Source organism: Anolis sagrei, chromosome 6 (genome assembly GCF_037176765.1).
Source record: "Anolis sagrei isolate rAnoSag1 chromosome 6, rAnoSag1.mat, whole genome shotgun sequence".
NCBI lineage: Eukaryota > Metazoa > Chordata > Lepidosauria > Squamata > Dactyloidae > Anolis > Anolis sagrei.
In genome coordinates, this window is record NC_090026.1 from 72,721,307 (window position 1) to 73,257,563 (window position 536,257).

The window sequence follows — 536,257 nt, forward strand, 5'->3', positions numbered from 1 at the left end:
CATCCTTTCCATGTGCTGATGCAATCTAAGGGAAAACACTTACAGAAAATCCAGTCTTCAATAACTCACACAAACAGGTTTATTGAGGTGTAAACCCTCTGGAGGAAACACAATCCCTGGCTCATGGTTGCCCCAGAAAAAAAAGGGATGGAGAAAGAAGCATCCGAGACGGTCAAAGAGAGGTCAGGTTCTTATGCCAGACAATAAGGAAACCCCATACATAAGCACAAGGCATTAGAAGGCAATGATTTACAAAGAAATACAATGGCCAAAATTCAGTAGAGCTACACTGGGATTTCTCTAAACTGATTCCAGGCATTTAGTAACTGCTGTTAATCTTAAATCTCCTTGACTAGAAAACACTGGAATCGTCATGGTGGATTTCATGGCTTCACTTCCAGAGGGGGGCACTGGGGAATGTATTACATTGGACATGCCCTGGCAATATAATGCCAATTAAAGACAACAATTTGTTGAAAGGAGATTAGCAGAAAATGAGGGGGGGACGGACCTTGCTTGCTGGGTTGTCCGTTTGTATTATAAGGTTACCTTAGCCACTGCTATGGAAAGAGAAATGCTGAGTTAACTGACGAGCACAGAGTGTTTCAAAATGATGAACCCAATTTCAAAGCATGATACTTCACTATGGCAATAGATTACTATTACAAGGAAATTTGCAAAGCTTAATGAGGTATCAAGTTGTCAAATTTTACCAACAATTTTGAGCCAGAAACAACTTTTAAAAACAACTCCACAAATGAGTCTTGGGGGGTCACCATTTTGTGACTGACTAAAGATAGGGGCTATTTGTGCACCAAGAGGGGCATTTAACAGTAATAGTTTGCATCTCTGTGCTCCACCCTTTCAAGTGGTAAAGGTTTTATGGTTGCAGAGATAAAATGATTTCAAATCGGGTCCATCTTTTTGAAACACTCTGTATAATGGATTGTAAATCATAGCTTTTCTGGATCTCACTGTGAGTAACAGAATATAGGTTTCAATTTTGTAGCTTTTCACCTAAAGAAGTTGAAATCTGCATTCAAAGGAAGTAGTTTTTAATCTTGACAGAAGGAACAGAGTTAGCAGCCTTATACTAAATTACACCATTACTCCATCTTGCCTAATATTGCTTATTCTGATTGACAGCAGTATGCCAATGTTTTATATTTTTCCTGGAGAGTATGACAAAACAGCAAATTGAGAACTGCATGATTGAATACTCTCCAAAGTAAAAGAAGAGTACCCCAAAGGAAAGTTAAAGAGAGAGCATCCTTGTTCCATTGGTGCTTGTGGCCTTGAGATCAACTGGGTAGCAACAGGGAGTAGTAAAGGAGCTCCCTGATGTTCTGAAACTGTTTGGAGACAAGGTTCATCATCTTGGATATCCAATTTTTCAAGGGCTTGTCTACACAAACTAAAAAAGATCAAACTCGCTTTGTAGGTATTGCAATCAATTGATCTGGAATGCAGCTCTATTGAATTTAGTCTGATACAAAAATCTTGCCTTCAATCTTGTTGTTTTCCAGAAAAAAAATGGATATTTTTGGCATGTGGCAGACTCTATATTGCATTGCTTTGGAGTTGAGGGGAAGAGTTAGCGGTAGAGGGAACAAGTTGGTGGGAAGTGATCTGGGTAAGGCTGTAACCTCATAATTCTCAACAGAAATTAGTTCTTTCCTTATTTCGAATTTAAGTTTGATGGGCTGGTCAATTTTCTATGTGATTTCAGCTTCACAAGACTGTGGGTTCAGGAGCCCAGCATGCCAAAGTTCCAAAGAATGAATAAGACACAGATTGAAAGCAAAGAACAAAGGATTCACCTTGGCCAAAACAGATTTCACAGAGTCTGTATTACAGAGACTGACATAAAAGCAATTGCAAACATACAGGTTTATTTATAGTACTTCGAAAGATATTCAAAAACAAAGGACTTTGCTGCTCTGAATACTGATTGGTCCTGATGAGGGCCAGCTAGTTTCACTTGCTGGTTGGTTGAGGAGTGCCATCCTGTTTAGTGGTAATTTTAATAAACTGTCATTGTTCAGTTTCAAATCTTGTGGCTGTTTTCTTGGTCTGCCCATGGAGGAATATGGAAAGAAAGGATTGCGGGTAGGGTCTGTGTTACTGGAGTGGATAGTTCAATTCTTGCCTATCTGGAACAAGATCATGGGTTTTGACTGGCCACACAGTGGGTGGCAGGGGTGTTGGCACAGCCTTAATGAATTCTCAGGTAGGGTGTCTGATCACATGGTTGGGAACAGGAAGTGATCCCAGGGATAAAGTTTGATAATGTCTTGGAAAACTCATGTGACTCTTCCTAAGCCCAGCATGAGACTCTCGGGGTGTTGTGAATGAATTATGTTTTTCTTGGATTAAATGGTGAGATATTCCCTGAGTATAATGCTTGTGCAACTTTGGTAAATTCATTTGGAAGTCACCTGGAACTGGGAGAAAGATTATTTGTGGACTCTGTTTCTAGGTGCCCTTTGAGCCACATGCTTTGGGGTCCATCTTGGGGCTCTGATGTTTCAATAACAAATCTTTTTATTTGTCTGAGAACATACTTGTGTGCAGAAACTTTCTATCAGTATATCAGTATTTGCATGCCCTCGCTTTATAGGAAATGTGTATATATGCATGCATAGCTGTGGCGAAATGTGATATAGCTGGGGAAACTACAAGAAAGGAGATTCCATCTGCACATTAGGAAGAACTTCCTGACTGTGAGAGCCATTCAGCAGTGGAACTCTCTGCCCCGGAGTGTGGTGGAGGCTCCTTCTTTGGAAGCTTTTAAACAGAGGCTGGATGGCCATCTGTCGGGGGTGCTTTGAATGCAATTTTCCTGCTTCTTGGCAGGGGGTTGGACTGGATGGCCCATGAGGTCTCTTCCAGCTCTATGATTCTGTGATTCTATGATGCAAAGTAGATTCTTTTCCACAGCATAAATGATCCCCATGTTTGGACTAAAACCCAGAGCGGCATCCAAATGACACTGAAGCCACCAGCTGCTACTAACCTTTTTTTTGACGTTTTCCCCCATTATCAGGAAAGTTGCTTGTTAAAATGAGAAATTATTCAATCATGCAGTACCTCATCACAGTGGGATATGAAATAGTGAAGGAGACATTTTACCTTGTGTTTGCTATTCTGGACCAACTATGGAATAGTCCCATGTGGTCTGTAAACCACATCAGGATCTTGCTTTTGTTACTATGAGAAGTGATGACAACCATAGCAAACTCAAAACACGCACGGACAGAGAGAAAAACTTAAATATTTATTTTAATAGAAGAGGTTTACAATTGCAAGAGGAAAACAGCCATCAGGCTGCCTGGGACCTAATTTGCATTCTTTGGATGGTTAATTAGGTCACATGGGTTAATATGTTAAAGAATGGCCTGCCTATTGTTGGTTGTCAGAACCTATCTCAATCAAGGATAGCTACAGACGATCAGACATCTGTTATTGATCAAAATGGAAGTCTTCATTTTGTCTTAGAAGAATGAATGGGAAACAAAACAACAAAGAATGTGTATACATGCCAAGCTAGTAAAATACATTTAAGATCCACTGAAATGCTAGTCTAAGAGTACTGATAACCTCCAAAATAAATATTTCCAAACTGTATTTCTTCTCCATGGCAACCATGCTGTGAGCATGACATTTTCCCCTTCCTTCCTATCATTCCCTAAGAACCCAGCCTAAGCTAACCTTTACACCGTCTGGTATTATGTCATGTTTTAGATTTTGTCCCGGTTGTGTAGGAGTCACTTCTCTCCATCAGCTCTGATGCAGTTTAAAGAATGTTTTAAATGTCCTTATTATTCAATTGGCTCAGGGACCAACTGTGTATGTTAGCTGCATTGAATCAGCACTGCACTGCTTACTCATGTGGAACTTGTTCAGGACTGGAATAATGATGAAATATTTATTTCAGTATTTCTTTCATTATTTATTTGGTTTTTTATTCGTAAAATTATAAGATTTTTTATTAGTATAACTCTCCCAAGAAAGCAGAGATCAAAATTAAGCACTGAGTATATAAAACAATAACAATTATTAAAATATTGCACTAATAGAATAATTTAAAAATGGTTTTATAGATTTCAAATTCATTTGTAGACCTAGGTAGATAGGTGAATGTAAGTTCTTTGGGACCTGTTTAAAGGCCTGTGATGAGGAAGTAGGCAGACGTCAATAGGTAGCGTTTTCCAGAGTTGAGGACCCATTAACAGGAAGATGTCAATTGGCTGGATGATTTAAACAGGCAAACACACAATAAAGTCCCCCATTGGTGATTCCAGAGAATGTATTTACAAGGAATAATCACATCAAAATAGATTTTCTGCCATGTAAATATCACTTTGGGTTAAGCTTTTGCATCTGCTCTCTATTCTTTTCCTGCATTCCACAGGAAAACGAGGAGGAAGAATAGTTGTAGTTGTAGCTATGATTCACATGGAAACATATATGCTTCAGTCAGAGGCGGCCCTAGGTAATTTTCAACGGTAAGCAAACAATATTTCCGCCCGCCCCTCAACCAATCACTGATATATATTTTCCGTTCGTCGTGGGAGTTCTGTGTGCCATATTTGGTTCAATTCCATCATTGGTGGAGTTCAGAATGCTCTTTGATTGTAGGTGAACTATACATCTCAGTAACTACAACTTGCATATGTCAAAGTCTATTTTTTCCCAAGAGCACCTCAAGAGCGTCCCTGGGCAAAATCAACTATAGTGCAAATGCTTACTTTGCATAATGGGTTGAGCCGCCCATCTGTGTGCCATATTTGGTTCAATTCCATCATTGGTGGAGTTCAGAATGTTCCTTGATTGTAGGTGAACTATACATCCCAGTAACTACAACTCACATATGTCAAGGTCTATTTTCCCCCAAGAGCGCCTCAAGAGTGCCCCTGGGCAAAATCAATTATACTGCAAATGCTTACTTTGCATAATGGGTTGAGCCACCCTTGGCTTCAGTCAACCCATAGCATTCCATCTATGGAATGGAACAAATATGAGTCAATTATCAACCTTACTTTCTGATATTTCCCACATTACAATATTTTTTCTAGACTGCAAAGTCAATTGGATTTAATTACTTCAACAAAAACTATGGTTTGCCAATATACAGGGTGAGGCAGCATAACTTCCTTTTTCCAAAACTTAATAAAACCCATTGTATGAATCAGAAATTTTTATTTTTATAATGTAGGCACATACCTAAAGTTTTGTTTTACGTAGTTTTGAAGATCAAATTAGGTAGGTGATGTCGCCCATTCTCCATACACTGAGTAAACCGATTTCTGGCATTTGTCATGACTCTTGCAAGTATAGCAGGCATTATGTTGACAATTTCTTCCTGGATGTTGGTCTTCAAATCTTGTAGGGTCCTTGGACGGTTCACATAAACATGGGATTTCAAAAAATCCCATAGAAAAAAATCACAAGGGGCCAAATCTGGAGAGCGGGCCGGCCACTCCAAATCCGCTCAAAAAGTAGGCCTCAACAGCAAAAGCACACTCCTCATTGTTCCAACGCATTATGGCAACTGAACTGTGTCAGGACAAAACTTTATACGCCCGCCTCTTGAACGAGACCACTACGTCTTCAACCGACTGAATGGCATGCATTCTTAAAAAGAAAGTTATGCTGCCTCACCCTGTAGCTTTCAAGATATCAATGCTAACAATCAACTTGATGGTAGGATGTAATCTGGTACCAACCTATTTACTTTTAAAAAAAAATCTTTAAAAGAATAATCCAATAGTTAATTGGCCTGAAATTTTCTCTGCCATGGAATAAAGTTTGAAAGCCTTCTGGGAAATAAAGATGACATTTCATAAGCTTAAATTTGTCTGTGAAGCAGGAATGGCCCAAGGCATGTTGCTACTAAGGCAAAGAACAAAATGGTATGCTATACAAGTTACATGGAAGCTGACCTCAGTCATTAAATCTTACTTCCCCTTGAGTCTCAAGTAACAGTCTAGTTTAGGATTATTGGACAGGATAGGGGATAGGACCGCCTTCCATCTGGAAACTGATGCCCTCACTGCGAGAGAATAGGTGGGTCAAGAATAGGGCTCCACGGTCACCTACGTACCCACCACCAGGACACCACACTTGGAGAACAATCTTACTCAAACAATGAGGGATCGCCTAAGTAAGTAAATACAGCTCTATCCTCTCACAATAGTAGGACCAGCCTTTCTTTCCAATTAATCATTTGTCTATGCTTTCTTTAGGCCTAAGGATGCTTATAACATAGATTAAAACAGAGTAGAATTGCCATCCATCATAACAGTAAAACACAATTTAAATGACTAAATATATGATCATTTTGAGAGCCATAATGAATTAAAAACTGTTTAAAAACATTTAAAATATATGAAAGAAAAGATTACAAAGCACACTGTCCTGATGTAAAAAAATTAAAATCCTTTCTAGAACAACCAGCTAATGGACAATCCTGTCTAAGAAAGAAATCTTCTCTGGCTGGTAGGATAAAAAGAGGCCAATCTAGCATCTCAAACTTTTTCAGCCACAGAGCCCTTTTAAAAGGAAAAATATATCAGGCATAGGGGATGTGGGGAACCTAGCACCCAATGCCTCGCATTGCCTGGCTTAAGTTGAGGGCAATCACATGGGGAAAGTGTGAGACATGCGTGGAGCACGTGTCTTCCCTCCATGGATTCCAGTGGCAACACAGGAAGCCTCCCATGTTGCTGTGATAGCAGCATGCACCAGTTCCACCCTCCTTCACCCATGGAACCACACCAGTGTCATTTGATGAGAGACAGCGGGTTCTGTGGGTGACCTCGGCTAAACCGGTGCATGCCGACGATTTTAGTCCCATATGAAGACGTTCTATGTTTAGCTACACGTGAAATACAGATATAAAGGGAATTATAATTGATTTCATCTTCTTAAAATATTTGCATCTCATGTGGTCCAAACACCTTAAGCAGGAATGAGGCTAATGAATGTCAGATTTTTATACAGAGCATATTGGTTCCTCCATATTTTCATGGGATGCTCCAGGATTTCAAGACTTAACATATGAACATAACTGAGTATCACATCTTGTGTACAATTGATTATATCTTTTCTCGCCACTTTCTGACAATTAAATAACAATTCCCATATTTGGCATCATCCTGCAAATTGTTTGTTATCTTACTATTTGATTTATTTTTATGATTTCTATTAATGTGTCACCAAAGGAATTAATATTAATGAATATTGGGATGCTGGCATTCTTTATTAGCTTGCAGCATAATTCTCTGTGGAACTTTTATTTGATTTGATATTAAATTGTATTTGTTGAAATAAAATTGAATTTTGTTTTATCACTAGCCTATTTTGATTGTTGATAACAACCTTCAACATTTGCAGGAAACTTTATATATATTTGTGCAAGAAATCATGTTCAACATGTGGAACACTATCATACCACCTGATATCAGCTCTCACACAAAACTGGACAGTGGAGAAAATATGTATGCACACATTTATCTCAAAGTCATGAAGGAATGAGGAATCATCTGATATACATGATTTATGCACTATTTCATGCTTCATCTTGAGACACCAATGTAAAGGCATCTGTATACAATGCTCTTGGAGCTGCCTAGTTTACCACAGGTTATTTATTTATTTATTTTCAACGTTTGTACCCCGTCTTTCTCAACCCCCAAAGGGGGACTCAGGGCGGCTTACAATGGCAACAATTCAATGCCAACACATACAGAATACATACACAATATATCACAACATTACACATTAAATAAAATAATTAAATTAAAATCCATTTTAAAACATTATTAACAACCATGAAGCCAAATCTAATCCAATTCAGCATCCCAAAACTTTGTCAGAGCCTGTTCATTGGCAGTTGATGTAAACATTGCAACTGCTATCAAGCCTGCTCCACAAATGCCTGGCCCAAGAACCATGATTTAAGCTTCTTCCTGAAGGGGAATAGGGATGGAGCTGACCTAATCTCACTGGGGAGAGTGTTCCAGTGGTGGGGGGCCACCACCGAGAAGGCCCTGTGTCTTGTCCCCACCAAACGTGTTTGTGAAGAAGGTGGGACTGAGAGCAGGGCCTCCCTGGATGATCTTCAAGTCTGAGGCGGGACGTAAAGGGAGATACGTTCAAACAAGTAATCTGGGCTGGAACCATTATCCAAACATGTATCAGCATCTTCTACTCTAGGAAGCTCATTAAAAGCCCCTAAAAATCACCATATTGCTAGGCTATGATAACTCTCTAGTCTTTGCAATACTTCTCAAGCTGAAATAGCCTAATTTTTTTTGACATTTTTTCCTCTCAGCTCTGTTGTCTGCATCCACCTCCTGCTTTGCTGTAGTAAGTAGGATCTGTAAATGTTGCATCTCAGGGTAGTTTCACCTTGCTCCCAAACACAACCACACCAGAGCTGTAGATTTTGTAGTTTATTGAGAAAAAAGCAAAGTCAAAACATAGAATAAGAAATGCAAAAGTTCCACAAGCAGGACAGAGGTTTAAATGCAAAAACACAGCTCCCAAGATCCAAAGGCAAAAACATGAAGCATAATCCTTTAAGCAATGGTCAAACAAGAGTCCATGGTAAAACAGTGAAACACAAGACCCAGAATCCCAGATTCAGGAAGCCAAAAGCATGCTGCTTAAAGCCAAGGTTAATCCATAGAACTTTGCATGGAAAGAGCCACATTGAACTGACAACTCCCGTTTGTCAGCCAGAAGGCTAAAAAATACCCTTTGTAATCATGAATGCATTGCAATGATCCTTGGCCAACTTGGCTTCTCGCTTACCAGCTAAGCAAGAGCTCCTTCGGACCCTTAATTCTAAGTGTTCTTGTCTGCTCACTATTTCACTATCTTCAAGGCTTTCTTTATCTTGGTCCAGCTGGACTAGATCACCGTGGGAAGGCTGGGCAAGCAAAGACAACTCCACCTGGCCGTTATCTATCCCACTGACATTCTTTTCCCTTGAAAACTGACTTGATGTTTCCCCCGCTGCACTGTCTGAAGCAGGCACAACAGAAATCTGAATCCCATCTTCTTCTTCATTTGGGAACTCTGGTTCACAAGACCCACAGGGTTCAGTTTCAGACTCAGAATCAAACTGAGTCACAACAGTAAATGCTATTGGTACAGAATACTGCCCCCATATATTCTTATGACACTTAGCTATTGCTTCAACCAGTGCATGATGGCAGGTCTGATATTATTAATCAGACTTTCAAATAGAACAGCTAAAGATTTGATTATATAAGACAGTTCTCTTGATCAATATCATAATAGAGAATGGTAGTTCTAAGAAATCCAGCTTGCTGTAGTAAGAGTGGATCCTTCAAAAAGGAAAAGGCAAGCTATCAACTTTGTTCAGAAACAACTTTACCATTAAATTGAGCAAGATAGCCATGTTAAGTGGAAACTGGTGGGTGATATGAAGGGAAGGGGAGTGACAATTCAGCTATTTTATCTATAAAAGCACACAGATATGCATTATGTATGGTCTGCCCTCTCAACCTGCCTGCAGCCCTAGAGTGAGGTGAATATTGCTGTCCAACCCCTTGTGTTGAATAAGATTTAACAGCCAGTTTCTCTCCCCCCCCCCCCCCCAGATTTGTAAATCTAATTGTTGCAGGGGAAGGCATAATTTTGCTTATCAAATCAAATAGTCCCAAATTGTGGGTCTCCCCTGGATGTATTGCATATTTTCACAGTTATGCATTTCTATTTACTATGGCATTTTTAACAGACACCAAACATAACATCTCCAATGATAGGACAACATCATTACAGTGAATAGGACAACCATACATTACAATAAAGAGTAGAGTATTGCTTTTTCACCATGTGTTGAAAACACTATATAGTCATCTGTGATTGTGTTGCTTGTAAATCAGATGTCTATAAGGTTAATTAGGAGGGCAAGTGTTAACAAGCGCAAACTTAATTGGTATAACTGTGTAGTTTGAGAGTTCATGTTATTTATTTGCATTTTCCAATTGATCCTTCTGCTTAAGTTTAGAAATGATACCATTCTCTTGGTCAAGGGTTATCTTGGTTCATAATCCAGTGGACTCCTACTAATGGGTTAGAGAAGCATAAGACTTGACTGAAGCTTCAAACTACAAGTCTCGGTAAATCATTGCTGGGCATATTTAATAGAGACTGACATACACTCTGGTCCTTAAAAGTTTAAACAACTTTCCAAATTGGCTCTTGGGTCCAACAAAGAAAATGATCCTCAAAACCTCTCCCCATCACATGGTGTAATTTGCTTAGACAAGCATTTATATATTTATTAATTTCAAACTTTTATATCACGTTCTTCTCTAGCTCCGTGGAGGGACTCAGAATGGTTAACAGCAAAAATTCAATGCTAGACAATGAATAACAGTTTAAAAAACATACAAATACAATAAGTTAAAAATACATATACGTTAAAATACATATAAACCAATTTACCATGTTAAAACATCATCCAACTCAGTCCGCACATTGTGGTCCAATAGCTCTTAGCTTGTACCAGTACCAGCCATCACTCTTCAAATGCCTGATTCCAAAGCCAAGATTTCACTTGCTTCCCACAATGCCCAAGACTGATTTTGAAAGAGAAAGAATCCTAATATCAACATAGAATTTACATCTGCCCATTAGGCCTGGGCAGTTTCGTTCGTTAATTTTGTAATTCGTTAAATATTCGTTATTTTTAACAATTACAAAACGATTACAAAACATATTTTCAAACCCGGAAGTGTTTTTAAATATCGAAACGGCATCCTCCATCTTTTTTACGGGCTTCCGCCCGTTTCGGAAATGACATTTTAGGGATGGAGGATGCTGGGTGCGCCGGGAGCCAATCCGGCGCTCCCAAGCACTGTGGCTCATTGTTATTGGGTGGGCTGCCCTTTAAAAGCGGCTCCGCGTGGCCGCATTGCTCATTGCGAAGGAGACGGGAGGTGCGGGAGGGAGGCTTGATGGTTGGCTCTTGGCTGCTTGCTTGCATTCATTCATTCATTCATTCATTCATTGCTTGTGCTTGCATTCATTCATTCATTCATTGCTGGGAGCAGCGGGGAGGCTTTGCCCTGTTTTCCCCCCACAACAGGGTAGGGCAAGCATTTTGTTAATTTTCCATTTTTAAATATTTCTGAAAAATATCTTTCTTTTATTCTTCAAAAAATTCAAAAAATATTCTAAAAAAAGAAAAGACCCTTGTGTGCCTGTGTGTGTGAGTTTGTCCCTGTCCTGTGGCTGTGTTCGCTCCACAACAGGGCAAGCATTGTTAATTTTCCATTTTTAAATATTTCAAAAAATATTTATAAATAAATATTTCAAAAAAATTCAAAAAATATTCTAAAAACGAAATTAACGAAATTAACGAAATTTCGTAAATACTGAAGTTTTTCAAAGGAAAATTTTGTAATTATTTTAAATATCGAAACGCAAAAACCCCCCAAATACAAATCGATTTTAGAAACAAATTTTTGCGTTGTTACCCAGGCCTACTGCCCATCCTTGGACAGCAGCAAAATAAATACATATAGTCTTCATAGCTATGGTGGTGTATCTTGCATTTATGTTTTATAATAATCATTTCAACATTCTTACCTATATATGAGGGTTATTGGAAAACAAGGTTACAAAGCACATCGCTCTCACAGGGAATTTTCACAGGGGAAGTTGGTATCACTGCCATGTAGTGGGAAGCCAGCGGAAGCAAAGAAGCAATGCCAGTCGTCAGTAGCTCATCAACTGGCATTGTGGTGAAGGTTAGAGATGAGTGTCCTCATTCCGTTTCCCTCCAAGTGCAAAGTTTGTGCTGTAATACACTGCATGAAATCATTTCAGTTTTAGGAGGTGACGTAATATCAAGACAGCATGTGACAAAATGGGTATGGAATATATTGTGAGACCATGAAGAAACTTCACCAAGCCATCCAAAACAAATGTTGTGGGATGCTGATGGCAGGAGTCTGTCTCCTTCATGACAATGTGTGTCCGCACACTGCTCATGCAACACAAGAGCTGTTGACTTCATTTGGTTGGGATGTTTTAAGCCACCCCTCTCACAGCCCCAATCTCACACCCAGTAACTATCATCTATTCGCTAAAATGAAGGAACACATTGGTGGAAAATACTTTTCTGATGATGACGAGGTGAAAATCAAAGTGACAAACTGGCAGAAAAAGGCGGAGGGAAACTTCTATGACACAGGCATCAAAAACTCATCCTACAGATGACAAAATGTATTGAACTGAATGGTGATAAGTGGGAAAATAATGTAATGCCTATGCTACAACCTGAGAGTGCCTTGGACTGTGAGAAGATCCAACCAGTCCATCCTCCAGGAAATAAAGCCCGACTGCTCATTGGAGGGAAGGATAATAGAGACAAAGTTGAAGTACTTTGGCCACATCATGAGGAAACAGCAAAGCCTAGAGAAGACAATTATGCTGGGGAAAGTGGAAGGTAAAAGGAAGAGGGGCCGATCAACGGCAAGATGGATGGATGGCATTCTTGAAGTGACTGGACTGACCTTGAGGGAGCTGGGGGTGGTGACGGCCGACAGGGAGCTCTGGCGTGGGCTGGTCCATGAGGTCACGAAGGGTCGGAGACGACTGAACGAATGAACAACAAATGCTACAATCCATGTAAGTTTTATTAAAATATATTCATTCTTTGTATTTAAAAAAATATTGTAACCTTATTTCCGGATAACCCTCATACATATATTAACATGTGATAATTATGCACAACTGGCTCTCCATCTTTTGTCCTCTTTTCTGTAGATCAATGTTCATGTATAATATGTAAGTAGCCGGCTTATGTATTCTAGGGCAGTGTATAAGTGGCCAGTTCATATCTTTTAGTGTCTAACATACACGCTTTAATAGTAAAATAACTAACTATTAATAGAACACTATTAAAATATCATTTCACCTATAGAGAGAGAATGCTACCAACCATGCCACTCCCAGCACTCCCTATATCGCTTCAGGATACAAGATCAAGATACCTGCTGGGGACTTAATTGCAAGCTTCAGCAGTCAAGGAAGCAAAGCAAGGATTTTGTGCCGAGATATAAAATGCCTGCAGATTTTACATCCAGACAGAGTCTGCAGGACGTTACAGTATTCTGAGGAATATTCATTTATCCATTGGTCCTGTTCCAGGAAGGATTTATTTAAATTAAACAAACTGAATCACAGTGACCTCTAGGGGTAGTTTCGACATTTGCAATTAGTCTCCTTCCTAAAGAAAATGAGCAGCCAACTATTAAAAGGCTCATACAAGTATCATGGTTAAGACTACACTCGGTATAAAGAACTCTCTCTAATGCAGCTGTTGAAATGTCACATCGCTGGCAAGGTATGTGCAGCTCAATTTCCAGAAGGATTGTCAGATCCAACCCACAAACCTTTTCCTGTGAGCTGGGCTTAACAGGAAATGGGATGGATATGAACAACTCCCTTTTCTGCATCACACTGACATGTTTATGAGCAACAAACTGTCCTGATTCTAGTGTGTGGCCTTCCCTAAGAAACTGCCCTCCAAAAGTATTGGGTTACAACTTCAATTAATCTTGATGACTAAGAAGGAGGGGAATTGTAGTCCAGCACATCTGGAGGATATCATGTTGGAGAAAGATGGCATGGTGACAGCAAGAGATATCCTATAAAGAGAAAGAATGTGCTTTATAGTAGGGCTGGCCAAAGACATTTTGCTGCATGGGTTTGAAGAAAAAAGAAAGCAATCTAATAGGCTTGGGCGGTTTCATTCATTAATTTCGTAATTCGTTATTAATTCATATTTAAATTAGCTTACGATCCAATATTGAGCCATGCAGGAATAGTGTGAGGAGTAAATTAGATTCAAAACATTTTTTTCAATTTATTTCGTAATTATTTTGTAATTATTTTGTAATTATTTCGTAATTATTTCGTAATTATTTCGTAATTATTTCGTAATTATTTTTGCATGTCTGGTGCAAGTTTTATAGTTGTTGTTTGTTTTATCACACCAACAGTCAACAACAGAGGGAGAGGGAAGCTTCAGAAGTTCCCCCTGTCCCATGTGGAGGTTTTTTTAGCATATTGGCAATCGCGTCCGCCATTAACGAATCGATTCGTAATTATACAAAATTTCATATATTTCGAAATTTTTAAAAGGAAAATTTTGGAATTATTAAAAAAAACAAAACGCAAGGGCCCCCTAAAAACAAAACGAGTTTAGAACCAAATTTTTCCGTGGTTACCCAAGCCTACAATCTAACCATTCAATTCCATAAACTGACTGGATTGGCAACTGAATATTATTTTACCCTGGTGATGGAATGACATTGCCTACATCATCTGTCTGAAGGCTAGGGAATGTTGTGTTTAAAAAGAGCAACATGATGAGTGGCCACTACTTCTCTGTCATGTGCTACCTGAGGCTACTACTTCAGTTTACCTAACAGAAGGATGGGCCCTGATTTTGTGGGCATATTGTATACCTTTTTTGCATCTAATTCTCTGAATAGGAATCCTTTTGTAGCCTTAAAGGCACTAGCTGCATGCATTTGCAATTTACTGCCATTCCTGTGTGTGTGTGTGTGTGTGTATACACGAGGGTTGAATGAAAAGTAATGCCTCCACTTTCGTAACTCCTCAACAGATGGCAGTACTGGTATGCAACAGATACTGGCTTGTTCAGTAGACTCTCCTCTACAGTTCCATTTTGGCGGAAAGCTTTGCATTGAATGGTTGTGTTGTTAAAGTGCAAAGTTTGGAACCCTGCACAGATGGTTGGTCAATGCGACTTAAGCAATGTGCAGTCATTAAATTTGACAGCAGAAGTTGTCACCCCAAAGGAGATTCATCAGAGAATGCATGTTGTTTATGGTGATTGTGTTGATGTGTGTACTGTGCGTATGGACGAGTAAGTTTAAAGATGTTGAGGTGGGAAAATCTGACTTGCGTGACAAACAAAGAATTGGACGTCCTGTGACACAAGCAAAAAGTTGATAGATTAATTCAGGACAATCGTCGTATCACTCAGAGAAATTTGAAGCATAATAGGCATTTCACAAGAACATGTGTGTCACATTATTGCTTTGCTTGGCTATTGGAAGATCTGTGCACGATGGGAAACAGAGTGTCAACTTCTTCTGTGACGGCTTATGAAAACTTGTGTGTATGTATGTATGTATGTGTGTATGATGAGAGAGAATAATATAAAGGCAAAGCTATCCAAATATCATAATAAGGTTCAAGTATTTACCTAGAACTCTGTGTGTGTGTGTGTGTGTGTGTGTGTGTAGGTAAAGCCCCATAATTTAAATGTGCTCTTAGCTATGTTTTGTTTTTCTTTACTTTTAAAACTTTGAATGCCACTGTCAGTATTTACATTGTAGCACAGATATTGGTTATTTTTGTACCATGAAGTGACTACCACATTTCATATCATCATCATCATCATTTGTGACACCCTGACTTTAGAAAATGTTCATTTCATCAGTTCATGCCCATGACATGTTAGCATTGCAATGGAAGCTTCAGTACTACCAGAGGAATGTAATCTATTTGAGATGGTCATGCTAGAGATGAACACTCCACTGTTTTCTCATTTTATAGTTTCCAAGCCCCCCCCCCCCAAAAAAAACACTGAAAGTACATCTTATTCATTAGATCAGGGGTCCTCAAACTAAGGCCCGAGGGCCCTCCAAGGTCATTTACCTGGCCCTTGCTCAGAGTCAACCAAAGTCTGAAATGACTTGAAAGCACACAACAACAACAACAATCCTATCTCATCAGTCAAAAGCAGGCCCACACTTCCCACTGAAATACTAATAAGTTTATATCTGTTAAAATTGTTCTTAATTTTACTTATTGTATCATTTTTAAGTGGATTTTTTTTTTGCACTACAAAAAAGATATGTGCAGTGTGCATAAGAATTCATTCATTTTTTTTCAAATTATAATCCGGCCCTCCAACAATTTGAGGGACTGTAACCAGACTCTTTGTTTTAAAAGTTTGAAGACCTTCATTAGATAATACTATAGTTGTCTCTAGAAGCATTACTTGATTGCAGTAGTTTGCAAAATGACCTTGTATTTCTGGTCACCAGACTGAGATGAGTACAAAAAAATCCCCTTGTTTATTGAAGCAGCAGAGAAACAAGGTTGAACAGCTTTACAAAATCAGCCACCCATCGCAAACCAGAACATATTGGAAACCTGGCCCTTGGTTTCTTCTGGGTCACGGGAGCAGCACCCAATTGCTCCAGGCCTTTTGAGGCATCTGGTCACTATTCTCCTTAAAAACACACATGAATTCACATTAAAATTAATTTGCAAGGGAAATCTTATTAGTGCTGTAGTGGGTTAGTTTTAAAAGGGCATGCAGATTACTATTCACACTTCTGGAAAGTGGGGGAGGGGAATTGCAGCTCATATCAACGAATATTCTACTTAGATTGAGTTTCAATATCTTAAGTCTTTCTAAAATACTCCAATGGCCCGATCAGATGGGCTGATTTGCCTGTCGTACGCCACTTGCCCAGGGGGGAGTCTCTCATCTGGTATCACCCATGGATTGAGGTGCTGGGTTTGGGCCTGCCACTTTTGGACTCTCGCTTGCTGGGGTGTTCCAGTGAGTGTCTCTGTAGATCTAAGAAAACTATGTCTTGATTTAAGTTGTTGATGTGTTGGCTGATACCCAAACAGGGGATGAGCTGGAGATGTCTCTGCCTTGGTCCTTTCACTATTGGCTGCTACTTCCCGGCGGATGTCAGGTGGTACAATACCGGCTAAGCAGTGTAATTTCTCCAGTGGTGTGGGGCGCAGGCACCCTGTGATAATGCGGCATGTCTCATTAAGAGCCACATCTACTGTTTTAGTGTGGTGAGATGTGTTCCACACTGGGCATGCATACTCAGCAGCAAAGTATAGCATAGCGCAAGGGCAGATGTCTTCACTGTGTCTGGTTGTGATCCCCAGCCCATTAGATGACACACAGGGACTTCCAGCTAGGTTCCATGCTGAAAAGGGAGAGCAAGCAGCATATGCCAGCATCATGGCAACATGGGAGACTTCCCGTGTTGCCTTAGGAGCAATGGGGTGAAGCCAGGCAGCTATGTTTCCTCCTGTGGGATTGTGGTCAAGGTAATGTGGGTGATGCAAGCCATAGAGTGATGGGTTGTCCACACCACCCGCCGGGACACCATATATTAGCCATGATGTGTGGCGAATCCATGGGCCTTTGTGATGAGGTCCTAAGTACAAGAAAGACTGGCTGTAACCAATGATTTGGATTAGAAAATGGTAGGCCCCTTCCACACTACCCCTATATCCCGGGATCTGATACCAAATTATTTTCTTATACCGAATTATCTGTCAGTGGAGACCCATATAATCCAGTTTAAAACAAATAATCTGGGATCAAATTCTGGGATATAAGGCAATGTAGAAGGGGCCATAGTTGTGATGTTGTAAGAGTTTAGTCATTGGAATTCCCTTCCCTGGGTTTTTGCTTTGCTCCATCTTTCAAGCGTTAGTAGTGGAGACATGTGTACTTGTTCACTGTCTACAGTGGTACTACAATCAGACTTCCACATTCACTGGGGTTAGAGGCACAGAAACACCAAAAAAATTCAGGAACTGCACGTTTTTTTAAAAAAAACATATTTTTTACTGGGAGGGGAGCATCTTTCTAGGAACAAGTAGATCATCCAGCAAGACTGGGGGACCTAGAAATGAGTGAAGAGAACATTTTAAAGAAAGTCGTGAATAATCAAATCAAAATCAAAATGAGGAGAGTCAAATGATGAGAAAGAACTAGGAATGCAAATCATCACTTACGAGACTTATATCATTACATATCTGCAGTTTCAGCGACCTGTGATAAATAGAAGTGGGTCAGGGGAAATCTTTAATGAACTCCCCTCGTATTTTCTGGGAGTGGCGATGGTAATGACAAAGGCATGCTTAATCCCCCTTTTCCTGCACTCATCAGCTCAGAGGAAAGGGTTTGGCAGCCATGTCCACATGTGGACAGCAGATTGGTCCCAATCAGACCTATCCTCCTGTTTGCTGTGTCCCAAAGTTGAGGAAATACTCTGGAGTTTCAAGCAAACTCTAGAAAATCCCCCAACTTTTACTAATACAGAGCTAAAACAGATTAACCCAGTGGTTCTCAAAATGTGCTCCATAGAACCCTTGGGGCTCCACAAAGCATACTGAGGGGTTCCATGTTTTCCTTTTCCCCTACCACTCCAAGCTTTCTCTCCTCTTTCCTGCTCCTTCCCCTCCTGCCTCCTTCACCACCTACGTCCCTTGCTGTCAAACATTGATGTTGGTCAAAAAGGTTTGCCCATGCCTGATATATATACATTATATATAAAATAATAATATATCTATATAAATAAAAATGTAATATTTGTTTGTGGGATTAACATAACTCAAAAACCACTGGATGAATTGCTGCCAAATTTGGCCACAAGACACCTACTAACCCAAGGAGTGACCATCACTCAAAAAATTTTGGTGTTGTCATTTGGGAGTTGTAGTTGCTGGGATTTATAGTTAACCTACAATCAAAGAACATTCTGAACTCCACCAATAATGGAATTGAACCAAACGTGGCACACAGAACTCCCATGACCAGCAGAAAACACTAGAAGGGTTTGGTGTGCATTGACCTTGAGTTTGGGAGTTGTAGTTCACTTATATCCAGAGATCACTGAGGACTCAAACTATGATGGAACTTGGCATGAATATCCCATATGCCCAAATATGAACACAGATGGAGTTTGGGGGAAATAGACCTTGAAAATTGGGAGTAGCAGTTACTGTGATTTATAGTTCACATACAATCAAAGAGCATTCCGAACCCCACCAATGACAGAATTGTGGCAGACTTCCCACACAGAACCCCCATGACCAACAGAAAATACTTAAGGCCATCCAGTCCAACTCCCTTCATCAGGGCAAGAAAATGTAATCAAAGCCCTCCTGACAAAGAGCCATCCAGCCATAGATATAGATATAGATATATATGATTCACACACAGAGAGATATAGTATCATAGATTTGAAAGGGACCCCTAAAGAAGGACAATAATATCTTGCATGTTCCAGGGTAAGCAAACCAGACAATCTCCACATCAACACTGACAAAGAAACACCAAGAAATGCTGCTTATCCACAAGCATAAAGAAATTACATATATCAGAAGCCAACAATTTCTCATTACTTTATTTTCCAGATCACCAGAATAGGCCACAGCAACGCGTGGCAGGGGACAGCTAATATAATATATAAACATTTCTTGGGGCTCGACATGAAACTTTTGCTTCAAAAATGGTTCTGCAGCTGAAAAAGTTTGAGAACCCCCGGCTTTACAAAACTGGAAAAATTTCATGGGGACAGCTCAGAGTGATTTCAAGTTTTAATGCCCTGGTTGACTAGCCCTTTGAAATATTTTCTCCCTTCTGGGAGAAATTGTGATCTTGTGCAGATTCTCCTATAATTTTCACATTTTTGTGAATGTCTATTTACAAGGTGAATGTTATTCTAGATAGAAAGCTTGTTAATTCTTAACAGAATTTCAGTACTAGGATAATCTTACAAGTGAGGGTAGACATCTCTCCCTTTCATGTGTTTTTTTTTTTTTTCAGGAAGAAAGTTAACAAATCTTGCTTTAAAGACTCACTGGTTGCTCTTTAAATACGATGACCTACGGTAGCATCATATTTCACTGAAAGCCATCACCATGTCCCTAAAACCTTTCACAGTGATATTGTTGCTAATCCTATTGGGGAAAACACACACACATACGCAGGTAGTAATTTTCATTGGGAACACTAGAGGTCACTTTAGAACAGTATTGGCAACATGAAGTTTTCTTTTTAAACGGTGTAACCATTAGCCTCATTTTAAACCAGGATGTGAAACTGTCCTGGATGCATCTGTATGTGAAACTATAGAGATGTCGTTACAGGGGGAAGGGTAAAATACGTTTGTTTTCCCATAACAAGAATACTGCTTCCAAGTTTCCCCTTAAACCTTGAAAATAATCCGCAATTAGAATTCTTATATTTGCTTTTTTTTTTTTTACACCCTCTTCAATAACTTTATTTGTCTCTTTTCTTTGGGTGTCTAAACTGTGTTTTTCACTGTTCAACTGAAGATTTAAGTTATACTAGAAATCTGAAAATAAAGTAAAATTTCATTGTTGGGGGGTAGAGATTTCTTATTTGGGGTGGAAATGCCCACCCCACCCCATATACATAGGGCAGTTCTATACTAAGAAATGCTTGGCTTAGGGGATCCCTCGTTGTCTGAATAGGATAGTCTTCCAAAATCAGTGTACTGGTGATGGGTCCGTAGGTGACTGTGGAGCCCTGTTCTTGATCTGCATCTTCTCCCACGGTGAGGGCATTGGTTTCCAGTTGGAAGGCGGTCCCAGTCGGGGTTGGCTTGATGTGACTTCTTCTTGGCATGTTTCTCTCTTTTTCCCTCCATACATGCCTCTTCGAATTCTACAGCACTGCTGGTCACAGCTGACCTCCAGCTGGAGCGCTCAGGGGCCAGGGCTTCCCAGTTCTCAGTGTCTATGCCAGAGTTTTTAAGGTTGGCTTTGGGCCCATCTTTAAATCTCTTTTCCTGCCCACCAACTTTCTGTTTTCCGTTCTTGAGTTCGGAGTAGAGCAACTGCTTTGGGAGATGGTGGTCGGGCATCCGGACAACATGGCCGGTTCAGCGGAGTTGATGGCAGAGGACCATCACTTCCATGCTGGTGGTCTTTACTTCTTCCAGCACACTGACATTTGTCCACTTGTCTTCCCAAGAGATTTGCAGGATTTTCTGGAGGCAGCACTGAGAAATAAAGCAGACTGGAACTGGCATTCAATATGCCAGCTCCAACCTGCTTTGTAGGCTGACAGGAACTCCCTGAGCTGCCTCATTGGCCAGAGGAATCCCCACTGCCCAGCCATGAAGAAATGGTTCTCCATCGCTGGGCAACTGTCACCCCCTTTCCCCATGTCAGTGTCCTAGCTCGGGGGAGGGGAGGAGAGAAACAGGACCCTAGTTCAAGATTTGGGTCCCCATCCTCGAGTTAGATTGACTCAAGGTAAAGCCATATTAAGTGGCTTTGCCTCTGATTAATTCAGAACAACCCTGTATTGTGTTTAGCCATCATGAGGCTTATATGACCCCACACCAACCTAAGTGTTCAGTGTAGACATGACTATAGAGAGAGACACAAGGACAGTTACAGGCCTGTGAAACTCCCCCATCACTGAAATAATGAGACCAGACAACTATATGGAAATAACTATGGTCAACTTTATTAAATTTGAATTTTCTTTATGAACTGCACTAAACTTGGTATGGGGAATGAACTTGATGTGAGATAAGCCAAGGCAGGAGGACCTCCCAGACCTCTTCCTTGGCTAACTTGGGTGAGACACCTGAGTCCTATGAATGCAACTCTACTTAACTTAAGTTGTTCCCAGGGTGACCCCTTGGATAGCTGCATTGAGGATTCCAACTCCAAGCCTTAAGGCTTCAATGGGATTCAAATTCTCAAACAGATCCCATTTTCCCCTACCTTGGTTGCCTCAAACACAGAAGTGAAGGTTCCTGTTCCTGACTTTCACCAAAACAAGGTACCTTAGATGCACACCAAGATGTAAACTCCATCCCAGTTTCTTGCAGGACAGCTTATTTATGACTTATTTATGATTCCACCTGAGACAATTACTTGACCATGAACAGTGTAAAGAAGATGGGGGAAAAACCCATAAAGAGGAGCAGAAATTCCTATCCAGTCCTGAAGTAACCTCTAGGTACATTGTTTTAGAGTGGGAGTGATTAGCTCCGAATGTGGAGTTGCAGGAGCTTTTAGCCTTTAATAGGCTATCCCTGCCCCCACCCAAGTAGTCCTGGCTGGTACTATTTACCACACAGCCTCATTTCAGTGGGGGCCAGCAAATAGCCTTTGCCAGCCTCCTAGGCTGGCAAGGAGGGAAAACCTACTTCTCAGACTTGCAGCTGCTCTCCAAGAGCATAAGATGAGATGGCAAAATATGCTGCTGGCGGTGGGTGTCACAGGCTATTTTTTACAAACCCCCATCCCTCTGGAATTATTGCACCATGTGTTTTTGGGCCAAAAAGAAGGTAGTAAGGAGGATAAGATAAGATGAGATAAGATAAAAGTAAATTGCTTTTCCTAGAATCCAATTTACCTTTTAATTAAAGTAACTATAGGGCTCCCTGTATGGCTCAAAATCTAAAAATACCTGTTATTCAAAACCAGTAGTAGATCTTTGCCCACTTCAGTGGGTTGGGGTGGAGAGGTCTTTTTGTTTGTTAGGAATCTTAACAACCTCAAAGAGTTTGTGATTCATGGGCAGAAAATTGGCCCCAAACCCACCATGCTTGCTCTCCACTTATTTAAGACTTCCCCAATTCTTACTATCTGAAATTCTTTGTGGTTACAGGGAACGAAACAGCTCTTTTCCAGGCAAAGCATATACCCTACCATTGAGCTATATGCTTGTTCTCTGTATTTGTATTTTACATTCACATTTTACCATTGCTAAAAATCAAAAGCAAGTGAAGTCAGTACTTCAAATACAGATTATGAATTACAACTGAAATACATTGTGCCATGGCTAGCACAACCATCCAATTTCTTTTACAAACCACATTAAATAACTGGTATGCTCAGTGATGTGAGTAATGCCAAATAGTTTCCATCTTGTCATTGTACTCTTCAGTCAACCTTTTTTTTCCTAATCTGTTCAGACTTTGCCCATCTTCAGCTTTTGATTTCCTTTATGGGTTGGGCACCAAAGACGAATGGAAAGTGTGGTTGTATGGAACATAAATTTTAAGCAAACACAATTGTTTTGGCATTTTTCTGTTCATAGACATTTTTAAGGTGTCAACCTTACTTCCACTCTCTTGGGTTTATGGAGTTTGAATCAACATGAAATTGTGTGCATGCATTTGCTTCAAATCATCTGTTGACATATGGTGAATTTTATAGAGTTTTCTTAGGCAAGAAATAGTCGGAGGGATTTTACCAGGTACTTCCTTTGATGGGCTTAATTATTGCTTGGATGTAAACTGGTTTAGCTCCTGTACAGAAATAAAGATGCAATAAATGTAACTTAAAGAAACAAACGATAGTCTTAACCAAGCCTCCTCCTCATCTTATATATTTTTTCCCAGTCTGGGACTCTATTTATTTATTTCTTTATTTATAAGTTTTATATACCAGTCTTCTCACCTCTGAGGAGGGACTCAGGCCGATTCACAACATGTGTTCATATACAGTAATATACAAAACAGCACAATGCATCATCATTATACATTAAAATATAAGTACAATAAAAACATCATCATCACATTACATAAGCCAAGTCGTCAATACAGTCACAGTTCATCGCCACCTTTCCATGTGGACAAGGGTTATTGACTCAATCAAATGCCATGTTCCAAAGCCAGGTTTTTATTAGTTTTCTAAAGGTCAGGAGGGAGGGAGCAGATCTAATCTCTGGTTTGAGGTATTTGGCCAGCCTAAGCTTCACACGAGAGAAGATTAAGACAGTTTTTAAGCAACAACTTATAATCCTTCACTTTGCATCAGAGGCAGAAGATTCCAGAAAGATGACTGCAACCCACAAAATCTCCTTTTGTAATATATTGTTTTAAGTTACCTTATGATAGTCCCAGGTGGAGTTAATCCTTTATTCATCTTGTTTCAGTAAACTCATTGGTTATCTTTTCACCTTGCTTAAAGTACCTCTGTCTGCTAAGAGTCTCAATCTTAACAGAAGATATACAGACAGCCCCCGAGTAAAGCCAGACAATATTGTTTCCCCAAAGGCTTGGGCGTGCCATCACAAAATAGAAACATATTGGTATTGGTATTGAAATAATCATTATCACATTTCTCTGCGCTTTGGTACTGCTTTGAGATGCATGGTCCTGTGATCACTCTTCTGCACTGCCTTGCAAATCCTTCCCAGTGCATGCAAGTTTCTTGATTATTTAAATTTATTTTTGTTGTAACTGCACCATTATGGGAAAATAAAAGGAAAAGGAAAAGGAAAAATTGTAACTGAAGTGAGAGACCTGTCGCACAAGAGGCACCCTATTGTCTGGTTATAATTGCAATTTACCAGCCTTGTGTGATAACATCCATAGTTCACAAGAAGTATGTGATTGCTACAGCATCTTCAAACTCATTCTCCCCAGATATTGTTATACTAAGGCATACTATCTCTGATACTAGAAAGATTATATGTTTCTAATAACTGGGAGCTATTGGTAGCTCATACTCCTTGAATCTATTCCCTTTTTAATGCTGCTCCTTTTTAAATCCTTCCAATTTAACCAACTCTTCATTTCAACTGAAATTTGTTCCACATATAGTGAGTGGAAGACACACGTTAGACCTGCAATAACAATGCTCTACATTTATGGAAAGTATCCTGAAGTAAACTTTTTAAAAAATGGTTCTGTAAATGCTGCATATCTTCATGGATACTCTGACAGGAAACTGGACTGCAGTCAAAATATATATTTCTTAGTAGCATATGAACACATCAGACATTTAGGGAATACAATTTCCTGTGGAAGAATCCTGATAAGCATCAGAAAAAAGAAAACAGAGAACTTCAGCTGTGCTAGATCTTTCTCATGAAGTATTTAATGCCTTGCAGAATCAATCCATGAAATTTTTCTTTTGGGCCAAAGGTCTTTCTACTTCCAGCTGAATTTTTCCAGTTCTGCTTCTGTTTTCTAGTATTAATGCAAACCAACATTTTGAATAAAAATTGCCACAAATTAACCTGGAAAATTCCATTAAGATTATTTGAGGTTAGAATATTAGCAGGGTAAACTAGCACAAATGGGTACAAAATCTTGAATGGGTACAATCTAGCAAGGACTTATTTTATGTGCAACTAGCGGTCTCCTGCCACGTGTTGCTGTGGCCCAATCTGGTGATCTGGAAAATAAAGTAATTAGAAAGTGTTTGTTTCTAATATATGTAATGTCTTTATGCTTGTGGGTAAACAGTAAATCTATGATACTATATCTCTGTGTGTGTGAATCATATATATCTATCTATATCTATGGCTGGACGGCTCTTTGTCAGGAGGGTTTTGATTGTGTTTCCTTGTCCTGGGGAAGGGAGTTGGACTGGATGGCCTTAAGTATGGGGGTTCTGTGTGCAAAGTTTTCCCCAATTCTGTTGTTCGTGGGGTTCAGAATGCTCTTTAATTGTAAGTGAACTATAAATCCCAGTAACTACAACTCCCAAATGACAAAATCAATTTTTTGAGTGAAGGACACACATTGGGTTAGTAGGTGTCTTGTGTCCAAATTTGGCGGCAATTCGTCCAGTGGTTTTTGAGTCCTGTTAATCCCACAAATGAACATTACATTTTTATTTATATAGATTCATATTGAAATTCATATTCTATAGAAAACAAATGTCTGGATTTGATATCGAGCTCTTTTTGGGGGGCTTTCCCAGCGAGGAAGGCCCCAGAAGACCGCAAAGGGGGTCTTTGACCTTGGCGAGCGGCCAGCGGATGCCAATTCAAGAAGACGCAAAGTTACTGAAGATCAATCTCGCCAGAGGCTGAAGAGAAGTCTACGACCGAGGCGTTTATTTTGCGATTCAGCTGAAAAGGATGCGTTACAGGGATGAATCCTCTAGTAAGCATGCAGTACAGTGAATTTCAGGCATATTTATACAGGCAGAACAAAGAAATCCTGGTTTGAATCCCCCGCCCGCCTCCTGTCAGTTCCCTCTGTCCTGATTGGCCGGCTCCGGAACAGCTGGGAGGAGGCTTGGCCGCTGGTCCCACCCTCCCTCCAATCGCCGGCCGCTGTTGCCTCCAGAGGGCCAATCAGAGCCCTCGGAGCGCCTCCAGAGATTGTCCAATCAGCGGCCAGGAGGCGGGCTCTAGTTTGACAGCGCAGAGGGGCGGAATGCCTGGGAGGCGTCTGCCAGCTGATGGAACACCTTTTGTCTCTTCACGGCAGGGAGGCGGATGGGGAGAACAAGGGATTTCCTGGGTCTTGATAAAAGATGTGTATGAGCAAAAAAGGGTGGCTATGGGTGGTGTCTGGATCTTCAACCTTGCGGGCAAAGGGGTCCTTTGTCACAAGGGAGCATGCACAAACACCATAATTGATGCAATCAGTCTGTTTTTCCGGGCTTTTGGCTGACAAAATCTCTGACTTTTGTTTGTCTGACTCTGAAAAACAAAGCCATAGATTTGCCAGTATTTATCCATGCAATGTCAATATGAATGGAGTTTCTTCCAAGGAAATTGGATTTCCTTAACTGTAATCCCCAGGTCACATACTTTAGTAGGGTAAAGTTCAAAGGGGAAGAGTAGGGAAAGAGGGTGAGGGTACATTTCATTTCATATCATATAGTTCATATACATTCTCCATAAACCTTCATAAGCTCATAGATTTCATAAAAAGGGTCCCCATCCCATCCCCATCCCAGTAAAGTTTATTAGAAAACCACAGCAATTGATAGAGATAAGCAGCAGAGTTCCCGAGGTTTGATCCTTTTCAACAAGGGCATGCACCCACAGGCAGGGGCCATGCTTCCCAAGCGGCTTGGCTTTTGGAGTGCAGGGAGGAAGTCCGTGATGCTAGGGCACCAAGTCAATCAGAGAAGGCAGAAAGGTCCGCAAAGAATCTGCAAGTAGTGGAGAGTGGAGCAATGTCCTTTGGAGAACTACATTTCCCTGATCAGGGGCCAGGGTCCAGTGCACAAGCCAGAGAATTCACAGAGAGGAAACAGGAACCCAGCCATGTGTGCTGGGTCAGGAAGCAGCAGAATCCATTGTCCGGCCCTTGGCGAACTACAAATACTTGGGGGGGGTAGATGCTCTGCATCAAATCCTCCCTTCGAGGCTGGGAAATGGTTACACTCATTTCCTCAAGCCTCGACAATCCCCTCCCCCAAGCACCCAGGGCCTCTTTCTAGACTGATTAGATTGTATTCTGTTGATTTTTTTCGGGGCCCAACTCAAGCAACAACAGCAGGACCCAGCAGGGTGGGAGAGACCAGTGGCAGAATGTCCTTTGGGTTGGAGGAAAAAAAAAAGACTGAAGTAAGAAGGCGAAGATGGTGGAGGCAGGGGATGATGGAGTCTGTGATGGCAGTCAGCATGGAGCACTCAGGAGTCCCGAGTGAGTTCCCAATGAAGAAGGATAGCACACGGTGGAATTCTCCCATCTGGCAGTGGTCCTCAGGCCTCCTGGGGGCGCTGGCTCCTCCCTTGGCGCTTGGGGGAGGGAGAAGATGGGGCACAGTCTGGCTACTCCTTCTGGCGTGGCGCCTCCTGGTGACCGCAGACAGGTCCGGCTCTCCATCATCACAGAGACTCAGGGGTAGAGTCTAGGACAGTCAGAAAGAAGGTTTACAGCCCCCTCCCACCCCCCCTTCCCAGCCCAAGGGTAGTTAGTGGGGAAACAAAGGGAAAAACTTTCATACCTAGTGGGGACGTCAGTGGTCTCCTTTGGGCCCCTCCTCTGCACAGCTTCTGGAACGGGCAGGGCCTCCTTCCTTCATGGCAGTTGCTGTGGGATCCTGGTTGCTCCTCCTGCGATGGCATTCCCCCGTGGGGGCTCAGATCAGCCTCTAGGAGGGGCTGTCTCTTCTGGGCGGCATGGGGTCTGGTCCTGCTCTCTGTGGGATCCTCCTGTGCCATCTGGGTTCCACACAGGAAAGTCCACAGACCTCCCATTGTTCACCTCACCCAGGTAGTTGTCCTCAGCGGCAGGAGTGGATTATGGGTCCCACAGTTCGATCTGGGCCTCTTCACTGTGCAGAGGGGACCCCGGGACCTCGACGCCCCCCCCCTCATATTTAAGGCAGTTAACGGGATAATTTAGACATACACATACATGCGCTCAGGGAAAGGGGAGGGAGGAAGGGCCAGGAAGGAAAAAAGCATCCGAGGGACTGCGTGTGTGTGAGAGAGAGACTTAACCATAGATGTGGGTGAAATGTCAGGAGGGAATGCTTCTGGAACATCCCTTCCTTAGGTTTTTTGGAGAAGGAGGTAAGAGGGAGCAGCAGGATTTCTCTGGGGGATAGAGGAAAAAAAATTCACAGAATGCTGGCTTCTTAGAAGATGGGAGGGGAGGGAGAAGAGAGAGAGAGAGAGAGAGAAACCCAGCAAACTTTACTTGGCAAAAGGAAACAGGAGCAGGAAAAAGGTCCCCCCCCCTACACCTCCCTTTGTTTGCAAGAGGAGAGAGGGAGGAGGGGTTTGAAAGCAAAAAGGGGGAGTTGGGGAGTGAAGGGAAAAACAAAGGAAAGGCAGGGACATTGGTGACTGCCCCTGAAAAATGGGTTTTGTAGTTGCACAGAAGAGAAGGGAAGAAGAGAGCTGAAGATTCACGGGGGGCACAAAAAGGAGTCTAGGGTCAGGGAAACTAGGGAGAGAGAGAGACAGACTTTTTGCAAGGCAGCTGAGTCACATCAGTGGCAGGGTCTCTCCTGGTGGGGAGAAACACACAAGGCCCTGAAGATTTAGCTTTAGAAAGAAAGGGATGTAGTAGCTTGGTGAAGGAGGGAATGAGCGATGCCTCCCTTTTCCATCTGAAGGAAGGAAAAAAGGTGGCACAGGAGGAAGCAGGAGAGGAGGAGAGCAAAGAATTTCCCTGATCATTTCCTCAAGGAGCAGTGAAAAAAAACAAACAAACAGAGGGGCATATAAATGCATCATAAATAGGGAATAGGGAAATGGAGGGGTTGGGAAGGGAAGGAAGGAGTCAGGGAGATTGGGTAAAGGGAAATGGGAATGGGATGGTAGGGGAACAAGCAATTTCTTCCAAAGGGAGAAGGTGAAGGGGTCTGGAGGGGGTTTCCTGGGGGGTTGGGGCTTTGTTACCTTCCCCTTGCATGGTAGGAGTTGGCCACAACTACCCCCCCCCTTCCACCTCCCTCCGGCACATGGCAAAAAGCATGAGGCAGAGGCGGTTTCGGTCCTCTTGGCCCCCTCACAGCGATCCGACTGCCATGAGGGGCCACGAAACTCCACCTGCTGAGGGCCTGGAGGGCCACCTCTCCATGCGATTTTTACCCTACTGGCCTGCGTCGGCAACGCAACCCTGCCCCATTCCGCCAGTATCTTCCAAAAGATGTTTCTGATGAAGCAGGACGTTTGACCCTGAAATAACATGCGCCCATCTCTCCTGGTAGCCCCACACTGAAGTGGCTAATCAGGGTAGCCCCCCCAACCGCTGGCAGGCTAGAGCCTGAACGGTCCCCTAGCAGGAGAGCCCGAGGCGATCAGCACTTGGACAGCTAGGCAGTCCGAAAGGGGAGGGCTCCCTTTCCAGCGTAGCTCCAGCCAAGTCCGCAAAAGCGAGCTGAGTTGCTATTCCAGGCCTCAAACGTGGATGTTCGCTACCCCCCCCCCCCCCGCCAGGAATTTGTTACCGAGACCTAGAGAATCCCTCCCCAGTGGGCCGACTCCGAAGCTGGTTCAGAAAACCTAGAATCCCCTCCCACCTGGCAGCCAAGGCAGCCCGCGGTTGGCTTCTTACCCGTCCGGACGTTTTCTTCCCCCCTTTCCGCGTCGGTCGCTCCTCTTCCTGGAAGTCCTTAGATCAAGGCTTCCCTGGCGCTCCTTTGTGCTGAAACCCTAGGTCAGAGCTTGGGAGGAAGTGGCTGCGGGAGAATTTGTAGTTTTGGTTAGCTGGTCAAATGAAAGTCCGAATTGGGAGAGGCGCCTCTTTTCCCAAGCCGTTCCTCCTTTGCTGCTGGCCCAAAGAATCAGACCAAGGCGCCTGCTTGAGAATTTAGGCTATAATTTAGTCTGGAACCTCAAGCAGCAGTCCCTTCGTGGTAAAGCCAAATGATATCGAGCTCTTTTTGGGGGGCTTTCCCAGCGAGGAAGGCCCCAGAAGACCGCAAAGGGGGTCTTTGACCTTGGCGAGCGGCCAGCGGATGCCAATTCAAGAAGACGCAAAGTTACTGAAGATCAATCTCGCCAGAGGCTGAAGAGAAGTCTACGACCGAGGCGTTTATTTTGCGATTCAGCTGAAAAGGATGCGTTACAGGGATGAATCCTCTAGTAAGCATGCAGTACAGTGAATTTCAGGCATATTTATACAGGCAGAACAAAGAAATCCTGGTTTGAATCCCCCGCCCGCCTCCTGTCAGTTCCCTCTGTCCTGATTGGCCGGCTCCGGAACAGCTGGGAGGAGGCTTGGCCGCTGGTCCCACCCTCCCTCCAATCGCCGGCCGCTGTTGCCTCCAGAGGGCCAATCAGAGCCCTCGGAGCGCCTCCAGAGATTGTCCAATCAGCGGCCAGTAGGCGGGCTCTAGTTTGACAGCGCAGAGGGGCGGAATGCCTGGGAGGCGTCTGCCAGCTGATGGAACACCTTTTGTCTCTTCACGGCAGGGAGGCGGATGGGGAGAACAAGGGATTTCCTGGGTCTTGATAAAAGATGTGTATGAGCAAAAAAGGGTGGCTATGGGTGGTGTCTGGATCTTCAACCTTGCGGGCAAAGGGGTCCTTTGTCACAAGGGAGCATGCACAAACACCATAATTGATGCAATCAGTCTGTTTTTCCGGGCTTTTGGCTGACAAAATCTCTGACTTTTGTTTGTCTGACTCTGAAAAACAAAGCCATAGATTTGCCAGTATTTATCCATGCAATGTCAATATGAATGGAGTTTCTTCCAAGGAAATTGGATTTCCTTAACTGTAATCCCCAGGTCACATACTTTAGTAGGGTAAAGTTCAAAGGGGAAGAGTAGGGAAAGAGGGTGAGGGTACATTTCATTTCATATCATATAGTTCATATACATTCTCCATAAACCTTCATAAGCTCATAGATTTCATAAAAAGGGTCCCCATCCCATCCCCATCCCAGTAAAGTTTATTAGAAAACCACAGCAATTGATAGAGATAAGCAGCAGAGTTCCTGAGGTTTGATCCTTTTCAACAAGGGCATGCACCCACAGGCAGGGGCCATGCTTCCCAAGCGGCTTGGCTTTTGGAGTGCAGGGAGGAAGTCCGTGATGCTAGGGCACCAAGTCAATCAGAGAAGGCAGAAAGGTCCGCAAAGAATCTGCAAGTAGTGGAGAGTGGAGCAATGTCCTTTGGAGAACTACATTTCCCTGATCAGGGGCCAGGGTCCAGTGCACAAGCCAGAGAATTCACAGAGAGGAAACAGGAACCCAGCCATGTGTGCTGGGTCAGGAAGCAGCAGAATCCATTGTCCGGCCCTTGGCGAACTACAAATACTTGGGGGGGGTAGATGCTCTGCATCAAATCCTCCCTTCGAGGCTGGGAAATGGTTACACTCATTTCCTCAAGCCTCGACAATCCCCTCCCCCAAGCACCCAGGGCCTCTTTCTAGACTGATTAGATTGTATTCTGTTGATTTTTTTCGGGGCCCAACTCAAGCAACAACAGCAGGACCCAGCAGGGTGGGAGAGACCAGTGGCAGAATGTCCTTTGGGTTGGAGGAAAAAAAAAAGACTGAAGTAAGAAGGCGAAGATGGTGGAGGCAGGGGATGATGGAGTCTGTGATGGCAGTCAGCATGGAGCACTCAGGAGTCCCGAGTGAGTTCCCAATGAAGAAGGATAGCACACGGTGGAATTCTCCCATCTGGCAGTGGTCCTCAGGCCTCCTGGGGGCGCTGGCTCCTCCCTTGGCGCTTGGGGGAGGGAGAAGATGGGGCACAGTCTGGCTACTCCTTCTGGCGTGGCGCCTCCTGGTGACCGCAGACAGGTCCGGCTCTCCATCATCACAGAGACTCAGGGGTAGAGTCTAGGACAGTCAGAAAGAAGGTTTACAGCCCCCTCCCACCCCCCCCTTCCCAGCCCAAGGGTAGTTAGTGGGGAAACAAAGGGAAAAACTTTCATACCTAGTGGGGACGTCAGTGGTCTCCTTTGGGCCCCTCCTCTGCACAGCTTCTGGAACGGGCAGGGCCTCCTTCCTTCATGGCAGTTGCTGTGGGATCCTGGTTGCTCCTCCTGCGATGGCATTCCCCCGTGGGGGCTCAGATCAGCCTCTAGGAGGGGCTGTCTCTTCTGGGCGGCATGGGGTCTGGTCCTGCTCTCTGTGGGATCCTCCTGTGCCATCTGGGTTCCACACAGGAAAGTCCACAGACCTCCCATTGTTCACCTCACCCAGGTAGTTGTCCTCAGCGGCAGGAGTGGATTATGGGTCCCACAGTTCGATCTGGGCCTCTTCACTGTGCAGAGGGGACCCCGGGACCTCGACGCCCCCCCCCCTCATATTTAAGGCAGTTAACGGGATAATTTAGACATACACATACATGCGCTCAGGGAAAGGGGAGGGAGGGAGGGCCAGGAAGGAAAAAAGCATCCGAGGGACTGCGTGTGTGTGAGAGAGAGACTTAACCATAGATGTGGGTGAAATGTCAGGAGGGAATGCTTCTGGAACATCCCTTCCTTAGGTTTTTTGGAGAAGGAGGTAAGAGGGAGCAGCAGGATTTCTCTGGGGGATAGAGGAAAAAAAATTCACAGAATGCTGGCTTCTTAGAAGATGGGAGGGGAGGGAGAAGAGAGAGAGAGAGAGAGAGAAACCCAGCAAACTTTACTTGGCAAAAGGAAACAGGAGCAGGAAAAAGGTCCCCCCCCCCCTACACCTCCCTTTGTTTGCAAGAGGAGAGAGGGAGGAGGGGTTTGAAAGCAAAAAGGGGGAGTTGGGGAGTGAAGGGAAAAACAAAGGAAAGGCAGGGACATTGGTGACTGCCCCTGAAAAATGGGTTTTGTAGTTGCACAGAAGAGAAGGGAAGAAGAGAGCTGAAGATTCACGGGGGGCACAAAAAGGAGTCTAGGGTCAGGGAAACTAGGGAGAGAGAGAGACAGACTTTTTGCAAGGCAGCTGAGTCACATCAGTGGCAGGGTCTCTCCTGGTGGGGAGAAACACACAAGGCCCTGAAGATTTAGCTTTAGAAAGAAAGGGATGTAGTAGCTTGGTGAAGGAGGGAATGAGCGATGCCTCCCTTTTCCATCTGAAGGAAGGAAAAAAGGTGGCACAGGAGGAAGCAGGAGAGGAGGAGAGCAAAGAATTTCCCTGATCATTTCCTCAAGGAGCAGTGAAAAAAAACAAACAAACAGAGGGGCATATAAATGCATCATAAATAGGGAATAGGGAAATGGAGGGGTTGGGAAGGGAAGGAAGGAGTCAGGGAGATTGGGTAAAGGGAAATGGGAATGGGATGGTAGGGGAACAAGCAATTTCTTCCAAAGGGAGAAGGTGAAGGGGTCTGGAGGGGGTTTCCTGGGGGGTTGGGGCTTTGTTACCTTCCCCTTGCATGGTAGGAGTTGGCCACAACTACCCCCCCCCCTTCCACCTCCCTCCGGCACATGGCAAAAAGCATGAGGCAGAGGCGGTTTCGGTCCTCTTGGCCCCCTCACAGCGATCCGACTGCCATGAGGGGCCACGAAACTCCACCTGCTGAGGGCCTGGAGGGCCACCTCTCCATGCGATTTTTACCCTACTGGCCTGCGTCGGCAACGCAACCCTGCCCCATTCCGCCAGTATCTTCCAAAAGATGTTTCTGATGAAGCAGGACGTTTGACCCTGAAATAACATGCGCCCATCTCTCCTGGTAGCCCCACACTGAAGTGGCTAATCAGGGTAGCCCCCCCAACCGCTGGCAGGCTAGAGCCTGAACGGTCCCCTAGCAGGAGAGCCCGAGGCGATCAGCACTTGGACAGCTAGGCAGTCCGAAAGGGGAGGGCTCCCTTTCCAGCGTAGCTCCAGCCAAGTCCGCAAAAGCGAGCTGAGTTGCTATTCCAGGCCTCAAACGTGGATGTTCGCTACCCCCCCCCCCCCGCCAGGAATTTGTTACCGAGACCTAGAGAATCCCTCCCCAGTGGGCCGACTCCGAAGCTGGTTCAGAAAACCTAGAATCCCCTCCCACCTGGCAGCCAAGGCAGCCCGCGGTTGGCTTCTTACCCGTCCGGACGTTTTCTTCCCCCCTTTCCGCGTCGGTCGCTCCTCTTCCTGGAAGTCCTTAGATCAAGGCTTCCCTGGCGCTCCTTTGTGCTGAAACCCTAGGTCAGAGCTTGGGAGGAAGTGGCTGCGGGAGAATTTGTAGTTTTGGTTAGCTGGTCAAATGAAAGTCCGAATTGGGAGAGGCGCCTCTTTTCCCAAGCCGTTCCTCCTTTGCTGCTGGCCCAAAGAATCAGACCAAGGCGCCTGCTTGAGAATTTAGGCTATAATTTAGTCTGGAACCTCAAGCAGCAGTCCCTTCGTGGTAAAGCCAAATGATATCGAGCTCTTTTTGGGGGGCTTTCCCAGCGAGGAAGGCCCCAGAAGACCGCAAAGGGGGTCTTTGACCTTGGCGAGCGGCCAGCGGATGCCAATTCAAGAAGACGCAAAGTTACTGAAGATCAATCTCGCCAGAGGCTGAAGAGAAGTCTACGACCGAGGCGTTTATTTTGCGATTCAGCTGAAAAGGATGCGTTACAGGGATGAATCCTCTAGTAAGCATGCAGTACAGTGAATTTCAGGCATATTTATACAGGCAGAACAAAGAAATCCTGGTTTGAATCCCCCGCCCGCCTCCTGTCAGTTCCCTCTGTCCTGATTGGCCGGCTCCGGAACAGCTGGGAGGAGGCTTGGCCGCTGGTCCCACCCTCCCTCCAATCGCCGGCCGCTGTTGCCTCCAGAGGGCCAATCAGAGCCCTCGGAGCGCCTCCAGAGATTGTCCAATCAGCGGCCAGTAGGCGGGCTCTAGTTTGACAGCGCAGAGGGGCGGAATGCCTGGGAGGCGTCTGCCAGCTGATGGAACACCTTTTGTCTCTTCACGGCAGGGAGGCGGATGGGGAGAACAAGGGATTTCCTGGGTCTTGATAAAAGATGTGTATGAGCAAAAAAGGGTGGCTATGGGTGGTGTCTGGATCTTCAACCTTGCGGGCAAAGGGGTCCTTTGTCACAAGGGAGCATGCACAAACACCATAATTGATGCAATCAGTCTGTTTTTCCGGGCTTTTGGCTGACAAAATCTCTGACTTTTGTTTGTCTGACTCTGAAAAACAAAGCCATAGATTTGCCAGTATTTATCCATGCAATGTCAATATGAATGGAGTTTCTTCCAAGGAAATTGGATTTCCTTAACTGTAATCCCCAGGTCACATACTTTAGTAGGGTAAAGTTCAAAGGGGAAGAGTAGGGAAAGAGGGTGAGGGTACATTTCATTTCATATCATATAGTTCATATACATTCTCCATAAACCTTCATAAGCTCATAGATTTCATAAAAAGGGTCCCCATCCCATCCCCATCCCAGTAAAGTTTATTAGAAAACCACAGCAATTGATAGAGATAAGCAGCAGAGTTCCTGAGGTTTGATCCTTTTCAACAAGGGCATGCACCCACAGGCAGGGGCCATGCTTCCCAAGCGGCTTGGCTTTTGGAGTGCAGGGAGGAAGTCCGTGATGCTAGGGCACCAAGTCAATCAGAGAAGGCAGAAAGGTCCGCAAAGAATCTGCAAGTAGTGGAGAGTGGAGCAATGTCCTTTGGAGAACTACATTTCCCTGATCAGGGGCCAGGGTCCAGTGCACAAGCCAGAGAATTCACAGAGAGGAAACAGGAACCCAGCCATGTGTGCTGGGTCAGGAAGCAGCAGAATCCATTGTCCGGCCCTTGGCGAACTACAAATACTTGGGGGGGGTAGATGCTCTGCATCAAATCCTCCCTTCGAGGCTGGGAAATGGTTACACTCATTTCCTCAAGCCTCGACAATCCCCTCCCCCAAGCACCCAGGGCCTCTTTCTAGACTGATTAGATTGTATTCTGTTGATTTTTTTCGGGGCCCAACTCAAGCAACAACAGCAGGACCCAGCAGGGTGGGAGAGACCAGTGGCAGAATGTCCTTTGGGTTGGAGGAAAAAAAAAAGACTGAAGTAAGAAGGCGAAGATGGTGGAGGCAGGGGATGATGGAGTCTGTGATGGCAGTCAGCATGGAGCACTCAGGAGTCCCGAGTGAGTTCCCAATGAAGAAGGATAGCACACGGTGGAATTCTCCCATCTGGCAGTGGTCCTCAGGCCTCCTGGGGGCGCTGGCTCCTCCCTTGGCGCTTGGGGGAGGGAGAAGATGGGGCACAGTCTGGCTACTCCTTCTGGCGTGGCGCCTCCTGGTGACCGCAGACAGGTCCGGCTCTCCATCATCACAGAGACTCAGGGGTAGAGTCTAGGACAGTCAGAAAGAAGGTTTACAGCCCCCTCCCACCCCCCCCTTCCCAGCCCAAGGGTAGTTAGTGGGGAAACAAAGGGAAAAACTTTCATACCTAGTGGGGACGTCAGTGGTCTCCTTTGGGCCCCTCCTCTGCACAGCTTCTGGAACGGGCAGGGCCTCCTTCCTTCATGGCAGTTGCTGTGGGATCCTGGTTGCTCCTCCTGCGATGGCATTCCCCCGTGGGGGCTCAGATCAGCCTCTAGGAGGGGCTGTCTCTTCTGGGCGGCATGGGGTCTGGTCCTGCTCTCTGTGGGATCCTCCTGTGCCATCTGGGTTCCACACAGGAAAGTCCACAGACCTCCCATTGTTCACCTCACCCAGGTAGTTGTCCTCAGCGGCAGGAGTGGATTATGGGTCCCACAGTTCGATCTGGGCCTCTTCACTGTGCAGAGGGGACCCCGGGACCTCGACGCCCCCCCCCCTCATATTTAAGGCAGTTAACGGGATAATTTAGACATACACATACATGCGCTCAGGGAAAGGGGAGGGAGGGAGGGCCAGGAAGGAAAAAAGCATCCGAGGGACTGCGTGTGTGTGAGAGAGAGACTTAACCATAGATGTGGGTGAAATGTCAGGAGGGAATGCTTCTGGAACATCCCTTCCTTAGGTTTTTTGGAGAAGGAGGTAAGAGGGAGCAGCAGGATTTCTCTGGGGGATAGAGGAAAAAAAATTCACAGAATGCTGGCTTCTTAGAAGATGGGAGGGGAGGGAGAAGAGAGAGAGAGAGAGAGAGAAACCCAGCAAACTTTACTTGGCAAAAGGAAACAGGAGCAGGAAAAAGGTCCCCCCCCCCCTACACCTCCCTTTGTTTGCAAGAGGAGAGAGGGAGGAGGGGTTTGAAAGCAAAAAGGGGGAGTTGGGGAGTGAAGGGAAAAACAAAGGAAAGGCAGGGACATTGGTGACTGCCCCTGAAAAATGGGTTTTGTAGTTGCACAGAAGAGAAGGGAAGAAGAGAGCTGAAGATTCACGGGGGGCACAAAAAGGAGTCTAGGGTCAGGGAAACTAGGGAGAGAGAGAGACAGACTTTTTGCAAGGCAGCTGAGTCACATCAGTGGCAGGGTCTCTCCTGGTGGGGAGAAACACACAAGGCCCTGAAGATTTAGCTTTAGAAAGAAAGGGATGTAGTAGCTTGGTGAAGGAGGGAATGAGCGATGCCTCCCTTTTCCATCTGAAGGAAGGAAAAAAGGTGGCACAGGAGGAAGCAGGAGAGGAGGAGAGCAAAGAATTTCCCTGATCATTTCCTCAAGGAGCAGTGAAAAAAAACAAACAAACAGAGGGGCATATAAATGCATCATAAATAGGGAATAGGGAAATGGAGGGGTTGGGAAGGGAAGGAAGGAGTCAGGGAGATTGGGTAAAGGGAAATGGGAATGGGATGGTAGGGGAACAAGCAATTTCTTCCAAAGGGAGAAGGTGAAGGGGTCTGGAGGGGGTTTCCTGGGGGGTTGGGGCTTTGTTACCTTCCCCTTGCATGGTAGGAGTTGGCCACAACTACCCCCCCCCCTTCCACCTCCCTCCGGCACATGGCAAAAAGCATGAGGCAGAGGCGGTTTCGGTCCTCTTGGCCCCCTCACAGCGATCCGACTGCCATGAGGGGCCACGAAACTCCACCTGCTGAGGGCCTGGAGGGCCACCTCTCCATGCGATTTTTACCCTACTGGCCTGCGTCGGCAACGCAACCCTGCCCCATTCCGCCAGTATCTTCCAAAAGATGTTTCTGATGAAGCAGGACGTTTGACCCTGAAATAACATGCGCCCATCTCTCCTGGTAGCCCCACACTGAAGTGGCTAATCAGGGTAGCCCCCCCAACCGCTGGCAGGCTAGAGCCTGAACGGTCCCCTAGCAGGAGAGCCCGAGGCGATCAGCACTTGGACAGCTAGGCAGTCCGAAAGGGGAGGGCTCCCTTTCCAGCGTAGCTCCAGCCAAGTCCGCAAAAGCGAGCTGAGTTGCTATTCCAGGCCTCAAACGTGGATGTTCGCTACCCCCCCCCCCCCCGCCAGGAATTTGTTACCGAGACCTAGAGAATCCCTCCCCAGTGGGCCGACTCCGAAGCTGGTTCAGAAAACCTAGAATCCCCTCCCACCTGGCAGCCAAGGCAGCCCGCGGTTGGCTTCTTACCCGTCCGGACGTTTTCTTCCCCCCTTTCCGCGTCGGTCGCTCCTCTTCCTGGAAGTCCTTAGATCAAGGCTTCCCTGGCGCTCCTTTGTGCTGAAACCCTAGGTCAGAGCTTGGGAGGAAGTGGCTGCGGGAGAATTTGTAGTTTTGGTTAGCTGGTCAAATGAAAGTCCGAATTGGGAGAGGCGCCTCTTTTCCCAAGCCGTTCCTCCTTTGCTGCTGGCCCAAAGAATCAGACCAAGGCGCCTGCTTGAGAATTTAGGCTATAATTTAGTCTGGAACCTCAAGCAGCAGTCCCTTCGTGGTAAAGCCAAATGATATCGAGCTCTTTTTGGGGGGCTTTCCCAGCGAGGAAGGCCCCAGAAGACCGCAAAGGGGGTCTTTGACCTTGGCGAGCGGCCAGCGGATGCCAATTCAAGAAGACGCAAAGTTACTGAAGATCAATCTCGCCAGAGGCTGAAGAGAAGTCTACGACCGAGGCGTTTATTTTGCGATTCAGCTGAAAAGGATGCGTTACAGGGATGAATCCTCTAGTAAGCATGCAGTACAGTGAATTTCAGGCATATTTATACAGGCAGAACAAAGAAATCCTGGTTTGAATCCCCCGCCCGCCTCCTGTCAGTTCCCTCTGTCCTGATTGGCCGGCTCCGGAACAGCTGGGAGGAGGCTTGGCCGCTGGTCCCACCCTCCCTCCAATCGCCGGCCGCTGTTGCCTCCAGAGGGCCAATCAGAGCCCTCGGAGCGCCTCCAGAGATTGTCCAATCAGCGGCCAGTAGGCGGGCTCTAGTTTGACAGCGCAGAGGGGCGGAATGCCTGGGAGGCGTCTGCCAGCTGATGGAACACCTTTTGTCTCTTCACGGCAGGGAGGCGGATGGGGAGAACAAGGGATTTCCTGGGTCTTGATAAAAGATGTGTATGAGCAAAAAAGGGTGGCTATGGGTGGTGTCTGGATCTTCAACCTTGCGGGCAAAGGGGTCCTTTGTCACAAGGGAGCATGCACAAACACCATAATTGATGCAATCAGTCTGTTTTTCCGGGCTTTTGGCTGACAAAATCTCTGACTTTTGTTTGTCTGACTCTGAAAAACAAAGCCATAGATTTGCCAGTATTTATCCATGCAATGTCAATATGAATGGAGTTTCTTCCAAGGAAATTGGATTTCCTTAACTGTAATCCCCAGGTCACATACTTTAGTAGGGTAAAGTTCAAAGGGGAAGAGTAGGGAAAGAGGGTGAGGGTACATTTCATTTCATATCATATAGTTCATATACATTCTCCATAAACCTTCATAAGCTCATAGATTTCATAAAAAGGGTCCCCATCCCATCCCCATCCCAGTAAAGTTTATTAGAAAACCACAGCAATTGATAGAGATAAGCAGCAGAGTTCCTGAGGTTTGATCCTTTTCAACAAGGGCATGCACCCACAGGCAGGGGCCATGCTTCCCAAGCGGCTTGGCTTTTGGAGTGCAGGGAGGAAGTCCGTGATGCTAGGGCACCAAGTCAATCAGAGAAGGCAGAAAGGTCCGCAAAGAATCTGCAAGTAGTGGAGAGTGGAGCAATGTCCTTTGGAGAACTACATTTCCCTGATCAGGGGCCAGGGTCCAGTGCACAAGCCAGAGAATTCACAGAGAGGAAACAGGAACCCAGCCATGTGTGCTGGGTCAGGAAGCAGCAGAATCCATTGTCCGGCCCTTGGCGAACTACAAATACTTGGGGGGGGGTAGATGCTCTGCATCAAATCCTCCCTTCGAGGCTGGGAAATGGTTACACTCATTTCCTCAAGCCTCGACAATCCCCTCCCCCAAGCACCCAGGGCCTCTTTCTAGACTGATTAGATTGTATTCTGTTGATTTTTTTCGGGGCCCAACTCAAGCAACAACAGCAGGACCCAGCAGGGTGGGAGAGACCAGTGGCAGAATGTCCTTTGGGTTGGAGGAAAAAAAAAAGACTGAAGTAAGAAGGCGAAGATGGTGGAGGCAGGGGATGATGGAGTCTGTGATGGCAGTCAGCATGGAGCACTCAGGAGTCCCGAGTGAGTTCCCAATGAAGAAGGATAGCACACGGTGGAATTCTCCCATCTGGCAGTGGTCCTCAGGCCTCCTGGGGGCGCTGGCTCCTCCCTTGGCGCTTGGGGGAGGGAGAAGATGGGGCACAGTCTGGCTACTCCTTCTGGCGTGGCGCCTCCTGGTGACCGCAGACAGGTCCGGCTCTCCATCATCACAGAGACTCAGGGGTAGAGTCTAGGACAGTCAGAAAGAAGGTTTACAGCCCCCTCCCACCCCCCCTTCCCAGCCCAAGGGTAGTTAGTGGGGAAACAAAGGGAAAAACTTTCATACCTAGTGGGGACGTCAGTGGTCTCCTTTGGGCCCCTCCTCTGCACAGCTTCTGGAACGGGCAGGGCCTCCTTCCTTCATGGCAGTTGCTGTGGGATCCTGGTTGCTCCTCCTGCGATGGCATTCCCCCGTGGGGGCTCAGATCAGCCTCTAGGAGGGGCTGTCTCTTCTGGGCGGCATGGGGTCTGGTCCTGCTCTCTGTGGGATCCTCCTGTGCCATCTGGGTTCCACACAGGAAAGTCCACAGACCTCCCATTGTTCACCTCACCCAGGTAGTTGTCCTCAGCGGCAGGAGTGGATTATGGGTCCCACAGTTCGATCTGGGCCTCTTCACTGTGCAGAGGGGACCCCGGGACCTCGACGCCCCCCCCCCTCATATTTAAGGCAGTTAACGGGATAATTTAGACATACACATACATGCGCTCAGGGAAAGGGGAGGGAGGAAGGGCCAGGAAGGAAAAAAGCATCCGAGGGACTGCGTGTGTGAGAGAGAGAGACTTAACCATAGATGTGGGTGAAATGTCAGGAGGGAATGCTTCTGGAACATCCCTTCCTTAGGTTTTTTGGAGAAGGAGGTAAGAGGGAGCAGCAGGATTTCTCTGGGGGATAGAGGAAAAAAAATTCACAGAATGCTGGCTTCTTAGAAGATGGGAGGGGAGGGAGAAGAGAGAGAGAGAGAGAGAGAAACCCAGCAAACTTTACTTGGCAAAAGGAAACAGGAGCAGGAAAAAGGTCCCCCCCCCCTACACCTCCCTTTGTTTGCAAGAGGAGAGAGGGAGGAGGGGTTTGAAAGCAAAAAGGGGGAGTTGGGGAGTGAAGGGAAAAACAAAGGAAAGGCAGGGACATTGGTGACTGCCCCTGAAAAATGGGTTTTGTAGTTGCACAGAAGAGAAGGGAAGAAGAGAGCTGAAGATTCACGGGGGGCACAAAAAGGGGTCTAGGGTCAGGGAAACTAGGGAGAGAGAGAGACAGACTTTTTGCAAGGCAGCTGAGTCACATCAGTGGCAGGGTCTCTCCTGGTGGGGAGAAACACACAAGGCCCTGAAGATTTAGCTTTAGAAAGAAAGGGATGTAGTAGCTTGGTGAAGGAGGGAATGAGCGATGCCTCCCTTTTCCATCTGAAGGAAGGAAAAAAGGTGGCACAGGAGGAAGCAGGAGAGGAGGAGAGCAAAGAATTTCCCTGATCATTTCCTCAAGGAGCAGTGAAAAAAAACAAACAAACAGAGGGGCATATAAATGCATCATAAATAGGGAATAGGGAAATGGAGGGGTTGGGAAGGGAAGGAAGGAGTCAGGGAGATTGGGTAAAGGGAAATGGGAATGGGATGGTAGGGGAACAAGCAATTTCTTCCAAAGGGAGAAGGTGAAGGGGTCTGGAGGGGGTTTCCTGGGGGGTTGGGGCTTTGTTACCTTCCCCTTGCATGGTAGGAGTTGGCCACAACTACCCCCCCCCCCTTCCACCTCCCTCCGGCACATGGCAAAAAGCATGAGGCAGAGGCGGTTTCGGTCCTCTTGGCCCCCTCACAGCGATCCGACTGCCATGAGGGGCCACGAAACTCCACCTGCTGAGGGCCTGGAGGGCCACCTCTCCATGCGATTTTTACCCTACTGGCCTGCGTCGGCGACGCAACCCTGCCCCATTCCGCCAGTATCTTCCAAAAGATGTTTCTGATGAAGCAGGACGTTTGACCCTGAAATAACATGCGCCCATCTCTCCTGGTAGCCCCACACTGAAGTGGCTAATCAGGGTAGCCCCCCCAACCGCTGGCAGGCTAGAGCCTGAACGGTCCCCTAGCAGGAGAGCCCGAGGCGATCAGCACTTGGACAGCTAGGCAGTCCGAAAGGGGAGGGCTCCCTTTCCAGCGTAGCTCCAGCCAAGTCCGCAAAAGCGAGCTGAGTTGCTATTCCAGGCCTCAAACGTGGATGTTCGCTACCCCCCCCCCCCCGCCAGGAATTTGTTACCGAGACCTAGAGAATCCCTCCCCAGTGGACCGACTCCGAAGCTGGTTCAGAAAACCTAGAATCCCCTCCCACCTGGCAGCCAAGGCAGCCCGCGGTTGGCTTCTTACCCGTCCGGACGTTTTCTTCCCCCCTTTCCGCGTCGGTCGCTCCTCTTCCTGGAAGTCCTTAGATCAAGGCTTCCCTGGCGCTCCTTTGTGCTGAAACCCTAGGTCAGAGCTTGGGAGGAAGTGGCTGCGGGAGAATTTGTAGTTTTGGTTAGCTGGTCAAATGAAAGTCCGAATTGGGAGAGGCGCCTCTTTTCCCAAGCCGTTCCTCCTTTGCTGCTGGCCCAAAGAATCAGACCAAGGCGCCTGCTTGAGAATTTAGGCTATAATTTAGTCTGGAACCTCAAGCAGCAGTCCCTTCGTGGTAAAGCCAAATGATATCGAGCTCTTTTTGGGGGGCTTTCCCAGCGAGGAAGGCCCCAGAAGACCGCAAAGGGGGTCTTTGACCTTGGCGAGCGGCCAGCGGATGCCAATTCAAGAAGACGCAAAGTTACTGAAGATCAATCTCGCCAGAGGCTGAAGAGAAGTCTACGACCGAGGCGTTTATTTTGCGATTCAGCTGAAAAGGATGCGTTACAGGGATGAATCCTCTAGTAAGCATGCAGTACAGTGAATTTCAGGCATATTTATACAGGCAGAACAAAGAAATCCTGGTTTGAATCCCCCGCCCGCCTCCTGTCAGTTCCCTCTGTCCTGATTGGCCGGCTCCGGAACAGCTGGGAGGAGGCTTGGCCGCTGGTCCCACCCTCCCTCCAATCGCCGGCCGCTGTTGCCTCCAGAGGGCCAATCAGAGCCCTCGGAGCGCCTCCAGAGATTGTCCAATCAGCGGCCAGTAGGCGGGCTCTAGTTTGACAGCGCAGAGGGGCGGAATGCCTGGGAGGCGTCTGCCAGCTGATGGAACACCTTTTGTCTCTTCACGGCAGGGAGGCGGATGGGGAGAACAAGGGATTTCCTGGGTCTTGATAAAAGATGTGTATGAGCAAAAAAGGGTGGCTATGGGTGGTGTCTGGATCTTCAACCTTGCGGGCAAAGGGGTCCTTTGTCACAAGGGAGCATGCACAAACACCATAATTGATGCAATCAGTCTGTTTTTCCGGGCTTTTGGCTGACAAAATCTCTGACTTTTGTTTGTCTGACTCTGAAAAACAAAGCCATAGATTTGCCAGTATTTATCCATGCAATGTCAATATGAATGGAGTTTCTTCCAAGGAAATTGGATTTCCTTAATTGTAATCCCCAGGTCACATACTTTAGTAGGGTAAAGTTCAAAGGGGAAGAGTAGGGAAAGAGGGTGAGGGTACATTTCATTTCATATCATATAGTTCATATACATTCTCCATAAACCTTCATAAGCTCATAGATTTCATAAAAAGGGTCCCCATCCCATCCCCATCCCAGTAAAGTTTATTAGAAAACCACAGCAATTGATAGAGATAAGCAGCAGAGTTCCTGAGGTTTGATCCTTTTCAACAAGGGCATGCACCCACAGGCAGGGGCCATGCTTCCCAAGCGGCTTGGCTTTTGGAGTGCAGGGAGGAAGTCCGTGATGCTAGGGCACCAAGTCAATCAGAGAAGGCAGAAAGGTCCGCAAAGAATCTGCAAGTAGTGGAGAGTGGAGCAATGTCCTTTGGAGAACTACATTTCCCTGATCAGGGGCCAGGGTCCAGTGCACAAGCCAGAGAATTCACAGAGAGGAAACAGGAACCCAGCCATGTGTGCTGGGTCAGGAAGCAGCAGAATCCATTGTCCGGCCCTTGGCGAACTACAAATACTTGGGGGGGGGGGTAGATGCTCTGCATCAGATTCAGGTGGACAATTGCAATCTCTGTGGCCTGAATTCCAATTCACCAAGCCCTGTTTTCTTCTGTTATCCCTGTTAAAATGATGGCAAGACTATGGCCCCTTCCACATGGCTGTATAAAATCCACATTGAACTAGATTATATAGCAGTGTGGACTCAGTTAACCCAGTTCAAAGCAGATATTGTGGATTATCTGCCTTGATATTCTGGGTTATAGGGCTGTGTGGAAGAGCCCTATGTCACTCTTTCTCACCATTTTGAGAGGCACTGCAGAAGAAAATGGAGGTATTTGGGGTTGTGTATGATGCTCGTGGAGGTGGGTTTAAAGGGGGGGTTTCACACATTTTGTCTTATTTGGAGACTAACATTTCCTGAAAAGCATGCCAAAATATGGGGGGGGGGGGGGGGGACCAGCCACATTTTGACTTTCCCAATTTAGATAATAAACGAACATACATTTCTGTATGGCTTGTGCAAAAATGGCTTCTGATCATTAATTAATTAATTAACTGCATTTGCATACCGCCTTTCTTAGCCAAAGGTGAATCAAGGCAGTTCACAATCGGCAGCGATTCGATACTATAACAAATATCAGAGTACAGTTAAAAACAATTATAAAAACAATTCAACATTAAAATGCAATATATAAAAATCAATAATATCTATAAAAACAAATCCTCATCATCTCCTTACTGAGATTGTAGTCCAATTGCCTTGACATCAGTCATTCCATATTCCATTTTCATCTAATTATGCTCCAGTAATATAAGTTTCTTGAAAAGCCAGGTCTTAACCAACTTGTGGAATGTTAGAAGGGAGGAAGCCGATCTTATATCTCTGGGGAGGGCATTCCATAGTCAAGGGGCCGCCACTGAGAAGGTCCTGTCTCCACAAACACATCTGTGAGGAAGGCGGGATCGAGAGGAGGGCCTTCCCAAACAATCTTAAAGTCCTAGATGGTTCATAAGGAGAGATACGTCCAGATAGGTAAGCAGACCAGAACCGTTTGATATTCATTTATTGTTTGATTTTCCAGGAAATCCATTGTAAGATTTTAGATTGGTAGGGTTAAAAATGGAAATGCAAGTTGTATTTTTTTTTAAAAAAAAATCAGTCATAAACCAGAATTAAATGCAATTAAAACGAAGAACAAAGAATTTTAAAACTCCAAAGGGCATACACTCATAACAGAAAAAAATTTGCATGCATGACAGGAAAACAAGTGACCACATCTACAAGGGTTGAATGAAAAGTAATGCCTCTACCTTAGTTACTTGGGTTTGGATGGAAATATTTTAATAAATCAAACACAGAAATAATCCTTAGGATGTGTTCTTTAACTTCCACTATTCACTTTTCCACATAATTACCAGACAATTGGATACAGTTCTGCCAATGATGAACAAATTTTCTGAAGCCATCACGGAACAAGTCGACACTCTGTTTCCGCAACCAGTGTCTCACCATTCTCTCAATGTCTTCATCAGAAGCATAATGATGTCCCTGCAGATCTTCTTTCATTATCAGGAGCAGATGGAAGTCAGATGGTGCTAAATCTGGACTATATGGAGGATGTCGTACGGTGGTGAGATCCAGACTCTGAAGTTTCAAGTTTGTGCACTTTCATTTCAGGCGTCAGTATCCTGGGTACCCATTGTGCACAGATGTTCCAATAGTCAAGTAAAGCAATAATGTGACGCACGCATTCTTGTGAAATGCTGATTATGCTTGAAATTTCTTTCTGAGTGATACAACAATCGTCCTGAATCAATCTGTCAACTTGGTGGTTGCTGTCACAGGACATCCAACTTGTAGTTTGTCACGCAAGTCAGATGTTCCCACCTCAACATCTTTAAACTTTCTCACACAACGACGCACAATACTCACATCAACTCAATCACCATAAACAGCATGCATTCTCTGATGAATCTCCTTTGGGGTGACACCTTCTGCTGTCAAGAATTCAATGACTGCACATTGCTTAAGTCGCATTGACCGTCTGCACAGGGTCTCATACTTTGCACTTTAACAACACAACTGTTCACTGCTAAGGCTTCCTACCAAAATGGAACTGTAGAGGAGAGTCTACTGAACAAGACAGTACCTGCCACATATCAGTACTGCCATCTGTTGAGGAGTTACGAAGGTGGAGGCACTATTTTTCATTCAACCCTCATATGTGACTGAAAATAATGTGAAGGAATTGAACTGTTGACCACCCTGTAACAGTAAGGTGAGTTTGCCAGGGATGAATGTATCACCAACAATGGTAATCTTACCAGGAAAATGTAGTGCCAAGAAAAATTTTCTTCCTTAAAAAAAGAATATAATTTTGTCGGGGGGGGGGGGGGGGGCATTCAGATGGAAATGCAAATTGCTGGATCTCAGCACAGATCAAGTTACCAACTAACGGCTAACAAGTACTTTTTTGGAGCCAAGCACACCTGTATTTTAAGCTTTTAACCTAATTCTTTCTACAATACATGGATGTGCTGCTTTCCAAAAATACCTCTGGTGGACAAATGGAAAACAGATGTTAAGCATCCAAGAAAAATGTGCTTATTAACACATAATATGTACCTCTCAAAGCCTACTAGGACATTTACTTTCTTATAAATTTATATCAAAGCACCTCTCTTCTCTATACACATTCAAGGTGTGAGAGACAGCTCAGTTCTGGAACTGATCTCTAAAATGTCACAATAGATAAATATGAGTTGTTGTTTTGCCTTGTCACAAGGCTTTCAGAAACGATAGCATCTGCTTGGAATATCAAGTGGTTTAAATTACAAAATAAATGGATGTGAGGAGGTTTATTGGATCTCAAATATTCTTAGATATCTGTGTGAGTGCATATATGTGTGTATGAGATCCTTCATGTATATGAAAAAATTCTTTAGATTTGTATCTGTTGCGGCATTTCGCACTACTGGGTGAATCAATGTTATTATTCACGGATTAATAATAATAATAATAATAATAATAATAATAATAATAATAATAATCTTTATTCATACCCCACCAACATGTTTTATTATTATTATTATTAAACTTTATTTGTACCCCGCTAGCATCTCCCGGAGGACTCGATGCGGCTTACACAGGCCGAGGTCTCAACACACAACATAACAATACAATCTAAGCAAATCAAACAATTAAAAACAGAATAAAGCAAAATGAACAACAGGCAATAAACAATACACTAAAACACAATGAAACTGGGCCGGGCCGGAGTAATGGGTACAAGAATTAAAAGTGCTGATGTGACAGGAGGTGTATATGAGGCTTCTAGGGCAAGTGCGATGTGCGATGTGCAGCAATAATTGGTTCTAGTAAAGTGCTTATGGGACTTGGTAGTGGAGGTTTCCTAATCTGGGAAGGTGCATCGGAAAAGCCAGGTCTTCAAGTTCTTTCTGAAGACTGCCAATGTAGGGGCCTGTCTAAGATCTTTGGGGAGGGTGTTCCAGAGTCGGGGGGGCCACCACGGAAAAGGCCCTGTCCCGCGTCCCCACCAAGCGCGCTTGTGATGCAGGTGGGATCACGAGCAGGGCCTCTCCAGATGACCAAAGTGAACGAGTGGGTTCGTAGGTAGGCTGTTCAGGGCTTTGTAGGTAAGCACCTGCACCTTAAATTGGGCTCGGAATATAAATGGCAGCCAGTGGAGCTCCTTGAACAGGAGGGTTGACCTCTCTCTGTAAGGGGCCCCAGTTAGCATCCTGGCCACCGTTCGTTGGACCAGTTGGAACTTCCGAGCCATCTTCAAGGGCAGCCCCACATAGAGTGCATTGCAGTAGTCCAATCTGGAGGTGACCAAGGCATGGACCACTCCGGCCAGATCCGCCTTTGCGAGATACGGTCTCCCCAACAGAGACTTGGGGCGGCTTACATGAGGCCAAGCCCAATCAACAAATTACAACAAAATAAAACCAAAAAGACATGCAACAAACAACAATATCATAATTACATAAAACATATGAATTCATTAACGATATAAGATTACAATAAACACAGTCACAGTGACAATGGGTGGCTACATGTGTGAGAAAATGATTAAAAAACTGATTAAAAACTGATTAAAAACATGGGTGAGATAAAAGGAGAAGCAGGTTATTTGCGGAGGGGGGTTCATTAAAATGAGGATTGTGGAATCGAGCTTTCCCACAAAGGGGGGGGGGACGGGACGTATACTCCAATGACAAAAAGGTTGAGGCTGAGCAATAGTATGAGGTTGTATACCTACTCACCAATCCGTAACCTTGATATTTTTGTGATATAAACCTGAATACCCATTGGAGGTTCAAACTAAAACATCATTCCCCCAACCCAATAGCCTTTCAATTGTGGCGGATTGCAATTCCCATCCATTTCAGCCTGCATGACCAACATTCTGTAGTTATCAATAATTGTGAAAATGCCAAACTTAGCTATTTTCTATCTAAAAACTCTGAATTAATCAAGAGTGATTCCATAAATATGTCTTGAAAATAATTTGTAAAGCAATTTTAACAACACCCAAACATTTCTCCTCAATTTTAAACAAAAACAATTGTTTGTATATTCTACTAAGAGGATACTTTGGCTTTCAAAGATGTGTTGGCAATGAGCTGTGGCACAGAAAAAGAGATCACAGCATTCTCTTTGTCATCTACGTTTTAAAATCTATTCAGTCACTGAGCATTGTTTTATATGCATTAAAAATATTGGTTTTTCAATGTTTACATGGTTTTGATTGTTCTTCCAGTGTTTCATTTGGCATGAAGCACTTGATGGCACTCGCTCTGGATTGTAAGGCAGACAAATAAAGTTTTGTGGGAATAAAATGTTCACTCAGAGATTCCATGGCTGACTCCTGCGAAAAACATGGAAAGGAATCTCAAAAGCAAGCCAATAAGCAATGCTTATTCTTCTTCATTCCAAGCATCATTCCAATTTATATTTTATACTCAGTCCTTTTTATTTGCATGGTCAAATAAAATTAGTGAACTCCTTGGAAGAAAAGAGGACTTAAACAGTAACTAATAATTAATAAATATCAATAACTGACAATGTCCAAATATATTCCATAGAAAAATGTGGCCAAGTTCCCTATAATCTCAGTAAACTAAGCCAGCCCAGTGGATAAAAACAACTTAATATAGTTTGGCTCTGAAACAAGTTTGTTTCTCCAAAGGTTTATATGCTTTCTAAAATATAAAACTCTGCTGGGTATTGTAATATGGAACAATATTCACAACAGTTGTACCCCCAGCAATTTTCATCACTATCTACTCTGGCCCCATCTACACTTGTTACCAAAATCAGTTGTCTGGCACCAGTGTGGGTCCATTGCCTGGCATGCTGTAAAGATTAGGCCTGGGTAACAACGGAAAAATTTGTTTCTAAAATCGATTCGTTTTTTGGGGTTTTTTGCGTTTGATATTTAAAAGAATTCCGAAATTTTTCTTTTAAAAAGTTCGATATTTACGAAATTTCGTAAATGTTAAAAAAATTACAAAACATTAATGAAACAAATACGAAACAATAACAAATCGATTCGTTAATGGCAGACGCGACCGCGCAATACGCTAAAAAACCTCCAAATGGGACAGGGGGAACTTCTGAAGCTTCCCTCTCCCTCTGTTGTTGACTGTTGGTGTGATATTATAATTTTTTTTCACTAATTAAACAAAAAACAACTATAAAACTTGCCCCAGACATGCGGAAATAATAACGAAACGACCTCAAACCGATAACGAAATGAATACAATAAAAAATCCGAAGCATTTACGAAACGAATTTAAAAATTCGTTTAGTTTTTAAGTTGCTCCAGAATGGTTTGTTATCGCTTTGTTATCAAAAAAATAACAAATGTTTAACGAATTACGAATTAACGAAACGAAACCGCCCAGCCCTAGTAAAGATGTATGTACAATATAAATCACACCGCTTGCCACCACTGTAATAAAGTACGTATAATATATCCCGCCACTGGCACCAATTATAATGTAAATACTATAATATATCCCACAGCTGAACACCACTGTAAAGGATTATATATAATATCACACCACTGGACACCAGTATAAAGGATTATATCGCACAACCGGTGACGCGAAGCTGGAGGCTTAATGATAATATGTCTGGGCAGGATGGATCTTCCCCAAAGATTTTCTTTCCTTCAAAAAAATCCCACCCCTGTGCCTCCAATATGGTAGCGAGATGATGTTGTATATGTGCTACAGCGAAGTTAACACTGCATTTCTTTGGGTCTTCTTTTGGAATAAAGCTGCCACCAACCTAAGTAATTTTAGGATTTCTAAAAAGTATTTGAGGTAAACTTTTCCCACTTCTGCCAACACAGTTTTTCCCCCTGGCTTCCAAAATGACTGTTTGATGAGAGGCTTTTCTGTAGTGACAAGATGTTAAAAATGCTGGAACCATCACAAAGCTTGTTGATGGAAAGATGCACAGTAGAGACCTTTTTGAAAGTTAAATAGAAAAAGATTTATTTATAAAAACAGACAACTAACTGTATTGTCGAAGGCTTTCATGGCTGGGATCACTGGGCTGTTGTAGGTTTTTCTGGGCTATATGGCCATGTTCTGGAGGCAATTTTTCTCCTGACATTTCGCCTGCATCTATGGCAAGCATCCTCAGAGGTAGTGAGGTCTGTTGGAAGTAGGAAAAATGGGTTTATATATCTGTGGAATGACCAGGGTAATGTTTCAGCTGATCACCTTGATTTGCATTCAATGGCCTGGAAGCGCCTGGGGGGAATCTCTTGTTGAGACTGATTTTATGTGCCTGTTTGTTTCCCCTCTGTTGTTTTGCTGTTGTAATTTTTGAGTTTTTTAATACTGGTAGCCAGATTTTGTTCATTTTCATGGTTTCCTCCTTTGCTTGCTGTCTGGAGTCCACCTGCTTTTAAATGGCGTTGACTATTTACTGTCTTGATTCTGGTGTTATTTTCAATACTGGTATCAAGATTTTGCTCATTTTCATGGTTTCTCTTTTCTGTTGAAATTGTTCACATGCTTGTGGATTTCAATGGCTTCTCTGTGTAGTCTGACATGGTGGTTGTGAGAGTGGTCCAGCACTTCTGTGTTCTCAAATAATATGCTGTGTCCAGGTTGGTTCATCAGGTGCTCTGCTATGGCTGATTTCTCTGGTTGGAGTAGTCTGCAGTGCCTTTCATGTTCCTTGATGCGTGTCTGGGCGCTGCATTTGTTGGTCCCTATGTAGACTTGTCCACAGCTGCATGGTACATGGTAGACTCCTGCAGAGGTGAGAGGATCCCTCTTGTCCTTTGCTGAACATAGCATTTGTTGGATTTTCTTGGTGGGTCTGTAAGTGGTTTGTATGTTGTGTTTCCTCATCAGTTTTCCTATGCAGTCAGTGGTTCCCTTGATGTATGGCAAGAACACTTTTCCTCTGGGTGGATCTTCATCTTTACTCTCGTGGCTTGTTCTCGGTTTTGCAGCTCTTCTGATGTACTGAAGATGAATTGAACCACCTAAACTGGGCTCTACAGGCCAATGGATACTCCACCTCAGACATCAGAAGAGCTGCAAAACCTAGAAGCCACACTCCCAAAATGGAGGATTGCCATACTGTTATCCAGGCTTCCTTTCCGACCTACAAGATAAGATTCACTACACATGCCATGCTACTTTTAAAGCCAGGCAAAACATGACCAGGTTTGAAGGCAATAACAAAGGTTTATTCACCTGATCAGATGGATAACAGAATAGTGTAATCGAATCACCCAAAGAACTGACATAACCCATTCAAAAAAGTGTGGCACATTTTATAAAGTTTGGTAGCTATTCAAGCCTCCCGCTCTCTCCCCTGGTTGGTCAGGAGACATGTCTCCTAGGATATGCCTTATCAGTGAGTGAGACTTCCTCCTGATATCACAGACCTAGGTAGAGATGAAGAGAAAACAGCTGGGATTGTTGGGGTTCAAAATTAAAGGTTTGTTGTTGTGACTGCCTCTGAGGTTGCGAGCCCCCATTATCCACACTGGAAAGAATGGATATTTAGCACAAATGGACTTTGGAAGCTAGGAATAATCTCCACACAAAAAGTGAGGCTTGGGAAACTGGAAAGTCAATCAAATGGGTAAACAAAGTCCTTGATTTATTTATTGTATCAGAAGCAAACCAAGAGAACAATTGTAATGTATTTTTAAAAAACACAAATGTAAAAAAACTTGGCATAGAACTAAAAGTCCTTTGACCAGTAGCTGGCTACTTAGAGTGCCTCTGGTGTTGCTGTCTGATGATTCCTGGAGGTTGCTAGCAGCCAGTCTCTCAACAGGGAGTCCACTGGAAGAATCTGTGAAGTTTCTCAAGACCGGCCAGATAGTGCAAAGTCACATAAACACTATTTAATATAAGTTATGATATTTGATAACCTTGGGTCACTGGTACGATTTCATATATGTGTGTGTAGGTGTTTCTCGGGGCAACAGGATTAAGGGATTTTCTCTCTCTTGAGGCTGAGAGGTTGGGGCTCAGGAGGTGAGAGAAAGGTCAATCTTGAGATGTTGGGGTCTTAATATGGAAGAGGGGAAAAGAGGGAGAGGAAGCAGATAATGGCATGAGGGGTTTCCCCAGAATTACAAAAGGATAATTGATCAGATTAGCTAAGGGGTTTGGCGACCAGTAACTCTCTGGAACTCCATAGACATCTGCCACAATGAGAGAAGGGCAGCATGGACCCATTCCATCTCCTTCTTCCCTGTACCACCCAAGACAGGGAATTAAAACCAGTCCAGCTATCCAAACTCAGATTAGAGCTGGTCCAGGTATCCACTCTTATCTCAAGGCACATGGCTACTCTAGAGTTTTGTCAAATCGCCAGAGCATTCCCCAACTTTGCATAACATGGATAAATATTGAGTCATCCTTTGTTCTTTGCTTTATGGACTGGAAGTCCTGGAACATCTTCTGGAAATCCAGGTTGAGTGCAAAGTTTTAGGCCAGTGTAGACAAGTCTACTGTTACTTTGCATACATTATTTCTAAGCTTTGCTCTAGGCCAGTTGTCAACTTTTGTTCCTCCAGGTGTTTTGGACTTCAGCACCCACAATTCCTAACAGCTGGTAAGCTGGCTGGGATTTCTAGGAGTTGAAGTCCAAAACACCTGGAGGACCAAAGGTTGAGAACCACATAAGATCCAGTATGTGTTTACTTAGAAGTAAGGCCCCACTAAATTACTTATAAACTGATAAGCATGGATAAACATATGTGTATCAACTTAAAGGCTTAGCTCCAAAATATAGTTCTCTAGAAGCATCTCTCTAAATCAGCCATATTGCAAAGTATATTCCAATTTCTTCCTAAACTGCTATTTATTTCACTCCTATTTTTAAGATGGATGAAGTGGAGCAACTATCCATCTCTCTTTCCCTCCCTGTTTGTCACTGTTGTTATTGTTGATTGTCAACCAAAGGACAGGTATCCTCCAGGGGTGCTTGAGAGGCTTTGCCACAATAACATATGTTCAACGAGGAGCAAAAATGTGTTATGTGTTACAAGATGGGAGAATAGTTGACAGTAAAACAAAGAACTATGAGATATGCCAGAAGGAACAGAAAATTATGAAAACAAACATTCAAGTATCAAACGGTAGGGAATACCTGGAGGAAAACAGACGATTTCAAGGAGAATGTTAAGAAGTAATTTTAAAGGAACAGCAAATATCATAGTTTCTTTACAAATGAGACCTACAGCAAAATATTGTGGCCCATATTGCTTCCTTTCAGTGGTGAATTATTTATTTAGATATGGGGAGGAGAGTTGGGGGAAGAATGGCTAGAGATGTGCTGCCAATGTGAAAGTCTAAAAGGTCTTCTACACTGATCACTTAAGTCAGTTCAGAACTGGTTTGGCAGAAACCAGTTTCACTATACAGATGATTAGATGACAATTTCTGGAATAGGGTTGATTCCAGGATGGTGATTACATTAACCATGGAAGGTGGTCTCGAAACGGTTCCAGAATCCACTGTATTTGCAGCTTGACAGCCATGGAGAATGCTTCCATTCCTTTTGCTGGGAAATGTTCTGGAAGCATATGAAGTGGGAAAAAGAAGCAGAAAGTAACAGCAGTGAAGATATTCAATGTCCCAGAGGCTCAATTGGCACCAGCTGCCTAGCCATGTCCTTGGGTGTTTTTTAGCAGCACCACCCCCAAATTTTACAAAATGCATCACTGTAATGGGTGTCTACAATGCTCTTCCTATTCTGCAAAGTCAATTTCGCCATGCAATGTAGTTTCGATTGCGCCTTCACTGTAATGCATTTAGGGGTTTATTCCAGACTTTCCCATTATTTTGTTTGTTGTGCTTCAGTCTCTTTAATATTCACTGAAATTTGTACTGGTAGTGTGCATTATCTAATCTACCACCCTACATTTAATTTAAGGTCCATAAACCTTAAATTAAATGAAATCAGATTGTTTTGTTGTTTATTCGTTCCATTGCTTCCGACTCTTTGTGATCTCATGGACCAGCCCACGGCAGTTGTCCCTGTCAGCCAGATCAGCGTACAATCAATTAAAAGATTAAAAATGTATCAGATCAATTATCAGTTAACAACAGAAAATTAAAACCATGCTAAAACAAGTTTGAATAGCACCAACCATAGCACACGTGTAACTGAATAAAATCAACTAGGCCTGAAGACTCCAATTTAACACCTTGGTGAAGAAATTGTACCAATATAGGAGCCAATTTGATCTCCTGGGGCAGAGTATTCCACAACTCTGCTCCGGGAAAATATTTGCCTCATTCTGAGTCTGAATTAATTAATGTATTAGAATCATAGAGTCAACTGAAAGATTTATTTAATTAATTGTGTTTTCTCTTCCTTCTCCTTAGCAGTGGTGGGAGGTTATCCCACTGCTTGGAGCATGGACCATTAATGCAGAGGCCATTATTATTTTCCCAGATTCTACAAATACTTGTCGGGGGGTTTTTTTTTAATATTGCTTAATTTATCCTCTTTTATTTTCTTGCACTGCTGTTGTATTTTATCATTTAAAAATATCTCACGCTTTTAGCTGCTCTATGGTATTAACCGAAGGGTGAGACAGAAATTTCTAAAATAAATACAAGAATTGAAATTATTCAGCAATGCTAAGTACTAATGTGAATAGTGTAAACTCACTAATCAAAAAAGGCTTTATAGAAATAAACTCTCCTCTTCTTATATCTCAAAGGAACTGTGATGAAGCAGAATGCTTCAGCTATTAGCTTAAACAGCTGAATTCCAACTATTGGTATAAAATCTTCAGATTTTCTCATCTGCTGTGATGAGCTGGAACTTTCTGATGTGTCAATTAAATTTCAATTGAAGAAGGATGTTGATAAATTGGAATGTATTCATATGAATGTGACCGAAATAGTGAAAAGATAAAAATGGAAGCCATGCCCTATGAGGAGGGGCTTAGGAAGCAGGGTACATTTATCTTGGAGAAGGTCAAAAAGTGACATATTAAACTAGTTTAAATATCTGAAAGGGTGTGCAAAATTCCTAAAAATCATTAGATGAACGAATCTTTCTGAAACCTTGCAGGATTGATGCCCTGAAACTTGGCAGGCGCAAAGTGGTAAATGTTGCCTACAAGTGTGACAAGTTTCATCCTGATAGCTGTAAAAATATTTTAAATTTTCAAGCCTCTGAGGCTGAGAGAATGTGACACACCCAAGGTGTTTAAATGGAAGAAATTTCTTAAAAGTCAAAGGACGACTGAATATTTCTGAAACTTTGCAGGAATTATGTCCTGTTTATATTTGGTCACTCAACAACAAAACTTTATTACGGTCACAGACCAGCACAAAGCGGGGCACAAGCGCCCTGGGAGGGGAAGGACAACTCCCCAATAAAGCAGTTATTTGAAAGTAGATTAGAAAACAGTTTAAAAACACATTTTAAAACATGGGATATTGTAACAGGTATGGAATTGAAGGGGGGAAGGGGAGAAATCTGGGGTCGGTCCAGACCATCGCTCCAGACTGTCACCCTTCCCTGTCCTGTTGCTCCTGGCATCACCGTAGATGGCAGAAATCTCCACTGAAACTCCAGAGCATTCCTTGACTTCATTTAATACAGTGTTAAACTGATTCAACCCAGTTTTCTCTACATTAAGGATGGGAAGTCCTTGGTTTTGCATTCTGGTCTGTTTTGGCATAAAATGCTGGTGTAAACAGGACCAGTGTCTTCATGGCAGCAGCTATCCCAGGCTTTGAAACTCCCCCCTTAAAGAAAGTTTGATTGACTTCCAGCTAACTGAACATAATTGTCTTTTCCTAAAGGTTTTTGATCTTTTCAGCTCCTTTCCTTCCTATAATAAGATACAATTTGCCATATTGTTCTTATGGCTGTTGTTTTACTGCTTCATTATTTTTTATCTTTGTGTTTTTCATGTTTTTTATTACTTAGGTTTGTTTTTGAAGATAAACCAATAAATATATTCCATCAAAATCTAAAAGCAATGTAGAGTAACTATGAAAACAACATAAAAATGGGTAGTGCCGTTCTGTTACATAGTGCTACCAACTCTTTCCATGCAATGTTGAAATTATAGATACAAGTTTTGTGAACTCTCTGCAAATGTTTACCACCAAAAGTCACAGGAAATGGAAAGTGATTTGGAATCGGCTGTCCCACAAGGTCTCTTCTGTGAATTTAATGTCATGGATGTTTGGTTTTTTGTGCAACATGGTTGTACCGTTGACAAGTTAGTGTACTGCCTGAAAACCTTCTAACCTACGTGATTATGAACCACCAAAAACACAACATCTGGGCAGATATTTATCTTGTTAAATTAAACATGCACCTGGCCTCTTAATTATCAACTGTAATTGACAACTTCATCATCTCAGAACACTATTCTGTCCATACCGCACTGGTAGATGTAATTAGGTAATAATTAATGGCTCTTTAAGTACATCTTTTCCTGGGAGTTGGGTGTGCTGTAGTCGTGTAAGGAAATAAGGCTGGTTTATCAAACATCAAGGCTTGTACTGAACAATTAAGATGCATGCGAGGCAACAAGGTCATTACTTCTGTTTAGCTGAATATCAGATCCATTTATATCTGCAGCTGTGTCTACACCAGTGGTTCTCAACCTGGGATCCCCAGATCTTTTTGGCCTACAACTCCCAGAAATCCCAGTTTACCAGCTGTTAGGATTTCTGGGAGTTGAAGGCCAAAAACATCTGGGGACCCCAGGTTGAGAACCACCGGTCTACACTATAGAATTCATGCAGTCTGACATCACTTTAACTGCCATGGCTCGATGCTGTGTGTTGTAGTTTGGCAAGGCACCAACCCTCATTGTCAGAGAAGACTAAAGATCTTGTGAATGTACTACTCCCATGATTCAATAGATCAAAGGCATGTAAATTAAAGTGGTGTCAAATGCCTTAATTCAACAGAATAGATGCACCCTGTGAGATTTGTTTCTGCTTAAACCAGCACAATGTTGCAATGCAAATGTTTTCCCGAAGAAGAAGAAATACCTTAGTTTTTCTTAATTATTATATTATGCATGGATGGATTGCTCTTCAGTGGAATTGAGCTAACAGATAACATTATGTAACAAAATTTGAAAAAAAATCTGTTCCTGGTTTCAAAGTATTATTTCCTGTTTTGTCGTGAGGTACTTACTTTGAAAGTAGTTGTTATACTCCAGAAACGTTATTTTTGTGGCTGCCACAAACTATGTTGAATTGTTTGAGACTTTATGAGATATTTGTTGAAAAACTGCAGAAAATGTGATGCAGTTTAATAAACCTTTTCCATGTTTTTATGATAAAACCAATGAGGAAATGACATTTATAACCCAGAAACAAAAATGATGTTACATAGTGGAATGTATGTGCTCAGCAAGTGCATTAATCCACTAAGTGGCTTTCTATAGGCATATTGGTTCATATTACTACTATTATAGCTACCATCCCAGATGATATCCAATGACATGAGAGGTCTGTGGGGCCGATGGGCAAAGAGGTCCTTACAACAGATTATAATGTATCATAACTGGCATAAGGTATTTTGCTGGTGATGGCAAAGCAATGATTTTTCTCCTCAAGGAGCATGGCAACCAAGGTCGGTTATTATTTTGACAATTTTATATCTCACAAGCAACTGTACCCACCCTATTAGTAGAAAAAATAGTAGTAATAGGAAGGAGGCAAATGAGGACAAGATGTATTTCTTCCTTTCCTGGATCAAGTAGGGAGCAATAACTAAAAACACATAAAACATAACTAGTTAAATCATCCGTTTAAACAGCATTTCTCAACCCGGGGATAGGGACCCCTGGGAGGTTGTGAGGGGGGTGTCAGAGGGTTGCCAAAGACCATCAGAAAACACAGTATTTTTCTGTTGGTCATGGGGGATCTGTGTGGGAAGTTTGGCCCAATTCTATCATTGGTGGAGTTCAGAATACTCTTGGATTGTTGGTGAACTATAAATCCCAACAACTACCAAATGTCAAGGTTTATTTTCCCCAAATTCCACCAGTGTTCACATTTGGGCACATTAAGTATTTGTGCCAAATTTGGTCCAGTAAACTACAACTCCAAAACTCAAAGTCAATGTCCACCAAACCATTCCAGTATTTTCTGTTGGTCGTGGGAGTTCTGTGTGCCAAGTTTGGTTCAATTTCATCGTTTGTGGAGTTCAGAATTCTCTTTGATTTTAGCTTAACTATAAATCCCAGCAACTACAACTCCCAAATGACAAAATCAATTCCCCCCCCCCCCCAAAAAAAACACCCTGCCAGTATTCTAATTTGGGCATATTGGGTATTTGTACCAAATTTAGTCCAGTGAATTAAAATACATCCCACATATCAGATATTTACACTATGACTCATAACAGTAGCAAAATTCCAGGTATGAAGTAGCAACGAAAATAATGTTATGGTTGGGGGGACATCACAATATGAGGAACTGTCTTAAGAAGTCATGGCTTTAGGAAGGTCAAGGACCACTGGTTTAAAAGAACATATACAAGCAGTACATATTAACACAACCAGTGCATAATTTATAATTTGAAATCATAATTTATAAATCAACTGGATAGTAGACAGGAATGGTGTTTCTTTTAGGTTCTCCCTGGACAGAGCAAACTTTTACCTTTTGCCATTCCCCCCTTTTTGATAAGAGTTAAGGTATAGTACTTACATTGATCCATGCATAAGCTGACGTAGGTTTTTTGGATTTTTTTGGTTGTGACTAAAATTTCTAGACTTAAACATGAGTATATATTGTTGTGTCCATCGGTGAGAAAGACACCCTAATAAGGCATCTGCAATGAAGGGTGTATGTTTGTGTGAGGCTTCAATTTATACCAGTATTGCAATAGTTAAGGAACGGAAGGCAAAAACTGGGAACAGATGTTAGCTTTTAAGTTATCTTGTATGCCTCAGAACAAGGTACAGCTTTTGAATAACAAGTACTGTATGATAAAGTCTAGAGAGGGTAACAAACAGGGCAGAAAGCATAAGAGTGAAGTATAGACTGGTGAGTTGAAACATTCAAAATACAATAGTCCCATTATAGTTGATAAATTTCATTGCAACCACTTAATTATTTATTTCAACAAGCAGATAGCACACAACCTGTTTTATCTGAACGGTACAGGGTGCAACCAAAACCACAGCTAGAGATGCAAGCTCTTATGTGAGAGAGGTAGCGAGTTGACTCTTGTTGACCAGGTCTAGGGAAATAGAGCAGAAGTCCATCTGTCCTGTTCAAGTATAATGCCCGAAAAGGGGTGGGGAGGGATACTAAGTAACATGTTTTTAATGCCACTGAAAAGGTTTGTCAAAGACTGGATGAGTTTTCATTTTCAGCTTCGTAACCCATTTACATGCCATCCTTTGTTCAAGTAATGTGCCTGGGAAGAATAACAAAGAACCGCTGGAACCAGTATGGTTTTACCTAGCCTTCTGTTTCAAAAAAGCAACTCTGTCTTGAGCATAACCAATAACATATTTTTCACAGTGTTGAATGCTCCTGTTCAGCTGAAACTTTTCTTAATCCGAATTACTCTAATGGAGGGGAAATCTTATTCTTTAGTTGGGAAGGTTTTAGAGAGCATTGGAGACAATATTGTTTTCGCATTGTTGGTAATCCAGAAAAAGCCATTGGGAAGAATATGGAAAAATTGGCCTCAATGTTTCAATTTCAAAGCTATTTTAGAGCTCTGGGTGCAGAACATACCCTTCAACTGCCCCCAGGCCCGTAGCCAGGATTTTGGTTTGGAGGGGGGCTGAGTTTGTTTCGGGGGGGGGGGGGCTGAGTCTGAGTGAAAGAGGGTCTAGCCTAGCAAACCTTCTGTATCGTTACCCCAATACCCCCATGCATATGGGATATATTGAGTATGGTGATCAGATCATGATATGAATAAACATAATAGTTTAAATAATGCACCAGTAAGGGCTTTTCGCGTACCAGCATGAGAATTTCGGGGGGGGGGGTTAAGCCCCTCAAGCCCCCCCCCCCCCCCCCCCGGCTACATGCCTGACTGCCCCAGTTTGGCATGAGTGGCCCTGTTTAATCTCCCGCCATCCCACATTTTCAGCTGCTTTTTTCTCTCCATCTCTAACTCCACTTCCATTTGTCATTAGCTAACTTCAGATTACTGAGTAAATTAAGTCTTTTGAACTGCAACAGGGTTAATTTAGTGGGAGGAAGATGAGGGAAAGAAGTCAAAGCTTGCCCTTCCTAAACTCAATACATAAATTTCAAAATTGTTCTTTATAAAATAGTTGTTTATGTTGTTTTTGATTAACACTCTGACTCATGACCTCATCACACAGGCAAAATTGCCCATCCTATAACAGTTTCATCTCACTTCAGTTACTGAGCCCACCAAATCCCATCACATGATGTAGATATACTTCCGGAAGGGCTCTGTGCCTGAAGCAAGGTGAAACTGCTGTAAGAGGCACCGGCAAGAACATGGGAGGCTTCCCGTGTTTCATAGGGAAGAATGAGAGGAAGCTGGGTAGTGGCACTTCCCGCGAGATGAGGTAAAGGACAATGTGGGTGTGGAGTAACAGGTTCCCCATGCCAGATTCAATACAATCCATGGCGAATCCATCCACTATCACTTGCAAGTTTGGCCTCAATGTGATGAGGTCCTCAGTCACATGTATCCCTGTTTCCATATGTGAAATATCAGAAAATATTATATAATACCTTGGATGTTTAATTGTTTAATTGTTGGATGTTTAATTGTTTCATATACTCAGGCCTGGGTTTCAGGATCAAAGTAGCATATGTTAGTGTCTTTGGGGCCTGTTTTGGGGGTACAGATACAGAAAGGGAGAGCATAGCATATGGCACTTTGCCCTAACCAAATCAAAATAAAACTTGTTTGAGCATGAGCCTTTTTTTGGATTTGGCAATGCATTTCTTCAGTCAAAACACATGACAAGTATACATGTTAGGAGTGCAAGATAAACAGTATTACCCCCTTATCCACAGACTCAAATTTCACTTACCCATACTGCAAAAAGAAAAGAAAAGAAAAAAGAAAGAAAGAAAGAAAAAGAAACCCTTCCTCCAGAAGTGTTTTTGGGCTTCTCTGGATCCTGCTGTGTAATTCTATCTATGGTAGACTTCCCACCAAATTGAGAGTTTGCTATTATCCACAGGTAATTGTGGTATATATCCTCCATGGATATGGGGGGGGGGGGGGTGTCATACTGTATACTCAAAATATTGCACAAAATGCATAGATCTAGTGGAACAAAACCTGTGGCAAGCAGAGCTCTGCCCATCCTTGTCTCCCCATATACACAGTCTACCTCCATTTAGTGGTCAGGAAAATGGTGGAAGGTGGCCAGATAGAAACAACTGTTTGCAAAGCTGGACGCACAAATATTATATCATTATTTAGGAGGATCTGGTTGGTCTAGAAGGATACTTTCCTTATGCATCTACCAGCCCAAACACAGCTGCATGCTGGCTGCCTCCCCACCACCACCTTGACCACTAAATCATCCAATATTAATTAAAATCATTTTAATTAGTCACACTGTTTTAAATGTGCTAATTCATTTTATTGTATGCCACCCTGAGATGTTTGAACAGATGGTGGGCTATAAATATTTTAATTAATAAATATAAAAATAAATAAAATTTCTAGAGGGGTGGGGGTAATAGGTTGGGCTGGTAGGTATTATTTCAGATAGAGGTGCTGGGTTAACAATTGTACCGGTATATCATAGCATTGTGCCTGCATAAGTCGCTAATAGCATTCTGACCATGAATTGAAGAAAATGGCTTGCCAAAATAACAAATCTTATGGAACATATATTAGGAGAAAAGCACATGTGAATGACTAGATTTTTTCATGCTGACTTCTTCCAAAAAATCTGCAATATGAACTTGGACAAATTAAAACAGGGCCAAACTGAAAGAAATTGATTCCCCAAGGCACTGCTTCTTAAACTGTGGGTTCTGACCTCAAATGGGGTGCTGCTTTATTACCAGTAAAGGTTTAGTTTTATATCTATTTCAAACATCTAACTACCCAGAATCATGTCAAAATTTCTCAGGTAGAAAGGGACCATGAGTGGAAAAGGTTTGAGAAGCATGATGGCATGATGCATTCTATTTAAATTGTAAGAGTGAGAACGCACTAGTAAATCTACTTTTCCTATTTGCTTTCTACACAAAGGTTGCTAAAATACAGTCATTTGATATGGAGGCATTCCTTGTAACTAAACTAAAATATTTAATATATATTTCTTTTGTGTTTTGGGTTTTATTACATTTTATAGATCATTTTTATTTTTTATTTTAGAAGTTGTTGGTTTAAGTGTGGTTTTACAAGAGCGGTCTAAGGGCAGTTCCAGGCAACGGAAAAGTCCACGCTGACCCGGGTTTAAAAAACCCAGGTCAGGGCGGACTGTAACAAGGGCTTACTCACCACCCTTTCCCAAGCAAAGCTGCTGTTTTGGCTACATATTTATGTATTTATTACTTACAGCTTTTATATTCCGCCCTTCTCACCCCGCAGGGGACTCAGGGTGGATTACAGTGTACACATATATGGCAAACATTCAATGCCAATTTTGACATACAAACATATACAGACATAGGCAGAGGCTATTTAACTTTTTTTATGGCTGCCAGGGGAGCTGTCGCTTTCATCGTCCATCTGCGACACTGATTAAGCACTTCCGCATTCTTCCCCTCTGGAATGCTTTGCTGGAGTCTTCTTTATGGCCTCATAAATTGGTTAATTTAGCTTCCCCACACTTTAAGGTCATACCTTATTTTCCTAATTGACAGATGCAACTGCCTTTCGGGTTGCAAAGGTCGACAGCAGGCTAGACACAATTGGTTGGAAACCCACTCCAACCCGGGCTGGCTTCAAACTCATGACCTTTTTGGTCAGAGTGATCTTAATGCAGCTGACACGCAGCCAGCTGCGCCACAATCCTGGTGCAATAAAGGTGGAATAGCGCCTACACAGTAGGTCTTAAAAGAAGTTGGCCCAAAGGGCTTGTGAACATAGAACATATTTTTTCTACTGAGCCAGGATATGCTGGGCTGTACTAGGTGAGGGTGACATTTGGATATAATCCTGAAGTTTCAGAGAATAGGGAACAGATGACAAAATGTCATTATTTCTCTTGCTGTTTATGGTACACTGGCTGAAAAATATGAAGAATATTATCAAAAGAGATAGTTATATGAATCCAAATAATCAAAAACACATTGGTAAGGCAATGAGTAAGATCACACAAGGGTAAAATTTGTCACAACTTTATATTCTTACATTCAACAATACAAATAAAAGACTATTCCATAATTTAGCCACTGAATTTTGGACTCATTAAAAATAGAAGTGAGCAACAGTTTGTTACTGAATGATATGGTTGTTTTTTTCAAAAGTGTGCTGAGTTGTCACTTTCTCAACAGTGAAACCATCTTTATTTTATGGATCACTTAGTGGAAAGGCAGTTTCGGTTCTTTCCCGAGCTGGCAGATTTTGAATCAGTAGTTTAGCCTACATTTAAAACTACATTGGTAATCTAGTCAGACATTCAAATAGCAATTGTTGGGTAAACTTTCAGACTGTATCAAAATAAAATCATTACCACCACTGCAGCAGCAGCAAAAAAAAAATCTCTCTCTGCATCAATAACTGCCAACTCAGGATAATATTCCATACATCTGATGACTCACAAAGTGTGCACTTTTCAGTCTTTGAGGCACCATAAGGATATTATAAACTTTTGTGTACATTTGTGTCCATAAACCAGGAACTTATCATGGTTTGGAAGACTATTTATTGCTTAGTACATGAGAACCTTCAGTCAGAGAGATAACATAAATTTAACATTGGCAGGGCTTCTTATGTTTTAAAGCTCTTTGCTCCAAAGATACTGAGTTTCTGCTCCTTCACATTATTTGTCTTCCTTCTTAATGAGATAGCATGGTGCAATAGTTTGAGTGTTGGACTAGGACACTGAAACCACTCATCCAGGGATCTTCACTAGGAGAGCTTTCAGCCTCAGAAGAAAGCAAAGGCAAACTATCTCTGACTAAATCTTGAGATAGTTTTGCTTTTGAATCACTCTATGTCAGAAATAATGTGAAGATGAATAACAATTTATCAATAACATAAAATGAAGGTAATGTCAAGTCCAAAATGACAATGCTGGAGTTCTGGAAAATCAGCAACAATAGTAAGCAAGATCCCAAATATTTCCTGTAAGTGGACAGAAGAGCTGACATATAACAGTTTCAGTCACACTGGTTTTCCTTCATGCCAACAAACCCAAGATGTCTTGGAGCAGTTTTTTAATGTTTGAAAGTTATGGCTTTTCTTTAATGCCGAGAGATGGGTAAATAGTTTATTTAAGAATAACAATTTCTGAATAACATAAAATGAAGGAAATGTCAAGTCCAAAATGACAATGATGGAGTTCTGGAGTTCTCATCAGAAAGGCCCATGGATTTGCTCCACATTGGGGTGAATCCATGAACTCCTGCTGGGGGGTTCTGAGAGAAGCCGCCACTCCATGCCCTTCATCGTCTGCCTTACATTCCTCCCCATTCCATGAGGGGAAGCACCACCTGCCCCCCCTCCCCCCCACACACACACTATTGAAGGGAAAGCTCCCATGTTGCCGTGGCGGTTGTGTGCTCTGCTTCTCTTCCCTTTTTGTGTGAAGATCTCCGTGCTGAAAAGGGAGGTGAAGCAACATACGACCGGCAAATCCACCCAAATCCAAGTGGTAAGTGAATGACAAACCTGTCAGTCACAAGGCAGGTTCACATTGCAAGCCAAAATGTAATGTCCATATTTACCCAACTACAATGCACACCTCAATTTTGAAACTGCACATTACAAAATAAAAGATTTGCAGTCCAATATAAGGCACAGGTATAGTGCATCACAAAGTGGGCACCATGAATGAGGCCAGTTGAAAGCCATGAACCTCTGTCACGCCAAGGTTGGCAAATTCATCAGCCTCGTATGGTGCTCAATTGGCTTAATTCATTAGGACTTCAAAACCAAGGAGAAGGTTTTGAAAGACTCATGAATGAGGTGAGTTGGAAACCGTATAGTCCTCAGCCTTGGGGTGGTGGTGGTGGAGAGTATTGCATCTAGGTGGCATCTAGGTGGCAGAAAGTATTGCAGAGCTCAGACCCAGAGAGAGGTAGTGAGGGTGATGCTTTTTGACCCATATGTAAGAGAGGCCTGAAGGGTTCACAGCCCCTCTGCACCTAAGTGGCAGGCATGTCTGGGTCACCAGGGGGGTGTTCCTCCTCCTGTTCTGGGTGCCATGGATCCCTGAGGCCACTGCCGCCACCAGGAACACTCTCTTCACCCCTGCCTCCTTGTTCTGCCTCTGGGGCTCTGGGTTCCTCCAGGACTTTTCACATAGGTGGGTTTGCATGCATTATTCTAACATATCATCGAATCTATGGTGCACGTAAATTTTGGCAATGTAATTTAGCCCAAAAGGTGTGTAATAGACTCGACTGAATATGGTAATTCTAGATTGCTGGAGATTAGCCTGTATGTCAGCACAGACTGCTAGATTACTCCCATAAACCCTTGTTTAGTATAAGATCAAAACCTGGGAAAAGCCACCACATTTGTTTGTTTTTCTCTCCAAAATGAGAGACAAAAGTCCCCCCCCCCTAAAGGTTGTGGGAGAGAGTAACAGCTTTTCTCAAGTTTTAATATCATACTTAATTAACCATACATCAAAAGTCTAGGCAATGCCCTGGCAAAGAGACTTTCCAACAATAAACTAGGTCCTAGTAGAACTTCAACTTAACATGATATCCAAACATGTCCTTCAAATCTTTTAAGAATTATGAAGAAATCCCCAGAACATCGTAAAACTCTGAGCAGTTTTTTATATGAAAAAGCCCCATAGTTGAGCATGCAGCCAGCTGTGGCTACTTGTAACATCAGGTCAGGTCAGGAAACCATGGAGAAGCTGTAGATCAGACCTGCATAGCTTGCAGCCCTCCAGATGTTTTGAACATCTGCTCCTAGGTTTCCTGGCCTGGACAGACAAGCTGGACAAGGCTTCTGGGAGTTGGAGGCTAAAACACCTGGTTGTGCAGGCCTGCTATAGATGTGTGTGTGTGTGTATATATATATATATATATATATATATATATATATAATGTACATGCACTGCATTTGTACACACCCACATAGCCTACACACGTTTTCCTCTTGACATTACAAAGAAGCACCATGTGAGCACACAATTGGTATGCAGCACCAGATTATGATCTCAATTTATACATACATTTTAAAGTGGTACAGTCCTCAGAATGATTTGAAAGGGACCCATGTCATATATGGAGAAATTATGTATGGTATGTAGTTGGTCTTTGATCCCCTAAGTCCCAGCGGGGATCTCTATCTCAAAGTGCCTAAAGTAACAAGGCTCAAAGAAGATACTTACTGGTGTAGATGAGCCAGTGTTCTGACAATATTTGAAGGCAGTTTCATGTGCTTAACTTTATCATCTTGACGTCACAATAGGATTTTCTAGAAATTGTTCCCACAGAAAAGCATGACATTCCTTGAAAGCTGGCCTGTTCTTTGATCTACTTCTGCAAGACCTTTCCATTGTAGAGAGCTTAAAACCCCTGATTCTACCTCCGTGAACACGACAGTACCACCCTGAACAGTCGCACAAAAACTAAACATACTTGTAACTACTGTGATGGAACTACAAATAAACTAATTGTAGTACTATATGAAAGGTTTGCATTTTATAGTAAAATAGCCCGCTGTTGTTAGTGCCTACGCCATATGAATGTAATGTGTGATTGTTGTAAAAATCATTTAGAGATACATTTAGTACATGAACCCATAATACCTGAATACTCCCACATTCATAACATTTTCTTGCACTGTGTATTGATATCTGTTAACATAATCTGTGTACAAATCCTGCATAATTTTTGATTGCCAGTGTATGCCCCAATTATAATAAAACCATATTTACACAGAACAAGCATGCAGTGAATTCTATTAACAAAATCTTGCTAATAACTAAGAAAGCCCAAACTGCAAACTTCTGGACTTTGATATAAATCTCAACTGAAACACAGATTTATTGGTTACCCCCCACCCCACCGCATGAACACCAGCATCTCTAATTATAGGTTTCCAGTCTCCTAAACAAGACTGTCCTACCTTGGAGGATAATTCAAAAGTAGAATTACAATGAGGAAGCTGACAGATAAATAATCATAAAATAATCACACATTAGGATAATGGGAGTTTCCTCTGTTTATATTTATGAGATCTTGACTCCCCAACTCCTTCTCATTGCCAAAGGACTACATGCCAGTGAACTTTGGGTTGGCTAAAGGAAAACATTCATTGCTGCTTTTTTCAGTGCAATACACTCTTTGAACAAGGATACATAAAAGCCCAAGTGAGTTATAGATCCTGGCATTGGTTGCAAAGAATGGTTTGTAATTCATCAAGTATGCCACACAAAGAGAGGAAACAAAGTTTGACAAGAACTGAAATGTTGAAATGCAGTAAGTACATGTTCTTGGCCCCTGCATCCCTTTTTCTAGGTTTCTTGAAAGAAGATACAACAGTAAGAAATAGGCCCCTTCTATGCTGGTCTATATTCCAGGATCTCATCCCAGATTATCTGATTCAAACTGGATTATATGAGGGTGCATCCAGGCAGTTCCATAAAAGCGGGAGCTCCCGCATTTTAAAATGGAGCATCCAGATGATGTCCCACAAAAATGTGATTGCATTCACAACAAAGCAGGAAAATTCAGCTTTGTAGTGAATTAATTTGATAGTGGGTTTTATCCACGCCTTCTTGAAGATGTGGGTCGAACCCACGATTTCTGCTGTCTGGACTGCTCCCTCAGAAGTCCCAGTCTCATGTTTTTCGGGCTAAATCAGCACAGAAAACTGGGAGGGCACAAACTCCCTCTCCAAACCCCTTTAAAATCCTTTAAACAAGAAAATTACCTACAGGGCTGACATTTCCCTTCTGCTGGCCCCCTCCTGGCACTAAGGAATGATGCACCAGGACAGGAGGGGGGAATCATTCCCACCCGCCCTTCTTCTGGCACGTCATTCCTAAGCATCAGGAGAGGGCTGGCAGAAGGGAAATGTCATCCCTGTAACTAATTTTCTTGTTTAACGGGTTTTTAAAGGGGTTCGGGGAGGGGTGGGGGTTGTCTCCCTTTTCTCCTGGGAGGTACTGAGGGAACATGTAGACAATGCCCACAGAAAGTGCAGAATTATTTGGTGGTGTGCGGACTACAGTCCAACCCGACCCGGGATTTTTAAGCTCGGGTCAAAACGGACTTTACCCCTGCCTGGAACCAACCTGAGTTTTCACAGTCAGATTATCTGAGAAAAGAATATTATTATAATCAGATCCTGGAATACAGGGGCAGTGTGGAATGGGCCTTAGAAACACTGCATGTAGATAGTTTTGGGAATAAAAAAAACAGGTTTTTCATTCTCAATTTCTTTCTATATTTGAATGAAGTTGCCTTTTTATATATATATATTTACAACTAGACAGTTGTAAAAAGTTTCACAGAGGATTGAACAGAGAAGAGCGGCCTTGCTCCAAAGGCCCCCGCCTGCTCCGCACCTCTGCCTGCCGGCGGTAGAGCAGAGCAGGCGAGAGGCGCCCAAGGAGCCACTCGCCCATCCCTCACCTCCTTCTGCCATCAGAAAGAGATGAGGGACAGGTGGATGGCTTCGTGTGTGGGAGTGCCAGTGGCTCAGGGGTCAGCCGCCATTTTGGAGGGGGTGTGGCCAGCCCCCTCCAAACCCCCAGAAACCCCCCAAACCCTTCACGACCCCCAGAAAATGGCCAAACGACCCCCAGGTTGAGAACCGCTGCTCTAGATACTACTGGATTGCAATTCTCATCAATCCTAACTAGCATAGTCATGAGCTGTTGTAGAGCTGTTGTCCAGCAACATATAGGAGGCCACAGGTTGTGATGACTACTTTGTGGGACAGTCCCTGAATAGATGAACCAAGACATTTTCTTTTCTAAATTCAATACAAGCAGCACTTACACTTCTTTAGCTCACAACTTTTTTAAACTTCTGTCTTTTTTATCATGTGAATATTTAGAAACCATCACCAAGAATTGTGGATTTACTACAGTATAGCTTTTCATTGAGTTTCATCCGTTTTTTCTTCTGCACTGAAATTCAAAAGTACAGTATGATTGATATATACACATATGCAAGTCCAGAATTTCAGCTGGATATCAGTGCTTTACAGCACAATCCTATGAATCTTAACTGAGAAGTAAGTCTCACTGTACCCAATGGGACTTGCTTCTATATAAGTACACACAGGATTGCAGCCTTAGTGAGCTATATATATAGATAGATATTCAATAGAAAACATAAAACATTGGTACAAATATATAACAGGACATAATCAGTATAAAAAGCTTATATTTATAAAAAATACTTTGTTTTAGGCAACAGTCTTCCCCTGAGGGTATACCACATATGTTGGATTCATAAATATTGCTCTGCGCTGCAGCTCAAAGTTCATCTCTTCCAGGAAGTCGACATTGCTCCAGTCACCTGACGTGCCTGCAGTGGTTGCTTCGGGGTATGTTCCCTAACTTAAGATGATGATGATGAAGAACAACAGCATCAACAGGGTCTCCGAAAAATCTGGAGAAGATTCCTTCTTCCACATATGGAAGATACAAGAGCAGGACCAATAGGGGAGTAATGATGAATCACATGACCGGGCTTTCAGTGTTTTCCCTCTTGCAACAGTTCATTGGCTTTTCTGGACCCAGTCCCAGCTATCTTCATTCTCTTGTCTGTTCTTCTCGGCCTCGATGATTTCTTTATATTTTCTCCGAAAGAAGCCCATCTGAAAAAGAAGATTAGGTTGATGAGGATGAAAGTGGACAACATGTGTTACATTTCTGATGCAGAGCCAACCTTAAGAAATGGGGCTATAAAGTGGAGTTCATGACATGCAATTGTTGAGAAGAGCAAACCACAGACCATGACCTCCAATGCAGTCTGAGCCCTGCCACATGCACAATGGAGGACCTTCTTACAGCAACACCAGAGGCACTCCAAGTGGCCAGTTTCTGGTCAAAGGAAATTTAGTATAATGCCAAGTTTTTGTGGTTTTCCCATACATTATAACTGTATTCTTGAAAATGGTGGTCCATGCCTTAGTTATCTCAAGATTGGTCTACTGTAATGCACCCTATGTGGGGCTGTCCTTGAAGACGGTTCAGAAACTTCAGTTGGTACAAAGGTTGGAGGCCAGATTGTTAACTGGAGCGAGTTACAGGCAGCACTCAACCCCCCTGTTTAAACAGCTCCACTGGCTGCAGATAAGTTTCCGGTCCCAATTCAAGGTGCAGGTTATTACCGATAAAGCTCTAAATGGTTCAGGTCCTGCCTATATTCGTGACTGCATCCTCCCCTATGAGCCCAAACAGTCCTTAAGATCTTCCAGGGATGCTCTCCTCTCACTCCCACCCCCGTCTCAGGCGCGGTTGGTGGGGACGAGAGAAAGAGCATTCTCGGTGGTGGCCCCTCGTCTCCGGAACTCCCTCCCCAGGGAGATCAGGCTGGCACCCTCCTTATCCACATTCCATAAGGAATTGAAGACATGGATGTTTTGTCACGTTTTTGATTGACGATTCCTGATAGATGGCTCCTAGTCATGACCTGAACTCAGTTCCTATATTTGATTACTATATTTTTAAGCAAAGCTGGTTCTGTTATAATTGTTCTATTCCTATTCTACTATTCATTCTGTCCACCTTTTTGATCAACCTATCCTTTAACTCGTTTTGCATATTGATCCCCTCCCTCCAAAACTGAGATTAGAGGAACCTATGTTGTTGCTTATGATGCCTGCTTTTATTGTTTATGATGTTGTTGTTTTTATGCTGTTTTATATTTTGCTGTTCTGTTTTTAACTGTATGTTGTCTGGGCATGGCCCCATGTAAGCTGCCCAGAGTCCCTTCGGGGAGATGGAGGCGGGGTAGAAAAATAAAGTTTATTATTATTATTATTATTATTATTATTATTATTATTATTACTACTATTCTCAATTCGCTTCTGACATGATAAATATAAATAAATATATATAAAAATAAATAAATATACGTTCATCTCACAACAGCATGTCCTTGGAGCAAAATGTCAATAACTTAAAAGGAATTAGAATTGGGGTGTGAAAATGCAACTCACAGAATCATAGAATCATAGAATCAAAGAGTTGGAAGAGACCTCATGGGCCATCCAGTCCAACCCCCTGCCAAGAAGCAGGAATGTTGCATTCAAATCACCCCTGTCAGATGGCCATCCAGCCTCTGTTTAAAAGCTTCCAAAGAAGAAGCCTCCACCACACTCCGGGGCAGAGAGTTCCACTGCTGAACGGCTCTCACAGTCAGGAAGTTCTTCCTCGTGTTCAGATGGAATCTCCTCTCTTGTAGTTTGAAGCAATTGTTCCACATCCTAGTCTCTCAAGGAAGATCCTCTCCGCAGGCTGGATGACAGCAGAGGACAGGAAATTTCGATTCAAGCTAAAGTTGGCGGGGGAAAGCTAGGAGACTTTTGCTGCTCTTAAACATCCCTCAACCAATATTACTAATGTTTTATTTAAACAGATAAATCACTCTCAAATGATCTCAAATTTCATTTTAGGAAAAATTCAAGGACAATGTTCAGTTAAAACCATTATACTGGAATTATTACAGAGAACAAAGCGTTTACTCCTTAAAAAAATTCTTTTGCATTAGCAACTTTGGGATGTGTTGTCCAAGAGGATGTCACAATGGTATAATCAGAATCTTGGCAAGCAAACATTGAAAATTTCCCCTGCTTGTGCCATTATAAAACAACAAGAATATTACCATCCTGGACAGACTGTGCACATTTCTAATGAGAGATCATATTTATTGCCTCTTAGAAATTTCAACCCTTCTGTTCAGTTCAGAAGTTTTAGAGTTTCTTTTTTTTTTCTTGTTGGACACTTAATATTAATCTATGTTTTTACAAGTCCCCCATCTTGACTAAAATCATTTGGTTGTGTAAACAGTTGGATCTTCTGTTCCTTACTGGGATTTTTATGCCCTACCCATAAACAAAAAAATGATTGTAATAAAGTGGTTTGGGTAACTGTTCAAGAGTAATTGCTTAAATGTAGCAGCATGCCATTGAGATCATTAAGTCAATATTTTGTTCATTGTAATTAAACATTTATGTAACTCCTACTGTTTTAAACCTGTTTTCACCCTCCTGCAGGGTGTGATGTTTTAGTCTATTTCCATCAGTCAGATGTTATTACCCTCCTTCCCAACACGGAAGCTTATTGAACGCTTTGTACATTAGCACTGATCCTGCTAGGCTTCTCTTAAACATGACTTTTTAATTGAAAATCTTTTATCTAATTAAATATCCTATACAACTCTAGAACTTTGGGGCCTATTTAGGCTCCATTTAAACATGATGTTGGCCATACAAGAAAAAGTTATTATCCATATGGGGTTGCATGCCCAAGCCTCTAATTTAAACACATATATGCTGCATTAGACCACCAGCAATGTGTGTCCAGCAAAATGGTTATACAAATGCATTGCCCAACTTACCGGGCAAGGCCTGTTGTGGCGGGGGGCGCTCTCCTGCCGGCCACATGGGAAGCAGGGGGCTTCTCCTTCCCAGAAGCCCCCTGTGCGGCGGGAAGCTTTCCCGCCGCCGGGAAAGCAGTCCAATCAGCGGCCAGCCCCACCCAGGACCTTTAAGGGGCCAAGGGCCGGCCTCTCCCTCGCCCAGCAGCCTTATATAGGCTGTGCTGGGTCAGGCAGGCCCAGAACTGCATCGAGTTGTCCTCCCACCCACCCTGCACGTTTCATGTTGTATAGTGTTGCAGTTTTTTGGTTATTATCTGTTCGACACAACTTGTGTTGGCATGTGGCATGGGCCCTGGATCTGGTTTCTGCCCCTCCCCTACTGGCTGGGGAAGGAATATACGGCGGTTCCCGGGGTACCGTGTTTTGTTGCCTGGTATTGTGCCGGTCAGCCCCCTGTTGGTCTCATTATGTATCGGTCAGCAGCGGGCTGATCGTTCTTGATCCAGAACCCATGCCTGGCAGCCAACCCCTTGTTCCTGTAAACAATAAATTAAGTTGTGGCCATGTTTTATTCCATCTATGTGTCAGTGTCATCTCTGGTTCTTATGGCGGGAGGAGTGTCGCCCATCCACACGCAAAGCCTTATTTCTTGTTCTGAAATAATAAAACTATAATAAAACTTGATTTATATTCCACCCTATCTCCCTGAGTGGACTCAGGGCAGATTCCAACGAACAAAAAGGCAAACATTCAATGCCTCAATAACAATAAGTACAAGTGTAATAACCCCAAATAACACCACATAAAAAGACAACTAAACATGAACTTAGATAAACACACAATCTATCAAAAAGATAAGACATCCAAATACTTTACAAAAGCCAATGAAGGTTCAAAGATGTATGCATTGATTGTGTGGCCAATGATGGCAAATGGGATAATATGGTCTAACAAGACCCAAATACATTGATAATTTCCAATCAGCAGTCTGGTAGCAGTCTCTCTTCATTTAATCATCCTTCTCTCCATATGCTAGTGAGCAAAAATAGGTTTCCAGTTGTTGTTTTTTTGAAGGAGAGGAGTGAGGGGGGCAGCTTTATTTCATTAAGCAGAGGGCCCAATTCAAAGTGTTGGCTTTAGCCTATAAAGCCCTAAACGATTTCGGTCCAACTTACCTATCCAAACATATCTCTCCTTATGAACCATCTAGGATGTTAAGATCTTCTGGGGAGGCCCTGCTCTCAGTCCCGCCTCCTTCGCAGATGCGTTTAGCGGGGACGAGAGACAGGGCCTTCTCAGCGGTGGCCCCTCGACTATGGAATGCCCTTCCCAGGGATATAAGATCGGCCTCCTCCTTCCTGATTTTTCGAAGAAAGGTAAAAGCCTGGCTTTTTAGCAGGCCTTCCCAAATACGGCATAGTTATAAGGAATCATGGAACTACTTGATAACGCAATGGAATAATGACTTGACATGGAGACACTCACGATAATGTTTAAAGGCTTTGTATGGTTTTTATATCTTTATATCATATGCTATTGTTTTTAACATAATTTTATGATTGGTTTACTTGTTATAATTTTTGAGGCATCAAATTGTTGCCAATCTGTGAACCGCTCCGAGTTGCCTCTGGGCTAAGAGGGGCGGTATAATAATATGGCAAATAAATAAATAATTCCAGAGCTGGGGGGTGATCACGGAGAAGGCTCTCTCATTTCCATCAGCCATACTTGACTGCAGTGCCCAAGTTGGTTTGTAGGAGGAAATAGAAAGGTAAAGGTCTTCCCCTGACATGAAGTCCAGTCGTGTCCCACTCTGGGTGCTCATCTCCATTTCTCAGCTGAAGAGCCAGTGTTGTCCATAGGCACCTCCAAGGTCATGTGGCTGGCATGACTGCATGGAGCGCCGTTACCTTTCCGAAGGAGCTGTTCCTACTGATCTACTCATATTTGCAAGGTTTTGAAATGCTAGGTTCACAGAAGCTCAGGCTGGCAGCGGAAGCTCACGCCGCTCTCCAGATTCGAACCTGTGACCTTTCAATCAACAAGTTACGCATATTATCTGTGCCCCAATTCAGATCGAAAAGTCACAGAAAGTGTCCAAAGAGAGAGGCATTCTCAGGAGCCACACTTGTGCTTTAGGCATTCGTTTCCCACGGAGACTTTCTCAGCCTCCATTTCAGTGGATTGTGGAGATCTGTATTGAACAGCCATTTTCCAAAGTAATTCAACAAGTACAAAAGAACACAACTACCACATGACTTGCATTCTCTAAAATATGCACAGATCTTTGATTGATATCCCTTTAAAATGGCTTGCTGAGCCCTAAAAGTGCCTGTTTTTCACACAAACCACAGCCTTTGAACATTAAAATCTACACTTGAAGTTATGATCAAAATTACAGAAATGCTTTTTAATTTCCTCCAGGGCCAAACAAGCAAGAGCAAACTATTTCCTACTGTTCGTTTAATAAAAACTGTGTGCTTGCAAAACATCTGCTTCAGGAATTATCTCTGAAAGTTTGTTGTAACCATTTCAGGCATTTGTGTTATTTCACAACTGGATAAAGAACACATTCATAGGGCCTCTTGCAAGCAGTAAAATGAGTTGGCAAAGTTAATAAATATTAATGAGGCATGAAACCCAGAACCTACAGGTGATCCTGCTAGGAAAACAGAGTTGGAATTGGCTAAAATTTGAATGAAGTGCCCTGAAAGCAGGCCAGAAAAGTGAGAATTCCGGGGATATGACAATACACATACCACCACAGCTAGCCATGTTATTACTAGGCTGAAGGGGATTATTGACTCAGGCCCTTTCACACAGCTATATAATCCAGAATATCAAGGCAGATAATTCACATTATCTGCTTTGAACTTGATGATCTGAGTCCACGCTGCCATATAATCCAGTTCAAAGCAGATAATGCGGATTTTATACAGATCTGTGGAAGAGGCCTCGGGTATTAGATATTGGGGGCAACTGGATCCCTGGATTCCACCATCCACAATTTGAAAATATTCACCCCAAAATTTAAAAACAAAAAACAAACCTAAACCTTGATTTTTCCACTTAATATGAGAGAGGCCACTTGACTATACCACTTTATATAATGAGAATTTATCATGCGCCAATCCACTGACGTTTCCAGACAGCAGTTTAATGTGGGCAAAACGGGTTAAAGTAACACATTTTTATTTATTTATCTATTTATTTATGACATTTATATGCCGCCCTTCTCACCCTGACGGGGACTCAGAGCAACTTACAAGATATATATACATACAATATATTAAACTATTAGCATAGTACAATATCAGTATTATATATTACTATATTGTATTACACCATTATATTGTAATATTATTAGTAAAATTACATGTAATATAAAATATAATTATAATATTGTATTATTAGTAGTATTATATTGTATTATATTATAATATTATCACTCTGGCCAGAGCAGCAGTTAGTGCCGGGAAGGGAGGCCTCCCGTTTTTGGTTTTTTGGGGGGTTTTTTTGCCCACATTGCTGTCCCTACACCCTCCCCAAAAACCCAGGCTTTCTCTGTTGGTGCTTCCATGTCCTTCCAGGAACTTCCAAGAGGGCATCGGGCCACTGAAGCGCACACCCCAGACCCTTAAAATAAAAAGAAACTTACCGGACACCATTAGGCCTCTCTGGCAAGCCTTCTGGCATGTAGAAAAGATGAGTGAGGAGGTGGGGGAAGGGGACAAGAGCAATTTGATCCCCTCCTCCTGCCTCCTGGCACATCATTTTTACATGCCAGGAGGCCTGCTGGGGAGGCCTAACGGTGCCTGGCAAGTTTCTTCTTATTTTAAGAGCTTGGGTGAGGGACTGGGGGGGCTGCCCTCTCCACTTCTCTGGGCTCATGGAGCCCCAAGAATCATATTGGGCCATGGGAACTGACCCCAGGGCTGCAGAAACAGTCCTATGGGTCATTCCCCACAGGGCCCGTACCCCAATGGACCTGGGCCTTTCAGAAAGGCCCAGGCCTAATGAGGTATTAAATTAATTTGGAACAAAACAATGTTTTCATGCTTTGTCCTGAATTAATCCTCTTTTACCTGAGGCATCGTTTGGTAACAGTCCGACAGCGCCAGTATTTTGGGCCCTGTCTGGAAGAGCCCCATGAGAGCTCCAGGAACCAAATCTCAGTGAATTTTGAGAGCTCATTATACTCTACTGCCTTGCTTATTTCTACAGTGTCCACATCCGCTGTCCTCCTAGTACTGCTGTCTACACAATACAGTGCATTCACAGGATTCCATCCACAGTGTGCAGTGCTTTCCTGTTCTATGCAATAAACTGCACAAGTCAGTCCCTCTGTTCCTTAGCTTGTACAAGGGAGATATTTTCTCCCTGATGTGGAGATTTGTTTTCCCAATATTACATTGTTTTATTAGTAATAGGAACACAACTGAGTCTCAGTGAAGCTGGCATGAATGCAAAACTTGATGGCCAAGACCAATTTCAGGATCCTTAAGCTCAGTGTTTCTCAACCTGTGGGTCGGGACCCCTGGGGGGGTTGCAAGGGGGTGTCAGAGAGGTCACCAAAGACCATCAGAAAACACAGTATTTTGTGCTGGTCATGGGGGTTCTGTACGGGAAGTTTGGTCCAATTCTATCGTTGGTAGAGTTCAGAATGCTCTTTGATTGTGAATGAACTATAAATCCCAGCAACTCCTACTTCCAGATATCAAGTCTACTTTCCCCAAGCTCCACCAGTGTTCACATTTGGGCATATCGAGTATTCGTGTCAAGTTTGATCTCGATCGATCATTGCTTGAGTCCACAGTGCTCTCTGGATATAGGTGAACTACAACTCCAAAACTCAAGGTCAATGCCCAGCAAACCCTTCCAATATTTTCTGTTGGTCATGGGAGTTCTGTGTTCCAAGTTTGGTTCATAATGTTCTTTGATTATAGGTCAACTATAAATCCCAGCAACTATAACTCCCAAATGACAAAATCAATCCCCCCAACCCCACCAGTATTCAAATTTGGGCATATCACGTATTTGTGCCAAATTTGGTCCAGTGAATGAAAATACACCCTGCATATCAGATATTCACATTATGATTCCTAACGGTAGCAAACTTATAGAGTAGCAACAAAAATAATTTTATGGTTGGGGGTCACCACAACATGAAGAACTGTATTAAGGGGTCGTGGCATTAGGAAGCTTGAGAACCACTGCTTTAGCTAAACAAACTCATTACCCTTAGCCGCAACATAAAAGTTGTCATCTAGCATAGCTATACTGCCATCTGCTGTATTTTCTGGAATAGAAGATTTAAATTGGAAATTTCATTTCTATTTGGAGGCAACAAAAGATAACATAAGGATTAATTCAAGAAAACGTCAAAAGCAAAGGCACTCAACCCACCCACCCACCCCCCAGCTATTAAAAAAAATCTTTTCTACCTCCTGACTAAAATAGGCTGCTAAAAACAAAAATAAGACAGCTGGAACGAAACAGTAATTAATCACCACAACAAGAAGAGACAACCAAAGGCTCAGATGTCTAGTGAACTGCCAATAGAAACAACTCGGGAAAGGTTAGATAGAAGGCATGAATAGGGAAAAAAGTTATTTCTGTTTCATCACAGTGACAAGCAATGCAATGGAAAGATTACAACTGGATTTGAATTGCCAGTCCTGAGGCACAGACAGCAAGTGTTCTAAGCAAATGCAACTTTCCAGGTTCGAATGGTAAGGAATGGAGAAGAACCATACTAGGGATGTAAATATTGACTTATTCTAGTCTTAAACATTAAATTGAGCAGTTCCAAAAGGTCCCCTCCATCTTCCTTCGTGCAACTGAAAGTTTTGTACATTTTTGTGTGGGGTTTTTTTTTGTTTCATTTTATGTGTGTGTGTTTTGCATTTTGGCACTTTTTGTGAAAAAATTGAAAAGTCACACATTTCCACATAAGACAAAAACAGTAGCTTGTTGACTAAGGAGTTATTTTGAGGGGAAAAACCTGCAGTCTTTAAGACAGAATATTGGATTTTCTATAATTTTTTGCAGACAATTCAGAAAATGTGCCCAAATGCAATAGCATTCACAGCAATTGACCTTTTTTTTCTGTGGGGGTCATTTGGTCAATTCGGAGAGGTTGCGAGGCTGCCTCCTTTGGCACCGTCTCCTTCACCTGCTCAAAATGGCTGGGCGAAGCTTTCCTTGCCTGCTGTCTGGCAAGGCCTAAAACCAAGCAATGGGGGCTCCACTTGAGGCCTCCCTCGCCTGGCTCACAACCCCGCTAGCCGGCGAGGGCAAGAGTGAGGTGAGGGGGGCTCCGGTGAGGTTGTGAGGCAGGCGAGGGAGGCTTCGCCCTAGGCCGGGCTCCATATGAGGCTCCATGGAAGGCTGAGCTGCGCAGTGGAGCCTCCCTCACCCGGCTATCACCGCCTGACGGGTTCGGTGGAGGCATGAGCCTCGCTGTTGGATCTGGGCTCAGACTCCTCCAGAATGTGCCAAGCAAGGGCAACTGCCAAATGTCAAGGTATGTATATTTTCCCCAAACTACTCCAGTATTTTATGTTGGTCATGGAAGTTCTGTATGCCAAGTTTGGATCAATTCCATGGTTGTTGGAGTTCAGAATACTCTTTAATGGCAGGGGAACTATAACTCCAAGCAACGGCAAATCCCAAATGTTAGGGTCTATTTTCCCCAAACCTCTGCAGTATTTTCTGCTGGTCATGGGAGTCCTGCATGCCAAGTTTGGTTCAATTCCATTGTTGGTGGAGTTCAGAATACTCTTTGATGGCAGGAGAACTATACATTTAAGCAATTGCAACTCCCAAATGTCAGGGTCTATTTTCCGCAAACTCCATCAGTGTTCAAATTTGGGCATATCAAGTATTCGTGCCACATTTGGTCCAGATCCATCATTGTTTGGGTTCACAGTGCTCTCCAGATGTAGGTGAACTACACCTCCCCTAAATCATTGTCAATTCCTCCCAATCCCCTCCAGTATTTTCTGTTTGACATGGGAGTTTTGTGTGCCAGGTTTGGTCCAGGTCTGTAATTTGTGAAGGTCTCAGTGGTCTGTGGAAGTCAGAGCTGAATCGGTTGAAGGTACTACAAATCTCATCATCTGTTTTCCATATTCCTCCAAACATATTTTTTTCTGATTAATCACTAAGAACATTCAGAAAGGCTACGTTCTGCAAATGATAAGAGGGATCCTCTAACCACTGCAGGAGCCTACCATATACCATGCAGCTGTGGACAAGTCTACATAGGGACCACCAAACGCAGTATTGCCCAAACATGAATCAAAGAACATGAAAGGCACTGCAGACTAATTCAACCAGAGAAGTCAGCCATAGCAGAGCACTTGATGAACCAATCTGGACACAGCATATTATTTGAGAACACAGAAATGCTGGACCACTCTGACAACCACCATGTCAGATAACACAGAGAAGCTGTTGAAATCCACAAGCAGGTGAACAATTTCAACAGAAAGGAAAAACCATGAAAATGAGCAAAATCTTGATACCAGTATTGAAAATAACACCAGAATCAAGATAGCAAATAGTCAACACCATTTAAAAGCAGGTGGACTCCAGACAGCAAGCAATCAGGTGCCAGTTAACACCTCCCAAACAGAGGATGCCTCTAGGCAACAAAGGCCAGGCTACCTCTATGCAGGTACCTTCACTGATTGACTTTGAAGCCTCATGGCTGCTCCATGCTAATTTAAGGTTGCTAATTGCAACATTCACACTTGCTTTAAACAGACAAGGGTTATCTCTCCCACCCTGGACATACCACAAATATATATACACTTCATTTGCCTCACTGCCAACAGAACCTCTGACGATGTCAGCCACAGATGTAGGTGAAACATCAGGAGAGGATGCTCCATGGTCCTACAGCCCGAAAAACTCGAGCAACCCAACCATTTTACTGTCAGACAATTTTTACTGTTCTTCTAATCATAGTCTCCTTTTTGTAATTTGAATCCACCGGTTTGCATCCTATACTCTGAAGCCAACAAAAAAAAATCATTATCTACATGACAGTTGCTGAGCATATCATCACTCAATTTTCTCTCCTTCTGGTTAAGCATACTCAAGTCACATTTAATTGTAAGCCAGATCTGAACAACCGTTTGTGGGTTCACAAGCCATAATGGGGGCAATCATAGGTTGACATGCTACTTCGCCTCCACTTCTTCCATAGTACTCTGACTAGGCATGGGGATATTGCCTTGCATTGTGCCACAGTCAGCATAGCTCTGTTATATGGAGGGATTGCATGGCCACATTTTGTCTAGTTTATGAAACTGATAATCTTCCAAACACAGCCAAATGTTGTTTTTCATCTTTGTGACCAATCCTGTAAATCTAAAAATAGTTGACTTGTCCATACTTTATTGTAAATTATTTTAGGACAATGATAACACTGAATGTTTTAATTTTTTTACACACTTAGGCATGACCTCTTCAAGCTCAAACCCTTTTGAAGAGCTTGGAGCATAGTGGGGAAAACATAAGGAAGATAGTTAATCTCCACTGAAACTAATGAGAATAAAATGACTTTAACTTTGAATGGATATTCTCCATTTCTTAAAACAGTTATGGTTAGTTTGTTAACAAAATCCTGTACTGCAGCAAAAATAGTAAACAATATCAAGAGTTCCATCAATTTATTTACTCTTCAGAAACAAAGACAATATAATGTTTACTATGAAAATATTTTTTAAATGATGCAAATACTTTTATGTTTCACAAATCCCAGCTGGAAGACAGTAGTAGCTCCATGTCACATCACTCTCAGGGAAATGTTTTACTGTGATGCTCCCTTTTAAGTTTACATTTAGATCTAACTTAAAACACTACTGCTGAGGTCAATAAAACAGTAATGTAAGTAAATTATGGTCCATTTGGTCTGCCAAAAATACAGGATATTTGACAGAAAAATACTATCTTTCCCATAACTATTTCCATAAACAACCATTATGTCTTTAGTTCAACCAGTGGTAAAACAGATCAAGGAATTGATATTTCCAGTTCTTTGAGCTACAGAGCTATGAAAAGTCTTTTGTAAAAGTTCACCTCCTGTTGTAATTTGCATCTGAGAATTATTTTAATTGTACGTATTTATTTGCAATTTTAAAGTTGACAACTATAGCATCTCTTGGCTTGGGTTCTTAGGAAAACAAATTGTGTAGAAAAGTTCACTAAAAAAAGGGGCGTCTTGCCTTGCAGCAAATTAAATATGTTTATACGGTGCCAAAATAAAAGCTAGAATGTCTCACTGGTTCTGATGTACACATCGACCCCATTGGCTAGACTGTAAACTCAGATAGACTGTTTACTCGCATGATGACAGAGGATGTATTGCTTTTGCAAGCCCACCAACAAAGCCCAAATTATATGTGGAGAACAAACTGAAATACTATGAAGAGTGAACCAAGTTTGATCAAGCTCCTATTTATATGAAGTGGTAAATTTTGCATGATGCATTTCATTTCACCAAAGCAATTGCCAGTGCACTGCATAAGCGGTGGCATTTCCATTGCTCATTTTTAGCTCATGTGTTGAGTCAAAGAAACTCATCAGGCATTCCCCACTATAACAAAAGTTAAGAACTTCATGGCTTTGTATGCTGAGGTTAGTTTTGGACCTGGTTTATTTTAGTGGAGAGTGTCTGGTTGCCTCTAATGGGAAAGGCATTCCCATTTTATTCTCTTTGGAAACTCCATGGCTGCAGCATATGGCAGTGAGTTCCATTTGTGAACGAGCCATCTTGTAGGTCATGCTTTCCAGTGGAGTCAGTTTTCACATCCAGTTTTCATATCCACACTCTCCAAAGCTAAGCATCAAGGGACATTGCTGGATGTGAAAACCGATCCTCTGGAGTTACAGATGTTCCTTATTTATGCAATCATTCCATCTATGTTCTAAGCTTTCTTCTAAGGATCTCAAGTTGGTATATATGATTCTCCACCAATCAGAGAACACAATTCTTCACAGCATGTTTTAGTCCCTCAACAATGTGACAAGATAAGATTAGCCTGAGAGGGAAAGACAATTCTGGGTCATCTTGTATGTATCATAACCAAATGGGAAGCCCTCAGTCTTGCTATTACAGATCTGTCATTTTAACTATTATAACACATAGCTGTCAGCTTGAAATCTCTTAATACAAACAGAAAGTCTGTGCCTGCTTGAAAAATATCACTTTTCTTGAGCTTTAGGGCACTTCAAGACAGCACCAAATTGCAGGATTTCCACGAGGGGCCAAAGCCCCCGCAAAGACCCGGAACCTCAGAGTAGGTCCACACACAGACCTGATGGTTTTGGGATTTTTGCCTGCAATGTCCAGACTTGCTGCTTTGTTATGGGATTTCAAAGCCCACAAGATGACCGCCATGGGATGTCTGCTGGAAATTCTGCACAGATGCAAATTTGCACATAGTTCATACGAGTTTTGTTCCTGGGTTATACATATCTGTTCCTCATTATTTTTACTCTGAAAAGATGGCAAAAGTTTACTAGAGGGCAAAAGTTAAAGATCAGCAGGTTTACGTGACAAGGTATGGTCCTTGATATTGCCTAGGTAGATACAGCCCATCAGTCTACATAACCACTTGTACCTACTTAATGTATAAAGAATTGCTTCAACAGTTTATACACTGAAATCCTGGAGACAATTATTACAGTGTATTCATTTGACTAAAATAAATTACCCCATGAAGTTCTAAGGCCCCATCTACACTGCCACCTAATCCAGTTTCTGAATCCAGATTATTTGCTTCCAACTGGATTATATGGCAGTGTAGACTCATATAATCTGGTTGAAAGCAGATAATATGGATTCAGAAACTGGATCATAGGGCAGTTTAGATTTGAGTATGTCTGAACATGCCCAGGTTCACCTTAGAGTTTATCTGGAAATGTCTTGAAGGTATTCAAAAATGTCAACATCTATCTTATAAAGACTTTCAATGTTATTTTCTAAATTTGCACAGAAAATAAATAAAAGTGATGTCTAATACATTAGAAAAAAAGGCATGTCTAGTACTACTACTGTGATGCGGAAACCACAGCTGGGATTAGGAGGGCATAAGTGATCCTAAAGTACTTGTGTCTGGCTTCAAACAAGAGTCAACACAAACTTACAAAAGATTAATCACACAGCTGTAAAGTATCAGCTGTTTATAAAACATATATTTCTTCTTGACTTGGAGCTGTAATTTCCTCTTTGTTTCATTTCGGAATAGGAAATATTGATATTAACCTTTAAAGCTAGGAACAGGCTAAAACCTGGTACTCTAGAGCATTGGTTCTCAATCATATGCTTTTGATTTCAGCTCTCAGAAGCCTTAGCCAAGTGTGGTCAATGGTCAGGCATTGAGCACGGAAGTCTCAAACATATGGAGAGCCAAAGATGGAAAAGCAATGAATTAAAGAGCCATCTCCAAGTTGAATAATACTGTAAGTTGAATAATAGTGCTGTAAGATCAACCTCGGAGTTATTGTTCTTGTGGTGGTTGGAAAGAACAATTAAATCGATGACCATAAGACAGAACTTTCTCAGCCATGACCTTACAGCATGTAAACATCTTCTCATTGACTTACGTTTTGCTCTTGCAAAAAAGCCAGTTAAGCAAGCAATATAAACATAAAAATGTGCAACACAGGCAGTCCCCAAGTTATGAACAAGATAGGTTCTGTGATTTGGAAAATGTGTGTTGTTGCAGAAACAAGGATTGGTGATAAAGCTTCAGTGAAAACATCTTTTTTCAATGATAATTCTTTCAGGAGTGGATTTCTCTTCCTAGAGGTAGATTTCTCTCACTTCCTGTTATCTCACCCCTGTCCTTAACTATGTAAGTTGGATGTTTCTAACTTGGGTTAAACCCTTGTGCTGGCAGGACTGCTGATCAATAGGTCAGCAGTTCGAATCCAGTGAGAGCAATTGAGCTCCCTCTGTTAGCTCCAACTCCCCATGCAGGGACATGGGAGAAACCTCCCACAAGGATGGTAAAACATCAAACATCCGGGCATTCCCTGGGCAACATCCTTGCAGATAGCCAATTCTCACACACCAGAAGCAACTTGCAGTTTCTCAAGTTGCCCCTGACACACACACAAAAACTCCTAAAACTTGGGGACTGCCTGTATTTTGTATTTTCTTCTTTAATAGACTTTGTGAGCGCATGAATGACATTAAGGGGAAGACAAAAAAGAACTGGTGGGATAACACAAGTTCCTGATGAAAGATGTGTTTAAAAAACTGTAAAATTAAAGGAGTAAATAAAGATGACTTGATCACTGTGAGTCATTTCACAATAGTGTCCTTATCTTGATTGTTATGAGATGATGTTAAAATTTCTTGCAGTATATCAGACCTACTGAAATATGTTCTTAAAATAACTATTTTCTAATGTATTAGACATGCCTTTTTTATCCAAGTGATGCATCACTATGTTGGCTTTGGAAAACTTGGAAAAACATAACCCTGGGAAAATACAAAAACAACAGCTTCTTTAAAAGATCGGTATGACTGTATGAGTCTATTCCATGCTTACTTGGCTGGAAATGTCACTGTGTTTAATAGAAAAAAAATCCCTGGTAAACCTGTACAGGATTAGACATGTTTTTTTCTGAATTATAATTTGTCTGGATTACACAGTCCATACTAGTTTTTTTAGGCTATGATCCTACACTCCCAAAATAGGAACTAGGTTCTACTGAACCTAGGGAGCTTACTTATGAACACATTGTTGCACTAACAGTAAAAGTCCTATGAACACACTTGATTGCTGCGAAATAAAAACTGTCAAGTGACAGGCTGAGCAATCCTGTTTAGAGCCAGTCAATCATAACCTTCGGAATACTATGAAGGAATACCTATGGGGGAAAGGATACAACTCAGAAGCTGCATTGCTAAAGAGAGAGACCAGCAGGATGAAATAGAATTAGGACAGAGACATTGTGAAGACCAATTAGACAGAAAGACATTGATAGCACCTGAATAGGGTTTTGGGAGCAGAGAATGAATAAAGAGTTTGGGGAGTTTACATTTAACCTAACACAACTTTACTTGATTTTGTTTCTAAAACTTAAGAACTGAAAAACGAGATTGGTCACACTTTAATATACTTACCCCCTGATCAACACAAATACTACCTTAAGAAATGAGGCTACAAAGTGGAAAGAGCAAACCACTGACCACCTGCTGCAATGCACCCTGAGCCCTGCCACATGCACAATGGAGGACCTTCTTGCAGCAACATCAGAGGCACTCCAAGTGGCCAGCTACTGGTCAAAGGACATTTAATCAACTACCAAGTTTGCAAACTTTGTGTTTTGTTTGTTTGTTTGTTAAAAATGCAATACAACTGTTTGGTTTGCTCCTGACATGATAAATAAAATAAATAAACACAAATACTTGTACAAAATAGAGGTCACTTCCGAAAAAGAGTAAACACTTGGCTTTTTGAACAAGCGTTTGGAAGTGCAGTGGAATAGGTAATTATGAAATAGAAAGAATGAACATGGCATGGCTGGACAACGCTGCTGGATAATGATTTTAACAGGATGACATCGGTGATTATATGTTTTTGAATGGTTTATATATGCTTTTTAAATATTGAGTCAAATGTTTTTAACTTTTTTTTTATGAATGTATGGCACTAAAATTGCTATTTCTGTGTGCTGCCTTGAGTTGCTACAAGGCTACAAATGCCATTAATAAATAAATAAATAAATTTGAATACCAGATCTACAGAGGGATGTGATGGTAAAGGGGAAGGCAAATGAAAGGAGCATTTGGGTTAGAACTGCAGGACTAACCTATACAGGAACAACTAAAGGGTAACTAAGTGTATTATTTATTTATTTATTTTGTGACATTTATATGCCACCCTTCTCACCCCGAAGGGGACTCAGAGCGGCTTACAAGATATATATACATATAATATATATATTATTAGCATAGTACAATATCAGTATTATATATTACTATATTGTACTATACCATTATATTGTAATATTATTAGTAATATAAAATATATAATTATAATATTGTATTATTATTTTTAGTATTATCTTGTATTACACTATAATGTTATAAATATTATAATGTAAATACAATATATTATATTATATGTAAAGCACAGGAGACAAGATGGAACTTATATATGTATCCTTATAAAATTGTGGTTCCAAAAGACAGCAAAGAGCACCTCCTTTCCTTTGCCATCAGTCTTCAGGATTGGTAAGAATGAAGGATTTTCTGACTTAAATGAAAGGCTGTGTAGAAAATCACTGGAAAGATCTTTCCTGTTAGAAAGCGTTTACCTATAGATTTATGGTATAAAGACAAGTAACACGATGCGAGGCCACAAAGAGGAGAATATGGATAGAGAGTATTGTAACAAATCTCTGCCGTCAAGTTCAATTTTAAGTTGGCTGTTCTTTCACCACATTTAAAGTATTTTGCAACTGCACGAATAAGACATGGGGTATTTATAGGAGGATTTTTGAGCATTCCCATAACCATTGTGGCCAACACTTCTCCAAGCAATCCTCTTACAAACATTGTGAAATATACTGTTTATTGAATTTTGTCAAAGGGAATTTCAGGTATTCAAGTTGCATTATTAAAAAGGGGACTAAAAAGCTACTGTAATCTAAAGCATATGACTGTGCAATTAGCTCCCTCATGGCAGCCATGAATTTATCCCTAGGCTATTATATTTCGTAACATGTTTCTGAAACATGGAGGTAAGTGAGAAATTTCTAAAGTGACAATGTTGATCTTTTAATTAGACTGAGGTAGCTATCCCAAGCAACTACTTCAATATGTCATGAAAGCACAGCTAACCTCTTCAATCTTTCGGAGAGGCCCTTCTCTCACTCCCGCCCGCATTGCAAGTGTGACTTGTGGGGACGAGAGAGAGGGCCTTCTCTGTAGTGGCCCCCTGGCTCTGGAATTCACTCCCCAGAGATATTAGGCAAGTCCCCACGCTGGCAATCTTTAGGAGGAACCTGAAAACCTGGTTATTCCAATGTGCCTTCAGTGATTGAATGTAAGACACTCCCTGACCAAACTTTGCATAAAATGATCTCAGAAGCACTTTATTTTATGGTTTGTGCAATTAAATCCTTCCTCATCCCTGGATCCCCCTTCCTGACATTTTTACATTGCCCTATCTCCCAGTGTTTTAAAATTTTATCTTTGAATCTGGTCCTGTCCTATGTAATTTCTTTTGTGTTTTAATGTTTGATTTTATATTGCTGTGTCATCTATTATATTGGTTTTGAATTTTATGTATTTTATTTTCTGGTTTTGTTATGCTTTTGTGTAATATTGTGTTTTTTGTACTTGCAACTGATTTCAAAGATAAATTGTTGTAACTTGCACCTTCTGGGAGGGGCTGCAAGTCGCTTTTCATGTGAGAGAATCAGTTGTCTACAAAGACGTTGCCCAGGGGATGGCTGGATGTGTTACTATCCTGCGGGAAGGCTTGCATTGACATCTTTGGCTCATCCTCTGTTCAGATATCAGCCAGCAAGCCAACACCTTAAATCAAGAAATAGCTTCCTAAGAGATACTCACAAGAATATCTCAGCAAGCGAGAGTCCAAAGGTGGCAGTTAAAACTTGGAACCTCAATCAGTGGCTATACCAGATGAGAAACTCTGTCCTGAGCACACAAAAACTGGGCAACTTTCAAGTTACTGAACGGACTGCACTCTGGCGCCACGAGATGCAGAGCTAACTACAAACAATTTACTACAGAGCAGTCTGAACCCTGCCACATGCACAATGGGGGACCTTATTACAGAGACACCAGAGGCACTCAAAGTGGCCAGCTTCTGGTCAAAGGAAATTTAGTATAATGCCAAATATTTAACTTTGTTTGTGGTTTTTCTATACATTATAATTGTATTCTCAATTTGCTTCTGACACAATAAATAAATAAATCTGGGAGGGGTAATTCATTCTTGAAAAAGGTTGATCTGGAAATTCTGGAAGAGTCGAGGTCTACAGGACTCCTTGTGGGGCTGGAATCCCTAGGCCACATTTTTCTGTAAGAGTTATTATGGGAAAAAGTGTCTCTAATGCTTTCTCAGCATTTTTTTCCACGAAAAACCAAAATTTTCAAAATTCAATTGTCACAGGGACAGAAAATAAAGATGAAAATCTTCTGAACAGGGGCACATGTAGCAAAACAAGCATTACATGAATGTTAACCCTTCCTGATGCTATCCATAATAATCATCATCATCACCGTTGTCGTCGTCATCATCATCACTGAAGTTACACTTAAAAATGTACCTATTCTGACTTACATACAAATGTAACTTTAGAATAAACATAGAAAACCTATCTTGTTCATAACCCAGGTTCATAACTACCTGTACTTGCAATATTTACTTGAATACATCACATGACAAATTCATTTGTGTGGAAGTAGCTGCTGGGTCTTTCTCATTAAGAATTCAGTATCTCTGTATGAATGGTCCTTGTATACATTTTTCCCTTCCATTTAATAGTTTCAAATAAAAGATGGATTACTCTTTAATGTTAATGGATGCTAAATACTTACCAGAGACTGCACAGATTGAAAGAAAGACAGATAGAGAAAGTGGGGTGTGCTCAGCCAAGGCCATGGCTTATCCTTGTGTCTATAGTGTGTCTGACAGATAGCTCACCTTCCATAGCAGCACCGCCAGCAGCAGGAAGATGAGAATTCCCACAAGTAAACTGATAGCAATGATCCAGCCGACCACATAACCGCGAGGCTCCAGATTATGCAAGGCCTCAAAGACCACCTACAAAGCAATTAGGAAAAACAAGGAGCTTTTACACAACTAGGATTCATTATTTCATAGGACAGAAATGTTGTTGTATTTTCTCTGAATATCTTTAAAGCATTGCAGCACAGAACTGTCAACCACATTTGTACAGTTTATGCATTAGGTTTGTTTTTCCTCAAGGGTTTCAAAAATAATCTGATATAAGTGCAGATACCAAGACATGTCTCATCCTTGGAAATCCCATCCTATTGATGCCCCCTCCCCAAACCACAAAATATATAAAGCTCCATTCTGTGCCAGCCACTGTTAGGGTGCAGCTGCTGGTGTCGCAATGCCAACTGTCTCTGATCTCCATGAAATCTTTTAGAAGCTTGCTTAAAAAGAAGACAATCCACCATGAAAGAGAAACAATTTTTTACTAAAATAGAACATTAAGTTGACAAAGTTTTGCTTTGTATGTTACATTTCTGCAAATGTTGCATATCCATAAGACAATACAAGTCTATTTGAGGCCCCATCTACACTACTAAATAATGCAGTTTTATAATGCAGTTTAACTGCATTCAACTATATTATATGGCAGTGTAGACTCATATACTGCAGTTTAATATTCTTAAACTGCATTATAAACCTGCATTATACGGCAGTGTAGAGTTTTGTGAAATTATTATTTTGGATAACAATTCCCCAAATGCACCAGTGAGCAGGGCCAATAGTTTGAAGATTGCTGCCATTTCTTCTCCTAATATTCTTTTATCTGGGGGAAAAAACTCAACAATTCTTCCTATTCCTTGGTTTTCAGATGACTCACTGAAATTTGTCTGTATTTCCTTGATATGGAAAAATTCAGTTCTGACTCCATTATACCAAATGTAGCCTGAACAATGCAAATATTGGGGGATTCATGGTATTATTATTACTATTATTATTATATTTATATTTATTTATACCCTGCTTTATCACTCCCGAAGAAGACTCACTCCCGAATTTACTCTTAGTTGTACTTAGAGTAGATCCATTGAAACTAATAGAATTTAGCTTATTAGAGGGATGTCATGGTGTCTCTCTATTCTGCTTTGGTTAGACCTCATCTGGAATACTGTGTCCAATTCTGGGCACCACAGTTCAAAAGAGATATTGACAAGCTGGAAGGTGTCCAGAGGAGGACAACTAAAATTATCAAAGGTCTGGAGACCATGAATCCCTATGAGGAGTGTCTTTAAAAGCTGGGTATGTTTAGTCTGCGGAAGAGAAGGTTGAGAGGAGACATGATAGCCATATATAAATATGAGAAATGATGTCATAAGGAAGAGGGAACAGACTTGTTTTCTGCTGCCCTGCAAACTAAGACTAGGAGTAATGGGTTCAAATTACAGGAAAGGAGATTCCACCTGAACATTAGGAAGAACTTAATGACTACAAGAGCTGTTCAGCAGTGGAACTCTCTGACTCATAGTGTGGTGGAAGCTCCTTCCTTGGAAGCTTTTAAATAGAGATGAAAGGCCATCTGTCAGGGGTACTTTGTTATGCTTTTCCTAAATGGCGTTTCCAACTAAAGGCAAAGGCAAAGGAAACTGTTCAGCCAGAGGCTACCATGGGGTCAGATGAGGTCATATTTTTATTATTCAAAAAGGAGTATCAACTCTTCAAACCCACTCTCCCTGCAGATTGACCCTCAACCTATCCATGAGTCGTATCAAAATTCATAGTTTTGGCCTCAAAACCCACACTCAGCTTATACATGAGTTCAACTTTTACATTATTATATACAGTATTATTATTTTTTGCAAAAATGTAGAAGGATGTAGATGGAATGATAGTCAAATTGAAATAATCTTGAGGCTGGTCTTTATTCCTCATGATAACAATAAGAGTATCTTACAGAAAATTAGCTCATCCCTCTTCTTTGTGATATTCAAGCTTCCTACTGGCAGAAGCTGTGGGAGGACAATCAGTCAGACATCTCAGCATCTGCATTTTGAAGAATGACTGTCCCACAAGGGCTGTATCACATCCATTTATTTCTCTTTTAAAAAGCTGAAGATCAGTCTTGTGACTGATATTTACATTTGAAAGAGTGACAAGAAAGAAATAGTGCTTGGAGTTAACCTATGGTTGGTAACATATCTCTACAATTTATGCTGCGGCAATCTACTGCATTTTTTAGATACATTTTCTCTGGGCAGTTTATAATATTACGAACGCATAAGAAAACTTACTAAACATGAGCAACTATGAACAATTTATACTATCTTCAAATAATGTTAAAGGTTATAGAAATAGTATCTTTTTTTATAAAAAGGGGGGGGGTCTAAACTGCTTGATGTTAAATGAAAAATCTAATTATCAGATAGAAAAAGATGGAAGAATCAAATCTTTAAAACAGATTTTTATACTATGCAGCCTAAATACATTTCTTGTGAGATGGAGCTCCAGGGGTTGGGGAGACCACTAAAATGGTCAAACATTATCTACATTGTAATTGTGAAATTTGCAATAAATTATGGGTTGGCCTATGTACACACCCCTGGGAGTAAGTCCCATTTACCTTATTTGTGTAGCTATGTATAGGACTCAGTTCTCAGAAGTAGGCTAGTATTGGTTGAACACCATTCTTTTTCTGAAAATGGTTTTTAAAAGAAAGGTAATTCTGATCTTATTATATCATTCCAATTTTTAACCAAGGACTACTATGATATTTGAGTTTCTATCTTCCAGCAATCTGCTCAAGCTCAGCTGACCGATTATACCAGGGAGTAATTATAACTACACTTCCTAGGAAGAAACATATGCATTTAACTGTGCCCAACATGTAGGTTCCTCTGAAATTCATAGTGTAATTAGATCACTCAGAATAATCCAGTATTTCTGCATATTAGTTTCTTGATGGAAAACAACATCTGGATGCACTATTATCACACAGCTTCTTGCTTGGATGACATCACGAAGAAGTTGCTCAGCTTGTGTTTCTCCATAGTAATGGGTTTAAACCTTCTGCCAAGAAAAGAGGAACAAAGGCCTATACTATTAAAATATAGTATTCACAAACCCGGTTGGCACTGGCAATACTGATTATGAAGTGCTGATCTTGAGCAAAGCAGCAGCTCCAGGAATTCAAAAAAGTAGGCTGTAGATGGACTTGAAACATGAGGTGGTTGTTTTTAGTAATGTAGTAACTATGGTTTGCTTGCTTCCTCAGCTACCCCAAAATCAAAGTTTTCAGCCACCCAAAGATAGTTATCAAACGTTTGCTAGTAATCTATTAGAAATTATGGTTAATATTGTTTGTTTTGTATATATTTTATACTTATTTTATCAGATTCTGCCACTTTGCACCCATGCCAGCTGGACAGTGAAAAACAAACCAGACTAGTTTTAAAGGCACTCTTCAATCTGCTCCACCTATTTATGTAGGAATATGGTTCAGCACCTTGGAGAGTATTTTTCAAACCTGGGTTAAAACCTGGGGTTCTTTCCTGCTACACTTGATTATACTTTAATTACCATGGCTGCATACTGTAGAATTGGTGAGGCACTGGACCACTCTGGTTGAAAATTCTAAATACCCTTCGCTAAACTGCAAATCCTAATACTCCTCAAGGCAGTCATAATGGAATCATTGTGCTATATTTGTGTCATGTGAAATGGCCCTGGGAGTAGATTAACTGATACAGGTGCCACTAGGCCCCACTGTCTCCAAATCACCTTAAACTCATGGTCCTTCATATCGAAAATTAGCATTCCTTTGGTCTCAGTATTTGTGCCAGACAAGTTGATAATTACAGTGCCCAAGTTCCAGAGATCATGGCTCTCCAGACATAATATCTCCTCCATGGGCTGCAGCTAGGCTTTGGGTTACCAGTACTGGTCTACATTCAACTATAGAGGTCTGGGGATCTGAGCTTCAGGTTCTCTAGTGGTTTGAGGACTTATTTCCTCTTCTGTTGACACTGTTCGTTTCTTGACCTCTGTATCTGTGTCCAAACCATTGTTGGACTTTTGGATCACAACATATTTACTCTTAGTTGTTGCTCTAGACTTCCTTGGAGGTGAAATCACACTCTCTTTTAGCCTAGTGAACCTGATGAGGATTGTTTCAGCACAAGAACTGCAATTATTCCTCTGTTACCAAGCAAAAGGATGAGGAAATTTGACTGCACAGGCTGTGTATAGTAGGCTTGATTATGTGTGCATTGGAGCAATTATTGTAAATTACTGTATTATAAATTATTATTTTAGAATTATTAAGATAAAGTATGGGAATTGGGAGGTGCAAGTAAGGCAGGTAGTAAACCATTGGAAGTATTCTGGATTATGATTGGGTGGAGAGGGAATATAGAAGGATGAAAAATGATGCTTGGATTTGAAGATGGGGTAGTTCTGATGCACAGGAAATGAGTACAGAATTGAAATGCCAAGGAAATAGATAGCATACCAAAATAACTTTTTAGTCTTATTTATTTTAATATTATTCAGTAAAATCTACTGAATAATGTTAAACTACATTGTTCATTTGCCCTACATATCAATTTTGTCAAAGCAGCAAAGTAAGAAATAACCTAAAAAATGTTGGCAACAGATTATAACTAAGTGATAGAAAGTAAATTTTGTTATTTCTCCAAATCCACAAAGCAGTAATATATTTACTGGCCAACCAAAATGTATTGAGTGCATTTTGGTTGGCCTATAAAGCTATCAGTGTTTTATGGATTTGGAAGTTTATTATATTTTGCCAACACAGCTACCTCTGTGTTATTCATGTTATGCTCTTGAGGATTGGGACCAAGGTGCAGAAAGAATTACACTGCCCTCCTGTGATTATCTAGAAAAATAAAAATACAGAAAGGATCTTGATCTAATAACTTGCCTTTACTAACATGAAATCCAGAACCAGCCAGTGAAAGCTATGAAAAAGTGGGAATTATTCATCTTTTCCAGGTGTTGGCAAAGAGGTTGCTGAAAAGGAAGCATGCCAGCCAGGCTCCACACTTTTGAAGCACTTACATCTTTGTTGCAATTGAACAATCTGTTAAAAAGCAAAACTTGGTCTCTCCTTTCTTGGCCTCCCTAATTGTAACATCTCCTTTAGGGCAGTTATTACAAAACACATGCCATACTGCCTTAGATCTGACGGATTTCCAGCAGTGAAACATACATTATGGTTGATACAGGAGAAAGAAGAAATAGACTGCGAGAAGACTATAAGCCTAAATAAAATTAAATGGCTATAAAAATGTGGAGTGAATTAGAGACTTGTATTCATGCTTTGAACCAATGCCCAAGAATCTGAATACAAAATGGGATTCATTCTAGGATGCCAAGGAAAGAGAACGCCACCTTATAATGCAACTTGAGTTCCTTTTATGTTTCTGACCACAATGAAAAGATCTTATAACAGCTTCATTTAGTTTTAACATTTCATGATACACTGAACAGCCCTTTCTAGAAAACCTACAGGATCGAATTAACCATTTTAACCTCAACTAGAATTTATTTAGAAATAAATTTACAATGAGGTTTGGCAGATGATTGTGACGGGGAGAAGTCAGTGCTCATTGCAAGCCTAATTTGCCCAGGAACTTATATATAAAAAGCTGACAAAAATAGTCACACAGATGCTAAAAGGCCACCCTGACTTCAGTATCTTATGTAAAAGAAATGGAGATAAATGTGTGTTGTTCCCTGACTATTGCATAATGACTAATTAGTTATAACAAGCTAATGTCCAACTGATTTCAATAGGTCTTTCAGAAGTATTACAGCCAACATGGTGTCGTGAGTGTTGGACTAAGATACTGGAAAGCTACGGCTTGCGTCCCTGCTCAGTCATGGAAACCCACTGGTTGACCTTAGAAAAACCACACTCTCTCGGCCTAAGAATAGGGCAAAGGCAAAAACCCCTTTGAACAAATCCTGCCAAGAAACACCATGATAGGATCACCTCAAGTTAGAAACAACTTGAAGGCGTACAGTAATAATATCAGAAGTATCCCATCCATTTCAGTGTTAAATCTCACTAGCTGTTTCGTGTACATGAAACAAGAGAAGAAAAAGAGATGGAGGAGAAGGAAAGTTAGTCACTTTTGATGTTCAAAGCTGATACTACTATTCCACAGCAATTAGCTACAGTTATATTTACAATTTTAGTAACATTTCATCACTTTATCCTTTCTTAAAAGTGTAAATATACATACTTTTAGGTACTTTAAAGATCAAGATGCATCAGCACAAAGCAAAGAACAAGCTAGCATGTAAAGCAATTGATATTCACCAACTTTAGAATCATAGAATCATAGAATCAAAGAGTTGGAAGAGACCTCATGGGCCATCCAGTCCAACCCCTTTATTTTAAGATGAATTTACTATAGCTACAAAGACAACTTAAGATTTACCATTACATGACAAAATTGGTGAAAATATTTCTCATTAAGTCACACTTTGGCTATACCTGACTTACTGCAAAAACTAAAATTACTGTACTTTCAGATTCTGGGATGGAAGATAAATTTACATGATAAAATGGTGAAAAAAATCTCTGAAATGGAGAAAACTTCAAAAAGAAAGGGAACAGGACATTTGACAAAACTTTGGCAATTCTTGTTGCAAAATCTGAACACTTCCTTTCTGGAAAGGGGGAATGGTTTGACTACCTGGAGCCAAACCACATGTCTTACTTTTCACTTTCCTGAGTATGACCCAAAATAAAGTGTACCAGGCCAAGGGAAGCCAAGAGATGGATGGAAATTCAGTGGCTGAAGATTAAAAACTAACATTCACATTAGAAATGAAAAAAATTACACACTGATGTTTCAAAACTATATAATGTCCAGCATGCTCTTTTGCAGCTTGTACTTCCCCAAAACCACAGCAGGTTGCGTTTCGTTTTTACAATGCAAAAACCAACAACAATTCTTCTGACACAGAACTATTTCAGGAAATTCAATCTGGCAGTAATAATAATAATTTTAAAACCAATAAATAATAAAGAGAAATACCGCATTCCATGTTGACCTATACTGTGTAAATCATTCTTTCTCGGTCATTTTACTGTAAGTAATAGATATTAAATGTATGACTCTAATGCACCCTGTCTGAAAGATCATGATCTAAAAGGACTGCATGTGCAATGACTACCCAAAAAGGTTGAGACTTCTGCAGTACATAAATCTGGGATCTAGAAATTTCAAAGAGTCCCAGTCTCTGTATGAGAAACACACCACCAGCTAGGAAGTTTATTAGGCACAGCTCTCCTTGCATTTCTTTGACACAAGAAAATTAGGTTTATACATGTACCCAAAAGTCATCTTTGTGATACTGTCAGAAGAGTGTTGTTGTTGGGCTGATGGAAATGATTTCGTGACATGATCTGAGAAGGCTAAACATGCAGGTTGCTGTGTAATCATAAAGCTGTCAAGTCACACATAGTTTCATGTAGTTTGAGAACTGCCTTCAATTATCCCTTGCAAACCTCTGGTTCAATATCTTTGATCATATATGCTTTTACTGCCACTCTTGCAGGGAGTTTGGCTGACAGTGGCATAGAAAGGGTTAATTTGTAAGCAGTAGTTTTGATAAGAGTTTTACCTTAAGCTTGACGGTCCAGGGCTGAGGAAAAATATAAAGTCTGGAAATCAAATAGGGGAGTAAATGTTTCTACAAGAAGCCCGCTGTATGGTCTTAACTATTAGGCCACCTGCACACTTCAATTTCCTTTATTTCTGGGCTATATAACCTTTGGGACTTAAGGGAAGTGCACCCTGTCTGAGGATGCCCATTTAGAAGCTATGGGGAACTAGAGAGCCAATTAAAGGATAGTCTGGATAGTTGGTTGTTTAGGGACCCAATGTGATCACCTACTATCTCAGTGGTTCTCAGCCTGTGGGTCCCCTGGTGTTTTGGCCTACAACTCCCAGAAATCCCAGCCAGTTTACCAACTGTTAGGCTTTCTTGGAGTTGAAGGCCAAAACATCTGGGGACCCACAGGTTGAGAACCACTGTACTATCTCATCACATTGATAAGGTCACATGGGGCGATTTGCCAGCCTCTGTGGTGAATTGGTGGGACAGCGGGGCAATCTCACTGCCCCACGTCCTACCTCATCCAAAGAGCTACTTTCCCATTCCACACGGGGAAGCATCACCGCACGGCTACCCCACATGCTAGCCCTGTTGTTCCTTACAGAACACAGGAAGCTTCGCATGTTCTGGGCACAGGGTCATAAGATGTTTGTACCCACCAGAAGTCAGGGTGTATTGTGTGATGGGCAGCATGGGGCAACATGGATCAACTGGGGTGCAAGCATCCTACAGCGTTTGCAGCTCCCTTCGTGATGAAGTCCTTACTGTGAAGAGATGCTGGATCCTAGTTTAAATGCTTCTCTGCTCTACACCACATGCTGCATCATTTGCCAAGAATGCCTATCTTATAATAGTAATGTGTATCCCTTTTGGTACCCTTTGGGAGATCTGGGTCCAGCTCCATACACCTCCTACAGACAGTACTCTGCAAGCAACCAAATGCCTTGCTTGCTCAGTTGAGCTTGGCTTGATCATTCATAATGAAAGCATTTCAAGCCCACCTTAAATCTAAGTATCTCTAATGACATTTGAGGCAGTTAAATCTCTGGGAAGACTTCTAATTCCTGGTTTCATCAAGTGTAATTGGAATTGTGGCTCTAAGCCCCTAGAATGCATTTAAAATGGTAGCCAAATTGTTTTAGGCTGTAATCCCAACCACATTTGCTTGGAAGCGTGTTCAATTGAAAACACTTCCAAACAATGCATTTCGGATTGCTGTGCCAGCCACTATTAGGAAACTTGGAAATTATTTTAAACAACATCTAGCAGGGATATCTTGATACCTAAATCCAATGAAGTGCGATAAGCAATATGATTTTCCACACAACCACCACACCCATGACACACACAGGAAACAGGCTGCTTTTTATATTTTGCAGATTTTAAAATGGAGTATTTGGATTATGCTCAAGCTTTTTAGATGAACAATACTAAAAGGGAGACTGTGGGATGGAGAGGCACACTTTGGGCTCACACATTTTAAGTAAATGTACACTGAAAATGGCAGTATGTTCCAAAAGTGCTTTTATAAAGGGATGATTTTGAGAAACACTTGTTGACTGTGTGAACTTTGTGGAAACTCCCACACTAAATGCTCACTCTGCACATACTTTACAACAGTTTAGAGATGCAAACTATCATAAATGTAGCCGAGATGGCTAAATACTTCCACGAGGAAGAACAGAAACGCTAGAAGAGTCAATTTCCTTTCACTTTTGCCTTAGTCTAGTGCAGTGGTTCCCAACTTGTGGTTCGTGGACCACCAGTGGTCCCCAAGAACTAAAATATGGTCCGCAACCTCACTGTCACTACACCATTGCAACGAGAGTGACTGGTCTTGTGAAACCCTCTTATAGGCAACAAGGATGTCGGGAGGGGAAAGGCTGACTACCCATGAAAGGCACAACAACAAGCCTCCTAGCTGCTGCTTCTCCTCTTCCTCCCTCCCTATGTGGCACCTGGAAGCAGGGGAGTCTTGGTGTTTTTGTTTTTAGGCCTGTTCCTGGGCTTATTTGGGATGCAGATTCAGAAAATTGCATTGGATAGACCATATCAGCTCAGGATGATTAAATATAGTTTTCTGTGGGCGAGAAGATGGTGACTACTGGATGGCATATGTTCTGTATCAGAAACTAAAGCTGACATGGTTTATCCAATGCAATTTTCTCAATCAGTACCCCAAATAATCAAACCGAATCTAAAGTTGACCAAAACTGATTCGTAAAGCTTTTGATTCTGCTCTATTGCCTCCTTGCCAAGTTTATTGGATACAAACTATTTTTTTGCACTTTGAACCCAGTTTGTAGCAAATAAAGTAACCTGAGGACAAAAGTAGGAGAAGTAGAGAGATTCTGGGACACTTTAAAAGCAGATTAAATATCAAGATGACAAAGGGTTAATTGGTAATATCCTTGTCAAGCCTGGTTCACCAGCAAAGTCCAATATATTAAAAACAACATAGATCTACTTTTCCCACTACAATGAAAATCACAAAAAAGTGGAAACTAGTGGAAGGAAAAAATCTTTCCTGGATATATTTTGGAGGAAGCTTTGAAATGAGCTCTAAACAGTTTTACTGGAAATTGTTCTTTCATTTCACATGGGCAGAGTGTTCGCTCTGAATGAAAAGTTTGATGAAAACTGTTGAAGCATTCTTTGCTTTGGTGGTGTAAAAACCTATCACTATCTTTTCATCTTTCTTCTGTCTGTATTAGAAAACTAAAAAAGAAGTTCCCAGGAAGACATCTGCTTCATTAACTGAGGTATGCCTGTACTTAAATTAATTTGCAGGTCAGAAGTAAGAGAATTATTTAAAATCCTCCAAAGCTTATTCATGATTTCATAAAATGGTTATATCAATATTAAATATTTATTTTTACAATGTTTTGGAAAGATTGAAAATTTGAAAGGTAGCTAGGAAATGCACTAATTAGTTAACCAACTAATGTGTGTGTGAGGAGACACAGCAACATCTGAAGCTAAAAGGACAGTTGGCTTTTACTCCAAATCTTCATTCACCTGATTGTTGTTTTTGATCCTCAAAAGTTAATGAAACAATTAAAGTTGCATTAATTGACTTGTTACTTGGAAGCATGTCTGTCCTGTGGGTCTTAATTCCTAGGAAATGTGCATAGGATTGCACTGCAACTGTTTTATAATATGAATTGATCTTCCAGAAGGGGATAACTCTCAGGGATTTCCAAAAACCTGTGTTCGATTATAGCCGGTTTCAGCTTTACCCTGGGAAACTGAACTCATTGCTTAAGGTGCGGTTGAAGCCTTTACAATTGTGGGTAGCAACAACACAACGTGCATTAAAGTATTCTGAATAACATTATTTGTAAAAGGGACCTGGCTTATCACAGCAAGTGAAACCACAAGAGGATTGTAAGACAGCAGCACTGCTGGGGAATTCAAAGAAAGGCACGTTCATTCGTTTTTGCCGGCTAAGCCTAAGCCTGGCCACAAATTCCTCACTCTGGGTAGGCTAATCTAATGCATTCCATATGCGCAACACAAGCCATCTTCCAAATTCATCCACTCACCGTTGCATCTTCTGAATTCCCGTTGGATACTTCTACTGCCCGGATGGTTGTGTCCACCCTCACCTTTGCTCTTGTTATAAACTGAATGACAGATGAACTGTCCTAAGGATTGAAAAACAGTCAGAGTTGAGGAGCGCTGTCAAGCACACTGCCTTGAAAAACCTTTTATCCGCTGGCACTCTCATGGCTTTAAAATAGAGACAAACTCTACAAAGCACTATTGCAGATCTAAATCCAACCCATCCCATTAAATGTGATATGCCGGAGTACTGTTTTCTTCATTTTCAAACTTGGTTCTGAGCTGGATGGAAAATGCTCCCATCGAGATATATTTCCCAATAAAAAGACTGGCACAGGCTGCCAAACACCACCAGCAAAGAGCATCTTAACCCAAGAGATTTTCACATAATTAGGAATAGATATTGAAATGCAATTACTAAAATGAACTTGCAAACAGTATCAGATAAAATATTTTACTATTAAAACAAATCCTGATGTGGCACATTGGAAAAAGCTCGCTTATGTATGCTTTTATCCTTTTTGCAAGAGTGAGTTCCTTTCATATTTCTTACAAAGGTTTCAAATATAAATGATCCAGCTGGTTAAGTTGTTGAATTGCATGCCCTCTGCTGGTTTCAGATCAGCATTTTAGTATCTTCTTCCCAGAAGTTTATATGATAGTGAAGTTTTCTGATGTGATGGACCAGGCAGGGTTTCCCACCACTCTGCCACAATCTGGAAACATATTTGTGTGCATTTGACTACAAACAGAATTTTAATGCAGACTAAATAACTAATAATTCACTAACCGACAGTAGTTCAAGGACTACCATTTTGAGTAGCATTGACTTAGGGCCATAAACAGCAATATCCAAGAGATATTGCAGCTTTATGTTAAGGAAAAATGGTAACCTTCTCAACACCAGAAGCTACCCTGATGTCACTTGAGCCTTTTTTGGTGATGGGATAACATTTTCGACCACACTGGAGAAAAACAGACTAGTTTAGAGGATGATGTTAAGATGTGTGATGGACATAGTTTTGTCCTCCAAGGGAGACAAATGGCTAAAAGGGTCAGGAAAACAACTAAGAACTCGCTGCTGCCCAGAAATGTAGTTATTGGGGGAAAATTAAAGTCTTGTAGCCAATGAAATTTCCCGTCAATAACCACTTTTCTAGCATTTCAGTAACTTTACATTTAAATTTCATCTGAGTACTTAGGCCCCTCCTACACTGCCATATAAATTCCAGATTATATGACCTGAACTGGATTATATGGCAGTGTAGACTCATATAATCCAGTTCAAAGCAGATAATATGGATTATCTGATTAGATAATCTGGACTGTATGGAAGTATACAGTTCCATTCAAAACGTTTCTGTTTCTAAGAGCTGCTCAAACACAATCATGCAAATATCTCTAGTTTAGTTCTCGCCATGTGCCAGATTATGCAAAGAGCATGTAAAATTATAATTCAGGCAGTAACACTCACCTTTTTTAGTATTTCGGTGTTCAATAACATCTGGATATCTATGTTGCGGGATTCTGCTTTTGCTAGTGAGCTTAAGTTGCAATGTATAATTAAACAAGGTCTGCCTGGTCTGTCACAATCCTAAGGGAGGCAAGCAGAAGGCTGTCAAGCAAATGAAGATTGGGGTTGGGAGATAAAATGTAAGCACTGTTGAGTTTTGGATTAAGGACAACATTCACTGTGTTGTTGTTTTTGTTCATTCTTGTTCACTGTTCATTCTTGTTCATTCTTGATTATCTGACAATGTAGACTTCAAATCAGATCTGGGATCAGATCCGGGGATATAGGGTAGTGTAGATCTAGCTCAAACTAACCAATTTGAGACCTAATGAGGGCATGGTTCAACACCAAATTCTCACTGTGAATTTTACAACTTAAGAATAACAACAAAATCCATATACCTTTGGAATCACTTCATCCATATAAACAGGAGCCACATAGAACAGTATGGCATCCTATCTACAAACTCAATATTCATGTTTTCACTTACTCATGCTTGAAAAATATTCCCTTGGACACGTTGGTGGGCCTTTTTGGTGTGCTTCTTGTGCAAGCATCATCCAAATATATGGTCTATCTACAGTTCAAGTATTCATACACGGTCTTGGAATGTATCTCCCATGAATACAGGGGTCATACTACATAGGCGTTTAATACTGACTCTATGCAGCAGGCTAAAATGGAGTATCCTGGTAGCTTCACATCCCCTTTCAGGTTGTAATTCTACAACTTAGTGAAAGCTGCTGCCTGCTAGCAAAAAAGATGGAAGAGTGGTTGAAATTAGGATAAGGCCTGGTGATACTTGTTTTTGAGCACATCGAAACAGGGTTGTGCGTAAGGGTGAATGAGTGTGAAACTAACCTCATTTATATACTTTTCTGTCATTGCCAAACACAGACATAAAGTGCCACATGTATTCACTTGACTTCTAATGGTTGTAGTTGCAATTAAGAACCTCTAAAGCAGTGGTTCTCAACCTGGGGTCCCCAGATGTTTTTGGCCTTCAACTCCCAGAAATCCTAACAGCTGGTAAACTGGCTGGAATTTCTGGGAGTTGTAGGCCAAAAACATCTGGGGACCCCAGGTTGAGAACCACTGCTCTAAACTAACTGGGCTTCAGCATCTATATAAATAAGAATGTAATGTTCGTTTGTGGGATTAACATAACTCAAAAACCACTGGACGAATTGCCACCAAATTTGGCCACAAGACATCTACTACCCCAAGGAGTGACCATAACTAAAAAAATGATTTTGTCATTTGGGAGTTGAATTTGCTGGGATTTATAGTAAACCTACAATCAAAGAGCATTCTAAACTCCACCAATGATAGAATTGAACCAAACATGGCACACAGGACTCCCATGACCAACAGAAAACACTAGAAGGGTTTGGTGGGCATTGACCTTGAATTTGGGAGTTGTAGCTCACCTACATCCAGAGAGCACTGTGGACTCAAATGATGGATCTGGACCAAACTTGGCATGAATATTCCATATGCCCAAATATGAACACAGATGGTGTTTGGAGGAAATAGACCTTGACATTTGGGATTTGTAGTTACTGGGATTTATAGTTCACTACAATTAAAGAGCATTCTGAAACCCACAAATGACAGAAATGGGGCAAACTTCCCACACAGAAACCCCATGACCAACAGAAAATACTTAAGGCCATCCAGTCCAACTCCCTTCACCAGGGCAAGGAAACATAATCAAAGCCCTCCTGGCAAAAAGCCATCCAGCCATAGATATAGATAGATATATATGATTCACAAACAGAGGGATATAGTATCATAGCTTTGAAAGGGACCCCTAAAGAAGGACAATTATATGTTGCATGTTCTAGAGTAGGCAAACCAGACAATCTCCACATCAACAGTGACAAAGAAACAGCAAGAAATACTGTTTACCCACAAGCATAAAGAAATTACATATATTAGAAACCAACACTTCCTAATTACTTCATTTTCCAGATCACCAGACTGGGCCACAGCAACATGTGGCAGGGGATGGCAACTTGAGCAATATATTATTTTTACAAAAAAAAGATAAAGAGTAGAGATTCTTACCAGGACTCTTCTACCGGACTTGGTAAAAAAAGCAAATATTGTATGAAAAATATTCTCCTTTTCTTGAGGAATGACACATGGGGTTGGGTTTCTCTGAAAAGAGCAGTTTCCTTTGTCCTGTGCAACCTAAAGGAAGACCAAAATAAAACACATATAATTTACTTGTACGCCAATCTTAACTGCATAAAGGGCTTGTTGTTAGGTTATGGGAGCAGTAGAGTTCCCATTCTCCCATGCTTCCATCAATGTTAATAACAACATTCTGACAGTACTGGAACGGTACAGGTAGGTTTTAAAGACATTTGACAGAATCAAATGACTGTGCCTTATTAAATTACCCAATAAACTTAATTTAGGGCATAAATTTGCTTCCTTCATCTCATATATCTGATCATTTGAAAGTTTTTGTGCACACAGGATATCCATTATTTTTCATCGCTGATTACTTTATTCTTATACATTAACTCATTGGATCTTTGACTTGTGTTTTTTTTTTTTTACTCACTGGTTCTGCTGTTCAGGCAATACTGATTAGATGGAAGAAAAGGGCACCTACACTGCACAAATTGAAAAAATATACCTTTCAATAGATTTGGTATTGCAAGTCACCATACCTTGAAATACACCCGAAAACTGATATGGACGAACACAGAATAAAATACAGCACAGAGCTAAATGAACAGCTCATAGTATTGGTTAAAATGTTAATGTATAAACTAGCTGACTGAAAGGCATTAATAACTGTCATGTAAATTATGTCATGAATGACTTTTCAATGATTATAAAGCATAGGTTCTTTTTATTGCCATTTCCAGTGTGAGAAGGTATATCAGATTACAGAAAACATTTAGACAAAGAATTGACATTGAACATACAGACATACAGATTCTATGCAACTACATTGGACTTACAATTACATTGGTTGACAAACAAACAAAGGGAGGTTACATTTTTACTCAACATTCACACACACATACATGCATTCATCCACATGCATTTAAATGTTACCATATCATTTCTCCCTCCTTGAAGAAACACCTGTTAGGCCAGACCTGATTTCCTGCAGCCTGCCAATGCATAGTTCCATAACTTCCATAACGCCAAAACTTCAAAACGCTGAAATGTCAAAATTTCTTTCCTTAAAAACAATGCCAAGGACCAGATCTCTGTTTTCCATACAGCAGAACCTAATTCCCTGTACAAAATCCAAGACTCCAAAAGCACACTTCTTCCTCTTTCCTTGAAACCAGACTGCTCCCTTGCAAATTTGCCACTCTCCAAATACACCATCTCTGTCCTTCCCATGGAGCAGAGCATGGCGGGAGGAACAGATTCCTCGTTCTGCCACGGTTTGAGCATTATTAGTCTGAGTCTTTTATAGGAATATTCTGTTGACGTAGTCCCAAAGTTGTAAATTAATGATAGTCATCTTCCATCCTGGATCCATCTCAGTTTCCTGGCCAGATGTTGATCTTCTTGATTGGTTTTGATCTTATGTTGACTTCCTTCTTAACATAAGGAAGGTTGTAAACATTTCCTTTATCACTGTCCCAGTTCTGCCCCAGGAGCTGAGAAGCCTTCTAATCAAGGTGAAAGAAGAAAGTGCAAACGCTGGGTTGCAATTAAACATTTAAAAAAAACCAAATTCATGGCAACCAGACTGATTGATAACTGGCAAATAGAGGAAGAAAATGTGGAGGCAGTGACAGACTTTGTATTTCTAGATGTCAAGATTACTGCAGATGCAGACTGCAGCCAGGAAATCAGATGATGCTTTCTTCTTGGAAGGAGAGCAAGGACCAATCTCGATAAAATAGTGACGAGTAGAGACATCACACTGGCAATGAAGATCCAGATAGTAAAAGCAATGGTATTCCCCGTAGTAACCTACGGATGTGAGAGCTGGACCATAGGGAAGGCTGAGCGAAGGAAGATAGGGGCTTTTGAACTTTGGTGTTGGAGGAAAGTTCTGAAGTGCCTTGGACCACAAGAAGATCCAACCAGTCCATACTTCAGGAAATAATGCCTGATTGCTCATTGGAGGGAAGGATATTAGAGGTCAAGATGAAGTATTTTGGTCACATAATGAGAAGACAGGGAAGCTTAGAGAAGACAATTATGCTGGGGGAAATGGAAGGAAAAAGGAAAAGGGGCTGACCAAGGGCAAGATGGATGGATGGTACCCTTGAAATGACTGGCTTGACCTTGAAGGAGCTGAGGGTGGTGACAACCAACAGGGAGCTCTGGCGTAGGCTTGTCCATGAGGTCACAAAGAGTCGGAAGCGACTGAACGAATGAACAGCAACAACCATGAACCCTTTGCACATTTGTGAAATGTCTTACAGTGTATAGGGACAACATATGCAAAGTGACATACAACTGTTCTGTAGTTTTCTCAATGCATATACACATCAAAAATATGGATGTGGTCATTTATATAAATACCCATAAACTCTTTTGCAGTCTATATCGATGAGCACATGCGCTACCAGTAATGGCAAGGGGGTGGCAGCACACCAATGAATGTAAATGATGTAAAGCTACTCCAATCTTTATTTGCATAGAACTCAGTGCAAAGTTCATGAATTAAAAACAGATCAACACAGAATTCTTAATGTAATAACCTCACTACAGAAACATGACCAGATAGTCCAGAAACCCTGACAGATTCTTACTGTTTGTGATTCCTGCATCTCTTAATAATGCCTCATCTACTGTTACAATTCCACAACCATCCCAGGACTCATTTTTTTTGTATTTTGTTTTTGTATCTTGAATGTTCACATGCTACATTCATGTATCTCTTTTGGCTGCTAACACTGCTAAGCAAACAGATGTATTTGAGAAGTCCTGGATGACAAGTGATCACTATTGGTGAAACACCCTTCTGAAATGAATAGGGATGAACTGACTCATGTTATCTATGAGCTCCAGGGTATGCTGACTTGAGTGGCATGTCAAACAATTTATTTTGTGATTATTTTCAGAGTAGGTCTTATTTTTCAGGATGTTATTTTTAAAACATAACCTGATGTGCTCAGAGTACATATTTACAACTTGGATAATTTCTAACAACTTTCCTTTCTGTAGTAGTTCCAAATTTGATCAAGAGTAAATTACTATACTGAATAAATATCAGAAAGTTCTCAAAGTGGGAAAGTCTGATTGTTCTCCTGAAGATACTCACAACTTAAAACAAGCAGATGAGGAATACTACCCACATGACAAGATGTTGCAAAAGAACAGATGTGCTAGTGTTCTTGCATATTCGCACTGCACTGTTTCCTGTCAAATACACAGAGCATTCTTGTGAATTAGGACCACAAGCTTATGGCAGGATGCACATGTTGTTGGCAGAAGAGCCTATATTTAGTCTTTAGTATATCCACATGCATAAGGGGAACGTGTATCTAAAAGCTTGGGTAGCATACCATGCTGAGATTGATTGGAAAAAGTCTAATGCAAGTTCTTCCTTGTTTCCTATTGCAGTGTCAAAGCATGAACACTTTTTTCCTTATCAGAAACCACATTATGTGAATCCCTTCAGGCTTTTCCTCTGAACCTACTACCTCATCGGATGGGCAAAATTGCCCATCATATGTCGCTCCATCTTCACTTGCGACACAGAGCTCACTGGCTCCCATTCCACAACATAGATCTACTTCCAGCAGGGCTCTGTGGCACTAGTGAAGAGGCACAAGTGAAGCCCCTGCGGTGGCAACATGAAAGGCTTCCTGTGTTGCATAGGCAACAGTGGAGGAAAGTGGGGCAGCAAATGCTTCACCCCGTGGGGTGAAGTAAGGAGGAAGTCGGGCGATGCGGGGTACACAGTGACAGGTTTCCTATGACCAATGCTAGGCCCTGCCAGCTTCGCCATGATGCTTGGTGAACCCCACCATTAATGTGATGAGGTCCCTAGTTACAATGCTCACAGTAGCTGGGTTGTGTGTGTTTCCACAAAAAATGATTTATTATTGTGAGCTATCTGTTGCACTCTAGCACTGGAACCCCCTTTCACCCAGCACCTACACCAGAGTCCAGTAGTTCAATATAATACTGTTTATTTTTAAAAGTATATAAAAAGGGGAAAGGGGGCAAAATCCAAGAGGGTTAGTAGAATAGCAAATACAGAATAGCAGTAATTCAAAATACCAAGGAATATAAAGCCAAGGAATAAAAAAAACCACAGAATTAGTCCAAAGGTACATGAAAACAGGAACTTTCCCAATGTGAATGCTTCAAGGAAACACAGGCATAACGGGAACAGGAAACTTAAAAATACTTGAATCAGAAACTTGAAATTCGAAACAGGAGACTGATCTCCTTTAGCAACATTGTCTCCTATGAAAGCAAGCCACTTAATTTAAGCCCTCCAAGTCACCCATAACATCATGCCTCACACACCTGGATCTCTGAACCTTTTCTCGGAGCCTCAGACTAAATCTAGTTTGCCGACTTTTCACACCCTGCATTCCCAGGTCTAATCTGTGTTCCCTTGAAAACTGCCCGACTTCCCAAGACCGTTTCTCAAGGGAACTGGTACTTTCATTTCCCCATGTTGTCTGGAAACAAGCTGAAGAATCCATAACATCAGCCTTATCTGCCTGCAATTTCCTCTGATCTCTCACAGACTCTTCACTTGAAACCCATCCTCTGCGGCCGACCCATCCTCTAAACAGTCAGAAAAATCCTCTGATGCTTGCCAGTCTAAACACTTTCCCATTTGTAATGCAAATTATTTGGAGTGTCTTGCTTTTCAAAACTCAATTATGGGCAACTAAAGTTACGAAAGGCCTGTTCCTGGTTTGTTGATTTGAAATATAGTTAGCTTTCCACATGTGTGGAAACTGTAATAACTGTAACTTTTCCACATTTTATTTAGAGATGTGAGCAGATTGTCAAGTTGTGGGTATCGAAGTTGTCAAAATGTATTACTGTTTCAGCATGAGCTTCGCAAGCATATATTTGTCCTTTTAGTCATTAATTGCTTATGACAGTACTGCTTATCCTACAAATAGTCCTATGGCTGCCTTGACTTCTCATATGAAGAGATACCAGAACCATTGTCTAGCTCCACTCCTTCTTTGATCTTTGTCTTTATTTCTAGAAAGATTCAAAATGGATGCCATGTTGGCAATCAATGCTTAATGGATTCAAGGAAAATATAAGGTGCATGACATTATATTAAATAACATTGTAAACATTCTCTGAAAAATGGTGGAAACATTTAAAGACCGTCCATTTGTTTATGAAAACTTGCTATAATAGGTCAATAGCAAAGAATGGTTTATACTCACATTAAGCCTATACAAGCTGGCACAACACCTAAGAATAGACATAATTAGCACTGTTTGGCAAGAACAACAAAGGCATTTAAGTCTTTGTGAACAGGAATGATGGGCAGTATCCAATATATCAACAGGGAAAAGAAACATTTGTGTTATTTTATTTTAGTGCTCCCAAACGGTCCAAACCTACAGCTTAACACCACCATAGATGGCATCTGAAAGGAATGTTTACGTGTAACATTCCCATACTTAAGTGCTCAACAGCTGAAATCTAAGACAGTGCTTACATTCTGCCTTTCTCTGGTGGCAAAGCAGGACAATTTATGCATTATAAGGATGCCAGCTGTGACTTGATATGGCAAAGTGTCATGTAGAACTGCTATAAACAGCTGTTACAAGATACCAGGAGAGCTGGTAGACACAAAGGTGAATACAGCTCACCCACCATGGCTTAGCGACCAGGAGGGGTTGAATACCTCTCCTGTTTTTGCTTCATGACTAGAACAGTCAATAACTGGTTGGTGAGTGAGTGGTTTTCAAGCCCTTTCAAGCTTGCAGAATATTTCCAGTTATTTGTGGATTGCAGATTGTTTAGAGTTTGGTGTTCAATTTGATCCTCCAGAACCCTTTCATTTATTTATTTTAAAACCCAAGAGTTGTGTATATCTGCCAAGTTTCACCCCACCTCAGTAACTGTGTCACTAGGTTGGTGTCACCTGTTGTGATAACTCATAGTGTTATCTCTATGGACCTCCTCCTATAGCAGATCAGACCACAATATTGTAAATTGAAATACAAGAAAATTTAACAAAATTATCATTATAAAAAATAGCACCAAAAAAAAAAAAACAACAACACTTGCTTGCGCTTCATGTACATGATTTCAGGCATCATTGCAACTGAGAAAGCTCTGACCAGAATGCACATTGTATCAGAAATTTCAAACAGTAAATCAGCATAGGGTTTTAAGCCTTATTGATTACAGTACATATAAACTAAGCTAAAACAGAACGCAAAATGTTTTTGTGCTTACGGTATAATTATAGGGATATTTTTACATAAAATTATAAATTTCTGCTGCAACACTGTGCAAATGTTTTACTGTGTTATCACCTCTAACAGTGTTGCCAGATACACTTGGCACTTCTTGCATCCACACAGGGGCGGCTCAACCCATTACGCAAAGTAAGCATTTGCAATATAGTTGAATTTGCCCAGGGGCGCTCTTAAGGCGCTCTGGAGGGGGGGGGGGGGAATAGACGACATATGCGAGTTGTAGTTACTGGGATGTATAGTTCACCTACAATCAAAGAGCTTTCTGAACTCCACCAATGATGGAATTGAACCAAATATGGCACACAGAACTCCCACGACAAACAGAAAATATATATCAGTGATTGGTTCGCGGGGGGGGGGGGGGGGCAAAATACTGTTTGCTTACCGTTGAAAATTACCTAGAGCCACCTCTGCATCCACATGATGCTTCTGCACATGTCACTTTCAGAACTTTTCCCTGTATGTTCTTCTCATTGCTCATTTTAATATGAAAAGCTCAAGGTTTTTGTTATTAAAACATCATATAATATGTTAAGAAGGCCACAAGTGGATGACAATGGAGACACGTGCATGTTTTATTACATATCGACTTAAATACCATATTTACTCAAAGCTAATGTTCACCTTTTTTTAGCTAAATTACATGGCTAAAACTGAGGTGCACGTTAGATTCAATGGTGCTTTAGAACTACACACATAAATCCATCTGTGCACCTCCATCAAGCTGGGTCTGGCAAATCTGCCAACCTTGGCCAGATGGAGAGGTTCAGCATCTTAACTGGCCTCATTCATGAGACCTTCAAGGCCTCCCCCTCATGTCTGAACACCCTAGGAAAGAAGCTTTAGCTTTAGAAGCCACCACTCGTCCACCTGTTGGGAAGTTCATCAGCCTCAGCTTGATGTGAGGCAGGCAGAAGAACAGTCAATAGGCAAGGATACACTGCACATTACATTTGACAACAAAACTTTTTTTTGCAACGTGGTGCATATGTTTTTTAAGGTGCTTCAAAATTGAGGTATGCATTACAATGAATGACACAGTTACTTGAGTAAATACAGGGTTTTTTTTTCATAAATGCTATTTTCCAATCATTATTTCCAACACTTGAACTGGCCTTACAAGATTTGATTAGGGCTCAAAATAATTGCATTTTGTTTAAAGAAGAAACCATTTATGTAATATTTGCTTAGGATTTTATGTCCATTTTTGTAATGTATTGTGACGGACGTAAAAAGAAAGATCAGAGTTTCTGAGTTCTGCTTTTGGTTTTTATGAAGTTAGTCCAATCGCAAAATCTGAGTCATGTAAACAAGAGTTTGGGTGCAAACACACACACTTACAGTAGTATTAATTAAATCTGAGTCAGGAACCCATCTTTACACAGAAACAAAACACTCTTCTAGAGTGTTGTGCGGATTCAAGGATGTATGGCGGTATTAGTATTTTCTCCTAACGTTTTGTCTGCATCTGTGGCTGGTATTTTTAGGGAATCCTCTGAAGACACTAGTCACAGATGCAGGTGAAACATCAGGAGAAAATGCTAGAACATGGCCATACAGCCTGGAAACCACACAACACTCCAGTGGTTCCAGCCATGAACGTCTTCAACAATACATTAAAACACACATCATTACCATTTTTTAAAAAATTAAGTCATTGTATTGAGAGAAGGAGGGGTGTCATTTTATAACTTTGACTATTTAAATCAAATTAAGAATTTAAAGAAAGAATCCTTGCTATCTGTTTTTATATTAATTGTCAATTTATAATATTCCCATGATTTTCAGAAAGTTTTCTTAGGCAAGGAACTGAGAGGAGGTTCTTCCAGCTCCTTTCTCTGAAATACTACCTACAGTACCTTATATTCATTGGTGGTCTTTTCCAAGTACTAACCAGGAATGACTCTGCTTAGCTTTGAAGCTATCACATTCTCCTATGGATGAGTTCCATGAAACTGTGTCTATTTTTGATGTATCCCTCTGACCTAAACTGGCTATTAAAACATTCTTTGAAACAATAGAAAGGTTGACAATTGAATAATAGTTTACTAGAAATATATTTATTTTAAAAAGCAGTAATCAATCATTTTCAACTTCCTTTTCACTGCTCCTGACAAAGTTAATGTTACATCAACAGCAGAACAGGGAAATTATCTTACTTTGCTGTATCCCTGAGGAAAATTATGCTGTTCTTCTCTTTCACAAATTCAGAGCCTCTCAAAAAAAGAATTCCCAGTCAGGAAACTTAAAAGGACCTCTCATTTGTAGTTGTTCCAGCAGATATATCCTACCAAGCCTTCTGTTTCCTTGCTTCACATGATGAAAGGTAATTCATATATTCAGCTTACTTGACAAGTCTACCTAAATGGTAACTGAAAAACATAACTGTGCCACAAAACTATTTTTATCCAAGTTTCTCCTTATGCATATTTGTTTTTAAATGGCATTGTTGCACACTCAGCTGGTCCTAAAGTGTCTCTAGTCTTTAAAGTGTCTCTAGTCTAGTATCAGATGCTGAAACAAAGGAGCAAGTGTTGCAAAGTGCAGCTTTGTCTATTGACCTCATCAGATGAGGCTTACTTTGGCTGCGTACGCTGGTTCAGTCCTAGTTGACTCATGGGACCCACCAGATCCCATCTCACAATGCAAAGGAACTTCTAGTGGGGCTCCGTCAGACAACTAGTGTGGAACTGGTGTATGTCGCCATTGCGGCAACATGGGAGGCTTCCTGTGTTGCACCAGGATGAATGGGGGGAAGCTGAACATGCTTCCCCCCCCCCCATGGGATTGGCTTAAAGGGAAGCTGGGCAATGCAGAGCATGGGGCAACGGGTTACCCATGTCCTCTGGCAGTGGTCTCCGGATTGACCACGAAACATGGTGATTCCAGTGGCCTGTGTGAAGTGGTCAACATACTGCTGTGCATTCTTTTTCTTAGTAGGAAACATATATGTTCAGTACAGAGGTGGGAATCATAAAGATGTTTTGTTCGACTTTTCCTCTCAGCATTTCTCACCACTGGCTATGCTGGTTAGAGCTGCTGGGATGTGCAGCCCAATAATTTGTGGTCGACTGCATGATCTCCACCCCTGGTTTAGTGATTGCGTGACATAGATTAACAAAATGTTTATTACAGAACTGAATAGGAGCAGTTAAGTTCAGGCAGAATGCCTATGTGCATAAATGGTCCAAATTTACCTTCTGATTTACTTTTAAATACCATATGCAGAATGATGTGACATGACAGCAAGGACTTGGAGTATAACCAGTTGTTACTATGGCAATGGGTTTAAAAAGCATTAACCATTGAGTATTTAAATGTAATCCCAAATTCTTGCTGTGCGGCTTTTGTCAGAGCCAAATCCTCAAACTTCAAAGGAACAAAATTTAGTAGTGAAAACAAGCTGCCACCACATGCCCACATACACACATATACAATCTACATCAGATGAAGTCAAGAACTTTATCCAGACCATAACCAAATATACTTCAGTAAATGAAAATGAAAGAATAACAGATCCTGTGTAATACATCAGCTTTCTAACTCAGAGTTGGTTGGTATTAGTTGGTATTCCACTTAAGGTCAACTTTTAAAAACTGTTGAGGTGATATAACTAAGACCTTGAGTACAAATTTTCCATTTCCCCCCTCAAAACCACAACACATTACAAAGAGAGTTATCTCTCTAGATCAGTGGTTCTCAACCTGGGGTCCCCAGACGTTTTTGGCCTACAATTCCCAGAAATCCCAGACAGATTACCAGCTGTTAGGATTTCTGGGAGGTGAAGGCCAAAAACATCTGGGGACCCCAGGTTGAGAACCACTGCTCTAGATACTACAACAAATCAATGGCCAAAAATCACTAAGGGAAAATATTAAAATTCTGCAACATTGAGGTGAAGGTTTTGTAGTATAGGGAGTCCACAAGTTATCTCTACAATTTCAATTCTACATACTAGTGTTTCTCAATCGCTTCTCCTACAGGTGTTTTGGACTTCAGTTCCCAGAAATCCCAGTCATCTTCCCAACTGTTAGGAATTTTGTACGCTGAAGTCCAAAACACCTGGAGAAGAAAAGCTTGAGAAACACTGTTTGTGGAGGCGGGAGGCTATCTGTGTAAGTGGACACCTCTGCCACATACCCGCATACACTCTTTTCACTTTTATTATGTGTACAGATAGATAGATGATGTTATAGTAATCTCAACATAACCTCTGCTTCAACACCAAATTACAATTAAAGATTAGCTTATTTACAGATATATTTGATAGACCCTAACGAGAGCTTGCCAAAGCAAAACGAAGATTCCCAGCTGTTATGGACCAAAAGGTCAAGCCGTTTCAGAGAAACAAAATCTGTCTGATGGGAACTTTTTCAGCTCCCAGCCTATGACCCAGCCATAATCCACCTCCTCTTTTGAAAACTCTTAAAACATGAGGGGTTTAGGAAGTAAGAGCAACTTTAAAAGAAATGATCTTTGACTGGCTCAATCCCTTTGAGGATAAACTACTCTTCCTTCATCCTGCATGCATCTTTCTCTTTTCCATGAGATATTTCGGAAGAGCGGCTAGTACCTGGAGATACTGACTGATCAAATGGAGCAGGAATTAATCCTAAAACCAGAACTTGGGGAAGTTCATAAATTCCAGAATCTCCAGCAATGTACTAGAGCTGGGGAATTCTACTTTTCTGTAGTTTTCACAAGCTATACCGACAATCATGGAACAAGAGAATGGACACTTATAAAGGGAAATGGTTCAGCTTACGCTCTTTCCATGTGAACTGGATCTTCTTATGTGTTTTCAGTGCTACACAAAAGAGTAGCACAGCAACAACTTAAGCAACACAAGGGTGGCATACTTACCTTGTCTGAGACATATAAACCTTCAATATTAATTGATTGTGCAGAAAGTCCTTTTTAAAACTGGATGTGAGGATGTTTGCTTTTTAAGCTTTAAATGGGTTTTACATTTATGATATTTACATTAATTTTAAGAATTTTTTGGCATTTTAATGATATTTTAATGGTTTTAAAATGTTTTATGTTATACATTGTTTTAGTTGTATTTTGTTTTAACCTATAGTGCACACTGCCTTGAATTGGAACAGTGTGATATAATATAGTGTAACAGAACATAAAATTTGCTTCTCTGTATTTTCTTTAAAAAACACTATACTAGGAGTTGTAAGGGACTAAAATTACCAAGTCATTCATAGTCACAGCATAGAGAAGCTTAGTTACTGTAGTATAAATACATAAAAGAATAACAAAAACAGAAGTCCTTATTATTACTAATTTAATATGGCTATTTTATATTTCTAGCTTGCCAGAAGCACTCTGATGTTTTGTCCAAACTTTGCACTCGAAAGAAGTCCCATTGCTGAGATGTCAATGTTTTGGATTATTTTTCAAAGAGCAAGCTTGAGCCTATAATGGTGAGCAAATTCTCCAAGAAGATTCTCATTTGTGAATAACTTGGTATTCTGTATCCTAGAATTATAGAGTTGGAAGACACCATAAGAGCCATCCAGTTGTACTCCCTACCATGCAAGAATACACAATCAAAGCACATTTGACAGATGGCCATTCAGTCTCTGTTTAAACCTGGCCAAACATCTACAATGTGTGGTAAGAACTAACCTCTATATAATCTTTGCCTTGCCCTCAATTACACACTTACATATTTGTTATGCAGATATTATTTTAGCCAATATGAGCCAATGAAAAGAGAACTCCCATTTATTAGTCACTGATTATCTGAATGCGTCAATGGGGAAAAAATAACATTGCATTATAGCACAGACAAACCATGATAGATGATTGCTGGGGTTAAAGTTTTTCAAAACAGTTGGCACATTAAAGGAGACAAGCAGGGCCAATGTCTTTCATAGAGCCAGGAGAGGAAAATATTGGACAGTAATGGATTCATAATTGAATAGGTACTTAACTTTATCAGGCAGAATCAGGCTCGATTCCCACAGATAAATAAGATCAAAGCCAAATTTTACACTCTCAAACTACCATGCCGTGAATCATAGCTTCATTCCTTGAAATGGCAAGCCTGTGGAACACACTTTTGCTTTGCTGCACACGTTCTTTTAAGAGCACCTTTCAACATATTTTACTCACCATCATCTGTCGAATATGAAACATTTCAGCTCCTGTAGCCGAGAGACGGTTTGGAAATGAAATGTCGACAAAAGATCCAGGGAGTGTGCTTGGGCCAGCATTATACACCTTAAGAAAAGAAGAAGTAAAAAATGAAGACACACACACAAATGTCAGAAAATGTGTTTCTAGTAAGGCTGCAATTGGCTTTCAGGAACTCTAAATGGCACAACACTTTCATTGGGAACTACTGTAAGCCTCTTCTTTATTTATTTATAATGTCAGAAGCAAATTGACAATACAGTTATAATGTATAAAAAAACTACGAAGTTGAAAACTTGGCAATATGCTAAATTTCCTTTGATCAGAAACTGGCCACTTCAAGTTCCTCTGGTGTTGCTGTGAGAAGGTCCTCCATTGTGCATGTATTACTATCCTGCAGGGAGGTTCTCTCATGTCCCCGGCCTCTTCTTAATCCATTCTAACATGGGCACAAACATTGCCAACAAAAAGAAATGTGGAAAACAAGGGAAATCAGTGTAGCTGTGGGGATGGTAAATCCATCCTTGGTTTTTTGACTTCTCATTACAGAAGTGTTCTGTGTTGCATGGGACCTCTTCCGGTGGTAAACCTTTTCTGGGATAGTGTTCAGCATTGGGGAGCTCTTGGGGAACTTGGAACAATAGTAAAATCATAACCAGATTAAACACGTGTATGGCAATGGGCCCATTGGGTATGAATCATTAAGCTGAAGGAAGGGCTTCAGTAGTCAATTTCATGAGTTCAAGCTTTAACCAAGGTCATCATATTCCTGAGCATACCAAGATGGAAACAGTGCCATATATTTTATAATACACTTACTCTCAGGAAAGCAAAATACATGATACCTGTAGATGTTTATACCTTCCTTCAACAATTAAAGTGGACTGTTTTGTGATACAGCTTTCTGTAAGACTGAAGAATTTTTGATAACGACTAATGGAAATTTGTAAATGAATTGAGATGGACAAATGTATTAGGTTGATAGAGGAGACAATATTTGTCTGTTTTAAGAGAGACTTCAGATTTACTGAATAATATGTTCCACTACTTTGGGGGGGGGGGTCCATTACTTGTGGGATATATGAGCTTTTAGTATGTTATTGAATGTAGACATGTGACTGCCTAATATTTCTTAAAGAGAATAGACTAGTTAGGATAAAAAACATCAGAAGAATGAGAGGGATAGGTCTGTAGACATGTCTTTATGCTTATTAGTTAGTCTTGTTTTAGTATAAATGTTGTGTACATACCTGTGTGTTGGTGTGTTTTATTTTTATATGGGGTTTTGTGGTGTCAGGTGTGAAAAATGTGGCACTAATTAGAAAGGAAATTAGTAGGGTGTTGTTTTTTTAAAAAATGTACAGCTATAATGTATTTGTTCTACTATAGTTGTATTATAGTTTTTCTTTTCCATCAATAAAAATTAACCCCCAGTGGTGAAGTGGGTTAAAGCCTTGTGCTGGCAGGACTGAAGGCCAACAGGTTGCAGGTTTGAATCTGAGAGAGAGCAGATGAGCTCCATCTGTCAGCTCCAGCTCCCCATGCGGGGACATGAGAAAAGCCTCCCAAAAGGATGGTAAAACATAAAAAAAACATCCAGGCGTCCCCTGATCAATGTCCTTGCAGACGGCCAATTCTCTCACACCAGAGTGACTTGCAGTTTCTCAAGTCGCTCCTGACACAAAAAGTAATAATAATAGCAAAAAGAAAAAAACCAATTAAAGTTGATTTCTAGATGTAAAGAATTAAAACACAGATGTTAGAACTGGAATTTAGCTAGGTTGCTTCTAACTCGTTAGAATCAACTCAGCTAATGAATATATATGGAAAGAGTTTGATTAAGTGGTTTCGTTTGGATCCTGCACTTAATGATCTTAGCGAGTTTGTGTTTGTATGTATCCTTATATGGCAATCTATACAATTTAACTTTCTGTGTATTTGGGAGCTTCTCTGCTAATTCTCCTGCATGAAGGCCTGGGCATTTGTTCAGAGCCTTCCTTTGAATGGACCATTGCTTCACAGTAAGCCTGTGGGACAGAACCTCTGCTTTCAGAACTGTTTAATCTGTTTGGGGGTCTCTCTCTCTCTTGAGAACACTTAGCCTTACAGTTAATTCAGCCCCGCATGCCTATACATAGATGCATTTGCCTAAACATTTACATGCTGAAAAATAAACAGTTTCAATTAGACACGGCTAGCAATGTTTAGAATTTAGTCTCGGAATATGCCGTGGTCTATACATGGCGCTATTCAGAATCCAACTGACTCAAAATATCCAAACATCTAGATTTCATTCTCCAAACATTGGTCATGTTTTGAAGAATGTATGAATGATAAAGAGAAGTGGTGCACAATGCCAAAACCTTACAAAAACCAGAGGCACTTAAAAGGGGAAAGAATCCAACTCCAACTACAATAAGCTCTAACTACTTCATAAAGTGCAAGCATAATAAAACAAACTAGAAAACAAATGATCTAGCAATTATATTGTGAAGAGCTAATGATTTGGAGGAAAGGTTGAATCTCCACTATAAAGGAAATGAAAGGGTTTTCTTTTAAAAGATCATCATCTGCTCAGTCTATAGTTTGTTTCAATATACTTTTCACTGTTTTTATTTTTTTAATTAGTTGCTTTTTGTTCAATATCAACTTTTATTGTACAACGTAAAACTGATTTATACCATGCTGCTATGGACAAGTCTACATGGGGACCACCAAACGCAGCATTGCCCAAACACGAATCAAGGAACATGAAAGGCACTGCAGACTTATTCAACCTGAGAAGTCAGCCATAGCACAGCACTTGATGAACCAACCTGGACATAGTATATTATTTGGGAACACAGAAATGCTGGGTCACTCTAACAACTACTATTTCAGACTACACAGAGAAGCCATTGAAATCCACAAGCATATGGACAATTTCAAAAACTCCAAAATCATAGCAGTAAATAACGAACAACACTCAAAAACAATCAGAGCCAACTAATCTTCTCCCAACAACCCTTGAAAACTGCTAGGCCATTAAATGCTAATCAAGGTGGCCAACTGAAACATTCACGCCTACCTCAAACAGACAAGAGTTCTTTCTTCAACCCTGGACATTCCACAGAGATATAAACCCAATTTTACTCACAACCTCTGAGGATGCCTGCCATCCTCTGAGGGGGTTGGACTGGATGGCCCATGAGGTCTCTTCCAACTCTATGATTCTATCAGGAGAGAATGCTTCTGGAACATGGCCATGCATCCCAGAAAACACACAACAACCCAGTAAAACTGATTTACTTCTACACTATTTAGCTAACTTTTATGATTTGATCAATTTAAGACTGAAAATGTTAGTAATTTGTAATTTTAAAAAACAAAACAAAATCAGGACTTATGCAAACTATATCCCATAAATCCAGTCCTGACCACACTTCTACAACTCCTCTATTAGTTGCTGTGAACTATTACCTTCCATGGTGGGAGACATGTGCTATTAATTAGTCACAAAATAACATCATGTTTGGGAGAAAACACATTTTTTAAAACACTTATTACAATCTTACAAAACACATTCACTGAGCAATCTATCATTCTGGAGTTCCATCTAGTGGCCAGAAAGACGTTCATGACGTATGGATTCAGGAATAGTACAGATGAGAAACTGATGGAGAGAACGATGTCTTTTTAAAATGCCATTATGAATATTTATATACACACATAAACCTCTTCCACACTGCCATATAAAAATCCAGAATATCTTCTTCAAACTGGAATATATTGTACTCCTATATCCACTCCTTCTTCTTCTCCTACTACTAGTAGTAGGTATGGTGCCAGAATGCTGAGTCTCAACAGAAGGAGCCTTTAATTTCTTTGTAATTTAAAAATATCCAGTTTTGATTAAACCATGTCCTCCTCAAAGTTAAATGAGAAACAGTGCAAACTACAATGAGTTCAATATGGCATATGTTTACGTATGCCTAGATAGGATTAGAGCCAAACAGCAAATGCTTCCCCACCCCCTGCTGGATATCAACCAGCATGCCAATGCCTTAAATCAAGAAATTATTTTCTAAGATCTACAGAGATACCCGCAGGAACACCTCAGCAAGTGAGAGTCCAAAAGTGGCAGGCTAAAACCCGGAACCTCAATCAGTGACTGATACCAAATGAGAGACTCCCCCCTGGGCACACAGGAGACTAAATGACTGGGAAGGTGCTGAACATACTGTGGTCTGGCACCATAAGATGCAGAGCCAACCTTAAGAAATGGAGCCACAAAGTGGAGTCCACGACATGCAAGTGTAGAGAAAAGCAAACCACAGACCATCTATTACAATCTGAGTCTGAGCCCTGCCACATGCACAATGGAAGACCTTCTTATTGTAACACCAAAGGCCAGCTACTTGTCAAAGGACATTTAGTATAATACCAAATTTTTAAACTTTGTTTGTGTTTTTAAATACATTACAACTGTAACCTTGGTTCGCTTCTGACATGATAAATAAATAAATAGCAAATGTTTGAATGGTAAATAGCTGAAAGAAAGGACAAATGACAAAGCAAACAACTAATGGCAGTTGTATGAACTGAGGGACTAAGAACTGAGACTAGTCCATTCCAGACATTGAGTCTTGTATCTAAGGATCATATATTTACAACATAAACACTTGTTTTTGCTTTGCAAGCATGACGTAGACTGTGCTGTAAGAGAGTGGTAGATCTAATGCCATCCGGTGAGCCCAGTGTCAGAATGGCCACTTGAAAATGGTGCTCCTCCGTTCCAGACCAGCACCCTAACCTTAACACGACATTGGCCTCATAGTTTGTTTTGGTAGAACTGAATGAATATATTGATGTATTGCTGATATAAATTGCTGCATGAACCAAAGTAGGGATTTTATTCATTTTATTCATTTTTGTATTTTTTTCTGCCAAGTCACACTATGTCCTGAGAATTTGCTGAGAATGAAAGAAGGATCATACAGTGGTAAAAGTGGCACCAGGGTAACTATGTTTAAGGAAAACTTAATACTAGAGAAAAAGCATGTGGCCAAAATCCAAAGAGCAGCCACTTTCACATCTCAAATGAGATTTTTTTATTACCTTCTCATTACTCTAATGCAGTGATTTTCAACCTGTGGGTGCCCAGATGTCTTCAACCCCTAGAAATCCTAACAGGTGGTAAACTGTCTGGGATTTCTGAGAATTGTAGGCCAAAACACTTGGGGACTCACAGGTTGAGAACCACTGCTCTAATGGATATATATTTACTGTACCATGCCATTTCATATAAAAACACATCAGCAGTAACATATAGTTGTTGTGTGCCTTCAACACATTTCCAAGTTATGTCAACCCCAAGGTAAACCTATCATGGGGTGGGCTTATTTTTGTTTTGTAAGATTTGTTCAGAAGAGTGTTGTTTTTGCCTTCCTCTGATGCTGAATCTGTACTGCCATATAATCCAGTTGAATGCAGTTAACCTGCATTCTGAAACTGGATTAGATGGCAGTGTAGACCCAACCTAAGTGTGACTTGCCAAGGCTACCACAAACTCCAGAGTCATAGTACCGTACAATGCTAAAACACTTTATCATGCAAGAACAGTACCATAAATCCATATTTTCACTAAAAAGAAAAACCAGAAAAATAACTTTCTTGCCTATGTATTTTTTACAAAACAATCCTATACATTTCTACTCTAAAGTAAATGACCCAGCCTTCAATTGTGCTTTCTCCCAGGTAAAATTAAAGTATAGTTAGTACAAGAGACTGTTATGCATGATTTTTACCTGAAGAGTGAAGTTGAGGTCCTGAAAATGACATTCAAAATCTTCCAGCTGAATAAACTGAGAAGCTGCCACAGACTCACCATAAATGAAAGAACTTGGGGATACCACACTGAATGAGAGAAAGTAGGAATAATATGAGATTGCAAAAGGAGAAAAAAGGAGCTTTGTTTTCTGTTGGATAAATAGCTTCCCCTTTTGATACCCTTTCAAAATTATCTATTTCTCCTTACATACTTTTATCCTACAAACGAAGGAAAACATAAACAGAGCCCTGACTGTGAAATTAAACAGAACGGTACACAGCCAGACCTTCATGTGACCTGTACTATCCCAGAACATTTGGCCGCAACCTTTGGTCTGCCAGATCTGAACCAAAACATCTGACTTGACCTCAGAAATGATGTTTCCTTAAAATGTTAGATCATAATGCTGTACTTAATGCCTAATGTTTTTGTGCTTTAAAAAGTAATAAGGAAATGAAACATTTTTATCATGTCCTAAGAGCTGAAAGTCTGGAAATTTTAGTGAAAATAAGGAAACATTATCTTCATGTAAACAAAGGAAACATGTTGGTTTGCAACTAACTTAGAAGACATGCTTAAAATAACTGTCAGAATTGCACAATGATAAATGCCTTACCCTGTGATAGAGGAGTCCACTTCATGCATCAGAGGAACAGAGAGGGTGAGAGAGTTGTCATGGAGGTTGTGTTCTAAGTTCCCACTGTACAAAATGAATGAGAATTAAGATTATTGAATAAATGCCCTTACACTGACAACAACAGTTGAATGTAATTTGTTGAATTGGTGGTGCTTCTGCTCTACCTAATTATAGCAGTTTGATTCTATTTAATATTCAGAATGCCATTCTATGGAAATCATTTATATAAATAAAAATGTAATGTTCGTTTGTGGAATTAACATAACTCAAAAACCACTGGGTGAATTGACACCACATTTGGACACAATACACCTATCAGGCCAACAAGTGACCATCACTTCTAAAAACACTGAAAAATACAGCAGAGGGGACTTAAAAAGCCCAAAAACAAAAATTACAATGAATGTGCAAAACCATATATATATATATATATATATATATATATATATACACACACACACACACACACACACACACACACACACACACACACACATATACACATATATACACACACTAAACACATTTACACAGACTGGGCCACAGCAATGCGTGGCAGGGGATGGCTAATAGTAACAATAACAACAACAACAACAACAACAACAACAACAACAACAACAACAACAACAAGCATTGCATGGGAAGTTCCTTGACAAAACTGAAGGAAAAGTTGACAGGGAGAAGACCTGGTTATGGCTCACGAATGGAACACTGAAGAAGGAGAAAGAAGGCCTGATTCTTGCATCCCAGGAGCAAGCCATCAGAACCAATGCAAACTAAGGCCAGGATTTCTCAAAAACACATAATCAGCTGATGACCCAAAATACAGAATGTGCAAGGAAGCTGATGAAACCATGGATCATATCCCCAGCTGTTGCAAGAAAAATCTCACAGACGGACTACAAACAAAGACACAACTCTGTGGCCCAGATGATTCACTGGAACTTATGTGACAAGTACCACCTGCCAGCAGAATTGGTGGGATCATAAACCCACAAAGGTCATGGAAAATGAGCACGCAAAAATACTGTGGGACTTTCAGATCCAGACTGACAAAGTTTTGGAACACAATACACCAGACATCACAATTGTGGAAAAGAAAAAGTCTGGATTATTGATGTCGCCATATCAGGTGAAAGTCGTATTGAGGAAAAACAACAGGAAAAACTCAGCCACTATCAAGACTTCAAAATCGAACTGCAAAGGCTCTGGCATAAACCAGTACAGGTGGTCCCAGTGGTCATTGGCGCACTGGGTGCCGTGCCAAAGGATCTCAGCCAGCATTTGGAAACAATAAACATCGACAAAATCACAATCTGTCAACTGTAAAAGGCCACCTTACTTGGATCTGAGCACATCATTCGAAAATACATCACACAATCCTAGACGCTTGGGAAGTGTTCGACTTGTGATTTTGTGATACGAAATCCAGCATATAGATCTCGTTTGCTGTGACATACTATGTTTTTGTGTCAGTAAAATAAATAAATAAATAATAATAATAATAATAATAATAATATATTTGTATTCTACCCTATCTCCCTGAGGGGACTCAGGGCGGATTCCAGCGTACACAAACACAAAGCAAACATTCAATGCCTAGAAACAACGAAACACAGCTAAAGGTAAAAGCTTCTGGCTCTGAGGAGTGGTGGTCATCTCTGGCTCGGAGGGATGGTGCTCATCTCCATTTCTAAGATGAAGAGCCTGCATTGTCTGTAGATGAAGAGCCTGCATTCCTACTTTATGTGACATGCATAACTGTATGGAGTGCCGTTTATCTTCCCACAGTGGCAGTGCCTATTGATCTACTCATATTTGCATGTTTTTGAACTGCTAGGCTGGCAGAATCTGGGGCTAACAGTGGGAGCACACCCTGTCCTGCAGATTCAAACTGCCAACCATCCAATCTGCAAGTTCAGCAGCTCAGAGGTTTAACCCATTGTGCCATCGCTGCCCCGTTGGACCATCACAGGATTTGTATTTGTATATATTCGTATTTGTATTTTGAATTCTCATCCAGAGAACTCTGGTGCCTTCCCAAACTACAAACACCAGGATTGCATAGGATGTATGCACAACAGTCAAAGAGAATCACAGTGCTATAATTGTGTTGCATGGAAGAGCCATTTATTCTTTCCCTCTGGATGACTTTTCTCTTTCAAAGCTATCCTTACATGTAAATATTTACTCCATTCTGATGCTAAAATGAGATGGCTAGCTTTTAAGTGAAATATGAAAACTATGTGCACGTACAAAAGCCAACACCAGATTTAGCCTAATTGTGTTGTTCTTTGGCCAGGTTTCCGATTGCTTCAGTATCTGTGTTTTCCCTTTCAGGAACAGCAGTCAGACATCCTAATCCTCCATTCAAGCAACATGGGATACAAAGGGGAAATTTATTTGCCAAAAGTCCTGAATTGTTGGATGGTTGTTTGGCTCGTGATACGCCTAGTTCGTTTCATGGTTATGTCCTCAAAACGGGTCATCCGAATAACTGATAAAGGGCCAACTATGCCACTCAATGGCACACGATTCAATTTATCATTGGTGTGCTCTACAACAAATATTGAGAAGAGCATAAGATGCATGTTTGAAACAAGTATCACAAATTTGAAAACATACATCTGAGAAGCCACCTGAACCTCTCTATTGTACAGTGCCACTATGATATGATGGATGCAAGAAATATTAGATATATTTTTGTTCTCTAGCACAATATATCAGTATACATTTCAGAATCACGGGCCAAAATTTTCTATGGTCAGTTATCACTTCAATGTAAGTATGCATCACTATGCCCAAAATTCCTTTAAAAATGGAAAAGAACCTTAACTATTTAAATATCTGAAAGGCTATTACCTACATCTCCCTAGGTCACATCTTTTCATATGTTAGAACCCAACATGCTTTTATGATGTTGAATAAGCTTCTTCATGAGAGAAAGTTCCAATATGAATTCTCCCATACAGATACACATACTTAAGTTGATTACATTCTAGCCTGAACTAAATGGTTATTCCCAGTTAGATCAAAAGTGTGGAATCAACAGCAACTCAGTATGTTAATATCAAATATATGTTTCTCTGGTAGTTGGGTCTAACAATTTGATTTCGGCCCTAGGGAACCTAAGTCACATAATTGTTTCCGGTGCATAAACTGGTCCTAATTCTACAGTCTGAAAAGATAGAAGACATACTATTCAATTTCAATTGATGTGTAACAAATAGGCAAATGAGTATTTTTAGTGGTGGTTTAGAAACTGTGGCAACTATTCTATACCAACAGAGAAGCATTGTCCATCCATAGATCCTTATGTCATCTAAATGACAACTTCCAAACATACCACATTTGGAGGGACTACAAAGTTTACAGTCACTAAAAAAAAGCAAGTTAAATGGGAAGGATGGCCCAAAAGATGAAAAACTGTTTTCTCATCCTGTGGCTTCTGTCACTCAATCGTGTGGCTGATCTGGTACATCAGTTCCACACCTTAAACTGACCACTAATGTCTACATGAGAAATGAGCAAATAATCAGAGTGGTGAGAATATTCACAGCCAGATCACCAGAAAATGGATGCTTTGTTTAAGTTTTTGGCAAGTAAAACAATACCAGAGGTAACAGAATTTAAGCCAAAAGCCAAAGTCTAAAATGAGATTACTGCAGCCAACAGGAAATTGCAAAATCACAGAGATGGCATGAGTCAGCTCAGCTTTTATTCCTTCCACAAATATGTCCCTTTATAAATACAGGGTGGAACATTATTTAAAAGCCTGTTTTAACATCCTTGTACATCACATAAACATTTGACATTAGAAATATATAACTGCCTTTTTCAATATATGTTAAGGTATTTTCTACACTACGGAATACAGTGATACCTTGATTTAAGAGTTTATTTCATCCCACAATGGAGGTCTTAATTCAAATGACTCTTATCTCAAAGCAAACCCCAATGAAATGCTAGTATTCATTCTGTCCCACTAAACACCCCCCCCCCTATTTTGTTATGTGTTATAAGTAAGAAAATGCATTGCATATTCACATAGAACAGTGGTTCTCAACCTGTGGGTCCTCAGATCCCAGAAATCCTAACCACTGATAAACCGGCTGGGATTTCTGGAAGCTGTAGGCCAAAACACCTGGGGAAGCCAAGGTTGAGAACCACTGACATAGAACAATAAAAAAGAAAGTTCACACAAAGTGAAGAGGCAAATGTATCATTTTGTGTGCATTTGCATGGTTGCAGTCCTAACAACAACAACAATAGCAATATTGTCTTCTGTACTGCAGATGAAGAGACTGCAGATCTAAATGAGTGGCTTATTTAAGGCAGATGTGAAAATATCAATCCAGTAGGTAGGTAGATACTTTGATATACTGAGGTCATTTGGAGTTTTGGATGGATAGGGTGGGGGTTATTCCTACTACCTACTATAGACAGTCCCACTGGAGACTACAGCTTTTTTAAACCATCAATTAGGTCAAATGGGGGTTTCTGTCCAGCAGCATCTAGAAGGCCACTGTTGACCACCCCAGATCTAAGAAATATCTCATGATTTAGAAATGTTAATACTACTACCTTTATCTATTAAATGACTGGTTCACTGCCTCCAATATTGCCTACAATGACCAGTACCTGGCCTCCAGGCTTTCAGAAGAGTGGACTGCCCCAATCCTACACAAAGATGCCAGGTAGTGAATTTCAACACACTACATGAAAATTCAACTATAGATGTTTAAGGCTCGGGTAATATTTGAATTATGGACTTTCTGGTTCACAACTCAGGTTGCATCTACACTGCCTTATTTTCCAGGATCCGATCCCAGATTCTCTGTTTTGAACTGGATTATATGAGTCTACAGTGCCAGATAATCTGGGATAAGTGGATAATCTGGGATCAGAACCTGGGATATAGGGCAATGTAGATCCAGATGGAGTCCCCTTGGCTGCCCTGAGTTCCCTCAGGGAGATAGGGTGAGTTATAAATAAAAGAAGAAGAAGAAGAAGAAGAAGAAGAAGAAGAAGAAGAAGAAGAAGAAGAAGAAGAAGTGCCTAAAGACCTCGGCGCTGACAAAATTACCATCTGCCAGCTGCAGAAGTCCACCTTACTGGGATCTGCACACATTATTCGCCACTACATCACATAGTCCTAAATACTTGGGAAGTGTCCGGTATTTGATCCAATACAACAGCCAGCAGAGTGTCTGCTGTGGACTCGCCTTGTTTCAAATTATAATAATAATTCTCTTTGACACTATCCTTAGTATTTCGCCTCATGTAATAAGAGAGAAGAACAACAAACATTTCATGTAACTGTTTAGCACATACTTATTTCTCTTCAAATAAAAACTGGTTTGTAAGGGTGTTTGGTTTATGCAAAGAAAATAACATTAAATCAGCAAGCTGCTGCAGCATTCCATCAGATTGGAAGCACAACAAAGGTCAGCCCTCTGCCTGGATCAACTGTTCTCCTTGTTTAATAAAAGCAGTTTTTAGAATATGAGTGTAAGGAGTCAACTTCAAATGTGGTAAGTTCACTTACCAAATAGACAAGCAGCCTAGGATGCTGCATGAACTTGTCTCCCACACCTGTTATCTCTCAAGAGTTACTTTCTTCTCCTTGAGATGGATTCACTGAGCAACTGTTGCTTCCTTTCTCTCATCCATCTCCAACTGTTGTGCATGGTGGTTTCATTTTTGTTTGTTTGTTTTAAAGAGGATGTTAAGAACTGTAATATTAAATTTGTCATAGGAATAGCAACTGTCCTTTTGTGCCTCTACCATCACCTTTAACCGCAACTTAAAGCAAAGCAGCAGTCTTTTCTTTCAAAGTAGTAGGCCTGGGCGCAACAGTTCACAAAGCCAAGCAATGATCATTCCCATATGAATATAACTATTTCCTCTTGATAATCGCAGAAGGGTTTGCCTCTTTATGACTTATAAGCAAGGGAAGTGTGCATTGAGCATCACAGTTTTCAACACTCCCTTTATCAAATCCCTTTACACTCATCATGAGGAATCTATAGTTCAATGGAGACTTGGCACAAACTTTCTCCTAGCAGACTTCAGGATACCCCAGAGACCCCCAAACATCCAGTTCAGTTGCCTCACAAGAACTTTCAAACTAGGAAAAGAAAGCCTTATGAGTAACCCTATATATGCCAGTATGCAGGCCATCGATATCAAACAAATGCTAACAGCTTTCTGGCTTGTGAACTGCAGAATACATGGATTTTGTTATTGTGACTGAAAAGCACAATTGAATTAGCTTAGTGCAAGCAAAGATGGAAGGAATAAATCTGTGCCGGCTATAGGATTCTCTTTTCCGCCTTGACAGAAAACACACCAAAGATTAGTAAAAGTAGTCCCGAGCCAGTTGGGATCATTGATTATACATCATGCACAAGTTGTGGCTGTGATGACTAATCCCTATACTTAGAGAGATCGGAAAGCATGCTTTCTTGGCCAGTTTGAGAATAGTGCTTGGAAATGGAATAATGTCTTTATATCTTACAACTTAAGCCATCACAAAATGGGGAAAGATTAAAACAAGGCACTAAGGCATTTTTGTGAGCTATTATTAGGTTTAACATTGAAATTCGCTGCACAAAAAACACTTGGGATCCTACTAAATCATATATGAAATCATGTTCTATGTTTTCCATTACTGATCTGAGTAGAGCACTGAAGCACTGAATTCCAGAATCGATGGGACCCCTCCCACAACTACAAAGGGATTCATTATCTATGTCTCAAAACTTTTCATTTTTTTTCCTAATTAGGAAATGAACAAACTGGCTGGCAGAAGTGCTTGTGTTATGGACACAGAACAACCAGACACATTGGAAAATACCTTTGCAAAAGTGTAGGCTTGACATAATATATTTTTCATGTCCAGACTGGAAAAACACAGAAAAGAATCCATGTTTTGAAGATCCAAGGATGCAACTATAATGTATCTCATAGCAGCAGAACACAATATAAATAGCCAATGTGGAAGGAGCTCAAAGATACATTTCAAAGAACAATTTGGAGATGGACAGTGCCAGATATTTAAGAGTCTGCCTGGTCCTGTATTACTGACACTGCATTCTTCCTTATAAGGAAAAGAGAGGTCCTTCTTAATACATTAATTTTAATCCCTTCAGGACTCTTCCTAAGTATTATGACTTTTGGAAAAGCCTTATGATCTATCCACTAGATTATCAATCCTTGTTCCTGTGCAGACATCATGCTGAAGCATCTGCCAAGTTTTACACAAATGCAAAACATAAACAAAAAACCTTCCAATCTCATTCAGTTGCTTGGTACCTCAGAAACAGAGCATCTCAGTGAATGTGACTTAACTGTATTAGAGCAATCCCAATGAATGTAACATGAATGTAATCGATCAGTCCCAAGCAAGAAAGATAACTGTGAAATACTATGATGAAACCCAATGAGATAATCTTGTGTTTTGTACCTTTGAGCCGTGACAAGGAATGAGAGACTCTCCTCTTCCCCGGACAAATGGCTGGTGTCAAAGATAACACTGAACTCATACTAAAGGAAAAAAGAAATCAACATTTAGTACATGGTGGATATCGAAACATGAAATATATATAAATTAGGTAGTTTTCTGTCATCATATTGCTGTAATTTTCTAAAACATATTTATTTAATATAACTTTTCATTTTCCAGAGTTGAAATGCTTACAAACATTCAGAACCGTACTGGTTTACTGGCATAGTTTTGATTTTTCAGACCTAGGATGGATTCTGTGAGTTGAGTACACAAATCATTTTTGATAATGTACAGGCTTGACATGAATGACTGAAAAGGAAGAAAGCTTGGAGATGAATTCCCTGCTCAGTTTTAGGATTTCATAACACGCATTCCCCCCACCCGCACACCCCCTGATTTTTAAACACTTTTAAAACAGTTCCCAGAGGAAGCATCAGGGAGCCTATCAAACAACACAAACAGAAGCCCACCTGTCATTTGGGAGGGGGGGCAGGAGGAGAGTCCTAGGAGACAGGGAGAAATAGTCTTCTGAGCTCATGACTTGACTGGAAATGGGAGAAAGTAATGAAGAACATGTGGGATGGGAATCTGTCAAATTTGCCTGTTTTGAACTGCTTCGGTGATGTGGAATAATGGGTATCCCTATGGATGGTGTCCTACCAAGCAGGGAAAGAATTTATTTCCTAAAATTCTCCTTCATGAGCCTGGAATGATAATTTTTAAATTAATTTAATTTGCAATTTCAAGATATCACTACTTTGTTTTTCCTGTCATTTCTCCTTCATGGCTTTTGAATTGTGCTACTGCTAGTTTTTTAACTCCCCCCATTTTTATCAATAGAATAAGTTCATAGTGCCTAGTAGGTTTCAGACATCTATCACTGAGAGTAATGAGATTGGGAAGAAAGAGGAGCCCAAAGAAGGGGTGTCTGCCTTAAGAACAATGCCTTCTGCCTCCTCTATGGGATAGAGGCAGGAGGAGGCAATCCTGTGTGATGGGAATAAGTAATTTCTCTATCTATATTAAAGACAGAATACCATGCCAAGAAGATGATTCCACATGCAAAGTCCAGAATTCCAGACTATCTACATCTTTTCTAGGCTTGGTTGATTTAAAAAATGGTTCAAAACTCGTTTTGGATGGAGGGGGCGCTGATGGTTCAATTCAGAATTGAATTCCAAATTTTTGCTTAAAAAATCGGAACTTTCCGAAATCTCTGAAATTTCCAAATTGCTTCATTAATGGCGGACACGATTGTGCAATGTACGGGATTTCTAGTGTCTTCTTAGGCAAACAAAGAAAAAAAATAGAAACAGCCCTACCCTTCCTGAGTCGTAACAAAAATGGCAGAGAAAGCTTTGGAAGGGCAAAGTGACTTCCAGGTTTTTAAAATGCTTAAAAATTGCTTCAAAAAGGTAACTTTAATGAAATTATTACAAGTAACGAGTAATCCAACGTGGCTCTATCCATGCTTAGTCTTTTCATATCTTGATCCTATCTTTAAAGTGCTGGGGAATCTTCTCAGTCTTGCATCATCCACATTCACAATTAACTTGGATGACAACTTCTATGGCAATTTTGTTTTGTTCTTGTAAGAAACATTATGCCAAAAGACACACTTTCCTTGTATTAATTGCTTCAAATTTATCTCCTTGTGCAACTGAAGCTCATGCAAAGGCATTGCATCTGCTTTCCACAGCAGTGTCTCCTCTTCCAGGTTCAAAGAACAATCCAATAGAAAAAAAAACAAGAGAAAACTGAGATCTTAACACTGAACATAAAATCATGTTCTCAAAAACAAGTCATGGATTGTCCAGAAAATTAGGCTCAATACTAAGTAAAATGAGACAACTACTGTTGATGTTCTATGTCAAGAAAATGCAAGACATTTTTGTAAATTCCTTGTTTTTAGACTTGATGAGGTGTCTACTTCAAATGGTGAAGCATGGATCATGATGGCTCACTCCTGGCTGGCTCTCAGTAGCCAGGCACACTTTTGATGCAAGATAGCAGAATTTCTCTAATAGCTTTGCTCTTTCTTCTTCTACTTCAGGTTGTAGGATACTTTATACAATGCATGTTATAACTGTACTACTGATGGGGAGAGATTTTACCTTCACTGACCTTGAGTAACAAACTTAGAGGACTGCAGCCCATGCCATTTGCTGCGCTGCCTCAAGAAGCGGAGTGGCTTTGCAACACTCAGAAATGTTGCCAAAATGAAAGAACATAAACCCAACGAGTGAATTAAATAAATATGACAAATAAAAACTTGGAAAGAAGATAACAATAAATTGTATTTTTACTGGCTCTGTGTTGTATATAACTGAACTCTACATATTTTGTATAGCAGGCTCAAAATACACCAGTGCAACTAAGGTCAGAAATGGCGGAGAGCTCACTTACAAATGTTTGTTGAGGAAGCTTTGCAGAATCAATTTCGAGCAGTTGAAAAAATATCCCATTTTAATTCCAAGTCAAATTCCATTAGGATTCCCTGGTTATGAAGTGATATGACAGCACTACCACTGAATTCTGTCTAGAGATGAGTGATCAGCATCAACCAAGCACCTTATAGAAGGACTAGAAAAGTAACCACACCCACTTTGTGGCCAAAGCGCAAAACCACAGAATATTTGCAAAGTAGCCAGTGACCCACATATTATCTTCACATACAGGGAAACTCATTGTTACTGGAAGCCATAAGACATTACCTTGGACTTTGATCTCATGAAGGGAAAGCCCACACTGCACTTAAGGAAGTCCGAGTCTGGTTCTAGTAATTCACATGCAATGCCCATCTCTTCCTGAAAGTAGGAAATAAAGATGTTTTTGTTATGTTTTAAAATGCTCAAGAATATCAAACTGCAGTAGAAAAAAGAAAATGCTGGTATGGATCCAAACAAAATGAATTATTCTCACTTGGAAGTATGCCCCATTAAATTCACTGAGTGATTACTTACTATTACTTCTCACTAGGCACATACAGGACTGTACATTTAATCTCCACTGAAATCAATGGGACATCAATCGTGAATAATCTGAAACCAATTTCATAATATCTAAGGGCAACTAAATTACTCTGGCCCTAACTCCATGTTTTCTAGCTTTAAGATAGCAAACCCAATGGAGAGAAATAATATCTTTGCAGATATAGTTTCTAGAAAATGAAATGGTTATTTAAAAGATGTATGCTTTGTACTTTTCTTCTTTTTAAATATTTTAATTAAGATTAAAAGCAGGAAAAAAAACACAATTAAAACAACAGCAATACTTATGCATACATAAACACAGTCATACCTAACAACCAGGCATGTAGCCAGGGGGGGGGGGCTCGGGGGGCTTCAGCCCCCCCCCCCCGAAATTTTCATGGTGGTTCGCGAAAAGGCCTTATTGGTGCATTATTTAAACTGTTATGTTTATTCATATCATGATCTGATCACCATACTCAATATATCCCATATGCATGGGGGTATTGGAGTAATGATACAATTGCTAGGCTAGACCCTCTTTCACTCAGACTCAGCCCCCCCCCGAAACTCAGCCCCCCGAAACCCCCCCTGAAAAAAATTCAGCCCCCCCCCCCCCGAAACGAAATCCTGGCTACGGGCCTGCTAACAACAATTACATATCAAACTATACCACATATATCTTTACCAGGGCCGATCCTAGGTAATTTTCAAGTGGAAGCAAAATGTAGCCCCACACCCACAAACCAATCACTGAAAAATAAAGCCTGCTGTGTGGGGGGGGGGGCACTTCGGTGATTCGCCCCAAATCCCATTGTTTTTGTTTGTTTGTTTCTTTGTTTGTTTCTTTGCTGCTACATCATACCGTTGGCTAATGTTCAAATTGTTGTCCATGAAGACTCCAAGATCTTTTTCACATGGACTGTTGTTGAGCCAGGCATCACTCATTCTGTATCTGTGCATTTCATTTTTTCTGCCTAAGTGTAGTATCTTACATTTGTTCTTGTTGAAATCCATTGTGTTAGTTTTGGCCCAGCTCTCTAATCTGTTGAGGTCATTTTGAATTCTGTTCCTGTCCTCTAGAATATTAGCTATCTCTCCTAATTTGGTGTCATCTGCAACATCGATAAGTATGCCCTCTAAACTTTCATCCAAGCCATTAATAAAGGTGTTGAACAATACTGAGTCTAGGATCGAACCCTCCAACACTCCACTAGTCACTTTTTCCCAGTATGAAGTGGAGCCATTGGTGAGCATCTTTTGGGTTTGGACCCTTATCAGATTTGAAGACAATTGGTGCCTGTGAGCTTACGATCAAGGAAACATGATACAGAAAGCAAAAGGATCCAGTCCCCTCCACGCACACATTGCATGGGATTGAACTATAAAGGGCTTTCAAAAAAGATTTAAGTAGATTTTATCAATAACTTGTGTAAAGGAGGCACCCAATTTGTAAAAGTTTGTAAAGGAGCCACCACTTTGTAAGGACTTACTAAATTGATAACACAACTAATGGCTTGTAATATTGAATTGGTCTTTCTTCAATGTTTAACATGGCTAAACTTGAAAGTATTTGTAACAGAGACTTGGCTTTAGAAGAAACTATAACAAGTTTATTGAAGTATAGAAGAAGCTTGATGGTTTCAATGTTTCTTAATTCTTAGAGGCACATATCTTCAGAGGTTACATTTATAACTTTTCATAACACTCTTAAAGAGGACTATTCCTTCCACTAAACAGGTTTCAAACTTATTTTCCTTCAAAATGTGTTTCTTTCAGATTACTTCAGGCACAAGCTTATTCTTTCCTTATGTTATTTCTGTTGCAATAAAGATTCTTATTAGGGTTCTCCCCCCTTTTGCTCATACACTGACTAATAATATAAATAAGTCAACTCAATCCATCTAAACTACACAGGCTAAAAGCCAAAACCTTCCTGATTCTCATCACGGTAGAATCAGCCCTTCCCTGTGGTTCGCTGACTACAGACTACCTTACTGGTTCTCAACACACAACAGAACCAGCCTTCCCTGTAGTTTTGGCTGACTACAGGGCTGACTGTAGTTCACTGACTACAGACTAACTGTTTTAAAATGGCTGCCCTGCCAAGTGGCAGTTGGCTCCACCCCTTTTTCCATGGCAACCCAGCTCGAAGTGAGTTGAACTGGCTACCATCCCCCCAGTTATGCTAGTTTAAATACTTACCCTTTTAAACACCTATCTATTATTATACATAACTGTAGATTAAAACTCACACTTCACCACAACTTGTTACAAACATTATAATACATTTTTTTAAAATACAGTTGGCCCTCCATATCCAGGGATTTGGCATATACAAATGCAGCCATCCACAGTATGAGAATATTCACACACACACGTTTCCAAAATACAAACCTTGATTTTTGCCATTTTATAATAGGGACATCATTTTCCCATGCCATTCTATATAATGAAACTTGAGCATTCATGGATTTTGGTAGGTATATGGTTCCTGGCACCAAATCCCAGCAGATATGAAGACTCTATAGCTCTATTTTTAAAAAATGTAGTGCATTGTCAAATTATGACATAAAGTAATGTTGCTTTTCAATTCCTACATATTCATTGTTTTTAAAAAGAGAATGAAAAGCAACATAATATTCAGGAGTTATATAATGATGTACTTTTGTGTAATAAGCAGTATCATAGAACTATACTTAAAAAAGTGAAAAACAAGAAGTAAAAAATTGGCTCTGATTACAAAAAGAAAACAAGGAGCTAAGAGGAAAATTACTAAATTCAGGGACTATTTCTCCATAATGCTTTGCATATTTATAGAGACATATATGTTTCTTAGGAACAAATTAATGTTTGGAAGTACAATTAGTACATTTGTTCTAGAAAGGGGAGGAGGAAAAGAAATGAGGAATCAATATTTTCTTTGGCAGAAAACATAGATTCCCTGCTCTCTTCCATGATCTCATTAATAAGAGCTAACGCCACACCTACACCCCAGTTCAGCAAATTCTAGTTTCTCATCTTGGTTTTCCCAGCTTATTTGGGGAGAAGTATCCCAATAAAATTAGTGACAGAAAACCCGGCTCTTTCCCCCCTCACATTTGAGGCTATTTTTGGAACATGAAATCACAGGCGTTGACGTACACAGGAAGTTTCCAAGTGAAGGAAGGAAAGGGGAAAGATGCATCCTTGGGGGATTTCAACACACACACACACCACTCCTCTACTTTTATAACTGTATGCTGAAAAATTAACACATAGGAAAGCTATCCAGTGTCCAAACTACCGTAGCTAATGTGTCCAAATGATGACAAAGAAAGTTAGATCACTTAAAAAACAACAGAGCAACCCCATTCCCCAACAAACACAAAGCATGAACAAAAAACAATGTATCTGCAGCTGAAGCCATGCATGCAAGAAAGTTGAGGCAGTCCTAGAAAATGGTACTATTACATTTCCAACTGTTAGGATTTCTTGGAAGAAGAATAAACTTGGAATTATCTTTTGTCTTGAAAAAGCATTACCAAATCATGTGTATTGGTTCTTTGCAGAAGATTTGCATAAAATAGTTATCAGGAATTCAGTTCAAGATCAGATTAAAAGCACTTTTCTACTGGCTTTCTTAAAGCATTTAAATAACATTTGGCTACTTTGGATGTGAAAATCTAGCTTATGCTAAGATAGAGGGATCTTTGTTTTACAGATCTTTGCGTATGTCAAAGATCAAAACAAAAACATTTCAGAGCTGCATAGTATGATAAAATATAAAATATGCACAATATACAACTTAAAAAACACTCTTTAAGGCAGGGACCTTGAAACTAAGGCCCCAGAGCCAGATGTAACCCGGCCTAAATGTTAGACTTAGGGTTGCTCTAAGTCTGAAATGACTTGAAGGTACACAACATCAACAGCAATCCTAATTAACTTGATTATCACATCAGCCAAAAGCAGGCCCACACTTTCTACTGAAATACTGATAAGTTGATGTTGGTGAAAACTAGTCTTCATTTTAAATATTGTTATTTCATGGGTTTTTGCACTACAAATACGATTTTTATGGTGTGCATAGTTTTAAAAGTTTGAGGAGCCTGCCTTAGGGGGTCTGTTCAGCAGATATGAACTTGGACTAAACGGAAAAAGCTTACACAAATATGCTCTTAACACATATCTAATGGAAGAGGTATGTGTCACTATATCACATGCCCTGCTCTGAATGGCTACTAGGCAGACCTAAGTCAGATGTGGTATCTATACTACCAGAAGACCAATAAGACCAGCTGGCCGAGGCCTCACATTGCAGTGGTTCCCAAGGGAACCACCAATTAGTAAAACTACAAATTAAATTCATTAGAAGCTTAAAATGATCTGTTGCAGAAATATCCAGTTTTCTCTTCACCCAAGGGAACGTAGTCCTAGGGTTGGCAGAACAGAAACTGCAGAATATAAAGAATTAAAGTTGTATAGAAGAAGGAATTTCAGGAAGTGTTCCTTGCCATACAACTAGGTAAAAATCCCTCTTCTACATAACCATACGAGGGACAAAAATTTTCTGCAGTTTTCATTCTGGTAAATTTATTTAGACTTTGTTTGTACACTCATTTCTGCCAGACTCCAACTCACTTTATATTTTCAGATTCACTTTAAATTTCCTCCTTTGAGGACTGGCAAACAGCCCCCTCCTAATCATTTGATTATGATTACATTATATTTATCTTCATCTTTACATCCAAGAGAGACATTGTCCTGTAGCTATGCTAGAAAGGCACACGGTCTCCTTCCCATGATAGTGGCTTTTATTAAATGATGCCTGGGATCCTGATAAGTGTTGTTAACTATGTCTGGGATTCTGATAAATGCTGTACTCATTTTATTGGAAAAGAAACTGATGCTTGGTTCTGTAATAAATAGAATAAATTGGAAAATGAAATCAACTGGAGCTCATCCCACAAGGGGGTGGGGTCGAGTGGGGGGAATCTTCTTATAGTTTCTATTCACTTTAAAGACGGAGTCCCGCAGAGACTATCAAACAATGCAAGACTGCTTCTGGTGGTGGTCCATGGGTTTTTGTCTTTAAAGTGTATGATAAGGGGAGGAATCAACTCCATTGCTCTCTCTGCACACAGAAATAGCTAAAACCTGGGGATTTTAAGGTGGGATAGGAGCTGTTGAATTTTAAGATAGGATGGGGACTATTCTCTGTTCCCATTCGAAATAGAAGGACAGTGAATGCCACAGTAAGACAACAATTCTCCCTGTGCCCCCCCCCCCATTGTGTGGTAAAGTCCTACGTTTCCATAAGTACATAGATTCACTTGATTCATCATATATCCAGCATAAAGGGGTTATTAGAAATGCAAGTGAAGAATTCAATACCCAAATAATTTCACCATGCAGTGCAAAGTGCAAAGACACTGGTTTAGCAAAATATTTAATATTCTCCAAAGTAGCATTGTACAGTAATAGAAGCACTTGGTAATTTTATAATCTGGGGTAAGAATGCTCTAAATGAAAGTAGGTCAATTGTTTTCCATGGTGGAAGAAGTTTTGGCTCAGTTACAGAGTTTTAAGTTCATTGCACCTCATCTATGATTAGAACTGATGGGGAATCAGTGTCTTCAAAACTATAGAGATCCAATGACAATTAGTTTAATTCAGTGTTGTCAAACTGTACTCCTCCAGGTGTTTAAGACTTCAGCTCCCAGAAATCCCAACCAGTTTACCAGCTGTTGGGAATGGTTGGGGCCGATGTCCAAAACATCTGGAGGAACACAGTTTAAGAAACTCTGGTTTAGATGCTACCGTTTTGATATGTTATAAGGCAGCTTCCAATATTGCTTCTACTCACTTGGCTCTAGCTCATCCGTGGAATGAACCCTCAGCCAAGTCCTGTCAAACAACCATCTGACTACCTATAGCTGTTCTGAAAAATATGTAGAAAGAATGCTGACCATCAGCCTAGAGCTAAGTATATTAATGCACAAAATGAGCCAAGGACTGGCTGGAGTAACTGCTGTCTTTTCTTTATATCCCAACAACTTTCTCTTCTTTTAACTTTTATGGGCTCCAAATGAACATTTTTTAAAAACAAAGCTCAGAATGTTTTAAAGTCTAGAGTTCTGCAAAAGTTTTCAATCTATATTATATAATTCTGGTGAGAAAAATGACCAAATGTTTTGTAGACTGAGCCTGAAAGGCAAGTGCAGAAAAAGGTAAGAAATTTTATACTTCTGGCTAAAATGAGCAAACCTTTGCTCGGTCCCCAAAATGCAGATCAAATTACCTACACATCGTTTATCTAATCCCTGTGATATTTCTATTAATACTGATCTGTTTAACTTCTAATTCTTAATACTACAACCCCCATCATGCAATACAAGTGAAACTAATAGACACATAAGGATCAGGGGCCTTTTCTTAAACTGAGGAATTTATACTCTTGAAAGAAATGAGGTGCAATTGGAATGTGCAGCTGGATTTAAGTTACTCAAGATTTTGAGAGAGAGAAAAAACATCAGATCGATATTCAAAAAGCAACAAATTCATCTAATGCCTTTTACAGAATTCCAGTTTTAAAGTGGTTCACTCTGAAATAATGAGATGAACACCACTCTGAAGACTGAACTTCTTGCTGCTTACTGGGAATCTACCGCTTGCAAAAACATTACATCTTTTAGGCTCCAAACTAAAGTCACACTAGAAATATTTGTATGGTTGCAGAGGGGAAGGAGAAGGCCAAAGTGAGTTCAATTGTATTCATTTCCCTGCATGTAACTCCTTTTTGTTCTGTAATTGGAAAGGACATGACACAAGCTAAGTTGCTGTTAAGTTGAACTGGATGTGAGGAATATCCGGACCTGTCTGGAAACAGGAAGCTCTAGAAATGTGGGTTTAGAAAAAAAATAAGCAAAAGATTATTCTGAAACTTGAAGAGCAATCCTCCGAAGTGCAAGGTTCTGAATTACTTCTTGGAAGAAATGATCAAATGTCACCACCACCTTTGTCTAAATCAAGTCTCCAAGTCAAGTAACAGTTTTCTCATTAAAAGTGATTTTAGCTCAAAGTTGGAATGACTTCTGGATTTCTGTGTGCATGGTCTGTGGGATGTTGCAAGATTATCATCAGCACAAATGTCAGTTCATTCATTTTCTTCCAAAAAAGGAAAAGCGTATTCCCTTCTCAAACCAGGTTCTTATGGTAAGATGCCATTAAATCTGCAGGAGTCTAACAGAGGCTCCCTTAAGTAAGTCCTGCAGGGAATGTCAACTTGGACTCACTTTTATTTTCTCTGTCTTTAGGCATGTTTGCTGGCCTCCTTTCACAAAAGATTATGCTATAAAAGTATTATAGCTCTATTTGAATAGCATCACATAACACAAGCTTTCAAGATATCCAAAAGTTATTGTGTCAAGGAAGAGAGGAGAGTTTGTTGCTGGTGTTGTTGTAACAGATAGTTAAACCATATTGTATTTTGGGCAGTTTAGTCAAGACCCTCTAAAATAGGGTGGCTATCCATGAAATCATCAAAAGGGGGCACAGATGTGCAAAGTATTTATATTTGTTTACTTATATTTTTTAGGAACAGACTTACGTATGATAAATTTAGCCATTTAAATACTAGTAAAGAAGATTACATTCAAATGACCTGTGTACTTGCCTGCTCAATGTGCAGTTCAGGTGCTAACTGTATATAGATAGCCACAAAGCTTTTGCTTGCCCTTCCTTTATGTCTTCATCCTTAACACAACCTGGGGATCACAACCACACAGAGTGAAGACATCTGCCCTTGCGCTTTGCTACTCTGCTGCTGAGTACGAATGCCCAGTGTGGAACACATCTCACCACACTAAAACAGTAGATGTGACTCTTAATGAGACATGCTGCATTATCACAGGGTGTCTGAGCCCTACACCACTGGAGAAATTACACTGTTTAGCCGGTATTGCACCACCTGACATCCGCCGGGAAGTAGCAGCCAATAGTGAAAGGACCAAGGCAGTGACATCTCCAGCTCATCCCCTGTTTGGGTATCAGCCTAGCATGTCAATGACTTAAAACAAGAAATACTTTCCTAAAATCTACAGAGACATTCGCTGGAACACCTCAGCAAGCGAGAGTCCAAAAGCGGCAGGCTCAAACTCAGAACATCAGTCAATGGCTGATACCAAATGACTCCCCCCTGGGCACACAGAAAACTGGGCAACTTGGAAGGCGCAGAACAGACTGCGCCCTTCAGACAAAGGACTGAACTCCATTAAGTACAAAACCCGTTTATTCCATTCAAAGAGAAGGCTGCAAGCTGGAAATGGACCAACCTCGGGCATAACAGTACACATTTTCCTGATACTTAAAAATGAGTATATTGGTAGAGCATTAATTACAATAACTGTGAAAGTCTCGGTGAGATATGGAACATCATGCCATAGGCAGAGTTAGGGATGTCTCAGGCAACCAAATATCTGGCTGGCCCTGTATGTACGTAGTTGCATGTGTCTTTCCCCCATGGCTAAAAATTAGGGCTGGGCAATTCGTTTCGTTAATTCGTAATTCGTTAAAAAATTCGTTATTTTTTGAATTACAAAACGATAACGAATCAGTCTGGAGCAATCTGGAGCAATTTTTAAAAAAAACGAATTTTTAAAGCTGTTTTGTAATTGTTTTGTAATTGTTTCGTTATTATTTCAGCTCCCAAAGCTCTGCGTATTGGTACTCCTTCTTGCCTCTAAGCCCAGCTGGCTGCATTTTTCTCGCTGGTTATAGAATGACATTCTGCTTATACTCAGAAATGATTTGGCATTTAAGGCTGCTTCACTTTTTTCTGCTCCTGCAAGAATAAATGCCCCTTAGGGATGGAGATCAAGATGCCCGCTCTGGGGAAGGGAGGAGGAAGGGTGGGGAGAAGCAGAGCCCCCGGGACTCGCCAGGAAGTTGAACCGGGGCCACTGGTTCCTCTCCTGCCTAGTTGCCCCTCTTTCGCCAGCATCGCCAGGAGGCACCAGAGACCCCCAGGGAAAGCCTGGAAGAATCCCGAAAGCAAAACATGCCGTGAAGATGAGGGAGGAAGAGGAGGATGGGGAGGCGATGAACCTACCCGGAAAGCTTGGCGATCTTGACAAAGCTAAACACATCCATCCATGCAGCCGCCTGAGCTCTGCCCGCTCGCCTCGCTCGCCCTTCTCTCGCTCACTCCAGCAGCTCCATGCCTGGGAGAAGGCGGCTTGGCAGGGCAGCTCTCCTTCTCTTCCTTTCCCCAGCAGAAGAAGCAGAATCAGCAGCAGCAAACCTTGGCGGGGACGGGAGCTGCTACCCCCCTCCGGCCAGTTGTTGGCCGTGCAACAACTCGCCGGAGGGGGGTAGCAGCTCCCGTCCCCGCCAAGGTTTGCTGCTGCTGCTTCTGCTTCTTCTGCTGGGGAAAGGAAGAGAAGGAGAGCTGCCCTCTGCCAAGCCGCCTTCTCCCAGGCATGGAGCTGCTGGAGTGAGCGAGAGAAGGGCGAGCGAGGCGAGCGGGCAGAGCTCAGGCGGCTGCATGGATGGATGTGTTTAGCTTTGTCAAGATCGCCAAGCTTTCCGGGTAGGTTCATCGCCTCTCCCGGCGGCCCCAAGAGAGGGAGAGAGAGAGGAAGAGAAGCCTGAAGCGTGGAGAGGAGGAGGAGGAGGAGGAGGAGGAGGCAGCAGTAGAGGCAGCGACGACTCCTACCAGGGCTCCTGGTTTCAGGGCCGCGCGCGTGCGCGCTCCCGCTCTCCCTCTCTCTGCCAGGGCCAATTCGGGGCGACCCAAAGTGCCTGCCGGGCGAAGAAGGGAGCAAGTTGCACAACCGCGTCTGCCATTTTAACGAATTGATTCGTTAATAATAACGAATTTTCGTAAATACCGAACTTTTAAAAAGGAAAATTTTGTAATTATTTTAAATAACGAAACAAAAAAACACCCCAATTACAAAACGATTACAAAACCAAATTTTTGCGTTGTTACCCAGGCCTACTAAAAATAGTGATAGGGAAAGATATACGTAGATACAGTGAAATAATGAAAGGAGACCTTTCTTTTTTCTAGCTAAGCCTCTATAACTCTTTTTTTTTTGGGGGGGGGGGTATTTGTAGGTGTTTTAAAATTGAGAATGTCTGCCTTATTGTGATTCATGCCTTATGTCAGCTAAGTAAAATGTTGGGCTCTGTCACCTTGTAAAGTCAGCCTGAACAACTTGCTACCCAGCCAAAGCAAATTAATTATTTAATGGAAGTATGGAAAGTGGTCTTTCCCTCACCATGTCTAAGCAGAATCTACACAGACTAATAATACATCCTTATCTTGATCCCAGTCCTGTTGGAACACATGACGTTCCTCTCCTTCTTATGTGAAAACACTTCATTTCAATGCCTGAAGACTTTAAAGCATTTTTTAAAAAAATCCCAATCTACTTCATTTGTTTTAGAGAACTGAATTTTTAGCACACATGCTTTTTACCTTGAAACTGGGACCCCAGTAGAATTGGGGTGCACAAGGGTGGGCCCAAGTTGGTGTAACAGTAAGTTGTAACAGGATCAAGTATGCATGTGTGTTAAAGAAAACCTTGTAGTGTTGATTATTATGTGCAGCTGCTAATGTAGGTCAACTAGTAAATTTGGTCCACACCCAGTGGGGTATAACTGTATGGGTTTCAGAATACAGTTCAGCCTTTGCTCTGAGGAGTCTTTGCTCAGGCATTTTGCTCAACCATTTCTACTGATCTCTCATTTGAATGAAGATGAAGAAGCCTTATTCTGTATTGTTTACAAGGACTATGTAAGTTTGTTGCACTGTTTGTTCTTGTTTGCACCATTGCAAGTTTATGTTTTAACTCTGCTGATAAGAGTAAAGTTTTTCTGTTCTTTTTCCTCTTGCCTGGGTGCAATGTTATTGTGTCTCCTGCATTGGACTTGACTGAAACATGCTATGCGCAACAGTTGGTGGGTGTGATTACCTAGGTAGCCTAATCATTCCCATCACAAAAGAATAGCTCCCTTGTTTGCACTGGCATCCCAAAAGGCACAAAAAAGATTTGGTGTTTTATGCATATATTTGCAGGTCAGCATTTCTCATGCCTCTTTTTTAATGGCTTCACTTTATAAAAGTATAGCACCATCAGAACAATGGGAAAATGTAGGCTATTTGATCAAATGAACAGGAAAGGAACCAGCACGGGCACTAAGATGTACCAAGGAGACCCTCCTTTCTGTCCTACCTCCCTCTCAAGTGCAGTTGGTGGGGACGAGAGAGAGGGCCTTCTCAGTGGTGGTCCTCTGACTTTGTAATGCTCTCCAGAGGGAGATTGGGCTACTTCCCACTCTCCAAGCCTTCCTTATTCAATTGAAGACATGGCTATTTCGACAAGCCTTTGACCATGTTCAGAATCCCTTAATGAACATATTTAAGGACATAGAGTCTATTTCACTGTGTACTTTATGAGACCGATATTGATTGAAGTTGTTTTATTCCTAAAGCTATTGTTGCATTTTACTGATCTTAACCAGGGAGAGTTTTGTGATGTTTAAGTTAGTTGTTATTAATTTTGTGTCATTGTGTTGTTGTAGGTTTTTCGGGCTGTATGGCCATGTTCTAGAAGCATTCTCTCCTGACATTTCGCCTGCATCTGTGGCAGGCATCCTCAGAGGTTATGAGGACCTCACAACCTCGGAGGCTGCCTACCATAGATGCAGGTGAAACGTCAGGAGATAATGCTTCTAGAACATGGCCATATAGCCCAAAAAATCTACAACAACCCAGTGATTCCGGCCATGAAAGCCTTTGACAATACATTTGTGTTACTGTCTTTGAACTTTTTGTATTTTGCATGTTTTCACATCTGAGTGCTTTGTGAGCCACCCCAAGTCCCTCTGGGAGATTGTGGTCGGGTATAAATAAGGATTTATTTATTTATTTATTTCAGTCATGTTGCCAGACATAAACTGATACAGTGAAAATGTGCAAGGTGTTGAAACAACCCCTTGTACCAATGCGGCTATTTAATGGGATTTGAACTGGTATGTGTGATAGTATTGTGTTGAACCTGGGGCAAGTTTACTATGTAGTAGAATTCAGATATACTACTACATAGGGAAACACCAATAAGAGATTTATTGAGACCTACGGTGAGTTGCCCTAAACATTTGGTACGTTTTGCTGCCTGGATCAGAAAAGCAATAGCACAAACACATGTGTCAAGATGCACAGTATTCAGAATATTTTAGTAAGTGCAGATACAGTGTGATGCCATGAGTCAATATGACAGTGGCTCTGCAGTGTTGCTTCTTTGAACTATATACTGTGAACAGAAGACTAATCTAGTCAGTGTGCTGGCTAATATAGTCACTGTGCTTGTTTTTATGAGATATAGGTTATGTATACAACAGACATGTTTCATTAACTGAAGTGGGGCAAATAGGATGGGAGGATTAATGAGATTAAGAAATCCATAGCTATTATTACGTAAACTTTCTCACACACATATTTCCCAATTCATTCATTAATGTGATGTGGGCAAAGGTTTAAAAGGCAACTGTGTTTTGCTGCCAAGCAAAAGAAATTTCATTTCTTCAGAGCCAAAACTAATATGCCTCACATACTTTGAAAGACCAGCAAGGAGCCTTTTTACAGATGTTGCATTATATGAAACAAAGACAGCATCAAATGAGTATTAATGGTTAGCTTTTACATACATTCCCCTTTTCACAAAGATAGGCATAGTTAGGCTGAGATCTTTCATAGTTTAAATGGCAACCGTTTGATTTTCTAGGACTTTCTCCTCTAAACTAGACAGGACCAGTTACCAGCATCATAATGTAAAATGGCCGGGGTTTAGCACAGCTGGTAAAATCACAAGCAATGATAACATCTACCAACTGAAAGGTTGCTAGTTCGAAGCCCCGGGTCGGCATGAGCTGCTGATTATCAAGCCCAGCTTACTGTTGACCTAAGCTTATGCTGTAATTAGAGAAATTAGGTACCACTAAAACAAGCGGGGGGGGGGGGGCATTTTACGACACCATAAAAAGAAAAGGACCAGAAAATGCCAGCAACCAAAAAGGAAGGAGGAAGTCCTGATGGCTCTTTGTCATAGAGGATGGAGCGACAGTACACCCCCCCCCCCCCCCCAGTGGCTGGATTTCAAGCACAACCTTCCAAGGCACTGACATCAACACAACATGGCTCCTTTCTTTTCTGTCCTTGTCTGTCCAAACGGTATTGAATGTGTACTGTGATCCGCCATGAGTCCCTTTGGGGAGATAGGGCAGAATATAAATAAAGTGTTATTATTAATGGCTATACTATTCAACACACATGCAGGTGTGTGTCTTCCATCTTTGTAAATCAGTACACATTACTAGTTTTAATTTTTATGTCATTAATTTGGGGAAAAAATGTTAATTCGTTTTGGTGCAAAATGAGATGAAAATGCTCATCCATTTAGAATAAACAATGCATATGGCAAAACTATTCTGGACAGTACAATTCTACCCACTTTTTCTCTGATTTGGCTTTACAGTGGTAAAGTGCAACAATCAAATCTGAACAGTTAGCAGTAGTATCAAGATGCTTCTATTGTTGCCCTGTCCTTAATGGATCCAGGCATGTAGCCAACAAGAAACACAATTCATTTCAATATACAAAGTTGTTATTGAGTGGGGAAATCAACAGAACTGAATTGGGATAAAAAGCACAACACACTGCAGTAATCAAGTGCATTACATAGAGGGAAATCCATTTGACTTCATGTTAAAAATGTCACAAAATATTTGTATAATAAATTAGTCACTGAAATAGTTCCTTTTTGCTTATCATCGAGTCCATGAGATTAGAGCAAGAGATTAAAATTCCTAGGCCTAACTCATTAAATCTTATTCTATATTTAAACTTTCTGATCTTAGCTTTCAAATGAATGATTAAAGAGCCACTGTAGCAGGTGGATACCAATTTAACCACCATGACTCAATCCCGTGTAGTGTGATGAAAAATCAAACTTTAAATACTTAATGAAACTACAAACCCCAGGATTTCATAGAATGCAGCCTTGGCAGTTATATTTATTTATTTATTTATTTGATGCATTTATTAACCGCCATTCTCAGCCCTTTAGGGCGACTCATGGCGGTGTACAACACATATAAAAAGGCAATTTACAAAGGGGCAATTACAACAACATATTAACAATACAACAATTACAAAATTACACTAAAAATCCGCTTCGTCTCATAGTGGAATCATAACCAATCTCATATTCCTTGTTCCTTTCCAGTCGTCTTTACCACATTTTTATAGCACTTAATTAAATGCCGAACCATGACACGGAGAATACTTTTCTCCACCCTCTCTGTATTACTTTTTTTAAAATCAGGGAAAACTTCAATATCGAAAGCCAAGATTACTATGTACCTCTTCCCATTTGGGGGAGGGGAAGTGGGGAAATTTTAAACCCCTTTGCCATGATCCCCTTTTGCAAGACATAACTTCCCTTTATTAAACCAGTGTAATTTTAAACACCTTTGCCACAATTCCCTCTTGGCAAGTTCTTGGTGGTATGGGGATATCAAGTCACCTCGTCTGTCTCCTGGGGAATCTGTATAAGGACCAAGTAGCAACAATAAAAACAGACCACGGAACAATAGACTGGTTCAAGATTGGGAAAGGAGTATGGCAGGGCTGTATACTCTCACCCTACCTATTCAACTTGTATGCAGGACACATCATGTGATGTGAGGGGCTTGATGAATCCAAGGGTGGAGTTAAAATTGCTGGAAGAAACATTAACAACCTTAGATATGCAGATAATACCACTTTGATAGCTGAAAGCAAGGAGGAGCTGAGGAGCTTTCTAATTAAGATGAAAGAAGAAAGTGCAAAACTGGGTGGCGGTTAAACATTAAAAAAACAAAACCAAGATTGTGGCAACCAGACTGATTGATAACTGGCAAATAGAGGGAGCAAACATGGATACAGTGAGAGACTTTGTGTTTCTAGGTGTGAAGATTACTGCAGACACAGACTGCAGCCAGGAAATTTTTACTTCTTCGGAAGAGAACAATGACCCATCTCGATTAAAAAGTGAAGAGCAGAGAGATCACACTGGCAATGAAGGTCTGCATAGTTAAAGCAATGGTATTCCCCGTAGTAACCTATGGATGCGGGAGCTGGACCATAAGGAAGGTTGAGCAAAGGAAGGTAGAAGCTTTTGAACTATGGTGTTAGAAGAAAATGCTGAGAATGCCTTCGACAGCAAGAAGATCCAACCAGTCCACACTCCAGGAAATAAAGCCTGACCACTCAATGGAGGGAAGGATATAAGAGGCAAAGATGAAGTACTTTGGCCACATAATGAGAAGACAGGAAAGTTTGGAAAAGATAATGATGTTGGAGAAAATTGAAGGAAAATGGAAGAGGGGTAGCCCAAGGGCAAGGTGGATGGATGTTGTCCTTGAAGTGACTCATTTGACCTTGAAAGCATTCTGGTAGTGGTGGCAGCCAACAGGGAACTCTGGCATGGGCTGGTCCATGAGGTCACGAAGCAACCTCATGGACCAGCCCACTGAACAAATACCAGTGTGATTATAAACCACTTTTCCTAAATTACTATCGAGTAGAAAATGCAGTAGAAGCAAAATGATGAGGAATTCCCATTCCTCAACTTCACTGAAATGATTCAACATGGGACAATCTGTCAGATCCCATCCCACATGTTTTTGATACTTTAGAAATAGGACATCATGCATCCCGAGCACTTGAGATGATTTCAGAGAATCTTCTTCCCCCTCCCTTTTTTGAGACTGTTTTAAACATTTACATTATGGAGCTTGACAGGTGCGGACAGGAAGTCCCCTACATTGTGGGATGGGATCTGTCATGTTACATTATCTAAATCAGGGGTCCTCAAACTTTTTAAACAGAGGGCCAGGTCACAGTCCCGCAAACTGTTGGAAGGCCGGATTATAATTTGGAAAAAAAATGAATGAATTCCTATGCACACTGCACATATCTTATTTGTAGTGCAAAAAACACTTAAAAAAATACAATAATTAAAATGAAGAACAATTTTAATAAATATAAACTTTTCACAGTATTTCAATGGGAAGTGTGGGCCTGCTTTTGGATTATGAGATAGGAGTTTTGTTGTTGATGCTGTGTGCTTTCAAGGCATTTCAGACTTAGGTTGACCTGAGCAAGGGCCGGGTAAATAACCTTGGAGGGCCGTATTTGGCCCCCAGACCTTAGTTTGAGGACCCCTGACCTAAATGAATTGAAACTGTTAAAATTAGGATGTCTTGTGGGATAAGGTCCTTAGACAAGCCATTTGGAATTGCCTCTACTTGTGTCATTTGCAAGCTGATCCTGACTGTAATGAAGAGAAGGTCAGTTTCCAAATGTCGAGGGTTAACCACAACCTCTGGAAAATCTCAAATAATACTGATAATACTGAAAGTTGAACCTTTTCTTTGATTTTGCCTAATCCAGGTCTGCAGGTCAGCGCTAAACCTGGAACTTTAAAGTCACAATGTTTCTGGACTATAGATAAAAAGCACAACAATCTTTCTGAACTTCATTTCATAAGTGATCTAAACAGACAAACAAATATTTAAAGGACTAATGCAGGGCTGTTAAGATGATGGAAAAGGATACTGTCAAACTGATGATTTGAACATAAATGACTTTCTTTTCCTTGCTCCTTCAATGTCAACCTAATCTTTTAAAACCAGGATATCTGCAACCAGCTACAGTAAATACAGTAGAAACAAAACAGTCTTCTCTGATGTCACGAGGTCAAATAAATCATAAGCAGCTGGATTTATTCTATATATGAATCTGTATATCATTATACAGCAGTCTCCCCAGGGGGGAAACAAGAAAATACCAAGAATCGGTCCATAGAATCCTAAATGCTGCAGATGGACCATTAATGAGCTATATTTTAGGCGCAACCACTAATTATAGGCAGAGATGAATAAGGCTGCAGGCCTTGCAGAGGTTAGCATTATCTTATTTCCTTCATAATGTCTATAGAAGCAAGTCTGCTGCTATTTGCAAAATGAGTCTACACACAGAAATATCAAGTTTTGTGTGCGTGTGTTCTAGAAAGCCACCTCTCCGTTTCTGACAGCATTTTGTGAACTCATACTAGGAAGCTTACGTAGAAAAGACTCCTCAAAAATAAAATTCAAGCAAAATAAAACTAACTACATAAAGCATTTAGCTTGCATATCTTTTCCATAGGAGTGCCATAAACTTTCTTAATAACCCCTTTGAATCTGTTGTAGAAAAATCCCTTAAAATCTCTCATAATATGTAAATGCCTGACCAAATGGACTGCAAACACATAAAACAGGAAATCAAGCCTGTTGAGTACATAACAGACATGCCATAAATTACACAGTAGCATATCTAATTTGAAAAAGAAGGACTCTGGAACAACCACAAATGGGCTGATGAAGTAACCAGAAGTTCAGTCTTGTGCATGTTCTATTTTGTTAAAATAATCTATCTTAGTACCAACACTCAGGGGCAGAGATGGGAAATGTGTAGTCATCCAGACAATGCTGGGCATAGGCCCTAGTCAGCATATCCAGTGGTGAGAGATGACAGGAGCTGCACTTGGAAAAAAACAAACAAACGGGAGAGTCATACATGCACCAGGATGGGACACTAGAATAGACTAGACTTCAATGGATAAACATGTTTTGGAAACATCTCTCCAATAAAAATTCCCTCTGAACAGAAAACCAAAGCACAGGGCTTGGCTAAAATCATTTTCCTTGCTGTGGCTTTTTGTCTACCAACCACATTTATTTAATGATGGTGGATCTGGGTTGCTGTGGATCATTTGTAAATGTTATGGTCCACCTTGTTAAGTAGAGGCACAGCTCAGGCTACCATCCAATTCTGCTATACATAAAGCCCTCAACTATATCTGTTGTAAATTTAACATGGTTAAATTTACAATAGAAGTATATTTTAATGTTGACTTCTTGTATGTTTTAATGATATTGTACTCATTTTAATGTGTGATCTGACTTGAATTCCAAACAGGAGGCTAAGAGCTTTTCTACACATGCCTAACCAGCATAAAAGGGAAGGTGGCTGAATAACGTTTAGTAAAAGTGTGAACGGAATCAGGCTAACAGCTGAAAAGCATGTGTTAAAAAGGTTTGATTAAAACCAATTCCACTGAAAAAATGTGCACCTTCGCATGAATATATATCCTTACAGTCATCCTTCTCCCCTTCCCTTCCCTTCTCTTACTCCTGTGTGGGCTGCTCCAGTGCATGTGCACATTGTAAAAGCCTGAAACACCTGATCGGGCTGCCAAGAAATGGAACTATGGACACACAGGTGGCTAAAGGGAAGCAGAATTGGAAAGCAATTAGAACTTTCTGCAACTATTCCTTTATTTAGATGTTTATAATATTAAACAGAGCTTGAATTAACAGTCTGGTTGTGTTTACATTGGGAACTCCACATGTGCGCATCTGAGGTCCAGCGCATCTCAGAGTTTTTTTTTTAAAAAATCAGCCAGATGTCCCCCATCTATCCTCCACCTTGATCTGCTTCAAAGGAAGGTGTGAGGATAGCAAGGGAGCATATCCTGGGACTGACAAGTCTGTGTGTGGACCTGCTGTCAGGATTATCTGCTCTAGTTTTAAAACCTGCATTTAGGAGCTGTCTAGAAGCATGCTAAGAGCAAAGCTCACATTCCTCTCCCATAAGAAATAATAGCAAGGGTACTATTTGTTAACACAGTAAGTGCAATAAATAGATTGCAAAGCTGACTTTTACACAGTTTGTGCTTCCAAAAGATAGCAGAATTCTTAAATTGGGTTCAGCTGGCTCTACTCCTCCCTGTCTCATATAGAAAGGAAAACTCACAATCAGTAATTTCCACAATTGCATGACATCTGATTTCAGAGCACCAGCAACTTCTAAAATAATATGTTTCTGCATACAAAAGGTGAAGAAGATGAACTGATCCCACAAGTGCACTCCCAGAAGATGGCTAAGTGCTTAGGTTGTGCATCAGGTTGAAAGTGCTGCCTGAGAGGGTTTCACTTCTCTTCTGAACTAACCCCACTCTCCCCGCCAAGGCTAAGTGAGTTTGTGCATTGGGAAATCAAGAGGATGAGAGAAGCCAAATTCTCAGTTCTCAATAGTGTCATTGCTGTAGTCACACATCCTGAAGACATGACACTTGTGGAGAGGTCAGTGTGGAAATCCACCACTGCTCCAGTTTCCAAAGGTGTTTGTAGCACTTTCTCAGAATATTTTGTTCTAAGAAACATTTTGCTTAATCAAAAAGTCCAGTCTTGAGAACGTTATATGATGGTTGCTGACATAAAAAGTAATTGACAGTCTAAACCACTCTAGAACTGCATACCCACAAAAGTATATCAACTTTTATTCCAATCACCAAAACATCCCACACTGATTCCAGGATCACTTTGCCCACATTTTTCATTAGTGTGTCAACAATCAATTTTTTAAAACAACAACAACAACAACACTCTTGTACCCTTCCCCATTGCTCATATATTTGCAATAAAAATTATATGGAAAATATATTTTTAAAAGAACATTTGCATTCTTTTTTTTCTGCTAATTTAAGTATGAAGTGCTTGTGCTAAAAGTCCAATGTGATGTCAAACAACTACAAACACCAACATGGGAAAGGGACTCTTTGGCCCCTTCAAAAGTTTTGGATTACAATTTCTGCATCAATTTCCCATTGGCTATTCTGGCTAAGACCAATAAGAGTTGCCACTCAAAATATCTGAAAGGCCAAAGGTTCATTACTCCTACAACATAACATTCATGCAAGAATACATGAAAAGTTGTACTGAAAAATCAGCACAACAGAGCAGCGAGACTAATTTCCAATGCAGAAAAGGCGCTTCCTGAATCTGTTTAAAGATTCTGCCAAACACAACAAGCTGTCTGTCATTCAAGGGGGGGGGGGGGGATCTTGAGCATCAAGAAGAGAGAAATCTTCTTCTAGACATAACCTTGTAATGAGATCAGTCACATACATTATAATGATAAATCTAGATAGATTTCTCTCCTCTTGAAGCTCAAGAATTTTGGCCCTGATGCTGTCTTGTTGGATTTGGCAGAACCTCTAAATGGAAGCATGCCACCTGTCTCCTTACATATGATATGTCGAAAGACAGTCATGTCCTTTACCACAGAGAAAGAGAGGGGGGGATAAAGAGAGAGAATGTGCCTGTGAATGCAGTTTTCCACTCTACTCATACAGTCCTAAGTTGCTCATGGAGGCAAGATCAGCTCAGTCAAGCAATCTACACAGAGAATTTCGCTAATAGAGAACAATGTGGAAGCTCAGAGGGTGTGGAAAAGAGATCCATGGAGCAGGTCTTGATAAGGGAAAACACCAAGAACAACTGGGACGGAGGTATAAAAAGGGAGAACTAAAACTAGATAACCCACAAAAGAGTTCAACACAAATATAAGTTCAATGACAGCCAGCAAGCTGTAGTGGTTTGCGTATTAGATTGCGACTCTGAAGACCAGAGTTTAAATCCTTGCTCAGCCGTGGAAACACATTGGAGGACCTTCGACAAGTTACCCTTTCTCAGCCTTAGAGGAAAGCAAAGTCAACCCTACTCTGAATAAATCTTGCCATGAAACCCCATAATAGGTTCCCTTTAGGGTCTCCATTAGTTGGAAATGTCTTGGAAGGGAAACAACAGCAAATGTGCACAATATGAAGTGAGCTTGATCCTCTTTAAGAATGTTTCGAAGGGGAAAACATTTCAGCAGGGAAGAACAAAGTAACAGTAGCACCCTGGCTAATTTCTAAAAGCACATAAAGTTTCCCAGAGAACATTTCATTTTTTTCCCTTTGGGAGAACATTCCTTTTTTTCCCCTTGGGAGTTTGCTGGGGTCTGAGAGTCTGAGAAATTAAAAGAAGAAAAAAGAATTCACATTCAAGAAAACAAGCAGGAATATATTCCTCATATAACCAGACAAGACATTTGCGATAGTGCCATCAACAGTTCAGGCCCTACATCTCCCTCAATCCCAACATAGGATGCAATACTTGGAAATGTCGACACAAAGTACCACCTCATAAAGCATGCATACTATCAATGATTCGTTAAATTGGAATATTGCCCAAAAGAAAAGAAAAAGCATTGCTGATATTCTTACAAAGCCATTGCCCAGAGAAAAATTGAAGATGATGGACCTTGTGGATTTATATGAGCATCACTGAAGAAGGGGATTGTTTGAATTCAACAATGCTCTCCGTAAGGAAATAGACCTCATGATGGAAAATGGATAGATTGGTAGATAAGGTTTTGAAAGTTTGTAGCGAAGCTCATCCCTTGACTGATCCTCTCTCTCCATCTGCCTTGCTCCCATCTTTGATGTTTAGACTGATACTCTTAGGATCCTACCTCTTCTCAATTTTCCTATCCCCTTCCTGGAATTTTCGTTTTCCTTTGTTCCCAAAGAATGAGCTTAGCCTAGTTAAAGGAAGGACCCTTGTCTGTTTCCTATCTGCTATGTAGTTCTCTTAAATAAAGCTTTTTCTTACTTTAGCTACTGGTTTTGATCCTTAATTGTGGTATCTCTTAATTGTGGTACCTCCTGATATGCACACCTCTCTGCTAACAGGGTGAGAAAAATAACAAGAAATTGGCTGTTGCTAGGATATGGGGGAGAATCAGAAGTAGCTAAATAATGTGACTTGGTGCCACTGTGATCATTCCACAGCCACAGACAGGAAACAAACACTCATCCCTAGCTATTTCCAAACATTAAAAATATCAGAACCAATGTCATCTTACTTTTGATGGTTCCTGACAACAAATTCTGGACAATCCAGTTCTTGATTTGTGTGATGAGGTGAGTTTCTAACATTTTGCATTGACTCTTTCAGTATTTAAGAGGCTATAGATAATTAATATGAGACAGTATGAGAGTTGAAGATTTTATCTGAACAGCTACTATTCACTTTGCAATATTTTTGGGCCACAAGTTCAATCAGCCCTAACTTGTATAGCCACTGATGAGGAATAATGGATATTTCAACACTAGGAAAAAATATAATATTTTGTTGCTTAATCTTTCTAGGTTTGGAGGCACAACTAAATATTTTGCCTTTACTCAGGACAGCAAACCAGATGTCTGTCAAATCCAAGTTCAGCAAGGCAATTTCAATATGGGAATTATACTATAAAAATATAAACATCTGAAATGAGGCCAGATGTATTTTGGATTTTTAGAATTTTGGAACACTTGTAGTCAATGAGAAATGCTTTCAGTGTTAAACATGAAATTCAATTATGACTTATGTACACCTTATAAACATATCCTGAGAGTCATTTTATATAATATTTTAAATAATTTTGTGCATAAAACAAAGTTTGTGTACATTGAACCGTCAGCAAGCAAAGGTGTCACTATCACTGCCACCCATGTGGACTACTTGAGATTTTTGGAGTATTTTCAATTTTGGAATTCCAGATAAGGAATGGTCAACCTGGAAATCTAAATTCCAAATGCCAAGAACAGAAATATAGTCTTAAGAAAACAAGTTTTCCACCCAGGCTATTTTCAAATTCATTCACTCTGGATTTTACATCAGGGTACCATTTAAATTTTAGTACCATTTGAGCAGCTATGCTTTAAAACAAAAATATTCTCTAGTGTGAAAGAGTCGGTACCTTTCTAGAAAAAGTCAACATATGTCTCGGTTCCATTACAAAAAAAAAAAAAACAAGCCCAGAGGTCACTGCCTTCTGCTCTTTCAAAAAAGGAGGAAGGAACCAGGCCATTAAAGGTTGACTGCTGTTAATGACTTACAGAGGGGGCATTAGGCTGTTTAATTGAGAGAAGCAAGGCCTTACTTCAAAGGAGTCTGGTTTCCCAATTTGGAGGTAAATCACTGATTTCAAAGTTTACTTTCTCCCATAATGACCAAACATAGCCCTGTAACTTTCAGTAGCAATGTACTCCAATAGATTATGCATTGGTCACTGCATTCCCAATATCAAAAACAATTTTAGAGGAACAGTTAACATATTGACTCAACTGATCATGGTCTGAATGTCAAAGTACTTCATTACTTTGATTTTTTAAAAGGCTGAAGACCAGCATATTAAAACACATGATGTATTTGAATGACACAGTAGAGTAATACATAAATGTCACCAAGTTTCTAAAGCACTATGGGAAGCACCAATGGCTGCACAAAATCACTTTCTCTCAAATCCAGGAATCACTTATTAATCCTGGAATTTGTACAAAATTACTACTATAACAATAGAATTGACAGTATAGTAGGACATATCAACAATTTCAGTTTCTGCAGTAAGGGCAGAAGCGTTCCTTACATGGAACCCAATTAAATATTTTGTCATGGGTAGGACATTACATGAGGATAACACTGAAAGCTTTTCTGAATTTGGGCAATGTCAAGTTAGTCTAATGATCTGCAAATGCATAGATAAAATTGTGATATCTGATAACCAGACTTATTGTATTGACATTCTATGTTCCAAATTCTTTGTTCAAACTTTGCAACATTCATTAAACCACTATATGTAAGCCTAAAAATCTGTAGATCCTTGATAAACTATCTACTGTACTTTGGCTGCAATACATCTATTAGATTCAGTGAAACTAGTCCTACATGACTGGATTTCAAAATAATTCAATCAATACAATGAAATGATTCTTTATTTTGAAATGGGTAATTATTATATACCTTTTTATTTACATGAATATTTTCAAAAAGTGCCTCTCCAAGGTATTGTTCACTGACATCCACTAAGATTCCTATTACATATTCTGACATAGAGACTGACAAAAAACGGCACTGTATTAGTAAGATTTTGAAATGGGGGATACTTATTAAAATAGTTCCCACAACTATATACCCAAAAAGTTTGCAAACCTGTTGATCCACTTCAATACAATGGGTCTTCCACAATCTGTCTTCATCAAAAGTATATCATTTGTAAAACTAGTGGATGTTTATCTCCCATTCAAAATCAAGAACAACTTAAATATGTTACACAATGGCACAGGACAGCTGAAACAATATACTGTCACAGGGAAAATCCATTCCTATCTTCTACCAGATACTGCAAATACTTTAGCTAAACTTAAGAGTACATTATTATTTATTTCACCTAAGTGCCAATGTCTCAACACTGCACGTCATGGATTCGCAACAATATTGAGAAGAACACTGAAAGTCTGGATCTGCACTGGCATATAATCCAGTTCAATGCAGTTAATCTTCATTCTGAAACTGCATGACATGGCAGCGTAGATGTAGCCTAGGTTTGATGTAAAGATTTCTGTAAAACAATGCTGCTACTACAACATTGACTATTTCTAAAATAACTACTCGAATCATCATCATGGGTGATCACTTGTGCAGAGTACAATAGTCTTCCAGAGGTAGAGTCTTGGTAGTGGCTCTGCAAGTGATTTTGAAGACTTATCCTGGATCCATATGGTCTTCCAAATTGAAGACATAGATTTCCAGAAGGAATGTGATCACAACATGAATTTGCCTGATACGCCTTCTCTTGGCACATTTCTTCCTTTGATCCTGTATTAATGCCTCAAAATTCATAGCACTGTTGGTAGCAGCTGACTTCAAGTTACAATGTTCAAGGGCCAAAGCGTCCCAGTTCTTGGTTTCTATACCACACTAGCCATCCCCTGCCACATGTTGCTGTGGCCCAGTCTGTGTATATGTGGTTTTTGTACGTATATATGTGTGTATATGTGTATATATGTGGTTTTGTGCATGTGTTGTAATGTATTTTTTATTTTTTGGCTTTTCAAATCTCTTCCACTGTGTTTTTTCAGTGTTTTTATGAGTGACGGTCACTTGTTGGCCTGATACACATATTGTGTTCAAATTTGGTGTCAATTAATCCAATGGTTTTTGAGTTATGTTAATCCCACAAACGAACATTACATTTTTATTTATATAGATTTTAAGGTCAGATCTAAAACTATGTTGTTATCCACCAATATTCTGTTTTCCATTCTTGAACTGAAAATAAATACAAAGTAGATAATGTGCAACATGTCTGGTGCACATCTATGATACAGATCTTTTTGTGTGGCATTGTTGAAAAGTAAATGTGTGTGTTTGTCAATATGGGCCAATAGAGTCCTCGTAAAGGAATGATAAATTTGATTTTTGAGAAAAAAACCAGGTTTTTGCCAAGAAAGAAGGATGAAATTTTTTTTGGAGAAGCAAGCAAATGTTTTGTTGTCTTATAGCTATGCAAAACACCCTTTTCGCCTGGAAGCATGGCACTCTTGCTGACCAGTTGCAAACTGAGGGGAAAATGAAACAGTTCAAAAATGAAGCCTTTCAAATATCAGTCAGTGTGCCCTTTCTCACCCCAGTGAAGAGGAACAAGGCTCCTGCCAAGAAATGTCATTAACACGGCTCATGAAATTTCAGAGTCTAAAGGAAATGAGAGCCAGCAACAATAACACTTGCATGGAAAGTAAATGCCACTCTAATAATTACTGAGCTGGGGCATATATTTTTTCTTTAAATAATAATATGAGATGTTTAGTGTCTATATACCCAGCATACTTTTCCAGGAGTTTACATAAGTCACTTGGAACAAAGAGTCAGTTATTGTCCTTACTTCTTGTCGCTGATGAAAGCCTATTACATTTAATCTACTAAGCAGAGCTTAGCAGGCAAACGAAAAAAACAAACCAAATTGGATGGTGGGTTACTATATATCAAGAAAGCTATTCGAGGGAGATTATAAACCGGACTGCCAGGGTGGTCCTCATTCTGAGTCTTTCCCTCTGCTGAACATGCATTTCAGGTGGCAATACAAGAAAAACAGGCTTTTCCTCTTGAGTTGTTAAATAAGTCCTTTACTGAAATGAGGGTTTTTTTTCCATTGAGAACATTTTATCATTATTCTCATAAGGCCAATTAAGATAATTCTATTTTTATTTTATCCAGACAGACAGTCCTGACCATCTTTAGATATGTGGTTATGTAGACCAGCCAAAACTTCTAAAGGGGGGAAATTACAGATCTAAAGCACACGCTCATCTACTGTGTGAAAGGCAGGAGATTTGGACAGCTCATGGGAAGCCATCCGAATTCTCAGGAAATGAGGAAAGCTACAGGGTTGTCATGATGTCACCCTGAGAGGAGAAGGGGAATCGCTACCCACCAGACTTTCATCTCTAGTTACGCCATTCAGCTAATCTCCCCGACAAAGTGAGAAGCAGAGAAGTTTACTGTCTGAGAGAGATAAGAGGAGAGATAAAAGCCTGCCAGACAGCAACTCCTTTTCCCCTCTCAGAGTGACATAAAGGCAAGCACCATCAGCATTCCTCGGTACTTGGATGTCATAAGAAAGTCCCTGAAGATTCAACAAGGACAGCTCAGTTCTTTGCCTCATAATGTAAGCAATATACAGAAAAGTTCTAAGACAGATATGAGTAATTATGGCACATTAGACATTTGTGAACTGCAAATTCCTTAACTCCTCACTATTGGTCATGTTACCTGTGATAGGATCTACAGGTGGAAAACATCTGGAGGTCCACAGTTACCCACCCAGATATAAAACTGATCTATACACTTTTCCTCCATGATTTCATGTCATTTCATTTTGAGTACATGGCAATCTTAATGTCATTTTAAATAATAATAATAATAATAATAATAATAATAATAATAATAATAATCCTATTGTGGATTTATCATTGGAACCAGATGGTACATGGTGCGATGGTTCCACAAGGGGGCGAACACAAGGGTCCACAAACACCTTCCTGATGGTAATGCCCCACTTTTTTAAGCGTGATCTAATCGCTAGTAGCTCACCAGGCCATGAATTGTCTTCTGGTGTAATTAGAAAACAAGTAGAGCGATCATACGATTGATAGTCTCTACGTAACCAAGTTATGGCCTTCACTCTGAAATCTGATGGTCTCTTTGATAATAGTTCTGCCAGAGATTTACGGACTGCCCTCTTTGAGGTCCATCTACCTCTATTGATCATCAAATCAGCGATTTCCACCACAAAATTGTCCGTTCTCAAAAGCTGTTGTTCTTGGCCACAATCTAAGCTGGAATCAGCAATAGAGTCTGATATTAAATTAGCAGTTGTCCACGAAATGTCTGCAATTGTCTCCCGCCGCTCAGGACCATCCTGATTCCTATAAATACCAACCAAATGCTTGCCTCTTTTGCATCATCCCAAATGCTACTTCTGCACAGAAACATAGACCTACCTATATGCATACAGATACTACTCTTGTTCCATGCTCACATGAAACATTCGTGCAAAACATGAGGAGAGGCAGGTAAGACATATAATTAAATAATAGATCACATCCTCAGCTGCTGCAAGAAGATTGAGCAGACAGACTACAAGCAGAGACATAACACTGTTGTTGTTGTTGTCAAAAAACCTTCCACATGCTAAGTGGATATGATAGCTGGGGGACAAACCCACCCCAATACTGACTACATTCCACATATATAAACAATAGCAAGCAGCATTTCCAATGCAGAATATAAAAACCTTCATTCCCATCATATACTTTATAAGGGTACAAATGGAATCTTCCTGTAATTGCTGCATTTGGCAAAGGAGAGAACAGAGCCTGTGAACATTAGTGGTAGCAGAAAATAGAATATAAAATTATTAAAATTTTAAGGAAAATTGATACAATTAATTAATTTATTAATTACTCCATTAAATCATTCAACAAAAGATAATTTAAAATGGACAGCCAGTCGTTATTAAAATAAACAAGAAATGTAATTCTTACTTATGGCAATTGCAATTCAATATCAAAATAACTTCAAATGTTGAAAATAATGCATTAGGCCATTAGGGTGTATATGTACACACACTATATATATATACACACACACACATATGCTTTCAGTGAATAATTTACAAGCTTTGTGTGACAAGATGGCCTATATATGTACCAAATTATATCTGAAGAGATCCTTCCTATAATAGAGGCTCCTTAATCTAAACTTTCTGTTCATAACAACTTCAATCTAAACAGGAGGATCAAGCCCACTTAGTTATACCTAGTAACACATGAAAGTGATTAAAATTCCACTAATTCGATTTACTTCAACCCTTGAGATTTACAAAAATATGTCTTGCTTCAAAGAAGCTGGCTGTGCCTACCTTTTGCCACATTTTGATGAAGAAGAGCTCCCTGGAGAAGTTGAAAGCTATGTTGGTATCATAAGCATCGTCCCCAATGTTAGAGATGGAGATGTTCAGAGAAATGTTCTTCACTGCTCCCAAAGCCAGATAAGGAGCCCTGCCATCAACACTGCCAACAGAAATGATCATGAATTAGCACTTTGCTACTTCTCATCTTCTCTTTCATTGACATCAGAGAAACTTCAGGACTCATTCACAAAATCTGATCCAAAACAGATCTTCTGTTATATTACACAAGTTGAAATAAAAGAAAGATGTGCCTGGCTCATCTTCTATCTAACTTGTTCATGCTACTTACAATCACTTTTCAAATCAAAGACCATTCTCCTCCAACTTCAGTAGCACATGCTGACATTATTTATATGCTGAAAATAGCTGAGGGGAAATGGAGATAACCCAAGGTATGCCACATGGACTTCATTCAAAGAAGAGAGCTGGATAGATAAGCAATGAATAAAAGCCTTTGTGGTGGTAAGAAGAGCCATGCTGAATCATATAAAAGGACTATCTAGTTTAGCATTTTGTTCACACAGCAGCCAACCAGTTGTCCATGTGAAACCCACAAGGACAAGAGTACAACAATGTCTTCCCATTCATGTGCCCCAGCAAACTGATTTAAGAAACCAATCATAAGCCAACTAGTGATTTGATTGTACACATACACATTGTCTGCATTACTGGAAAGGATATGTAGCTATAATGACTCAGACTCTGCTGGCCCGACTTTCCTTGACTTCATCTAATCCTCTTATAAAGTTGTCAGACGGGCAGCTATCATCTCTTCTTGAGGAGGCAAATTCCATATGCATTGTGCAAAACAGATTCTCTATATCTGTCACAAATCTTCCACAACTAAATTCTCTTTCCCATAAGCATCCTCCTCCCACAGGCCTACATAAGGGTATATTGTGGAGGCTTGTAAGGATCATTGGATTTTAGATGCAAAGAGAGGAAGTACACATGCAAAAGTACCTGCTTACCTGCAGGTAACAAATGGCACATGCACCATAGATTCAAATCTATATTGTAAGGGAGAGAGGTGTCTTAATTTTTGTCCTTGGAATATGGTTAAGTGACTGAATTCCCCTTCATCCTGGAATAGAAGTGACTGGTGGGGTGCTGTAGGGTTCTGTACTGGGCCCAGTACTGTTCACCATCTTTATTCATTACTTAGATGAAGTTTTAGATGACATCCGTATCAAGTTTGCAGATGACACCAAATTGGAGGGATCAGAATTCAAAATGGCCTTAACAGGTTAGAGAGGTGACCCAAAACTAACAAAACGAATTTCAATGAAAAGAAATGTAAAATACTTCACTCAGGCAGAAAAAATGAAATGGACAGAAGTCTAGACTATACAGAAGTCCATGTGAAAAAGATCTTGGAGTCTTAGTGGACAACAAACTGAACATGAGCCAACAGTGAGATGCAGCAGCTTAAAAAGCCAATGGGATTATAGTGTCTAGATCAAAGAAAGTAACTGTGGCCTTCTATTCTAGTTTGATCAGACCTCACCTGGAACAGAGGACACCACAATTTAAGAGAGCTATTGACAAGCTGGAAGGTGTCCAGAGACAAGTGACTAAAATTATCAAAGGTCTGAAGACCATGCCCTGTGAGAGCAGCTTAAAGAACTGGGTGTGTTTAGCTGACAGAAGATAAGACTGAGAGGAGATATGATTGCCATGCTCTGGTTACATCCCGTCTAGACTACTGCAACACTCTCTACGTGGGGTTGCCTTTGAAGGCGGCTCGGAAGCTCCAGCTAGTCCAACGCTCGGCAGCCATGATACTAACAGGAGCGGAGCGCAGGGAGCATACAACTCCTCTGCTTCACCAGCTCCACTGGCTGCCGATTTGCTACCGGGCTCAATTCAAAGTGCTGGCATTGGCCTATAAAGTCCTAAACGGTTCTGGCCCAAGTTACCTACCCGAACGTATCTCTGCCTATCAGCCCGCCAGGACCCTAAGATCTTCTGGGGAGGCCCTGCTCTCTATCCCGCCTGCTTCACAGGTGCGGCTGGCGGGGACGAGAGACAGGGCCTTTTCTGTGGTGGCCCCCCGGCTGTGGAACGCCCTTCCTATGGAGGTAAGATCAGCCCCCTCGCTAATGGTGTTCCGAAGAAGATTAAAAACTTGGATGTTTGAACGGGCATTCGGTTAAACAGTGCAATGAATGTGATGATTACAGGAATGGAAATTTGGACGACGGATTGGATCACGACTCTAGTTATGAGATGCATTGTGTTGTCTATTGTTGTGTCAATATTGTATATTATGCTTTTATGGTTTTAAATTGTATATCGTTGATTGATTCTTATCCTTGTTGTAAACCGCGTTGAGTCGCCTGTTGGGCTGAGAAACTGCGGTATACAAGTAAAGTAAAGTAAAGTAAATAAATAAATAAATAAATAAATAAATAATATGTGAAAGGCTATCATAAGGAAGTTGAAGTTTTCTGCTATCCTGGAGACTAGGACTTGGAGCAATGGGTTCAAATTACAAGAAAGGAGATTCTAATTTTTTCATTAGAAAGAACTTCCTGACTGTAAGAGCTGTTCAACAGTGGGACTCTCTGGCTGGGAGTGTGGTAGAGGCTCATCCTTTGGGATTTTTAAACAGAGGCTGGATGGTTATCTTTCAGAGGTGCTTTGACTGTGCTTTTCCTGCATGGCAAGGGGTTAGACTGGATGGCCCATGTGGTATCTTTCAACACAATGATTCTATGATATAAAATATAGGCCTGATCTAGCCATCCACTTGAACATAGATTCTAGACTACTGCTTCTTAAACTATGGGTCCCGGCTGCAAATGGGGTTAATGCTGGGGTTCAAAAAAATTGCCAACAGTAAAAGTTTTCTGAACATCACCTCATGGATTTTTTTAGACATTTAAACTAATCTGTTGTGCTGTGTTTACAATGGACAATGCAGAAGGTTCTTCAGCTGTACTTCATAAAAAGAAAAACTAGACTGTTTAGCAAACCTTGCAAATGCTGATTTGCTATCAGTGAATGTTTGATTCCTATACCTATTCTCTATAACTATATAACTGGGATGACAAAAATTATCAGATGGAAAGGTTTCATGAATGGAAAAAGTTTAAGAAGCCCTGGTCTAGACCAACGAATCAGCTCACATCTTCTTTATCGCAGCCCCCATGTTTTCAACTCAATGGAATTTCAATCCCGTTCCAGATGTGGATCATTTTCTCATTCTACCTATGTACTAGGTTGTTGCTATTACTCACAGCATGGTTCCCAATGCTATCATTCACCCATTCCTTTCTTCATATTAAATATTCGTATATGGCCTTTTAGGGCAAAAACATTTATGAAGGCAGCTTACATGAAAAAGCCATAAGAGAAAACACTGTCATGCCTTAATAAAAACAACATAAAACAGCCAGTAATATGTCACGACAAAATTAGAAACCATTTAAAACACTTTCACATTTGTAGTAATGTTATTCCTTTAAGAGAAAGCAACTCCAAATAAATGGCTTTTCAGAGCCTGTTTTAAAGGTCACATTTAAAAGCCGTGCACATATCACTCTGGAGGAGTTATCACCCTTTGGGGACAGCCCTGAAAAAAGATTTTTCCTTTTGTCAGATGGTTTCATAAGCCCTACAGACAAGTTCATGAATACTACCTATATTCTTTCACATCACATTTGCCTATCAGGTCCCATCTACACTGCCATATAAAATCCAGATTATCTGATTTGAACTGGATTATTTGGCAATGTAGATCCAGTCTCATAGTCCACCTGAATCATCACCAGCTGTTGTAACAACCACTGTATCGGAAATGTCACTATCTTAGTATATTATCATCAAAATAACAAAGTGCTACAAAGTGCTTTGTTACCTTAAAGCAGGATGGGGTGATCTGTCACTCTTCCAGGTATTAAAGGTTTAAAGGCTATCAAATGCATTATGGTATATGCTTTCAACAACCAGAGTCTAGTATTTGATGTCTATCAAATAGGAGATACATATATACATGACTGTGGATTGGGGTGGGATGGGTAGGTCCTAAATTGTGGAATGAATAAAATATCCATTTTTAAAAATGCAATTTGCAACAACTCAGTGAAGGGCCCTTGTAGACTCAGATAATCCAGTTCAAAGCAGATAATGTGGATTATCAATTTTGATAATCTGGATTATCTGGCAGCGTAGAAGGGTCCTAAATCTAATAGATGCTTAGCTGAAATTCTCATACTCAACAGCAATCTCTCATGTCCCCTGTACATAGTCTATGGAGGGGGACATGAATAACCCATGAATAAAGGTTGAAATAAAGTGTAATAACCCATAAATAAAGGGTGAAAGATAATTGAGAGGGATTCCTCCATTATTACGGATCTTCCACCCATGGAAGGAAAATTTTAGGCCCCTTCTACACTGCTCTATATCCCAAATTATCTGTCAGACTCATATATCAACTCATATGTCAGCTGTTTTATGTCTTTATTTTGGTATTTCATTTTATTTGATTAGTATAATGCTGTTATTATTTTGCATTATGTTCTATTGCTATAATGTTTTGCTATATGCCAGGCATTGAATGTTTGCCTCTGTATGTGTAAACTGCCCTGAATCCCCCTGGGGAGATAGGGTAGTCTAAAATAAAGATGATTATGTTGATTATATAATCCAGTTCAAAGCAGATAATCTGGGATCAGATCCTGGGATATAGGGCAGTGTAGATCCAGCCTTAGACCCAACAACATGTAAGCAATTATTGCCCTTCACAACAGCAATAATGGGAATAGGAATTTCAAAAGGAGATTCTAGCATAAATAGCTTAGTGAAAACTAACCAGTAAGGCCACTCCTACTACACTACATATATTAAAGAGTGAACCTCAATTGTATTTTTTGGGAGTATGGCAGAAGAGGAATTTGACCTTCTGATAGTTCATGTATAGGCAGTCCCCAAGTTATGAACAAGAGAGGTTTTGTAGGTTTCCTGCCTGGAGGAATCCTTTGCTGTTGAAATCCACAAGCATATGGACAATTTCAACAGAAAGGAAGAAACCATGAAGATGAACAAAATCTGTTGCTTCCTGCCTGGGAGAATCCTTTATTGGGAGGTATTGGGAGGTCTAACAACCACCATATCAGACTACACAGAGAAGCCACTGAAATCCACAAGCATGTGGACAATTTCAACAGAAAGGAGAAAACCATGAAAATTAACAAAATCTGGCCACCAGTTGTAAAAAAAATCATCTAAAATCAGGACAGTAAATAAAAAAGAACACCCAGAAAACAAGGGAATTCCAGAGAGGATTCAATCAGGGCCAGCTAATACCTCCCAACAAAGGATTCCCCTAGGCAGGAAGCAGCCAAGTTTTGAAGCTGCAGAGCCATTCAATGCTAATCAAGATGGCCAATTGCAACATTCACACTTGCCTCAAACAGTAAGAGTTCTTTCTCCCACGCTGGATATTTCACAGATATATAAACCTCACTTGCCTCGTTTCCAACAGACCTCACAACCTCTGAGGATGCCTGACATAGATGTGGGGGAAACGTCAGGAGTGAATGCTTCTGGAACATTGCCATACAGCCCGGAAAACTCACAGCAACCCATTTCCTCAATAGTTTAGAATAAGGCATCTTTAAAAAAAATTCTGATAAAGTTATCCAAGCCTTCTCAAAGGCAGAATGGTTTAAAATAGCTTATCCTGTCTGATTGAGGTAGAATCATAGAATAGAATCATAGAATGATAGAGCTGGAAGAGACCTCATGGGCTATCCAGTCCAATCCCCTGCCAAGAAGCAGGACAATTGCATTCAAAGCACTCCCGACAGATGGCCATCCAGCTTCTATTTAAAAGCTTCCAAAGAAGGAGCCTCTACCACACTCTGGGGCAAAGAGTTCCACTGCTGAACAGGTCTCACAGTCAGGATGTTCTTCCTAATGTTCAGATGGAATCTCCTTTCTTGTAGTTTGAAGCCATTGTTCCGTGTCCTAGTCTCCAGGGCAGCAGAAAACAAGTTTGCTTCTTCCTCCCTATGACTTCCTTTCACATATTTATACATGGCTATCATGTCTCCTCTCAGCCTTCTCTTCTTCAGGCTTAACATGCCCAGCTCTTTAAGACGCTCCTCATAGGGCTTGTTCTCCAGACCCTTGATCATTTTAGTCACCCTCCTCTGGACACATTCCAGCTTATCAATACCTCTCTTCAATTGTGGTGCCCGGAATTGGACACAATACTATGTATGTTAATTTAATTCTTTTTAGGCATCCAAACACCATGTTAACACTGAAATCATTTACAAGTAGGTCTTAATCCCATGCAAAGAGCAACTGCTACCATTGTTTGCTAAGGAAACAATTCAAGAGAAGGCTGCCTGCAGTTCTTAATTATCTAGTAAAGTGAAAGTTATCAAAATTGGAAAAATAGTTACAGAGAGAAAGCATAGCATATGTTCCCTCATTAAGGGGAAAAGCCTTGTTCCTCCTGGAATCACAAAGCAAGATTGAATTCATAGCTTTGGGGTACATTTTTTGAAAATCTCATTGGTTTCAGGCTAACAGGGGATTTCAGATCCCCATCATAAGGGTAATGGGAGAGCAAGCTCAGGCCTTTCTTTCAAGAGAGCCGTTTCCTGAGTCATTAAATCGCAGGACATCTGGAATCAATCAGGTACACATCCAGTACGAAATGGATTAAGAGCGAGGAAGGAATCCCTCTATTGGCAAGGGACTTCTCAAGTCCTGATTGCTGGTCCCGAGGCAGGCATGATGTCATTGCATATAGACTGACGGCAGTGATGTATGAACTGGATTGCCAATGTGGAACTAGCCTTTTTCAGCCAGCTAATAAACTGCACACTTGATTAAACTAGCTGGTTTGACTTTGCAGGAATGTGTGGGCATTGTAATGCCATTTCAAACCACCCCCCAAAAATTTCAGGTCCGAAAAAACAATCTGGTTTATTCATTAATTTTAACTTACTGATAGGACATGGGGTGCAGACCCAAAATTAATAACATCAGCCCTGGCCTTGTCTTACTCAACTGCTGAGTATGCCTGTCCCCTCTGGCATAAATCTGCCCACACGAAGCAGGTGAATATAGCACTAAATGAAACATGTAGAATAACCACAGGATGTTTTAAACCTATACCTACTGTTGGAAATAGGAACTTCTTCAAGCCTCTACTAGTTATTTGAAATATATAGATTTTTTTTGTCGTGTCAGGAGTGACTTGAGAAACTGCAAGTCGCTTCTGGTGTGAGAGAATTGGCCGTCTGCAAGGACGTTGCCCAGAGGACGCCCAGATGATTTTGATGTTGTTTTTTTTATCATCCTTGAGGGAGGCTTCTCTCATGTCCCCGCATGAGGAGCTGGAGCTGATAGAGGGAGCTCATTCGACTCTCCCCGGATTTGAACCTGCGACCTGTCGGTCTTCAGTCCTGCTGGCACAGGGGTTTAACCCACTGCACCACTGGGGGCTCCTCATATATAGAATTGCTTGCTGTATTATAGTTCCCTGAATCCTACTGCTCCCACCATTCCTCTGGGAGCACATCCAAGGAACGCCGTTGCCCAGTGCTGCTTGGAGTCAGCATCCGGAGACGCCTCCTTGGGCCTCTGGATGCTGACTCCTAGCAGCACTGGGTGATGGTGTGCCTTGGATGTGCTCCCAGTGGCATGCTGGGAGCAGTAGTTCCCTGACACCTACTGCTCTCAGAATGCCTCTGGGAGCACATCCAAGGCACGGTATCGGCCAGCGCTGCTAGGAGTCGGTGTCCGGAGGCACTTCCTTGGGCCTAGGCAAACCTTCGGAGGAGGTAAGCGGCGAGGGCAAAGGAGGTCCTTGAATGGAGGGAAAGGGAAAGCTCAGTGGGCCATCACCCCCAGCTGGTCTCCGTGGCAATGCGACCTACCACTCCTCCTCCCCATGCCCATCCTCCTCCCCCTCCCTCCCTCCCTCCTCAAGCCATGCCACTAAGGGTGATTTTATTTTTTCTTTAATTTATTATTTTAATTTATACCTGCGTACTAGACGACCCCCAACTTTTAATAAGATTTTCCAGACATAAAAAGCCGTCTAGTACCCCGTAATATACTGTATATTTTTGGGGGCAGCTGAAATAACACATCTGAAACTCTGCTGTTTTTTTTTGGGGGGGGGGGTTGTGAATCGGGATATCTTTGTTTCTAAGAGTTCAAAGACACAACTAGCTTATCAGTCTAATAGCTGAGAAGCCAGATTGCCTTGCATGAATACTGGTGGATATTTACCACTAAGGAGAAGGTTGACTCAAGCGGGTTTTAACTCTTCTCAGGGTGATTCCTAGTTTTCTCAAATGGTAATGAATGCAATTTTTCAAAAAGCTTATAGAGATTTCTATTTCCAAAAGGTTATGGCATCATTTCTCCAAAATTTGCTAATAGACTATATATAAAGTTGCTGATTGCAAAAGAAATAAGGTTGAATACTGGGAATACTGTATGGCTATCAGCCTCCTACCAGTAGACTCAAATCAAGGAAAAATTTCACAAGAACCACCACTCCTCTAAATGTTTCCCCAGTAACAGGAATAATATCCCTGTGGGCAGAAAAATCAGGTAATTGTAACTGGATGCCCCCCTATGAGGGTCCTCCTCCAGGTGTAACCCAAAAATGGGCAACTTGAAAGTCCCTGGACAGACTCAGAAGTGGAGTCGGCAGATCAAAAGACAACCTGGCTAAATGGCACTACCTAGAAGAATCCTCCACCTTGTGTGACTGTGGAGCAGAACAAACACCTCAGCATATGTATGCTTGCCCACAATGCCCTGCCTCATGCACAGAGGAAGAACTGCTTAAAGCTACAGACAATGCAGTCAATGTTGCTTGTGCTTATTTGGCTGCTTGTGCTCCCTTTATTTTATCAATTCTATACTTATTTATTTATGCAATGCTTTTGACACAAAATAAATAAAATCGCTTAACCAAATCCCCATGCCAAGTCTATGAAAAGCAAAAATTAGAGTCCCTCCAGAACTGCAAGCACTATCTCAACTTGATTTTTATTATTCACATTATTAATTACCTACCTTTTTATCAATTTACATTGCCATAGCAGCAATAGCTGACATAATGGAAGCAACAAAATTGGTCTACCTGCAACTGGCAGGCAAAGCCTAAGGTGCTGGGAGTGGGGGGGGGGGGGGGATTTGACCAGCATTGCAGGAGAAAACTGTGGAAACCGAGGTGTTTATCACTGGTTCATCTATCCAAGCCTTGCCAAATAAACCATGGAACAGGAGCAAAGACAAGAAGATGCCATTGTTAGACCTTGGACTTTATATGAACAAGACTGTTTCTGATTATCAATTAAAAGCTCTATTAGTGCAAAATCCAAACTCCATTGCCAGGATATGTATTTCCTGTGGATAAGAAGAAGTATCGTAGTTTTTATCCCAAATGGTTCAACTGATTTCCCTGACTAGCCTACTCATTTCATGTACAAGGTGAACTCTGTAAGTACTCTTTGGTGTTTGGAGAAGTTGGGGGATAAAGATGGTCATCAGCAGCTTGGTACACTGGTTGCTAAATCATTTGTGGAATGGAAAGATGCGACAGAAGTCTTCAATGGACACCAAAAAACAGAGTACCATCAGGACAACTTGAGCTTGGCTGAAAACTTGCTAATTCACAGTGGAAAACATTTTTATGTAACCCATTATCATGCTAAAGGAAATAAGAAGAATGCAGAATAAAACAGAAAGAAACTTCTGCCAATTATGATACTATTGTCCTTTGTAGCCATCAAGAACTGACTTAAAGAGGGAGCAATGATTCAAAACGTATTATCTGTGAAGAACATTTGCACAATGATCCTAATTTCAGGGCCTTGTTGAGATCTTGTGCCAGATCAGGAGACACTGACCTGAAAAGTCGTTTCAGAAAAAAAGTTTCAAATCATCCTGCAGTTTTTTTTTCTGGTCAAGGGCCTGGTTTCATTGACTGATATATAGCACTTACGTGCTGTGCATACCTCCTCTTAAGCTAGGGCTAATTTATGTGACCACTTTGTTCTTATGCAGACCTCATTTTTGCCATTCTGGATTGTCTTGGGCACATGTGGATGTTGCCTATGTTATTGTAGCTTAAGAGGTGATTTCTAGAATGCATTCTTGAGGATATGATAGTCCGAGTGTCCCAGCATGGCTTATATCGTACTGGGTCTTAAGCTCATAAAAAAGCATTCAGACCATTATACAAACTGTACTAAAAAAAACTTAGTTATATAATAAAAGTGATATAACCAAAAAGCAAACAAATTTATTATCCATAAATAATTTCAGTTATCCAGGCTAAGCCTCTACAGACACTGTATACAACACAGTCAATTTTAGCCATACCCATGGAGAAGTGATATACTCAGCAACTACAAAGAATCCTTATTCTCCACTTGAATAACCAGAGCTTGGAAATTATGTGTTATCAATCATGGCACTTCCTTTAATGCATTACTTTGAGACTGATTAAGTGATTAATTAAAAGCATTCTATTCCACCCTTCTCACCTGGAAGGGGACTCAGGGCAGAGCACAACATAAATATGGCAAACATTCAAAGCTGGAATAAAAACAAACTATAAATATACACAAACATTGAAATCAGTTGTATCCACTTTAAAATCAAAGTGTTGAAAACCATCTCAATGAGGTTTTTAAATGAGGATATATTGCTGAGAGGGTGGATCAGGGATCCCCAAACAAAGGCCCTGCGACTCTCCAAAGTCATTCATCCGGCCCCTGTCCTAAACTTTAGACTTAGGGTTGCCCTAAGTCTGAAACAACTTGAAGGCACACAACAATAATCCTAATTAACTTGACTCCCTCATCAGCCAAAAGCAGGCCCACACTTCCCACTGAAATACTGGTAAGTTTATGATGGTTAAAATTGCTCTTCATTTAAAATATTGTATTGTTCTTTCATGATTTTTGTCACAACAAATGAGATACGTGAAGTGTGCATAGGAATAAAATGATAGTCTGGACCCCCCAACAGTTTGAGGGACCATGAACTGGCCCACAGCTTTAAAAGTTTGAGGACCCTGGGATAGAGGATACTTGGGCCATTCTGGTTATGGTTGCAAGTCTTGGGGGTTAGCAGACCTGTGATTTTAAGCTGTCCTGTTGTGCTTGAAGTGAAGGGGAACTGCTTTTGAAAGGGAGTACTAGATACCTCCACAACAAAGATGGAAATCCTCAATTTCTCACTTTTCAACAGGTGTTGTGGGAAAAAGTTGGTATTTCTTCCCATAGTAGTTGGTATTTCTTCCCATTCTTCCCATGTTGTGGGAAAAAGTTGGTATTTCTTCAGGGTTGTTTTCTTTTCCTTACAAAACTCAACACATTTTCAAGAAAGGCACACTGTGTTACTCAGAATTATGCAAATTTCTGAAGTACAACTGTGCAATTATAGGGCTGCATTTGGTCATAACTGTTTTTTATTTTGGCCATTTTTGGGACAGACATACAAGACAGCATATGGATGGATAGATTAGAGTTCAGAAATTAATAAATAGCAGTATATTGAATGATGAAATTCGGGGGTTGGTCTTTCGGTCTTCCTTGACAAATGGGACAAGAAATGCAGTAGAAATCACCAGCAATCCCACTTCAACCCTGATTCTACTGGCTGAGTTTGTTCTTTCCTGATCTACTTGTCTGCTCTGATTCCTTCTCATAACCCTGTTAATGTACTTCCCTCCCATCAAGGTTGCTCTTAGCATCCCTTCTTCTGCCAATCTTTCTCTACCCAGGATTGGAGTAGGCAAGTATATCAAAAAAGAAGAGGGGTGCAGATCCCACAGATTTCAGGTAGCAAGTTGTGCCAAACAATAACAGCTAAGAAACAGTATAGTCAAAGGGACAAGCTTTGGTTGAGATAAACCATGTAGACGAGAAAATAGTTCTAGCTTTAAGAATGCACGTCTTTAGAACTTAGCATTTAAGGAATGCTTTAAAGGGAGAGACTTGGACATTTTCAAAGCAGCTGAAAAAATTGGTCTAATATAGAATTTATCAGGACTTTCCCTGACAAATGGGGACAATTTATCATGCTGAGATTTAACAATCAGTCAATAAGGTACACTGGTAATATTATACACTTTTGTCTAGTACAAGGGTGTAGCAGAGAACAAGTTGATTGTTCAAGACCACAATGTGAGTTCATGATAAAGATAATACATAAACTTCAGACCTGAAAAGTTACAGTTCATAGAACAGTGGTTCTTAATCTGTGGGTTCCCAGGTGTTTTGGCCCACAGCTCCCAGAAATCCCAGCCAGTTTACCAGCTGCAGGCAAAATGTCAGGAGAAAATGTTTCTAGAACATGACCATATAGACCAGTGGATCTCAACCTGGGATACCCAGATGTTTTTGGCCTTCAACTCCCAGAAACCCTAACAGCTTGTAAACTGGCTGGGATTTCTGGGAGTTGTAGGCCAAAAACATCTGGGGACCCCAGGCTGAGAACCACTGATATAGACAGAAAAACCTACAACAACCCAGTTTACCAGCTCTAAGGATTTCTGGGAGTTGAAGGCCAAAACATCTGAGAACCCATAGGTTGAGAACCTCTGACATAGAAGATCGAATGAGGGAAGAAAAGAAGAATGCATATTCCATGTAATACCCCTTTGGAAAAAGTACTTTAAAAAATATTTGATATTTCCTTAGAGGTATGGGCTTTAGCAATCATACTTGCATATTAAGTCCATTTTCTTCATGACCATTCACACAAGGAAGCGGGCAAAATGCAAGATACACAGTAGAGGTCAATATGCTATAAGAAACAATTACCATTCAACATTTCAGAAATAGCTTTTCTAAATCTATGTTAAATGTTTTGTCTGCTTTGACTCCCCTGCAAAATACATTTTTCAGACATGTGGCTTACCATTACAAATGTATAATCTTATGCAACAAGAACTAGAGACTTTGGGGCTGTGAATATTTTTGATGCTTAGCTTAAGAACTCTAGAAACAAAGCCCCAACTTTTTTAAAAAGCCATCATTCTTGAAGTGTATTCAGCTCACAAATTTTGCCTTTATCCATAATGTTCAGAATGTACCAGTTTCCTTCCTTTCTGTGATTGTACTTTCAAGAATTTACCAAGCATTTTTTTTTTCAAGGCAGGGAGGTCGGTGGAGAAAATATCAGCCAAATAAGAATTTTAGACTCTGGGAAATGTAGCTTTTTACTGACTAGGAAGACTTTTTTTCAAAAAAAATTTGACAGTTCCCAGTCAATTTAAGCTTTAAAAAATAGTTCCAGATTTCACACTAGAGACTTCTAAAATGCCCAGAGGCTGAAGTGGTGACCCAAACTATTTTAGCTCTTTGTTATTCCAATATCTTTAATGAAGCATATGGGCAGGGAGAGCTGTACTTCTCAGCTTCCAGAATAGGGACTATATTGTTTGGATAAAGCAGTCTAGTATCTGGAAGATTTGAAAGAGCCCCTTTCTGGCACTCCAGACTGCCCATCTCCATCAGGCTCTCCATGCAAAGTATGGAAAATGTTTTATTTATTTATTTCATATCAAAAGCATTGCATAAATTAGTATAAAACTGATAAAATTAGATGGAGCGCAGGTGGCTAAACATCTTCTGACCAAAAATGGTATTGTCTGTAGCCTCCAACAATTCTTCCTCTGTACATGAGGCAGGGCATTGTTGCCAAACATACAGATGTGGAGTTGTCTGTTCTGCTCCACAGTCACATAAGGTGTGGGATTCTTTTAGGTAGTGCCATTTTGCCCGGTTGTCTTTTGATCTGCCTACTCCACTTTCGAGTCTGTTCAGGGACTTCCAAGTTTCCTTCCTTTTTTATGGAAAAGGTAGGAAAGTAGGAGGAAAGGCAAAAACGAAAGACAAAAACCTGGTAATGGTGAAGGACTTACCCAGTTCTCCTTCCAATCCTGGAGAATTCTCAATTTACAAAGAGTTATCCAAAATGTCCTAAAAATATTGAACCTATTCTGAACCCATTATGAAATTCATGTAAGAAAGGGAAATTATTTTTAGTTGGCTGTATGTCACCATCTCAGAACATGATCTCATAAAGTTTACTGTTACAAGTAATAAAGAATTTGTAGCACAGTAGCTAGTGATTTATGTTAAGCGTAAAATATACCCATGCCAAATAGCAGTAGTCAAGATCTGCATTTAGTATGGAAGAAAGATGATCAAACAGCAGTTATTCTATGTCAACTAAGTCGCTAAGTGACCTTTCAGAATCATAACTTCAGATTTCATAGAAAATGCCTGGATACAAGGTCAGTAAACTAAGTTTATACAGATGTGTACAATCAAATCTACTGGGTCAGATTTATATTACAAAAAGGCAAACACACATGTGTATTTATGGTGTTCTGGCTTTCATCACACAATTTCAGTCTGTAGACTGTCAACTTGGTCTCGATTTACTACTCTCTAAGTTTAGACTTTTTCTCAGGCAAACCTTCTTTGCAGAGACAATATAGCAGTTAAGACACATGCAAAGACATGCAGGATCTTCTTGAGCCCCCCATATATTTTGTAGTCTCCTAGCCTCCAAAAGGGAATAGTTATTGCCATGTATACCTATTGATGCTGAGTCCAAGCTCTAGAAAGATCTGTACCTCCAGTTGGCAGACTTTCAGAAATGACTTTCTTGTATTTTATTTCTCCACCACCCCATTTCTCTCGCTACACTAAAATATACATATGTAATTAATTGTCTACAAAAAAATTGAAATTGTTTTTAAAGTCAATCAGATACAATTACTTCAGGTATAACAAACTCAATGAGAACATGCTTAACTTGGCAAATTTGAATCCTTCCTATAAATAAGATTACTTCTGAAACACTAACAAGTTTAATTTTGCTGCTTTTGCCAATTAGATGCTCTTAAGATACTTCGGGCTGTGATTCTCACAATCCCCAACCAGTATGGCTCTTGTGTTTTTATTGCACTGTGGTTAGAATGAAATCTTTGTCTGATTTTCCTTTCAGCATAAATTGCATGTAATTGATCATAATTCCCCAGCATCTATTTTTATTATTCTGTTCTTAGAAGAGAAGATTGCACCATTATCCGATGGATCAGACTTTAATTAATATACTGATGAAATATTTTACTTAAATAAATGCTTGTTCCAAACATCCCAATGAAAATCTGAAAGAAGAATATAGTTAGAACTTCAATATTTTCTCAAGAAGCTTTGCATTTCTGTTATTAAAAAGAAATCTTTGGTGACAAAAAATATGCAAGAAGTTTGAAAAGATATCCTCAATGTGATATCCTTTTAAATATTTAAAAATAGATATCATGTCTTATTCCAACCTTCTCTTTTTCAAACTACACATATCCAACTTCATCAGCCATTTCTCATAGGGCTTGGCCTTCAAACCTTGACCACCTTGGTCACCCTCCTGAGGAAAAATTCCAGCTTGTCAATATCTTTCTTGAATTGTATTGCCTAGAACTGAACACAATATTCCAGGTGAGGTCTGTCGAAAGCAGAATACAGTGTGACTATTACTTCTCTTTATCTAGATACTACGCTCCCATTAATACATTCTACTACCTCGTTGGCTTTTTTAGTTGCAACATCACACTGCTGACACATGTACAGGTTGTGATCTACTAAGACTCCTAAATCTCTTCCACATTAACTGTTTTTTAAAGTCAGGTGTCACTGATTCTACATCTGTTCATTTCATTTTTTTTCTGCCTAAGAGCAGTACCATACATTTCTCCCTGTTGAATTTCATTGTGTTAGTTTTGTCCCATCTCTCTAATCTGTTAAACTCAGTATCTTGTCCTCTGGGATATTAGCAACCCCTCTCAATTTGGTATCATCTGCAAATTTCATAAACATGCCCTCTATTTCATCAGTCAAATCATTGATAAAGATGTTGAATAGCACTACGCCTAGGTCAGAACTCTATGGTATCATACTGGTCACTTCTCTCCAGGATGAAGAGGAGCCATTGGTAATCACCTTTTGGTTTCAGCTTGGTAACTGTCAAATAAACATCACTGCCAACTAAAAGTCAATGATAAATTTGATTTAATCATAAATCTGTTAATTTTTCTTACAAAGGTACAAAGTATTGAGAAAATCAGCTGTGGCAGTGTCCTAAAAGGTCTCTCCAGCTGCCTGTTCTCATTGCATCCTATAACTTGCAGATTTACCTATCTACTGCTTCTCAGAAAACCTTCAGTTGGGATACTGCCCCCCAGAAAATATGATGATATTGATAATGATAATGATAATAATAATCATCATAAAATGTATTTATTACTCACATCTTGAGGTGGGGTTATAGTCGCAGGAGTGACATTGGTGACAGCTGATAATATCTAACTATAGTGAAAGAGTCGGTGATACAGGATTTTGACTTTTACTATGCATCCATTTTCTTTTATTGTAAGGCTTTTCGAACAGAAAATCTGTATGTAACTATTTGAACAAAGTCAATATTATTCTCAGCCAATATTGCTTCCTCCCAACAAGAGCAAAGGCATCCATATTTTCAACAATAAAGGAGTATCTACATTCCCTTCTTAAAAGTGCAACCTTTTCATTGGGAAAGACCTTTTGATTCCAACCAACTTTGGGGAACTGCAGTACTCATAAATGAATATATTTTAAATGTTAACTCTTTGGGTAGCTTAATATCTTTTTTTTTCATTTTTGCTTATTTTTCTAAATTCACCTGTTTTTAAAGATGTATTTCATTTTTACCTGAAAGCGGTAAGTCCCAAATTGGAAAAGGCAATACACATGCACAAACATAAAACTCTGCCCCTTTCTTCTAATCTGGTACGGTTGTGGTGTTAAGTGTAATTGATGATTATGTGGAGTCAAAGTTTCTCTGGAATCCACTGAGAGTAATGCAGTGCTGAAAAATGCACATCCTGATATGTATCCCCCCCCCCCCCCCCAGAAACCAATGCCCTCACTGCGGGAGAAGATGCAGTTCAAGAACAAGGCTCCACAGTCACCTACGGACCCACCACCAGTACACTGATCCTGGAAGACTATCCTACTTGGACAACGAGGGATCGGCCAGAATAAGTAAGTAATGTATTCTCCTCTTCATTTGCCAAAGTTGTGCCTTTTGCCATCAGTTCACCCCACCTCCCAATAAGACAAATTGAGTTGGATACAGCTGCTGGAAATAACTTGAACTCAAGATAATTGGTTGCTTCTACGCAGACACCAATTTCAGAATTAGAAAGATAACCTGCTAGATTACTTATAGAAATCCCAATATACCCAGAAGATTTAAAGGCATCTAAATACACCAAATGAAACAAGACTGAGCTGTGTTCAATTGTGCTCAGTTTTTTATTAGCAGCCATGTGCTATATAAATCTTGTCTCTAAAACCAAGATTATAGCCATTATGAGAAACAAAAGAATGGCTGCTTATGAAATTGATGCTAAGAAGAAACTTCTCTACCAATTTAGTCCTCTGATTTGAGCTGTTGGTCATTTTAGAGTTTTTCTGCAATGCAAATTATTTTCACTACTAATGAGTAAGCACAGTTTGCCTTACTGTGGGATGAATGACAGGTGGCAGATAGGTTCATAAAGCCACTTCTGAACTGGACTTCAAGCCAAAGTTAGGTATTCAGCTGGCATGTAACTTAATTCTAGGTTTAATGACGTGAGCAGAGAAAGTGTAGATATGATGATTATATGGGTGGAAGAAAATGAGCCTTTGAAGTTTCCCCATTACTAGCCATTATTTATAATGACACCTCTTCCATGCAGTGATTGCATACACACCCTGGCTTCACAAACCAACATACAGTCCATTTGCAAGTCTCATTACTGCCTCTCCCCCACAAGGAATGCAGAAGCCATATGATAAGTCTATTCCCTCTGCTTTTTCTATTAAGGCTCCCGTTCAAACTGCTTGGCTCTCCATGGCATTGCTATTACAGGATTTCCTCTCCAGCTGCACTTGTAGGAGTCACCTGCCCATTCTGCCCCAGGGCCCACACCTGTCCATTTCCCTCTTCTCCCTGCTTATTTTTAAAAATTAAGAAGGTCTCTCTCTCTCTCTCTCTTTTGCCATATCCCTTTTCAGATACCGAGTACCACATGGGCAAGTACAGTTTGTGTACATCCCTTCCCCGCCCTCCCCCTTCAAGGTCCAATTTCATTATGCGGATAGTCAGACCATGGCTGAGATACCACTGTTCTTTCCCTTGCAGCTGCCAACTGCATACTGCAAGCAGTTCCCTCACCAAAACCAGTTGTTTGAGGAGTGAGTTAAGTGTTAAACCATCTTAAAAAGAGCAGCATTGACAGAAACACACAAAAAATGCAGCATACTATGCTAAAATGTTTAAAAATCAAGATAGAGGAAGAAGGGGGAAAAGTCAACATACATGAAAGGATGAGAATTTAAGAAGATGGCAGAGGGATTTTGCCAATGTCTGATTTAAATACTAAAATGTAAATAAGCAATCACCTTCTACAAATACTAATTCACAAATTACCATTGTTGTTGAAGGCTTTCATGGCTGGATCACTGGGTTGTTGTGAATTTTGGGGCTGTATTATTATTATTATTATTATTATTATTAGTTACTCATCTCTTTTCATGAATGGTGGTGACTTACTACTACTACTACTACTACTACTACTATATTTATATCCCACTTTTTCTCTCCACAAAGGGACTCAAGGTGATTTACATTAAAAGCATTTCAATACAAATTAAAATCTACAAATATTCAAGCATTAAAACAGAATTGATTATGTATTGTCGAAGGCTTTCATGGCCAGAATCACTAGGTTGTTGTAGGTTTTTCAGGCTATATGGCCATGTTCTAGAAGCATTCTCTCTTGACATTTTGCCTGTATCTATGGCAGGCATCCTCAGCGGTTGTGAGGTCTGTTGGAAACTAGGAAAATTGTGTTTATATATCTGTGGAAAGTCCAGGGTGGGAGAAAGAACTCTTGCCTGTTGGAGCTAGGTGTGAATGTTTCATTTGGCCACCTTGATTAGCATTTGATGGCCTGACAGTTTTTAGGTGTGGCTTGTTACTGCCTGGGGGAATCCTTTGTTGAGAGGTGATTAGTTGTTCCTGGTTTTTTCTTGTCTGGAGTTCCCCTGTGTTTGAGTTTTGTTTTTTATTTACTGTTATAATTTTAGTGTTTTTTTTAAATACTGGTAGCCAGATTTTGTTCATTTTCATGGTTTCTTCCTTTTTGTTGAAATTGTCCACATGTTTGTGGATTTCAATGGCTTCTTTATGTAGACCCACATGGTAGTTGTTAGAGTGGTCCAGCATTTCTGTGTTCTCAAATAATATGCTAAGTAATCTCAAATAATATGCCATGTCCAGGTTGGTTCATCAGGTGCTCTGCTATGGCTGATTACTCAAACACAGGGGTACTCCTGACACGAAACAATCAGGAATAGCTAATCACCTCTCAACAAAGGATTCCCATGGTCATACAGCCCAAAACACCTACAACAACCCAGAATTAATTATCATTGGTATTAATAAATTAAGTTTAAATCCATAAAAACATATTCAAAACTAAAAACCACAGCAGCCCAACTATGTCTTACAAATCTCCTTCTTTAAAAGGAACAGCAACTTATTAAAATACATGTACAATCACACACAAAACCCAGTTAAAACATGAGTTTTTTAAAAATGTATCTATTCAATACACATTAATACATATGAGTGTTATTATTGCTACCACTCCTACTACATAATTTTGCCCACATGCTGCCATATTTACTCTTTTAACAACTCTGCTCACAGAAATCATGCTGAATAACATCCAAGCTGTTTGTCTAGACATGGTACTTGAGTGTCACTTTTAAGCAACTGTTGTTGTCTTGACTCACATGTGACTTAGTCACCAACTCAAAGCAAAAAAAAAAACCAATTGACCCAGAATCACAAAATGTAATCCATGATGCTGGACCCAACTGCAATAATCAGGGACCATCACAATCCAAGACACTTTAAATTATTCTACTCCAAATTAAGACACCAGGGATTGCAGACTCAAACCCAGGCTGTGTGGAATCACTACACTTGCCCACACAGTTTTTACATCTCACAATTCACTACTATAGATACTATAGATACCATGCCACTCAAACAAAAGGACAATAGTTTAGATTCTGGGCTACAGCCCTATCCCACTAAGGAGCTCCATTTCCTCCAACAAAGGCATGTGGAGAGGTTCTTTCAGGAAAGCAGTCCTCTTCAGAACTTGTCTCTTCCCTGGGATCTGTCCAGAGTACTGAAAGGTCTGTCTCTGACCTCTCTTGCTTTCAAGAGAATACAAACAAAACGTATGATAGTGCCTTATTCCAGCTATGTAATCTAGTGTCCTACCCAGGATGCTTCATCTAGACTTTGCTGAATTACCTCCACACTCTCACAGAACTATTATATGGCCTGGTTAAATGATCAAAGACAACTCTAAATCTTATTTCGAGCATCCCAAGGAAGAAGAATGGCTCTTTGTCAGAAATAATGTCCTGATTTGGCGCACAGCAAGGAAATGGTCCAAACACTACCATGGAGGAAGTATTAATTTCTTAATGCTGCAAACATTTCAAACACTGTCCTAGTTAACACTGTACACCTAAGATGGAATTTGGATTTTTCCCTCTTCTCAAACATAGAATTTCTACATAAGTGGCGACATGAAGACAGTTTTCCCTAAGTGGTTCAGGGTTCACTGCATTGATGAGGAAGTTTCACATCAATAAATAAACCAAATTCATGGACCCACCATATAAATAGGATGAAAACAATCAAATGAAAGTCAAAATATGAAATGGAAACAGAAGATAGATAATATAGATTTCAAATGTTTCTTTCAAGTTCAAAGGATTGCCTCTCAAATGAGGCAGTGAACAACCTGATGGAGCTGCTTTAGTAGAAACAGAGGGAAATGAAAAGAAAAGTGGATCCAATAGCTTGGCAGTAGTAAGAAATGGGGAAAATGGAGCTTTAATATGAGCAAAGAAAAGCAGAAATGTCATATCACATGTCCACTACCCAGAAGATAAGTTTGTAAAAGAGATAGTGTATATCCTCTTTTATCCATTTTATGACTGCAAGCTTTTCCCCTTAGGGTACTGATGTGGGTAAACAAAGATGGGACGTCTGAAACTTTCGGTTGTCATCAAGTATGTCTCTCAGACCTAAAGTATGGACTCAATTATGCAAAAGTTCAAATAATTCATGAAAAATTGGGTTATTTTGGTATAAAAGGGGTCAGATTTGAATAGTGTCACTCACCTGGACAAGAAGAGTTTCCCCTGAAGTTTCAAGTCAGCGGCACAGTCATCTGATTGACAGTTCCTCTCAAACACAGTCTAGAAGAATGAAAAATAATAATTAATAGGGAGGTAATAAGAAATTGGACACAGGTAAATTCTTGCCTGGATGTATAAAAACAGGCAAATGCTTCTCAAGAAACTCAGTCAACTGGGGCAGAACCCTTGTAGAACCTTTTGAGGCAAATGCAATAGGAGAACCATCCAAGTATGGACCACATTGCTTCCATTATCACAGAGATTATACTATGTAATAAAATTTGAAAAGTTTTCTGTTCTTGGTTTGAAAGTGTGATTTCCTGCTTAACAACAATAGTTGTTATACTCCAGAAACTTTGTTTTTGTGGTTACCACAAATTATGTTGAATGGGTTGAGACTCTATGAGATATTCTTTGAAAAACTATAGCAAAATGTGCTTCAGGATGTCCAACAGAAACAAAGTTTTTCCAGTTTACTAACCTTTTCCCATGTTTTTATGACAGAACCAATTAGGAAATGACATTTATAACCCAGGAACAAAAACCTTACAACAAAAACAATGATGACAAAAGAGTGAGAGACCAGAAACCAAGCAACCAAGCTTGGCTAGGAAGTTCTGTAAGTGCTTTCCAATTAGCAAAGATTTATGCCATCACAGAACCATCTCCACCGCAATATGCTCATAGAACCATAGAATATGAGTTGGAAGAGACCACAATAACCATCAAGCCCAATCCTTAGCCATGCAGGAACACACGATCAAAGCACTCCTGACAGATAGACTTCTAGTCTCTGCTTAAAAAGCTCCAGAATAGAAGACTCCACCACACTGCTAGGAAACATATGCCAAGGCTGAACAGGTTCTACTGGTATACACAACCTGGCAATAGTTCTGGAGATATGCTGAATCCCCATAATCGAATCTCGTCATTCCCCCGATACATCCCTCATGTGTCACTCAATAGTTGTTCAAGGAAAGGAAGATGACTCTTCAGAGCAACTCATGCACTAGCAGCAGAGACACAGCTGGGCAATAAGTGTTGCTCTGCCAGAGAATCTATACACACACACACACACACACACACATCAGCTGGCATTCTGTGAGTGACATAGTCATGAGTAAGTGACACTATTCATGTGGGGAAATTCTCATAGCAAAACATGCATATTCTGCTAATAGTGCCAGAAGGAGAGTTATGCACACAGTAATCTTGCACATTGTGCTTATATTTATTTACAGTATTTATTTACAGTATTTATATTCCACCCTTCTCACCCCGCAGGGGACTCAGGGCAGATTACAATGTACACATATATGGCAAATATTCAATGCCAAGACACACAACATAGACAAGACAGTCAGAGGCTATTTAACTTTTTCTGGCCGCCAGGGCAGCTGTCGCTTTCATCGTCCATCTGCGACACTGAAGAAGTACTTCCGCATTCCCCACATGCTTTTTGCTGGAGTGCATTGCTGGAGTCTTTTTATGGCCTCGTAAATTTTGTTAAATTAGCCTCCCCACACATAGGTGGTATCTAAATTTCCTACTTGACAGATGCAACTGTCTTTCGGGTTGCAAAGGTCGACAACAAACTACACAATTGGTCGGATCCTCACTCCGACCCGGGCTGGCTTTGAACTCATGACCTTTTGATCAGAAGTGATCTTAATGCAGCTGACACTCAGCCAGCTGCGCCACAATCCCGGTGCTTGCAGTTATACACTGGAGTTCGAAACAACAGCACTCAGTCATAGTTATGTGCTATGCAATGTGGCTATTCTTGCAAAACTTGGACCGCAGGGATAACTTCCCAAGAACAGGATTGCTCTGTCCATTGTTTATAGCTTACTGTTTCAGCTCTGCATAGATTGTTATATGTTTGTATTTGTATGGCTTTCATGCCACAACATTTGCTGATTAAAGTCACCTTGAAACTGAACTGAAATTAAAATTTATTGATTCTGTAGGGTGCCTCCCCATAAATTCCCTGAACACCAGGTAGGTAGGTAGAATTTATTTTTTGTAGGGAAAAAATGTTTAGAAATATTTTTAAAAATGGGCTAATAAAGAGAACCATAAAGGAAACTATATTCCTTGGACAGGTTTAAATGTGAGACACATTAACAATAAAAAAATCATCTCTGCCTGATCAAGATTCCCCTTCCTTCTTACATCTATTAATCACAAAGCAAAGTTGCTTTTTACTGCAAATGGACAGCCCCTTAGCTATTTATAGAGCACATCTAATAAAACATATCTCATGAATCCCAACACATGCACCTGATCTTATCTCACTGGTGGCAAGTAATTAACATTCCTGAACACTTTCCAGGATTTAATTACATGGGCTGGCTATAAGACAAAGTAATTGGCAGAGTATTTCCACAGAGAGCCATAGCAGGTGAAGCAGATGAGAATGAATTCCTTAAGAGCTATAAATGTAACAAGAAATCTTCTATTAAACAAACCAGACATGCTAATGTAAGAGGTGAACAGGAACAGCTGTGAAATTCCTCAGGGTGATGGGAAAGCATTCAGTTCCATGAAGATGGTAGTATTGTTCACAGAAAGATCTGGTTTTACCTATGGAACCGGTGGAATATATGAGGGTCGAATGAAAAGTAATGCCTCCACTGGGTTGTTGTAGGTTTTTTCGGGCTACACGGCCATGGTTGAGAGGCATTCTCTCCTGATGTTTCGCCTGCATCTATGGCAAGCATCCTCAGAGGTAGTGAAGTCTGTTGGAACTAGGAAAAAGGGTTTATATATCTGTGGAATGACGAGGGTGAGACAAAGGACTCTTGTCTGCTGGAGCTAGGTGTGACTACTTCAACCAGAGAAATCAGCCATAGCAGAGCACCTGTTGAACCAACCTGCACACAGCATTTTCAGAACACAGAAATGCTGGACCACTCTCACAACCACCATGTCAGACTACACAGAGAAGCCATTGAAATACACAAGCATGTGGACAATTTCAATAGAAAGGAGGAAACCATGAAAATGAACAAAATCTGGCTACCAGTATTAAAAAAAACTCTAAAATTGCAACAGCACAACAACAGAAGGGAAACAAACAAGGACATTTTATCACCTCTCAACAAAAGTTGGCTCCAGATACTGTCGGGCCATTATATGCTAATCAAGGTGATCAGTTGAAACATTCACACCTAGCTCCAGCAGACAAGAGTCCTTTGTCTCACCCTGGTCATTCCACAGATATATAAACCCTTTTTCCTAATTCCAATAGACCTCACTATCTCTGAGGATGCTTGCCATAGATGCAGTCGAAACATCAGGAGGGAATGCCTCTAGACCATGGCCATATAGCCTGAAAAAAACTACAACAACCCAGTGATTTCGGCCATGAAAGCCTTCGACAATACATTAATGCCTCCACCTTCGTTACTTGGGTTTGGATAGGAATATTTTAATAAATCAAATGCAGAAATAATCCCTAGAATGTGCTCTTTAACTAACACTATTCACTTTTCCACATAGTCACCAGACAATTGGATACATTTCTGCCAACGATGAATCCATTACGGAAGAAGTTGACACTCTGTTTCCGCAACTCATTGGACACAGATCTTCCGATAGCCAAGCAAAGCAATAATGTGACCCACACATTCTTGTGAAATGCCGATTATGCTTGAAATTTCTCTCTGAGTGATACGATTATCATCGTGAATCAATCTGTTAACCTTTTGCTTGTGAAACTCGGTGGTTGCTGTCACAGGACGTCCACCTCTTTGCCACGCAAGTCATATATTCCCACCTCAACATCTTTAAATTTACTCGCCCAATGACGCACAGTACTCACATCAACACAATCACCATAAACAGCTTGCATTCTCTGATGAATCTCTTTTGGGGTGTCACCTTCTGCTGTCAAGAATTCAATGACTGCATGTTGCTTAAGTCGCATTGACCGACCATCTGTGCAGAGTTCCATACCTCGCACTTTAACAACACAACCGTTCAATGCTAAGGCTTCCCAACAAAATGGAACTGTAGAGGAGAGTCTACTGAACAAGCCAGTACCTGCCGCATACCAGTACTGCCATCTGTTGAGGAGTTATGAAGGTAGAGGCGTTATTTTTCATTCAACCCTCGTAAATATAGGAACCTATGGAAACCCTATACAAGCAATGGATAGAATAAATTGTGATAATCTCCTAGCCAAAGCAGGATGATCACAATTCAAGAAAAAATGAAGTCTTTGGTTACTGAAAACAATACTTTTCACATTCACCCAGCCATACCAGCACCTTAGTCATTACAAAATCCAGAATGACAACAAATACTCAGGGTGCATTGAACATATCATATATGATTATAAACTTCTAATATTGAAGCAGGCTTTATATCACCATTATTATCAACGCCCCTTATAAAAATGTCTATTGAGGCAAGCATGAAAGCTAAAGTAGGATAAGAGTTGAATCCCATTCAAATACTATATGTATTCCTTCTGCCTCCCTAATTTCAGAGTTTTTCGAGTGTGCAACTACTTCTGTTCAAATTCAGATCTGAATTAATTCCAGCTCCAGCTTTCCCTCCCACTTACTGACCCGATTTGTTGAAGGACAAACCATTTCAAAGTTCATCTCTGTCCAATTATATTATAATGCTGGGCGGTTGAAAGGTTTCCTGGCATGGAAAATGGCCATTCCCATCAATTCACCCAAAGCATTCATTTCTGGCATGTGAGACCAGGTAAATATTTATGGGTGGGACAAACACATTAGAGATTCCATTCACTCAAAGGTGGAGTTGAAAATATTTTGAATTGAACAAGGAGGGAAGGAAGGGGAAAATTGCTTTTCCTGTAATAAAGGAAGATTTGTATCTTGGTCAAATGGGGAGTGTTACAGACTCCTGCTATCTGTTCTATCTAGAGTTCTCACTACTCAATAATTTTCTGCTACAGGATACAGATACAATCCCGCATCGTTATTTTCTTCCTAATCTTTAGTACAGGTCCTATATTAGCCTTCTGAGTTATATAAGGACATGCCTACTTATTATCCTAACTGCTCTCTGGCCATTCCTCACACAGGGTTTCCACACACGTGACTTCTGGCTGCAATGAGACTTTCTTCTATTGTATGAAATATTTCCTTACTGCTTGCAGACCTGAGATGGTAATAATAATAATACTATAATAATAACTTTATTTTTATAGCCAACCAACCATCTCCCCAAGGGGACTCGAGGCAGCTTACAAGGGACAAGCCCAAAATTACAAGTAAAACACAAAAGATTTAAAACATCAGATAAAATGTGAGGTCTTACAACCTCTGAGGGTGCTTGCCATAGATGCAGGCAAAACGTCAGGAGAGAATGCCTCTAGAACATGGCCATACAGCCCGAAAAAACCTACAACAACCCAAAATTCTTGTTATTGTTGATTAGAGCTTGTGCTTCTCAAACTTTGGCCTTCCAGAAGTTTTGGACTTTAGTTCCCAGAATTCTTGACTGTTGACCAAATTGGCTGGAGTCTTCTAGGAAGTGAAGTCCAAAGTAATTGAAAGACCGAAGTTTGAGAGCTGGATTAAAATGGCAGAGCTCACTGGAAAAATGGCAGAGCTCACTTGGGCCAGTCCCTATTTCACAGGATGGTTGTGATGGTAAAAATGGCAAGGGAGACAATGAATTTCACCTTGGGATATAAAAAAATATTATAGATAAAACAACGCAACATATGGACATATCTCCTTAAGTAAATGTAACATGACTGAGTAAATGCAACATTTCAGTTTCACGTCACAGGAATGTAATTTATGCATTACTTTTATCACCATACTAAGAATTTAAAGCCAGGCATTCAGAAAAAAATTAATGCACAGAGTTTGTAATGATGGGCCAAAAACACAAAGTTACAAATTCCACGGCACCTATTGGGCATAAGGTTACACAAGACTGTGCTTTAAGCAAAGCATTTGTGAAATATTTTATTTGTACCTTTAACTGGTGTTTTAAACAGCTTTTCAAGGTGAATTAGCCCCCAAGGCACTTTAGAATAGGAAAGAAAGCATTATAATAAAACTACATAAAACTTTTAAAAGTTGTTTTTATATTACAATAAAACAGAACCATAAGGATTAGAAAATATATGAAGCCTCATTCTTCAGTGGGGGGGGGGGGGGGGGGGAGTCCAAACAAGAATATCAGAAAAACACTGTATAAGGAATGGGCTAATTTTTCCTCCAAGTTCAAGTCAGTAACTTAAGGGTTTCCGAAAAGCAATCCTAAATCTGGCCTCACATGGCAGGGCAAACCATTAGTTCAGAAGCAAGGACACATTTCTTCCTTCTTTTAGAATCCCATGACATTTTCGAGTTTGTTTTACACAATTTCTGACCTGATTTCTCTGAGCCATCTTCTGTCCTCTTTTCCATCGAAGTACAGGCCTCAGCGCAGGTAATTCTTTCTCCTGTTTTGACACAGTATGTTCTCCAAGGCTATACACAGCTTCAAATACAATTGGTGAGATCACATCTTTGACTCTTCTCTGTAGAATTAGAGAGAGAGAGAGAGAGAGAGAACTATATAAGTCAAAGCATGAAGAAGGCTCTCCTTGGAAGCTGGAATATGTAAGGGAAATATCAACAATGCACCATTTCCATGCTCTTTTCCACACCAATATTTATCTCACTTTTTAACCCAGTTTTCCCTATTTACACTTTGAATTGAAATTATGACACTTTCACATTCCAGGCTGGAAGACAGGGGTTAAATTACTGTTAAACATTTTTGTGGTCTCCATATTTCAAATTTTGTGTTTCCTTTGTGGAAACCAAGCGTTCTGCTTCAGCAAAATTCTTTATCTTTGCGACAAAAACTAACTCCGGCAATGCATACAACCGCACTCAAACACTATCTCATAGTTTAACAATAGATAAGGCCATCATTTGCGAATCAAACAATGGTTTCAGAAAAGAAACCATTTGAGACAATTAAACTAAATTTTGTTGTTGGCAGTACAGCTATATAGTATGACAATCTAATCATACCCTGTTACTTACTGCATCAGACTTACATATGCTTAATCATGTGTATGTGCATGTGATGATCTATAAATCAATTATCAGAGTATTTTCACATAATTTTCCTTCTCTTATTCCCTAAAATAGCATTGGCAGTTACAGAAAAGAGTTGTGGAAACAGACATCATTTCAGTAAAACACTGCAGAATAGAATGATCCTGTTCAACCATTCTGTGACCCTCTTTATTTTTGTGACACGCTTATTTCTTAGGGATCTCCCATCTGAGTACTCCATGTCCAATGAGCACAGCTAGTCCTTTGCAAGCTTGAGTTTTTCTGATCTGGAGGAAGGGATCTGATCTGGAGGAAGAATTCATCCTGAATAATTCTGTGCCTTGGACTGTGAGAAGATCCAACCAGTCCATCCTCCAGGAAATAAAGCCTGACTGCTCATTGGAGGGAAGGATACTAGAGACAAAGTTGAAGTACTTTGGCCACATCATGAGGAGACAGCAAAGCCTAGAGAAGACAATTATGCTGGGGAAAGTGGAAGGTAAAAGGAAGAGGGGCCAACCAAGGGCAAGATGGATGGATGGCATCCTTGAAGTGACTGGACTGACCTTGAAGGAGCTGGGGGTGGTGACGGCTGACAGGGAGCTCTGGCGTGGGCTGGTCCATGAGGTCACAAAGAGTCGGAGACGACTGAATGAATGAACAACAACAACAATTCTGTACTTCAACAAATCTCAGGGTCTTCCACTGATGATGCCTCCAATTTGGTAAATTAAGGAATAGTTATTGGTAGAGCCCGCTGTTAACATGTACTAACCTATCCTTGTGGCCTCCAAATGTTTTGAACTACTGCCTACATAATCTCTTATGACTGCAACATCTTTCTGGAGAAGATGGAAGCTCTAGTCCAAAGGACATTGAATTGTAGAAAGCTGTTGTATATAATGGCACCCTGTGGTCAATTCGAAGTCAACTCATCAGAGAACATAAGTAATAAGGTCCAAAGGGTAGGACAGAGGGTAGAATAGCTTTATCTACTTGTCTCTTCTCCAGAAAAAGGCTTTTAACAAAGGAGGAGATCCAATTATTTAACAAAGGAGGAGATCCAATTATTGGTTTTATTTATTTATTTCCAGTATTTCTATCCCGTTCCTTCTCAACCCCCGAAGAGGGACTCGGGATGGCTTACATTTGGCAGAACTTTGATGCCACTACATATAACACAGCAATATAATAACAATTAAAGCAATAAGTAAAACGTTCATTAAACAGTAAAAAAACAGCATTAATAGCTCAATTCTTCCTGATAGAATGGAGTGCTTAATACTTTCTCCTGTTCATCCCCACATCCCAAACACATATCTTCATTTGGCTATTTTTAGCCAAAAAATGTATTAGCAGATCAAATCATAAGCCTTCACTGTTTCATATACTGTAGTATTTACAGCTAACAGAAAACTCTGTTTTATTTCTTTCTTGGTTTAAAGGGCACCATTTGGCAAAATTTGTGCATCCTGACCTGAATAAAGTGTAAGAAGCAGGTGGACGTGCCAAGAGCTGATTAAATTAAATATGACATTTGGAAGAGTGGCTGGCAGCAACCAGACAACCTGTTCTACTCATTGCCTGCAGTTAATGCATGATCCCAGCATTTGGAAGTGAACAAAGAGCAAGAAGCAATTAAGACTCCCCAAAGCAGTGTCCAAGTCCTCGTTCATTTTTGGTAGTGATTGCTGAAGAACCAGAAAGAAAAAGAGAGGTGGACATTTGATTGGACTTTATATCATACCCAACTAGAGAGATTTTGCAGGGCTTTTAGAAGACAATAATGCCAAACGTAAGAGCTCTTGATGAAAAATCTGCCGTGCAACAGCCTATCATGATCCTCTCCTGTGTGGCTTCTTGAGAACATTAGCAGATAGGCCAGGCATAGGCAACTTGGGGGTCACATGCTAGCACTCCCTCTAAGAGGACTGGCTGCCCGGTGATGGAACGAAGGAAGAGAAGGATGAAGGAAAGAGAGAAGGAAGGAAGGACGGGGGGGGGGGGAGGATGGAAGGCGAGAGAGGGAGAGAGGGAAGGAGGGAGGAAAGAGGTAAGGAAGAAAAGACAAAAGGGAAGGAAGAATAAAAGGGTGGAAGTGAAGAATGGGAGGAAGGACGGGAAGGATGAAGGAAAAAAAGAGTAGGCAGGCAGGCAGGCAGGCAGGCAGGCAGGAGAAAGAGGGAGGGAGGGAAAGAGGAATGAAAGACAAAAGGGAGGGAAGGAAGGAAGGAAGGAAGGAAGGGAAGGACAGAAGGAAAAAGAGAAGGAAGAGAGAAAGAGAAGGAAGAGAAAGGGAGGAAAGAGAGAAGGAAGGAGGGACGAAAAGGTGGAAGGGAATAGAGGGAGGGAGAAAGAGAAAAGAGAGGGAGGGGGGAAGAGAGGAAAGACAAAAGGGAAGGAAAGAAGGAAGGAAGGAAGGAAGGAAGGAAGGAAGGAAGGAAGGAAGGAAGGAGAAAGGGAAGAAAGGATGGGCGAAGGGGTGTAAGGGAAAGAAGGCAGGCGAAAGAGACAGATAAGGAAAGAAGGGAAGAAAGGAAAGAGAGAAAGAAGGAAGGGAGGATAGGATGGTGAGAGAGGGGAGGCCCTCAGAAAAGAACCCAAGGGGCCGCATCCGGCCCCCGGGCCCAGGTTTACTCATATCTCAGATTGGGCCATTGTCAAAGGTGAGATGGTCGGACTCCACTGCAATTTAAGCAAGAAAAATGGCTAATATTTACTATCATGCACTAGGAGTAAGCTGAGGTACGTGAGTGCCAAGAGAGATGACACCCTCCAAAAATGTGCCATTATTGGGAGATGTTGATTGCTTCAGAAATTGGCATAAAAGGTCACATAAAAAGGTAAAGGTTTCCCCTGACATTAAGTCTAGTCATGTCCAACTCTGGGGGGTGAAGCTCATCTCCATTTCTAAGTCAAAGAGCCAGCATAGTCCGTAGATGCCTCCAAGGTCATGCGGCTGGTATGACAGCATGGAGTGCCATTACCTTCCTGCCAGAGCGATACCTATTGATCTATTCATATTTGCATGTGTTCAAACTGCTAGGTTGGCAGAAGCTGGGACTAACAGCAGGAGCTCACCCCACTCGCTAGATTTGAATTGCCGACTTTCAGTCAGCAAGTTCAGCGGCTCAGCGGTTTAACCCACTGCATCACCATGGGCTCCAATAAATACTAGCCAGAATAGCATAGTACCATATATGAGAGAACACTAAAGTCTGCAAAAATACAATCAAATGGGGTGGGGGAATATAAGGACTTTGCATCCATGGAAAGTAGAATTTCAGTTTGAAAAGAAAATCACAGGAGACACAGACAGACAGAGAGGAGAAAACATTAAATGGCAGACAGGAAAACCAGCCAGAGAAGGTTTTTTCAGTCCCTTACAGCTTGCAGCAGCAATGGGAATTATGTGGGCCTGCAGATATATTTGAACAGCAATTCCCAACCTTTCTCACCTTTGGCTCTATTGGCTATTGCTACTGGTAGCTGCAATCAAACAGTATGGAAAGGCCCACCTGATTCCCTGCCCTAGTTTGCAGTCTCACATACATCTGGCTGACATCCCAGAAACAGTCTTGTTACGGGGAGAGTAATAGACAGCATTTTCTGGACCTGAAATTCTTACATTGCCTCACCAGAGTGTTAAAAGAAATACAGAAATACTTCACTAAATACATAGTACAGCTATATTTGCAATAGGAAACCATATGGTTAATTGCTCTCACCTTGCCTCCTTTAAATTGTTTCGAGAACTTGGAATCAAGGCTCAAAAAAAGCTTTATAATTTGGGGCAAGAATTTCCTGTGGACATATTGGATTCTGAAATATTGTCCAAAAAATTCACAATGTTGCAAGCACTGATTCAGCCTTTTCTGAGATACAGGTGCTTCTACCAAATCTTTGATGAAAGTCGAAGTGGGTTTTTCAATCACTCCACTCTACAGAGATATGGCAGAATCACCTTGTTGCCGAGAACCGAAGAATGAAAGCAAGCTGGGAAAGAGATACAGGCACACAAACCACAAAATCACCTGTCTGTACAGAAAATTGTATGTTGTATTGTTTTTATGAATTGCTGCTCTGGTATTTGCATCTTTCTAGTCAAAAGCAATGGTTGGGTCCTGTGGCCAACCAAATCTCAATATTACACCCCAGCTATTTTTAAAGATTTGATGACTTTCTTCTTCACTCTTCTGATGAAAATTGTGGTGAGAGAAGTTAAATTAATCACATCCGTGGAGAGGGATGTGGCGAAATACATTTTCTTGAAGCCACTTGCCATTCATTAAAGGTTTGGAGTGCAAAATCCAACCGATCAGTCGTTATGTCTCAGGTCCTACTCTTTAATCTCCTTGCAGATTACAGACACAAGTAACTTCTGAGAGAACATCTAGATTCAATAATAGCATGATTTGCAGGCACTTCCTTTGTCAGCCAACGAAATTAAAACAGAACTTAGCTCCAAAGGGAGATGTAACCATTCTGACATTACCATAAGCCTTTTTGATGGTTTATTCCATGGGTGCTACAGTCTTATGATTAAGACATTGGCGATGATAATCTGTGTGCCTCTACATACTTTTTCTTCTTGTCGAGAGGTATTTACACCTCAGATGTTTCAAAGAATGGATGCAAGGCACAAAAGTGTTCTAATGGCAATGTCAGAGGAGACTCAAACAGAGAAGGCGGACTTCTTCGTTAACTCTATTCATTAAGGATATTATCTAAACAATGATATAAGTGAAAATCTGTATGTGTGTATGTGGCTGGGGTGCTCACTTCCACAGACAGACTTCCTCTTCTACAAATAGCTTTAAACCATAGTGTTGCGGAGCCAACAAAAGCACTCCCTCCAGTGACATTTCAGATTATAGAGAGTGCCATGAACATGTAGTCCAACCTCTGCCAATGTCCTCCCCAAACACTATGGCTCACCACCCAAGGAATGCTTTCATTCAGGGACAATTTCATTCTAGATTTTATGTGTTTCCTCCACCACAGGCAGGCATCCCAGTGTTCCTTACTCTCTCCATTGGTGTGGAATTTGCATTACACCCCCACTGCTTCTCCCTTAACCCTTTCCTACTCTTTTCAACTCTGTCTGCTTAACAAACAGAACAGAACTGAGCAACAGCTAAACATACTGGAGGAGTTTGGGGGATTGACTCCACATGATGGAAGTTGCAGTTCACCCTGCATCAAGACAGAGCAATGTGACCCCCACTGAAAATGGACCGGGACCACATTTGGCACACAGAAACTCCATGACCAAAGAAAAATACTGGAGAGGTTTGAGGGGAATTCTCCTTGATTTATAGCCATGGTAGGTACTGGGATTTATAGGGCACTCTGGACCCCACCAATGATAGCCCTGGACCTAACTTAGCACACAGAACCCACATGACCAACAAAAAATGCAGGAGGGCTTTGGGGAAAATTCACCTTGGTTTATAGGAATTATAGTTCAGAGAGCACTGTGAACGTAAACAACAATGGATCTGCACCAAATTTGGCATGCATATCCAACATGCCCAAGTTTGAATACTGGTGGATTTGGGGTGAAATTGGCCTTGACATTTGGGAGCTTAAATACTGGGATTTATAGCTTACCTGCAATCAAAGAGCACTCTGCAACCCACCAATGATGGACATGGACCTAACTTGGCACACAGAACCCTCATGACTAACTAAACGTACTGGAGGGATTTGACGGGACTGACCCACCATCCTGCAGCTGGAGAGCATACTGAACCCCACTGATGATGCACTTAGAGCACATTTGCCCCACAAGACAACCTTTAAGTATTGATTTCAGGGGGTTAATCTGGCATGAAATGAGTTGTAGTTCACCCACAACCTTATGCATTTTGTAAAATAAAAAATGATATCTTCTAATGATCCAGGCGATGCCGGGTACCCGAACTAGTTACAAAATAAAAATGCATTGCCTTAGTCCATCAACTAGCAACCTCTACTCTTTGGTTTGAGTTCTCCAGTTCAACCCTCCTCTTTTCACCTCCCTCTATGAGAAAAATATGAGCATATTATGATTCTTACAACAAGAATCCATGTACACCTTGACAATTAGACATAGAAAAACACCTCCTTTCTTTCCAAGATTATCTGCTGTGTGGGGATAACAATTCACAATGACAGCTGAAGAGGAAAAGATTTTCTCATTTAGATTTACACTGGCAAAGCAGGGAAAATGTATGGATAACATTGGCAGATGGATGTATGTACACGGGATGCATTTGAAGAAGGGAGGATATATTCTAATGTGTGTGCATGGATGCATGAATGCAAGCATATAGGAAACAACAGAAGGGAGAACAGAAACATATTCCTGCATGACAAACAGTAGATTCTATGTGATTTAAACTCCTGACTAAGAATATAATGATGCAAAGAATATTATTGCATGTTCTTGATGATATGAATATGGCATAAATACTGTACCAGTCACTGGCATATTGTGGCAATGTGTGTGTCCAGTTTGCTACATCAAACGGTCTGAGAAGCACAAGCATAGATTTCTATTACTGCCTCTCAGTTTCTCTGTTACAGTATTTGGCTGTTTGTTTCGAGTTTTGTATCTGTAACATAAACCTTTAAAATATTTGCACATCATCCTGGAATCCATTTTTGGATGAATTGCTGTCTAGACTGCAAACACCAGACTGGTCCAGATTTGCTTTTAATGTAATGCAGGCTGAAAGTTTCACTTGTAATGTCAATGTTTTGGGTCATGCCAGTTTTAACTGTTTTGTGGTGTTCTAACTAATTATATTTTATATTTTAGCTTTCCTTTTTTTAGTTGGAGAGCACCTTTATCGCAAATTACCCCTAAAAGATGGTTTTGAAAAATAAAACAAACGTTGAAAATACATAAAATACATAAAATAAACAGGTTTAATCTGTATATGACACCTGTAATTGGAACATGACAGTGTTATGGGTATGTCATGAGAAGAGAACCAACATCAGTAATACAAACAGAATTACATTTGGAGATTGCAGGATGACAATCACATGGACGGCCAAAGAAAATATGGATAGACACCATCAACAAAGACATGCGTGCTGCCAACCTGAAACCTGAGAATGTCCAAACAAACAATGTCCAAACAAAGGCCTGTGGAAACAACAATCACAATGCTAAGCCCTAATTGGAAAATAGCTTAGAAAGAGGAAGAAGAATTTTGAACACTACAATGTCTAGTAAGTAGTTGTCTCTGTTTTTCCAAATTGCTGGTAGAAGGACAGCAGACCATAGTTTAGCCTAGTCGCCTGTGGAATAATAACTTTAATAATAACTTTATTTATAACCTGCCCTATCTTCCCCAGGGACTCAGGGTGATAGAATAGAATTCCACAGTCTCGGCGCAAACACAAAGAAGACCTCCCTCATGAGTTTTCAGAACAGACTGGGGACCTTATCCCATGTCTATGTGTGTGGGAAGGGGGGTTGCACCATGAAATCGTGGTGTTTAGTCCATTAGCATTGCAAATCAAAACGTTCCATTATTTATTACTTATCACAGGTCTTCAGAATTTGCCGGTTTCTCCGTTACTAATCATTTTCATCCTTATCCCATGAGTGAATGGATTGTGCACCCTCTCACCTTAAAAATGGGTCTTACTTTGACATCACAAGAGTTTGCACTCTCGCTGGTTCAAAAATTGCATTAAAAATACTAAAAATAGCATTGTACTAAAGTAGCGATATTTCTTAGGGGTTTTTTCTGGCACTTTAGAAATGGAATATAATGCATCCTAGGTTCCTGAGATTATTTCTGATCATCTTCTCCCCAGTCCATGTTTTCAATTATTACATGATGAATGGTGACAGGAGGTCCCCCAGCATCATGGGATGGACTCCATCATTTTCTATTCCATAAATGGATTCAAACTGTTTAAAAACAAGAGGGGTCTCATTGAATAAGGTCCTGGGACAGTATTGGGAATGAGAGAAAGCACTCTACATCAGAGTTTTACAGATAATCTGTATCTACATCATAAAGGACTTTATAAATTATAAACAGCACAATAAACTGTGTCCAGAAATAAATCAACATGGAGATTGCTTTTTTTTTTCAAAGAAACATTGAAAGATGCTTTGTATTTAGTCACATCATTGGGCCATCTAAGTCAGTATGGTCCAAACTGACGGATGAAGATTCCTGCCTATGTCATCAGTTGGGAGCCCCTCTCCCCAGCACCAACTGCTACACTGGGCCAGAGTGAAGAGAGGGCCAGGAAGACTGTCCCACCTTGTCTCCTGCCTGTCATCTGTTTAGGAGCCCCTCCCCCCAGCACCAACTGCTGCTCTGGACCAGAGTGAAGGGAGAGGGGTCCAGGAAGACAGTTCTACCTTGTCTCCTTTGCTATGCTAATAATATAATATAATATAATATATTGTATATACATGTAATATTTATAATATTATAATGTAATGCAATATAATGCTAATAATAATATTATAATTATATATTTTATATTACATGTGATATTACTAATAATATTACAATATAATGGTATAGTACAATATAGTAATATATAATACTGATATTGTGCTATGCTAATAATATAATATATTGTATGTATATATATCTTATAAGCCACTCAGTCCCCTTTGGGGTGAGAAGAGCAGCATATAAATGTCATAAATAAATAAATAAATAAATAAATAAATAAATAAAAGAAATGTCTCGTTTTTAACGAGATGTAATGGGTTCAGCCTGGAATATTCTAGAATCTAAACAGAGTACTCTATTTCACTAGGTTACCTATTTTATCATGTCCACTTATGTTTTACTCAGGACCTACATAGTTTGAGTTTTAACGGTTATGTTATTTCAAATGTTCGAATTTGCCATAATTCAGGCTTTAATCAATATGACAGTATGCTGCATTGGATAGGAGCTACCTGCATGCTTCTTGAGGTGATGCCATAGACTTTTTATTTCCTTCAAGCAATGTATTTCATTTATTTCCTTTCTCATTATTCATCTGTGTTGCTTTGATTTTTTTTTTTGCTCAGTCCTACATATGTGCCTTCTTTCTTGATCACACTTTAACAAGTCCATTATGTTTCCCTCTTCCATCTAACAGTTCTGTAATACAGCTCACTTACTCCTTTTGAACACTTTTGCTTGTATAATGTCCTTTTCTATAAGTTCCATACGTCTCATATTCTACCTCCTTTAATCTCTCCATTTCTATTAGGTACTCCTCAAAGTCTTTGTAATATAAGACAGAGGGGGGAACTCTTTTTCTCCATCCTCGTACTGCTCTACATTTCAATGGATCCTGATCTAACCTTTCAACACAATGAAGTTGCATACAGGCTAAAGGAGCACAACTTTACATGTATTTCTTCCTCCTTCTCATATGCTCTGGCAAACCAAACAGAAAACTAGATTTCCAATAACACTTCAGTGATATAGCTACATCTCCCAGTCTCAGAGAGCAACAAAAAGTGGAGAAACAGACATCAAAGAAGGTAACAATAGCTAATAGACACAGCAGGCGACATATTAGCTGAATGCTCTCCTCCCTTCCTTCTCTCTTTAATGAATGGCAACAATGAGCAATGGCAATTTTAGTGAGCACAGTGATAACCTTTTCATTTTTTCCAGTTACGTTTATGTTCAATGTATTGTCGAAGGCTTTCATGGCCGGAATCACTCAGTTCTTGTGGGTTTTTTCGGGCTATATGGCCATGTTCTAGAGGCATTTCTCCTGACGTTTCGCCTGCATCTATGGCAAGCTTCCTCAGAGGTGAGGTCTGCTGGAGCTGGGAAAAAAGGGGGTTTATATATCTGTGGAATGACCAGGGTGAGACAAAAGGCTTTTGTAAGTGGGCTAGGTGTGAATCTTTTCAACTGACCACCTTGATTAGCATACAATGGGCTGACTGTGCCTGGAGCAAACTCTTCTTGAAAGGTGATTAAATGTCCCTGCCTGTTTTTCTCTCTGCTGTTTTAATTTTAGAATTTTTTAATACTGGTAGCCAGATTTTGTTCATTTTCATGGTTTCTTCCTTTCTGTTGAAATTGTCCACATGTTTGTGGATTTCAATGGGTTCTCTGTGTAGTCTGACATGGTGTTCCTGCCATACATCAAGGGAACCACTGATCGCATAGGGAAGCTGATGAGGAAACACAACATACAAACAATCTACAAACCCACCAAGAAAATCCAACAAATGCTACGTTCAGCAAAGGACAAGAGGGATCCTCTCACCTCTGCAGGAGTCTACCGTATACCATGCAGCTGTACATAGGGACCACCAAACGCAGCGCCCAAACAAGAATCCAGGAACATGAAAGGCACTGCAGACTACTCCAACCAGAGAAATCAGCCATAGCAGAGCACCTGATGAACCAACCTGGACACAGCATTTTATTTGAGAACACAAAAATGCTGGACCACTCTCACAACCACCATGTCAAAAAAAAGATGTTTCCACTGAAGCTTTATCTTTGTAGGGAGCCCCCGGTGGCGCAGTGGGTTAAACCCCTGTGCTGGCAGGACTGAAGACCAACAGGTCGCAGGTTCGAATCCGGGGAGAGGCGGATGAGCTCCCTCTATCAGCTCCAGCTCCTCATGCTGGGACATGAGAGAAGCCTCCCACAAGGATGATAAAAACATCAAATCATCCAGGTGTCCCCTGGGCAACGTCCTTGCAGACGGCCAATTCTCTCACACCAGAAGCGACTTGCAGTTTCTCAAGTCGCTCCTGACACGACAAAAATCAAACAAACCCGTGGTCATCCTTTTAATAGGCCCTGGAAATGAGCAGCCACAGATCTATACCTGCTATTGCTATTAGCCTGTTATAGCACTGTACTTAAGTCCCGGTCCCCTCATATTTTGAGTTTCCACTAGCCTCGGACCGGCCTTTTAATTGCTCTGAACAGGCAGGATTATTTTTAATATATATGTGTTAGTGTGATTATTTTATGCTTATGTTGTTAATTTTATGTTATACCATTTACTCTGTATGTTTTGGTGATGTTGCTTGGAAACCGCCCTGAGTCCCCCTCGGAGAGATAGAGCGGTATGTAAATAAAGTTTTTTTATTATTATATTATGATGATTTTCCAGAGACAAAGAATCCAAAAATGGTTTTCTTTAGTGATGTTATTGATGTCATGTTATGATATAATGGTGGAGCTGGAAGGAGCCACCTCCCTGCTCAATGCAGGATCTCCAGCGAAAGCATCTACAGCAAGTAGCTTTCCAGCCTTTTTTGAAGATGACCACAAAGGAGAAAGAAATGTCTAGAGAAGAATGCACTTATTTAAGCCAAATAGTGTCACTGCTTCCCCTTTCTCTGTGTGAGCATGTGTGGGTGCCATGTCATATATCTGAAAAAGCGGGCTATGTTACACACTCTTTAGCTATTTTTAAAAGCTCTGAGCTTCTTCTCACAAATACATTTGAATTTTTGGTTATTCTCATTTGAATAATGCAATCTAAGAGAAACATCCTTCTGCTTCTTTCCCTCTTAAGCAACTTCTTATCTCTCACCCTTATCTGATGGCCACATTATTACTCAGGGAAGCAATAATAATAATTTATTTATTTGACCAGTCATATGACCTTTTCAAAATACAATATGAATAAATAAGACATGGCAAGAAGGAGAGGACAGCAGCTAACTTACTCTGGTTTCTCTTCAGATTGTATAAATCTTTCGCCTTTTACTCAGGGAAGCAGAGGAGGGGGAATGAGGAGGAGGAAGAGGGAAAAGGGTAGAAGAAGACCTACTACTAATAATATTAAGTTTTCGTTTCTGGGCTTCTTTGGGTTGAGATTGACTGATTAATTAATTTGAATTTGTTTATATCCCACCTGCATGGTAACAGAAATGAATCTACTGCTGAGAAAGGTCCACAAGGATCATGCCCACGTCTACATTGCCATGCAACGTAGTTGGTTTATAACTGATATAGTTCATGGTCTTTCCTGTTCACCTGCTCCCCACTCCCTGCTACATTCTGCTCTTCTTCTTTGTACCCCACTTCTTCCTATTAGTTATTATTTTCAGAATTTCTCCCATCTCCTCACTATGCAACACTTCTCTTTTACCCACCACCGCCATATGCCCTTGGCACCACTACCTTTTTTCTCCTCTTACTACCTTTTTCTGACCTGCTCTCCTTCACACTGATACAACACCATCTGAATTCTCTAAATAATGTTTGGCACACCGTGGATAATGACATCCTAATTAAATGGAAGTGAAATGAAGCACTGAGGTGGTACACTGGCATCTGGTCCATCAAGAACATTTGGCAGGCTTGTAAGGCATGGCGCATTAAATGTTGTTTATGTACAAAGCCCTCACAAAATCCACCACACCAGTGCCTCTGCTGTGTTAGAGAATGCAGACATGTCATAACAGTTATTTTAACAACCTGCCCCCATCAAAAATTGATTTCATATGCGGCTTCCTAACAGCCTTAACTTCAATCGTACTATCCCCATCTGAAATCATGAAATGAACACAATCAAAATGTTCAAAATGTTCACTAAAGGGGGGGGGGGGAGAGATATTATGATAGTGTAAAATGAAATGTACATTCTGAACTTATGATTAATTTACTAAAAGTCTTCAAGAATGGAAAATGTCATTTAAAAGAATCTTCCTTCCAAGAAAAAACAAACTTAGCATTTCATTTTTTGCATCCAATGTTATAAATATGTCTCATTTTCAGTAAGACTCAATACCTTCAATGATAAATTAAAATGGTAATTAAAATAGAATGTCTTAGAACAGGGGTCCTCAAACGTTTTAAACAGAGGGCCACTTCACAGTCCCTCAAACTGTTCGAGGGCCAGATTATAATTTGGGGGGAAAAGCATGGATGAATTCCTATGCACACTGCACATATCTTATTTGTAGTGCAAAAAAAAACACTTTAAAACAATACAATAATTAAAATGAAGAACAATTTTAACAAATATGAACTTATTAGTATTTCAATGGGAAGTGTGGGCCTGCTTTTGGCTGATGAGATAGGATTGTTGTTGTTGTGTGCTTTCAAGTCATTTCAGACTTAGGTTGACCTGAGCGAGGGCCAGGTAAATGACCATGGAGGGCCTTATTCGGACCTCGGGCCTTAGTTTGAGGACCCTTGTCTTAAAAGATAGAGCAGATGCTTGAATCCTTGTGAACTATGGATTTCAAATTAACCACATCTTTTAGGCAATTCCTGAATTTCAGTCACATAAACATATCCTTATTTTGATCCACTGGGGAAAAGCGGCTATGATGGTCATGTGTCTTCCTTTGCAGAGGGTAGCCCTCTGTTTAGATCAGGCAAGGGCAAACTTTTTTGCCTTGGGACTGCATTGTGGGGCTGGGCTGGGACGGAAGCGCGACCGGGTGCAAGCTAGATGGGATGAGCCTGGGAGGGCCTGGGAGAGGGTAGGCCAGGAGGGGGCAGGTCATCTTCAGGTTGTCCTCCTGGCATAAGGACGGGGTTGCTCACCCCATCCTTATGCTGGGAGGAAAACAAGACATTATTTATTTATTTATTTATTTCTATCCTGCTTTTCTACTGAATTGGGACATGCAGCCATTGCAGCCATCCTCCTCCCTAATACTTCTTCCTCCAGCTTTTAGCTGTCCTCTCAGCCTTATGAAGGGAGGAGGATGTGACAGGCAATGTCTGAGAGTACTCTGGAGGGCTCTCAAATACTGTGTGCCTTGCTCGAGCCATCCTCCTGGCATAAGGACAGGGCTGCTCACACTGTCCTTATGCTGGGTGGAGGGCAAGACACTGAGAGCAATCCAGAGGGTTCTCAGCTGCTGCAATGCCTTCCTCCCATCCTTTCTGCATAAGGATGTGGTGAGCTGCCACATTCTTATGCCAAGATGACAGAAAAAATGAGGAGAACCTGAGGTAAGCACACAGGGGGCCGCCTCTGCCTCCCGGGCCTTAGTTTGCCTATTCCTGGTTTAGATTGAACCAAAAAGTCATCTGAATCTACAACTCTGACACCCAAGAAAATTCAAATAAAGATCAGGGAAATGAAGCTCTTTTCCCAAACACACAAAATTCTGACAATTCTTCTAATTTTGCCATGTTCTCTGAAACCTTTGGGGTTTTTTAAAATGAAACAGCACATTCACTTTCTATCCCATTGTATATAAGTATTTCTGGATCCCTATTATATAGGAAGTCTTCACATAAATACAAGGTTGTGGTATTTATGTAATCCATCACACATACTCTTAGAAGACAAACATATGACAGGATTGGATAAAACTATGGATCAGATGCATGTGCTACACAGATAAGTAATGAAAGATGCTCAGTATAAAAATAGCATCAGCATCAGCAAGTTTTAGAATGGGATAACTATTTCGATTTTGGGCCGCAATTTTCTGCACGCAATCCTGTAGATCACTTATGATGAGGGTGGGAATCCACTAGCAGAACCATCACTGGATCTATCACCATCTGTCACCTTGTGACAATTACGGTGTGAAACATAAGGGTTTCTCTCCCTATTTTCCATTGGAATTAATGAGAAGAGTGATGTGCCAAACATTTAAATGGTGTATTTTAATATTTTGATAAATGCTTTTTAATGTTTATGTATTGTATGTGAATCTGTGTCCGGGCATTGAATGTTTGCCGTGTATATTATGTGCTATGCCCTGAGTCCCCTTCGGGGTGAGAAGGGCAGAATATAAATGTTTTAAATAAATAAATAAACATGTTGCATGTATAGATGAGTGATGCAAGTGTGCTTTGCACTGGCATATCATATTGCTCCTTCAGTCTACAGGCTGAATACTATATTAATAGAACATTATATTTATGTAGGAGACAAAGCTCATGTACAAAGCAATACATCATTCAGCCAGTGGATCTTCCTCTGTACCAGCAGACCAGCATGGACATAACTTCTTTCTACCTGCCTCCAAATAGGTCTAAGATTGAATCCCTTGATTCAGTGGACTTTTTCTCTAAACATTTTATACAGAATCACACTGTATGATTTATTTTTCAGATTTAGGTGAACAATCCTGTCACAAAAACCCTGCTTTTTATTGTCTAGTCTACTAAAAAAAAGAAAACAAAAAAAAACAATTACATTCATGTAAAATGACTAATTTAGACCTATTGGAATTCTCCATTTAAATCCTATATAACAGTAATAAAATTTACTTTTATTAACATTGTCAGTATTTGTTTCCATTTCCTGTACAGAGTTTATGGAGTAAATAAATCCTTTCCCCTTGGCTAAGGATTTGGTAAGACATCAAACACCTATGGAATTATTTTTCTCTTGCCAGAAATCAATAAATTTTAATCCTTCTCATTTGCCACACATCATATTTTAAAGAAGTAATAGTAGAGAGAAGCAGACATCCACAGGAGGATCACTATAAAGTAAAAACCAATAAAATCTATATAATTTATTTGCTGTTTCCTGCTTTACTTTTTTTTAAAGATTATTATTATTATGTTTTCCCTTATTCTGATAAGCTCTAGACACAAATAAAAGAAAATAAACTAGAGATTTCAAATCTAAAATCCTAACCAGATGGGCAAAGCAAAGGCTTGGATGCAAAATAGTGTCATGGTATTGACAGTGGTCAACTGTGTATGGATGGTGTTGTATTTCTGAGACAATGATTCCAGCTGGGACGCATGGTGAATATGCATGGAAACTCCCATGTACATGAAAGCTTACTATGTGCCATTATAGCAGGTATGTAGACACCAGCTCTGTTTCCTAGGCCCTTGCTCACCTTTGGCTATGGTCTGAGTAGACTCCGAATATGGCTCAGGGCTAGCTCCATGAAGTAGACCAGCAGATGGTAAACCACATCTTCACTCAACTGGGTCAAGTAAATCAGAAACTCTAAACTCAAATTCAGCCATGCTATTTTGGCACATGAGACAGTCATGGTCTTGGCAGTAAAGATGCTGCAGCCAAATACACATGGCTTTGCATGATGCTGGAAACTTGCTGTCTGAGGCAGCTGCCATAGTCCAATGGCAGAGCTATCCCTAACATGGGTCACTTCAAGCAATTTCCAGGAGCTGCAAGATGACTGTAATGTCTTGGTTGTTTGTTTAATCTGTAGCCTACCCTTCTCCTAATAAGACACCCAAAGCTTGCAATAATAAAAATAATAAAAAGTCCAGCTAAAATCACATTTTCAAAAGTTAAAAAATTATACAGAATTGTATTATTAAAAGCATGGTTACATAAATTTAACAGCAGTGGCCAAGAGCACCTTCGCACAGTTAAAACTTGTGCATCAGCTGTGCCCATACCTTGAGATGCCAGATCTGGCCATGTTAGTCCATGCCCTAGTTACAACTCGTTTGAACAACTGCAACACTCTCTACATGGGGAAGATAGTTTAGAAGGTCCAAATAGTCCAAAGATTGGCAGCAAGGTTACTAACTAGAGCACTGTACAGGGAGCAGACAACTCCTATGTTAGAGCAGCTCCACTGGCTGCCGATCCACTTCCGGGCGAAATACAAAGTGCTGGTTATTACCTATAAATCCCTAAATGGTTCAGGTCCAGGCTACTTAACTAACCTCATCTCTGCATATAAACCCACACAGACACTGAGGTCATCAGAGGGGGCCCTGCTCTCGGTTCCATCCCCAACTCAAGCGAAGTTGGTGGGATCGAGAGAGGGGGCCTTCTCCGTGACCGCCCTTTCCTTCAGGAACTCTCTCCCTTTGGAAGTAAGAACAGCTTCCTCATTCCTCTCCTTTAAGAAACAGTTAAAAACACACTTCTGTACACTGGCCTTTGGAGAGGAGGAGGAGGATTAGCTTTTATTAACTTCTTATGCTTCTATTCTGCCCTAACTCATTTCACAGCCACATTTTTATTGTTCATTTCTCATGTTGATTCTATTAATTCACTATGTTATTTATGGAACTTATTACTTGTTTTAACGATTATTGTGTTATTTGTGTATTTGTAATTGCTTGTTTTAATTGTTTTTTACTGCGGTTTATTTCGTTTTTGTCTTTGTAAACTGCCCTGAGTCCCTTTGTGGAGAGAGAGCAAGTAATAAATAAAGTAGTAGTAGTTATTATTATTATTATTATTATTATTATTATATTTAAAACATTGAATTTCCATCGATATCTCTCCAGATATCATAGGCTAGTTTCTGCATCTGTGATGAACCTCTGTTTTCTTTTTAAGAGAATCAGAAGCACTACTAGCCACACTTTATCACTCCAACAGAACACTCAACTTGGCTTTAAAGAGTTTTAATAGTAAAGAAAATGCACATGTGCTACCACACATGTTTCTTCCATTTCCTGATTACAATAAATCAAAGAAGTAGGTGCAAAGGGGCTATGTGGATTCTAACTGAAGCTCAATCCAAATTAGGAAAATGCAAATTCCTCAGGTATCTGGAACTCCAGTTTATTTGTTCCCTTCTTTTGATGATCCAGGATGATTAAACTGCAGTACTCCTTTTAGTCTAACAAATGGTAGCTAAACGAGAGGCCTGGAAAATCTTTTAAAAGCCATACATAATTCCTGCTTCTGAAATCAGACACAACCGGATCTCTTTAAATATTGACTCTCCCATGGAATATGCTGGAAGTAGTAGAATTAAGGAATAATACTTAAAATGCACAGAGCAGATATATATTTGACTCTAGCATCCCTTTATATAATGGGCATAACATACCTGACTCTTTCCCCAAAATATACAGACAGTGATAAGTTGTGTTGCAATAACTTCACTGTTCTCTTTTTATGAGAATTCTTTGTGGGGTCCAGGACTCATTCTAAACATTTTAAAATCAAAAGACAAGGGCTATATTTTTGTACAGAAATACTGGAAGTTTTTTTGGACAAAAAATGCCATTGCCTGTAAATAATAATAATAATAATAATAATAATAATAATAATAGGTGGTTCCAGTGGTGATCGGCACACTGGGTGCAGTGCCTAAAGACCTTGGCCTGCATTTAAACACAATTGGCGTTGGCAAAATTACCATCTGTCAGCTGCAAAAGGCCACCTTACTGGGATCTGCACGCATTATTTGCCGATACATCACATAGTCCTAGACACTTGGGAAGTGTCCGACGTGTGATCCAATACAACAGCCAGCAGAGTGATCTTGTTTGCTGTGTACTACTCTTGTTGTGTTTCAAATAATAGTAATAATAATTTATTTGTAACCCACCCTATCTCCTGGGGGACTCAGAAGACATTGTTTTCAGCACACAAAAAACTGAAAATTTTCACAGAGTAATTCCTGAACTCCGAATAGTCTTCACAGCAAGAAAGGTCTTGCTAGCATTATATCTGCATCCCTTGAGAATAAAATTAGTAGAAAATCATAAATCCTCCACTGTTTTGTCATTATATTCAAGGACAGACAATTATTGCCCTAACTCATTTCACAGCCACATTTTTATTGTTCATTTCTCGTGTTGATTCTATTAATTTCTACCTGCTGCAGGAGAATATATATACAATACTCTTCTACAAAATTCAGCCTATTTTAAATATCCTGAAATGTTATCAAATAATTTTTATTTTGAGATAAATATACTTGGAAGGTGAGAAATACAGAAAAAGCATTGTGTCTTTCTCTGCAAAATAATTTTTCTGCCACACTACTGAACATTTGAACACTGGAACAAAACTGCACGAAATTCTCAATTGTCTATTATTCCTCTCAATCAGTGGTTCCCAACCTGTGGTCCATGGACCACCAGTGGTCCACAAGAACTAAAATATGGTCCGCAGCCTCACTGTTACTAAAACCATTGCAACAAAAGCAACTGATCTTGCAAAACCCTCTTATAATGCCAAGGCAATGGTGATGTCAGGAGGGGAGAGGCTGACTATCCATGAAATGTGCAACATCAAGCCTCCTGGCTGTTGCTTATCCTCCTCCCTTCCCCTGAGCGGAACCATGTGGCGCCCGGAAGCAGGGGCACTTTGGTGTTTTCATTTTTCGGCCTGTTCCTGGTGTTATTTGGGGTGCTGATTCAGCAAACTGTATTGGATCGACCACATCATATCTAGATAATATAATATGGTTTTCTGTGGGTGAGCACATGGCAACTACTGGATGGCACTATATCTTGTCCTTCTATTGTTCCTCGTCATTTATTTAGGTTATGCCCCCTGTACATTTGATCCCTAGTCCCTGTATATTTGATCTCTGCACTACTCATTGGCTCTTTTAAGGAATTATTGCTCTCATTGAGTCTGATCCCAGCTATGACTTTACCTCAGCGGCATTGCTTTTATGTTGTTGTTTATGATTGTGTTTTGTTTTATTGTTTTATTATTTCATTGATTGTTTTAATGTGTTTTATTTTATCTGTGATTTTTGGGCTTGTCCCCTTGTAAGCCACCCCAAGTCCCCGCAGGGAGATGGTAGCAGGGTATAAAAAAATACTTATTTACTTACTTTTTTCACATATTTTCACTTTTATTATGTGTATAAATTTAGATTATATTATATTATATACTTACTTACTATGGTATCTGTTCTGTATCAGAAACTAGAGTTTGTGTGTTCTATCCAATGCAATTTTCTGAATCAGCACCCCAAATAACCAAACCGAATCTAAAGTTGACCAAAAACTGATCTGTAACCCTTTTGGTCAAAGTGGTCCCTGGTCAAAAAAATGTTGAGAACCACTTCTCTCAATGGTATTTCCAGACAGTCCCAAATCCATTGTTTACTTAAGAATGAAGAATTACAAATATTTGTATATCTCTATAAAACACACGCACACACATTCTGCCAAGTTGTCTGGCATGTACCAAAATGTGGAAGACAAGGGATAAATTAAACTGAGTACTGATATGATTCATCCTCAGCTAAAAACATGGGTCTACACATAAATTACTACTTAGTATCAGTTAGTAAGTCTCCTAAATAACAAGGACTTGGCATGTAGTGACTCTACAATGTTATATATAATATCTTTATTGAATTTTCTGTGACAAATTTAAAATCAAGAAAGAAAAAAGAAGAAAAAATAAAAAAGAGAAGAAAGAGAAAAAGAAAAAGAAAAGGAAAATAAATAAATAAAATAAAACAATTAAAAAAATTGAAGATCTTTGTGACTTCCTGAGTATCGTGATGGAGATGTCCTCCTTTTCTCTTTCTTCTATTCTTCTTTATTTAAGAAAGCTTCTCTCCTTCTCTCTTCTAGGGATTATTCCAATTAATTTAAATTATTGTCTTGTATTTTATTTCTTTTAAGTAGTCTGTGACTTTCACCCAATTTGTCTCTTTTATCGGAGTATCTTTACTTCTGGATAATAAGTATGTAAGTATGTCCATATTTCTGATGTCGGGCACTTTTTGTAATGTTATATTTATATTTAAAAAATTTTATATCCTGATCTTCTCTACCCCTGTAGAGGGACTCAGACCGGCTAGAAAATGGGACAACTGAAAAACTCAATTAACATGATCAAAATAAGAATTGGTTCAATTACATTGTCCAGAAGAGTTTGAAATATATATATTTTAAAATCCTAGATTGGTCACCAAACATTTCTCCAGTTTGATCATGGACCTTTAGAATATATGTGCCATTTTCTTTCTTTTTAAAATAATCCTTACCTAATTATTCTAGAAATTGCACCTCATTATCTAAAACTCATGAATTGTTAAAAAGAGCTATTGTTTGTGTTACATGAATGAGGGATTCTAGATCTATTATATTACAGATGTAATCAACAATTGGCTGAAAATATAACTGTATATAATGCTTTCTGAATTGGCTCCTTGTGTGTGGATGTTGACCCACTTCCTTTAAAGAGTGAATAGTGCCATTGCAGCACAATAATGCATGTATACTCAGAGACAACTCTCATTATATCTGTGGGGTTTGTTTGGGGGTAAATGTGCATAGGTTTGAACCTTTTTAAAGGTCTGTTTTGTAGGATAGTTACAAATACCTATGCGAGAGGCATTTCAATGCTATTTTTTTTAAAAAAGAAACAAACCCCACTCCTACCAAGTCTGAAATGTGGCATGTTTTTTCTTTAGACAGCCATACAACACTGCCAACTGCCCAAAAAGGAATGGAGAATCTTTCTTGTTTAAGGTGATGTAAAGAGCAAGGGATGTGGAAAGGAGCAATCTGAGATGTTTTAGACATTCCAGTTTATAGACTAATGCAAACATGTTCTTTTAAAACTTGTGTCTGAAAGAATTAACTTTCCCAAAAATGTCATGACTCATAGTGAGCCATTCCATCTGTCCTTGTTCCACTGAAGTGTGACTGTGTTCCCTGCGGTAAGTCAGTACTGTAAAGCACAATAAACCTGTTTCCGATTGGAAAAATACATGCTGATTTTCTCAGCTGATATACACAGCTTTGGCTGTTTTATGTCTTGGATCCAAAACCACAACGATCCCATCCTCAAATCACAGTTGGGAGCTTAGATTATTAATTCCCCACCACCATTCTCACTATGTTACCTACTGCCCTGCTCCAGTTATCAGGAAAACTACTTTGACTACAGCTCCTGGATACATTGGGAACTCAACTTTGCTAACTGGGTGATTCAGGGAGCTGTAGTTTTTTAAAAAAGTAACTTTCCCAACATTTCATCTACTGACTGTTTTTAATAATGAGAACTGTTCATTCACTTTATTAGGATTTTTGAAAGAAAGTTCCTTGCAAGCAAAAGGGTCTAGAACAGTGATTCTCAATCTTCCTAATGTTGCGACCCCTTAATACAGTTTCTCATGTTGTGGTGACCCCCAACCATAACATTATTTTTGTTGCTACTTCATAACTGTAATTGTGCTACTGTTATGAACTGTCCTGCAAATATCTGATATGCGGGGTGACATTCACTGGACCAAATTTGGTACAAATACCCAATATGCCCAAATTTGAATACTGGTGGGGTTGGGGGGAGGGTTGATTTTGTTATTCAGGAATTGTAGTTGCTATGATTTATAGTTCATCTACAATCAAAGAGCATTCTGAACTCCACCGATGATGGAATTGAACCAAACTTGGCACACAGAACTCCCATGACCAACAAAAAATACTGGAAGGGTCTGGTGGACACTGAGCTTGAGTTTGGGAGTTGTAGCTCACCTACCTCCAGAAAGCACTGTGGACTCAAACAATGATGGATCTGGACCAAACTTGGCATGAATACTCAAGTGGCGCAAATATGAACACTGATGGAGTTTGGGGAAAATAGACCTTGACATTTGGGAGTTGTAGTTGCTTGGATTTATAGTTCACCTACAATCAAATAGCATTCTGAACCCCACAAATGAGAGAATTGGGCCAAACTTCCCACATATAATCCCCAAGACCAATAGAAAATACTGTAGTTTCTGATGGTCTTTGGCGACCCCTCTGATACCCCCTCGTGACCCTCCAGGGATCCCGACCCCCAGGTTGAGAAACACTGGTCTAGAAGGATGGGATAAGTGGCTTCTGCTGTAATATCAGAAGAGTGACTATAGAAACAGGAATCCTATTAATTCAAAATTCTTGAGGAAAGATTTTTAAGGTTTTGGGTTTTTTAAACCCAAATTAAAACAAATACTGTTTATTTGAGGGGAGAGTTGTGGCCACAAACTGAATGTGAGATTTGGGAAGCAATATCCTTTCCATTACTAGCCCTGAGTCACCTGAGGGCTGAGAAGGGCGGTATACAAATATAGTAAGTAAATAAATAAATAAACATGGGCCCCAGAATTTGACTAAGCATGCCAAATAATAGTCAGTGTTGAATCTTCTCTTGATCTAGTAAATCATGAATCCGTGACCTGGAGCATCTCAAGTGAAAGGCTGTTGTACTTGGAAGGCTTGGTCAAGATATCCAATTGTCTAATTATTTACAATAATAAAGAGGCTTAAGAACCAGATCTTTGGGAAACGTATCTTGGGCTGACCCAAGACATTTTGCTGTCTGTAGTTAAGAAAAAGGTGGCATCTCTCTACCACTCATCATTTCATCCATTCAAGACAATCCATGCACAGAGGTCAACCAGACTGACATATGACACTTCCTTCAGTACTGGCAATGGGACAGCAATCTTTATTACACTGAAAGGGTGAGTATATTTTAGGCTGGATCCAGACTACCATATAATCCAGTTTCCAAATGCCAATTCACTGCTTTGAACTGGATTATATGAGTTTACACTGCCATATAATCCAGTTCAATGCAGTTCTGCATTTAGACATTGTATTATATGGCAGTGTAGATGGGGCTTTTGTGTGGAGTTCCTACAAAGATATGTCTTTAACATCTTGCCATCCATCCCATCCCCTGACATATACTGCCTCACTTTTACAGCAGCATGTTCTCAATCTGAGCATAGCTGCATTTCTAGGTCCAAAAATATTAAAACAAAATGTTAAAAAATTGTAGGTCTTTTAAGAAATTAAAGGATGGTTTGTACAATGTACATCAAGCAGAACAGACAAATTGTAGATAATTCCAGTAGCTAATCTGATATGCTGAAATGTGTTTATATGAGTGTGTGCACATGCTCCAAATTTCTGATTTCCTATTTCTTGGAGTACTTTTTATAATCCCGCACAATATTTTGACAGCCCAAACAAAGTAACAGGCTTTCTGGTATAAAGGAACCTTTCAGTGGCCATGAGCAGGAACAGTTACAGTCTAAAGAAATCAGTAGAAAACTATATCTACTTTAGTTACTCAGAGCATACAGGCAGTCCCACAGTTACTAATAAGTCAGGTTTTGTAGATTTGTTCTTAAGTTGAATATGTTTGTAAGCCAGAACAGGTACATTTTTAAGTGTAACATCAGTTACGTATATGTATATGTAACACACACATACACACACATGCTTTGGATAGCAAAATGAAGGATTCACACCCCTGGAGTTCATTGGTAGTATCCCACATTAACACACATGGTAGCATTTATTGGAAGCATCCCATCCAAAGTACTACACAGGACTGACCCTTCTTAGCTTCCAAGGTCAGATAGGATCTGGTACCTTTAGTGTATTTATGTCTAGATATTAAGTTAGCTGTAAAAATGGATATGGAGAAAATGTGATCTGAAAATTATCTCACTCAGCCTCAATACTCAGTAGGTAGCCACGGGGGAAAATCACTATCTTAGCTTTGCCCAACCGCACACCATACTGAAATTTAACCCACCATTCCCAGTCAAAGCACCAGCAGCATTAAAGCCCATTATGATGTCTGCTGGAGGTGAACCTATTTAGAGGGTAGTGGGTTAAAGAAAATGCACCAACATTTTAATGAAACTACCTCAATAGGATTTTTTTTAATGTAGATATATCTGAATAATATACAAAATGCTGCTCTGAGTTCCCTGGAAGCAAATAGGAGGGAATGAAGAAGCATGATTCTGGAACTAAAGCTATTTGCCATGAACCTTAATCGTTACCATCTTGCAACTGCATTATAAACTGATTTGACTTTGTGAAAATCCTATCCAATTTTGATGTATAGCATCGCTGATACAAAAGCACGTGTTTCGACAACAGCAGAAGGATTTAATTCTATGACACAGTGATTAAAAATGTAGAAACTTTTTTACAATGATTCTCTTTCCCTCATTGCATTTCAGTTATTTTACAATAAAACCACTTAAATGCTGTTCACAAAAAGCACTATCTAAATCATGCTCAGAAGGTTCTTGCCTGTAATATAATCGAGAGTTATTAGCAATTTTGAATGGATTAAAAGAAACTGCACTACTGTTAATTCATTCTTAAAGTAACCTGGAAACATTCTTGCACTGAAAGAACAGGTGTGTTGCACTCCAGGACAGGAAAAGCCCTTTGACTGTAAACACCACACCGTTGATTGGAAAACAATCTTTTCATTGAAAATAATTTTAAAAAACAGCAAAGTAAAAAGCACTTTAAAGATATAGGTAAATCTAATTAAATAAGAAGATAAGCAGGAGCAAAAGTAGTCCAGGATAACGTTCAGCAAAGTCCATAAAAGCAAAGTCCACACTTCTCTAATATAATTCAGAAAACCAGGAAACATTAATCCAAGGCATAAGTAGGCATTTATACAATCCAAGAGTCCAAACCATGAAACAAGAAAAATTTAGACAAGAATCTTCCCAGGAAGGCTTCCATGAAACAAGGACATGAACGACACTTGACTCTAAACGATGCTTGATCTGACTATTTCCCACACTTAGAACTTTTATCCCCTTGTTAAGCTATCCCAAGCACTCAGAAATTGGTTTCACTTTAATTGAGATTCCCTTATCTTTTTCTGTCGGATTCTGGCAGACCAAAGGCACTGTTCGGTCTGCCTATTTTGACAAATTTCCTGCCTCCTATCTATTTTCTCATTAAGTTTTGCAGCTGGGCTAGGTGCCCAGTTATTTTCAAGCCCCAAATCCCAGGAACTCTCTAGTAACAATTCAGGGAGTACACCATCATCCCCACACCTTTCAGGGACATTCTCATGGGAAACTACACTTTGCACAGGGATCTCCTGGTCCTTTTCTGTATCAGTATATTGACCAAAATATTGCCATCTTGAAATTCATTAGCATCACTTCCCACATCCAAAGCACCCTGATCCTTACACACAATCACAGGCTGAACTCCAACAAGGTGGTGGCAAGAACAATGCACAAAATATCAATAATGTAAATGTAATGCACCTTTGAAATGACTCAAGAAAGATCTATTTCCATATAATCAGTGAATACCTTTTTGTGTACAGACATAGAATGGCCTGGAACCAAGACTTCAAGGACAGGTTTCTAAAGCTGTAGTTTTGCAAAAGTCCATGGGCCTATGCCTTTAATGACTGACACTGCCTTTATTTTACTATAGCCCTATTGTACAGAAAGGATGTAATATTTTACATGCATTTGGCAGTAAATCCCAGTGAACTCAGTGGGACTAACTTCAACATAATAGGCTACAAAAGTGATTAATAGTAAACTGGGTCAATCACAGAGACTGGTACACAGTGCGAGCCTTCAAGACTTTTTGGCTCTGGACAGGAATAGACATAATAATCCCCTCCCCACCCTCCACCCCCAAATTCTACATTACAGCTTCCACAGAAAGTAGCATGCAAACTATCCTAAATCCACATTGTCTGGTATCCTGCAGGTTTCAGCAGTCTTTCAAGTGTTGTTTTAATGTGGTTAATATTTATAACTTTTGCAATGAGCGCCTAACCACTTCCTCCTCACTACGGATAAAAAGAAAGACTCTCCTCTTAATTTTACTGCCAAAACAATCATATTCCATGCCTGAAAAATCAACAGAATACTTCAACTATCACTATACACACACACACAAAAAATCAGACACTATTCTTTATTTCCCCTCTGTCATGAAACTTAAATTTTTTGCCTTGAAAGCCAAGATGTCATCTAACCTGTGATTTATTTATCCTTTAAAATCTTAACAGAGGACACACTATATACTTTAGATTTAAAAGAATTGCCCTTTGTGTATGTCAAAGCAATTTTTCTTATGAGCCTATCAGATCTCACAAGCTCTGTGGCCAAACCAAGGCCAAAATACCTCCAAAGAGCAATTCATTAGTAGGGAGGCCAAGCTTTTCTTGAGCCATTAAATAAACAAACATCCACCAAGGATTCTACTGTGATAAAACACAACAGGAAGTGTTGCCTTCAAGTCAAGGTCTTTAAAGTTCCTTCAGTGTTTCAAGGTGCAGGCACCAGTTCAATCTTGGTATTTTAAAGATGAATTTAACACAGTCTCCAGTTTTACACACTGCATCCTATATACTGCCATAATGCACTCAGGCTCAGAAGCCTGGAAACACAACCTTGATACACTAAAAGATAGGCAAAGTTAGAGTTCAAACTACAACCTGTGTAGAGATTCTGGGAGTTGTAGTCCCTGTTGTGTTTTCGAAGTCTGATGCAGTAGTTATAAGAATAATCAAAACAGCTCTTAACACACATACAGTATATACACTTTATATGTTTTGATCTGTTATTATTCTATGTGTTTTATTGCTTAACTGTTTGTAGTATATGAGATAGGTTTTATGATTATGTTTTAAGTGGTACTTAATCTTGCCAGAGTTGTAAGCCACCTTCAGTCCCCCTACAGGGTTGAGAAAGGTGGGTAATACATGAAGCAAATAAATAAATTATCTATGTTCATGTATTTGCCTTTGAGTCACCTGTTGACTTATGGCGAACTCATGAATATCATAGGGTTTTCTAAAATAAAGAATATTCAGAGGTGGTTTTGACAGTTCCTTCCTCTGAAATATAGTATACATCATCTGGTATTCATTATCTCCCATCCAAGAACTAATCAAGGCTGACCCTGTGTAACTTCCAAGATCTGATGAGATCTGGCACCTTTAGGATCTAGAGGTGAAGAAATCTGTTTAGCATTTGGTGGCAGATCCAGCATTTTTAAACTTCAAGTTATTTCCAACCCAAACATGACAAAATCTGTGATTTCAGGCAAAACTTTTCAAAGACACAATTAACTGTGATACTCCTGATGTTGGTGAAAGAAAAGAAAGGGGAAGGGGGAATTTGGCAATATAAACATGAACAACTATACCTAGACTTCTAACAGCTAAACATAGGCCCCGTCTACACTACCATATCATGAAGCTTGAAACTGTATTAAGTGGTCAGTGTAGATCGGTGGTTCTCAACCTGGGGTCCCCAGATGTTTTTGGCCTACAACTCCCAGAAATCCCAGCCAGTTTACCAGCTGTTAGGATTTCTGGGAGTTGAAGGCCAAAAACATCTGGGGACACCAGGTTGAGAACCACTGGTGTAGATTAATAAAGGACTTCATCATACGGTCCAAAATTCAGCGGCGGTGCCGGTTTTTTGCCCTTGCACCACAGAGTCCTGCCAGCTCCCATCACACTTGGTAAAAGTACTTTCAGGGCAGTTCCATGGTGGAACTGGCACAAATCCTCTTCTACCACTGAAAAATTGCCAGCAGCACATGACAGGGGGCTCCCCGTCTTTCCATAAGGAAAGAAGGGTTGAGCCATCTTAAAGAGGCTTTCTCCTATGTGATAAAGTAGGGGGGAAGCTGGGATGGTGCGAGACACAGGGCAAGAGGTCCCCACACCCCCTGGGAAGGCGCTGCCGAAATCACCATGACCTGCAGCAATCCACAGCTATTCCGGCAGTGAGTGTGACAAGGTAGATAGTGAAGATGCGACCACACGAGTTTCCACTGAGATTAATGAATCTGTCAGTTTATGTTTTTTCCCTTATATCATATTTTGAAAATCCAGAAACCACCCAATTCTTTCCATCTTGACTAAAAAGGAAATTGTACATTTCGTTAATTTTTTAAATAAAATAATGATTGAAATTAAATTCTCTAGAATTGTTACACACTTTAAATAAAAGTAAAACCAGAGCAGACAAGTCTTTGTTTTGAATGAGACTTCTATTTCAATCTATTTGTGTGTTTTTGTAACTGGAAACAAGGGCTTCAAAGCTTGCATATACTTCTTAACACCAAGGAAGGGAAGGGCTGGCGCCACGGAACAGTGGTTGAGACCTGCCAACTTCAAAAGAACCAGACAAATTTATATATGTGACATTCTGCCAGCACTTGTCACCTGAGATGCAAATGCAGTATCAGCCACCATGCTGTTCTTTATGAGATTCAGCATAAATTAATTTCCTGGCCAGCGTTGTTATGGCCTGAAATACTGCAAACAGCATCAATAGCAACGTAAGTCTGCATGACCTCCTCCATTCCCCAGAGTTCAGATTTTTCCCTCATACTTTTTAAAAATGTGCTGCATGCTTGAAATACAGTCTGGATTCCAGATCTTGTTCAGTCCCTATTTGGAAATGACTTCTCTCTTTTGTTCAAGCAGATATGTGCCTTGTGCGCCAATGAAATAAAATAATTTGTTTAGCTTGCCCAGAATCCTAACTGAGCAGACACAAACATGCCCTTAGTCCAAGAAGTGTGGTCAAGTTATAAAAATAGCCAGGGTACTATTTTCTAACACGGTCTGTTAATCTGCCTTTTCAAGGCAGAGGGGGCAGGAATCATTAATAATAATCTGAGAAAGAAGAATTCTGGCAGTTTTGTTTCTCCTATATCTGGACATAAGTGTTTGTGTATCTATTAATAACTGCCCACACACAAAGTCTTTTCCTAAATATTTCTCATCTCATTGGGTATTTGATCTACAGAAAAGCAGGTTCTAAACATATATGTGTATATTCATCCACAGAGCACTCTGAACCCAACCGACGATGGATCTGGACCAAACTTGGCACGTATACCCAACATGGCCAAGATTGAATACTGGTTGAGTTTGAGGGACGGACACATCATAATGGGAGTTCCCTGCATCCAGAGAGCCTTGTGACACCCACTGATAATGGATCTGGACCAACTTTAAGTACTGATGGTGTTTGTGGGGGATTAACCTGGCATTATATGAGCTATAGTCCACTTATTTCCTTATACATTTTATTTATTTATCATGTCAGGAGCAAACCAAAACAACTGTATTGCATTAAAAAAAACACAAAGTTTGCAGGCTTGGTAGTCTATTAAATATCCTTTGACCAGTAGCTGGCCACTTGGAGTGCCTCTGGTGTTTCTGCAAGAAGGTCCTCCATTGTGCATGTGGCAGGGTTCAGGTAGCATTGCAGTCGGTGGTCTGTAGTTTGCTCTTCTCCGCATTCGCATGTTGTGGACTCCACTTTGTAGCCCCATTTCTTAAGGTTGGCTCTGCATCTCATGGTGCCAGAGTGCAGTCTGTTCAGCGCCTTTCAGGTCACCCAGTTTTCTGTGTGCCCAGGAGGGAATCTCTCATTTGGTATCAGCCACTGATTGCGGTTCTGGGTTTGAGCCTGCCACTTTTGGACTCTCACTTGCTGAGGTGTTCCAGCGAGTGTCTCTGTAGATCTTAGAAAACTATTTCTTGATTTAAGTTATTGGCTTGCTGGCTGATATCCAAACAGGGGATGGCCCAGAGATGTCACTGCCTTGGTCCTTTCATTATTGGCTGTTACTTCCCAACGGATGTCAGGTGGTGCAATACCGACTAAACAGTATAATTTCTCCAGTGGTGTAGGGCGCAGGCACCCCGTGATAATTTTATTAATACATTTTATTAATAGCACAATTCATCTAAAAACAATGACTTTTTCAAATAAATAGTGTTACAAATTATCAAATATCTGACCTGAGCATTGCCAGATACCTAAGCTAGTTATAATTAAAAATCGCATCTCATACAAAAGGATAGAGTAACACACATTGAGGTGCCTCTAATGTTAGCCTTGCTTCTGGATATATCTGACCTTCTGATTCCAAAAATGGCACCAATTTTCCCCTATCAATTCTAGTTTCTGAGATACAGAACATATGCCAATTACCGGTCGCCATATACTCACCCATAGAAAATCATAATGACCATATCTAAAAACTGAAATGGTCTATCCAGTGCAATTTTCTGAATCAGCATACCAAATAACCTAAGGAACAGGCCTAAAAACCAAGACACCAATAATTTTATTTGGGTTGGGCTGTGTAGTTGATTCCATGAAACTGATTTCATAATTGGATTATCAACAATATGACCTATGGTTGTTCAAGGTTGGGGGACTTTCAGGATGGAAAATGTGCCACATAGGAGTCCAAAGCCACTATATACCCAACAACCATAGGAACATTAAGGTCTATACAGACACCAGCAGCAGGAGTCATGTTTCTAAAAGACATTTAATATTGGTGAAAGCTGCAAGAATAAGTTGTAGTTGCTCAGGTGTTAAAAATATGGGGAACTGCTGTCAATCCATTTGTCAAAACTGTCTATCTGTCTTCATTGTCTCATTCGGATGTTTCCCATAGACTGTAACTTAATCCATTTATATAGAGGTGCCAAGGACTGCAATTGGGAGCTTCCATATGCAAAGCAGGTGTGCTGCTACTCAGCTACAGATTTACATTATACATGCTCTCAACTTTCTACATGACTATGAAAGAGAGGCAAATGATGCAAAAATAAGCCTCAATTTACCAGAAAAAGCCTGAAAAACTCACCTTTATGACGTAAGATATTGGGATCAGATATGTATGCAAGCAATTGCCTTGGATTTAATCTAGGCACAGATATTTCAGAATGAGCTTTCACATGATTAAAACCCACTATCCCAGAGACTTAAACTGCAATATGTAAATCACAAGTATACAAACACTGCTACATGTGTCTAAGATCAGACACAGAAAAAAGCAATGATATCCTGTCAATGGCCTAAATATCCTAAAGGTACTAGATCCCGTCTGATCTTGGAAGGTAAGCAGGGTCATCTATGGTTAGAACTTTGATGGGGGCTGCTAATGAACACCAAGTGCTGAAGGTTATATTTTAGAGGATGACAAAACCATGACCAAGAAAACATTATGAAATTTATCAGGTTGCCATAAGTCAACAGGCAACTTGAATGTGCACACAGACATCATTAATGCTTCAAAGGTCTGGAGTTAGCATAAACATGATGGCATTTGTAAAGTAATACAGAAAACACCTAGGCTATTAATTGCCTGAATTCAGAGCACAATACATTCATTTTTATGAAAATTTTCTTCTGTTGAAGGTAGTATATCTCACAGCAGAATCCCCCTTCAATTGAATCTTTGGAAAACATAAAACTGGGTGCTTAGATGTTTCCGACAATCAACTGTTGTTTAAGATTATCAGAAGGTGAGCATTCATCCAGCAACAAAATAAGTTTGAATGGCTTTTTAAAACAGGGCTTTTGTGGTTTATCTGGAAGCATCCCAAGGCACTTCGAACACCATGACTTACAGGAATGGTTTCAGTCAGCCTTTAAACTGAGCCATATTTGGGTAGTAAAATGATAGCTGATTTACAACACATATGGCAACAGCATGAGCAATGTCAAAGCAGTTGGAGGCGGGGGAACGGAGTGCTATTAATTGCCTGAGCAACAATGCTTTGAGTTTCATCTCTCACTTGAAATAACAAAGGCCTTGAGGTTAGGTAAGATTTATTCTGGGCTGGGATACCCATTCTGTACTAAGAAAAAGGTCCAGAGGTAGCTGGAACAACAGGTCCGCATTTGTGTTGGTCCTGATTCCTTGCCACATGGAACACATACAAGTACTTTATACACAGCAAGGACTGTGGTTAAAAGAATGAGATACGAGCCAAGAAAACTCTTGTTCCAATCTCACCTCAGACATGAACTCACTTGTGGTCAGTGAGGACATCATAATGGGGTGCTCTTAATCACAGTTAATGATGTGACTACAGAATCATGAGGTTCTCCAGAGCTCCTTTCCCTCCTCAAAAAAATCCCACACACAAACTCTCCATAATATCTGCCGGGGTCGAAGCCCAAAGTAGGCAGGACCAATAGGGCAAAACCATAATTCCTCTACTCCCATGTGTCCATCACCCCATTTCTTTGTCCCCTTCAAATCTACCTGCAATTTACATATTTTTCCCAGCAGCTAAATACTGTGGGTTTCCCCTTTCCTCTGTGTGGGTGTGTGTTTTCATGTATGTGTTGTTATATCCAGAAAGAGGGGAATTAACACGTTGCCCCATATGCTTAACTATCCTTGGACTTCTGGCTATGGAGTCTCCCATGATGTGTTTCAAAATTGACGATTATACCATTGTATTGTGGGAATTTTAAATGCATATAACTCTCTTCCTTAATACACTTTCCATATACCAGTATAAGTATAAGAGGAAGGTCAACGATCATTTTCACAGTAACAATGTGAGGCAGGTGTGGCAGGGGATGAAAAAAATTACTAATTGTAAATTAAACAATGACATTCTTGCTGATGGGGATGCCTCATTGGTAGAGGAGTTAATCATTCCCCTCCCCCCCCCCCCCCCCGCATTGAAGTAAGTTCACCAGAGGTAGCTGGAATTTAGTCACTGAGCAGTTACAGCTCCCACTTCACCATGAAGTAAAATGAGGTCTACAAATACTAAGAAGGGTACTGAACCGGGTGGCATTTCTGGGCGGGTGCTTAAAGACTGTGCTGACCAATTGGTTGGTGTTTTCACTGTGATCTTTAATCGGTCTTTATCTCAGTCTATTATTCCATTGTGTTCAAAGGTCTCCACTGTTCCTTTATCAAAGTAGTTCTCTACTGATAATTTTCAGGACTACAGACCAGTGGAACTCACTTCCATCACCATGAAGTGCCTTGAAAAACTGGTTTGCAGACATATTATTTCTTGTTTTTCACATACATTGGACAAACATTAGTTTGCATATAGAGCTAATAGATCGACAGAGGACGCTATAGCCATCGTGCTCCACATTGCTCTGACCCACCTAGAATGACAGGGGAACTATGTGAGGATGCTTTTTGCAGATTTTAGTTCTGCATTTAACACAATCCTCCCACATAGACTGGTGTTTAAACTTATGAATCTTGTATTATCATACTCTATATGTTCTTGGATTATGGACTTCTTGCCTGGACATTCCAAGAGTGTTAGATTAGATAATCATACCTCTTCAGCTATCACTCTCAACACTGGGATGCATAGGGCTGTGCGTTGAGTTCTCTGCTTTATACTTTGTACATACTGTATATGATTGCAACACTATCCATCATCGCAATATTATTGACAATTGTGAATGATACAACAGTGGTGGGGCTTACAGAATCATAGAATCATAGAATCCTTGAGTTGGAAGAGACCTCATGAGCAATCCAGTCCAACCCCCTGCCAAGAAGCAGGAAAATCACATTCAAAGCAGACAAGAAGTCCATATTCCAGACAAGAAGTCCATTATCTCTGAAGGGGATGAGTCTGCCTATTGGGATGAGATGGATCAGCTACTCTTGTGGTGCAGCAACAATAATTTGGTTCTTAACATCAATAAGACCAAGGAGCTCATAGTGGACTACAGAAAGAACAGACCATAAATCCAGCCTTCAGTCATGAATGGAAACCAGGTGGAGTGGGTGGTCAGTTTTAAGTTCTTTGGGTGTCACTGTGAAGGAGGATCTGACCTGGGGTGCTCATACGGCAGTGTTGGTTAAGAGGGCTCAGCAGAGATTGTACTATCTGAGATTTCTAAGGAGCCAACAACTGAATGAAAAACTGCTGGTGACTTTCTACTGCTGTGCTATAGAGAGAGTCCTTAGGACCAAACCAAGAACAATAAGAAAAATAAATATCAATAGAATACCATGTCTTCAGTCATCTTGTCTCCTATTCTATTTACTCTCCCCATCCTCCACAGTCAGTAAAATTTATATAGGTTTTTCTTTCCTCCATATGGTTAGTTTATACCTAAAGAGTGTATGCTATCACTTAAAACTTTCTCTGAAAAAGAGTGCCAAGAAAACCCAATGATAGTTCACCTTAGGAATACCATAAGTAGGAAATAACTTGTAGAGAAACTGTGCCAAGGTCAGTCTCTCTCATCAAAATGAAATATCTAGCTAAGCATCTGGAACTGGAGTGAAAATCCTGTACCAGTAGAGACCAAGATGTTAATGTGAACTTAAAGTTCTCACCTAAGAGAAAATAGTCAAGGAATTTAAAGGGAAGAGACGGATTTTAAAACCATTTCTAGAAATCTCCCTAGAGTACCAATTTCATTGTGTTTGTAGTCAGGATTTTTTAAAAAGTATATTCCTTATGTACTACAGTGACGATAAAAAGATGAAGGGTATAATTAACACTTGGTACATCCTGGCCTGAGAAATTTTGGCAGTGTTATTTACATTGCGAAACAAAAGGGAAATGACTGTTTCTTGGGAATAGCTGCATAATTTTGATGAGAGCCTTAAGAATTATTGTTGCTTTGCTCACATGCAAAGGGATAAACTGCTCCCTAGGCTTAGGAAATGAAGGGAAGAGTAACAGTTTTTTTAAGGAACAATGCAGCTATTCTGTTTGCTTGTCATCCCCCTTTCCTCCACAAAACTCAAGGAAGCATAACTCTTCTAATTTCAGAACAGCTATTATTATTTTAGAAAATAAATTATATTGTTTAATATTTTTTTAAATATGTAGTTACTGCAAATACCATTAGGCATTATTTCAGGAGCATAGATGATATATACCATAAGCACAATGGATAGATGATAGAGATAATCACAATTGCTTTTTTTTCCATGATAAAATGAGACAACTGTATATTTCACCTTGGAGGTTAAAAAAGGAAGAAAGTAACTATTAAAACAACAGAAGGAGAAGAAAGCACCAAAGGTACACAGTTACCTCCATATTTTGTGATGGGCAACTGAAACTCTCTTTATTTAGGATTCAAAGGAGAAGTGATGTTAACCATGAGAATACAGTAATTCTACAATTTTAAAACATTAAAACTGCAGCTCTGGAGAGGCCAGAATAATGTCTAAGGAATCTGTTTGAACTCTCTGTTCTAGTCTGAAGTCCCTCCACTTCTGCTTTTTTAGCTCTTCTGTAGGCCCTTTTGAAAACCTTGCATGTCATCTACATTCATACATTTAATGTTGCATTTCGTTCATCATCATCATCATCATAGGCAATCACTCATGGCCAAGTGTGATTGTTTTCCAAGGATAGAGTCTTGGGGGTGAATCCAACTATTCCACCAGAATTTTCTCTTACTTTGGCTCAGCTTCTCACTGCTGAGCACAAGACAAAACAATAGGGAAATGGAACGAAGGGAAGGACAGCTTACTTTGAAAGCATCACTTGCTCTTCATACTGACAAGGAATGGGTTATTTTCAGCTTTCAAGAAAGTCAGCAGTTGGTAGCTCTTCAGTGCTGCTACCTCCATCTAAAATATGGCTGGTGTTATTCCAAAATTCCCTCTGACCATTGTCCAAGAGGAGTTATAGGGCATGAAATTCTCCATTGCACTAGAGATGGAACAAACACTAAAGAATATTTGGGAAATGGTCAAAAATTGATTTCTCATGGGTTTGGAAATCCTGATAAGGAGACTCTTAGACAGATGAGAATATTCACAATTCTGTGAAAAATAAAGCACCTTTTAAAATAAGAAAACAAGTTTTCTACATAGAAAACAATATATTTCTGTGCATTGCATTTCTATAGGAAATCTTGATATGTAGTTTGTGATCTCTACTTGACTCAAAGAGTTCTTTTGACAAGAGGAGGTAAAACAGAGCTTGAAAACCATTGTTTTAGGAAATAGAAAGCAGGGTAATTCTTTGACTAATTGTCCATACCCTTTTTGTTAACTTCAGGCTCTCTTTAGCATGTAGACTATCCCATGTGCAACTAATAGCCCTTTTGTTGCTGAAGTGAAACACCGTTACTCTGATTAAAGGTAACAGAAACCTGGAGCCAGATTTCATGCTGAACATGTGTGTTGCATGCATAAAGACAAGATTCTACCTACAATATATTCAGTTAAAAAAGCACAGGCAGCAGACTGAGGTAGAATATCAAATGACCGGAGCTTGGGAAGTTACTATTGAAAAATAGAATGATCTAAACCACTGCTTCTTAAACTGTGGATTCCCACCCCAAATGGGGTATGTAGCCTTAGCTGAATGTTGTGCAAGATTTGGCAATAGTAAAAGATTTCTGAATGCCACATATTTACACAAATCTGTTATGCAGTGTTTACAATGGACTCTGCAGAAAATGCTTCATGCATACTTCATAAAAATGAAAATACGTTTGTTTAGCAAGCCTTGCAAATGCGGATTTATCATCAGTAAAGGTTTGATTTTTATACCCTGATCATGTGCCCTGATCTAAACACTACTTGTAACTTTTCAAAAATTACTTTCCCATTATCTAAATAAAAATTATTGAGTAGCGAATGTGGCAACTAACTAGTTGCTCATATGCAGCTCTCAGCATTCCTAACCAACAAAAATGGCAAGTTTTATACCTTCAAAATAAACCTCTGAAGTCTATAAACCACAGGTTTATGGTGCAAAAAACATTCTCCTGTTCATCTTGTTGTTCCTTCACAACTCTAAACAAAGCACACCATGAGCCCCCAATGGGACCAGCTGATAATCCTCCTGTCTTAAGACAGGAGATCATACTTCCTATAACTATAGAAGTAACTAAAAAGAGTTATACAGAAAAACAAAGCTAGATAATCTTCCTTATTAGGTTATGACAGCAATGCAGTTTAATCATACCTTATTATAGCAGCAATACATTAATTATATGCACATAGTTATTTGTAATCAGTAATTTCCAAGCTATGATGATGACCAATGAAGAAAGAAAATCCCAGAAATAACTCATCCTCTGCACAGTAGTAAAAATGCAATAAGAATTAATCAAACAACACTTTACTGTTTTTTCACGGCAAACCAAAATAAGATACTTGAGGTGAACACTTCATCCTACTACCAGCCTTGCTTAAGTCAATGGTTCTGTACTTTTGATTCATAAAACATGATACAGCTAAATCATACACTCCTGCTCTAATTTTAAAGCATGAGATTGATTTTCTTTCAATTACACACTTCCTTGGCACTGCCAGGGCTGGGCTATTATTAGAATAGTGGATTTTTACAGTATTTTAGGCACAACATTTTGTCCTAGTAGGAAAGGATTTCTTCAAAAGCCAAAGGCTACTCCCATTAAGAGAAGGAATTTGTTCACATCTTCATACCACATAGAACTTACAATAATGTTGTGTTTTAGATAGATAGATGATAGATAGATAGATAGATAGATAGATAGATAGATAGATAGATATTGGTTAGATGTAAGTAATTTGTAATATTGTCACAATTGCAAATACATACGTTTTCTATTTCTGCATTCCTGAATAGCTCTGTTAATTTTTTTTTTACTTCTTTGGAGAGATTCTGTTCCTTCCAATATTTTATTTTATTTTATTTTGCAAAGAATTAGTAGTTTTTCCTGGGCTAGACTTATGGCTTGTGGACAACTTGAAATAAGTCATGATGCCTAGACTTCTCTCCCCTCTTCTTAATTGTATAAAATTTGTTATTTTGATTTTTTGTGAGGCTCAGATTTCAATACTTTTCTTTGTTGTTTTCTTCTATTCCTCCCTGGACTAATTTTTCCATTTGAATTTTCCTGGATATGATTGACTGGACCCAGGGTCACGCTTCCTCAGTGGTCACCTTCACATGAATCTTTAGAATACAGTCAGTCCTCTGTTTCTATGGATTCTGCACCCACAGATTCAACTAATTATGGCTTGAAAATATTCAGGAAAGAAATCTAAAAAGCAAACCTTGATTCTGTGACATGCAGAACATTACAGGTATGTGCAGGCATACACTGTTGTAGTCTCCATCATTTCACAGATCATTGGGCTCTCTCTGGCACTAAAGTTGTTTCCATATTATATAAGGGACACTATTTCAATTATTGTATATATAATGGGGCTTGGGCATTCACAAATGTTGATATCCACAGGAAGTCCTAGAACCAAACTTCATCAATACAAAGAGTACATTCATCTAGTTATCTCCCTTCCTCTCTCAGTCTTTAGGATGAATGGATAAGACAACTGGGAACGTAGCAAGCTTTAAAGAGAGGTCTAGTGGAAAACTGGACCAAATGCAGAATTTTATAAATGATTAAGTATGGCTATTTTTGAATGCTGCAACTACAACATATAAATTATTGCTGACATTTTAATCCAACTTACTCCACAGTGGCTTTTTGATTATAATTTTATATTTAGAATCACCGGTTTTCTTGTATATGTTGCTTCTTTATTTGCTGTAATCTGTTCAGATTCAGATTCAATGCACCTAGGAATATAATCAATTCATTTCTGGTTACATTTTCTCATTCTATGTATGGTAACATACAGAATTTATTTCTTATTCTGATCAAGACTGAGCATTGTTGTGCTATTACTTATTCGTCTCTCACACTAACCTTTTGCAATCTCTACAATGAGAAAGGAGCATGTTAATGTTTCATGTCTAGCCTTGGTAAGCTATTGTTTCTCTACTGTTACCAATATGTCAACTCGGTCTCTCTTATTCTCCTTCTCCTTTGATCATTGTGTCATTTTTTAAAGGCTGGAAAGTGCTATACAAGCTTGGTGAAAGTTACACCAAAGGATTAAGTGGAAGGTTTTACATTTCACCAATGTAGCCAAAACATTATGTACGAAAACATCAACAGGGCCATCATGTCATACTGAAACACTGATTTACAGTTAGGAATCTGTTATCATCATGACAGCCTACTTTGACAGAAACTGGCAAGAAACTGGATACTTTCCATCTCAATCTCTACAGTCTCTCCCTTTCTCTGCGCTTTTAAAGCTTTGAAGGGCAGAACTGCCAAGAAACAAAACACTAAGAGTATGTTTTAAGAACTTCCCTGCCATAGACTAAGGACTCCTTGATGGAGGTCCTTGATGTGGGGGGAGGGGGCACCAGGGGGATTTGTAGGGCAGCAAGGGAAATCATGGTGCAGCATAGCTAATCCGTCGTCCAATGCCCTATATCGCCTGCTTGCTCATCACATGCTGGAAAGCGTACCTTTCCGGCGTCACATGCTTGCCCCATGATTTCCAATCTGAACATGGGAAACTACCCGTAGTTTCCCATGTTCAGAATTCCCAGCTGTTAAACACTTCACCAATGTAGACATCATGGAGTCCCACCAGAAATAGCTGTGTGTCATGTTATGAGATCCAGCGGGCTCCGAGCTGGCTGTGTCAGTGAAGTGTTCTAGGATGGGGAATTTGTCAGATGTGATGAGGTCCTAAGGAACTTCAGAATTAAAGGAATGGCAGATGGTTAGGTTCTGAGTGAGGAAGCAAACAGAGAACCTAGTCAGGTTTCATCCATCAATTAAACAGTGTTAAACTGGTATGGACAGGAAGAATGCTATTACATATAAAGACAAAAAGGGGTATTTAAGAAGTAGTCACAATCAAGCCCAAGGAAACAAAACATAAGATGTAGACTAAGAGCTTAATGTTAAGAATCACCTACAGAAATAACACCTATTTTAATCATAGATACTTCCACTAATAAAGTTACCACTAACACTGATGCAAAAACAGTTGGGCAGAAAATTCAAAAGTCTGAAATATTGCAAGACCCTAGGGTTAAATATACATATATGGACAACTCTGAACCTGGATACTCAGGTTTTCAGCAGTAGCTAGGAGTTCACCCATTCCTTGAAATGCCAGATTGGGCTACAGTGACAAATGCCTTCATATCATTCTTTTCACAGTACTGGCACACACTCTATATCAGTTTGCCTTTGAAAACTGATCAGAAATTTAAGCTGGTTCAAAATGCTGCAGCCAGAATGCTGGGGCCAGTTATAGGGAGTACTTAACTTCCATGTTAAACCAGCTTCCCTGGCTACAGGTTTGTTTCCGGTCACTATTCAAAGTGCTGGTCACAATCTATAAAGTCCTATACAGACTGGGTACAAATTACCTGAAGGATCATATCTTCTGATATGAACATGAACCAGCCAGATTTGTATGATCTCAGTCTCACTGCCATTACATACTTGCTTGGTGAGAACATGAGAGAAGACGCTTTCACAATGGCTGATCCCACAGTCTGGAATACTCTTCCATGGGAGGCTATGCTGATGCCTTCCCTGCTTTTCCTTTGCCAATAGGCAAAGACAAACATCAATGTCTAAGCAAGCTTTTACTGTATAAGCAGGGTGGGGTTAGGGGCTTTTTGTTGGGTGAGTTTTATTTATCTTTTTCAAGTTTCAGATGTTTTAAAAATATTTTATTAAGTGATTTTAATTGGTTTTAAATTCTCTTGTATATGCAATTTACTATATTTAGAAGGTGCAGCAGGTTCCACTTTGGCAGAAAGGGAGCATGTAAATTAAATTAATATATAAAATTAAACAGCCAGAGCACATGCCTGTTGGTCTCATGCTGACAACTGGATGATTTATTTTTGTAAATTGAAAGGATTTTTGGAAAGGTAGAAAATCTATAGCATTGAGCCTTAAAAAAATACCCTCAAAAGGCTGGAGCATTCTCTAGACTTGAGACAATAAGAGAAACAATGAGGTAAGAGACAACTACTTGACCCTTTAAAAAGGAATTACAAGGGTATTATAATGCAATTTAGCAAGTATAAAGCCTCCAAATTGAATCTGCATCTTATATAAAAGCTCATCACATCACATGAATTCAAAACACCGCTGCTTTTAAATCTGGATCAATGATCACAATGTACAGTTTTAACATAGATAGACCATGAGTGTGCACTGGATAATTTGTCAGACTTCCATGTTTCTTATTTTGCAGTTCAGGGAAACAAAAATTATGACTAAATTGTGGTTTGCAAACTGGCTTATGAAGAAAATGATACATCTTTTCCAGATAATCTTGTTCTTCCTGATGTTTGCATATTATTTTGTAACTAATAGGATCTTGTAAACGTACAAGGTCTAGTATTTAGTCAGTAATATACTAAATAAAATGACATATATACATACATACACATATGGAGAAATGCCAAAACTGTTACTAAACTTTTGAAACTGGCAATGATTATTATTTATACCTTGTTTTTTCTGTCTAGAGAGATTCAATGCGACTTACATTATATTCTTAGACTATCCATTAAGAATGTTAAACAATGCTCTTCTCAATGCCAGTTCTAAAAGCTGAGATCAAGCTGATCCAGGTTATGTTGAATAGCCATGTGTTTACCAATCAAAATGGGACATTCAGAGCATGTACACCACTGTTCCACCTTTCCTAAAAGGAAACGTACATGCCTTCTCAGAACTGAGTTCATAGCTACATCACTTCCATTTAGCAAACCTACATTATGTCAAAGCCCTGCTTAGTACACAACTACTAACAGAAAAGTAGCCATGGCTCATTTCACTTCTATTCAATTAATTCTTAAAGAGTTAAAAATATTAGCTAGTCCAACTATATTTTAATAGGTAATCTAAGGTTGGAAAATTCTGAGAGTGCCTTGGACCGCAAGAAGATCAAACCAGCCCATCCTCCAGGAAATAAAGGCCAACTGCTCATTGGGTGGAAGGATATTAGAGGCAAAGATGAAATGCTTTGGTCAAATAATGAGAAGACAGGAAAGCTTGGAGAAGATAATGATGATGGGGAAATGACAGAAAAGGGAAGAGGGGCCAACCAAGAGCAAGATGGGTGGATGTTATCCTTGAAGTGACTGACGTGACCTTGAAGAGCTGGGGGTTGATGACCACCGACAGGGAGCTCTGCGGTGGGCTGGCGCATGAGGTCATGAAGAGTCGGAAGTGACTGAATGAATAAACAATAACAACTAAGGTAAGGCCCGTCGCAAACTAGGTTCCTGCTGGAGAAACCCTTGCTAGCAAGTCCCTGACGTCATGAGCCTGCGCCTCTCTCCCCGCCCCTTTCTCCACCCCTTTCTCTTTGCGAGCGTGGTTTTTCCTTTGCTAGGGCAGCATTGCCCGCATTTTCTCTCAGTTGAATTCTGCCAACTGAGAGAAAATGCGGGCAATGCTGCCCTAGCAAAGGAAAAACCACGCTCGCATGGAGAAAGGGGAGGAGAAAGGGGCGGGGAGAGAGGCGGAGTCTCGTGACGTCAGGGACTTGCTAGCAAGGGTTTCTCTCGCAGGAACAGAGTTTGCGACGGGCCTTAGAAAGGACAGCATCAAAGACTTTAATTTGTTAAATAAACTACATTCTTTTGATGGGAATTCTGTAAAAATCCAAGGAAATATGTAAAGTGAGACAAAGTTAGATAAAAATGCAGCTGGAGGAGGTGTAAAGAAAATACCAAAGATCTATGGATGCTCAAGTCCCTTATGTAAATGTCAGGAAGATGTGCAAGGTTATATGCAAATACTACCTTGGATACCAAAGGACAATTATATTTGCCCATCTGTAGATTATGTATGATACCCAATTATTGTGTGAATGCTCAATTAGTTTTTGCAGCTGACTTCAACACATTGCTTTTTAAAAGATCTAAGATTTAAGATGTAATAGTAGCATAGCTTTTTTATACAAAAATATTTATTTAATCCAACCGTATTTGATATGAATGTTCATTTCAGTCAGGGCATTTTAGACTGCAATCCCACACTCACTTTTCTAGATTAAACCCCATTAAACTCAATGGTGCAGGGTTGTTTCACAGAGAAGTCACAAAAATGAAGAACAAAGAGGTCTTGGCAGGAGGGCGAGAAGGAAACTTACTGTTGTGTGTCTTTGAGTCATTTCTGACTTATGGCAATCCTAAAGTCAACCTACCTTGGGGTTTTTATGGCAAGATTTGTTCAAAGGGGGTTTGCCTTTGCTTTCATCAAAGAAAAATTGGCATGCCAAGTTCACCCAGTATGTTTTCATGGTTTCCAGAATCTGAGTTCAATGTTCAAACTGCTAGACAATGTTGGATCTACTTGGCAGTAGAAAGTCTGAAAACTACTGCTGGGAACTAGAGTATTTTTGCACTGGGTTGCATGTCCACTGGCAGACTTTCTCATCCTTCAGAGTCTCCTGACACTACTGGAGTATAACCACACTTTTAATCTTGCACAATGCCCAGAGAACACCACAGTGAAGGCATTCTGGAAGAATCCAGAGACCTGGCACTGCTCAAAATTGAGAGAGCCAAGGATAGACAATAGCATAATCCCTGCCAGGATATACGTACGGATGTAAAGTGCTGACCTAGCCTTGCAACTGGATTATAGTAATCAGTGGAACCATTAGCTCTTTTGCTTGCATTGACTGACTTGGAGACTTAGTGCTAATCTCTATTATACCCAAGTACCATCCTTCTTACTCAAAGGGACAGAAGGTGTGTATCAGTGATTTAAGGGGCCAGGCTTTAGCACAGCAGGTTATCTGCCAGCTGCTCTAATAAATTTTGCCAATTGAAAGGTTGACTATTCAAAGCCTGGGTTGGGGTGAGCTCCTGACCTTCAGCCTATCTTCTGCCTTCCTGGCAGATCAAAAAGAGCAATTGTGAATTGATAAATAGGTACTGCTTTAAAGTGGGGAAGTATTTAAAGGCACCAATAAGGAAATGCCAGAAAAATGCCATGATTTGATCAAGGAGGAAGTTTACGAACAAAAAAAAAAGGCTCTTTGGCAGGGAACATGGAGCAACAGCACCCTCCCATGGCCGGAACCGAGCCCAGCCTCCAAGATGCTGAAGATGGGAAAGCCTGTATACCTCTATCTATGTAGAGTTGTCTGTCTTGTCATTGTATAATGGAATTGCATGTTTTCCGCATATATGTTCTGTGATCTGCTCTGAGTCCCATTCAGGATTGAGAAAGGCGGAATATAAATACAGTAAATAAATAAATAACAGCACTGCTGCTCCTCTCACCTAATGAGATGTGAGTGCTCAGGACACTGCAATCTATAAAATTACAAACTTTTCAAGCCTGAAGATACGAACATAAAAATATTTCAGAAAAATAGCCAAAGCTTCCCATAGGCACATTGATAGGTACATGGAAAAACTAGATTACTATGAAGGCAATACCCAGAAAGATGGGTTTGGCTCTGATCTGTTTAAATGGACCTTTCCTTTCATCTGGGTTATCTGGCAGGAGGATGGCTTATGAAAACTGAGAATGGATAACAACACAGGACAAGTAAATAAGGTGACACATACACAACCATGGATAAACACAGCTGCTCATGTGCTGATTCAATCCTTTTGAGAGCAACAGCAGAAACACAGCACTTCCAATCTCAAGATGATGAACTTTAATTAAGTTTCCTACAAAAGTTCAGATCACAGAAGACACCTTATACACCTATACATATATCTGTGTCTGTCTTGCTGGGAACCTAGCAGTCTTTATATGACAACAGTATGCATCAGTCCTAGAGGATAAAATAGAACAGCTCAAGAAAGTGTTCGTGAGGTTTCTGGCTGCTTGAGAGTATGTCAATTCAGAATGATGACCCTGAAGTTTCCAGCAGGTGTCCATAGTAGGTAGGTCAGACTATATAACTACAGGAGCAAGTCCTCCATTGGTCAGATTGTTGTTAAGGGGAGCAACACCTCTCCAGGTACCACTTCATGGAATCATGAGGGCAAGGATCACTTGTGCTGTTCCAGAGAGGGGAGAAAAATAGCAAAAAATATTTTGTGTGTATATTTAGTGGAAGAGGTAGAATAAACTGGGGAAACTATAGTTTAGTGATCAGAACAAGACAAACAAACATTTTTGCAGGTGCATTTGAGGAGGATGCCAGAATGTAGTGCTACTACTTACTGACCATTGATGTTGAGGGGACTACTGAAGCTATTTACAACTGTTGTGCTATAGTTGTCTTCTTGCCTGATTATGTATGGGTGCTATATAGAGAGAGCAAGGTGGTGAGGCACAACAGAAGGAAGAACAACATCTATCCTCAGGCATCTTGGAGTTTACCTTGCTGAGCAGTGTAAAGGGAAGAGCTCCTGCTAGGTAATAGTGGTGGTAATGGTGGGTGATTTCCTCCAGAGGAGAAAAGTAGGTCGGACAAGGTGTCTTGAAAGGTGTTCCTGGGACATAAATCCAAGGTATAACAAAGAGCTGAGAAGACTCATTAAGCCAGCCAACCATTACCCCTTCTGATCCCCACACAAGAACTAATTATACCTCGAGATATAGTATTAAAAATATTAAGGAACAATGAAGGTTTAGGCTGAAAGCTGGAGGACCCTGGGTTAAAGGTGTGATTTAATCACTCCTTTCTGTTGAAGCATATAGCCCAAAAAGGGAGGGAAGAATAATGGAACAACTGGCTCCACTGATAAAGTCATCAGAAAAGTTTGGTCTGTATTTTCATGAGGAAGGACTTCTGACAAGAGATGTGCTGAACAGCTTCAGCAAGAACATATTGGCTAAGATATTTACAAATCTGCGAGGAGGTCTTTAACCTGAATTATGAGGGGGAAGACACAGTAATTTACAGAAATGTCAAATAGCTCCAGTACTGCAAGTAGCCAACAATAACCAGAAAAATACTGTATGACAAAGAAGAACTGGAATTAAAGACTAATTGTTTTAAATGTCTTTCCATTTATACACAGAGCATGAAAAATAAACAAGGTGGACTTAAACTCTTAGCATAGGAACCAAATCCTATGAGGAACACCTTAAGGAACTTGGAATGTTTAAGTGGTAGAAGAGAAGACTGAGAGGTAATTTGATAATCAATTACAATATCTGAAGGAAAACCTTGTTGAAGATGGAGCAAGGTTGTTTTAAGCTGTTCTGGAGACTAGAACATAGACCAATGGATTCAAATTGTAAGAGATATGCCATCTAAGCATTTGTTGTGACTCAGCTGGACTCACAGAGTGATGGTGTCAATGATTTTGATGGGGATGATGAGATTCAGATTCAGAGTAAGGATGTTCCTGTGTTAGACGAGGAAGACCAGGACCAGAGGGCAGAAGTTCAGTTGTTTCCCACAGCGAGTGTTGACACTGGGGAGAGTGAAACTACTGAGAGTGAGAGCCAGGTGCCTGATGAATGAAGAGAGGATGCAGAAAGGGAGGATAGTTCTCAGCCAGCTAATGAGGGATTTGACCTTGATGGGGCTGGTGGTTTAGATCGAGCTGATCGATTGGAATTGAAAGTGCGAAAAAGTGTCAGGATCGCCGGGAGGCGAGAGAGAGAGGTCATAGGAACACCTTCATGTTGTCCAAAAAGTATTAAAGAAACTGTTTGAATGTGTCAGAGAAACTTCCCGCTTCAACCAAGAGACTTTGGATTTATCTTGCAGCTATTCATGCTCATGTTTCAGGACTTTGTCATGTTCTCATGGGACTTTGCCTTGCCTTTGCCTTCATGGATCTTGTTTGCCTGTGTTACCTTGAAATATACTTTTGCTTTTTGAACTTTTTATCTTTTATTTTAATAAAACTATAAAGACAACTGCTGGTGTGTTCTTTGGTGTCGTAAGCAAGGAGGTGCGACAACATTAGGAAGTACTTCCTGACAGGAACTGCTGTGCCACAGTAAATTATACATCCTCATAAAGTGGATTCTTCTTCTTTTGAGATCTTTAAACAGAGGTTGGATAACTAATTCTGAGGAAAACTTTGACAGTGTATCCTGCACTACGAAGGTTGGACCATATAATGCTATGATTCTATGAAACACCCTATTGAAAACACATGAAAAATAACACGTAGGGGTGGGTATTGGAAAAGGAAATGAGTGTTCTCCAAATACTAGGAAAAGTAACATGAGCTTTCCCAAGTATTTAAATTGGTTATATAAAATATAAAAATAAATCTCAGCATTCTTCCAAGTTTGTGAAAGTCACAAATACAAAACACTCGCTTTTTCCCCACCCTTCTGAAACCATGAATTACTTTCTATGCCTGCGGTGTCAAAGGAGCTTTAAATGGTAGAATCCCCTGTTCTGAACACATTCCATTACATTTTGGCAGGGTTAGGCATGGAAGCATCAGAGAAGCAAAAGTCTGAGATGCTGGATTTCTCCCTTGTTACATAATCGGCAGCTCATCAGAGGCTACCGACATTCCATATATTATATAACACTGTTCCAAAAGCCACCCACTTTCCTTTTACTCCAAAAGAAACGCCATCCACTACTCAGAACACATTTGCTTTCAGGGAACCCCACTCTCTTGCACACATGTACAACCAGACTCATATTAAGTGGGATTGCCACTCCTTTTTTATTCTCCTGGCAGTGTTGTTATGCTTTTAACCATAATGTGACAAGCACCTTCTGATGCAAAGCCTTAAAGGTTTTACAAAGGGAAGCACCCACTTCACACCATTCAAAAACAGGTAACTGCAAAGCTGTGGGAGTACAAATCCCATGTCATTTACAAGGGTGAGTTAGAGCATATAAAAGGGGAGTTTGTCACTGTAATGATCACAGTTTTAACTTTGCTGCTCGGCTCCAAAACCGAAGTTTAAAGGAGCACTAATGCTACATTTGGCTGGCCACTGCTGGAGACAGATCATCATCCTGATCCAGTAAAGGATTGCAAGCAAAATGAAAGCATTCCCATGCTTTTCACATCTGTAGACACTGGATCATTCAGGCAGAATGGCAGATGCAGCATTTCACGGGTGACAAAAGCCATGTAACCAACGTTAATTTATCAAGCTGCTGTATTCCAAGACATGAAATTATGTTTCCTCAGATGGCATTCTTCCAAAAGGATAATTCAGAACACTGCCCAATGACCTACTAAACATGGCTCATAATGGACTAGTTTATCACAGCTGGAAAGCACCTGTTTTCATTCAGTTAAAAACCATTCCTTTTAAGGGCATAAACACACACATTTAAACCTTTACAGCCTTGTAATATTTTGTTCTAATCACTTGGATGTTTCTTCATGAAACGCAGCATGGAAATGTTACATTTATTCAGTGCTTGTTCTGTGCCAAGAAATGAAAGCAAAAGCCAGGGAAAGAAATGCATTTGACAACAGTTAGGCACATGCGGAAAGATGTCACAATTTTAGCCTTCATGTTCCTAGCTCAGTGTTTCTCAACCTGAGGGTCGGGACCCCTGGGGGGGTCGCGAGGGGGTATCAGAGGGGTCCCCAAAGACCATCAGAATATACAATATTTTCTGTTGGTCATGGGGGTTCTGTGTGGGAAGTTTGGCCTAATTCTATCATTGGTGGGGTTCAGAATGCTCTTTGATTGTAGGTGAACTATAAATCCCAGCAACTACAACTCCCAAATGTCAAGGTCTATTTTCCCCAAACTCCACCAGAGTCCACATTTGGACATATTTAATGTTCGTGCCAAGTTTGGTCCAGACTGATCATTGTTTGAGTCCACACTGCTCTCTGGATTTAGGTGAACTACAACTCCCAAACTCAAGGTCAATGCCCACCAAGCTGTTCTAGCATTTTTTGTTGGTCATGGGATTTCTGTGTGGCCAGGTCTGATTCAATTCTATTGTTGGTGGAGTTCAGAAAGCTCTTTGATTGTAGGTGAACTATAAATCCCAGCAACTACAACTCCCAAATGACAACATCAATCTCCTCCAACCCCACCAGAATTCAAATTTGGGTGTATCGGGTATTTGTGCCAAATTTGGTCCAGTGAATGAAAATCCATCCTGCATATCAGATATTTTCATGACGATTCATAACAGTAGCGAAATTACAGTTATGAAGTAGCAACAAAAATAATGTTATGATTGGGGGTCACCACAACATAAGGAATTGTATTAAGGGGTCGCAACATTAGGTAGGTTGAGAACCACTGTTCTAGCTCATATGACTCTGTAATCCATTGTCCTCTCTACAATGTTCCCTTTGATCTCTCAGGTTTTGTGGAAGAGGTTCCTTGTTCTACCTCTACCATTTAGTTTTTCTGTATTGAGTCTCTTTGTCCCTGCGCACAAGTTGCTGAACAGTTGAACTCAGGATTGTAACCCTATTTCTGTCACCTTTTACTTCTGCTTCTCATCTATCCTTAATTGCTTGAAGAATGTTATTTGCTATCCAATAAAGCTTTTCTTTCTTTTTTCTGAGGATAGTGTCCTTTTGCACTTTTCCCTGAGAATGTCCTTGGCTTCACACTAGAGTTCTGCTGGCTGCTAATCAATCAGGCTTAATAGTGCTAATCTATTTTTTACATTATCTTTCAATTCTACAGGGATGTTCTTCAGGTTACATTTTGGCACAATGATTGGATTAGTGTTCTTTAGCTTTCTTCTAACTTTTGATATTAGTAGTTCATAGTCTGTGACAGAGTCTGCTTTTGGGCTTGTTTTCTGCAGAGAAAAGGGAGCTTCTCCATCTTCTGCTTCCAATTATGTAGTCTATTTGATTTCTATCTCGACCATCTGGGAATGCCCATGTATACTGTTACCTCTTTCTTATCTGAAGAATGTGTTTGCGGTGAATAAACTGTTGGCTTTACAAAAGTCAAACAGTCACTCCCCTCTTTCATTTTTTGGTCTTTTATTGAGTTCTCCTATTTTCTGCTCTTTTCTGTTTTCTGCTCCGTTTTCACATTCCAATCGCTATGATTACCAACATGCCCTATTTTTGTGTGTGATCAAATTTCCTCCTGGACTCTAGCATAGAATCTTTCAATTTTGTCCCCGTCTCTGTGGTTGGATGATAAATCCCAACCACTTATTATATTATAAGATATTGTATTGTTGGGTTTTCCCTGAAGTCTTGTTGATATTATTTCATCAGACTTTGCATTATATCCCTTGACTGCATTTGTAATGTCATCACCTCACTATTAACGCCAACCCCAATTTTAGATTTTTATTTCCTTCTTGGTGGTGGCCCCTCACCTGTGGAATTCACTTCCCGGGGAAATTAGGTCATTGACATCCCTCCTCTCTTTTAGAAGGAAACTAAAAACATGGATATGGGACCAGGCCTTTGGATAATCTGGCAGATAGACAAAGGACAATGACAACTAGAATTGATAGGATTTGACAATGTGGAATGAATTTACGGATTCTGAGCTGGCGAACGTTGTGCATTAGATTGGTTTTAATGATTGTGATGTATAATTGACTGTTTTAATTGTTTTATAACTGCTGTTGATATATGTTTTATCTTATTGTTGTGTTGGCATCAAATTGTGGCTTTTGTAAGCTGCACTGAGTCCCCCCTCGGGGGTTGAGAAGGGCGGGGTAGAAATGAGCGAAATAAATAAATAAACAAATAAAACACTCTGTAGTTATCTAACTGAAAATGTCCAATTCTTATCCACCTTAGCTCAGTCACCACAAATATCCCACTGTTATAATTTCCACTTTTTGTTTTTTACAACGTCTAGCTTCCTCAGATTTATGCTTCACATTCTACACTACTAAAGTTTCAGACTTTCGTTTCATCCTGGAATACATCAAGAGCCAAACGTCCTTTCAGGTTGAGCCCAGTTGCATTATTGACCAAAGTGCCACTCATATGTGTCTTATACTCTTCCCCACCAGCTTGCTGGGTGCCTCCCATCCTGGAAATCTCATCTTCTGACACAACTTTTCATGCAATAATGCTTCATGCCCTCCAACATTTTCAGATAAAAACTGGGACACATGCCGCCTTGCTCAGAGTGTGGTCAGGATGGCAAAAGTTATTCATGGAGATGAACACACATGCTATATATAAGGTTGCACCAAAAAGCAGGAAATTTGAAACATGGCTGAAAAAGTGGGATGGCAAAGCATTAAACAGGGAGGTCTGAGGTTCTTTGAGCATATGTTGCTAACTTCCCTGGTTCAAGAAAACTCTAAGGGAGCTGTCATTCCAGCAAGAATTTAGCTCACATTGAAAGGTTATTTAGAGAACATTCTTTCTCTCACAAACACATGTGAGTGCATGCACACACTCACTCACACACACATAACTTAAAACAAACCATAATTACAGCAGGTTCTTTTTACAAGCTTTTCTAATTGACTATGTTTTAAAATACCATTAAGATACTTCTGATTTAGTTTTATTAAGAGCCCTTCCAGACAGGCCCTGTATCCCAGGATCCGATACCAGGATTTCTGCTTTAAACTGGATTATATGAGGCTGCACTGCCAGATAATCTGGGATAAACAGATAACCTGGGATCAGATCCTGGGATATAGAGGCTATCTGGAAGGGCCCTAAGTCATTCTAGTATAAAATATCTGCCACCTGAAAGCCCTTCCAGGCAGCCCTATATCCCAGAATATCAAGGCAGAAAATCCCACAATATCTGCTTTGAACTGGGTTATCTCAATCCACACTTAGATAATGTGGGATTTTCTGCCTTTATATTCTGGAATATAGAGTTGTGTGGAAGGGTCCCTAGTTTTTCATGGTCACTGCTACTAAGAAAAGTAAAGTGTTTGTGAGCATCTCTCAGTCCCTCCACTGTGATTCTATAGGGCAGCAGATAGCACATGGATGGGGGACATTCCTGGCAGCTGTAGGAAGTGAGTTTTCGACGCTCCTTTAAACTATTGTAATTGAGCTAAGTTTACATAGTCAAGCACTGCACAAAAATATCGTTCAGCACTATACGTAGTTTTAGACATCCATGGTAGTTTTACAGTAATCTATTTGAGAGGTTAGTTAAGAATGCCTATATAAATCCTAAATTTACAACAGCAATATCGATGTAAATTCTGGAGGTATTTTTCCCTCTGCTGAAGTATGTAATCTTTTGAAGGCAGAGAATGCGCAGACTTTGGAAAAGCACCAGCAGCACAGGTTTATGCTGCTTTTGCATTGCATAGCAGAGCATCCATTGCTTCAATGCAGTGAACTCTTGCAGAATGGTTGTGCCAAATGCACTCGGATAACCTTCTAGTGTGCCATGAATCAAGCACTGCTTATATTCAGGTGGTGCCAGAAGCCACAAAGAAAGACAGTGCCTGTTATTGAAAATAGGGGACCTTTGGGGGAGGGGGTGACCCTAATAAAAACTTTACTATGAAGAATAGAAGTCTTTACCTTCAATAAGCGGCACCTTTTGGCACATCTTCTTTCTTTTATTTATGGTGAGAATCTTTCCCCATTTTCTTATTCCTTACAATTTGTATTCAGTACTTTCCTATTGACTATGAAAGAGTACTTTCCAAACTGAGAGGTTTGGGAAGCCATTTATTTTATTTATTTATCATGTCAGAAGTAAACTAAGGGTAGAGTTGTAATGTATTTAAAAACACAAAGTAAAAACTTGGCATTATACTAAATGTCCCTTGACCGATAGCTGGCCACTTGGAGTGCCTCTAATGTTGCTATAAGAAGCTCCTCCATTGTGCATGTGGCAGGGCCCAGACTGCATTGTAATAGGTGGTCTGTGGTTTGCTCTTTTCCACACTCCCATGTGCCAGAGCGCAATCTGTTCAGCGCCTTCCAAGTCGCCCAATCTTCTGTGTGCCCAGGAAGGAGTCTCTCATCCGGTATCAGCCATGGCTTGGGGTTCCGGGTTTTAGACTGTCACTTTTGGACTCTTGCTTGCTGAGGTGTTCCTGCGAGTACCTCTGTGGATCTTAGAAAGCTATTTCTTTATTTAAGGTGTTGGCGTGCTAGCTGATATCCAAACAGGGGATGGGCCAGAGATGTCACTGCCTTGGTCCTTTCATTATTGGCTGCAACTTCCCAACGGATGTCAGGTGGTGCAATACCGACTAAACAGTATAATTTCTCCAGCAGTGTAGGGCGTAGACATCCTGTGATGATGCAGCATGTCTCATTAACAGCCACGTCCACCGTTTTAACATGGTAAGATGTGTTTCACACTGGGCATGGGCAGCACAAGGACAGATTGTCTTCACTGTGTCTGGTTGTGATCCCCAGGTTGCACCAGTCAGCTTTCGTATGATATTATTTCTATCACCCACTTTTTGCTTAATAGTCAAGCAGTGCTTCTTGTAAGTCAGAGCACAGTCCAGGGTAACTCCCAGGTATTTTGGTGTGCTGCAATGCTCCAGTGCTGCAATGCTCCAGGTAATCCCCAGAGCTCAAGGTGCTTGTCTGTTCTTAAGGTGAAAAGCACATGTCTGTGTTTTAGATGGATTAGGAAGGGAGTTTGAAATGGTTGAACAGAAGCTCTCCAAAGTTTTAGGTGCTCTTACTGCCTATTACAGGGAAAACCAGCTGATTCCTAATCTATCTAAAGTGCAGACATATACTTTTCACCTTAAGAACAGACAAGCATCTTGAGCTCTGAGGATTATCTGGGAAGAAATCTCAATGGAGCATTGCAGCACACCAAAATACCTGGGAGTTACCCTGGGAAGACATTGATATATAAGTAGAAAGACAGACTTTGTGCTGACCGCTGGCAACTAAGCCTGGACACATCCTGACACTTAAAAACACAAAACAAAATGCATATTCTTCCTTAACTCCAATATAATTACCAGCTTCAGTCATACTGTACCCTTTTTCAAAGTCTCCAGTGGAACCCTGTAAGGTGTCAAAGTATTTCCCTCTCCTTTCAATCTGCTTGATCCAATACAGATTTAGACAACTGCAGTCACCCAATCTATAATAACGTTGCATTGTGGATGTAGCCACCTTGGGTCCTGCGCAAGGTGAACTTCAGGAAATACATTAAATAAATAGTCTAACACCCTAATGTTGAGATGTAATATTCCATCTTTCACACAGCACAACACTCCTCATCAAGCAAAACAGGCAAAACTAGAGCCAAGCAAAACGTAGCAAGATACAAAGAACAGTGCTCTGTATAATTGGTTAGGAAAATTATCTGGACTTAGTATTATTTTTGTTAAAAAAAATGACAAACACACTCATGCCCCACCCTTCCTCCAAAGGCATGGGATTATCTCGTTTTAACTTCACAACAGGAAAATTGGGCAGAAACACAGTATTATGCTAAAGGCCACCAACGGTGCTTCATGGTCTAGGAAAATTCACCAACACATTAAACTCTACAGCAATGTGCCTGTTTCTTTGGGGGAGGGGGGGCATGTTCTACTACCACTGTTTGTATATATTTGAAGATAGGCTGGACAAATATTTGAGAGTCTGCTCTTCATGTAAATAACCATATTTACCTCTAGTAAAGGCAGGTTTGCAGGGTTTTGAATTGTTTTTGCAATGAAAAAATATGTTTGACCAAAGTTGGCAAAGGTACAAATGGGGAAAAGGGTAATCTTAGACTTTATAATTTACCTGCATCATGAAAACTGGAGAACAAAAGCCAATCAGCTCTATTCACTGAAGAGAAAGTGGCAACTACATCAAGTAGAAAGTACTATGGACATGACAGCAGGGGACTGAAAGACAGTGGTCTCTGTGACATTTACACAGAATGGGTCCAAGGTGTGACCCTGCCTTGAACCCACTCATACTGCTCCTTTCAGGTGTCAGAAAGGCTGACATTTCATCACTATTGTTGAAGTAAGATTAAACCGTCAGTCCAGTTGGCTTCTATGCATATAAAGGACAGCAAGTCACCGGCTTGTATAACTCAGACAAAAAAAATCTTGGGTTTGTCCTGGCCATGCAGTAGAAAAAACATATAGAAACCTACAGATCTGACTAAGAAATTTTACTTGGAATATAGTTAGTGACCACATCCTTTACAAATTAATTTGCCTTCCTTTTAAGCTCAAAAAAAAGACCCCTTTTTGCTAAAGGTACCTCTAGTATTTCCTCCCAACAGGCTCTGATTGTCTCAAAGATGCAAAAAATGTGATACTTTTAGGCCGTTTGGGCAAGAAAAATAAACTGTTTTCATATGTCAACTGCTATCTATGATTATCAGTCCCTGTTGTATTTTCATACCATTATAAACAGGAAAACCACTAACAACAAGCAGCAGAGGGAAGTCACCCTGAGTCTAACCGTCTCTCTGCTATCTGTTTTTTCACTTTGCACCAAGGTGAAAAAGGAAGGGAACAGGTTAGGGACAGGTCATCTATTTCTAAGTCATAAGCAATTCAAGTGGCAGCACAGAAAGTTCATTTAAGTTGACACATACCTGCTTCTTTCAATACTCTTCAAGATTAAAAAATACAATTATACCAATAGTTTCAGTTAAGGTTCTGTTTATTTTTATACAAAATTTCAGAGGATTATTTCCATATCCTCAAAGGGATTTTTGCAGGTTTCCCATGGAGTTCAGTCAATTGAGGATAATTCCGAAGCATCTTTTAGACTAGCAGTGATCAAACCCTTTCTGAAAGTCTCTTGGCAATTCTTGGAGTGTCTCGGTAGATCTACTTAGCATTTTGTGCTTTAATGTTGTGACATGACACAGCTCATGGAAAAAAGACAGCAGTACACGGGGAAAGCATCAGGAAAAGCTTTGAGATGGTAGAACAGAAGCTCTCCGAAGCTCTAGGTGCTCTTACCGCCTATTACAGGGAAAACCAGCTGATTCCTAATCCATCTAAAACACAGACATGTGCCTTTCACCTTAAGAACAGACAAGCATCCCAAGCTTGGACCTGTGATTACCTGGGAAGGAATCCCTCTGGAGCATTGCAGCGCACCCAGATACCTGGGAATCACTCTGGACCGTGCTCTGACCTACAAGAAGCACTGCCTGAATATCAAGCAAAAAGTGAGTGCTAGAAACAATATCATATGAAAGCTGACTGGCACAACCTGGGGATCACAACCAGACACAGTGAAGACATCTGCCCTTGCGCTATGCTACTCTGCTGCTGAGTATGCATGCCCAGTGTGGAACACATCTCACCACGCTAAAACAGCAGATGTGGCTCTTAATGAGACATGCCGCATTATCATGGGGTGTCTGCGCCCTACACCACTGGAGAAATTACACTGTTTAGCCGGTATTGCACCACCTGACATCTGCCAGGAAGTAGCAGTGAAAGGACCAAGGCAGTGACATCTCCAGCTCATCCCTTGTTTGAGTATCAGCCAGCACGTCAACGACTTAAATCAATAAATAGTTTTCTAAGGTCTACAGAAACACGCACTGGAACACCTCAGCAAGCGAGAGTCCAAAAGTGGCAGGCTCAAACCCAGAACCTCAACCAATGGCTGAGACCAAATGAAAGACTCCCCCCTGGGCACACAGAAGACTGGGCGACTTGGAAGAACAGACTGTGCTCTGGCACCACAAGATGCAGAGCCAATCTTAAGAAATTGGGCTACTAAGTGGAATCCACGACATACAAGTGTGGAGAAGAGCAAACTATAGACCACCTGCTGCGATGCAACCTGAGCCCTGCCACATGCACAATGGAGGATCTTCTTGCGGCAACACCAGGGACACTCCAAGTGGCCAGATACTGGTCAAAGGACATTTAATCAACTACCAAGCTTGCAAATTTTGTGTTTTGTCTGTCTGTTTGTTTGTTTGTTTTGTTCTGTTAGAAATGTAATATAATTTTCTGGTTGCCTGACACAATAAATAAATATCAGATCTAGTCATGATGTCTAAAGATGAGGAATACAGAAGTTGTAGTCCAACATGGTGGGCCAGATTTGGTGTATGAGCCTTGAGTTTGACACATGATCTAGCCTCCCTGGAAAGGAAGTAACTCTCTTAAGGCATTAATGGATTAAGAGAACTTGTTCTATTGTCATGACAGTGCAAGTCCTATTAAAAACAATAGGAAGATATAAAAAGCTAGGTAAGAGCATGAACTTTCCAAAATACTCAAGTCTCCCTTGACGGAAAGTTGAACATAGTCTCTGTTTTCAATCTGTTTTTATAACTCGGTTTTGTCATTTTCACAATTGGAATTGCTCAGTCTTAAAGAGAACAGAATCTGCCGATGGGCCTCCTGACACAACAGAATTTGCCTGGCTGATGAAATGTTTGCCTAATAAAACTAAGTTTATGCACTTCAGTGGATCACACACACAGACTTCCTGAAATATCAAGCCATCATAGATTGGGAGTAACTAGATTATTTGTACAGATGTAAAAATGACTGGGCTGGCTCAAAACAAATGTACTATCACAAGACTTTGTTTTTCATTTTTATTTTAACCAAAAAATAAAAACCACAGTGGATCACAACCTAGTCATGTTGGCCTTCTATTCAGAGGGAGATCACATTTTAAGCAGGAATTTTCATCCTGTCTTTGCTATTTTATATTGCTTAAATAAATTACAAGCCATCCAGGGTGCTATTAAAGCAAAAGGATGACCATTCCCAAATCAATAAATTTCTATTGCTTATCATATGAAAGCGGAAAGTACCAAAGATACTTTGAACTTTTGTGTTTTGTCCAAACAATCCAATTACTTCTTAATGCCCCTGCAAAAGCTTTAAAATAACTCTCTGTGCTTTATCATACATCATCACAAATACATTGTCTCCATCATCTCTACTCTGTTTCTTTGTCCCTTGTCTCTCATTTTCTCTCAGCACTATCTTGCCTCCCTTCCTCTCCTCATCCCATATATATGCTTTGGCAAGATTTCAAATCCATAAGCCTAGTACAGTACATCGGAGGGAAGAATTTCCAATAGTGAGCAAAACCACATGGTTGTCAAAACTGAAATTTACATGAAGCACACAGGCTGCAGAGAAAGTCTATTCATTGTACTGGCCGAGACACATTCTGGTGCATCATATGTTAGCCCCGTTTCTGGCTATATTTATTGTTGTTGTTGTTGTTGTTGTTGTTGTTGTTGTTATTTGATACATAACAAGATGAGTACACAGCAAACAAGATCACTATGCTGGCTTTTGTATTTGATCACACGTTTAACACTTCCTAAGTGTTTAAGACTTTGTGACGTATTGGCGAATAATGCATGCAGATCCAAGTAGGGTGGCCTTTTGGAGCTGACAGGTGGTAATTTTGTAAGCGCCAATAGTTTTTAAGGGCAGGCCAAGGTCTTTAGGCACAGCACCTATTACTATTATTATTATTATTATTATTATTATTATTATTATTATTGGTTGTTGTAGGTTTTTTTCGGGCTATATGGCCATGGTCTAGAGGCATTCTCTCCTGACGTTTCGCCTGCATCTATGGCAAGTATCCTCAGAGGTAGTGAGGTCTGTTGGAACTAGGAAAAAGGGTTTATATATCTGTGGAATGACCAGGGTGAGACAAAGGACTCTTCTCTGCTGGAGCTAGGTGTGAATGTTTCTACTGACCACCTTGATTAGCATACAATGGCCTGACTGTGCCTGGGGCAAACTTTTGTTGAGAGGTAATTAGATGTCCCTGCCTGCTTCCTCCCTGTTGTTGTGCTGTTGCAATTTTAGAGTTTTTTTTAATACTGGTAGCCAGATTTTGTTCATTTTCATGGTTTCCTCCTTTCTGTTGAAATTGTCCACATGTTTGTGGATTTCAATGGCTTGTCTGTGTAGTCTGACATGGTGGTTGTGAGAGTGGTCCAGCATTTCTGTGTTCTCGAATAAAATGCTGTGTCCAGGTTGGTTCATCAGGTGCTCTGCTATGGCTGATTTCTCTGGTTGAAGTAGTCTGCAGTGCCTTTCGTGTTCCTTGATTCGTGTTTGGGCAATGCTGCGTTTGGTGGTCCCTATGTAGACTTGTCCACAGCTACATGGTACACAGTAGACTACTGCAGAAGTGAGAGGATCCCTCTTGTCCTTTGCTGAACGTAGCATTTGTTGGATTTTCTTGGTGGGTCTGTAGATAGTTTGTATGTTGTGTTTCCTCATCAGCTTCCCTATGCGGTCAGTGGTTCCCTTGATGTATAGCAAGAACACTTTTTCCTGGGTGGATCTTCATCTTTATTCTCGTGGCTTGTTCTTTGTCTTTATTATTATTATTATTATTATTATTATTATTATTATGTTATGTTTATATTTGTTTATACCCTGCTTTTTCTCTCCACAAAGAAGACTCTAAGCAGCTGATTCCAAAAAATTGATGCACTGATTCCAAAATGGCACCGGTTTTACCCTATCAGCTCTACTTTTTGAGATATAGAACATATGGCATCTACCAGTTGCCCTCTGCTCATTCACACAAAACTGTAACAACCACAGCTAAGAAACTAGAGCTTATGTGATCTATCCAAATGAAATTTGTGCATCAGTGCCCCAAATAACCACAGGAACAAGCCTAAAAACAAAGATACCAAGAATTTTGTTTTTGGTTGGGCTCTGTTGAACCATTTGTAAAGATCATGAGAAATTTGTGGAGAGTGAAAATGTTTAGAATGTACCACATTTATGCTGTATAGTACATTCCCAAACCTTCCTCTATTCATAAAGAAATACTTTTACTACTCTCTGAACCTATAAGGCAGGGGTCTTCAAACTTTTTAAACAAAGAGCCAGGTCACGGTCCCTCAAACTGTTGCAGGGCCAGATTATAATTTGAAAAAAACATGAATGAATTCCTATGAACACTGCACAAATCTTATTTGTAGTGCAAAAAACACTTTAAAACAATACAAAAATTAAAATGAAGAAAATTTTTAACAAATATAAACTGATTAGTATTTCAACAGGAAGTGTGGGCCTGCTTTTGCCTGATGAGATAGGATTATTGTAGTTGTTGTGTGCATTCAGGACTTAGGTTGACCCTGAGTGAGGGCCGGGTAAATGACCTTGGAGAGCCGTATTCCGCCCCGGGCCTTAGTTTGAGGACCCCTGCTATAAGGCAATCACAATGAATTTTTAACCAAAGTGAAAAGTTTTTAAATTCCCAAGCCAAGTTGTAAGTTTATTTTTAAAAGAACTGAGTTTCCTCACAAACTACAAGGATGACAAGGAGTGCCGATTTTATGGGTTGGAGGATATGTCAATACTTTTAATGTCTAGTAATATATAGAGCGGGGGGGGGGGGGGGGGAGAGAGAATAATGGTGATTTCCACACTGATAAAATGAGCTGATCTCATTTAGTAAGCTCAAAAGGAACTGAGAAACAGCTTGGACAAATGATAGAAAACAATAAAAACAGTATCAATACATTACTCGCTCCTCCTGTCCGCCAGAAGGATGGTGAAGACCTGGCTGTGGGACCAAGCCTTTGGGGCAGTGCAATGAGGCAGTAATAGATTGGTGTTCTGAGATGGTTTTTAAGCAACTGATTTTAAAGTGGATATAAGTGATTTTGATGTTTGTGTATATTTATGGTTTTATGTCCCTGCACTGAATGTTTGCTGTATATCTGTTGTGCTCTGCCCTGAAGGGTGAGAAGGGCAGAATATAAATGTTTTAAATAAATAAATAATAATAAATGCCTTGCCTGAGCAATAAGCAGTGCCATAAAAAGTAATCCCTCTAGAAGCCTGTGAGAAAGAACTAAGTTAAGAAACACCGGTTAGGTATTTATTTTGGCCCATGCTAGTGCCATTATTGTCCAGAAATGTTGTTGATGCATGCTTTCAAGTCATTTTCAACTGATGGCGACCCTAAGGTGAACCAACCATGGGGATTTCTTGGCAAGATTTCTTCACAGAGCGTTTGCCACTGCCTTCCTTTGAGATCGAGAGTCTCATTTTCCCAGGTTACTCAATGGATTTTTGTGGCCAAGCTGGTCTTCCTGGTCCAACACTCTTAACCACTGTACCACATTGGTTTTCTACGCAAATACTGTTCACTTCAGCCAAACGTTTCTTTACCACCATACATACCAAGACCTACACACTCAAACGATCAGTCAAATCCATAGGGAGAGTGGTGTTATTATGCTGCAACGGATTTACTTTTGGTCTTGCAAGAAGCATTCTCTATACCACTCTAGTGGCGATCTGGATTTCTGGGTCTATTTCTTTACTGCTAAATGCAAGCTTGATCAGGGAAAGTATAATTTGGATTTCGGCAACCCCACAACTTTACCAGATTTTCTAGCTGCTCCTGTCAGAGACAGCTAGAGCATCTTTCCTTTTTAATTAACTTCAGCACTTTAATACATAATACACAGGTATGGTGCCATTGGCCAATTCACAGCTGCACAGGATAGGCATAGGGTCGGGATATCTGAAAGATCACCTCCTCCCATACTTATCTGCTCAAACCCTAAGATTACAGAAGAGGCCCTGCTACTTTTTTAACTACCCTGTTAGGGTATGTTAGTGGGTATATATGACAGCAGCACATCAACTGTTAAGGTCAACCTGGCTCCATCTCTTCTGAGTTTCCAGTAGGCAATGAAGATTGTGCTGTTTTCCATGGCCTTTGGCTCTTGAACACAGGTTTCTGTCCTGGCTGTTCTTCAAACTTTGATTAGTTTTTATTGGGGTTTCCTTTGTTTACTCAAGGTTTTAGAGTGCTTTCATCACTTATGCACCATGCCAGAGACTCTGGTGGGTCTCAAGGCAACCAATATTATTTTAAAAACAAACACCTGAGTATCCCTTTCCTAAGAAGACACTATGAAATGTATGTGGTCACCAAGACTTGACAGGAAACTTGAAGGCATATATGCACCAATTATTGAATTTAAACATATGCAAACAGTAACACACATGTAGATTGGAACCGGCCTAAATATTCAAAAGCAGCAGTTGTCAAACTGTGCTCCATGGAGTCCTTAGGGGTTTTGTGGGGTGTGACGGCGCATCAGGCCCCACTTGTATGTGAATGTACAGTTGAATTGTTTGGTTATCTATAGCTGTCAATCAATGTTGTTTTGCACTGGTTGAATTGCTCCCCCAGCCCAATTGTTTGGCTCCGCCCCTTCCTGGGGAAGAGGGCAGTGCTTTCTTTTCGTTCTACCATCAGACAACTCAGCAGATGGACATGAGAAAGGCTTGGCTCTAAAGCCCTCAGTCAAGTCATCTCTCATCACCAATTCTTAAGTTTGTACTCTTAAATTCATGCTTCATGTTCAGATCACCCTGGACATGAAGGAATCTTAAGCGCCTTCAAACCAGTCCTTTGGCATCGAGAGGAAGACTTTGGCCTTCAATATAGGTCATTGGATTGGGGTTGTGAATGCTCAGGCTTTCACAGCCATTGAGAAAGAGGAAACTTGGAAAGCTTCTCAGCTGGAAAACTCCTTGAACCCAAGACTTCAGAGACTGTAATGTATATTTCCTTTACCCCTTTTGAAACATCAAGTTTATGCCTAAGAAAGATAACTCATTGTGAACAATAAAGCCTATTTTGAGTTATCTATAGTGTCTTGATCCTTGAGAGTTCCAGTTCTCTAAAGGAGGGCAAGAAGCAATCCCCTGGGGAAAAGATGCCAAGTCCATGTTTCTTTCACAAAGATCTATAGCCCCCTGGCGCGACGGCATATGGGGGCTCTCCTCCTCCGCCACACACACCCCCACCACCAATACCACCGCCAAGGAAGCATGAGGCATCCCTCGTGCCGCTTTGACTGATTTTCCTACACAGGTTGGACTGGGTGCCCCCTGGGTTGCTGCTTCTGCTGTTGTTGTTGTTGTTGTCGTCGTTGTTGTTGTTATTGCAAAGACTGGATGGCCATCTGTTGGGGATGCTTTGCCTGTGATTTTCCTGCAAGGCAGAAGCCAGTTGGACTAGATGGCCCCTGGACTGCTCCTTCTACTACTATTATTAATTCTTGCAAATGCTGGATGGCCATCTGTTGAGGGTGCTTTGACTTTGATTTTCCTGCAAGGCAGAAGAGGTTGGATTGAATGGCCCTTAGGGTCTTCCACTGAAATGCTGCTAAGTTTATGTTGGTTAAAATTGTTCTTCATTTTAAACATTGTATTGTTCTTTTTTCTTTCTTTTGCACTACAAACAAGATATGTGCAGAGTGCATAGGAATTCGTTCATTTTCCCCCCAATTAGTTCACACAAACATTCTCCATCTATCTGCCACTGGCCTATCTGTCAAATTTTAAGATGCAATGTGGCCCCTGTGTCCAAAAGATTCTCGGGGTTCCACACGAAACTTTTCCTGCAGCTTTAAAAGTTTGAGAACCCATGCTATAAGGCACCAGGTTCTATCTGATCTTGGAAGCTTTGCTCACTACTTAAATAGGAGACCTTCAATTAGTACCAGTTGCTGTAGCAGGCATGGGCAAGCTTCATCCCTTTGGGTGTTTTGGACTTCAACTACCACAATTTCTAATAGACGGCAAACTGGCTGGGATTTTTAGAGAGCTGAAGTTTGCCCATGCTTATACTACAAGGTATATTTCAGAGGAGGAAACTGGCAAAACCATTTCTGAATAATTTTTGTCTAAGAAAACCCTATGAAATTAATAAGTCAATTTGTGAGTTGAAAACATGCAAATATATGGGGTTCCAGTGTGAAAGAAAGTCATTTAAAAACCTCTTGGGGAAATTAAGGGGGAAACCATTGCAAGGAAAGATTTAAGCCTCCCTACCCACACACAGTTATCACAAGCTGGATCATGCTGATATAGTTACTCTAGAGTATAAAGTAAGCTTCCTGCTCAGCTACAAACTGCATATTTAATGTGGCATGAAACTTAGCTGTGTTGTGTCTCTACCTGACAATGAATAGTAAAGATGTCATTCCCAAATTCCAAGGCTCCCATGTTCATTCAGCTGCACGGATTATTAGAGTCCAAGAATGAAAAGCAGTTGCACCCCCTGCTCTGAGTCATCAAAGGAGGGAATCGGTCCAGTTTGACGTTCACTGCCTGCACAGTCATTCCTGGCTAGCAAGCATCCAGAGGGAGAGCTGAACTCTTCACATTAGAGTGAGGAGATGGAAAATGCCATGTTTGTTTAGTTAACGGTTTTACAGCTCTGCAGCAAAGAAGGACATTTGGTACAATAGACTCCCGGCACGTTCCTCACATTGATCTGGATAGTGCCGACACACAAGTTTTACCAAAATAGCACACTTGGATAAATAAAGCTTCTGGAGAGGGGCAGAGAAAAATGGAAAACCCCAGATCCACCACTATCAGCTTCTAACGTAGACCCAAAAATGATGTCTTTCTGGAACTATGAGACAAACATATTCAGAAGATGCAAAACTTTACCTCTGGTCTATTGGGCTAGACATGGCTACAGTCATCATTCTTGGCAAGGCAGTTCTGGATCTTTTAGACTTACATACTGCATTTGTAAAATTCCAGCTGAACAATGCAATAGGTCAACGTCCCGTATTCCCCATTGTGTGCTCCAAGTCCTGGATACTAAAGGATTGCAACAGTCTTCGTATTCTTGACTATGATCTAATGTACAGAGAGAGTCCAAGCTGGTAACTGCAAACTCTTTCCTTTCCTCTTTATGCAAATCTACCATGGGCAAAAAAACCCAAAAAGCTTACTGATGTCAATACTATGTCTATAAAGGGACACTTGATTTTTTTTCAGTAGGGTATTAGCTAACCAATAATATAACTGGATTTCTAAAGTGAAGTGGGCCACTTTGAGATCCCATCTGGCCATCTGAGAATTATCACTGTTGACTCCAGGGCTGTACAAACAAACACATTGCTCATGCACAAATAGTAGGGAATGTGAAATATCAACAATTTTCTTTTCCCATGCAAGGACAAATGATTTCAATGGTTTCCTCCCTGCTCACTTCTGAACTAGTTTTTGCATATTCGGCAAAAATGGCCAAACACTACATTCAACAATATGCCTATATGGGAAAAACTATTTTTGTATAATCTGTCATATGTGCCTTTTTAACAAAAGAAAATATTTTCACGTAGAAAAAAACAGCTTCTCGTGTATCCTCATGCTTTTTGTGAAGATGCAGGGCAGAGGACAAAGAGCGACATGACTAAAATTCAAATGATGTTTTATCATCAATGACAATCTGCATCCTGTAGCAAACAGCAGCCAAAGAAGGAATTTGTGTTAGGATTTCAACATATGGGAATGGGATTTTCACTGGGAATGTAGTTGTGGTTTCTAAGCGCAACCACTCCCCAGCCCTTGTATCTGACATACTTCCTTAAAATCAAGAATTGTGGAATATATGAGAATGCATTCCTCGAACCATTTCATTTGGCCCTTAGCAACTGAAGGAAACATAAGGACTTTCATAATCACACTACACACTCTTCAATGTTATATTGCAGTACCTTTCCAGAAGACAAAAATGCAAGTACATGCATAGACGCCAATTACGTCGAAAGGACACAAAAAACACACTAAGGATAAAAGATAAAAGTTTTATCATTATTATAGGAGTGACTTGCAAAAAAAGTGCTGAAGAGTAGAATGCTGCTGCTCACTCTCAATCAGAAAGCCATGCTTTTCTCAAAAGTATTCAATACCTAAAAATTACACTTGTTACATACTGAACATACTGTTTGGACATAGTTTAACATCATTCTGCTGCTTTGCAAAATGTCCCCTTAAAGTTGAGTTTTGATTTTATTTGTTTTTAGTATTTCTGCAAATCTCTGGAATCCAAAAGTGCTCCCATATTGCAGCACATTAGGAAAGAATTAAAAACGTGGTTTTTCCAGTAGGCCTTTGATAACGTTTACGGCAGTATCCAGACTGATCTCCAATTACTTTAGCACTTTATGTTTACATTCTGATTGGTATACAGCTGGGATGCTAAATTGATTGCATGGATCTTTTAATCAATGGCTATAGCCACATTTTACTGATTATTTTATTTAAATTGAGTTTGCTTTTATCGATTTTATATGTGTGGCTTTATGTAAATGTGTTATTGATTTTAAATGTTGATGTATTGCATTTTATGTGTTGTATGGCACCGTTGTGTGTTATTTTGTAAGTCACCTCAAGCCCCCATGGTAGATGGTGGCGGGGTATAAAAAAGATTATTATTATTATTATTATTATTATTATTATTATTATTCTGTAACACCTTCCTCTCATGCTGTTTTGAGCCAACCCTCAGGTCTGAACATAGATAAAGAAATGTTCCAGTCATTCACAAGACTCAAAATAAAGAGGCAACAATTAATACTTGAAAATGCAATCAGGTAAAAATAAGCCCCCCACCCACACAGTCACAGTTGCCTCCTCCTAGACTATGAGAAGGGCCTTGCATGAGGTTCTTCTGGGCCAAGTCAATCAGGGCTTTAAATCATCAACATTTGTGGAGATTTTTAAAATATATTTTCAAATGGCACAGATGAAACTTAACGTAATTCCAATTATTTAGCCAAGCCAAATGTTTCTGTTCCTACAAACATAAATGTTGGTAGTGAACCTGAAGGTAGACTATAATGCACAAAAGGCTTTATCCATTGTTATTAATAGAAAGTCTCTTCTAGAAATTTTATTAATTGTATTAATTAATTGAAAGCTTATTTTAGCTTGTTTGTCAAGAACCATAGACTATCACATAGTAACTGAAAGGGTGGGGACCATAACTGCTAATACCATCCACCAACACTGATGTTGAGTCCAAGCTTTAAACTAGGATGTGACAGTCCTTGCCTTGAGGAAACTGATAACTCCATCACAAGCCAACTGGGCCAGAGGAACAGATGTTCACTAAATTGTAGAGCTATCATTTCCACTAACTGCTGTCACCACTTTCCCCTCTCTCCCTCATGTGCACAGATACTTTCCAAATGTGCAATGCCAGCCAAATAGACCTTGCCCTTTTGCTGGGCACATAGCCTACATCCCAATTCCACCATAATAATGCCTGGCAGGTGGCAGAACACATTCCCTACATTTGCATTCCTTGGAGATAGAACAGATTTGCTTAAGTGGCATGCTTCTCTTTGAATAGAATCTCTTTGCTAAAACTAGTAACAGGAGAAATGGCAAAATATATAAAAGATAAAACCAATTAGTAAGAAAAGATTTTACTTGAGGTGAATGAAAAGATCTTTATACATTTACCACACCATTCACAAGTGAAGAAAAAAGATGGCTGTTTCACGTATGTTTAAATACAGACTTATGCACAACTTCTGTTGTGCAAGAGATAAGCAAACAGAAACATGGGGGCAGATCACTCCCATTTTACATCTCCGATTTTCAAAGCTTAGTTTTCAGCAAGAACTTTTGCTTCAGGACAAAATTGTATGTTCCTTTTCTCCAACATGGCACCTCCTCTTATGTTATATTCCTACAACTCTCATCATTCCCAGCCAGCTCAGTCAAAGAGATGATTTAGGATGATGGGTCTGTAGTCCAACATCCCTTAAAGCACTAGGCTGAGAAGGATTACACTATGTAACAAAATTTGGGGGGAAAATCTGTTCCTGTTTTGAAAGTGTTGTTTCCTGTTTAATTGTGCGGTACTTGCTGTGAAAATAGTTATACTCCAGAAACTTCATTTTTGTGACTGCCACGAACTATGTTGAATTGGTTGAGACTCTATAAAATCACTCTGACCAAAAGGTCATGAGTTCGAAGCCAGCCCGGGTTGGAGTGGGTTTCCAATCAATTGTGTGTAGCCTGTTGTCAACCTTTGCAACCCAAAAGACAGTTGCATCCTTTAAAAAAGTGTGGGGGGGCTAAATTAAGTGATTTATGAGGCCATAAAGAAGACTCCAGCAAAGCATTCCAGTAGGGAAGCATGTGGGGAATGCAGAAGTGCTTCATCAGAGTAGCAGATGGACGATGAAAGCGAATGATGGACAACGAATTCACTATGACGACTGACCATTGTTATTATGTGATTGCATTTTGCTATTATAACGTTTTAATTGAATATGTTATATGATGTTTTTAATGATTGTTTTGTTATTTTATTGTTGGAAACCGGCCCAAGTCCCCCGATATAGGGGAGAAGACTGGTATACAAAATAGCTAAATAAATAAATAAATAAATAAATAAATAATAAAGACAGCTCCCCTGGCTGCCAGAAAAAAAGTTAATCAGCCTCTGTGTATGTCTGTATATGTTTGTATGTCAAAAATTGGCATTGAATGTTTGCCATATATGTGTACACTGTAATCCGCCCTGAGTCCCCTGCGGGGTGAGAAGGGCAGAATATAAAAGCTGTAAATTAATAAATAAAATAAATATAAGATATTCATTGAAAAACAAGAGCGAAATGTGCTACAGGATGTCCCGCAAGTTTAATAAACTTTTTTCATGTTTTAATGATAGAACCAATTAAGAAATGACATTTATAACACAGGAGCAAAAGTCATGTTATACAGTGTTATAGAATCAACAAGTTTCCTTGATTCATGGTGGAAGCCTATAAGGCAGGCATGGGCAAACTTTTTGCCATGGGGCCACATTGCAGGCTTGGCCAGGAGAGCCAGGCCGGGAGGGAGTGGAGCCATTCGCACTCTGGGTGGGCGCAGGCCCATAAGGGTTAGGGCCCAGGAAAGGGTGGGACCAAGAGAGGGCAGGAGAGGGCCTGAGTTATCCTCAGGTTGTCCTCACAGCATAAGGATGGGGCTGGCCCGATCCTTGGGCTATCCTCTTGGCATTATGCCAGGAGGAAGGCGAGACAGACAGCGGGTGAGATTACAACATGCCTTCCTTGAGCTGTCCTTCCAGCATAAGGATGGGACCGCTTCCATTGTCCTTATGCCAGGAGGATGATGAGACACATGGTGGCTGAAAGTGCTCCAGATGGTTCTCAGTTGCTGCAGGCTGCTGCGTCCTTATGTCAAGAGGACAGGGTAAACGAGGAGGGCCTGAGGGAAGCGCCCCAAAGCCTGCATCCAGCCCCTAGGCCTTAGTTTGCCCATGCCTGCTATAAGGGCCACAAAACATGAAGCTTGTGCTGAAAATACTGCTAGGAACAGAAATATTTGGCACACATTTTCAACTAAGGCCCTTTTAGCAGGATCAGTAAAATTATGGTCAGAAACAAACCAAATGCAAGAGTATGCTTAGGGTTGCCAACCTTAGACCTGAACACTGGCTTTACCTTTAGAAATTGTTATCTTTATGATCCTTGCCAATGTTAAGTTGAAGATTTTCTCAAAAGTAAGCTATAACATAGCTTTATTCTTATGCCGCACAATCCAAGCCACTTTTGTTTTTTTCCTCTCCAAATTAGGATCATAGGAACTAGACAATGCTGGCACCAAGAGTATAGCCTAGGTTTGCCTCTTTGCCCCAAAAGGAAAAACACAAATCATGTTGTAGCATCTTTCAAATGAAGAAGTACTCATAGATGGATGCATTCCCCACAAGTTAATGGGAGAGTTGTTTGTACCCCTGGGGTCACTGCTGCCAACATTTGCAACTACGGTTTAGTATAGTGAGAGTGGTTCTCTATCCTAATCCCAAGATACAGAAGCAATGGGGGTTGATATTGAAGGCACTGTGGAGCTGTTTAAGACATCCTGTCAAACAACAGAGATAAGAGCATCTACAAAACAGAAATGCTGTCTCTTATTTAATTGAAGATTTCGTTCAGCTGAAGGGCCTTCCTTCGAGCCCTAACAAGAAACAACTGATAAATAGCCATAAGCTCTGCTACGTCATCTCTGATAAACACAGGGATCATAGGAGAAGTTTATCACTATCACTATACTAATCTTGTGATCATTAAAGGACGAGAAGCATCAAAACAGTGTATTTTTCCCCTTATAATTGAGATTCACTGTGGGGGGGAAATCTGCCCTATGTACAATTTTTATAAACCCAAATTAGCCTGGGAGTGCAAAGGAATGGTCAGTGAGGACAATAACCCAAAATAATTATTGGATTTTCTATTCCAATTTCCCCCCTAGTTTCTATAAAAATGTTTCAATATTTTAGTTTAGCTTATCTTTCGTGGTGAAAGCCAAGCCACAGAACCATAAAGAGTCAAGCCACAGACACACATAAAGAGTCAAGCCACAGACACACAAATACTAACAGACAGAGAGGCTCCTTTGTTCCCAGCTTCTGAAACCACAATCATTACGCTGCTCCATTTCCTTGTATTCAATTGAATTCATTTCATCACTATCCTTTCTCTTACAATTAGAGAATTATAGAATGGGACAGGGATCTTGGAAGGCAACAAGTCCAAAACAAGGCAGAACCGATAATGCAGTCACTATTTAAATGCCACCAGGATAGGAAAGACCATCACCTCCTAATGTAGTCCCTCTTTCACAGTCTTGAAGCTCTTACTCTACATAAGTTTCCTCCTAGTGTTTGGGCAAAGTTTGCTTTCTTGCAGGTTTCACTTCTAAGTCCTATTCTGAACAAATTGACTTCATCTTTTGCATGTTAGTTTAAAAGTTTTGAAGACAGCTCTCATATCTCCCCTTAATCATTTCCCCTACAGACTAAACACATGAAGCTCTTTCAACTATTCCTCCTAAGAGGTAACTTCCAGTGCACTGTGGTATCTGTGCTGAAAGAGAAATGCTGCCATAGTGTGTACAAGCAGGAAAAATATAATTTTTCAATTAATATGTCTGATTATTAGTAAGCAGTAATGGTCATCTAGTGACCATAAGACACCTCTGTGGGACTAGAATACATTTCCTGGAGGAATATTAAGATTATTCTCTGTAATATATCTGAATAGCTTGCTCAGGATCTGAATAATAAAAGGGAGCTATAGGAGAAACAAGTCTAAGGCTCCTTCCACGCAGCTGAATAAAATCCCACATTTTCTGATTTGAAACTGGGTTATATGGAAGTGTGCACTCAGATAACCCAGTTCAAAGGAGATATTCTGGGTTATATAACTGTGTGGAAGGGCACCCAGATTATCTTCTTAGCCCAGATTATCTGGCAGTGGAGGCTCATATAATACAGTTCAAAGCAGATAACCTGGGATCAAATCCTGGGATATAAGGACAGTGTTTCTCAACCTGGGAGTCAGGACCTTTGGGGGAAAGGGGTCACTGAAGACCATTAGAAAACATTATTTTCTGTTGGTCATGGAGGTTCTGTGTGGGAAGTCTGACCCAATTCTATCATTGGTGTTCAGAGTGCTCTTTGATTGTATGGTAACTATAAATCCCAGCAACTACAACTCCAAAATGACAAAAGCAATCCTTCCAACCCCACCAGTATTCAAATTTGGGCATATCGGGTATTTGTGCCAAATTTGGTCCAGTGAATGAAAATACATCCTACATATCAGATAATTACATTACGATTCATAACAGTAGCAAAATTACAGTTATGAAGTAGAAAATAATGAGGAACTGTATTAAGGGGTTGCGGCATTAGGAAGGTTGAGAACCACTAGTGTAGAAGGAGCCAAAGGAAGCAGGAAAAGAGGAAAATCCAGTGTTGCTTTACAAGCTTGCCCTGTGCCCAGGCACTTGCCCGTGCCCCACATAAAATACCACTTAATTTATCTAGCCCATGTGAACCCCATTCTTCAGACAAAAAGAGTGCTTTACATGAAACTGGTAACAAACAAGACAATCTCTTCTCATAGGTTCATCTATATATACAAAAATGCTCTGTGCATAATGAGTACCTTAAAAACAAAAGAACCAATGAACGAAATCACACCAAATTTGGCAACAAAACGTCTCACTATACAAGGAGTGACCATCACTCAAAAATTAAGATTTTGACATTTGGGAGTTGTAGTTGCTGGGATTTATAGTTCACCTATAATCAAAGAGCATTCTGAACTCCACCAATGATGGAATTGAACCAAACTTGGCACACAGAACTCCCATGACTACCAGAAAATACTGAAAGGGTTTGGTGGGCATTGACCTTGAATTTTGGAATTGTAGTTCACCTACATCTAGAGAGCACTGTGGACTCAAACAATGATTGATCTGGACCAAACTTGGCACGAATACGCAATATGCCCAAATATGAACACAGATGGCGTTTGGGGAAAATAGACCTTGACATTTGGGAGTTGTAGGATTTATAGTTCACCTACAATGAAAGAGTATTCTGAACCCCATGAACGAAAGAATTGGGGCAAACTTCCCACACAGAACCTCGATGACCAACAGAAAATACTTAAGGCCATCCAGTTCAACTCCCTTCACCAGGGCAAGAAAACGTAATCAAAGCCCTCCTGACAAAGAGCCATCCAGCCATAGATATAGATAGATAGATAGATAGATAGATAGATAGATAGATATGATTCACACACACACAAATATAGTATCATAGATTTGAAAGGGACCCCTAAAGAAGGACAATTATATATCCCAGAGTAGGCAAAAAATCTCCACATCAACACTGACAAAGAAACTACAAGAAATATTGTTTACCCACAAGCATAAAGAAATTATATATTAGAAACCAACACTTTCTCATTACTTTATTTTCCAGATCACTAGACTGGGACACAACAACGTGTGGCAGGGTATGGCTAGTACTCTATAAAAATATAAAAGCACACACAAAACAAGAATCAAGGGATAACAAAGAAAGGACGGGGACAACGGGACACATCTGTTCTTAAAATCATGAAGCTCAATTTGCTGTCAGGTAAAATGATACCATGTTATATATCCTGTGTGTTCCCCCACTTAAAAAAATAATAATAATCTTGTAACTGTTACTTCTGACCACACAGGGAAGTGGGGAGAGCCATGTGTGCGAAACAATGTAATTCCTGGACAAGAGCCAACTGCTTTTCAAAATATTCTCAACATTCTTCGAAAGTCAACTCTCTGGGGTGAACTTTCGAGAAGGAAAGGAGCAGCTGTTGTATCTTGCTACTGACTTGGACAATCTGGATGCCGAAGGGATATTGGTGCCAACTTAAAATAATGCAATAACTTAGAAAAATGTTTGCTGAAATGATTTTAAACACTTTAAAATAACAAAAGAGCCTAGGCATTTGCAGGCAGGAATGCGGAAGGGCAATACCCTGGTGAGAGGATAGTTAGCTGCATATTTATTTTGGGCAGGGGTGCATTCATAAGCAGGACATTTTCACTGTGCTCAGATGAACCTAAGAACACATGAAACGATATTGTTTCCACTGTCTTCAATTGAACTGGAGTATCTCAGTGAAACACCATGCCCTCAGTACAAAGAGATGCCTTTCTCTCTCTCTGCTCTCTTTGCATGACCCAACATGCCTCTTTGAACTTCAAGAATTAAATCCAAGCATTGATCCTAGAAGGGGATGATCACACCTGACTCCTAGGCTGTTTATTCAGATGTAATAACTGACCTTACAGCACCTTGCAAACTAATAAACACAAATGACTATGTGTGAAGACATCTAATTCTACAAAATATGTGCCCCAAGAAAATTGGGAGCTGAAAGGAATGATCCGACTCTCTGCTGCTTTTGCATATATTAAGTTAATGTGACTGCTCTTCTGGACAGAACATAGTTAGAGAATCAACTAAGCAATATATTTAGTGCCAAGAGAAGACCATTAATACTCTCAAAGGAGGGTTGTGCATTTATTTGTGAATTCTGAGCAGACTCACGTTTCAATGCTAGTGCAGGCCAAAGGCTTGATTCCAATACTTGATTCCAGATTTCTTTGCCAAGTGTCCACCAGCAAGAACAAAAATAGAAATGTTCATAGAGAAGAAGATGAAAACCCACCTCCCTCTCAAGGAATTTAATTCAATCCCACCTTCCAAAATTCATTTCTTGTTCCCCTCTACTAAAATTACAAACAATGTTTCGTATTTGCTTATTTTAAAAAATATACACACATTGATAAGGCATGTATCCTGTTTAATATGCTAAGTGGCATGCCCATATAATCAAAACATCAGGAAATGGAAAATGTTCATCAAGGTTTCTGATGTGGAATTACAGCAGAATTGGTAACAACCACCAAAAACATTACAAAAGTCTTGTGGGTGGGGAGTCCTTTTGCCGATTGCAAAACACCATTAAATCTCAGGAAAATAATTAATGTAATATAAAAATTATAGTATCTTATAATGTAATACATACAAGGTCCATTTAATTTAACAATATCCTGTTCAGTCCACACTGTGTACTTAAGAAATGAAACATGTATTTTGAAACCGCCCAACATTTCTCATACAGTTCATTTTTTCTGTTTAAACATCTGGCTTTAGCCAGAAGCTTACAAAACTGTGAATTTTCATTTCAATTACATAATTGTTGAAATAAAAAAAAACATGACAGAGCATTTCTTAGCAAAATGTAGTGTTCCTCAACCCTCCTTTGTCATTGATAAATATAGCAGAGTCTCACTTATCTGATATAAACGGGCCAGCAGAACGTTGGATAAATGATGTCAGATAATACGGAGTCTCCTACTATAATCCATCTGACCATGGCACTAGACACTTAGAATACTAACAACAGAGAGTCAAAGGGTTAAAGCAAGGCAATACCTCGGGGCTAGAGTGGCCCAGCAGGAAGTGCCCAGATGTGAAAGAGGAGCGTAGAAATCACAGAGGGAAGGAGGGAGGATGCTTCTGCCTCTTTTCCTCCTTTCCTCCCTCCTCCTCTTCATCTTGCCTTTTTGACTTATTGGGGAGCGCCTTTTGCCTTTTTCACTTATTGGGGAGTTGGAGAGCGCTCCTTTAATTGAAGGGGAAATGCTGGAGGAAAAGAGGGCATTAGATAAGACAGAATGTCAAATAAGAGAAGGTCGGATAAGCAAGACTCTGCTGTAGTTAAGTTCTTTGCTTATTTATTATTTTATTTACAGTATTTATATACTGCCTTTCTCACCCCTGGGGGGACTCAAATACATGTTTATGTATTTATTTGGTAAATTATATATATACTGTATATACTCGAGTATAAGCCTAGTTTTTCAGCCCTTCTTTAGGCTGAAAAAGTGCCCCTCGGCTTATACTCGAGTCAAGGTTATTTATTATTTTACTCTATTATTATTATTATTATTATTATTTCATTAATTATTTTATTCTATTTATTATTATTACATTTATCATTTTACTCTATTATTATACATTTATTATTTTACTGTATAATTGTTATTGCTACATTCATTATTTTACTCTTTTTATGATTGTTATTATTACATTTGTTATGTTACTCTATTATTATTGAAAGGATACGTAAACACATTTACATTGAAGAAGGTAAATAATCATTTAATCAGAGTTGGACGGTCTTATCTTATTACCATTTTGTAAATATTCAAAAATATATAACCTACTGACTCCTCAATTAATGTAATTTAATTGGTATCTGTTTATATTTTGCAATTTACCAGTAGCTGCTGCATTTCCCACCCTTGGTTTATATTCAAGTCAATCTGTTTTCTCAGTTTTTTGTGGTAAAATTAGGTGCCTCGGCTTATATTCGGGTCGGCTTATACTCGAGTACATATATACACACACACACACACACACACACACACACAGTTGCATAAGGAACTCTCCAGCACCATGTATCAGAGCAGTATCAACTAGCAAAGACTTCCAATTCAAAAGGTTAAATTCAGATTTTTTCATGCTCAAAGCAGACCGGCTAAAATTAGTGGAATGAGTGAATCATGACTATGATTAACTATGGCAACTCTTTCGTTTTAAAAGAGGTCTCATTTCTCCTAAGCATGGGCTTTTCGGGCCAGTATCACTGATTTTAACCCACTGGAGCATTTCCATGCAAACACAGAACATAGAATAGCTCTCTAACCCGCTCCTCTTCAGTGTAAACAACAACAGGAAACCATGCCTCAAAAGTATGGGGCTTGTAAATCTACTAAACCAAAGGCAGACCTGAAAAAATCTGAACACACGACCAGAAGCTCACCACATGGCCCCTTGGAATTCCTCTCTGGACTTGAGGAGCCAATTTGTATAATCTTATCCATTATTCTTTGGCTGCACATGATCCACATGCATACTTTTTACAATTGAAAAGGGAAGAAGGAGGACATTTCTTAATATATATTAAAGCAAACATTAAAAGAAAGAAAGGAGCACAAATGAGTTTTAAGGCAGCTATCCATATTGCATGTATTTCCTCAAAGGAAAACAAAAAGAACATGCATACACATTGGTAATAAAATATCTCACGACATGTTAAACAGAACCACTCCCGATCAATTAGAATAAGTAAAGGACATATGCAGAAAAACTTTATTTCTCTTGCTGCTTTATTTAACAAGCAATATGTATTAAATGATCTTGACCTCTTTGTCTAACCCTCTTGAATTTTCAAGGCTCTTTCATGTTTCTGACATTAAACAGCCAACAACACTTCCTCCCACTGGGGAGCAAGCTATCCAGGTTCATCATTCCCATCATTTTGCATCCTTCCTTAGGCAAGCAAATGAACATTCTTGTCATTTTTATCGCTAGTGGGGAAAAGAGAGCAGCATTCTACAGAGTAATGCTCTACAGCACATCCCACCTCACCCACTTCATAAGGATTAACAAAATGAAATTGAAATGTGTCCCTTTTGCATTCTGCTATCTACGCAACTTCAATTCCCAATTTATTTCAACAGGCATCGCTTTATCACTGAAATATAACAAACCCAAATAGTTTAGTTATCAAGGAATAAATTAATGACAAACCAAGCAAAATATTCACTATTATGGCTTTCAGGAGCAGATCCTCTCTAGTGCTGCCTACAGTTTTTCTAAGAAGGAAATGCCTTATTGATATCATCATCACAAACAACAAGAGCAGCAACAGGAGGTAAAGAACCTTGGTTCAGACTGCTGAGTGTCAATTCCATGAGCTGACATGCATCATGAATGGTTTTAATCAAGGATGGGAACATGGGCGATAGAGAACATATTGGCTCCATATGCTTCTGCTGCTGACAAATTTGGTGCTATCAACATCCTCTCTCCTCCCCACATAAGGTGGATCAGTGAAACCATATTGATACACAACAAGGGAAAACAATAGCAACAAACGAGAACACTCTGCATGTTTAAATTTTCTACAAGAACAGTCTTTAGAGCAGTGGTTCCCAATATATTTTTGTCCAGGGACCACTTGACCAGGGACTACTTGACCAGGAATCATTCTCCAACATTAGTATTGCGCTGGTACAGCTGTACCAGGAGCTCCAACTTCATTTTCTTTCTATTGAGTGTTTGCATGTATTCCAAGGTTCCATGCATTTTGCAATAAGGCGGCTTCCCTTGGTTTGCAATTATAGGGCCAATGACCCATCAATCATCATTATGTTTTTTGGTTCCGCCCCTTTCCCCAGGGCTCTGGGAGGGAAAAGAAAGACTTCAGGCAGTTTTACAGTTTGGAAACCCAGTTACAGGACGTGAGCTTTCCCCACCTGTAGAGAAGCTTCGTTTCCCACAACATCCGGGGAAAACATCCGGGGGAACAGCCCTAAAGCTTCTAAGGAAAACAGTTTTACAGCACAATCCTTGTTGGGGTTAAAGATACAGATCCACACCATTCGTGGAGAAAATCCAAAAGGACTCCAGCTGGAAAGTCTACAAAGCCTTGACTGGTAGGTCTACTCGGGACCCAAGAAGCAGTTTGGAGCCGGGAGTAGGGCCCACACCAGCAAAGTTTAGAAAACAGATTGCCAGGGAGGGGTCAAAAAGGGTTTTCCTTGTTAAAGAAAGAAATAGTTCTCCAAGCAAGGTGCCTGTCCTTTGTAGACAAGTTAAGAAGCATTTGTTTAATTTGTTGAAGATCTAAGAAGTATTTGATTGTTTGTTGAAGACTTAAGCAATAATAAAGGACTTTGTTAAACCTTTCAAGCTTCTAAAGACTCTGTATAGAAAAATCCTTAGGGCCTCTCAGCCGAGCACCCCGGCTTCCCGCTGAGCACAAAGAGCACATCCTATTCAAAAGCCAACTGCTATAGGCCCAGCGCGTGGCAGCACAAGTACCAAAAGGGTTACGAATCGGTTTTTGGTCAACTTTAGATTTGGTTTGGTTATTTGGGATGCTGATTCAGAAAATTGGATAGACCACATCAGCTCTAGTTTCTGATACAGAACATATGCCATCCAGTAGTTGCCATCCGCTTATCCACAAAAACCATATTTACTAATCTAGAGCTGGTGTGGTATATTCCAAGGGGTCGGTACTGGTCAGCAACAGGGAAGGAGTGGCAGGTGGTGCGAAAGGAGAGGAAATAAAATAAATAAATAAATAAAGAGGAAGGAGAATCGTGGACCAGATTTCATCCTCGTGGCCCACTGGTAGTCCGCGGCCCACAAGTTAAGACCCACTGCTTTAGACCTAGCGCAAGAAGCACCTCCAAAGAACCTTATTAAGATTTCTATGACATTTGCATGATTCCTAATCAAAACTTTGGAATAAAGAAATCTGATAATCACTGAATAGATTGTTCACTCACTCTCTCCAACAACCAAGAAACAAACTCATTTTGTTGGATCATTTACAATGGGACCATTAACATTTTCTTGAAATCTTAACTATTACATTTATCTACTGAATTTTCATCACATAACATACCAAATAATGATAAATCAATTTAAACCAACATGTGTAACCAAGGAAATTAGCAAGAATAATCAATGTTAGAACAGAACCATGATACATCTACTGATATGGGAAGGCAACAAGTCTTTTTCATGAGATATTCCACCAATTTTGCTAACTTCTTACAGACAATTTAGAGATCTACTTCAACATTTGCATGGGGATCTAGACCTCTTTCCTTGTGGTAAACTGGGAATGTTACTTACAGAGACATTCCTAGTACTTTTAATCATCATACAGAAAAGATATTTTCTTTTCTGTACAAAACGGCCCTTTTACAATGCAATTTTATCCATATCTACTAAAAATAGTTCAGTAGAATTTATCTATGGCTATGTGTGCTTAGGATTTCCTTCTTAAGAACCTGAAAAGTGAACAAGGGCTAAATGCATGTGAGGATCCAACACAGACCTACCTAATAGAGCAAAGAAAAGAGAGAAAGAATGAATTTACCTTCACATAGGCTAGGTAGTGCTTGCATTTCTCTTGCATGTAGGACAGCTCCAGCTGCTCTGAGATTTGGCCCATTGCTTCTCCAGAAGAGACAAAATAAACCCTGATTGGATTGCTCCTTTCCTTCTTGGTCACATCTGCTGTCAAGTTATAGTTCAATCCTAAAAGACAAGACAAGAAGATTGAATGTAAAAGTGGGACATTCTCTGTAAAAACGGCCTGGTTAAAGTGCTGGACTGAGATTTTGGAGATCCAGATTCTGGGCCCCAAAGTGACACAAAATGCACAAGTCACTGTTTTTTAGCCTGATCTATCTCACACTGCTATTGTGAAGATCAAGAGACCCTTGAGTGCACTACAGATTGTCAGTATATCAGTTCCTCCCTGAGAGCAAACAACAAACAAACCCTTTACATATTCAAAGGCAGTATTTATATTTCCATGTTAGTATTTCACCAAATTCATTTCTATCTTGCCGCAAGAAATTCTAATATCAGGGACAACATGACTTTCTAGACTACACATGGCTAAAAAAGAATACTCGATCAATATTAATATTCTTGGAAAGTATATTATTGTAAAACATTGCCTGTCTACATTAAAGCACACATACATAACAGGCAGATAAAAATACACATACACATATGCATTCACACAGTATGGTATATAATAAAAATAGATCAATACAGGAGCTTCCACTTCTGATTCTCCTTGGAAGCACATTTACAGGAATCATCATGATGAGTACTTTATGTTCAAAGTTTACTAGTACACTACTAATAACAAGTACATTTTGGAAGTAAAATTACTGCTACTGCATCACCTCCATGCACCTTAATGGGGCTTGTATAGGCAAATTCTTTCAAGATAAGCCAGAAACTTCACAGACTTTCCTGAAGTTATCAAAAACGGCATCTTGAAACATAAAATATTTTACCAGACATGTTATTACAATAGAAACATTATTGTAAAGAGTGGAAAATCAGAGTCTCATTGCTAACAGCTTAGAACATTAATCCAAACTAAATAATAATAATAATAATAATAATAATAATAATAATAATCTTTATTTAATACCCCGCCACCATCTCCCCAATGGGGACTCGGGCGGCTTACATGAGGCCAAGCCCAACGGCATATTACAATAAAGTAAAACCAAAACACAATAACAACACAGTAAAATACATACAACATATGAGTTCAAAAAAACGATAAAGCAAAATCACACACAATAAAATAAAATAAAATAAAAACTAAAATATTAAAAATACTAAATATAATACTAAAATACTAAAATACTAAATAGAATAGTAAAATACTAAAAAACTAAAATACTAAAATCAGGATGAGATAGGGATGGAGCAGATTGTTTGTGGGGGTTGTTGTTGTTGTTCATTCGTTCAGTCGTCTCCGACTCTTCGTGACCTTATGGACCAGCCCACGCCAGAGCTCCCTGTCGGCCGTTACCACCCCCAGCTCCCTCAAGGTCAGTCCAGTCACTTCAAGGATGCCATCCATCCATCTTGCCCTTGGTCGGCCCCTCTTCCTTTTGCCTTCCACTTTCCCCAGCATAATTGTCTTCTCTAGGCTTTCCTGTCTCCTCATGATGTGACCAAAGTACTTCAACTTTGTCTCTAGTATCTTTCCCTCCAGTGAGCAGTCGGGCTTTATTTCCTGGAGGATGGACTGGTTGGATCTTCTCGCAGTCCAAGGCACTCTCAGAACTTTCCTCCAACACCACAGCTCAAAAGCATCGATCTTCCTTCGCTCAGCCTTCCCTAAGGTCCAGCTCTCACATCCGTAGGTTACTACAGGGAATACCATGGCTTTGACTAGGCGGATATTTGTTGCCAGTCTGATGTCTCTACTCTTTACTATTTTATCAAGATTGGACATTGCTCTCCTCCCAAGAAGTAAGCGTCTTCTGATTTCCTGGCCATAGTCTGCGTCTGCAGTAATCTTTGCACCTAGAAATACAAAGTCTGTCACGGCCTCCACGGTTTCTCCCTCTATTTTCCAGTTGTTTGTGGGGGAGAAACTCATAAAGGAACAGGGTCATAAGTATAGACCTTCATACAGGTGGGGAAATATACTCTGGGGACAAAAACCATTGAGGGGGAGTAGCTGTGTATGGTAATATGGCTAAACGAAAATGGTAAACTAAAGCTCTTAACAAGAGATTAAGATTGGAAGAAACAATTATTTAGCTCTGCTGAAACACATAAGACTAAGGGCCCTTTCAGATAAGCCCTATATCCCAGGATCTGATCCCAGGTTTTGAGAAAAAGAAGTGTGGAAGATTCTGGATCAGTTGTCAACTGCCATTCACCGTATCCCGCCAGGCTGTTGTAAGGATAAACAGTAGAAGCACCCTGAAGTTCCTTGTGAATGGTGTCACATGATTTTAGCTGTTAAAAAGTGAGTTCAGAGCCCAGCATGCTTTGCTACTCCAAAGGCCAGATTAAAACATGAACCATGTTTGAAGGCAAAACGAGTAGAGGTTTGTTCTTCCCAACCAGAGTATGCTATAAGCATACCGTAAGTATCTCCACCACCGCCATCATGTTATGAGACATAGTAAACAAAATGTTGGTTTTCTTTCCAACCTTCTAGAGTCTGTATCAATAGATTTTACTTAAATTCCTCACAGGCAGAAAATACTGGAGGGGTTAAGCACTGTCAATATGGTAGATGTGTGTATAGTCTGAGATATACTTTTCAGCATGGCATATATATGTAGAGGAGTGAATATAGGAAACATCACAATGGAAGCACAGTGGCTGTGAAGTCTAGTGCTAATCAGACCCAAGGGATCTTACACCATGGTAAGGCAGTACATATATTATGTTGGGTGGCATGCACACCATGTGGTGTCAGCCCTTCAGCTATGTATGCTATTCCAATGTAAATGTGGATAACTTTATTTTTTCAGTTGAAGGCTCCACAGTGAACAATCTGTTGGAGGACACAAGGCTCTGCTGAGGTTGGGACAAGGACTTTTCCCATTCTGTCTCTTCTTTTTGATCCTTCCATTCTTTATCTCCCTATCTGCCACCTCACCGCATTTGCCAAGGAAAATGCAGTGAAATTCATGGGAGACTTCAATGCATGGATGCACACACTCACACAATGCAGGAGCCAACTGTGGTAGAAACAGGGATGGGTTGTTGAAACTCTGAGGTGTTTTTTTTTTGGGGGGGGGGGTTGCCAGTTCCTTCCTCTGGAACAGAACCTACAGCATCTGCCCTTTCTCTCCAATATTTTTCACTTTTCCCAACCAATTCACACATTTTCCATCCTTCTCTGTCTACCTTGTCCCTCTTCCTCACATTTTCTTCTCACATCCCACTCTCTCCTCCCATCTTTCTCTCTAATTTGGTTGTTAGAGTGGGATAAGAGTGGTCTTACTGGAGGACAGAAAACCTGCTTGAAGAAGACTTTTAAAATTTGTCTCAGCTATGAATGAAATTAGACTGAGAACTGCAGGTTGCTCATCTCTGTACTAGGGGCTGAGTAAGGCACCCTTTTCTGCACTGTGCCTGGAGTTGAATGAATGAGGGTTTTGTGAAGTACCTGGCAAGACAAACCACAACACATGGCTAGTGTGTCACATTCCTCTTTGTGGGCAAAAAAGCTGTGCAAGTCTGCAGTGTAGTCCACCTCGCAGAGGTCGCTTAGATCACTCCACAGGGTAGCTGTCATCATGTGGTGAACCATCAACATGTTCTGTGGTTCACCACAAAGATAGGGCAATTTTCTCTCCATAATGAAAAGTAACTGAGCAAACACAACACACACCAATCTGTCAGGCAAGTCTCTGTACACAGAGTGGCTCAGAGAATTGTCAGCCACCTCATGATGTAATTCAGAGGCCTCTCCATCAAGCCCTTTCAAGTCTCAGGGGAAAAAAGAGGTACATAAGCAACACATATCTACCCAGGGTCTAAGCAACAGATGACATTTTAGAATCTCTTGCATGGTATACTTCACATCTTTCTCTGCTTTTCTCTTTGGCAGCCACAACGATGATATCAGAAGTGGAAAACTGGAATACTAGGCATAATGTTATTTTAAAAAAACTGCAAGTGTCATGAGAATGGTAGTTTGCAGCTGACTCAGATCATCCCTTATATGTTTCTCTCTGAGGGATACATGTAAAATTGAGTCTGGGCAATAAATTAGCTCTTTTCCAGTATGTTACAGAGAAAGAGACCAAGGCAGCCAAACAGTACAAATTACTCATGTAACCAGCCTTCTCACATACGTAATAACACCATAGAAGCATTTCATGCCAGTGCCACTTCACTTTCCTGTTTAGAGATAATTCTGACATTATCCTGCACCAGTGCCAGGGCAATTAGAATTGACACGCCAGAACTTTTCAATTAGTAGGGTTACTCCCATAAGCTTAGAATCATAGAATAATAGAGTTGGAAGAGACCACATGGGCTATCTAGTCCAAGTCTCTGCCATGCTGGAAAGTACAATCCTTCTTTTTTAATCCTTTTCCAATGAGTTTTCCCCAAACTTCATCAAAATCATTTTTTTTCTATATTCCTCTTTTAACTTTTAAATTACATGTCAACTTATCATTTATAAGTGGAATCTCCTGTAATTTGAACCCATGTCTTTGAGTCCTAGTTTCAAGGTCTCCTCCCTCTTCCTTATGACACCCTTTCACATATTTATACATGGTTATCATGTCTACTCTCAACCTTCTCTTCTGCAGGCTAAACATACCCAGTTCTTTAAAATGCTCCTCAAAGGGCATGGTCTCCAGACCTTTGATCATTTTAGTTGCCCTTCTCTGGACACCTTTCAGCTTGTCAATATCTCTTTTAAACTGTAGTGCTCGGAACTGGACACAGTATTCCAGGTGAGATCAAACCAAAGCAAATTGCAAAGGCATCATGACTTCCCTCGATGTAGACACTATACTCCTTTTGATGCAGCCCAAAATCCCACTGGCTTTTTTAGCTGCTGCATCACACTGTAGGCTCGTGTTCAACTTTTTATCTATGAAGATTTTTTTCACATGGACTGTTGTCGAGCTAGGCATCAAACATTTTTTATCTTTGCATTTTATTTTTTATGCCTTAGTGTAGTATCTTACATTTGTCCTTGTTGAAATTCATTTTGTTAGTTTTGGCCCAGCTCTCTAATCTGTTAAGGTCACTTTGAATTCTGATCCTGTCCTCTGAAATATTAGCTATTCCTTCTAATTTTGTGTCATCTGCAAATTTGATATGCATGTTCTCTAAACCTTCATCCAAGTCATTAATAAAGATGTTGAATTGTACTGGGCCCAGGACTGAATCCTGTGGCACTCCACTAGTCCTTTCCAGGATGGTGGAACCATTGGTGAGCACTCTTTGGGTTCAGTCACCTAACCAATTGCAGATCCACCTAACAGTAGCATTGCCTAGCCCACATTTGACTAGTTTGCTTGCCAGAAGGTCATGGGGGACTCTGTTAAAGGCCTTATTGAAATCAAGATATGCTACATCCGCAGCATTCCCTGTATCTATCAAGCTTGTAACCTTGCTGTCAACGTATACATAATACACAAGAATTAAAAAAATAGTTGCAATCCTTAACAATAGGTAACAGGGAAAGTGATGGACTTTCTCAGCAGCAGTAAACTTTCATTTCTATTGTAATGCCAAGCAAAGATGAGTTCCTGGTGGAGATGAAACTAATTACAGTTCATTTATAAGAATCAGCACAGTTGCTTTTATCTTTTCATCCTTTTTTTGGCAAATGGGAACCATCCTGCAGAGTGGTTTCATTACATATTGCACTGCTCACATCATTGGAATGCTCTTGTGAATGGTAAATTCATTGTATTATGTACTATATAAACTGACATATAGCTGCATCAGTATATGCATGCATCACAGAATTGCAGAGGGAAGAGTGTGTGTGTGTGTGTATGTATATGTATGTGTGTGTGTGTGTGTGTGTGTGTGTGTGTATATACCCATTATAGTATATCAAAGGCAATCACTTCTTTTCTAAGACAGCAGATCAAACTCTTTGGGTTGAGTTTCATAGTTTTGGGATTAACATTGTGCCTTCAGTTTCCTGGCTGTTCACTAAAACACACCATTCAGTTTTTTTCTAAAGAAAGATGTTTAAATCTAGCTTGACAGCCTGGGTTATATAGAAAACATTCCCAAAAAGCTACAGACCAATCTCCCTGTTGTGCCACCTCTACAAAGTTCTGGAGAGACTTATTTTGCATAAAATTATGGAAAAAATAGACCCATGTCTGATTCTACAGCAAGCTGGCTTCAGGAAAGGCAAAAGCTGCACATTGCAAGTGCTGAACCTGACTCAGCACACAGAAGATGGCTTTGAAAGGCAACAGATCACAGGAGCTGTCTTCATAGACCTGCAAGCATGAAAGCAAGTTCTGATCTACATAATAGTTCAGGGGGTACAGATGTAAACGAGTTCTCTTCAATTCTCTATACTAAATTTGGTCACGACTCTGATTCTTACATCTAATGGATGAATACAGCTATTTCATCTGCTTCATGGATATGGGAGTTGTAAAAGCAGTCACATACTTTGTTTTCTCTGTGATAGCAAGGAGACACACTCTTTGCTTAGCGGAATGCTATTGTTCTCATGACTACTCTCTGAGATATACTCATCTCCACTATAAAAAGACTCCTTAAGATTTTAGACCTCGCCATGTTCCCCATAAAGCTTCTGGAATTTCTGCCATGACTCAAAAAATATGCTGAAGAACTAAACAAAGATCTAAACAGCCATTAAAACAGGCAACATCGTTGCAGCAACATTATCATACACATACAGAAGTCAACCAACGGTTTATACCGATCTGTGCCAGAACAGTTAAAAGAGCAATGTGTAACTTATAAACAGCTGTAAATGAAGAAATTCAAGAAAACATTCATCATTCGAAGCATTAAACTAGCACCATATATCAGCTTATTCCAAGATTGCTTTTGGATTTATGAGATTTATGAAGGAGGAGCAGGAAGCAATCTACTTTCAAAATATCCCTTCTGTTCCTTCAGTTTTCAATAAAAACAATTTCATCATAAGCAAAAATTCCCCTTGAAAGACTTCTGGCAACATAGGCTATTTGAGGACAACCAACCAATCAAATGTTTTCCCATGGTTGTCTTTGACTTTGAGATAGTTGATACCTCATGCAGATAGTGACAAAAAAGACTAAATTTTGAGTCAGGAATAATTCAAGTTCAATCTCACGTCTATTATGGGCTCAATATGTGACCTAAAGTGAAACCACCATCCATCTGTAGTACCAAAATAATACAGTTGGCCTACTGTATTGGAAGTGTTGGAAGTGTTGTGGGCATAATGTATATACGAGGGGTATTTTTAAAGTAAGGTCCGTTTGTTGTAGACACTAGTAGTACGTGCGCATACCGCAACGAGCGTGTGTGTTGTGTACCGGCATGCCTCGGGAACAACTGTGCTCAGTTTCCGCTCTGTAGCTAACCTGTATGGTTCTGTTCTGTGCTTTAAAAATGTTTAATACTATCAACTCACCTGCCGCATGTGAGGTTCGCTCAGTGATACGGTTTTTGTCAGCAAGGAACCTGCCTGCTGTAGAAATTCATCGACAGATTTGTGAAGTGTACGGTGATACTGTTATGAGTGAAAGCAAAGTGCGTAAGTGGGTACAACAATTCAAAGACGGCCGTGACAACATCCATGATGAGGACCGCTCCGGTCGTCCTTCTTTGATTACAGATGATTTGGTGGCTTTTGGTGGCGGCAAGTTTTTATGAAAAGGGTATTTTAAAATTGGTTCAGAGGTATGATAAGTGTTTGAACAAACTTGGCAACTATGTCGAAAAATAAAGTGAAGTATGTACTTTCTGAAAATAAATTTACTTTTTTGAAATAAACTTTCGTTGTGTACTTACGTTCAAACAGACCTTACTTAAAAAATACCCCTCGTACAATCTTTTGTGATGTGGTGTGGTAGTGCAAGTACTATTATGGTGTCTCTTAATTTTGATGCAATAATACTAAAATCACACCATTATATTACTAAGACAGTCAGTGTGATGTAGTGCTTTGAGTGTCAGCTACAACTCTGGAATCCCCATTTAGTCATGACTTTGGACAAGTTGCACTCCCCTTAGCCTCAGGCTCTTACTACACTGCTTTAAGGCTGATAATCTGGATTTTTTTATGGAAATGCAGGAAGGGCCTCAGAGGGAGGCAAAGAAACTTCCTTTTCTGAACAAATATTGCCAAGAATAATCTTGTGATTGGTTCATTTTAGGGCCAAAGTGACTTGAAGGCACGCGACAACTCAAATATTGCTGAGTAACAAGTGGCACTTGAAATCTGCTTCCTATGATGATTATTCTTGCTCAGGGTGCCAAACAATTCTTACTATTAGGACACTCTGCCCTCTACTACTATTACACTCCCAGTTTCCAAGTGAGATTCCCCTCCCCCACATCTGTATAAAATCAGAGTGAAAAGCCCACAAAAATAAATACAGATGAACCAATGGAAAAAAATAAGTCTACGGGTAATAAATTGAAAATACATGAATGAGAAACTGTTTGTGCATAAACATCTAAGTATGATACCAATTATCTAAATACGTCTAAATGCCACCCATATTTTGACTATTCGGTGGTTGGTTTTATTCATCTAGATATTTAAATAAACTGACTTTTGCAAATAGATTACTACATAGACTTCTGCAAATATATTTCTGCCTGCTTAAACCTTCCTTTCTGTTCTTTAGTGACTATCCTTTGGCTGCACACCAATCAGCTTGATTTCATTATTAGGGGGAGAAAATCCCACAGATAAGTGATGGTATATGGGAGTCCGAACTGTAGTTATCTGGCACTGCATTATGAGTCTTATGAGTCTCAGTCATTTGGAAATGAGATCATGGGATAAGAAAGACAGAAGATCTTGATCAAGCCTCATGATGTTTGTCAAATTATTGGTTGGCTAGAGCCTTGTCTATGATTTCCAGGTTTTAGCTAGAATCTTCTGAGAACAACAATTGTAAAGGCATTTGTTTTAGAAATCAGGATCATGCTTTACCTATCAGCCCAGGGACATGTTTTCCTTTGAAACTAAAGCAGGCTGTAACATTTAGGCAGTTCACTTGCTGCAAGCCATCATGACACTGCGGAGCTGTGATGTCAATAGATGTAGGCAGGAAAATGGTGACATCCATAGTGATGACAGGCCTGGACCTGAAATGACAACAAAAAGCAGGGAAGTAATACTTTCCACAATAGTTGATGTGGTACAATGGTCATGGAACTTATCTAGAAATGAAACATACTTGGTTCCTAACTTCTACCTGCCATGAAATCACCAGGTAGCCCTTGGTATATTCCCTCTCATCATTTCAGCCCTGTGCCTGCCATACAGGATATTATAAAATTAACTCATATGCCTGTTATAAGAATGCCTGGTATAATGGATGGATGTAAAGACCTTAAAACACTGATAAGACATTTATAAGTGCTAAGAATCCTACACAATGATTCCACACAAAGATTATAATTGCTGATGTAGCTTGGAGAAACTTTCCTTCACTTCTTATTTTGTTGTTGATTGTCTTTCAGTCTTTCCTTGAATAATGTATTGTTTCCATGTAACATGATTTACTGGTTATTATTATTATTATTATTATTATTTCGAAAAATTGTATCCCACCCTTCTCAACCCTTAGGGGGACTCAGGGCGGCTTTCAATTGGCAACAATTCAATGTCGCATCATAAAATACAAAACAGCAATTATAACAGTTAAAAAGCATAAACATTAAGACATAAAAATTAAAACAGTATACTTACAGTCCATTGAGCTATTACCAGTCTAGTGGCTATTTATCTAGCCATATACTATTGAGTACTCTACTGAACTTATTCAAATCCATTATCAATTGTCCTTTAACCTAATTGCCGAAGGCTTGGTCCCACATCCACGTTTTAACCTTCTTTCTAAAGGTAAGGAGGGATGATGATAACCTAATTTCCCCAGGAAGTGAATTCCACAGGCAGGAGGCTACAACCGAGAAGGCCCTGTCCCTCATCCCCATCAAACATGTTTGGGACAGAGGCAGGGCCGAGAGCAGGGCCTTCCCAGAAGATCTTAAACTCCGAGGTGGGAAGTAGAAGGAGATACGTTCGGACAGGTACACTGGACCGGAGCCATATAGGGTTTTATAGGATAAGACCAGCACTTTGAATTGTGCTCGGAATTGGATCGGCAGCCAGTGGAGCTGACACAACAGGGGGATGGTATGCTCCCTGTATGACTGGTAACACATATACTGCTTGCTAATGTACAGTGTGACATTCTGATTCACAGTACCACCTTAAATGCAATTAATGTATAATGTATTTATGGATGGGTTGAAGCAACTGTGATCACATCCAGAGCAGTAGCATTATTTTGCCCTCCTCATTCATGGAAATGATGGAACCTTTTTTTAAAAAAAAAAAAAGCAGTTTGGGATATTATGGCACAGACAAACGTAATATTTCAGCATTGTTTTCTATCATGAAACAAAAGAGGGTCCGGGCACATGCAATCTGCAAATGATTTTTCAGTTGAATCAGGGAAATACACATCCAGCCTCTCTTTGACTCTGCCTCTGGGATTTTCCTTTCTGCCCCTGCTTCCCAGAAAACCATCACCTCTTCCTGAGTCCCAGTGACTGGCAACCACCTCCTATAGCCACCTCCTTTCCTTCCTCAAACTCACAATCAATCCTCCCAAATCTTCACTCATCACCTGCATGGACAGAACATCTGCCACAGGTCAAAGCATTTCCTGAAGGACACACATTTGTATTTCTTTCAGTGTCAAGTCAGGGTAGAATTGCAAAACAGCCATTATTTTTTTAAAAAGAAAGCAAAGGAAGGTCCCAAACTATTTCTGTGATCCACTTTTTAAATTAATTTGCTTACTGCATTTTTATCTTACTTGCAGAATTTGGGAAAGTTACTTTCTGGACTGCAGCTCTTGAGCTCTTTTTGGAGTCCTATTTCTAGTGACCATGCTGGTGGGGGTTTATTTATTGCTTCTCAACTCACAAGAGTATCCGACAAAAACACATGAAAGAAATAACCAAGAACCAATTGAAATTTTCCAGACTTGTCTTTAAAAATAGCTTTAAAACCGAACCATTGAAAAAACAAGAAGCCTTTGCCAAGTGCTGGCTAATTTTCAGATCATGTGTGTCTTCCAAAAAGCAATTTGAATCACTTTCAAAAAGACGCCCTGTCATCAAGCTTACAAAGTAAAACAAAAAATAAAAGAAGATACAGAAGTGAAGGGAACTAGAGTTAAGGGAAAGGACCGAGAAGCAAGATACGGTCTGGGAAACTAGAACATAGCTGTGAGCTATATGCATTTCAAGCCAATTTAGCATCCCTTGCTAGATCTGTTAGTAGAGAAAAAAATGGTGGTTCTTGCCCTTTCTACTGATCAATGGGGACAAGTGTAGCATTCCCATTTTTTTTCCTGAAGTGTCCATCTGCCAACTTGACGTCATGCCCGAGAAGCAGAAGTTCAAACTTTCAATAGCTATTAGTCTCCCAGTCAATGTGCCCTTCCTTTTCATTTCATTCCCAGAACAACACAACTTGAAAGATTTGTAAAACTGGCTCACTTTACAAAACCATTATGTTTAAGACAATGCAAGCTGATATGAAGTTGCTGATTCATCAGCGATGCCTATTCATACAAGAAACTAATTGTGTAAGAACTTCTAATACATCCTTCAGAAAAGATTATTGAAGGCCACAACTACATCCTGAGAATACCCTATCTCATCTGATTTCAGATGCTAGCTGAACCCAGTTAGTACTTGGATGGAGGACCACCAAGCAATGCTACAAACCACCAGACAAAGCCAGGAAAGAATCTTGCCTTAAAACACTAGAGCAGTGGTTTTCAACCTGTGGGTCCCCAGATGTTTTGGCCTTCAACTCCCAGAAATCCTAACAGCTGGTAAACTGGGTGGGATTTCTGGGAATTGTAGGCCAAAACACCTGGGGACCCACAGGTTGAGAACCAGTGCACTAGAGAGTTACAGTGAGTCAGAATTGGTAGTGCTGAGCCAGATAGCCTATTGTCTGTTTTCAAAAAGACCACCCATAACCTGAGCTGACTGAAGCCAACATGTTCACTGTTGTCATTTTAAGAAGTGTACATAAAATGATGGAGTTCTCTTCCTGCTGACTTCCTGCAGAGCCACCCACTCCTTAGAAGACTAAGGACTTCATCACATGTAATCCCATCCCACTTCATTCCTAAACACTTCTAAAACAGTTCACAAAAGAAGTACTACAAAGTCCATCATACGATGCAACCAGACTTCCACCTGTTGTCCATATTGTTTTGTCAGTGAACTATTTTATAAGTGTTTAGAAATGGGAGGAATGGGAGATAGGGAGAAATGATCTTCTTAACTCGTGAAACAGGAGAAGGCACTTGTTTACACATGGAATGGGATCTGTCAGAATTTCCCATGTTAGATTGTTTGGTGATGTGTGAGAATGGGCATTCCTATAGGCAGTGTCCTACAGAGCACTGATGCCCCACTAATCTTCCAAAATCCTGCTGCATGATCCTTGCACAATTTTTTAAAATTAATTTATTCAGCAGAAACAGTACAATTTCTAGAGATTTCTACTTTGCCTTAGCTTATTTTCTTCTTCACTGTATTCTTGGTTTGGAAATTGCTTTTTTGCTGCCTTTTAAAGTTCCAATTTCCTTTTTATTTTACCTAAGTAGTAGTCACTAGGAAGCCCTGGAACATCATAATTCTGCCTTAAATTTGAACAAACAATTATAAGTGTTCAGATCACATTGTTTCCAAAAGTAATGATTTCAATACTGATAATTATATTTTGGGGGTTTTTTTCTTCATAAAAATGTACTTTATACCTGTTCTATAAAAAAAGTAGAAGTGGGCAGGGACTATACTCACTTGTGTGATAGCTCAGAAAACAGATGGTTTCGGGAGAAAGGCTCTAAGATAAGGGTGTGTGATGGGTTTTGAGAAATGATATGATTTGGTTTTTCAACTCAATGGGACAAAATGCAATTTTAAGAAGACGTTTCCACCTGTTTTCAACAAATGGGATTAAGTCCTTAGACGCAACTACTACCTAAGCAAGAATAAAGACTTATAAGCTGAAAGAACAAAAGGGCAAGCCAATGCCTTGTCTCAGGAAGAGTGGATTTCAGGAAGGAAACAAGTCTAAGCTGCTTTTCCTGGTGGATAACCTCTATGTACTTGCAAGATGCAAAAGGCAAATTACACAACGGGCATGCACAGTTAATTCTTGGTGTCATGATCACAGCCTGGTAATATTTCGATCAGACTGAAAGGTAATACAGGCATAACAACATTGACTTCTAGAAGAGAGATAACCACTAAAACGCATTCATTCCTAGAAGAGTATTATTTGTTTTCCCTGCTCTCACATATTATGAATGAAAGCTTTACAACTCTGCAAGCTAGGGCCTGGCTTATTGTGGAGAAACTAAGTTGAAGACATGGTCAATCACATGGCCTGACAGCAATTAATCTGTTTGCGTCACCATATGATAGGAGAACTACAGGATATTTGTAGACAGGCCGTGGAATTAAAGACACAATTGTGCACTGGAAATTAATTGAGTCATAACTTCTTGTTTTCCCTCAAAGATTCTGTTTAAGTAAAAGGAGCAGGAACTGGTGTTTGAAATTGGCGTTCATTTTATTCAAATCCATTTCTATGCTTTATATTCTACACCAAGCGTACTATATCATCCAAGCATATTTGTTCCACTCCTATAAAGCTAAAATAGGAAATGCATGACCTTCTGCATGATTCATTCTTAAAAATAAAGTAGAGCCAAGCAGATGAGTAGCTTATCTTATATTACAACCTCATCACATTGAAAGGGGAAAGCATTGATGACCATCCTTTTAGTGCAGAGAATCACCCCTTTTATATTGTCAGAAGTCCCATTTCACATTCTGCCTCCCTACCACACTCACACACACTTGGAAATGTGAGAGCTGGCAATACATTCATCTTACATTCATCACAAGCTCAGTATTGCTTTTTTGTTTTTAATCAGAAGAAACAACAGTATCCAAAAATCAAAAGATCTCTTGCTCTGCCCAAAGCCCCTTAGATTAATGGAGACTGACGCCAGTTCAAAACCTCATCTTCCCATGGGAAAAATTGTTCTGCCACAAACCGCAAAGGATACAATAGACAGCGATCCAGGTTAAAACCACAGCTTTCTATGGGATCCTATTGATCTGCATCGAACCCCAGAGGATACAAGAGGCAGTGATCCAGGTTAAGACCATTGCTTTCCATGGGATCCTATTGTTGTGCATAAAACCCCATAGGATATAAGGGACTGCTGGCGGTTGAGCAATGAAACAGGACAGGAAACTTTGATGGTTTCCATCACATCTGTTTTTCAGTTGTAAAGATGTAAGTAAAATGTGATAAGAAGTAGGAGCTCTGAACACGATTGCTGACCCATGTTTAGAGTTCCCTCCTTTCAAGACACTTCAGCCTCTTTTCAACCATGGAACATGTGATGAGCTCCATGCCTCTCCATGCTAGAAAAGAGGCTTAAGTGTACTACAAGGGGGAAATTACTCACTGTGATGAGATTTATTGCTAGACTTCCCTTCTTTCAGGACACTTCTGCCTCTTTTCAACCATGGAGGGCTTATACATGACTGTCAGAAGTAGTTTAACTCATGTGATGCGCTCGGTGCCTCTCCATTTTTGAACAGAGGCTGAAGTGTCCCACAACTGGGACATTTCTCAATGCGATAAGGTGGTAAGTTCAGCTGAGCTCTTATGGCAGATCTCCCTTCTTTAAAGAATCTACTTTTGATATTTTCTCTACAAGTCTTCCAGAGAAAAGAATTAAAATCTTACATAGGCGCTTGCAGCAAACATGACTGTTATAGAGCTTTTCTTTAACTATGTAAGAGCCATGATGATCAGTCCCTCTTACGGGTGAAATGAAATTACGAATTTCAACAGGACTGATGCCATAAATGATGGAATAACAGCTGTTTAATAACTGAACAGAATCACTTTTTAAAGAGTAAAGATAAAGGTTTTCCCCTGATATTAAGTCCAGCCATGTCCGACTCTGGAGGTTGGTGCTCATCTCCATTTCTGAGCAGAAGAGCCAGCATTTTCCGTAGACACCTCCAAGGTCATGTGGTCGGCATGACTACATGGAGTGCCGTTACCTTCCCACCGGAGCAGTACCTATTGATCTACTCACATTTGCATGCTTTCGAACTGCTAGGTTGGCAGAAGCTGAGGCTAATAGCAGGAGTTCACCCCGCTCCCTGAATTCAAACCTGTGACCTTTCGGCCAGCAAGTTCAGCAGCTCGGGGCTTTAACCCACTGCGCCACCATGGTCTCCGATCACTTTGATAGCAGGACATATACAGATCCCACTTGTCAGTTCCAATACTCAGACCTACAAACCTGAAACCTATATGACATACCAACCTTTACTGTAGCTGGCTAGCAATTTGATGCCTATTTTGGGACAACGAAAAATAAATTCTTTTTTCCCGCTACCCAGTATCTCCAGACTTTCTTTATAGAATGCCACAATGTTGGCACGGAATATATATCTTCTTGCCATGCCCTGAATGCAAGGCACATAATCTGGGATAGCTTTTGGCATCCTTGCAAGCCACATCCAATATTGGCTGTGTGAGTGGTCCTATGCCTGCAGGCAGAGAAGGGATGGGAAGACTGTAAATTTTTCTCAGATGACTTCTTGATCCACATACTAAGTGCCTTAAAGTTATTCCACCCCTGCTGTCATGGTTTACCAGAGTAAAAGGGCCACACATCAGCCTAAACTGAGCACACTTTCCACAACAGTCCCCATAAATCCCCCAAATTGAAGCAGCGACCCCCAATATTGGCAAGGCACATGCTGTATTTGGCAAAGAAACTTTCCAGAAACTTTGTTGTGGGATGCAGCAAGGGACTAAAGAGAAAAGCCCTGCTGCTTTGCCCTAATCTTAACCCAAATAGCAAAGGCAGCCCACACCCTCTGACAGGCAGTAGCTGCAACTAATCAACTTCACCACATGGTTAGCTCATAATGCCCTGATCTCTAAAGCAATAAACAGAGTCTGATGCGGTGGGTGGGTTCAGGTTGCTGTGGGAACCTGCAAAGCCTCTCAAATCTGCTTTCCATTGACATGCAGTGTAATATATAGAAACTGATACAATATGAATGCCTGTTACTATTGATTCCCCCTAAAGCAACAGTGCACTGAGGACCTCTTTACACCAGAATCACCATGCATTATGGCACATCCAGTGGTGAACCGTCGGCCCATGCAACTTGACGTTCGTCACATCCCATGAGGGGGAAGTGGTAGCTGCCCGGCTTCCCTCCATTGTCTCAAAGGCAACATGGGAAGCCTCCCAGGTTGTTGCTGCAGTGGCATGTGCCCGTTCTTCTATAGTTCTACAATGAAGCCCCACCGGAAGTAGTTCAACGTCGTCTGATAGGAGCCAGCACGCTCTGTCATAAAACTATACAAGATCCACCTCATGCAGCCAAAATTAAGCCTGTCTGATGAGGCATTAGTGCCATTTCGTTCATGCTGTACCAACTCTCATAATATGTCATGATGGTGGCTTCTCATATTTTGTATTGTTTCTCATAGCGTTCACCACTTTGGGTCACTTTTAAGAGAGAAAAAGTAAGATATAAATATGAAAATGGTGATGGTAATCATCGTCATCATTCTCACTGAGTTTTGTAGAGAACAAGTAGGCAAGGATGATGTGAATAAAATCTCTGTAGCTATAATAACTGATTAGGCCTCCCGACACACTCACTATCACAGTTAAATAAAGTCCACCACCTCTCAAGACACTGTATAACACTCAAGAAGGTCTAAATTTTCATCTAAATCCTTTTCTTCTTATACTTATAGTTCAGGTACTACTGTCTGGAACTGGAGGAGGAATGAATACTCCTATATCTTTGTAACAGTCTTTCAAATATCTGGTGATGGATTTATTTTCATGCATTTAAATATTGCCTGTAGCAATAAAACTGTTTTGATGTTGTTGCACAGATAAGTAGTACAGCTCACAATTTCTCTGGACCTCAAAAAGCATGAAATCTGTTTTTAATAGAAAGGTATTACAAATGGGAAAACTATAAAAACAAGTACAAAGTGATCACTAATTGGTTTAAGGATGCCCTTAATCATGATATCAGTCAGTCGTCTGACAAATGGTTGTGGTATAATGAGCAGTCCTTTAAAATAGCCAAAGGGGAAGAGCTTAGAACTCCTTTTTTTTTTTCTCCACCATTCGCTATCTAATCTTATGGTCATGCTACTCCAGCCATTTCCTCTAATCAAATCATCAACACACCACTTCTCTCTCAATCTCAATTTCTGTCTCTCTCTATATGTGTGTGTATACTATATATATATATATATACACACACACACACACACACACACACATATGCATACACACAAGTCTACTCAATAGACTTTTTTTAAACAAAAAGCCATCAGAAACAGTGTTTTCTTCCGCCACGTTGATGACACAAAGGATCAAATTCAACTAAGCAAAAATAGAAGACCCTTAATCATTGCAAATGCATCTCTCTTCAAAATACCCAGGTTATCTTTCTCTGCTAATCGGTGCTGCTCTCCACCATTATCCAGAGAAATCCATACAAGACAGAGGTAATCCTGGTCAGTCGAAAGGCTGAACAGGGGATAGGGTTACAGCCTGTGTTAGACGGGGTTACACTCCCCCGAAGACACAGGTTCACAGTTTGGGAGTGATCCTGGACTCATTGCTGAGCCTGGAACCCCAGGTCTCGGCGGTAGCCAGGAGAGCTTTTGCACAATTAAAACTTGTGCGCCAGCTGTGCCCAGTCCTTGAGAAGTTTGACGTGGTCACGGTGTTCCATGCTCTTGGTACATCCCAAATAGACTACTGCAATGCACTCTACGTGGGGCAGCCTTTGAAGACTGCCCAGAAGCTTCAACTAGTCCAACGGTCGGCAGCCAGGTTGCTCACCGGAGCGATGTAAAGGGAACATACAACTCCTTTGTTATGCCAACTCCACTGGCTACCAATCAGCTTCCGAGCACAATTCAAAGTGCTGGTTTTAACCTTTAAAGCCCTAAACGGTTCTGGCCCAGACTACCTGTCCGAACATATCTCCTGCCACGAACCATCACAAAGTTTAAGATCTTCAGGAGAGGCCCTGCTCTCAGTCCCACCACTATCGCAAACACGGTTGATGGGGACGAGAGACAGGGCCTTCTCAGCAGTGGCCCCCCACCTATGGAACGCCCTCCTTAGAGATATCAGATTGGCCACCTCCCTCGTCTTTTAGAAGGAAAATCAAGACCTGGTTATGGGACCGAGCTTTTGAACAGTGGGCAGCAAGTGGAAGAAGATCACACAATTTATGACAATGAATTGAACGGACTGGTTTTTGGATTTTGATTTTAATGGATGTGTCTTAATTAATTGTTTTAATTGTTGTTTTAATTTTTAATATTTTGATTGTACTGTGGTTGTTTTTTATGATGCTAGCATTGTATGATGCTTTTGTTAGGACGCCCTGAGTCCCCCCTCAGGGGGGGAGAAGGGCGGGGTATAAATATAGGAAATAAATAAATAAATAAATTATCCAATTCATGACTACTGCTGTCTGTGCTCAATCAGAGTGTTTCTAATATCTGCAGTGTTTCAATGCTCTTACAGATCTCAAATGTAGAGCTTGTTTCCAAAAAATACCAAATCCATCTGAACAAATTTTACAGGAACGGGGGAGGGGGGGGGGATGTTGAGCGTATGCATTCTTTTGCAATAAAAAGCCATTTTTCAATGTTTTTTTAATGGTCTAGCGGCTATGATTCTAACAGCACAAAACAATTAGAAGACAGGTATAATTTATCTTAAAGATAAATTGATCTCACCTTAGAAGAATCACATTGTTTGACATAAAGGCTCCAATTGTCACATCTGGGGAACAAAAGTGGAAGGGAGAATTATAATCAAGTGTGACCATGCAATATCCTTACCCACAATGTATTGTTAACCTTTTGTCCTTTTGCAATATCATGTTCCACTGTTAACATAAATATATTTTAAGTATCTCAACATACTTTTCAATGCTTTTTAAAATTCACATCATTTGACTTCTCTTTTTTTATCTTTTTGCTCCAGATTGCTTAATCAAGAGCAGAAACACGTTTATTTTTGTTCAGAACTATTCTAAACTTAAAATCTGTATACAATTACCAAAGAAAAAATAAACATGTTCAGGAAACATCTATTTTTTTTAAATTGAGATAACAAAGAAACATGGAAGGATGTGCATTCTTGGACTTTTAATTAGCCATTTGTAAATTTTTCCACTCATATTATATCTTAGTTGGCATTAATATTCTTGCCGGTGCTCAAAACTTACCTGGGTAACCATTCCCATCCATATCAACACCTCCTGAAATCGATTGGCCAAACATCTGCAGTCTTGGACTTAACTGTTTTCCAGGTATTCTCTGTAACAGACAACACAGGACTAGAATCAACAGATGCAAGTAAAAAGAACTGTTAAATTTTAAATGCTTAAGGATGAATGAGAAATTTATTGCAGTTTGCTTCTGCTGTGAATTACCAAATGGTGGAAATCTCATATCTGAGATGGAAAGATTTTGAGATATATATATATTTTTAATGAATGTAGGGAGAACTGAAATTAGCAGATCCATCAAGACTCCAGGATTCTGAATGCTAAACTCTGAGGCCCCTTCTACACTGCCATATAAAATCCAGATGATCTGCTTTGAACAGGATTAAAGGACATATAATCCAGTTCAAAGCAGACAATTTAGATTATCTGCTTTGATAATCTGGATTATATTACACTGTAGAAAGAGCCCGAGTCTATATGAGTCTACACTACATATAATTCAATTCAAAGCAGCACCGGGACTGTGGCACAGCTGGCTGGGAGTCAGATGCATAACGATCACTACTGACTGAAAGGTCATGAGTTGGAAGCCAGCCCAGGTTGGAGTGAGCTCCCGACCAAAATTGTGTAGCTTGTTGTCGACCTTTGCAACCCGAAAGACAGTTGCATCTGTCAAGTAGGAAAATTAGGTACCACTTTGTGAGGAGGCTAATTTAACTGATTTATGAGGCCATAAAAAAAATCACCAGGAAGTATGGAAAGAATGAGGAAGCGACAGCTCCCCTGGTGGCCAGAAGCTGGAATGCTAAATAGCCTCTGAGTGTCTGTCTATATATGATGTGTGTCTATGGCATTGAATGTTTGCCATGTATATGTACATTGTAATCCGCCCTGAGTCCCCTGCAGGGTGAGAAGGGCGGAATATAAATACTGTAAATAAATAAATAAATAAATAGTCGGGAATCAAAAACTGTATTATATGGCAGTGTAGATCGAGCCTCAGAAGTCTGTCTTTGAACCTCTATATATTCAACTATGCTGATGCTCAATTGGAGGTCTAAATCCAATTGTATGATTTAGGGAAGGAATCCAATTTCTTTTACTTGAGAAGTTTGGCATCAGAAATGTATGTACTGCAGGAAAGTAGGACATGTTTATTTCCATGCTAGAAATATCTTATGATGAAAATTGTTTTTGATGGATTTTTGCAGTGCTCTTCACACTCTGGATGGAAAGATCTTAAAGTTCTAAGAAAATCTTTAAAAATCACAAACCAAAGAAAATGTAATTAAATAAATGGCTATTTCTTTATATCATCCATTGAATGTGATGAAAAATCTCAAATGACGAAAGTATCTTAATGCTACTGAATTGCATAGTGCTCCAGGCACAATATCCAGGTCTCACTGATGACTTAGAAATAAGTGCAGCTTCGGTTCTACTTAATGAATATGATTTTTTGTGCTCACAATTAACTCAATAATATTAATTTAAATGAGTCTCAATCTAGATAAAATTAATGTTGGATTAAATCTTAAGTAACTGATAGCTTTCATATATATTTTCAACCCAAGGGTCCCCAAACTAAGGCCCATGGACCAAATGCAACCCTCCAAGGTCATTTCCACTCCCCTCCCTTGTCCGAAACTTTAGACTTAAGGGTGCCCAAAGTCTGAAACAACTTGATGACTCACAACAACAACCCTACGTAACTGGACTGTAATCACAGTCAAAATCAGGCCCACATTTCCCATCACCGGTACGTTTATGTTGGCTAAAATTGTGTTGTCAAAGGCTTTCATGGCCAGAATGACTGGGTTGTTGGGAATTTTCCAGACTGTATGGCCATGTTCCAGAAGCATTCTCTCTGGATGTTTCACCCGTATCTATGGCAGGCATCCTCAGAGATTGGGAGGTCTGTTGGAAACTAGGCAAGTGGGGTTTATATACCTGTGGAATGTCCAGGGTGGGAGAAAGAACTCTTGTCTGTTTGAGGCAAGTGTGAATGTTGCAATTGGCCATCTTGATTAGCACTGAACAACCTTGTAGCTTCAAAGCCTGGTTACTTCCTGCCTGGGGAATCCTTTGTTGGGAGGTGCTAGCTGGCCCTGATTGTTTCATGTCTGGAATTCCCGTTTTTGGAGTGTTGTTCTTTAAATATTGTAACAAATATGTGGAGTGTCCATAGGAATTAGTTCATACTTTTCTTTTAAATAGCCTTGGGAATGGTGAATCAGCTCCTGTGTTAAAAGTTTAAGGACCCCTTACCCATCGTGCAGTTAAACATCAAAATAACCAAGATTATGGCGACAAGAATAATTGACAACTGGGAAATAGAGGGAGAAAACGTGGAACCAGTGACAGACTTTGTATTTCTAGGTGCATAGATTACTGCAGACTACAGCCAGGAAATCAGGAGATGCTTACTTCTTGGGAGGAGAGCAATGACCAATCTCGATAAAGTAGTGAAGAGTAGAGACATCACACTGGCAACGAAGATCCGCATAGTTAAAGCAATGGTATTCCCCATAGTCAATATGGGTGTGAGAGCTGGACCATAGAGAAGGCTGAGCAAAGGAAGATAGATGCTCTTGAACTGTGATGTTGGAGGAAAGTTCTGAGAGTGCCTTGGACTATGAGAAGATGAGAAGATCCAACCAGTCCATACTTCAGGAAAAAAAGCCTGACTGCTCATTCGAGGGAAGGATAGTAGAGGCAAAGATGAAGTACTTTGGCCATATCATGAGAAGACAGGAAAGCTTAGAGAAGAAAATGATGCTGGGGAAAGTTGAAGGAAAAAGGATGAGGGGCCAACCAAGGGCAAGATGGATGGATGGTATCTTTGAAGTGACTGGATTGACCTTGAAGGAGCTGGGGGTGGTGATGGCCGACAGGGAGCTCTGGCATGGGCTGGTCCATGATGTCACGAAGAGTCAGAAACGACTGAAAGAATGAACAACAACAATACCCATCATGATCATCATCATTGTCTATCACTCGTGGCTGAGTATGAGTGCCTTCCAAGTGTAGTCTTGGTGGTGGGTACATAGGTGACTGTAGAAACCTATTCCTGACCCCTACCATAGACCATGGTGTATCCATTGGAAGAAAGTGTCCTTCGCTTCCAATTTAGTGATAAAGCATCAATCTAGCAATGTGTGCACAGACAAATCTTAAGAGACTGAAACAAGAAATATCAAGTACCATTAAAACATGCTCAAATTAACTGGAAAAGGCAAAATACAAACTTAAAGAAATGAGATCTTAAGCCGACTCTCTGAAAAAGAAATAAAGAAAAACCCTTGGAATTGATAGCATGAGGCAACAAAAAGCAGTTGAACTCCTCAAATTACAGATCCCTGGGAGAATGGGGGTATGCTTTTGCGGGGGGTCCCTATTAGGGTGGCAAGCCAGGGCTATACATATCCCACAAACATCTGCAGGCTATTAGAGTATAAGGATTGGAGTATAATGCGGCACAGCTTGGAGGGCTATGAACAAAACCAATGATCCTGAAACCGAGCTTGATAATATTTATTTAGCATCCAGATTTCCTTGCAAGCCAATTAGGGCACCTCAGCTGTATTCTGGATCGATCTTGCTGTCGCTGAGATAAGAAAGCATCACTTTAAAAGTGCCCCATGATCTAAACACATGCCCATTTTCTTCTCACTGTGTTATGTGAAAGAGAGATTGAGAGAGGGAAATGCATTGTCAGTTTAAAGTAACAGTAATAGGACACAAAGCCTTTCACCTCAAGGTTACTGGTTCAAACAGAGGCTAGGTAGACAGACCCGACAGATTAAACATCTGAAAACTGTTTAATGGATTCCTAAGCAGAATGAATGGCTAACCTTACAACCTGTATTCTGTGAACAGCAATACAATACAGCTCTTAACACCGTGAACCAGAAAAACATAGAGAGAGAGAGATTAAGGGAAAATGTAATGGAAAAGTGTTGGCAGGAGCCTACATTGAAGAAGATCTCAAAAGCCAGACTAATCTGGTGAGAGACAGCAGTCAGCTTGACTGCTTCCTAATGAGACTCTGACTCCTTATGAAACTCCTATATGACCTCAACTATGTAAAAAGAAACAAATAGCATCTATCTATTCATATCAGGACATTCTGAAGCAAAATATCATAACGTACTTGCATTGGTTCAGCCATCCCTCAGCCTTTCTCTAAAAACAGAGGGGAAAATCCTACATATGCCACAAATTATCACTTGTAGAAAACATCATAAAAATGGATTTAGTTTGCATTCCTTTTCCAAAAAAATAATAAACTTAATGCATTCTTAATACAGTCAGCACACAGCAGAACTAATCGCCTACAGATTAGTTTGAGCATCTGAAGTGTAACTACTAAAACTCTGACTTAGCATCCTCTATACAGGCTCCCATCCAGAAACAAACAAAATATTTACATGATGTATCTAAAACAGCTGAAGGGTGAAAAACAAATCTGAGGCTATTAGTTATTTTTCCAGTGTGCAACAACTCATCCACTAGTCAGCCTGAAACAAAAGCTTGAATTTAGGTCTACTAATCCATGACATGGGCTACAAAGCTAGGACGTCACTTTTTTTGAACTACAATTCCTTCAATTCTCCCACCAGCATGGTCAGTAATCATGATGGCTGGGGGAATCTGGGTGCCATTGACTATAACATATATTTTCAGGCTATAATAAACTGAGGGAACTTAGAATCATAGAATCATAGAGTTGGAAGAGACTTCATGGGCCATCCAGTCCAACCCCCTGCCAATAAGCAGGAAAATTGCATTCAAAGCACCCCCAACAGATGGCCGCCCAGTCACTGTTTAAAAGCTTCCAAAGAAGGAGCCTCCACCACACTTCGGGGCAGAGAGTTCCACTGCTGAACGGCTCTCACAGTCAGACGGAATCTCCTTTCTTGTAGTTTGAAGCCACTATTCCGCGACCTAGTCTCCAGGGCAGCAGAAAACAAGCTTGCTCCCTCTTCCCTTTGACTTCCTCTCATGTATTTATGTATGGCTACCATGTCTCCTCTCAGCCATCTCTTCTTCAGGCTAAACATGCCCAGCTCTTTAAGCCACTCCTCATAGGGCTTGTTCTCCAGACCCCTGGTCATTTTAGTCGGCCTCCTCTGGGCACTTTCCAGCTTATCAATATCTCTCTTCAACTGTAGTGCCCAGAATTGGACACAATATTCCAGGTGTGGTCTAACCAAGGCAGAATAGAGGGGTAGCACGACTTCCCTGGATCTAGACACTAGACTCCTATTGATGGAGGCCAAAATCCCATTGGCTATTTTTGCCACATCACATTGTTGGCTCATGTTTAACTTGTTGTCCACAAGGACCCCAAGATCATTTTCACACACATTACTCTCGAGCCATGCGTCCCCCATTCTGTATCTCTGTATTTCATTTTTTCTGCCTAAGTGGAGTATCTTGCATACTTAAGCAGCTTACCAGCTTGCAACTTACCATTGCAACAAGTTTGATGAAATAAATCACAAATTCTTTGCAAATGTGCAGTTCTAGGGCACATCATAGTTCTAAACTGGTGCCACAATATTAAAGTAGGTGGAAAGAATTGATTGTCAGTAGCTTCAGAATGGAATGTGTTCTAAATGGTGTTTATTCTTTCTGATGACATGCAATAAAGTTGACCTTCTGAGGTTATATGGAATATTTTACGTGTAAACACTGTGCCAAAATTTATTCAGTTGCATGAGGTTAGTGAGCAGAACCTGATGTCATTCTCCTGGTTGCAGAAATACTTATTTGAGAGCACATTATAAATTTAAATCAAATTCAAATTAGCATATCCAAGCTAAAAAGAACTTTAGAAGTGCTTTAATTCATCCATTTTACAATGTGTTGCATTCCATAAGATAGATCGAGAAACTTCTCTGAAGCAACTGCACTGCATTCTTTCAGAGATTTTGAAAGGGCTAGCCATGGCATTCTTTGGTACCAAAACAACAGTCAGTTTTTAATTATGAATTTTATATTAACATTCTATGCCTGCTGTATCTTTGTTCCATATATATTAATATGTGTATTTTATAGAAATATGTTTTATTATATCCTTTTATTGAATGTATTTGATGATGATGATGATGATGATGATGATGATGATGACGATGACGACGACGACAATAATGATGATGTATTTTAACTGTGGCCCCTTCTACACTGCCATATAATCCAGATTATCCAAGCAGATATTCTGGATTTTGTATGGCAGTGTAGAAAAGCCATATATTGTGCCCTGCTTTGAGCTATAAGTAGAGAGAGGTAATAAATAAAAATTATTATCATCATTACTACAACGACAACGACAACAAATACTACTACAGGAGGGTACCTTTAAGACTAAAAAAATAACTTTCACATCCATGAAACTCCATCAGAGAATTAGCCTTCAATCTGTTTCTTTAACACACAAGTAATTGATTGGCTGTCACATTTATGAACTTCAGTCTAAGCAGATGAATAGCTATAGAACTGTAGAAATGCACCAATGCTAGACATAGCTTCTTGAGAGTATTACTGAACAAGTGGCATTTAGGCCCTGCCATATAAAATCCAGATTAATATTGGCTTTGAACTGGATTATATAGCAATGTAGACTCAGGGCCCTTCTACACTGTCATATAATCCACTTTATCTGCTTTGAACTGGATTATCTTTTGGCACGGCACCCAGTGTATAGATGACCACTGGGACCACCTGTACTGATTTATGCCAGAGCCTTTGCAGTTCAGTTTTGAGGTCTTGATAGTGGCTGAGTTTTTCCTGTTGTTTTTGTTATTGTTGTTTTTGTTATTATTATTATTGTTATTATGCTGGTCTGTAACCATAATAAAGAGATAGATAGATAGATAGATAGATAGATAGCCAGATAGATAGATAGATAACACTGCCATATAATCTAGTTCAGAGCAGATAATCTGGATTTTATACAGCTGTGTAGAAGGGACCTCATATAATCCAGCTCAAATCAGATAATGTGACTTATCTGCTTTGATAATCTAGATTATATAGTAGTGTAGATCCAGCCTCAAATCCTGGTTAAACAGCGGAAAGCAATTTATATCTGTTCAGTAGATAATAAAATAGGGATTCACTCTCAAGCTATATAGTGTCTGGACACTAATTCCCCTTCTACACTGTCATATAATACAGATTATCAAAGCAGATAATCCACACTATTTGGTTTGAACTGGATTATATGAGCCTACATTGCCATATAATCCAGTTCAAAGCAGATAATCTGGATTTTATACAACAGTGTAGAAGGAGCTCAAGGGATCTAATGCGCCCAGCACTTACCATGGAATATTGAGGTATGATGCCACCTGTGTATCCATGATAGATGTAGATTGCTCCAACGTAGTCATCCTCTTTGGGGGCACCAATGGCGACATCTAGTTAAGCAAGGCAAACGAAAACATGTTAAACCAGACAACCTCTCACCTCTTTCCGTCCTTTTCAGTTATAAAGAAGGCTCTTGCCACAACTAATCATCTTCAGTTTAAAGATAAAAGCCACTGGATGAGTGGTTGCCAGCCTTAGAAAACATTGCTTCCTTTAATGAGTAGCTGATATTAAAGGGAAAAGCCAAAAAGTATATTTATACTGCTAATAAGGAACACATGCTTGGGTTCTACCACTAAAACCAGCCATGTGCTAGAGAATCACTCTGAAGTCTTTACATGGTTTATGTGATTCAAGGGCAGATACTTTTTAAAAAAAATATTTGATCCAAAACTTTCGAGGAAAGTTGCATTTTGACACCTCCAGAAATTTGTTACAAGAACAATCATATTTTACCTCGAGCATTCATAGATTTACAAGACTTTCATGGTGCTTCCAAGTAATAAAGTACACACAAAACAATACGCACATTTTAAAATGTGAAGAGTTAAAATATATATTGTGAAGAAAAATATACACAAACACACTTTAGATAATGAGGAATGCTATATAAGTTAGATAATTTTTCATGTTTTTGTGGAAATTAGGAAAAGTATGTAGAATGAGCAGAAATTTCAGAATAATAATAATAATAATAATAATAATAATAATAACTTTATTTATACCCCATATAGGAAGCAAACATCCACTCTCACAATTTGATATTTTTTTTAAAAAAAATCATTACAGGAAGAATGTTCAGGTGGGATTTAGAAAAAAATATCAAAATAAAGACCAAAGATATTTGGCCTTTTGCAGTTGACAGATCGTGATTTTGTCGATATTTATTGTTTCCAAATGCCGGTTGAGATCTTTTGGCACGGCACCCAGTGCGCCAATGATCACTGGGACCACCTGGACTGATTTATGCCAGAGCCTTTGCAGTTCGATTTTGAGGTCTTGATAGTGGCTGAGTTTTTCCTGTTGTTTTTGTTGTTGTTGTTGTTATTATTATTATTATTATTCTGGTCTGTAACCATAATAAAGAAAGATATAGATAGATAGATAGGTAGATAGATAACGATATACGAGATATCTATATCTATACATACATATACACATACATACACACACACACACACACACACATTACAGATGTATTATCTCAAAGAAGCCATGACTCTGGGTCTGCAAAAAATGAATAGGGTGGTTCACACTTGGGGCTCTCTGAACCCTCTTTTTCTTAGGATCTCCATAAACCAAAGTTGACTTGATAGTAAAGCACAATAGCAGCAACAAAGTTACAAACAAGATAGGATCTGTAGTTTTGTTTTTAAGTTGAATGTGTATCTACAGGTAGATTTTTAAAGTGTAACTTCAGCCATGTGTGTGTGCTATGTATAGCAAAGCCACAGGTTAACGCTCCTGTGATGTTTGTTTTGCTGTCCGTGCCCCTATTCAGAAGGTTTCATCTCACTTTTTGTCCCTGTGATAATAAAGTGTCAGTGGAGACACATTTCCCCCTTGATTTCCCTTCCAAGGAAAAGGTTTCTCTCACTTCCTGTTGTCTCACCCCTGTTCTTAACTATGAGTTGTGTGAAAGTCAGATCTTTGTAACTTGGGGACTGCATGTACTTGTAGCTGTTATATGCTCTATTAATCTGAATGCGTATCTTGTTAGAGCAAGAGAAAAGGGTCACATGCGAAACAAAACATACTAACCTGGGAATCCATCATCGTCCATATCCCCCAGGGAAGCTATACTTTCTCCAAAGTGTGCGTTGTAGGCATTGTCACCATTCAGAACAAGCTGCTCTTCCAGGACTCCCTAGCAAACAGGAAATAGGACAGGCTAAGAAAAATAGAACAAATGTGGAAAGATGTGTGGTCTCTTTGTTGAAACACATTCATGCACATGTCCCTCAGGAAGCACCTGGAGCGTATCTGGAGTAAGACTCCTGGGCTCCTAATCAAACCTTCAGTCAATGCAACGAAACCTGTGTATTCTAAAAAAGGAAATACTGCACTTAACTGCTCTTGACAATGAAACAAAGTTTGCTAACAAATGGCAAACTGTGACCTTTCCCCTACCAACAAAATCTTGAGTCAGCAGAAAAATACTCAACAATTGAAACAAATCACTTCTATTCCTCCTCAAAAGACTTCCTGAGATGAAATAATAGAAAGCCATATATTTGGTCTTCATAATAACGAGGCCTCTGCACTTAAGTGACTTTTGCTGTCAGAATTATGAAATCACAATATTTTGATCAACTGAAAAGATATGCACCATTGAATCTGCACAACAGATTTCGGTTAAATTGTTTTTTATTTAAACAGATGTTCAGAAGATCATGTGTCATTTGCTATCTGAAAAGCGCCATCCCCTTCTGTGATAAAAAAAGGGGGAATGAGAAGGACCTCTTCCATAATAGTTATGGAATCTGCAACATCTTAAAAAAATATTGAAAGCATATGCAGATAAGACAACTGGACTGATAAATAGATCAACAAAAAATGTTTATCAGATAAGGATGCAATCCTATACACCAGGGGTCCTCAAACTAAGGCCTGGGGCCCAGATACGGCCCTCCAAGGTCATTTACCCAGCCCTCGCTCAGGGTCAACCTAAGTCTGAAATGACTTGAAAGCAAACAATTAACAACAACAACAACAACAACAACAACAATCCTATCTCATCAGCCAAAAGAAGGCCCACACTTCCCATTGAAATACTAATAAGTTTATATTTGTTAAAATTGTTCTTCATTTTAATTATTGTATTGTTTTTAAGTGTTTTTTGCACTACAAATAAGATATGTGCAGTGTGCATAGGAATTCATTCATGTTGTTATTTTTCAAATTATAATCCGGCCCTCCAACAGTTTGAGGGACTGGTACCTGGCCCTCTGTTTAAAAAGTTTGAAGACCCCTGCTATACACAGTTACCTGAGAATCAGCCTCACTGAACTAAACAGGGATTACTACTTGGTAAACATGTATATATGCTTTATGTTCCTTTTTAAACTTACTGCCAGCATTAATAACACCACTAGTTCTTTCCCATTTCCATAAAACATAGGCCTCTTCCACACAGCAGTATAAAATCCACATTGAACTGGATTTTATGGCAGTGTGTACTCAGATAACCCAGTTCAAAAGCAGATAATATAGATTTATCTGATTTGATAATCTGGATTATATGGCAATGCAGATGGGACCATAGCAGAATAAGGCTCCTTCTGCACTGCCCTATATCCCAGATTATCTGTTTTGAACTGGATTATATGAATCTACACTGCCAAATAATCCGGGATAAGCAGATAATCTGGAAACAGATTCTGAAATATAGGGCAGTGTAGAAGAGACCTAACCTCGGGCCTTTAAGTTGTTGTTGGACCACAGATCCCACTATCCCTCACTATGCTGGGAGCTGTAGTCCAGCAACATTTGGGCCTTTCTGCTACAGAGCAAGATATGAACTTTAGTTAGCATATCCTTCACATGTTCCTGATTCTACACAGCTTTCAGTTTAAGTGGCATCGAACTTTGAATATCGCTTTTAAAATTCAGACTAAAACTGAGAGTCAACTCATAGACACTGAGAACTGGGAAGCCCTGGTCCTTGAGTGCTCCAACTGGAGGTCAGCTGTGACCAGTGCTGTAGAATTTGAAGAGGCATGAATGGAGGGCAAAAGAGAGAAACGTGCCAAGAGGAAGGCGCGTCAAGCCAACCCCAACCGGGACCGCTTTCCACCTGGAAACCAATGCCCTCACTGTGGGAGAAGATGCAGATCAAGAATAGGGCTCCATAGTTACCTACGGACCCACCGCTAGAACACTGAACTTGGAGGACTACGAGGGATCGCCTAAGTAAGTTGTATGACTCTATATTTAACAAATATGGGGCCAAAATCTTTAGAATGCACTCATTGTAGCACTGCACTCACAGCTCTACGGAAGTCCATACATGTTTTCCCATGAGTGTGCATGGGAAAGCCCAACAGTGAACCCATCCTGTGGGAAAATCTGCTTGTTTATGTTGCTCTTGTAAACACTGAGTAGGTACAGATAAGACAGAGAACAAACCAGCACAACACTTCCAAGGGGAAATCCTGCCATTGCTGTTCAAACAGGTTTTGGGAAAAGAAGAGGGAATAAGGGGACACAAAGGAGACTCCACCTGAACATTAGGAAGAACTGACTGTGAGAGCTATTCAACAATGAAACTCTCTGCCTCAGAGTGCAGTAGAAGCTCCTTCTCTGGAGGCTTTTAAAAACAGAGGTTGGATGGCCATCTGTTGGGGATGCTTTGATTGTGCTTTTCCTGCATGTCATGGGGTTGGACTAGATGGTCTATGTGGTCTCTTCCAACTATATTACTCTATGACGGTGACTCCAGTTTAATCCTAGCCTGACTTCTATAGGTCAGACCTCAGTTTGTATTAATGTGTTTCAATTGTAAGACGATCATTACTGTCACAGATGGGTGCAAGGCTGGCCATTACTACATAAGTAGGAAAATATCAAGTGAGGCCAGCATCTCTGGCAAGAGATCCTGGGTGAAAGCAATAGCTTTTTTTCGTTCCCACACATTTCTCCTGAATCTCTCAATCATTTCCTTCTAATGAAGGGTAGATTTCTGCTCATATAAAACCACCACCTTCATCCACTAAGAAGGACTCTGCTTTGTTGTCCATGAAAAACAAGCAGCCTAGGCTAATGAACATATCATCTCACTATTTCCTTCATACATGTCATGGGCAGATCTTTAGTCTGCAGCTCACCAATGTTATATTGTTGTGTGCTTTCATGTCATTTCTGACTTACGGCACCCCTAACGGAACCCTATCATGGAATTTTCTTGGAAAGATCTGATCAGAGGGGGTTGGCTTTGCCTTATTCTCTGTGACCAAGGACACTTCCAAACAGCCCAAAAATCTGTGTCAGAAAAGGTTTTTAAAACCCACTTGGGTACAGATTCCCATCCCCACTCCCACCAAAAAACCCAGGCTTTTCCGGGGAGGAGGATGCCTACATCAAATCAAGATGGCATGCAGCCAACCTGAAGCCTCCTAAATTCCCTCCTAAGGGTGCGAGGAGAAATGTTCTGGAGGCCAGGTAAGCTTTATTTTCGTTTTAGGGAGAAATTTAGGGGTTTTTTTGGGGGGGGGGGGGTAGATGGTGGAGCCTGAAAAACTGAGATGGTTGTGTGGATTGGGCCCAGGAACTGCGTGAAGTGATCCCCGAGTCTAATCCACACAGGGCCTACACATGGTGAGTTCCAGATCTTACAAGGTGTTTAATTAATTCAGAACAAACCAGGGAACTCCTGTCTAGATGGGGCTAAAATTGCTGGAAGAAACAATTTGGGGGTGGCCATGGCTGACATGGAGCTCTGGCATGGGCTGGTCCATGAGGTCACGAAGAGTCAGAAGCGACTGAACGAATGAACAACATGATGGGCCTTGAGGGAGTGTGACTTGCCCAAAGCAACAATATGGGTTTCCACAACTACACAGGGATTCAAATCCTGGTGTCCAGAGTCTTGGCCCAACACTCAAACCACAAGACCATCCTGCCTCTTCCTGTGAAGTGCACACCACATAATAATATGAAGACATTCACACTGCCTGTTCTCTTGCTCAAGAAAAACAGAATCAAAGCCTATCCAAAGGACATATGGCCTGTGTATATACTAGAATGCCATTACGTGATACTCTGGAAATTTGCCAAAAAGATGAGCCACTTTTCATGTGATCAACTTCCTGAAAGATTGCTTTCTAGTTTTTATTGAAAAATTATTCTTTGATTAAGAGCTTGGCTTTGGTAATATGCTATAATAAGCAAAGCAGAACAAAGATTTGTCTTTACATCCTATCAGAATTCCCTCAAAAATGCTGATACATATTTCACACCTGTTTTTAAAGCCACTTTTTGCAATCTGTTAGTCACTGCAGGTGCAAGCAAATATAGAAACCATAAAGAAATCAATCCTGGCTGTTAACACCCGCTTTGCATCTAGCTCAAGGGGTTTTCCCTTGTTTTGTCAAGGCTGTGAGACCAATTTCTGAAAAGTGTAATAAAATCTTCTGGGAGGTCTTCAGAAAGCTGATGACACAATAAAACCATACCAGATAAAGATTAAAAACGTGGAGAAAGTTACATTTTTATTGTGCTATTCTTTTCTAAAGTACTGAATGCAAGCTACAATTTCATATCTTCTACCCTAAAGCTATACATAAAGCAAAGTAACACTGAATGTTCAACAATTGCTTCCTTATGCATGAGTAGCATGAGGAATGTGAGAAAAGGTCCGAATCATAAAATCATAGAGTTGGAAGAGACCTAATGGGCCATCCAGTCCAACCCCCTGCCAAGAAGCAGGAATATTGCATTCAAAGCACCCCTGACAGACGGCCATTCGGCCTCTGTTTAAAAGCTTCCAAAGGAGCCTCCACCACACTCCAGGGCAGAGAGTTCCACTGCTGAACGGCTCTCACAGTCAGGAAGTTCTTCCTAATGTTCAGATGGAATATACTTTGTTGTAGTTTGAAGCCATTGTTCCATGTCCTAGTCTCCAGGGAAGCAGAATCCAATTGAATAGTTTGGGTCCTTGTGGAAATCACTGTTGTACAGGGCTATTGTGGGGATAGAAACAGTAAACTCATGTCCCTTTAAATGAACTCCTAAGAAGAAGGGCAAACCGCAAATAACAAACAACCCTTGAATATAATTTATAGAGGGGGCACCAAGGAATGAACATTTGAGTTAATCCTATCATTGCGTGCCTTCAAGACATTTCTGAAATATGGCAACTTGAAGGCAAACCTATCGGCTGGAGCTGAGAGGGTGTGACTCATCCAGTAGGTTTTCATGGCTGAGTGGGAAATCAAACAATCCTGGTCCCTAGAATTGCAGTCAACTATCAAACCATCACACTGCCCTGTGTCTCTGTTATCTCCATTGTCTAGTTGACTGGAGACAAACAATTATGTAGTTCAAACAGGCACTAACTCTGTATCTCCAAAATTCATTGTTTACGGCTTAAAGTCCAGGAGGATTAATTCACTCGTTCCATTTATCAATTCACCTACACTGTTCTACATTTCTGATACTTTAATCTTTGGTACTTACAATTGTGCTTTCTCTTCAGCTGTCTGAAGGAGGACTCACATTTGTGGCAAGCTATTGTGCCTGTTTGACCTTAACTTATCTAAACAATCCTGTTTTGGATCCTACATTAGAAACCAAAGCTCAGATAGCATTTATTTAGAAAAGATACATTTTCACAAACAGAAGCTCCTCTGAGAAATCCCATATGGCTCAAGCTCCTTCCCAAGATGTCATAGTCCTTTAGAGTACAGGAAGCTTACGTTGATTATTTTCCTAGACTACTGTTGGGTCACTGTGGTTGTGCAATGGACAATGGGAAGAATCTAGTCATTTATTTCCTTGAGAACTCTACACTTTATGGGTCTGCCACAAAATCAAAGTGAATGGCACTTCCTGTCACCCATTTTCCCAGGGATTCCATTCTCACAATTGTTTGTAGGTTATTTTAATCTTTCTTCCATCATCCAAACTATGCAAAAGCTGGTCTTATGGACACCACACTTCAACAATAAGAGGAGGAATTGGATTAAAATGTCATTAGCCACTTTAACACAGGTTAACTTGGCCCAGCATGAACAAAGTGGGGACTTTCCAGCTCTAAGAATGGCCAAGTTAACCCACAACAATATGTGACATATCATGTCTTGATGAAAACAAGCAAAATCGCTTTTAAATAAACCGTTGTTTACAAAAGAAAGAGATAAACATTTCAGTTCAGAACAATCTTTATAAGAAGTTATAAAAATAATCACAATGTGGAATGGATACAACTGGAAACCCAACAAAGCTTGCGTTAAAACATTTCACATCTGGGAGAAACAAAAAAGACAGATTAGTTTACTGAGTCCCTGGGATTTAAGTAATTGATTTTTTAAAGTCTGGGTTGGAATCGCTGTGCTCAACAAGGCTGGGGGTAAATTAGGGCTGCTGCCTTCACTCCTCAATTTTAATATATGTGAATATTATATTTTAAAAGAGCGAATGGAAGCAAGATCGTATTTGAAGAATTTACCAAAATGTGCAAATTTCTGTACATTCAGAATGGGGAAAACTTCTGATTTTAAGAATCCAAATGGAAAAGAAGGTAAACTTGGAAGGCTTTCCCATTTCTAACATAAAGCTATCTTATGAAAGTTGCTTTTTGGGTACATTACCCAAAGCTCCCCCTGTTTTCTGGTGTGTTTACCTGCGTAAAAAGGGTGAACAGATTACAAGCAACAGCACACATCTTATTAAGTCTCTGTGTTGTTAAGATGTTTTGTTTCATTTTGCTTATTAGAAATTGTGGACACTCTTGGGAAATACCTCATTTTATAGGTGAATACTACATATCCTCTGTAATTAAACCAATCAATAGCATTTACATGCATGCATTTTATAAATCTACAGCTTGCAGGCCAGATTTATCTGGTTGAGTCTTCCAATTACATCTATGTGCTTCACACACTTTGAACTTGTGTGTCATATATATATATATATATATATATATATATATATATATATATATCATCAGTAGAAAATTATACTTTGTTTTTAATGTGTTGAACACTGAGTTGAGTCTTGACAGGAAAAATACAGGATATAAATTAAATAGAAACAAAATAAACTTTCCACTATTAAAAAAAATATGTAATGGATATTGGCCCAGACAAGATAATAGATGTACACATCCAAATCTATACCTGGTTCCTGAAGTTAGTAGTGCAATATTGCGAAGTACAACAAAGTTCAAATACTGTTCTGCTGATCAAGCAAAGGTCTAGCCTTGCTGTATTTATATAAACTTTGGCCAACCCAGAATCTTTCTATCACCTGCCTGTTCCTTCCAACATAAGGCCTGTTCCTTCCAAAATCTAAAGTAGTATCCAATACCTGGATACTCTCCATGGTAATTTACACTCAGAGGCGGCCCTAGGTAATTTTCAACGGTAAGCAAACAGTATTTTGGCACCCCCCCCCCAACCAATCACTGATATATATATAGTTCTGTGTGCCATATTTGGTTCAATTCCATCACTGTTGGAGTTCAGAATGCTCTTTGAGTGTAGGTGAACTATGTTCTTGTTCATTTGTTCAGTCGTCTCCGACTCTTCGTAACCTCATGGACCAGCCCACGCCAGAGCTCCCTGTCGGCCGTCGCCGAACTATACATCCCGGTAACTACAACTCGCATATGTCAAGGTCTATTTTTCCCCAAGAGCGCCTCAAGAGCACCCCTGGGCAAAATCAACTATACTACATATGCTTATTTTGCGTAATGGGTTGAGCCGCCCCTGTTTACACTGCTTTGTTCTGAGTCTCAGATGTTAACTTCAAGTTACAGAATCATAACAGTGGGTGGAATGGAACCAACCTATTACAGACAAATGCAGATTTCTTCTATGCACCACATAGAGTTATGATGTCCCTATCCCTTCTGTATGCTTTATTTGCTGAGCTTATTTAGGGCCGGGCTTTAGCACAGCTGATTAATCACCAGCAGCAATAGATCACACCAATCGAAAGGTTGGCAGTTCGAAGCCTGGACTGGGGTGAGCACTCGACCTTGAGCCCAGCTCACTGTCAATCTAAGCAGTTCAAAAATAGCTGTGAGCTGTGAGTAGAGAAATTAGGCACTGCTTCAGTGGGGAGGTAGGAGCCCCTGGTGGCGCAGTGGGTTAAAGCGCAAGTTCAATTCCAGGGAGTGGTGTGAGCTTCCGCTCTCAGCCCTAGCTTCTGCCAACCTAGCAGTTTGAAAGCATGCAAATGTGAGATCAATAGGTATCGCTCCAGCAGGAAAGTAACGCTGCTCCATGCAGTCATGCCGGCCACATGACCTTGGAGGTGTCTATAGACAACACCGGCTCTTCGGCTTGGAAATGGAGATGAGCACCACACCCCAGAGTCAGACATGACTGGACTTAATGTCAGGGGACAACCTTTATCTTTACCTCAGCAGGGAGGTATTTTACAGCACCATAAAAAGAAAATACCAGAAAATGCCGGCAATCAAAGAAAGGAGGAAGTCTGTGATCATGGGCTCTTCGACATAGAGAACAGAGCGACAGCATCTCCTTGTGGCCAGAATCAAGCACAACCTCCAGAACGTAGAAGTTGGGGGGAAATGCCAACGTATACCTCTATCTGTTGTCTGTTCTGTCTGTTTAACAGTATTGAATGCTTGCCATATATGTGTTCTATGATCCCCCTCAGTCCCCTTCGGGGTTAGAAGGATGGAATATAAATGCTGTAAATAAAATAAACAAACAAATGCTGCATAAAACCAGGGGAGTTTGAGGGGAAAGGTATAATTTCTAGATGCCCATATCAATCTGCTCCCAAAGCCGTACTCTACAGATGACTACTTTTTAAATGTGTAGCAGATACATACTCGGAGTGGAGTCTTTTCTGATGTGGTACCAAAGCCTTCTTGGATCTGTCTCTGTTCTCAATGAGCCATAAGAAATGCTTATAGCAATGCATTTCTGGGATGCCTTCATATGAAGGGAATTTGGATTTCTCTTGCCACATGCAACTTATAACTGCTATATGTTTTATTGCCTTTATTTTTAATGATATATTATGCTACATGTTTTATAGACCTATAAACAGAATTCGCAAGTTTCTTTGGGATTGTTTTAATATAAAAACAGAAATAAATAAAAATCACGAACTGTTTCACTCTTCTGTAAAGCGCTATGGGGCTCTGCTTTTTTGGTATAATAAACTAAGGAACACTTCGGAAATTAGGCATTTGATAAATTATAGAATTATACACTCAGCAAATTATTTTTTTAAAATCCAAGAGATTTCTGCTGGTTTTGTTCAAACCAGTCCACATTTTGAAAACAAATGGACAAAGAGCCTCACATCTGCTCAATGCCCTTAAGCAGAACTTGCCATGTAGTAGATCTGAGATGAGAGTTAAAAGGATTTCCCAGGCCATTTACATGGCTCCGTCACATACTCACATTTCCTCTGCTGAGGTAGACAGTGACTTGGCCCTCGTCCCGGATCTCTGAAAACATGGGCGCTCCGACCAGGAGGTCCGAAAGTCCATCCGAATTCAAATCAACTGCACATAAGGAGGAGCCAAAGTAAGAGCCCATCTGTAACCAAGCCGAGTCACAACAAAGCATTCAGTATCTGCCCACACACAAGAGGAAATTGTTTATGCTTTTCTTTGTATGCAACAGAAAAAGCCACTGACTACTTTATCTCATACCACCTTTGGGATATTTTTTGGGAGGAGGGAGACATCGGGCCAGTTTAAAGCTCTGTCTTGTTTTCATTAAATGAGAGGGAGGAAAACTTGAACCTTTAGCTGTATCTTTTAAAACTGACTCACTACTACACATTAGGAATCATTTCATATAGGCAGATAGCAATTTATTACATCACACAGGACATCCTTTAAACTAGAAGAGTAATAATCTAAGTGGCAAGATATTTACACAAGTTGTTAGACTACTATTTATGTATTTATTACAGCTACTATTACAGTATTATCATTTATTTCCATGTGCCATTAGTGCACATGGAATAAAACAACAACAAATACCAACTAGCCTGCTGAAGGGCTAAGAGTTAAAGCATACACTGCATGCACTGCGTTGGAAGCATTCAATTTAGGATTTCTTTCTTTTTATATTCAAATAAGCATATAATAAAACTAATATAATAAAACTTTATTTGTATCCTGCCCTATCTCCCCGTGAAGACTCAGGGCAGTTAGTCCATATATAGTCCTGGTCCATGTCAAATGGAATATGGGTGAGGAAATTACAGGAAACTTTCAATTCCCAATGAGTTTTCATTTCGAAATTCTACTTTAGGGGCTTAAAAAACATATTAAACAGCTTTCACTGACATCAGTGGTTGTCTTTTTAAAACTCCATGAAGGAGGTGAACCTTGAACCAAAGCCATTTGAAGAGCTTAACCCACTTTCCCATCAGTGCACATTCCCAGTCCAGTTAACTATTGGACATAGTATAGAGCTTACCATTTAAATAATTGAATTTATGTTCATTTCAGTGTGATGAAAAATGCGAATCAAGACTAGGAATGTGTTTTTGTTAATGTTCAAGAATAATGCAAAATACAAACTATTGTTTTTAATTAGTTGACAAGGACACTAAGATTTTTTTTGTACAATTAGTTTGTTAATTCAATACAAAAGTGTCAAAATGGCAACTACGTGGCAACTAGGTGGTGAGCAAGGGTCCCTTTTGTTCTATTTTGTCAAGCTGAAACACAACCCATCCAGAGGAAAAACACAACAGAGAGAAGGTACGAAGGAATAGGAAGAACCTCCGGAAGATACCGGGAAGTCATCGCCAGATTCATAACTTTCACATCCCCCCTCCCTCACAGTCACTTTTTCAAACTTCCGTTTCCACACCTGGCACTTTATTATCTTTTCTTTTTAGCAGCCATAAATCAGACTACTTTCTATTCTTTCTATACTACTACCCCCCTATCTTCCTTCACTCCCCCCCCCCGCTACCCCTACCCACTCAGTTATTGTATGTTTTTAATGAAAAGTAATAAAGATTATTTTAAACCAACTCCCACAATTCCTGACAGCTGGTAGGCTGCTGGGAATTGTGGAAGTTGAAGTCCAAAATATCTGAAGGGCTGAAGAAAAAAAAAGAAACACAACTCATCCTAGATACTTTGCTAAAGGCAACAAAGGAGAAGATGTGTTGTTGTTGCTAAAGGCAACAAAGGAGAAGATGTGTTGTTGTAGGTTTTTCAAGCCATATGGCCATGTTCTACAAGCATTCTCTCCTGACGTTTCACCTGCATCTATGGCAGGCAATCTCTGAGAATGCCTGCCATAGATGCAGGTGAAACATCAGGAGAGAATGCTTCTAGAATATGGCCATATAGCCCAAAAAACGTACAACAACCCAGTGATTCCAGCCATGGAAGCCTTCGACAATATAAAGGAGTAGATGTTACACCTTCCCATTTCAGGGAGAGACGATAACAAGAGTGACAATTTAATTCTAATTTAGTAGTAGGTTAAAAGCTCTGATCAGTCTTTGATCTATCAAAAGTGGTTAAGTTGTCATTGTAATCCACAAGGCCTTCTCCCCCTTTTTCTTCATGACAACTTCCAGTCCAGCGGGCTCAGGGCAGTCTTGAGAGCCCCACAACAGATGGAAGAGATTGACTTTCCACTCAATCTCTTCTAGCTATGGGAGATAACAGGGCCCATCACTAGTCAAACAAGAGAATTTATGATAAAGGAAGGCAAACAAAGCTAATAGTCACCTAAATGCACAAGGAGGTGAGAAGATACTTTGATAGGTATCAAAAGAGTGGGGGGGGAGGGGGAGGGTGTATGGCCTGGGTTAGACCTACCATGCCAATCACTCCCACATCATCACCCCACCCCCATTTACCTGTTTTATTAAACAGGTAATAAAAATTAACCTTATTTCACCTAATCACCTAGTGTCTATGTGCAATTTCTGGGATTGCACAGCAATGAGATTTATCCTGCACTGGAGCAAAGCAGATACATAGGGAGATCCATTTGCTGGCTTCCATGAGAAAAAAAAAAAGCTGCCCTCATGGCCGTGACATCACAGGAGTGGAAACAGAAAAGTGGGTCCAGGGTGAAAACACCATAGCTCAAAGAGAATCTCAGATTTAGAGTTATTTCCCGGGTCAGCCAGCATCTACTATCTGAGGTAGTCGTCTAATTCTAACAATGGGACAGCCTTATTATTTGATACAGAATGTTGGAGTTCAGCCTGTGATTGTGGTTCAGGATCAGGGTGCTTTGGATGTGGTGAATGATGTTAATGAGGTTCAAGATGAGTTTCAGAATGGCAATGGTTTGGTCAATGTTATTGATGCAGAGAATGACCAGGAGATCCCTGTAGTTTCCCATGAGAATGTCCCTGAGGGCTGTGGGGGTGATGGTGTGCTTTCTGAATTGCTACCAGAGAGTTCTCATGAGAGAGAACATGAAAATAGCTCGGCACCTGGCCCAGCTGCAAAAATTAATGAGCAAGTAGATAACGAGCCAAGAGATAGACGAGAAGAGCTCATTCAAAACAGGAGAGCTGAGCAATGGCTCCGGTGCTCTGCCATGCTTCGACAGAAAACAATAACAAAGTCTCAAGTAAAGAGAAACCAATTTCTGTCCGCTAGTGACCTAGCTAATGAGGGGACAAAAGTCTCAAGTTTAGGATGTGTAGTCAGATGAAGAATCGTTTAGAATCACGCCAAGTTCTTGTCCTTGTTCATGGAAGCCTTGCTTTAAAGATTCATGCTAAGATATTTCTTGTTTTCTGGATTGTATTAGAATTGTGTAGACTTTGCTTTTATGGACTTTGCTGAACTCCACCTTGGATAATTTGTTCCTGCTTATCTTCTTACCTAATTGGATTTACCCATTTCTTTAAAGTTCTTTTTGCTTTACTGTTTTTTACTTATATTCAATAAAAGGGTTGCTTTTTCCTATTCAACGTGTGGTGTTTAAAGTCAAAGGATTATTCCTGTCCTGGAGTGCAACAGAGAAGCCCAAAGAATCTGAGTGAAATGGCCACATTATATTTAGCACACTCAGCCCATATATTCTCAATGGTGGTAGCACTTGCACAATTTGCAGCAATGGTATGAACAACTGCCACCAAGGATTACTGCCAGGTGGAAGCATTTAGTGCCACTTCTGTATGACAATCTACATAAGAACCTGCCCTAAATGGTTACATTGGCTCTGGGATTTTTACTGTGAAATACACTTTCCTTTCTATTCACCACCTGAGAAAGTGGGACCATATGTCACTAATCTATTGCCAAATAGCACATCTGACACCATTTATTTTATCACTGAGCACCAGTTGACTCAGAAATAAAAAGGTCATCAAAATGGCTTGACAGAACATTATGTTCACTATTATTATCACATTATAAGCTGCCTACATCCTGGATGGTTGGGTTCCCTTCTCCTCTTTAATTCAGTAATTCAGCGTTGACTTTGACCAATGTGAGCCAAATGTTTCAGCCAATGTACAATATTGGTCAAACAGCAACTGTTACACTTATAATCAATTATCAAATCAAAACTGAGCTTTCAATCCAGAAAAACAGCAGGCATCACAGTTTACAATATACAGTTGGAAGATGTGGAGAAACTAAAGGACAAAAATGCTTATTTATCTAATCTGTTTGCTTTTATGGGTTCAAGGTCAAACATTTAGCATTTCACTTCTCTTGTAGATATTTCTTTGTTTATCAAACTTTCAGAGAGCATTGTTGGCTATTTAAAATCTGCCAGGCAGTGAATGAAAGATCTGAACAATATATTCACAATTGTGGAGTCAGACAAATTGAGTTAGGAAAAAGATATTGTTTATCCAACTGCAGTGTTACTGTGGAGAGTGGGTGACCGAATGTGACTGTGAGAACCTAAACATTGTGCTATTCACATCTGGCACCATTCACTTTAATGTGGTTTCCAATTTCCTAAAAAGAACTAAAAGGGTGTATTGCAAATGGTGCCATCATGGTACTTTGCCAGAATCTATCAGCACTACAAGCAACATCACTTAAATTAGCCAAAGGGAGGCCACCTTGCAGATACCAAATTAGTGGGCATTAGAACCAATAGGATTCCCTGCTATCATATAAAACTTCTGGTTGTGGCCAAGTAACTCAGCCTGAACAACTCAGCTCAGTAAGTTGTTCCTTCTCCCCAGACAGAAAAATCCAGTCTGATTCTGAATAGAAGAGAAAGCAACTTGCAGCCCTGAAGCCTAGATACGGTAATCAAAAATCCCAATATAATTCAATCCCATTAAGTAGCATTGAGAAAAGAATAGACACATCCCAATTAAAATTTAGAAACAATCTTTTTTCACTCACCTTTTTTCCTGAAGCCTGGAAGATCTTTATTAAAGACCCAAACCTCTTATCTGTGCGAAAAATATATACCTATGAAACAAAAAAGATTATTTAATTCTACTACATCATTATCACCACCACCATTCACAACTGATTAGTAAAACAACACTACATTGTGTGTGCTTATAGGTATTTTATACATTTACAAAAATTATTTTTAATCCATCCTTCTATCAAATGGAAGCTGAAGCCTACAAAAATGAAAAATGGTAAAATAAAAAGATAGCAGTAGTAAACATATCATTTTTAAAATGTGGTGAAATGTTGGCCTACAACAATTTACCAAGGAAATGTGTGTGTGTGTGTGTGTGTGTGTGTGTGTGTGTGTTTGGGGGGTGGGGTGTTTAAAATAATATTGTTACCTGCCACCAATAACAAATTAAAGCAATTGCTAGATAAATATATTTGCAAGTTAGACTATCACAAGATAAAAGTTATTGTTCACAGGGCTGCAGTTCAGTGGTAGACCACCTGATATCCATGCAAAGGTTCTCTTTCCTGAAACTCTGGAAATGCCTACCAGAGTTAACAATATGCTACATGGCCTGCTTTCTAAATTCCTAAAGATGCAGGTCCTCAACAAAGCTTGGGGAAGTTACTTTTTTGGACTATAACTTCCAGAATCCAAAAAGTAACTTGACCATGCTAGTTGAGAGATTCCATCAGCTGAAGTCCAAAAATTATATCAGAGGGTTGGATCCAAAGATTTACACATGGAGAAGAGAACAATGAATACTAACTTCCCTACCCTCTCCATCCTAGTCGTCAGTTTCCCCCCCCCCCCCCCAGTGGATGATGGTATGTAATGAAGTGGGGAGGAAGGGGAAAATCCAAGGAAGTTTGGGCACCCTCTGTAAGTGGGGTAAAGGGTGCCTCCATCTGATTTTCCAAGAACTCTTCCTTTCGCTTCAGTTCCCTATCATTGCTACCATGCCACCTCCAATCCCATGTAATGTTTCTTTTGAGCCCTGTGAAACATGGTGGAGAAGAAGGCGGTGGAAAGAGGAGATGGCAAAAATGTTCAACATTCACTCATTTACCTTCCATGGGCAATCTCTAATTCAACCCACTGTATACACAAGTTCATACAGGAGGACATAATCTTTGAGTTAACTATTTAATGCCATGGTGGTAACAGTTAACCATCTGCCACTTCACAATACACAACCATCACATTTAGCTCATATACCTGTGAACCAGAAAATCCTAGGTTTAAAATTCTACCCTACCTTTGAATGATTTAGGTTAATTTAAGCCCGATGTCATCTCCTAGAACCCAAGTGCTATATGAGGAAAATCATAATGAGCAGTCTATTTGTACTTGTGTACTAGACTACTGCAATATCAAGAAAGACAAGCATTATCAAAAATGGTTTGAATGTGTTCCATTAATCAGTGTTACCCAAAGTGGTGGTCCATGGACCAATGCTACTCCATGAGCCACCAGTTGCGGTTGCCTATGTATTTTCCAGGAAAGGAAGAAACAATTGTAACCAATGGGAATAAATATGGTACAAGTCTCTGGCCCACTGGAAGAAAAAAATTCCAGTCAGATACCTTAAGAAACATTGGCATACAGAATATCCATGGCTGGATTCTAAAGTAGGGATGGGCAACTTCAGTAGACCTAAGGTCACATCACCCTCCCAGGAGACCCTGAAGAATTGTACAACCCACCCACTCCTGCCCTCATGTTTAAAGAAGCTCCAAGTCATTAGCAATAAACTATTTCCTTGGGTGTTCCCCAATGACTAGGGTCCCAACCCTTCTGCTTATTCGTTTTTTCAAAACAAGTGCCACCACATTTGTACATGAGCTAAAGTTTGATCAACAGCCACACCTTTCCGACACCTCCATCCTGAGGAGCTCCTCCTACGACATCAGTGGTCATCGGCTGGGAGAAGTGACCTGCTGTCACTGCATATCCTGAATGAGACATTTTAAAGAGAGCACAATTAGGAGCAGGGAAGAGGAAAGAATTGAAAAATACATTCAGAAAAGGAAATCGGTCCAAAGACTAGGTCAGCCATCTGGTTGAAAGCAAAATGATTGTTCTTCTCTGCCTGGAATCTAAATATAATATCCTTGTGTTTAAACAGCAATAATGCTGCTGGAGATCTACTTCTTCAGCAAAGACACTGAATGGCACATCGACAAGAAATTGGCCAGTTTTCCGAAACATAAAATGGTGACTGTCTAGACTGATGCCTTAGAGATGCCAAGGGAAATAACATCTGCCTTCAAAAGGACTGGTTTTGAGAAGTGGGATTAAAAACTTTTCATAATGCCTTCTACTTGAGCAAGCATTATTGTCTTTTCTAGTGGGTCATCTCATAATATAGATAAGGTACAATGGTCTCAGCTTAGTCATATTGACTTCTAGGATGAATTCAGGTGAGTTTATAGTTGCAACCAACTATATAATGACGGAACCCAACCTTGTGGCTTTGAAAAGGAATTGAACTAATGCACATGTGTCAAATTCAAGGCCAAATCCAGCCTGTCGTGTTATTTTATGTGGTCCTCCAGATGTGGACTACAACTCCTGCATTCCTCATTATGAGTCATCATGACTAGAGCTGATGGAAGTTGTGATACAGTAACATCTGGAGGCTATGGCTTGTTCTGTTTATTCATGAAAGTGGGTTTTGGATCTAGATAAAAGGCTTGTGAATATGATGTCTGATATTAAAATATCATTTAACCTTTCTCGACAAGTGCTGTTGCAACCCAACAAGTGCTGTTGGGTTGCAAATCCCATGATTCAATAACATCTGTGGGCCTAAACTGAGTAAAAACTAAAAAGCACCGACCATTATGTAAAAACATTATAGTTTGCCCTCATTTTCTGTTCATGGACTCAACGGCCCTTTGAAGGCAACCACAAGGCTGATGCAATATTTGGCGAAAATTGGTTTGACACCCCATGAGAGGATATGATTCTTGTTTGTATATTATTCCCACTGCCAGAGACAATACCTTCTCAGTACTAGTTTGATGGGGACCATCAACAAAATGGTGTTCTTGTACTCATGTTCTGCTTGCAACTTTCCCATAGGCATTTGTCTGATTATTGTGAGAATAAAAAACTAGACTAGACACCACCCCGCATGACATGATCCAACACAGCTGGTGTTTCTTGACTGCTAAGACAACATGAAGGCAAGGAGAAATCCACACTGAATGCTGTAAGAAGACCTCAACCTTAGGAAGAATCTCTTTAGTAAAATATACAGTATATCAAATAGGGAAATAATGTTTTGTAGGGGAGAATCAATCATGTAGCATTATTTGCTCCTCTATAAAAATGATATATTATGGGACCAGAAGAGTCTGCAATGCAAAAGATTCAGCTCTTTTGCCTTGTAAGGTCATCATTTTATACATCCAAGCCACTATTTTATCCCTCTGTAGTAAATTATAGGCCTTTTATCTACATGGTAAACAGCACGCTTAAACTATTCAAAGCAAAAAGCTCAGCATATACATCCATCTCTCATTTTCACTATTCTCAAGAGTCTTTCACTAAGTAATGTAATGTGTTTGGTTCTTTTAGCACCAAAGAAACAAGTAAATAAACAAATAACAATGGGACGGAGAAAAGAGACCAGTTTCCAGTTCTTTTTTTAAAAGCATGGCTTTGTTTTAATGTGCCAAGCAACTGAGGAAAATGGGGGTCTGTCAATGCTTCCGTAATCAAACCAAGTGGTCACTAGGGACTAGAGAGAAACCATTAGACATACAGTATTTCTCTTGTGGCATTCATTGCATTTCTAATCCTAAATTTATTAGGTTTATTGAACTAAGTCCCTTTCACCATCTTATCTTAGCAGCTTTTCTTCACAACAATAAATCATTGATAATGAATTTTGTTGCCCCCAAATGATTGATTAACCCATCTTCCAAATATGTCACAACCACTTTAATCAAGGGGAGCAAAATAAGGCAAAGCCACCATTAAGCTACAAGCAAAACATAATTATAAATTATCTGGACTTGTCAAGGTATAGAGATTTTTGGGATACTTTGAGGGTGCTGAGTTTTTCTTGATAGAATTTCAATCAGCACTCAAAGAACTACAATCCCCAGTGTACAAGGGTGCATCTACACTGTATAATTAATGCAGTTCAGCACCACTTTAACTGCCATGGCTCAATGCTATGGAATTGTGGGAGTTGTTTTACAAGGTCTTTAGCCTTCTCTACCAAAGAGTGCTGGTGCCTCAACAAACTATAGCTCCCAGAACTCCACAGCATTGTGCCATGATAGTTAAATTGGTATCAAGCCACATTAAATCTACAGTGCACACATACAGGGGCGGCTCAACCATTATGCAAAGTAATCATTTGCAGTATAGTTGATTTTCCCGGGGTGCTCTTGAGGCGCTCTTGGGGGAAAATAGACCTTGACATATGCGAGTTGTAGTTACTGGGATGTATAGTTCACCTACAATCAAAGAGAATTCTGAACTCCACCAATGATGGAATTGGATCAAATATGGCACACAGAACTCCCACGACGAACAGAAAATATATATCAGTGATTGGTTGGGAGCGGGGGACAAAATACTGTTTGCTTACTGTTGAAAATTACCTAGGGCCACCTCTGCACACATACACTAGAAGATGAAAACCACCCCACTTAAAATTAGCAGTTCAGATATAGGCTGGACCATACAGTATCCTCAGCTGAGATTGGAAGTAGAACCCTAACCTAATCAATAGCTCAATTTAAAACTTTCTGCTTTGTTCCTTGTTGTGGTCTGCTGAAGCATGTCTGCATATTTGTTACTAGCCATCCCCTGTCACGCATTGCTGTGGCCCACATGGCTGTTCTGTGTGGGAGGTTTGGCCCAATTGTCGTTGGTGGGGTTCAGAATACTCTGTGGTTGTAGGTGAACTATAAATCCCAGCAACTACAACTCCCAAATGTCAAGATTCTATTTTCCCCAATCTCCACCAGTATTCACATTTGGGCATATTGAGTATTTGTGTAGAGTTTGGTCCAGATCTATCATTGTTTGAGTCCACAGTGATCTCTAGATGTAGGTGAACTACAATTCCAAAACCAAAGGACACTGCCCACCAAACCCTTCCAGTATTTTCTGTTGGTCATGGGAGAACTGTGTGCCAAGTTGGCTTCAATTCCATCATTGGTGGGGTTCAGAATGCTCTTCGATTGTAGGTGAACTATAAATCCCAGCAACTACAACTCCCAAATGACAAAATCATTTTTTTTAGTGAAGGACTTACATTGGGTTGTTAGGTGTCTTGTGTCCAAATGTGGTGTCAATTCGCCCAGTGATTTTTGGGTTCTGTTACTTCCACAAATGAACATTACATTTTTATTTATATAGATGTAGTCCAATAATGCCCAGAAATTTCTGGGGTGGCTTGGATTGTTGTCCTGGTGTGCTGGTTCTCATAAACATCCACTTGAACTACAGTGGTTATTTCTGAATATAACCAAGACTTCACTGTAACTCTAACATTCCAGGACCAGAAAGGAAATGTTTAATTTTCTAGTTTTTGTTGAACTGTAACACTAAGTCTTGACCATCTTTTACGGCAGCTAGGGCTGAAGCAGCTGTAATCCAACAATACTAGACATCTGTGTTTCCCAAATATGGTTCAGACACAGATGTCTAGACGCGTACAAGCTATCATTCAAAAAACTTCAGGTACAATTATTGCTCCTGTCACTAAGAATAAACTATCAGGAATAAAATAATTAGGCACCTATGTGTTGACAGTTTTTGATCACAGAGGAAAAAGCTCTGCATGCAAGACAATCAGGTTTCAAGGCATCACTCACCAAGATACGTGTACCGTTTAGCTATCACAGATTCATCATTCAGTTTGAAATACGTATTGTCAGTGAGATTCAGTACTTTGATTGTTCCTGTCCAGTAGTAAGATCCAGGGGCGCCCATGATGACCAGCTCCTGCAAAAGAAGAATATAATCAAGAAAGTAAGACCAATACACTACATTGATTACTTAGTTGCATCTTGATAACTAAAGGATGTTTCCCGGCCTGACACTCACTCTCTTAAAAGCCCACCTTAAGAGCCAGCCAATAAGTCATCTGAAGTAAGTCTGTTCAGGACCAGAGGAAGATTACGTTCCCAACCACCTTCTCCCACCAAGAAGCAAAGTGGCAAGAAGGATCTTGCTTCTGATTGTCACAGTTTCGCTCCTCCTTGCATCCTGACCCTTCACTTGATCTAATTGCTGGTGTTACAAGTGAGCTATGATGGCATTTATGTCATTTTAGAGTAAGACATTAGCGAATGCAGGGCAGTTAAGGATCCATAATTCTAGGTTATCAATCCGTAACTGCAAAACTAAATGCCAGCCATTATCTTTCAGACTTCTCAAGCCTGATTAAGACTAAAGATGTACAATGCTTTCAAAATCTGAAAACATGATCAGATGAGACCTTAAGAAAAGCTCAACTAGTTAAAAAAATCTAAACCTACTCTCCTACATTAACAATACAAAATGCATTACATAAATGCTACTTCACCAAATGTAAAATACATAAATACTGGGGTTTCTTAGTCAATAATTATAACTATTACATGTTGGCAAAACAATTGACGTGAAAGCTGTGAACACTTTAGTAAACAAAAAAGAAATGCCATAAATTGTTTTACTAAGCCACTTGAGCACAGTAGCAGAGTTCTGATCACTGTAAGTTTCGGGCCAGACCTCTGAATTTATTTTGTGAGAGGCTCTTTCTTTTCTTTTTCACATTTGGCCTGGAAAGAGTTAGAAAAGTGTGGTGTGCCCCCAACCCCCCACATACAAATACTTTGTACAAGCAGTCTCCAAGTTACAAACAAGGTAAGTTCTATGGGTTTGTTCTTAAATTAAATTTGTATGTAAGCTGGAACAGGAACATTTTAAGTGTAACTCCAGATATATGTGTGTTTGTACACACGTGCATGTTTTGGATAGCACAGCGAAGAGTTAACGTCTCTGTGGGGTTTGTTTTGCTGTCTGTGCCCCTGTTCAGAAGATTTCACCTCACTTTCTGTCCCTGTGATAATTATTGGATTTGGGAGAAAATTGGCTTCTTATAGAATCAAGGATTAGTGAAAAAGCTTCAATGGAGACACATTTTCCCCATGATAACTCTTTCAGGAGTGAATTTCTCTTCCTAAGGGTAGATTTATCTCACTTCCTATTGTCTCAGCCCTGTTCTTAACTATGAGTCATTTGTAAGTCTAATGTATGTAACTCGGAGACTGCCTGTGCTAAATCAGCCCACTCTCTTTCCTTAAAAAGAAACTGGTCCAGGAACTAAAGGTATAAGTTTGGTGTTCTGAAGCTGTAAACTGAGTTATGTACAAAAAAGTCACCAGGGTTCCATAGACAACTGTTAAAAGCATGGTATATGCAGCCTCTTACAATGAAAATACTGTCATTGAAAGTAGTGGTGAGCAATGACTCCAGTATCAGTGGGCTAACAAATCTATTCTAGGTTTTAGTGCAACACCAACAGAGCTATTCAAGGTGCTGAATGTTATCCCCAAAATGGATTCAGTTCCTTAAGTGCTCCTCTGAGGTTCAGACTAAATCTTGGAGCAGATGCACTGCACCACTGGCAGAGAAGATGCAAAGCATCAACTGTTGACAGTGACATACTCCTGAACCCCAGCAAGAAAAACATTCAGAGGAACTAATCTGTTTGTAATGACCTCTCTAACAGCCCCCCCCCCCCACCCAGGAAAAGTTTCTATTGGTTTCATATACAGTACTGTGGGCTATACATTAAATAACACTATGTAGCATGATTTTTGTTCCTGGGTTATAAATGTCATTTCTTAATTGGTTCTATCACAACAACATGAAAAAAGTATTATTAAACAGCAAAAACTTTATTTTCATAGGACATCCTGCAGCATATTTTGCTATAGTTTTACCTCATAGAGTCTTAATCAATTCATAGTAGTTTGTGGCAGCCACAAAAATAAAGTTTCTGGAGTAGAACAACTACTTTCAAAGTACCGTATATTCCGGCATATAAGACGACTGGGCGTATAAGACGACCACCAACTTTTCCAGTTAAAATATAGAGTTTGGGATATATTCACCATATAAGACTACCCCTCTTCCAACGCACACCTTTTTTTAAAAAAGCATCAGATTTTATTTCAATATGGTAATTTTCCTATTACTGTACCTCCTCTCTGCCTCTCAGATCTCTCACATGTGCAGCTTCACTGTAGTCTTCAGGAGCGAGATCTGAGGCAGAGGAGGAGGTCAGACATGTAAAAGAGGTGTGTTTGCCTGGGCCCAGAGCTCTATCTCTTTTTTCCATACCCCGGGTGCTTGCAGCTTGCTCCGCCCTTCACTTACACCTTCCTGGTGTGGTGCCCCTTCACCTCACCATCGGGACCACATTAAGTCCACAAATCCTGTACTTGTGCAGTGTTGCCCTTAATGCTTTCATACAGTCACTGCATACGGCAGGGACACGGCCATTGCCATTTTTGAGCTCCCCCCACCATATGTGGCAACGACTGATTCTCCAATCCAATTGGAAGTTTCAGCACCTGCTCTATAAGACTACTCCTGTGTATAAGACGACCCCACGTATAAGACGACTCCTGACTTTTGAGAAGATTTTCTTGGGTTAAAAAGTAGTCTTATACACCAGAATATACGGTAAGTATCATACAATTAAACAGGAAATAACAACTTCAGGAACAGATTTTTTTTTCAAATGTAATACATTTTGGGTGAAGTATGTATAAAACTCACATGGAAAAGAACACAGAGCAATGGTTTACTTGCAAATGGTAAATTACAGAGGCATAACAGCAAACCAATACATTCTGTCACCATTTCCGGGCCTGTCTTTCAGGGTCTATGCATTCCTCCACAAAATTTCTCCTCCGTAGTCTCACTGGGTCTCAAAAATTAGAATTCTCTAAACCATCCCTCATCACTACATCAGACTGACAAACCAGGCTTAGACATATGTTTTTGGATTCAGAATTCTGTCAGACACAGACAATGGTGAAGAAGGATAGGCTTTGCAGTCTGACAACAGGTCACCTTTCCCGGGCCTAGATCACTTGAAATAGCTACATGCATACACTCTGGCATTACAGAGACCATTTAAACTGATCCATCTGTAATAAACTTGCATTGTTTCCTTGTCCCCTGGGGACAACCAATCCATCTCTCATCAGAAAACAGCATACGTTAGCAGGATGGAGTGCTCATACATTAGGCACTTGCCTGGTTGACCCAGGATCCATTTATCTACGTTTCCTGCTTATTCTGAAAAAAGACTGAAGCTCTAGGCAGTCCACGGAAAGTTCAAAGCCACTTTTTGAATGAGGAGCAGGCTGAGGGAGCTCAGAGCATGGGAAAAAAGAAACAGGCTTGATACTGCAGACAAGCCAGGAAACAGCTGCTGTTAACATGGCTCCTGTGATCAAACACATTGTCACAAAGGCTGCCATCCATTTCAGATTAACCTAGAAAGATCCCACTGAATTGTTTTGAATGCTGAGGTGCTACATACAAAAGGGCTTATGATCCAGAGGGATTAAAACCCCTTTAGATACATTGTGAAGATACCTTCACAAAATCAATCCCTTTTGTTTTTGTTGTTCATTTGTTCAGTCGTTTCCAACTCTTTGTGACCTCATGGACCAGCCAACGCCAGAGCTCCCTGTCATCTGTCACCACCCCCAGCTCCTTCAAGGTCAATCCAGTCACTTCAAGGATGCCATCCATCCATCTTGCCCTTGGTCAGCCCCTCTTCCTTTTTCCTTCCATTTTCCCCAGCATAACTGTCTTCTCTAAGCTTTCCTGTCTCCTATGTGGCCAAAGAACTTCAACTTTGTCTCCAATATCCTTGTCTTCAATGACCAGTCGGGCTTTATTTCCTGAAGTATGGACTGGTTGGATCTTCTCACAGTCCAAGGCACTCTCTGAACTTTCCTCCAGCACCACAGTTCAAAAGCATCTATTTTCCTTCACTCAGCCTTCCCTATGGTCCAGCTCTCACATCCATACAGGGAATACCATTGCTTTAACTATGCGGATCTTGGTTGCCAATGTGATGTCTCTACTCTTCACTATTTTATCAAGATTGGACATCACTCTCCTCCCAAGAATTAAGCATCTCCTGATTTCCTGGCTGCAGTCTGCATCTGCAGTATTCTTTGCACCTAGAAATACAAAATCTGTCACTGCCTCTATGTTTCCCCCTTTATTTCCCAGTTGTCAATCATTCTTGTTGCCATAATTTTGGTTTTTTATGTTTTACATGCCCTTAAATTTCAGGTTTGCCTAAGGCAAACATAGACATTACCAAAAACCCATGACTGCCACCAAAAACAATGGTCTTATGCCTAGCTTCTAATTTACATAGTAACATAGGGCACTGCCTTATACTAAGCCAGATACCTTATTCCCATCTAGCCCATCTGTGTGAAAGCTACTCAGATCTCCTGAAACTCTAACTTTCATACTCAGAGCTTGGAGAAATTACAGATTGGGACAAAAACTTCCAGAATTCTATGATCAGCATGAGAGATGTTAGAAGATCCGGTTCAAAAATACATTTTTGAACATTATATTTGCTTTGTTATTATTTGCTGTCAAGTGTGCATCAATCTATGGCAGCCCTATGAGCAAAAGTCCTCCAAGAGCCCCAGCCATCAACTGTCCTTCTCAGGTCTTTCAGACTAAGGGATGCAACTTGCTTACTTGAGTCTACCAAACTGTAATATGATCATCCTCTTTTTCTACTGCATTCTACTTTGATGAGTTACCATGTCTCATAGATTAAGATCTTCCAGGGAGGTCCTGCTCTTGGCCCCACTGGCCTCACATGTGCAGCTAGTGGGGACGAGGGGAAGGGCCTTCTCGGTGGTGGCCCCACAGCTGTGGAACTCCCTCCTGAGTGAGATCAGGTCGGCCTGCTCCATCCTGACCTTTAGGAGACAGCTAAAGACCTGGCTGTGGAACCAAGCGTTCGGCCCATCATGGGAATATTTAAATTTATTTATTTATTTATTTATTTCGTGCATTTCTACCCCACCCGTCTCAACCCCCTAGGGGGGACTCAGGGCGGCTTTAAACTGAAAGTTGAAAGTGCAATGACCCAGGACTGTTTATGACAACGGCTATGTATCTGTGTGATAGGTGATGTTATTTTATGTGATGCGTTTAATAATGTTTAATATTTTATTAATGTTTCATACTGTTTTTATTTATGGTATTGAATTGTTGCCAACACTGTGAACCATCCTGAGTCTCCTTTGAGGTTGAGAAGGGCGGTATACAAATATTGCAAATAAATAAATTAATAAAATGATACGTCCAAAGTACAACAGTCTCAGTATAGTCATCTTTGTTTCTAGGGAGAGTTCTAAAACTCATTAGCAGTTTTCTTCATTGTCCAACATTGACACACAAAAATATATATCCTATCTAGTCATGCCTCTTTCTTAATTTGAGGTTTTAGAGATAGAACTTGGGCCTTCTGTAACACTGAACTACAGTCCTGTCCCCAGCCTTTGGCAGTAATGAAATGTGCCTTGTGATAGCCCTGCCTCATATCTATCTCTAATCCACTGCAGACAATGATGTGGAGCAGGAGGGACTGCATTCAAAATGTGGCCAAAAGTTTAGATATTTCCAAATATTGAACTTTTACTCGAATTATGAAATCCAGTTTTACCGAACAGATTAACAACATAAAGATAGTGTTTCCCATTGTCAAGTATAAACAGTCTAAGTGCTGCATCATTTTTAACAACGTATTCATGCATAAATTAGATTATTTCCCACAAGAGAGACAGGAGGGTAGGATTCCAGCCATTTCATACGTGTTTTGCAATTCAAATACGTTCTGCAATTAAGCGTCTCTTCCAGAGGGGAGGATGACATTTAATATATGAATTCCGCCACCGTTATTCCAGATGAGGGATGCCAGTGAGTGTATGTCATATTGTATCAGTCCACCTGAGACCTTCTGGAAATAGATTAATTGTGCTTGTCCACATTCCTGAAATCAGTGAATTGTCATTAAGATTGGTATCCAAATAAGAGAAAATTGCACTTGTTTTTAAGATGTTTTGTGCCGATCACTGGCAGGGAACTTTTGACTCATGAAATGTTTGGGTATCAAACTTCCTATGGTAAAGAACTGTGGAAATCTAAAAACATCTAGGGAAATGTGAAAATTAGAGGAAACAATTTCCCAACACCACACAGGTGTCAATTCCCACACTTCTGGCTTAGCATATAATGCCATCAGCAGTTGAGAGTCAATAGGACAGATGAACAGGAACCAATACTCTGCATATAGAAGTATACCGAAGTATCAATTTCCCTGTACACCACAGAATATCTGGGAAATATCCATGTCTGAAACTGTGAGGAGATGCAACAGGTCAACATAGATAACACTTAGCTAGACATTCGTGATATGGGTTGTGAGGACCTCATAACCTCTGAGGATGCTTGCCATATATGCACGTGAAAAATCAGGAGAGAATGCTTCTAGAACATGGCCATATAGCCCGAAAAAACTACAACAACCCAGTGATTCCAGCCATGAAAGCCTTCAACAATACATTTGTGATATGATTTGATAGCATACTTCCTACATTCCATTTTAACCTTCCAAACTTGGTATCCTCCAGTCCAATTTCTTTTCTTAGTGTCTTGGTTTTTAGGCCTCTTCCTTGGGATGTTTGGGGTGATGATTCAGAAAATTGCACTGGATAGATGGCATCAGCAATAGTTTCTTAGATATGGTTATCATGGTTTTCTATGGGCAATCAAATGGTGACTGGTAAATGACTTCTATATTGCAAATACTAGAGCTGATAGGGGGAAAGTGGTGCCATTTTTGGAATCAGCACGTCAAGTATACCCAGAAACAAGTCAACAATTTGGGGCACCAAAAAGTGTGTTGGCCAGTGCTATTACATTATTAAGTTATCCTGTAACTAAAGTTTTGGTTATGCACAATTTATTAAAAACTAGCCATCCCCTGCCACACGTTGCTGTGTATATGTGTTTTGTGTGTGTGTATACGTGTATATGGGTGTATATATTTGTGTATATATGTAGTTATGCACATGCGTTGTAACGTATTTTTAAAAAATTTGGCTTTTTCAGTCTCTTCCACTATGTTTTCCAGTGTTTTTATGAGTGATGGTCACTTGTTGGCCTGATAGGTGCATTGTGTACACATTTGGTGTCAATTCATCCAGTGTTTTTGGAGTTATGTTAATCCCACAAACGAACATTACACTTTTATTTACCATATTTTCTGGCGTATAAGACTACTTTTTAACCCAAGAAAAACTTCGCAAAAATCAGGGGTCATCTTATACGTGGCAGTCGTCTTATACATGGGAGTAGCCTTATGCGTGGGCGTCGTCTTATACGCGGGAGTAGTCTAATATGCCGGGAGTCGTCTTATAGAGCGGGTGCTGAAACTTCCAATCCGGATTGGAGAATCTGTGGTTGCTGCATATGGTGGGGGGAGCTCAAAAATGGCAGTGGCCGCATCCCTGCCATATGCAGTGACTATATGAAAGCATTAAGTACGGTAGAAGAAAATCCATTCATCAGGATTTGTGGCCTTATTGTGGTCCCAATGCCGAGGTGAAGGGGCACCTCACCAGGATGGTGTAAGTGAAGGGCGGAGCAAGCTGCAGGTGTCCGGGGCACCCAAGGTATGGAAAAAGAGGTAGAGTGGCTCTGGGCCCAGAAAAACACAACTCTTTTACCTGTCTGGCCCGCCCTTGTATCCTATTATGGTACCTCCTCCTCTGCCTCTCAGATCTCACTCCTGAAGACTGCAGTGAAGCAGTGCAGGTGCGCATGTGCAAGATCTGAGAGGCAGAGAAGGAGGTACAGTAATAGGAAAATTACCATATTGAAATCAAATCTGATGCTTTTTAAATTTTTATTTGGTGTGCGTTGGAAGAGGGGTAATCTTATACGGCGAGTATATCCCAAACTCTATATTTTAACTGAAAAAGTTGGGGGTTGTCTTATATGCCCAGTCGTCTTATATGCCGGAAAATATGGTATATAGATGTGAACGTATTTTAAAACACAACAATGAATGTGTGGATTATAACTTCCCAAAGCCCCATAGCCTGGCTGTTGTGGTCTGTTACTGCTAGGAAGCACGAACAGGTAAGGCTACTATGTCTGGATCCACTCAGTTATCCATTAAATAAGTGCAGTTGGTGCATGCAGAATCAGTAAGCATGTAATAAATCAAATAAAATTCCCACAGAGCCGCATAAGCAAGGCTTTAGGATGAAAGACAATGTGTAACAGCTAGGAAATTGCTGGAGCCAAAGGGAAGTTTTTTGATTCAAAATCTCTTTCCAGCACGCACCAGGGAAATCTTGAGCTTCTCGCCAAAGTGCTGACACTCACCTCTGTGAAGAAGCCTGCTATGCCAGCCTGACATGAGCCATGCTCTTCGCCATACTTCTTCTTATACTCTAATAAAGAAAAGAAGTAAGATAGGGACGGGGGAGGGAGAAAGAAACACAGTCAGATCAGTCTCTGCCAGATGTGTATGGTGTGTAATTGCACAGTCCCCTCTGCTCCACTCCACATATGCTGCTATGCACTGAGTTGCAGGAGGCCACCCCAGGCCCAACCCTGTGAAATCTCTGGAATGCCGTCAACCTCAGATATGTGAGCTCCGTTGCCACAGTCCATGGGAATTGTCAAAGGCAAGCAATGAAGGAACAGCAGCAGCATAATAAACAAATCCCTCCCCATTTCCTCTGTATCGGAGAAAAACAAACTTCTGACCATTTTGGCTAGAAATGGAATCAGAAGAAACTAAAGAAGGAAGAGGAGGAGAAGTGAATCCAAATGGTTCCACTCAGGATTTATTAATAGCAATCAGTGGCAGATTGACAGAAACTTTTCGTAGGTTCCAAACCATAATGAATGTACACATCATTGGTTCACTTCTTTCACTTCCATCTCTTCCTCTGCCTTTGAGGTGTAAATATGCACAAAAATTGAAATCCAGCTATCTTTTTTAAAGAAAGATCACAGTAGCTAGCTTGCTTCCATTCTTCCTCAAGATCAGCCCTAACGGACAGCCATTCTGCTACTGAATAGTGTAAGGACTAGAGGCAATTGTTAGACATGCTAAATAGAAGATCCTGGAAGTTGTCAAATAAAAAAGAAAGAATTATTAAAGAACTAGCTGCCCCCTTGCCACGCGTTGCTGTGGCCCAGTCTGGTGATCTGGAATATAAAGTAATGAGAAAGTGTTGGTTTCTAATATATGTAATTTTTTTATACTTGTGGGTAAACAGTATTTCTTGCTGTTTCTTTGTCAGTGTTGATGTGGAGAGTGTCTGCTTTGCCTACTCTGGAACATGCAGCATATAACTGTCTTTCATTAGGGGTCCCTTTCAAATCTATGATACTATATCTGTGTGTGTGTGTGAATCACATCTATCTATCTATCTATCTATCTATCTATCTATCTATCTATCTATATCTATGGCTGGATGGCTCTTTGTCAGGAGGGCTTTGATTATGTTTTCTTGCCCTGGTGAAGGGAGTTGTACTGGATGGCCTTAAGTATTTTCTGATGGTCATGGGAGTTCTGTGTGGGAAGTTTGCCCCAAATCTGTCGTTGGAGGGGTTCAGGATGCTCTGATAGTAGGTGAACTATAAATCCCAGTAACTACAACTCGCAAATGTCAAGGTCTATTTTCCCCAAACACCATCTGTGCTCATATTTGGGCATATTGAGTATTCGTGCCAAGTTTGGCCCAGATCCATCATTGTTTGAGTCCACAGTGCTCTCTAGATGTAGGTGAACTACAACTCCAAAACTCAAGGTCAATGCCCACCAAACCCTTCTAGTGTTTTCTGTTGGTCAGGGGAGTCCTGTGTGCCAAGTTTGGTTCAATTCCATCATTGGTGGAGTTCAGAATGCTTTTGATTATAGGTGAATTATAAGTCCCAAATGACAAAGTCATTATTTTTTGAGTGATGATCACTCCTTGTGGTGTGAGACGTTTTGTTGCCAAATTTGGTGTGATTTCGTTCATTGGTTCTTTTGTTTTTAAGGTACTCATTATGCACAGAGCATTTATATATATATAGATTATTAAAGGAGGAAGCAGGTGTAATGGTATTAAAAACACAACAAAAAACGAACACAGTAAATGAAAAAATTTCATGGTACCAATATAGACAAATAAAGGAATGCTACAAGAAAGACAAAGAAATAGGTTTTCAAGTACAAAATACATTCTGGGAGATAATACTGAAATCAGAATAAAAGATAATAACAAAGATCTATAGAAAATTATTAGAATGGAATACAGATACGGTGTAGGGGGAAAAAATATGAAAAGATGGAAAGAAAATATAGGAAGAACAATAAAAAAAGAAGAATGGGGAAAAATTGGAAAACAATAATAAAATATACGTACGCAACAAAATTAAAAGAAAATTGGATCATAGTATCACACAGGTGGTACATGACCCCACAGAAATGAGGGAAACTTTACAAAAATATAAACATAAAGTGTTAGAAATGTGGAAAGGCGAAAGGGTCTTATTTCCACATGTGGTGGTCGTATGAGAAGTCCAAGATATATTGGTAAAAAAAATCATGATACATTGCAAGACATTTTAAGTATTAGAATCCCTTTGAAACCAGAGATACCCCTGCTAGGAATAATAGATCAAAACTTAGACAAAAACACTGATAAACTCTTATTTTTACTGAGTACAGCTGCAAGAATTTCCTACGCTGATGTTTGGAAAAAGGAAGAGGACTCAGAAGATGATGATTGGATAGGGAAAATTGCAGATATCATAAATATGGATAGATTAACATATTTACTAAAGTTCTGAGAGTGCCTTAGACTGAGAGTGCCTTGGACTGCGAGAAGATCCAACCAGTCCATAATTCAGGAAATAAAGTCCGACTGCTCATTGGAGGGGAGGATATCAGAGGCAAAGATGAAGTACTTTGGCCACATGATGACAAGAAAGGAAAGCTTAGAGAAGACAATTATGCTGGGGGAAATGGAAGGAAAAAGGAAGAGGGGCCGACCAAGGGCAAGATGGATGGATGGTATCCTTGAAGTGACTGGATTGACCTTGAAGGAGCTGGGGGTGGTGACGGCTGACAGGGAGCTCTGGCGTGGGCTGGTCCATGAGATCACGAAGAGTCGGAAATGACTGAACAAATTAACAACAAACATATTTAATATCTAAAAATACGGGGACCCCAATAAAAGAAACTGACTGGACGTAAGTGACAGATTATTTGAAACAAAAAAAACCCCCAGAAATATATTGATATAGTAAGAAGAGAGAAGAAGATGGAAGAAGAATAAGATACAAGAAAGAAAAGGAAAAACCACTTGGAAGATACCCAAGAAGTCAACAAACCCACACATACTGTTACTTTCCTGCTATGTCTCTTTTCTTTTCCTTCCTTTTCCTTTTTTTATTATTTTTCCCTCTCTTTTACTTCCATCTTTTCTTGCTTCATTTTTTGACTATCCAAAGTTTTTAAATATAATATATTCCTTTTTTTCCTTCTTTTTTAAAAATGAAAATTCATAATATTTTTTTTTAAAAAAAATAACGTTTTCCTAGTTGTGGTCTATGATGCTATTCTGGAGATGAGCAGATAAACCTGGACTCTTACATTCACCAGAAAAGAGAGATCTACCAGATACTTCATCACACTAGAGAATGAATCTACTTTAAATCTGGTTTCTGTCTTCTGCAGACTTCTGGAGTTTGTAGTTTAGTGAGAATGTTAAAGGCTCATCCCTAAACTACAAACTCCAGATTTCTGCAGGAGGCAGCAACCGGGTTTAAAGTGAATTCATTCTCTAGTGCAGGCATGGGGAACCTTCGGCTCTCCAGGTGTGGTGGACTTCAACTCCCACAATTCCTTGAGGCCAAGGTAAGCCTTTGGGGTGAATGCCGAGCCTCAAGGAATTGTGGGAGTTGAAGTCCACCACACCTGGAGAGCCGAAGATTCCTGAGCCCTGCTCTAGTGTGATGATGTATCACGAGATTTTTTTAAACTTTTCTTCAAATTAGGATATATTACCTACTAAAACTGAAAATTACATTATGAAGACAGCGCCAATGTTTGTTTTCCTCTTCTGTCCTCCTTTCCCAGACTTTTAGCACATTTGGTTGTGAGGCTGCAGGGAGGGAGAGATAACAGACACTTTGGGTGAATCTACTCTACAAATTTAAAGCAAATGTCAAACCTCCTTAAAGGTTGCTCCTCCAAGGAAGTCCTGGGGAACAGTGGGTTCTAGGGAAGAAGGAACTAGGTGGAAGGCATTGTAAAGACTTATTTGTACTCTTAAAAATTATATTCTGATTTTCCCTGCACAGAAAAAAGGCAAGTAATGCCAAGTTTTTTCCCCCCATGTCAGGAGCAACTTGAGAAACTGCAAGTTCCTTCTGGTGTGAGAGAATTGGCCATCTGCAAGGACATTGCCCAGGGGGTGCCAGGATGTTTTGATGTTTTACCAACCTTGTGGGACGCTTCTCTCATGTCCCCACATGGGGAGATGGAGCTGACAGAGGGAGCTCATCTGCACTCTCCCCGGATTTGAACCTCCAACCTGTCAGTCTTCAGTCCTACCTGGACCATTGCGCCACTGGGGACTGCTTATGCCTAAGTGAAGCTGCTAAAGCATTTAATGAATATTAAATAAGAGACCTACAGTCTTTCAGGGTTCCAGTATGGGTCAGAGTAGTGTGTTTCTATTCCTTTTGGACTTCACTTTGGAACCTCTAGCAACGAAATGTGTTTTATCACTCGGGGTGGGGAGGAAATGCCACTTCCTGCTATTTGCAATGTGTTCCTGGGGATAACTGGGATTTCAGGGTTTTATATTTTTTTAAAAAAAATAATCGGGCAGCATGCTTTGGTTGTTAGAAACACCCACTATGTATCCTGGTAACACTCCAGAACAGCCAACCACCAACCCATTGCTAAATTACAAGGAATGTACACAGAATCGCTCTGCAGATTTTTCTTCAGAACCAAATGTATTCCTCATGGTTTGACACACCACAAGAACTTAATAATAAACCTCACTGAGGAAGCTCTGTGTTAGAAAGAGAGAGAGAAAGGAAGGAAAAAGAAAGTGGACGAGACAGTGCTTTTCACAAATATAAAGACCTTTTGTGCTGAACAGGATTCCGCATTTGATCTAAAACAAACTTTTTAAAAGCCCGATTCATTTCACAATCATCAAGATTTTATTCTTATGGTCTACCAAATTCCAAAAACAGTAGAAAACGGTCCAAGGTTACTCATGCTGTGAAAATTAAGCAATCTCATTGTGACCACTAACTCAATAGAAGGCTGCCTCAGGAACAGAACAGACAGTACTATGATTTGTTATTTTAATTGTGTGGTTTCAAGTCATTTCTGACTTATGGTGATCCTAAGGTAAATCAATCATGGAGCTTTCTTAGCAGAACATGTTTAGGGAGGGTGTGCCCTTGTCTTCCTCTGATGCGCATAGTCACCCAGTTGGTTCCGATGGTCAAATGGAGATTGAAATCCTGATCTCCCAATGTCCTAGTCCAATACTCAAATAGCTATGCCAGCAATATTATTGCTTTCAACTACTGTATTGGTTCAGTATTGTATTATATTGGTAACAAGCAGCAGAACAAATCAATTCTTTAAAGTACTTCAGCTCAAAGTCTATAGAAACTGGCATATTTAAATTGGTGTCAAACCAATTTAAATGCAATGTGATAGATAGATAGATAGATAGATAGATAGAGGAAAAGCAAGAGATTCTGTTATAAACAGATAGAAAGAGACTGTTATACAAGAGTTGATCCGCTACATGTAAGATCTCCTGAGGGCTGCAGGAAATACTTATTCATCCCAGTCACTCTAGGCCAGTGGTTCCCAACCTGTGGTCCCTGGACCACCAGTGGTCCCCAAGAACTAAAATATGGTCCATTGCAATGAGAGCAACTGGGTCTCGCAGAACCCTCTTATAGTGCCGAGGCAATGGGAATGTCAGGAGGGAAGAGGCTGACTGCCCATGAAAGGTGCAAGAGCAAGTCTCCTGTCTGCTGCTACTCCTCCTCCCTCCCCCTCCCCCCAAGCAGAGTCACTCCATGTGGCACCTGGAAGCGGGGGTACCTTGGTGTCTCTCGTTTTCACGCCTGTCCCTGGGGTTATTTGGGGCGCATTGGATAGACTACACCAGCTCTAGATTATTAAATGTGGTATTCTGTGGGAGAGCAGGTGTTGACTAATGGATGGCATATGTTCTGTATCAGAAACTAGAGCTGATGTGGTGTATTCAATGCAATTTTCTGAATCAGCACTCCAAGTAACCAAACCAAATTTGATTCATAACCCTTTTGGTACTAATGTTGAAGTGTGGCCCCTGGTCAAAGTGGTCCCAGGTCAAGTGCTCCCTGGTCAAAAAAAGGTTGAGAACCACTGCTCTAGGCTAAGGTGGAAAGCCAGCAAGCATCCAGATGTGTAGATCATAGAGATGTTCAGATTACTCTTCCCTACACGGGGTCATACTCTTCACATATTCACATTCAACACATACCTGAATAGCCCCCTATATATGTACCAATTTACACATGTACAGTTCTTCAAAGTAAGGCAGATCCTGATTGACACAGGTTCACAAAAAGTTTCACATGTGCATATTAGTAAAGGTAGGACATGGATGGTACAAATGTGCTACACAGGGCTATGTGATCACAAAAAGTAATGACTCTTGCCCCACAACCCACCAGTAGACCTCTATACATTGAGAGTGGGATTATGATAGCAGTGGGATTCCAAGATTTCTTCCTATAATGCATGTTCATCAGGAGACACGTCTATATTTGAAACGAAATGGCATACGTTTACTCTGAGAACTTTAACTATATATATATGAGCAAGAGAGAAAAGCTTGAGCAAGAGAGGAAGTATGCTGTCTAGCAATACTTATTTCTTCTTATCTGTATGGCATGCAGAACAGAAGTTAAGAATCTGCTTGCTGATACACAGATACACATACACACACACATCTTGCACTTTCCGCTCATTCCGTTATCAAGATTGCATTCAAAGTGACTTTGACAAAATAACATAGAGAAAACAATAATTGTTCTGTATCAAGACTGCCATTTCAATAGCCCTACAACATTTTTTTTAAAGAACAAGTCATAGGAAAACTATGAAATTACATAGGAAAATGGGCAGCTAAACTTGACCCTCCAGCATATTTATAGTAAGGCATATAATGAAGAGTTTATACAGTTATGCTAATTTTTCAACGAGATCCTGTACATGAAAAATGAAGGCATTTTATCTGGAATAGGGATGAAAGAATGTGGTATTCTGTTCAAATCATTGTTTTTTCTCAGAATTTTTTTGAGGCAGGATGTTGTTCACAAAGTTATTCTGGATAGTGCCTTTTGCCCGTGCAGTGTGACTATATCGAAGAATGGAATCTAATTTGCTCATTTCCTTTACTCTAGGGCAGAGGTTCTCAACCTGGGGTCCCCAGATGTTTTTGGCTTTCAACTCCCAGAAATCCCAACAGCTGGTAAACTGGCTGGGATTTTCTGGGAGTTGTAGGCCAAAGACATCTGGGGACCCCAGGTTGAGAACCACTGCTTTAGGAATAGAGAAAATGTGGCTCACAAAGTTCCTGGCTGTCCGTTACCTCCTCATCTCCCTACCTTCAAGTTTATTCCTAGGTCAATTTGGGGATGATTATTTTTTGCCTGATATTGGTTCAAAATGGCATAAACCATCCATAAATGCTATAGTTGTCATCCACTGCAGCATTTTCGCTCAGGACAGGACTCCATCCCACTCCATATGCCTGGTTTTGGTTTCAAGTAGCGAGGTAAATAATGTGGCATCACTTCCCCAATGTCACAAAGCACCAATAAAGCCTAAGGAGGGAAGATGTCAGAATAAAGATGGGAGACTGCACTACACTATCCTTCATACAGTTAGTTGCCCACCGCTGCCTTTCTGAGAAGCTGTATAGCAGACAATTTATTCTGCACCATCACAGAGTAAGCACTGAACACCATGAGAAATGAGTAACACAATCTATTCTCACTTATAATTCTTCATTTCAAGGAATTCTATGTGGAACTGTAAATACATGCAACAAGTTTATTGATGACAAAGATTGGCTTTGGTTAAATAGTTTCAGTTGCCTTCTTTTTCCTTACATGAACAGTCTTAGTTTTCATTCTTCCCCTAGTCCATTCTCACTACTGCTCGGCAAAGGGTGGAGAACCCTTAATCTTCCAAATATTTTAGATCTGAACTCCAAGAAATCTCAGCCAACTACCAATTACAAGAGCTGTAGTCAAAAATAAGTAGAGAAGAAAAGGCTTCCTACTATAGATAGTCTCCAAGTTACGAACAAGATATGTCCCATAGCTTTGTTCTTAAGCTGAATTTGTTTGCAAGCTGGAACAGGTAATTATTTTAACTGTAACCCCATCGCACCCGGTGGCGCAGCAGGTTAATCTGCTGAGCTGTTCAACTTGCTGTCAGCAAGGTTGGCAGTTCGAATCCAGGGAATGGAATAAGCTACTGCTGTTAGCCCCAGCTTCCGCCAACTTAGTCGTTCGAAAACATGCAAATGTGTGTAGATCCCTATGTAGCACTCCGGCTGGAAGGTAATGACACTCACTCACACACACACACACGCATATATATATGCTTTGAGTTGTTGACTTGTTCTGGAAAGAAGGATTTATGAAAAAGCTCCAGTGGAGACACCTTTCTACCATGAAAACTCTTACCATAGTTAATTTCCCCCCAAGGAATTGATTTTTTTTCTCACTTTGTTATCTCAGAATGGAAGAATGATCAAATGAATGTCATAAATTCATTTTGTTGTTGTTCATTCGTTCAGTCATTTCCGACTCTTTGTGACCTCATGGACCAGCCCACGGCAGAGCTCCTTATCGGCTGTCACCACCCCCAGCTCTTTCAAGGTCAATCCAGTCACTTCAAGGATGCCATCTATCCATCTTGCCCTTTGTCGGCCCCTCTACCTTTTTCCTTCCCCTTTCCCCAACATAATTCCCTTCTCTAAGCGTTCCTGTCTTCTCATGATGTGGCCAAAGTACTTCATCTTTGTCTCTACTATCCTTCCCTCCAATAGCAGTCGGGCTTTATTTCCCGAAGTATGGACTGGTTGGATCTTCTTGCAGTCCAAGGCACAATCTATATTCATCTATACAATCTATATTCATATGCTTAAAAAATAAACAGGACTATTATGTAGAATTTTTCCTTTTTAAATCTGACCGATTAGCACAAGAATTTTTCCATCATTCACATACCATGAAACCCTCCCTTATTCAAACCAAGGGAAAGTTAAGATCTAGCTAGCAAAAAGCCCGAGTCCAGTAAATATTGGATCACTAGGTAGTTGCTCATGACATCCTGTTCTGTTTCTATCCACCCTCAGTTTCCATTCGTCCTTTCTCAATAGCTGCAGGTTCCCAGCCAAAAAAAATCATTGTTTCTTCCTGGAGGGTACATTAAAAAGGATTATTCTAGGAAGGGAGGATCCCTATCAATTTGAAGTCATAACTTATTCAGAGCAATGGAGCTTAGCCATCTCTTTAAAGGAGGATGGAGTTAATTAACTGTTTTTTAAAGCTCAGAGTTCATGAAAAGCAAACCGCTGTGACAATGCATCTTGGCAGCTGACATACCAGCTCAACGAATCCCCAATTTTCAGCCCCATTTGGAACACAATAAATTGCACAATCAGCTCCATCAAAACAGTGATTCCATGCTGGCAGCCTCCTGGATTTTGGGTCCACATGTTTCTATTTTTATTCCCATTCCTGCCTGATATCTGGTTGCTGAGACATTTTTGTTTTTTAAAAAGAAGTAAACTCTCCTACCCCCACCCCGCCCCCCGCAAAAGAATGTCACATTCAAACACAGGCGGGCAATAGCTTTTAATTAGTATTTCTGTACATGAAACACACACGCTTGTAGGTTACTCTCCGTCCATCAAAACCAATCCTGCCAAAAGAAAGGAAAAAACAATCCAAGACAATCTCTGAAGTGGGAGGAATTTTATGGCTTCCTTTCATTTCATTACAGATGAGCTGAAGCTGTTGGGTTATGATGGAACCAAAACCAGACAATTCCCTCCCACTCCAGTTGTTAAGTCTGCAAACACTTGGTTAATGATCTGAGGTACTAACAGTTACAATTTCCAGACACATAATAGTGTTTCTTTCTTTTCTTATTTTTTTCTATTTTTTCTCTAGCTTAGCTAGCCCGACACACAAGAGAAAGTTGGATCAACCAAACCAACTAGTTGCAAACTGCAAAATCTAGTGTAACTAAGCTCTTTGCATATTTTGTTATGACAGCTTGTTCTGTCTCCACTACTGTTTCAGAACTCAGGCCACATCTACATTGCCATATAATACAGTGTCAAACTATATTAGATAGAGCAGTGGTTCTCAACCTGTGGGTCCCCAGGTGTTTTGGCCTACAACTCCCAGAAATCCCAGCCAGTTTACCAGCTGTTAGGATTTCTGGGAGTTGAAGGCCAAAACATCTGGGGACCCACAGATTGAGAAACACTGAGATAGAGCCTCAGTCTGGCCTTGAAGAAAATTCATTTGCAGCACATTGGAAGAGGCTCATCCATGACTTTCCCACAGAAGATTAAATATAAATCTATCAATTATACTTAATTAATATCTAAGTTCCATCTCAATAGAATCTTGTAAGCTTCCCTCTTGGACATAAGCACCCCACCTTATCCAGAAAGCTCTAGCACTTCAGCCCACCCCTAAGGAAAAGAAGAGCCAATGATGGCATTAAGGGACACTTCCTCTAATACCAATAGCAAGCAAATGAAAATACTAAAAAGTATTGTTCCCATCCAAAAAGATCCCTAAGAGTTCATACCTGGCCCCCAACCTAATTCTTGGCATCGAACCAAAAAGATATGGAAAGTCTAGACAGTTTTGTGGAAAAGTTGGATCCACATCCTCTATGAAGCACACTGGTTGAATCTAGCTTTCCGCCCAGCCTAACTTGCAGTTGGATAAAAGTGTAAGGATAAAATAAGAGAGCATCATTTCAGATTCTGAGATTAAGGAAGAAAAGATTGAAAATAAACCCATGGCACCACCAATTTCAGAAAGTGATTTTGTTAAAGAAAATATAGGTCCCTGTCCCGTGAAACCTATGGTCTAAGATTTGACATATAAGAAATCAAATAAAGCGGAGCAGCAAGAAGAAGCAGTAGGCAAGAGTGATGAAGGTCAGTTATGAAGAAGTCTGTTAGGTTACTAAGGTTTAATAATTTCACTGGCAAAGCAAGCAACCTGGTTTACTGTAGATTTTCCTCAACCTTCTTGGTGAGTTGGACTACAAGTCCTACCATTACTAGGCAGCATGGCTACTTTGGGTGAAAAGATGGAAGGTGATTCAGACCACCATTTGAGGGGTGGTTGGGTTACTAAGTTTGTAAGAGTCCCTTTACTTAAGAAAGAAAGAGCCAAGCCCCACAGAGCACTTATGAAGGAGCTTTCCAGGCAGATGAAAACACATTTGCCTTCAGTCACTAAACTGGAACTTACTATCATCTCACAACCTGACTTAAGTTAGATAGCAAATAGCTGCCTACCATCATTCAAATATATGGCTAAAAACAGAAAGTATCCGGTTAACAAATATATTTTGAACCCCAAGATTCATTCTATATCAGTTATTCTTGTAGGGGCTGCGTTTTGTTTTTGTTTTTTTAATCCCTTACCTATACGGCCCTTACTCAAAATCTTGTTTTTCTATGAAAGTGTTGACAGGACATGTTCTGCCTGACATTTGCTCTTTGCTCACAAGATAAGGTCATGCAAACTGAAATAATGAATTGGCTTGCTGGATAATGCGTATGTGGGATGAACTATGAATATGCCACCTGAGAATAGTGCATACATGGAGCAAACTATGGACACTTCACCTGATGTGATGAATAATTACTTAAATAACTTACAAGACAACTACGCATGTCCAAAAGGATTGCAATAGTTAGCAACTTCCATTGTTAGCTCTCTGCGCATGCTTGTGTAATACCTTAAAAATTGGAAAGCCACTACAGGCAAGGTGTGGCAGTGCATTTTCCGGGCATTAGCTAACTGTTACCTGCTCTTGGCCAAAAGTAAACTATCTTGAAGACAACTTGTGCTATCAGTCTGCTTTCTTCACCCGCGTCCAAACAAAATTCTGCAACATTCTCAACCTGTGGGTCCCCAGGTGTTTTGGTCTACAACTCACAAAAATCCCAGCCAGTTTACCAGCTGTTAGGATTTCTGGGAGTTGAAGCCCAAAACATCTAGGGACCCACAGGTTGAGAACCACTGTTCTATATCATTCATTAGGGGGGGAAATCCCAAGGGAATTTACTGTGTATTCGAAAATACATAACAACAGTAGTAATAGAGTGACAGCATAAATTACATACATGCAAATCAACACTAAAACTACCAATGCTTAACAATATGTAACATCATTCTTAAGCTTTTGAGAAGGTAATTCATAACTAGGACACCCCAGATGAACACCGCCCCTCATCCTCACAATCACCATAAGTTCTATTTCTGATACCAGGAGCACCTGAAGAAGGTTCTCTGTGAAAGATCTTCGTACTTGGTTGGACTGATAGCATGCTTTTATATCAATATTATGGGAATGGAAGAAGCCGTTCTTAAACACCTTCCCATTGTTGTGATTCTTTCACCAGGCTTTTTAGGAATTGACTAAGGACTTTTAGTGGTGTTGTTTTGTGGTGTTCTTCTGTTGATTTCCCCGTTTTGTCTTTTAATTGATTCATTTTTAAAGCTTCTGTTTCTATGTACTGTTGAGTTATATTTGTCTGTCTTTAATTGTGTTTGCTTTACTTTTGTAAAGACACAAAAGACACCAAAGGTAGCTCGAATGGGAGGCAGTCATCATTATCATTAGGGTTTGAGATCCTTTTAGCACAAAGCCAAGAAGTCTTGCAGATTGTGTAATTGCACTGGAAAAGAGCAGCGCTCATGACAATAGCTCTACTAAAGCAAAGGGAAGGACCTGAGCAAGAAAGGAAGCAATTCAAGACTGGTTGCCTTCCCTGTTTACATGAGCTTCAAGCAGTTAAAAAACAAAGCACTGCACACATGTATATCTAGTTCCATTGTCTTTGTCTTAACTGTTTGAAATCCCCAAAGAACAAGTCTGCTTAAAATGCGACATTTTATGCTGCCTTCAAATAACATTCAGACACAAATACCAATAGAAGGATTTCTGAGTTGCAGAATGATCCTCCAGAACCATTTCCTCTCTAGTTATATTGTTTCTGTTTGTCAAAGTTATAACTGATTTTGGCTGATCTTGACTAATCTTGGGAATCCAGACATTGTTTATGTTCACATAAGGAAGACTGATTGCTGAAATGTATAGTGTGTCATCATGACCTGTATGGAGAACTGAATAGTGAATATATTCTCTATTAAAAAGTCATTAAAATGCTTTGAAAAAGAAATATTTTTTTACCTTCATAGCAGGGCAATAGCTTTCTGCCATTGGGCCCCAGATTGGGTGGGATGATGTTGCAAAACCCATGAGGAAGGATGTACTCTGTCTCATAGTAGATGTTCTTCCAACGGTGCGCACAGGCCTGAGATGAAGAAGTAAAAAAAAAAAATTCACACAAAGTTGCATTATATCAGTGGCTGGAACATGTAGTTGTTTCATTTCTTTCAAAGAGCTGAAGGTTGAGGAATGAAGATATCATTTCTATATTTACAAATGTACATCAAAACAAAGCTTTAACAATGAAAATTAAATTTTAAAACAAAAAACAACATTATTTGCAGAAATATCCCACCTTATAAAGCATGTAGATGCAAAACACTAAGGACTTCATCAGTAAGGACCTCATCACAAGTGTCCACACACTTTTGAAACAGTTCCCTGGTGAGACATCACAGATTCCATCGAACATTGCAGACAGATTTCCACCTGCCATCTGTGATGCTTTCTTAGTGAACTGTTTTAGAAGTGTTTGGAAACAGGTTGGGGCGGGGGGGGGCAGGAGATGGGAAGAAATTATCTTCTGAGCTCATGATTTATGTAGAAATGGGGAAAAGTGGGGGGAAATCAAATGGGATGGGATCTATCAAATTTGGCCTTAATGAATCATTTCAGTGTCGTGGAATGATGGGCATTCCTTTGGGCGGTCTCCTACCAAGCGTTGACATTTCTTTTCCCAAATCCTACTTCATGAGCCTGCCATGGTAATTTTTTAAAAATTCATTTAATTATTAGAAATACCAAATTTTTAAGATATACCACAGTTTCTCCTTCATAGTAATCTTGGCTTTCGAAATTGTGCTATTTCACATTGGAGAGGACTGAGATTGAGAGCAAAGGATATAGTAGCCCAGAGAAGAGGGGTCTGCCTTACGAACGATGCCTCCTGTCTCCTTGAAAGTAGGAGGATTGAAAGGAAACATAGAAGAACCCAAGAGTGATGTCTGATTTAAAAATGGTGCCTTGGGTCTTCTTTAGAGTAAAGGAATTGCAAGAGAATATAAAGGAGTCCAGTGGTCTGATTTAAGAATGATTCCTTGGGTCTCCTCTAAAGTAATGGGATTGAAATGGAACATAAAGGAGCCCAGAAGTGATGTCTTAAGATTATTATTATTATTATTATTAATAATAATAATAATAATAATAATACATCACACAGTCCTAGCCGCTTGGAAAGTGTTCGACTTGTGATTTTGTGATACGAAATTCAGCATATAGAGCTCATTTGCTGTAACATACTGTGCTTTTGTGTCAATAATAATAATAATCTTTATTTATAGCCCGCCACCATCTCCCCAACGGGAGATAGTGGCGGCTTACATGAGGCCAAGCCCAGACAAAATATTACAGTAAAATAAAACCAAAACATAAGCAACAAGCAACAGCATCAAAATTACATTAAAACAATATGAATACAGTAACAATATAGCATTACAGTAAACACAATCATGGTGACAGTGGGTGAGGAGCCACATGTACAAGATAAAATGTTAAAAAAACTCGAATGAGATAAGAAGAGGAACAAGTTATTTGCAGGAGGGAGCTCATAAAGAAACACAGGGTTGTGGAACCAAACTATCCCATTAGAGGGGTGTGTACTCCAGTGACAGAAGCGTTGAGGGGAGCAGTAGTATCATGTTGTACACCTACTCGCCAAAGGCGCAGCAGAAGAGCCAGGTTTTAAGGTCCTTTTTAAAAGTTTCTAGTGTAGGGGCTTTCCTGATCTCTCAAGGTAATGAGTTCCAGAGTCGGGGAGCCACAGAGGAGAAGGCTCTTTCCCTTGTGCCCACAAGACGAGCTTGTGAGACTGGCAGGGGCGAAAGGAGGGCTTCCCCCAAAGACTGAAGTGCCCGGGTTGGTTCATGGAGAGAGATACGGTCATGAAGGTAGGCAGGTTCCAAACCGTTTAGTGGTAACCTGTACCTTGAAATGATGTCTTGTGTCTCCTCTAAGCAGATGGTTGATGTGGGAGGAGACGATTCTGTGTGATGTGGGTAAATAAATTCTCTGTCTTCTTTAAAGAACAGACTCTCGTGCAAAGAAGATGATCTACATGCAAGAAGACAATTCCCCTTGCTTTCGCCCATTTTCCCCAGCTCCGTCTAGAACCTAAGAGCATTCACAGGAAAATGCCAATTTGCAAATTTCCATTAGTAATGCTTGTAAAAGTGGTATGACTAAAAGAAGGATCTCGGGGCTTGGGAAGGTTTATGTAGAAACACAGAATGAAGAGACGCCAATCTCAATGTCAATGAGGAAACAAATAGGATTTTCAGCAAAGTTTAAAGGCTCACTCTTTCCTCTGTTTAAGATTAAATTGCAAAAAGCAACACATTCAGGAGGATTTGTTGTTGTACTTGGACACCTATGGTGATATTATCAACACAGACCACATGCTTCAGACTCATTTCTGTTCAACATGCTTTACTCAGCAAAGGGAATGCCGTTTTTTTACTGAATAAAGCTGCTTCTCACTTCCGCCCATTAATACTCCTGGCCATAAGCATCTCTGTGAAGCTTGCCCATGTCAGAACAAGGAATGCAGCTCTACAAAGGATGTTTATAATGGCACTCAGCTTTGACAGCCAGATGTATGTAAGGAAGCTCATAAGAAACTGAACTCAGTTATTTGCTCTTTTAAGCACCCCCAGTTATGGTTTTAATTCCCTACACACACTGCATTCAGAATCTTTTTTTTAAAAAAAAAAATCATGAAATATTTATATCTAGAGAGTCCAGGAAATAGCTTCTCTCATTGAGCATTTCCACTGTGAATACAAAGGCTTCTGCTATTCTCTTATCGCAGTTGATAACCAAGTCCAACTCTACTATTAAGGATCAGACATGCCCCTGATCTACTCATTGGGCTATCATTTCACAAGCTTTGGTCTCCGAATATTTTGAACTTCAGTTCTCTGTAGGCCCAACTAACATGGCCAATGATCAGGAATACTAGAAGCTGCCGTTGATCTGGGTAGATCAGGCTGGGAACTATTGCACTAGACTCTTAAATCAAAGGTAGGCAAAATCTATTCTACAGGCTATATGTGGCCCATGGGCGGCTTTTGTGGCCCACAGGTGTAACAAATTGCTGTTTGCCAAAATGCCCCAAATGCACTCTAGGGCAGGGGTTCTCAACCTGGGATCCCCAGATGTTTTTGGCCTTCAACTCCAAGAAATCCTAACAGCTGGTAAACTGGCTGGGATTTCTGGGAGTTGTAGGCCAAAAACATCTGGGGACCCCAGGTTGAGAATCACTGCTCTAGGGGATATGGAGGGCCTCTCCACCACATCTGGAGCCCCCATGACTCAAACACAGTGGTTGCAAAAATGGTCAAACGTTGTTTTGCTCTCCGCGCCTTCCAGTATGTTCCAAAATGTCTACTTGAGATACAGGATGCATTTTCACCACATTTTGTAGGTACCCTAGGTCAATATTTTGAACTCCAAATAGGAGGAAAAGGCCACCATACCCCTTAGAGTAATCTCACAAAAATGTTTGCTTGTTTCTTGAAACATGTGGACTAGTGATGCTCCCCTCCATTCATTACACACCGCTGCTATGAATACCAATACTGTACAGACTGTGATAAACATAGTAAGTGTTCCAAAAATCCAAAACTAGATAAAATACAAAATTTTATTTTTTTTGTTAAAACAAAATTAGGGAGTGAGTTTTCAGCCTGTAAGACACAATAAATTCAGTAAGACCTATTTCTAACTATACCCATATTGCTTATCACCACTACTCACTTGTCTTTTCAAAAATGTTTTTAAAATGCCATTAATTTTAGAAAAGATGGATGGGGGATAACAAATTACATGATACATGTGACAGGTGCTTGAAAGGGAAAGATTAAAACACTCATGGCTTTTGTCCAAGTCTTAATGCACTGTCCCCAGTTTGCAGCCATAGGACTGTAAAATTCATTCTAGCATTCATTCTAATGCTGATGTTTTAAAATGCAAGAGAGTTTCCAAAACTGTACTTCAAGTTGAACCTGTCAGCGTTTTTTCAATCTCTAATCTTCCATTTTGCCTTCAGTCACAAACTATTACTCAGCAGAACCAGAGTTTAATAGAGCATTGGCATGCTTACGTCTCTATTGGCCAATTTTACTGACTATGCTGGATGGGGGGTGGGGTAATCCAAAGAGAGTACAAATACAAATCCTCTTGATCAAAAAAACTGCCATTTAACAAAACAAAAGAATTTGCACCAAATAGCTATATAATTACCAGATTTCAGGTAGGTTGATATCCTTACCCACTCAAAAAACCATTTATTGACACACATCAGAGCCAACAACAGTTTCCATGTGGAAGGATAGATACTCTAAATCTCATGTGCCAATGCAAAGCCCACACAAAGGTCTTATTTTGGTGATCTCTCCAAACACACTTTTTAAAGAGTGAAGACTTGGCACAGACACAGAAAGAGCTAACACCAAGAAAAAGGGGGGTGTTTTTGAGGACTCACAAAATATTCACAACACTATAATTTCAGCTCAGTTCTTCTAGGCACTCACCAGGTCTATATCATTCCATAAACTTCTTTCTACATCACTCATGTGAAACAGCATGTTTAGAGATGTATTATCACATAGACCCCTGTACATGGAGGATATTTGGATCCTGGAAACTTACATAGATTTAATGAATTGGAGAATCCAAAAAACTAGGGAATAATATGAGAAGAGTAATCATAAGTATTAATGATTTGGCAACCATGAGCAGAGGCAACTATTGGGTGTGAGCCATAATACATTTCAGTCCTTTTTTCCATTCACGGTTAATACAGAAATATTTGTACTTGAACTAATGGCCTCACTCAGACCACCCACAAAATGTGTATCCTTCAGTGCTCACTTACCTAATATGTACTAGAAGTCTAAATTTAAGTCTACATGAAAATTATGTCATGTAACTATGATCTTGATCCATACACATTCAACATTTAAAGCATGAAACACTAATTTTATAACAAAATTAAGTCAGAAAAGAGGAAAGAGAGCAGACACATTCATAGGAATATAGAGTGCCATTCATTCGGTTCCAAGTCCTAAAGCCACCACGGCTTTGAAAAAGGAAACCCCTCAGGGGCTAAAAAAGCAGGTGTAAGAGCTCTGACGCTTTCCTTCAAGAAGCACGATTGGTCCTGGAATGTCATTTGCCTTCTCCTTAAACTGGGGAAAGGAGTACAGACCGAACTGGACTTGCAAAACATCACAATAATCAGTAAAGCACATTAATTCACGCACTTTTAATGCCAGCAATGCTTTGCATTTCAATGAGACCAAGAAACAGGAAACTTACTAGTATACTTCCTCCAGCTGTAGGCTGTCTTGCTAGACTGACACCCATCCATTCATCATCTCGGTCCTCTTTGCACGTCTTCCCACAAGGCATTCCTTGAATGTTGGCTAAAACAAGGCCAGAAGAAAAATGAGATGATTTAATCAAGGTTAATCATGATTTTGAATTTTTGAGAGCCAGTGTGATGTAGTGATCCGAGAGTTGGATTAGGACAGTGGGAGACCATGGCTCAAATTCCTCCTCAACCATGGAACCCCCTGATGAATTTGTTTGGCGAATGGGCTTAACAACAACAAACACTCATACAAAAGTATATAGCAGAGCAGCTTATTTGGCAACAGCAGCATGACCCAAAACCCGTAGCCAATATAAGACAAAATAAAACACACAGAGATACTATTGTTATCTTCTGTAGCGAATTTGTTACTCTGTATGAAAATTTTAGTGCATAGATCTATGTTCACAGGGGGCAGATAAGGAAGATTAGAGACAAGAGAGGATAGCAACAGGGGGACCGGATTTATTTGCATATGGAGGCTGATTGGTCATATGCAGATTAGCATAGCCCCAGGATTTCAAAAGGTTGGGAGACAAAATGACAGTTGGGAAGAGCAGGGCCGAACATTCTAAAGGGGCGGAGTTAAGTTCAAAAAGGAGGGGAGTTAGAGAGAGAGTTAAAAAAAGAGAGTTAGTTGAGTAGGGATTGCAGTTTGTGAAGGACAGAGAGTTAGGGACTCCTGTTCATGAATGGTAGTTAATAAATCCTGTTAGAAAAGTAAGCCGCTAGTCAAATAGAGTACAAGTTTTGAGAACCTAAAGAAAAGCCAGTGGTGCTTGAATCAGAAAGTAATTTTAGTCTTGTATGTGTAAAGCAAATACCATCTTGATAAATGAGAAACATTGAAAGCCTAATTCAAGAAAGTACAACAAGTATATTATACGTGACTGAAACTCAAGTTTGCAACAAAAATAGTAATTGTAACCACAATCGTTTGGAGCTTGGAATGTTTGAATAAACGTTGATACTTTGTTTCATACCAGAGAGACTCAAGCCTGTGTTTCCAAGCCAAGAGGCTTCTGCTTTATAACACTCATAGCAATTCAGATATTAAAGTGGTGACAGAAGACTGCACATAGGTGCATGCTCCTTTAACAAACTGGTGGCCTTCCCTGATTCTTTACATAAATGGTGGCAGCTGCGGGATGAGTAGAATATATCTGATCCAGTGCCTCAGAAAGCTGCGGGATGAGTAGAATATATCTGATCCAGTGCCTCAGAAAGCTGCGGGATGAGTAGAATATATCTGGTCCAGTGCATCAGAAAGAGGCGGGATCCATAGAAGAAGACTGATCTGGTGTTTAAAAAAATGGTGGGATCCGTATAAGAAATCTAGTGCCTCAAGGAAGTTGTGGGATCCATATAAAAAATCTAGTGCCTCAAGGAAGTTGCGGGATCCGTATAAGAGATCTAGTGCCTCAGACAGCGACGGGATGCGTGTAACAAGACTAATCTAGTGCCTCAGAAAGCTGCGGGATGAGTAGAATATATCTGGTCCAGTGCATCAGAAAGAGGCGGGATCCATAGAAGAAGACTGATATGGTGTTTAAAAAAAAATGGCGGGAAGTGTATAAGAAGACTAATCTAGTGCCTCAGACAGCGACGGGATGCGTGTGACAAGAAATCTAGTACCTCAGAAAGCTGCGGGATGCGTAGAATACATCTAATCTAGTGCCTAGAAGAAGCTGTGGACTGTGGCTGAGGTGGTCCAGTCTTGAAGAAGTGCTGTGATATAGGTTATCCAGTAAGAACTGTGGTTTAATACACCAGAGGCTGGTATAGCCAGAAGATTCAGAGACTTCAAGAGAAAAGTTTACCTCAGAAACAACCAATATGGCAGTTACCAAGGCTGAAGAGACATCTTTAGTCATAGGTGGAGAGTCACACCCAAAAGTGCAAAGGGCATTTGAGGCAGATCAACAAGGAAAAGATAAAGAACAAAAAGAGGCTGAGAAAGAAAGCATGGCTGAATTAGAGAATGAATGTGAGAAGTTGGATATAGCAATACAAAAGTTGGGTCAAGGCCATGTCATTGAAGCATACATGATTGTAAGAGATACGGAAGTGCTGAGGCATGACTCAAACCTAGTTTTGATGTTGGCGACATGTTTGAGGAGCAGAGGAGATTTAGACAGTGCGATAGAAGTCGTGGCACAGGCTGTGGAATGGCATCAGAAGTTTCGGCCAGGGACTCCAGGCCATTTGTCCCTCCTCAGGAGAGCCACAGTGCTCAGGGAAGTAGCCAGGAAGGTGGCTCAAGTGGATGAGAAAGACAAAGATGGCGAAGCTGACTCAAGGCTGGATGGCGTGGCCAAAGGAGTGGTACAGAAAGTTACCAAGGGGCACATCATGGTTGCCAGGGAAGCTGGAGCCAGTGATGAGAATATAGAGACAATGGGTCTTGCAGAGCAAGGGGTAAACTCTGAGGAGAAAAAAAAGCTGAAAGAAGAGAGACGTTTTGCTGAGGATAAACCATTAGATAAGATCCTCCTTACCAAACCTGAACACTTTAAAATGCCTACAACTGAAAAGAAAATAAACGTAAAGAGAAGATCTAATCATACACCAGAGAAAGATGATAAAAACCCATCTGATGGACTGTCAAGAGAAATAATATACACTGACTATGTTAATGGTGATAAAAGGAAAAAGCTACAATTTCTAGCTTTGGAGGTTCGTCCAGACTGCAGTGATGAGATTGCAATGAAGAGAGAAGGTGTTCTTGTTCATTCATCCAACGGTGGCGAGTTCTCTTCAATGCAAAGAAAAGATGTTCGAGGAATTCCAGATTCTTCACTAAGATCTAATGCTATGTTAGAGCAAGTCATTGTTCAAGCCTTGAAACTCAATAAAAGCAGAACTGTTCCTGATAATTGGAAGACCAGGTTAAAGACAAAAACTCTGGCAGTAAAGAAGAACAAAAAAAAGAGAACTTTCTACAACAGCGTTGTAACTTTAGAGAAGACCGAGAGACTCTTAGTAATGAACAACCTGTGTTTAGCTTATATAATAGTTAAGAAACTGTCTAATGTAAATTATCTGGTGAAAAGGGTGAGGAGAGTTAAATGAAAAGAGGAAATACCTGATGTATTTAATTGCTTAGAATTGTCAGAGGGACAAAGGTGTCAGTTGAGATGTATATTGAAGCAACAACCAAATGTATTTGAGAATGGGCCAGGTAAAAAGGAGCTAATAACTCATAGGATCAATACGGATGATGTAAAACTCATAACTTCCCATCCGTATATTGTAATGTGATAGAAACACATTTGGACAGGGATATTTGATGTTGATATGGAGAATTGAATAGATAGAGGATGATCTCAGATAGGTCTAAGTTATATAAAATTGATAAGAAAATACAAAAGTCAATTTGAAGGTTTATTGGTAAAATACTAGGATACCTTTAAAAGAAATATGCCTATTAGAAAAAATTTAAGAAATTATACTATAAATGTAGGAGGCGAAAAAGTTTTACGGCATTTGTATAGAAGATAAAGTTAATGAAAGGTAAAGTTGTGTGTCTTAGGTAAAGACAGAAATCCATTTTGAGAAAGTGTTTTAAAGGTAGAACCAGTCTTCAAGAGGAAGATTTAGGTCTAAGATAGCAGCCTCTGAGATAAAGAGTGCTGGGTTTTGGGCTTCTATAAGTGATGAGAGCCCAGGGGACAGGCAAACTGTCAAGGTGGGAATTGGGAGTTGGAGGCTCCACAATTTCACTTCAATGTATAGTATATTGAAGGATGTGACTATGTCAAGGTAGACATTTTGTCATGAACATGGAGGAGGACTCCAAGATAGTTTTATTCAGGTAAGCTATATAGATATAGGTTTAGTGTTAACCTGTTAGTTCCATTGGAAGGTGTTTCATCAATACTGATTCCATGGAAAAGGATTTAGATTTTAAAGTCTAATGTAGCCAGATAAACTCACATAGGCATTGATAAGACCTAGTGTGTATATTAAAATGTAAGTGGAAAATTCTTTTTGAGGTCATTGATATAAAATGTAAAGATATGGTAAAGTATATTGGTAAAATATAAACATGCACTGCATACATTTATGCAGGATTGTAGTAAGAATTTATATGATAATTGTACTGTTACTAATGAATGATGCCATGTAATGTGTGATAGAAACGTAAGTATTTAAATATATGGTTTTAAATGTGAATTGAATATAGGATTGTTAGATAAGGTATAAGTTAACAATATTGCTTTCGATGAGGTTAAAAACACTCACCTCCAGCAATATTTTTATAGGGAAGGGGCGTATGTAGCGAATTTGTTACTCTGTATGAAAATTTTAGTGCATAGATCTATGTTCGCAGGGGGCAGATAAGGAAGATTAGAGACAAGAGAGGATAGCAACAGGGGGACCGGATTTATTTGCATATGGAGGCTGATTGGTCATATGCAGATTAGCATAGCCCCAGGATTTCAAAAGGTTGGGAGACAAAATGACAGTTGGGAAGAGCAGGGCCGAACATTCTAAAGGGGCGGAGTTAAGTTCAAAAAGGAGGGGAGTTAGAGAGAGAGTTAAAAAAAGAGAGTTAGTTGAGTAGGGATTGCAGTTTGTGAAGGACAGAGAGTTAGGGACTCCTGTTCATGAATGGTAGTTAATAAATCCTGTTAGAAAAGTAAGCCGCTAGTCAAATAGAGTACAAGTTTTGAGAACCTAAAGAAAAGCCAGTGGTGCTTGAATCAGAAAGTAATTTTAGTCTTGTATGTGTAAAGCAAATACCATCTTGATAAATGAGAAACATTGAAAGCCTAATTCAAGAAAGTACAACAAGTATATTATACGTGACTGAAACTCAAGTTTGCAACAAAAATAGTAATTGTAACCACAATCGTTTGGAGCTTGGAATGTTTGAATAAACGTTGATACTTTGTTTCATACAAGAGAGACTCAAGCCTGTGTTTCCAAGCCAAGAGGCTTCTGCTTTATAACACTCATAGCAATTCAGATATTAAAGTGGTGACAGAAGACTGCACATAGGTGCATGCTCCTTTAACAAACTGGTGGCCTTCCCTGATTCTTTACATCTTCCTTCGAAGGCGTTTCTTGTAGAAAAATATGGTTACAAATACAAACAAGGTTTCCATAACATAAACAAAATATTTTATACTTCCTTGTTATATCTTTGCTTCAGCTTCTTGCCTTCAAACTAGGCTTCTCTTTCATGTAGATAAAGAACATACAACAAACTTCAAACTGAAGCAGCTCTCTCCTTGGAGTACTCAAACACAGCACTCCTTACACCGAGGCATTCTTCACACAGGAGGAGCAAGTAACTCACAGGCACACCTGCTTATATTACCCTACTGGTTTTGCTTAGTCGTTGCATCATTTTAAGTCTTTCAGTGCCTATCCATCACTTTTTGTAACTAAAAATACCCTGTTATTTTTCAGTGTTTCTGACAGAATTTAGACATGTCATTCTCTCAGTTTCAGAGTAAGGCAAGGGTAAAGGCCCTTTGAACAAATTTGGCAAAGAAAGCCCATGGGTTTTCCTTAGGGCACATGTGTTAAACTCAAGGCCCGTGGGCCGAATCCAGCCGCCATGTCATTTTCTATGGCCCACCATATGCTGAACTACAAATCCTGTATTCCTCATCATTAGACACCATGACTCAAGCTAATGGGAATTGTGATATATTAACATCTAGAAGGCTGCAGTTTGCTCTGTTTAGTCAGGACAGTGGGGGTTGAATTTAGATACAGGGTTTGTTTATGTGACTTTAAAATGTCTTTCAACCTTTCCCCAGCTTCAGAGCCACAGGTGCTTTGGATTACAATTCCCTTTTCCTCAGTCCACATGGTAGATAATCAAAAGTAACAGGGGTTGTCATATAAATTACCCAAAGTGGATAAAAAACACTATGTAAAAAAAATAGTTAATAATAATAATAAAACTTTATTTATACCCCGCTACCATCTCCCCAAGGGACTCAGTGCGGCTTACATGATGAGGCCGAGCCCACAATACAACAATACAAGCAATACAGGCAGTAACAAATACAATACAAAGCAATTAAATAAATCTCATACACAAAAAGCATAAACATTGAACAAGGTACAGTTCTATGGCTGGGCCCTCTGTATCCACAGATTCTCTGTCCAAGGATTCAATGGCCCTTTGAGGACAACCATGAGCCCTCAATGGAAATGAGTTTGACACCCCTGCCTTAAGATTTCCATAAATCTGAAATTCCTTGAAGGTGCACAACAACCATAGTTAATTTTACCATTAGTTGTTATGTTTAGTGGAGCCTTTTTAACAGAAGGATATTATCAAAGGAATGCATTGTTCAAGCAAGCCAACAAGGTAATAAATGCCAATAATGTTTCTGCCTCCGAATAACCACATGTTGTTCATTCGTTCAGTTGCTTCCGACTCTTCGTGACCTCATAGACCAGCCCATGCCAGAGCTCCCTGTCGGTCGTCACGACCCCCAGATCTTTCAAGGTCAATCCAGTCACTTCAAGAATGCCATCCATCCATCTTGCCCTTGATCGGCCCCTCTTCCTTTTTCCTTCCATTTTCCCCAGCATAATTATCTTCTCTAAGCTTTCCTGTCTTCTCATTATGTGGCCAAAATAGTTCATCTTGGCCTCTAATAGCCTTCCCTTCAATGAGCAGTCAGGCATTATTTCCTGAAGTATGGACTGGTTGGATAACCACTATCTCAGTAGAAATGTGCAAAACACTAATACCAGTTTGGTGAAGGTAGTGGTAAAGGAAATCAATTTCTAAGAAATCAAAAAAATAGTTTATGTCTTGTGTTTGGGTGACATGGGTGAGAAGAATAACTTTCTGCCCAGTCAAACACAGACACAGTGAGCTTTAAGGGGCTGCAAACTTTCAGCAACGCTGATATACAGCCGCCTAAGATATTATCAGTATTGCATGGAAACCCAAAGGAATTTCTGAAGCAGCAGAGGACAGCAAAGCAAACCAATGTTACAGTAAGAGCAACTGTGATTCTCCTCCAACATTGATAATATCCATACCATCATGGATTCTTACTAATTCAGTAAACAGGATGTACCCATACATACGTACCTCGGCCCATGTCCAATTCTGTGCACCTCCTATCTGGATTAGTGTGAACTCTGCATTTAAAAACGGCTCCTGGAGACTTAAGTGAAGCACTGTATTTAGAATCTGCCTTTGGGGCACCAACCAAGATCCTGAAATTCAAGAGCAAAGGAATGCTTTGTTAACACTTCAAGAAATGAATATACAAGTTCCATGGGGTCAGTTCTTTTTGTGACAAGCTTGGTTACCCTATCAGACATGGAAAACACTGTAGAGTTATTTTTTCAACAGGTCAAGGAATTTTCTTTTGACAGATCTATAAATTCTTTGGACCTAAAGTGATGCAAGAGGCATAGGAAATGGGGAGATTTTTGGGAAAGAAAAATAACCGCAGTTATTTATATATATATATATATATATATATATATATATATATATATATATATCCCTCTCCGCTACAAATACAAAGCCTCTCAAATCAAATTAATATGGGATTTAGATTATGACTAAGTCTTCTGTTCAGCCAACTTCGTCTAGTTCCAACACACTCTGTTTTCTGTACTCAGAAAACAAATTATCCACTGTACATGAATGAACAAGACTTCAGTTTGATAGTATGACTGGGCCCTCCAAAGCTAAGTTTGTATGAAGTGCTGCATTAATATTTCAGCTATGCTCGTAGCAAGGAAGCATGTTTCCTCTATTAAATGTAAATTTTTAAATGACATTCCAAAAATACTTTAGAACTTGGGACAACTTTTCAAATAGATGATGAAAAAAATCAACAGCCAAGTATGTTAATGGATTAGGGAGTCTTTTACACTACATAATAAAAGCATTTAGGTTCCACTATAACTGCCATGACTACATCCTATGAAATCCTGGGATTTTCAGTGTATTTAGAATCTTCACCCAGAGAGCTCTAGTGCCTTACCAAAGTACAAACCACAGGATTCCACAGAATACAGCTATAGCAGTTAAATAGGAATCATACTGATGTAATTGTACCATGTGAATGGGTCATTGCTTGGACCTGGGGTTAAGAAATAGGTTAAATCTACACTAGCATCTACATTCCAAGACATTACTCTGTAGTATTCTAATAAAAATAAATGTCTCTATTTGTATGACGGTAGTATGATTGTGAATTTTAAATGCGGTTTTAATTCTAAGGTAAAAGTGAAGGTTTCCCCTAACATAAGTCTAGTCATGTCTGACCCTGGGAGTCGGCGCTCATCTCTATTTCTAAGCCAAAGAGCTAATGTTGTCCATAGACACCTTCAAGGTCACGTGGCGAGCATGGTTGTATGGAGCACTGCTACCTTCCCGCAGAAGCAGTACCTATTGATCTACTCACATTTGCATGTCTTTGAACATGCAAATGTTCAGAAGCTGGGGCTAACAGCAGGGGCTCACCCCGCTCCCTGAATTCAAACCGCCAACCTTTCAGTCAGCAAGTTCAGCAGCGGTTTAACCCACTGTGCCACCAGGGACCCCTTAATTGTATTTATTATATTTAAACTGTATTTTAACCTGAATCCACAGAGTTCTATTTACTTGGGGGGGGGGGGGTAGTTTTGTATTCACTTTGTTTTGACTAAAATTATGTGGTTGTAGCTGTGTTGAGTCCCAATGAGGAAAAAGGTGAGATATAACTAAGGTAAATAAATAATACGAACTAAATACAGTCAGTCATCTCTTTCCACACATTCTGCATATTCCTCCATCAAACCCCCCTCTACAAAACAATCCAAAAAGCAAACCTAAATTTTGTCATTTTATATAATACACAATTGCACACAATTGCATCCACAGCTTTTGTTATTCATAAGGAATCCTAGGCACAAACCCTCACAGATGCCAAGATCCACTGTCGGATGCAGGTCCCATTTATTTACAGTTCTGTGTATAATATGGATATGAACAGTATGGACTTTCAGATGTTGTTGAACTGCAATCATTCCCCATCATTGCTGGCTGGGACCACTGGGAATTGCAGTTCAACAAGATTGGTGAGGCCATACAACCTAATATCCTATAGAACATTCTGGTAGAGATCCTACCTTGGGTCTTCAGGAAGGTTTTAGGGGAAATGGAAGCAGATCGGGACTGATAATATACAACAAGTTGACAATATACAACAAGTTGATTTAGTCTGAATAGAACATATATTCAAGTTCTACTATGACTTTCTTGTCACTTGAACAAAGAAAACCTTTGCTTTATCATCTCAGAAGACACAAATAAAACACCAATATGGTTTCAAGAGACTTTAATATATTTATCTTATATTATGTAGTTTATTAGTTCAGTTGCTGCCGATTCTTCATGACCTCATGGACCAGCCTACGCCAGAGCTCCCTGTCGGCCATGGCCACCCCCAGCTCCTTCAGAGTCAAGCCAGTCACTTCAAGAATACCATCCATCTATCTATCCCTTTGTCGGCCCCTCTTTCTTTTTCCTTCCATTTCCCCCAGCATCATTGTCTTCTCCAAGGCATTCTCAGAGCTGTCCTCCAGCACCACAGTTCAAAAGTTTCTATCTTCTTTTGCTCAGTCTTCCTTATGGTCCAGCTCTCACATCCATAGGTTACTACGGGGAATACTATTGTTTTGACTATGCGGATCTTCGTTGCCAGTGTGATGTCTCTACTCTTCACTATTTTATCGAGATTGGTCATTGCTCTCCTCCCAAGAAGTAAATGTCTTCTGATTTCCTGGCTGCAGTCTGCGTCTGAAGAAAGCTTTGCACCTAAAAATACAAAGTCTGTCACTGCCTTCACCTTTTCTCCCTCTATTTGCTGGTCATCAATCAGTCTTATATTCATACACAAATAATTTTATAAACTCACTTTCTAAAGATGCTAGACTAGCATTCTCTATGGGGCTCTTCTGTCAACAAGTGAAGACTTTTTTCTTTTGACAGGCGCTTGGAAACAGGATTATTATGTAGAAAGGAGTCTAATAATATAATGCACTGTATTTATTTTATTCCTTAATTAATATGCTTTTAATTCTATGAACAGTTGAATCGGATTTGAACAGATGAGAACTTTTATCCGTATTTGTTTTCAACTTTACAAGCTGTCTTGACAGCCAGCATTGTATAGTGGCTTGAGCACTGGACTAAGGGTCAAATCCCTGCTTAGCCATTAAACTCACTGGGTGACCTAGGTCAAGTCATATCCTCTTGGCCTCAGAGGGGGACAACAGTAACCTCAACTGAACTAATCTTGCCATGAAAACCCCATGATAGGGCTGCCATAAAACAGCTTGAAGTCACACAACAAAAAAGACTACCTTGAGTTCCAGGGCTTGGGGAAAAGATATGAAGAAAGAAAGCAATATCCACAATCATAATTTATTCAGATATGAATGTTCAAACTACTGTTTCACATTCAATGTCTTTACTTAGGCAAAAAGAAAACTACTTAAAACAAATGTTAAAGAGGAAAACACTTTATTCACACTTCTACTTCTCCTGAGTTTCAGAGGCTGAACTGTCAAAATCATACAATTTTGAGAGAACCTTCTAATGAGACATGTTTTCACAAGTGAGAACAATTAGTGTGTGAGATACTTAAATTATGAAAATGTACAAAGCTGACAAAAAAGAGAGAAGCGAACACAAGGGAGTCTGAAATGGCAGCTCGAAATACAGATGTCAAGGATCAACTACTAAGCTGGGGTAGAGAGGGAATGCCAATCATCTCCCTTAAATATATTGTATGAATGAATGCCATTCATTTAACTTATTGACATCCATGAGTTCTGAAAACAAATAAGCAATGAAAGAAACACTTTTATTTCACAGCCATCTGGTTTTACATTATATATGGTTGGTTAAAAAAACATATTTCAATAACCTACTGTAAGATAAAGGAAGCCGAAGGCCAATCGCAGTTGTTTTAGCTTCAGTTTCTTTAGAAAGACAAACACACACTATTCACCAAGACAACACAAACAACAAAAATCCTGCAAGAATATTTAGTGGCCAATCATTTAATGGCAGGGGAGCATGAGGGAGGAAATAAGCTTTTAAAATAAAGGAAATTACACTGCAACAGGAATAAATATATGTAGTCCTGAAACCCGTGAACATTCACTTTGCATATAATGACCAACAAATCTTGAAAAAAAGAAGTCTCAACTGCTCTTGGGGGGAAATGTGTGCACCCACTGTTCCATAAGAAAGATGCCAGCACTGAAAAGCCACTGATCCGACCTTATTTAACAACGATAATCAGAGAAACAAATGTGGTGTAGTGATCTGAAAATTGGACTATGAATTTGGAGATCAGGGTTCAAATACCCACTTGGCCATAAAATCCGCTGGGTACCCTTGGACAAGTTACACTCCCTCAGCCTCAAAAGAAAGCAATAGCAAATCCCTTCTGAATAAATCAGGTCAATAAACCCAATAATAGGATTGTCTTAGAGTTGCCAGAAGTCAAAAAAGCACACAACAACAACAAGCAGAAGAAAATCAGAGAGGAAGCTTTGTGATGATCTTAATTTCTAAATAATGCCAAGCTAAAAACACAATCCACTGCTTTTTCCCCCCAGATTGCTTTGTTAGGATCTCAAGAACAACAGATGAAATATATGAGTATTTCAGACTGCATCAGGTTTTGCTCAAACCCTCACAAACACCTAAAGATACTGCATGTGTGGTGAGGTGAGGGGATTTCACCTGCAAAAAAATGTTACATTCTATGGCTTCTTAAACTATGGGTCCCTACCCCAAATGGGGTCCCCTTAGCTCAATATTGGGTTTCCGGGGGGGGGGGGGAGAATCTGAACACTATAGTGGCTGTTTTAGACATTTACATGCATCTGTTGTGCACAGTTTACAGTGGAGTCTGCAGACGATGCTTCAGCTGTACTTCATAAAATGGAAAATCAGCCTGTTCAGCAAGCCTTTGCAAAGTTGATTTGTTGTCAGCAAATGTTTGAATTTTATACTTATTTTATTATATACCTATATACCTGCGGTCACGTAAAAATTTCTCAGGCAAAAGGGGTCCTGAGTGGAAGAGTAAGATGCCATGTTCAAGGCTACCTTTAGGGATTCAGGAATTCTTTCCTCATCTGAGACTATCAATTATGTTTAACTGTACAAAGAGGGGGAAAGGTTAGGGGTGCTTATAATGAGCTAGAAAAAAATCCTGAGTGAATATGGATTGTCCTTAGAATCCCCTCCAGGTCCATGAGTCTATCAAATGAAGTCTCTTCTGTATGGGCAAACTAAAATATATGATACATGGTTTTATTTACATATGTCTACATTGTTGGCAAATATAAACAATTAGCTGTAGACAATTTTTAAAATGTCGTGGGCTTCAACAGAAGATATTAAGGAATATGCTTAAAGAAGAAGCCAGTTTATTGTATAGAATCATAGAATAGTAGAGTTGGAAGAGACCTCATGGGCCAAACCCCTGCCATGCAGGAAAAGCACAATGAAAGTATTCCCGACAGATGGCCATCCAACCTCTGTTTAAAAGCTTCCAAGGAAGAACCTTCCACCGCACTCCGAGGCAGAGTTTCACTGCTAAAGAGCTCTTACAGTCAGGAAGTTCTTCCTAATATTTAGGTGGAATCTCCTTTCCTGTAATTTGAACCCATTGCTCTGAATCCTAGTTTCCAGGACAGCAGAAACAAGCCTCCTCTCTCTTCCTTATGGCATCCTTCCACATATTTATATATGGCTATTATATCTCCTCTCAACCTTTTTTTCTGCATACCCAGCTCTTTAAGATGCTCCCCTTAGGGCATGGTCTTCAGACCTTTGAACATTATAGTTGCCCTTCTCTGGACACCTTCCAGCTTGTCAATATCTCTTTTGAACTGTGGTGTCCAGAATTGGATAGTGTATTCCAAGTGAGGTATAACCAAAGCAGAATAGCGAGGCACCATGATCTAGACACTATACTTCTTTTGATGCAGCACAAAATCCCATTGGCTTCTTCAGCTGCTGCATCATACTGTTGGCTCATGTTCAACTTGTGGTCCACAAAGACTCCAAGATCTTTTTCACATGGACTGTTGCCAAACCAGGCATCACCCATCCTGTATCTTTGCATTTCATTTTTTTCTGCCTAAATGTAGTATCTTACATTTGTCCTTGTTGAAATTCAATTTGGTAATTTTGGCCCAGCTTTCTAATCTGCTAAAGTCATTTTGAATTCTGATCCTGTCCTCTGGATTATTAGCTATCCCACTTAATTTAGTGTCATCTACAAACTTGATAAGCACACCCTCTAAACCTTCTTTCAAGTCATTAATAAATATGTTGAACAATACTGGGCCCAGGACCAAACCCTGCGGCACTCCACTAGTCCACTAGTCACTTCTTTCCAGGATGAAGTTGAACTAATTATTAACCAATTATTACTGTTATTGTTATTGTTACTGTTATTTTATTTGTTTACTACCTGTCCCCTGCCACGCGTTGCTGTGGCCCATTCTGGTGGTCATGGGGGTTCTGTGTGAGAGGTCTGGCCCAATTCTATTGTTGGTACGGTTCAGAATGCTCTGTGATTGTAGGTGAACTACAAATCCCAGCAACTACAACTCCCAGCTGTCAAGATTCTATTTTCCCCAAACTCCACCAGTGTTCACATTTTGCATATTGAGTATTCGTGTAGAGTTTGGTCCAGATCCATCCTTGTTTGAGTCCACAGTGATCTCTGGATATAGGTGAACTACAACTCCAAAATCAAAGGACACTGCCCACCAAACCCTTCCAGTATTTTCTGTTGGTCATGGGAGAGCTGTGTACCAGGTTTGGTTCAATTCCATCGTTGATGAGGTTCAGAATGCTCTTTGATTGTAGGTGAACCATAAATCCCAGCAACTACAACTCCCAAATGATAAAAGCATTTTTTTGAGTGAAGGACATACATTGGGTTGTTAGGTGTCTTGTGTCCAAAATTGGTGTCAATTCATCCAGTGGTTTTTGAGTTCTGTTAATCCCACAAGCGAACATTACATTTTTATTTATTCGTCCATTGTTATCTACTTGCCCAGCAAATCAAAATTTCTCAATCTTTGAGCCAGCTTTGGTTTAAATAAACCAGTTTAGTAGAATAATAAAAGAAGTTAGTTTTAAATGGCAACCCTCAGGTGGTTCTTCATTTGACCAACTTGTCAGATTGTTGTTTTTAGAGGCTACTTATTTTCCTGAATGTTTGTCATCATAACCACAATATTTTGCAAGACATTTTGCTTATACTGGAATCATTATAACTAGCTCCATGGGAAAGCATGTAAAATGAAGCCTACGGAGGACCAAGGTATTTTTCCTCAATTACTCAAGAGTTTGGGTCAATATTTGGTTTCACATTTGGAATTCTTGAGGCAGCAGAATCAAGTGCAGGAATTCAGCAATGGGAAACACGAGGGAAAAGCGCAGCCCAGACCCACTTTTTCCTCCTTTATTTTCTCACTCTCTATAGAAGGAAAATCAGAAGAATACCTCAACAAGACTAGTTATGCCCTTATAAAGCAGAGTATGGGGAGGCAGTTAAACCAAACATCTATTGAGATACCAGATTAATTTTTATCATTCTGATTTTCAAAACAAATCTCTGAGAGATCTGATCAACTGGGTTAATTGATTCTTCTGTAAGATGAGAATCACACAATTACAACTAAAATTAACATTGCCAACCTTTGCGCAGCTGCAATCATTTACTCTAAATCATCAACAAAACTATATTTTGATGTTTAATTTGGGTTGCCGTAAGATTTTTCACATTTGTATTACACGTTATTCTAGATTACTAACTGAGTCTAGCTATTAAAGCAGCTCCACTGGTTTCCAATAAGTTTGCAAACCCAATTCAAAGTGCAGGCTATCACCTATAAAGCCTTATACGCTTTGGGTCCAACCCATCTTCGAGACTGTATCTCCTTCTATAAACTGGTGTAACCTTTGAGATCTGCCAGGGAGGTCCTTCTCTTGGTCCCACCACCATCTAGGGACCATCTGTTGCTAGGGACGAGAGGGCCTTCTCGGTGGTGGCCCCCCCGGCTCTGGAATACTCTCCCTAGAGAGATTAGATTAGCCCCCACTCTCCAAGCCCTTTTGAGCTTGTTTAAAAATATGGCTTTTTAGACAGGCCTTTGACCTTGTGTAATCAATGGTCAGATTTGAGGGTTTAGCAACTGCTTCACTCCAGCACTTTGATTTATTAACTGTAGATAAGCATCCCTATTCCCACGTTCTACTGCGTTTTATGAAGTTACAATTTCATCAGATGGGGTTTTATGTGTGTTTGTTGTTTTTAGACGTATGTTGTCATTTTATATGCTTATGTATTGTTTGTTTTGTTTTATATGCAGCACTTCGAAGTGCTTCTGGGAGACACTCCCGAGTCCCTTCAGGGAGATGGTGGCAGGGTATTATTATTATTATTATTATTATTATTATTATTATCATCATCTTATGACACATTGTATTTTTTACCTTTACATAGTATCTTTATATTTTATGCTGTATACTTTCTTATCCTTTAAAAAGGCATTTTCGTTTTACATTTTCAGGTCCAATTATAATATAATTGGAACTCGAGTTTACACTAAGACCAGACCAGTGATTTTGAATTATTTTAAAGAAAAACACCAGAGTAAAACAAGCCATTGGCCTGGGATTCAAAGCATACCTAAGCAATGAGACCACATATCCCTGTAACTAGAAAAGTAAACTGCTACACTATAAAAGAAATGAAGTCGCTCTTCATCATATAGACATCACATGGCTTAGTTATGCCTTGGTTATTTGCAAATAAGAATTAATTAAAAGCATAGTTGATTACTTCCAAACAGGACATGTTACTCAATCTCAGGACTCAGAAAATAACAGTCCTTAAGATGACAGGACCAACTAGCGAGGAAACTGGGGGAGGAATTTCAGTTAAATCATCCCACCCTTTATCTTTTTCTTTCTCCTTGATATTTACTTCTGCTATTTCCTTCCAGATAAGTCCTCAAGATAAAGCTCATTGAAGGCAAAACTGCTGTGTTTAGCAGGAAGTACAACGCTTTAAGGAGTGATGAATAGGAGGGAGAGCTTAGAGACATGCCAAACATGTGCATCTGCCTACACTGGTGCCAAAAAGTGATTAGGAACCATAAATGCTGCTTTGTTACCTAATCTCAGAACGACAATAAACTGTCATTCTGAGCCAACCACATCTTCAGTGAACAAAATACCTTTAATAGACTGAGCTAAATGCCGTTGGTTAAAGTTGCCTGTTTGGCATCTTCTCTTAACAAAACCTTGTTCCCATTGGATATAAGATTGAAATTCATTACTAATGGTCATTTTACATGATATATCAACTGTACTCCCCCTTTATTTTCAAAGGAAAGGGGGAAAATACATTTGTAAAATACATTTGAAGGTATAATTGCCTTTGAAGAAAACTGAGCATTAAAACCATGCCTAAATCCAGCTACTTATCTAGGCCACAGTATTTCCAAGTAATCATCCCATTGTTGGGATGTCCTCCCACCATTGAGGTGGCTCAGGCCATCCCTGTGGGGACACAATGTGGACCAGAACCACAGTTTTGGATGGGGGTTCCAACCCAAATTATTGGGCTGTGTAAAACCACCCTCTGTGAACTTTCATTCATATGATTGCCATAAGTCAAAGTCAACTTTATGACAAATAACAACAACAAATTCAACTAGAGTAGACTCACTGAAGCCACATCTACACTTACAATTTAATGCAGTTCAAATCTAGCTTCAAACTACAGTGGCCAGACAACAAACTCCCACAAAAGTACACAAAAGAAAGACCTTAATGCGCATCAGTGCTCTGTAATTTGCAGAGCACTGATGTCACCGAGTCTCAGACTGGTTCCAGAATTTCCTATGTAAACATTTGCACAGAGAAACACTGTTTAGGTTTGAAACAGCTTTAAATGGTCAGTGTGGGTGCTAAATAGTAGGTCAACACATATATAAATACCAAAGCTTCCTTGGATCTCTTTAGCTGAGGCCAACAACTTGATTTAAACCTTGGTGTGCCCATTTAAAATACTATTCTGTATACATTTTATCTCTACAGGCCTATTCAAGGCAGAGCTTAAGGAAGAAATAATAATAGCAAGGAATGATAAATTTATCCCCAGAAAAGTGAACCCCTTTTTCTTTATCAAAGATTTTTAAATATATATCCTGAAGTAAGAACGCATTACCACTCTTGAAATTTCAAGCCATTCCAATCTCTACAATCTGAATATTCAAACGCCAGGACTATGGCACATGATCAGTTAAGGAAGCATCTAGCTTACAGATATTCTACAAAAGGAATTTCACATACTAAAAATGGTAAGATTTCATTTTGATGTCAAGAATTATATTTTGTTCGGTTATCTACTAGTCAAAGAAGAAGAATCTCTTTTGAAGACTCATTGTATCATTTGAAGAAACTACTGCCTGCAGCATCACAATCTTTCTGTACAACAATCTCACTTCCTACTACTGGTATATATAAAAATGTCTATAAGAATACACAACCAGAATAGTCAGTGTAAAAAAGCTAACTTTTCAAGGCAGTAATTCTTTCATTCTGCACACAAAATGAATGAGATTCAATGGCAAAATGAAGCATGCAAGGGTGTTCTTTAGCTAGTGCTGGAGAGACACTTCTCTCCATCCCCGTTGCGGTTGCGTATGCTGACAGATGCTTTTTGAAGGCCAAGTTCAGCTCTTTACCATTTCAAACATGAGTGGTATGCAATGAATTTCACTATTCCAGTTCTCACTGGAAGTTGTTAAGGCTGCTAAAATATATTCCATCCGGCAGAACCAGACCTATTGCATTTCATATAGCGAACCTCTCTCTTATATTTCACAATGAAAACATCTGCTATCAAGATGATGGGTTACTGAGTAGTTTCCAAGAAAGAGCAGAAGACATAGACAACCAGACCAAACATATGCACTGCTCAATGAAGCATATGAGACAGGCATGCCCCATTAGCCACTATGTCCAAATTATCATTGGTAAGGAAAACATTGGACGGCATGTGGAAGCAGCTCATTAATTTGACATTTGAAATTACTCTGCGCAAGCATCTGCAGTTATTAAGGCCAACTCACACCGCCAACCTACTCAACTGTTGCAAAATTCAAACAGAGATAATTACTATTGCTTAGGAATTGTCATGATTATAAAACAATGTAAAGCTAGATTTCAAGTCTCAGTGGAGATACTCCACAGGGCCAACCCTACCAAACAGGCGGAATGAAGCAACTGCCTCAGACAATAACTGATGAAGAAGCAATGGGGAGTAGGGATGTGCTTGTTGAAATAAAGCTCAAAAAGGTTTAACCTATTTTAATGTTTTACCACTGCCGAGTTGTGGATGTCTGCCATGCAGTTGTCTTAACATGCCCTTTGTATTTGCAAAATGCATGCCAGCTCTGATGTTCTTATCTTGAAGACCAACAACTTCATTAGTGTGGGTACCCACTTCACTAATGTCAACCACAACAACTTCACACAATCACAATGTTCACACAATGTTACCACCAGGTGGGTAATCTTCCAGTGATGGGACTCTCTGTACTTATCTATGATGGCCCTTGGATGGCCGATATGCAGTCGCTAGTGCCATACCCAAAGTTTTGATAGAACCTGATAGAACTTGTTGTCTATTGGTGTAGAACTGAAAGGCCTGAGTTGAACTTCATATCACAGTTGAATACATTTTTTTAGGAGTATCACATGTATATCCAAGTGAAATTCTACACAGGTTCTCCAAATAGACATGCACAAAAGGGTACCCTTGTACATATGTGCATTTATTCCTTTATTTCATTCCTTATTTATTTATTTATTTATTTAAAACTCCCTATCTTCTCAACCTCCATAGAGGGACTCAGACCGGCTTACAGCAAGGATTCAATGCTAATAGAACAATCTAAAAACATCATATAATAACGAGTTAAACTACATATTGATTAAAATTACAAATAAGCCAAATCGCCAAGATAAAATCGTGTCCAACTCAGTCCGTATGTGTGGTCAATAACTTTGTTCTGTAGCAGGCTTCAACCATTACTCTGGGAATGCTTCCTTCCATAGCCAGGATTTCACCAGCCTCCTGAAGGACAGGAGGGAGAGGGCAGATCTGATCTCAATCGGGAGAGAGTTCCATAACCGAGAAGCCACCACGGAAAAGGCCCTGTCTCTAATTCCCACCAGACGCGATTGCGAAAGTGGCGGGACTGAGAGCAGGGCCCCACCAGAAGATCTTAATTGTCTTGGTGGTTCATACGGGGGAATACAGTTAAACTGGGCCGGAACCATATAGAGTTTTGTAGGTTAAAACCAACAAGTTGAATTGTGCTCGGATGCTAATTGGCAGCCAGTGGAACTGGCGCAACAAAGGAGTTGTGCGCTCCCTGTACCCCACTCCTGTTAGTAATCTGGCTGCCGAATGTTGGACTAATTGCAGCTTCCGGGCAGTCTTCAGAGGCAACCCCACGGAGAGAGCGTTCCAATAGTCAATACAGGATGTAACCAGAGCGTGGACCACCGTGGCCAAGTCAGACTTCTCAAGGTACGGGCGCAGCTGGCGCACAAACTTTAATTGTGCAAAAGCTCTCCCGGCCACTGCCGAGACCTGGGGTTCCAGGCTCAGCTATGAGTCCAGGATCACACCAAAGCTGCTTGCTGAATGTTTAACTCAAAAAGCCACCCATCTCAAAGGAATTGTGGGCAATTACCTGGATGAATCCCTAATAACTACCAAGGACTGGATGGCCATTTGTCAGGGGTGATTTGAATGCAATATTCCTGCTTCTTGGCAGGGGGTTGGACTGGATGGCCCATGAGGTCTCTTCCAACTCTTTGATTCTATGATTCTATGACTGTCTCTTGAGAACTATCTCTTCTTTACCTCAGTTCTGCTTTTTTTGTTTAAAAAAAAAGGCATTGCAGATTCTGCAGACCTAATAACAGAGACAGTACGTTAAGAATATAGTATTATCTTGTCATGTCAAGTCAGCCAAATGTTAATTTGTAATCAATGGGAAACCAGTATGGGCCTACAAGACGGACCCACAATAAGATTTATGGCTTTGGGGGTTGGGGAGAAAACTCTTATTAAATACTATTTGGTCATTTGCAGTTTCCAGGAAATATCAACGTTTACCCCACTCCACCACATCCAAAAAAGAACACAATTACTTTAATGCCACAATACAGTCTCTACATGAAAACCAAGCAACCTCAGACTTGTCAACCAATGCCAATTCGATGCCATTCCCAAACCACAGGAAGAGAAGATCTTTCTGCAACAACAAATAATGAATGATTGAAACTGAGATAATTTACAACTCTCTGGCCTTGAAAGAGAACGCTGTTGCACTGAAATCGCTGGTAGTGCCAAAAGTAGTCTTTGCTACTTCCTTTAATTGGTTATACAACAAAGACTGCTGTGCCAACGCTATTTCTCGAAACACACAACCATGCAGTCTGCCTCTTGGACGGCTTAATTGAAAATGGTATTGGCAAGAGATATTAAGGACAGACAATGTTCCTTTAATGCATTAATCCAGAATAGTGAAACTGAACCTCTGCCACGGCTTTAGGAGTAAGGGATGTGGTATACTCAGATGTAGCTGAATGAAAACGCACAGCCTTCCCACCCACCAAAAACATGACAGATGAAAGGAAACACACTCCTGGTCACAAATTATAAACACAGTATCCATGCCAAGTTGGGTTTGTACTGTTGTGTTGTGGTTGTGGTAGAGACAAACAGCCACTTCTCATCGTTCTAATCTGCAGCCTCCATTAGTTTTGGGGATTTAGAGAAGACTGACATAGCCCATTCCTCCAAGAGAGGCTTTCCCCATGTTACTGGCTCAGAGTCAGTATCCCTCAGCCAGCATGGTGTAATCCAAAAGGTAACATTTCCGATTTCAGGGTGGCTCTATTCCAAACCAATTTCCCATCAATGAATTGTGGATGGCAACACAGAGAAGCCAATCTATTCGACAGCTCCCATATGTGTACCTCTAGAAGGAACAGACATTCTCTTAAGGCCTGGAATCACCAAACTGGACATTTCCCATGTTAATAATAATAATAATAATAATAATCTTTATTTAATACCCCGCCACCATCTCCCCAATGGGGACTCGGGGCAGCTTACATGAGGCCAAGGCCAACAGCATATTACAATAAAATAAAACCAAAACACAATAACAACACAGTAAAATACATACAGCATATGAGTACAAAAAACAATAAAGCAAAATCATACACCATAAAATAACAATGAGCGGGCCACATGTACAAGATAAAAAACTAAAATACTAAAAATACTAAAATCAGGATGAGACAGAGATGGAACAGAGAAACTCATAAAGGAACGTGGTCATAAATATAGACCTTCATACAGGTGGGGAAATATACTCTGGGGACAAAAACCGTTGAGGGGGAACAATTGTGTATGATAGTATGGCTACTCTCCAAAAGCGCATCGGAAAAGCCAAGTTTTGAGATCCCTCTTGAAAGTTTCTAAGGTGAGGGCCTTCCTAATCTCATCGGGCAATGCGTTCCAGAGTCGGGGGGCCACAGAGGAGAAGGCTCTCTCTCTTGTGCTTACAAGACGAGCCTGTGACAATGGCAAGGGCGAAAGGAGAGCCTCCCCCGAGGATTTAAGAGCTCGGGCTGGTTCATGGAGAGAGATCCAGTCATGAAGGTAGGCGGGTCCCAAACTAGTGGGACCGGAAGACAAACGACAGCCAGTGAAGCTCCTTAAACAGGGGAGTTGACCTTTCCCTGTGATGTGATGTTCCTAATCACAATGTATCAATTTGGTTCTAGATCAAAACTCCATTGCCAAAAGAACACATCACAGCCTGGCACACCTCAGATGGCCACAGGTGTTGGATGTACACAATGGCTGGGGAGAATAGAAGTGGTAGTCCAACACATTGGAGGGTGAGACTGGACAAGGTGAAAATATCACACTAGTATCATCAGTGGTTATTAGCTACAAACACTAGTACAGTTGTTCACCTGCCTATCACACCTCCCAAATAATGATCCCTGGTCACTTAACATCTGATATGACCACTAAGAAGACCTTGCAAGTGTACATCTTTGTGCAATTTTGTTTGTAAAGAAAAATTATTGAATTTTCATTGCAACTTTTCTAGATTCTAATGCTCTTATTACACAATGGACATCCCTGTTCTTCTATAGCAGGGGTCCTCAAACTTTTTAAACAGAGGGACGGGTCACAGTCCCTCAAACTGTTGGAGGGCAGGATTATAATTTTTAAAAAACATGAATCAATTCCTATGCACACTGCACATATCTTATTGGTAGTGCAAAAAACACTTTAAAACAATACAATAATTAAAATGAAGAGCAATTTTAACAAATATAAACTTATTAGTATTTCAATAGGAAGTGTGGGCCTGCTTTTGGCTGATGAGATAAGATTGTTGTTGTTGTTGTTGTTGTGTGCTTTCAAGTCATTTCAGAGTTAGGATGACCCTTGAGCGAGGGCTGAGTAAATGACCTTGGAAGGCCATATCCGGCCCCCGGGCCTTAGTTTGAGGACCCCTGTTCTATAGAATCAAACAGAGACAAAGCTGGGAAACTTATTTCTTCACATTTCTGTTTATATATGTATGTGCCTTTCCATTACCTGTCAACTTCATGAATTTCAAAGGGTTTACTTAGTCAAAGAATGCTCAGAGGTGGTTTTAGCCAGTGTATAGCACCTGGCGTTCATTGATAATGTCCCATCTGAGCATTCACCAGATTTGACCCTGCTTGACTCCCAAGATCAGATGAGATCTCATGGCTTTAGGGCACATGTATGAAAGTTAAGGCTCATGGGCCAATTCCAGCCCTCCATGTCAAAGGAAATTTAGCATAATGCCAAGTTTTTAACTTTGTTTGTGTTTTCTTAAAATAAATTATAACTGTACCCTCAATTTGCTTCTAACACGATAAATAAATGTGTGCAAGAATGCCTTTCTTGCACTACAACAAGGATGGAAAGACTGCAGTCCTTTGATTTTGTTGATAGCCTACAACTCCTACCATCACAAGGCAGTACAAACAATGGTGAAATGTTAGGGAAGTTAACAGTTCAACATATGGAGAGAATAGGTGTACATGCTGTATTGTGAGTCATCACTCTAAACCAGGTCCCTCCAAGGTCATTTACCCAGCCCTCACTCAGGGTCAATCTAAGTCTGAAATGACTTGAAAACACATAACAACAACAATCCTATCTCATCAGCCAAAAGCAGGCCCATAGCTTCCCATTGAAATACTAGTAAGTTTATATTTGTTAAAATTGTTCTTCATTTTAATAATTGTATTGTTTTTAAGTGTCTGGTACTACAAATAAGATATGTGCAATGTGCATAGGAATTCATTCATGGGTTTTGTTTTGTTTTTTTTCAAATTATAATCTGGCCCTCCAACAATTTGAGGAACTGTGACCTGGCCCTCTGTTTAAAAAGTTTGAAGACCCCTGCTCTAAACACCCATACAAATATTCTTACGATTCTAAGACACAAGCATATCTTCGGCCCTTTCTACACTGCCATATAAAATCCAGATTATCTTCTTTGAACTTGATTATATGGCAGTGTAGACTCAGATAATCCAGTTCAAAGCGGATAATGTGGATTATCTGCTTTGATAATCTGGATTATATCTCAGTGTAGAAGAGGCCCTAGAATCACCAGTGCCTTTTTCTGTTGCTGGTACTGAAATGAGTGTGCCTTTCAGTTGATGGTGTCTTAGAATTGAAGAAATATGGTATATGCAGCTGCTGCAGAATCAACTGGAGAATGCTGCCAGAAAAAGAGGAGGAAAAACGAAATTGCCACAGCCATTCATCCTAATAACCAATAAGTCAGCTAGACAGCACACTCCCCTCAGTCACATGAGAGAGAGAGTGGATGAATGTCTTTGGGGAGTTCCAACTCTAAACATTTTCTCTCATCCTCACAAAAGACAACTGTAGGCATTTTAGAATACCATTCAATCAATAGCACTCAAGGCCCGTTCAAATTTAATTTGAGCCAGCACTCCCTAAGGGGGAAGGCCTAGAATTTGTCTCTATGTGAATCAATCAGAAAGAAAGGAAGAAAACCGAAGATTTGCGACAGACATTCTTAACATGTCATGTAAATGTTTGCCTGTAAATCTTAAGGATTTAGCCATCGTCATCTCCGAAGAAAGTTTGTTCACAGATGTGCATGATGTCCTGTGGAACATGCCTGTAGGGCTAAATCAAACAGGTTTAAGGGTAGGTTTCCATTAAACATTAGGAGGTGCTTCTTGCTCAGCTTGGCAAAAGAACCAGTTACTCAAAAGGATGAAGGGGAGGTCTCCTTACCTGGAAATCTTCTTGTAGAGCAGTGGTTCCCAACCTTTTGACCAGGGACCACTTTGACCAGGGACCACTCTTCAATATTAGTAACAAAAGGATTACGAATGAGTTTTTGGTCAACTTTAGATGTGGTTTGGTTATTTGGCGTGCTGTTTCAGAAAACTGCATTGGATAGACCACCTCAGCTCTAGTTTCTGATACAGAACATATGCCATCCAGTAGTCACCATGTGCTCACCCACAGAAAACCATATTTAATAATCTAGAGCTGACATGGTAGTAGTAATCTATGTTCAGTAGTCAGCCTCTCCCCTCCCAACATCCCCGTTGCCTCGGCACTATAAGAGGGTTTCACGAGACCAGACGCTCTTGTTTCCGTGTGGTTTCGAGGCAACGGTGTAGTAATGACGAGGCTGCAGACCATATTTTCATTCTTGCAGACCACTGGTGGTTCACGGACCACAGGCTGGGAACCACTGTTGTAGAGGCTAGACAACCATCTACAATGGATAATTCAGTTTTGGGATTCTTACGAGAAGCACACAGTGGGATAAGATAGCCCTACAAGGCCAGCTCCAACTCCAATTTGCCTTTAAAATTCTAGACTTCTGAGAATATACAGAGCATCTCTACGGCCCCTTCCACACAGCTGTAATACAATCCACGTTGAACCGGATTATATGGCAGTGTGGACTCAGATAACCCAATTCAAAGAGATATTGTGGATTATCAACCTTGATATTCTGGGTTATATGGCGGTGTGGAAGGGCCCTAGCATAGCAGGGAGCCAACACAACTCTGTTAAAAGGCTGAAATATAAATGAGATATGGCACTGTAGTGTTGTAGTGGTTTGAGCATTAAACTATAGACCTGAAATAGATTCCCCACTTGGCCATGAAAACTCACTGAGCAATCCTGGGCGAGTCACACTCTCTCAGCTTCAGAAAACCTATGACAGGGTTGCGTTAAGGTTGCCATTCATTGGAAACAATTTGAAGGCACACAACTCTCACCAAGCCTTTCAGTAAGAGAAGTGACCGAGAAACATACCTTAGTGGAGGGGGGGGGGGGGAATCAACAACTTGGCTCAACCCCTAATGGGACATTAGGCATAAGAAACAGTCCAAATACCACAAGCACATGGAATTATCAAGTTGGAAGAGACCACAAGGGTAATCCAGTCCAACCCCCTGTTATACAGGAAATATTAATTATTATTATTATTAATTTATTATTTTATTATTATTAAGTTTATTTGTATACCACCCCCTCACCCTGAAGGAACTCGGGGTGGCTTACAATAATCAAAGATACAGGAAATAATATAAACAATTTGCCTCCATATAATTAAAAAACCACAATTGTATAAACATTAATAAATGACAGTTTAAAAGCTATCCGTCCTCTAAAAACAATAGAAATATAAACACCATTTTAAACCAGTCAGTTCCTGTTATCAAGATATTCAGCATTATGATTAGCATTCTGATGGTCATTCAAGTCATGTCCATCAAAGCACTCCAGACAGATGGTCATACAGCCTCTGTTGAAAAACCTCCACAGATAGAGACTCCACTACTGTTGGACTGCTTACAGTCAGAAAGTTATTCTTAATATTGAGCTGAAATCTCCTTTCCTGACATTCATGGACCCTTCCAGACAGGCCCTATATCCCAGGATCTAATAGCAGGTTTTCTGTTTATCCCAGATTATCTGACAGTATGGACTCATATAATCCAGTTTAAAGATGAAAACCTGGGATCAGATCCTGGAATATAGGGCCTGTCTAGAAGGGCCCTGAATCCATTGTTCTGGGTCCCTAGTCTTGAAAGCAAAAGTAAACAATTATCCTCAATGCAACTATCTTGTCACCTCTTAATCTTCTCTTTCCATATGAAACATATCTAGAACCTTATGCCCTGTAGGGTTTGGCTTCTAGACTTTCACTCATGTTAGTCGCCCTCCTCTGGACATGTACCAGATTGTGAATGAATTGAATTGTGGTACCTAGAACTGACCAGTATTTCAGACTATATACTGACTAGTATTTCAGATCTGACCAATCGCAAAGTATGACTTCCCTATGAGACTGTACTCCTATTGATACAGCCTAGAATAGAATCTGTTGATTCATGTTCAGCTGGCGTCTGCTAAGACTCCAAGATCTGGATTGCTGTGAGTTTTCCGGGCTGTATGTCCATGTTCCAGAAGCATTCTCTGTTAACGTTTCGCTCCTATCTATGGCAGGCATCCTCAGAGGTTGTGAGGTCTATTGGAAACTAGGCAAGTGAGGTTTATATATCTGTGAAATATCCAGGGTGGGAGAAAGACCTCTTGTCTGCTTGAGGCAAGTGTGAATGTTGCAATTGGCCACATTGATTAACACTGAATGGCCTTGCAGCTTCAAAGCCTGGCTGGTTGCTGTTTGGGGGATCCTTTGTTGGGAGGTGTTAGCTGTTGGTTCATCAGGAGCTCTGCTATGGCTGATTTCTCTGGCTGATCAACCTGATCACAGCATATTATTTGAGAACACAGAAATGCTGGACCACTCTAACAACGACCATGTCAGGCTTCACAGAGAAGCCAATAAAATCCACAAGCATGTGGACAATTTCAACAGAAAGGAGAAAACCATGAAAATGAACAAAATCAGGTTACCAGTATTTAAAAAACCCTCAAAGATAGGACAGTAAATAAAGAGCAACACTCAAAAAGCAGGGGAATTCCAGACACAAATCAATCAAGGCCAGCTAACACCTCCCAACAAAGGATCCCCCAAACAGCAACCAACCAGTCTTTGAAGCTGCAGGGCCATTCAATGCTAATCAAGGTGGCCAATCACAACATTCACACAGGCCTCAAGCAGACAAGAGTTGGGTTGTTGTGAATTTTCCAGGCTGTATGATCATGTTCCAAAAGCATTCTCCCCTGACGTTTCACCTGCATCTATGGCAAGCATCCTCAGAGGTTGTGAGGTTTGTTGGAATCTAGGCAAGTGGGGTTTATATATCTGTGGAATGTCCAGAGTGGGAGAAAGAACCCCTGTCTTTTTGAGGCAGGTGTGAATGTTGCAATTGGTCACCTTCATTAGCATTGAAAAGTTTTGCAGCTTCAAGGCTTGGCTGCTTCCTGCCTGGGGGAATCCTTTGTTGGGAGGTAATTAGCTGTCCCTGATTGGTTCATAGAATCATAGAGTTGGAAGAGACCTCATGGGCCATCCAGTCCAACCCCCTGCCAAGAAGCAGGAAAATTGCATTCAAAGCAGATGGCCATCCAGCCTCTGTTTAAAAACTTCCAAAGAAGGAGCCTCCACCACACTCCGGGGCAGAGAGTTCCACTGCTGAACAGCTCTCACAGTCAGGAAGTTCTTCCTAATGTTCAGATGGCATCTCCTTTCCTGTAGTTTGAAGCTATTGTTCTGCATCCTATTCTCCAGGGCAGCAGAAAACAAGCTTGCTCCCTCCTCGCTGTGACTTCCTCTCACGTATTTATACATGGCTATCATGTCTCCTCTCAGCCTTCTCTTCTTCAGGCTAAACATGCCCAACTCTTTAAGCCACTCCTCATAGGGCTTGTTCTCCAGACCCTTGATCGTTTTAGTCACCCTCCTTGTATGGAAGTCCCCTGTTTTTGAGTGCTCCTCTTTATTTACTGTCCTAATTTTAGAGCTTTTTAAAATACTGGTAGCCAGATTTTGTTCATGTTCATGGTTTCTTTCTTTCTGCTGAAATTGTCCATATGCTTGTGGATTTCAATGGCTTCTCTGTGTAGCCTGACATGGTGGTTGTTAGAGTGGTCCAGCATTTCTGTGTTCTCAAGAGTTCTTTCTCCCACCCTGGACATTATTCCACAGATATATAAACCTCCCTTGTCTAGTTTCCAACAGACCTCACAACCTCTGAGGATGCCTGCCATAGATGTGGGGGAAATATCAGGAGAGAATGCTTCTGGAATATGGCCAGACATCCCAGAAAACTCACAGCAACCTAGTGATTGCAGCCATGGAAGCCTTCCTTTACCGCCCAATGAGGTCAGATTGGATGGCCTTTGGGGCTCCTTTCCAACTGGATGGCCATCTATTGGGAGGACTTTGATGGTGTCTGCAAAAAGTGGTTGGGCTGGATGGCCTACAGGGCCCCTTTAACTACCATGGCTCAATGCTGTGGAATAATTCCATGGTGTAGACCAGGTAGGGGCAGACTTGAGCCCTCCAGGGGTTTTGGATTCCAACTCCCACAATTCCTAACAGCCTTCCTAACAGCCTTTTGGGGTTGGAGTTGTTTTTGTCAGTGTGTTTTTCAGTGTTTTTATGAGTGATGGTCACTCATTGGCCTGATAGGTGTCATGTGTCCAAATTTGGTGTCAATTCGCCCAGTGGTTTTTGAGTTATGTTAATCCCACGAACATTACATTTTTATTTATATAGATTTACTAGCCATCCCCTGCCATGTGTTGCTGTGGCCTACTCTGGTGGTCATGGGGGTTCTGTGTGGGAGGTTTGGCCCAATTCTATGGTTGGTGGGGTTTAGAATGCTCTGTGATTGTAGGTGAACTACAAATCCCAGCAACCACAACTCCCAAATGTCAAGATTCTATTTCCCCAAACTCCACCAGTGTTCACATTTGGGCATATGGATTATTTGTGCCAAGTTTGGTCCAGATCCATCATTGTTTGAGTCCACAGTGCTCTCGGGATGTAGGTGAACTACAACTCCAAAACCAAAGAACACTGCCCACCAAACCCTTCCAGTATTTTCTGTTGGTCATGGGAGAACTGTGTACCAAATTTGGTTCAATTCCATCACTGCTGGAGTTCAAAATGCTCTTTGATTGTAGGTGAATTATAAATCCCAGCAACTACAACTCCCAAATGACAAAATCAATTTTTTTGAGTGAAGGACATACATTGGGTTGTTAGGTGTCTTATGTCCAAATTTGGTGTCAATCTGTCCAGTGGTTTTTGAGTTCTGTTAGTCCCACAAACGAACATTACCTTTTTATTTATATAGATTTATTTACGCTATTTCTATCCTGCTCCTATCAGCCCAAAGGCGACTCAGTGCGGCGTACAGAGTTGCACAATTCGATGCCATATATAAAATACATACATTGATAAAAAGCAGAAAAAGAAATGTACTGTCGAAGGATTTCATGGCCGGAATGACTAGGTTGTAGGTTTTTTCAGGCTATATAGCCATATACATATACATATACATATACATATATATATATACACACTAGCTGTCCCCTGCCACGCGTTGCTGTGGCCACATGGGGGTTCTGTGTAGGAGGTTTGGCCCAATTCTATCATTGGTGGGGTTCAGAATGCTCTGTGATTGTAGGTGAACTATAAATCCCAGCAAGTATAACTCGCAAATGTCAAGGTCTATTTTCCCCAAACTCCATCTGTGCTCATATTTAGGCGTATTGAGTGCTTGTGCCAAGTTTAGTCCAGATCCATCACTGTTTGAGTCCACAGTGATCTCTAGATGTAGGTGAACTACAACTCCCAAACTCAAGGTCAATGCCCACCAAACCCTTCCAGTATTTTCTGTTGGTCATGGGAGTTCTGTGTGCCAAGTTTGGTACAATTCCATTGTCGACGGAGTTCAGAATGCTCTTTGATTATAGGTGAACTATAAATCCCAGCAACTACAACTCCCAAATGAGAAAATAATAATTTTTGAGTGATGGTCACTCCTTGTGTTGTGAGACGTTTTGTTGCCAAATTTGGTGTGATTTCGTTCATTGTTTCTTTTGTTTTTAAGGTACTCATTATGCACAGAGTATTTATATATATATATAGATATATATAGCCATATATATATATGGCCATATAGCCAAAAAAAACCTACAACAACCCAGAAAAAGAAACATTACAGTACATTTAATCAATAAATCAGGGCCAGCTAACACCTTCCAACAAAGGTGTTCCCCTGGCAGCAATCAGCCGGGCTTTGAAGCTGCAAGGCCATTTGATGCTAATCAAAGTGGCCAATTGCAACATTCAAGCAGAGGAGAGTTCTTTCTCCCACCCAGGGCTTTCCACAGATATATAAACCTCACTTGCCTCAGAGGCCTCACAACCTCTGAGGTTGTCTGCCATAGATGTGAGCGAAACGTCAGGAGAGAATGCTTCTGGAACATGGCCAGAAAACTCACAGCAACGCAGTGATTGTGGCCATGGAAGCTTTCAGCAACACATGACTCCAAGATCCCTTGGACTGTGATCTGAGCCATTACATGTCTATTGGCTAAGTGTAGCACAGCATGCAAGAAAACCCTTGAAGTTGGGATGGAGAAGGAAGCAGGAGGGAAGCTGGAAGCGAGGGCCAGAAGATGAGGGCGCTCCCTCTCACTCCCACCGGGAAGCCCGGCCTTGGGAAGCAGGCTCAATGCCTCCTTCTGGGGTCCAAGGAAGGAAAGGGAGGGCGACGCTGCGACTCACCATCTCGTGCTATCGTAGTAATGCTCCAGCACGGAGTAGCCGAAGAAAGAGTTGTTGGGTCCCTGGAAGATCACGGGGCGCTCCAGGTCGATGTTGTAGGAGGAGACGGACGCCACGGAGAACAGCCAGAGCAGCCCCTTCAAGCCCCGCCGGAGCCGCCCCGCCATCATGCTCCCCGGCGCAAAGGGGGCTCCCCACGTCCCTCCTCTTCAGTCCTCTTCCCTCCTCCGGGGTCCCGGTCTCAGTTCAGATGCGGAAGAAGCCCCCCAAAGCACGCCTCCGCCCGCGAGAGACGCAACTGTAGGGCAGGCTTCCCGGGTAGAGTCCGATGCCGCAGAGAGACCCCTGCCGCCGCTATGAGAAGCGCCAGAGCACGCAGCCGGGCTCACTTTGGGACTCTCCTGGCTCTGCCCCGCTGAGACTTTCCGCTCCCCTCCCACCACCCAGCCTGGCCTCGCAGCCAAAGCCGGCCCCGCAGCGCCCTCTACCGGCCGCTCTTAGATTCTCTCTGGACCAGAGGCGAACTGCAGGCCAGGGCTGGAATTGGATCAGAGCTGGTTTGGGTTTGGTTTAGACCAGGGGTCCTTAAACCATTTAAACCAAACTTTTTAAACAGAGGGCCAGGTCACAGTCCCTCAAACTGTTGGAGGGCCGGATTATAATTTGAAAAAAGCATGAATGAATTCCTATGCACGCTGCATATATTTTATTTGTAGTGGAAACGGCACTTAAAAACAGTACAATAATTAAAATGCAGTACAATTTTAACAAGTGTAAACTGACTAGTATTTCAGTGGGAAGTGTGGGCCTACTTTTTTTTTTTTTGGTCGTGTCAGGAGCAACCGCTTCTATTGTGAGAGAATTGGCCATCTGCAAAGACGTTGTCCAGGGTTCTCTCATGTCCCCGCATGAGGAGCTGGAGCTAATAGAGGGAGCTCATCCGCCTCTCCCCGGATTCGAACCTGCGACCTGTCGGTCTTCAGTCCTGCCGGTACAGTGCTTTAACCCACTGTGCCACTGGGGGCTCCTTTTGGCTGATGAGATAGGATTGTTGTTGTTGTTATTGTGTGTTTCATAGAATCATAGAATCAAAGAGTTGGAAGAGACGTCATGGGCCATCCAGTCCAACCCCCTGCCAAGAAGCAGGAATATTGCATTCAAATCACCCCTGACAGATGGCCATCCAGCCTCTGTTTAAAAGCTTCCAAAGAAGGAGCTTCCACCACACTCCGGGGCAGAGAGTTCCACTGCTGAACGGCTCTCACAGTCAGGAAGTTCTTCCTCATGTTCAGATGGAATCTCCTCAGATGGAATTTCAAGTAGTTTCAGACTTAGGTTGACCCTGAGCGAGGGCCGGGTAAATGACCTTGGAGGGCCGTAGTTTGAGGACCCCTGATTTAAACAGAGCGCCAGGTCACAGTCCCTCAAACTGCTGGAAGGCCGGATTATAATGTGAAAAAAAAATGAATGAATTCCTATGCACACTGCACATATCTTATTTGTAGTGCAAAAAATACTTCAAAACAATACAATAATTAAAATGAAGAACAATTTTAACAAATATAAACTTACTAGGCGTCCCCTGCCATGCGTTGCTGTGGCCCACATGGGGGTTCTGTATGGGAGGTTTGGCCCAATTCTATCGTCGGTGGGGTTCAGAATGCTCTGTGATTGTAGGTGAATTACAACTCCCAAATGTCAAGATTCTATTTTCCCTAAACTCCACCAGAGTTCACATTTGGGCATATAGAGTATTTGTGTGGAGTTTTGTCCAGATCCATCATTATTTGAGTCCACAGTGCTCTCAGGAAGTAGGTGAACTACAACTCCAAAACCAAAGGACACTGCCCACCAAACCCTTCCAGTATTTTCTGTTCGTCATGGGAGAACTGTGTGTCAAGTTTGGTTCAATTCCATCATTGGTGGAGTCCAGAATGCTCTTTGATTATAGGTGAACTATAACAAAGATTAGCTCAAAGCCAAACTTAAAAACTCTGGCATAGACACTGCGATCTGGGAAGCCCTGGCCCTTGAGCGCTCCAGCTGGAGGTCAGCTGTGACCGGCAGTGCTGCAGAATTTGAAGAGGCACGAATGGAGGGCGAAAGAGAAATGTGCCAAGAGGAAGGCCCATCAAGCCAACCCCGACCAGGGCCACCTTCCACCTGGAAACTAATGCCCTCACTGCGTGAGAAGATGCAGATCAAGAATAGGGCTCCACAGTGACCTACGGACCTACTGCCAGTACACTGATCTTGTAAGACTATCCTACTCGGACAACGAAGGATTGCCTAACTAAGTAAGTAAGGGCTCAGATATCCCAGGGTTGACACTCAGCCAGATCGGGTGAGATTCATTTCTTGGGTCTGAACGCAGCTTTCCCAGCTCAAGTTGACTACACAACTCTTGAACTTTGGTATAATTAACACGTATGGTATTTAAGAAGCAGGACTATAGATTAAGTTGGAGCTGGAAGAACTCCAATTGGTTTTAGAAAATGACTGTTTCTCAGATAATAAAATTCCTATTGGTTTTGAAGTCGTTTTTCAGTCATGGACCTCAGCATAGTACTTTCCTCATACAATCATTAGTGGATTCCATTGTTTCGATGCCCCAAACCTGGTGAAATAAGCTTCTTTCTCCAGGGAAATGAACTCATTTATCCTGAACTCATAAACCTTTAAGTGCTGTTCCTTGTTTTCCACTTGAGCTTATTGACATCAGTCATGTACCTGCATGAGCCCCAAACTGTAATAACAATCAAAAAGATCAACATGAGTCATAGGCCAAGAAACTTTAGCTATTATTCGTGAAAATCATCCTCTTTTACAGTCTTGCACTGCACTTCCTCAACCTTGAGCTCTAAGTTCTTAAATCCCAGATTTAAGTTGTCCAATTCCATGTCTGACATTTTTTCACGCATTGTAAACTAAGCCTGCAACTACTTAAATGCAAAAACTTAATAATTTGTTCAGTCAAGTGTCTTCAATAGAGTTCACACAGATTTTACAGACTCTGCGGCATTATTTTAAATTAAAAATCAAAATAGTACCCATCGTGAGATAGAACAAAAAGTTATTTACATCCAGGAATTTTCTCCAACTGCTGTTCATTGCTCTGTATGGCTTCTGAGATTTCACAGCCATTGATGACAAGTAGGCCTGTGATATTTACTTGTGTTTGGTTCCAGGACCCTCTATGATATCAAAAGCCATGGGTACTCTAGTCCCATTTTATGCAATGGTGTTATAAAATAATTTCCTGTATATAAAATGAAAAAATCAAGGCGTGCTTTTTAGATGTTTAAAAAATATTTTCAAGCTGTGGGTGGTTGAATTTCTGGATGCAGAATTCATGGATATGGAAGGATATAAAAAGATATAAAAAGTTCTCAATAAGTTTCAGAAACCAACAATCTATTTATATATTTGTATCTATCTATATCCATAATAAAAGTGAAAATGTGTATGTCTGTTTGTGGCTGGGATGCCCACTTCCACAAACAGATTTAACCCACAATGCTGAGGAGCCACCAAAAGCCCTCTCTTCAATGACATTTCAGATCATAGCGAGCACCATGAACATGTAGCCCAACCCCTTCCAATGTCCTCCCCAACACCATACTCCACACCACCCAAGGAATGCTTCCATTCAGTGACAATTTTATCCTAGATTTTATGTGTTTCCTGCACCACAGACATCCCAGTGTTTCTTACTCTCTACATTGGTGTAGAGAGTACACAATTTGTATGATCCCGTCCACTGCCTCTCCGCTGACCCTTTCCTACTCTTTCCAATTCTGCCTGCATAACAACAGAGCAGACTAATCAGCAACTAAACATACTAGAGGGGTCTGGGAGTATGACTCCACATGACAGAAGTTGTAGTTCACCCTACATCAAGTCAGAGCACTGTGACCCCCACTGACAATAGACCTGGACCACATTTGGTACACAGAACCCCCATGACCAAACAAAGATACTGCAAAAGTTTTGGGGGAATTCACCTTGATTTGTAGCCATTGTAGTTACTGGGATTAATGGTTCACCTGCAATCAAAGAGCACCTGGACCCCACCAATGACGGTCCTGGACCTCACTTGGCACACAGAACCCTCATGATCAACCAAAAATACAGGAGGGCTTTGGGGAAAATTAATCTTGATTTATAAGAATTATAGTTCACTCACATCCAGAGAGCACTGTGAATGCAAACAACGATGGATCTGCATACCTGATATGCCAAAATGTAGGGAAGAATTGGCATTGACATTCGTTAGTTGTAGGTACTGGGATTTATAGTTCAACTGCAATCGAAGAGCACTCAGCACCTCACCGATTATGGACCTGGACCTATGATGGACCAGACCTAACTTGGCACACAGAACCCCCATGACCAACTGAATGTACTAGAGCAGGGGTCCTCAAACTACGGCCCAGGGGCCGAATACGGCCCTCCAAGGTCATTTACCCTGCCCTCACTCAGGGTCAACCTAAGTCTGAAATGACTTGAAAGCACACAACAACAACAATCCTATCTCATCAGCCAAAAGCAGGCCCACTCTTCCCAATGAAATACTAATAAGTTTATATTTGTTTAAATTGTTCTTCATTTTAATTATTGTATTGTTCTAAAGTGTTTTTTGCACTACAAATAAAATATGTGCACCGTGCATAGGAATTCATTCATTTTTTTCCAAATAATAATCTGGCCCTCCAACAGTTTGAGGGACTATGACCTGGCCCTCTGTTTAGAAAGTTTGTGGACCCCTGTACTAGAGGGATTTGACAGGACTGACACACTATGGTGAGAGCTGAAATTCATTGTGCAGCCAGAGGGCACATTGAACCCCACTGATGATGCATCTAGAGCAAACTTGCCCAACATGACAAACTTTAAGCATTGATGGAGTTTCAAGGGGGTAGCCTGGCATGATGTAAGTTGTAGTACACCCACAACCTTATGCATTTTGTAAAATAAAAAACATGACTTCTAATAACTCGGGTAATGTTGGGTACCCAAGCTAGTACTGAATAAAAATGTAAATACATTTTTTAATACCAAGATTATGTATGACATTATAATAATGACTTTGGAGGTTGCATAGGGAATGTGCTCCATGTAGGGGATGCTCCTATGGAAGGAAACAAAGCAATCAACCAACCCAACTAATGCAAATGACACCATCAAAGCATAGATGCTCCTCTTTCTGGGATGCTCAATTCTATTCTCTTTCATAGAACAGCACTCCTTCGATCCTACCATTAACCATTTTGTCATCATTCCCTTTCTTGACCATGTTTAGTCCTCAATTGATACTTCTGAGTTCATGCTCCTTGACCAGTTTCTCTGTGAGGTTGTTTTGCTTTGTTTTTTGTGGACGATATATCTTTGAACTTGGACCTCCCCTAAGTCTGCTGAAATTTTCCTCTTACACACAAAGACCTCATTCAGAGAACTGGGATCAACATTAATATACAGACCTACCTCTGTCAACAAAGCAGGTACTTTCCCAGGTATTACTTCTTTAACAGAACATTTGATGCCAGAGGCAGTAATAACATAGAAAGAAGAAGGATAGGTCCTGACCCCACCAAAAAGGAAAAGAGTTCAATATGTTTCAGCAAACAGTGCATTCAAAACTAACAATTTACGCAAGTCATCCAGGTCAGGAAACATTATATAAGTAAACAAAAACTCTTTGAAGCTTCCTCTAGGGACAACTTGAAGGCTCCTTCCAAAATGTATCCAGGGATGACTTTCTTTCACTACCCTCCATTTTTCTAAAAATTAGATAGCCAGACCTGTAGAGCTAGTTTTATTTTTCATGCTAAAGGAAGCTTATTATGAGGCAGGTTATCTGCTCTTTCCTTTTCTCTCCATTTGACAGTTCATGCATGCTGAGTAAGACATTTTGGAGGTCGCTGTTGTTTAACTTACCTGTTTCAGGCAGACACACAGGGCTTCAGTAGAATCAGGTGACATAGAATTCTGGGATTCTAGTTTTTCAGGATTATGAAAATCAACAAGAGGATGGGAAAAAGTGAGGGGACAGCAAACCAAAGACTAGCAGAAAAAGAAAGCGAATGACCTTACTCTTAGAACCATAGAACAGGTCATCTAGTCCATTGCTACTTAAACCCTAGGTTCTGACTCCAAATGGGGTCCCCTTGGCTCAACAAAAGATTGCCCCAGGCACTGCCTGGCCATCAAATGCTAATCAAGGTGGTCAGTTGAAACATTCACACCTCCCTCCAACAGACAAGAGTTCTTTGTCCCACCCTGGTCATTCCACAGATATATAAAACCACTTTCCTAGTTCCAACAGTCCTCACTACCTCTGAGGATGCTTGCCATAGATGCAGGCAAAACATCAGGAGAGAATGCCTCTAGAACATGGCCATATTGCCCGAAAAAACCTACAACAACCCAATGATTCCGGCCATGAAAGCCTTCAACAATACATTATTAAAGTTGTGGGCCCTTCTACACTGCCATATAAAATTCAGATTATCTGCTTTAAACTAGATAACATGGCAGTCTAGACTCATATAATCCTGTTCAAGGAAGATAATTTGGATTATATGGCAGTGTAGAAGGGCCTACGAGTAAAAAGTATAAAATTGGAGAATGGACATTTCCTGGGGCTTTGATTCTGTAACCTGGTCACTAATAACACTTTTTGCCTTTAATATAAAGAAACCCATTTTAAATGGTGCCAAATTTCAAGTACAACTATTGTCACATATTTAGCAGTTACACAATAGGTAGAAATTTGTGCCTGTCCAGCAGCAACAGCCAGACTTCAATAAAAGAGCTTCTGCAAATAGTATAATGACCCCACAATCCCCCAAGCTATGAAGTAATCCTATTTAGAAGGCAAGTCAATATGACATGATTAGACAAATTCCACCGATCACAACGCAATCCATTAATAACACTCATGCAAAGATGTAGCATCTGGAAGCACAAAAAGCCCAGACACATTCCAGTTAAATCCCCAAACGCTGACCAGTGCTGGAAAAGCTTTTCAATCATATAAAAGAAACTGGGAACTGATACACAATTAGTGTGGACAAGACTGTTTTGTTACCATTGTTACTGCATCTTCAAGTCATTTCAGACTTGCAACAACATTAAGGTGAACCAATCATAGGGTTTTCTTAGCAAGATTAGTTCAAAAGAGGTTTGCCTTTGCCTTCCTCTGAGGATGAGGCTGAATCTACACTGCTGTATAATCTGGTTTCTGAATCAAGATTATCTTTCGGTTGCTGTGAGTTTTCCGGGCTGTATGGCCATGTTCCAGAAGCATTCTCTCCTGACGTTTCATCCACATCTATGGCAGGCATCCTTAGAGGTTGAGGGGGTCTGTTGGAAACGAGGCAAGTGAGATTTATATATCTGTGGAATGCCCAGAGTAAAGAAAGAATTCTTATCTGCTTGAGGCAAGTGTGAATGTTGCAATTGATTACCATTGAATGGCCTTACAGCTTCAAAGCCTGGCTGATTGCTTCCTAGGGAAAACCTTTATTTGGAGGTGTTAGATGGCCCTGATTTATTCTTGTCTAGAATTCCCCTGCTTTTTTGAGTGTTGCTCCTTATTCATTCTCTTCGGACTTAATGTATATAAATACATTAAATAAATAAATAAATAAACTGTCTTGATTTTAGAGATTTTAAAAACTGGTAGCCAGATTTTGTTCATTTTCATGGTTTCCTCCTTTCTGTTGAAATTCTCCACATGCTTGTTGATTTAAACCCAGCGATTCCGGCCATGAAAGCCTTCGATGACACAAGATTATCTTCTTTGAAATGGATTATATGAGTCTACATTGTCATATAATTCAGTTCAAAGCAAATAATCTGGATTCAGAAACGGAATTATATGGCCGTGTAGATGTGGCCTGAGGCAGAGCGACTTGCTCAAAGTCACTCAGTGGTTTTCCATAGCCGATCAGGGATTTGGACCCTAGTTTCAAGAGTCACCATCCAATACTCAACCACTACACCATGCTGACTTTTGGCACAAGTCAGGAGCCAACATTTGCAGACTGACAAAGCTTGCAGATTGTCCATGAATCATGGAAACAAACTGCCTCTGACTAGGGAGAATTCAACCTAAAACATATCAAAAGATACACAAAATCACATCCAACAATAACTCATCTGTAAGATTACTTTTTCCTCCCTTTAAGTCTGAAACAGTGAATCTTTATAAATACTTTACACTAATATTTAGAAGGTACTAATCTTGTTTTATCAAAAAATACAATTAAAAATACATACAAGTTGTAAAATGGAATGCATGTTATTTCCCCCCAGTTCCACAATAGAAAGCTGTTTGCATTCCACATGGAAATTCCTACAATTTTATTCTTTTCTGATTCCATAAACTTATTTAAATCTTTAAAAATACACATTACTATTCCTGCATATTTCAGTCAGGCATAAATATTTTACTACTGTTCACCTTAAGCAAACAGCACTCACAAACCCATCCATGTTGCAAATGTCTACTATACAATTTGATATTCCTTTCATGTTATGTTTTAAAAAGAAATCCGCATGAGATTTGTAACAGCTGTAACATTCTGCTGTTTTGTTTGGCTGTTGCTACTGCTCTTGACCATACAGGACAAGACAGAAAAATCACTTTCCAACGTTGACAGTGTAACTTTCAGATGTCAGCTTTGTGTTTCTTGGGTGGCTACACTTTCAGCAGTCTCAAATTCATTTCAGTTCCAGAAGATTTTTGTTCTCCAAGTTCAAAACCAGGGCAAAGACTGCCTTTGCAATCAGCACAGAAGGTAATTTAATTTATCTCCCTTTTATTTCTCTAAGTTTTTCAGTCATATCTAACATGTCAGCAGCATTTTTTCTAAGTTCCGACACAAAAATCAATCACACCTCAAGCATCCAAGATTCTTTCTTAAAGTACCTTTATTTAAGGATTTTCAAGCTCTGTTTGAGGATTACGAGGGTTGAATGAAAAGTAATGCCTCCACCTTCGTTACTTGGGTTTGGATGGGAATATTTTTATAAATCAAATGCAGAAATAGTATTTAGAACGTGCTCTTTAACTACCACTATTCACTTTACCACATAATCACCAGCCAATTGGATACATTTCTGCAAACGATGAACAAGTTTTCTGAAGCCGTCATGGAAGAAGTCAACACTGTTTCCGCAACCAGCGTCTCACAGTTCTCTCAACGTCTTCATCAGAATCATAATGCTGTCCCCACATATTTTCTTTCATTAATAGGAACAGATGGAAGTCAGATGGTGCTAAATCTGGATGCTATACGGTGATGAGATCCAGTCTCTGAAGTTCTGCTGTGGTGGCATGTGAAGTGTGTGGTCTGGCATTGCCATGCTGCAGGAAAACATTTCCCTTTTCCTTTCAGACCCTTGTTAGCCGTCATTCCAAAGTTCGCAGCGTTGTGATGTAACACTCCGAATTTATTGTTGTTCCACGTTCTGAGTGATACGACAATGGTCCTGAATCAATCTGTCAACCTTTTGCTTGTGAAACTCGGTAGTTGCTATCACAGGCCGTCTAACTCTTTGTTTGTCACGCAAGTCAGATGTTTCCACCTCAACATCTTTAAATTTACTCGCCCAACGATGCACAATACTCACATCAATGTCATCACCATAAACAGCTTGCATTCTCTGATAAATCTCCTTTGGGGTGAGACCTTCTGCTGTCAAGAATTCAATGACTGCACGTTGCTTAAGTCGCAGTGACCCACAGTCTGCGCAGGATTCCATACGTCACACTTTAACAACACAACCGTTCAATGCTAAGGCTTGCAGCCAAAATGGAACTGTAGAGGAGAGTCTACTGAACAAGCCAGTACCTGTCGCATACCAGTACTGCCATCTATTGAGGAGTTATGCAGGTGGAGGCATTACTTTTCATTCAACCCTTGTCATACTCTTCGAAATGCCCTGTTTGAGACTGTGCTAATGAAACTGGGTAAAGTTTAGAAGGCTCATGATTTTTTATCTTCACAGTTCATCAAATGCACACACATCTAGTATACGTTTTATAATAATTTCTCCCCCATTCAGAAATTCATACTGCCTTTGCTGTCACACTCTACAAGCAGTGACTGCTATAATTCGACAAAAGCTCAATAGTAATGAGTTACAATCAACATGGTTGCCTATGATGAGTTATTCTTTTTGGAAATAAAGTTATTGTGTGGCCCCCCCAAATTTTTTTGATCTGCAGTTCCCAACATTTCTCAGCATTGGCTTGAGCTGAAGGAAATTGTAGTCCAACAACATCTGGAGGCCCATATAATACCCATCCTTGGGGTAACAAGTAGTATAGAAACATAAACTTGGAAGGGGTCACAATGACCATCTAGTCCAGTGGTTCTCAACCTGGGGTCCCCATATGTTTTTGGCCTACAACTCCCAGAAATCCCAGCCAGTTTACCAGCTGTTAGGATTTCTAGGAGTTGAAAGCCAAAAACATCTGGGGACCCCAGGTTGAGAACCACTGATCTAGTCCAAGGCCCTACCATGCAGAAATACACAATTAAAGTCACCCAGCCTTGTTTAATTTCAGAGGAGGCTCCGGGCCCTTCCACACAGCCCTATATTCCAGAATATCAATAATATCAAAATCCCACATTATCTGAGTGTGGACTCAGATAACCCAGTTCAAAGCAGATAATGTGGGATTTCCTGCCTTGATATTCTGGGATATAGGGCTGTGTGGAAGGGTCCTCAACCACACTGAAATGCAACATATTCCACTGGTGAACAGCTATTCCCATCTGGAAGCTCTTCCTGATATTCAGGCATAGCATCTATGTTGTGCATAGCGTGTTTCAGTCAAGTCCAAAGCAGAAGACACAATAACATTGCACCCAGGCAAGAGGAAAAGGAACAGAAAAACTTTACTCTTATCAGCTGAGTTAAAACATAAACTTGTAGTGTTGCAAACAAAACAAACAGTGCAACAAACTTACATAGTCCTTGTAAGCAATGCAGAATAAGGCTTCTTCAACTTCCTCCAAATCAGAGAGCAGTATACATGGTTGAGCAAAATGCCTGAGCAAAGGCTCCTCAGAGCAAAAGCTGAACTATATTCTAAAAACCATACAGTTATACCCCACCGGCTGTGGTCCAAACGTACTAGTTGACCTACATTAGCAGCTGCACATAATAATTAACAGCATAAGGTTTTCTTTAACACACACACATACTTGATCCTGTTACGACTTACTATAACAATCTTTTCCTGATTTTTGACTTCACTGCTGCTTAGGATCCTTCCAGCTCTTTTTCACACAGCCCATCTTAATCTGTTTTGACATCTTTCTTATGCAGTAATACAACAGAAGTAACTATTTTTACTTTTTGTGAAAAAAGAAAAGGTAAGATCAAAATTGGTATTTAGCTTTTTAACGATACCTCCAGTCCAAATTGATTTAGGTGAGTTTAAGCATACTCAGCCCCATACTGCACTATGACTAAAATCTATACAACAATAAAAGCACTTAAAAAATCTATCCAAAGCAGAGCTTTACAAACATTTAATCTGTTCTCTTTAAAAGGGTCCCACAGGTCTCTTTGCAGAATCTTCTGGTTTAATAAAAATAATCTTGTGGTTTAATGAAAAGAGTCGCAATGTTATTCCAGAATCCAAAGTGATTCAAAGGATGTGAACCCTTTAGAAATCGCTTTCACTATACTTTTGGGCATGCAAACAGAAATGATCATGGCTAAAAATGTGTTGAGAAATCAAAAGTAAGGTGTAAACTACTACCTTATCACTTGGGGGAGCCATTTCGCCAGCAGGTGTGAAGAAATGGCAGCCGCGATGCAGATGCGGCAACACTTTCCCCATCATACAGGGAAAGCATCCCCCGAATGAGGAAGAAGTGTGTTGGCTCCAATCAACAATGTGCAGTGTCATAGCTATGAAGATAGAAATTAAGGCCGAGGCAATAACACATCCCGGTTTGACACCTGATTCCACCTTAAATCACCATTTTGGGAGCTAGTGCTGTCCAAGACTGTTGTCATCATGGAAGAGCCACAGGATATTCACAAATTTATCAGAGCATCCTATTTTTAAGAGGATGGTCCAGAGACTATTGTGATTCACTGTGTCAAATGCCTTTGCAAGGTCAATGAATGCCATGTACAGTGGTCAATTTTGTTTCCTGCATTTTTTCCCAACCCATTGAGGTTCTTGTAGTAGTAGTAGTAGTAGTAGTAGTAGTAATTTTATTGATTAGCCCTTAGGCCAAACCACAATAAGAAACAGAACAACAAGGCCTGACAAGACCTGATCACACTCCACATAGTAAGCTAAAATAAGACACTTATAACAATACAGTAAATAAATAGGATAAGACATGATAAAACTGATAAACTGATCAAGCTGAGTATATACATCATATTTCCTTATCAACCCTACAATTACCCCAATCAGCCCTACATATGTGGTTCTCAGATGTATTGTTTTGTTTAAGTACAGAGCTGTTTTATATGTTATTTTTGGGTCTTGGCCACACATAAAATATGTTGTTCTGATGTGAGATTCCCAATACATTGCCCGTTTGATATATGGACCAAGGTGGAAGTCTCTCACCTTTTGATACAATTTACAATCAAATAATATGTGTGCTATATCCTCAATTTCAGGTGCCCTGCAGATACAACTTGGTTCATTATAAAGGGATGCTGTTAAATCTCCCGTATCTGACCATTGTCTCGAGCTGATCAAATCTGGCTCGAGTGAATACCACCGTAAAATGTTTTGGTATTTGCATTTTTAGGTAGTTAGCAGTTTGAAAGGTACGTTTATATTGACTCAGACATTTTAGGTTAGCAGTCTTACTGAGGGTGGCTATATCTTTTTGTGCGTCTATATCCAAAATTCTTTGTATAGCACCCTTTCTTACTTGGTCATTTAAGGCCCAGGAGACAGGAAGCCCACAACTTCTTATATAATTTATCATGGCTACATTCCTATGTAATCCTGTGGTTTGTAGCTTCGTAGAGACACTAGGGCTCTCTGGCCGGGAATTCTAACTTCCCTTTCCTAAACTGCAAGTCCCAGGATTCCATGCAATGGAACTATGGCAATGAAAGTGGAATCATAGTGATATAACTGTATAGTGTGAAAGGGCCTCAAAAAGGAGAATGGTGGAAACGAAGGGAGGTGATCAATTCAAGGATCCATCAATTTGACATGGACTGTAGCTAGGAGCCAGTTGATAAATGAAAGAATGATGCAAGACAACATTAGCAGACACTGGAATGATCCAGGAAGCGACCAACACAGATGAGGAGAAGGATACGATCAGATAAATGAGAGGTGACATAGCACAGAAACTTTGCAATACAGACAAACAACGTGCCTCCCACTGATAGCTGATTAATAATGTGATAATCTCAGAGTAATGTCATGCTTTAAATTATACAACTCTCACTGGAGAATCTTTATGCACAGAAGACCCTTCACTTGTGATCTGGTTATGATCTTTCCAAGAGCCTTTGTAGCCTGTGGGAACTGGCATGCATGCTGTGGACTTACTCTGTCTTTAAAATGTGATGGCCAATCAAATATAACACTAACTCCTAGTTAGTGAATGGAAAAATACAGTATGCACCATTTAAAGATGTCTCACTTTGTCAATGCTAATTCTTTTTCCTTTCAGTTGCACTCCATTAATATAGGCCCAGGGGGTTGTCTAAAAAGTTTATCAGGATTCCACAGCACAAACATAAGTCGATCTGCTTTTTATAGGCAACATTCAGCCAAAGTAAATACTCTCTTCACTTTCTACACTTGTCAGCAATGTTCTTAAATTCTGCCATTAGAAAAGAAGCTGACTAATGTTTTATGATAATGTAGTCACCGTAATTTATTGAGTTGCTCCCTTTACTGCATTAACTACCTACACTAAGTATTTTGTAGTTTTTGATGCAATTTTATTTCTGGATCTGTTGTTAAAATAAATGTACTAATAATACAACATAATGGGGCAAGAAAGAATGTGGCATAGAAGAAGAATGTGGGAGAATCCTCACAAAACAAAACTAAACATTGAACACCACATTTCAAATGTACTTAATATATCATCAAATAATACTGCCATTGTCATCTGAAATGGCAATGGACATGCCACAATTTCCTTAGCCAAAATATTTTTGTTCCAGAAAGTAATATGACCAGGACCAGCTTATAAAATAGATAACTTAAGCAGTGATAGGATCATAGAATCATAGAATCAAAGAGTTGGAAGAGACCTCATGGGCCATCCAGTCCAACCCCCTGCCAAGAAGCAGGAATATTGCATTCAAATCACCCCTGACAGATGGCCATCCAGCCTCTGTTTAAAAGCTTCCAAAGAAGGAGCCTCCACTACGCTCCGGGGCAGAGAGTTCCACTACTGAACGGCTCTCACAGTCGGGAAGTTCTTCCTCATGTTCAGATGGCAGAGCAGACTCAAGATGTCATGAAAGTGCAGCAAATTGGTAATTGTTGTACGTACTTATTTATATACTTCATTGATGTCCCTTTTGTCTCTTGATAGGGGAACTTAGATGGCTTACAACAAAGTTAAAAACCAAATATAATTTAAAACCTTGGTGAGACAAAAGTATCAATTAAATTAGCTATCTGCTGGCACCTTGTTCAATATGTAGAAGATTGTAAACCTGATTTATGATCTCATAACTTTTAATGACCAGATGTGATCCCTGAAACCTACTTTGTAATCCAGCCAATGGCCCATGCAAAGGGTTTCTGAAGTTCTGCAAAATGGGATACTTGGAAATTATAGCTGGAGTAATTGTTCGGCCATGAGACAAAAGGAGGACCTCATCAGATGCAGAGAGCTACCCATTTCTACACATTTCTAATCCATTTTGAGGACAAAAGGCCACAGAGCCCATCACATGACATTTCTTGATTTCTGGATGTCATCTGTAGCATTTCATCCTCAAAATATGGTTAAAGTATGTAGAAATTGGAGAGAAGAGGAGACGTAGAGAAATCGTCTTCTGAGTCCGTGAAGTCCTCGAAAACAAGAGAAAGCACTCAAAAACATGTAGGATAGGATCTGCCAGATTAACCAGTGTTGTTTTGTTTTAATGGCTGTTCCTATGGATGGTTTTCTGGCATGCATGGATATTCCGATTCTTGTCCGAAGTCCTTCTGTTTGAGTCTTGATCCTTTTTTAATGCTGTTGACAGAAATTTCACAATTGAAAGATATCAGTACTCTGATATATCCCTTCATTATGTTGTCCTTTCACAATACAATGTTCCCTCGCTCCTTCACGGTTCACTTACTGCAAACTCGCTGCTTCACAGTTTTCCCTGCACGGCCCTCCTCCTCCTCACCTTCCCTCCTTCCCTCCCTCTCTCTCAGATTTGCCTTCTCTTCCCTCCCTCCCTCCCTCCCTCCCTCAGGCGCCCTTGCCACCCTCTCCTGACAAGAGGAACACTTTCACCTGCACGGCCCTCCTACTCCTCGCCTTCCCTCCCTCCCTCCTTGCCTTCCTTCCTCTGCCATTTTCTCTCCTGAGGCTGTGGGAGAAAGAGGAGGAGGAGGAAGAAGAAGATGCTGAGGCTGGGGAGGAAATGGGGGGGGGGGGTCGCCAGAACCGCTGTCCCTGGACAAAAAATTACGGAGCAAAGAGCTGGTCAGGCTGCACTGGACCGCTGCCGGAGTACACCTGGCTGAAGTGCGGCAGCTCCTGCAGAAGCAGTACTAGCCAAGTGAGAGGGACAAGGCAGGGAAAGCGGAGGAGGAAGGAATTTCCACAGATGGTGTTGTGACTTACAAGAAGCACTGTTTGACTATCAAGCAAAAAGTGGGTGCTAGAAATAGTATCATATTAAAGCTGACTGGCACAACCTGGGGATCACAGCCAGACACAGTGAAGACATCTGCCCTTGCGCTTTGCTACTCTGCTGCTGAATACGTATGCCCTGTGGGGAACACATTGCACCACGTTAAAACAGTGGATGTGGCTCTTAATGCGACATGCCGCATTATCACAGGATGTCTACGCCCCACACCACTGGAGAAATTATACTGTTTAGCCGATATTGCACCACCTGACATTTGCCGGGAAGTAGCAATAATGAAAGGACCAAGGCAGTGACATCTCCAGCCCATCCTCTGTTCAAATATCAGCCAGCATGCCAACGCCTTAAATCAATAAATAGCTTTCTAAGATCTACAGAGATACATCTCAGCAAGTGAGAGTCAAAACGTGGCAGGCTATAAACCGGAACCTAAATCCATGGCTGATACCAAATGAGAGACTCCCTCCTGGGCACTCAGAAGACTGAGCTACTTGGAAGGCGTTGAACAGACTGCATTCTGGCACCACGAGATACAGAGCCAATCTTAAGAAATTGGGCTACAAAGTGGAGTCCACAACATGTGAGTGTGGAGAAAAACAAACCACAGACCACCTCCTATAATTTAGTTTGGGCCCTGCCACAAGCACATTTTGACATTCCTTGAGCCCACATGTTCTAGTTTTTATCTGAGAAATATTGAAGGGAATGGCACATTAGCCAACATAGGTTATACTGATGCCGATTAAGAAAAGTCTTGTTACTGAGAGACACATGTTCCCAAAATGTATCCCACAATCTATACATTGGAGAACTTGTTCTCACCCTAGAAAATAAGGTTCCTGATTACCCACACGATGTACTTTGAAAGGAGAATGGTTTTGATGTGACTGGGTTTGGAGGCCTTGAATTGCGTTAAAAGGTATGGTTATACAGTATTACCGTTTATGCCTCTGGTGTCCTTGGCTGGTGAACAAGAGCTATTTCACAACAAAGGCAAATGCATAGTCAACATTTTGTAGCTTTGTGAGATCTTTCCTTTTTATTTTTGTTACTTGCTATTCAGCCTTTCTAACTCAGGATCTTTATTGCATTCCCATTCAAATGCACATTTTTCAGCAAAGTATCTTTCTACAAATGTTAGTAATCCAAACAGAGCAGCTCAATGCAAGGAAAACAAGTCTGAGATAAAAGAACATAATTCTCCTGGAAGCCATTAACAAGCTAATCTGTATGCAAAAGAAAAACCCCTCCATTGCTGAATAGACAATTACTCAAAAGATTGTTTGCTTGTTTTAGCAAGACCTGAGTTATATATACGCCCACCGTTTTTAAAATGACTTGACAACAATTATGCATCTCCTAAATTGATATGGCTGGGAAACGTAGAATGTGTTTGTTTCATGCTGTCATCAAAAAGATAGGAACTTTGGACATCCAAAACGTCTGAGAAGTTCCCCATGCCCATCAAATGGATTAAAAATCCTATTAAAATTACATCTAACAGATATGTGTGAATGCAAGCTTCTTGTTAACACACATTTTGGTGACTCAAATGTTCACCTGTTTAATACACTTTGTTTATATTCTGCTTTATCTCCCCAGAGGGACTCAGAGCAAATTAGAGTACACATATAAGGCAAATATTGAATGCCTTTTTTCATGGACGACATACAATACACAGATACGGTAACGGTCTTCCCATTTTTCCATCTCCAGTGCATGGAGGTGATGCTCAACTTTCAGCCATGGGACGGTGCTCTTTACCTTCCTGCTGAGGTGGTACTTATTGATCTGGGGTTAACAGTGCAGCATGTATATATACTGTTGTTGAATTGTGGTAGGCTGTTACACAAGCTACTTATAAGAAAATACGACTGTACTAAAAGTGTGCACCATACTGTTTGTTGTCGCTGTGAGGTTAACAGTGCAGCATGTTGATATACTGTTGTTGAATTATATCATTGTTTATGTTATACAAGTGGTATTTTTGTTATATACATTTCACTCAGGAACCCATCTATATTATTGTACTTATTGATCTACTCACATTACATACTTTTGAACTGCTAGGTTGACCGAAGCTAGGACTGACAATCAGGAGCTCACCCCAACTTGTGGCTTAGAACTGTTGACCCTCCAGTCAGCAGCATTTCCTGCAACTAGCGGCTTTTTTTATATACATTGCTTATTTTACAGCAGATCACATTCAATACAACCTACCCTACTTTAACTTTTGGCATCTACTGTTATTTTTCTACTTATACATATTATCTATCCCTCACCACTGTGCTCCTCTCCTCCCTGCAAGCCACAGCTTTTACATATCATCTGTCCAAAAGCAGCTAGCGGCTTTAACCACTGTGCTGCCGTGGCCCCATCTGGGTATATTTGGTCTACCAATTCCAAAAATGTCACCAGTTTCCCCCTATTTGGCCCTAGTTTTTGAGATTCAGAACATATGTCACCTACCAATTGCCATCTGCGTGCCCATAGAAAATCATGACAACCACATTTAAGAAACTAGAAATGATGTGTCTATCCAATGCAATTTTCTGAATCTGTTCCCAAAATAACCCCAGAAACAGACCTAAAAACCTTTCTTTTTTTTCTTTTTTTTTTTTTTTGGTTGGGCTTGTAATTGAAGTTCTTTTGAATTTAAGCATATAGTTACATTCCCAATCAAACAGGTTTTGCCAGTATGAAGTAGTCCTTTCTCTGTATTTGTGAGTCTCTAGAACAAATTCAAACTGTTAATTAAACCACTGGTTTAAGACTTTCCTATCGAATATTAGACTGCAATGGATGCATAATAGATGCACAGGAAGATTTAAAATGCAAATCTTCTCAGCAATGGGGCAATCAGCTTGAAAAATATGCCTTGTGGACCAGAGTCATTAAAGCTATATCAGAAATATCAATGCCAGCTTACCTGACTGTGGTCTTTGATTCTGGAAAGGAAACACACACACACAAAGACCCTCTTGAAGTCAGTTGAGTTAAAGTTCCTTGTAAACTAGATCGAAAATTAATGAATGCCATGACCTTAGAAAACAGGGAGAGGAGATTTTCATTACCAAGAAGCTTTGAAGCACAGATCACTTCCTCAACTTGGCTTTGATCCCAGCATTTCCCTTCATCTCTTTCTTTCTTTCAAAATATTTATATCCTTATAATTCAAAGATCCCAAGGCAGCTTCCAATAAAATCAGTTTAAAAGAATCAACAGTCGCTATTTTGAAAGATTAACAATAGTTTAAACTGTACTGTTTTAAATGAGACAATTTAAAACCATTCTAAAATAATGCCAACTGTGCTACATGTGCAAATTGGATAAAATCAGGTCCAAAGACTAATCAAAAGCCACACTGAGATTTGGTGGCAAAATGACACAACTTTTTCTGTGCAAAGCTTGGGTCAAGAAGGCCTTTGGTGTTGTTTCCTAAACAGAAGATGGTAAGAGTCTTGAGATTTATTTCCAAAACAATGTGAGGAGTGACCTGTAAAGTCTATAGTTGATTATCGCCGATTGGCTGAGAAAGGCGGTATACAAATACAGTAAATACAGTATACAAATTATGAGATTTTATTGTTTTTGACTGTACAGTCCAAGCTGACTTATTTTACATATGAATTGGGATATCACCCTGAATGAGTAATTCCTGCAAAGATACAGAATGGGGGATGCTTGGCGTGACAGCAGTATGTGTGAAAACGATCTTGGGAATCCTCATGTACAGCAAATTAAACATGAGCCAACAATGTAATGCGACAGCTAAAAAAAAAACCTATTTTCCCCCAAGAGCGCCTCAAGAGCGCCCCTTGGCAAAATCAACTATACTGCAAATGCTTACTTTGTGTAATGGGTTGAGCTGCCCCTGTACCCCTCTATTCTGCCTTGGTCAGACCACACCTGGAATACTGTGTCCAGAGGAGGGCAACTAAAATGATCAATGGTCTGGAGAAGAAGCAATGTGCTCGATGTGGGGTTTCCTTTGAAGACGTTTGAAAGCTTCAAATTGTCTACTGGGAGTTCTCATAAAGTTTTTCCTTAATTTGGAGGACACGGAAAGAGCCTCCTCGAAGACTGAGTAAATACAGTTGGGCGTCCCCCGGGCAACATTTCTTGCAAACGGTTAATCTTTCCAAACCCAGAGACATTGCTTTTAAACATTTGATCTTAGCCTATAAATCCCTAAACAGTTCTGGCCCAAATGCGGCACATAAATAAATAAATAAATAAATAAATAAATAAATAAATAAATAAATAAATTTTAGGTGCTATGTAGAAGGGCCCTCACATACAACTTACGTTTAAACATGTTTATTAGTAATTGACCTAGATGTTAACCTTTACTGACTAATTCTAAGATTCCCTCTCCCCTTGAACCACTCTCTTAAAATTGACTAGTTTCTGACACAGTGAAAAGGGATAATAAACCCAGACTTCTAGAAGCCCGTTTACCACACTCTAAAGCAGCGGAAGGCTGGAATATGAATTTGCTGGCATCCAAGGGTGGAGCCAGATCATAATTTCACTAGTCAGACCACGGTGTGATTAGGCGTGGCTCAGTTTGTTTAAATAAGACAGTCACAGGCCCCTATCTGTCTCTTTGAATCTTTTTGGCATTCTTTGGCATACTGAGGCCCACGCTGTGCTTGTTCTCTTTACCTTTATGAAGCCTTCCTGGAGATTTGTGGCAGCCATCTTGCTTCTGCACTGAGGCCCCCCCATTTTACTTGTTCTCTTTGCCTTTATGAGGTCTTTCAGGAGATTTGTGGTAGCCATCTTGCTGCTGCACTGAGGCCCCCCATTTTACTTGTTCTCTTTGCCTTTATGAAGCCTTTCTGGAAATGTGTGGCAGCCATTTTGCTACTGCACTGAAGCTCACCATTTTGCCTGGTCTCTTTGTCTTTATAAGGCCATTCTGGAAATATGCAGCAGACATCTTGCTGCTGCACTGAGGCCCACCATTTTGCTTGTTCTCTTTGCCTTTATGAAGCTTTTCTGGAAATGTGTGGCAGCCATTTTGCTGCTGCACCAAAGCCCACCATTTTGCCTGTTCTCCTTGCCTTTATAAGGCCATTTTGGAAATGTGTGGCAGCCATTTTTTCTGCTGCACTGAAGCCTGCCATTTTGCCTGTTCTCTTTGCCTTTATAAGGCCATTCTGGAAATGTGTGACAGCCATTTGGTTGCTGCACTGAAGCCCACCATTTTGCTTGTTCTCCTTCCCTTTGTGAGGCATTTCTAGAGATTTGTGGCAGCCACCTTGCTGCTGCACGGAGGCCCACCATTTTGCCTGTTCTCTTTGCCTTTATGAAGCCTTTCTGGAAATGTGTGGCAGCCATTTTGCTGCTTCATCAAAGCCCACCATTTTACTTGTTCTTTTTGCGTTTATGGAGCCTTTCGGGAAATGTGTGGCAGCCATTTTGCTGCTGCACTGAAACCCACCATTTTGCTTGTTCTCCGTCCCTTTGTGAGGCATTTCTGGAGATTTGTGGCAGCCACCTTGCTGCTGCACTGAGGCCCACCATTTTGCTTGTTATCTTTGCCTTTATGAGGTCTTTCAGGAGATTTGTGCCAGCCATCTTGCTGCTGCACTGAGGCCCACCATTTTGTTTGTTCCATACATTTTGAATTCAATCTTTTTGAGTGCACTGTTTTAAGTTCTGGCACACAGCGTCATTGCTGTCTTGGGCAGCTTGTCAGTCCATCAGGACCAGGCCTATAGCATTGCCTCAATCAAGTCTGTTGTGAACAGAAGGTGCCACCATTGTCATTGCGGCCCAACGTGTCTGGTTTTCAGGCTGTTAACTTGGCCACTTTTCCTACCCTTTTTCTTGTTAGTCATCTTGTCCTCTTACTAGCTTTAGAGGACACACGCTGTTTTATTTCACTAGCAGTAGCTATTCTGTCCTATTGATGTGGGTGGACTGTTGCCATTTGGTTTTTCAGCAGCAGCCATTTTGACTCCACCCAAATATCTGGGAGTCACTCTGGACCGTGCTCTTACCTACAAGAAGCACTGCCTGAACATCAAGCAAAAAGTGGGTGCTACAAACAATATCATACGAAAGCTGACTGGCACAACCTGGGGATCACAACCAGATACAGTGAAGACATCTGCCCTTGTGCTGAGCTACTCTGCTGCTGAGTATGCATGCCCAGTGTGGAACACATCTCACCACACTAAAGCAGTGGATGTGGCTCTTAATGAGACATGCCGCATTATCACAGGGTGCCTGCGCCCTACACCACTGGAAAAATTACACTGTCTAGCCGGTATTGCACCACCTGACATCCGCCGGGAAGTAGCAGCCAATAGTGAAAGGACCAAGGCAGAGACATCTCCAGCCCATCCCCTGTTTGGGTATCAGCCAGCACGTCAACGACTTAAATCTAGAAATAGTTTTCTAAGATCTACAGAGACACTCACTGGAACACCCCAGCAAGCGAGATTCCAAAAGTGGCAGGCCCAAACCCAGAATCTCAACCAATGGCTGATACCCAATGAGAGACTCCCCCCTGGGCACACAGAGGACTGGGCGACCTGGAAGGCACTGAACAGACTGCGCTCTGGCACCACGAGATGCAGAGCCAACCTTCAGAAATGGGGCTACAAAGTGGAATCCTCGACATGCGAGTGTGGAGAGGAGCAAACCACTGACCACCTGCTGCAATGCACCCTGAGCCCTGCCACATGCACAAGGGAGGACCTTCTTGCAGCAACACCAGAGGCACTCCAAGTGGCCAGATACTGGTCAAAGGACATTTAATCAACTCTCATACTCACAAATTCTGTAATCTGCTTGTTTGCTTTGCTTCTGTTAGAAATGTAATATAATTTGACTGGTTGTTCTGACACGACAAATAAATAAAATAAATTTTGACTCCAGCCAGTTTGGGTCTGAGACAGTGTGATTTCATTGTAGTTTTTAAACATTACTGCTATAATTGTCATCAGTAGTTTTTATTCATTGTTAATTCATGTATAGTAGTTGACATACACATTTACTACACAAGATTTGTATTACATTATTCCATTGACTGTAAATTTGTTGGAATTAATGTTTGACTGTGGAATTAATACAGGCTTTGGGTGGTTGCCTATTTCTCGAAGCTATTCTGAATAACAGATGCTGTTTAATCATATGGCTCATATCTCATTTTTTGGCCAGTTAAGATTTTGACAAAAAATTTCCCAGCAGGACATGGTATCTTGAGGGTTGGGTGGTCATACTGAACAATGTTAGTCTCCTCATTGAACTGATGGGACTGCTGGGCTGGAGGCCATTTCGTCAGCCACTGGAGGGAACACAATTTTCTCCGAGTTTTGAGAGACTCCCCATTTTTACCAGCTGAGGCCAACAGCTTAACCACCTAGAAGTCAGCAGATCCTAGCTGCTATTAGAAGATAGGCCGTTCTCTCTGTACACGCACACTTTAAAATAGAAATATTAAATTGCTTACTCCCTGGTCTTGGGTAGATATCCTAGGTGCAGCCTTCACGGCTGTGCTTTTTGTCCCGTGCTAGGCCTCATCCTTTTCTAGAGGACACCGTCATGTCTGCTGTAACATTGGCCTCCATTTTCCTGCTGTTTTTGAGGCTGTCAAAGTTCTGCTTGCTCAGGTCCATGTGGCCTAACCCTAACCACTTGAAAGGCACCAAATCTGGCTTGTTCCTGGAGGTTAAGCAGGTCTAACTGTGGATTGTTTTCCAGATGAGCAAACTGGCACAATTATCTTCACATGTTTTGCTCATGCCATCAGTTCAAACTGGATTTATTTAAAGAATTTTGAGCACAATTACAATGGTAAATGTTAAAATGAAATAAAACTTACTATAGCTATATAGACACTGATGTTTTTAATTGATAGTTTTTTGTTAGACTGGCAATTTCACATTTAATTACTTGTAAAACGTTCACACAGATACTCTAGATACAGTGGTTTGTTTTACTGCTGATAAGGTCCAAGATGTCTACTTCCTTTCTGGAAATAGTGCAGACACCAATATTAACCCAGCATCTCTTACAGAGTTAAGACAAATGAAAATAATTCTTTTGGCTTGTCTACAAAATTCTTATCCTTCTTTAGTGCTTCTCAAATTTGTTCCTGCTTCCCCATTCCTTATTGTCTGGCTGCCATTATTTTCATGCAAGTTAGCATTTGGTATTGGTTCTCTTTGGGCCAAACTTTTATCTTATGAAGAAAACCTTCACATGACCATTAGGCATTGTTGATCTTCAGTTCCCAGCATTCCTCACAATTGTCTCGGGCAGGTCTCACACCAAACACGAATCCTCTCCCCATGACTTTCCTGAGGACCTGTGGTGTATTTGAGAAGAGAGGATTGGGAAGGACTCATGTAGGCCATTGTCCCAGAAACCATGATGGCATATCGGTTGGCCATGACCAGGTTCGCCAGATTCAGGCTAGAGATGTTCATTGCCAGAGAATGAGGTTCTGCATTTTCTGTGTAGGTCCAGCATTACCTCACAGGCCATGAGGTTCCACCTGGCAAAGATTGCATTTTTTGGTAATCCATGTCAGGCATTTAGAATTTGGACACTTAAAAGACTGGTGCAAGCGGGCTCCAAGGAAACTGGACACATGGCATCCCCTCCCACATAGTACCCCCCCCCCCCCCCGGAAGCTTGTTCCTACGCTCAGTGAGATTTGTACATCGACCTATGAGGTCAGGTTGTTCTCTGTGGCTTTTACTACAACATTTTGGGCCCCCTCAGGTTAGGGGAGGTGGTGGGGAGCTCCAAGGCAGACAGATCAGGGGTCATACAACTTAGTGACGTAGTAGAGATAACAAGCTGGAATTTCCTATTTGGAGATCCAAGACAAGGTAGCAAGGTGGTTACTCTCACCATTCATGGACTGGGTGGAGGGCAACTCTGTCCAGTCCAGGTTTTGGACCACTTGCTCATTTAAACAGGTCCAATTGACTCTGTAAACACACAGGCTGAAGACTTAAATTCCTTGGTTTGGTTTCTCAACACACCAGAATCACTTTCCTTTTTGTTTTCCTGACCAAAGACTGACCAAAAGAAAACTGACTCTTTTAAACGCCTGCCCCTGCCATTTGGAAGTTAGCTCCGCTCCTTTGGCTTCTCTAACTTGAATACATTCTAACAGCCGGTTCCGTCGCTATGGCAACGCCTCAGCTCAGGCGACACATAAGCTGGCCTGGACTTATCATATCCCAACATCAATAAACACATTTAAAACATCCATTATAATTAGCTATTTCATTATACCATTCATTCAGGATAGGAGTAGCCACCACAGCTGCTGAGAGCAGAGTCCCAGTGGATATTATAAAGAAGATGGGGCAGTAGAAATCCTTGCTTATGCCTTGTACATTTGGCCGAATCCCTTGCTTTAAGAAACAGGGACTGCCTGGTATTTTTTTCTCCGTTCTCATAGGATGGGCATAAGCTCCAGTGAAAGGGAGCAAGGTTTGAGCATGGGACTGTGAAGAAGGCATGGGGGGAACAAGGCACCAATCCACTCAGCAGACAGAACATGAGGCACTGATCAAGGTACAAAGGGTGAAAGGTCTCACAGAGGAAGATGATGCAGGCACGAGATGCTAGAAAAATCTGACTTAGCAGAACAACACACGAAGGGCATGACAGTGGACCAGGCGCTAGTGGACTATGGGTGGGATGGCCTTGCAAGGCAGGGGGATTTCCCCATGGTTTCTGCTTGTTGGGAATTATTGGGCTGCAACAGTACAGGGTTGGCAGCTGAGCCCTGAATCCGGTTAGTGTCCCTCCCCCCTTTATTGGTGTTGGGGGGAAGTGTCCTGGTGGCACAGGGGTGCAACAATACCAGTGTCCCAGGCCAGAGCTGGTCAGCTCACTGCTTGTGACCCAATCAATCAGCAGTGGGCTGTACGATTCCTAATTCAAGACCCATGCATGGCTACCAAACCTGTTTTCATTGTAACCGATAAACATGTTGCGGCCTTTTGGTTATATCAGTTCCTTGTATTTGTCTTTTCTTGGGTCCCCAGCAGGGGGAGGTGAATTGCCACTGCCCATGCAATTAGTTAATAACTCCGAGTATTAAGCACACCAAGTCTCAGCATTTTAGAGTAAATAGAAGTTTTATTTTCTCCCAGCTCTGCAAGATTAGCACTGCCAACAGTCAGAGATCAGCGTATGATACAATTTGGTAGTAACTATTTACAATTTACAGCAGTGTAAATTTAATCCCCACAAAATATAAAGTACAAAAGCTAGGAATAAACAAATGAGGTACTGCATTTTGAACCGATTATGTCAACGTTTAAATAAATTGTATTCAGTAAACAATCAACCGTTCAAATTGGGGGGGGGGGGGTCAATAGTGGCTTATAGGAAAATCATTAAGGTCTGCTACCCACCCAAAGTGTATTGCACAAGTGTTTCAGACAAAAATCAGACAAACCTGCAATAAAATAAATAAGACAATCAAACTATTAATTTCTTATAGCGATATCATGTGAAATCTGCATTGAGATATTGCAGTGAGGCAAAGCATTTGAATTCCTTTTCTCTTAAAAAACTCAAAAACAAAATACAAAAAAGGATCTAACTTAAGCACTTATCACCTAATAAACAATTTTTCCTCAAGGCAACTGATTAAGATATTCCTGGCCCCGGTTTCCAACACGTCTTTGCTCTCTATTTTGTTTCTTCCTCAGGGCCTTGAATAATCATTCTTCTGTAGTCATTTCTCCAAGAGCTAATATGGAGATACGATCGAAAGTGCCATCTGCTACAAAGTGCACGTGTCACAAGTTCTTCAAGAGGATGGTCGTAGCCAAGACTGGATGAGGGAAAGAAAAGAGAAATAAAATATTAGTTCAGAAAAACAAAAAGAAAAATATGGTCCTACAGTGGTAAATTGAGGCATCTAAAGATTACTGGACTCGTGCTCCCATGAGCCAAAACCAGCAACATTAATATTCAGTGGACTACAATGTCTGCATACACATTCTCTGTCCCTGCATATTTATCAGCTAAATTGGAAATCAACAGTATATTCTAATATCTCCTGAATTGAAAATTGAAAAACGTGAACAGGTTTTCTTTGAAACTACCACATTCTAACATACTGAGAACATGAGCTATTTTGAATTTTAAAAACTGAATTTGTAAATTGAACATGTGGCCAGAGGTAAAGGAATGGGGACACTCCTAACTCCTAATATGTAACAGAAAATACCATTTTTTTTCCAGGAAAATAATGTAAATGAGAACCAATACGGTGTAGTGATTTTAGTGTTGAGAACCAGAGTCCAATCTCTGTTCAGCTATGGAAACCCACTCTAAAATCTTGACAAGAAGCACTGTGATAGATTTGCCTTAGGTCAGTATAAGTGGGAAATGATGTGAAGGCACTCAACAATGAAAAGATAATGTGAAAATATTGATAATAAATTTGACTGTCTACAGTATTCAAATCAGCATACAATGTGGTTTGGCAGTGTAGGTACATTCTCGTTGTTCATAACTTCAGCTGTTTTAAGAGTAATCCCATGCACCAGACAATAAGCATCCAAGTTTCCAGAGAATTCAGGAATGCCAATGGAATGAATGAGTATGAATGGCAATGAAAAATGGGGCAGGAACAATTGCATGATAGAAAGATTGCAGAGACCTTGACTTGGCTGCAGGCACAGAACCCAATCCATCACCATGCACAAAGCACATTTATTTATTAAACTTCCTGTCCTACACTATCCTATTACTTTAATATGTACCATCACTATGGAAGCATGGCAACATTAGATGATTATTTATTATTTTATTTTATTTTGCATATTTGTATCCCATTCTTCTCACCCCCGGAGGGAGATTCAGGGCAGCTTCACAACAGGCATTCATTCAATGCCAACAACAGTAATAAATGATAAAAGCAATTAAAACAGTTGATTAATACTTTAAAATTACTAAAACATTATTTAAATCACGCAGGTTTGAACTCATAGTTTAGGTCAATCCATTGTCATTCACACAAATTGCGTCTAATTCTAAATTGCTGCCTCTACTGTTCGAACGCTTGGCCCCATAACCAGGTTTTGAGTTAACCCTAAAGGACAAGAGGGCCAATCAAATGTCACTGGGTAGAGAGTTCCACAGGCGTGGGGCCACCACTGAGCAGGCCCTGTCTCTTGTCTCCACCAATTATGTTCTCATCCCAATTTAGATTTTGTATTCTTATCTCTATTCTTATACATTCCATTTATTTTCCCTCCAATAGGATGGTTAAAACTACTACAATATTGGGACAAATTGGAGCAAGATAATATTAACCTTCCCACTGCACAATTTCATTTACTTAAATTTTCTCTGCACCCAAATCTGTCATTAGACAAAGAAAGAGGCAAGGACAAAATTGATGCATTTATGGGTTATCTACCCTTTTATTTGAAGAAAGGCTAAAGCTGAGGAATACAGCACAGAGAGGATTAACGATTCCCATATATCTCCAATTTAAAGTTGTGGGTCTTTCGACTGATTTTAATTCAAGGAAGAAACACTGGGAGTACAACAATGGAAACTTTGGACATCAAATTTATTCTAACTGAGCTAAAAAAATGAAAATTAAGAGCCAAGGGAAAAAGAGCAAAAATACAATTTAATATGTATTGTCCAGTTGTGCACAAGCTTTTCAGAAAGGTTTGAAATAATTTCATATCACAAAAATGTAAAGAGGCGAAGTGCTTATTACAGTTGTTTTCTTTGGCAAATTAAATTAATATGGTAGAAACAGATGTGCAGAATGTTAGTGTAATAGTGTTATACTACTATAGAAAAAAAGAAAACTGATGTTAAGGATTATATAACACTCACCCACATGCTAAATAAAGCAGTAATTGATGGTTTATTCAGAAGATGCCAACACGAGGTTGAGTGTGCTACAAAGCCAAGAAAAGAACAGCTGATGGGTTACTGGATTAATAAAGCAAATGTGAAGTATAGAAGCTTTAGCATCTATATTTCCCCTTTTTGGTTGTCCTAAGAGCTGCAATGCCTGATGAACTATGGCATATCTATGTTTGGATCAGCTATGGTTCTCAATTTTTTAGACTACTAGATATTTTGGATTTCAGCTTTCAGCATCCCTGACCATTAGCCAACATGATTGGGAACTGAAATCTACACATCTGGAAGGCCAAAATTAGAGAACTACTTCTGTTCTACAGCTGGCATGCTACTAAAAGTTATTTAAGTGACACCATAATATTGACAATGGATTCAGGTACCATCTTCCTAGGCAGTTTACAGTGACATGCTGCCAGATTCATGCAATGGACATGAACAAAATGAGAAATTGTACTTACTGTGAAGGTTCATTCTGAGATGGCAGGAGGATCAATCTACTATGATTGGATTTAATTCCCGCACTCCAATTGGAATGGCAGGATCCAAGTTTTTTTTTTCGGATGAGCCATTAAGACCCCACCCCCTTCTTCAAATTACATATTAAATATGAATAAATGTTAACCAAAATGTGTTCATTATCATTTGACAAGATCACATGCATCATTGGTGGCCTTTTTCTGTTTAAGTGTCATTACAGAATATTTACAATGCTGCAGGATAGGTTGAGGCTTTAGTGTTTGTGAGATATTATAAGTTGGACCAATATAAGTCAGCATAAGCAACTTTTGAAGCACCACTCTGTAGTATCAAAGTGACTGCCTCTGAAATCGTTTTCAAAATTGAGTTGCAGCTTACCAGAAGATGTATCATAGCTTTTCTTTCCTTATATTCTCCTTGTTATTTATCTTTACTAACATCCTTGCCTTTGAAGTTTATCAGAGGTCAAACATGACTGGTTGGTTAGGTAGAATTGAAAGAACTGCTGGAGAAGGGGGTGGGGTCAATGACTCAACTGAAAAAGAACCTTGGATCCTACCATTCTGGTTGGAGCGTAGGGGTGAAACCTAGGTGTAGTAGATTGCTCCTCCTGGCCATGCCAAGAATGCATGAGTTCATTACCACTGAGCAGCCATCTGAGAAGCACTTTTACTTATTTTATTTTGTCCCTGATATGGTGATATGCCATCAGGGGAAAGCTTGCTTCTTTATTATTTGTTTCCGTTCCAATTTTTAAAATCACTCTCGCTAGAGGACAGGAATATTTCCTTAAGTTTCCCTTTCACAAGAGACCCGCAGGTTAGTGGCAATCTATCTATGTTCAGACAGAGGCAAACTGCTTCCAAGCAGTCCACTGCTTTAGAGCTGTGGTTTTCAAAATAGCAGTTGCAGAGAAACCGGGGATACATATTATTACTACTGTAATATTCTTCTCCCCTTCGGAGCCACTGCTTTCAATATGCTATTGTTTAGATGGCAGTTGCAGCTTTCAGTGAGAGGTTTAATTGCTACCACAATTCTGAAGGCATCTCTGGAGGCATCTGAGATCCAGTTTTCAAAACTGAGTTGCCGTTTACCAGGAGACATATCCTTATCTTTCCTAATTTTATCTAGTTATTTATCCTTACTAACATCATTGCCTTTTAAGTTTGTCAGAAAAGAGCAACATGACTGGTTGGTTAGGAAGGATTGAAAAAACAGTTGAAGAAGGGGTGAGGTCTTAATGGCTCAACTGAAAAAGAATCTTGGATCCTGCCATTCCAGTTGGCACAAGTTCATTGCCACTTATCTAAGGGTGCCTTTCAGTGGTTCTTTGTCAATTTCCTTTGCTCATTTTCAGGTACATTGGGTAAAAGATGGTAAGTCTGAATACAATTATTAATATCCAACTAGAGCAGACCCACTGAATCAATGAGAACTTAGTAGATCAATATATGTTTAGTTAGAATCAGCAACTAAATTTAGATCTAGATTCCAAGATTACACTGAATGAAAAAAAAGACATGCAAAATGAAACACAGGCATTCCTACCATATCACCCAACATTTGCAAACAAAGTTAAACAGGATTAACATCAGTAGCACACATCTGTTTAGGACTGGCAGAAAAGCACACCAGAAGGATTAGTATGTATTAAAGCAGGATAGTTTTCAGACAAAGCAGCCAAACAGAAATTATGAACAGATAGGTACGTATTGTATTGCAACAGTATGTCCATGTAATACCCTAAGCCTCTAGGAAAATCATTTAAAAGTATAACAGCTGCATTTTGACCCTCTTTTTGGTGTCTAATGTTTTCCATAACAGTCATTACCACATATACCTGCATAGCCTTGTAACCTCTAACGATCTTGAAATAAATTATATTAAAATGGCTAGCTGAATTCAATACAAAACATCATTTTAAATGTATGTGAAACACACTCAGATTTTTCACGTGGCAGGATAGATCTTGTTTTTCTTATCCCACCGCTGCCACCAACAAATATGAAACGTACACACCTAGGAGATGCTGATAGTAATCTTCAGGCCTTTACTTTATCATCCCACCTTGTCATCAATTGTGTAAAAGATGAGGCTTTGTTTATTTGAGAGTGGGGTTTATATGAGAGAGAGATGATCCTAGGCCACCTGTTTGTGCCACTTTAATTTTTGTATCTCAGTGCCACAAAACTGTCTTCGGCTCTACTAGATCTTCAACTTTTTCTCTTCTAGAGAATCTCCTCTTAAATAAGCAACTTTTACCTCTACAGTTCAGCATTTTGACACAAGTGGGACTGGAACTGAATGGAGTAATTCAAAATGGGAGAAACCCTAATGAGCAGTAACCTGAAGTATTATTATTATTATTATTATTATTATTATTATTAAACTTTATGTGTACCCCGCTAGCATCTCCCGAAGGACTCAATGCGGCTTACAAAAGCCAAGGCCTCAACACAACAACAGCAAAACAATAACAATACAATTCAAAGAAAATTAAAAACATAAGCAATAACAAAACATTACACCATCACGCAATAAAAACCAGGGCCGGGCCAATGATGGGTACAAGTTAAAAAGTGCTGGGTGTGGCAGGTGGTATGTTGGATTTCTGGGCAAGTGCAATGTGCAGAGAGTCTTAAACTCTAATAAAGTGCTTCTGGGACATAGTGCTGGGGGTTTCATATGTATAAGTACTCATCTTATACATATGAAAGACCAAGGAAATAGGGCTAAATCCCACTATAAGGGGAGTTTATTCACTGAATCAATGGTCCTCACATAAATGTTGACTTAACAAGTCCCATTAGTTCATTAGATCTATTCTAGTGTGCTTAGTTGAACAACCCCCCCCCCCCCCCCCGGTTACTGCCCATTTAAAAATGTACAGGAAAGCATTCCTTCAAATACTTTTCAGTCCTATTCAGAATCATTATTCCCAAATCTACTGTTACAATATGTAATCCTGCTGAAGAAATACTAGAAGACCAATACCAAATGTTTTTTTATATTTTGATATGTGTAGATAAGACAACTTTGTTCACTATCTTAACTGTAACTTACCACTGTCCGGGCAGCTTCTCGTTCTAAAATCTTCTGTGCTTGTTCAGCAGGAAATTTCAGCACTGTTGTTATAACTTTTGCCATTGTCTTAAGAAAAAGATAACCAAGTTACTGGCAATTTCAAATGTACTAAATATACATCCAAACCATTCGGATCAGCGGAAGACTTTTTTTGAAAATGAATCTGTGCACAACCCTACTGAAGAGCTGTATCTGAATTGTTTTGCAATGTTATAATTAACATCAGTACTCTGTGGCAATTCCTCTTATGAACTATTAATAAGCAATCTTGTCTGTGTGTGTATGTAAGACCTACATTTCTAAGAAAAGGAACAATTGGGGTTGAAACTGTCATTTCTGTCATTTAACTACAGTAATCCAGAACAGAGATGACACAACACAAGTGTCTAAAAGAACCATACCTACTTATCTACATAAACATCTGTCCTTCAAATTTCTGAAATTTCTAGGAATTTAAGGGTACACACTAAGAAATAATTCTGAACAAAGGAGATTCAGAATTGATAAATTAGGACGTAATGAACAAAGAAGCAATTGTTTCTAAGCAGTCCTCATGAACCTGTAAGCCTCATATCCTCCTAATTTTCAGTTAAGAGAGATCTTTAGAGATGCCAGAATTCTAGACAATGGCTATAGCAATGTAAGCATGAATGAACTCAGTGTTTGAGATCTACGTAAAAAACAAGGCACGGAACGTAGACATATGGTGAGAGGAGTCAAATAACTGTAACTTAAGCTCTCCTTTCATTACATACATCAAGTAAATCATTTCCATATCTATGGTGAAAATCAAAACTGATCACAGTCCTCACTAAAGCTGACATACTAATTTTAAAAACTGCACCTTTTGTGTTCATTATCCAGCCTTTTTCATGGAAGTAATTATCTGGCTCATCTTGTGAAGTTATTACCACATTTCAACCTGGATAACTTCCCATCTCCCTCAAAAAGTTTACATAACAATTATGTGCTCAAACATAAGGAATACCTTTGTCTCACGACCCATCATATACTCGAAGAACACCTTCCTCAAGTATTCAAATTCAGTTGGTTCCCCAAAGAGAGAGACATCTGAATGGCACAGGTTCCCTTCTGAAGAAAAAAACCACAACTTTTTATATAGGTCTCCTTAATTCTTAAATTCTTAATTCTTAAATTAAGAATTACGCTATCTACACGTTTATTTTTTTGAAGCTAAAACGCTTCAAAAACCTATAACTGTCTACAGAAGTGGCTGTGGGCACATCAATACTATACAATTAATACAATTAGACACCATTTTAATTGTCATGGATTTTACAAGGTCTTTAGCCTTTTCTGCCAAAACAGGCTAACACCTCACTACATGAGACTTCCCATGATTCCACAGCACTGAGCCATGGCAGTTTGGGCTGTCAAACTGCATTAATTATATAGTGAAGATCGGGCATGGGCAAATTTCGCCCTCCAGGTGTTTTGGATTTCAACTCCCACAATTCCAAACAGTTGGTAAGCCGAAGTTTGCCCATGCCTGGTGTAGATGCAGCACCCAGAGATAGTGACATATTTGCTTTTGGATGGCTTAGTGTATACCAAGTTTGTTTCATGCACATAAATATTTAAAATATAGTTCACAAAATGTATAAGGTATATATGAAACACAAATTAATTTTTTGTTTAGACTTACATTCCTTCTCCAAAGTATGTCATTATATGGTATATAAAGTAAACATTCAAAAATCTGGAAACAATCTGAAATCTAAAGATATTTCAATCATTTGGGATATGATATTCAACCTGTACTAAATGTATTTAAATGTATTTAAATAGGCCTCGTTATACAATACTTTAAAATATTGTAGTTATGCTCCCTCTCCTGCCCTGACCACTTAAACCTAACCTAATAGACAGTCAAAGACCTGAATGACAGATACACAGAGCATGGCATTGTAAAATGGTGTGAACCAACAATGAAAACTTGTAACAGGGCCCTAAAGAGTGTATGTGTGTATTCCTCTGTTCTTCATAATGTTGCTCACTGGCAGAAAGGGCCTGATCACATCAACTCATGGAGCCCCTGATATTTTAAAACGTTTTCTTCATTTAAAAAATAACAGAGGGAGAGAAAAAACCCATTTCAACTATGCCCTTTAAGCTATTCTCCAAACAAAGGTCAAGAAAAAGTATCTGTATGCTTGAAGTTTTGAATCTTATTTTTCTATCACTGCATTTTAAAAATTAAAAATGTTTTAAAACATTTAGGAGGGGACTGTTCATTTTACTTTCTATGTTCCATGTAGATTTTAACCTTTCTAGATACAAATAGAAAATACAAAATAATTTTTTGTCAACCTGATGGGGCTCCTTGGCAGAAAACTCCCAGAACTCAAGTTTCTGTATATCAATGGTTTTCCCTTCTGCCACTGAGAAAGACATAACTACTCCTAAGGTATTTGAAAGATTGTGAAATTTATTTTTTTAATAGCAGATTTGTAGAAAAGTTGAAATCACATGTGATAATCAATGTTATCTACTAGCAATTCCAATATTCTTGTAATAGTTCATGTTTTCAGTCTTTATGTATATGTGTGTGCATGCATGGGCAACAGGCATACTGGAAACATACAATTATTTTGGAATAAATAGAATCTTCAATTAAGTTAGGAAAAAAACAGTAACACTGAAGCACAAATTGCAATGTGCACCATAAGGGCAACTGCATCACTACAATGCATATTTATAATTTTAAACTTCTAGTTTGAAATGAAAATGGCAAAAATCATGAACTATGTTTTGTTAGCAATTCCAATGTAATTTTTTTTCCAAAGAAGGAACATTGCTTACATGAATTGCATGAGTGAAAGGGAATAAACATAAATATTGAATGAAACTATAAAATTAATTTTTTAAAAAAATCTGTACTTCTCTATATAAAAAGGAGATTCAAAAACAGTCCAGATACCTACATTTCCTTATAACATTACTAAACTGATGTCTACAATTTTTTTTATTGAAATCAGGTATTATCAAAAATTATTACTGAAATATAGCATAAGGATTGAAGAGTAACACGCATTAGTATAAACTACAGATTATCCTACATTTATTTCTAGTGATCATATGGTTCAATTGAGTCTATTCCAAGTAAGTATGCACAGGATCACAGTTCTAATTAGCCTTGCAATTGTTTTCTTTTGCTATACTCCAATCCCTGGTGCCAAGACGAACATTCCTCACCTCTATAAGGACTTTCAACTGTGGTGACATACAAGTTCTTCTCATACTTTTTCAACTTGTCTTGGAGGGTATGAATCTAAAAAAAAGTGGTGAATGGGGAGGATAAAGCAAATGTAACTGAGATGCCTCTGGAATATGTTTCAACACCAATGTTTATTGAATGTACGAAATATTACCAAAAACCACAAAGTTACACACCAATCACAACTGTGGACATTACAATGTCATATCTGTTTTTCTACCATGATAGTATTGATTATGGTCATTAGAAATGATGGCTATTCTATGAAAGGTGGAAGCACTGTGTCCACTAGAGCAACAACTTATAAGATGTCTCATTAAACATCAGGTATCCAAAAGTGGCCCCACTCTACAAAATAAAAATAAGAAGCCTTGCTGAAATGAAAGTATGTACAAAACAATCTTCAGGCTGCCACCAATTGAAACGCTAAATACTAAACACTTGGCCCATTACCTGGAGCCTCTTTTTCCTTCTGACTACCTGTCAGAGGCTTAAACAACTTGGACTAACTCCATATAACTAAGATCAACCATCCTCTGGCTTTTCCAGCCGCCAACTGACTCTTTTCAAACCAACGTTCTTTTTTCCAGTGGCAGTTGGCTCCGCCCCTTTCTCTTCTGCCTGGGGGCTATGTTGCTATGACAATGCCTTGGCCTCAGGCCACCCATCAGCTAACAATAATAAACATACCTAAAACCTACATTTTACTTATACATTTAGTTACACTTGCTTATTCTTTGTTCTAAGAAATAGTCTGATACAAATGTGCACAGAGGCTCAGCTGTACACACTGAGAAGGAGTTTGATATAGTTCCAGTTCAATCTGCATTATAATGGCAGTGTAGATGGCACCATAATGCCACTTTAGGACCAGGATTCAAATCTTCACACAAACCTTATTGAGCTGACGACTCAGTCTCACTCAGACTAATCTACTCTGGGGAGACTGTGTGAATCTGTAAAAGTATGATAATATTTTTAATAAAAGCCTTCTATATTAGCTTAAAGGGCTATAACAGCTCTATTTACACAAAGGGTTCAGCCCTTAACTGGCATGATACGTGATTATAAATAGAAAGTGTAAGTATGGCTGCAGTAGGCATAAGTGAATCTAGACTGGGGCATATTGGGAAGAAGCAAAAAGGAGAAAGAATACAAAGTACATCACAAATTTAAACTGTACAGAGGTCACAACTGCTCACAAAGAAGAATGGAAGCTATAGTTTTGAATACAAAGTAAGAATGTTCTTTTTGTTCTCAGGACAGAATGCTATCTTTTACAACTCATGGCACTCGAGCACATTTAAAGCAGATTTATAAATATTGTTTATCTGAGCTAGATTTTGTAAGCGGTTTTCAAGTTGCTCTTTCAAACGATCCTGATAATATATTTCAGTGGATGGCATAGCTAAAGTTGAAAATGCCTTCTATTTAAAACTAGTTTCTTACCCGTTCTCTAAATTCTTGTTCTTGTAACTTTGAATCATTAAGCAGTGTTGTCTTCTCAGCTAGCTGGACCTGGTTTTGGGGGCAGGGGAAATAATGCACTTTAGTATAAAAGGTATATCATTAAACCTTATCTTACTACTTTTGATAAACACAGGAAAATGACTACTGACATTATGTCACTGGAAAAGCACAAATGTATTCAAGAAGCCACTCTCACCTGAAGGTCTTCTACGGTTACCTACAATAAAAAACAAACCATAAGATCATTAAATAGAATACATTTTATTTGCACCCTAGCAGAGAATTATAAAGCATTATAAAATGTTTTTGACCTATACCATTTCCCATTAACTTTCTGTTAACACCGAGTATCTATGCCAATGCTTCACAAGCTTGAATTGCAAAAATAAAATAAAATATTTCAGATAATTACTGATCAATACTATCTGTTAAGCAGATAGTAGCCTTTGCAATTGCCAGAATAAAAACGGATACATTAAGTGTTATAAATATTTTTAAAAAAACATTCTTCCTCCCACAAAATAATATTAAATCTACAGACAAGCATTTTCAATCTGAAATCTCATGCTCCCTGCAAATACCAATTTTAAAATAAATTGGCATTTTCAATGAATCGCTTCATTTCTATACAAAACATCTATTTATAAAAACATTTTTGACTATATGGCCAAGGGAATAATGTGTGATTCAAATGAAAATAATTAAAAGATGTCTATATTTTTATATTGGGCTGCCACTGCCCGCATCTTAAACTCAGAGGGATTTCAGCCAACTCCAATATCCTTCATGATGAGTACTGGCAAGCTGTGACTTTCATGTACACATTAAGGGAAGGTTTGAAAGCTGTCTATTCTTTCTCCACAGCTAATGTTTTGGTGAAGTGTATGTAATTTGCAGAACATATATTTAGTTAGCAAACCCAAAGCTTTTACAACCATGAGAGTTTAGCCTGCTATACATGAGAAGTGAATTCATTGCAAAAACTAACTCCAGTTATAGCTTGTCAATTATTTATCCATGTCAATACTGTTATCATTTATTTACTACAAGCAAAACCAACAGTGGGCACCTCCAAGGATATCGAACAGCCTTGCTGCCCGAAATCCAACAAGTTGTAACTCTAGCTGGGAATGGAGGCCCCATCTACACTACCACATAATCAATTTTCAGAATGCAGATTAACTGCACTGAACTGGATTATATGGCAGTGTAGACTCAACTGAAGTCCCCGCACTCAGATTGGTTGTCATTAATTGCTACATGCTACTTACATGGATTACAAAGGTAGTTGCACCATTGGTCATTATTTTCAAAACTGCTGTCACTTTCAACATGTATTAATTCTCACAAGGTACTATTATTGTAATTTGGTTCCTTTGCACAGAAATATCCCAATATTTGGCTATCCTTGAAGGAAACATTACATCACCATGCAATGACCCACATAAAACTGTTAATGGGAATGCTGTTTACTATAAAAGAGCATTCTTCTATACATTTGCCCATTTAATTCAGGACTGCACTGGAATCTAAGTCTTTCTGTATTATTACAGAAATATTTCAATGTTATGAAAGAAGGATTGTTCACACCAAATATAAAATTAACTAAGCAAGAGAGTAGGATGCATATCTGACTGAATTGCCAGGATGAGACTCATAACTATCCTGATTAAGGAGGTTGGCACTAGAAATGTTTCAGAGCTGGGTGATGGTACAAAATCTGGTTGTTGCAAAAAATAAAACAAAACAAAAAACATCTCCAAAACTCTGTCATCAATAGGAAGTGTCCAACATGAGCAGTTTATACAAATGTGATAAGTGATCTGCCTGGTTAGAATAAAAACATCCTAGGAAACCTGCAGGAGTGTCAACTGTCTTTATTGTGAAATCCATATGATGCACTACATGGGCTTTAGCATAACCTCTTACTACTACTTCAAATCTGAGCTAACAGTGGTAACGTAAGATAAAAAAGATAAGAATGTTGCCAACAGTGTTGGCACAATGGAGTTAAAAATACCAGAGGTCTCTTTGTCAAAAGTCCATACTAGATAAATAAACAGTCAAGAAATAGAAAGCGGGAATATACAAATCCATGTTATACGCAAACTTCACTATCCATACTTACTTCATCTGCCAGTCTTTGTTTATGTTCCTCCAGTTGCTTTTCCAGCTCATTTACTTTTTCCGTCATTTCCTCTTCACGAGACTACAGAATATAGAAGAGGAAAAAGTTAAAGCTTTCTTTCACCTATTTGATTCTTAAGCATAATAAATGTATTAGTGAGATAATCTGATTTATGTGCTACCACCCAACTACCATATATGATAGCATAATAGTTGCACCACCCCCCCCCCCCTTGTTGGGTACCAGTTGGAGTATTTTATGAATCCTTACATAACAGTCCCCGTCCCCCTTGCCCCCCCCCCCCCCAGACCTGTGTTCCTGCCTCTTAGAGCTATGGGGTTTTTCGGCCAAAGGAAACTCCTGTAGCTCTGAGGGGCAGACGCACGAGCAAATGAAGGCACAAGAGCATAAGTCACCATATAATAGTTGCAGCCCCTTTTCCACCCAAAAAGGGGAGAAAAGTGCAACTATTATGAAGTGAAATATAGTACTTTTTGTTAATGATCACAATTAAATTGATCATTGGCATTGGTATTCCCTCTCACCACAGCAGCAATAATCTGCCACTGAAAAATCTGAATAATACTGTTCCAACTGAGGCACATTTTGGTACCTAGGAAAGAAGTTGCAGTTTCCCTATCTGTAGATAATTTGAGGAGTTGGCTCAGGAAGCAGGAGTCCAAAACCAAGAGCAGCTGGAACTTGTTCCCTTTCCAAGCCGACAGAATTTAGGTTGATGCTGTGCTTGCTCACCACTTCTCTATCACCAACCTGCATCTCCTCCTCACTACCTTGTATCCCCCTAGATCTTCCCACTCCTTCCCATTTCCATCTCCTGACTTGTCACTCACCTAGCATACTTGTGCTTCATTGGCCAAATCTCCCTACGTCGCTTTTAATCTCTCTTTATGGCTGCAATCCCTGCTTTTACTCCCTCCCACCTGCCTGCTTCTGTGTCAGTTGCTTCCTTGCTACTGCTATATGGCCAGAACCAGCAGAACTAGCCAAATTTCTCAAAATTCCAAGGAGACAGCAGAAAGATATTAGATCAGCCCCCTTCCTTCTGACCTTCTATAAGAAAGTGAAAACGTGGCTTTTTGTTCAAGCGTTTGGAGATCTTCTGCAATAGATACTGTGAAGGAGTGTAAAATTACTGTCACCAATTTTGTGAGGAAGCCGGGCAATGATCCATATCAGCTTAGGAGCTGGTTTATAAAGGGACTATTATTTACAGAAGTATATATTTATTTGATAGCATAGCTCTAATTTGGTTCTTGATTTGACCTTTCTCCTTGTGCAGGCTGCTTGGCTTAGAAGCCAAGCAGAGGTAACAAGTTTTATTAGAATATAACCGATTCAATGTTTTTTCACTAGAGCACAAACTTAGTTGGTTACAATAGTAAGGTTTCATGAGTAACTTTAGGTACAGACTTTAAGAGGTTTCTGTAAGCAGATGTATCTTTCCTGGACAACTGTCCTAATAAAACAAATAAGCTAAAAGGCTTATTTAACAGAACTGGCTCCCAGCCAAACCTTGATTCTTAACCCAGAATCAATCACCCCCGTAGCTTTATCACTACCGGATCCCCTCCTGTAACCCTTTTGGTCACAAATTAGTTTCCTGAATCTCCACCCAGAGATTTCAGTCTTCTCTGTAACTCTAACGGTCACAGACTAGTTCCCTGAATCTCCCACCAGAGATTTCAGTCTTCTCTGTAACTCTAACGGTCACAGACTGGCTATTTCAAACAGCCGTGCAGCTAGGTGACAGTTGGCTCCACCCCCGTTGCTATGGCAACTCAGGCCAAGCCAGCCACCATCTCTAACAAAATGTAATTCTACATACTTACCATTTATTAACTACTGTTTAAACAGCACATAACCATAGGAATAAAATTACACATCGTCACAGATACATATGGAATTAACTGCAATAACTATTGGAACGACCCAAATTATTACTTTAGATAACATGGTTAACAGTGAAGGCATTATTTTATATGTTTTAAATGTTTTCATGTATTTTATAATTCTATTTAAATGTTCATTTTAATGTACATTGTTTTTGAAGGCATCATATTGTTGCCTAAGAGTAAACCACCTTGAGTCCCCTCTGCGGTGGAAAAAGGTGGGGTAGAAATGTTGTAAATAAATAATAGAAAAGGCAGCAGCACCACTTCTCTTCCCATTTAATGGCAGTGGGAGCATTTGGGTCATTGTTTTCCATAAATACCTATGCAAAATCAAATGAATTAGCCTCCAAGACTGTGTTTCGTCTGTCTTCACTAACACAGCTACTCCTGAAATGTTCTCCTTGATGTAAGGAAATAGATATATTTTGCAACAAATATCAATACAGTGTAACAGACATTGCAAAAACACAAAAAATAAACAATTCAACACATACCTGTAGTATTTCTTCATACTTTTTTACTGTCCTTCGTAGATCATCATCTTTTTCTAAACTCTTTTTATTTAATTGAGTTATCTCTGCATGGTGGCTTTCTATCAGTTCAGATTCAACCTCTTGGGCTTTACCTGTTTAAAAGTCAAATGGGTTGGTATACGACAAGAGTGGGTAATTGTTTCAAAAAATGTTAAACTACAGGCAAGGCATTCTAGACATGTTGCAAAAGCAAACTGGCAAAAAAAGCTCTAAAGAGAGAAAAATGTACGGAGTAAAGTAACTAAAGTGGTTTTAAACTTTGGAAGTTTTCCATTGGAGCCTGTGCAGGCGCAGACATTCCACATGTGTGCATTCACAGAGTCCACAAAGAAAAAAACAATGAGTTAAAATCATTCTAAATTTCAGGAGTATAACAAGGCTTCTGTATTACCCTTATTTCCCTTTATATATTACTAGATAATATTAATGCAGTCAGGTTCTGCTGCTCTACTGTGGCTATCCTAAAAACCGAAGAAAAGTCTCACAAGCAGAAAAAACACCCTAGAATACGAATGTAACTTAACTTCTGACAGTAATGGAAAGCAATCTTTCCATTGATTTGTATACATAAATATGAAAGCTGGGTAATGAAGAAAGCCGGTAGGAATAGAACAGATAATAGTATGGACTATCAAAACAATAAAGAAATAGGTCTGATAGTACATCAGGTCTGAATCCTCCCTAGAAGCCAAAATAACTAAATTGTACTTTTGACATATTATCAGATAACATGACTCTTTAGAAAACATTGCCCAGACACAATCAAGGAGGCCAAAGCTTTAGATTGTCATGATCTTAACTAGGTTGTTATAATAAGGTCTCTCACCCATAGAGTTGCCACAGGTTGGAGGTAACATGATGACAATTAAGAACAATGACCATCCTTTCATGTAAAGCAGCCCCTTGGGATTCTCTGAAGAGCCTTTCTCTGGAGGTCCAAGGCCCTCCCAAATAATAGTGAGTCAATCAGCAAAGGGAAAATTAAAAGTGAGCATAGGTCTGCAAAATTTGTAGTTGATTTCCTTCTCTACACTACAATTTAGGAGGGCATCTCTGTTAAATTCCTATATTTTACTGAAATGAAGGGCCCATGTATCAGAAATATGCATACACCAAGAGATGCAGTAAACACAAGAATTCGAACCTAACAATAGAATGAGAAATATAGACTATGAATCAATGAAACTTCCCTTTAACACAATCCTGTGTCACAATATCTTAACAGGTATTGTAAAATAAACCTGGCTTTGGTTTAAACATAACCATGTCTTTCTTCTAAACTGATCCTCGAATAATGGATCTGATGATTGGATTAAAAAAAGAAAAGAAGTAGCCATTCAAAATCTATTCAAGACATTGTTTCAACTTACTGATAGTTTCCTTTACAGCTGTTTCTAATTCCTGGTCCTTTTGTGCCAGCTGAGTATTGAATTCCCGCATTAACTGCTTTAATGTGGAGTTGTGCTTCAATTCCATGTCCTCTTTTTCATATCTATAAAGAAACAGCAAAACATGTTTTCCAAAGCAGGTAAGACAGTTCAAATGAATAACTGAAACCCATATTTTTCTGACTGGCTTAAGAATTTGCTCCCAAACTCTTTAAAATACTGTTAAAATAAGGCAGTTAAAATAGTAATCCATGATATGCTGGAGCTCCAAAAGGTTTATAAAGAACAGTGTGTCTGTGCATTCTGCTAAACAAACTATAGGCCAGTTTTTATTGTGATGTAAAACACTGGCTGAGAGACAGTTCTCCAATTTGATTATTTCCTTAGAAGCAATAATTACAGCATTAATTACAGAACAAACTGGAGGAGGAGAACAAACTGGAGCAAGGAGGTTTTGAATCTCCTCCAACAACGGAGGTCAAGGGGAGGCAACTTTCACATGGCCCACCAGCAGCAAACTGGAGAATTAAATCAAGTAACTCCATTTAACAATCCTTAAAACCCATGTGTCTGAAGTAATCCCGGACCACACATCAAAGAAGGGGGCTAATCGGGCCCCAAACAAGGGTGAGTCGGCCCCTCCTGCAACAGGCAGGTCACCCAGGTAACAAGGGGTAGAGCCATAAACAGGAGAATCTATTGGAGTAGGAGATGGGGGGAATCACAAACCAATGGCTCTTGTGAAAAGACAGTGTCAAAGATGCCGTCTAGGGCCCCCATGTTATTTAGGTTTACTCTGGTACGGCTGGTAACTACTCTTGGAGCTGTATGACTGCTTATGCGGTAAGGGAGCTATTTTATTCCACAAGAAGTATTGTCGAAGGCTTTCATGGCCGGAAGGTTTGGTAGGCGCTCATGTATGCCGCGTAATGGGCCATACGCATTAAAAGGCCAGCAGAAATGTGAGTCTTCTTCCTCATAGAGTCTTTTTGCCTTCCCTATCTGCAGGGGTGGGTGACGACTTTTTTGAGTGTTGAGATTGTCGAACTTTGGCCACCGCATTATTAGGCTTAGAGGGTCGGACGGCCCAGTCAACCACCAAGAGATCAACATGGTAAAGATTATTGGCTTTCTTTGGCATAGCAGGAACAACTACAGATGAGATGTCTGGCACTTTAGTCAGCTTAAGTAGATAGGGTAATGCCAGGAAGGCAGTTATAGTTGGAGGTTCTTGCTGCTCAGATGGAACAATGGATCCTGCACTGAGGCAGGCGGCTTTGGGGTGGGCAAGTCGAGGGCCCTTATCATGCGCCCCATTAGCACAATGAAATTTGTAAGGTCCACTCCGGGAGGAGCTTCAGCTTCAGTCTCTTTTATGTCATCAGGGGCCATGGGAGTCTCTTCAGAGGAGTCTTAAGTCCTCAATTTGTATGACCTGTGGCTGGTGCACTGCAGGTGGCAATGGAACCCCAGTGTCAGGTGGTCCCAGTGACCCTGGCAGGGACAGTGAAGGTTGCCAGGAGAGTGGGTGGGGCTACCACCCTGGTGTCAAAGTTTTATCTCCAGAACATTCTGAAGCTGCCTGCATAGGTGCAGGAATAAACTGTATGTGTGATTTACAGTTGACCACAATGGAGAAACTATGGTTACAGAAAGGTTTCCTGGTTTGATTATTTGCTGCATTAGAGGAAGGAAGGAAGGAAGAACAAAGGATCTGTTATTCGTATTTTGGGTTTGTTTAGCCAAGATACAAACACATGGAATACTTTTCCACTTTTGATTTTAAAAAATCTCAAAATGTTATGGTCAATGTCAACAAAGCTTTGATATCTATTATTTGATTGTAAAGTTTTGTAAAATATATATTTAATATTACAGTATAATGTTATAGTACAATGTAATATATAATATTAATATTGTGCTATGGTAATAATATATTATATTTACTTTTTACTTGTAAGCCACTCTGAGTCCCCTTCGGGGTAAGAAGGGCAGCATATAAATGTAATGAATAATAAATAAATAAATAAAATCAACATTTTCAAATTCATAATGCTTCATCAAGTATAACATTGGCTAGTGAAACATAACTAGAACTTACTTTATTTTTTGTTCTGACTCTTCCAAGGATTCTTTCTTCATTATTTCTAACTCCTGCTGATGCTCCTTCCGTAGAGCCCGCAAATCCTTCTGCAGTTTACTCAGATCTCTGTGCTGCTTCTGCTTTTCCCGCTCAGTTTCTTCCAGTTTCTTTTGCATATCCTTTTGCTGGGTTTGCAAATCATCAAGCAATTTCTGAAGTTCAAGGACTGATCTAGTCTTTTCTTCTCTGCTTTCTTCCAAAGCTTTTACAAGGCTGCTTTTTTCATCCAGCTGTTCTTGGACCCCTTGCAATCTTTCATCATATTTTGAAATTATTTCTCCCATCTCAACTCTGTGCTTTTCTCGCTCTTTCATTAAATCTTCATCAAAACTGTTTATTGTCTGCTGAAAAGACTGACCCTCTTTCTCTTTTTCTTTTAGTTTTTCTTGCAAATCTTTAATCACATTTGCCATATTCTGCTGCTCTTGTTCTTTGGTTTTAAATATTTCTCTGATGTTTGCCAAGTCACTATCATTCTTTTTGCATTGCTCAAGCAATGCAGCCTGTTTCCTCATTTGCTCCTCAATTTCTTGCTGAAGTTTTTCAATTATGATCTGATCTCCTTGTTTCCTTTTATGGAGTTCTTCTTGTTGACTCTGTACCTGAAGCTTTAAATTATTACTTGTTTTTTGTTCCTCATCAAACGCCTTTAGTAGTTGTTCTTTTTGCAATAAATCTTTCTGTAAAGCGTCAATTTTCAGTTCATACATATGCTGCATGCTCTCTAATGAATGCGTTTTGTCCTGTTCTGTAGAAACTTTTACTGCTTCCACTTTCTGTATAATCTCCTTTTCTAACTCTGAATCTCTTGATCTGATTTTTTCTTCTAAAGACAAGATTCTATTTTCCTTGTCTTGCAATTTTTGCTCCAGCTGCTTTTCCATGTCTTGTCGGCATTGCTGTTCCCTTTCTTCCATTTGAGAATTCAACTGCTTTTTAATAGAAGCAATTTTTTGTTCAGCCTTCTTTTTCAGGTCTGCTATTTTAGCAGTGGTTTCTGAAATAAGTGTCTCTTCTAAAGCTTTTAATTCTTTCTCTTTGGTTTTTGTTAGAGCTACTTTTATTTCTTCACATTCTTTTGATTTGTTCTCAATATCAGCTTCCATAGACTGCAATTTTTTTTCAAAAATTAATATTTTGTCTTCCATTTCCTTAATCCTATTATCCTTTTCCACAACTGCAACTTCGGCCTGTTGAAGCCTTAGTTCCAGATCATTTTTTTCAAATTTTTGCTCATTGCATTTTTTGAGCTCATCCATTAAAGAGTCGTTTTCTGCTGTTTTCCGAGCAATGTGTTCCTCTAGTTCAGCAATTCTTGCTGTATGGATTTTTAATTCAGCAACTAAATCAGATTCTTGTTTTTCTTTTCTGGTCTGTTTTTGCTCTATTAAGCCTTTCAAATGTTCTAAATGTTTGCTTTGTTGATCACATTCTTTCTTCAGTCTGCTCAATTCTTCATCTTTTTCACAAGCTTGATTATTGCTCAGTTCAACTTTGTTTTGTAATTCCTTAATGGTATTATGATTCTGTGTAAACCTTGACTGGGCTTTTTTCTTCCATTCTGACAATTTATTCATCCAGTGATCTACCTGTTCAAGAGCAGTTGCTTTTTCTAGAGTCAGCATTTCAACTTTGGAAGATAGTTCCTGCACCTCATTCAATAACTGTTCTTGAGTCTCTTTGTGTTGCTTGTTTAGCAATGCTGCGGCAGCATCTTTGTCTGATAGGCTGGTTTCAAGTCTGAGATTCAACTCACTAGTAAGTTTGTTCAGATCCTCAATCTCTGACTTTTTTGCATTCAACTCCTCTTTCATGGAAGTGATGACATTAATATGCTCAGATAATTCTTTCTTAAGCTGTGTGATACAAGTTTCTTTCTCTGTTGCTTCTTGCTGTTGGTGTCCTCCTTCCTTTTGCAACTGCTCTTTTTCTGCTATAAGCCTTTCAATGTCCACCTTCATAGACATAATCAGATTTTCCTTTTCCTGCAAGTTTTGTTTTGACTCTTGTAAACTCCTAGTCAAATTACAATTAGTTTCTGAACCTTCTTTAAGCTGAGTCTCTAGGCCAGGAATTTGACACATTTTAATTAACATTATTTCTTTAACTTTTATTGCTTGTTCCTGGCAATGTTCAATTCTAACATTTACTGAACACATTTTTTCATTATATTTTGCTATCAGTTCACTGGTTTTTGTCTGCAATAAAATCTCTGCTTTCTTCCGGTAGTCCTCTAGTTGTGTAATTGTGTCTGTTGTGAGCTTCTCCAATTCAGCTGTTTTTTGTTGAAGCTCCAAGTTTTGGTCTTCAAGTTTTTTCTTATAGTCTTCACAGTCTTTCATATGGGAACATTTCAGAGCCTTGAGCTGTTCTTCAGATGCTTTCAGTTTATCAACCAATTCGCTAACTTTATTCTTCTCTTTTTCTCCAACTGCCTTTATTTCACTAAGCTGTTCCTGAATTGTCATCTTTTCCTTTAAAGATAAACTAAAGTCATTCTCGAGTTTGGAAAGCTGAATTTTCAGATCAATTTCTTTTTGAGTCAAAACATCTACTTGACCTAAAGCCTGCTGGAGCTGCTCTTTCAGTTCATTCATGGATGTATTCCTTTTTGACTGCTGATCATTTAAAAGAGTAATTTCCGCATTGCTTTTTTCTCTTTCAGCATTTAAGGTGGCTAGTTTCTGCTTCAGATCTCCTACTTCCTGTTGTTTTTCTTGTAATTCAATTTCATGCTTTTCTTGAAGTTCTTCAGCCTGCTGAGACATCTTATTTTCCCACATTCGTACAACCTCTTCTAGTTCTTGTTTATGAGCTTGAATAAGACTTTCCAGTTGCTCCTTCTGATTTATCTCAAGTTTTGACACAGCTTCACTGATTCCAGTTGAACTGGCATGAGCCATTTCTAGAATTTTTGAATTGAATTCCTGCTCTTTCTTACTAAGCTCCAATTGTTTGTTTTCAATTTCCTTTTTCAGTTTTGCTTCCTGCTCTGAAAGCTTCTTCTTGAATGTTTCTTGCATCTCCCTTGCTTTGTCTTTAATTTTTTGTGTTTGTGCCTGTTGATGCTTTAATTTGTTTTCATATTCATCTTTTAAAGCACTACTTTTGTCTTCTTTGGCCAATAAATCCTTTCTCAGATCATCAATTTGTTGATTCAAGCATTCTTTCATTTGTTGAAACTCTTTTTCCTTTGTAGTACAATGACTCTTCGCCTGGTTGACTTCTTCTCTAAGATCTCTTAACTGTAATTCAAAGCCTTCTGTTAGAGAGGATACTTTCTGCATATTCTCACTCTTTTGCTCTTCTATTTCACATTTCAAAGCACGTACCTGAGATATCTGAGACTCCAACTCTGCTTTGACTTCACTCAGGGAAGTCTCAGTTTTTACCATTTGTTCTTCAAGTTCTGATTTTTCAGCTTTTATATTAGCATGCTGTTGCTGCATATCTGTCAGTTTCTGTTCATAAATGTTAACTTGTTCTCTGACACTGTCATTTCTGGACTGAGAAAGACGATCTACTTCTGTAGACATTTCTTTACACTCAGTTTCAGCCTTTATGAGAGATTCTTGTAGTGTTTTTATTTGCTTTTCCAGCTCTTCTTGGCATTTTTCTTTTGCTTCCAAGAGTAGTCTCAACTGATTAATTTCTTCCTTGAATGTTTTCTCAGCTACTTCAGTTTGTTCCCTGTAGAGACATTTATGTTCTTCCAGCTTTGCTTCAAACTCTTGTTTATCTTTATCTGCTTTTTCTTGTAATGCGGATAGACATTTTTCAAGATCTTCACGAATTTTTAATACATCTGACAACTCAGAGGAGAGTGCTTCTAGCTCTGTTTGTTTCACATCAAGTTTTTCTAATGTTTTTTCATTCATCTCTTCTATATGGGCATGAAATATGGTCTCTTTCTCTTTCATCACCTTACATAGTTCTTCCGCATGAACTGTTTTCAGTTTCTCAATTTCTGCATGATGCTCCTGTGTAAATATGTTCAGTTTTTCTGTCCAAAGCTGTTGCTCTTTCTGCGTCACCATCTCAAGCTCTTCCCTATGTTTTTCAACCATGGCAGTGATTTCTTGGTTGTGCTTGTTTCTCTCCCCTTCTATTTGGATAGTCAAACCCTCCAGTTGGTTTTTGTCATTTTGTGAAAATTTTGCAAGGGAGCTCTCCAATTCAAGAATTCTCTGTTAACAAGATTGGGGGGAAATAGCATGAATACCATTTTAATGTGAATTGATGTTTATATTCTATTGTTAGCTACCCCCCTCAATTTAGTTTAATTAACCTAAAGAATATTTAAATTTGATAAACAATGCCCTTAAGAAAGTGAATCTGATATATGAAGAATGCAGTACTACAATGCCAATGGAAATTTCAAATACAATTTCAGGACTTTTAATATGAATGAAAAATAAATATTACTTTCTACAATAAATTGGGGAGAAGGGGGGTCTTCAATTTCAAAGCATGAAACAACAATAACAATTCAGAATCTTCCAAATATGATTAAGAGAAGGAATACAGAAAGTACGATTTGCTGACCTGTAACTGTGTTTCTTCGAGTGGTAATCTGTGAAATGTGCACATCCCCGCCCATCCTTCCTGCTTGGTCATGCCTCTTGCTTGGCTACTGTCTAGCGGCTGGGGAACTGAGGCTCAGCCCCACCTATGGGCATTTATACAGTATGGGGAGTGTGGGTGGGGTCTCTGACAAATTGTTTCCCTAAAAATCTTCCTTAGAAAGTTCTGAATTGCTCCACGCATGCGGGGATAAACCCATATGTGCGATTTCACAGAGACCATGAAGAACTAAATATCTCATCGGAATTTTCATCAGAATCTCTCCACATATGTGAATCATTTTAAATTCAAGTGAGAAAAGAAAGATTTCATGTCTTCTACTCACTGTTTTGAAAGTCTCTAATTCTTGTTGTCTCTCCTCAAGCTTTTTGTCACATTCCAACTGAATGGCTTTTTTCTGCAGTTCCAGTTCTTCCAAGGCCAAAGATCCTTGTTGTTCCTTTTCTTGTATAGCCTGTAGATGTTCCTTTTGGCACTTTTCCTGTGTCAAGAATTATGACATTTTAGCAAAAAAAGGTCTCTTGCCCAAAAGCTGTTACACAAATTTAGCCAACATATGATAAGTAAATTGTTGACAAAAAGCAACAAAAAAAGTCAATTCCCACAGACGTGGCTCCTAAAATACCTGTTTCGCAAACTATGGCTTTAATTTGTTCATGAATCAAAATCCTTCATTTAGGATAATAGTGAGATCGTCAGACACCATCAAATTATGTTGGCTATTTACAGCAAAAAAAGAAAAAAGAAAAAGAAAAAAGAAAAAAAGAATGCAAAGTGTTTCCAAACTGAGGACCATTAAACTGAGGACCATTAAACTGAGGGATTAAAGAAAGAAAATTACAAATTCAGTCAACATCGATTATCCATACTGAGGTCAACAATCCAAACTGTTCATACACACTGGTTTGAAAGAAGTCATAAAGGTATCTCAGTGTTACAGTGGATAGCTTGCTAGAAAATTTGAACCAGTAAGCAGTGGCTATGAAAGAGGCAAAACTGATAATTACAAGTTGCTTACCTGTAACTGTAGTTTCCTTAGTAGTCACCTGCGAATGCGTACATTTGGTAATCTCTGCGCCTGCGTAGCCGCATTCGGAACCTTCTGAAAGCAAAAAGAATGACAGTTAGCTAGGCCATGCCCCCTTCCCCTGGTATAAATAGCCCGTGGGCAGGGCCAACCGTCAGTTCTCTTCCGCCGCAAAGCAGCTGGAAGGCGTGGCATGACACCTGAGGGGAGGAGGGCGGGTATGTACGCATTCGCAGGTGACTACTAAGGAAACTACAGTTACAGGTAAGCAACTTATAATTTCCTGTCGTAGTCACTGCGAATCGTACATTTGGTAGATTAGCGAGCTACTGACCGTGGTTGGTGGGAGTCATGCCACCACCGAAAACAGCACCGCCCTGCTGAACTCAGCATCCTTCTTAGAGGCAATATCCAGCTTATAGTGTGAGACGAACGACAGCGGATTCGTCCAGATGGCAGCACGGCAGATGACCTCTAGCGGCACTCCTCTCATGAAGGCAGTAGTAGTCGACATTGCTCTGGTAGAATGGCCTTTGACCTGCAACGGTAAGTCCTTGCCAGCCAAGCAGTAGCATAATTTAATGGTTGAAACAATCCAGGAGGAGAATCTCTGAGACGACAAAGGCAAACCCTCCATATCCTTGCGATATTTAATAAAGAAACGTGGCGTCTTCCTCAGAGATGCTGTTCTGTCAACGTAGTAAGCTATGGCTCTACGGACATCCAATAGGTGCAAGGTACGTTCAATAGGTGAAGAGGGGTTTTGAAAAAAGGCTGGGAGTATTATCTCTTGGGACATGTGGAAAAAAGAAGAGACCTTGGGCAAAAAGGCAACATCTGTTCTAAGCACAACCTTATCCTTATGTATCCTCAAATAAGGGGGGTCTACCCTTAGTGCGCACAGTTCGCTTGCACGCCTTGCTGATGTTATGGCAACCAAGAATGATGTTTTCCATGAGAGGTAAGAGATGTGTGTAGAAGCCATGGGTTCGAAAGGTGGTTTGGTTAGAAACGATAGCACCAGCTCTAGGCTCCATGCCGGAGCTACTGGGGCTACTGGTGGCCTAGTATTCGCCATTCCTCTGAGGAAAACCCTCACTAGGGGATGCACAAAACACGAAGGGAGACCTTCCTTTCTACGGAACCACGAGATCGCTGCTAGATAGCATTTTAGCGATGCGTGAGATAACCCCGCATCTGCCAGAGACACTAGGAAATCTAACACCACTGAAATTGGGGCTGTGGAAGGACTTTCCCCCTTCGCGTTTACAAAAGCACAAAACTTAGACCACTTGTACATATAAGATCTCTTTGTTGCTGGCTTGTGGGCCGCCTCTATAATGGTCTGAATGTTACTAGACAGTGCAGATATTGGAATTAGTGGTTCGGCCGAATTCTCCATGCCGTTAACCTCAGTTTCTCTACCCGGCCGCCCTGTGACGTCAACAGGTCTACCCTGTCGGGAAACCTGAAGAAAACTCTCTCGGACATTCGAAGCAGAGGGGAGAACCAGGGCTGTCTTGGCCACCAAGGGGTTACCAAGATGCATCTCGCGTTTTCCCTCTGAATCTTTGCTATAACTCTCAATAGCAGGGGAAAGGGAGGGAAAGCATACAGAGGGCGACCCGACCACCCCTGCAGGAACGCATCCCCCAAACATCCCTCCTGTTGGGAGATGTGTCAGCGCGCGCAAAACAGAGTGCACTTGGCATTGGCCTTGGACGCAAAGAGGTCCACCTCCGGACAACCCCACGCTTTGAAGAGCCTGTTCACCTCCTCTTGGTTGAGGGACCACTCGTGATTCGCAAGCGGATTCCTGCTGAGTGAATCCGCTAGCGTGTTCTCCTCCCCCGGAACATGTGTTGCTAGCAAGTGAATCTTTCTCTCCAGACACCAATTCCAGATCTGGAGAGTGAGATTCAACAGGGGGAGGGAGTGAGTGCCGCCCTGTATGTTTAAGTAAAACATGACTGTGGTGTTGTCTGTGAGGATTTGGACGATCTGACCCCTTACGATCCCTTCGAAGGATTTCAGTGCTCTGTCTACAGCCAGTAATTCGAGAAGATTTATGTGTGATGTTTTTTCTTCTTGTGTCCGCTCTCCGTGAGCAGTGAGACCTTGAGTATGAGCACCCCACCCTGAGAGGGAAGAATCTGTTGTAACTACACATGTTGGCTTGGGAGCTTAAAAAGGGTGCCCCCTGCACACCCACCCTCTGTCTTCCCAACACAGAAGTGACTGGCGGACAGACTCGGGGATGGAAAGGTGAGTGCCTTGACTGTCTATTAGTGGGTTGTATACTGATATGAACCATGATTGTAGCGGGCGCATACGCAATCTGGCATACAGTATGACCGCAGTTGCAGAAGCCATATGTCCCAAAAGTATCTGGACCTGCTTGGCTGTAAGGCATGGAGTATGGACAGCTTGTTGGACCATGGCCTGCAGGTTGACAAATCGGTCTTCTGGAAGATAGGCCCTTTCGGTCGTGGAATCCAAAAGAGCACCTATAAATTGGATTTGTTGAGTTGGGACCAGTGCCGATTTTTCCATGTTGATCACGAGTCCTAGCGACTGTATAAGAGACAAAATAATAGAAAGTTGTGACTGAAGTAGGACACGTGATTCGGCCACCACTAACCAATCATCTATATAGGGGTAGACCGAAATTCCACTCGTGTGCAGGTATGCCGCCACAACAGACATACACTTAGTGAATACTCTTGGGGCAGCAGATAAACCAAAAGGTAAAACATTGAAACAAAACAGGCTATTCCCCACCATAAAAGAAAGATACCTACGATGGTGTTTAGCAATAGATAAATGAAAATAGGCATCTTTTAAATCAATAGTGGCAAACCAAGCTCCCTTAAATAATAAGGGCAATATAGTATTGAGAGTGACCATACGAAACTTTCTTGGTCGAACATGTTTATTTAGCAACCTTAGGTCCAAAATAGGTCTCAAGCCACCAGTACGTTTCTTAATCAAAAAATAACGCGAGAAAAACTATACGAAACATCAACCGAATTAAGGGGAGAAATAGCACCCTTCTGTAATAACATTTGAATCTCTTCCCATAACGGTTGGGAGAAAGGGGTACTTCGAACATGTCCAACCCTGGGAAGGTCTAGAAACTCAATAACGTAACCGTGGGCAACAATAGATAGGACCCACTTATCAGTGGTAATCCCCGCCCACATGTCATAAAAAGACGACAATCTGTCACCAAACATACATAAATGTGACGTAGTGTCAACATAACTAGTGGAATTATCAGTAGTAGCCACATCTATTGCCTCGATGGCCTCAGACCCAATGGTTGATGTGTCAATAGTAAGAGCGTCAAAGACGCTTTTTTGGGTTTTCCTGTGGCTTCCCTTTGTTAGTCCAGGTCTGTGATCTCCCTCTGGAAAAATAGGAATTTCTTCTTCCCGATTGGAATCTATTGGTGGAGAAATTACGACCCCTATTTGATCCATAGAAAGAATTCCCAGAATTTCTCCGGAAGTTAGAATTATAAGGATGCCAGCGCTGCCACGTGTAGCCAAATTTGTTTGCTGCTTGTCTCACATCCTGTTTTTCCTTAATCCTAACATCGGTCTCTGGATTAAAGAGCCCTTCCTCATGGAAGGGAAGGTCTTCCGCCAGAGCCCTTCCTTCCTCCGATAAATTAGCAGAACGCAACCAAGCATGACGTCTTATTGACGTAGCCGTGGAATACAAGTTACCAGCCATCTCTGCAAGATGCTTGGCAAAATCCTTTTGAATCCTGGACAACACAATAGCTTCAGCCTGTAACGCTCTCGGGAAGCGTTGCTTGTCTAATGGGAGAAACTCAAAGTAAGGAAGTATTTTTGCCCACAAAAAGCTTTGGTACCCACTAAGATAGGTTGCGTAGTGAGCCATTCGTGTAAGGAGGCCAGCTGATAGGTGTGCCTTTTTACCCATGGTGTCTATCTTTTTTCCCTCCCTATCTGGGGGAGTGGTAAGGGTATTTTTGGTCTCTTTGTCTTTGCTACTTCTGCTACAACAGTATTGGGCCTGGGGGGAGTAACCACCCACTTATTAGAAGAGATATCAATCTTGTAAAGCACATCCAGCCTCCTTGGAATTGCAGGGACTGACATGGGAGATGTATCTACTACACGTGCCAACTTCAGCAAGTAGGGCAATACAGGTAAGATAGTGGCAGGCGATGAAACTTGCTCATCAGAGGGGAACATAGGATCATCTACATGCTCCGGTGCTTTAGGAGCAGGTAGATCTAATGCCTTAATCATTCTCCCTATGGGCACATTGAATTTATTAATCTCAGCAGTTTGCATCAGAGAGGTGGCATCATTATCTCCTTGACAAAGGTAGTCAGGCATATCAGATTCTTCTTCCGAAGAACTGTCTATGTATCTAGGTAAATGATCAACTCCCTCAGTTTGAGAAGCTGAGTCAGGACCCTGAGGGGTTGTATCACCTTGCGCCTGAGTAAATGCAGGCTCATCACCCTGTACATCACTGATGGGTGCCGGCGGCACAATTGCTGATTCCGAAGTAGCCCTCACTTCAACAGGAGTGTTCATAGAATGTCCTAATGGAGCCCTTTCTACAGAAGAGGATGCAGACTGGCCTCTAGTGTTTTGTATCACTCGAGTCACACGATGAGGTCTGGCATTAGCATTTGCTGATGTCAAAGGCCCCTGTACATCAGCAGGATGAACATCCAATCCAGGGTCCCCCATTCCCTGGTGACTTGGAAATCTCTGTCTATGTCCAAAAGAGTCAGGAGTTTGCATGGGCATCTGGCAGCATCCAGAATGAGAATAAAAATCCATTGGCGGGCGGCCCCAATAAGGTGGACATGGATAATAATGACGTCTGTGATGCTTATGTCTTGATCGTCTTGAAGGAGGAGAGGGGGAACTTGAGGAACACGATGATGATGATGATGAGGCAGAAGGGGAATGTACATGGCCCCCATGCCTCGAAGCCGCTCGATGTCGGCGGCGGTGAGATCGTGAGCTGTGTTTAGAGGGCGATCTTGAACGCCTAGGGCGCTTGCTCCCTCGTCTTGAAGCGCGCCCAGGAGAAGGCATCTCATTAAACTCAGTAGCCGCTACTGGTGTAAAACCAGCTGGAGTGAAAAGGGGGGGAGCCCCATCACTATGGGGAGGAGCTATGCTTGTCTGCCTCCTTCCTCCATTAGCCTCGATACCGGCAGACGGAGCCTCGATTGCGCGCCCCGCCTCCTCAGCTGGCATAAAAACAGCTGGTTGGGCTGCGCGTGTGCGTTCTGCCCCCTCGCCGAGCTCGATCTGCTGCAAGCGTCTCTTCTCGCGCATCGGCTATTGTTGGAGGCTGCAATAGGAGTGATTCCGCTCCTGAGGCCGAAGGACCCAAACTTACAGAGAGAGGGGGCTGATTGGGCACGAGAATCGGCATAGGAGGTGTGTGTTTTGCCGATCTCGGCTCCCCTTCGCGCCTCTCCTGATTTGGCGTTGCAGTGCTTTTATTGGCTGCCAGAGAGAGCTCTCCGACCTTTTCTCTCGGTCTCGAAGCAAGCCCGGTAACATGATGGGCAGTTAACGCACTGCCCGCCGCTCCGGCAACGGCCATTTTTTTGTTAACGGTCGAGCGGCCATCTTGAGCCCCCTTGTCCTTAATTTTCTTCATCTTCTTTTTGGGGGCTATCACAGCTCCAGCAAGAGGTAAGTCAATATTAATCGGATCTGTTGAAGGTATAAGAGCCCTTTTGTAAAGGGCTGCTTTTAACCTTAAAATCCTGTTTTTCCTTGTCTGCGGAGTAAAGGATTGGCAGACAGAACAGGATTGGTATAAATGAGCTTCGCCCAAACAAGCAAGGCAAAGATCATGCCCATCATTGTCTGGCAAAACATTAGGGCATCTAGTGTATTTTTAAAAAGAATTTGTTGCCATGTTAGTGGCAAAAGATCAATAAGTGTACTGTAGCTCGCAAGAGCAGAAGGTTCTCCAGCTGCTTTTAACAGCGCGGATGAAGAGAACTGACGGTTGGCCCCGCCCACGGGCTATTTATACCAGGGGAAGGGGGCGTTGCCTAGCTAACTGTCATTCTTTTTGCTTTCAGAAGGTTCCGAATGCTGCTATGCAGGCGCAGAGATTACCAAATGTACGATTCGCAGTGACTACGACAGGAAATACCAGAGTGACCGTCTCTAAATTTACACTGAATTATTCTGTACAATTACGGTCAGGGCATCTAAAGAAAGATACCCTAGATAAGGAGAAATGGATAGAAAGCTCATCAAAATGATCAAAATATATGAACCCTCTAGCTACTCATTCTGGAAGCTTTATGTGTATTTTAATACCTAACCACTTTTTAAAAACATATTTGTGGAATTCTCCGAATGTGCAAAAAGTTAAAGTGTACCTCTATGTGGCATAAGGGTCTAGAAAATCTAGCAGAATGATATAATATACCATATATGGATATGCTTTTGATCACTGTTCAGAAATCACTATTAGTTCAACATTTGTTTACCAAATCCTTATTTTTATTTTCAGAAATAATTAACAGAGCTTCCCTGTAGTGTATTGTTTCCCCCACTATTTGCCTTATCCATGCTAGAACTTCATCCCAGAATGTGGCTCATTCTTGGGCACAAATGGCTGATGTTTACCTATAAAGTACTATATGGCTGAAATCTAAAATTCTTAAGAAATTTTAATAGTGTCCCCGTATATTGAAATGATAGAACAATAATCCTCTACATGTCAAAGTAATGCAGGAATGTACTGAAGGCAAATACTTTCAGTGGTGGCATTCTGCCTGCAGAATTTCTTCCTCAAGGGAATCTGTGTAAAATTGTTTTCTTTTCAATGCCATGTCAATGCATTTTGTTTTTACAGTTTCTAACTATATTTGAAGGATACTTGATTTTTTAAAATTTTTAGGTCTGGATTTTATTATGTTTGGTAACTGGTAATCTGTAAACTTTCCTGATGAATATATGCATGCTTAAATGTAATTAACACCTGGTGTACCAAACCTCTGGCAAACATCCAAGTATGATCTTCACACTGCACATGAAAGGAGGACACACCACAGATATAGTCACACCAGGTATGTTTTAGTCCTTAAATGCACTTACAAGAGCCTTTTGCATTTGTTCCTGGAATACCTGATCCTGAGCTTGCAATTTCTCATTTAACATCTGTTCCTTCCTAGCCAGTTCGCTGTTATGCAGCCTTTCCAGCTCAACAACTTGTTCTTCTAAAGATTTCTGAAAATTTAAAGCAATAAATATAAGACTACCTAAGAATAACAGTGCTACTAAGTTGTTGCTGAAAAAGAACACCAAGACAAGCAAAAGTAATTGAAAATGATAAAAAAAATCCAGTTAAACAGTTATATTTAAAACTAGCCGTCCCCTGCCACGCGTTGCTGTGGCCCACATGGGGGTTCTATGTGGGAGGTTTGGCCCAATTCTATCATTGGTGGGATTCAGAATGCTCTGTGATTGTAGGTGAACTACAAATCCCAGCAACCACAACTCCCAAATGTCAAGATTCTATTTTTTCCAAACTCTACCAGTGTTCACATTAGGGCATATTGAGTATTCGTGTAGAGTTTAGTCCAGCTCCATCATTGTTTGAGTCCACATTGATCTCTGGATGTAGGTGAACTACAACTCCAAAACCAAAGGACACTGTCCACCAAGCCCTCCAGTATTTTCTGTTGGTCATGGGAGAACTGTGTGCTAAGTTTGATTCAATTCCATCATTGCTCTTTGATTGTAGGTGAACTATAAATCCCAGGAACTACAACTCCCAAATGACAAAATCATTTTTTTTTAGTGAAGGACATACATTGGGTTGTTAAGTGTCTTGTGTCCAAATTTGGTGTCAATTCATCCAGTGGTTTTTGAGTTCTGTTAATCCCACAAACGAACAGTACATTTTTATTTATATAGATCAATGAGAAATACATTTAATCACTACTTAGGTGAGCTGAAAGTATTTCAATAGTTTCACTTTAAATGTTACAAAAATTATTCCAGTTCTCTGCTTTACTGCAAGAGGACTACCTGATGCAGAAAAAATAGTTCTAATCTGAAGAGTTCCTGTTAAAAAATCTAAGACTGTGATCGTCTGCACACTTTTCTGTAAATAGGTCCCATTAATTTCGATGGGCCTGGTTTCTGAGTTGACAAACATAGGATTGAACTGTGAGTGTTCTAATTCATTCCTACACAATTTCAGTTCACTGAAACTCACTCCGTGATATGCTAGTATATATTTATAACCAAGCAGGTGATCCAATGAAAGTCAACAGGCTTTGATTGTAAAGTGAAAAACTTTTGGTTCCTGCAAGCCTTGGGAATTGATTTTCAAGGTAAGAAATGAGCCTTTGCTTGATTTTGTTGTTGCTTTTAAACTTTTTGCATGCTGTTAATTTGTAACTATATTTGTGATAGCTGTTATAAATCTTCAGTCGCATGCAATAAAAAACACAGGATAGAAATAAGTATCATTCTATTTTATAGAATTCAAAATATTTATATTAAAACTAGATTTTGCAACATATACAAAAGTATAATTAAATATTCAAATTCTTGGATATATTATCCTTGAATCCGACTTCAACTCAAATTCCTAATATAAATCTCTTCCTCAGAATCCTACCCCAGCACATAAAAGACTGAGAAATAACTTCAAAAGAACATGATGTACTCTAACTTAATCATTATTCATCAGCATTTACCTTCATAATATTGACCACCTCTTGCTTCACTTTTGTTAACTCTCGTTGAAGAGTGACACGCTCCTCCTCACTGGCCTTTTCTACAGCCTTTATCTTTTCGTCCATTTCTGCTTGTAATTTCTTGTGTGCTTCTTCAGTCCTTTGGGCTGCACTGAGAGCCCTCTCAAGTTCTTTAAATGCTGCAGAAAGAATAGAAGAAAGAAACATTTTTATTGTGTCTGCATAGAATTAGTAAGGCAAAAGTCTTTTCGGTGAATTACCCACCCAAAGACAAATCTTGACATGAGCCTAGAAAAAAGTAATATGTTCCCTCATCTTGAAAAAATAAACTGTAAATCAAAGGACTAGAGCCTGTTTTCTGTTTAATACAGCAAAATCTCAACTATCAAACTTAAAAGATTGAACAAGAATACTGTATGAGGATCTTCACTGGCAATCGTACTAAACCTTAATGTTTGGTTAACAATTTTTAGGAGTCAATAAATGAAAAATGTCTGGAATGCAAGTCCTGCTGTAAGGATATGAGCAGCTTCATTCCCTAAAAACAATGAATAACAACAATATTGCCCATATGATTTTTGTGTGTTTTATGTTTAAATGTGTATTTGGTCTGGAACTACATCATTACTGCAGCAACCTCGGGGACAACCTGCTGATCACTTATTATACTATAGGCAGTCTCCAAGTTACAAACATCCAACTTACAAACAATTAATAGTTAAGAATGGGAGTGAGACATTGTGAAATTAGTGAAATTTACCCCTAGGAAGGGAAATGCACTCCTGAAAGAGTTATCATGGAGAAAGGGGAGCTCAACTGAAGCTTTCTAACCAATCCTTTTTTCCTCAACAAGTCATTTCCCCCCAAAATCCAATTATCAAAGGGACAGAAAATGTGGTGGAATCTTCTGAACAGGCACAGACAGAAAAACAAACACCACAAGGGTGTTAACCCTTCTCCAGGCTATCCAAAGCTAAATATATCTATATATTTGGCTAGTTAAAGTAAAAGGTAAAAGTTTTCCCTTGACATTAAGTCTAGTCGTGCCCGACTCTGGGAGGTGGTGCTCATCTCCATTTCTAAGCCGAAGAGCCAGCGTTGTCCGTAGACGCCTCCAATGTCATGTGGCTGGCATGACTGCATGGAGTGCCGTTACCTTCCCACCAAACCAGTACCTATTGATCTACTCACATTTGCATGTTTTTAACTGCTAGGCTGGCAGAAGCTGGGGCTTACAGTGGAAGCTCACCCTGCTCCCCGGATTTGAACCAAATTGCCCTATTCCATTTTTAAGTGAAACACAGCCCATTTGAAGGGGAAAGATTTACTACATTAGATAAATTGTTGTAACAGCATATCTAATATATACTCCTACCACATTATTGAGGATGTATTCTCAGATAAAAGTACACAGGATTGTCCTCATAGCAGGATTCAGGAGAAAGTGTGGCGAAAGGTAGATATACTTTTTTTCATAAGGCAAATACAAAATTCCATATAGATGGGTATATCAGCTCATTAAAAAAAGAAGTCACTATCAATGCTAAGTAGTCTCCAGTACCAGCTCTGGTAGAGTGGCAGAATGTACCAGATATGGGAGGGATAATTTTACACCCCTCACAGAGGGAGGAACATAAAAGTATGATGGGAAAGAAGGAAAAAGGAAGTTCAGGCAGTGTGATATTGCGTTTCAGACATTAACAACTAATGTGTCATCTCCTTGTCGTCTTTATCACCTACACTTTAATTGTATTTATAATTCTATACTAAATCTTTTCTAAGATACAGAATTAATTTTTTCTACTGTAGTGGTAAATATATAACATGTTCTTATATAGTGGAAGGGCAGTTCAATTTAAGAAGGCTGCTTTAAGTGAAATGTATACCTTTGCTCTGTAATGAATACAGGAGTCTCAATAAAAGTTTGTACTGCAGTATATTTGATTCCTGGTGTCACAGAACTAATTTCTAAGTGGTTGTGTTCAACATTATACAGTCTTCTATCTAAAAAGCATTTGGGGACATAGAATGGGTTAAAGGAAAATATACATTTAGGGCAATATGAAGAATAACCAGACATCTCCAATACATATAAAGATTGAACCACTGAAATGCAGTAACCCAGAAACATGCAGGTACATGAATATATTTACAAGCACACAGAAACAGGAAAAAAGCTAGACAAGCAAAAAGATATGTGGTTGAAAGAAAAAAGCATGAAAAACACAAAGAAGCAGCACTCCACAGAAACACATTCTATTTTCAGTAAGCAAAATTTTATGCATCTCAGGCACTCTAACATATAAGCAAAAACACAGGGCATTTCTAATTGAAATACCTAATTCCAATAATGCAAGAAATATGTATCAATAGAAAGTGAATGGGTATAGTAAAGCAATTATACCTAGAGGTATTCAAATTCACTTAGTGTTTCTGGCTATGAAACAAGTCCTAAGGCTTTTTTCTTCTTCCTTCCACTAATGTAACTGTTTCCAAATAAGAGATGCTTCAAAATATTCTACAGCTTTCACTGAGGTGGGATGGGAAGAGAACATCTTATCAAGGTAAGAAACACATAATAAATAAGGTGTTCAACTTTATTCTGGGGTAAAAACAAGAATGCTTCCTTTAAAAAATATATCCTTTGTTTATACATCCAGGACTTGCCATAACTGGATACTGCTAAATTAGACATTTTCAGTGACTTCTCAGATCAATGAAGGTGATCAAGCATGTTAATGAGGGCCTAAGATGCAAAGCCTTGTTCAACTGGCCATTTCTCTACAAAATCTCCCCCCTCCCCCCCCCCCCCCCCCCAAATAAAAAGGCACAGCAAAGAAAGACTTTCTGGTTGCGTTTAGAACAGATATTAAGAGAAATGGAAAAAAGGGGGGGATGAGGGGTGAAAGGAGAAACTCAGAGCTAAAGCGATAAAAATAGCAGTGGGAAAAAGGGAAGAATTTTATAAGTAAAAGAATAAAAGACAAAAATGAGAAAAGAAAACCAAAGGAGGAGAAGCTACTCAACAGAAGAACCCCAAACCAAAGTTGCTGAAAAAATTAATAGGATAGCTGAGGATTGCATCATGTGTGGTAGGTCTCTCTATCAAACTATTCTGAGTCTTAGAACTTTTCAAATAGAGTATCTACAGGCATAAAACCCAAATGTGTGAAGCACAAAAACCACAAAGAAGAAGGTACCTTTTACTGGTCCAACTCTTTTTTTAAAAAAAAGCAAGTCACATCAAGCTTTTAAATAAAGTTAGACACACAGGTTTTCCATCAGTCATGATCCAAATGCAAGTGTTAATACAATTCTGTGCTTTTGCATGAAAAAGCAAAATGTTGCAGGGAATATAAATGATGTTTGAATAATAAAGACCAAAAAACTAAAAAAGGATTTCATTCCTTTCATTCTGCAAGATAATAAGGAAGCACTAAGTCACTTGAATGGATGCCAGATAAAACAATGTCTGACATACATATGGGCCACAAGACTACTTTTCAAATATTCTCTTTCTCTGTTACAAAAAGAGATATACTGGAGAGAGAGATACTAATTTGTAATTGTTTTTAAAACAATCTTCATTTTCAGAAAAGAAATGTAAAAGAAAGCTTCATGCTTTGCTTTAATCTGATGAAATACCAATGTGTGGTTTGAAAGCTTGGGAAAATACTTAAAAAAATACAACTACTAGAGTTGGTACAATAAAAGCTATCTTTACCTCTTTTTAAAAAGAACATCCTGTCATGTGTCAGCTATGGCATCATCTAGTGGTGAAAGCTGAAGAAAGCAGAAAAAAGTTGAAGACAGTAAAATGGAACCAAATTAGGTCGACTGAGATTCTCATTATATGTTTCAACCAATTTGTATTAATTAAAGTGCAAAGGGGGTAATAAAAAGTGCCTAGTTTTCCCTAACCAAGCAATGGTAGTGACTCTGTACAAATATCTGAATAAAGAACAGAGTTTTTCTGAGGAAAATATTTATGCTACAGAAGTTTCATGCTGTTTGTGAAATAAAAAAATACCAAAAAAATCCTAAATTGTGTTATGCTGCTGAAGTCAATACTCAGTGGGTTGTTTGTTTTTTTTTTAGGGGGGGGGGACTGAAATATAAATTCTGAGAAATTTCAATTTCAATTATGAGAAACTGCCAAATGTGTCAAGACATTGAACAGAAATAAGATGAGATCACTTACTTTTGATAATGCCTGAGAAGCATAGAATTTACTTTCTAAAGCTTGCTGCAAGCAGCAGTTGAGTGATGTAAGTAAAAGATCCCTTACCCCAATCCTGTTCATACAAGGCTTGGGAAAGGCACCATGATTCACTTATTGGCATGTGTGGATGCACAAAAATAAGATGCTTAGTGAGATTTTTTTATCCAATACATATACTGTTACAGAATGAAAAGCTGTCATCGTCATCTTACATAGGAATTGTTATGATTTTTTTCTTTTCAATTCAATCTTAAAATCATACTCAACAAAATCTTAATTAAACAGTAATTAAAACAGCAACTTGTGGCTCTTTAGAAACTTAAACTGATGAGTTGGCTCCAAATGTAGTCTTCTATAAATAGTGTCTGATTCCAGAAGGAATTCCATTAGCAGAAGGGATAAGTGGTGTTTTTCACTGTTCCAGAGTAACCCTTACCCCATAGCTAGTAGCTACACAATCTGTTCTAGTTTTTAATCTGTCTGCCTGTTCAAAAAAAGTCAAAAAAGGCCAAACCTGATTTTGCTATTTTATATAAACAGCACAATTCCCTACACAATTGTGCTTCCACAGATTTTGGTATCCATAGGGACTCCTGGAACTAAACGCAAACAGATATCAAGGGCCCGCTTTAAGAACATTAAGTCTAGTCAAGTCCGACTCTGGGGTGTGGTGCTCATCTCCATTTCTAAGCCAAAGAGCCGGCATTGTCCGTAGGTCATGTGGCCGGCATGACTGCATGGAGTGCCATTACCTTCCTGCCGAAGCGGTACCTATTGATCTACTCACATTTGCATGTTTTTGAACTTCTAGTTTGGCAGAAACTGGGTCTAGAAACGGGATTTCATCCCATTCCACGGATTCGAACCGCTGACCTTGTGGTCAACAATTTCTGCAGCTTTACCGGCTGCACCACTGTGGCCCGCTGTACTTTAAAAAAAAAATGGTTCATTTTCCCAGTTCTATTCTGCATGCACAATAATGTCCACACAACTGATTTTTTGCTTATTTCCACTAACATGAAGAAAATAGCAACATTTTGAAGGACAGGATGTTAGCTGAAATAATCAGTATGATAAAAGTCTAGACTGGGTACAGGCATAATACTGTCTACATAAAACCTATTTTTGTTAAGACAGAGCAGTCTCTGTGAATATCTTTTCCTTCCTTCCCTTCTGCAATTTCTCATTGCATATTAGTATTAACCAGGGATCCCAAGCATGACCAGAGTTCAAATCTCTGCTCAGCCAGCTTGGTAACCTTGGCAAGTCACGTTCTCTCAACCACAAAAGAAGGCAAAGGCAAACTAGCTCTGAGCAAATCTTGCCAAGAAAACTCCACGATATGCTTGCCTTCGAGTTGCCGTAAGTCAGAAACCACTTGAAGGCACACCACAACAACAACAACAGTAACAACAACAACAACAACATACTACTATTGCTAAGAAGGCAAAGCACATTTCTAAACCACAGGCTGAAATTACTACCATGAGAAAATGTAATTTATTTCAGCATGACTGCACATATAAAATGAAACTGTGGTTAATGTTGGGAAGCAAAAAGCACTAGGAAGTTAGTATACGAGTATGAATATTCATAAGGCTAATTCCTGATTTGCAAGTACTTTACAGCAGTGGTTCTCGAGCTGTGTTCTGTAGAACCCCAGGTTTCTGCAAAAGCATAACAGGATTTCCACAAAAAATCTTTAACTTTTTTTTAAAGTACCAAAGAATGAAGACCTTATTGAAATCCAATGTACCCCTACTTTAAAAACAAATTTAAATCTCTTTATTTCCAAACCTACTACGTTACACAAAACATTCAAGACAACAGAAGTAGATGAAAAAAGGAAGAACTTCGTGGGCTCACAGTGCTTATGGACAGCTACAGGGTTTCACAAAAAAAAAAATTGGGGACAGAGTCAGGGTTCAAAAGGAAAAAAATAGGTCTTCTGAAGGTTTCCATGACCAAACAACGTTGAGAACCACTGCTCTACAGTATGCTTAAAGGTTGTTTAAATTAACAAAGCATCTTTTGGTCACTATGGTAAGAATACTTACCTCTAGCAATGTTAAAAAAGATGAGAGCAGCAGTTGTTTTTTCTGTCAAAATTTTACAGCCTCTATTATTACTAGACTGACAACAAGAAAATTGGGCAGTTTTCACAGAGCCTCACAATGATGTTCATTTTGATTGGTGGGTGAGGGGGAAGCTAATGCAATTGTTATAATGGCTGATGACAAAAGGGCGAACAAACAATGCCAAAAGATTTCCTGCTCAAATAAGTAACAATTATTGCAATGCCTTACCAGCTTTTTCAGACTTTTCTTTCTGTTCTTTTAACTCTTCATTTTCTAGAACAACCTGCTTGATATTGGCACGCAACTGAGCTATTTCTTCTTCCTTCATTTCCAGTGTTTCATGCATTTGCCGTTTTGTTTCTGCTATAACCATGCCCTGTAATACCAGTAGAAATACAATGTGTGAATGCTTAAATGCAACATCTTAACATAGACACAAGACAATATCACTATTTTTTTTTTAAAAAAATACATTTTAAACTCAATAGTATGTTCTGAACCAAGAATACACAGCTCTAAAGGCTATCGTGGCATTTCTATGCTTACAGACCTCTGCGACTGTGAAATACATTAACACACATTGGCACTTTTTCTATTTATTATTATTATTATTATTATTATTATTATTATTATTATTTAATACTAACTTTATTTATACCCTGCAAAATTTCCCGAAGGACTCGATGCGGCTTACAAAGGCCAAGGCCGCCAACAACAACAACATACAAATATCACAGTAAAACTCATAAGCAAATAATAAAACATCAAGCAAAACAATAAAACACTAAAACAATGACATCATGACACATTTAAAACCTAAAGGTCGGGCCAAATGTAATTGACAGAATTTAAAAGTGCTGAACTTGACAGGAGGTATGTAGAGGTTTTTTGGAGGTAGGTGCAATGTGCAGACAATCCTGGTCTCTGACAAAGTGCATTTGGGACATGATGCCTGGAGTTTCCTAATCTGGAAAGGCACACTGGAACAGCCAGGTCTTCAGGCTCTTCCTAAAGATTGCCAATGTTGGGGCTTGTCTGATGTCCTTGGGGAGAGCGTTCCAGAGTTGGGGGGCCATCACAGAGAAGGCACTTTCCCTCGTCCCCACTAAACGCACTTGCGACGCAGGTGGAATCGTGAGCAGGGCTCTCCAGATGACCGAAGGGAACACGTGGGTTCGTATATGGAGATGCGGTCACGCAGGTAGGCGGGTCCCAAACCGTTTAGGGCTTTGTAGGTGAGCACCCGCACTTTGAATTGGGACCGGAAGATTAAAGGCAGCCAATGAACGGCAGCCAATATTTAAAGCAACTCAGTTGAGAACTGCATATTTGGAGTCGACTGGTGTAAATTGTAGGGGTGGTGCAGATATTTGATCTGGATCAGGATCTTGACCCCTTGTTAAAAGCTTGCTTATTTTAACTCTGATTGTAATGTTGGTTGTATGATATGTGTGTATGTGTTAAATGTGTTTGTTAAATGTTTTGATACGGCTGATGAGCTTATCAATAAAACGTGTGTGTGTGTATATATATATATATATATATAAACACACCTCGAATTCAATTTTTAAATAATTCTGTTTTTATGAAACTCTAAACATGAATAAATATGAAGCAATAGCTATTTAAGGTGCACTATTATTTATTTATTTTATTTATTTACAGTATTTGTATACTGCTTTTCTCACCCCGAGGGGGACTCAAAGAGGTTTACACATAAGTAATGGCAAAAATTCAATGCCAGTACAAACAATTACAATTATACACTACAGTTAGACATAAATTAAATTTAAAAATACATCCATGAGAAATAAAAAATCATTAAAACAATAAAACTGTCTCTATACTTACTTTATCTTGCTCTAACTGTTCAATCAAGTTTTTAGCATCACGTAACTGAGTAATCAGTTTTGTCTTTTCAGCCATGTGAAGATCCTATGAGAGAGAAGAAAATGAACTTGCATTATATATATATTCATGTGAAGTAGCTCTTTTCCCATCTGGCTGAGCTTCAATGAGAGACACACAACTCTGGGCATATTTATTTGTATTTGATTGTCCTTGGATGCTCTTGGACCTACTATATTCTATTTTGAAACCATACTAATACCACATATTGCAGAATTCATACATTTTCGTGCATTTAATTTGTATTCATTTACAAAAAATATATACTTTTGAAAAAGCTTTTTTTGTTGTCCTTAACTACTGTCGGGTTAACCTCAATGTACAGCAACTCATGGGTCACACAGTTACTGTGTCTTGCAAATTCAGTACTTCCTTGAATGAGTCTAACCACCTGTAATGCTGTTCTTCTCTCTTCCTATGACCTTCTACCTTACTAAACATTATTACCTTTTATAGTCTTTTCATGCTACATTCAAAGTCTCCGTTTAATCATCTTGGCTTCTAGGGAGAGTTTAGGCTCAATTAACTTTAGACTTGATTAACTTTAAGATCTTTTGTTTTGTTTCGTTTTGGTCTCTCAGGAAGTCCAAAATATTTCCAGTACTCTCCTTCCGCACCACATTTCATGGATATGAAATGTCAAAGTCTAGCCTTTTATAGTTCAAAACACATTTCTGGAAAATTCTGATGTATTCAACGTATCTTACATTAATCTGAATAATACTGATAAAGGAGTATGCATATTTACCACCTCACCTAACCCTTCCTCATGGACAATACGAAAAATGTTTATTAGTCTATGCGTGTGAAAATTACTTTTGATACATTTTGATATATGGTATCAATTAAGCAAAACCAATGTTTGAACTGATGACTAAGATTTTTTTCAGTACCTTTATTTTCTCTAGTTCCTGAAGTCTTTCATCTAGTTGCTCTTGCAGTGCCTCTTTCTCATTGGTCAGCTGCGCTGAGTGCTCCTTATGCAATCGAAGTTTTTCTTTACATCGATAAAGCAAGTTCTCTTGACGTTTAACCCGCTGAGTAAGAGTTTCCAGTGTTTTAGTAGTATCCCCATCATCCACTACAAAGCAATGGACAATTATGATAGACAATGTAACACAATTTTTGTTCCTGGGTTATAAATGTCATTTCTTAATTGGTTTTATCATAAAAACATGGAAGAAGCTTATTAAACTGCAAAAGATTGTTCTTGTGGGACATCCTGCAGCATATTTTGCGACAGTTTTTCAATTAATATCTCATAGGGTCTCAATCAATTCAACATAGTTTGTTATAAACAGGATGGATGGGAAGAAATAGGAAGACAACCCAACATGATTGACTGCTGCTTCATAGGAGGTAAATGGGAGAAATCAAATCCTATTGAAAGAGAGTTACTCAAAGCAAATGTTTCACTTCATGTAGAATATCTATCCCATACAACTCTGGGTGTTATCTAGATTTTAAAAAGCATTTTTGAAGACATTAACCTACCAGGACTTCCCAAGTCATTCTCTGTATCTGTGTCCTTTGCTGGACTCTGAAGCTGTGTTTGAGTCTGATCATTTGCATCAGGCAGTTCAATGCTTATTTGCTTATTCTGCAACCGTTCTTTCAGTAATGATACCTATGTAAACAGAATAATATCCATCTAATGAATAGACCTTTTCCCTTAAAATTTCCTTTAAAAACTGAAGGCAAAAACTAAAATACTTCCCAGGAAAGGATTAACATATTTCTTCCAACTCCAGGGGCAATAGTGCTTTCAATACTAGTGCTGGAAAGGCAAGCTGAAGGAAACTCACAGCCTCCTTGAGGGCTTCTCAGGTGCATGTGGTTTGCTACTGTGGGAAGACTGATGGACTAGAAAGGCCTTCAGTCTAATCCAACAGGATATGTAAGTTCTTATAAGCAAGTTTGATTTATGACCTTCTGATTTTCCCCATTTCTCATTTATAAAACAGTTAAGTCAAAATGAACCATAACATTAACCCTGTCAACTTCAGGCATTTTATTTATTCTTATAATTGTTCCTAAAATTAGGACTCAAGGTAGCTAAGGCAAATCAGCAGTGATCCAGTATAGTCATTTATCTGTTTACCTCCTAGTACTGACAGAGGGTTTTTGGCTGTTTATGCATCAAAACATGTTACTGTTACTTTTTAACTGTTCAGTGCCAAGCCAACATTGAGCTGCTGTTGTTGTTATTAGTATCCTGCTTTTTCTTTAAAAAAAAAAAAACTACTCAAAGCAGCTTACAGGAAAACAATACAATATAAAACTTGAAAATGTACAAACATTAAAATAGGATTAAATATTAACTGTATAAAAAATAGTAAGTTAAACCCCTTAAAACTAATTGTTGTTGGTTTGATATTCATTTTATACACTGTAGAATGTTGGGTTTTATTTCGTTATATTGCTTTTGTTCTCCTTTTGTCAATATGCATTTCAATGTGTTATGTTTTAAACTGTTCTGTTGGGCTTGGCTCCATGAAAGCTGAGCCCCTTTGGGGAGATGGAGGCGGGATATAAAAATAAAGTTATTACTATATTGTTATTATTAAAAACCTATTTATAGCTAAAACAACAGCACCCCTTGTCTTGATCTTAAAAAACATTCTCCTTTAAAAACCTGTCTGAAAAAAAGCTCTTAGCCAGCTGCCAGGAGGGTAGCAGGAAGTTGTTTTACTTTTGTATGAAGAGGAAGTAGAAGAGTACCAACCAGTATGATCAGAAGAACAGCCATTCTCCCAATCTTTATGAGGAGGAGAAATCCATTTCAACTGTTTTCTCCACCGTACTCTGACCAGAATGGCAAAATTCTTTTTCAGTTGAGCAGGTAAGATCCAGACTCCTTAGAATCATAGGATAATAGAGCTGCAAGGGACCATATGGACCATCCAATCCAGTCCCTTGCCATGCAGGAAAAGCACAAAGTACCCCTAACAGATGGCCACCCAGCCTCTGTTTAAAAGCCTCCTTCACACTCTGAGGAAGAGATTTCCACTGTTGAATAGCTCTCACAGTCAGGATGTTCTTCCTAATGTTCAGATGGAATTTCCTTTCCTGTAATTTGATACCATTGCTCTATTGAGTTCTAGTCCCTAGGACAGCAGAAAACATGCTTACTCCCCCCTTCGTATGGCATTCTTTCACATATTTATGCATGGCTGTCATGTCTCTTCTCAACCTTCTCTTTGGCAAATCTGTTTACCTTCCAGACGGGGAATTATTGGCTGTTTATATACCAAACCATGCTATAGCTACCATTTAATTGTTCAATGCCAAGACAACACTAGATTGATCCTATTGTTGTTGTTATTATTCTTACTGTTATTCGGCAGCAGAAATCAAGCCTACTCCCTCTTCCTTATGACATCCTTTCAAACACTGAAACATAGCTATATCTCCTCTCAACCTTCTCTTCTGCAAGCTAAATATAACCAGCTCTTTAATCAGCTTCACATAGGGCATGCTTTCCAGACCTCTGATCATTTTTGTTGGTAAGTAAAAGTTGTTACAAGAATTTAAGTTAGCTAAGACTTGATAGTAAAACTGGGAGAAAGGGGTAGAGACATAACAGATCAACTGAAAAGGAATCCTGGATAATAATAATAATAATAATAATAATAATACTTTATTTATTCCCCGCCACCATCTCCAGGAGGGACTTGCAAAGATGCAACATACAAAAAGTGCAAAAATAACAACACAAAACAACAATAACCAACATAAACATCACAAAACCCCCTGATTAAGATCAATAAAATGCAACAATAGTTGCAGAATACAAAACAAACTGCAATAAATATCAATCTCATAAAGTGGGTCATGCCATTTCAGTTAAGAGTGCAGGAGTGAAACCCAATCGTAGTGGATCATTCTTCCTGCCATCCCAGGATGACTCTTCACAGTTAAGGACAATTTCTTATTTTTTTAAAAAACTATTTAATCAATACTGGCCTATTGCGCAATATTACAAATCGCCATGTCTCCCTTCATATGATTCTGAGAATCAAACACCTGGGTAACAGATTTAGAAGTAATGCATTACTGACAGTTGATAGGATAGAGTTAGGTATGCAACACTGTGAACCACCCTCAGTCCCCTCTGAGGTTGAGAAGGGTGGTATACAAACACCGCAAATAAATAAATAAATAAATAAAAATGTGTGTGTGTGTGTGTGTGTGCGTGCGTATGAATGAGAAAAACATTGGTTTTTTTCTTTGAAAACATATGTATGGCTCAAACATGGATACCTGAGTCTGCAGGACACTGATGAGTTGGTCCTTCTCTTCTAATGAAGCATCAAACTCTTCCTGAAGATGTTTTTTGGCTTGTTGATCCATCTGGAGTTCCTAAAAAACGTTTTAAAAAAAAGTACTTCTAGTTAAAAGCATAAAACCGCTTTAAGATGTTGTTTTAAACAATATATACAGGCAAATTAAAGGTCAAGCTATATTTCACTATTTTGAATACAGTGGATAAATCTAAATTTATTTTGATATTAAGAGCTCCTGCCTATTCTTCTTCGCCACTAGAGGGCTATACAGTAGCACCACTCGGAATTTCTTTTCCTCCATAAATTTCTGTAGAGCCTCTCTTTTTATAAAATTCAGCCATAGTTCTACCCCTTTTTGCTCCTTCCAATATGAATTTCACCTCTGGAATACAATATCCTCAGTTAGCCTCTTAATTTTAACACAGTAAGATAGAGGCATCCTTTACAAAAACTTTACTGGCATTTCCCAAAGGGAGAGATAAGGAGAGACTATTAACACAGCATTTTCAGGAGAAGGTAGCAGCAGTAGAGAGAGGGAGAGACTGGTTGTGTTAATCCATATACTTCCTTATTGATAGAACAGGGCACAAAAGAAAGCATATCCACTAAGTCCAGTGGCATATATAAAATACAGCTGTTGTTTTCAAACAATACCTCTAGGGAACATAATTGTCTTTCAGAAGGTTGTTAGGAGTGCTTCGGAAAACATATGAATAGCAACTGGGCATTCCTGAAAGTTAATCTTCCACTAACAATCTTTTTCTGCAATGTGTATGTTTTTAACAAATCGTCAAATTACACCCAGCAAGATCATATAACAATGCCTGCTAATACCCTGTTTGCCAATCCTGATCTGTAGACAATCACAAAAAAACAGTTTTGCTGCTTCGTATGAACAATTTCAGGTTTTCTGCAATATCTCTGTGTACTCTGTACAGTGTTTGGAATCATTTTTATCAGTTCAGCTGAAAACTTACGAAAAATGCTGTTGTACAAAATAGAGAGACATATACTTTGTTAAAGATGTAATCTTTAAGCACAGGGTCTAAATTTCATAACTCCCACTATCTATCCTCAGCAAAATTCAAATTCTGAAGTCATCGTACTAAGCAATTGTCTAAAACAGTATTGATGCCTTCAATATTTGCTTTGAATGGCTTGTAAAATTTCTTTGTCGGGGAATATACTGGGAGAAACACTAGTAAAAAAGCTGAAGCGGGGGGAATTTTGTTGGCCAACTAGTGAAAAAATGCAAAATAACCAATATTAATTTTGAATAAAACATATGAAAAAAAGATGATGGCCTACTTATCAATTATTCCTTTTGCTGTACCTTTAATAGAAGCAGTTCACTGATGACTTTTCATATGAAAACCTTTTTCTGTTTATCCCTGCATCTCAAGTTGTAGTTGAAAAGTACAAGAGCAGGATAATTTGGGCTATGGCACATTAGAAGCACAACTCATTTTTTCAGTATTATGAAACTAACATAAATGCAACTAATAGAAAAATAAAAAATCTTGCTCCTAGCATGTGGTTTGAGTTTGTCAAAGAAAGGTTTGAAGAAAGAAGTGCTGTCTACATTTCAAAACCACTTGAGCATACTACATATTTACTTGGAAAAAATGGGAAAACAGACCATAAGTGGTTGCCTTGTGAAAATGGTATTTTTGGTATGGCATAACTAAATCAATCATCTTTAATATTATCACTGTAACTGAAAATATCAGTTAATTCTAGTGTTACTTAAAACACAGATCAAATTGTGTGTACTATCTGTACTATTATACACAAATTTCAATACAGCCTTACCCCAAACTGGTGCCTCCCAACAATAGATGGGCTATAATCATCTAGTTATGGATCACGGGAGCTGTAATCTAACACATCTCAAGAACACCAGATTGGGGAATGCTGTGTTAAAGAATTAATGATATATAAAATGTAACATCTTTTTTTTTATGGAGACGTTATATATACAAATGGAATTAGCAGTTACCTCTCGCAGCTCACCAATTCTACGAAGTGCTTTATCCTGACTTTGGCTCAATATTCCCTGAAACAGAATTAACATCAACAATAATATCAATAATGGCAAAAAATAGCAACATCCAAATCAACCCATTTAAAGACTTTAAATCAAGAGCATGTTTTCCTGGAAAACACCACCACAATTGTAAGTACTGCTTTGTCTGGCATTAGGGTGTCTATGATTTTTCTAACTGGGGGAAAAGTTAGCTGAGGCACATTTATGCTAGCATGCTGCAAATAAATATTGATCTAGCTGTTTTCCTAGTTATTTATCGAAAGAAAATCAGCTTGATAATGTTTCATGAGAGGCTCTGTGCAACTAGAAATTCCAAGTGTGTGATTTATAGAAACCACAAATGATAAACTTTGAATCCTACAGACTACAGAAAATCCAGTTCTTAAAGTATCTTTGCTGGAGTTTAGTTGAATATGAGTGCAGGAAAACAATTGTGTTCAGTCAGTAATACGGAATTCTAGATTACTTCCTAATAGGATGTTTTACAGCATTCATGGCAGGCTTTAAAGCTAAGGAACAATCATTTGTACTTTTCTCTGTCTTAAACACCTAAGACTATTATATATCTTTTTTTTCTTACCTGTAACTTTTTCTTTTCTCTTTGCACAGCTTGAAAGGCAGTGATCAACTGAAAAGTACATAAAAGGTAGTTAAGAAACCAAATCAAATTTAGTATACTTGAGTCAAATCATCTAGCAAAAAAAATTTCTCATCACCAAAAAAAATTCTTCTCCATCACCCAGTTTTACATTTACTATATGATTCAATGATATAAACCCAGCATTTTATAGATATGAATTATTTCAAGGTGCTTTAATCTTTGTGTTTTTACTATTTTTTAAATTGTTTGTGTCTATCTATTGTATTAAAGTTCTGTTGTACCCTGCCTCGAATACTGGGAAGAGGTGGATAAGAAATAACATGTTTATTATTATTATTATTATTATTATTATTATTATTATTATTGTCATAAATTTAAAATGTTACCTTTTATTATAGTAAATTTATGATTTTAGTGTCAGACAATTTTTGAAATAAATCTATTTTACACTCCCATAATGAATTATTGGCACATATATTATCCATCACACATTACCACTATTTGAATATACTTTTTAAAAAAAAACAAAACAACAAAGCAGTGTCATTCATTAATTACAGGAGGCATAAAGGTGAAGCATGTGTTCAGAAATCTAGGGGAAAAGTTGGAGAATTTTGTGGAAGGAAGGTCAAGCATCACCTATCTCCCCACACCCATTACGAGCCAAAACACCTTATTCTCCTCCCTCATAAGCAGTAGTCTAACCACTGTTCAGAAGTGGGTAGAACAGCCACAGCTAATTTTCAATCCTTCAAATCATTGCAGTCAGAACGACAAGTGAAAAATTGTATTTAAAGGGTTAAAGTGAAAATACTATAAGATTGGATGACTTTCCGAACAAAAGTGAACTCCATCAGAATACTCACCAAGAAAACTTGTAAATACCAAGTGAATTCAAAGTGAAGTTTAAGCTTTTGATTGGACAGATTATGACTAGACAATTAAACATCATTTGTCAAGATATAGCTAGTGTCTGACTACAATAACTAGATATGGTCTTCTTATAAAGGTCATAACATATACTCTGTACAGCATTGTATGAATACTACAATTAGTTCACTATTATGTGAATATTTTCCATTTGTGTACGTTTCTGTTTTTGTTTTTAATGTTGATACGGTCAGTGGACTAATCAATAAACTTTGATTAGAATACTACAGTAATGTTGACATAAATATGAACACTGCCTGTAACATAGTACTCTACTTGAAGCACTGTGAGGAACTACTGATTTAATGTTTATTCCAGCTGATCATGGAAAGAAATACATAAGCAGTTTCAAATAAGTCTGAAAATAACTTATCTTAAGATTTGCATAATCTAAGGCCCCTTCCACTCAACTGAATAAAATCCCACATTATCTCATTTGAAGTGGAGTGTATGGCAGCGTGGACTCAGATAACCCAATTCAAAGAAAATATTGTGGGATTTTCTGTCTTGATATTCTGGGTTAAATGACTGTGTGGAGGGGCCCTAAGAGAGCTAATTTCATATATATTACATTCCATAATCATGTACTGCACTGACACAAATATGCCAGAAAAGAATGATTATTTCCCCTGTGGTTAGTTCTGATTTCCACATTGCTCATGATGAAATCAAATAATTTCCTACCTCAGAGTACTTTCCTCTATAGCTGCCTAAACTTCTTTCCATCCTTCGCAGTCGTTGCAACAGCTGTTCCTTGGGAAGGCTGTCTGCATTTCCAGGCAGTTCTTCTGCTTCACTTTCAACATCAGAAGGTGGGTCAAATGTTGGACCAGGAGAATCGAAGTCCAGTTTGTTCAGTGAATCTCTTGAAGAAGTTCGCACTAAAGATTCTTTTGAAGAGGAGTGGAACAGAGATTCTTTTAAGGGACTTCGAAACAATGATTCCATCGAAGGAACCCTAAACTGTAGTTTCTGTGCAAAAGACTGGACATCACCAGGCTGTAAATGAAAAATATAATCACCGAGTGTCCATAACTTTTTCTTCAAAATCTCAAAATATGTTGATGTAAGTGGAACATTTCCCCTACCAAAGACAGTTTACTTCTGTTATAAATCAATTATGAAGTTTAAAAAATGCAAATACTTAATATGCGAACACATTTTGTTTTTAAGCAACAACATATACAGTTAATTTCCCAGAAATGTTAAACTATAAGGCTATACAGTAAGGGATAAATTTTTGGAATTATATTAAATATTCTGAAGCATAAAAATAATGTATTTTATACAGCAAAATTATGTTTTTTTAACTGTGTATGTGATGCAAACATCAAAACATATGTGTTGCTTTAAACAGGAATGCATCACAGATAATAAGACTAAAAAAATCAATGACTATAAAAATAGGACAGTTGATACGCACCTGTGGGGAAGACAGTTCATTTCCATTATTATTTGTGCTGGGCATTACTTGCTTAGATACATTCTAAAGGGTCCAAAAAGGAAGGTAAAAAAGAACATATTAACAACAAAGTATTGTTCTTAGCATCTAATTTGAACTGTATTACACAATCCTGCGGTGGCATTTCAATTCCATTTCTTTTAGTAAAAAATTAGTACCTTTACTTTTTCAGCTGTTTATTAAGATACTGCCATGCACACTAAATCAAACAGGTAAGTAAATGGGTGAATCAGTTTCATGTACGATACAGAACTATAAGCAGCAGTGTTTAATAATTTAGTAGAAGAAAAACAGATGAAGAAGTATTCTTTAAATATTTGGTTTACACTCAGAATGTGTTCTTTGGGAAGAAGTTCAAAACTGGGTAACAATCACAAATATGGTTCTTTTGTACAAAAAAGTCAAATACGTTGGCAAAATATTTGTATTCCATAGAAGGGAAATAGGAAACAAGACTTCAAACAATAACTATTGTCTAACTCTGATTTTGGGGGGGCAAGGGGGCTAATTGGAAATAAAAATAAACTGCTTGGTTGTAAGCAATTATTTTGGACTGAGACATAATTAAAAACCATCTTAGAATTACTGCTATATCAATGCTATTCCAAGACAGTAGTATCTGTAATTTTAGATACGTTGTTCTAAATTTAGCAACGTGTGTTGTAGCTTTAAAATACAAACTCTTTATAAAGATTTCTAAGTAAATTCTATTATAATCCTGAGATACAAAACTATCACAATGAATTATAATATCAGAATGAATAAACAAACCACACACTATTGCAACTCTCCCTACATATTCAAGAAGTGCCCAAAAAGTAAGTTCCCCTATGCTAGGATAAATCAAACGTGGCTGAAAAATTACAAATTTTATTTACTCTACAACAGTGGTTCTCGACCTCTGGGTCCTCAGGTGTTTTGGCCTATAACTCCCAGAAATCCCAGCCAGTTTAGGATTTCTGGTAGTTGACAGCCAAAACATCTAGGGACCCACAGATTGAGACCTACTGCTCTACAACATCTCTTCATTTCTCAACATAGTCCCCAAGTTTCTCCAAGAACTTCAGAAAATGTGTTAACTATTTTTGTATTATTAAGTTTTGTTTAAACACACTGGCCAGAATTAAAAAGCCAAGTAATCAAGACAGTTCCAGGATATACTCAGAAAGTATCTGGGAGAGTTTTTCCCCCATTTGAACATATTCCTCCCATGTCATCTCATAATCGGCTTTGGAAATTCTTCTCTGAATCAACACATTATATGACTGCCTATTATATATGAAGCACTCGTTGACCACTGGCTCATATGAGATTAATCATCACCACATTATCCAAATTAAATGAAAATTAAATGAACAGTCAAGAAAAATATCTGCGACATTTGCTGCACACTGAATATCTGGTTCAGCTCATTTCAACAGGACAGCCACCTTAGATGTTACATTTTGTTAGCCATACCTAAAGTACTTAAGGGACCATAGAACTGTGGCCTCCATTAGATTATTTTCACTTCTAAGAATTAGGTCAGCATGACAGAACTGACTTGTAAAAATAAGTGCTAGATATTGCCCAACTCAAATATCCTTCCTTGGCAGTCTCAGAATCAATTTACATAGCACCACTTTCTGCTATTTTACCAAAGAATTGGTCCATTTTTAGAAAAACAGGGATGATGCTTCCAAGCTTGCTGAAGGAACACAATTTGTCAGTTCTGAATTGATTTATACGATCATGCTATACTAACTCTATATAGTAATCCTAATTAGAAGATTGTAAGACAATCATTTTTTTTGGAAGAAGTGAGCTGATTTTGAACTTAACATAAAATCAACTGACAGATCCAAATAAAGAAAATATCTGCATTTTCAGTATTTCACCCATTTATTAGTTACTATTATAATGCTATAGGTTGAATGTTGCTTATGCAAAAACCGAAATGCTCCAAAATTATCCACATAGGTGGTTGAGAAAGTAACACCTTTCTCAACTACCTTCCAATTGATTCAAAGTACACAAATTGTTTCATGCACAAAATAATTAAAATATTGTGTACAAAATTACCTTCAGGTAATATGTATAAGGTATATATGAAAAATAAATGAACTTATTACGCTTATATGCCATGAGTAGGATATCTCACTATGTATATGCAAATATTCCAGCAGTCGAAAGTTTAAAAAAGATTTGGCCTACAGCATTTTGTTTAATGGATACACAATCTATAGTACTGCTACACTCTTTGGTAAAATACAGATAGATAGATAGATAGATAGATAGATGTAATATAATAACAATAATCTTTATTCCGCCCTATCTGCCCAAGGGGACTCGAGGTGGATTCCAGTATAACAATGGCAAACATTCAATGCCTACATAAAACACATGATGCTAACATAAAATCCCAGAAAACCCCCCACATATAAAAGTAATATTAAAGCCTACCAACAAATTAAGACCTAACATCAATAAATTAAACCTGACATCAATAAATTAAACTGAACGTAATCAGACAAAATTCTATAACAACATAAATTTAAACAAAACATCAACATTAGTGTTCAGATGTAATGAGATGGCTTTCTCACTGCCTCAATCTAAGCCATGTAGGATTTTACAGATCAAAATCAGCACCTCTGAATCCACTAAAGATTCCAAATAGGTTTTAAAGGCAGCCCCACATAAAGTATATTATAGTAATCCTGGAATAGTAATCCAACCGGGATAGACTCAAAGCATTTGTCACTGTAGTCAGATCTTACCTTCTCTGGAAACAGGCATTAGTTTTAACTGTGCAAACACACTCCCAGCCACTGCCAAAACCTGGACATGAAAGTTCATGGATGAATCGAAGAGTATGCCCAAACTATAAACCTGACATTTCAGAGGGAGTGAAACCTAATCCAACCCATGTTGAATACCTATTTCAGTTGACCACAAACACTTGTCTTGTCCGGATTAAGCTTCAATTTGTTTACCCTCATCCAGTCTGTTAAAAGACTTTGGTTCAAAGTGAGGCAGCTTCCTTGGTGAAAGCAAAGATAAGAATTGACTGTCATCTACACACTGAAAACACTAACGTCAAATATGCAGAGAACCTCTCCCAGCAATGGCCAGGACTGTGGGCTAGGGTGCTGAATAAAAGTTCCTGCAACCACTTTTTCGGTTTGCCCCTCAAGTAAGGAAGCAAGCTTCTATAAATCACTGCCTCCAAGAACTAGCACATAAAGAAACCATGATTCACAGTATCAAAAGCCACTGAAATATTTGATAGAACCATCAGGGATGAACTTCCCGTCTAGTTCCCTGTATAGGTAATCTATTAAGGTAACCAAAATTAACTCTGTACAATAGTCAATTCTGAAGCCAGACTGAAATGGATCTAGTTAATCTGTTTCAGCCATAACACACCCTAAAATCTTGTGTCCAAATAGGATGCTGCAGACATGGTGAAAATTGACTAATAAGATGGGATTCAGGAGATTTGGGGGGGGGGGGGGATTAAGAAAAGCCTAAACACAATTGCCATCAGGCAGAATCCAACCTTGTATTGCTTCAATGAGGCAGTCACCATTTGGCTTACCCACTTGCCCAGTCCCCTACTGGATGCTTTAATGAGCCAGGAAGGACAAGGATCCAGCATAACTGGTGGCTTAGATGTTGGTTCCTGGGATGGAACATTTTAATTACCCCTGCCCTTTCTGCAGATGCTCCATCAGAAAATCATTCTGCTTCTTCTGTACCCAGGAATTGGTTTCTGGTGTTGCCAGTACTGCAGACCATATTATTTGCAAGAATGTCAACCATTATATTTGGAGGCTGATTTGGTCACTACAATTATATATTACATTTTTGAAATTTATTCTTCTTTTCACCTGAAAAAATATCTTAAAATTTATTTAATAGTTAATACATTTTATTTTTAAATCTGAAAATATTTTAATATGAAAATACTTACTATTTTCAATAATCCTACAAAATTACAAACACTGACTTTTTCAAAGAGATAGAATGATAGCAGTGTTAATGCTGATGTTAAATTAAGCCAATGTTATCAAATTCCCAAGCCACTAGTTAAAAAACATGTGCCCGGACGTTTAGAACAGGATTAGCAATATGGCACTTGTTCTGTTTTAGTGAGCATATAAACAAACAGCAGGCATGAGAAGACTTCCAGAATTATTGTATCCTCTTGTCTCAGTCAATTGCCACTAAGACAGAGAGAGTGAGGAGACTCACCACACTCTTATTCGGTGGCTTAGGTCGTTTGGTAGGATCCAAAGCAAAGATAGTATACTCAGAAAGAAAAGCAGGCTCTGATATCATCCCAGCTAGCAGCTGCATCATTGATGCAAACAGCAAAATGAAAAATAAAATGAAGTAGTGAGATAAAAAGGGAAGGAAATAAAAGCACGTTGCATGTTTGTTTCATTAAAAAATCTGCATTATGACAAAAACTGCACAAAATATGCAGTTACCCAAAGTAAAAAGACAAAAACAGAATGTAATGAAGGTTAAACAAAACATTCAAACCAGCAAAGATGTATGTACAGGTATGAAAAGATAAAAACTGAAAAACTGAACTATACACTTCTTTAGAACAGTACTTGCATATTAATAGGTCACAAGCATGGTACAGGTGCTCTGTGTCATCCTTGACTCCATTTAACAATATATCGGGCCAAGTAGCCTAGAGAATGGGGTAGTAAGTAATACAAATAGTCCAAGGCTGATAAATGCAGCTCTCCTCCTTGGGTGTTTTTGAATGTGTAAATGGTCAAGGAGTTTTATAGTGTGACTCCTGAATAGAAAGAACTTTTTAGTCCATAATATAGCTGCTTTTCCCAAAAAAATAAAAAAATAAATAGAGACCATACTCCCGGGTGGAATTTAAATTGCTCTTCATCGATTTCCAGTGAACATTGACAGCACACATATGCAGTTGCCCTTACTTTGTGTCCTCCCTTTAGGTACATGGCAAAAGTATGTTCCTCTTCCTTTACGGCTCCATATCTCACAGAGGACTTTGTGTGTTCTCTACATGTATCCTCTTCCAGAGAGCTATGTGGGTGTCATCTTACGCATCTTGTGCTTCAGAACGTGGATGTGAACTACACAAGCGGATTCAAAACCTTCTTCATAAAAACTGCTTTGAGTATTGCCAGAAGTATTCCAACTCCTGTGGATACCATTATATTCAGCAGGAATTAGAGCCCTGTGTAGACTGCTTGGAATTAATCTTAATGATAGCTAGGCCTTTGTTACAGCCAAAGTGAGATTTTGGCATCATAGCTTATGATAAAAATATGCTAACGATAACATAGTATCTAATAAGATGCTAACAATCCAAGACAGATTTTTAATGAACATAGAATCATAACAGAATTGTAATGTTTTGGGAAACGTCGTAAATATGTACTGATATATCAGTATGACTTATGAGAAAGGGCTCTAGTTACATTTACTCCTAGATATATGCAGATTCCTATTCAAATTAGTGACTGCTTTGATAGTGAAACTTTCATTGCCATGCTTATGGTATTCATAAATCTGTATGGTACTCATAAATCTGTAAGCTGTTTTCTTCACTACTTTCTAGTGCTATTTTGACTATTCATAAACCTTAATAATGACAAATGTATAAATATGTACCTTCTCTAAGACAGATGTTTTCCAGACATCAACAAGTTAATTCATTTGTTATAACAAAATTATGAGCATATATTATTTTATGCTAATCACATTCTAGCCATGAGTTAATGGGCTGGAAATGTGCACATTCAAATTCAGAATATAAAAATAAAAGCTGCTAACTGTGATCCTTTATTCTTACATTGGGAGCACTTGAAACATTGTTTTGCAGGTTATAGATGTCAGGGATGGACTGGAGACACATTCTCATCACAATTTAATTGGTTCCCTCCATGTGGCATGTAGTCAGTGATACATCTACTACTCATGAGCTTCACTCCACAGATATTGGGGGTATCTGCACCGTCTTCTCTGGTTGTATCTTTCCCTTTCATGCCCAGGTCAAGCAACAATGTAGAGCCTGTTCTGCCAATGCACCTACCCTCTAATAGAATTAAGAATACAGTATAATATATAGTGATTGCTATAAAATAGATACTGGTGTATAACAAAATACAAGGGGAGGAAATTTAAACCATTGGTACAGCAACCATAATGACTTTCACACTACACAATTATGCCTATGAAGACACAAGGGAAAGAGCTATAAAATAAATGGATTTCTGCTACTTAAAAGTAGGGGGTATTGAATCCAATTTGAAAGGAGAGGGACTGCTGCTAGTAAAATGGGAACAAAACTGTCATTTCTGTTTACTCCTATCCTTAGTACATTGACAACAATATTCTGCTCAGAAATCATGTCTTACTGAAAGCCTTAAAACAACGTAACCATCATATGGTGCAGATCTGAATAGTCTCTGAAAGAAGGGGGAACTGGTTGTTGGCATTTACTCTGCAGCTTTCTTCTCAGAGAGACGCTATGTTGTGGCACTGTACTATTCTGGGGAACAAAAATAAAGACCACTAAGACAGGAGGTCCACCACTAACTTGCAACACCATCCTTTCTAAATCTGAAAATGAGATTGCAAAACCAGGAGCTATGGATTTTGGTACAGCAGCAGCATTTATACCAGGCATGGGCAAACTTTTCCTTAACACCCTACCGGTTTTTACAGACAAAATAAAACCAAACACTCTAGCAAACTCACTGTAAAACAAAGACCATAATTAATACCACAGATTGAGATATGATAAACTATATACTAGAATGTTCGAAGAACATAAATGATAATTAATAGACAAATACTCTTCCATGATATATTCTTCTGAATATTGCTATGTATATTGTGAATCATGTTGCATCTTAAAAGACTACAATTTTCACTAAGTACGCTTCCCTTTCTAAAAACGTTTTGATTCAGTGACTTTAACATATGATCATTAACTCAGATTGCAAGAACTGCACAATTTAAACTCGTATTAAATTCTTATTTTAAAAGATAATGATCCAAGTATGACATTTTTCTTTTGAAAAAAGAAATAGAACATTTGAGCTGCCTATATGCTTCCCCCGAGATCCTTAAATGCTACATTTTTACTGATAAATTAATAATATTGCAAAATGAAAATTGTATACATTACCAGGAAGAAAATACGTTAATTCCCCACATGATCATAGGAAGTCTGATGTTTCACTGTAGCCATGCATATATCTAAGGTGCTTCAGATTCCTTATGCTAGAGAATACTACATCAAAAAGTGTTTCAAAAAGTGTTTTTTTAAATTTCTGGTCTTACTTAGACCATGTGCAAATAAACTAATGTTAGCCACATGGGTGCTCAACATAACTCTCCATCTGGCTCCAGCTGTTTCATGGAAAATAAAATCTCTCTAACTTATTTTAAAATAAAGTTCTCTTTGAACAATCATGGTGAAAGAAAACCTATAAAACCCATCTGTCTAATATTTAATCCTGTCACATGGCATTCAACACATTAATATTATGATTTACAAAGTTTACTGCTAAGCTCATTACTCATGGCATGAGGTCTGAAACTCCATACCCTAAGTGAGGATAATGCTGAAATTGACATTATTTTGAATGGGCCCTTTTAACCTATACCATTTGTAATTTTCATACAATTTTGTGAGTTTGTCTTCTTGCACTATCTTTCAACATTCTTGTCCTGTGGTACATAGTTTTGACATACAGTGTTAAAATTTTTCATTGAGTCTTGCTCCTCTTTTCTCATTGTTTCTGGCTTCCTCCTATTAGTTGCTAGACTGTAAACCCACCTCTTTGCTGGGTGTTAAACCGCCTTCGTCATTTTGCTCTACAAGAGAAGATGTTCTGCTCCTGACTACTGAAGGTGAAGATGTTGAGGGTCCCTGTGTAGTAACAAGAATAGACAGTTACTTCTTATATGCAGACAATATGATAACATGTAGTGCTTATTGCACTCAACCTCATAGTTTAGAGCACTTTCTGATATATATTTTTAAAAAAAGCTTTACAAGTTCTATAGGAATACTTTCAGATCTGCAGATCTCATTACAGGTCAATTCAAGATATGGATCAATTTTGAATAATAAAAATTGAATAATGAATAGTTACATTCAGTACTTTCATACTTTACTAAAAATACACAATGGTGTCAAATATGTGATGTTTTGATGTAAGATCATTTATTTGGGCATATTTAAAAATATTTTAGTAACATTAAAAGGAGCTGTATTTACAATTAATAACTAGTCCCATGCTTCCTTTCAAACACTACTGACTTAATTTAAAAAAAACCCATGCCCAAGCTATAAAACTGGTCACTGATTATTTGAGAAGGAAAACGTGGTGGATGACATTTTTTATCCTCCCTTATGTGTGTGCATTTATTCATTAAAAGCATATTCTGAGAGAGGTCCTAGGGAGCCATAGCTAGCCTCTGGACCTACCAAAATATGACCAGCCTTGATTTGAATATATAGATATAGGGGATTGACTGCAAACTGACTCATCAGAAAGCAATGGTGTCACTATTTCAGCCATCCAGACAGACAACTTATTGTTTTGAAGTAATTCAGGTTTCAGAATTACGGATAGCGGATGCTCAACCTGTGCATGTGTGCACGCATATATGTTAGTGTAAATGTGATCCGATCCATCCCCAAAGTAATAAGAATGTTTTCTAAAAAAAAATGAACATACATTCAATTGTAGTCTATCCCCTTCAAAACTCCTCACAATCAAATATAGCGATTCCACTGTTGCTACCTCTCCCCATAACAGTGGAGTTGAGATGCAGCTGCCTAAATGTTTTTCAACTGTCCCAAAAGGACATCCTTTGAGGTGGGTTTTGAGCTTGGGAAAGGAAATCAAGCAGATCAAAGTCAGGGCTCAACAGTGGGTAGAGAAGCATTCAGGACAGCCTTAATACAGGGCACACTGTGCTCAGTTCTTGAAGTTGAAGGACGCTGCTCCAGATTCTTCTGCATTTTCAGCACTAACCTTCAATGTATTGTCGATGGCTTTCATGGCCAGAATCACTGGGTTGTTGTAGGTTTTTCAGGCTGTATGGCCATGTTCTAGAAGCATTCTCTCCTGAGAGGTTTGTGACCTCACAACCTCTGAGGATGCCTGCCATAGATACAGGTGAAACGTCAGGAGAGAATGCTTTTATAACATGGCCATACAGCCCAAAAAACCTACAACAACCCACTAACTATCAATGTTTAACATTTACACAAACAATCAGCCACTGCCAGAAGGGACAGAGAGTTTAATCTATGCTGATGATCATGTCATCAGCACCCAAGGAAGGAGCTTTGAAATGGTTGAACAGAAACTCTCCAAAGCTTTTCCTATTCCAGGGAAAACCAACTGATTCCTAATCTATCTAAAATGCAGACGTGTGCTTTTCACCTTCAGAACAGACAAGCATCTTAAACTCTGAGGATTACCTGGGAAGGAATACCATTGGCGCACTGCAGGGAGTTACTCTGAACCATGCTCTGACTTACAAGAAGCACTTTTTGACTATCAAGCAAAAAGTCAGTGCTAGAAATAATATCATACAAAAGCTGATCACAACCAGACACAGAGAAGACATCTGCCCTTGCAATTTGCTACTCTGTTGCTGAATATGCATGCCCAGTGTAGAACACATCTAACCACACTAAAACAGTTAATGTGGCTCTTAATGAGACATGCCTCATTATCACAGGAAGTCTAAGCCCTACCCCACTGAAAAAAGTATATTGTTTAGCCGGTATTGCACCACCTAACATCTGTTGGGAAGTAGCAGCCAATAATGAAAGGACCAAGGCAATGACATCTCTGGCCCATCCCCTGTTCAAGTATCAGCCAGCACACCAAAGCCTTAAATCAAGAAATAGCCTTCTAAGATCTACAGAGACACTTGCAAGAACACCCCAGCAAGCAAGAGTCCAAAAGTGGCAGGCTAAAACCCGGAACCTTAATCCATGGCTGATATCAAATAAGGGACTCCCTCCTGGGCACACAGAAGACTGGGCAACTTGGAAGGCACTCAACAAACTGTGCTCTGGTACCACGATATGCAGAGCCAACCTTAAGAAATGGGGCTACCAAGTGGAGTCCACAACATGTGAATGTGCAGAAGAGCAAACCAAGCTACTTACTACAATGCAGTCTGAGCACTGCCACATGCACAATGGAGGACCTTCTTATAGCAACACTAGAGGCACTCCAAGTGGTCAGCTACTAGTCAAATTACATTTAGTATAATGCCAAGTTTTAAAACTTTGTGTCTTTACATACATTACAACTCTACCCTCAATTCGCTTCTGACACGATAAATAAATAAATAGCACTAACTAAAGTGATGAAGGCCAAACTGTATACCTCGGTATACTCCAAGGACGCTGCCCAGGAGACACCCAGATGTTTTACCATCCTTGTGGGAGTCTTCTCCCATGTCCCCATATGGGGAGCTGGAGCTGACAGAGGGAGCTCATCTGTGGTCTTCCCCTGATTTGAACCTCCGACCTGTCACGTCTTCAGTCTGCCGGCACAAGGGTTTAGCCCAGGTCCTCAAACTGCGGCCCTCCAGCTGTTTGAGCCTCCAACTCCCAGAATTCCTGACCATTGAGGGCTTCTGGGAGTTGGAGGCCCAAATAGCTGGAGGGCCGCGGTTTGAAGATGCCTGGTTTAACCCATTGTGCCACCTGGGCTGACATTTGGCGATGGATCCAGGAGCACTCCCAAGCTACATATACTGCGCGAAAGACCTTACTTCCTGGTCAACAAGGACGTAATCCGCCCACTACTTAGCCAGGAGTGAGCCCCACTAATCCGAAGTGGCCCAGTTTCCGAGCAGCACGTAGCATGCATGCTCCTGGGAGAAACGAGGCCTAACTCTTTCGCTAGTTGAAGGGGCAGCACAGGGGCGGCAATGTTTACCTCTTGACGTCAAAACCCAGGCGGAAAAGGACCAACACTTCAGTCGGGCTCCCTTCTCCTCCCCTCCCAGCCCAGGGCCTCCTCCCTGACAAGGAAGCGGCCCGCAAAGCCCCGTTTGCGGCGTACCTGAGGCGGGCTCGAGGGACTCCGCGGCGCCGGCGCCGTCTGCTCCTCGCTGATCTTCTGCTTGAGTTTCTTGAACATGACGAAGCGGCCGAGTGAGGGGACGGAGCCCGAGTCTCTTTCCTTGTGGGCCTTGGCTGAGGCGGAAGGGGACGCCGCTCTACTTCTTCCCCCGAACCAATGCGAGGGTGAGGGAGGGTCGTGCCAAGGCCTCCCGGGCTCCTCTCCCCTCCCGCCGCCGCCGCTCCGGCTCTTTACTAGGCTTCCCCCTCAGACAAGCGGCGCGCGAGGCGACAGTGCGCATGCGCGGCCAGCGTGGCCCTAAACAATCGAGTGCGTACGGCGGAGGATAAGGTCCAAACTTGCTTCAGGATTTGTAGCAACGCCATATAGAGCCTCTCTGTGCATGGGAAGGAATCACACTGGAGCATTGCAGCGCACCCAAAATACCTGGGAGTCATTCTGGACTGTGCTCTGACCTACAAGAAGCATTGCCTGAACATCAAGCAAAAAGTGGGTGCTAGAAACAATACAGGAGACTGGAATGCCAAGGTGGGAAGTCAAATGACAACTGGGATCACAGGCAAGCATGGTCTGGGAGAACAAAATGAAGCGGGACGCAGGCTGATAGAATTTTACCAGGAAAACTCGCTATGTATAACAAACACTCTCTTCCAACAACCTAAAAGACGGCTTTATACATGGACTTCACCAGACGGTCAGCACCGAAATCAGATTGACTACATCCTTTGCAGCCAAAGGTGGCGGACATCCATCCAGTCGGTGAAAACAAGACCTGGGGCTGACTGTAGCTCAGATCACGAACTTCTTATTGCTCAGTTTAGAATAAAACTAAAGAGATCAGGGAAAATACACAGACCAGTTAGATATGATCTCACTAACATTCCTAGCGAATATACAGTGGAAGTGAAGAACAGATTTGAAGGACTACATTTAGTAAACAGAGTCCCAGAAGAACTATGGACAGAAGTCCGCGACATTGTTCAGGAGGCGGCAACAAAGTACATCCCAAAGAAAAAGAAAACCAAGAAGGCAAAATGGTTGTCTGCTGAGACACTGGAAGTAGCCCAAGAAAGGAGGAAAGCAAAAGGAAACAGGGATAATAAGGGGAGATATGCCCAGTTAAATGCGCAATTCCAGAGGTTAGCCAGAAGAGATAAGGAACTATTTTTAAATAAGCAATGCATGGAAGTGGAAGAAGACAACAGAATAGGAAGGACAAGAGACCTCTTCCAGAAAATTAGAAACATTGGAGGTAAATTTCAGGCAAAAATTGGTATGATAAGAAACAAAGATGGCAGGGACATAACAGAAGCTGAAGAGATCAGGAGAAGGTGGCGAGACTACACAGAAGATCTGTATAGGAAGGATAATAATATCGAGGGTAGCTTTGACGGTGTGGTGAATGAATTAGAACCAGACATCCTGAGGAGTGAGGTTGAATGGGCCTTAAGAAGCATTGCTAACAACAAGGCAGCAGGAGACCACGGGATCCCAGCTGAACTGTTTAAAATCTTAAAAGATGATGCTGTCAAGGTGATGCATGCCATTTGCCAGCAAATATGGAAAACACAAGAATGGCCATCAGACTGGAAAAAATCAATTTATATCCCCATACCAAAAAAGGGAAATGCGAAAGACTGCTCCAACTTCCGTACAGTGGCCCTTATTTCTCATGCCAGTAAGGTAATGCTCAAGATCCTGCAAGGAAGACTCCAGCAATACATGGAGCGAGAGTTGCCAGATGTTCAAGCTGGGTTTAGAAAGGAACGAGAGACCAGATTGCCAATATCCGCTGGATAATGGAGAAAGGTAGGGAGTTTCAGAAAAACATCTATTTCTGCTTCATTGACTATTCTAAAGCCTTTGACTGCGTGGATAATAAACTGTGGCAAGTTCTTGGTGGGATGGGCATACCAAGCCACCTTGTCTCTATCCTGAGGAATCTGTACAGTAAGAACTGACCACGGAACAACAGACTGGTTCAAGATTGGGAAAGGCACACGGCAAGGCTGCATACTCTCACCCAACCTTTTTAACTTGTATGCAGAACACATCATGCGATGTGCGGGGCTTGATGAATGCAAAGCTGGGGTGAAAATTGCTGGAAGAAACATTAACAACCTCAGATATGCAGATGACACCACTCTGATGTCCGAAAGCGAGGAGGAGCTGGGGAGCCTTCTAATCAAGGTGAAAGAAGAAAGCGCAAAAGCCGGGTTGCAGCTAAACATCAAAAAAACCAAGATTATGGCAACAAGAATGATTGACAACTGGAAAATAGAGGGAGAAAATGTGGAGGCCGTGACAGACTTTGTATTTCTAGGTGCAAAGATTACTGCAGATGCAGACTGTGGCCAGGAAATCAGAAGACGCTTACTTCTTGGGAGGAGAGCAATGTCCAATCTTGATAAAATAGTAAAGAGTAGAGACATCACACTGGCAACGAAGATCCGCCTAGTCAAAGCCATGGTATTCCCTGTAGTAACCTACGGATGTGAGAGCTGGACCTTAGGGAAGGCTGAGCAAAGGAAGATCGATGCTTTTGAGCTGTGGTGTTGGAGGAAAGTTCTGAGAGTGCCTTGGACTGCGAGAAGATCCAACCAGCCCATCCTCCAGGAAATAAAGCCTGACTGCTCATTGGAGGGAAGGATACTAGAGATAAAGTTGAAGTACTTTGGCCACATTATGAGGAGACAGCAAAGCCTAGAGAAGGCAATTATGCTGGGGAAAGTGGAAGGTAAAAGGAAGAGGGACCAACCAAGGGCAAGATGGATGGATGGCATCCTTGAAGTGACTGGACTGACCTTGAAGGAGCTGGGGGTGGTGACGGCCGACAGGGAGCTCTGGCGTGGGCTGGTCCATGAGGTCATGAAGAGTCGGAGACGACTGGACGAATGAACAACAACAACATATATTTATTTATATTCCGCTTTATTTCTCCATATGGAGGCTCAAAGGGGCTCACAATTAAAAACATTACAACTTGAAATATACAATAACTAGCCGTCCCCTGCCATGCATTGCTGTGGCCCAGTCCGGTGATTTGGAAAATAAAGTAATGAGAAAGTGTTGGTTTCTAATATATGTAATGTGGTGATGCTTGTGGGTAAACAGTATTTCTTGCTGTTTCTTTGTCAGTGTTGATGTGGAGATTGTCTGGTTTGCCCACCCAGGAACATGCAACATATAATTGTCCTTCTTTAAGGGTTTCTTTTATTATTATTATTATTATTATTATTATTATTATTATTATCTTTATTTGTACCCCGCTAGCATCTCCCGAAGGACTCGATGCGGCTTACAAAGGCCAAGGCCACAATAAAACAACAATATAACAATTACATATTAACCAAAAGCAAATCAAAAACATTAAAGCAATAACAGTAAACAGTAAATCTATGATACTATATCTGTGTGTGTGTGAATCATATCTATCTATCTATATCTATGGCTGGATGGCTCTTTGATTACGTTTCCTTCCCCTGGTGAACGGAGTTGGACTGGATGGTCTTAAGTATGGGGGTTCTGTGTGGGAAGTTTGCCCCAATTCTATCATTGGTGGGGTTCAGAGTGCTCTTTGATTGTAGGTGAACTATAAATCCCAGTAATTATAACTCCCAAATGTCAAGGTCTATTTCCCCCAAACTCCAACAGTGTTCATATTTGGGCATGTGGAATATTTGTGCCAAGTTTGGTCCAGATCCATCATTGTTTTGAGTCGACAGTACTCTCTGGATGTAGGTGAACTGCAACTCCCAAACTCAAGGTCAATGCCCACCAAACCCTTCCAGTGTTTTCTGTTGGTCATGGGAGTCCTGTGTGCCACATTTGGTTCAACTCTATCATTGGTGGAGTTCAGAATGCTCTTTGATTATAGGTGAATTATAAATCCCAGCAACTACAACTCCCAAATGACAAAATTAATTTTTTTTGAGTGAAGGACATACATTGGGTTGTTAGATGTGTGCTGTCTAAATATGGTGTCAATTCGTCCAGTGGTTTTTGTTATGTTAATCCCACAAACGAACATTACATTTTTATTTATATAGATGAAACAGTATATTGTTATATATTATCAGTAGTAATTATATTTAATATATTAATATATTGCAATACAATTATATACTATTATATTGTATTTATTTATTTATTTCCTATATTTATAGTCCGCCCTTCTCACCCCCGAGGGGGGACTCAGGGTGGCCTCACATACACCATACGGTGTCATCATAATAAAACAATCAACAATACAGTAAATATTAAAAATATTAAAACAATAATTAAAACAATTGATGAACACACGCCTATTAAAATCAGAGTCTAAAATCCAATCCGGGTCAAATCATTGCTATAAGTGTTAAAAACTTCTTTTACTTGCAGCTCACTAATCAAACGCTTGGTCCCAAAAATCAGGTCTTGATTTTTCTACTAAAGGACAGGAGGCAAGTGGCCATTCTGATGTCTCTGGGGAGAGCGTTCCACAGGCAGGGGGCCACTGATGAGAAGGCCCTGTCCCTCACCACTACCAATCGCGTTTGAGATGTCGGTAAGGACGAGAGCAGGGCCTCTCCAGATGATTTTAAGTTTCGTGATGGTTCGTACCAGGAGATAAAATATTATTAGTATTGTATTATCAATATTATATGTATATACAATATAGTAATAACATAGGACAATATTAGTATTATATATTACTATATTGTACCATACCACTATACTGCAATATTATTAGTAATATTACACGTGATATATAATATACAATTATATTGTACTATATTGTTATACCAAAATATGATTCAGTACCAGTATATTATACTATTTATTTATTTCATTTATATACTGCTTTTCTCAACCCATGGGGGGACTCAAAGCAGTTCATAACAAAGTAAATGGCAAATTTCAATGCCTCACAAAATATAAAATACCACACATAATTAAAATAGCATGTAACAATAGATTAAAACCAGTAAACTAGCTTCTAATGTAAATAGTGTGTTTAATAAATTAGCTTTAGTTTAAGAAGATGTGTTCCAGTGCCTTGCTGTGTGCTGAGATCTACTTTGATAGAGTATACACACTAGCCATATAATGCTGTGCAGATGGGGTCTTTGTTCTGCCATTTAGCATGTAGATGATGATGGGAAATCAGCCTGTGAGCACTTTTTTTATATCCACACCAGTGTTTATGAGGTGCAGCACATCTTAGAAAGTGAACAAAAAAAATACATTAAAAGAAAACCTCAGGTGCATGCCCCACGTCTTTTGTGGTTCCCTTCAATCTGCATTATTCAAACCTTTCTGGATGTCATGAGATGATTTCCCGAGACTAATGGCTCTGTGTGGGAACTCTCCTTAAATTACTGGGGTTTTCAATCCCACTTTCTTACTCTGGATTAAGTGCCTGTCTGAAAGGGCCCGGAGAGGAGGCACTCTCAAATCAGACAAAAAGGCAATGGATATATGTGAACCCTGGAGTGCTTTGTAAGCCACCCTGAGTCCCTTTGGGGGAGGTGGTGGTGGGATATATATAAAGTATTATATTATTATTATTATTATTATTATTATTATTATTACAATTACACAGACATTTATAGATACTTGACAGCAATTCAAAGAATGGACTTTTGCTGCTCTGGGTGCTGATTCGTGCAAATTATAATCTGTGAGCAAATTTAACAACAAAAGTGTCAGAACACCAAAACTTCCAGCAATGGAAAAGGAAAACTTGGGAGGCATCTATGCTGCAGAATGAATCCACTTCAACTGCACTGGCTCAATGTTGTAAAATCATGTAGTTTTACAAGGTCTTGAGCTTTCTCTGCCAAAGAATGCTGGCGCCTCACCAAGTTACAACTCCCAAGGTTGTATACCATTGAGTCATGGCAAATTTGAGACGACAGCCCTCAAATAAGAGCTTCAGGTGATCCTGAGGCAGCTTCCCATTTTGCTTTGGCTCAACACTAAGATTCCCATATTAGATGAATCTAATGTGTGCCCTAATTTTGGCCCAAAAGGGTGAGCATTAGATTTGAATAATAGTAATTCACTGTTGGATGGAAGGGTTCATTGTTGGCCAAGAAGGATGGATACTGGGTGAGTGTGTCAACCCCCAGAGGAGTAATGGGATTCGCCCTGTGTCCTGCAGATGGTACAAGTGAGATTGGCGGGGACGAGGAGCAGGGCCTTCTCGGTGGTGGCCCCTCACCAGTGGAATTCACTCCCCGGGGAAATTAGGTCATCGACATCCCTCCTTTCCTTTACAAGGAAATTAAAAACATGGATTTGGGACCAGGCGTTTGGGTAATCTGGCAAACAGATAAAGGACAATGACGACTAGAACTGATAGGAATTGACAATGTGGAATGAATTTATGGATTCTGAGCTGGCGAACGTTGAGCATGAGATTGGCTTTATTGATTGTGATATATAACTGATTGTTTAAACTGTTTATAACTGTTTTAATTGCCGTTTATATATGTTTATTTGTACTATTATGTAGGCATCGAATTGTACCTTTTGTAAGCCGCACTGAGTCCCCCCTCGGGGGTTGAGAAGGGCGGGGTAGAAATACGTGAAATAAATAAATAATAATAATAATAATAATAATTAATAATACTTGTGTGACAGTGTATATGGGGGAAAGCTCATCAGCTGGTGAGACCCTCTATGGTTATCTGATCGAACCTTTATGAGTCACAAATTTTGGGGTTCTGGGTTTCGATAACAGCTGGATAGCCACCACTCCCCTATCCTCCAAATAAGGCATATAACAAGTCTTACATGATTTGCCCTTCTTATTATGAGGAATTATTCTAGTGCATTCTTGTCCATTTCTACACTCCAGTGGCAGATGTGAATACAGGATCAAGTAGTAGCTGCTGTCTGACACAAATTGAAATTTGAGGATTTGCTCCTTCAGAATAGAAACCACTCTCCTGTGTGTTTCATTTACATGTGATATTAACTCTTTAGAAGGTAGACAGTTTGCCCTAAACATAACCAACATTTATGGTAAAACATACTGTATGCTTAGAACTACATTCCATGTTGTACAAATCTTATAATACTATGCATGGCTATATTTTGAGACAGAGATACGTACATACATTAAGTGGTTCTGGTATATACCCTTAAAAATCACATAAAATCAACCCTTAATTGACAATTAAATAAGGTGACAATTAGAAATGGCTCAGTATAATTAACTATTCATTGCCTGGAAAACCAATTTTTAGGCCAGAGCTTTACAAACATTTCATGTCAGTAACATGCTTTTTTTACATGCATCATTTCACAACACAGTAATTCAGTTTTACTAACAAACTGAAGGTTGAACCAAGAGATACAGACACCTACATATATTATAATAACAAAATTTCTTATTTCACATAGAAGTTTTTTTTATTATGTTCGGATAACACACCTATGCACTGCAGCCAATGCACAGGTTGGAAACCTTTGAATTAAGCTAAAAGACAACTGAAAATTTAGTTTACGGATCATATCCTTTTGCTCTTCAAAATCTATTTTCTCTTCAGTCCTAAATCTCATAAGAATATAGAGTAAGACTGTGTCACACAACAAGGGAGACTTTATGACACCCTTCTTCTCCACCCTCAGAACAAACAAAACTCCACCCATGCTTTCAAACTCCTCATACATTATTCACAGCATTGTAGCAATCCCTAATACATTCCTCTTATTAAACATATAATTAAATATGTGATGCTCAAGGGCTTCAAACATGTATAGTTCTTTGTCAAGTTTAGTGGATATGACGAACAATGAACCCATAAAACCATAAGGCTTCAGAATTTCTCTAAAACAACAGTGCAAGGAACATTTCTTTACTCTTAACTTCATGCAAATTTACAGATTATTTCTTAATGCACTTAATGTTTCATAATAACTCTGATATTATCTGCACAAATTTCAATAATGACCTATAAATTTGCCAAATTCTTCAAATTCAGACCTGGTCAGGCAAGGACAGCTGACCAATCCAAAACAGGCTTTGTATACAACAAACAGCCAATTGCCGGTAAGATACATCGCTTTCCATGATTGCCTGGTTGTTGTATAGTGGCTACCACATACAGTACAGCACCAGTATCTGTACGTATTCATACAGTTTAGCACCAGTACATACAATACAGTATTCAAGTGTCCAACAGTCAAACCCCCTTCATGCCTCCATCACAAGAAGAAAGAAATATGAAGCCAGTTTCAAACTTAAAGTTGTAAACTTTGCCATGGAACATAATAACTGTGCTGCTTCAAGACAATATGGAGTCAGGCATGGAGCCGGGGGGGGGGGGGGTTGAGGGGCTTCACCCCCCCCCCCCGAAATTCTCATGGTGGTTCGCAAAAAGGCCTTACTGGTGCATTATTTAAACTGTTATGTTTATTCATATCATGATCTAATCACCATACTCAATATATCCCATATGCAGGGGGGTATTGAGGTAATGATACAAAAGGTTTGCTAGGGTAGACCCTCTTTCACTCAGACTCAGCCCCCCCCCCCGAAACTCAGCCGCCCCCCCCCTTGAAACCCCCCCTGAAAAAAACTCACACACACACACACACACCCGAATCGAAATCCTGGCTACGGGCCTGTATGGAGTAATAGAAAAATTGGTTCGGGACTAGAAAGCAAATGAAAAAGCATTAAAGAGCATGCCAAGTGGTAAGTGTGCATCAAGAAGAAGCACCCCGCCTTAGCCAGAACTCGAAAAACATGTAGCAGACATGGTGAATTAGCATTGCCAAAATGGTTATGTAGTGACACAAAATAAGATATGTTTGTTTGCACTTCAGTGGGTCAAATCTAACCCCTATCACAGCAACAGATTTAAGGTCATTGTATCCTGGTATACTAGATTCATGGGAAGGCATAATATGTAACTGAGGCAAAAGACGAAAATTGCCCAAAAATTACCTGCAGATCTTCATAGCAAAGTAAATAGTTTCCATCAATATGCACTAAACATGGCTATGTGTTAAGTAGTATTGGAAATATGGATGAAACTTCAATCAATTTTGATATGGCTGGAAATAAAACTGTCCATCAATTTCAATAAAAATTAATTTCAAAAATAGGTGGAAAAAAACAATTTTACTTAAAACAACAGGACATGAGAAGTCCAGTTTCATAGTGGTACTAGGATGCACAGCTGATGGCGCCAAACTGAGACCAATGATTATTTTTAAAAGAAAAACAACGTTGAAACTCAAGTTCCTGTTGGTGGTTTTGTACATGTGAATGAAAAAGGCTGGATGAATGAAGAAGGAGTAAAGCTATAGCTTGATAATGTATGGAGCAGGCAACCAGCGCTTGTTCAAAAATGTAGTCTACTGGTGTGGGATATGTTCAGGGCTTGTTTAACTCCCAGCATCAAGCTTGCTTGATGCTGGGACTTGCTTGCAAGACTAAACACAGATGCGCTTGTTATTCCTGCAGGATTGACATCGTTGGTACGGTCACTGAATGTGTGTCTAAACAAGCCATTTAAAGATCGCATTTGAGAACAGTGGAATGAATGGATGGTAATCCGCAAGAAGTGTTTCACAAAAGGAGGACACATGTGAGCTCCACATCTGGATGTTTTGTACAAGTTTGTCATAAAAGCTTGAAATGATATCGATGCAGAAACAGTAATCAAGTCTTTCAAGAAGTGTGGCATATCAATTTATTTATTTATTTACTTACTTTGCTTCTATACCACTGTTCTCAGCCCGAAGGCGACTCACAGCGGTTCACAGTCAGTAAAAACAGCAATAATTCAATGCAACATATAACAAAAATTAACAACTTAACACATTACCCGCTCAGTAAACAATTACTATCATAACCAAACCCAATCGTCTCATCGTCAAAAACATAATCCAGATTCGTCATCCAATTGTTCATTCCTATGTTCATTACCAATCATTGTACTAGTTATTCGAACACCTGCACACACAGCCAGGTCTTCAGTTTTTTACGGAATACCATGAGAGATGGGGCCGATCTAATGTCCATGGGAAGGGCGTTCCACAGCCGAGGGGCCACCACCGAGAAGGCCCTATCTCTCGTCCCCACCAACCGTGCTTGAGAAGCCGGCGGGATCAAATTCATTAGATGGTATGGAGGATGACTACTTGTGGCAAGATGAAAAGGAAGCCGAAGCTGAGACTACAGCAACTGATATGGAATTTGATGCAAACGATGACTGCCTTATAAATGTATCACAAGATGTCACTGATGTACTTATGATATCAGATGACCAACAGGAGGGTTTTGAAAGCTTTTAAAGAGAAACTATAATGCCAGCAAAACCTGTAAAAAAATACCGTAGCTTGCAGTTATGATGGGCATTGCTAACTCGCCGGGGACTTGCCTGGCATTTGTTCTCTCTCTATTGTTTGTTATCTTTCTCCTATCATCATCAGTTCCACTTTGGTTTACAGCTTAGAAAACAAACATCACAGCAGCTCCCATGAGTTTATTGTCTTATCCGTCCTTTCAGCTTTAGAGTGAATTAGGAAAAGTTTAATCCACTTGCACTATTTTATGTTTACATGTTTGATGACAAATAGGGGATAGAACCAGGCCAGTCAAGCAGTGTTTTGACAATTGGGTTGCAGGGTAAACAGTAGCACAAACTGCATTCCCAAAATGGGTTTGGCACCTCTCCAATCATCTAACTAACATCATTAGCGGGCAGAGGCGGCCCTAGGTAATTTTCAACGGTAAGCAAACAGTCTTTTGCCCCCCCCCCACCCACCCACCCACCCACCCAATCACTGATATATATTTTCTGTTCGTCGTGGGAGTTCTGTGTGCCATATTTGGTTCAATTCCATCATTGGTGGAGTTCAGAATGCTCTTTGATTTTAGGTGAACTATACATCCCAGTAACAACTACTCGCATATGTCAAGGTCTATTTTCCCCCAAGAGCACCTCAAGAGCGCCCCTGGGCAAAATCAACTATAGTGCAAATGCCCACTTTGTGTAATGGGTTGAGCCGCCCCTGTTAACAGGTGATGGGGTGGCCTTAGCGTATGACATGGCCTTCTGCAAAAAGGCATTCCAAAGAGCCAAGGCCAGATGGGACCTGATTAATAATAAGATCTGGCTAACTGAGGTGGGGCCCAGCATGAGGCAGGGTGATCAATTTGCGGTTGGGGTAGAAAGGAAAATCGGCAGGGAGTATGCTGGGAGTTTAACATTAGAAAACGCTTCTGCTTTGATCAGCTATGTGAGTGCTGATTTGTTTTTGTTTTTTTTTGGGGGGGGGGGCACACCAAGATGTCATGCAGTAAGCAGCTGGGCACCATACAGTCATTTCAGATGGGCCGGGCTAGTCCCCGGCCTGGTCCCAAGAATCTCCTCCGGCGTAAATTCTGGAGGAGCCTGTAAGTGAGCCACCACTCCCGCTAGACCCCTTTCCCTTGCCCACTCCCTGGACAGGCTACCTGTCATGCTGCCTTGGCCCAAAGCTTACCCCATCGAGGCAGCAGCCTCTATAGTTTATTGTTATTATTATTATTATTATTATTAGTAGTAGTAGTAATATTTTGTGTTGTAGCTTTTTAATATATCTCTGCATCTTAGCTTTCTAGTCTAGATTTTAATTATTTTTAATGTATTACACTCTCCTTATGCTGGTCTATCACCATAATAAGGGAAGATTTGTTTTGAACAAGAAGATCAGATCATAATTGGAAAAAAACTAGCAAGGAATTAGGGAGCAAATGAGGAAGCAGGCTGCATTGCTTGAGCAATGCAAAAAAGGATGATAGTGACTTAGCAATCATCAGAGAAAAATTTAAAATCAAAGAACAAGAATAGCAGAATGTGGGAAATGTGATTAAAGATTCGCAGGAAAAACTAAAAGAAAAGGACAAAGAAGGTTAAAAGTCCTATACAGTTCTGGCCCAGCTTACTTGTCCGAACGCATCTCTACGTCCCGCCTCGCAGTTTAAGATCATCCGGGGAGGCCCTGCTCTCGCTCCCCCAGTGTCACAAATATGTCTGGCAGGGACAAGAGACAGGGCCTTCTCGGCTGTGGCCCCCCGCCTGTAGAACTCACTTCCCACTGAGGTATTTATATTTTGCCCTTCTCACCCCGCAGGGGACTCAGGACGGATTACAGTGTACACATATATGGCAAACATTCAATGCCAATTTTGACATACAAACATATACAGACATACACAGAGGCTATTTAACATTTTCTGGCTGCCCGGGGAGCTGTTGCTTTCATCGTCCATCTGCGACACTGATGAAGTACTTCCGTATTCCCCGCATGCTTCCCCGCTGGAATGCTCTGCTGGAGTCTTCTTTATGGCCTCATAAATCAGTTAATTTAGCCTCCTCACACTTTAAGGTGGTACCTAATTTTCCTACTTGAGAGATGTCTTTTGGGTTGCAAAAGTTGACAACAGGCTACACACAATTGGTTGGAAACCCACTCCAACCCGGGCTGGCTTCGAACTCATGACCTTTTGGTCAGAGTGATCTTAATGCAGCTGACACTCAGCCAGCAGCTCTGTCCCTCCTGTCATTTAGGAAGAAATTGAAGCCGTGGTTCTGGGACCAGGCTTTTGGACAACAGACATAGATAGCACTTTGGACATGGAATTGGATATGGAATTGACTGGAATGATGTTACGGCTATTAATACTGTTTTTACTGTTTTATTTATTGTTTTTGTTGTTATTATATTGCTGTGTTATGTAGTGGCGTCGAATTGCTGCCAAATGTAAGCCGTCCTGAGTCCTCCTTAGGGGGGTTAAGAAGGAACGGGATAGAAATACCGGAAATAAATAAATAACATTCTGGCAGACAATAAACAGGTTTTTTTCATTTGTTTTTATTTTATTTAAGTAAACATACATTTGCAAGTGTTTGTTGCATATAGTGCAATACTTTCTATCTATTAATGTTCTATAATCCTTTATCTCATACTATATTTCTATTAAGGGGTCACAGTTTACTATCTAAATATTACATTAAAAGATATCATAGATTCTTACTTTACATCCACTTCTTCCTTGTCTACAATCTTATAGGATCCTCTATATACATTTTTAATTTAACTTTACATTAAGGTGTTGAATCATTGGTTGCCATTCATTAACAAAGTTCTCTAGTATTTCTCCTCTTAATAATACAGTTATTTTGTCCATTATCAACATATCTATAATATATTTTTCCCATTCTTCTAAAGGAGGAGACAATAAACAGTTTTGTTGAGGATTTAATGAAAGAGAAAAGCACAGAATTGAGATGGAAGAAATAATTTCAAAATACGTTGAAAGATCGCAAGGGGTCCAAAACACAGCTAGTTGAAAGAAGCCGCCTTATAAAAGCTTTGGAAGAAAGCAGAGAAGAAAAGACTAAATCAGTCCTTGAACTTCAGAAATTGCTTGATTTGGTCTTAAGGAGTAACTGACAAGAAGTGAAACAAAATGGCTGCCACCTTGGTCTTAAGGAGTAACTGTGACTGACAAGAAAAGAATTCAAATGGCTGTCCTACAAAGTCATTCTAAACTAACTGACAGAGACGCAAAATTTGGAAACGAATCAGTCATCCTGAAGGGCAGTAAAGCACCCAATTTATACTAACTAGACTGTGGCAATAATGTGATGTGCACTTTAAATAAAATAACTACTACTACTCAGCAAGGCCTAAATGAGGCCTATAGAGGCCCACAATCAGGCCTGACAGGCCACACCTAAACAGCCAAATGAAGTGAAGGCAGCTGAAAAAACCCTCAGCTTGCTGAAAACCAAACCAGGTGTAGCAGATAACAAATGGAGGGCGGGAGAAAAAAGGCCCCTTCCTGCCGTATTGAACTGCCAATCCACCCCCAGTACCCCAAGTAACTGAACAAAATCAAAGGGATATGGGGAATGAAGAAGCCCCAAATAAAGGAGAGAAGGATAAAAGAGGGAACGACCCCTCAAGTGGGCTGAGTTTCCCTTAGGCAACAGCCAATGCTTCTGCCATCTCACACAATGGAAAGGAGGCTGATTGAGAGGGGCGGGCTTATTTATAGACTTCTCCAGCCCTTGACACACACAAGGGAAAAGGGCTTAAGCCACCCATTCCCCTAGGCCCTGTCTAGCCACTTTGTGTGGGCCTTCAAATGCCTTCCTTGTCACAGGTCTCGTCTTTGTGTCTTGGGTTGGTCTTTCAAGCATATCAACACTAACTCTGTAAACTATATTTTATTTTGTGTCAAAAGCATTGCATAAATCGCCTGAGGGCTGAGAAAAGTAGTATACAAATATAGTAAACAAACAAATGAATAAAAAAGTATAAAACTGAAAAAATAAAGGAAGCACAAGCAGACAAATAATTTTAGACCAAAAACGGGCAACAGCGACTGCATTGTCTGTAGCTTTCAACAGTTCTCCCTCTGTGCATGAGGCAGGGAATTGTGGGCAAGCATACAGATGCTGACTTGTTTGTTCTGCTCCACAATCGCACAAGCTGGAGGATTCTTCTAGGTCAGTGGTTCTCAACCTGGGGGTTGGGACCCCTGGGGGGGGGGCCCAAGGGGGTGCCAGAGGGGTCACCAAAGACCATCAGAAAACGTCGTTTCTGTTGGTCATGGAGGTTCTGTGTGGAAAGTTTGGTCCAATTTTATCGTTGGTGGGGTTCAGAATACTATTTCATTGTGGGTGAACTATAAATCCCAACAATTACAACTCCCAAATGGCAAGGTCTATTTTCTCCAAACTTTAGTAGTGTTCACATTTGGGCATATTGAGTATTTGTGCCAAGTTTGATCCAGATCTGGATTGTTGTAGGTTTCTCTTTAGGAGAAAATGCCTCCAGAACATGGCCATATAGCCCGGAAAAACCTACAACAACCCAGTGATTCCGGCCATGAAAGCCTTCGACAATACATTGATCCAGATCCATCATTGCTTGGGTCCACAGTATTCTCTGGATGTAGGTGAACTACAACTCCAAAAACTCAAGGACAACGTCCACCAGACCTTCCCAGTGTTTTCTCTTGGTCATGGGAATTCTGTGTGCCAAGTTTGATTCAATTTCATCATTGGTGGAGTTCAGAAGACTCTCTGATTTTAGGTGAACTATAAATCCCAGCAACTCCCGCATTACCAAATGTCAAAATCAATCATCCCCAACCCTACCAGTATTCAAATTTGGGTATATTGGGAATTTGTGCCAAATTTGGTACAGTGACTGAATATACATCCTGCATATCAGATATTTACATTACGATTCATAACGGTAGCAAAACTACAGTTATGAGGTAGCAACGAAAATAACGTTATGGTTGGGGGTCACCACAACATGAGGACCTGTACTAAGGGGTCGCGGCATTAGGAAGGTTGAGAACAACTGTTCTAGGTAGTGCCATTTTGCCAGGTTGTCTTCTGATCTGCCAACTCCACTTCTGAGTCTGTTCAGGGACTTCCATCCAGTTGGAATTGCCTGATTTTTCTGCCCACAGGGATATTTTTAATGTTTTGTTGTTTGATGATGTACTGTTTTTAATATGATTTATGTTTAAAGTGTGGTTTTACTGTTGTAGTTGTAAGGCATTGAATTTTTGCCATTATCTATGTCCCCCTCGGAGTGAGAAAAGCGGTATATAAATGCTGTAAATAATATTCTTGTTGGGTTGTTGTAGGTTTTTCCGGGCTATATGGCCATGTTCTAGAGGCATTTTCTCCTGACGTTTTGCCTGCATCTATGGCAAGCATCCTCAGAGGTAGTGAGGTCTGTTGGAAGTAGGAAAATGGGTTTATATATCTGTGAAAAGACCAGGGTGGGACAAAGGACTTTTGTCTGCTGGAGCTAGGTGTGAATGTTTCAACTGACCACCTTGATTAGCATTTAATGGCTTGGAAGTGCCTGGGGGGAATCTTTTGTTGAGAGTGATTTGATGTGCCTGATTGTTTACTCTCTGTTGTTGCTGAAAGAACATTGAGGAGTGGTGGTTCTCACAAAACTTTTCCTTGATTTAACCCTACTGTTGTCCACGCTCTTGTTACATCTCACATAGACTACAGTGTTCCCTCACTTATCGTGGGGGTTCTGTTCCAGGACCACCCGCAATAAGTGAAAATCCGCAAAGTAGGGATGCCATATTAATTTTAATATTTATATATTATTTTATAACTTTTATATATATTTTTTTACCCACACTTCCTTAGCCGCCTCCCAGCCCATCCCAAGAGCATCTGCCTGCCTCCCTGGCGTCCACAGAGCCTCCAGAGCCACGCAGGCAGCAGCAAGCCTTCCCCACTGTGCCTCAGGCTGCTGCACTTCCGGGGTCCCTGGCCTCCACTGCACATAAATATTTAATATTTTAAATTAATATTTTCAAAAACCCGCGAAACATCAAGACTGCTAAAAGCGAACCGCAAAGTAGTGAGGGAACACTGTACTGCAACATGCCCTACGTGGGGTTGCATTTCAAGACTGTTCGGATGTTCAAGTAGTCCAAAGGATGGCAGCGAGATTGCTCACTGGAGCGGCATACTGTTGGGGTTCAGCCTGTGTGGAACTTGAACCTGACTCTCTGATTGTATTTCCTGATGCCCATGTGAATTCTGAGGCCAATTTAGATGATGATGGGTTGAGTAGTGAAAATCCTACAGCCTCGGAAAGCGAAAGTCAAGATTCCCATGAGAACATACATTCCGAGCCAAGCGGAGACGATTCACTCCCTTTTCCTCCCAGTTTTAGCTCTCCAGAGAATCAGGCACCTGGCCTGCCTAATGAGGATAGGCAGGGGCAGATTTGGCAGAGTCGGGGAGAAGCCCAATGTTTACGCAGGTCAGCCAGATTGAAGGAAATCCAAACAAAATCTCCAGGCGTGTCTCGCAATAGATTTCTTGGCATTAAATATGACTGTTCTGAATACAGCTTCAGACCAGGCATGGTTCCAGATTCAGGTACCAACGTTTGCAGGTTTCCTGATTCAAATAGCCTTGTTCCTCGGAGGCTTTCTAGATGTCCTAAGTACGGTTAGTGATTTGCTAACAGGTTCCAGGTCTCAGCAGTTTTGCTGTGGGTTTCATGATCTTGTTTATGGACATTTCTTGTTGCTGATTTTTACTGTGGCTTTTTACTTTTGCATTTTTCCTCTATTTTGTATTAATCTTTTATAAATAAAAAAGGATTGTTTCCTGAAGCCATATAACCTATCTGCTGCATCAGTTCCACTGGCTGCCAATTTGCTGCCGAGCACAATTCAGAATGCTGGCTTTAGCCTATAAAACTCGAAACGGTTCTGGCCCAGCTTACCTGTCTGAACATAACGCTCCCTGTGAACCATCTCAGTCACTAAGATCTTCTAGGAGGCTCTGCTCTCAACCCCACCTCCAGATATATATATATATATACACACTCATAACAGAAGTCACATGTCTAAACATAATACTTAAACTTCAAACACACGGACACTATACATTAATAAAAATAACATGTTTTAAAACCCAACAATGCACAGGTAAAAATCCTCTAGAGTTTCCTTAATGTCATGTGCAGTTTCCTGTGTCTAGATGTAATGATCTTGGAAATCAGTCTCTGACACACACACACACACACACACATATATACATATACACATGTAGTAATTTTAGAGTTTTTTAATACTGGTAGCCAGATTTTGTTCATTTTCATGGTCTCCTCCTTTCTGTTGAAATTGTCCACATGCTTGTGGATTTCAATGGCTTCTCTCTGTAGTCTGACATGGTGGTTGTTGGAGTGGTCCAGCATTTCTGTGTTCTCAAATAATATGCTGTGTCCAGGCTGGTTCATCAGGTGCTCTGCTATGGCTGACTTCTCTGGTTGAAGTAGTCTGCAGTGCCTTTCATGTTCCTTGATGCGTGTCTGGGCGCTGCGTTTGGTGGTCCCTATGGAGACTTGTCCACAGCTGCATGGTATACGGTAGACTCCTGCAGAGGTGAGAGGATCCCTCTTGTCCTTTGCTGAACGTAGCATTTGTTGGAGTTTCTTGGTGGGTTTGTAGATTGTTTGTATGTTGTGTTTCCTCATCAGCTTCCCTATGCGGTCAGTGGTTCCCTTGATGTATGGCAGGAACACTTTTCCTCTGGGTGGATCTTCATCTTTACTCTCGTGGCTTGTTCTTGGTCTTGCAGCTCTTCTGATGTCTGAGGTGGAGTATCCATTGGCCTGGAGAGCCCAGTTGAGGTGGTTCAGTTCATCTTGGAGGAGGTGGGGTTCGCAGATTCTTTTTGCACGTTCAGCCAAGGCTTTAATGGTGCTTCTTTTTTGACTTGGGTGATGGTTGGAGTTTTGATGTAGATATCTATCTGTATGTGGGTTTTCTGTAGACGGTGTGACCCAATTGTTGATCTGGTTTGCGGATGACTAGGACAATCTAGAAAAGGCAGTCTTCCTTCATTTTCTTTTTCCATTGTGAATTGGATTTTTGGGTGGATGCTGTTAAAATGGTCCAGGAACCTGTTGAGTTCTTCTTCTCCATGGCTCCAAATGGTGAAGGTGTCATCCACATATCTGGACCATATCGTGGGCTTTTTGGTTGCTGTCTACACATTCCCTTTTAGGAGTGTTTTCCGCTACAAGATTATAGCAGTTTGATACCACTTTTGACTGTCATGGCTCCATCTACTGAATAGTGGGATTTTCAGTCTTAGGAAGGTAGAAAATTGTCAGAGAAATCTAGTGCTTCTCCAGTATGCAGCAATGGTAATGAAAATGGGATTAAAGTGCTATGGCAGAGTAGTGTGAAAGAGAACTCAGAAGAGTATCCTGTCAGGATGCTGTTACCTGAAATGATCAGTAGGTGGTAGTATATGAACAGACTGTTTATGTCTCCAACTGTAATATGCTAACTCAAAGGCATGAACCCGGTGAGGAGTTAATAATAATAATAATAATAATAATAATAATAATAATAAATAATAATAATAATAATAATAATAATAATAATAATAATAAATAATAAATAATAAATAATAATGATAATCTTTGTACCGCCCTATCTCTCAGAGTGGTTTACACAATTCAAAGGACTGGTTTTAACCTTTAAAGGCCTAAACAGCTCTGGCCCAGACTACTTGTCCGAACGTATTTCCAGGTATGAACCATCACGAAACTTAAGATCATCTGGGGAGGCCCTGCTCTCGATCTCACCGCCATCGCAAACGTGACTTGTGGGGACGAGGGACAGGGCCTTGTCAGCAGTGGCCCTCCACCTGTGGAACGCTCTCTCTAGAGCAGGGGTCCTCAAACTTTTTAAACAGAGGGCCAGGTCACAGTCCCTCAAACTGTTGGAGGGACGGATTATAATTTGAAAAAAACATGAATGAATTCCTATGCACACTGCATATATCTTATTTGTAGAGCAAAAGACACTTAAAAACAATACAATAATTAAAATGAAGAACAATTTTAACAAATATAAACTTATTAGTATTTCAATGGGAAGTGTGGGCCTACTTTTGCCTGATGAGATAGGATTGTTGTTATTATTGTGTGCTTTCCTGTCATTTCAGACTTAGGTTGACCCTGAGCGAGGGCTGGGTAAATGACCTTGGAGGGCCGCATCTGGCCCCCGGGCCTTAGTTTGAGGACCCCTGTTCTAGAGACATTAGATCGGCCACCTCCCTCCTGTCTTTTAGAAGGAAAATCAAGACCTGGTTATGGGACCAAACATTCAATCAGTTAGCAGCAAGTGGAAGAAGTCTTAGCAACTTATAGCAATGAACTGACCTGGACTGGATTTTGGATTCTGGTTTTAATAGACGTGTGTTAAGTAATTGTTTTAATGGCTGTTTTAATATTTTAATGTACTACTGATAGTTTTATGATATTCTCACCTCATGGTGCTTTTGTGAGGCCGCCCTGAGTCTCCCCCTTGGGGGTGAGAAGGGTGGGATATAAATATAGGAAAATAATAATAATAATAATAATAATAATAAACAGGGCAAAATATTCAATTGAATGAATGAAATGAAATGAAAGCCAAATTGACAAAACTGACTGAACAGAAACACAGTTTTTGTATCAACATTTTCTTTTGCACTGCCTGTGCTGTTTGTCAATTCATAGTGATTGGTTTCTAAATGTAGTGAAGTACATCAACTTTAACAACAACAGGTGGTCTTATTTACATATGAGTCCTGATGAACAGGATGCAATAGTCAACTCTGATCCTTGGAGTTTTGTACACTTGAAAGACAATTACTACAGTTGCTCCATAATAGGAGCTTTCAAATAATGACCAGTATGGAAGCTGGGGGTTGGATCTATTCAGTTGTTATTTTGGGGAAAGGGTGACCTTTGAGATCATAACCTTTTGGAAAACCAGAATCTCTAAAGCCTTTTGGAAGGATAACCTTTTGGAGATTGATTGGCATTTACTACCATTTGGAAAAAATAACCCTTTTGTAAAGTATGATCTTCCTGAAAAGAGCTAAAAACTTGTTCGAGTGAATCTTCTCTTTAGTGGTAAATATCCACTTGTATTTCTGCAAGGCAAATTAGGTTTTGCAGCTGTTAGACTGATATACCTGGTTATCTCTTTGAACTGTTAGAAACAATGCACAAAATATATAGCAGTTCTTCAAACGTGTTATTTCAGTTGCCCAAAAACATCTGTTCTCCTGTAAAATATATTTGGTTTTAAATCATGCTCTCAAGAGACGAAAAAATAAAAAAGACTTAGTTAAAACTAACATATTTGGTTCACTCACAACCTTCATGTATTCAGCATACAGGTACAATCCATTTGTCAATCCATTTACAGATAGTGGTTTCTCTCTGTAGATAACACAGGGCATCTTTCTTACAATCAAAGATCCTTGTGTTCTAAAATGGAGTCTTAGCTCTGAGCAGTCCCAGATCTGACCATGTAGTCTGCAGCCCATTCCACAACCTCAAAAAACATAAAGTAAGGGGAAACTGCATACTAAAATATACATACACAATGCAGTAAGCAAACAGGATTATATATAAAACAAATCACTAATGGAGGCTTGCAGAAGGTTGCTATTTCCAACAGGTTCTTCCCTGCTACAAAACCCAGGGTGCTGCTGTTTCGGCTCAAGGCAGTTTTTTTTCCTATAAGGGTTGGAGATCTATAGAGGGGCTGAATTTATTGGCCACTACCAGCAGTGGCTCAACCCATTACGCAAAGTAAGCATTTGCAGTATAGTTGATTTTGCCCAGAGGCGCTCTTGGGGGAAAATAGACCTTGACATATGCGAGTTGTAGTTACTGGGATGTATAGTTCACCTAAAATCAAAGAGCATTCTGAACTCCACCAATGATGGAATTGAACCAAATATAGCACACAGAACTCCCATGACGAACAGAAAATATATATATCAGTGATTGGTTGGGGGGGGGGGGTTGCCAAAATACTGTTTGCTTACCGTTGAAAATTACCTATGGCCACCTCTAGCCACTACCCAGTCTTTTTAAAATGGGATTCATTTCCAACCGAGGCTACTGTGGCTATGTATTGTATGTCTGTCAACACAAGGTGCCCCTCTCCTGGTGGTGCAGCAAGATAAAATGCTGAACTTGCTGACCGAAAGGTTGGCGGTTTGAATCTGGAGAGCAAGGTGAGCTCCCACTGTTAGGCCCAGCTTCTGCCAATGTAGCAGTTCAAAAACATGCAAATGTGAGTAGATCAATAGGTACTGCTTCTGCAGGAAGGTAGCGGCACTCCACGCAGTCATGCTGGCCACATGACCTTGGAGTGTCTACAGAAAAGCTCTTCGGCTTAGAAATAGAGATGAGCACACACACACCCCAGAGTCAGACACAACTTGACTTAATGTCAGAGGAAACCTTTACCTTTACTTTTACTAACACAAGGTGAACAGTGCGTGTCTCCAAAATCCATTGCTGAACTGCAAAGGGGGAAAACAGATACACTTGCCTCATACTACTTTTCAGCATGTTCAAGAAGCATTTTAGTATGATCAACAAAATAAAAATCATAAGCAACAGTGAAGGGTGATGACGGAAGGGGAAAAAATCCCTGGGTACATTTTGGAAGACTCCTTCATGTTGTCTCTAAAAAAATGAAAACAGTCTTGTGTGTTTATGCGTGCCTTATCTAACCTAATTGTTATATTTCATAAGTGTATATTGTTAGTTCTGGATAAAAAGTTTGCTGAAACATGTTGAACTGCTCATTTTTGTGTGTGCTGTGGGAACTGAGAAAAGTAGAGTGCCTAACTGGTCAACAAGTCCAATCATTGCAGCCAGGCATCTGGTCATTTGTCATAATCATAGCAGGAAAAATAATAAAAGAAAAAGCATCACCATTACATTGAAGGATAATACAATTCAACTCCTAAATTCCCTTAGCTAGCATAGGCTGTGGCCTTGCTGGCTATGACATTCTGAGAGCTATCGCCCCTAAAGCAATTTTTCTAAGCTTAGCTCCATACACTGGCCAGGAAATAAAGGGTGGCTTAGTTGTGTCTGTTAATCAGCTTCTTATTTGCTTTTATTATTACAGCCTGCCGGAAGCTGTTTTGAGAGTTTTAACTGAATAGCTGACTGTCAGTTGTCTAATTAGGATTCTAATATAATGGTTCACCATACGTCAGTAATTACTTGAAGGCACACAACAAGAACACCACCAGTACTGACAGTTTTAAGAGAACAAGAAAAAAATAACAAAAAACATAAACAGCATTAGAGGAAATTTAGAAAAAATGAAGCACTATTAAAATGTGTTACTGATTCAGAAATTTACTAATTCATATCATAGCTGGATTTCAAAGGTAAATAAATCAAGTTGTTAGTGCCTGAAATAGTGATTCAGTGGTACAGTTGTGTAATATTAGACTCTGAACCGATTAGTCTTACCCAGGGTGAGGTGGAATCCATGAATGATAATCTTTAGTATTAGTTCATCCATTTCAAAATATGGTACTGCATCTATGGGCCATCCCAGCCATGTAGTTCTGGACTCTGCCTCATACAAAAAGTCAGTTTATCATTTCAGGGTGAGATAATCTCTTAAAAGAGAGAATTGATCCCATCTACATCACTGGAAAATAAGAAGACCTAATTGAACTCCAGGCTCCTCTAGAATGTCTACCCTTTCTGGGAAATGATGATCCATTTTCTCTTGGGATCATACTTTCTAATGGTTATTTTTGCTCTCATACCCAGTGGTCTCCTAAATATACTTGGGGTTTGGCCCTGGTTTGTTGCTGGTTGCCAGCAAAAAAATATTTGGCAAAGGTTGTGGCGTAATGTAAAATAAACCACATGTAGTTTATGTTCGATCAGCCCACACAGTGCCTTGTCAGAGAAAGAAAATATGCCACGCAGGTGAACAGTAAAGAACAAGTAGTTTACTCTTCGTAGTTCAGAACAACATATGTACAGTGTGATCAATTGCATCAACTCACATAAATTCCTTTTATGAGAGATTTAAAATGGTCTTTCTTTTGTCCAAGTGGATAAACTCCTTCAGCAGCTCATGAAGCAAGAGCACACTCCAAACTCTGTCTCTCTCTGCTTCTCTCTGCTTCTCTCTCTGCATCTGCATAGCTAAAGCACAAAAATAGCTAAAGTAGTAAAGAACAAAAATGTAACAGTACCCAAAAGTCCCAGACTCAGCCATCTCCCCGGGCTTTGCCCGACCAATCAGCTTCATGCATCTTATTTTACAGTTCACACACACACATTCACTGATTCCTTGCATGCTCCAACAAAAGGTCACATGCCCAATTCAAAACATAGTCAGAGTGCCCAGAAATCCAATGTAAGGAACTGAGACAGTGGGTACACACATGCAATATTTATCTCAAGCTATATTGAAAACTCCCATGGCAGTGGGGGAAAACCCACCATACCCTGGGAATAAAAGGTTGCGTCTAGTACTGGAAATTCAAAAGAAAAAAAAAGCTGGGCAGGAAGAATGTTGTATATTTATGGGAAGGATTAATAAGAAGGATTAATAATAAGAGCCATTTGTTGTTGTTGTTTGCCATCAAATGGTTTTACTATATGACAACCCATATTTAAAACTGATATTGTACTATGTTAATAATATATTGTATGTATATATACCTTGTAAGTCGCTCTGAGTCCCCTTCGGGGTGAGAAGAGCGGCATATAAATGTCGTAAATAAATAAAATAAATAAGAGAGTCCATCAATTCAAGTTACCAACAATCCTACTGTTATATGGTCATCTTTTCCTACTGCATCCTGTTTTACCAAGCATTGTAGCTTTTCCAATAAAAGCCCAACTATAACTCCCAAATACTGACAATTTAAGCAATGACCCATTAGGACAGATGGGAGTTTCAAATTAAATGGTCAGTGTTCCAGAAAGCCAGTTTGCGAGGTTTACTGCTGTCTTCCCTTTACTTCTGTTTGTTTCCAAACTCTAATTACTGCTTTATCCACTTTAATCTCTTTCATACTATCAGATTAATTTCTAGCCTCTCCCTTATCGCCAGCTTCACACTGTGCAGGACAGCAAGAAATGTTAGATGCTTCTCTTATATTTGACCTACTAGTTGTACCCAGCCATGCGTTGCTGTGGGCCTGTCTGGTTAAATGGATAAGAAAGTAAAGAAAAAAGAGCAGGTTTCTAATATATTTAATTTCATAATGCTTGGGGGTAGGCCCTTCCCACTGTGTTTAATTCCTTTATTATTTTATCCTATATCCTGTGTTTACCCTACTGTATTATTTTGTTATTGTTTGCATTTGATTGATGTTATTATCCATTGTATATATTTTACTTTGCTTTATTGTAATTCTTGGGCTTGGCCTCATGTTAGCCGTCCTGAGTCCCCTTGGGGAGATGGTGATGGGGTATAAATAAAGTTTGTTGTTGTTGTTCCATTGTCTTTGCAGATATAGAGATTGTCTAATTTGCCATCTCTAGAACATGCAACATATAATTGTCCATGTGAGAAACAATCCATATCTAGATCTTTTTTTCTTATTTATTTATTTATTCAAGTAGACATACATTTGCAAGTGTTTGTTGCATACAGTGCAATACTTTCTATCTATTAATGTCCCATAATCATTTATCTCAGTGGTTCTCAACTTGGGGTCCCCAGATCTTTTTGGCCTTCAACTCCCAGAAATCCTAACAGCTGGTCAACTGGCTGGGATTTCTGGGAGTTGTAGGCAAAAAAAAAACAAACATCTGGGAACTCCAGGTTGAGAACCACTGATTTATCTGATAATATATTTCCTTTAGGGGTCACAATCTTCTGTCTAAATAATACATATAAAAATGTCATAGAATCTCCGCTTCCTCCTTGCCTGTAGCCTTATAGGATCCTCTATATACATTTTTTATTTAATTTTACATTAATGTAGTTATCTAATAGTTCTCCTCTTAATAATATAGTTATTTTGTCCATTATCAGCATATCTGTAATATTTTTCCCACTGTTCTAAAGGGTCCCCCCCCCCCCCCCCCAATATCTGGCATATACTATTCGAGCTGCCACTGTCGTGTAAAAACATTTTTTTTCCAAATTTTCTTTCTAATTCTTCACCGGGCATATTTAAAAGGTAGATTTGAGGTGTCATTTTGAAATTTGTGTTTAACATTTTTTGAGATATACATGTCAATCCAAGTCTAGATCTTAACAGCAAAATTCTAAGCACACAGAGCCCAAGAGGCAAGGCCTGCCTTACCTGGCCAAAGAGGCCTGGCTGAATGGGTGAGTGGCTGAGGTGCCCTCCCTCTCTCTCGGACACAACTTTGGACTGAGGCAGAGAAGCAGCATTGGGGGGGGGGGGAGACGAAGGCATGCCCCCAAGGCCTGCCCTCTCCGTGTGACCCCGAGGCCCGCCCTCTCTGCGTGCCCCACACAATCCTGTCTCTTTCAGGACAGAGCGAGCAGCACCGAAGCAAAGAAGGATGGACTACTCTCACACAGAGGTTCAGATTGAAGTAGAAAAGCAGTGTTGAAGGGTGAAGGTGATGCCTCCCCCCCCCAAGGTCTGCCCCCACCACGCATCCCCACGTAATCTTGCCTCCTTCAGAACAGAGCGAACAGTGCCAGGGTGAAGAAGGACGGAGTACTCTCACACAGAGGGAGAGAGATACAGAGTGCGTGTGTGCCTATGCAAGGAAGGCACATGTTAAAAAAACCCCAAAAACTATACTCACGAAATGAACGCTATGTTAAGAAGGGAGCCGAGAAGACAGTTCCGTCTTGTCTCCTGTGAGATCAGAACCCCTCCCCCAGCAACAATATCTATCTATATATATAAAAATGTTCTGTGCATAATGAGTAACTTAAAAACAAAAGAACCAATGAACGAAATCACACCAAATTTGGCAACAAAACGTCTCACTACACAAGGAGTGACCATCACTCAAAAAATTATGATTTTGTCATTTGGGAGTTGTAGTTGCTAGGATTTATAGTTCACCTACAATCAAAGAGCATTCTGAACTCCACCAACAATGGAATTGAACCAAACTTGGCACACAGAACTCCCATGACCAACAGAAAATACTGGAAGGGTTTGGTGGCCTTTCAGCTTGAATTTTGGAATTGTAGTTCACCTACATCTAGAGAGCACTGTGGACTCAAACAATGATGGATCTGGACCAAACTTGGCACAAGCACTCAATACGCCCAAATATGAATACAGATGGAGTTTGGGGGGAAAAGACCTTGACATTTGGGAGTTGTCGTCACTGGGATTCACAGTTCACCTACAATCAAAGAGCATTCTGAACCCCACAAACTACAGAATCGGGGCAAACTTCCCATACAGAACCCCCATGACCAACAGAAAATTCTTAAGGCCATCCAATCCAACTCCCTTCATCAGGGCAAGAATACATAATCAAAGCCCTCCTGACAAAGAGCCATCCAGCCATAGATAGATAGATAGATAGATAGAGATAGGGAGTTGTAGTTGCTGGGATTTATAGTTCACCTACAATCAAATAGCATGATAGAATTTAACCAACCGGGGCATACAGGACCTCCATGATCAACAGAAAACACTAGAAGGGTTTGGTGAGCATTGACCATTAATTTGGGAGTTGTAGTTCACCTACATCCAGAGACTACCATGGACTCAAACAATGATGGATCTGGACCAAACTTGGCACGAATATTAGATATGCCCAAATATGAACATAGATGGAGTTTGGAAGAAATAGACCTTGACATTTGAGAGTTGTAGTTACTGGGATTTATAGTTCACCTATAATCAAAGAGTGTTCTGAACCCCTCCATGTGCCCCCTTGCAATCCTACCCCTTTCAGGACAGAACGAGCAGCACCAATGCTGTTTTTCCAAAAATACATATTTTTACCTGTCCCAGGTGTGACATCTATACAATAGTTGGGATGTAAAAAGATAAAAACATTTGTGTATTTGAATGCAACCTTATGTCCAAATTTCAAAGCATTTGGTGAAGTAATTTGGGAAATTTGACATTTTGAACAAACAAACATTTACATTTTTATTTATATAGATTGCTAGCTGAGTGATTCCAGGCGAAATCTCCTCCTAAAACTTACAAGCAGGAAAATGCAGACAGCATTTCTGGTGCTGTTTGTATTGGTGGGGAGAGATTAAGAAGCAATTTATGCCTCCACACATTGAGATGATAGAGTTATATGCATTAAAGGTCAGGTTGAAAGCCCCTGGGGATAAGTGAGTCCTGGGGCTGCCAATTGTGTGTTCACTGTTGTGATGATTCATCCTGGTGCTGCAGGATAACGGAAAATATTAAGTTCATGTTATACTTCTGAGTCCCTTGGGCAGCGTTCTAATTTTAGTTTTCATTAGTCACTATTGGCTTGCCTCGTGGAATAAAACAAAGCTGCAGTTCAGAAGAAAATACTGCAAATGATACGGTTCCAAGCTTGCAAAGCAGTTACTCGCCTTTTTTTTTTTTTTTTTTTTTTTTGGCAAGGAGGGCCCACAGCTTCCTTTTTGGTTTAGAGTGGCTATCATTTAAAAAAAAAAAAAAAACCAACTTCCCTTAGCCACAGCTGACTCCTGTGTTTCTGTTATACTTGAAATTTGAAAAATGTTGAACATCTCATCTGAAACAGACTTGCTGCTAGAAGGAATATATTTAAAAAGTTTCACCTCATATTTCCTTAGTTAAGTAAGGGTTCATTTCCAGGGACTTTGAGTTTTACTTTCTGTTTTATTGTTTGTTGTAGTTATGCTATCATTCTCTCATGCCATTTTTATTTTAGTCTGTTAATTCTGACTTGTTTGCTGTACGATTTTGTTTTAACTGTTAATTTTGCAGTGCATTTTGTATATTTTTCTTTAAAATCTTACATTGCCGCTTTCCTATAAAAGAGGAGCAAGAGACTTATAGATTACTAGCCATCCCCTGCCACGCGCTGCTGTGGCCCACATGGGGAGGTTTGGGTCAATTGCATTGTTGGTGGGGTTCAGAATGCTGTGATTGTAGGTGAACTATAAATCCCAGCAACTACAACTCGCAAATGTCAAGATTATATTTTCCCCAAACTCCATCAGTGTTCACATTTGGGAATACTGAGTATTCGTGTAGAGTTTGGTCCAGTTTCATCACTGTTTGAGTCCACAGTGATCTCTGGATGTAGGTGAACTACAACTCCAAAACAAAAGGACACTGCCCACCAAACCCTTCGAGTATTTTCTGTTGATCATGGGAGAACTGTGTGCCAAGTTTGGGTCAATTGCATCGTTGGTGGGGTTCAGAATGCTCTTTGATTGTAGGTGAACTATAAATCCCAGCAACTACAACTCCCAAATGACAAAATCATTTTTTTAGTGAAGGACATACATTGGATTGTTAGGTGTCTTTTGTCCAAATTTGGTGTCAATTCGCCCAGTGGTTTTTGAGTTCTGTTAATCCCACAAACGAACATTAAATTTTTATTATATAGATTTCATTACATCACTGACAAAAGACATACTGTATGAGCCTCACAACCATTTTTATTTCTATCTCAATTATTCTGTATAACTCAGACATTTGCCTGTTAACATTTTGGTGAAATGTAAGCTATTGCCTTGTACATTTGTAGTAAAATATGCACTTATTTCCAGGTGAATGTGTTTAGGATCAGAGTTTACTAAAACACATTGATCAGCCTACAAACTAGAGATTGGTATCATCTAATCCTCCAGGTATAGAATAGGAACTCCCAGTATTTTATTATTTATTTATTTATTTATTTACAACATTTATATGCCGCTCTTCTCACCCCGAAGGGGACTTAGCAGCTTACAAGATATATATACATACTATATTATTAGCATAGTACAATATCAGTATTAAATATTACTATATTGTATTATACCATTATATTGTAATATTACTAGTAATACAATATCATATTATTAGTAGTAGTAGTATTATATTGCATTACATTATAATATTATAAATATTATATGTATATACAATATATTATATTATATTATATCATATTATATTATTAGCATAGCACAGGAGACAAGGTGGAACCATCTTCTGCCCTCCTCTCTCCACTAAGAGTGGCAGTTGGTACTGGGGGATGGGTCCCCAGCTGATGACATATGCAGGAGACAAGATGGGACTGTCCCCTGCCCCCTATCTCTTCACTCTAGCCCAGAGTGGCAGTTGGTGCTGGGGGGAGGAGTCCCCAGCTGATGACATATGCAGGAGACAAGATGGAACTGTCCCCTGGCCCCCTCTCCCTTCACTCTGGCCCAGAGCAGCAGTTGGGGCTGGGGGGATGGGTCCCCAACTGATGGCATATGCAGGAGACAAGATGGAACTGTCACCTGCCCCCTATCTCTTCACTCTGGCCCAGAGTGGCAGTTGGTGCTGGGAGGAGGAGTCCCCAGCTGATGACATATGCAGGAGACAAGATGGAACTGCCCCTGGCCCCCTCTCTCTTCACTCCAATATTTTCTTCCATTATCTGGACTGACTAGGGATTTATGCCCGATATCTCCTAGACAGCCACATTATTCTTACTCCTCTAATGAAAGACTGTGCTTATGAACCATCAGGAAGTTTAAGATCTTCAGGAGAGGCCCTGCTCTCGATCCCACAACTATCACAAATGCGGTTGATGAGGAAGAGAGACAGGGCCTCCTCAGCGGTGGCCCCCTACCTTTGGAACACCCTCCCTAGAGATATCAGATTGGCCACTTCCCTCTTGTCTTTTAGAAGGAAAATTAAGACCTGGTTATGGGACCAAGCGTTTGATCAGTGAGCAGCAAGTGGAAGAAGATCAATGAATTGATCCGGACTGGTTTTTGGATTTCGATTTTAATGGATGTGTCTTAATTAATTGTTTTAATTGTTGTTTCAATATTTTTAATATTTTGATGGTACCGTGGTTGTTTTTATGATGCTAGCATCGCATGATGCTTTTGTTAGGCTGCCCTGAGTCCCCCTTCGGGGGGAGAAGGGCAGGGTATAAATATAGGAAATAAATAAATAAATAAATACTACCAGAAATTGCAATGTAATACATATTTTAATCCAAGTAAGCCTGGTTGCATCATATATACAAACTAGGGATCTGTGGGAAACATGAGTTGTTACGTACGAGCAGCGTGTTGGTACATAACACCTGATTGCTATCAGACTCATCCAGTACCAATGTATTGGGACCAAATCTATGCAGCTACTCTTTCCAGAGTTGGGTCTTTTTCAACAAACCCTAAAGGGCTGAGAATGGCGGTTAATAAATGCATCAAATAAAGATCCAGTGAACAATTGACTTCAGTAAAGAAACCAGAGTGCAAAGCTGTAACTGAAAGCAGGCGGGTTTCTGGTTTATCATGTCATGCAGAGTCACCTGATGTATAAAGATCCATTATTTTAAATAATGCCACGAACGATATTAACATCATACTACAATATACAAAAATTAATTTATTCCATTGATATAATGCAGTGCATTCTTGTGTATTGAACACAATGGAGCTTGTTCCCTACTGTGCCTAGAATTCGGCTAAAATTAAAGAACATGTTCTTTGCCATGGTATCTTGCCGATCCTGAAGAACCAGGTCGTGCAAGATATTTTGATTGGCAGGGACTTGAGCTACTCCCTTGGACTTCTCAGTTCTCTCTGAGTTCTTGCAATCCTGAGCTATCCTTGTAATCCAAAATATTTAGGGGAATTAAGGGTGTTTCGATACCGTAGAATTAATGCCATTTGATACTACTTTAACTGCTACTTTAATGCAATCATGAAAGGTGCATTTTTACAAGATCTTTAGTTTTCTCTGCTAGAAAGTGTTGGTGTCACATCAAACCACAACTGCTGTGATTCCATAGCATTGAGTCATGGTAGTTAAAGTGGTATCAAGTTCAGTTGTTGTACTCCAAGCTTGGAAACACCTATGACCACCACACCACACAAGAGTCCAGGAATACAAGCAAACAGTTTATTGTAAAACACATAAAAAGCATATAAAAAGCAGGAATAAGAAAGAAAGATATATAATCCAAAAAGATTTAGCAACATGTGATAACCAAACAATAATCCAAATGTCACATAAAGTTCCAGAGGTGACAAAGTCCAGGGACAGCCAAAAGTCACAGGTACAGCATAAGTCCACAAGCAAGAAGGTAAGACTACTAAAAACTTGAACATGAGTATATGATCAGGAACTTAGAAAACTTACAGGAAATTAAATCCAAAACCAAGGTTTGACTTGAACCAGGAGTCAGAGAACTCATGCTTAGTTTCTCACTCTAATGCAGTGTTGCCTGAACTGCCCTTAAGGTAAACAACTTGTTGTTTAATAGCCATCCATGAAAGCATCGCATCTCCCATGAACTTTCTCCACAACTTTCCTACGTAATATCTCTGAACAACGGCATCTATTTTTGGCTTTGATTTGTAAACAAAGACTTTTGTTGATCTCTCAGCTCTTCACTCGATTTCTTATCTGTTGTTGCTACTTCTGGCTCCTCTGACTAGCCTTGAGGCCCTGCACTTTCCAAGCGATTTCCTCATAAAAAGAACCATCATTTATCAGACCTGAATTTCCCAGACTTGAGGGCCTATCACTTTGTGCCACAGAAAAGCTCACAATCCTCTCTAAATCATCAGTTAAACCATCAGCTCCTGGCTGATCTATAACACTAGTCTTAGCGGGCAAGGTCCATTACCTTTACAAAAGATGTCCTCCTGCTGGAGATGAAAACGTGTATGTGAGAAACAATTAGCAAGATTAACACAAAGAACTTAATAAATGAATTAGCAAAATAATACTTTTTCAATTTCAAAGGTGAAAGTGTAAAACACTTGTTGTCATCCTTTTAAAAAGAAGATGGTATTAGGCATTATCCAATAGGTTGAGATCATGTGGTGGTAAGATCTTAAGTCTACAAATTTAACCATTTCCCCTTTCATCCAAAGTACTGGAAAACGGTTCTGGCCTAGCATATCTGTCCAAACATATCTCCTTCTACGTCCCACCTCAGAGTTTAAGGTAGTCTGGTGAGGCCCTGCTCTCTGTCACAAACGCGCTTGGCAGGGACAAGGGACAGGGCCTTCTCGGTGGTGGCCCCCCGCTTGCGGAATTCACTCCCTGGTGAAATTAGATTATCAGTGTCCCTCCTTTCCTTTAGAAAGAAGTTAAAAACGTGGATGTGGAACCAGGTCTTCGGGTAATCTTGCTGACAATGACAGTGACAATTATTTTTTATTATTATTGTTTCATAGTGTATGTAGAAAACGAAACAAATGTACAAAAGGAAAAAAATGAACAAAGAAAAAATATACAAAAGATTTAGCAAAGAGTCAGTATTCAGTGCTCATTAAACATATGTACAATCAGATTTGGTTGTACAATAATTTATACCTTAACAGGCATGTAGCGGGGGGGGGGGGGGGTTGGGGGCTTCAGCCCCCCCCCCAAATTCTCTTGGTGGTCCGCGAGAAGGCCTTACTGATACATTATTTAAAATGTTATATTTATTCATTATCTGATCACCATGCTCAATATATCCCATATGCATGGGGGTATTGGGGTAACGATACAAAAGGTTTGCTAGGGTAGTCCCTCTTTCACTCAGACTCAGCCCCCCCCCCCGAACCAAACTCAGCCCCCCCAAATCAAAATCCTGGCTATGGGCCTGTACCTTAACATTACATAACCCTCTATTCCCCACCCTTGAACCCCACCCCCTGACCTCTGAAACCCCTCAAAACAGGATCACAATTCTAAACAACAACTACCCAAATATCTTCTTTCACTGAATCCCCTTTATGGCAATCTTCAAGTTTACAGTGACAATTATGACAATCGCTATGGAAATGGACTATGGACATGCTTGATGGAGTCTTTAATTACAGAATTCGGCTCAGATAAGGCCACCAGGCTGTTATTGAAACAGAAACCGATTTTAATTAATGTAATTTAATGTTATAAATGTATGTAATTATTGGATTTTATTGTATATTTTATTATGTGTACATTGGAGGCATCAAATTGTTGCCGGTTGGAAGCCGCCCTGAGCCCCCCTCCCCCCGGGGAGGTTGAGAAGGGCAGGGTACAACTATCTGAAATAAATAAATAAATAAAAATATGGCACTGCTGTTCCAAACATAGATAAATTACAGAGGCGGTGGTATTCTTAGCTGAAATGTTTGCACACTGGTTTTGATTCCTGAAACACATAGGTAGGTCAATGTTTGTTTTCCCCTGTACTGTAGGTAGCATCCTATTCATCTGCATTCAATCATATGAATAGGTTGCAGGGCCAACAGACAATGTTTTGTTTAATGTTGAAGCCCTACATATATGGATTCTGATTTAGGGTATTATTACAGGCACTGTCATGATGACAACTTTGCATTTCAAAATGTATCATTAGGCTGCTGATCCTGAGCGCCAACAGCATCATGGGTTTTAGGAAACAATCAAAACCAGCAACAGTTGGATAAATGAAGGTTAGGTGCAAGAATGTCACAACCTTACAAAAATGAAGGGACAGGCTCCTCGAAAAATATCACAGATATAGAAAACACATGAGCTCAGAAAAATATATGTTGTTGGAACGAAGTTCAGACAAGACAAGACTTTTCTTATGTTTCTTCCCACTTGGAAAGATCCAATGGCTGGCAAAGAGTGAAAGCCCAAAGGCACTTGGCTGAGAAGTTGTTCATTTAGTGCAGTGGTTCACTGCATGGCTACCTTTCACCTTAGGCGATCCCTTGTTGGCCGAGTAGGATAGTCTTCCAGGATCAGTGTTCTGGTGGGTCCGTAGGTGACTGTGGAGCCCTATTCTTGATCTGCATCTTCTCCCACAGTGAGGGCATTGGTTTCCAGGTGGAAGGTGGTCTCGGTCAGGGTTGGCTTGATGCGCCTTCCTCTTGGCACGTTTCTCTCTTTCGCCCTCCATTCGTGCCTCTTCAAATTCTGCAGCATTGCTGGTCACAGCTGACCTCCAGCTGGAGCGCTCAAGGGCCAGGGCTTCCCAGTTCACAGTGTCTATGCCAGAGTTTTTAAGGTTGGCTTTGAGCCCATCTTTAAATCTCTTTTCCTGCCCCCCAACATTCAGTTTTCCATTCTTGAGTTCGGAGTAGAGCAACTGCTTTGGGAGATGGTGATCGGGCATCCGGACAATGTGGCTGGTCCAGCGGAGCTGATGGTGGAGAACCATCGCTTCAATGCTGGTGGTCTTTGCTTCTTCCAGCACACTGACATTTGTCCGCCTGTCTTCCTAAGAGATTTTTTCAGGATTTTCCGGAGGTAGTGCTGATGGAATCGTTCCAGGAGTTGCATGTGACGTCTGTAGACAGTCCACGTTTCGCAGGCATATAGAGGGTTGGGAGGACAGTAGCTTTATAAACAAGCACCTTGGTATCCCTATGGATGTCCCGGTCCTCAAACACTCTGCTTCATTTGGAAAAATGCTGCACTCGCAGAGTTCAGGCGGTGTTGTATTTCAGTATTGATGTTGATTTTGGTGGAGAGGTGGCTGCCAAGGTAGCGGAAATGGTCAACATTTTCTAATGTTACATCATTAATCTGTATCTCTGGCATTGGAAAGGGATTGGCTGGTGACTGCTGGTTTTCTCAATGTTTAGAGAGAGGCCGACTGCATGGCTATGTGAATACATATTAAGGAGCTCCTCCTAGCTGAGAGGAAGCCCTAAGGGTCAATTGGCCTTGGCCGTGGTTAGATTGCATTCCCTCTGCATTAGATTTGATCCTGCTTTCCATCAAAAGAATAACTCACCCTCAGAGGAAGCTGCTGCTTACGCCTCTAAATGAGTCATTGGAGCCCTTTCACACCACACAACTATAGTGCTAAGATTCCACTTTAACTGCCATGGCTCTGTCCTATGGAATCTCAGGATCTGTCGTTTGCCGAAACTACTCACAATGCTCTGAGAGAGCGCTCTATTTCCTCCTGAAACAACAATTCCCAAGATCTCATATGATGCAACCGTGGCATCTGAAGTAGAGTCATAGTGCTATAATTGTGCAGTGGGAAAGGGACTTTATTTTATGCTTGGCTCCGACAGGGAAGATTCTTAAGGATAAAATCATAGCAGGCTGGTTCTGCCAAAAGTAAAGTTGTCATACCATAAAAATAAAACTTTGGGATCGAGCTCTACATTTTAATTCTGCCTCCCCAGTCCTGTCACTTCAATACCTAGCAATTCACCACTGAATTGACATCACTGTTTTCTCATTTTGTATTGTACTCTTTTAATTCATTCTTTCCATTCTTGTTTTCATAAGTGTTTGGGGTCCATAGGTAACTTTTCTTGATTCGCATGTTCTTCCATAGTGAGGGCATCGGTTTCCATGTGGCCTGCAATATGTGGACTGTCTACAGATGTCACACTCAACTCCTGGAACGATTCCATCAGCGCTGCCTCTGGAAAATCCTGCAAATCTCTTGGGAAGACAGGCAGACAAACGTCAGCTTGCTGGAAGAAGCAAAGACCACCAGCATTGAAGCGATGGTCCTCCGCCATCAGCTCCACTGGACCGGCCACATTGTCCGGATGCCCGACCACCGTCTCCCAAACCAGTTGCTCTACTCCGAACTCAAGAACGGAAAACGGAATGTTGGTGGACAGGAAAAGAGATTTAAAGATGGCCTTAAAGCCAACCTTAAAAACTCTGGCATAGACACTGAGAACTGGGATGCCCTGGCCCTTGAGCGATCCAGCTGGAGGTCAGCTGTGACCAGCAGTGCTGCAGAATTTGAAGAGGCATGAATGGAGGGCGAAAGAGAAATGTGCCAAGAGGAAGGTGCATCAAGCCAACCCTGACCGAGACCCCCGTTTCGCAATACTTCCAAATGCCTGCCTGTCATCCATGATGAAGCATCATGGATGACAGGCAGAAGTCTTTTTGCGTTGTTTGATGGACTCCGTGATGCTTTGTCAGGGTACTGTTTTAGAAGTGTTAAGAAACGGGGTAGGGTGGGGTGGGGGTGGAATTGCGTGTGATGAAGTTCTAAATTGAATTGGATTGCTTTTATCCTTTCTCAGTTAGGGCTAAGATGCTGGTAAAAATACCATACCTACTTTGAAGCCCTTCACATACCAAAGCTGGGAGAGGTTAGTTGATTGAGAAGGCTAATTCCGACAGTCCTTCAGGCAGCATAGCTACCAGTCATAATGTTTAGGAGATTCTACAAAAATTAACATTTCCAAGCTTTGTAACTGCAATCACACGAATAACAGCATGCATCGTTTGGCCTGCAGAAAGCCTTGTTTATAAAGAATCCAGAAGTACATGTGCTAGACAAGACCTATCTGCTCTTTGGTAGCTCTAAATTATACTCCCACAATCTCCAGCTAAATTCCATTCCCAAAATAACCAACTGAAATAGAGCTTTCCTTGCCCAGAGGTGTAGCTGGGAAAGGAGGACAGAATGAGGGCACTGCCCTTCCCCATAAGTATTTTGCCTCCCTTCCTCTGGTCCTAAAATATATAGGATTGCAATAACTTAAGACGTTAATCAAGAAAAGGGAGGGGACAGTCTAAGTTATCAAGAGATTACAGACATAGCAAATTGGGAAATGAGAGGGCAACATTCTAATTTGGAAGGGCAATGCCTTAATTCCAGCCACCCCCCCTCCATAGATACACCTCTACTCTACATGTATGTTCAGTCTTGTTCAATAAAAATGACAGTCACATTCAGAGTACTCCCTGGAGTAGTCCTCTTTAGATGTCGCTATTATTGAGGTTTTTTAAAAATTATTTTTATTGTGCATTTTTCTTGTGTTATTTACAGCGAAAGTAGGTGAAAACATTGTGATGAAAGAGTATAAAAGTAGGAAAAGAAGAGATAGAGAGAGAGAGAATATATATATATATATATATATATATATATATATATATATATAAATTAAAATTTATTTGAACTTCCCAAAGTTTTCTGAGGATGATTAACTTTCGAAGTTTTGTCGCTATTATTGTTTTTGACCAATGGGTAATGTAAAAATATCCAGGAACTCCCTTGGTTGAAACATAATGCAGGCCACCAGAGGTTGTTCAGTCTGCACTTAACCTAGACAATAAAAGTGAGAGGTGATACAAGTTAGAGGACAAAAATACCTGGAGGGTGAATGGTTCCCCCCACTCTTTAGTTTAAATTAAATGGGAGAAATTAGTCCATGTTCGGAAGTCAACAAGATTTTGTTTTTACAATTTTTATTTTCCCTTTTTTCTTTTTTCTTTTCAAGAATTTTTTTCTCTTTTTTCTTTTTCTCCTTTTTACCCCATTTTTAACCTTTCCTTTCCCCCCAGCCTTTCCACTCCAATCTCCATTAGTAGGGAAGCTTCCATACCCCCTTAACCATAGCTAGCTTCTTCCTCTTTCCTACCCATTAAACTTTCCTACTCCCTATTCCCCCCTCTTTTTTCTTTTTCTTTTATCTTTTCTTTTCCCCTAAAAATTCAATAAAAATTACTTTTTAAAAAGAACAAAATAAACTACATATTCTTGTTTCAAAAAAAAAGAAAGAAAAGAAAGTGCAATGTAAACAGAGTACTTCTATGGCGTGCCATCACATAAGTATTCAGAGCCTTTGCTTTAAGCCTGTCTATTTTACTTCTTTCTTTTACTACCACTATTTTGAAGTTTATACAACAAAGCTTCAAATCCTATACACTCTTACCAATTGTGACCTTATCAGACGGGGTGAAATCAGCGTCCTAGGATGCTTTCATCCCATCTGGTGGATGGAAGACATGATGTTTTGTGACTTCTGGCTTAGACTCTGCCCACAAACAGGGTCAAAGCATCACCGGATGCTTTCACCCCAACATGGGAGGCTTCCTGTGTTGTGCTGGCTCAAATGGAGATGGCACAGGGCCTCCCTGTGAGGGCGACACTTTCCCCATGTTAAAGGGACCTTTCCTCGAGACCCCCCCCCCCCAAATTCTCATGGTGGTCCACAAGAAGGCCTTACTGGTGCCTTATTTAAAATGTTATGTTTATTCATAGCATGATCTGATCACCATACTCAATATATCCCATATGCATGGGGGTATTGGGGTAACGATACAAAAGGTTTACTAGGGTAGACCCTCTTTCAAACAGGGTCAAAGCATCACCGGACGCTTTCACCCCAACATGGGAGGCTTCCTGTCTTGTGCTGGCTCCAATGGAGAAAGCACAGGGCCTCCCTGTGAGGGCGACACTTTCCCCATGTTAGAGGGACCTTTCCTCATTGCGAGAGGCAGGCATGTAGCCGGGGGGGGGGGGGTCGAGGGGCTTCAGCCCCCTCCCCCCAAATTCTCATGGTGGTCCACAAGAAGGCCTTACTGGTGCATTATTTAAAATGTTATATTTATTCATATCATGATCTGATCACCATACTCAATATATCCCATATGCATGGGGGTATTTAGGTAACTATACAAAATATTTGCTAGGGTAGACCCTCTTTCACTCAGACTCAGCCCCCCCCCCCATCAAACTCAGCCCCCCCCCCCAATCAAAAACCTGGCTACGGGCCTGGCAAGAGGGAACTGTGCCATGGGCAACAGATTTGCCCCACTGCTCCCTCTTTCCTCGCCAGAAGCAAGGCGAATCAGAATGCTTTGCCTGGCCCTTCTGATAAGGTCGTTAGTCCTATTGGACATATTAGGATTCATTTATGAACATTTATGAACATAATTAGATCCTCATTAGAATTAATTTATGAACATAATCAGATGAGACAGCACTATTAGACACATGTGACATGAAATCACATTAAACTGTATAATATGTGTCTATTCTGGCCAAACTGGATTACATGGCAGTTCAGATCCAGCCTGAAATTTGTCAGAAGAGGCATATTGTCCAAACATGCGGAAGGCTCATAGTATCATCCCCTCTGGGGCTACGCTCAGGATTGCCCTATGCTAATTTTGTTCTGATGAGAGATCATCAGATATAAATAACTGCTACATACTGCTAGAGGAGAGGAGACCTCAGAATGCTAACCTCCTAGAAAAGCTAGAAAACTAGAAAGGGCCGTTATGGTTTGTCGACAGACATTTTGGGGAAATCCCCAACACCAGATATTTTTTTTTTTTGTATCAAGATTATTTTTAAGATTGGTGTTTAACAGATTTTTGCCATAATTTACAAATAAAAGTAACTTCAAATATGGCAAGATTTCCAAGTTATGTGCATTTCATTTCTGCTATGCTGAGTCAAACTTCTTACTTCATGGAGTCGAAACTGCATTGCCCAGGACAGTATTAGCAAGTCCTGGGGGAAACATCTATATTTGAAGGGGGGAACATCTATATTTGGGGAGTATACAAAAATGTGACTTACCAGACAGCCATTATGCTGCTCTGACAATCCTCCTGTGATTTTGCTCCTGCCGCATCATTTCTACGTGCCAGAAGGAATGACAGAGCAGCGTAATGGTGGCCCAGTAAGGGTTTTTTTTTTAATTTTAAGGGCTTTTTTGGAGGGCCTTCGTTAAAGGAGATGGGTGCCCTCTCGCTTCTCTGTCGGAGATGAGGAAAGGGCCTTCTCGGTGGTGGTCACCCGTCCAAGGAACACACTCCCTAACGAAATCAGGTCAGCCTTTTCTCTTCTATCCTTCAGGAAGAAATTGAAATAATGGCTGTGGGGCCAAACTTTCGAGCAGCAGTCGCAGCAATAACAATTATAAAGGAATCATGTGATTGACAATGGATGGATTTTGAATTATGACCCTGGACTTGGATTTGTCTCTTTTAAATTGTCTTTTTAACTTATGATGATGTTTTAATTAATTTTTAACGGTGATTTTATTATTGTTGTTGGCATCTAATGGTTGCCAGTTGTAAGTAGCCCTGAGTCCCCTCTTGGGGTGAGAAGGACAGGATAGAAATGTCTGAAATGAATAAATAAATAACAGTCATGGGGGGCATATGGAATATCCGTGCCAAGTTTGGTCCAGATCCATCATTGTTGGAGTCTAGAGTGCTCTCTGGATATAGGCGAACTTCAACTCCCAAACTCAAGGTCAATGCCCACCAAACCCTTCCAGAATTTTCTGTTGGTCATGGGAGTTCTGTGTTCCAATTTTGGTTCAATTCCATTGTTGGTGGGGTTCAGAATGCTCTTTGTTTACAGGCTAACTATAAATCCCAGCAACTACAACTCCCAAATGGCAAAATCAATGCCCCCGCCAACCCCACCAGTATTCAAATTTGGGCATACTGGGTATTTGTGCCAAATTTGCTCCAGTGAATGAAAATATGTCCTGCAGATCATTATTTACATGGCGATTCATAATGTTAGGGTTATGGTTGGGGGTCACCACAACATGAGGAACTGTACTAAGGGGTCGCGGCATTAGGAGGTTGAGAACCACTGGTTTAGAGCTTATTATTTGGAAGGTCCATTTCTTGATAACAGCAGAATCCTGGCATTTAGATGGAAGATGTTTAGAAATATTTGTCTCTGAAAGAAATTAGATTAGGAGCCTATTCTCTTGACTTCAAGGCTCTACTAGTCATCCCTGTAGAACTTGAGCCTGTTTCCCATACAATCCTTTCAGCCCTTGTGCTTCCTGGCTGCGAGTTACCAGTTTTCAAGCTGCCCTAGTACATATGCCAAGCTGCCACAGCTCCCATGAAATGACTGACAGACCCAAAATAGCTCCAGGACACCGAACATCAAACCACATCCTCTCCTTCTCTCCTTCCTCATATTGCTGGCTGGCACAGTCAGCAGGAGAAATGCACAAAGGAAAAACCCATTCTGTAATTTTGTGCCAGCTGTCTGGGTTTGGTTTCCAACTCTATTGCGCTAACAAAGTAACACCGTGTAAGATCTGGATCAACAGTTATAAAACAAGAGGTTTAAACAGAAAGCTCCTTGTAAAACATAGAAAAGTTCGACAACAGCTGCAAAGCATAGTCAATGTGATAGCTCTGTGACAGCAACAAAAGAAGCTCCCAGATTAAATATTGCTCCCCTTCCTGACTACACACAAGGAACTCTCCGACTTGTATTTATTGTTATAAGATATCAGGACAAATTGGGGGAGAGCAGTTTTACCTTGTCACATAATCCTAGATTCATTGCATTGAACTGGGATTAGGCCAAAAGACACACCACTTCAAAATGTTGCTTGAAAGTGTTCTAAAATATTCTCAGATGTGATCTCACATTTATCCTTTTCTACCTCATAGCAAATTAGGACTGCAGCATAGTCCAGGAACATCTCAAATGACTTCTCAGGATCATAGCTAAAGTACACAAACAACTCCCAGTGCTACTTATCCTGCCTGATTTAAAGCACTGTATTCATGGCTGGGTTGTTGTAGGTTTTTCAGGCTGTGTGGCCATGTTCCAGAAGCATTCTCTCCTGACATTTCGCCTGCATCTGTGGCAAGCATCCTCAGAAGTTGTGAGGTTTGTTGGAAACTTAGGAAAATTGGGTTTATATATCTGTGGAAGGTCCAGGGTGGGAGAAAGGACTCTTGTTTGTTGGAACTAGGTGTAAATGTTCCAATTGGCCACCTTGGTGATCCCTATGTAGATTTGTCCACATACCGTCTAATGTATACCATGCAGCTGTGGACAAGTCTACATAGTAAAGGTTTTCCCCTGACATTAAGTCCAGTTGTGTCCGACTCTGCGGTGTGGTGCTCATCCATTTCTAAGCCGAAGAGCCAGCATTGTCCATATACACCGCCAAAGTCATGTGACTACATGGAATGCCATTACCTTCCCGCCGGAGCGGTACCTATTGATCTACTCACATTTGCATGTTTTCAAACTGCTAAGTTGGTAGAAGCTAGGGCTGACAGCGGGAGCTCACGCCGCTCCCAGCGACCTTTCAGTCAAGAAACTCAGCAGCTCAGTGCTTTAACCCACTGCGCCACCGAGGGCCCCCCTTATGTACAGTGTTGCAGCAGATTTCCCACCGCATAGCAATGATGCTACATATGGACCACCAAATGCAGAAATGCCCAAACACAAATCAAGGAACATGAAAGGCACTGCAGACTACTTCAACCAGAGAAATCATCCATAGCAGAGCACCTGATGAACCAGCCTGGACACAGCATATTATTTGAGAACACAGAAATGCTGGACCACTCTCACAACCACCATGTCAGTATACACAGAGAAGCCACTGAAATCCACAAGCCTGTGGACAATTTCAACAGAAAGGAGGAAACCATGAAAATGAACAAAATCTGGCTACCACTACTAAAAAACTCTAAAATGATAACAGTAAATTAAAAAGAAACTCAAACACAGAACTCCAGACAAGAAAAAATCAGGAACACCTAATCACCTCTCAAAAAAGGATTTTCCCAGGGAGTAACAAGCCAAACCTAAAAACTGTCAGGCCATCAAATGTTAAACTTTTGTTTTAATTAAAACAGCACAACAACAGAGAGGAAACAAACAAAGACATCTAATCACCTCTCAACAAAAGTTTGCTCCAGGCACTGTCAGGCCATTATATGCTAATCAAGGTGATCAGTTGAAACATTCACACCTAGCTCTAGCAGACAAGAGTCCTTTATCCCACCCTGGTCATTCCACAGATATATAAACCCTTTTTCCTAGTTCCAACAGACCTCACTACCTCTGAGGATGCTTGCCATAGATGCAGGCGAAACATCAGGAGAGAATGCCTCTAGACCATGGCCAGATAGCCCGAAAAAACCTACAACAACCCAGTAGCAAAATTATTTATGAAGTAGCAATGAAAATATGGTTGGGGGTTACCACAACATGAGGAGCTTTATTTAGGGGTAACGGCATTAGAAAGGTTGAGAACCACTGGTCTACATCCTATGTTGAATTTTTTTTCTAGTTGGAAGACCAAAGTATCAACTGGCACATGTTTGGTGGCATGACAGAAAAGACTTAGTGGTGTGCCATAATGTAATCTTGGAAGTATAGAAAAATACAATTTCAGGACTAAAATAGACATTTTTGGACATGATTCATCAGATTGCATGGCTCTGATAGTACTGTGGTATGTGTGTGGGTGGAAGCTTGAATTACAAGCCTGTACCAGAAGTAAATAATTATGCTTGGACTCTGCCTACAAGGAATTGAACTTCAGGTCCCGTAAGGATTCAAAGTGTGCACTCCGACACTGAGCTAAATTGTGAGCTCTCCTTAAAACATAGCTCTTCGATTGTTTTCAGTGCTGGGCCTTCTCAAATATACTGTTACATAAAGATGAGAAGCTTTAATTGTAAACTTTTACAATGGGAAAAAGTCCTTGCTTTGATGGAATTGTTGCTGGGAAAGGAAAGCGATTGCTCAGACCGAACTTTCTTGTTTTGTTTATCTTTATGTGTTGATGAGCTGGCAGTACAAATCGGTTTTTTGTTGCTGTTGCCATTTTATAACATGGAAAACAGGAAGAAATCTTGTCGTTTTAAATGAGACAATAGTCATGCAGAGCATAATAACAATTTAGGAAATGTCACCAAATGCAGCATAGTTGTTGGATAATTTGTTGTTTCAGACTGGAGGAGGAAAAATTACAGGGAGGCAATTTTATCACTGTCGTTAGAAAAAACAACAAAGATTTTTGTGGCATCCTGAAGACAAGCATCATATGCCATGATTTCTGGAGAAGAATGAACATATTATGTCTTTAGGAATCCATAAGATACTTCCTTGCTTTCATGAAGGAATCTGAAAAGCTATATTGATTAATCATCTTCTTGTATTGTCAAAGGCTTTCATGGCCAGAATCATTGCGTTGTTGTAGGTTTTTTGGTTTATATGGCCATGTTCTAGAAGCATTCTGTCCTGACATTTCACCTGCATCTATGGCAGGCATCCTCAGAAGTTCTGAGGTCTGTTGGGAACAAGGAAAATTGGGTTTATATATCTGCAGAAAGTCCAGGGTGGGAGAAAGAACTCTTGTCTGTTGGAGCTAGGTGTGAATGTTTCAACTGGTCACCTTGATTCGCATTTGATGGCCTGACAGTTTTTGGGTGTGCCTTGTTACTACCTGGGGAATTCTTTGTTGAGAGGTGATTAGCTGTTCCTGATTGTTTCTTGTCTGGAGTTCCCCTGTGTTTGAGTTTTGTTCTTTATGTACTGATATAATTTTATAGTTTTTTAATACTGGTAGCCAGATATTGTTCATTTTCATGGTTTCTTCCTTTCTGTTGAAATTGGTCCAACGGGCGGCGGCCAGGTGGTTAACTGGTGTTCCTTACAGAGAGAGGGAGCTCCATTGGCTGCCGTTCATTTTTCCGGTCCCAATTCAAGGTGCACGCCTACCTGCGTGACCGCATCTCCGTATATGAACACACACGATCTCTCCGATCATCTGGAGAGGCCCTGCTCACGATCCCACCTGCGTCGCAAGGGGATGGTGGGGACGAGGGACAGGACCTTCTCTGTGGTGGCCCCCCGACTCTGGAACTCTCTCCCCAAGGACATCAGACAAGCCCCAATGTTGGCAGTCTTTAGGAAGAGCTTGAAGACGTGGCTGTTCCAGTGTGCCTTTCCGGAATAGGAAACTCCCAGCATCATGTCCCAAATGCACTTTATTAGAGATCTATGATTGTCTGCACACCGCACCTACCTCTAAAAACCTATACATTTCACCTGTCATGTCCAGCACTTTTTAAATTTTATTCATTACATTTGGCCCGGCCTTAGTTTTAAATGCATCGTGGTGTTATTGTTCTAATGTTTATTGTTATTGCTTTAATGTTTATTGTTTTGTTTTATGAGTTTTATTGTTGTATTTGTTATGCTGTTGTTTTATTGAGGGCCTTGGCCTCTTGTAAGCCGCACCGAGTCCTTCGGGAGATGTTAGCAGGGTATAAATAAAGATAATAATAATAATAATAATAATAATAATAATAATAATAATGCTTGTAGATTTCAGTGGCTTCTCTGTGTAGTCTGACATGGTGGTTGTGAGAGTGGTCCAGCATTTCTGTGTTCTCAAAATAATATGCTATGTCCAGGTTCGTTCATCAGGTGCTCTGCTATGTCTGACTTCTCTGGTTGAAGTAGTCTGCTGTGCCTTTCATGTTCCTTGATTCATGTTCGGGCACTGCGTTTGGTGGTCCCTATGTAGACTTGTCCACAGCTGAGTGGTATGTGGTAGACACACCTCTGCAGGTGAAACGTCAGGAGGGAATGCTTCTAGAACATGGCCATACAGCCCGAAAAACCTACAACCCAATCATCTTCTTATTCAGCTTTAAAAGGCACAGCAATCTTTTTGCAGGTTTTGTCAAACTTTGGTTTTTCCATATTTTTGGACTTTAGCTCCCCAAATTCTTCACTATGAGCCATGCTGTCTAGTATTTCTGGGAACCAAAGTCCAAAGCAGCTGGAGAACCAAAGGAGAATCAGAGAAACCTTAGTATTGGAAACAGAATCATAGAGTTCATATAGCTGGAAGATACAGGTTCAAGTCTCTATTCAGCCTTAAAGTACACTGGACAGTCATTGACCTCCCCCTTTCAGCTGGTTCAGTTTCATCACATTACTATAATGAGGATAAAGAGGAAGAGAGCCATGTATTCTGGTTTGAAATTACTGCACCATCATCCACATCACTGAGACAAAACAACATGAGTGAATCTGACAGATAACATCCCACGTGTTTTGAAGTGTTTCCTCTTATTTCCATTTACAACAGGAGCTCAAAAGATGATTTTTCCCACCTCTTGTTCCCCTCATTTCTCTATAATTCTAAGACTGTTCATAGATGAAACACAACGGATGACAGCTGGAAATGGATTTATGTTGTTTGAAGGGCTCCATGGCACTTCATCTATGAAATGTGTAAGAAGTGTTTAGAAACTGGGAAGGGGGGGGGGCATGACAATGACAAACTTGCACCTGATGAGGTCCTTGGTTGAATCTGCTAACCTTAACTCTCCTTCCTTATGTGAAACCAGAACGAGGGAAAGAGATTGCATGCTTACTTGAGAAAGAGCCACCTTAAAATTAAAAGGTGAAGTATTCTATTTTCAGCCAGTTAGGCCTTGAAAAAAAAACTGGTGTGGAAGTGAAACAAAATTCTTGCGTCATTATTTATTATAAGCTTGCAGCAATTAAACTGTCTCTTATTCTTGTGCAATCATATTGCTTTTAAATTATATCAACAGCACTGGCTTGCTTATCATGCCACCAATTGCTGATGGTGGGTGTATGCACAGATTTATAGAACACAACCAATCTCTCAAGTACCCAAATCCCAGGGTGCTTCCAGACAGCGCCAAAATTAATGCTTTAAATCTCAGACAGCAAGTCCACACACAGACCTGTCAGTCCTGGGAAATGCTCCCCCACCATCCTCACAGCTTTCCTCTATAGCAGATCAAGATGGAGGGCAGACAGATGGCATACAGTGGAAGTTTTTTTAAAAAAAAAAATCCCTCCATTATGAGCAAATATTTAAAGTACACACTCAGAAAAAAATGCATGTGCACATATGAGGTCCAACGCATAAAGAAAGAAATTTAAATTAAAAAAAAAACTTCTGCCTGATCTCTCTCTTCCCGCAATTCTTAATTCAACCTCTGTTTAAGATTCGAAAGTATAAAATTATGAGTTTCGGAAAGTTCCAATTGCTTCTTTTTAACCACCTGTGTGTCTGTTTGACCATTGTTGACCATTTCCGCTACCTTAGCAGCCACCTCTCCACCAAAGTCAACATTGACACCAAAATACAACACCGCCTGAACTCTGCGAGTGCAGCATTTTTCCAAATGAAGCAGAGAGTGTTTGAGGACCGGGACATCCGTAGGGATACCAAGGTGCTTGTTTATTGAGCTATTGTCCTCCCAACCCTGCTATATGCCTGTGAGACATGGACTGTCTACAGACGTCACATGCAACTCCTGGAACGATTCCATCAGCGCTGCCTCCGGAAAATCCTGCAAATCTCTTAGGAAGACAGGTGGACAAACGTCAGTGTGCTGGAAGAAGCAAAGACCACCAGCATTGAAGTGATGGTCCTCCGCTATCAACTCCGCTGGACCGGCCACGTTGTCCGGATGCCCAACTACCGTCTCCCAAAGCAGTTGCTGTACTCCGAACTTAAGGACGGAAAACGGAATGCTGGTGGACAGGAAAAGAGATTTAAAGGCGGGCTCAAAGCCAACCTTAAAAACTCTGGCATAGACACTGAGAACTGGGAAGCCCTGGCCCTTGACCGCTCCAGCTAGAGGTCAGCTGTGACCAGCAGTGCTGCAGAATTTGAAGAGGCACGAATGGAGGGCGAAAGGGAGAAGCGTGCCAAGAGGAAGGCATGTCAAGCCAACCCCGACCGAGACCGCCTTCCACCTGGAAACCAATGCCCTCACTACAGAAGAAGATGCAGAGCAAGAATAGGGCTCCACAGCCACATACGGACCCACAAGCATACTGGAAGACAATCCTCCTTGGAAAATGAGGGATCGCCTAAGTAAGTAAGTAAGTAAGTAAGTAAGTAAGTGTCTGTTTGACAGCCCGGTCAGCTGATCAGCTGTTTCGGGCATTTTAAAAAGTGCGCGTGCGCTGGAGCAGTCTACACAGGAGAGGGAAGGAAAGCATGTGTTTTGCATGACTGCAGGGATATACAGTCATGCAAAGGTGCACTTTTTCAGGCGGAATTGGGTTTCAAATGCATCCTTTTAGCACATCCTTTTTACTCTTTAACCCAACCCCTCCCACACTTTGGATGAACATTATTTAGCTGCCCTCTCTCCTTTTTAACATGGTTATTTCCGGGTTTTATAGCATGTGTAGAAGGGCCCCCTGGTAGGGAGAAAAGAATTTTGTAGAGAGTAAAGATTCTAGATGAAAGCATTCTTTTCACACTCGGGGTGTAAATCCTGTTTGTTTGTCATTGGAAGAAATAATTATGAGTCTCTTTCCATCCTTATCTCACACCCCCATAAACAAAACATACCTTGCACTCTGCAATTAAATATGAATATTAGCATATAATGCATAAATATTAGCATATTGATGGTTTCTGCATTATATCATTCTCACTGGATCAAGGGTGTATTTGCCGTTGAGCACAAATTTCCAAATTTACTAAGACCCCATCTACACTGCCATTGTAATGCAGATTGAACTACATTATATGGTCAATGTAGACTCGGATAGTGCAGTTTAACTGCATTGAACTGAATTATATGACTCCACAATGATTGTATAATGTAATTCAATCTGCATTATAATGGCAGTGTACATGGGTCCTAAGAAATTATCCTTGATAGAGGGAACTGGTCCCTCTCCCATGATATTGATGATTGCAGAAGTGATAGGGAAAGGGATTGGCCCACACTGGGTAGACACAGATCAATCTGAGACTTTGGCTCATTGTTAATTTAGGCTCTGCCAACCTAGCAGTTCCAAAACATGCAAATGTGAGTAGATCAAAAGGTACCGCTCCGGTGGGAAGATGACCATGCAGTCATCTGGCCACATGACCTTGGAGGTGTCTATGGACAATGCCAGCTCTTCGGCTTAGAAATGGAGATGGGCACCACACCCCAGAGTCGGACACGACTGGACTACATGTCAGGGGAAAACCTTTACCTTTACCTTAATTATATTTAGAGAATACCATCTATCCCTAACTCACTCCACGCAGTCATGCTGGCCACTTGACCTTGGAGGTGTCTATGGATAACGCCGGTTCTTTAGCTTAGAAATGAAGATGAGCACCAACCCCCAGAGTCGAACACAATTGGGCTTAATGTCAGGGGAAAATCTTTACCTTTACTTTAATTATATTTAGAGAATACCATCTATCCCTAACGGCACTCCATGCAGTCATGCTGGCCACATGACCTTGGAGGTGTCTACGGACAATGCCGGCTCTTCAGCTTAGAAACGGAGATGAGTACCATACTCCAGTCGGACATGACTGGACTACATGCCAGGGGAAAACCTTTACCTTTACCTTAATTATATTTAAAGAATACCATCTATCCCTAATGGCACTCCACGCAGTCATGCTGGCCACATGACCTTGGAGGCACAAGACTATGGATAACGCCGGTTCCTCAGCTTAGAAATGGAGATGAGCACCAATCCCCAGAGTCAAACAGAACTGGACTTAATATCAGGGGAAAACCTTTATCCTAGTAATCAAATAGAATGTGGTTGCATACATCTACAAAATACAACAGACCTAGTTAGATTGTATTGTGAGAATGAATAAAACAGAGTTATTCAATCTTCAGAGTGATTTCCTTCTCTTTTGTTTAACAGAGCTATAATTCAAAATTTAATATAAGATCCATGTATTCCAGGAACATATTGTCCTGTAGCTTTATATCTAATGAGCAGATGAAACTCCACCTTTCCTTCAGGGAGTATGATTAAGGTAAATCTTAAGTGTGCATAGTGTGAGAAAATGTGGACGCTCAGCAAGCAGCAACATGCAATCCAGAGGATGAGCTGAAATTGGAAAATGGGGTTTGAAAGCAGCATGCTGATTTCTTGCATCAAATTCTGAAAATGAATTCTGAAATGGCTTCTTTGAATAGAAATACAGTTATTTAGGGTGCACCAAAGGCAGCATCATTGTATGTAGTTGCAGAATGGGAAGGTTTGTTTTATATTAACAGTGATACTTCACAGTTGCAATTATGTGAAATAAGCCTCCCGGAAGCATTAATGATGGGAAGTGCCAAGGGAGATCTGGGTTTATCATTTCATGTGAATGTAGCCAATGAAGAGTGATCCAATAAAATGCTACAGTAGTCAAATTCTGGGTTGTATAATAAAATGGGCTCACAATTTTGGATATAATATACAGATGGAACAATGGGAGAGAGATGTGATCAGGGGAGATGGAATTCACTTTATGTTACATTTTAAGGTTTATTTTTTTTAACAAATTGAGATAACAGGCTCAAATGTATATAACTGTCACCAATGTATTTTGGAAGTGTAGTCAACATGCTAGAACATTTTGTTATATATGGTTGACATGTGAAAAAATATAAACAAAAGTAGAATCATATACAGTAGAGTCTTGCTTATCCGACCTTTGTTTGTCCAATGTTCTACATTATCCAATGCAGTCTGCCTCCCGCCCGGATCCACAGCTGTTTCAATACATTGCAATGTTTTGGTGCTAAATTCGTAAATACAGTAATTTTTTTTTGTCGTGTCAGGAGTGACTTGAGAAACTGCAAGTTGTTTCTGGTGTGAGAGAATTGGCTGTCTGCAAGGACGTTGCCCAGGGGATGCCCGGATGATTTGATGTTTTTATCATCCTTGTGGTAGGCTTCTCTCATGTCCCCGCATGAGGAGCTGGAGCTGATAGAGGAAGCTCATCCGCCTCTCCCCGGATTCGAGCCTGCAACCTGTCGATCTTCAGTCCTGCCGGCACAGCAGTTTAACCCAATGCACCGCTGAGGTCTCCAATACAGTAATTACTACATAGCATTACCATGTATTGAACAGCTTTTTCTGTCTATTTGTGGTAAAACATGATGTTTTGGTGCTTGATTTGTAAAATCATAACATAATTTGATGTTTAATAGGCTTTTCCTTAATCCCACCCTATTATCCAACATTTTTGCTTATCCAACATTCTGCTGGCCCATTTATGTTGGATAAGCAAGACTCCACTGTATTGTTGAAGGCTTTCGGGGCCGGAATCACTGACGTGTTGTGTGGCTTCTGGGCTGTATGACTGATTGTGTTCTATCACCATTTTCTCTTCAAGATGCCAGCAACAGACGCAGGCAAAACATCAGGAGAAAATGCTGCCAGAACACAGCCATACAGCCCAGAAACCACACAACACTCCTGGAATCATATACATAGCTTAACACAGAATATAATGAAGGTTAATAATGCACAGTTAAAACCCGAACTGTTTTTATGGGTGGCCAAATGGAAAAGAAATATGGAAGATTACTATGATATACTGTATGACCGCTGCAGGAAGATACTATCTGCACAAAAATGAAAGGGTGAAACAATGTCATCCAAAGAAGGATGGCTGTTAAAGCTGATTAATTTATCAAGAATGGACAAACTACCTGCTTGGATTAGCAAAAAGTCATTGGTGATATTTAAAAAAAATAGGAATCTGTTGCTGACTTTTTGTAGGGGGAAAAACAAAACGAAAAAGAAACTATGGGTTTTGATTATTAATAATTTTGGTTTACCAAAAGAAGTGTATAAATAACGGTTTAATTGGAGAAGTAAGATTTCATAAGCATCATCAAGAAGGTCAGAAGTCATGGTAAAGTGGGAGACAGTCTCACCCAGAACTTGAGAGCAGCCACTGAGAAGGCCTTGTGTCATGTTTCCACAAAGGTACCTGAAACTACGAGGAGACTTAGAACTTCATCAGATGGATTTCTGGCTCTGATGGCATGCACTTTGGAAACGGAGCCCCACAGGAGTCCCACAGAGGTCATCACATGACATCAGAGTACTTCTGGTGGGATTCTGTGCAACTCTGTTTCTACAGCACATGGAAACAGAGTCAGAAGTCCATTTTCAGGAGTTGGGTGTTACCCAACTTCTAACCTAAGAAAGTGGGAAAAGTGGGGAAAAGACTAGGGAAGGATATGAGATGGCTGGCCATTCCAGAAGACGGGGAAAGATGGGAGGGAACAGGGTAAGACAGTTCCGTCCACTTTCCCCTGCCCATCTAATGAAGTCCTAAGAGAAGGACCTCCTCAAAGTTTTTATTCAGATTGGAACCCATATACATTCCTCCCAATAATCTGACTCAAAGCATATATGGTATCACCAGCACTTTTAATTATGGTCACCAGCCAGTGGAACTTACGTATCATATACAGCCTGTAATGGGCTGCACTCAACAACCTCACTGTTGCTCTTTGGATCAGCTAAAGTTCCTAAACATTCTTCAAAGGCATTTATAATGTTATAATATTTATAATAATTTTATATTATTTATTATATTTTGTAACATTTTTAAAGGAACATTTGCTACGAAGAATATTCTATAATTGTGTCAGTTTTTTGCCCCGAAATAGAAATGAAGCTTCACATATTATTTCTAAGTTCTGTATTATAGTCAGTTATGTACCAGTTGAATGGGACTCATATTAACCCTACATGAAGAAAAGCCTGTTTTGCTCTTTTAAGAGTTTATCAATATTCTCTTTCTTGTCTTCTTTACAGTACTCATTAACAGTAAACAGCTGAACTCATTGATCTGTTTTTCCTTCCTGGTGTAACTGACATTGATTCCTTTAGCCATTGTATTTGGAATAATACAGAGCTGCCTGTCCTCCTTTATTCGTGCACCACACAGCAGCAGCTTCAGCGTGCATCAGCTATTGATTATATGAAAGCATTTTTGTTGGTGCATCAGCAACATTGATTGGGTGACAGAAGCAGCTGGAAAAAATATTTGTTACTTGGCTGTCAAACCACAAAACAAGTCTAATGGAGAACATAAAACAGTAATCCTGCTCATCGAATCCTTATTTTAAAAAGCTTTAACTAAATGTTTCCCAGCATCTTTTCAACAAAACCACTTGTGAGGCCCAAAAGCAACTCTTCTTTAAGTTCTAGATAAATGTTTCTCAACCTGGGGGTCGGGACCCCTGTGGGGGTTGCGAGGGAGTGTCAGAGGGGTCGCCAAAGACCATCAGAAAACATAGTGTTTTCTGTTGGTCATGTGGGTTCTGTGTGGAAAGTTTGGTCCAATTCTATCATTGGTGGGGTTCAGAATGCTATTTCATTGTGGGTGAACTATAAATCCCAACAACTACAACTCCCAAATGGCAAGGTCTATTTTCTCCAAACTCTACCAGTGTTCACATTTGGGCATATTGAGTATTTGTGCCAAGTTTGATCCAGATCCATCATTGCTTGAGTCCACAGTCTGGATTTAGGTGAACTACAACTCCAAAAACTCAAGGTCAGTGTCCACCAGACCTTCCCAATATTTTCTCTTGGTCATGGGAATTCTGTGTGCCATGTTTGATTCAATTCCATCATTGATGGAGTTCAGAAGGCTCTTTGATTTAAGGTGAACTATAAATCCCAGCAACTCCAGCATTACCAAATGACAAAATCAATCAACCCCACCAGTATTCAAATTTTGGGCATATTTGTGCCAAATTTGGTCCAGTGACTGAAAATACATCCTGCATATCAGATATTTACATTACAATTCATAACAGTAGCAAAATTACAGTTATGAAGTGGCAACGAAAATAACATTATGGTTGGGGGTCACCACAACATGAGGACCTGTACTAAGGGGTCGCGGCATTAGGAAGGTTGAGAACCACTGTTCTATATTCTTTCTGATAGGTTCAAAAATGCACATTTATGTAAGTCAGATTTCCATGGATAGGACATGTATCTACTTGTCTGAACCTATCTCCCTCTAATTCCGCCTCGTAGTTTAAGATCCAGCAGGGAGGCCCTGCTCTAGGTCCCATCAGCTTCGCAAACGCGTCTGGTGGGGACGAGGGACAGGGCCTTCTCGGTGGTGACCCCCTGCCTGTGGAATTCACTCCCCTGTGAGATTGCATCTGTGTCCTCCCTCCTTTCCTTTAGGAAAAAACTGAAATCATGGTTTTGGAACCAGGCTTTTGGCTAGCAGGCACAATGGCACTTCGGACATTGAACTGGACCATATGATTGTTATGATAATGGACACGGCTATATGACTGTATTTTAATCTATTATGTATTTATGGTTTTATATTGCTGTTGTATTGTGATATTGCGGCATCGAATTATTGCCAGTGTTAGCCGCTCTAAGTCCCCCCTCAGGGGTTGAGAAGAGCAGGGTAGAAATGTTGTAAAGAATCAAACAAACAAACTGCTTTTCTGGGTTGTTGTAGGTTTTTTGGGCTGTTTGGCCATATACTAGAAGCATTCTCCCCTGACGTTTTGCCTGCATCTATGGCAACCATCCCGAGGGGTTGTGTGGTAAAGCCTTTGACAAAAAATTGCTTTTCATTTACATTTTTAACAAAGGAGCGCATTGTATATTATAAAGATGAGTATATCTCATTTACTTGCAGAAAGTTCAGCAAAGAAGCACAATCCAGCTAAATTTCCAGCCAATTTTTAATGTATTTGTTTAGCTGACCTTTCACAAGTAGTAGTACATAGTGTGCTATCAGACCTCATTGCTGTGGACATTCAGAGTCAGCTCAACTAATTTTTCTGCCTCAGGCAAAAATATTGCCCTACCTCCGTGGCATATATACCAGCAAATTGGACTGGTAAATCCATTTTATTTATCCATTGGTAATCTGATAATGTTTCTCATCAGACCTAAAGGCAGCAACTTATTGGTATACATAACTCCAACAGAGGAAAATAGGAACATCCAACAAAAAGTAGTATTTGTTGCGCAGAAGCGGATTTTAGCCATGTCCAATGCAATAGACGCACAGGAAAGAGGAAAAAAGAACAGAAAAACTTTACTCTTCTCAGCAGAGGCATAAACTTGCAGTGTTGCATACAAAATCAAACAGTGCAACAAACTTACATAGTCCTTTTAAGTAACACAGAATAAGCCGTCTTCATCTTCATTCAAATAAGAGAGCAAAATATAAACCTTGAGTAAATAGCTATTCCACCATAGCAAAAAGCATCGCTGTTAGAACATTGCAGCATTACAGCACATTGCTTCTCAAACTGTATTCTAAAATCCATAGTTATACCCCACCGGGTGTGGCCCAAACATGCTGGCTGACCTACATTACCAGCTGCACATAATAATTAACATCATATAGTTTTTCTTTAACACATACACACAGTTGATCCTGCTACGACTTATTGTAACAGTATTTTCTGTGAACGCCATGCTCCCATGTTATTTTTGAAATTGCTTCTAAAACTTTCCTTACTTTTAGAAACAACTTGGACTATGATATGAGGACTATCCTCTTCAAGCAAATATATGCGGAACTTGTTGCATAGATCTTTGGATAAAACCTATGAGTATGGGTTGCTATGAGTTTTCCAGGCTGTATGACCATGTTCCAGGGGTATTCTCTCCTAATGTTTCACACATATCTATGGCAGGCATTCTCAGAGGTTGTGAAGTCTCACAACCTCTGAGGATGCCTGCCATAGATGTGGGTGAAACATCAGGAGAGAATGCTTTTGGAACACAACAACAACAACAACAACAACAACAACAACAACGACTTTATTTATATCCCACCACCATCTCCCGAAAGAGAGTTGGGGCAGCTTACAAAAGCATGTAGTAGTGCAACAAAATATACAAAGTACAATAAAATACACAAACTTTCAAAAAACAATAACAATGTCAGTTAACATAATACAGATATAAATAAAAACAACATATAAAAACCCTTAGTAATTTAACATGGCCATACAGCCCAGAAAACTCACAACAACTCAGTGATTCTGGCCATGAAAGCCTTCGACAACACAACCTATGAGTTTGCTTGTTTGTTTGTATAACAGTGCATATGTACTTGCCACTTTGTAGGTAACCACAAATATGCACCAAAAAAAGGTCTTGTGACAGTGGGTGTTGTGTGACTTCCAAGTTGTATGACTGTGTACTAGCAGCATTTTCTCCTGACGTTTCTCCCACATTTTTAGCCTGCATCTTCAGAGGATCTAATTGTAGTCAATCAAGTGGAATATATATATTTGTGGAATGTCCAGGGTGGAAAGAACAACTGCCTGTTAAACTAGTGTCTCTGTTAGACTAGTCTTGTGGCACCTTAAAGGCTAATAAACATAATTATAGTGACAACGCATCAACCAATTGACGATAACATCCTACTAATTGTTAGGTAATTAATGCTCAGTGCCAGGATGTTTGTATTGTCATTATTTTGTGAATAGGTATTATAATTAAGATATATTTAAATTTTGAGGCAATTGTCACAGGATGTATTTCTCATATAGTATATCCTTCTGACTTAACCACGAACATTTTTCTCTCTGCACACACAAATCTATGCCATTCCACATAATACTTCACAAAAACTTAACATATATATTCAGATATAAGTCTATGCATTTTAGGCCAAAAATCAGCCCCAAAACATGGGTCGACTTATCCATGGATAAGTACCTTACATTTAATCTATTCAAAATTGTAATCTAATCTTTGAAGTTGGATTACAAAATATGAAGTTTGCATGAACAATTGGGAGTGACAAGCTAAAGAGTCGGGCTTAGATGTAACATAAAACATTTCTTCATTTTGTGAAGCACTTCTTGTAAAATGAATATTCCTTTTTTCCCATGATCAGACAAAACTAAATTCATAGAGTGGGCAAATCCTGTATATCTGGAAAACTTTTAATCATGTCCACAGCTTTTACAACCATGTAGTCTTTTTAAAATTGTGATTTTCATTTTCCAGCTTTGGGTATATTCTTTGTGTTTCTCTGATTAAAGCACTATTGTTTGTTTGTTTCGATTTCTAGCCTAACCTAGCCCTAGCTGAGATGGCTGTACAATTAAAACAGAATGAAACAAAACAAAACAAACCCTTTGATCTGAACAGCTTTTATACAACAAGACTATATTAGGAATTGTTACTGTCCTAGCATATTAGTATGACAGTTTTTCCTAGAATAATGTTTGTTATAGCCTAGAGACATAAACAATTTATTTTCTATATATATACAAATGTGCAAGTATACAAAATGTGCAAGGAAAATGGGTGGTTAATTTTGGGGAAATGTACAAACATCACTGAAAAGCTTTCCTGGGCCACTGGAACCCTAGAATAACTTGTGGCATAATGTAAAAATAAACCATGTGTAGTTCATGTTTGATCAGCCCACACACTACGTTGCAAGAGAAAGAAAATTTCATGTATCATGCCCCACAGTTGATGGTGGTTGGTGGTGGCAGACCTAGCAGTTGGTGATGGAAAGGTTAATGTAAGTCTTAGTTCTAAAGGGCTGAGTAATTTGTAAGTAACAGTTTACAGGTAAAAGCAATTAAGGGTGGAGGCATGCAAGGGATGGGTTGCAGGCGGGTGTTACTGGATTTAAGGAGCTAACCTTGGGGCGGATCTTTGGGAGAAAGGTATTTGTCTTATCTTGGTGGTAGATGCTGCTAGTTTCCCCCCAGGTTTCTGGATTTTTGGTGTCCTAACCTGTCTCCTGAACTCTTGGAACCCTGGAACCTTGAATCTTTGGACAGGCTTTTGACGATGGTATAGACCAGGGGTCCTCAAACTACGGCCCGAGGGCCGGATACAGCCCTCCAAGATTATTTACCTGGCCCTCACTCAGGATCAACCTAAGTCTGAAATGACTTGAAAGCACACAACAACAATCCTATCTCATCAGCCAAAAGCAAGCCCACACTTCCCACTGAAATACTAATAAGCTTATATTTGTTAAAATTGTTCTTTGTTTTATTGTATTGTTTTAAAGTGTTTTTGCACTACAAATACGATGTGCAGTATGCATAGGAATTCATTCATGTTTTTTTCAAATTATAATCCGGCCCTCCAACAGTTTGAGGGACTGTGACCTGGCCCTCTGTTTAAAAAGTTTGAGGACCCCTGGTATAGACTCTTGATCCCTGGACTTTGCTCATTGAACTCTCGGCATTTAACCACTGGACTGGACCCTCTGACTACAGTGTAGTGTTGCTATCAGTTTTGTTTTATATTCTGTGGCTGAGTGCTATATTTATGTTCTATGTATTTTGGACTATTAAAACAGACAGAAAGTAAGTGCTGCTTTAACTAAACTGTTTGATACAAACTGCGTGTTTGCTTGATTCACCTCTGCCTAAATACTGGCAGAGCCCTGGCGTCATGAAAGAAAATATGCTACGCAGATAAACAATAAAGAACAAGTAGTTTACACTTTGTAGTTCTGAACAACATATATACAATGTATTGTCGAAGGTTTTCATGGCCGGAATCACTGGGTTGTTGTAGGTTTTCTGGGCTATATGGCCATGTTCTAGAGGCATTTTCTCCTGACGTTTCGCCTGCATCTATGGCAAGCATCCTCAGAGGTAGTGAGGACTGTTGGAAGTAGGAAAATGGGTTTATATATCTGTGGAAAGACCAGGGTGGGACAAAGGACTTTTGTTTGCTGGAGCTAGGTGTGAATGTTTCAACTGACCACCTTGATTAGCATTAAACACTTCCAAGCCATTAAATGCTAATTAAGGTGGTCAGTTGAAACATTCACACCTAGCTCCAGCAGACAAAAGTCCTTTGTCCCACCCCGGTCTTTCCACAGATATAGAAACCCATTTTCCTACTTCCAACAGACCTCACTAGCTCTGAGGATGCTTGCCATAGATGCAGGTGAAACGTCAGGAGAAAATGCCTCTAGAACATGGCCATATAGCCCAGAAAACCTACAACAACTCAACATATATACAATGTGATCAGTTATAGCAACTCACATGTCCTTTTATTTGAGATTTAAAATGGTCTTTCTTTGTCCATGTGGATTAACTCCCTTAGCAGCTCATGAAGTGAGAGCACACTCCACACTATGTTTCTCTGCTTCACTCTCTCTAACACTTGCATAGCTTGAACCTGAACAAAAATGTAACAATAACCAAAAGTCCTAAGCTCAGCCATCTCCCTTCATGAAGCCCGACCAATCGGTTTTATGCATCTTATTTTACAGTTGACACACAGTTGTGCCCAAACTGATCAAAGTATTCAGATACTATAAGAGTCTGGTGTAAACCCAGAAAAATAAGGACCTTCCAAATAAATTAAAATTAAAAATGATAGAGGAAAAAATACTTCTCCCAAAAAATCCACAGATTTGTAAAGCTTGCTGGGTTGGTCTTTGACACTCCCTGAAATATGCATGAAAGATGAGAACAAGAAAGGCTTTGGCAGTCACTGCTGCTTTTCTGCTTGGTGCTTGAAAGCAATCTTCACTCTCATGATGCAGCAGTTCCTCTTGCTCAACATTGTGGATGAGTCATTGCATCTGGATCTGTGAGATCACAGTGTCTTGCTAGGGAAACCAAAGTGATGTTATAAACACTGTTAATATTGTATGAGGCCATGAAGAATCTATTCTGTTTCTCAGAAGTCAAATGATTGCAAAATGTGTATAAGACTCTTCACAAAGAGTACAGTACAGAAACAGAAATAAAGAATGTATTGTCGAAGGCTTTCATGGCTGGAATCACTAGGTTCTTGTGGGTTTTTTCAGGCTATAGAGCCATGTTCTAGAGGCATTTCTCCTGACGTTTCGCCTGCATCTATGGCAAGCATCCTCAGAGGTAGAGGTCCTCTATCTCTGAGGATGCTTGCCATAGATGCAGGCGAAACGTCAGGAGAAATGCCTCTAGAACATGGCTCTATAGCCCAAAAAAACCCACAAGAACCTAGAAATAAAGAACATTCCCCAACATTGAAGGAAATGCCATCCGCTGTGGCCAGCCTCCCCTATCATTGAACTTGAGAGTTTTTTTTTTTAAAAAAAAAATCTGCATTGTTGAACAGCAAACATTTGCTTTAAGAAAATTATATGCAGTGGGCCAGGTCTAGATTACTTTGATATTTAGTGAAATAAATGGGACTTACATTGCCATTAAAGAGCCATTGGGTGTATTTTATGGAGAACTGCCCTTGATTTGTTGCAAGGGTGTTAGAAGATAGCTCTCTGATTTAGGGGCTGTTTAAATCTGTGGTTCCCAATCTTTTTATTTTTTATTTTTTACTAGGAACCACTTCACCAGAAACCACTCTCCAACATTAGTACCAAAAGGTTTACGAATCGGTTTTTGGTCAACTTTAGATTTGGTTTGGATATCTGGGGTGCTGATTCAGAAAACTGCATTAGATGGACCACCTCAGCTCCAGTTTCTGATACAGAACATATGGCATCTAGTATTTGCCATCTGATCACCCACAGAAAACCATATTTAATAATCGAGAGCTGATGTTGTCTATCCAATGCAATTTTCTGAATCCAAGTAGACTGGAACGTACTTAGTCCTAATCTCTTTTTGTATACTGGTTTTAACCCACTTCACTGGATGTGTTGCAATGGCAGGTTCCCAGATTAGTTTAGTGTTTAAACCTTATTTTATTTTTCTGGTTATTTAATATTTAATGTTTATTTTACTTTAGGAGCCCCTGGTGGCGCAGTGGGTTAAAGCACTGAGCTGCTGAGCTTGTTGATCGAAAGGTCGCAGGTTCGATTCCAGGGAGCGGCGTGAGCTTCCGCTGTCAGCCCTAGCTTCTGCCAACCTAGCAGTTCGAAAACATGCAAATGTGAGTAGATCAATAGGTACCACTCCAGTGGGAAGGTAACAGCTCTCCATGCAGTCATGCCGGCCACATGACCTTGGAGATGTCTACGGACAGCGCTGGCTCTTCAGCTTAGAAATGGAGATGAGCACCACACCCCAGAGTCAGACATGACTGGACTTAATGTCAGGGGACTACCTTTACCTTTACCTTACTTAAGTGATATTTGTCTTTACTGTCCTAATGTAGCACAAATCTTATGTAAAATCATACTACGTATTTTTGGCATTAATATTGAAATCTGAAATATATACAGAAAGTCTTTACTTTGCCCCCAAATAACCCCAGAAACAGGCCTAAAAATGAATACACCAAGGCACCCCCGTGTCCAGGCGCCACAGGTCTGCTCAGGGGGATGGAAGAGAAGGAGGCTTGTTGTCATGCCTTTCGTGGGTAGTCAGCCCTCTCCTCTCCCGAAATCCCTGTTGCCTCGGCACTATAAGAGGGTTTTGCGAGATTAGTCACTTTTGTAGCAACGGTGAGGTCGTGGACCATATTTTAGTTCTTGGGGACCACTGGTGGTCCATGTACCACATGTTGGGAACTGCTGGTTTAGTTCAAGGCTAAACAGAAGATGGAATGTGTCCTTAAATTTGCCCACCAAATCGTAGGACCTGATTCACAACAACTTATTTTTTTTTACCTACCTCTCCTCACAGCTCAAAGCAGGTCGCAGGTTCAAATCTGGGGAGCAGCATGAGCTTCCGCTGTCAGCCCCAGCTTCTGCCAACCTAGCAGTTCGAAAACATGCAAATGTGAGTAGATTAATAGGTACTGCTCCGGCGAGAAGGTAATGACACTCCATGCAGTCATGCTGGCCACATGACCTTGGAGGTGTCTACGGACAACGCCAGCTCTTCAGCTTAGAAATGGAGATGAGCACCACACCCCAGAGTCGGACACAACTGGACTTAATGTCAGGGGAAAACCTTTACCTTTACCTTACCATTAAAATAATAAATTAAAATACCTAGCACAAAGTTTAAAACACAATATTAAACATGATTGGACTGAGTAGGCCTGTTACTTTGTAGTGAATTTATATTTAAAATACTGTATTATTTTCAAATATGTACTTATGCATCTACATAGGTCTGAATCATTGCAAAGCCCCTATAAAATCCAAATAAGACAAAAAACAACAGAGAGGAAACAAACAAGAACATCTAATCACCTCTCAACAAAAGATTGCCCGAGGCACTGCCCGGCCATCAAATGCTAATCAAGGTGGTCAGTTGAAACATTCACACCTAGCTCCAACAGACAGGAGTCCTTTGTCCCACCCTGGTCATTCCACAGGTATATAAACCCTTTTTCCTAGTTCCAACAGACCTCACTACCTCTGAGGATGCTTGCCATAGACGCAGGCGAAACATCAGGAGAGAATGCCTCTAGAACATGGCCATATAGCCCGAAAAAATCTACAACAACCCAGTGATTCTGGCCATGAAAGCCTTTGACAATACATTAAGACAAAAATACTTTGGATAGAAAAAATGCTGATCTGCATAGAATGAATTCTACTGTCAGTAGGGATGCTTTCCCCTGAAGAATCAAAGTAATGGCTTGATTTTCCTTTAGTACACATTGCTGTTTATAGAAGTCTGCAGCAATAATGACTAAGAATGCTTAGCAATGCCATATTTAGTATATTTCTTGTGATTTCTGTTGAGGGAATACAGGTTTGACCTCACTTATGCATGCGCCTAATTACACTGAGACTGGGATCAAGACTGCTCTAATGCATTCTATTGTGGGGCTGCCTTTGAATATGATTCAGAAATATAATTTGGCACGGAACTTTGTTTTTCAAGTCCTTACAGGCTTAGATGGTGAGGTAATAGGTCCGGAGTACTTGAAGGACTGCCTATACCTGCCTGAACCTGTTTTAAAATCATCTGTTTATGTTCTCTAAATCTGGTGGGTGCTAGAGATGACAAATATCTCAATGGTAGCTTGGAGATCGTAGCACAAATAGAGGTAGGTTAAGGGCTTGAACCAAAGACTTTCAGATATAATGTGCTTCACAGAGATAGCAAAGCTTTGATTATGCCCATTAAGGAAAACTAAGGCCTCATCTACTCTGCCATACAAAATCCAGATTATCCGTTTTAAGCCGGACTCATATAAACCAGTTAAAAACAGATAAAAGTGGATTATCTATTGGATAGATATTGGATGGCAGTGTAGAAAGGGGCCATGATGCATTAATGTATTTTGACATCACTTTAGCTTCCATGACCCAATCATAGGATTTAGCTGTCAAATAGTATGAATGCCTCATCAAACTGCAAAGCCCAGGAATCTATAGCATAGCAGCTAAAGTGGTGCCAAACGTCATTAATTCTACAGTGTAGATATATTCAAAGTCGGAATGATCCATGCCACAGTATTTCCACTTTCTCTGCCTGGTTGGAAAGGTAGAGAATGAAGAAAGCTGACAGGAAGAAAATCAATGAATTAGAAATGTAGTATTAGATGAGAGTTTTGTAGATTATCAAAATACAAATAAATGGATCTAAGTAAATCAGGTCAGAACTCTCCCTAGAATAAAATAATAATATTTTATTTATTTATTTATTGTATCAAGAGCGAACCAAAACAGTTGTATTGCATTAAAAACAAACAAACAAACAAAACACAAAGTTTGCAGGCTTGGTATTCTGTTAAATGTCCTTTGACCAGTAGTTGGCCACTTGGAGTGCCTCTGGTATTGCTATAAGAAGGTCCTTCAATATGCATATGGCAGGGCTCAGGTTGCATTGCAGTAGGTTGTCTGTGGTTTGCTCTTCTCCACACTCGCATGCTGTGGATTCCACTTTGTGGCCCCATTTCTTAAGGTTGGATCTGCATCTCGTGGTGCCAGAGCGCAGTCTGTTCAGCGCCTTCCAAGCCGCCCAGTTTTCTGTGTGCCCAGGAGGGAGTCTCTCATTTGGTATCAGCCACTGATTGAGATTCTGGGTTTGAGCCTGCCACTTTTGGACTCTCACATGCTGAGGTGTTCCAGCGAGTGTGTCTGTAGATCTTAGAAAACTATTTCTTGATGATGATGATGATGATGATGATGATGATAATAATAATAATAATAATGTATTTATATACCACCCTATCTCCCCCAGGGGACTCAGAGCGGTTTCCACATATGCAAAATAATACAAAAACTAACCCAAGGTGATTACATTTAAGTTGCCACTTTTGAGATCTCTCATGAAGTGACATAATTCATTGGAAAACCTAGTTATACTCAGTAAAGCAGAAATGGATAGAAAAAGAAAACCATATTACAGACTGACTGAATCAATCATAGAGGCCATGAAACTGAGTATGTAAAACATAAGCAGAACTGTTGATGTCTGTGGCTATCTGAGTGAACCTATATCTTTCATAGGCTCACTTTAAGTCAAAGTCAACTTGAAGCCACATTGACAACAGCACAACAAACCCCATGGTCTAAAACAGAAATTCATACTTCAGGCTTCTTATACTTATACACTAATATAAGCAAAAAGTAATATAATCAAGCAGTTTGAAGTGCTCTTGTTAACTATTCTTGTTAGTGGGTTGTTGTGAGTTTTCCGGTCTGTATAGCCATGTTTCAGAAGCATTCTCTCCTCCTGATGTTTCGCCCACATGGCAAGCATCTGCAGAGATTGGGGGGTCTGTTGGAAACTAGGTAAGTGGGGTTTATATATCTGTGGAATGTCCAGGGTGGGAGAAAGAACTCGTCTACTTGAGGCAAGTGTGAATGTTGCAATTTGCTACCTTGATTAGCATTTAATGGCATTGCAGCTTCAAAGCCTGGCTGGTTGCTGTCTGGGAGGATCCTTTGTTGGGAGGTGTTAGCTGACCCTGATTGATTCCTGTCTGGAATTCCCTTTTTTTTTTTAGTGTGGCTCTTTATTTACTGTCTTGGTTTTAGAGTTCCTGTTAGTCTTCCATGCTTTCCAAGGTACATCCTTGCATTCCTCTTTGGCTTTTTATCCTGCAAGATCTGTTAGAATCTTGTGGTTGCTGAACTTGCTGTTTTTGTATTCTCTTTCCCTTAAGGAGTCTTAATTATTGTTTTGTAATTCTGTAACCATCGGGGTTATTCAGTGCTTCCAACAATTCCCTTTTCTGTTCTGTAGTACTAATTTAGCTAGATAACTACCAACAACATTTTATTCCAAAAACATCACATGAGAGAGAAGAAGAGGGAGGAGCAGGTGAGTAAGTTCTCCTATACACCCCTTCGAGCGCACTATTAAGACACTACCTAAGACAACTATCCTAGAAGTTACTTTAGATTGTGCCTTAATATTGCTAGAATAACTAAAACCTTCAAGCAAGATTCTGGGTTTATAATCTCTCAACCAAATACTTCTATAATCACACCACTCCACTGAACATAGATAAGTTTCTATTAACAGAAACACTCATAGCCTTGCTTCCCCGTCCAGCTATTTTGACTCAGTTCACTTTTGATACAGATGGATAAATGATATGGCTTGGCAACAGGTCTTGGCATTTCTTAGGTCGTCCGGAGTTTAGGAGAGTAATCCTGCGTTCATAGATCTTGGTTCACTTGCAGGGAACTGAAAAAGATCATATCACTGAACTGGGAGAATGATACGTTGACACGCTGCTTGCTTTAAATATCACGTTTCTGGCAAAGACTCATACTGTCTAAGTGACGCCATTTATTGGCCAATGTTCTCCTGTGGAGAGCACAGACTTGAACACTTCTCAGACTTTTTTCCAGGAAGACGTCAGAAGGAATGAGAGATCCTCTTGGATCTCTCAGTGCTTGGCGAGTTGCAGTTTGACATCTCTAATCTTCAATGATTCTGTTCCTACCTGAATGCCTGTTTTCAAAAGCTATTGGTAGAGGACAATTGCATTTCCTCCATTTCTTTTGTTTGTTCTGAGCTTTCAAGCTGTTCCCAACTTATATTGACCCTATTATTATTGTTGTTGTTTTTGTTGTTGTTGTTGTTAGAAACACAACAAGATGAGTCCATAGCAGACACTCTGCTGGTTGTTGAATTGGATCACACGTCGGACACTTTTTTAAATGTATTATTTATTTATTATACCCTGCTTTCTCTCTCCTGAAGGAGACTCAAAGCAGCTTAACATAAAAGCACTGGCATACAATTTAACATATACAGATATGCAAACATTAAAACAGAATTAAATATAAAAAGCATCAAAACATTCCCAGTTGAAAACCTATTGTCAAGTGATGTCAGTTCTATAAGAACTGTGGTTTCAGGGGCCCGGCGTGCCAGTCTCCCAAAGGATTGAATAAGACATGGACATATTGAAGGTGAAAATCAGGTATGTTTATTCACCTTGGCTAAAGTGGATGTCACCAGAGTCTGCGCTCCAAAAACTGACATAAGCATCACTGCAAACATACTGATTCATTTATAGGACTTTGTTGCTCTGTCTGCTCATGGTGGTCAAACTGATGAGACAGCTCCACATTCTAGCATTTTGGAAGAGGGATTTGTCACGATCCAGTTTATCCACAACATGAAAATAAAGATGGCAGTGCATTATTTTTATTTATTTGGAGAGATTTTTTATCCCGCTTTACAGACACAAAAGCATTCAAAGCAGCTTACAAAATGTTAATTTGCCCTCTATGCAAGATAAATAAGATGGTAGTACATGCAATGGTAACCTCAAGGTTGGACTTCTGCAATGTGCTTTACATTGGGCGACCTCTGTACCAAATTTGGGAACTCCAGTTAGTTCAAAATAAGACAGCCAGACTAGTTATAGGAACATCTAGGATCAATGTTCCTATAACACACATAGTACAGTGAATCAACCAGTTGCAAATTAGTTTCTAAGCAAAGTACGTGTTGGTTTTGACCTTTAAAGCCGTACATAGTGGATAATGTGGTTTATAGAAGTAATTGTAATGTTTTAAATGCTTTAATGTTTTCTAATCTTGTTTTAAATTTTTAATTGAAATTTTTATTTAATTGTATATTGGATGTATATTGCTTTTAAGGCACTGAATTATTGCCTATGCTGTTGTTGTTGTTATTATTATTATTATTAACTTTATTTATACCCCGCAAAATCTCCCGGAGGACTCGATGTGGCTTACAAAGGCCAAGGCCACCAACAACAATAACATACACATACACAATAAAGTCATAAGCAAATAAAAACATCAAGCAAAGCATTAGAACAATAAAAAACAATGACACAGTGACGCATTTAAAAACCAAGGGCCGGGCCAAGTGTAATAGACAAAATTTAAAAGTGCTGGACTTGACAGGTGATATGTAGAGGTATTTGGAGGTAGGTGCAATGTGCAAATAACCCTAACAAAGTGCATTGGGGACTTGATGCCAGGAGTTTCCTATTCTGGAAAGGCACACTGGAACAGCCAGGTCTTCAGCGTTGGGGCTTGTCTGACGTCCTTGGGGAGAGAGTTCCAGAGTCGGGGGCCACCACAGAGAAGGCCCTGTAAGCCTCCTTGAGTCCCCTTCGGGGTCGAGAAAGCTGGAATATAAATATAGTAAATAAATAAATACATGGTTTGGGTGCAGGTTACCTACAGGATCGCCTTCTCCCAGATAATCAGCCCCTTAGGACCCCGAGATCCACTGGGGGACACTGAGGCTGAATCTATATTGCCCTATATCCCAGGATCTGAACCCAGATTATCTTCTTATCCCAGACTTTCAAGTAGTGTAGATTTATATAATCCAGTTCATATCAGATAATCTGGGATCAGATGCTGAGATATAGTGCAGTGTAGATACAGCCCGACTGCAACTAGATGGAACCCAACTGGCAAGTGTCACCCAGAGGACCTTTTCATTGGACGTCCCAGGACTGAGGAATTACCTGCTGGAAGAGCTTCCACAGCTAAATGAGCTGTTGGAATTTAAAACACAAATGATGACCCATCTCTTCTGGCAGGCCTACCTAGTCAACTTTAAATCATGAGTTTTACATTTACATTATACTACTATTGTATTTTATTTACATATTTTACTGTAATGTGCTTTAATATATGTATTTTATGCTGATATGTTTTTGACTGTGTTGTACTTGCCTTGAACTGTGAGGAGAAATAGGTAACAAATACAATTTGATTATGAATCAGTTTACAAAACCTGCTTTAGTTTTTTGCATTGTTTCTGACGGTACCGCTTCATCAATCCTAGCAAATCCCCGACTGCCTCAGGCCCCTTCCACACAGTTTAATAAAATCCCACATTATCTGCTTTGAACTGGGATATATGGCCGTGTGGACTCAAAAATTCCAGTTTAAAACACATATTGTTGGTTATCCCCCCTAGATGTTCTGGTTTATATGACTGTGTGGAAGGGCCTTGATTATATAATAATCTGTTTTGAACGGGGTATCTGAGTCCACATTGCCATATATTCCAGTTGAAAGCAAATAATGTGGGATTTTATTCAGCTGTGCGGAAGGGGAGCGGACGTTGGAAGACATCACACAGGCCATCTAATCCAATAACAAATAATAATACTCTGGGATTTGCGGATTCAGACTGATAAGAATTTTGAAGCACAATACTCCTGACCTCACGATCGTGTTAAAAAACCAAGTATGGCTTGTTGATATTGCAATCCCAGGTGACAACAGGATTGAAGAGAAACAACTGGAAAAGCTGACACGATATGAGGATTTAAAGATCGAACTGTAAAAACTCTGGCACAAGCCAGTCAAGGTGGTCCCAGTGGTGATTGGCACACTGGATGCAGTGCCTAAAGACCTTGGCCTGCACTTAAACACAATCGGTGCTGACAAAATTATCATGTATAAACTGCAAAAGGTCACCCTACTCTGAGGATGTGACACGAGCACCTGCTTGTCCTATTTTGATGGATTCTTTTCAGTTTGTGAAGCCCGAGGATGTGGACAAGATACTTGGAGGAATGAGGCCCACCACGTCCATCCTAGACCCCTGTCCATCCTGGCTTCTGAAGGAGGCCAGAGGGGGATTGGCTGAGTGGGTAACGGTGGTGGTTAATGCCTCCCTTCGGGAAGGCAAGATTCCAGTGAGCTTAAAACAAGCTATTATAAAACCGCTGTTGAAGAAACCATCACTGGACCCCACTAAATTTGACAACTTTCGGCCTGTTTCCAATCTCCCCTTCTTGGGCAAAGTCATGGAAAGCGTGGTGGCCTCACAACTCCAGGTATTCTTAAGAGACACAGATTATCTAGATTCGGCACAGTCTGGTTTCAGACCGGGACATGGTACCGAGATGGTCTTGGTCGCCTTAGTGGATGATCTGCGCCGGGAGCTAGACAGGGGGAGTGTGTCCCTGTTGGTGCTCCTGGACCTCTCAGCGGCCTTCGATACCGTCGACCACGGTATCCTTCTGGGGCGCCTTGCGGAAATGGGTCTTGGGGGCACTGCTCTGCAGTGGCTCCAGTCATTTCTGGAGGGTCATACCCAGAAGGTGTTATCGGGGGACTCCTGTTCAACACCACAGCCTTTGACCTGTGGGGTTCCACAGGGCTCTATATTGTCCCCCATGCTGTTTAATATCTACATGAAGCCGCTGGGTGAGATCATCCGGAGTTTCGGGGTGCGGTGTCATCTGTACGCAGATGATGTCCAACTCTGTCACTCCTTCCCACCTGCTACTAAGGAGGCTGTCGAGGTCCTGAACCGGTGCCTGGCCGCTGTAATGGTCTGGATGAGGGCGAACAAACTGAAATTAAATCCAGACAAGACAGAGGTACTCCTGGTCAGTCGCAAGGCCGAGCAGGGTATAGGGTTACAGCCTGTGCTGGACGGGGTCGCACTCCCCTTGAAGGCGCAGGTTCGCAGCTTGGGTGTGATCCTAGATTCATCGTTGAGCCTGGATCCCCAGGTTTCAGCGGTGACCAGGGGAGCATTTGCACAGCTTAGGCTCGTGCGCCAGCTGCGCCCGTACCTTGGGAAGTCTGACTTGGCCACGGTGGTACACGCTCTGGTCACATCCCGCCTTGACTACTGCAACGCTCTCTACGTGGGGCTGCCCTTGAAGACGGCCCGGAAGCTTCAGCTAGTCCAGCGCGCGGCAGCCATGCTACTAACAGGAGCGGGACGCAGGGAGCATACTACGCCCTTGTTGTTCCAGCTCCACTGGCTGCCGATCTGCTACCGGGCCCAATTTAAAGTGCTGGTGTTATCCTACAAAGCCCTAAACGGTTCCGGCCCAAAATACCTTTCGGACCGCATCTCGGCCTATGAGCCCACGAGGGCCTTGAGATCGTCTGGGGAGGCCCTTCTCTCGATCCCGCCTGCTTCACAGGCACGTCTGGCGGGGACGAGAGAGAGGGCCTTCTCGGTGGTGGCCCCCCGGCTGTGGAACGCCCTCCCAGTTGACATCAGACAGGCGCCCTCCCTTATGTCTTTCCGTAAGAGCCTAAAGACATGGCTATTTGAGAAGGCATTTAATTGAGTGCTACATTAACTGGTAATGACAACTGGAACGAAATATGGATTACGAGATTGGTTATGATTCTACGATAAGACGGAGCGGATTATTTTAGTGTAATTATATGACTGTGTATTAGTGATATGTTGGTTTTTTCGTTATGGCTTATTGTAAATTGTCTTTTATATGTTGTACACCGCCGTGAGTCGCCCTAGGGCTGAGAACGGCGGTCAACAAATGCAGCAAATAAATAAATAAATAATACACGGTTCTGAGCACTTGGGAAGTGTCTGATGTGTGATCCAATACAACAGACAGTAGAGCGATCCTGTTTCCTGTGGACTCATCTTGTTGTGTTTCAAATCATAATAATAATAATCCCAAATATAGATTCTGCAAGGAAACAGATGAAACAATAAATCACATCCTCAGCTGCTGCAAAAAGATTGCACAGACAGACTACAAGCAGAGGCATAACACCGTTGCTCAGATGGTTCATTGGAACTTGTGCCACAAACACCTTCTGCCTGCAACAAAGAACTGGTGGTGATCACAAGCCTGAAAAGGTTACAGAGAATGAACACTTCAAGCTACTCTGGGACTTCCGAATTCAGACAGACCGTTTTGAAGCACAATACGATTGTATTAAAAAACAAAGCATGATTGTGTTAAAAAACAAAGTATGGCTCGTTGATATTGCAATCCCAGGTAACAACAGGATTGAAGAGAAACAACTGGAAAAGATGACACGATATGAGGATTTAAAAATCAGTCAACAAAAACTCTGGCAAAAACCGGTAAAGGTGGTCCCAGTGGTTATTGACATACTGGGTGCAGTGCCTAAAGACCTTGGCCTACACTTAAACACAATCGGCACTGCCAAAGTTACCATCTGCCAGCTGCAGAAGGCCACCTTACTGGGATCTGCACGCATTATTTGCCGATACATCACAGAGTCCTAGACACTTG

At 40.2% G+C, this 536,257-nt stretch overlaps 2 protein-coding genes across 7 annotated transcripts; both read right to left on the reverse strand.

The window, feature by feature from the left end:
* Window positions 1–64,319: 64,319 nt before the first annotated feature.
* On the reverse strand, window positions 64,320–377,513 carry ITGA9 (integrin subunit alpha 9). The gene is made up of 28 exons (XM_067470189.1): window positions 377,105–377,513; window positions 353,280–353,407; window positions 346,153–346,259; window positions 340,798–340,921; window positions 327,618–327,685; window positions 318,992–319,121; window positions 315,018–315,103; window positions 313,139–313,207; window positions 308,226–308,363; window positions 298,882–298,987; window positions 297,076–297,170; window positions 289,744–289,834; window positions 289,250–289,295; window positions 279,302–279,456; window positions 270,221–270,381; window positions 190,596–190,745; window positions 184,209–184,285; window positions 162,849–162,999; window positions 134,387–134,479; window positions 131,631–131,710; window positions 124,142–124,225; window positions 123,503–123,611; window positions 117,696–117,803; window positions 105,223–105,348; window positions 103,114–103,233; window positions 101,621–101,722; window positions 90,393–90,512; window positions 64,320–70,957 (listed from the first exon to the last, which is right to left on the reverse strand). Exons 1-28 carry the CDS (start codon window positions 377,272–377,274, stop codon window positions 70,859–70,861), a joined length of 3,093 nt encoding a protein of 1,030 aa, XP_067326290.1. The 5' UTR covers window positions 377,275–377,513; the 3' UTR covers window positions 64,320–70,858.
* A 25,542-nt stretch (window positions 377,514–403,055) lies between these two features.
* Window positions 403,056–465,452, reverse strand: GOLGA4 (golgin A4). Of its 6 annotated transcripts, none has more exons than XM_060781656.2 (26): window positions 465,194–465,452; window positions 461,929–462,021; window positions 458,340–458,438; window positions 454,065–454,127; window positions 453,326–453,640; window positions 451,691–451,738; window positions 451,063–451,119; window positions 449,041–449,139; window positions 446,272–446,404; window positions 445,671–445,858; window positions 444,721–444,804; window positions 443,098–443,245; window positions 436,570–436,748; window positions 434,987–435,088; window positions 427,128–427,283; window positions 422,177–426,405; window positions 420,058–420,179; window positions 418,649–418,779; window positions 416,242–416,322; window positions 414,310–414,330; window positions 414,093–414,161; window positions 412,622–412,697; window positions 410,394–410,497; window positions 409,385–409,471; window positions 405,809–405,873; window positions 403,056–403,778 (listed from the first exon to the last, which is right to left on the reverse strand). In XM_060781656.2, exons 1-25 carry the CDS (start codon window positions 465,269–465,271, stop codon window positions 405,844–405,846), a joined length of 6,792 nt encoding a protein of 2,263 aa, XP_060637639.2. In that variant the 5' UTR covers window positions 465,272–465,452; the 3' UTR covers window positions 403,056–403,778; window positions 405,809–405,843. The 6 variants fall into 6 exon arrangements, with proteins under 6 accessions (XP_060637639.2, XP_060637637.2, XP_060637641.2 ...); XM_060781654.2 differs by having other exon boundaries at window positions 434,957–435,088; XM_060781658.2 differs by lacking the exon at window positions 434,987–435,088.
* Between the last annotated feature and the right edge of the window lie 70,805 nt (window positions 465,453–536,257).

Excerpts from the sequence above, each read along its gene's own strand:
- GOLGA4 (XM_060781654.2), bottom strand. The coding sequence starts at position 465,271 with ATGTTCAAGAAACTCAAGCAGAAGATCAGCGAGGAGCAGACGGCGCCG. Across the intron at positions 462,022-465,193 it reads GTCCCTCGAGCCCGCCTCAG|GGACCCTCAACATCTTCACC; the intron begins GTACGCCGCAAA and ends GTTACTACACAG. Across the intron at positions 453,641-454,064 it reads ATGAACTGTCTTCCCCACAG|CCTGGTGATGTCCAGTCTTT; the intron begins GTGCGTATCAAC and ends TTTCATTTACAG.
- ITGA9 (XM_067470189.1), bottom strand. The coding sequence starts at position 377,274 with ATGATGGCGGGGCGGCTCCGGCGGGGCTTGAAGGGGCTGCTCTGGCTG. Across the intron at positions 308,364-313,138 it reads TCCAGGCTTCAGGAAAAAAG|ATGGGCTCTTACTTTGGCTC; the intron begins GTGAGTGAAAAA and ends GCTTGGTTACAG. Across the intron at positions 279,457-289,249 it reads AACAATGTGATTCTTCTAAG|GTCCAGGCCTGTCATCACTA; the intron begins GTGAGATCAATT and ends TTGTCATTTCAG.